This window comes from Choloepus didactylus, chromosome 7, assembly GCF_015220235.1.
Source record: "Choloepus didactylus isolate mChoDid1 chromosome 7, mChoDid1.pri, whole genome shotgun sequence".
Classification (NCBI taxonomy): domain Eukaryota; kingdom Metazoa; phylum Chordata; class Mammalia; order Pilosa; family Megalonychidae; genus Choloepus; species Choloepus didactylus.
In genome coordinates, this window is record NC_051313.1 from 133,128,171 (window position 1) to 133,686,573 (window position 558,403).

Genomic DNA, 558,403 nt, shown 5'->3' on the forward strand with positions numbered 1-558,403 from the left:
ATCATTTTCATCAGTAATGGATCCTTAAACTTCAGAGCCCTCTTCATGAGCATCTTCTGCCCATTTCCTAATAGAGAAAAACAGAAAATTTCCCCAATGAAATTGCTTAATGATTTTTCATCTACAGTTTCAAAAAAAAAAAAAAAATACCCAAACAATTTACCTACAGTAAAAAAAAAACCATGAATCAAAAATGGGCCTCACATATACAGAGTTGAGGATCTTCATATAGACAATCAGGTGCAACAAGGCCAAGTGATACCAGAGATGCATGGAAGGTAAGTTTATTAGTACTCAGAGGTCCTGGAACAGAGAGGGTGGCAGGATTTGTAGGGCCACACAGGAAAACACATTAGGAGTGTAGGCTCAATCAAGCAGGCAGGGAGCAAAGGTTACAATGAGCCTGGGGACACTGCCTTTATAAGTTACATGGGTGGAGCTGCAGCGGTTGGTCAGGCGAGAGTCAGGACTGGGGAGTGTGTATTTGACCTTTGTAGGGGCATGAGCTCAGGCAGGTTGGCGGAGGAGAGGGAGAAGCTGTTTAGCTTGTACAAGCGGGTGTCAGGTGTGGTCATGGAGGGAACTGACAACAGGGTCTAAGATGCTGAGGCATCACGACAGTGCAAAAGGTCTTATTTTAATTCACTGTAAGACCATATAATTAATCATCCAAATTAGGGGACTTCTGAGAGTGAAAGGGATGCTAAGATTAGTTAATTTAACTGATCTACAACCAGTGTAAACTCAGACTATCATGGGAAACCAGGAGGTAGAGTCACATTTCCTATAATCAGTCTAGTTGGGCCTCCAAGGCCCACCCCACTGAGGGGGCTTGTGCAAGGAGGGGGCTAGTGGCAGTGTCGGGTCCGGAATCTCCATATCCCAATTCTCAGCCCTTGCGGTTCTGTTGTCTTTCATTTGAATCCTTGCCCTTTAGAAATCTGTAATCCAGTTAGCAAAATCAGGGGGAAGCATAAGCCAGTGTATGATTAAGTGCCAAATAAATGATATTGGCAAGCAGTTTTCAAACTGTGTTCTCTAGTCTTCCCGGGTTCCCTATGGGTAGGTGCTCAGGCTGCCACACACCACTTTTACCAGAACCCCTCTGCTTATCTCAGCTTTATATATTGGCTTCTGCATATTGTTTTTCCTCCATAAAGAGTTTCATAGTTTTAAAAAGTTTGCGTACATGGGACATGACTCCCAGGGGAGTGAATCTCCCTGGCTATGTGGGACACGACTCCCAGGAATGAGCCTGGACTCTGGTGTCGAGGGATTGAAAATACTTTCTTGGCCAAAAGAGGGAAAAGAAAGAAAACAAAATAAGGCTACATAGCTAAGACATTTCAAATACAGTTGAGACGCTTTCCTGGAGGTCATTTTTATGCAAGCTCCAGCGAGACATCTCAAATAGCCACAGCATGCATGTCCATACCAAAAGTAGTCCCCAAATACCTAGGTCCCTATCTGAGATTCTATAAAAGTTTCTCTCACTAAGTTTATCTCTCAGAAACTTAAATCCACCAGAGTGCTCCTATGCTAGACAAGACCTAAAACCCAGAGGCAAAAGCCTCTTTAAGGACAACCACCATATGCAGCCCCCTTCCCATAATGTTGACACCCCCCTTTCAATATGAACAAGTTGGGGGGTCTCTGCCTAGTCTCCTCTGAAGATTGAGAAAGTGATTAAAAGAGAGGAAGAGGTATGTTCTAGTTTGCTAATGCTGCCAGAATGCAAAACACCAGAGATGGATTGGCTTTTATAAAAGGGGGTTTATTTGGCTACACAGTTACAGTCTTAAGGCCATAAAGTGTCCAAGGTAACACATCAGTAATCGGGTACCTTCACTGGAGGATGGCCAATGGAGTCCGGAAAACCTCTGTTAGCTGGGAAGGCACGTGGCTGGCATCTGCTCCAAAGTTCTGGTTTCAAAATGGCTTTCTCCCAGGCCGCTCCTCTCTAGGCTGCAGTTCCTCAAAAATGTCACTCTTAGTTGCACTTGGGATATTTGTCCTCTCTTAGCTTCTCCAGAGCAAGAGTCTGCTTTCAACGGCCATCTTCAAACTGTCTCTCATCTGCAGCTCCTCTCTCAGCTTCTGTGCATTCTTCCAAGTGTCCCTCTTGGCTGCAGCTTCTCTTCAAAATGTCACTCACAGCTGCACTGAATTCCCTCTGCCCATCAGCTCATTTATATGGCTCCACTGATCAAGGTCCACCCTGAATGGGTGGGGCCACGCCTCCATGGAAATATCTCACCACTTATCACCTACAGTTGGGTTGGGCGCATTTCCATGCAAACAACCTAATCCAAACGTCCCAACTTAATCCCCACTAATATGTCTGCCCCACAAGATTGCATCAAAGAATATGGCTTTTTCTGGGAGACATAATACATTCAAACCAGCACAAGGTAGCAACAAACAAGACAGGATTTAACAAAGGGTTACAAATACTGAATCTTTATATAATTTTTTTTTTGATGCTAGGGTATTAGAATAGCTAGAAGGAAGTAACTGAACAGGTGGAGCTGTAACCTATAACATTCTTTGAAATTTGCTCTATAGCTACTTGTTAAATTGCACTTTGAAAGTTATCACCTTTCTGTAAATGTTATATTTTACAATAAGTAAATAACTGAAACAGTGGAACTGTAACCCATAACATTCTTTGAAATTTGCTCTCTCACTATTTGTTAAATCGTACTTTGAAAGTTATCACTATTATGTACATATTTTAAATATCACAATCAAAATGTATTAAAAGGAAAGTTTGCAACCTTTCTGGCAGACGATGAGTGGAACGGAGGGTCAGGGGTGGGGGTGAGAGTCTTTTCCTCTTGGTAGGCTTTTAGAAGCCGTGGTACTTAAGTTGGGTCTTAAAAGATGAGTCAAATTTGGATACTTCTAATGTAACTCCAACCACATCCAACTCAACATTGTGATAAAAGTTGCTGTTTAACCAATGCTAGGTGACTTTTGTGGCCCTCATGTCCACAGAAGTAGACCTTGTGGTTTGGAAAATAACCAGTCTGATTAATAATAGTTAACCAACGTTACCTCGTGTTTACTTCTCTGATTCCTGCTTCCTGAATTACTCCATATCCTCACTCCTCCTACGTATTCCTAACACACACTTAGCATTGCTGTTCCTAATAAAGACAGCATGAGGTTATTCCCCTGATAGGACTGCCCACTTCCCTCAACATTAAGAATCCTGTTGACTTGCGTCATGGGGATGGGGTGGTGCCATTGGTCCTCAGGCAGGCCAGTTGATGGGGTGAGTGGCTTATGGGTGGTTATCACTGAGTCCAGCTGACTTCCACCTGGTGGAAAACAGTGACCTTGGCCCCATCACACAGGAAATGCAAGTGCTAAGGAGCTCATTACAGCCTCATAGTAGTCTCCGGCTGTAATCAGCTGGGCTCTATACAGCTATGGCAGAGTGAATAAGGCACTGTTGATGGAAGCTGCTGGCAATTCCAGCTGCCCTATTGGTAAAGAAATGATGACGGGTCACAGGCTTTTCTGCACATTTTTAGTATTTTTAGAAGGCACAAGACGGAAAAGGTAGAAGAGAAAACTGAGTTTAGGTTACGTGTGAGCCCTTGTGCCTTGATTGTTTTAATTGGCTAAGGCCACTGTGGTGCCAAAGGATGGGTGATAAGTTCTGCTGTGGTTAAAGTTTTTTGAGAGCGTATTAGTTTTAACCTCAGAGTCTCACATTGGATAATTCACAAAAATAGTTAAGATAAATAGAGTCTAAAGAGATAACAAGAACAGTTCTCTAATCTTTTGATACATCACTACTTTTCTGTAACCCTAGAGGAAGTAGAAGGAACTCAGTTTGCCTCCTTTTTGCACAGATGGCTAAACCATTCTCTCATTCCTTAGGAAGCATAAAGCCCCACCATGCACAGATCAGAGACATGATGGCCTGTACTCATTCAAATTACAAACAGACAACCTACTTACTTGCTACCTTATGCTCAATATATATCAATGTACAAAAAATCAGAACAGGATGCAGAATTCAAGTTATCAGTCAGTGACAAATCCACTTGAATAGTCTCATACCCACAAGGCAATTAATAGCCTTATTTATTTTTAAATATTATCCTCAAACAGCTGCCATTCTTTGGGTATAATAAGCACTTGACACACATCTCATTTCAGCTGCACTACCACCCTAGAAGGTGAGCTTCATTAGGGTTGTTTTATTTGTGAGGAAACAGGTCCAGGAAAAGAAGTGATTTTCCCAAGGCTGCAGAGCTAGACTCTGGATCCAGATCTCTCTGAAGATCAACATGCCCAACCCTCCAATCAAAGGCCTAGTCAAATATTGATTTTTCTTATTCTGTGTATTGAATTTTCAACAATAAATTTCAGTTAGGAAAACAATGGCTAGAAGCCCCTGAATCCTGAAGGCAATTAATGCTAAATAAATGCTTCCCCTCTTGGAAGCTAAGCAATGGTTAAAAACAAATGGTATGTTCAAGAAAGAGTTTAATATTTAGTGCAAGCCATGGGAAGCATTCTGTACACTTTACTTATTGCTTGTCAAAAGCATATGTAAAAATCCAAGATTCAATAGAAAAATGTCCCCTCACCACTTATAGTTTTCACCATAAGACCTAAGTGAAATTAGTCTCCTGGGGAATTAAAAGTTACTCTGGCTGGAAAAAAACAAAAACAAAACTTGTCAACCTTAGATCAGAGAAGGGCAGAAACATGCCTTTTGGAAATCAGAGTTAGGTGGCATAAAGTCTGTACACTGTTCATTAGTAAACCTTTGCATTCTGATTTTGCAACATCTTGAGCTCCACCTAACAACGTAACTGCATTACAATGTTTTACAAGGATTCTAGCTCATGTCTTTTAGCTGTTAAAATAAATGTATTTGTGTGCTTCAAGGACACAAACAGGAAATTGATTTAAACTGAGAGGCAACTAGGGATTAGAAAAAAAAATCTGGTGTCAGGAAGAGAATTGACTTCTGGGAAGAAAACAAGGGTAGGATTTCAAGGAAGACAGAAAGAATAACAGCAAGTAAAATAAGAGTTAATAATGCTGGGTGGGGATTAGCTTCTAAAAATATGAGTAGGTGAACTGACTGATAATTAAGAGGTTGGATATGATTCCCAGCATTATCTCTGATGTATGTAACTGAGAAACACAAATTTTCTGGGCCTCAATTTCTTTATCTGTAAAATGGAGTCACTGAAACGCCTACTCAACTCTCCTTGTGGTTATAAAGATAACCAAGATAAAGATTACAAAATTCATTGCACAGATATGGAATATACCTCTTACTGTTAGTCATACTACCTTTTACTTTCAGTTTCTTCTAAGTAAAGTTTAGTAAAGTAATATTCTAAGACAAACCCTCAGATTTCCCTGTCCTGGATGATTATGCCTCGTTTTAAGTTCTTACTTGGAATGCATAAGAAATTAAATGTTTTATTAGTTACCTAAGGCTTATATGTGAAGTATGAACTGGAATGCATATCTAAATTTAGACTTTCAGGTTTATTTCAAGTCATAAAGGTGGTAAAAATAGGAAATTGAATATTTTATCTCATGGAGCACAATTTTTATGAGAAAATTCAACCACTGTTATATGTACTGTGAATTTTTAACAGTGAGAGCATTGATTAAGAAGGATAGGACTAATAGTACAAATACAAGAATGTTCTTCCATGAATTAGAACAAATGTATGGCACAACTACAAGATGTTGGTGATAGGGTGGTATATGGGAAAAAATGCACTAACGCAAACTATAGACTATAGCTTAATGTTCGTCCATCAATTGTAACAAAGGTACCACACAGAAGCTAAGTGTCGGTAACAGGGGGTATAAAGGACATAGGGTTTTTCTTTTTGGAGTGGTAAAAATGTCCAAAAACTGACTGTGGTGATGTAAGCACAGCTCTGTGGTTACACTGAGTGCCACTGATTGTACACTTTGGATGGAATATAAGGTATGTGAATAAAACTGTGTTAAAAAATAAAATAAAACCAAAGCAATCATGTTTGCTAAAAAAAAAAATGAAGAAGGATAGGAAAAATTAATGCATTATTATAGGAAAATAAAAAGAATTGCTAGTATCCTGTTTCGCTACCTTAGCATATGGGTTTTATAATACGGGAAAATTCAGTGAACTCCAAATTCTTTTGGGAGTAATAGAAGACTGCCTCCTAAATCACCAGCAGCCTAGAAATGAGTGTGTCTTCTCAGAGAAGCTATGCAGAGTTCAGCTAGTAACTCACCGTTTCAAGGGCACAATATTCTCTGGGTAGGTGGCAAAAATACTCGGAGATGATCTTGAGCAACAGCAGCTGAAACAGTTGAGAACCTACTGGCTGCCATCTTGAAAGGCCACTGGACTTATTCTCAGGACATTATCCAGATAAGGCCACAAGCGGCTGGAAAGAGGACGGAATGGGAAATCTAAAGAGTGGACTTTCAGTTCTAGCACTGCATAACACAGAAGGCTCCAAGCCCAGAGGAATTTAAATGCCTGCTTTGCTCCTGGCAGCTCTTCTTTCTTTAACAATAAATTGAATAAAAATTTCTGAGCTCCTACTATGTGCCAAGCAAGCTGTTAGGCAGTGGGGATACTGCCTGAATATGTGTTAAGTTAGTTGTCTAGCATCCATTAACCCCTTCCTCTGGTAATAGCTCCCTGAATTTCTTAAGGAAACTGCATACACCTACCGTTACTTAGCCCGCTTGGTTTAGAGGAGATCCATCCCAGCTCCGGGAATGAAGCATGTGACTCCGGGATGGCCAATCGCCGCACGGAATCTCCCTAGCTGGTGATTCGTTCAGAGGTGATGAGTCACTCAAGTTTGCCCAATCAGAATGAACCCAGGAGTTCAATGGGAAGTACCAGGAAGAGGTTCCCTTTCTCCTGTGACTACTGACCTTAAGGTGATGTGAGCCTGTTAATTGCCGGGAGCGACCGCATAGCGCCTAAAATGAAATCCATACTGTGAGAGGCAGGGCCGAAATGGAAAAGGGTGGAATTCTGAAGTTATTTTTTGAACCCCTGCATCCAGGGCCAGATCAGTCTGGCACTAGCCCTGTCTTCGTTTATGTGAGCCAATAGATTTCCCTTTTTCCCCCTTTTGGCTTAAGCCAGTTTGATTTAGTTTTTATGTCCTTTTCCCCAACACCAAAGGAGTTTTGATATGGAGTGGTAGATGGAAAGACATCATTCCTGATACTCAGGTGGCAGACATAAACCAATGACTACCGAACAGTGTGGTTAAGTACGAGTTTAGAGATGTTTTCCAAGTGTAATGGGGGCAGAGCTGAGGGAACAGCTGATTCCATCTGGGGGAGGAAGTTTCCTCAGCCTAGGGAGGGTAACAGTTGGCGACTGGTCTCCACTCCTACTGACCATAAGACATACAATCTCTGTTCCCCAGATGCCTCAAGCTAATTAGTTTTAGGAGGATCCATTGGTCTGGAAAAAAATTTCTGGCAACTCCTTTAGGTCTCCAATTTCCCTTGCTCTGTGCATTTCCATTAACTGGTGGATATTGCTGAAGACTGCAGTCTTCATCAAAGCAGGTGAAAATGGCAAGAGAAGAGAAAGATATTTTTCTCTTTGGGGAATCAGCAATTGGCATTAAGCCCCCTCCACAGTGAGAATAGATCATGTAAATTACAACAAAACAAAACAAAACAAAACAAAAAAACAGCAAAGGCAAATATACTTATTGCACTGTTAAGTATTTCTTATGGCTGGAAATACTCTTCAGAAAGATCCTACTGAAAATCACTGCACTGTTAGATTCGTATGACTCTTGTGCTTTCCTCCAGGCTGGACAGCCTGTTTTACCTTCCACAACAGTTCTTGGGGGATGACTGCTGTGGCTATGTTTTGAATTTGCGGGGTTTGCTTGATAAAGACTGGCAATATTCTTTAGGACATGATGTCTTTAGTTTCAGACTGGCATGAAGGAGGCAGAATAGTGAAGTGGAAAGAATGCAGCCTTGGAATCAGATGGATCTGTTTTGATTTCTTATTGCAACCAGTCAAGATAATTAAATTCTCTGAACACTGATCTACTCATTTGTAAAATGAAGATAATAAATAGCACCTCATTCCCAGGGTTTCTGTGAAGGGTGAAGAAGATCAAGTGCCCAGCACATTGCTGATCAGATTCTATATTCATGATAAAATGAGTGAGGGAGCAAATGAATGGTTAGAATCAGTGTGTACATTCTATTTGACTTCTGCCCCTAATAATTAAGATTTGGTATATATTTAATCAGACCACTGCTTCCCCTTCTCCAAGTTCTGTATACCCTGGCTTACTCTCCTCCATCCCCAGAGTATGGGGGCTAGCGATCCTCCCTGGGATTCGCAAAGTAATAGGGAAACTGGTGATCTGTGTCCAGCTGGGACCACAGTGGGGAAGGCATACTATAGACAGTTGGTCTGGGAAAGGAACCCTCCATAAAACGGTGAGGGGCTCTATTCGAGACAGGAGCACTATCACCAGTTGATGCCGGGTGGCCAGTCTCTTCTGTATTTTCACATGCACAGTCATCTCCACTTAGCCAATCCTGTAATACAGCTCAACTTCCTTGCAGAGGCCTAAGTGGAATGCAAGCTCCATGAGGGCAAAGACCTGATCTTGCATTCACTGCTGAATCTGAGTGCCTCGACAATGCCTGGCATACACTAGAGATAGTAAATATGCAGGAACACTGTACAAACAAATGAATCCAGAGCCCCAACCCAATATCTCCCTAGGGCTCTCTCTAGATTTCTGAAAACATGAAGGGGCTAATTATAAATCCCCTTAACAGATAATAAGGCTGTCCCTCGCCTCCTACCATGGACTGACTACCCTCATAAGCATCCAGAGACCTTATACTGATGCTGAAGGTGGAGGGAGATAGTCAAAAGAAATTAGACTGGGCAGGTGAAAAGGCCAAGTTGACTTTCTGCTGCCCTCTTTTGCTAGAAAAGAAAAACACTCAAAAAATTAATTTGCAGCAGGATATTCTGCTACATTTATATTTAAATTAGTAAGGAACTGCTTTAAACTCTTGGGAGCTGAGACCATAAAATAATGGTAGCTTAAACAAGATAGTTTTGTTGTTCTTTCAAATACCAGTTAGTCTGGAGGTAGGCAATCAAGGGTGGGTAAGATTGCTCCACAGTGGCATCAATATCCAGCCTTCTTCTGGCTTTTTTCTCTGCCACCCTTAGTGTGTGGCTTCCATCCTCACGAGATGGCTGCTGGAGCTAAAAATATCACATCCAAGTTGGAAGAGGAGGACAAATGAGTGATTGCCGGCTGAGTAGGCACATTTTAAAGAGCTTTCCCAGAAACCCTGTCCAGTCTTTTGTTTTCATCTCATTGGCTGTCCATTCTGCAAGGGAATGTGGAAACAGTATATTTTTTAAAGCACAGTATATTTATATCTCCCAAATATAGAAGTTAATGAAGAAGAGAATGGAGAGTGCATAGACAACTAGCAAGAATGGGAAGTGCAGAGACAACTATCAGTTTCTGTGCAATTATTGCCTCACCCAAGATGGACATAGGTTGAATTACGTGCCTTGGCAAACACATGCTCTGAATTTTAATCCACCTCCCTGTGGATGTGAACCTGTTGTAAAAAGAACCTTTTGAAGATGTTATTTTTTAGTTAAGGAGTGATGAAGCAGGGTAGGCCTTAGTCCAGATTACTGGAGGCCTTAGGAAGAGGAAATTCAGATAGTCCGTCAGTAGAAACCAGAAACTGGAAGAAAACAGAAGACAGAGAAGCCAAAAATGAAAGAACATCACCATGTGACTGGAGGCAGGGGTAAATGTCAAGAAACCCTAAGGATTACCAGCAGCCAGCTATAGAATGCAATTGTTGTTGGAGAGAAAATGAGCATTTCTTATATCTTGATTTTGGACTTCTAGCTTCTGAAACCATGAGACAGTAAATTCCTGTTGTTTAAGCCAATCCATTGTCTGTATTTGTCATAGCAATCTGACAAACTAAGGCAATGAGTTAATGGAAATAACAGAATGCATTCTTTAAATGTAAGGAGAACTTGCTGGAAGGATTAAAAGAACAGATTTGACGAGGCTGTGGTTCAAGGGACAATCCCCAGAACCATACTCAGGACTTGCACACTCATTTGGTGCTGCTTCTGGGGCCTCAGAACCAGGCTGCCTCTGCACCAATCAGAAAGCTGCTGGTCTCAGAATAACCAAATAGCTCCACCATTTTTCTGTGCTTGCCAGAAAAAACGATCTTCCTATGCATGGCTTCCTTCTCATGTTGCTTCATTCCTCCTTCCGAGTTTAGCAAGGTGAATCTTTCAAAATCAGCATTTCTGAAGGAAACCTAGCTGCTTAGAAGTCTGGGAAATACAGTTTTCAGCTTTCAAGCCTCTATAATGCAGAAAGTAAGTTAGAGTACATGTTGAGTAAATCAATCTGCAATATTTGCCCAATTGTGAACAATTTTGCCATTTTTAGTAAATACATATTCATTCCTTTATAAATTCTTTTTACTCATTTACTTAACTAAACACTTGTTAAGTGCATGCTTTGTGTCAGGCATCGTGCTAGGTGCTATGCATAAAAAATTAAGAAATTCAGATCTAGAAAAACGTGGGTGAAATTTCAGAGGCCAGGAAGATGAGGGACATTAGTGAAGTGGATTGTGGAGAGCTGGAGAGGCTGGCAAACACTTCTCATTGCCAAGTGGTTATTTCCATGAAGGACTGCAGTCTCAATATGTTATATCTTCCCACGTGTCAAGAGAAGCAAGAATTTGGATTTTCGTGTGAACCCTTCACATTCTTAAAAATCAATGTTTTTTTTAACACTGGTTGGACATTTGTATAATGTAGGGGGATCTTTTAAAAATACTAATGCTTACCCTAGACTAGTCATGAGAACAACATCAGACAAAGCACAAGTGAGGAACATTCTACAACATACCTGACCAGTATTCCTCAAAACTGTCAAGGGCATCAAAAACAAGCAAGGTCTGAGAGACCATCAAAGCCAAGAGAAACCTAAGGAGACATGATGACCAAATGTAATGCGGGATCCTGGATGGGATCCTGGAATAGAAAAAAGATGCTAGAGAAAAACTGAGGAAATCGGAATAATTTATGAACTTCAGTTAGTAATAATGTCTCTATATTGGCTCATTTATTTTAACAAATGAACCATACTAATGTAAGATCTCAATAGGGAAAACTGGGTGTAGCGTGTACAGAAATTCTGTACTATCTTCACGATAATTCCATAAATATAAAATTTATAGTTTACTTAAAAAAATACTAATGTCTGAGACCTATCCTAGAAAAATTGAAATAGAAACTCTAAGGGGGAGGGACTCAGGCATGGGTATTTGGGGAAGCTTTCCAGGTGGTTCTAATGTAGACTTGGGGCTGAGAATAAGTGCTTTGCATTTGCCAAGCAGTTCATATATTTTAAATAAACTGTCATGGTAAGACAAAACATCTGTGAGGCCATATGCAGCCTGTCGCCACCAGTTGGAGAATTCTGCTCTATACTTTCAAAAAATTATAGTATAGTTAGGAAGAAATACATATTATCAAGTACAGGGGCAATGACTGAAATTTGTACAGCTTACAAGGAGGCCCAGAGGAAGCTGTGGTGGTTCCAGTGGGAGTGAGAAGGGGCTGGTGGTCATTGTAACTGAGATAGCATTTGTGAAGCTTATGTTCCTCCTCATATATTTTTCCATCTTGCTCACCCATTTTCTTTCCCTGCATGTCTTTTGCTATCATTGTCCCAGGGAAATTTGTCTAGGAGAGCAAACACAATCTAACGAAGGAGGAGGATTGACCAGCTTTGCTTCTCAAAAAGAAATAGGAGGACCAGAGCTGTCAGAGTCAGCTGGGCGCTTGTTAGAAATGCAGGTTCCCAGGTCCCACTCCACACCTACTGAGCTGGAATCTGCATTTTAACAGGATCCCTAGGTGATTTACATTCACATTAAAGTTTGAAAAGCACTGTAAAACCTCCTGTAAATCACTGTCTTAGTTTGCCAGGCTGCTATGAGAAATACCACACAATGGCTTGACTTAAACAAGAATTTATTGGCGCATGGTTTCAGAAGCCGGAAGTCTAAAACCAAGATATTGGCAAGGCTTGCTCTCCCCTGAAAATCTGTAATGTTCTGTAATGTGCTGGCCGCCGGCAATCCTTAGCATATATTTCTGTATCCTGCCACATGGTGGTGTCCTCTCCTTTCTTGCTTCTGTGACTTCCAGGTCCTTTTTGTAAGGCCTCCAGTAATCCTGATTAAGACCCTGCCTCATTCAGTTGGGCCACACCTTAACTAAAAATAACATCTTCAAGAGAGCCTATTTATAATGCGTTCACACCCACAAGAATGCATATTAAGGACATGTCTATGTTGGGTTACATAATTCAATCTACCACAGTCAGGAAGGGAAATTAGAAACTCATTCCAGCACTAAGCGGAGGAGGAAGGCAAGAGTTTGGTCATGTGTGTTCCTCTCCCTTCTTAGAGTCAAATTGCCTGGAATAGGGAAGGGTGTAGGAACATGCAGATAGTTTGGGGGTAAAGAAGAATATTGAAGCAGATTCCATGCTTCTTTGGGTGCTGTTGGGGGACATTTCATCACAACGTCACATCCAATCTGACACAAGAACTGTAGAATAACAGTGGCGGAGGATGAGTTCAAATGGGACCCAGACATTGCTCCAGATTCCCCCAGGTCCGAATGGGAAAGGCCCCTGAGTTCAGGATGAGGAAGCTCCAGAATATGGGGCTTTGCAACCAGGGATGATGCCAGGGGCCACGGGTTTCTGCAGCTGGTGTCATCACAGTGTCCTAAAGACTAAGTTGGACAAATTGTATCTCAGCAGCTACTGGTTCAGGATATTCAGGAACCCGATGAGGCCTGTGACATCTCAACAAATCAAGGGAGGAGACTGAGGGACGTCATTGCACCACAATGCAGATATATATGTGATTCCTTGCAACCAGATCCCATCTTGGGAAGTGATGCAGGGGACGTGAATTTCTTTGAGAGGAAAGAAACAGTCTCATAAGGAGCTGGAACCTTCCTGAAAGTAACTGTTTTAAACCCAAAGAGACAGAATTATTTAATTGGCAAGTTGGGGTGCTCCCACCCTGCTTTGTCCTTATCATTAGTAGGAATGATAAAATGTAGAGAAAATAAATGCAATGATATGTTTTTGCATATCTATGCTGAAGAGTATCCATTTCAACCCTGCTGCGTGAGGAAGGATTTATAAGGAAGTGAAGCTTGAGTTATAGTTAAAAGATGAGTAGTGTTTGTCAGGAGTACAAGAGGCCAGGGTAGGGTATTCTAGACAAAAACAGAGAATTGTAAACAGTATGATGGGCTCGTTGGACTGAAAGTAGTCCAGACAGTTAGAGAATAGGGTATGTAAGGGTGGGTCAGGTCGTGGAGGACTTTGTATACCAGGATGTTTGAATTTGATTTTTAAGGGCAATTGTGGTGAGTGGGACGATCATTAAAGGATTTTAAGTTGATTCAAGTTTCAGAATTAACACCCTGGCACACCATGGAATATGAGCTGGAGGGGGGTGAGACTGGAGGCAGAGAAAAGTTAGGAAATTAATAGATAGGAAAAGGTAAAGAAAGAAGTCTTAGGTTTTTCTATTAGATAATCATGTGGATGGGTGGCCCTTTTATTCACTGAGAATGAACATGTAAGAGAAGGGAGGTATTTGCCATTAACTATTTAAGTACTCACCTATTGCTGAGCATTTGGGCTGTTTCTAATTTCTTCCTATGAACATTCTGGTGTAAATTATGATTTTTGAAATTTGGAGAGTTTTTTTTCTTATGAATTTTTTTGTCTGGTGCTTGATTGATATTTTAGATGATCCCTTATATTGGAAAAATGTATTAACTTCTATGATTCTCCATGTCTGTTAATTCTACTTAATTTATTATACTAATCAACTCCACAATTTTTTTCATTAAATCTGATGCACTTGATTTGTCATGTAGAACACTTACATTTCAAGTTATAATTCTATTTCTGCCTGTTTTTTCTTGCATGGTGTTCTCGTGTTCTCAGGTTTTTTTTGTCTATTGTACCTTTTATCATTATATAATGACTTTATTTTACTTTGAAATCAAATAGTGAGATGGCAATTCTTACTTTTCTTTAAAATCAAACAGGTAGGCATGTCCTATCCCTCCCCACTTCCCCTTACATGCCATTGCCCCAAGTATGTTTCTTGACATATTAATAGTTAACTTGAAACAGGAGACCTGAGATCATATATGTTGGAGAAAGATCCATTTAAAAATACTTAAAAGTATGTATTTTTCTTAAGATTTCTTGGTCCTTAACGTGCTCTGTGTACAGCAATTCTCATGGAACCCTTTGGGAAAAGGATTTTATTGGATGGGGGGCTGGCAGAAGACACATGGAAACTGCTCCCCTAACCTTTAGTTTGCTTGTCTTTTTAGGTTTTTGTTTATTCGTTTTTTGGTTTGGGTTACATCTCCGAGACCAAGAAATTCTTATTATTATTGTGTTATTTTTCTGATCTCTATCTTTCTTAGAGGCTCTATTCAGATATTTTTTAATGCAATTTTATTGAGATATATTCACATACCAGATTATCATCCAAAGTGTACAATCAGTGGTTCACAGTATTATCATACAGTTGTGCATTCATCAGCACAATCAATTTTTGGACATTTTCATTACTCCAAAAAATAAAAATAAGAATAAAAATAAAAGTAAAAAAGAACACCCAAAACATCCCATACTCCCTATCCCCCCATTATTCATTTATTTTTTTCTTCATTTTCTTACTCATCTGTTCATACACTGGATAAAGGGAGTGTCAGTTGCAAGGTTTTGACAGTTGCATAGTCACACTGTAAAAGCTATATAGTTATACAATCGTCTTCAAGAATCAAGGATACTGGGTTGCAGTTCAACAGTTTCAGGTAGCTATTCTAACACACTGAAAAATACAAAGGGATATCTATACACTGCATAAAAATAGCCTTCAGAATGACCTCTTGACTCCATTTGAAATCTCCCAGCCACTGAAACTCTGTTTTGTTTCATTTCTCTTCCCCCTTTTGGTCAAGAAGGCTTTTTCAATCCCATGATGCCAGAGCCAGGCTCATCCCCGGGAGTCATGTCTCACATGGCCAGGGAGATTTACTCCCCTGGGGGGGGTCATGTCCCATGTATCGGGGAGGACAGTGAGTTTACCTGCAGAGTGGGCTTAGAGAGAGAGGCCACATCTGAGCAACCAAAGAGGTTTCTGGAAGTGACTCAGGCATAATTATAAGTAGGCTTAGCTTCTCCTTTGCAGGAATACGTTTCAGAAGATCAATGGCTTGGCCTTTAAAATTGGGAGTCCCCAATGCTTGCAAGAATATCAGGAATTCCCCAGGTGGGGAAGTTTAATATTTCCACATTTTCCCCTAGTCCCTCAAAGGGGCTTTGCAAATCGTTTTTTATTCTCTGTCCAAATACCTCTGGGATGTATTGGGGCTTCAGAGAGGTTACATAATTTACCAAAAGTCACATAACAAGTAAGACATTAAATGAGGATTTGATCCCAAATCAGAGACTCCACTCCACCGTTCATACCATGCCTCTTTTATATATGTGATACCATTTAATCCTCACAAAAATCCTCTCAGGCCTCTTTTACAGATGAGGAAATGGAAGCTTAGTAACTTGACCAAGGTCATACACTGGTGAGTAGCAGAGCCAGGATTTGAACCCACCATAAGCTCTTGCTACCATGCAACACTACCTCTAAGTATTATATTGTTAAATGTATTCTTAAAGATTGTTTGAGGAGTAATGATTTGATACTATTTTTTAAAAATTTGTCACCAAATTAATGCTGAGCACAATTCCCTTCAAAAGCAAAAGTAAGGAAAACTGCTGGCAGCGTTGGCATTGTCTGACAGCTCCATTTTTGTCCCTGCAGCACTGGGTTTTTCTAATCCTTAAAGCATCTAAGGGTATCATTTACCTAACAAAGCAGTCATTGCTGGAATGTGTTAAGCCTGAGCTAATTCACTGCGTAATAGCACTGTCATCCCCCCATTTTTTTTCCCAGATTAGCAGACAAAAGATGCAAAATTAGGCAATAGATGCAAATTCTTTTACGAGTTCACTGTATAATCCCATTGCATTGATTGGAAGCATACACTTTATAAAAAAGAAACTGGATAAGACTCTCCCTCCTGTATTTCTTCCTGACCTTTGAACATGTAACATTAAGAAGTAATCATCATTTTATGTTGTTCAAAGAGTCTCCTTTATCAAAATACAGAGGATGTATAGGACAAGTAGGTAGTGCTGGGTTGTGATTCCATCTGGCTTTGGGGGAAGGAATTGGCAGCCAGATGGGAGTTGGTAGAACTAGAGAGACAGCATCAGCAGCAGGGATAGGAAAAGAGGCAGTGATAAAGACAGAGGAAGAAACAGAAATTCCCATTGCAGATTTCTGGGTGGGTCTTGCAGGCACAGGCTAGCAAAGTGACTTAGACACAGTTACATGGCTGTGAAGCCAATCCTTTTTGACATACCTAATGTGCGAGATTATCTTTCTGCTCATTTCACACTTGGAAGGACTGAGGCTTCCTTTGAGGGCTCACTCTGAAAAATACGGGGAGAGACGGGCATGGTTAACAGGACTGGTGCATTTCAACACCTGGCTGCCATGTGACCAAAGCAGCCTCTAAGGTGAAATCTTCCACCTGTGGTTTCATGCACCTGGTAATGCATTTTGTTTATGTCAGTTTGTCTTTAGCCTGGTAAAAATGAACAACCTGAGCTTGCTTTGGGTCACAGACAAGAATACATTTGCCTTTTGCTTATTAGGCTTCTCCTAAGAGGGAACATTTTTAGGCTGGGTGCCCATTCCAGAGAGAGAGGAGAAGATTAAAAAAAAAAATGCTCGTGGAACAAGGGGTCCCCTTCTAGTTATATCTCCACAAGCCTCCTGTTTATTTCCCAGGCTGCCCTAAACCAAGCCCTTGAGTACTAACAAGTGGCAGGTGAAATTCACACCAGGCAGTCTGTCAGGGTTTGGAATTGACACCAATAATTCTTAGCGGGCTATTTTTGCAAAGGTGTAAAGTTTGTTTTCTTAAATTACTTCGAACACACTTCCCGTGATTTTAAAGGCTCTTTTAACTCGATCCAAAAGATCTGGCGTAAGGGATGAGAGAAGATTGTCATTATAAGGACTTTGCTACAGTAATTGTCCAGCCCTTTTTCTGCATAAGCCACTGAACTGAAGCAGGACAGATAGTCAACAGGTCACTTACTCTGCCAGCTTCTACATACCACTGACAAAAATAATAATAATTTGCAGAAGTAGTGGGGAGTCTGATGGTGTGTTTAATGAGAGAATAATCAGGTGATGTCTCATTTGTATTAAACAGTATAAACAAGGAAATTTCTTCATGAAACAAAAATATAGACTAGGTCACAGTGGAGAATATTCCTGTTAGGACAGTCTGGCAGATGACTCTTGAGGGTTTCCAGAGAAAGCCACTGACCTGCAGGGAAGTGATCCACTGGGCTGCTTTCTTTTATTTGTGTCAACAGAAAGTTTTGCCTATGTGAAGTTATGGTGGGTGCTGCTACAGGTCAACAGGTTTGGAAAACCTCTAGTTTTTCCACCACAGTGAACACTGACACCATTTTCGAACTCATGAGATTAACAAAAAAGACGATTTCATTAAAAACAAATAGCTGATAGTAAGAAGAGGACAAATAAAATATGTACAGATTGCATTTTATTTTTATTTGGTTATTTTTAAGTGCAAGAGTAATCAAAATGTCAAATAAGAGTGAGCGTGCAGAGGCTCCCTAACGAGGGCATGCTTGGAATTGGTATTCCCACAAAATATCTCCCAGCAGCCTGTCACTGGTGCCTAAAATATAACTACCAGGTTTATTTCTTTAGATAAGGGGTGGTTATTAAAGAGCCAGTCCCCCAGATGGTCTGAAACCTTAAATCTAGAATGGGTTGTAAATTTGTTAGTGTAAGCTAGCTGATTCATGAGTCTGGGAAAACTGTGCAGACGTTCCAGTGGAGAGGGGTTGGTGTTCTGAGCCGTCAGTGATCAGAAAGCAGCATCTAGGAGAAGAGAAATGCCTGAACGTCTGAGGGTGGTAAAGGGTGTTCTAGCACAGCCAGGAAACTCACCCAAATTCACCCAATTCATGGCGCTTCCTTCTGGTCAAGAAGCATGATGAAATATTACTGACATCTGCCCAGCTATTTTCTACACAGTTGGAGAACCAAAGAAATGCCTCTGGATTTGAAGGGCTTGCTGTCAGTGTTATTTGTACAACTGGAGGTGGGGTTGGGAGGCAGAGCCACAAAGTATCTAAGAAACAACCCATTGTTGGCAAGATCTTGGCTTTTTAATTGACTGGCCTTGTCAATCTGGGAGCTCTGGCCTCAGTGTGGGAGAACAGATTGAACTGTGATCTTCGCAGAGTCATGGATGCAGGGAAAACCAGCAGATGGTTTGCAGTGATCTGGCCAAGTCTCTAATAGCAGCAGAACCCAGTGCTCACAATCACTTAGTTGAAGCCCCACATATTGCACAGACATGGGAGTGGGCTGTAACAAGGTTGTGTAAGGACAAAAGCAGAGCCAAGTCCTGTCTGGGCAAAGCAGATTTTCCCTAATCTCCTCAATGTGTGGTCACATGGGTGCCTTCCAGTGCTTCACAAATGCTCTAGGAGTGTCTCTGGTAGTTGTATCATTTTATGCTCCCAGAACATTATTTCAAATCTTTTGGTGATATTCAGAGCTTACCAAATTAGGAAATTTTCTTTGTGTATGGAAGTGTCTTCTGATACCAATGTATGTTCTAGGTCCTTTTTCTTTTCACCCTTGATTGTGGTTGTGTAAAGTAGATAAACCTGGATTGGGAGGGGGAGTGTATCATAATCAGTTGGGTAACTTTTGAAAAATATTATTTAAAATATATATATATATATATATATTTAAAATATATGCTTTCAAAAAAAATAAATTTCTGTTGTTTAAAGTCACCCAGTTTAGGGTAATTTGTTGTGGCAACCCTAAGAAGGTGTATATAACTGGGTCCCATCCACAAATATTCTGAGAGGTCCCTTCCCATCCCCAACTCCTTCAATTTGAGTTACTTAGTTAATGTTTTAGTTACTCTTGTTTGGTTTAGCTGTAGGAAACAGAAAATATATCGATAGTGGCTTAAAGAAGATCGAGAATCTTTTTCACATAGCAAGAAATCTGGAGTTGGTAGGTTTTGTGTAGCAATTAGGTTATGCCAGGACATACATTGCGTGATCCCTTGGCCTTTTCCTTCATGCAGCTAAAGCCGTCACGTCAAGAAGGAGGAGAGGGAAATAAGGGAAAGGGAAGACTTCTGCTTACATCCCATGGTCCTGAATTGGGTCACTTGGCCACATCCAGTTTCAAAGAAGAATCTACAGAAGGAAGCGGCAAGAGAAAAGGGGTTAGAAAGACTTTTGGGTAGCCATTCAAAGAATCTGCCACAATCAGTTTCTGGAATGGCCAGAATTACTAGCTCTGGCTGGTTGGCCATCGCAATTGAGACCATGCTTTATTCTCTCTCTACTGAAAGATTTTTGTTGCTGAAGTTTGTTCCTTAGAGACACCACCTAATGACGCTTTTCCATGAAGTAAGAAACTCATTCAAGAAAGACCATCCTTTGAATGGCATTAAAATCTAGACTTTAAATCTTTATAGAAATGGCTGTACTTTTTAGTAGTGTGAAATCAGAACATGACTTGGAGGGCGTACCTTTCTCTCCAAGCAGGGCCACTACATATTCAGCAGCAAATTAAATTTTGCTGAAAGGTAATAAAGAGTGAAAAGTCAGTATCTGAACCAGCTTCACTGGGTGAAATAGATGGGTGACCACAGGAAATCCAGGTAGCTTCTGTCTTGAACCTAGTGTGATCATAGTGGGCAATTTTGAAGGAGTCCTTCCAAGGATATACTGAAACAGAAATCCACACAGTGTTTCCAGAATCATGAACTACCTTGAAACAGAGTGAGAGATCTTGATTCTCATTTTGGCCTTTCCACAGTCCAACTCTGTCCCATTAGGCAGTTCAGTGATGTCTCTGGGAGTCACTCTATTTCCATAAGTATGAAATGATGAAGTTGGATTAGCATATCTCTTAAACATAGAGACATTTTGGAGAAAGCAACCCAGGAGCAAGCAGATGCCTAGAGAGGAATGTCATGGGAGAAAGCCATTTCGAAACCAGAACTCTGGAGCAGATGCCAGCCATGTGCCTTCCTAGCTAACAGAGGTTTTCCGGATGCCATTGGCCATCCTCCAGTGAATGTACCCGATTGTTGATGTGTTACCTTGGACACTTTATAACCTTAAGACTGTAACTGTGTAACCAAGCAAACCCCCTTTTTATAAAAGCCAATCCATTTCTGGTGTTTTGCATTCCGGCAGCATTAGCAAATAAGCTAGAACAGTGGGTCAAAGATATATGGCCTGAGGATTAGTTATCATCCATTGTAATTGGTCCAGTTGCAGTAAAGAAAAAAAAAAAAGAGTTGTATTACTTTACTTTTTTTTAATAGAAGTTTCATTTCTTGCATTTCATACACAGTTTTAAAAATATCTCCGGCTTGCCTGACTATGAAAGCACCTGAATTCAAAACTAATTGGCAGTGTCGAATATGTGCTCTTAAAGTACTTATTCAAAAGTATAACCCCCAACTAACTGCTGATCAACCATTATCAACTTTTCCATGAAGATTATATTTATGAACTGCTAAACCTACATTTCTATCCCACATCTCTCTGCTGAGCATATCCATTTGCCCTCTGAACCTCTCTATTGGGAGAGTCCACTCAGCAAGTCTAAAACCTAGCTCATCTTCTTCCTCAAACCTACTCGTCCTTCTGTGTTTTCTAGCTCAGTGAATGAATCTTCCAACAAGCCTCTTGATCCTCCCTTCTAAATATCCCTGTCTCCCTAAATCTCTCTGTGCCCCCACTGCCACCATCCTGGCCATCTTAACCATTTGTGACTTGTGATTGCTCCAGCAGCCATCCAGCCACTTCTCCTCCCCTAGTCTCCCACTTCAATCCATGCTGCTACCAGAACAGTCTTTCTAAGGGGCAAGTCTAATGATTCATTCATTCAACAAATATTTATTGAATGTCTCCCACATGCCAGGCTCTGTTCCGGTCACTAAGTATTCAGTAGTATACAAAACAAAGTCCCTGCCTGCATGGAACTTACATTCAAGGAGAGACAGACAACAAGCAACTCAACAAATGGATTTAAATACAAGGATGAGTAGGGATGAGTGCTATAAAGAAAAGCAAGGAAGGGTAGGTGTCCTAGTTTGCTAATGCTGCAGAATGCAAAACACCAGAGATGGATAGGCTTTTATAAAACGGGGGTTTATTTCGCTACACAGTTACAGTCTTAAGGCCACAAAGCATCCAGAGTAACACATCAGCAATCAGGTACCTTCACCGGAGGGTGGCCAATGGCGTCCGGAAAACCTCTGCTAGCTAGGAAGGCAGCTGGCGTCTGCTCCAAAGCTCCGGCCTCAAAATGGCTTTCTCCCAGGACGTTCCTCTCTAGCAAGCTTGCTCCTCTTCAAAACATCACTCACAGCTGCACTCAGTTCCCTCTCTTTGAGTCAGCTCATTTATATAGCGCCACTGATCAAGGCCCACCCTGAATGGGCGGGGCCACGCCTCCATGGGAACATCTCATCAAAATCATCACCCACAGCTGGGTGGGACACATTCCAAGCAAATCTAACCAGCACAAAAACGTCTGCCCCACAAGACCACAAAGATAATGGCATTTGGGGGACACAATACATTCAAACCGGCACAGTAGGAGTAGAGAGTGACAGAAGGAACATTTTTGGATAGGGTGGTCAAGGAAGGCTGATATTTGATCAGAATGAAGCAAGGAAGCAAACTACTTGAAGGTCAGAGGAAAGAAGGTTCCAGGCAGAGGGGATAGCAAATGCAAAAGCTCTAAAGTGGGAGTTTGCTTAGGGTGTTCAAAGAATAGCAGAGGCTGTTGGGGCTGGAATGGAGTGATCCAGAGAGAGTAGTGGAGGAGGTGAGGCTGGAGATGATGAGGGGCCAGATCAAGAACAGCCCATCCAAAGCTGTTCAGCAGAGGAGTGACATCTGACTTGTGTTTCAAATCAGTCACTCTGCTATGTAGCAAATGAACACTAGGGGATCAGAATAGTAGCAGGGATATCAGTTTAGAAGGCTCTTGCATAGTTTAGATTTTTTTGGATTATGGCAGATTTATTTTGAAAGTAGAGGTGACAAAAGTCTACTCTGCTTAAATATTTCGAATGACTTCCTATTGCCCCCAGGATAAAGTCCAGACTCATTAACACAGTTTAAACTTCCCACATGATCACACCCTTGCCAACCTTCCACAGTTTCCCTTCTCACCCTCTAAATTCTAGAAGATTCCTTTGAATTCCAAGAAGAGGCCATACTGTTTCATCTTCTGAGGAGTGCCACTCACCCCAGCTGACTTGTACTTGTCTTTAGTCTTTTGTTAGAGATTGGTTTTCTGTCCTACCAAGTTCAGGGTAGATTTTCTAAGGCTGCAATCCCCTGCTCTGGAAGCCATGCTTATTTCACCATGCAGTAGTCAATTGGCCTGCGCTCCCCATTAGATGGTAAGTGCCATGTCTGCCACAGACGGGAAACCTCTCGGTGGAAAGGGTATTTATTGGATACTGAACAAATGAGAATATATATAGTCTGTCCATTCCTCAAGACACAGTGCTTCAAAACATGGGTTGCAATGGTGCAGCTGCTGTGGAAGTCAGTTTGATGGTTCCCCAGAAAGTTAACATAGAATTACCATATGACCCTGCAATTCCACTCCTGGGTTTATACCCAGAAGAACTGAAAGCAAGAACTTGAACCGATACTTGTACACCAATGTTCATAGCGACATTATTCACAATTGCCAAAAGGGGGAAGCAACCCGAATGTCCATCAACAGATGAATGGATAAACAAAATGTGGTAAATCTACACACTGTGGTTATACAGGCCATAAAGAAATGCAATTCTGATATATGTGACATGGATGAACCCTGAAAACATCATATTGAGTGAAATAAGCCAGACACAAAAGGATGAATACTGTATGATTTTTCTTATATAAAATACCCAGAATAAGCAAATTCATAGAAACAGAAAACAGATTAGCAGTTACCAGGGGCCAGGTTAGGGGAGAAGGCAGGATAGAGAGCTATTGCTTAATGGGGTGATGAAGTTTTGGTAATGGATGATGGTGATGGTAGCACAATATTGTGAATGCAATTAATATCACTGAATTGTACACATGAAAGTGGTTGAAATGGGAAATTTTGTGTTGTATATATGTTAAATCATAAAAATACAAAAAAAAATTTAAAAACTTGACTCAACAAACAAAAACACCTGTTAGGGGCCAGACAGCGAGCCCAATTGTTTGATGCACGTGGGTGGGAGTTTAATAAAGAAGAGAATGGTGGGAACTATGGTCTTCTAGAGCTAAACTGTTCAATAGGATCGCCACTAGCTGCTTGTAGCTTTTAAAATTGAAATTAATTAAAATCAAATAAAAGTTGAATTCAATTCTTCACTTGCACTAGCCACATTTCAAGTGCTCAGTAGCCACATGTGACTAGTACTATGGGACAGCCTGAGTATAGAACATTTCCATCATTGTAGAAAATTCTACTTGACAGCACTATTCTAGAGAGTGTATGTCCTACCCTGGCCAAACAAAATACTTTGGCACCCCAGTTTCTAATTTCTACTCTAAAATGAATCTTCAGAAAAAGCCAGATAATTGGAGAATGCAGTATTTGGATGCATCTTTGCAGAAATTGGATTTAGTCCTATGGATTGGAGAATAGTGTTTACGATGTTGCTTATTACCCACCTTACATGGTGCCCTCTTTATGAAAGCCCTGGAGGAAATTTTGCTCTGATCTTAGGGCCAGGAATAGTTGTCTGTTTTTATATCACCATCCAATTATGTAATTGATCACATTTCTCTTTTTCATTGTCTGCTAATAGCCTAGAGCCAAATTGTGACCCAGCTCTAGCAGATGAGCAAATCCTCACCCTTAGCCTTATTTATTTTTCCTATTCTGTGTCTCTTAAAAAAAAAAATCTTATGGAATATGTTTTTTAAATCCACTTCTTAAAGTAACTGCTTTATTGAGATATAATGCACATACCACAAAATTTACCCTTTTAAAGTGTGCATTTCAGTGGTCTTTAGTATCTTCACAGAGTTGTACAACCATCATCACTATCTAATTTTAGAACATTTTCATCACCCCAAAAAGAAACCTCATAGCCATCTGAAGTCACTCCCCATTATCTCTCAATTCCCCTGATCCCAGGCAACCACCAGTCTCTGTATGGATTGCCTATTTTGGACATTTCATATACATAGACTCATACAATAAAATCCATTTTGAAATAATATGGAGATATAAACAATAATTATTTTAATGAGTTATAAGGTAATTTTGCATTTTTGATTCATATAAGAGACCCTCCATGTTTAGATGCTTTTTATTTGGACCTAATTCTCATTTTTTTTCCCCCAGCATAAGTTATGATCAACAAATACATATATTTTTAAAATCCTGGCTCTCTGATCCCCTGTCATCTTTCACCTTTAAGGATTCCCCAGTGATCAAAGTTTTCCCTTTGAAAAACATTGTCCTGGAGCAAATCATGGTATAAACACAGCTTTTGTAAGAGCAGAGCTAAAATTCAGTTTTGTTTACATCTGGGATCATTTCAAGAAAGAGTCAAGGACTAGAAAAGGAAATGGCCTGGAATGAGTCTAAAATATTTAGAGTTTAAAATTTGAGGAACTATAAAGAAACTTCCAGCTATTGTCAACTGTATGATTGAAAAGAAGTCAAGTGTTAGGGTAGCTAGCCAAACCAGTGTTCTTTAGGGGCAAAATTTGTAAAATGTATATTTACACTTACATATAATACAGTGCACTGTGCAGAAATGATTATTTGTAGAGACCATAGACCATAAAATCTATACATTCCTTGAGAGTTGAAGATGGGGTTGGGGAAAAGAAAGGGTGGTCCGTGTTGGATCAGAAACTTCTAAGTAGAATTTTTCAGTCCAGGAGACAAAAAATGTTGAGTTAAATAGAAATGCCAGTTAATTCTAATCAGCAAGTCAAATATAATGTTCCCACATATTGTGTTTCTGATCCTTCCAGAGCAAACAGTGGAATTGGTTATTGATTTTCTTTGCACAGTCTGATAGGCAAAATGGTGTTTGTTTTAATTTTATGGATTTCAAGTTTGGTGTTATGCCATTTTATGTGGAAGTATTTTTCCATTGGGTTTTAGAAATCCAAGCTATTCCAACAGTCTTTCAATGTTAATGTGGTATTATTTTTTCCCCAAGATGTACACCCTTATGCCTCGTAATATTTCCAGCATTTCACACATCCCCTAGGGGCTTAACGAATGCCATTTGGGGCCAGACACAGATAATGACTGTGGATGTTGCTATACAGTCTGACCTCTTCTCCCAGGAAGTGCTTATAGATCCAGATCTTTGGGCATGCACTAGACCTAAGCATAAATGGGTTTATAAAATAAGTGCAATATATTTTCTTGACTTGAAACTCACTTATTTCTTGCTGGTTAGCCTCTTCTATTTATCCTGCTTTTAAAGAGAAAGTTGCCAAATCCTCTTGGTTTCCTGAAGCAAGAATAAGGAGATTCATGAAACACAGACTCTAACACCTCAGTAATCTCGACCAACTGTGGGGAGAAAAATCTAAACCAGAGAATATTTTTAAAGAACTGGGGCTTTCTTACTTTTAGGCATGTACATAAACTGAAGCTGCAGGCAAATGGTTTCCAAGTTAAGGGCCTCCCACTCTGTGTTTACATCTCATTTGTGATGGGCAGTGCTGACACTAAAACGAGGTGTGCTAATATGTGTAAAGCAGATTGTTCAATTAGACATGAAAATATTATCAACCCTCTTATTTGCCGTATTAATTAGCTTATCAAGATTTTTTAAAGAGATGAGCAACAATACAGCTTTTTTTTTTTTTTTTTTTTTTTAAAGACGTAGCGATTTCAGAGTGTTTAAATTATCAAGGTTCAGTCAATAAGTAATAAAGAAGGTTTGCACCCCAGGCACTTGCCAAAAAACTCAGCACTTAATTGGCTGCCAAAAGCACAGCTGAAGCAATTAATATCAAGAGATGGATTAAAGGACATATTAATTATTAATTTTCCTGAATCTTTTTGTTCCTGTTTCTGTATTATTACATGACACAAAAGTAGCCCTACTTTTCTATAGGGTTGGATCTCAGGCATGAATGTAGCAGGTTCCTGGGCAGAAAATTTTGATCTGCTCTTCCTGGGATAAGAATTTGCATTGTTACCAAGTAGAACCAGGTGATTTTTGATCCAGATAATATGGACCACATTTTGAGAAACATTAGAAGTGAATGCACCAAATTCTTCTATTCTGTATTCCTCTAGATGATGTTGCAAGTGGATAACAACAACTTTTCATATGAAGAGATGTTTGCATCTCCTGCAAAATTCTTGTTTTTCTGATGTCAGTCAATATCCCTTATGGATCATTTCTATTGGAATTTATATAATAAAGTTATCTGAGAATTTAGTGACAGGAAAGTATTGCTCTCCTGAAAAATTGCTGTCATTCTAATTAATAACCAATAGAATAAAAATGATCTCTTTTTGCCCTGGAAAGCTCTAGAACAAATAAGCACTTAATTTCAGGTTCTCAATTGAATTTTTTTCCTTGCTTCTTCCTCTATTTGGCTTCTGAACTTTCTTTCTAATTTGGTTTTTAGCTGTTCTGGTACAAAAGGCTTTTTACTATGATGCCTTTTTTTTGAGAAGTAAGGAAAATAAATGATAAAAATGTAGATAAACTATTTAATGAGGTTGTAGCTCAATAGATGTTACCAACATTTCTCTATTTCCTGCATACAACTATAAGGGCGCAGTGTTGACCTGGGCTTCCTTTCTGGCTCACCATGTTCCTGGTACTGATTTTTGGTTTCATTCCCCGTGGGTATATTTTTGTGATTGAGCTGGTCCCATTGTGGCCTTTCTCTCTGCTCTCCCCATAGCCCTTCTTCCTTGGCTTTCTGAAACTTTTAACAGTGTGGCTTGAATCTGATGTCATTAACAATGTCAAATATTTCATGTTTATTCATGATAAAAATTGCATTTATTTCCCCCAATCGTCATTGTTGCTTAATTGAACAAGATAAGATTGCCAAAAATTGGAAACAACTTAAAGGCCCTTCGCCAGGTGACTAGCTAAATAAACTGGTATGTCCATAAGATGGAATCCTGCTCAGCATTTTGTCAGGTGAAAGGAGCCAGTCTCAAAAGGTTACAAACACTACGTTCCATTTATTTGAGATTCTGGAAAAGGCAATACTATAGGGATGGAAAACGAGTTGGCAGAGGGTAGGGGTGGTCTGACCAAGGGGGCACATGAGAGAATACTTTGGGATGTCCGGATGTTCTATATCCTATTTGTGTTGGTGTTTAAAGAATATGTGTAAATGTAATTTCTACATGTAAATTTTTAAAAAGATAAGCCACATTTCTCTCTCTCTAAGCCCCTGCGGCAGGTGAAGTCACTGCCCTCCCCGCTATGTGGGACATGACTCCCAGGAGTGTAAATCTCCCTCGCAACGTGGGACATGACTCCCAGGGATGAGCCTGGCCCCAGCACTATGGGATTGAGAAAATCTTGTTGACCAAAAGGGGAAAGCAAAATGAGAGAAAATAACGTTTCAGTGGCTGAGAGACTTCAGATGGAGTCTAGAGGTCACTCTGGACGGTATTCTTATGTGCTATATAGGTATCCCTTTTTAGTCTTTAGTGTATTGGAATAGCTAGAAGGAAATATCTGAAACTGTCAAACTGCAACCCAGTAACCTTGGTTCTTGAAGAAGATTTATAACTGTGTAGCTTACATGGTGTGACTGTGATTGTGAAAGCCTTGTGACTCATACTCCCTTTATCCAGTGTATGGACAGATGAGTAGAAAAACAGGGACAAAAACTAATTAAAAAAATAGGGTGGGATGGGGAGATGGAATGTTTGGGGTGTTCTTTTATTTTTATTCTTATTTTAATCTTTTTTTTTGGAGCAATGAAAATGTTCAAAAAATAGATTGGGGTGATGAATGCACAACTATATGATGGTACTGTGAACAGTTGACTGTATACTGTGGATGATTGTATGGTATATGAATATATCTCAATAAAACTGAATTAAAAAAAAAAAAGACAAGCCACAGACCAGGAGAAAATATTGTAAAGCACATTATCTGATAAAGGACTTGTATCCAAATATATAATGAATTCTCAAAAACTCAATAAGAAAACAAACAACCCAATAGAAAAAGGGCAAAAGATTTTAGTAATACTTCACCAAGGAATATATTCAGCTGGCAAGTAAGCACATGAAAAGATGTGCAACATTGCCACTAAGGAAATGCAAATTAAAACCACAATGAGATAGTTTTATTAGAATTGGTAATATAATAAAGAAAGAAAAAAATCTGACAATACCAAGTGCTGGTAGGAATGTAAAATGGTTACAGCCACTTTGGAAACAGTTTGGCATTTTCTTAAAAAGTTAAGCATTCCCACTTCTGTATATTTACCCAAGAAAAACAAAAACATATGTTCACACAAAAACCTGTACACAAATTATTATAGTGGCTTTATTCATAATTACCTCAAATTGGAAACAACCCAACTGTTCTTCAGCCAGTAAATGGATAAACAAACTGGAGCATCCATACCTTAGAAAACACACCGCAAAAGGAACAAACTATTGATACGTGCAGCAAAATGAATGAATCTCAAATGCATTAAGCTAAGGGAAAGACGCCAGACCCAAAAGGCTGTATGATTCCATTTTTATGATATCTGGAAAAGGCAAAACTATAGGAACAGAAAAAAGATCAACTATAGGAACGAAAAAGGGGGCTACAGGAGGAGGTGTTGACTGCCAAGGGGCCGTTTTTTAGACTGATAGAACCTTTCTACGTCTTGGCTGCGATGGTAGTTACATGACTATGTGTTTGTCAAACCTCAGAGAATTGGGCATGAAAAGGGGTAAATATCACTATATGTGAATGATACCTCAATAAACTTGACTTTAAAAAAAAAAAAGCACTCTTCCGGTCACTGCAGCGCTAGGTATCAAGAGGAGCAGAGTCTCTAGCAACACCCTCTGTGTGGCTCCTGTCCCGGAACCAGTGCCAGCGTGCAAATGTTTTGGAAAAGGCGGAGCTAACCAAACAGCTTGAAGAACTGTGATCCTCAGGACAAACGTTTCTCAGGCACCATCTGACTTAAGTGCACTTCCTGCCCCAAGTTCTCCTCTATGTCCTGGGGAACCAGCAGCACCAGGTCGAAGTTAAAGCTGTGGATATCCCCCCACACGGACATTGAGGCATTGAAGGAACACAAGGAGAATGAGAAACTGGTCGAGAAACTGGTCAAGAAACTGGCCAAGAAGTATGACGCCTTTTTGGCCTCTGTATCCCTGATCAGGCAGATCCCACAGATCCCCAACCCGGGTCTGAGTGAGGCTAGCAAGTTCCCTTCTCTGCCTTCCCACAATGACAACTGGTGGCCACAGTCCATGAGGAGACATTGGCGATTCACTTCCAGATCAGGAAGATGCTGCTTCTGGCGGTGGCTGTTGGTCATGTGAAGATGACAGCCGATGAGCTTCTGTACAACTTCCACCTGGCTGTCAACTTCCTGGTGTCACTGCTCAAGAACTTGACACTATGTGAGTATCACTTTTTCTTTTCTATTGGATTCTTTTCTTTTTTATTCTATTCTCTTCTATTCTTTTTCTTGGTAAATCAATTCAACAAGCGTTGAGTGTTTACCAGTATAGTCCTTGATGCTAAGCATTTTTGGAAGTATAAAAGGAGTTTTAAAACTTGGTTTTCTGTTCTCAAGTTATTCATAATTATGAGTGGCAGCATTGGAATTTGGACTTTATCTGGAAAGTAATAAGTGGTCATTACAAGTACTTAAGTATGGAGATGACTAATAAAGGCAAGGTCTTTGAAAGCTCAATCGGAAAGTTTGTGTCATATGGTATAGCTGAGAGGTACTGAAGGGGGAGACTAGGTAAAAAACAACTGTACTAATCCGAAGGTTAGGTGGGTGATAAGAATGCAGACGGGGATGGCTGTATTGGATACTTGACAGATTAAGCACACACTCAGGAACGAAGCAGGGGCACCTCAGTATTAGCAATCATTGGCTTCCAAAAAGTTTTGCAAACTTTTGTAAACTTATAAAGAAGGGCACGATACCATTTTTAGTCTTAGGGCCAAGTGTTAATTCATTTCCATGTGGTGACAGTGGAGATGGAAAGAAAAGGATAAATCCGAAGATACACACACACACACACACACACACACACAAAGTCATAAACTATTAGGAGTGAAATAGAGTAGGGGAAAAATGACTTCAAAGTTTTGAACTTGGAAGGATGTAATACTAATGACGAGGGAAATTTTGATGGGTTTTACAGGGAGAGAAGACTCCGTGTTTCATTTTGAACCTCCTGTGGTTTGATGTGAGAATGGTTATCCAGTTTGGAGATGTCTTCTCCACTCCTGCTGCACTGAGCTCCTTTGCTGTTACTGGAACAAGCCAGGTATGCTCCTGTCCCAGGGCCTTTGAACTGGCTGTTCCCTCTTCCTGAAATGCCCTCCCCCTGCCATAGTTACATGGTATCCCCTTCACCTTCTCCAATTCTTTACTCAAGCCCCATCTTATAAAGGTGTCCTATCTGACTGCCCTATTTAAAACTGTAGCCCAGCCCTGTCAAGTCTTTCTATCCTCCTCTACCTTTTTCCTTTCATAGCACTTATTACCCTCTTGTCTTCTAGCCTACATTATTTATTTAGAAGGCCTGTTGTTTACTCTCTGCCTCACCTTTCTCGAGTGTAAGCCCACAAGGGCAGGTGTCAATAGCTATCTTGTCATGGATGCATCCCAAGCTTCTAGAATAGTACCAGGCACATTGTAGGTGCTCAATAGATATTTGCAAATGAAAGAATTATAATAGCATTTATTGAGCACAGTCTTGGACTAAGCACCCTGCTATGTGCCTATCATTATTTATTCCACCGAATCCTTACAATCACTCTATCTTGAGTACTATTGTGTCCATTTTACAGATAAGGAATCAGAAGCTCAGACAGATTAAGAGACTGACCAAAGTTAAATAAAGCTAGTAAGAAGTGGGGTCAGCATTCAAACCCAGAGCTGCCTGACCTCGGAACTTGCTCAGACCTGCAAACACACACACACCATTTCTTGGCTGGGAAGTAGCTGGAAGCCCAGTGAATTCTTGAGTGATGAATCAGATCTATAGAATGGATCTGTCCATGGAAGCCACGTGAAGGAATGAGTTATCTGTTGTCTGAGAGAAACCCTGTACCAATTATATGGAGAGACAGGCTAAGACAGCTGCTATGTAACTTTTGAAACATAAAACTGGAATTTGAACTCAAGTTCTTGAACTCTCAGTAGTATAGAAGGGTTACAAGATTTAAATTCACTTCTTCCTTTCCTTTTTAATTGGTAAGGCAGGTTGAAACCCTTTCATTGCCCTTCTTTTTTTCCCTTAAGTCTACCTAAAATAAAATCCACTTACTGTTGACACTTAACAGGAATTGCTTCATGTGAATAATTCATTTGGTTTCTGTTTTACCAGACAAAGGGGAAAATCTGTTATTCTTCATATAGTATTTCTAAGAATTCATTATGGAGTGGTGTTAACACAAAAATAGTATTGGAGAAAAACAAATCTTAATTTGGATCATTGTTTTACCAATTCTGGCAGCAGCCCTTGATTATAAAAATATCTCCAATCTCCTTAGACTTGGATTTATTCTTCCGGTGTTTGCTGGAGGAGAGTGACCTTTCACTCCCTTTTGTTGATCGCCCTCTTGTGGTGGATTGTTGAATATGCTCGTCTCCATCTTGCTGCAAGGTGCTTTGTCAGACGATGCAAACGTGTTTTGTCTTGAGCATTCTCTGATGTCACTGGTGAAGAGAAGTATACACCCTGTACAATTGCGGTACTTTAAACATAAGGGCCAATATGTTGCTTTTATTTCTAGACTTTATTTATGACTATATTTTTATGCCAACTGCTGTTATTGTGACCAATTTTAGTTTTATTTTCCTTTTCTGTTTTATGGAGGATAATTGGTGCATGAGAGTAGAAAAAAATTAAATAGGTGTAAAAAGGCTTTACATTTGAAATTCTAAATTCACTCCCTACCCAGACAACTCTGCATTTTTGTGTCAAAACCATAATGTGTGTTTAGGCTGGGAGATATCAGGATGCCTTGGGATTCTGAATTCATCCAATTTAGAAGCTGCCTAAAGGCAGGGAGAAAATGGTAAGGTTTGGGGAGATGTAGGAGGATAACAACTGTGTAGCTCTTAGACTGTGTCTCCTCTGCCTGGATGCTTGATAATATGCCTCCTAGAAAACGATGACTGATAGTATGTAGAAGTCCTTAGTACCGATTTCAATTCATTCTGAATAATGGCTGCCATTTTAATTTCACTAAATCAAGGGACAATATCTTATGTTTATTTCATGATCCGTTGAAAAGGTCTTGCATCTTTGTAGTCAAACCGAACTGCGTTTGAATACAAGTTCTGATACTTAGCAGTGTGACTTTGGGCAAATTATTTTCTCTCTCGTTGCAACAAGGGGACAGCCATCCCAACTTCCTAAGGTCGAGTAGCTCTAAGGAAGTAATGAATATATAAAGCTTTGCTGGGAGACTTTCATTTAGGAGGCATTCCATGAAAACACCCTTCCGTTCTGTCGCACCACCCACTCATCACCGGTTTATTGTAATCTCATTGGGAAGAAAAGACACACACTGAAATACTGAACAGTGTATAATAAATGGGAAATTATTTGGTGTGTACAATAAATTTTCCTTATTGTACTATCAATTTTTCAAGGCTATCTTACCAGGAGTACCTAAGTTTAGATTTGTTATATCCTCTTGGTGAACTGAAGCTTTTAAAAACATCCTTGTTTAGTAATCCCTAATAATACTGTTTGCCCTAGAATCTGTTTTGTTTGATATTGGTGCAAGTTTTCCAGCTTTCTTTTGGATAATATTTGTCTGGTTTTGGTCTGAATTTCATATCTGTACTTCTGAAAACCAAAAAGCTCTGAAAACAACAGTTTTTTTCATAATTCTTTTGGCAGCAAACCTAACCATGCTGATTGAGTCTATTTATAGTCTTTATTTATTCCACTTAATATGCATATTTATATGTTTCTTTCAAAAATATTACTGTGCTTGATTGTGGGATGCTGCCCCAACCCCAATGGGGGTATTACGTAATATATAACATATACTTTGTATTAAGTTCTGAAATTAAAAAAAAAATCTGAATTTGGCTCTAGGGTTTGAGTTAAAGACTTGTGGGACTGTATTTCTTTTTCTGTCCTTTGATTTTCAATCCTTCTGTTTTCTTGTGTTTTAGATAGGTATCTTTCAGTAGCTTTTAGAGGGATTTGTTTTTAATCTAATGTAACAATCTGCCTTTTAAATGGAAAGTTTAGTCTATTTACAACTATTTCTGAAATATTTGGATTTCTTTCTGCCCTCTTATTTTTTTACTTTCTAATTTTTCTACCTTATCTATACTTTCCTCCTTTCCAGCATTCTATTGGGTTAATTGAAAATTTCCCTCTCCTTTTTCCTAGTTTTTGCTCAGTTAGCTAGGACGTTTTACCTTCTTTATTCTCTTAATGATTACCTTTGAAATACTTTCTTCCATGTTTAATTTACAAAGTCTAAAATTAATCGATCTTTACCTCATACCTCAGAAATTACAAGTTATTCCATTGCTCTAAGTCTGATCACCCTCTCCCAGCTCAAATCTTATTGTCCACTATTTTTGTTCTATCTTGTTTATTTTTTAACAATACATATAAGACATTATTTAATGAAAATGTTTGTTTAGATTTATGCCCCTATGTAATAATTTATTTGTTCATCACCTATTTATCTAACCTATCTTTTTTGTTTTTACATTGACTTAACTTTTATTCTTTCCAAAGTAATACCTAAATTTCCTTGACATTTTAGAATGTACAGATAGGTGAAAGGAGAAAACAAAACCATTTATAGTTCTACAGGTGACCATTCTTAATATTTTCATGTATTTCCTTCTCTATTCAGCAAATAATATTGTAATCTAGATATCACTTGGGGCTTCCTGCCTGAGGGATATAGATAAAGTTGCTTTGTTCCGGTTTGCTAAAGCTGCACAACGCAAAATACCAGAAATAGATGGGCTTTTACAATGGGGGTTTATTAGTTCATAACTTTACAGTACTAAGGTCATAAAAGTGTCCAAACTAAGGCATCAACAAGAGGATACCTTCTCTGAAGAAAGGCCGCTGGCATCTGGGGTTCCTCTGTTACACGGTAAGACACATGGTGACCTCTGCTGGTCCTTCTCTCCTGGGCTCTGGTTTCAAAATGGCTTTCTCTAGAATGTCTCTGGGCTTCTGTCTAAGTGTCTTTCTTAGCTTCCCTCTTAGCTTTTCCCGGGGGCAAATGCTGGATTATATATCTTAGCTTCTCCCCAAACTCTCAGCTTTGCCAGGGCAAACTCTGAGCTTTATCTCTTAGCTTACCAACTCCAGATGTCTTTCTGCCTCCCAAGCATCTCTCTGTTCTCTTCAAAATGTCCCTGCCTTTTATCCTCTTATACAGGATGCCAGTAAACTAATTAAGGCCCACCTTGAATGGTCAGGGTCGCATCTCCATGGAAATAAACAAATCGAAAATTCCCACCCACAATAGGTCTGCCCCCACAAGATTGGATTAAAAGAACATGGGTTTTCTAGGGGACATAATAGATCCAAACCAGCACATGCCTCAAAGCCTAATTTTTACAGTTAATGGGAATTTAAGGCCTGCCCACAATTTCTATAATTTCCTATGTTTCTTTCCATCTGTCTTGATGCCTGTGCCAACACACACACACACACTTACATATATGTATGAGTGTGTGTGTGTGTGTGTGTATATATATATATATATAATTGTCAGAGTAAATAAATATTATTTTCTATTTTTTGAGTTGTATTATTTTTCTTTGCATGTATTATGTTATTTTTATGCCATCTTTAATTTAGAGAAAAGTTGCAAATACTGTACACAGAACTTTTTCCTAACATCTATGCCCCATCATTTGGAATACTTTATGGATTCATAACCACAACCAAACCATCAAAATCAGAAAATTTACACTTATAATGTCCTTTATAAAATACGGATTCAGTCCAGAATCATCTGCTGCAGTTATTTATGATTTCTCGATAGACTCCTTCAGTATGGAACTGTTCCTCAGTCTTTCCTTGGCTTTCATGGCCTTGACTTTTTGAGAATTTCTGGTCATGTGTTTTGTAGAATGTTCTTTAATTTGGGTTTGTTGTTTCCTCATGAGAACCTCATGAGTTCAAGTTATGTATCTTTGGAAGGAACATCACAGAAGTGATGCTGTGTTCTCATTTCATCCCATTAGAGGATTTGTTTGTTTTATTTGTTCCTTTTAACCCTGATAACTTGATTGACATGCTGTCTTCCAGGCTTTTATACTGTACAGTTTTTTTTTTACTTTGTCATTAATAATATATTTTTAATGAAATTTTATTGAGCTATGTTCATACACCATACAATCCATCCGATGTATACAATCACTGACTCACCATAACATCACATATATCCTCATGATTGATTTTAGGTCACTTTCACTACTCCAGAAAAGAAATAAAAATAAAAAAGAAAACCCAGATCCCTCCGTGCCCCTTATCCCCCCTTTATTAACCCCTAGTATTGATGTACTATGTTTGTTACTGTTGATGAAAGAATATTAACATATTACTATTAATTATAGTCCATAGTTTGCATAGATACATTTTTCCCATATACCCCTCTATTATTAACTCCTACTAATAGTGTCATACATTTGCTGTAGTTCATGAAAGAACTTCTTGATATTTGTACAGTTACTCATGGACGTTGTCCACCACACAATTCATTGTGCTACACTGTGTTAACATTATCTTTTTTGAACACCTGTAATAGGGCTGGGGATTCAGCTGTAAACACAGTGAAGTCCCTGCTCTTTGGGGGCTTACCTTCCCACTCATATTAACTGGCCCTTTCTATACCTCAGATCTTCTGGGATAATTTTCTTTATTCCTTTACATCTTTTAGAAATTCCTTTACTGGAGTTGGTTGAAGGTGAATTCCTTCAGGTTTTAAAAAATTGTTTTACCCTCATTCTTGAAAGATAGTCTTTTTTGGTGGGAGGAGGAGGGTACATAATTCTAGGTTGACATTATTATCTCTTAGCATTTATTATTCCATTGTCTTCTGACTATTCCTGTTGCTTTTGAGAAGTCTGTTTGCCAGTCTGTTTCCTTAATTCCTGTAATTCTTTTATAGTAATCTTTTTTTTTCTTTGGGTGCTTTTTTCTTCTTTAAAATGTTAAAAATAGTAAAGTCAGTTTTATCAAGATATAATTTACATACAGTAAAATTCACCCTTTTTAGGTGTACAGTTCTATGAATTTTGACAAACATATACAATTTGGCAGCCACCCAAATATAGAATATTTTTATCACCTGAAAAAATTCCATAGTGCCCATTTGTAGTTAATTTCCTTCCCCCAGTCTCAGCTTATGGCAACTGCTGATCTGTCCCTATAGTCTTACTTTTTCCTGAATATCATATAAATGGTATCACATTGTATGTAGCTGTTCAGTCTGACTTCTTTCATTTAGCATAGTGCTTTGAGATTCGTCCATGCTATAGTTTGTTACTTTTTAACTGCTGAATAGTATCTCATTGTATAGATGTACCACAGTTTGTTTATCTATTCACTAGCTAAAGGACTTTTGGGCTGTTTCCAGTTTTGGGTAGTTATGAATAAGGTGCTATTAAAAAAACACACAGGTTTTTTGTGGACATATATCTTCATTTCTCTTAAGTAAATATCTAGATGGTTGGGTCTTAGGGTAAGTGTGTGTTTCACTTTACAGGAAACTGCCAACTGTTTATGAAAGTGATTGTACCATTTCGTATTCCCTCCAGCAATATATAAGGACTTCTTAGATCTTCTCTATCTTTGGTAATCTGAGGTTTTACTACACTTTTCAAGCATGGATTTATTTTTACTTTTCCCTAATTTGAGAATTTATGCATTTTATCAATTCTAGAAAATTAGCTACCATATCTTCAAAAGGAGCCTCTTCCCTATCGTTTTTACTCTCTTCTTCAAAACTCTCATTACATGTGTCCTTTTACTCTAAACTACATGTCTCTTAACCTTTTTTTTTTTCCCCCACATTTCCCATTTGCTTTAAACTCTGGGACAAATTATGAGCAATTTCTTTAGACTTATCTGCCAGTTCACTAATTCTCTTTTCAGCTATTTCTTATCTATTTTATTTTATTTTTTTTTTAATTTCAATAATGCATTTTTCATTTCCAGGATTTACAATTGTTATTTTTTCTATGACAGACTATTTTTGTTTCATGGTTACAATAGCCTGTTCTGCTAATTCTTTCTTTAGGATGGCTCTTCTCTTTGTTAAGTTTGGTGCCTCTCTTTCATGGTGATCACTGGTTGGGTAATCATCTTCGTGTTTGAGATTCCTTGATTGTGAGTGCCATATCTGTTTCCTGAAGCGTATCCCCAGTGATTGGGGTGGGGGACAGACAAGTGTGCTACAGAGTAGACTGTCCCAGTAGCATGGCTTCTGAGTATAGAGGCTCTCATCCCTCCCACCCTTGAAGGCAGACATCTGCCTTACCAGCTGCTTGGCTGGGATTGGTAGGGAAATCAGGAGGGGAGACCAAGAGGGCTCCTCCTAATTCTAGTTCTGAAGCCAATCCCCTGATGGGAATTTGAGTATTTGCACTTCTGAGCCTGAAACATAGTCACAGCATCTGAACTATTGCTGTAGTCCTCTTTGGGTGTTTTTGGGTTTGAGTTTTCTCCTTCAGTCAAACCCTGTCTGCCTTCTTTCTTTACAATTTCTAATGACTTGAGCCATCCTAATTTTCATCCAGTGCTGTAGCAGATTTATTATTTTTTCTAAACACTTTTTTTGTTGTTAACTGTGGGGCTTCAGGATGGGAAGAGCGAAGTAGAATTTATGCCTAGTCCCCCATCCTGGTCTAATCTGTGGTTCATTTCTAGTCTTACCGCACTGAGGTGAGAGAATATGGTCTGTGCAATTAGTGATTTTCTAAATGTATTGAAACTTTCTTTGTGGCAGTTTTGCTAAATATTCTATGGGCATTTGAAAATAAGACAGAATCTCTGTTAAATGCAAAACTTGACAGATATCTATTAGCTGATGCTTGTTAATTATGTCATTCAGATTATCTGATCTTTACTCAATTTTTACCCAGTTGATCTTTTATATTCTGAGATAGATTTCCCTACTTACATTCTGTTCATAAGTATGTTTTTTATTATTTTAGTTTTAACTTCTTTTCAAAAGACCTCCTTTTGAAGTTTTGTGCTTATGGAGAAAATGGATATTTGGACAAGTTTCTGTTGTCAATATAGCCATGTCGACACTGGATTAGTGGACAAGCCTCCCAGATGATTGTCCTTATTTTATATCCAGTTGCAATTTGAGTTTTTTTGTGTGTCTTCATATATATTTTAAAGAGAGGTTGGGACAAGGCATTTTGGGGCTGGTAAGTTTGAGACCTCTTAACCTGGAATTCAAGAGTTATTTTAAAGGATGATATTAAAGCAATCGGTCAAGATTAACAAGAGAGGAAATTATGCTTTTCTCCTTGTGGAGGGGAGCCATGTCTTACACTTATTTTTACCTAATATCACCTAGAGTTGTGCTCTGACCTTAGTTGTTCAGGCCTCATGGCATTAGAACTGGGGTTGTAGACTGTCAATTCTGTTTTGAGCCATTGGGATCTTGGCAGAGAATAAATGAGTCCAGGGATGCAGAGAGTAGGCAGAGCCTGGGTAGGTCCCCCAGGAGAGGTAAATCAGCTAAAAATCTCTGCAGGTTGGTGTTAATATTCAGCAGCTGCTATTTTTATTCATAGGATTGGGGCTTGTGCCTGCTGTCTGAGGAGTGGCCCAGCCATTTGTACCAGCTTCCACTCCTTGCCTGTTTGCTAGCCCTCCTCCAATTTTCCCACCAACTACATATTCAAATTGGGTTGGGAAGTCCTATTTTAAAGTGTAAATGCCTCCAGGAAGAGTTGTCAATCACTCACACTGTAATGAGTTGCTTTAATGCAGAATTTCTCAACTTCCCCACTATTGACATTTGGGCCAGATAATTCTTTGTTGTGGGAACTGTCTGTGAACTCTAGGATGTTTCGCAGCATCACTGGCCTCTACCCACTAGAAGCCAGGGGCATCCCCACCCCACCTCCAGGTTAGGACAATAAAAAATGACTTCAGGTATTGCCCTTTGTCCTGGGAGGCGGGGGTGGGACTGCGAAATGGACCCAGTTCAAAACTGTTGCTTTAATGGATAACAGGAATTCTTTTCTTTTAACCCCTATCTTGAATACTGACTGATGTAAAGCGTCTTAGAAATTTAGAGATCTATGATTTAAACCCTCCTCCTCCTCTCTAAGCTTACACTTAAGGAAAGATAATTTTACCTTCGCGGTGGGGATAGGAGTCAGGATCGTGGATAAGTTTGGCCCATGGACCATTTGTCACCAGGAAAGATCCTTTCACCCTTTAAGTCTCAACTCAAACACTCCTCTGGCAAGCCGTTACTAAGTTCCTCAACTTTAATTAATTCAACATACATTTACTGAACCCTTCTATGTGCCAGGCCCTTTCCTAGAAGCTTGGGACACAGTATTGAACTGAATTTACATTTCAGTGGAGGAACTTGCTTTGTAGCCAAATCTAGTAACACATTCTCTTCTGCTTCCACTGTGCACTGCAATATCTCCATCATGGTAATTTTCTTAATAGAATAATTCATTTATGCTTTTCTCCTCCATCAGCCAATCCCATTGGCTTTACCTTCAAAGTATACTCAAAGTCTGACCACTTCTCACTACCTCCAAAACTACCTCCATCTTTTGCTGGAATCATGGTAACAGCTTCCACCTGGTCTCCTGCCTTCTGCTGTTGCCCCCGCCCCACACAAGCCAATCTCTTCTCAACACAACACTCAAAGTGATTCCTCTAAAAGGTAAGGCAGCTCATGTCATTCCTTTGCTCACAACCCTCCAGGGGCTCCCATCTCACACAGAGAAGAGGCAAAATCCTGAGGAGATGAAATCCTCACAGTAGCCTATTATATGTGAGATCTGGAGCCTGCTCACCTGCCAAGCTTTCTCTCCTCCCGTTCCCCCTTCTCATGTGACTCCAGCCACACAGCATTCTCTGTTCTTTCTACAACCTTCCAAGCATTCTCCTGCCTCAGGGTCATGGATTTGTGGTTTCCCATGGGTGAACCCTCTTATCCTGTGATCCCCTATCCACACATCTCGGGCCCCTCACTTCCTTTCCATTTTCACCCAAATATCACTTTTCCAATCAGACCTTCTTGGATGACCCTATAAAAAATAGCACATGCACCCCTACTCTCCATCCCCCTCAACCTACTTAATTTTTCTCCACAGCACTTATCAACATCTGAGCTGTTATATATTTCTTTCTCCGTCCATCTGTTCCCACTAGGATACAGGTTCCTTGATGGCGGGTGACTTTGCTTATTCACTGCTATATCAACATTGCCTGGTACATAGTGGGCACCCAATTTATATTTGTTGAATGAATAAATGTCTGCAGGTAGGAATGAATGAATGGCAGGTCTGGGGTGAGATGGGACAGCATGAGCACACCGGTTATTTTGGAAAGAGAATAGCTGAAAAGTGAGGAAGAGACCTTAAAGCAGGGAAGAAGCAGATATACTTCTCCCATTTTGCGCTTTTCCTTAGAGCCTCCATGGCAGCTGGCTCCCTGGCTTCTGGCCTCCTCTGCTGTCTTCAGCATTAGTTTCCCTCCTTTATTGGGTATTCAATAAATATTTATTGGATGACAGCTTAGTTCAGTCATTATAGAGGATTTCTCCTATACCACCCAGAAAACAGAATCACCTTCCAGGTGACTTTACTGGGCAGCCTCATCTGGGCGACCCAGGGAGGGAAGAGTCAGGAACTTTTGGTGCTTGTGTTTAGAACACAAGAATTGATCTAAAGGAGGTTTGTCTCTGTTAGGAGAAGGTCTCCAAAGGCTTATCAGATACAAAGCCATTCAAGAAAAAGTCAGAACTGAATTAGATGGTGCCTGATGAAATCCAAGATTTGGCTCTGAATTCAATGCTGCTAGAAGAAATAATACAACTAAGTTGTCTCAACTTTTATTGGTAATCATCTTTACATTTGACTCTTCTACTCACTAATTTATACTTCAACTACTTTGATTTTTATGTAGATATTTAGAGACAGTGTGGTCTGCTAGAATATAATCCTAGAGAGAGAGAACCTGCTTATCCATTATTCACCTGTACTTGAGGCAAACTTTTTAGCCCTATTGTAGCTCATGTATGATGGTTTTAAATCATAGAGAAAAAAACTCTAAAGAGGAAGGAAATAGCCAATTTTTAACCTCGGTTGTCACAACCAGAGGTACAGTTGATAGAGACAGGAATCATTCAGTGAGGGACAGATTTCCAGGAAAAAGTAAGTTTTCCTGTCTGTGCTTTACCTGCAAGTTACTCATTTTCTGCTCAAAGCGAAGGCTTAAAGCTTTTTGTCAAAGGAAAGAAAAGGCACCCAAATTTTGAGCACTTCCCGAAGTTCCACATTTCCTTAGATTTGTGCGATAGCAATTAGAATGATATCTAGAGAGATGGCAATCTAAACGCAAAACAAATGTGGTGGAAGAGAGACCAAGTCCCTTTCTTTTGTGTGTGTGTGTGTGTGTGTGTTTGTGTGTGTGTGTCAGCCTCTACTGAAATGTGCTGTTGTCAAATCAAAAAGAGGACAGATCCAGAACTTTACAATTCTGATGAAAGAGAAATAAAAGGAAATCAGTATCATCTTAATTAAAAAAAAAGTCATTAAACAAACAGGAAACAATAAATGCTGGAGAGGATGTGGAGAAATTGAAACTCTTATTCATTGCTGGTGAGACTGTATGATGGTTCAGCTGCTGTAGAAAACACTTTGGTGGTTCCTCAGAAAACTAGACATTGAGTTACTCTGTGATCCGGCAATTTCACTTCTCGATATATACCCAGAAGATCTGAAAGCAGTGACACCAACAGACATTTGTACACCGATATTCATAGCAGCATTGTTCACAGTTGCCAAGAGATGGAAACAATCTAAGTGTTCTTCAGCAGATGAGTGGATAAACAAAATCTGGTATATACATAGGATGGAATATTATGCAGCGGTAAAAAGGAACGAAGTACTGAAACATATGCCAACATGGATGAAACTTGAAGACCTAATGCTGAGTGTAGTAAGTCAGACACATAAAAAGAAATATTGTATGTCACCACTTCTCTGAACTCCCTGAACAATGTAAAATCAATGTCTTATAACGTAGAATATTGGGGACCTAGTGATAGACAGTAGCTAGTGAAGGGGGAATGATGACCTGGTATGTTCATATATGTTAATGATGGTGAATTCAAAGGTATGGTAATGGATGGGGTGATGATTGTTTGTTAATGGGATTATAAGTATCAGAGCTATATTGAAGGCAAATAGGATTGAAAGGGGTTGTTTAAAAGTGTATTTCCATGTTAAAAAGTAGATTGGAGTGATGAATGCACAACTGTGGGATGGTACTGTGAACAGTTGATTCTACACCATGGATGATTGTATGGCATGTGAATATATCTCAATAAAACTGAATTTTTAAAAAAGCGTATTTTAAAAACATATTTCCCACAGATCAGCACTACAAATATAGACAGGTGCTTGCATGATATATGTCTAAGGTATGACACTAGCACAGAGAGTTGACAACAGAAAGGTATATGGGAAAAACTACCCATTGCCTACCAAGGACTATAATTAAAAGGAATACCTTACTAGGACCACACAAAAACTAGGGCCAAATAATTAATAGCTGAAAAGAGCTCAGGGTGTTTTGGGTCATGAGAATTGTTAAAAAAAAACACAACTGCCTTAAAAGCTAAACTTTGAGAATTGTAGGTGTGAATTATCGAGACCTCCTCTGTGATACATGCATCTGGGTGCAGCCCAGGGCTGGACGAGGCGTGTGGCCCAGATCAATGCAGAAGTATCCCAGCAAACAATCAAGAACCGGGACAGGGACTGAAGGAGCTGCATACTGAGAGAAGACAGGAGGACACTTTGGGTAGCAAGTGACAGAAAAACTAACCTGAACCAGCCCAAGCAACACAGCGATTTGTCTGAGGAACACAGAGGCGACTTACAGGACCAAAGGGCCACCGGCAGGTCCCAGGGTCCCACTCTGGGATCTCAGGAACTGGGACCCAGAAGCCAAGCATCATCAGCTCACGCTCTGGCTCACTCGCTCTCACACACACGTGTTTCTTTTCTCTCTCCCTCTGCTCCTCTTCAGCTTCCTGCTCTGCTAACAGACAAAAGTGGCCCTCAGCAATGTCACTGTCATATCCTGAAATCTCTGCAACTAGGGAAGAAAAGACACTTTCCTCAGTCTCAGTTTGAAGGGCTGTGTCTTAGCCAGGGTTGTCTATTACAGGTTCTATAATGTAAATATTATGAGGTTTATTATAGGAATTGGCTCATGCAACTGTGGGATGGATAAGTCCGAATTCTGTAGGGCAGGCTAAAAACTGGGAACTCATGAAGGTTTCAATGAATTCCGCAGGAGCAGCTGGCTAGCTGGGTTAGAGATGGCAGTTCTTCTTTTTGACTGCTGAAATCATCAGTTCTCCCTTTTAAGGCCTTCAGCTGATTGGCTGAGATGTCTCTCATTGCTGAAGGCAATCTCCTTTGTTGATTGTAGATGTAATCAGCTGTAGATGCAATCGATTGACTAATGATTTAAATCCACAAAATGTCTTCACAATAACAATCAGACCAGTGCTTGCTTGACCAAACAGCTGGACACCATAACCAGGCCAAGCCTACCCATGAATTTAACCCTCACAGGCTCCCACTATCCAGTTTGGATCTTATGCCCACTTCTTTATCACTGTGGCCAGTATCACTGTTGACCCAGCCTGGGTCATGCTCTGCTTCTTTGGGCCAGAGTGTGTGGGTTCTGGATCAGGAGTGGCTCAGCGTAGACATGACTACTGGTAAATTTGTTCTGAGTTGGACAGTCCTCACGACGAGTCCCTGACAGTCATGACTTTGGTCATTGCTAATGCCCCACTGAGGAAAGATGGGCAGCTACTATAAAAGCTGCGTGTGTGTGTGTGTGTGTGTGCACGTGTGATCAGACCACCTGGTTTCAAATTGCTACTTAACCCCTTACTAGCTAAGTGATTTTTCTACATATCAGTTTCCTTATCTGTAAAATGAAAGCAATAATAGTACTAACTTTATGGGTTGTTTATAGGATTAAATGAGTTGTTATATGTAAAGCCCTTAGAACAAGCATGGAATATGAAAAATTAGCTGTCACTATTACATACATACATACATACATACATACATATATGTATGTAATAGTAACACTAAAATAAAACTGTAAAGACAACACGCTAAATAAGGACAGTTTTCATGCTATTTTACATGCCCTAAACAAGAAATCATGAAGTCTGTAAAGTCAATTTCCATTCATCATCTTCTGCTGACTGGAAGCTGTTAAGGCTTTCTCTGAAATGTGCTCAGTGAGGCTTTTAGGCTCTCCTGTGTCTTTCTGAACCTCCACCCCAGGGCAAATGTCTTTCTAATTTTATGATGCAAAATAGTTTATTCCCCAAATTCAGAGGGATAAAGCATCACCTAAATGCTCACAGTAGACAAAGCTGTAGAGCCTTTGCTTATCCTGCTTGACCTAGTCAAGCCCATATTTCCGAGCAGCTCTCCCTCCGCTATGCAGTGGTGATTTTCTTGCTGCTCTTGGTTGGCTTCATGTCAGTCCATTTGCCATCAGCCGTTCTATTACTCATCGCAGCCGTCTCACTCCTAACATATCCATTAGTGCATTTCTAAAGCTTGGCATTACTTCCCTTCACACTTTTTTTTTTTTTTAAATCTTTCTCTTTGCTTCATTGCAGAAGCACTTCTATGTCTCCATCTTCCTTCAATTCAATTCAAGAAATTCCATTTCAGCTTCTGCTCTATGCCAACACTGTGCTTAGTGGCATTCATTTTACTTCTTTTTTTCTTTCTCAACTTCTAATTATCTCTCTCTTTTTTTTTAATCTTCATTTTATTGAAATATATTCACATACCACGCAGTCATACAAAACAAATCGTACTTTCAATTGTTCACAGTACCATTACATAGTTGTACATTCATCACCTAAATCAATCCCTGACACTTTCATTAGCACACACACAAAAATAACAAGAATAATAATTAGAGTGAAAAAGAGCAATTGAAGTAAAAAAGAACACTGGGTACCTTTGTCTGTTTGTTTCCTTCCCCTATTTTTCTACTCATCCATCCATAAACTAGACAAAGTGGAGTGTGGTCCTTATGGCTTTCCCAATCCCATTGTCACCCCTCATAAGCTACATTTTTATACAACTGTCTTTGAGATTCATGGGTTCTGGGTTGTAGTTTGATAGTTTCAGGTATCCACCACCAGCTACCCCAATTCTTTAGAACCTAAAAAGGGTTGTCTAAAGTGTGCGTAAGAGTGCCCACCAGAGTGACCTCTCGGCTCCTTTTCGAATCTCTCTGCCACTGAAGCTTATTTCATTTCCTTTCACATCCCCCTTTTGGTCAAGAAAATGTTCTCCATCCCACAATGCCAGGTCTACATTCCTCCCCTGGAGTCATATTCCACGTTGCCAGGGAGATTCACTCCCCTGGGTGTCTGATCCCACATAGGGGGGAGGGCAGTGATTTCACCTTTCAAGCTGGCTTAGCCAGAGAGTGAGGGCCACATCTGAGCAACAAAGAGGCATTCGGGAGGAGGCTCTTAGGCACAACCATAAGGAGGCCTAGCCTCTCCTTTGCAGCAACCATCTTCCCAAGGGTAAAACCTATGGTAGAGGGCTCAACCCATCAAACCACCAGTCCCCTATGTCTGTGGTCATGTTAGCAACCTTCGAGGTGGGGTAGGCCAATACCCCTGCATTCTCCACAGGCTCCTCAAGGGGGCACTACATCTTTTTTTCCTTGTTTTTCTTTTTTTTTTTTTTAACTTTCCCTTCTTTTTTAAATCAACTGTATGAAAAAAAAGTTAAAAAGAAAACAAACATACAATAAAAGAACATTTCAAAGAGACCATAACAAGGGAGTAAGAAAAAGACAGCTAACCTAAGATAACTGCTTAACTTCCAGCATGTTCCTACTTTACCCCAAGAAAGTTACCTAATATAGCAACATTTCTGTGAACTTGTTCCTACTATATCCATCAGAAATTAACAGACCATAGTCATTCCTGGGCATCCCCAGAATGTTAAATAGCTTATCTGTTCTTCTTGGATTAATGTTCCCCCTTCCTTAATTGCTCTCTACTGCTAGTTCCCCTACATTCTACATTATAAACCATTTGTTTTACATTTTTCAAAGTTCACATTAGTGGTAGCATATAATATTTCTCTTTTTGTGCCTGGCTTATTTCGCTCAGCATTATGTCTTCAAGGTTCATGCATGTTGTCATATGTTTCATGAGATCATTCCTTCTTACTGCCGTGTAGTATTCCATCATGTGTATATACCACATTTTATTTATCCACTCATCTGTTGAAGGACATTTGGGTTGTTTCCATCTCTTGGCAATTGTGAATAATGCTGCTATGAACATTGGCGTGCAGATATCTGTTCGTGTCACTGCTTTCCGATCTTCCGGGTATATACCGAGAAGTGCAATCGCTGGATCGAATGGTAACTCTATATCTAGTTTTCTAAGGAACTGCCAGACTGACTTCCAGAGTGGCTGAACCATTATACAGTCCCACCAATAATGAATAAGAGTTCCAATTTCTCCACATCCCCTCCAGCATTTGTAGTTTCCTGTTTGTTTAATGGCAGCCATTCTAATTGGTGTGAGATGGTATCTCATTGTGGTCTTAATTTGCATCTCTCTAATAGCTAGTGAAGCTGAACATTTTTTCATGTGTTTCTTGGCCATTTGTATTTCCTCTTCAGAGAACTGTCTTTTCATATCTTTTGCCCATTTTATAATTGGGCCGACTGTACTATTGTCATTGAGTTGTAGGATTTCTTTATATATGCAAGATATCAGTCTTTTGTCAGATACATGGTTTCCAAATATTTTTTCCATTGAGTTGGCTGCCTCTTTACCTTTCTGAGAAATTCCTTTGAGGTGCAGAAACTTCTAAGCTTGAGGAGTTCCCATTTATCTATTTTTTCTTTTGTTGCTTGTGCTTTGGGTGTAAAGTCTAGGAAGTGGCCGCCTAATACAAGGTCTTGAAGATGTTTTCCTACATTATCTTCTAGGAGTTTTATGGTACTTTCTTTTATATTGAGATGTTTCATCCATTTTGAGTTAATTTTTGTGTAGGGGGTGAGGTAGGGGTCCTCTTTCATTCTTTTGGATATGGATATCCAACTGTCCCAGCCCCATTTGTTGAAAAGACCATTATGACTCAGTTCAGTGACTTTGGGGGCCTTATCAAAGATCAGTCGGCCATAGATCTGAGGGTCTATCTCTGAATTCTCAATTCGATTCCATTGATCTATATGTCTATCTTTGTGCCAGTACCATGCTGTTTTGGTAACTGTGGCTTTATAATAAGCTTCAAAGTCAGGGAGTGTAAGTTCTCCCACTTCGTTTTTCTTTTTTAGAGTGTCTTTAGCAATTCGAGGCATCTTCCCTTTCCAAATGAATTTGATAACTAGCTTTTCCAAATCTGCAAAGTAGGTTGTTGGAATTTTGATTGGGATTGCATTGAATCTGTAGATGAGTTTGGGTAGAATTGACATCTTAATGACATTTAGCCTTCCTATCCATGAACATGGAATATTTTTCCATCTTTTAAGGTGCCCTTCTATTTCTTTTAGTAGAGTTATGTAGTTTTCTTTGTATAGGTCTTTTACATCTTTGGTTAAGTTTATTCCTAGGTACTTGATTTTTTTAGTTGCTATTGAAAATGGTATCTTTTTCTTGAGTGTCTCTTCAGTTTGTTCATTTCTAGCATATAGAAACATTACTGACTTATGTGCATTAATCTTGTATCCCGCTACTTTGCTAAATTTGTTTATTAGCTCTAGTAGCTGTATCGTCGATTTCTCAGGGTTTTCTAGATATAAGATCATATCATCTGCAAACAATGACAGTTTTACTTCTTCTTTTCCAATTTGGATGCCTTTTATTTCTTTGTCTTGCCGGATTGCCCTGGCTAGCACTTCCAGCACAATGTTGAATAACAGTGGTGACAGCGGGCATCCTTGTCTTGTTCCTGATCTTAGAGGGAAGGCTTTCAGTCTCTCACCATTGAGTACTATGCTAGCTGTGGGTTTTTCATATATGCTCTTTATCATGTTGAGGAAGTTTCCTTCAATTCCTACCTTTTGAAGTGTTTTTATCAAAAAGGGATGTTGGACTTTGTCAAATGCTTTTTCAGCATCTATTGAGATGATCAATTGATTTTTCCCTTTTGACTTGTTAATGTGTTGTAATACATTGATTGATTTTCTTATGTTGAACCATCCTTGCATGCCTGGAATGAACCCCACTTGGTCATGGTGTATGATTTTTTTAATGTGTCTTTGGATTCGATTTGCAAGTATTTTGTTGAGGATTTTTGCATCTGTATTCATTAGGGAGATTGGCCGGTAGTTTTCCTTTTTTGTAGCATCTTTGCCTGGTTTTGGTATTAGATTGATGTTAGCTTCATAAAATGAGTTAGGTAGTGTTCCATTTTCTTCAATGTTTTGAAAGAGTTTGAGTAAGACTGGTGTCAGTTCTTTCTGGAAAGTTTGGTAGAATTCCCCTGTGAAGCCATCTGGCCCTGGGCATTTATTTGTGGGAAGATTTTTGATGACTGATTGGATCTCTTTGCTTGTGATGGGTTGGTTGAGGTCTTCTATTTCTTCTCTGGTCAGTCTAGGTTGTTCATATGTTTCCAGGAAATTGTCCATTTCTTCTGCATTATCCAGTTTGTTGCCATACAGTTGTTCATAATATCCTCTTATAATTTTTTTTAATTTCTTCGGGATCTGCAGTTACGTCACCTTTTTCATTCATTATTTTGTTTATATGGGTCTTCTCTCTTTTTGATTTTGTCAGTCTAGCTAGGGGCTTGTCAATCTTGTTGATCTTCTCAAAGAACCAACTTTTGGTGATATTTATCCTCTCTATTGTTTTTTTGTTCTCTATGTCATTTATTTCTGCTTTAATCCTTGTTATTTCTTTTCTTGTACTTGGTTTAGGATTGGTTTGCTGTTCATCTTCTAGCTTCTTCAGTTGATTCATTAGTTCTTTGATTTTGGCTCTTTCTTCCTTTTTAATATATACGTTTAATGCTATAAATTTCCCCCTCAGCACTGCTTTTGCTGCATCCCATAGGTTTTGGTATGTTGTGTTCTCATGTTCATTCGTCTCTATGTATTTAGCAATTTCTCTTGCTATTTCTTCGTTAACCCACTGATTGTTTAGGAGTGTGTTGTTTAACCTCCAGGTATTTGTGAATTTTCTAAGTCTCTGATGGTTATTGACTTCTAATTGTATTCCATTGTGGTCAGAGAATGTGCTTTGAATAATTTCAATCTTTTTAAATTTATTGAGGCTTGTTTTATGTCCCAGCATATGATCTATTCTGGAGAAAGTTCCATGAGCACTAGAAAAGTATGTGTATCCTGGTGATTTGGGATGTAATGTCCTGTATATGTCTGTTAAATCTAATTCATTTATCAGACTGTTTAGGTTTTCAATTTCCTGATTGGTCTTCTGTCTGGTTGATCTATCTATAGGAGAGAGTGATGTGTTGAAGTCTCCCACAATTATTGTGGAAACATCAGTTGCTTCCTTTAGTTTTGCCAGTGTTTCTCTCATGTATTTTGTGACACCTTGGTTGGGTGCATAGACATTTACGATTGTTATTTCTTCTTGTTGAATTGCCCCTTTTATTAGTATGTAGTGGCCTTCTTTGTCTCTCAAAACATCCCTGCATTTAAAGTCTATTTTATCTGAGATTAATATTGCTACACCTGCTTTCTTTTGGCTGTAGCTTGCATGAAATATTTTTTTCCATCCTTTCATTTTCAGTTTCTTTGTGTCCCTGTGTCTAAGATGAGTCTCTTGTATGCAACATATTGATGGTTCATTTTTTTTGATCCATTCTGCGAATCTATATCTTTTAATTGGGGAGTTTAATCCATTTACATTCAACGTTATAACCGTGAAGGCATTTCTTGAATCAGCCATCTTATCCTTTGGTTTATGTTTGTCATATTTTCCCCCTCTCTCTATTAATATCCTTTATTGTACCCATACTGAATCTCTTTAGTACTGAACCTTTCTCCAAGTCTCTCTGTCCTTTCTTTGTTTCTCTGTCTGTAGGGCTCCCTTTAGTATGTCCAGTAGGGCAGGTCTCTTGTTAGCAAATTCTCTCAGCATTTGTTTGTCTGTGAAAAATTTAAGCTCTTCTAATTATCTCTTGTTCTAAGTTTCTTCCATAGAGAGAATCACAACTTTCATATACTTGAAATGAAATTCTCTTCGTTTTTGAACATTTATTCAAAATTAAACCTTCATATATCAGAATTTTGTGCAAGAGCAAATTTCAGTTGGAAGAGATGATATATACCTATCTATTTATTTGCCTGTAGTTAGTAAATTGTTTATTGTTCATTCTATAGTGTGAATGCATTCTTCTCAATCCTTTTGTTGAATTTATAAAATCTTGAGTTTTGAAGTAATTCCTCTGTGTACCTTCATTGAGAGACAACTGAATCAGATGGGCTGGTCAACGTTTATAGTCTCTAATTGGTTGCTGAAGGTGGTTGTTCCAGTTTGCTAATGCTGCCCTTATGCAAAATACCTGAAATGGGTTAGCTTTTATAAAGGAGATTATTTAAGTTACAAATTTATAGTTCTGAGGCCATAAAAGTGTCCAAACTAAGTTATCAGCGAGATGGTACCTTCACTGAAGAATGGCTGGTGGCGCATGGAACACCTCTGTCAGCTGGGAAGGCACGTGGCTGGTGTCTGCTGTTCGTTTGCTTCCAGGTTGCATTTCAAAATGAGTTTCTCCAATATGTCTCTGGGTCTCTCTCAGTTTCTTGAGCTCCTGTGCATCTAAGCATCAGGGTCCTCCCTTAGCTTCCTGGAGCAAACTCTGCGCTAGCATCTCCAAACGTCTCCAAGCATCTCCATGTGTCAGTGTCAGTGTCAGCTCTTAGCTTCTCTCCAAAATGTCACTGCCAGCTGCGCTGAGCTCCTTCTGTTTGTGAGCTCTTTTATTGGATTCCAGTGATTAAATCAAGGCACTCCCTGAATGGGCGGGGTCCATATCTCCATGGAAATAATTTAATCAAATGTTTCACCCACAGTTGATTGAGTCACATATCCATGGAAACACTCAATCAAAATATTCCAACCTAATCAACACTAGTACGTCTGCCCCCACACGATTGCATTAAAGAATATGGCTTTTGAGGGAACATGATATAACCATACTGACACAGTAGTCAAGCCAGTCAGGAACAAAATGATGCTTAAAGAAGGGTGCATATTCTCCTTTGGTTGTGTCTTCTTGCACCTTCATACCTCTTCAAGTAGGAATAATACCTCATGTATGGAAGAAAACAGGTTATTAGATGTCAACAAACCTCTTTGACTGTGTTACCATGTAACTAAAGATAGCTATGACTACTGAGTAATTTATCACATAATCATAATCACTGGGAAGGCAAAGATCCACAGATAGAGACTATTTTTCAGACCTCTATCTAATTTCATTGCCTATTTTTTCCTAAGAGAGGAAATTTTTACAAAATGGTACCTGTTTATTAAGTAGTTATATTCCTGGATGACACGCTAAGTCTTTTCCAGAATCTATATTGGGGAGATGACTGAGGAAAGGGAAAGAGGTCCCCAACCTGAATCTTTTATTTTTAAATAACTCCTCTCATCCATTCACTCGTTCATTCATTCATCAGTCATTTATGGAGCAGTTGTTATTGTTAAATATCATGATGTAAGCAAAGATGAATAAGATAAGGTTATGCCCTTGAAAAGTTCTCTGTCTAGAGGAAGAAAGCCTGTAAATGAATAATTACAATACCGTGAGGTAAGTCCTAATAGAAAAATGTACAAAGTGCTATGGAAGCAGGAAGGAAGAAGGGATGACTAACTGCTTGGTGGGGAGTAGTACCATCTACTCCTATGAGTCCGAAGGGATTAATGATTAGGTGAGAAGATAGGGGGTTAGGGAAACATGTGCAAAGACTAGAGTGGTTTGAAAGAGTGTGGAATGTTCAGGAAGTGGAAGGGAGTCAGAGAGACCTGTGAATGAGGAAAAGCTGGGAGTGAAGCTGAAAAGGTGATCAACAGATTGGGAAAGTCCTCATGCTGCCTGCTAAGGAGTTTGGTTTTACTCTTATCATGTGAAATAGGGAAAGAATTTGATCAGAATTTTGATTAGAGAGTCTAGCAGGAAATTATAGATATATTTAGTAAGTAAACACAGACCCTCCAGAGATAATTGAGCACTTCTTCAGATTAGGTTTTGGGAGATGCTCCTTGAAAATAGGAATTTTTGTTCAAGTAAGTTTGGGAAAAACTGCAATTTGATTTCTCTCCTAGAGGGACATTATGTACCAGAATATATTAATGGCTCTATGAATATCAGCAGAAAAGATGTATCTTTAACATTATTTAATTCGGTATGTTCCAAACCATTTGATCATAGAATAAGGGTTATCCAGAAAATTATAGGACACCCAGCTGAAGTTGAATTTCAACTTTAACTGGGCATCTTGTATTTTTACTTGCTAAATCTGGGAACCATGGCATAGAATATTTTTTTTTTATGTAGTATATGGTAGTAGCTTGTGGAATTACAATTCTGTGGAAAACTTGTACAGCATTTTGTCTACAGCAAAAATATTTTCTGATGCATTTGTGATAAGGCCAAAAAAGAGACTCTCCACTCCTTGGCACTCCAGCATCCTTAAAAGGTCTGTGAGATGGATTTTAAGCCTCTCTATATTATTTGTTGTAGGTACTGTATGTTTGTATCCTTGAAAGTGTCTTTTGTATTTTACATTATTTTTCCTTCATTCCTCAGTAAATAAAAGTTGCTCTTGTTACCTGAAAAAGTGCTCCCCAGCCAGTGCTTGCATTTCATTAATTAATCTTATTATTCAACAAACATCTGTTGAGAGTCTATATGTTCCAGGCACCAGGATACAGAAATGAACAAGGAAGGTTAAGTTCCCTATCCTCTGTGGAGTTTGCAGTCACTAAGTCGATCCGTGCCCTCTAAATTGAGTTTAGCACACAAGATTCTCCATGAACTGGCTATAGACTATTTGTGGAGTCTTGCCTCCCGTATTTGCATCCTGTCCCCTTTTCTCTAGCCATATTTTCAGTTCATGGGACATACTACACTCTTGTATCTCTGGGCCTTTGCATGCGCCGAGGCCTCTCCCAGCATGCTCCTGCACTCTCCTTCCTCTCTCCTCACCTTCTCATATCATCCTTGGCCTTCAAAATTCAGCTTATTGGTAACGGATAGTAGTAATGCTAGCAAAACATTGTCAGTGTAATTACAGCACTGAATTATATACTTTAATGTGGTTTAAGGGGGAAATTTTACATTGTATATATGTTACTAGAATAAAAATTAAAAAAAAACCAACAACCATAGGACTTATAATACAGAGAACCCCAATATCATTGACAGTCTATATTTACTAGTACAATTATAACAATATTCTTTCATCAGTTGTAACTAATGTACCACACTAATGCAAGGTGTTAATAATGTGGGGTTATATGGGGACTCTGTCTTTTCTGTATGGTTTTTCTGCAAACCTGCTTCTCCAATAAGAAAAAATTTAAAAATAGTCAAAATGGCATATGTTGCCACAACAAATTAAAAAAAAAAAAAAAGGTTTAAAAAAAAAGATTCAGCTTAAGCATGACTCTTAGAAGCATTTCCTGACACCCCACCCTGTGTTCCAGTTTGCTAATGCTGCTGTTTTGCAAAACACCGGAAATGGATTAGCGTTTATAAAGGGGGTTTATTTGGTTACAAAGTTATAGTCTTAAGGCCATAAAGTGTCCAAGGTAAGGCATCAACAATAGGGTACCTTCCCTGGAGAAAGGCCATTGGCATCTGGAAAACCTCTGTTAGCTCGGAAGGCACATGGCTGGCGTCTACTTGCTCCCAGGTTGCATTTCAAAATGGCGTTCTCCAAAATGTATGCATCAGCTTACAATGGCCGTCTTCAAAATGTCTGTCTCAGCTGCAGCTTCTCTCCAAAATGTCACTCACAGCTGCTCTGAGGTCCTTCTGTTTGTGAGTTTTTTTATAGGAGTCCAGTGATCAAATCAAGACCCACCCTGAATGGGTGGTGTAATACCTCCATGGAAATTGTCCAATCAAAGGTCTTGCCCAGTTGATTGAGTCACATCTTCATGGAAACACTCAATCAAAAGGTTCCAAACTAATCAACCCTAATACATCTGCCCCCCACAAGATTGCATCAAAGATAATGGCATTTTGGGGGACATAATACATCCAGACTGGCACACTCTGTCTCATTAGATACCCTTTTTTTGCACTCCAAGTACAAAAGAGTATAACTCTATCATAGCACTTACCAAGTAAACCTGCTGTAATTGCTGGTTTACTTGGGTCTGTCCTCCATGTTAAACTATTAGCTATCTGAGACCGGGCACTATGTCTTTTTATATTCTATGTCATTTTGCATTCTCAGTACCCAGCACCAAGTCAGTGCCTACATACAATATATTCAGTGTTTGTTGAATGAGTAAATTGAGGGTCAATACCTTTCTGACTTATCAATGTAATGGTATCCATTCTCTCCTGCTATCATCATGATTCTGAATAATATTGAATAATAATAATGAAATGTCAGTCAGGATATATCATTTTATATATATGTAAAATTTTATCTGATGAACTATAGTACACCAAATTGAAATGCAAAAGAAAAATGTGAAATACCCTTTGAAGAAAATTTTAAAATAGTGCTAGTTATTGACTGCTAAGAACTGTAGCCAAGAGCATGCCCAAGTTGGTTGGGAGGCAGCAGCCCACCCCACAAAGGCTCTTTGCCAAACAGGCTGATTTAATAAACTATCATGAGGGTTCTGCAAATAGGAGCTATGGTCATAAACCAAAGAACAAATCTCCACATCTGCTCAGAGTGGGAAGATGGCCGGGTTTGCCTAGGGAGGTACGGTCACCTTCCACACTCAGATCAGAATTGTTTTGAGTAGGATCACCTGCAAATGCCAAATGCCATAAGGAAAGTTGGAGTTATCCCCTCTTAGTGGATAATTAAATTATAATTTAATTATGATTTTATTGGCATAAGAGTTAAAAATTAACTTGTGAGCAATTCTCTTTTGTTCCCATTCCTCTATTCCGTTTCTATAGTACCTGCTTCTCCTGATCCCATTTCATCAGCCCAGATAGGTGAGTGGAAGCAAGTGGGGCTTCAGTTTGAAGGCTGACACCCTATAGTGGAGAGAATGGTTTCCAGGGCAGGGAGCTTGTGCTGTGTCCTTTGCTTCCCCCTCCTCTCCCGGTCACACGCTGATTTTGAGTAGTTGTATTAAAACATCAGCTGCCAAGAATAAAATGCAATCCAGCCTTCTAGAACAACCAGCACATGCTCTGCAGGGCCCGAGCAGGAGACCAGGGCTGATTGTAGGTGGTAAAGTGGTTCCTCTTTGACCAAAGGTGGGATTGTTGGGCTGAAAAGGTGGATGAGTGTATCCATCATGGTTCACCAGAGAGAGAGAGAGAATTAGAGATTCATTTTAAGAAATCGGCTCATAAGCGAGGGGACTGGTAAGTTTGAAATTTGTAGGGCAGGCCACCAGGCTAGAAACTCAGATAGGAATTGATGCTATAGGCTTCAAGCAAAATTTCATCCGCCTTGGAAATTTCAGTTTTTGCCCTTGAGGCTTTCAACTGATTGGATAAGGCCCACCCACATTATTGAGGGTTACTTAAAGTCAACTGATTGTAGATGGTAATCACATCTACAAAATACCTTCAGGCAACACCTGGACTAGTGTTTGATTAAATTACTGGGCACTATAGCCTGTCCAAGTTGACACATAAGACTAACCATCACAGTGAGAATTGGGGAAGAGGATGAATAGACACACACTCTAGTGTTGAAAGGATGCCTGGAAAGCTGTTGCTTGTTGAGGTTCAGTACAGTTCAAGGAACATTTTATAGGAAACCTACAGTGTGGCAGGACCAGGTGCTGAGGATATAATAATTATCAAGACGGCTACAATCCCCGCCTTCACAGAGCTTGTGGACAAGTAGATAGCAGGAGATACTGACAAAGTAGAGTGTGTTAAGTGTTACGATAGGGGACTGATAGGCTCCTAAAAGGGCATCCTGGAGGAGATGATGTCACAAAGCCTGCGAATCAGAGAGAATGACCAGAACTGTCCAGCACCTCTGTATGATCAGTTAGCTGCCTTAGCTGTCTTGACTCATTCTGCTCCAGTGCAACAACAATGCTAAGGATTTGCAGTGGAAACAGAAAGCCCGGATGTCCTTCCTTTTCTCAGCTTCTGCAAAGAACTGATGTGGTGAGAGAGCAAACAGAGCCAGCAGTGGTGGAATCAGTGATGACTGTTGGGGGTAACAGGATGTGGAGGGTCATTGGCAGGGGAGTGTCTGTGGTGCCAGCTCTTACAACCATGACTGCAGTCCAGTGGGGGGGGGGGTAAGTGGGAGTAAATGCAAGTGCTGAGTTATACTGGCAAGGCAAGGTAGTGGAGCAGTCCAGGAAGTTGCCTAGAAAGGGAAAGCAAAATGGCACCTCAGGTCAAGGAGAGGGTAGACGGAACCATGGCTGGAGCTTGTGAAAGGAGCCACCCAGGGAACATACACGCCTTAGGGTGAGGAGAAATGGGGAGAGAGTTGATCTCCTTCATCTGAAGACTTTCTGCTGGACCATGGGGTTGGGTCTCACTGGGACAGAGAGTGAACTTATATTCTCTTCTGGACTTTCTTTCACCACTATATTTTTGTGACAAAACCAATACAAACATGCAATTTAATAGATATTTCAGAACCATTAATTGAATGCACAAAGCCAAATGAGTATAGTGGTGAAGTTAAATCTTTTTTACAAAGACTTCAAAATATCTTCATTTGTGGTGATTGACAGCTTATAATGATGGAGTTCCCCAAGGTTGCTATTAGTTCTAGAGCATGAGCAAGCTCCTGTGATGCTGAGTGTTCTGGTTTGCTAATGCTGCCTTTTTGCAAAACACCAGAAATGGATTGGCTTTTATAAAGGGGGGTTATTTGGTTACAAAGTTACAGTCTTAAGGCCATAAAGTGTCCAAGGTAAGGCATCAACAATTAGGTACCTTCACTGAAGGATGGCCAATGGCATCCAGAAACCTCTGTAGCTGGGAAGGCATGTGGCTGGCATCTGCTTGCTCCCAGGTTACGTTTCAAAATGGTGTTCTCCAAAGTGTCAGCTTTCAATGGCCATCTTCAAAATGTCTCTGTAAGCTGTAGCTCCTTCAAAATGTGACTCTTAGTTGCTCTCCAAAATGTCACTCTCAGTTGTTCTGCGTCTGAGCCTGTGTGGCTCTTTTTAAAGTACTCCAGTGATCCAATAAAGACCCACCCTGAATGGGTGGGGCAACACCTCCATAGAAGTAATCCAATGAAAGGTCTCACCCACAATTGATTGAGTCACATCTCTGTGGAAACACTAAACAAATAGGTTCTAACCTAATCAATACTAATAAGTCTGCCCTCACAAGATTGCATCAAAGATAATGGTGTGTTGGGGAACATAAGACGTCCAAACTGTCACAGTGAGGTTCCCTTAAACAGTGTTCGAGACAGACCACAAGACAGAAGTTTGTACTGTGTCAGGATGCATTTAATAAGACTTTGTATTTCTTTGGTAGTTTTAGGATTTGCAGAACAGCAAGACAAGTGATCATGGCAGCCCAAAATAGTTGCTATAGTAATAACTATTGCAATTTTTTTTTAGAATTAAAGATTTTAAAATATTTTGATAATGCTCCCTCTAAAATAAATCTGAATACAGAAAATTCATTAATTTGCTAAGTCCTTAGAACTCACAAAGTCCTTTCATAAAGATGCTTGGAAAGAGTGCCTGGAAATTTAAAAAAAAATGAGCAGCTGTCACTAGAGTTACTTCTTGAAACCATAATCAGACTTGACACCTTTATTTTCATTTATACTAAAAACTATAGCCCCTCTTCTGGTATTGTCCTGAATTGTTGACATTAGGTTAAAAATTGCTCTAGGATATGGAGCATAACAATCTCTCTGACAGACAGAAAAACTGATACGTATCAGAGAAACAATCCTTTACTAATGACGAAATTCAAATCATTCTGTTACCATAAAAGCAATAAATAACCAATCTCAGATTGAAGTACGTGGTATAGCCGCCCACCTTCCAACATTTGCAGGGCCCAGGCAAGAGTACAAATGGAGGCCCACATATCACATGTGTAAAAGTTATACACTAAGCTAACAAATTTTTAAATAAAATGTGTTCTGTCTTCCCATATTGAAAAATGTACCTTTGTGATACTTGGAAGGCAAGGTCAATGTTAGAATTCTTGGGCTACTTAGCATCACATGCTGAAATGTGGTCTTAGTCCCCAGCCCCCAGTTCCCAACCTGCAGACCCCAACCCCCAGGCCACCCTTCTTCTCATCTCACCATTCTATACTGCAGAGGTCTTGTGGCAAGTGACACATGTGGGTTTAGTCTGTACATTCCAGTTCTGTCTTTCACCACCTCCCAACAGCTGCCCATCACCTCCCTCAGTGCTAGCATTGTATACTCTTGCTGTGCTGTCTGCCGTGGGCTGGACCCTAGGGAGAGAGTAGTGTGGGCACTGGAAGAGGGCCCGGGGCATTTAGGAAGGGAGTTCCAGTCTAGATCACACTACCCGGAGTGTGATCTAGACAGGAGGGCATGGGCTCCAGATAGGTATGTCCCTTTGGCCTTGAAGGAAGGGCACAGCCAGAGAAGGGCAAGGGTGAGTCCTCTAAAGCATGGGGTGCAGGGCACAAGCCCCTCTTAACCACATCTCAGAGTGCACACGGGTAACTTCCTTGCACTTTAACAAGTGCCCAAACCACCGCACTCCTATTTAACAGTGTTAAATTCTCCCAGAAGGTCTTGTTTACTTTCCAAGAAGAATTACTGTTGTGGGCTTCTGAACGAAGTTAGGATATACCATTATCCATTGGAAAGTAGCCCAGGGGAAGGCAAAGTGGCTTCATACAAACTGCCAGACATTACAGGAAGTTTGGATTTCAGAGAGGATATTGAAAGCAGTGAACTGAAAGTCCTCTCCTACTTTTTATGATCCTTATTCAAACATGGCACACCGTCCATAAAAAGCACACGCATGGGCTCCTTACATCAGTCAGAACCCGCATCATCTGTGCGCCTTGCTCCTTTGCCATTCCTCTCCTTTTAAAGGAGACCAGCAGGGCGGGTTGCGCTAGATAATCTTCCCCTCTCTCTGATAGTCAGCTCTGTGCTTTTTCCCATCAGTCTCTCCCTGGCTGACATCAGCTAGTTCTTTGTGGCTCAAGGCCTGACCTGAATCCCTTGAAACCTTGTCGGTGACTTTTCTCACCCACAGAGTGTCAATTTGTCTTCCTTTGCTTCCCTCCTGTTGAGTGATTCATCTGGAGGTGGAGTGGGGAGGCCAGCCATGCCTGAAAAATGTGCCTTTTGGATCCTAGAGATTTGACTGCTCTGTACTTGGCATTTGCTTTTACTCTTTCTACTAACGTGATCAGAGAGATGAGAATGAATAAAGCTACTTCTTGACATTTCCTCATTTCATATGGGAACTAGAAAATGAGAAAGAGGACTTTTTTTTTTGGTGAGGGGGCATGCCCCTTTCACTTTGTACTGTGCTCCTTAGCTCATTTCCTGCCAGGAAAATTTCAGGTGCAACCTGTTTTTTTCAAATTTATGAATCATATCAGTGACTCAAAGCCAATTTGGGGAGGAAAAAAGCTAAGTTGACTGTTTATAAAGAATCAAAACTAGTAGGGAATGTGAAATATTATATTTGGAACTCTTGGTAAACACCCACTAAAGCATTATTCATTCATTCATTCAGCAAAAATATGTTGAAGACATGCTCTATAGATGGTATCACATATAGAGGCAATTAAATACTCTACTGAAAGATGCACAGATTTTTAAAGTTAGATTCTTATTTTTTAATGGGGGAAGCAAAATTTAGAAGTTGTAATTATTACAAATTTGTCAACTGTGTTTCTATTGAAAGGAACGAGAACAATTATGGAGTTCCTCAACCCAGATATACTATGATGATGATACGTGTTACTTTACACATTTATTTCCTAAATCATAGAGCTGTTAGAAACCTCAAAGATTCTTCATATAATTTTTCAATTTTACTAATGAGAAAAGGGAGGACCAGAGAGGGTGAGTGTCTCACTTGAGGTTGCACAGCTGATCAGCCTATAATAGAGCCAGGCCTGGAGTCTTTTTTTTTCCCCAATTCAGTTTTATTGAGCTATATTCACATACCCGGCAATCATTCACAGTGTACGATCAGTTGTTCACAGTACCATCAAAAAGTTGTGCATTCATCACCAAAATCAATTTTTGGACATTTTTATTACTCCAAAAAAAAGACTGGTGCTGCAAAGGAGAGCCTAGGCCTCCCTGTAATTGTGCCTAAGAACCTCCTCCCAAATGCCTCTTTGTTGCTCAGATGTGGCCCTCTCTCTCTAGCTAAGCCAACTTGGCAGGTGAAATCACTGCCCTCCCCCCTACATGGGATCAGACACCCAGGGGAGTGAATCTCCCTGGCAACGTGGAATATGACTCCCAGGGAGGAATGTAGACCCGGCATCGTGGGATGGAGAACATCTTCTTGACCAAAAGGGGGAAATGAAAGGAAATGAAATAAGCTTCAGTGGCAGAGAGATTCCAAAAGGAGCCGAGAGGTCACTCTGGTGGGCACTCTTACGCACAATATAGACAAAACTTTTTAGGTTCTAATGAATTGGGGTAGCTGGTGGTAGATACCTGAAACTATCAAACTACAACCCAGAATCCATGAATCTTGAAGATGATTGTATAAAAATGTAGCTTATGAGGGGTGACAATGGGATTGAGAAAGCCATAAAGACCACACTCCCCTTTGCCTAGTTTTTGGATGGATGAGTAGAAAAATGGGGGAAGGAAACAAACAAACAAACAAACAAAGGCACCCAGTGTTCTTTTTTACTTTAATTGCTCTTTTTCACTTTAATTATTATTGTTGTTTTTGCGTGTGTGGTAATGAAGGTGTCAGGGATTGGTTTTGGTGATGAATGCACAACTATGTAATGGTACTTTGAACAATCGAATGTACAATTTGTTTTGTATGACTGCATGGTATGCGAATATATCTCAATAAAATGAATATAAAAAAAAATACAAGTAAAGAAGGACACCCAAAACATCCTATCCTCTCATCGCTCCCATTATTCATTTAATTTTTGATACTATTTTTCTACTCATCTGTCTATACATTGGATAAAGGGAGTGTGGGTTACAAGATTTTCACAGTCACAGTCACACCGTGTAAGTTACATTGTTATACAGTCGTCTTCAAGAATCGAGGCTACTGGGTTGCAGTTCAACAGTTTCAGGAATTTCCTTCTAGCTGTTCTAGTCCACTAAAAACTAGAAAGGGATATCTATATAAATGTATAAGAATAACCTCCAGAGTGACCTCTCAACTCTATTTGAAATCTCTTAGTCACTGAAACGTTACCTTGTTTCATTTCTCGTCCCCTTTTCTTCCAGAAGGCTTTCTCAATCCCACGATGCTGGGTCCAGGCTCATCCCTGGGAGTCATGTCCCACATAGTGGGGAGGGCAGTGAGTTTACCTGCTGAGTGGACTTAGAGAGAGAAAGAGAGAGGCCACATCTGAGCAACAAAAGAGCATGTCTGGAGGTGACTCTTAGGCCCAATTATAAGTAGGCTTAGACTCTCCTATTCAGTAACAAGCTTCATAAGGGAAAGCCCCAAGATCGAGGGCTCACAGGCCTGGAGTCTTGATCTTCCGTCCTTCTAAGGAACAATCATGATTGCTACTATTTATTTATTGTGAAACTATTATAATAGATAATATAATAGAAAGCCAGGTACATTCTCTTATGTTGTATTACTTACTAGTCACAACTTTGCAAGGTAGTTTATTATGTTTACTTTAGAGAGAGGGAAATCAAGGCAAACAGAAAATAGGCTACTTACTACAGATTTCTTGGCCAGCGAGTGGCAGAGCTAGAATTGGAAAAGGCAAGAATCTAATTCCCCAGGGCCCAGTCTTTCTACCATTCAACATCACCTTGCCCTACCCTACACTACTGGAGGGCATCTTCTTATGCATTTTCATCTTTTCCTATACAACCAAGGCCAAATAGAGACGAATGAGAATCTGTTTCCAAATTGATATATTTGTTTTTTCATCCATTCATTCATTCTTTCATTTATTGGGTTAGGTGCTATGGAAGATAAAAAGAATGGGTCAGATTTAGACCTACTCCTGAAGGTGTTCAATATCTAAGTGACATAGAACTTGTTCAGAGATAATTATAATATTATAATTATTATAATATACATATTAAGAACAGTAGAGGGTGTTGTAGGAATTCCTATGTTAGGGGAAATAAGTATAATTTTGTATAATTTTGAAGGTTTAAGAACTCTGGGAAGGAAACACCTCGAAAAAATTATGAGTTGTTTTACTCTTTGACCTCTAGGTGGTGAAAGAGATTACATGCTTATAGTGATTTCTTTCTTTGAGAATGGACATAATGCTTTATTAAAGAATGATTTGAATTAATGAATTTAAGGGGAAGGAGAGGAAGTTTGTTTCTTCAAATGGATTCTTGAAAATAACCATAAACACCTATACCTCCAGGCAATCCAGTCTTCTAGGATGTAAAAAACTGGATACTAACTAAAATTTAGTTAATAACTAAAAAATGTATTTATTAAATTTGCTGGGTTCTCATCCTGAGTAATATAAATTCAGATAAATTGGTAGAGAAGTAAATGTTCATATTTTGATGGAAATTGAATAAACAGCAAGTTGAATAGGAAGAGTTTCAGTTGGGCAATAGCAGCACTCAGGGATTTTTGCAACCCTAAATGGCTACTCTAGGGAGAAATAAAATATAAAATCAAATAGATCAACTTGTGAAATTTCACAAGACTTTCATGATCTTTGGTTATTTCAGATGCTAATAACTTAGCTTGAAAGCAGGTAGGAGTTTTCAAAGCAAATTATTAGATTTTCTTTTTTTCACAAAGCATAGTAAGTTCCAATTCTGAGTTTGAGAGTCTTTGAACAGTGAAAAAATGGCACATAAATGAGAAGGAAAATGTGACTCTGTGACTAGCCAAATTAAAGTTCATTGCAACAAAAGAAGAAACATTTCACTGTGCCTTCGAATTCAGTTTATTACGACTGTTTAAAGTTAAAAAATAATCACTGCAATTTCAAGAAGAGGTATAAAAAGGGCTTCAGTTTCATCTGTGACAGTTAATTTCCTTAGAAAAGTCTCGAGCAAACAGGGAAAATGGGAGCATTTGGTCAATCTGAATGGTAGTGACAAGAGTGCCTATTATTTTGTTATTCCTACTTTACTGTTTGAAATACTTCATAATGAAACAACTGCAGACAGACATTAGAAGACCTGATCATTTTTATTAGTTATCGAATCATCCATGCACCAGCCTTAACATCATTGAGTTGATTTACCACTGGGGACACTGCACCACAAAATTCGTGGTATACATTGACCAGAAACTTCCAACCAATTAGTGGAGGTAAATAAAGTGACTGGTAGAAGGAGTAGGAAATTTTGACTGGCAGTGGCTTCTCTGTTCTTCAGCATTGCCAAAGCCTTTGCTTGTTGTTGGAGGAGATACACTGTGGGGACAAGGCAGAGAGGGTGGTTGGGCTTCGCTCTGAGCTTCTCCTGGCTGCCGCTTTCTGAGGTGAAGTGGCCACCACAGAACCAGAGTGGCTTGTCTGTGGTTCTAGGAAAGGTGCCACGCCCACAAAACTGGGGGGAGCGTCTCAAGTTCTTTGTGAGTCATCAGAGATACAGGAACACAGGCCAAATGTATGATGCCAAACTATGATTCTTGGCCATCTTTCAGTTAGACTTGCCTTCCTCTGTCTCACAGGATGGTTTTGATGTGAAGGCAGGAGATTTAGCAGCAGAAGATCCTACCTAAAAGGATGGTGGTTAAGGAAGGCATATTGGAAGATGTCCAAAATTCCCATGATTCTTTCAGTCCACCATTATTCTTGCAGTACGGTTTATTAGATGGTAGTCTTGGGGTTCCTCATAGTGAGCTGATATGGTATAGGCAAATTTGTGACATAGGTGAGAAGTATTCATGACAACTGACATGAGAGATTGAGTGAGACACTAACTCTAATGGGACAGTATCTGTGCTAAGCATTTTTTTTTTTTTTTTTTTTTTGGTATGCATCATCTTGCTTAATTCTCACTCCATTCTTTAAGATAGGTAGTTTCTTCCTTATTTTAATTATAAGGAAACTGAAACTCAAAAGTTCAAATACCTTGACTAAAGTAACATAGAAATTCTTAAAGCCAGGCTGTAAGCCTAGGTCTGTCTGACTCCACAGGCCATGTTCTTTCAAAATTCCCTGTAGTGCTTCTCCATACTCTGTAACTGTGTTGGAGGCTTTAACCTTCCCTTATGTATTCTCTTTAGGAGATGAGGGGTGGGGGGGACTGTGGAAGTGGCTATATGGAGATGGAATAGAAAGTTGTAGTGACAGCTGTTTAGAAGAGATGTCCCTCTTCTTCTCCAAGTATGGTCTTTCCGGATCTCAGACCCTTATGTCTCCTCGAGAGCACAGTTCATCCTCTCCATCAACAGTATCCCTCAGCAGACAATGCATGCAAGGCACTCTTATCTTTCAAGAAGCTCCCTATGACCTTGCATTTCTCTTTAATGATCACCCAGTAGGGTATAGCACAAGTGATTGGTGCATACTTGAAATATGGCTAGTGTGACTGACAATAGCATTTTTTAAGTGTATTCAATTTTAGGTAATTTTAAATTAAAAAAACCTGAAGCCATGTAAAATATCTTTTCATTAAACACATCTCTGCTATTTTGGTAGAACTATGCTTCACTTTAACCAACTGCATCATATAAGATATTGTATTGTGCATTTCTCAAGGTTTGTGCGTCTTCTAATATTATGCATAAACACACTCTCAAGTGGTCAATGGATTGATTCAGATCAGATTATTTTTTTCTATGCACCAATGTAATATTACAATGCATTTATTTGAATATTTTATGCAGAGAGAACAAGTTACAGTGATACCTGTAAATAGAAATTGGTAATTAAATTGAAATATTATTTTTTATTATAATATATTTAAATTATTTTTATAGTTTTCTTATAATTATTTGTGAATAAGTCTTATATCTTCTATTAAACATTAAAACATTGAAGAGTGACAGAAAATTAAATGTTTTTTATAGAGCAGATCTATATATACGGAAATGGATGAAAGTCACCAAAATATATGAAGCAAATATAGACAGATTTTAAGGGAGAAATAGACAGTTCTATATTATTAGTAGGAGACTTCAAAACACCACTTACAATAATGGATAGAATATGTAGACAGAAGATCAATAAGGAATAGAAGACTTGAATGATACTCTACCAGTTTGACCTAATAGACATATATAGAACACTTCACCCAACAGCAGCAGAATACAAGTTCTTCTCTAGCACACATGGATAATTCTCAAGATATACCATATGTTAAGTCACAAAACAAGCCTCAGTAAATTTTAAAATATTGAAGTCATAGAATGTATCTTCTCCAACCACAATGGAATGAAGCTAGTAATTAATAACAGAAAAAACTAGAAAATCCACAAATATTTGGGAATTAAGCAATGAACACTTAAACAACCAAGAGGACAAAGAAGAAATCACAAAGGGAAATTAGGAAATATCTTGAGGCAAATGAAAATCAAAACACAACATTTCAAAATTTATGGGGTGCAGCACAGGCAATGCTGAGGGGGAAATTTATACCTCTAAGAGCTTAAATAAGAAAAAAGATCTCAAATCAGAGAACTAACCTCACAAATGGAAGATCTAGAAAAAGAGAGCAAAAGTAACCCCAAAGAGATCGGAAGGAAGAAACAAAGATTAGAGCAGAGACAAATGAAATAGAGAAGAAAAAAAAAAAACAATGGAGAGAATCAGCAAAACCAAAAGTTAGTTGTTTGAAATGATCAATAAAATCAGCAAACCCTTAGCTAGACTGACAAAGAAAAAAAGAGAGAGGACACAGATAACTAAAATCAGAAATGAAAGGTGGAACATTACTACCTTCCTCACAGAAATAAAAAGAATTATAAGAGGTTACTGTGAACAACAACTGTATGCCAACAAATTAGATAACCTAGATGAAAAGGACAAATTCTTAGAAACATGCAAACTATCAACACTGACTCAAGAAGAAATAGAAGATCATAACAGAGCAATAACAAGTAAAGGGGTAAAGAGATTGAATAAGTAATCAAAAACCTCCCAACAAAGAAAGCCCAGGACCAGATGGCTTTGCTGGTAAATCTTACCAAACATTCTGAGAAGAATTAAAATCAATAAATACTGCTCAAACTCTTTCACAAAATTGAAGAGGAGAGAACATTTCCCAATTCATTCTATGAAGCTAACATCACCCTAATATGAAATCCAGATAAAGATATCACAAAAAAGAGAAAATTACAGACCAATTTTCATTTTGAATATAGATGCAAAACTCTTCAACAGAATACTAGCAAACTGCATCCAGCAGCACACTAAAAGAATTATATGCCATGATTAAGTGGGATTTATCGCAGGCATACAAGGATGGTTTCCATATATGAAAATCAATAATGTACTATACCATATTAATGGAACCAAAGAAAAAAGCCAATGATTGTCTCAAATGAAGCAGAAAAAGCATTTAAAAAGAATCCAGCACTCTTTCTTGATAAAAAACATTTAGAAAACTAGGACTAGAAGGCAGCTTTCTCAACATAAGAAAGAGCATATATGAAAACCCATAGCTAACATCATTCTCAATGGTTAAAGGCTGACAGCTTCCCCTCATAGATTGAGAACAAGAAAAGGTGCCTACTGTCACATTGTTATTCAATATTGTAATGGAAGTTCTAGCCAGAGCAATTAGGCAAAAAAAAAAAAAAAAAAAAAGAAAAAAGAAAAAAGAAAAAAGAAAAAAAAAAAAAAGAAATAAAATGCATCCAAATTGAAAAGGAAAAAGTAAAACTTTCACTATTTGCAGATGACCTGATCTTTTATATAGAAAGTCCAAAAAAACTACAATAAAGCTACTAGAGCTAATGAATGAATTCAACAAAGTATGTGAGTGTGTGTGTGTGTGTGGGGGGGCATGGGTACAAGATCAACTCATTTCATGAGTAAATTAACTCAAAGGAGTAATGAACTAGTAATGATGAATCAGGATGAAATCAAGAAAAAAAATTCCATTTATAGTTGTAATTAAAAGAATCAAATAGCTAGGAATAAATTTAACCAAGGATGTAAAGACTTATATGCAGAAAACTAGAAAACATTGCTAAAAGAAATCAAAGACGACCTAAATAAATAGAAGGACATTACATGCTCATGGATGATTGTCCAATTGCCCCAGCACCGTGTGTTGAAAAGGCTGTCTCTCCTCCACTGAATTGCTTTTGCATCTTGGTCAAAAATCTGTTGGGCTTATTTGTGTGGGTCTTCTCCTAGATTCTCTGTTCTGTTCCACTGATCTCTACCTCTATCCTCTATCAGTATCACACTGTCTTGAGTATTGTAGCTATAGAGGAAGCCTTAACATTGGGGAAGAGTGATTCTTCTCACTTTTCTTTTTCAAAATTGTCTTAGCTATACTGGGTCTTTTGCTTTTACATATAAATTTTAGAAGAAGCTTGTCAACGTCTACAAAAAACCTTCCTGGAGCTCACCCCAGAAGATTTTGATTTAACTGGTTTGGATTAGAGCCCAGGCATCAGTATTTATACAGAGCTCCCCAAGTGATTCTGATGTATAGCCAAGATCATGAACTTCAGTTTAAAGCCTGACACACCTAACCAAAGTTTGCCTCTGGAAAATAAATGACTCAGGGTTTTATTTGAAAGTTTGAAGAATAGGTGGTATCTTCTAAGAAAATGAACCATGAAATGACATTTAGGGAACTGGAAGGAGCAGAGAGAAATAGCAATTTCTTTATGGCTCTGTAAAGTGGTCTCCATTAAATGCCCATCTAAGTAGGAGGAAGCTTAGGTTTAAAAGGGCAGCACAGCTAATCTTGATGAAGCATCTGAAAAATTGAAAGAATTGATATAAAGCCACAGAATTCTCACTGGGTTTGAACACACAAAAGACTTAGGAGTGGCCTTGGTCATACTTATTAGAGGCAAACACTCTAGAATGGTTGGTGCAATTTAACAATATGAAAGCATTTCACATATGTAGGTGGTGATAGAAAGGAGTGTTAGAAGGTTTAAGGTAGGTCAGCTCAACAAGATATTTTGAATATTGAGCCTTGCTCAGAAGCCCATCTGGAATAAAAGTGGACTCAGATGGCTGAATAGGTTGTTCAAGTCCTGCTGCCAGCAAGTATTAAGAGCAGAAATGGCCTTTACGACCAATTCTGTCTTAATCCAGAGCTCCTGTTCTCCTCTTCTACCCCATGTCTCGTCTTACAAGGCAAGCCTCAAATAATTCTGAATTTTGTCTTCCTGATATTTCTTATAGGTCAATATAATTTTTTTTTTTTTAGTGTAGTTGTTTTTTTCCTTCCTTCTGCCTTTCGTGGACATCTTTCTAAAAATCCAAGTTAAATAGACCCTGCAACTATAACTATTTCTTTAGATACTCATCATTCCCCCCAGTTTTGATCATTTGCAGTTTTGATATCAGAATTTCTGTCTTGCCTACTTCTCAAGAGCCTTTTCCCATTTAGAGTATTACTTGCTGATTAATTGATAGTAGGCATTTGATGAATTTATAGAATTTAATTTAGGGATTCTCAGGGAGCTAGCATACTTGATGAACCTTATAGTCACAGGAATTTTAATTTTATCATTACTTTCATATGAGAGTACTTTTTAATATCCTGTTTTCCTCCATTCACTTAACACATATATCACAAAATGGAGGAATTATTAACAGTGCAAATAGCTATAGTTATTTCTTCACCTTCTTTTCCCCATACCACCTCCTTCATTTCGTGAGTAAATTCACCCAAAGGAGTTAAATGGTTTAACTCAAACCATACAACTAGCTAATAATGACATCAACACTAGAATTGGAAAAATGGATTCAATTTAACAGGGATAAATATGTCCTAAGTTTAGAGCTGTAATAGGCATCTGTTTTATTGAAAGGGTGACATTATTCCCTCTGTTCTGGTAAAAGAGTCTTATGTTTTTCTACCTTGGGAAATGACCCCTCCTGCACTGTCAGTTTCAGAGATTATGTCCAGCTAATTCAATCTCCAAATTCACCATGGGTTTGTGGTGCAAGCCTGGCCAATCAGGGCGTTGCATCCTTCTAGCTGCAATGATTGGTTTACGGATGGGCACATGACCCACCCAGAGCCAATGAGACGCAATCCTGGGATTTCTGTAGGGAGAATACTATCACTCTGGTTACTGAGAGGACAGCAGGGAAGACTGTATCTGCAGGTAGCCTTCTTACCAGGTTAAGGAGAGGGCTGAAGGGAGCCATCACAGAGGAAAGCAAAAACCTAGAGGTGGCGAAAGCCTAATCCCGAAAACAGGGAGTGTCCAGATCTAGACACGCCTGCAGTGAGGATACTTTTGGATTTTTCAGTTTTCTAATTACTTATACTCAATAAATCCCTTTCCTATTTTCTTCAATGCCTAGGGCTGCTTGAGATGGGATTTCTATCATTTGCAGTTTACAAGACATCTCATGAAATCATGATCAAAGAGCTGATTGATAAGAATAGGATTGGGAAGATGGGGCCTAATAGCTAGCTATTCATGTGAAAAAGGCTCACAGTAGAATTTCCTACTCATATCAAGTTGAAATATGATATTCTGAAATATCTAACAATTGTTTTTAGCTCTGCACTGTGGGATGAAATGAAATAATGTAAATTCACTTCTCTATGGCAGGATATTTTTAACATTTCTGAACAGCTGATGATCCTCTCCACAAACTCTGTACTGGTCAGATCTCTCTTGGAAAACTATTTTCAATTTTGTGTAATACTTTTTAAGAGAGCCATGGGAAAATAATAGGCTATGAAGAGGAGGGTGGCTAAGATAGTATAGGATCTTATAAACACACCATTATTGAAGGAATAGAAGTTTAGTCAAGGAAAGTGGAAGCTTAGAAAAGAAAAAATAAGCCTTTTTATATAATACTTTAATTCATGTTAATTGGAATAAAATATCTTTTATGTTATCAATTTACTTTATTTTATTTGGCAGAAGTAGGAATAGTGGTTAAGAGTCTCTGGAAGGCAGATTTCAACTCAATATGAGCAAAAATTTCACCCAATATGCTCTTTCACACTGTCTGACATGGGTTACATATGAGTGCCATCTGTTGGTTATTTTCTTTGAAGAACTAGTTGATACAAAAATATTTCACTCTTTAAACAGAATTGGATTTTTCCCCTGTTAATGACTGAGTACAGGGGCTGTTTGTTCAACATTATATCTGTAATGGCTTAGGACAATGCTGGGTAAGGGCTTTATAAATATATGTTCAATAAATGTGTGAATTAAATGATTGTTGGTTGTGTATCTGTTTTCTCACTTTAAAGCAATTGTCTTCCTCTGTCTTAAGACTTTTGAATGCTTATAAAATTAACTTCAATTAGTAAAGTATTAATTTCTACCTTTAAACTACAATGGTAAGCACATAGCAGGACCTGACCACTATCTTGTAAGGAGAAATTAATTGTTGCCTTATTTAGTTTCCATAGCACTTTATATAAACTTTTACCATATCCTGTTATGTTGCAGCATATTAACATGTTTTCTTCCCCCGGTAAAGCACTCCAAGGAGAAGGACTATGCCTTATTAAACTCTGTATCAAAGGGTCATAGAAGGTACTAGAAGTCCTAGCCAGCTTAATAGGATAAGAAAAAAATGTAAATGTAAGGATTAGAAAGGAGGAAACAGATTGTCATTTTTTAGAAGATGATATGATTGTCTATTTAGAGAACCCAAAAGAATCTGAATCTACAGGTAAATAAACAGAAACACTAATAAAAATTAAGATGCTAATTTTAATAAGATGCTAGATCAGTTTCAAAAGTAAATGGCAAAAAAACAGAACATGAGGTGAAAAAAGGATAACATTTACAGTTGCAACAGAAAATACAAGTTACCTAGGAATAAATTGAATAAAAATGATCAAGACATTTATATAGGAAAGTATAAAACTCTTTTGGAAGGCTTAAAGAAGATCTCAATAAATGGAGAGAAATACTATGCTTATGGAGCAAAAGACTCTGAATAAAAAAGATTTCAGTTCTTCACAAATTGAGAAATAGATTCAGTACAATTCCAACCAAACCCCGGTGGAGTTTTTCATGGATCCAACAAACTGGTTCTAAAATTTAAATGGAAGAGAAAGGACCCAGATTTGACAAGATGCACCTGAAGAAGTACATGGGAGGACATGCCCTACCAGATGCCAAGACTTATTATAAATCTTCAGTAATTATTACATTGTGATATTGGCCCAGGGATAGATAGATAGACCAGTGGAATAAAATACTGAGCCTGGAAACAGACAAACCTCAAAATGAAAATGTGGTATATGACAAAGCTGCTATTGCAGATAAATGGAAAAAGAGGGCTTCTAGAACATCTGATATTTACCCAGGTGGGAAAAAAAAAAAAGGTAAGGTGTTCTCTACCTTACATCATACCTGAGAATTAATTCCAGGTGAGACACAGACTTAAATATAAAACAAAACTTAACAAGAAATTTAGGAAACAATGGAAGAAAAGTTATCTGTGAACTCTGGGTTGGAAAGATGTCTTAGACACAACAATAAAGGAAAAGATGATTAAATATGCCTACATTTGAATTAAGGATATCTATTAAAAATGCTATAAAGAGAATAAAACACAATCCACAGACTGAGAGAAGTTATTTGCAACATATCTGACTGATAAATTTTCAGTATTCATATTCAGATTCTATATAATGTTCCCAAGAAGAGAAGAGAGAAAGAGAAACCACAAGACAAACAATATAAAAATAGGCAAAAGGCATGAATGGAAATTTCAGAGAAGAAGATTCATGAATGGTCACTAGACAAATGAAAAGATGTTCAAAATCATTACTAATAGGAAAAAAAAATAATGAAGCATCTCACTCTTAACAGTTTCACAAAAATGAAAAAGGCTGACAATACCAAGTGTAAGTGAGGAAGTGAAACACTGCAAATTTGATATACTGCTGGAGGAGGGTAAAGTGATACAACCACTTTGGAAAACAATTTGGCCTTATCTTGTAACAATGAATGTACATTTAGCCTATGTCTCAACAATATTCACTCCAAGAATATACTACAGAGAAACTTTTGTACATGTTTATCAGAGTAAAAAATATCCACAACAGCATTGTTTTTTAAAAGCAAAAATGTGGAAACAACTCAAATGTCAACCGACAAGATATTTGTTAAATAAATTATAGTATAGTTTATACAATGGAATACTATATAGCAGTGAAAATTATTAAACTATTTTAAGCCATCTCTGTATGGATTGATCTCAAACACATAGTAGTGAGTGAAAAAAAATAAGTAACAGGAATTTTTATGTATATGTCAAAACCAGATAAACTTAGCAACATATATTTAAAGATACATACAAAGGTAATGAAGCTACAAAAAGAAGAAAGTAAATAATGCAAAATTCAAATTGTTTCCTTTGGAACACAGTGTTGCATTGAGAAGGGGCACATATGGTTTTCTAAGGCACAGGCTTTCATATATTTTTGTTCATTTATTCCCTTCAAGAATTTTGAAAAACCATGTACCTGCTCCTACATTTTAAAGCTAACTTCTAATATTTTTCATTGTAAACTGGAGTAGTTGCGAAGTATATAATTTCTAGCCTGTTGTAATTATTAGCATTTAAAAGTAAATCTTTAAAAAGTATTAAATGGAATCTATATCTATAATAATTTGATACCACCAGCAATCAACAATTTAAACCATTTAAAATATACATGAACAAGCTCTACCATTAAAGAATCATATTTCCATTCCATTTCCTTCACAGACTTTTGCCCTGATATATTTTTATGCATAAAAGTATTTTATTAATTACTCTATTATACTTATCCAAAACAAAGTATGCATATAATATAATTCTTAACATTTATTTCATTTCCTGAAATCATAAAGCTCTAAGGTTACAAAAAATTCTTATAGATTGAGTTATCTTTGTAATTATTAGTAGTACATATTTTCTGAAGACTTCTTAAATATATTATAAAGTTGATAAATAATCATTAAAAATAAAAGTAAATTTTGTCAGAAATCCATTTTTTGCTAAGAATCATATATGTTTTCTATGCTTTTAACAAAGAGAAAATTTTGTACTCATAAAAACTGGTGGGACTAGCAGTTACCTCATTTTAAAATTTTTTATTAATAGGAGATAGAAAATGGTAAACATTTTATAAGATGAAATATGATGAATGACTATAATTATAACAAATATTTCATAATATAATTGATAGACTAGGTTTTAATTGTTACATTGAAAACACATACCAGAATTGAAAGAAATTACATAAAAGTTTTATCTTTGGGTTTTATCCAAAGTCATTTTGAAAATTTTGGCAGTCACAGAATATATTCCAATTACATTGAAAACAATCAGAACCATTTACCTATCCTGCTTCAGCTGGTCAAAATGCTTTTATTTCCAGTAAATGACACATCCTAGGGAAGAGTGTTGAAATCAACCAAAAATAAATGCCTGTATTTAAATACATGAAAACTCCCAACTTTTATTGCTGAGTATTTCTTACCCATGCTCTGTTTTGCTCTTTCAGGACGCTTCCTTATTCTTTGAAAATGGGTTGGGGAAGGAAGAGGTGAAAAGGATTACAATCTCCCTTTGCCCCCCATCTTCACACCACTATGTATCTGTATCCAGGACATGTTAACAGGGACCAAAATACTTGATTGGAAAAAAGATTCTTTTCCTTAACAGAACTATGTATAAAATGGGAAACACAGAAAGCCCAGCAGGTTTATGTTCCCTTACTTAATCATTCAGGATACCTGACTTGTTTAGGGGATAGGAGGTTTCACACTGCCCCACAGTGAGATTTACAATGGGTTCAGGGCCTGCCTTTCCTTTGTAAAGTGGAAGGAGAGTTGTTGTGAATTCAGGAGTTCTCAGGCTAACCGGTTTTAGGAAAAAGTATAGGAAAGCGTATTTGTGGGATTTGAGTGTCTAGAAATAGACTCCCTTAAAATGTAACCGAGAAGTTAGGATTTAAGAAATGATTATAATTACTGAATCATTATATAGATATTTCTTTTTACTTTCTTATATATTAGAATAGCTGGAGGGAAATACCTGAAATTTCTGAACTGTAATCCAGCTGCCTTGATTGCTGATAATGATGGTATAATTATATAGCCTTTATCTTGTGACTGTAAAAACCTTGTGACTGACCTTCACTTGTATCCCTTTATCCTGTTTTTCAAGTTTAAAGTCTTATGATCACTAAAGACAGCCCTAATGTTTATTAATGAAGGGCCTTGAGTCAGCCCATAACTAACCCACACCAATTCCAAAGCTATCTCAATAGACAGAACTGATCTAAAGAAAATTGTCCTATCTGACACGTGCAGTAGCTTACACTTTAACCTGCATAACTGTAATACAATTAGGCATGTTATCAGTCTGCACATGCTCAATAATTACATCATCTCTATCCTTGTCATCTTGAGCCATTGTGCTCATTATCCTAAAACCTGCCCATCTTTTGACACTATAAAACTATCAGAATAACTGCAGTTTGGGGAGACAGGTTTTTAGGCCAATATGCCAGCCAATCTTCTTCTTTGTCCATAGCAATAAACTCTTTCTCTTTTTGAAACCCCGGTGTCTCAGGAGTTGGTCATCTGAGCACATCAGGCAGAGAACCCACCACTTTTCATTGGCATCAATTTGGCAACCCAGATGAAACAAAGATTCTTAAGGAGGAAGTTGTCTGACTGGCCGAAGTTCTGTAGCCCAAGTGGGACAAGTAAATGCAGCAATGGAGCATTTTGTGGCTCCTAAACTTTTTTAGTCTAGAGGCTTGGCAACTGGGTTTTTCTCTATTCTTCCAGCACTCCAGACTCCTGGTGCCCTAAAACACTTCCAAGAGAGAGATTGTTCCCTGTTCCAAGTCTGGACATCAGGCTGGGTGAGTGGGTCATCAAGGTAAAAGTGGGTTGGGAAGTCAGTATGGTGGTTTGAGGCCCCTGGACCTGGGATTGAGGCTCAGGTCCCACTTCCGGAATGATTCCCTTTTGCTCTGACTGTTACACATTTCTGTTTCTAAGTACCATTGTCTGTTGAGTATACTAGAAAATAAGTAATCCAATTAATTTGTATTTAATGAAATTAAGTAAGAGTATGGTGCCTATTTAACTGTTAATTGGTGTGTTCCTTAGGTATAGGAAGTGTTTAATGCCTGTTTAATTTTTAATTGGTGTGTTTGGCCTAGTTATTAATAGGTGTGTTACTTAAATATATAGTAAATGTTAAGTGTTCATTTAAATTTGTCAGTTGATCTGTTACTGCGTTTGTATTGTTCAAGTGTTCCTAATTGGTTACTGATTGTGGTAATTCTTTAAAATAGAAAATTCTAATTCTAATAGCATTCCTGAATATAGCCCTTTACACTATATATTCAAAAGTTAGAAAGATTTTAGTTACAAGCCTATGAAAAAATAAAAAATAGTTTATTTATGTAACACAGTTCTAGCCTTAGTATGCTTTAGAATCAGGAAAGACATAGCTTGAAAGTGGTTCTGTATAAAAAGACGACTGTATTAGAGTTGTTCTGCAAAAGAGAGCAGAAATAGAATGAAATGATGTGTATTCAAACCTTTATTTGTCACTCTCAAAAGTATATTTCTGTATTTCTGTTTTCTTTTGTGACTAATTTTCTATTGGTGTCTGTCTGCATGTTCAATGTACATTTTCATACCTTCAGATGGTAATAGCAAATTAACAAAAAATTCTTAAAGAGCTCCATTTGTATTGCTTAAAGCTAAATAAGTGTGTGTGTGTGCATATATATATTTAGCATTCCTGGAGTCCCAGAGAAAAAGAAAGGAAAAAAACCCTCTAGGCATCAGGGTTCAAAGCCTTAGTTTTTTTTTTTTTTTTAATATTTATAATACTAATATATTGGCTGAATCAATTTTTTTTTTAAATGACATGCTTATTACTTATTAAATTTCAGTCAACTGTCAGGAATCCTAAGCATCAGTCTTTGGTGGGCCAAAATAACTTTTGAGCTCCTTCCCCTTCTTTTTCTGTACCTCTCTCTACTCCCCCACCACCAGTCTGTCATCTCTGCTTCAACCGCAAAGCAGTCCATCAATTTGTCATGGCAAACTGACTAGCACTGGGGGTGAGAGACACACAAGTGGTTTTGTTTTGTTTTGTTTTGTTTTGTTTTGATAGTTTCAGGTATTTACTTCTAGCTATTCCAATACATTAAAACCTAAAAATGTGTTATCTATATAGTATGTAAGAATGTCCACCAGAGTGACTTCTTGACTCCATTTGAATTCTCTCTGCCACTGAAACTTTATTTTGTTTCATTTCACATCCCCCTTTTGGTCAAGAAGATGTTCTCAATCCCGTGATGCCTGGTCCAGATTCATCCCTGGGAGTCATATCCTGCATTTCCAGGGAGATTTACACCCCTGGGTGTCAGATCCCACATGGGGGAAGGGCTGTGAGATCACCTGCCGAGGTGCAAAGCATTAGTGTTTATAATTACTATAAACAAACCTGGACATTGGAAAAAAAATGGCCCTCTGAAATTTCCCAAAGGCAGTAGAGAACTACCTCTGGAAATGACAAAGACTTTTCCAATTGTCCAGATCACAGCTTTAGGAGAAAGAGATGTAATAATTGGAAACAATTAAAAGAAGGGCGTAGGAACTCTCATCAACACTAAGGCCACCTTAGAGGTCTACTGCTTTCATTTAAAACTTTTAAAACCAAGTTCAGCAAACCAGGCCTCATCCTTTCTGTCTCACCTATCCCTTCCCCCAGGGCCTAACCAGCTAAGGCAACTATGGGGGAAGAGTTGGGTGCAGAAAGATGGGGGACGGTGGGCCTGGAAATTAGAAATGGTAGGCCCAGAGGAAATGTTGTGGAATAGGCCATGTTTGTCCTGAGAGAATTCCCCAATTAAAACTTTTTTCCCAATAATACCTTTGTGACAGTAACTGCAATAAATCAATCATTAAAATATATAAACAGACTTTGGGATAGGGGTAGTTGAATAAGATCTAGTTGTCATATTTCAATAAGTAAGAAAAAATGTCCTTGAAAACTATGGAAATGTTTTTCTGGATTTATGCTTGGGACAAATTAGACAATTGCATATTTTCCAGAGTTTGATGTTTTTGAGATTGTTCATAATTTTAGAACATTATGAAAACAAAGAGGTTTTTAACTTCCAATAGAGAAAAGAGCATTATGTCATAAGATCTTTAAGATGGTGAAAAGTGTAAGCTTGTGTTTAAAGAAATTAAATTGTTAGTCTGACAAACTATTCTAAAAATAATTATGCTTTGTAGGATGTTTAAAGACAGTATTGAAGATCTTTTTTGTAACTTGATTTATTTGGGTATGTAAACTATACAGAATGTCATTTGTTGAAGAAAGGGGTGTAGTTTTATCCTTGAGGATGTGTAGGGCAAAGCCTGAGTGAATATGGAAAGTTGTAGAAGGTTTGTGAATGTGCATTTTGTTTATTGTAGTCAATGCTGACTAAAATTTGATAAGCTTGTCTAAGGGAGTATGGTTTGTCCTAGAGTAAAATGACTAGTTTTAATATGTAAAACAAGACCTGAATGGATATAGAAAGTTTTAGAAGGTTCGTGAAAGTTAATTCTGTCTGTTATAGTCAATGCTGACCAAAAATTTGATAGGCCTGTTTATAATAAATTTTTAAAGAGCTTTTGTGTCAAACCAAGTATTCATACCAAAATGGAGTTCAGTTTTCTCTCTGTTAAAATAATGTGGATTGTTGGTCTGCTCTTTTTTTTTTTTTAATTTTTATTGGGATTGTTCAGATACCATACAATTATCCAAAGATCCAAAGTGTACAATCAGTTGCCCCTGGTACCCTCATACAGCTGTGCATCCATCACTGCACTTAATTTTTGTTCAATTTTTAGAACCTTTTCATTACTACAGACAAGAAATAAAGTGAAAGATGAAAAAAGAAAAAAAAGAAAAGGAAACTCGAATCCTCCCATATCCCTAACCAACCCCCCTCAATTGTTGACTTGTAGTGTTGGTATAGTACATTTGTTACTGTTTATGAAAGAATGTGGACATACTACTAACTGGAGTATATAGTTTGCAATAGGTATATATTTCTTCCCTATATGCCCCTCTATTATTAACTTCTAGTTGTATTGTCATACATTTGTTCTGGTTCATGGAAGAGTTTTCTAATATTTGTACAGTTAATCATGGACATTGCCCACCATAGGATTCAGTTTTATACATTCCCATCTTTTGACCTCCAATTTTCCTTCTGGTGACATATATGACTCTGAGCTTCCCCTTTCCACCTCATTCATGCACCATTCGACTCTGTTAGTTATTCTCACATCTTGCTAACTACACCTCTGTTCATTTCCAAACATTTAAGTTCATCCTAGTTGAACATTCTGCTCCTACTAAGCAACCGCTCCCCATTCTTAAGCCTCGTCCTATATTTTGGTACCTTATATTTCATGTCTATGAGTTTACATATTATAATTAGTTCTTATCAGTGAGACCCTGCAATAATTGTCCCTATGTGTCTGGCTTATTTCACTCAGTATATTGACCTTGAGGTTTTGTCATCAACCCATTTTTTTTTTAAGATGGTTTTGTTCACACACCATACATTCCATCCTAAGTAAACAATTGATGATTCTCTGTAGGGTCACATATTTATGTGTTCACCACCTTCACCACTATCTGTATGAGGGCATCTACATTTCTTCCACAAGGCAGGAGGGAGAGTCAAAGAAGGTAGAGAGGCAAAAGAAAGAGGAAAAAAAAATCATAGCTAGGAAGTAGCAAAAGGAAAAGTAACCTTAAATGAAAGTAGAGTAAAGAGTCAGACAACATCATGAATGTCAAGTGTCTAACATGCCTCCCCTATCTCCCCACTTATCTGCGTTTATCTTGGTATATCGCCTTTGTTACATTAAAGGAAGCATGATACAATGATTCTGTTAGTTACAGTCTCTAGTTTACATTGATTGCATCCCTCCCCCAATGCCTCCCCATTTTTAACACTTTGCAAGGTTGACATTGCTTGTTCTCCCTCGTAAAAGAACGTTTGTACATTTTATCACAATTGTTGAATACTCTAGATTTCACCAAGTTATACAGTCCCATTCTTTATCTTTCCTCCTTTTTTGTGGTGTCTCACGTGCTCCCAACCTTCCTCTCTCAGCCATATTCATAGTTATCTTTGTTCAGTGTACTTACATTGCTGTGCTACCATATCCCAAAATTGTGTTCCAAACCACACACTCCTGTCTTCTATCACTCTGCAGTGCTCCCTTTAGTATTTCCTGTAGGGTGGGTGTCTTGTTCACAAAGTCTCTTATTGTCTGTTTGTCAGAAAATATTTTGAGCTCTCCCTCATATTTGAAGGACAGCTTTGCTGGATATAGGATTCTTGGTTGGTGGTTTTTCTCTTTTGGTATCTTAAATATATTACACCACTTCCTTCTTGCCTCCATGGTTTCTGCTGAGAGATCCACACATAGTCTTATTAAGCTTCCTTTGTATGTGATGGATTGCTTTTCTCTTGCTGCTTTCAGGATTCTCTCTTTGTGGTTGACATTTGATAATCTGATTATTATTAAGTGTCTTGGCGTAGGCCTTTTCAGATCTATTCTGTTTGGAGTACGCTGCACTTCTTGGATCTGTAATTTTATGTCTTTCATAAGAGATGGGAAATTTTCATTGATTATTTCCTCTATTATTGCCTCTGCCTCTTTTCCCCTCTCTTTTCCTTCCGGGACACCAATGATATGTACATTCTTGTACGTTGTTTCATCCTTAAGTTCCTGGAGACGTTGCTCATATTTTTTCATTCTTTTCTCCATCTGCTCCTTTGCGTGTAGGCTTTCAGGTGTTTTGTTCTCCAATTCCTGAGTGTTTTCTTCTGCCTCTTGAGATCTGCTGTGGTATGTTTCCATTGTGTCTTTCATCTCTTGTGTTGTGCCTTTCATTTCCATGGATTCTACTAGTTGTTTTTTTGAACTTTTGATTTCTGCCTTATGTATGCCCAGTTTTTTCTTTACAGCTTCTATTTCTTTTGTGAAATATTCTCTAAACTTTTTGAATTGATTTAGCATTAGTTGTTTAAATTCCTTATCTCAGTTGAAGTGTACGTTTGTTCCTTTGACTGGGCCATAATTTTGTTTTTCTTAGTGAAGGTTGTAGTTTTCTGTTGTCTAGGTGTCTGACCTCCTAGGCCACCCCAATCAGGTTTTCCCAGATGAGAGCAGGCTCAGGTCACAGAAGGAGGAAATATTCAGTATCTGGTTTCCCTGATGGTTTTCTTAGAGGATTCATACACCTGTGCTTTTCTGCCCAGCAGGTACACCTGTCAGCCTGTAACTGGCTGGTGTAAGAGGGTGTGGCCCGTGTAAGAGGGTGTGGCCCGTGTCTCTCCTCCCCCAGGCTTTGGGGTCTGGTTCCGGAAAGGCAGGCAGTAGAGCTGGGCCCCTCCCTTTCCTCTTGGGAAGCTATGCCCCCTCCAGAGATGTCATCTGCATGCATATCAATAAGTTCTTTGTTTCTGTGATACTGCTGATCAAAGTGTTTTGATTTTAAAATGGCTGAGGCTGTCTTTACTGCAAAGCACTGCCAGCTGAAAATGGTTGAGGTTTTCTCCACAGAGAGAGAAAGGGACAGAAAAGCTCCCAGGTTCACCCATCAGCCAGAGATAGCACCCGATCCTCTGGGCTCCCCGTCCTGAGACAGATATGTCCCCCGACTCTCCTAAGGTCAGTTGTCACCAAAAGCCTCTGTCTGCTTGTTGAGGATTTGCTGTCTGTATTGAGCAGTTAACATTAAAACCCCAGTTGAGCTGGGCTGAGAGAGTGCTGCTCTCTAGCAATGTGAGGCTTCCGTGAGGGAGGGGCTCTTGGCTCTCAGCGCGGGTCTGCAGTTTTACTTACAGATTTTATGCTGCGATCTTGGGCATTCCTCCCAATTCAGGTTGGTGCGTGATGAGTGGACAGTCACGTTTGTCTCCCTGCAGTTATTCCAGGTTATTTACTAGTTTTTTGGTCATTTATGAATTGTTCCAGGGGGGTACTAACAGTCTTCCACTCCTCTCTATGCCGCCATCTAAGCTCCTCTCTGGTCTGCTCTTAATGAAAGGTTATATACTGTTTTTCTTAACCATTTTGAGTACTCTGTCTGGAAGACAAAGATTTTGTATTATAGCAGAATAATATTCTTGTTGATGTTTATGTTAACCTTATAATCCTTTATTTCAGAAGACAAGTCTTTTCACTTTTAAAGGAAAACTGTTGCAAAGGATTTGTTCTTTCACATTGTAAAAATGAGGTGCAAAAATAGTTTAACTTATTACATAGGAAGTGTTTGGAAAGTATTGCAATAATTAAAAAGGATTTTCTATCCTTCTGTTAACTAAATTTGCATGGGCAAAATGTTATCCATACATTAAGGAATTGAATAAAATTCCTAAAGACTTGACAGTGTTCTCACTGTCCATATTATAGCCTGATACTAGTCTGCATGACATTAGACAACAGTATGATGTTGTTGGTCTCGGTTTTAGTTATTCTTAAAAAAAGGTTCTAGATCATGGAAACAGCCAAATTTAATTGTCAGTTATACTACTTCACTCTAATGCTTCTCTAAAAGTACATGTGGTCAGCTGTAAGTCAGAACTTCATCTTCAACAAAAAGGGACTTTAAAAGAGAAACAAGTATATAAATTATGTTCTTACTTGTTAATTAACATAACTCTGGGTAAATGTGTAAAAGTGAGACAGGAAAAAACTTCTGCTAAGGTTTGTGGTTGATAACCCCAATATAAGTCAAATTAAATGCTTTTAGTTCTGAAAATAGTGTCATTAAAAAATGCTAATAAGAAAATTAGGGCCTAGATTGTAAGTTCCTACAGCAGTCACATTTACTTCTAAGCTTTCTAAATTCTGAGATGCTGTGCTCTTTGTGTATAACCTGCCAGTTCCTTGGAAGATGGGGTATCTGTGTAACACCTGAGACCCAGTGTTATAGTGTTCTCCAGCTCTGAAAGTCAGCGTTACTCCACACAGCAACTGTTAGAGGAGTTGAAAAAAAGGTCAGACTGCAATTAGAGATGCGAATGAAGCTGATCCAGTTAGGACTAAGGTGAATCAGAATACAGGATGAAAAGATGATACTGTCTGTATTTTAAGACTTTAACTTCTATGTGAGACCAAAGGAAGAGAGGTTTATTTTGTCCAAAGTTTAAATTTTCTGTGGCATGCTAATTTAACCTGTCTGGTCAGTTTATTTAAGCAACCTAATTCACCTGGGAATTCCTTCTATTCTCTTAAACAATAGGTACTCCAAATTTAGTAAGTCAAACCCTTAATCTTGAGGCTTACCCTTATCAAACTTATTTCTCTAATAGGAAAGCTAAGCCTACTTGTAATTAATGTCTAAGAATCACCCCCAGAGAACCTCTTGTTGCTTGATGTGGCCTCTCTCTCTAAGCCAAACTCTGCAAGTAAACTCATTACCTTCCCCCACTACGTGGGACATGACTCCCAGGGATAAGCCTGGCCCTGGCATTATGAGATTCGTTGACCAAAAGAGGGAAAATAAATAAAACAAAATAAAGTGTCAGTGACTAAGAGGTTTCAAGTAGAGCTGAGAGGTCATACTGGAGGTTACCCTTATGCAACCTTCAGCCAGGTATTGCAAATTGCCACAGTATGCCAAACCCCAACCAACAATGTTCCTAAAAACCTTAAAGAAAACCCTGGGCTCTATCTAAGACTCAATAAAAGTATTACTCATCAAGTTTATTTTTCAGAGACTTAAAGCCTCTGGATTGTTCCTATGCCAGATGAAACCTGAAACCCAGAAGTACAAGGCTCTGAGAACAACAACCAGTTTCATTCCTCTACATCATAATGTCAGTGCTCCTTTTCAGCTTGAAGAAGTTAGAATGGTTGTCGTCCAGATATCCCTCAAGATTGAGAGAATGATCAAATGAGATGGAGGAGTTATAAACAAGAAGTTAGGATTTAAGAAATGATAATGATTACTGAATCATTATATAGATATTTCTTTTTACTTTCTAGTATATTAGAATAGCTGGAGGGAGAAACCTGAAATTTCTGAACTGTAATCCAGCTGCCTTGATCACTGATTATGATAGTATAATTATATAGCCTTTATCTTGTGATTATAAAAACCTTGTGACTAACCCTAACTTGTATCCCTTTATTCTGTTTTTCAAGTTTACAGTCTTATGATCACTAAAGACAGCCCCTAATATTTATTAATGAAGGGCCTTGAGTCAGCCTATAACTAACCCACCCCAATTCCAAAGCTATCTCAATAGTCAAAGTTGATCTAACAAAAATTGGCCCACCTGACAAGGTCAGTAGTTTACACTTTAACCTACATCTGTTCTGTGACTAAGCATGTAATCAGTCTGCACTTGCTCGATAATTAGATCATCTTTAACCTTGTCATCTTGAGCTGTTGTTCTCATTATCCTAAAACCTGCCCGTCTTTTGATACTATAAAACTATCAAAATAACTGCAGTTCAGGGAGACAGATTTTTAGGTCAATAGGCCATCTGATCTCCTGCTTCATGCTTAACAATAAACCCTTTCTCTCTTTGAAACCCCAGTGTCTCAGGACTTGGTCATTTGAGTGCATCAGGCAGAGAACCCACCACTTTTGATCAGCATCAAGAATAGTCAATGCTTGTGTACCCCAGAAAGTCTTTGTGTGCCTTGGGGGGCAGGGGGAAGAAAGGATGGAGGGGGTTTTTTGAAGACTACTACCCACGATATTACTGATATTCTATTTCTTAAAATGGATGACTTTTACCTTATTATTCTAATTTAAAATATATGTTCTTATATACATTCATACATATGATATCCCTTTCAGTAAATAAAGTAAAAAACCTACAAACTTCTCAGGATGGTTTTATTTTGTGGGAGTACATATGCACACACACGGGGAAACGGCACTCAGGAAATCTGGGTTTATAGGTGTGACTGTTGGGGGAAAAATTTCACAGCTGGCAGGAAATTTCCTCTTAGGGAGACAATTGTCCCTATATGGAAAAATGATAAGCCCTTTTAGGGTGGGAATAATGTCCTGAGTGTTAGATTTTAAAGAGCTTGGTAATCAAAGAGATTGCTCAATAATTTCATATTAAAAATGAAGGAATTTGGGTGTAGAGAAGAGCTGGGAAGAATGGGGAGGATGGGAAGAAAGGACCGAGTAACCTAACTAGGGCAGCAGCCTGGGGCAAAAGGTGCATGGTGCGAAATTTCCTGGTCATGGTATGGGTGCCAAAGACTCTTTAAAAACAAGGATATCCATTATTTAATTTTAAGGCTTTTGAACATCTGCAGCATGAATTCCCTGGTCCTTCCAAATCTTCAGTGAACTGCCACATGCAAATACCAAATGTGGGTGGTGGAAAAGAGAGAAGCAAGCAAAGGTTTTGAGTTCTTGGTATAAATTGAAGGAATATTTCTTTGCTGTATTTAACATCAATGGTATTAATTTTAAAAGTAAAATGATCAGATGGATTTAAGTGATTATTAAGACCTTTTTTTTTCTTTTCTTGTGACAACGAGTTTATAAGAAATAAAGGAAATGCCCAAGTGAGTAGGATCAGTTCTATTTTTCTCAATAATTCTGATGTAATAGGACACAATCATTACCTCCCATGATTTGTATCCTGAATCTATTCACTTCTAACCTTCTCTTCTTCTACCTCGACCCCACCCCACTCCATAAAGTCTGGATTCGTCTAATAGCCTAACTGGTTTCCTTGCTTCTACCCTTGCTACCCATACTGTCTGTTCTTGACATAGTGGCAGAGTGATCCTTTAAAAATGTAAAGCAGATTGTTCCCTGCCTCTGCTCAAATCCCTGTAGTGGCTCCCCACTGCAGTCAGAGGAACAGCACAAAGTCATCACCTGAGTTGGCTCCCAGTACCTGGCTGGCTCATCTCCTAACATGCCCCCTTACTCATTCTGCCCCCGCTCAGTGGCTGGCCTGCTGTTTCTCCATCCTGCAAGGTCTGCTCCTGTCTTAGGGTCTTTGCTCTAGATGGTGCCTCTTTATGGAATCTGCTTGGTTGACTCCTGTGCCGGTTCAGATATATTATGTCCCCCAGAAAAGCCATGTTCTTTACTGCAGTCTTGTTGTGGCCCACTTATTAGTCTTTTGATTAGGGTGGAAACTTTTGATTGAGTGTTTCCATGGAGATGTGACTTGCCCAACTGTGGGTGATACCTTTGTTTAAATTATTTCCATGGAGGTGTGGACCCCACACATTCAGTGTGGATCTTAATTAGATCACTGGAGTCCTTTAAAGAGAGCTCACACAGAAAGCAGAGAAGACAAAATGCCCCAAGAGAAGCTGAGAGCCCACACAAATGCTCATGCTTGGAGACACTTAGAGTTGCAGACAGAAGAACATTTGGAGATGCTAAGCTAACAGATGAAGCCCAGAGTTTTCCCCAGAGAAGCTGGGAGAGGACCCCCAGGTGCTTAGAGAGAAACACCCTGGGAGAATGAAGCAAGGACACACAGGAGCTGAGAGAGAGGAGTGAAAAAAGACGCCGAGAGACATTTTGGAGAAAGCCATTTTGAAACACAACCCAGGAGAAAGGCATTTTGAAACACAATCCAGGAGCAAAGAACCAGCAGATGCCAGCCATGTGCCTTCCCAGCTAACAGAAGTGTTCCAGACACCATCAGTCATTCTTCAGTGAAGGTATCTTCTTGTTGATGCCTTAGTTTGGACACTTCTGTGGCGTTAGAACTCTAAATTTGTACCCAAATAAATCCCCTTTACGAAAGCCAATCCATTTCTGGTATTTTTCATTAATGCAGCTCTAGCAAACCAGAACAACTCCCTTACCTCCTTCAAGTCATTGTTGAAATGTGACCTTCTTGATGAGGCCTACTCTGACCACTTTATTATAGTTGTAACATGCATACTTTGTCCCATCCACCCTCTTACCCTGTTCTGCTTTTTTTCCTTTCTATGTACTTACCATCTTCTAACAAAATAATAGCATGTCTTCCCTGGCCAGAGTGTAAACTCCAGGAGGAAGGGGTTTTATAAAGGCCCTCAATAAATATTAGTTGAATGTTGAATTGATCTTCATAAGCAGAAGCAGTGTTTCCCCAAGTGTATTCTGGGGAAAGATAATTCCTAAGCGTGTACCATGCGCATGCAAACACATACACATGCAGAGTTCTGTGGATAAAAAATCTTGATGCCCCCTTGTTAGAGATTGACATGAATGTTGACAAGCATATTTTTGTGAAAGTCTCTGTGAACATCAAAACTTGTTATACAGTGTGCCAGTTTGAATGTATTATGTCCCCCAAAACGCCATTATCTTTGATGCAATCTTGTGTGGGCAGACATTAGTGTTGATTAGATTGTAATTTCTTTGAGTGTTTCCATGGAGATGTGACCCACACAACTGATAACTCTGATTAGATAATTTCCATGGAGGTGTGGCCCTGCCTGTTCAGTGTGGGCCTTGATTAGTCCACTGGAGCCCTATAAAAGCTCAAACAGAAGGAGTGAGCTTGCTACAGCCAAGAGGGACACTTTGAAGAACGCACAGGAGCTGAGAGAGGAGCTGCAGCTTACAGAGACATTTTGGAGACAGCGTTTGAAAGCAGACTTTTGCTCCTGAGAAGCTAAGAGAAGACAAATACCCCAAGAACAACTAAAAGTGACATTTTGAAGAGGAGCTGAAACCTAAAGAGGAACGTCCTGGGAAAAAAGCTATTTTGAAACCAGAACTCCAGAGCAGATGCCAGCCACATGCTTTCCCAGCTAACAGAGTTTTTCCAGATGCCCTTGGCCATCCTCCAGTGAAGTTACCCGATTGTTGATGTGTTATCTTGGACACTTCATGGCTTTAAGACTGTAACTTTGAAACCAAATAAACCCCCTTTATAAAAGCCAATCCGTTTCTGGTGTTCTGCAAAAAGGCAGCATTAGCAAACTGGAACATACAGGATACTCTGGGAGAATCGAGCCACGAAGATTGAAATATGTTTAGAAATGAAATCAAAGTTGCAAAAATGGTATATTAGGCCTATAGGAAAAGAGCCTGGGGAATATGGGCAAATACCTATTTTAATCCTATAAATGACAGGTTTCACTGTACTTTCTCACTGTACACAGGCCAGCGTGATATGCCGACTGAAGGCCACACAGGCTCAGAATGACAGGCTAGGTCATGAGGAATTCACTGAGAAGAGAAAAGACAGTTGTGAGCCACACTGCATTGATTGCCAGGAAATCCCCCATCCAATCATTGCAAACCATTGCTGTGCTTCTCACTGGCACTGGGAATCAGATTCCAGATCAGAAGTGAAGAGCAAGGTAAAAATACAAGAGTAGAGGGAGATTCCAAGCAGTCTCCAAGAGAACTACAGGGTCTGGGGTTAAAGGACTTACTCTGGGGAGCCTAAGATGACAGGGGCATCAGCAACAAACCCCTATAGTGGGTTGGGCTGGGGGACAGAGAGGATGGGGGCCGAACATCTCAGGGCACCCAAAGGCTCCAGGGCATCAGACAAAGCCCTAGTTTGCTTTTTTTTTAAAATTTTGTATTATTATTATTATATTTTATTTTATTTTATTTTATTTTATTTTATTTTATTTTACTGCAACTAACCAGGAATTCCTGGCAGCATGCACAGACAGGTTTTTGTTTATCTCTATAGTCTCAAGCATTATTTTCAATCACACTTTATTATTCCTAGGACACTTCTTTGGCAACAGTAACTATCTGGAACACTGCCAAAGAAGCAGGAAATAAGTTGGGAGAAGCCACTGAATAGCCAAGACAGAAAGCATGGAGTTTATCTCTTAAAATTGAAGCACGCTACTTGGTCAATAACTCCTTAGACCCTCAGCTGGAGCTTGCTGACAGTAAGGCCATCCATGGAATTCCCCAGATCTAGGAGAACCAAAGTGGCAGGCATGGCAGTATGAGCAAAAAATCTGGAGAACAAGGAACTGCAGGCCATAGGCCCACAAACTTTGATAGGCAGTGACAACTGAGATAGCAGAGCAGAGGAGGAGCTTGAAAAACTGAAAGGTAAACCCAGTAATTGAGAACATTTACCAATCTGGGTGTGGTTTAGTGCAAGGACAAATTCTTCGTAGATCAATGGCCTCCAAGAACTCACTGCCTTGCAGAATGGGTTTGTGTTCACAATAATACCCTGATTCATCAATAAACATGATGACTAACTCCGTTTAAGTCTGCAGGGACATGAGTAACATATTTTACAAAGATCTTCCCAAAAAGCTAGCATTAAAAATAAAATGTTAGCTTGTAAAGGTAAGCATCAGGTAAGCAGAATTAATACTTTTTGAACAATTACTTTGTAATAGGTTATTTCACATAAAATCTTCCCTTCAGTCCTAGCACCAACCCCAAGAGATTGTGATTATTATTATCACTTTATAGAGGAGGAAGTTCAGGCCTAGTGAAGTTAATTGATTTGCTGAAAGTCACAAAACCAGCACAAGGCTGTATTGGTTTTCAGACCCAGTTTTGTTTTGCTCTGAAGGCTATTTTCTTTTCATTACTTGCCACTTTTTGTTATTTGTTCTATGCGTTAGGCTCCAATGCTGACTGCTTAAAGTTGTTAATGGAGTTTTGTTAGCAGGCCTTATTTCTGCATCCAGTTATTAGTAGTTAATTTCTGGTTTGCATTTCTCGTAACTGCTTCCTTTTAGAAGTTGGCCTATTATATATCTTTTGACCTAGCAGCATCTGTCTGTGGCATATATACAGGAGAGGCCATTGAGATGATTTTGTGTTGATTTATCTTGGATGACTAGATTATACAGTATTCTTAAGGAAAAAAAGCTACTACTCAGGCAGTCATAGCTAAATCTGTTAGATGTTGAGTTCAATTAATTTCTTCATTTTCTGAACATGCACGATATAAAAACATTTGTGATCTCTGGCTTGGCACATAGGCAGGTAGGTGGTAATATACGTTCCAAGGAAACTCAGATCAGCTGAGCTGAAAAATGAAAAAATGGAGCACTGATTCCAAAATATAAATTCCAAATGTTTTTCTGGATAATGCTTAAAGAAACTGCTGAGAAAGGCAAAGGTGATCCCCCTTTGTGGGTCAGTTTTGACCATTATCCAGATCAGGCTCTCAAATGTTAAGCTTGTAGTTTAATGTCCTATGCAGGCAACAATTTCTGCTGTCTTCCTGAAGGTGGACTACTAGTATAACAAAAAAGAACAATGGTACCCCAGTTTGAATCCTACTTTTGTTGTCTACTAGCTGGAGAAGCTAGCTGCAAGTTACCACAGACTTATATTCTTATTAATAAAAATAGAGATGATGGAGACATAATAATAAAGATTGTAACAACACTTGCCTTTCCAACTTCATAGAGTTGTTGGGAGAATCAAAGGGAATGATATAAATGAATTTCTTTGTGACTATCCAATATCATTACATAAATATGTAGTATTAAACTATAATTTTATCTTTCTATGGGTTGTATCATTGTAGATGGTTTTAATTCAGTGTTGGTGATTATTAACTTTGGTTGGATCTAGACTGAATGTATCATTAGAATTTTATTTTCTTAAGGGGTTTTACCTTTGTAAACTTTGAGATTGGTTTTAATTCAGTTTTGCTGTTTGATTATCTTTGGCGTGTGACTGGTGTTCCGACTTTTTATCAGTTTGCGGTATTATGCTGCTTTCCTGAAGCCCCAAAGCATGACAGAATCCTTCTGAGGTCTCTTTGTGACAAGGTTTTAGTTTCAGAGACCAGTCATCGGGATGTGCGTTCTAAGCACGGTTCCATAAAGGAGATTAAAAATGTGAACCTGAGAGCCAGCCTTATCCCACTGCAGATAGAAAAGAGGTGAGACAGAGTGCCTATGGCATCACCTCCACCAGCTTATTTATTTTATTGTGATAACACATAAATAACAAAAATTGCCATTTTAACCATTTTAAAGTGGCATTAATTACTTTTACATTGTTGTAAAACCATCACCACTTTCCATTTTTTAAACATTTCCATGACCCAAAACAGAAACTCTGTACCCATTAATCGACTGTTCATTCCCCCACCTCAAGTGCCAAGTACCCTTTAATTTACAAATTTCTATGAGTTTTCTTATGCTAAATATTTCATAGAGGTGGATCAAACAATCTTTGTCCTTTTGTGTCTGACATATTTCACTCAGCAGAATGTCTTCAGTGTTCATCCATGTTGCAGCATGTATATTCCTTTTTACAGCTGAGTAATATTTTATTGTTTTGTTTATCCATTCATCTGTCAATGGACACTTGGGTTGTTTCCACCTTTTGACTATTGTGAATAACGCTGCTGTGAACACTGGTGTACAAGTATCTGTTCAGGTCCCAACTTTCAGGTCTTTTCTACCACCTCATTTTTTTCAAAATGCAATTTTATTGAGATACATTCACACACCATATAATCCATCCAAAGTATACAATCAATGGCTCACAGTGTCACCCATCACCTCAGTTTTGAACAGTAAAGGTACTGCCTTGTCCATAGAAATGGCATAGCTAGGCCTGTATCAGAGGTGTGGGTAGGCCTCTTGATGAAGAGAGAAAGGCTTTGGATTAGGGGAGGCAAAGCAGCATAATGACTAAAAGCATGGACCCTGGAATCAGACTGACATGCTTTACCTGCTCACTCCAAATTCAACCAAGTTACATGAACTCTTTAAACCTCAGTTTTCTCATCTGTGAAATGGAGATTACAATAACCCCTACATAGGGTTTTGTCACTGGCAAAGGAAATAACTTCTGTAAAGTTATGCCTAACCCATAAATAATTAATATTATGAATCCACAATTGACAGAGGATGGAAACCCATTCAGGGAAAGGAAAAGAGAAACATGTGTTATACATTTGAGAATAGGATCTGGTCCTACAAAAGCCTGTTTAATGAATCTATAATGCAACTGATCCATTCTCTTCTGTTTTAATTTGCCGGGGCTGCTATGACAAAATACCACAACCTGGTTGGCTTAAACAACAGGAATTTATTGGCTCTCGGTTTGGAGGCTAGAGGTCCAAACTCAAGGTCTGTCCGAAGTCTGCAGTGTTCTGGTGGTGGCTTGCTGGCAATCAATCTCTGCCTCAGTCACATGGCAATCGGTCTCTTTCTGTCTTTCCCTGTGGTTTATATTTCCATGTCCAAATCTTATAAGGACTCTTACCATACTGGCTTAAGGCCCACCCTGTTTCAACTTTGGCCTCGTCTTAAGAGGATCTTTGAAGATTCCATTTACAAATGAGTTCATACCCACAGGACCAGAGGTATGAACATGTTTTTGTGGGAGACATGGTTCAATCGACTACATAGTCCTACTGCTTTATCTAGTAGTTCATTTAGGATTAATTGTATTACAGGAGCAGTAGAATAGAACTGTTAAGATTTAAATTCTGTGATATTATGTTTACAAGATCTAAGGAGAGCTACTGCATTTTAAAACAGACTTTTAGATTAGACTATAATCTGTGTGTTCGGTTGAGCAGCAAAAAAGCCTGTATAGAGCTAGGCTAACATTCTTTTAAAAATTTAAATATACATATGTGAAAACTATTCTTTAAAGTCTGAAAAGCATAGCTTTGTTTGTGGAAAATTATAAATGGTCTGAGGCATTTGCACCACAAATGCTACCTAAATTGTCCTACTTTTATTTTCTGGCAGCTCATGTCTAAGTGTTCAAGGCCCCTTCTGTCCTCAAACACCTCACTTAAACTGTCGCCTTGCTCAAGATAAGGTGAACAGTACTTCAATTCTGGTTGTTTTTGAGGACTTTAATGAGCCTGTCTAGCTTTGCAATTCCCAAGTGTGTGTGTGTGTGTGTAGGAAAGCAAAGATTTCATCTGGTGGTGGCAGTGGCCTCCTATAAAATCTCCATGGGGTCGGAGAGTTGTGCTAACGATGTGTTTTTTTGCTCCCCAGCAGGGCACATGGGTGGAGAAACTCTGGCCTGGCAATTCAGTGTTTGGTGCAGCTTGTTGGTGATGAAACTCTTCAAGGAGGCAAGGGTGAGGCCTGAGCCTGGGAGAAGAAGTTGTAACCTGTGTTGAACTGTCTTCAGATGAATGTGAAGCTGGAGGCCCCACTGATAAAAACGTTAGTTTGCCCACAAGTCATGGTCTGCCTGTTTGGCAGGCGGCAAAACTGCAGATGCAAATCCCTGTGCCTGGTTTCTCGGGAAGCGTGGATGCCACATGAGCACACTTTTCTTTGGGTTTTATACCCATCAACCCAGATTACCGTCTTCATCAGCTGGCATACAGCAATTTCTGCAAGGAATCTTCAGGACTTTTGATTCTCAAAACCTATTAATACATTGAAAACATCTTCCAAGAAAGACTGATACACTTGGGAATCTGGGGTGGAAAAAAAGGGAAGGGGCAAGCTACCCTTTTTTATGACCCCTGGCATGCAAACAATTTATCAGCACAAACATGATAGAACAGTTAACACGGTTTCTTACAGGGGCAAAATAATCCTCAATCCCAAGGGATGTAACTGGCTAGAAGCTTGCAGTGCCCACTATTTGCGTGTGATACTGAGGGAAAAGATTACTGCGTAGGAAACCATGTCTTGATCAGGGGAAGGTAAAAAAGAGGGAGTCTGGGGACGGCAGGCGGGCGGGCGCTAGCAGGACGGCGCCCTCCTCAGGCTTCCAGCCACTCGTAGATGGCCCCTTTGCGGCAGGGCTGAGAGGGAAATGGCTTGAAAGGAAAGCGCAGGAAATCTTTGTGGGCGCGGGGGGTGAGGGGTGCAGCTCTTGCGGCGAAACGCAAACGGGGGGGGGCAGGGGTGCTATCCCGCGAAGAGTCCCCTCATGCATGACTCGGGTGGAGGTCCCTTCGTCTGGCGAGGAGATAGGACAGTGTGCTCGGGAGGAGGAAGCGACGTCTCCCGCCTCACGGGGCTGAGCGCCACTAGGCGCAGGGCGAGGAGGCAGCGCCCACTGGTGTCTCTTTCCCTCTTCGGCTCGGCCTCGCTTCGGACCGGGCGGGGCGGGCCGTGTGGCGCTCGGGGGCCAGGCCCCGACTCCCCACTTCTCCCTCCCTTCGGGGCCGTCCCAGACGGCCGGACCAATGAGCGCCGAGAGGAGGGGAGCTGGAAGCGGAGCGCGCTGGGCTGCGGCCCTCCTCCTGCGCCCGTGGCCGCAACGCCAGCGCCAAGTCTGCGCCGCGAGACTTTGCGCTGCTTTGCGTCCCCGGGCCGCGCCGCTCGGTCCCGGGCGAGTCAGGCGGCTCCGCCCCTCGAGGCAGCCACCCACGACCTTAGAGCGGGAGGACGCCAAGCAGGGTGGCGCGGGCTGTGACCGGGAGAGCTGCCTCCTGAAGATGCAGGATGGCAGCAGAGCCGCAGTCCAGCCTGTCTTACCGCACCACGGGCTCCACCTGTCTGCACCCGCTCAGCGAACTCCTGGGCATCCCGCTGGACCAGGTAACTGCGGGCGGCCGAGGCGGGCACGGAGGGGCGCGAGCGCAGGAGTCGCTTCTTTCCAGCTGGTTGTGGGCATGAAGCATCGGGGAAAAGAAGAATCTACCACCCCTCACCCCCTCTTGCTCCGTAGCATATTTTGCAGCACAAACCACACAGGTGGGCTTTTTATTTTTCTTTGAGTTGCCTTAGTGTTTTTCTCCTTGTAAACTGAAAAAGGGGGTGGGGGGGAATGCCCCTCCCTGTACTGCAGGTTAGACTGAACTTTTTTTTTTTTAAGAAGAAATTTTGGATTGCCTCGTTTCCTGTAACCAAGTTGTAAACTATTCTGATACATTTCTTAGGTATTTCTTCTATAGATGTAGTCCAGTCGTTATTATTTTTAATTTAGATGACTCTACTTTAAAAAAGCGGTGGCCTGTAGATTTTGAATGAAAGACCTGTGAGTTAGACTTCAGCTGTGAGACGTCAAATCACGGTGACAATTATTTTGTACGGTGAGTGATGTCCATTGAGAAGTGAGGAGGTGCCCACAAGGTTTTCCAAGAGCCTTAGTTTATTCATTCGGCTTATCTTTGAGGTTCAGGCTTCTGAGCAGAACCGGTTAGCGGGAGTAGAGCCCTGGGGAAGTTATCTGGACGGTCCAATTGCCTGTTAACATTAAAATTAAAAATGGGAACATATACCAGTAATTCCTGGTATGAAATCTTCCAGAGGGTTGAGGCTGTCTTATTCATTTTATTGTCTCTTTAGGTGCTGTAAGCTAGACAGTCTGCCGTGTATTTACTTAAATAAACGTTGATTTAAACTGAACTGGTTTAGGAGTGCTGGAGGGCACTGAACACTCTCGAGTATTTTATTTTTGCCTTAACTCTCACTGGTGATCTTTTCTCCCTTAAACATGAGCCTACCTGCTGCCCTTTCTACTCACATTATTTTAGCAATGAGGAAGTAAGACCTGGACTTTTGCCTTATTCAGATACTGTTTAAAGAGCCACCTTTCTTCTTGGCTTACTTTGAGGCTTTACCTCTGAATTCCACCTGGCCTGATTTTTCATCAGTTGCAAAATCCAGAAAGTCAGGAAATTGGGTGATGTATCAGAGGCTAACTCATTGGGACTTTTGTAAATTACTTTTAGGTTTTTAGTAAGGATGGAACCCTGGCAAAGGCAGACGTAATAGCAAATTCTTTAGCCCTGAAACTAAATATAACTCATAGCTGAATTTCCTTAAGGGGAGTTTGTTTTATACTTGTCTCCTCATCCCCCATCAAAATTTATTTTAATTACATTTTCTCTTTTCAGCTATTCTGCACAGCTAGAAAGAAGAATCTAGGGAGGACTTTTGTATGAAAAGAGAGATAGTTAAAGGACCATGGTTAGTTACCATTGGGAGATGCTAGTATGTTCTCAAATGTTTTTTAAACTGCATCCACCCCTTTCCCCAGTCTCCTGGATTTCTGTAAAGGTAACCCTGTTTTTTAATTTATAAAAAGGCACAGAAGAGCCGTAGGAATGTTAAATGGGAGGGAGGAATCTAATTAGGTGGGAGAAGCATTTATGGAGTGATGCCCCATGTAGCTTATTTGAAGACCGAGGGAAATCCCAAGCCATACGTAATGTGGTTTGAGGCTAAATTGTGACTTTAGAGTTTGGAAGTTTGGTGTGTTTTTCTCCTTCACACCTCTACTAACTTTGGAAGCACCAAATGACCTTGTATGTTTTTGCTTCACACCTCCAGTGACAGGTCTGATGTGACTTAAAGGGAGTCTCGGCCTTTTTATATTCTTCTTTCAAGGAAAACTGTCTCAGCAATGCAAAATGCCCTATCATTTTAGGAGCTGGGATGAGGTGGTAAATAATACTTTGGAATGACTATCATTTCTGATTTATCCTTTTGGAGTTGATTCAGTTGCTTTATGTTTACCTGCTGGTGAACAGGGCACAATCCCAAATTGTGCCAGTTCCTCATGAAGTTTTCTCTGGTTGGAGAAAGATGCAGAAATATATGCAGGTAGTGAAATTTGCATAAAGCCCAAATTATTTGACCTAAAAAAACTCCTCTTTTATTTTGAGACTAGGTCTTCTTAGAAAACCTTAGAAAATCTGCAAAGGAGATCTATATAGAAATATATGTAATAGGTGTGTATGTGTGTGTTTGCGTATTTTAAAGAACATTTGTGAACTTATTACCCAACTTGAAATCTAGAGTATAATCAGTGTGTTCCTGCCCCATTGGATACAAATATTTCCCTCCTCTCCTTAATAACCACCACTCTGAATTTTGTTTTAAATATTCCATTGCCTTTCTTTATAATTTTAAACAAGACCACATGTACATATATCCCTAAACAGGTGTATATTTTGTTTCACTGTGCTTGTTTTTGAACTTTATGAAAACAGTATCATACTATGTCTTTTCCACTCAACATCATGTTTCTAACATTTGCCCAGGTTGCTATGTACAGCTGTAATTGATTCATTTTTCACCCCTGTCTAGCATTCCATAGTATGAATATACCATAATTTATTCTTTTTTTTGATGGACATTTGGGTTATTTCCATTTCTTTCTTGCTTGCTTGCTACTTAGAGAATGCTGCCATAGTTGTTGCGTATGTCATAGTGTTTCTCTGAGATCTGCATTTACCCAGGTGTGGAATTGCTGGGTCTCTCAGGACAGTTTTGTTTAAAGTTACAAGATAATGTAATTCCCGTTTCCCACATTACCTGTTCTAGTTTATACCTCCATGAGCAGTTAGAGAGTCATATTAGTCTATACCCTTGTTGTACTTGCTAGAATGTATCTTTTTAATTGAAGTGATGGTTGTTTTAATTAAATGATATAATAAAAAGTCAGAAACTCAGTACTGGTTCTCACCTTAAAAACAAAACAAAAACAGTAAGCCTGAAGTCTGGGAACCATTGATCTGAATTCTGGAGAATATCCAAGGTGGAAAAACACACCTTCTGGTTTTCTCAGGGAAACAGCCCTGGGTGAGATGAATCGGTATGGGAGGCACTTGGGTGGGCAGCGGAGCCTCCTTCAAAGGTCATGCCTGCCACTTGTTAGCGCTGGCTTCTAGAGAGCGAGGAATGAAGTAATGAAGTGATGAAGAGAGGAAAAGCTGAAATATCTGCAGACCCTCCCTTTCCTGTCCTCCTGGCCCATGGTATGTGGGTAAGACTTTCCTTTTCTTTTCCCATACTGCACTTTTCTTACTATCTGCTCATTTATTGAGACAGTGTGATGTAGGGCCTGCTACACAAAGTGTGGTCTGCAGACCAGCCACATCCTGGGAGCTTTTAGAAATGTGGAGTCTCAGGCCCCACCAAGACCCATTGAATCTGAATCTGAATTTTGCAAGATCCTCAGTGATTCATATGTACCTTTGAGGGACACTGACTGGTATGGGGGATAAGAATAAGGGTTTAGATGTCACACCAACCTGGCCCAAATCCTGTTCTGCCCATTAACTTCTTTGTCTTTGTCGGCTGATACCTACCTCTGTGAGCCTTCCCGACCTCATGTGCAAAATGGGAGATGGTAGTATGACCTACATTTTGGAGTTGAGAAATTTTATATAGATAGATATAAAATACTCTATATTGGAAGATCCTTATATCAGTCAGGGTCCTGGCAGGAAACAGAATTAAACCCAATTTGTCAAAATGGAGAGGCTTCTGAATTAGAGGGATTTGGGCAGATTAAGGGAACCAACAAAGGATGTTGTATTAGTTTGCCAGGGCTGCTATGACAAGTACCACACAATGAGTTGGCTTAAACAGTAACCATTTACTGTCGCAGGGTTTTAAAGGCTAGAAGTCCAAAATCAAGATGTCGGCAAGGTCATGCTTCTCCCTGTCCTGGTGACTGCAGTCCTCTGTCACGTGGGAATCTCTTTCCTCTCTGGCTTCTTCTGTCTTCTTCTAAATGACTGCATCCAAATTTTCTCTATCTAAGGCTTCCAGTCAGACGGATTAAGACCCATGCTGATTCAGTTTGGCTGCACCTTAATAATAAAACATCTTCAGATATCCTGTTTACAAATGGGTTCACACCTACAGAACTGTGGATTAAGATTTGAACATGTCTTTTGTGGGGAACATGATTCAATCCCCAACAGATGCTAAGGCACGTAGAACCTGGGGACGAAGGGACAAAGGGAAGAAATTCTTTTGGCATTGTCCAGTGAGAGCTGAACATAGTCCTTGCCAAGAATCGGTGGGGAAGCAGAGAGAGATTCTCAGCCTTTTTCCTTCTCATCTTCCATCTCTTTCCAGTGCCCCTCAGGGGTCGGTTGGAACCAACCCAAGGTGGCTGACCTGGGCATCTGGGTGATGCAGTCTGTAGGCATCTCTTCTTGGGCACAAATGGGGAAGAGAAGAGTGGAGAAAGATCTGGCAGGGCAACCTGGGGGTAAATATTTGCTCCTGTCCCATTAAAGATTGACATTTTGTGGGCCTGGTATATGCTAAAGATTATAAAACATATACTTCAAGTTGCCCAAATAGTTCTTCATATTCCATTTAAGGACTTTGAGTTCTTTTCTTCAATGCCTTTAAATTTCACATGTGTATTCCTAATTTCTGATTGTTTGCACTTGTGTGAATATCTTTGGCCTCTGTGTTTATTATCTGTAGAAACTGAAATATCCATTGAGCATTCTGCTTTTTGAGTGAAGATCACTGTTTTGGTTTGCTAAAGCTGCCAGAATGCAAAATACCAGAAATGGATTGGCTTTTTTACAGTTCTAAGGCCATGAAAATGTCCATCCTAAGGCATCAAGAGGTAGATACCTTCTCTGAGGAAAGGCCGATGGCATCCGGGGTTCCCCTGTTACATGGCTGGCTCTGCTGATCCTTCTCTCTCAGTTTAGCTTTTGGTTTCAGTGGCTTGCTCCAAAATGTCTCTGGGCTTCTGTGTCACCTCCTGTGGGTCCTTGCTTGTTTCTCCAGGGCATTTCTGTCTCTTTTAAAGGACTTCAATAAAGGATTAAGACCCACCTTGAATTGGGTGGGTCACATCTCAAATGAGACAACCTAATCAAAAGGTCCCACCCACAATAGGTCTGCCCCTACAAAACTGGATTAAAAGAACATAGTCTTTTCTAGGGTATATAATAGATTCAGACTAGCACAGAGATTTATTTATTTACAAATGTACAGTTCTAAGGCCATGAAAATTTCCCAATAAAGGCATCAACAGGATGATACCATCTCTGAAGAAAGGCCAATGGCATCCGGGGTTCTTCTGTCACATGAGAATGCAGATGGTCTACGTCTACTGATCCTTCTCTCCTGGGTTTCGTTGCTTTCAGGTTCTGGCTCTTTTAGTTTCTGTGCTTGTTTCTCCTGGGGCTTTTCTTTCCAAGCTCTCTGGGTGTTTGTTTCTCTGAACTCTCTTGTTTTTTTTCTGTCTTTTATCTTCATGAAGAACTCCAGTGAAGGATTAAGACCCACCTTGAATGGGTGAGGTCACATCTCCATGGAAACAACCTAATCAAAAGGTCCCACCCACAATAGGTCTGCACCCACAAGAATGGCTTAAAAGAACATGGCCTTTTCTGGGGTACATAGCAGCTTTAACCAGCACAATCATTTTTGTCACTTTTCACTTGATTCTTTCATTTATATGTTCTTTTCATTCCTGGACGCCCTTAAACAGGGAAGCCTGTGTGCAATTGTGACTATATACTGAGGAAAAGTCCATGGTTTTAGCTTCCAGGGATTTTTATTAGTCTGGACATACTCTGTATTAGAGAAACAGATCCAACAGGATATATATATATATTTACGTATGTATGTTTTTATGTACATACGTAAATATTAGGATATTTATGATAGGAATTGGTTCACACAACCATGGGGATTGGCAAGTCCACATTCCAGTGGCAGGCCACAGTTTGGAAGCTCCAATGAAGGTGAGATTGAATTTCTCTGGAGAAGCTGGCTAGCTGAAGTAGAGGTAGGAATTCTCCTCTCTGAGTTCTGAAATCCTCAATTTTAGCTTTAAGACCTCCAACTGATTGGAGTTGGAGAGGGCAGTCTCTTGTTGATTGTAGATGCAGTCAGCTGACGATACGATCAACTGACTGTAGATGAAAATCCAGCTACGAACTACCTGCACAGTAACAATCAGGCCAGTGCTTGACCAAACAACTGGACACCATCACTTAGCCAAGCTGACACATGAACTTAACCATCACATCCTCCTAAAGATAAGTATGAAGTTTTCTTATTTAAATAGCGACAGAATGTAGCAATTCAGATATAGAGTATAGGCAATGAATGATGACTTAGGGGCCTCAACAGGTGCCTCACAGATGAGTTTGTTGAAAACTACATTTTAAAAAATAATGAGTCCCTGTCTGCTAGCAAACAGGGAGTTTGGAAGCAGTAGGAAAAATCAGATATAAAGCCTCACTTACCCAGGATAAATTAGGCAAGAACTTTTCTTTTCCATTTAGAGGGAGTCAAGGAATGAAGGATATGTTTTTTGTTTAAATCATCTGCTTAATGGCTTCTGTCCTCCACTTTGTTTTGGTTGTGGAATGTGATCTGTCTTTAAGTTAGCTAGCCTTCTAAGTTTGCACAATTGACTCAATTGCCAGGATAGATCCTATATATTGACCTTATTAATCAGTGTGGCATACATCATGTCCTGGGAGCTGAATAAACTGAAAAGAACTTCCTATTAGTGGGGATGCATTCTGGGTGTCAAAGGTATTTTCACCTAATGGTACCCCAAACTTTGTGCGTGAATGTGAAAGTATCAATTCAATGTTAACCTAGCCTTCTTTGTCTGAGTTTCATTTTCCCTGAATTTAGGAACTGGAGTAAAGGGGGAAAGGGAAAAATAGACAAGGAGATAAGAATCCAGGTAATGATTTTGAGATTACAGCAGCAAAGGTTTAGGACTGTTAATGTCAGCTTGTGTTACAGTCTAAAAGGCTAGATTAATGTAGAGCGGCCTTAAAGAACTAATGGGGATAGCAGCAGTGGGTTTTGATTATCCCACCCGGGCCTCTGACCACAGCATTTCCTTACCTGCCTGGTGCTTTCTGCAACTGGTTGGTTCCCTTGCCGATGCTTAGAAAGCCCAACCTTCAGTTCTCTCATCATTGTCTTGCCCTTCCTTAAAGGCTCAGCTCACATTACACAGTCATTATTAAATCAATTAAATATTTATTTAACACAGTTAGTGCCAGGTACCTGGCCAGGTGGTAGAAATACAAGGATGAAAAAAATCAAATCCTCCTTCCTGAAAGAGCTTATACACCAGTAGAGGAGACAGAAGACCCATGCAATTATATAAGTGCTGTGTACTCACAGGTTTGTAGATGGTGAAGGCCTAACTCCTGGAGAATTTACTATTTACCTTTGACACAGTTTATGTTTGACACTTTGGTAAATGTTACCTGATACTGTTACTTATATGGCTGGGCTTATATTTTAAATTTCAGACTAACTAAAAATCTCCTTGAGGTCAAGGTTCTATCCCTCTTTGTATTCCCAGGAAAGTAGTAAGTGCTCATTACATTCTTATTGTTTATAAAAATATATGCTAAAGTTATTGATATATGTTATAGGATCCTAATTTTCTACTACATCTTATTTGAAAGTGGACAGATTGGCCTTCCTGGGGGGCAGGGTCTCCCACCTGTCTCCCCCACCATCACCATTAATGCTATCACCAGGTTGGTGGAGCCTGTGATGGCACCCTTGGGTTTCCGATTTGAGCAGTTTGCTGTTCACCCTGTGGCTGTCAGTTCGTCCCAGCTCGGGGTGGGTGTGGGCATCTGGCAAACCACAACATTAGCCCAGGAGAAAGCAATTTTATTTTTCTTTTTTGGCTTCAGTAGTTTCTCCAAAGTCAGGTCTCATCTCCCCACTTAACTTCCTGATATTGAAAATGTTGGGATATTGAAAGTCATTGGCTTACAGGAAGAAATGAATTTGGCCAAGACACAGACAACAAATATTGAGTTCCTACTTGTTCCTGGGACTGTGGGAGGCTCTGAGAATTCCAACGGGCATAAAATGGTGCTGCCCCTAAAGAAGCTCCTTATCTGGTGAGGGTCGTGTCAGCCAGTGGTTCTCCTCCAGTCGTCCCTGGATCAGGGGCTTCAGCCGTATTAGAAACACACATTCTCTGCTCCCTCATCCCCAACCCCCTCCAGCTATTGGTGACTTAGTGAGCCCTCCAGGTGATTTGGGTGAGGGCTGAAGTTTGAGGGCCACTGATATAAACAAACAATTGGAACAGAAATAAATCAAGCTTAGAGGAGGAGGCCTAAGGAGGGGAGATCCATTCTTTGTGGAGCAAGATGAGGCATGGGTGTCTGAGAGTGGGCCCCGCAGGTGAAGGGAAACACGAGTTGGGTCTTGAAGGATGAGTAAGAATTTGTCAGGCTGGCAAGTGGGGAAGGCTGTGCTGGGTCTGATAGTGAAAGAAAGAACAGCACATAAAAAAGCCAGGAGGTGAGAAATCCTACGGTTCACCCAAGGAATGTGATGGCTAGTGGGCTGCAGAACTTTAGGTTGGATTGATGAGCAGGGGCCACATCACAAGGGAGCTGACAGGGTGTGGTGAGGAGTCTGCACTTCATCCTGTAGACCAGGGTGGGCCCTTCTGTGAAGGGCCAGGCAGTAAGTGTTTAGGCCTTGCTGGTCACACAGTCTCTCACAAAGGCCCAGCTCTGGCATTGTAGATGAAAACAGCTGCATGTAAACACTAAAACTTCACGTATGGACACTGAAATTTGAACGTCATACAACTTTGAGATGTCACAAAGTCTTCTTTTGATTTTTTTCCCAACCCTTTAAAAATATAAAAAAACTTTCTTAGCATGCAGGTCCCATAAAAGCAGGCAGTGGCTGGGTTTGGCCAGAGGGCCCTGCTATAGACCAATTTTCCTCAAAATGTGGTGCAGGGACCACCATCAGAATCCACTGCCATACTGATTTCTGGGATCCATCCCAGATCTACTGAATCAGAACATCAGGATGGAGGGCTCCCCAGGTGATTCTTATGCTAACAGAGTTTGAGGGCCTCTACCACAGTCAGTCAAAGGGAAGGCACTGATGGGTTTAATTGGGGGAGTTGTATGATCAGATTTTTAAGTGTGAAGTGGGACAGGAAGTCACTGCTGAAGGAGGCGAGGATGAAGGTAGACCAGGTGTGTTGAGGTTGAGTGAAGGTTGAGGGTAGTCTTTATGGGGAATGGAGAAGAAGCTGACCAAGGTTGCTTGCTGAGTATGATCAACCCACTGAAAGTCTTAAATTTTTAGAGGCATGAATATGTGCAATATGTGGTTTTTCTCTTTTAACAGCCAGGGAGCAAGAGTAAAACAGTCAGGAATCTGCAGAGAAGTTTGCTGGAAAGTTAAGAAGTGAAAGTGTTGAAAGATGCTGACAGTAGTTGGAAGTGATGAAAGTGAGAACGGAAACATCTAGAGATTAGAGAGACTTTGAGGAGCAGGTGGAGAGGAAGTAAAAGAGCTAAGTGGCTGGGATGTTAGAGTTGAAGATTTCAAGTGGAGCTTTTCTGGGTGATGAAAGTTGGATATTATTAGAGGTGAAAGTCACTTGACTTTAGCAAGGCAAGGAACTGGGGAAGTAACCGGATTGTCTTCATAAACATTGCCACTGCCTGGGTGAATTTTGGGGTTTGAAGTGGAGAGGAAGGCTGTGAGGGATCTAGGATGTCCAGGAATGTGGAGGAGTCTCCTGGGAGATTCTGACAGCAGGAAGGAGGAGCAGAGAGGTTTTTTACCAGTGTGAGGAGTCTGGAAGAGCCTGGAAAGAGGAAAGGTTTTGCAGGAGGTTGTTTGGAAGAAAAATGGTCCAAAGCAGCTATGACAATCTAGAAAAGCACTAACCTTCTTCTCCCTACTTGCTCCTTGTACTGGTAAAATGTGAAAGAAAAGCCAGCAGCAAAGACAAGGCAAGAGCGAAGGGAGAGAGCTGGGAAGACACTGATGGAGTTTTTGAATGGAGCAGAGAAGGAGGGCTTTGGGAAGGAGGCCGGCGGTGGGAGGGATGTTGCAGTTGAAAGTGGAGTCACGGTAAGGGGGACTTCAGGAACACACAGGGGTGCAAGTGGAGATGTGGAGCTTGCATTGCAGGGTCACAGGGTTGGTGGCAGGTCCCGGTGGCCCCCTGGCATCCCAGAGTCCTGATGAGTCACCCTAAGTACTGCAGTATTTCCTGGGGCTGCAGACAAATTTGGTGAAAAGTTCTTTTGTGGCTTTGACGAGATGTTTTGGAGGTAGACAGGGGCTTGCTGAAGCAGGTCAAGATCATCAAATAACAGGATATGCTGGGGGCAGGACTGTGAGGCGTAAACCTCCAACCCCATATAGCTGAGAAGACCGTTCCTTGGTCTAGCCCCTCCATTTCTGTATACTCAGAGCAGGAAGATGAGCAGTCTCCCTTCTTGGGACTCTGGGAGATGGTAGCCATGTCCTCTGATAAGACCAGGATGGGGGTGGGGTACTGGCTGTAAGGGGAAAGTGCTAGCTGGTGTTACAATATGGTGGTGGTTGATTGAAGGTGGGGCAGAAAGAGTGCAGGCTTATAGGTGAGATACTTCTTGGTATTTAAAGCAGAAGTCAAGTCTGCCTTGGAGTTTTAGGGTTCTTAATGTAGAACAAGAGATGGTTCTTTATACCTCAGCTGGAGTCTACCTGTCTGACTCTAACAGCTTCCCTTGGTTGAATGTCTCTGCTATCAGGTACTCAGCCAGCTGCCTTAGCTACATTATCTCATTTAGTTGGTACAACACCACCAAAAATTACACCCAAATTTTCAGGTGAAGAGACAGGTCCATAGGGTTTAAGTGACTTGCCTGCGGTCACTCAGCTGGAAAGAGACGGAGGCAGGAGTAGAACTCAGGTCTGTCCTTGTAGGCTGTGCTCCTGGACACTGCACTCTTTCTAACCACAATTTCCCTGGGTGTTTTACAATCACTCAGGAGACTGTTTATTTCTTGTACCTCAGTACAGTGCATCTTTCACACCTTTTGGCTCCTGCTCGCTCTCTTCCTTCTCCCTGGTCCTCTTGTGCTTCTGTTTCAAGTCCTGGCCCTGCAGTAGCCTCCTCCCGAGGCTCTGGGTGACCCTGGCCCTGCTGTCTCCTCATCACTTCTGCGCCCCTCACCCAGGGCCAGATGGATCCCTTCTTTCTTCTTTGTTTTTCTGTCGCACTCTGGCCACACCTTATTGCTATTTATTGGTCTCCCTGCCCTGCCTCACTGGAGAGTCGGCCCTCAGTAGTTACTATTGAGTATGGTGCATCAGATATAGGGGTGGAATGGGGATGCAAAGATTAATGAGGAGCTGTGCCTTCTAGGAGACAATCCTGTAAATATTTGTTAAATGTTGTATAACATGGAAACTCTCGTAAAAAAGGTGCTCAGTGCTCCCGGAGCTGTCTGCACACACCATTGCTGAGGACACAGCGTGCAGTGCCATGTGTCCTCTCCTAAGGGGAGGGCTGGCTGTCCAGGCTGGAAAGGGGGTGCCGGGGGGGGAACTTCCTGGGGGCTGCTGCTTTCGGTCCACTTGAAGAAGGGGAAGATGCTGGGGAAGGAGACAAGTGAGACAGGAAGAAAATTCCAAGGAAAGGAAGGTATTTGGACAATACCGACTAAAGAAAAAATTAACTTTCTTTGTGGGCAGTGCCTGAGGGTGAATCTCAGTCATCTTTGTATGCTTAGTACAAAGTAGGTATTAAATAAATGTTGGATTGAGTTGGAATTTTATTTACATTCTTGGATTGGAATGAATGATCAAATTATGATCTAATTGGGAGCCAGTTCTTTTTACCAACTGAATGGTTAATCCTGTTCATTATTTGAGACCTGAATTTCAGATCGAATAGGCCTAATTTCCAATTTGAGCATTAATTAATGGTTCAGTTGCTGATAGTGAAGTGTTAATACTGGGTTGTTTAAATATAAAGTACTCCCTTCTCTCAATTATAAAGGCAGATGTTAAGATCATTTTTTGGACCAGTTGTCTCAGACGTGTATGAGCAACAAGTGGAAATTTCCTCTAGCCATTTAAAATTGAGCCACATAAATCAACATTGCCATTTAGCTGAGTGTTCCAAGCATTCCACAGCATGGCCTCATAATTACATTTATAAGGAAACATTTCATGAAAAGATTACATCTAAGGAGATACGATCTGGAAATACCTTTTGTACCAGCAACTTATAAAAAGCATTCAGGATGGGTGATTTAATAAAAGTCTTTGGTTGCATGCTTTTCAGAGGCTTTCTATTTTAAGTAAGTCAACCTTTTCAATAAACAAGATTAAAAAAAAAAAAAAAAAGCTTGCCTCAGTCCTAGTAATGTGGCGATTTTTAGTAGTTTTGCCAGGATAGCACATGGATAGAGAGCAATCAGTGGGAAAAGTAACTTAAAATAGTTTATACTGGGTAAAGTACCACCATCCCTTTGGACTTAAGACACTTGACCATTTGCAACACGATGAATTCAGGTAACCCATTCATAGTGTATTTTTTACTTACCCAAAAAATGTGTGCTTGGTGAATCAACGACCAACTTCCTTATAATAGTGGAGCTCTGCTTATGACTTTTTAGAGTTATCAGTGTTAATAACCTTACAACAGTATAAAGTGTTGAATAAGATTCCTGGGCTGATATTGCTGGGGATTTCCCAACCATCATGTTAATATAAATATTCCATTCTCAGATTTATTTACCAAAACAACAACAGAGAGCTCAGACTGTAGTCTTTTTTTTTTTTTTGTTTTGTTTTGTTTTGTCTTTTTTTTTTTTAATCATCATTTTATTGAGATATATTCACATACCACGCAGTCATACAAAACAAATTGTACTTTCGATTGTTTACAGTACCATTACATAGTTGTACATTCATCACCTAAATCAATCCCTGACACCTTCATTAGCACACACACAAAAATAACAAGAATAATAATTAGAGTGAAAAAGAGCAATTGAAGTAAAAAAGAACACTGGGTACCTTTGTCTGTTTGTTTCCTTCCCCTACTTTTCTACACATCCATCCATAAACTAGACAAAGTGGAGTTTGGTCCTTATGGCATTCCCAATCCCACTGTCACCCCTCATAAGCTACATTTTTATACAACTGTCAGACTGTAGTCTTGATTTTGTAAAAGCAGGGGTCCATTTGAGAAGCTTTTGTTCAGGTTATTCTAAACTCTTATTTCAAAGAAGTAATTAAAATTAAAAATACTTTGGTATCCCCTCCTGCCCCCAATGTTGTCTCATTCATCATTCTGTAGCTCTGACTTGAAACATAAATTCAGCAGAGGTGCACAGCAAAAAGCTGCTTAAGACTTTGAGAAAATTGCTGAATTCGAAAGTCATTTTGTGAAATTTCGTGAAGTGGTTTAAGTTGTGAATGTCACTGGGTTCAGGATTCTGTGTTCTTAAGACTTTTTGTTTTTTTCCTCCTGGCAGTATTTTTTGCCCTTTTTTAAAATTTTGTATAAATATAGCTAAAAGTTTGGTTTTCTGAATATGTAGCATATACACTTAGTATTAAAGTCAAAAGGCATAAAAGGGGATATATTAAAGGTCAGTCTCAGCTGCCCAGGTCCCCTCCCCACCGACAACCACAGTGGCCTCCTTTCAGAGATAGCCTATGCAGATATGCATGCAGAAGTCTTTTTGTCTGTTTTCTGACACAAGTGATAGTGCATCGTTCTTCTCCTTCTTGCCTTTTTTTTTTTTTTTTTAAATTTAACGGTATTTTAGGGATTGCTTCATTTCTTCATATAGAGGTCCAGCAACATTTGACTTCCTTTCTTCCTTTTTTGAAAGTTCTGATTCTTTTTCTTTGAGGAATTACCCTGTCCTTTAGCAAATGCAGAAACTGCTTGGTGGATGTGCCGGGGGTGGGGTGGGGTGGGGTGGGGGGTGACTTTCCTTGTTGGCACCGTCTTCTCTGATCCTATTCCCCTGGAATAAGGACAGCACCCAGTGCCACTTAACACCCCATCCACCATGGGAGATGCGAGGGAAAGAGCACTGAGCTTGGGTGAGGTGCCCACCCCCCCAAAAAAAAGATATGTTGAGATTGTAATACCTGGTACCTTGGAATGTGGCCTTGTTTGGAAATAGGGTTGTTGCAGATGTTATTAGTTAAGGTGAAGCCAGACTGGATTAGGATGGGCCCTAAACCAGTATGACTAGTGTCCTTATAAAAAGAGGAAATTTGGATGCAGGGACTGACACAGAGAAGATGGCTATGTGACTACAGGCAGAGAGTAAAGTGCTGTAGCAGCAAGCCAAGGAACACCAAAATTGCTACCAGAAGCTATGAAGAGACAAGGAAGGATTCTCCCCTACAGGCTTCAGAGGGAGCAGGGCCCAGCTGACACCTTGAGTTTCAGTGTCTGGCCTCTAGATCAGTGAGATGATAAATTTCTGTTTTTTTAAGCCACCAAGTTTGTGGTACTTTGTTATGGCAGCTCTAGGAAACTGAGGCAGGCTGTGTGGCACTTCACTAGAATTCTTGGTGTCCCCATCTGCTGGAAACTCTTTAAGACCTATTCATCTCTAAAATTCTGTGATCCTAAGACCGTCAATTCAACAGGCAAAGTTTGATTTTAGATTGTAAAGAAACACTTTTTGAGGATAAAAACCATAAACCTGAGTACTTTATTTTTCTTTCTACTATTTGGTAGAATTGCCTAAAAGGATTGTACCTGAATACTGAATATTTTACTTTCTTATGTTACCAAATGACGTGTGTGCATTTTAGTGCAGGTTGATGGAAATGAATTGCCCTTTGGGACTCTGGAATCTTCTCTCTTCTTTTGCTTCATTAGAGAGGAAGACCAGAATGCCTAAGAAACTTATGTGCTTTACTCTGGAAAACAGATAATGTAAAGAAGAGCTCTCTATTTTTTTGTCTACTAGGGTTGTAGAAGTGTTTAACTTCTCTTTTCCATTCTAAAAGGTAATTGACCACTGATCTCCCAACAGTGTTAACTTACCTGCAGATTATTTAACAAAAGAGAAGCAAATCAGCATTTATATGGCATTATATTCAGAGAACCATTTTATGCAGATTGTAGAGGGAAGGACAATAAAATTTTTTTTTGAATATGTAGGGTGGAGATGGAGTTTACAAAACGACTATAGGACAAGACTATCTTACATTAATTTTGTAATCTCAGCCTTACCGAGTTTACGTTTACTTCAGTTTTACAGTTAGTGTTCTAAGTTGCAGTATTTCAGCTGACTTATGTGTTTTTATCTTTCCATTGAGATACTTATGGTGCCTTTATATATATATCTTTATCTGATTACCAGTTTTGTTATCTTCCATTAAAAGAAGGGCAAAATGAGGCTGTAAACTGAAAATAATCATTTCCTCAAGATGTAGGGTGGGACTCTTATTTCATCTTAATGAATAATGAATTACGCCTGTGTATCTTGGCTTGTTGAAACTGCAGAGAGAATTTGAAGTCAGGTCATGGGCTGTAATATGAGTTGGAAATTAACCATTTATGACTTTTTTATGAGAACTGTAGAACCATCTCTGTTGTACTTGGCAACCTTTAAACATTTATTGGAGTACCCCATCTAGATTTGGTTCTCTGTCACAGATTTCTAGAAGAATTGAGGAAGTTAGAAAAGAGCAAGAAAAGGGGTGATAAGAACAATAACTAGGCTGAAGATTGCTAAACTAAAGGAAATTAACTCAAATAAGTAAGAGTTGGCTAAGAATGACACAAGATCAGGGTCCTAGAGTTGCTGCCAGTGAAGACCTTAAAATGCTGGTTAGGCAACCAGAGATGGGATGGGCTGCAAGTGCATCTCATTTCCTGAAGGCGGCCTTGAACTTGATGGCCTCTGGAGAGATCCTGTGTTCTGTGATTTTGTAATTAACTCTATAGTTTATGTGAATGTACCAAAGGTCTCTTCATTATTTCAAGAGGCAGCTTGTATGTCTTTAAAGGATTGCCCTTTGCTCCATAATAGATGGAGCACATTCTTTGGTGATCTTTTTTTTTAAAAAAACTTTTAATTTTAGATTTACAGAAAAGTTGTAAAGATAGTTCAGAGAGTTTTCATATACACCTCACCTAGTTTTCTCTATCCTTTCTTACACTACCTTGATACATTTGTCAAAATTAAAAACCCAACATTGCTATATAACTATTAAATAAACGTCAGACTTTACTTGAATTTTGCCAAATTTTCCATTAGTGTCCTCTTTCTGTTCTAGGATTCCATCCAGAAACTTTAGTGATTTTTAAAAAATAGTGTTATTGAGATATAATTCAAATGTCATGCTATTCACCCATTTAAAGTATACATTCAAAAAATTTTTTTAAAATATATTCACAGGATGATACAAGTGGACACACAGATTGTACGCCACAGTCTGGTTTAGGACACTTTTGTTTTCCCTAAAAGAAACCCTGTACCCATTCGCAGTCACTTCCATTTCCTCCTCAGCCCTCCTCCATCTCAGTCCCTGGCAAGCGTTAATATACTTCCTGTCTCTATAAATTTGCCTTTTCTGCACATTTCATATAAATGGAATCATACAATATGTGGTCTTCGTGAATGACTTCTTTCATTTGGAATGTTTTTAAGGGTCTTTGGTGATTTTTTAAAAAAAACTGGTAACATATTTGGTTATATTTATCTATCTATGTCACAAAATAATAGCTCCCCATTTTCCTCTTCTCCCTGGTAACCTCTCATCTACTTTCTGTCTCTCTGAATTTGCTTATTTTAGATATGTCATACAAATGGAATCATATATTTGTCCTTTGTGTCTGCTTTATTTTACTTAGTGTAATGGTTTCAAGATTCTTCCATGTTGTAACATGCATCAGAACATCTTTTTATTTTTTGCTTCTCCACCCAGAGCCAAGGCCAATAGAAGCACATATCCCACCATCCCCCTCTGTGAGGAGGGCTTTTTTCACTAGTGAGGTGCTGCCTTTCAGAGGTTTGGCAGGGCTCCTGGCTTTAAGACAAGTCTTAGCTTTACGTGGGTTGCTAATTCTTCCTCCCTCTTTTCTTTTCTCAGCCTGCTTTGTCTCCAGTCCCCAAGCTCTAGGCCACCTGGATGGGTGTAAGTCCCAGGGCAAATGCCAGCTTTGGGGCTGCTTGCTTTGTGATTTCTGCTTTTTGCAGAGATCTGGCTTCTGAGGAATTCTTGTTATTTTCCCACTAGTTCAATTGTGCATCAAAGTGTTCAGCACATCAGTATGAACTCACATTTAGCTTAATACAGATAGAAATGGCTACAAATAAAAATCTCTATAGATATGTGTGTAATCATGGGTTAGTACATACTCGTGTATTACCTTGCTCTGTCAGCTGAGGGGGCCTGAAAGCAGTGACACTCTGTTAGCAATGAGCACATCTAATACCCAGATCTTAGTTTCTAAATTTGGTTCTCCTATACAAGGAACCAGGGTTCCTTGGAGAAATGGCTGATTCCAGGACTGGGGCAGAAATATACAAATATACAGGTTGAGCCTGGAGCATCTTTTATTGCCAGAAAGTAAGAAAGTGCTCAAAAACAAAACAAAACAAAACCAAAACTCATAATGATGAGGGTACATCAAAGGGACATAGGTCAACTGAAAGAGCTCCCAAAAGCCAAAACAGGAACAATTTGAGCAACAAAATAAAGGAATATTGGCTGATAACCCACAGTATAAAATAAATATCCATGAATCCATACTGATATAAACAACTGAATAAATAAATAAATGAAGGATAACAGACAACTCTCCCTACAGAAGAATTCCAAATAACTTATGTAGATACTCTGTCCTCATGGAGGTGAATCATAACTCTACTCCTTAAATGTGGGCTACACACAGTGACTTCCTTCCAAAGAGTACGGTATGGAAAGGAGGACAAGAATTGACATTACAGTGGAGAAACCTGACAAATATCACCCCAGCCAAGGGATCAAGGTCAACATCTACAGTGATAATTATGTTGATAGGATGTACCGTTGATATCATGAAGAGAGAATGTTACTTTACCTCAATGGTCTTTTACCCCAAACCCATAACCCCAATGTCTAATCATGAGGAAAACATCAGAGAAATCCCAGCTGAAGAACATTCTACAAAATACCTGACCAGTACTTCCCCAAACTGTCAAGTTCACCAAAACAAGGAAAGTCTGAGAAACTGTCACAGCCAAGAGGAGCTCAGGACATGTGACAGCTAAAGGTAATGTGGGGGTAATGTGGGATCCTGGAATAGAAAAAGGACATTAGGTAAAAACTAAGGTAATCTGAATAAAGAATGGACTTTAGTTAATAATAATGTATCCACATTGGCTTGTTAATTATGAAAAATGCCAATGGTTGCAGGGTATGTGGGAACTCTGAAATATCTTTGCAATTTTTCCTTAAATCTAAAACTTTTGTAAGAAATAAAATTAATTTTTAAAATGATGCTTTTTATTTTTAATCTAGGATCATTAGTTGTGGTATTGCTGGAAATGGAAGCCGGGATCAGTGTTTTTTGTTTTGTTTTGTTTGAGAGAATTTCTTAGAAGAGTGGAGAGATAACATTCAATTATACTGTGTATGCTTGTACTATAGATTTACTTTTTGTTTTAAAGTTAGATTTGTTTAAGTGTTTGCATGCATCATAAGCATAAGCCACTTTCAGCACGGATGTAAAGGGCTTTTCATTTATCCTGATTCTCCAGGATTGTCATCAGATAATTTTCACAAATGAATAATTAATAACATCAAACAGCAGAGCCACCTCCAAACAAAACTGCTCATATGTGGAACATTGCTCACTGAGTTATCTCCTCATTAAATTTTGACTCTGAAAATGCTGTTCTGCCTCTTAGTTCTCCATTCATTCTCTCCTTAGAACAGAACCATTCCAGGCATGTATTATTGAAACCATAAGAATCCATACAAAAGTCTGCTGGTAAGGAATTAGGGGGTAGCAGCTGTACAGAAGTAGGCAAAATTTCATACGCAGGCTATACCGACATTTGAGTTTCCTTTTGAGATGTGTCCTGCTAACTCATCTCGATCTATGATAATGGGAAGAACTGGAATAGGAGTATGGAGAGCTGAGTTCTAGGCCTAGAGCCAGTATTTATTAGGCACGTGGACTTGGGCAAGCTCTTTTTAAACATTCTGAGCCTGATTGCTTACCTGTAAAATGGGATACTAATACCTACATTAAGGGTTGTTGTAAATATCAAATAAGGCGGATGATCCCTGGGAAAGGTTGTAGTAAACTGTAGAGTAAACATTGTGATGTTGTTTGCTATTCTTTCTGCTAGTGTTGTTCTGTCACAATTTTGAAGTCAATAGGGAAAAAGTTGTTATAGAACTGAATTTAGGGAATATACATTTCCTGTTTCACAGGAGTTTACTTTCTAATGGTCTAAGTTGGACAACTATTTTACTCCATTGAAAAGTCTTGGACTTAAACATGTTCTTGGGACTACCTCAATTAATGGATGGAATGCCTGGGATGTGAGGTGGGTGTGGTGGTGAGTAGTTGGTGAAAAGAAAGAAAAGGCTTGGTTTGGGGGAAGCCGAGGGGACTTAGGGTACTTTAAGACAGAAAAGATGGGGTGGAACAAGGCGGTAAGCAAAGATGGCACATGGAAAGAAAATCTTTTTACTGTAATGAAACCAGGAAAGTGGAAATCTAAGCTGACATGCAAGTTAAGTTGTTGGTTTGTTCAGGGAGTGTGAAAGAGCCCCACAAAGGAATGACTGTTCTTATCAGGTAAACATGACTGCTTATGACTGAAAGGTTGAGGTTAGTTCAGGTGTGTTGTAGATACCAGAGTGGCTTTGGCAGTGGAACTATTTAAAAAATAATTGTCTGCTAAATCAGACATTGAACTACAATTTTTACTTATTTTCCAGCCATTTGGGATATTTACAAACCTAACTCTTTTTATAGAGTCTTAAAATGAAAAGGAAAATATAGCCTAATTCCTGAGGTGGTATGGACTGTAGGTATCCTTATTTATTCTATCATAGGGGAATATATTATACCTTCAACTTCTGGTCATAATACTAAACTATGAACGTAAACATAGTGCTCAACTAGCCATAAATAAAACTTTTTAAGTTGAATGCTTCCTATATACTGTGCTAAACACTCTGTAAGGATTGTCTCATCTACACCACACAACAGCCTTATGTGGTAAAAATAATATTCCCCTATAAAAACCTAGGCGGGTAGTAACTTGCATAAGATCCCTTGGCTGCTCAGTGGTAGAGCCAGGATTTGGGCCCAGCAGCGAGGGATCTGTCCCAGAACTTGTAGCCACTGTTCTGTTTTATGTCTAAGGGCATTAAGTGCAACCTCAGAGCAGGGATGATTTAGAGAATATCGGGATAACTGGTAATGAACCAGAACACTAAGCATTTTTGCAACTCCCCTATTTGGCTTGTCCAATGTGTGTGATATAACCAAAGGAATTAATTTTGCTCTCCTATCACTTGCAGGTGATACCAAGGGAGTGCAGGTGGACACAGCGGTCCACTCTGTGCGGGTCAGGTCACCACTCGCCTAAGTGTACCATTGCTGGTGCCAGCCCTTAAGAGGGACATTATAAGCTGAAGGAAGGCATCTTAGTTTCCTAGGGCTGCTACAATGAAGTACTACAAACTGGATGGCTTAAAATGACAGAAGTGTGTTGTTTCCCAGTTCTGGAGGCTTGAAGTCCAAAATCTGTAGGGTTTGCTTCAATCTCTGTCCACCTGTCACACAGCCTTCTCCCAAGGGTCTGTGTCCAGTTCTCCCCTTCTTATAAGGACTCCAGTCATAATGGATTAGCACTCACCCTGATCCAGTTTGGCCTCATTGTAACTAATAACATCTTCAAAAGACCCTATTTCCAAAAAAGGTTACATTCATTGGACTGGGGATTAGGACTTGAATATGTCTTTTAGGGAGGCACAATTCAACCTGTAACGGAAGGTGAGTGGGAAAGGATGTGGCCTTGAACCTGTTTCCTATGAGGAGGAATTGTTGAAGGAAGGGGGCAGTTAACTTAAAGAAGATATGATAGGATAGCATTTTCAGATATTTGAAGAATATAATTATTCTATATTCTCAGGAGGATTAAGCCCAGGGGACAGACACTTTAGGGAGGCATGTTTCAACTTTTCTTAATAATGAGAGCCGTGTGGATAAAAGAATTGCTCACTACTGGAGTTCCTGAGTGCCTGTCCCTGGAGGTATTCAAGCAGAGGCTGTATGGTGACAATGTCATGACGGCCATTGACAGAAACTACCCCTTTGCTTCCTGATGTCCCTGCCTGCCCTGAGTCCTGCTTTTTTTTCAGCTTCTCTTTCACAGTGATTTTTATTTTAGTATTATTGACAAATCAGTCATTGGTTTAAGGAGTGACCTTTCTCAGAGAGCACTTAAAGATGGATCCCTAAATGTTAAGCAATAGAAGAATAATTTAATCTAACTATGCTATAATCTAATATTCTATAATTTATTCAAGATATAGAATTATGTAAGTATTTGAAAACCTGAGGTTAGATTGAAAAGATGCCCACAATATTGAGTAAAAGTAGCAAGTTGCAGAATAATGTGTATGATTCCATGTCTCATTTAAATCTAAAAAATGAAAATACTTTATTTTGATCTCTCTGTATATAATTCTAAATATTGTATGATCTTGCTTATATAGAATGTTACTAAATCCAATTGCATCCATCTATGTATGTATCTATGATCTATGTATCTATCATCTGTGTATCTAATCATCTGTCTATAGCTTTATCTGTAGAGTTCTGAATGGTTTCATCAAAGTGTAGACAGCAGTCACAAAACCTTGACCCTTGTAACTATCCCTCAGATTGAAGGAGACTGTTACTTTTATTTATATATTTGTATTGTTTACTTTTTAATTTTTAAAAAACTTTTTATCTTGAAGTAATTTTAAAGTTACAGGACAGTTGGCAAAATACAACTCCAGAATGCCCCCACCTCTCCAGATACCCAGATCCATGAGCTTTAACATTTTGCCATCTTTTCTGTATCATTCTATCACCTATGTATTTATCTAGTGTTTTTTTTTTTTTTAACGTAGTATGTTATTATTTTAAAATGTCAAAAGGAAAGAGCTTCAAGACCCAAAGAAATGAAGTGATTGTGAAAAATATCAGGTGGTTATTTTGGGGCAGGGGGCTTTCTAGTCATAAATCCAATAGTGTTATAGATGGGAAGTTTAAGCAGAGGGAGAAGATAGAGTTGCTAAAAATGTAGAGTCCTGAGAATTTTGGAGAAACATAGTACTTTTGACAGGAATGGGGAAACTGGAAATAATAACTTCTCTTTGAGCCACCTTAAAGTGATAGCAGGAAATAAAAAAAAAGAAGTGCCCTCAGGCAGGATAAGTGGGGAGCAGGAGTCCTTGTGAAAGAGGATAGCTGAGTTGGGGAGATACAGGTCTGGAAATTATCGGCATCCAGGGTGAATGGCAGGTGAAACCAGGAAGGTGAATGAGCTCACCGAGGGACTTGTCCTGGAGAGCACATCCCTTAAGTGTGTGTGGAGGAGCCCGAGGAGAGGGGGGGTTCCAGAAAGGCAATTTAGAATAATAGCATGGAAATGGATGAGGATGGAAGGGGTGTTGCGAGACTTGCGGGAGGAAAGGAATTGAGTTTTTTGAGAAAAAGGTTCTTTGGGGATGGCAGATGGTTATGATGAAGAGAGCAAACTGCAGTGCGTTTGGGAGGGAATGAGGTATGAGGAAAGAGGTGTTTGTGTCACGAGAGAAATCTGATAGGACCAGAGAAGATGACGGCAGGAAAGGTCAAGGGGAGTTTTGTTTTTATTTCTAGAGATAGAGGGGAGTTCTCCATATTTTAAGACAGGAATGACGGAGTCATCAAACCTGTGGAGAAGAAGCTGGAAAAGACTTGCCGGTGCAGAGCGGAGGAAATGCAAGAGGCTGGAATCCTAGCATGGCCCCCAGGCCATCCAAGGGCACCTCGCAGCCGGAAGGGGCGGGGAGGGCCAGGATTGCTTCCGGGTGAAGGCTGTGTGAAGAGGTGCGAGGCTGCGTTTTGGATAGACTTGGCTTTCTTTTCTCATGATACTGAGGAATGCTGGGTGAAAATGTGAACATTAATTTGTCTGTATTTATTCCTCAGGAAGAGCCAGGTGGATGGGAGAGATCAACAGGGCGGGAGACGGGAAGTAAGGAGGCGCTAGGTGTCTGTCGGTGGTTTAAAGCACTGTTTCTCAAACGGGGAGGGCCGTCCGAGTCATCTGGGCAGCTTTTTAAACACGTTGATTTCTGGGCCTGACACCTGATCTCTCTGAGTCAGCATCCAATTCAGCACTTTTAGGGGGTCTAGGAAATGCCTTTTCACTTCTGGAGCCTTCGTGGAATACACTGGGATACACTTGCTTAATAGTGAGAGGAAGCGTGATTTTCTAGGGCATAAATGCTCTGAGTATTGTGTAAAGGTTCATCTGAGCATTTTCGTCTTTGGGGGCCTGTTCTAAATTTTTGGTCACTTGGGAATTTCAAGCCTCCCATGGTGATCAGGCAACTATTTCTAAGGCCGAGCCTGCTCTTGTACACGCAGGTATGTATTTTTGTTATTTACTCTTCTTAGCCAACCATTTCTTGTTCCTGCAAAGACTCCGAGGCATCCTGAATGGCCTCTAATCCTTTTCTCAAGGCTGTCTTCCAGTTCGCAGGGTTGTCTCTTACTTATGCCCCATCTAGTGTTTCATTTTTACTTTTAAACTTACGTAGAAAACAGGTTAAGCTTCTTCCTTTCTTGAACTAAGGGCAGTGTTTTTGTTTGTTTGTTTGCCCCCCCTCCCCCCACCACACACACTTATTTCTCTCATGTGAATTAATTCCAGAGTCTAACTCTCTGGAAAGTGACTCTCTTTTCCCCCTTCTCTTCATGGTTGAATATAAGAGATCGCTGAAGCTCTTCCAGCTTGGTAAATTGTTTTAAATTCATAAAATAAGAATTTGAAACTATTTTCACAGGGAGGCTGGGAAGAAGAAAATGAACTCCGTGGATGTTGAGTACCCTTTAGGTGCTTGTGTTAGATGTGTTTCATGTATTTTGTTACAGAATTTTAAGAATTATCCTAACAATAATCTTGTTCCTTTCCTCATTTTACAGAGAAGAAGATCTAGGCTCATGAAGATTAAATCACTTCCCCAGGGACACCCAGCTAGCTAGTGGCAGAACTGGTTGTCTGAAACAAGCAGTTCGATACCAAAGCCCCTACCTCTTCCAGTATAACATGTTTACTACTTTGCTCATATCCTGAGAATTAACAAAATGTGGCCATGTTAAGAGGGCCAGATAGTTGAACGAAGTTAGTGCAAATGGAGTTGTCATTGGTTGGTGTTTAAACATTCCAGGAAGCTTGGGAATTCTCTTTCATGTTCTTGGAAGGACTTTATACTAATATTTGAGTGAGCAAGTGGTGGTGTTCAAAGATTTTTTAGAGAAATAAACATAGAGGGTTATTTTTATCTTAAAGATGTTTAAATTTTTGCAATGAATATTTCCAACCAACATGGTAAATAGTTTTATAACCATATTTACCGGCTGCAGACTTAGCTTAAAACTGAACGGGTCAAGCTTGACAGCTTGTTTTGTTATCCACATGTCAGAGTGTGGAACTTGTTAAATTAACTAGAATTGGATCATTGGGACAGACCTTGGGTTCTGTGGTTTTTCTTCCAAAGTTCTGATTAGTTTATTTTCTTTCAGAAGTAGAGGTTTTCTTTCTCATGTGGTTCTCTTAAGTCCTGGACCCAGAAACTGTTTTACCCGTTTATACTGTCCAATGGATATCTTTGATAGAATATTCTTACTTGTACCACTTCTTCAAAGGCTCCACCAGGGCTCTGCCACAAAGTGACGGTGTTTCAAGTTGGTCTTGCTGGGGGCTCTCCAAAATCAGAGATGCAGCCGCCAGTCAAGGAAGAGTTTGCCTAATGAATTTGCTTCCAGGAAGCAAGTTCTAATTCTTTCCACACAGGACCACACTACTACCTCTCTTTCTGTTTCTCATTCCCTTACCCTGGGCTGCAGGAAGGGGAGATGAAACTCAGAATGCATGGGTTTGTTTTTTTTACAGTGCTTGGACCTTGAGAGAGGTGACACAGGAATGCATATGCCAGAAGCGTCATTGAAGATGGAATTCCTGCAGATGAAAACATAGCCTATTCTTGTGGAGCCCACACAGGTGGAATCTCATCTGTTTAGGGTCTTGCTGGTCTAGAGTCTTGATTTTTGTCAGCAAAATCCAGCCCTCCTAGCCCATTTCCTTCTTCTTTACCATTTTCTGATGTGGTTCAAGGCAGGCAGGCCAGGAATGATCCACCTGTGAGGCCTTGGGCAGGTGACTAAACTTGCCTGAGATTTAGTCTTTTCATCTTTAAAATGGGAATAGTAATAGCCTGTCTCATAGGTTTGTTAAGAGGATAGAACCAAAAATAGGTGAAGCATTTGGACCACAGAGAATATAGTTAATTTTTATTACCGTGTGTTGGACACTCTCCTAGATGCTAGGCTTACAGAGATGAAGAAAATTTGTCCACTACCTTCTGAAAACTCAAATGTAGCTAGAGTTTAGACACACACACAAATATAATTGCAGTTACATGTGGCAGTTAAAATGTTCGATATGTATTGGTAGTACAGAGCTAGCAGTCAGATGTTTGGCCCAGCGTTTGTGTATGTCTGGGGTTGGGGACAGGAGGGTGGGAGTGAGGGGAAAATTTCCTAAGAGGAAGGTGGTAGGTAGGGAGAGGGGATCCCATGATGGCAGGGCTTGGTTCTGTAGGGGATGGAGGTGCACTTGAAGGGCTTTAAGCCTGGGACAGATATGGGTGGATTTGTGTTTTTCAGAGTTCATTTGGTGGAAGAGGGTTTGGGGAGGTATAGACTAATCACTTGCCACAAAATTTGGAGAGTTCTGTAGAAACACAGGGGCTAGTCTTCCTTCCAAGGCCTTGAGACCTAATTGTAAATCTTGGTTTCATGTTTTCCAAGGGAATTGTCCATCCTTTGTCTGACTGTGTGCCAGTGTGGGCTTCCAGTATGCAGTACCTAGATAACCACCAACTATCTCTGCCCACCTGTTGTGACACAGCAGCATCTTAGTTGGTGTCCCAACCTCCTCCTGTCCTCCCATCCCTCTCTATCTCACAGTGACCAGCAGAGCTGTAATCCTTGGTGCTGGCTTTGCCTTCCAGGCTGGACATACATGTCAGCCCCAGAACCCGGGCTGGTTGCCTGACATGCCTTCCACTCATGGATGGGCCTCCTGCTGTGTCCCTGCTTTTCCTGCCCTTCTTGCTGTTACTTAATGACCGGACACCCTGTGGATTCCTAAGACCTATTACATTTAAGGGGAAGAGATGTCCAAGATATTTAGGAGCTGGGTGACGAACCTTTGTCAGGGTCTTGCTAGCAGCAATACCTTGCTGGAGTGTTATCTGTTTAGGGTCCTGCCTTAGCTTTGCTGGTCTAGGGTCTTGACTTTTGTCAGTGGACTTAGAATTGATAGGGCTCAGGACTGATGTCAACTAAACAGAATGCCGTTTTATTCTTTTATTGTGACTAATACAGCTGATAAGCAGGATGGAAATACTGATGTCCAATAGTCATTGCATTGGTATCCCATATAGGAGACTTCCCTGTGAAGTCAAAGTACAATTAGAAGGTTGCTCAGAGAGTAAAGAGAATTAGCTGGGTGGTCATCGTGATTGAGCTCTGCGGGTCGGATGACCTGGGCACCTAGTATACCTGTATCTGGATCAACTGGCTGCAGCACTTGTTTACCTAAAGGGTAAAGACTCTTGCAGTCTTGCTCAACTTTTTTTTGTGTTTAATAGAATCTTTGCAGACCACTTCTTTTGTAACATATTCTCTTTGCCAGGTAGTATCATAGTACAGTAGATTAGGTTTTGGTTTTCTTTAGTGACGTTCCAGCCTCCAGGAGAGAACAGCCTGCCAGGTGCCTGGGGTAGACTGTAACAAAGTGGGGTAAAGGACAGGGGGTCTTTGGTCATAGCTTAGCCTCTCTGGAGAGGAATGGGAGGTAAGGCTAGGGGACTTTCAACATCTGAAAAGCACAATATACCAACTTGTTCTTTTCATAAATTTAATGCTGAGTCTCTTCCATTATATTTTCCTATGTTTTCTCCATCAGTTAAAAATTTTCCATGGGTTTCCATGGTGATAAAATCATTGGGGTTCAAGGGTTCAGTTTTTCATCCCCTCCTTTGGGTGGTGAATCACTTAACAAATACATACACGTCTCAGCCAAGGTTCCAGATACCAGCTTCGACACTGGGAAAGCTAAAATGGAGACATCACTTTGGACCTGGGGCTACAACAGGCATTCCTACAACCTGAATTGAAGGCAGTTATCCAAGTAGCAGGTGGAGCACCTGCTCAGGGCTGCCTTAGTGGTTTAGCCTCACAGGGGAGGAGAAGAGAGGACTGGGCAGCCTGTGGGCAGGGAGCTCAGGGGAGAGGCCCTGAGCTGGGGCATTAGCACCTCCTCCCTCTAGGGGGTCCCCACAGTGTTAGTCACGCCTTTTCCCCCTGGTCAGAGTGAGTGAGCAGGAGGAGGGAATCAAGGAGGTTTCTTCCCAATATTCTAGAGGTGAGAAGTCCAGGCAGGAAAGGTTGAAGGCCTATTAGATGTCAAGAACTTTTTGTGCATTCTGATATTCTCTTAATAACTCTGGGAAGTAAGGATTGTACTCCAGTTTTATAAATGAGGAACTCAGTTAATTATCCAGGGACGCCCAGATCTATGTAGGAGACTAGGGACTTAATGCCAAGTCCCCCTGACTCCAAAGCCCTTGCCCATCATCTCACACTATGTCGCCTGTGAGAGAATGGGTGTGCTGGTAACCATTCCTCAAATTTATTCCAGATTTAAGATAATCTCAGTTATTTGACATTCTAAACCATAAATATATACATACCCATGTCCTTCAATAATGCTGTATATTGGGAAACAGTGTCCACTTAGAACCATCCTTCCTTCCTCATCAGAGCACTCTGCACATGTGAGCTCTCTCTCCTTGGGTGCCCACAGGGTTTGTGTCTTCACAGTATTGAAGCTTATGTCATTATCATACGTGTAGTCCCCTGGAGCAGAATGCCTGGACTCAGAAACGGTGTTCTGGAATATTTATCTAATTGAATAAATTTAAGGGACTGCTCTTCATCCACATTAGAGTTCAAGATAGAAGAAAACAGGATGGAAATAATAGAATAAGGGGTGGGCAGAGGGAAGATGAGGGCAGGAGGGAGATGCTAATAAGGAGAAGAAAGAAAGGAAATTTTAAAGAGATGAGGAAGGAAGGAAAGGTCATCCCATGGGCAGTTGAAGCCGGCCTGGGTATGGTGCCCCTCCCTCTTTCTAAAATGTCTCACAACCCCATTTTTTAAATGCAATTTTATTGAGACATATTCATATCATAAAAACCATCTGAAGTATACAATCACTGGCTCACAGTATCATCACATAGTTGTGCATACATCCCCATAATCTCCCCGCTTTTGAATGGCTTTGACCACCCATGGATGGTGTCAGCTCCCTTGTCTTGTAGTGGTTCTTGCCAGGGATTGGCATGGGTGGGTGGGAGGAGTGGAGGTGGGTGGATATGGGCGGGGGAGCATGCCACCACAGCAGTGGCCAGCGTGGCCTCTTTTGTGGCTAGAATGTCATTCATAATTCATCCCTCCCCACTGCAGCCCCTGAGAGAGGAAAGTCCCTCAACAGGCAAGTACTTTGGCACCTGAGAAATAGGCAAGATTAAGTCCAGTTTCTATTTTTAAGCCTCTTCTTGGCACTGCCTAAAACTGATTGGTCCAAGGTAATCATTCACTACTATTTCTATTTTAATTATATGTCTCATTAACTCAGTTTGGGCTAAGTCAAATAGATTTCTGGTCATTTTGGTTTCTTTAATTCTTAAATTTTAAGTTCTAACTGAGCCTTTCTCTACTACCAGTTTGAAAACATCTCTCAAGTTTACATAAAAGATGTTTAATTACATTTACTTGTCCTTAGGCAAAATGCATTTTTAAATTAAAAAAAAAAAACAAAGGAAAGTAAATCATTGGTATTTGTTTAGAGGTAGAAGGGAAAGTTGGTATCATACTTAAAGGCCAGAATTTCTATTTAAAGGCCAGAAATTCAAATGATATTTAGCGCAGTTCAAAATGGAATTTTGTTGGCGGATTCACCAAGTGTTGAATCTTGAGATCTGTTAGCATAAAATAAGAGTAGCTGATTCTTTGAGAGCCAGAGTTACAGGGTGTTTATCTTAACAAGAAAGGGCTTATCCTTCAGGGCCTGCCCGAGAGTCCATACTAGGGAGGCCCTCGCAGAGATGGCAAGGGATTGAACATGGAGGGGAATTGGGGAATGAATGAAAATGGCAAATAAGGAGGGAAGGGTAAGTGGAACTTGTTGGAAAAAGGAATGAGGGGGAAATTAAAGCAAATTGGAGGGGATCAAACTACATCAGAGAGTTGTTAAAAAAAGCCCGTGAAGTCTATACCCCCAGGGGATTGTAAAAGGAGCCCATGAAGTCTACACCCTCGGGATTGCAAAGATCAATGGGGCAAGGTTCCTCTCCTCAGTGACCATTCGGTCTAGTAAAGGAGGCATCTGTACTCAGATATTTATGGTACTAGACAGTATGTAGTAGGTGCCTTAGGCTTGGCAAAAGCAGAATTGCAATGGGGATGGAGAAGGGAGAGATGCAGTGCTTGGCTCTCCCCAGTTCCTTGAGGGTGGGTACCGTTTCTTTATTCAACCCTTAGCAAGTCATCGTATTTTGAGGAGGAGTAGCCGTTTAGTGGGGATTAACTTGCCCGCTTCCCACCCCATTATGTTGAGCCAAGACAATATATTTATTTCACCTGCTGTCTGTGTGGTCATCGTGACTCTGTATGTAGTGAATTGGTTAATCATCAGCTGACACTTAGCAATCAGCTTGCTCCCCTGGGCTAAGTCACTTTATCCCAGCTAAAGTATTAAAAAAATTTATAAGAATTTTTGAGGACGAAAGAGTGTTATTGATCATTGATTGATATGATCTCCTGATTTCCCCAAGTTGAAAGCTCAGCCCCTAAGGGATTAGATGAGTTGACTGTAAGCTGCAGTGTATGACATACCTGCCCCTGGGTGGCCTGTCCAGGATTAGTACACTCTAGGTGCACTTGGGAGGGTTGTCCTCTTCAAAACAGCCACAACCTTATTTCTTTTCCAGAATTCTACTGTTTTTACCACTGGTATGTTTCTGTGGCATTCACCATTTGATAAGAACCACAATGGAATCTGTAGTAGGAGGTAGCCAGAGCAGTTTAGCCAAGCTTAGCTTTTGCCCTCAAGGTACGTGGTACCATGTGGGGCAGCCTAGAAGTTCATTATAGAATAATCAAGTCATGACTATGTGCCCATTAAAGTAAGGTTATAGGGACTTTCCATTTCATTGTGTACAGTCACTTCCTTTTCCCTCCTTCCCATAGAGTTTGTATCCCTGGGAACCTGTAGCAGCAGGCAGTCATTTCTGGATTATATTGTGGCATAAGATAGTCCAATTCAAATGTAAAACAAATAGAAAAACCGCAATAAGAGACAGGAAGTTGCATCTTGGCTTGCTGGGGTCCGTGGTAAATAGCTTTTTTTTTTTTCTCCTGAAGTGTGCATCACTGAAAACATGAAATATACTCCATGGGGCTTAGAGGGTTCACAAATAAGGTCCTAAGGACTTTCCCCTCCATATTGGGAGAGTAGATTTAATGTTAGAAAAGGGCATTTGAGAAACTGTTAGGAAACTGCAGGACATCATTCTTGTGAGGGACACTCAGTGCCAGCTAATCTCACCCACTCACCGTTCATTCTGCCATCAGGGACCAAGAGACACTGGTTTCAGAGTAAAGGGAAGGAGGAAAGTGAGGTGGTCAAGGTGGCGGCAGATGGGCTGAGCTTTGAGGGAAAAACACAAGTGGGAAGATAAACCTAAAGTTTGAGAGAAAGACATTTAAAAATAATTTCTCAGACATTTCCCACGTTTCACGAGAAATCAGTATTGTCCACTTCTGAATACTCTTGGTGTTTTTTTTTTAATAGACATATTTGTTATTATAGCACCCCAAGGCAGGCCTGAGCCCCTCTGTTTGTTGCTTAAGATAATGAAGCAGGAGAAAGTATAACTTCCTGAAGATCAAAGGCCAAGTCACTAGCCAAGGTGATTCAGCACCAGCCTCTTTCTAATTGTTGAAATTCTGTCCTGGTAAGGTTGTTATTAGTTTTCTTTGTCATAATGACTGCAGGAAGGTGATTCTTGATGGTAGGTTAGACTGTTAATTTTTTTTTTAGTTTTCCTACTATGTATGAAAGAGATTTGTAAACTGTCCAGTTCTCCGCATTATTATTAATAATAATTATGAGGCTAGACCTCTTTATCGCCCTTGAAATGGAAGAAAAACTGATAGTGAGTGCTGTCATCTCCCCTGCGTCTTACTCTGGGACCTTTTAAAGCTTCAGTGTTAAAAATACAGATAGCTGTTTTCAAAGTAAAAATCATTATTTATCATAATGGTAATAATAATAACAAACACAGTCCTTTGCCAGCACTATTCCATATATTAATATTTTACATATATTAATTCATTAAGTCCTCCCAACTACCCTGTGGGGTAAGGGATGTCTCTCTTTTATAGATAAAGAAGGTAATAAGTTGTGGGGCCAAGATTTGGATCCAGGCAGGCCCGGATTTGGTCCTGTTAGACATGACGCTGCTCTGTAGTAACCTGAAACCAAAGCAAACACACACATATATGCCCTCTCACGTTAAGATCTAATAGCTCTTTGTAGATAATAGTTATGATGCTAATAGGCTATATGATGTTAGAATTGTATCTTTTTTCAGCAGGTGATTTTTTTCTTGAACACAATTTCTCTTAAGAACCTAGGCTTAAAATACCCTGCTTAAGAAGCACTGTGTACTAGCAACAGTTTCACTCATTGGGGCTTTATCGCTATATTATTTTTATTTAAAACAAATTTTTTTTTTTTTTTGGTGGGCTGTTAAAGGGGACCAGCTTTTAGGAAAGGAAATAGTTTTTTGATGCATCCCTCTGTTTTCCCTACTTTGCCCCTAATTCTTCATTCTGCATTCAAGAACTTACCAGATGGTAGTTTTGCTTGAACTCTCTTTCTTGACTTTCTTATCGAATAGTATGTTGAGGATGAATCAGTTTGCTTTTCTTTGATGTTACCTGCCTCACTCCTCACATTTACCCATAATGTCAGGCATGAAAATAGAAGTTAAGGGAATTAAGAAAATAGTAACTACCTTGTTGCTTTGAAAACCCCCTTCCATAATTGGTTTCTTAATATACTTTTCATATTTCATAAGTGCAGATCCCATGAATGGAACTGTTTTCAGGTACTCTTGATTTCCTCAAGCTACTCATGTGAAGTAGCTCTCTGTTCTTGGGTCCTGATCACACACTGGAGCTGTTATACTACTGTAGTTCAGTGTGTGATTTCTGGGAGTAGTCCCTGGAGATGAGCTGCATACCCCTTAACCTGCCCCATAGATTGGTGGCCTGGACACCTGATGTGCTTTTTCTTCCCCTTCTTCTTTCTTTGGTGTCTTAGTTTTTCCCTTAGAGCATACTAAACATCTTTTATCCATCTTATGAGGAACAAGCACAACATAGATATCTGGAGACCTGGGAAAAAGGTCTGATAACATCCACTTAAGTCTTCCTTGGAGCATAATGTATCTGAAGTACACCAAAAGACTTGAGATTAGTGTAATCACAGATTTGTTTGATGTGCTGTCACTTTTAAGGTTCTTTCACATCCGTTAATTTATTTAATTCGTGCACAGCCCTCTGAGGCATACCTGGCCGTTATGATTAGTTCCGTTTTTCATTTGAGTAAAGAGAAGCTCCAGTAAGTGGCCGGTCCATGGTTAATGAGGCCAACCATGCAGCCTTTGTTGATGGGCACACAGGATGGGGTGGGGGGCTGCCTTCCACTCTGTGTGGAGCAGGTGTGTTTGTTATGTAGGGCTGGTACTTTGGGCATCGACAAGAGATGGGTGGAATGGTGAGAGCATTAGCTTGGATTTGATTTTTTAAGCCTCTGCTTTTCAAGGCTAGAGAAAACAAATCAAGCAGGTCTTCCCATCAATAAAGCATAATGCCTGAAGTTTAATTTCCCATTTACTCATTTGCTATGCGACTTACTTGTAAAGTAAAGAAAGGAGAGGGACTAGTTGGGATTCTTCTTTGGAGTCACCAGTTATGGGTGCCGCTGCATAATAAGTATTGTGGCAATCTTAGTACTTGATTTTACTTATACTTTCCTCTGGATATTGTTTTGCTTTTTTATTTATGCTTTTTCCCATTCATTCATTTATTCATTCTATGGAGGTTAAATACCGTGTGCCAGGCACTGTGCTAGGTGCTGGGGATTCAAAGAATAATAAGCCACTAAGTATCTGTCCTTGAGGAACTCACATTCTGTTAGAAAAATATTTAGACTTTATGCAGAGTTTTTATAGTTTACAGTGTGTTGTCAATTGTAAGATCTCATGTGAGCTCTATAAGTAAGTTTTTTCTTTTGTGGGAGCAGAGGTCTTTATGTGTTTCATGAAGAAGTGACTGTTACCATTTTCTTCTTGTCATTTCCTTTCTTATTTTCCTCCCCCAACATTTTTGTCTTTTACTTTCTCCATGTTTTAAACCTGGCATTGCTAAATATTTACCAGCACTACCTAGCTCTGCATGCATGGAGAGAGTTGAGAGATTTTCTGATTTCTGGTCTCTCTCTTTTTTTCCTTAAACTTTTTATTTTTTTATTTTTTTTTAATCATCATTTTATTGAGATATATTCACATACCACGCAGTCATACAAAACAAATTGTACTTTCGATTGTTTACAGTACCATTACATAGTTGTACTTTCATCACCTAAATCAATCCCTGACACCTTCATTAGCACACACACAAAAATAACAAGAATAATAATTAGAGTGAAAAAGAGCAATTGAAGTAAAAAAGAACACTGGGTACCTTTGTCTGTTTGTTTGCTTCCCCTACTTTTCTACACATCCATCCATAAACTAGACAAAGTGGAGTTTGGTCCTTATGGCATTCCCAATCCCACTGTCACCCCTCATAAGCTACATTTTTATACAACTGTCTTCGAGATTCATGGGTTCTGGGTTGTAGTTTAATAGTTTCAGGTATCCACCACCAGCTACCCCAATTCTTTAGAACCTAAAAAAGGTTGTCTAAATTGTGCGTAAGAGTGCCCACCAGAGTGATCTCTCGGCTCATTTTGGAATCTCTCTGCCACTGAAGCTTATTTCATTTCCTTTCACATCCCCCTTTTGGTCAAGAAGATGTTCTCCATCCCACGATGCCGGGTCTACATTCCTCCCCGGGAGTCATATTCCACGTTGCCAGGGAGATTCACTTCCCTGGGTGTCTGATCCCACGTAGGGGGGAGGGCAGTGATTTCACCTTTCAAGTTGGCTTAGCCAGAGAGAGAGGGCCACATCTGAGCAACAAAGAGGCATTCAGGAGGAGACTCTTAGGCACAAATACAGGGAGGCCTAGCCTCTCCTTGGCAGCAACCATCTTCCCAAGGGTAAAATTTATGGTAGAGGGCTCAACCCATCAAACCACCAGTCCCCTATGTCTGTGGTCATGTTAGCAACCATGGAGGTGGGGTAGGCAAATACCCCTGCATTCTCCACAGGCTCCTCAAGGGGGCACTACATCCTTTTTTTTTTTTTGTTTCCTTGTTTGTCTTTTTTCTTTTTTTTTTTTTTTTTTTTACTTTCCCTTCTTTTTTAAATCAACTGTATGAAAAAAAAAGTTAAAAAGAAAACAAACATACAATAAAAGAACATTTCAAAGAGACCATAGCAAGGGAGTAAGAAAAAGACAACTAACCTAAGATAACTGCTTAACTTCCAACATGTTCCTACTTTAAACTTTTTATTTTGAAGTAATTTCCAACCTTCAGGACAATTGCAAAAGTAATGTAACACTCACACAGAGAACTCCAACATACCTTTCCCTCCATACTTGATCAATCAATTTTAACATTTTGCCACATTTGCTGTATCATTCTGTGTCTGTCTATCATCTGTCTCATCATTTCATCTCTCTCTCACCTGTCTATCTGTTTAATGGTCTCTTTTTTTTTTTTTTTAGTGGAACAAAACTTTAAATCTCTTTTATTCTTCTATCTGCAAATAGCCAAATGTATGTTGATTCTATTTCAGGTATTTTCCAAAATGAGTCACTAATTACTTCTGATGAAATGTTTCCTTTATATTGTGGTATCTTTTTTTTTTATTAGAGAAGTTGTGGGTTTAAAGAACAATCATACATAAAATACAGGATTCCCATTTACCGCCCTATTATTAATACCTTGCATTGGTGTGGAACATTTGTTAACAATTCATGGAAGCACATTTTATAGTTGTGCTATTAACTATAAGTCCATAGTTTAACTTAGGATTCACTGTTTGTGTTGTGCAGTTCCATGGATTTTTTTTTTTTCAATTTGTATTCTGGTAACAAATTTCTAGCTAAAATTTCCCCTTTTAAATTGTGATGTCTTTTAAAAATCTGTTTTAATCTCTGAGTATCTGATGCAATTTGGGAATTTAAACCCTAGATTAACTTTTGGAAGTTTTTTCTTTTATGGGAGCAGAGGTCTAGAAATACCAGTTTCTATTAATAACAAATTTCCAATTTGTGTGACATGCGTGGGAGCTTGCCTTTTCTTCATCAAGCCCATCCAGGGAAGCTGAGACATATTCATACATTTCTGCCCTTTTTGTCTCACCCCTCAGCACAGTGTTGAAATGTTCATTAAATATGCTACAGATGAACTATGTATATGAAAGTGATATATACATATACATAATGTATCTTTATGTGTTTGCACAAGTTTTCATTGAAGTTCTTCTTGGAATTTACTTTTCCTGGGACAAAAGCTTAAGCACACAAGACATTTGCCAACTACAAATTTGGGAAGTAGAAAAGGTTGACTTCACATTCTGTTTGGTTTTAAGAGCAAGCGTTGAGAAAGCAAGCCAACAGACCCTCCTTTGTTTTTGTAGGTATTGTATAAGAAGATTTAACCATCCCTAAGTATTAGTTTTTCATAAGTTTATAAACCAGCATACTTATCATCTACTCTTTGTTTTCCTTCTGTTAAAGAATGTCAACAGGATTCTCTACTGGGATTGGATTAATGGGTTTAACTATGATGCTTTACATTTAAGTTGGGAGTGAGGATTAGATTTGAAAGAGGTCATCAGGTTTGGTTTGTATGACTTTCATCTAAATAAATTGAACATGAAATAACTTCGAAAATTATAAAAAGTCACACCTTTACTTTAACGAGGACCAATTTTGAAGAATTCACCATGGCTTCAAACCATTCTGTTCTTACTCTTCAATCTTTCAGTAAACATTTCCTGAGTGACTAATAGAGGCCCGGTATTGCATTCCTTGCAGAATTAAGAGTAAACTGTTAGTGTGGTCTTCAGAGCCGTCCATCACCTATTCTCTGTCTTACTTTTCCTTACTTATGTTTTCTTATTCCGTTTGCATACTGGCCAGACTCCCTTGCTCTTGAGCATACCCTTAGTTCATCCACCCATTCAACAGTACTGAGAACCTAATGTATGCTAGGCTCTTTGGACACATTATTGAAAAGGGTAGACATAGCCTCTGCCTTCTTGAAGCTTTTGACCCAGGTAAAGAGATAATTACAGTAAAGTGTGAGAAGTATATTGACTACAGAAGCTGAGGATGCTGTGGAAGTGTGGCAGCAGGTCACCTATCTTGGACTTGGGCAGTAGGGAAGGCTTCCTGGGGGAGGTGACATTCAAGTTGAGCTCAGAAGGACTAAGTAGAAGGGAAAGGAGAGCTGGGCCAGGTCAGAGCCAGGGAGATTAATTAGATGTGTGTTGAAGTTGACCAGGAGAAATGAATTAAGATAGACATAGAGTGGGTGGAGGGAACTTGATGGATTTAAGATAGACTTAGGAGGTAGAATCAGTAGGGTGAGAAGATTGAATTTGGTAGGGGTATAAGAGAGGGAAATAAAATACTCTGGTTTTTGGCTTGAGTGACTGGGTGGTTGAATGTTCCTACCCTTAGATAAGAGACCTAGGAGGAGGACTAAAGAAGGGGAAGAGACAAATTCTGTTTTAGACATACTGAAATTTAGGTATCTGTGGTTTATCGAAAAAAAGATTTCCGTAGGCATTGGGGTGTATGGGTCTGGGAATTCAGGCGAGACATCTGGGCTAGAGATAAAGATTTGGAAGTCATTGGCTAGTATTTGAAGCCACAGGAGTGAGAGAGATCACTTTGGTATATTACGTGGCATGAGATGAGAAGCGATAATAAAAAAGCCTCCCAACAAAGAAAAGTCCAGGAGCAGATTCCTTCATTGGTGAATTCTACAAACATTTAAAGAATAATTAGCATCAGTTCCTCTCAGTCTCTCAAAAGATAGAAACCGAGGCAACACTTCCTAACTCATTCTGTGAGGCCAGTACTAACCATGATACAAAAGCCAGACAAAGAGTAATTAGAAAGGGAAGAGAAGATAACCAAAGAATGTGGTGTCAGGGAGTCAGGAAGAAAGAGCAGAGAATAATGAGCAGTGTCACATGGTCCCAAAAGGTCATGCAATTGAAGACTGGGTGTTCATTGACTTGAGCTATGAGGAGGTAGTAGTTGACAGCTTGGCCAGAGCAGTTGTGGAGTGTTAGGGATATGCCGTGGTTTACTCATGAAACGGAGGTGAATATATGGAGTATGGATTTAGGGATTTTGGGGGGTTAAATTTTTAAAGTACAAACCCCTCTTTCTCCTATGACTAGGGAGATGGGAAGGTGTGAGAATTAATAGACACCAAAGAAAAATCTGCTTAATATTTTAATTGTTTTTAAACTCTGGTAACTTGTTTCCCACATCTGAAAACTGTTGGCTAGTTGGCTGTTGAGTAGGCTAAGGTTTTTGTTAAGCAGGGATGCTTACTTTGACTCTTGGTGCACATCGGAATTTCTTGTCTAGTATATACACATATTTTAGAGAAGGTGATTACATAATAGGAGCTTAAAATAGCTTAGGTCCTATGGACCAGGCAGAATCTCAGAGGTTTCTTATTTTGACTGTCCCCCATGACACAATGGTCACCAGGCCTCGGATTCCTCCATTCTTTGACGTTTGTGCTGTATCCGTTCTGGCTCCACGAGAGCTCAATTTTATAAAAGCTAACTGGGATGGGTTTTATTTTTAAATTAAGCTAAATTAAAATTAATTTTGTTTTGAGACTTTTAAGAATTGCACAACACACTGAGATAATTGGTCACACCCTGGGGTGTTGCATAAGAAAGTATAGTCCCAGTTCTGCATTTTCCATTGTCCCCAAAGATTTTACTTATAATCTCATCTTAAATAGCAAGTAGTATTATTGGTGACAGAAGAGTATAAACATTGCTACAGTGGGGCACTTTTTTTGGAGTGATAAAGTTTTTACTTCCAGGGAAGTAATTGTTAAGTCAGGTTTTTTGTTTAGGAGGCAGCATAGGTTGTTGGGAAAAGAAGCAACTAGGGAGTCTGTTTCCCTCTCTCTTCCTAAATAACCTTATTTAACCTTAACCCACTGGGAAAACACTGATGATATTTGTATTTACTGCCTCCTTAGTGATATGAAACAACCAAATACTCCCTATAAAACTTACAGGTGTATGTAGATAGTAATTTTTTTATAAAAAGTGCATAGTATAATTGATCCATGCTAGTTGGGCTTATACTTTTTTAATTAATTCTATTTCAAATCTATATGTCTCAGAATTTTAAAATAGTAAGATTACAAATGTTATGTTAATCCGTGTGACTTATTCATTCATCTGCCAGCAACCCTATTCTCATTTGGGAAAGAAGATGGGCTAATGGTATTTTTTTTCCCCATATTTTGTCTTTATTTTATTGAGATGCTTGTTCTCTTTTTTAATTTTTATTTTAGTAACATATATACAATCTAAAATTTCCCCCTTTGATCACATTCAGATATGTAATTCTGTGGTGTTAATTACATTCTCTATGTTGTGCAACTATCACCATCTCTGTTACCACAATTCCGTCACCCCCAATAGATATTCTGACAAACAAGTAAGTTTAATTTCCCTAGCCCTCCCAGCCCCTGGTAATCTGTATTCTAGTTTCTGACACTATGAATTTGCTTATTCTAATTGGTTCATATCAGTGAGGTCATATATTAGTTATCCTTTTGTGCCTTGCTTTTTTCACTCAACCAGATGTCATCAAGCTTCATCCATGTTGTTGCATGTATCAGGACTTATTCCTTTTTATGGCTGAATAATACTCCGTTGTATACATACACCACACTTTGTTTATCCATTCATCCATTGATGGACACTTGGGTTGCTTCCATTTGTTGGCTATTGTGAGTAATACTGCTGTGACAATTCCCTATTCATTTTTAAACCTTCTGTGAAAAATTGGGATTACAATTTGCTAAATCCTGCTCATATCCCTTCTGTCAGTTCACAAAGCAGAACACGATGGAATGGCGTGAGTGTCAGGAGGCCAAGCAGAGTCTGCGTGAGCCAGGCAGCATGTATGGAGCATCTGTCTGCACAGATCATGGCATGGAAGGCCACAAAGAAATGACTTTAAGCTTGGGTGGTTGAATTTAGGAGGAAAATTACACAACGTTATTCTGTAATTGTCAAAAAAGTATCAAGTAAAAATGCCATAGTTCACCTTGAAGGGAACCATTTATAATGGATACCTTTTATGGACCCCAATTTCTTTACCTACAAAATGAGGAGCTTGGACCAGATGACTGCTGAGTCTGAGATTTTCTTGTCTATTTTATGTTTGATTTTAAACTTTTACTAACTCTGAAATATGCTCACTCACAAGACTGCCTCTTCCCTCCCAGTTAGCAGTATGATAAGCTGAAGCTTTAGTTCTGAGCCCTGGTTGCATGATAGCATCACTAGGGGAACTTAAAAAAAAAAAAAAAAAAGAAAAAAAAAAAAACAGCCTCACCATCTTCATTTCTGCTTTACTTGGTATGGAGTGGGGCCCTGGCATCAGTCCTTTTAATATTTTTTTTTCCTATCTCCCCAGTTGATTCTAAATGTTCCGTGTTCAGAGCCATCATCCTGGGGTGGTCCTCTGCAGTAGTAATTAGCTGCAAGTGCAGCACCCAGTGGTTCTATAACAGCTAATTAGCAGACTTTACAGTCTGTAGCTACTCTAATACTTATGGGAGCTTTATAGTTTACAAAGTCCTATCACATTCTGCATAGTGCTCACTCTAGTCTTGTGAAGTAGATGCTATTTATCCCTTACAGTTTTGTGCATGGTGGTAGTCTCTTAGTTGAGGCTGCTTTTCACCACATGACCAGGTTGCAAGATAATGCCTCAAGGCCCAGCTCAGTGGACCTTGGTTGCATGAAAAGTTTGAGATTTAATATATATTTACTTACTTTTGCCTGTGCTGCTGCTGGTAGTGATATCTGTCTCTGTGTACAACTAGAAGTACCCAGGCCCCAGTCAAGATTACAGAGTCATTTCCATATATACGTTCCACGTCTTTGTTCCATGGCATTTTCTCAGCAGTGTGTGCCCCTCGTTCCTTGGGGCCCCCTTCCTTTTGGTGGTGCAGGGTTCTTCATTCAGGCCCTTATTCCCAGGTGTGCCCACCTGACCCCCTCCCCCCAGCACCCCACCTTACTTCCACCCCATCCCTATGTTAATGACCAAATGGAAAGGCTGGTGGGGAGTCACAGGAAGGCAGAAGGTGCTCCAGACATGGTCAGGACATCTGAGCTCCAGTCCCAATGCTGACCCGTCTATTTTAAGCTTGGGCCAAGTGACCCAAGCTAAGTGTCTGGGCCCCATCTGCAAAATGAGATGTTTGCACATCATGAGAAGGTCAAATTAATTGAATCACAGCGTCTTGGCTAAGTGGATGGTCTCTGGAACCAGAATCCCTGAATTTAAATTCTATTGTTGCCACTTATTAGGTGTGTGATTTGGGGCAAGTTTCTTCACCTCTCTGTGACTTTATTTCCTCATCTAAATATGGAGGAAATAATAATACTTGCTCAAAAAGTTGTGAAGATTAAAGGAGTTAGTATAGGCAAAAGGACTTAGAACAATGCCTGGCATGTAGTAAGCATTATAAATGTTAGGTGCTCTAAAAATAATACTTATTGTTATTACTAACATTTTATTATTAACAATGTAAGTAACTCTAATGGGGAAATTCTCTCTCCAGAGAAGGTGGGTGATGGCATGTGTGTGGACAGGGTTGTTAGGACTTTTCAAATGGGTACTGAATTCTACTCAGTCTTTCCTGCCTGTTGGGCTAAGGATCATAAGGATATGCTGAGGAGTGGGAGTTGGTGGGAGGCAAGCCTATATATTTCAAGGTTTTTCTTTGTCATGTCTAAAGAAATAGCATAATCTTTTTTTCCCCTTTGTATCCATTGGTGTCAGTTTCTAAAGTGTTCTCATTCTAAATCACAACTAGTTCATGCGACATATTTGCTGAATAAGGTAAGCAAAACCTCAAGATCTCTGCCTGTACAATTTAAACTCTAAGCAAATGGATAGAATTCTTTTGAATATCAAGAGAGGGCTTATTTCATTCCAAATGGACTGGGTGCCTCATTCCACATGGGTGGAAGGTGGCTTGTTAGGTGAATATGCAGACTCTGTAGAGAGTGTGTGTACAAGCCTTGAAGAGGAGTTATTGGGCAGGGCTTTCCTCCCTAGCAGCTGAGTTCAGCCTCCTGTATACAGTATTGAGATCTTTAGAGAAGCCATCACACTCAGTGACTACCCTTCTTGGTTGGAATCACGTAGCTGCCCTGTTGCTGAGTGTTTTGGGGGCTATTTACTTTGTGCCTTAGTTTCCTTAGAAGTGCATTGTGGGTTGCTGAAAAGATAAGATGAGCTAATAGATGTAAAGCATTTAGAGGAACAGGCAGCCTTTGTGGAACCGCTGGCACATAGTAAGTGCTCAATTGCTGATTATTATTACTTTAAAACTTGTGCATTTGAAAGAGAAGGCCAAAGGATAATAAACTTTCTCAGCAGGTATAAACCCTTTTAGGTTAACTAGTTTTGATGGGCCTGGGAGCAGGGAGGCTAGAGCAGCAGCTGGGAAGCCCCCCTCAGTAGTTGTTTCTGTGTGCTAAGAGCAAACCTCCAGGCTGCATCTTATGCTAAGACTCAGGGGGTCCCTCACAAACTGTTGGTTTGGGTCTTGCTTACTTCCCACGTGTAGGAGGAAGGAAAATGAAGTCAGTTTCATTCTGTGTGTTTGAGCAAAGGACTTTTATTGGGCAGCTACTAAGTTCTCCCTGAGTGATAGTATTTCTGGGAAGAATGTTGGGAGTGGAGGGGAGGCAATGTAATATACTGAATAAGAACTCAAGCCAGATTGTAAATGTGGGCTCTGCCACACACTAGCTTTGTGACTTCAGTTATTGTATGTAACCATTTTGTTCTTCATTTTCCTCATATGTAAAATGGGGGTCAGGTACTGTATAGGATGCTGGTAAGAATTAAATAGAGTGATTTTTGTAAATTTTTTCACTGTTTTGGGCACACGAGTCAATAAATGGCATTTATTGTTAGGACGAGGAGAAATAAGTAGAAGTTTGGTTGTAAATTATGCACAATGATTATCAATATTAAATAATGTTTGCTTACCCACAAAGCTTGGGGAAAAATTGGCTCATTACAGATTTAAAAGCATTTTTTGCTGACATTCCAAGAAGTTTGGAAAGAAAGTATAACAAGGATCTCTTTGAAAGTGCAAAGTAGCTAAAGAGGAGTACAAATACTTTTTGTTCTGTGCTACACTAAGTAATAGCATTTTTAGTACTCTTCCCCAGCATATTTATTTGTAGGGGACGATGCAAAACAGCACTGTTTGTGGTGGAGGAAAGGCTTGCCTTTAAATAAAAAATTGTTCAATTAGATTAGGTAGTGTTTGCTGAGAAGAATGTTCTGGGCCTGGAATGTTGCCTGTGCCTCATTGGTGAGCCACTGGTAATCCACTTTAGTAGGAGAAATAATTTGGGACTGTTAATATTTGCTATTTGTTAAAAATAGCCTGGTTACATCTCTTCGCTAAGAGTAAGGCAATGCTTTTATCTCCTGGCAAAGTTCATTTTCCTGCTGGTACAATTGACGCCATGGAACAGATATCCTCAAATAATGCACTTCCAGCAGCACATTAGAGTAGACAGATTTAGTTGAAGACAAATTTGAAAATTGCAGCACAGTTTGATTATGCTTTGGTGAAATGAGATAGACGTGTTTTATTTCTTTGCAGTGACTTTGAAATCTTGCAAGAGCTGTGGAAATTGAGCGTCTTGCTGAATCTGAGTTATGTCAGTCTGGCTTGTGTTTAAGGAGTCTGATCAAAACAGCTGTGCTCTACTGTTTCCTTATGCATAAGGGCCCACACAATCCTTTAATTGTGAAGAGCCAATTGTTGGATACCAGGAATGAAAGTGCAGCTCTCTTTGCTGCTCTAGTGGGAGTGGATCAGAAGAAAAGTAAAACTTTACACATGTTCCTTTTAAATGTGAAGGGTTTATTAAAGAGCATCGAGGTACACATTTTTATTCTCTTTGGCCACCCATGTTGTTACTCTTGACATTTTGCTGCCTATAAGATTGTTTTCCTTTAAGATGAGGTTTGTTTTTACAGATTGAATTCTTTCATTTATGCCTAATTCCTCTCTAACCTTTATGTGTAGTAGATGCTAATAAGGGCAACCCTGAGAATGGAGTGAGTAGAATTAAATAAGAATTTTTTTTTTTTTGGTGGAAGATAGAGTTGGCTATCAGTCATGGAAATTCTGAGTTTCCTAGAGTGCTCTGATAGTGTGTGTATGTGTGTGTATATGTGTGTGTGTGCATGCATTGTGTGTGTGTGTGTGTGTGTGTGTGAGAGAAATTCTACATGCCCTCCATAGTAACAAAAAATTTATAAAAAGAATCTGTTTGGATTTTTGGAACCCTTCTATAACAACCCTATTCAATTATACATGTTATCTTTGTCAACAGTTTTTGATATGCCACTCTTTTTTTTATATACTTGTAAATGTATGTACAATTTTTTATATTCTGCTTTTTATTGGCTATAGCAAGTGTTTTTCATTTTATTACATGTACTTTATAATGCCCATTTTTAATAATGGCATACTATTTTATTCAGTGGGTTTATGATCGATTATTATCCCTCTGTTGTCCTATATTTAAGTTTCTTTGACTTCATTTTCTCTTGTAAATAAAGCTCAACATTTTGAGGTCATTTAGCATATCATCTAATGAATAAATTTTCAAGATAGGTAAAAGTTATGGTTTATAGCAAATACTATGATATTACTTTTGAAAAGGATTGTAATGCAAGGTGTATCCTTTGGTTTTGTCTTGTATTAGCCAGTGTCTTTACTAATTGTTGAACTTGTAGATTTCTTCTTTTTATTGCTACTAGAAATAATGCCCAGGTGAATATATTTTGTGCAAAATTTTTGGCAGTACTTCTAATAGTGGGTGTAAATTTTATAGCCATAGGCACAGATATGCAAAAATACTAACTTCTTAATTTCTTTCTGAAACTTAATTTAACTTTCAAGCTAAACTGCCAATTTTAGGTAACCTACTTCCAATTTAAAACTGGGTCGTTTTAAGAGGTATATTCAGTCAAACTCAGAGTTCGGTTCATCTTCACCTGGGAGCAGTCTAAGCTCTGAGGGACTTATAGACCTTCCTGGCCTTGGTCAGGGCTTCTGCTCTGTGTTCCCCTTTTGGGCCTTGCTGGCCTCTGCTGAGGGAGAGCTCATCCTTCTGGTCTTTGGCATTGGTTTCTTGGCTGCTGCATTTGCTGCTCCCTGCAGCCCCTTCCATGGCTCCTAACCGCAAGACCTCTTCAGGCCTGCTAGCTCTTGGCCTGCCTCACTGCTGTTCCCAGAGCCTGGAAGAGGAGTATGAGAGGTGCCTCAGATCTGAGTACTTTGAGAACCCACTCAGCTCCTGGAAGCTACCCTTCTCTACAGGACTTGCTCTCTCTCCAGCTATACTCTGAGAAGCCAGGCAACCGTCTCTTTTGCAGTTCCTCCAAAGACCCTCTGGACCTCTCTAGAAGTCTCCATCAGAGTTTCTGTGGTCTCAGAGTTCCTATTGTTTCAGCAGCTTTACTGCCACCCCTCCACCTCCATGCCTAAGTGCTAGTCCTGTCTGTGCTGAATCCCTCCTTCACCCTGCTGGACAAACTCTTCATCTCTTTTTGTGGAGAAAAATTGCCCTTCCATCATTAAGAGGTTTTCTTCCCTCCATGACAGTGGTATCAACTCTATGCATTAAGTTATTCAGCTTTGCTCTTGATCTATGAAGATAAGCTTTTGGAATTTTTTTTTTTTAAATCTTCTTTCCCAAATTACTGGAGACTACTTTGACTTTCAGATTTGTGTCTGCTTTAGATTTACAAAACTCAGCTTAGGAACTGGAAAACCCAGAGCATGACTCTTTGTCCTGGGCTGTGTTGCTTCCCCCTAACCCTGGAGGAAAGGACAGACATATAGATAGAAAACTTTGGCTGCTGTCTGAATGTTGGGTGGGAAGGGGAGTCCATACAAGAGAAGTAGGGAGGAGACTGCAGAAACAAATTCTTAACAGTCCAACAGTAGTTACTGTTTATTGAATTTTTTCTATGCACAATTTGTAGATGTAGAATAACGTTATCAATAGCAAGTGCTTGTAAGTGCCAGGCACTGTTTCAAGGGCTCTTAAATATTAGCTTCTTTTCATCCTCAGAACAACCCTGTATGATAGTACTAATATCACTACCTCCTTTATATAAACCAGGAAACCCACATGCTGAGAGCTTTTGTAACTCTTCCACCCAGTAAATGGTGGAGGTGGTCTCGCTTTGTGTCAACTCTCTGCTTCATCGCTGTGATGCTTGTTGTAGGTCACGATTATTTCATTAGATTATTATTGAGGATAAATCTTTTTCTCATGTATTTGTTACAATCTGATCCTCTTCTTATGGGTGTTTGATCATTTCATGAAAGGTTGTTCTTGTCCTATTTAGGAAGAAATGGTCTCTTTATTGTTTTGGTTTGTTTCTAAACTCATGTGTATTATCTCCCTAACATGTTTCCCAGATATGAAAAAAGAGACCTTCTCAGTTGCAAGTGCTTGGAATCACCAGGGTTTAAAATCTGTATTATCTTGGGCCAATGATTTGCTTTCCAGAGTTATATAATTTCTAAAAGACATTTTATTATGTAAAATTTCAAACATAAATAAAAGGTGGAGTGATTAGTATAATGGGCTTATATGTACACAACACCAGCTTCAGCATCTTTCAACTCATGGCCAATCTTGCTTCATCTTTAACAAAATTTCTTAGCCTTGGCATGTTTAACATTTGGGGCCAGAAGATTCTTTGTTGTGGGGAAGTCCTGTACATTTTAGGATATTTGGCAGCATTCCTGGCCTCCATCCACTAGATGCCACTGGCAACACTCCTCCCCAAATATCCCTAACCTTTGGTTGAGACAACCAAAAATGTCTCCAGATATCGCCAGATGCCTCTGGGGCACAAAATTACCTTCTGTTGAGATCACTCATATACCACCCCACTCACCGCATCTGTACTGGATTATTTTGAGGCAAATTCCGTACAACATATCAAAACTATTTCAATCTGTGTCTCTAACAGATAAGGCATTCAATACTGTTGGCCCCTATTAGAAAGGGAAGGAGCAGAGATCGAACTCTGTCTATATGAACTATAGTGACAGGACGTTAACTGCTCTTTGCTGCAGAATAGGTTACAGTTCCTTCCAGTCATCAGTGTTGATATGAGCTAGTAAACACAAAGAAATTCATACCATACTCCAGATGGTACCTTTTAAGATGTACGTCTAGTAATTGAAAAGCAGCCCTGTTTCTGCTAGAATCCTGTTAGAATTAAGAAGTGCTGTTCCTTGAGTCTACTTCTGCGTTGGAATCGTTTGCCATGGAACATTCATCTTCCGCCCATGACTCACCCCTGGGGAAAGGGCAGTGGAGTGGGCTGGGTCTGTGTGTGATTGATTACTAGGTCTTGAGTTGGGCATTTACCATTAACAGTTAAGGGACAGAGTTCTGGTTGGATGTAGAATCAGAACCGAAAGAAACATTAGAGGCTAGTTCTTCCAAACTATACATTTTGTGTTTAAAGGAATTGAATAAAGCCCACAGCATGTAAGTCTCCTTTTCTTGACCTGGGGGTAGGACAGTGTCTCTCTCTCTCTGCTCCCCAGCTTGTGAAATGAATCAATGAATTGGCTAATGCCACACCTCTTAGTTTGCCAGGACTGCCATAACAAAGTACCACACATCCGATAGCTTACAACAATAGAAATTTATTGTCTTACAGTTCTGGAGGCTGGAGGTCTGAAATGAAGGTGTTGACAAGGCTGTGCTCCTTTTAAAGCCTGTTGGGGAGAATCCTTCCTTGCCTCTTCTAGCTTCTGGAGTTTCCCAGCAATCCGTGGCTTTCCACGGCTTATAGATGCATCTCTGCCTCTGTCTCCTCATCGCCACCTTCTTGTCTCCATCTTCAAGTAGTGTTCTCTCCTGGGTCTGTCAGTATCTCTTCTCCCTTTCTTATAAGGACACCAGTCAAACTGAATTAGGGTCCACCCTCATTCAGTCTGGCCCATTGCAACTTACCTCTTCAGAGGTCCCATTTCCAAATAAGATTCCATTCACGGGATCAGTGTTAGGACTTGAACATGTCTTTTTGGAGGATACCATGCCACCTCTAACAGCCGCCCAGCCAGCTTCTTAGTGCCAGAACTAGAGAAGTATGTCTATTGCATTATATTATGGTGACTGAAAATGGTAGATGGCTTTCAATGCCCATGTGAGTTTTCCCTTCCTCTTTTTCAGTTGCTACGGTAAAAGTACAGGTGTATTTTTCCCAAAGTAAGGCACCCTTTTCCTTGGAGATAGGCTGGAGGGGCTTTGAAGAAAACCAAGCCAGCTTGGGAGACCATTAGCAGACTGAGGAGGCCTGTGTCAGCTGGACATTTGAGTCACTCTTAAATCTAGTCCATCTCATCCCTGCCCCAAAGCTTGTGTAGTCCAATCTCCTTGTCATTTATTTGTGTTTTCCTTTCTTCTTAGAAATCCCAGTTCCTACTCTGTGCCTCTCTAGGTCTTTCTATATATACTTCCAATCAGGAGTTCTCAGTGTTGCCTGCATATTGGAATCATCTGGGAACTTTAAAATGTCTTGATGGGAGAACTAAGATGGCAGCTAGGTGAGACAGAGCAAAAAAACACCTCCTTGAAAAATACTAGATAAAAGCCAGAAAGTGACCCAGGACACCAGTTCCAGCGATTCACCAGCCGGACAAGGTCTGCTAAATCCACAGGGACCGTGCATTTGGTGAAACCGGGAGTCTGCATTCTGAAACAAGTGAGTGAGCCAGCTGAAAGTCCGGCAGCTGTGCTGCGGTGTGGGGAAACCATGGGTTGGCATTTGGAGATGGACTAGTTCTTTTTTTTTTTTTTCAAACTGGCACACTACCTTTCTTGACATCTCACTTTCCCTCCTCCCCACATCCATCCCATCTGCATGTTGTATGCTCCTTTGTCAGAATAAGACCACAACTGTTCCCTTCTCTTTGCCTCCATCTTTCTTCCCTGGTCAGCATTGCCAATGACAGGATGACTGTGGTTTCCTCTTTCTCACCCTTGCCCCTACATTTGCTTTTGTGTATGGAAAATGGTGTAGTTTGTTACTGTCTTTATTGCTGTATATTTTGTGCATTAAATAAAATTTATTATTCATAGTGATCAAATATTCAATATCTTCCCTTATTCTCTGCTATTCAATTGCTGAGTTAGTTGTAAAAAAATGCCCAATTTTTTCTCATATCATAGTTCTTTCACTTTTCAAAAGCCATGCTTTCCTTATTTGATATTTTATTTAATATTGAGAAAGTTAAATAAGGTTTACTATTTCAAAAGTGTTTACATGGAATATTGTTTTCCACCTTTTACTGCCAACTTTGCTGTATGTCATAGATGACTTTCTTAGATGTATATATCTATATAGGTATATTTCTTTCTTAAATCTTCATTTTATTGAGATATATTCACATACCACGCAGTCATACATAACAAATCGTACATTCGATTGTTCGCAGAACCATTACATAGTTGTACATTCATCACCTAAATCAATCCCTGACACCTTCATTAGCACACACACAAAAATAACAAGAATAATAATTAAAGTGAAAAAGAGCAATTGAAGTAAAAAAGAACACTGGGTACCTTTGTCTGTTTGTTTGTTTCCTTCCCCTATTTTTCTTTTTTTTTTTTTTTTTTTTTCATATAGTTATGCGTTCATCACCACAATATATTTCTGAACATTTTCCTTACATCAGAAAGAATCAGAATAAGAATAAAAAATAAAAGTGAAAAGAGAATACCCAAATCATCCCCCCATCCCACCCTATTTGTCATTTAGTTTTTACTCCCATTTTTCTACTGATTTTTTTCAATTTTTTAACTTTGTTTATCAAAAAATTAAAAACAAACAGGCAAACAACAACCAAAAAACCCCCACAACATTTCAAACAAAGCAATGGATTAAGGAAAACAAATAACCTAAAATACCTACTTTGCTTCCAATATATTCCTACCATACCCCAAGAAAATTAATAAACCATGTCCAAACAGAGGAGTAAGAAAAACAAATAATCTAAAATAACTACATTGCTTCCAACATGTTCCTACCATACCCCAAGAAAATTAACAACCCCTAAGAAAACAAAGGAATAAGAGAAACAAAAAACCTAAAATAACTCTATTGCTTCCAACATGATCTTACTATATCCAAGAAAGTTTACAAACCCTAATCATTCCTGAGCATTCCCATAACATTGAGATTACCCTCCATAGTTTATCTGTTCTTATTAGATTATCATTCCCCCTCCACTAATTGGTATCTCTAGGTCCCCTACATTCTACAGTATAAAACATTGTACATTTTTCACAGAATTCACATTAGTGGTAACATACAATATCTCTCTTTTTGTGCCTGGCTTATTTTGCTCAGCATTATGTCTTTTTTTTTTTTAATCTTCATTTTATTGAGATATATTCATATACCACGCAGTCATACAAAACAAATCGTACTTTCGATTGTTGACAGTACCATTACATAGTTGTACATTCATCACCCAAATCAATCCCTGACACCTTCATTAGCACACACACAAGAATAACAAGAATAATAATTAGAGTGAAAAAGAGCAATTGAAGTAAAAAAGAACACTGGGTACCTTTGTCTGTTTGTTTCCTTCCCCTATTTTTCTACTCATCCATCCATAAACTAGACAAAGTGGAGTGTGGTCCTTATGGCTTTCCCAATCCCCTTGTCACCCCTCATAAGCTACATTTTTATACAACTGTCTTCGAGATTCATGGGTTCTGGGTTGTAGTTTGATAGTTTCAGGTATCCACCACCAGCTACCCCAATTCTTTAGAACCTAAAAAGGGTTGTCTAAAGTGCGTAAGAGTGCCCACCAGCGTGACCTCTCGGCTCCTTTTGGACTCTCTCTGCCACTGAAGCTTATTTCATTTCCTTTCACATCCCCCTTTTGGTCCTTCCCCTATTTTTCTATTCATCCATCCATAAACTAGACAAAGTGGAGTGTGGTCATTATGGCTTTCCCAATCCCATTGTCACCCCTCATAAGCTATATTTTTATACAATTGTCTTCGAGATTCATGGGTTCTGGGTTGTAGTTTGATAGTTTCAGGTATCCACCACCAGCTACCCCAATTCTTTAGAACCTAAAAAGGGTTGTCTAAATTGTGCGTAAGAGTGCCCACCAGAGTGACCTCTCGGCTCCTTTTGGACTCTCTCTGCCACTGAAGCTTATTTCATTTCCTTTCACATCCCCCTTTTGGTCAAGAAGATATTCTCCGTCCCACGATGCCAGGTCTACATTCCTCCCCGGGAGTCATATTCCACGTTGCCAGGGAGATTCACTCCCCTGGGTGTCTGGTCCCACGTAGGGGGGAGGGCAGTGATTTCACCTTTCAAGTTGGCTTAGCTAGAGAGAGAGGGCCACATCTGAGCAACAAAGAGGCATTCGGGAGGAGGCTCTTAGGCACAATTATAGGGAGGCCTAGCCTCTCCTTTACAGCAACCGTCTTCCCAAGGGTAAAACCTATGGTAGAGGGCTCAGCCCACCAAACCACCAGTCCCCTATGTCTGCGGTCATGTTAGCAACCATCGAGGTGGGGTAGGCGAATACCCCTGCATTCTCCACAGGCTCCTCAAGGGGGCACTACATATTTTTTTCCTTGTTGTTTTTTTTTTTTTTTTTTTAACTTTTTTTTCCTTTTTAAATCAACTGTATGAAAAAAAAATTTAAAAAAAATAAAAACATACAATAAAAGAACATTTCAAAGAGACCATAACAAGGGAGTAAGAAAAAGACAACTAACCTAAGATAACTGCTTTACTTCCAACCTGTTCCTACTTTACCTCAAGAAAAAAAAACAAAAAACCTGGGAGCGGCTGCGGGTACAACGGTGGGAGTCGCACAGTGAAGCATGGCAGGAGTGGGCTGGGCCAACGTCTCGGTGTCTGGCTTGGAGGATAGCCTGCTGCTGATTGTCTTGGGGCCAGGGGGGCAGAGAGGAGCCAAAAGGAGAAAGAAACCTTGCAGCCATCTCCCCGGTTGGCTGGGGACACTCCTTCCCAGGGCCGGAGCTATAGCCCAGAGCTGCACCAAGGATCCCAGTGTGACGGGGAGTGTTTCCCACAGCACCATGCACTTGCCACAATATCGGCTGTGGACAGTGGCCTTTAGCGCACCCACAGCTAATTGTCCCAGATCTGGAAAGCCGGAGCTGTGTGAAAAGGGGGAAATTAACGTGCCCCATTCAACCATCTTTACAGCAGGCTGGGAACGCCCCTGCATGGTCTGGTGGCCCAGGGCTTCCTTGGAGGGTCGGTGCGCACTTGTGACATGGCACAAACTTCCCTCAGCAGAGGTCCTGGAAGAGTGCAGCTGAGAAGGGGGGCCCGCTCGGAAATCCCAGGAACCCTACGCCAATACCAAGGACTTGTGGGTCAGCGGCAGGCACAATCTGTGGCAAGACTGAAACGAAGGCTTAGACTCTTTCAACAGCCTTAGAGCTCCAGAACACCTGGGAGGTTTGATTATTAAAGCTGCTCTGCCTCCCTAACCACCCAGACTAACGCCCCACATTCAGGGTGGACAGCACCAACCACACACCCAAACTTAGTGTACCAATTGAACCCCACAAGAATCAGATCCCCACACACCACAAAGACAAAGTTGGGGAGAACTGACTTGAGGGGAATTGGTGACTCGCAGATGCCATCTGCTGGTTAGTTAGAGAAAGTGTACACCACCAAGCTGTAGCTCTGACAAATTAGAGATTGGTATTTTTTTATATCCTGAAAGAACCCTATCAAGTAAAGCAAATGCCAAGAGGCCAAAAACAACAGAAAATCTTAAAGCATATGATAAAACCAGACGATATGGAGAACCCAAACCCAAACACCCAAATCAAAAGATCAGAAGACACACAGTAGTTGGTGCAATTAATCAAAGAACTAAAGACAAACAACAAAAGCATGGCACAGGATATAAAGGACATGAAGAAGAGCATGGCACAGTATATAATGGACATAAAGAAAACCCTAGAAGAACATAAAGAAGAACTTGCAAGAGTAAATAAAAAAATAGACGATCTTATGGAAATAAAAAACTGTTGGCCAAATTAAAGAGACTCTGGATACTCATAATACAAGATTAGAGGAAGTTGAACAACGACTCAGCGTCCTTGAGGACCACAGAAGGGAAAATGAAAGAACAAAAGAAAAAATGGGGAAAAAAATCAAAAAAATTGAAATGGATCTCAGGGACATGATAGATAAAATAAAACGTCCAAATTTAAGACTCATTGGTATCCCAGAAGGGGAAGAGAAGGGTAAAGGTCTAGAAAGAGTATTCAAAGAAATTGTTGGGGAAAACTTCCCAAACCTTCTATACAATATAAATACACAAAGCATAAATGCCCAGCAAACTCCAAATAGAATAAATCCAAATAAACTCACTCCAAGACATATTCTGATCAGACTGTCAACTACTGAAGAGAAGGAGCAAGTTCTGAAAGCAGCAAGAGAAAAGCAATTCACCACATACAAAGGAAACAACATAGGACTAAGTAGTGACTACTCAGTGGCCACCATGTAGGCGAGAAGGCAGTGGCATGACATATTTAAAATTCTGAGAGAGAATGATTTCCAAGCAAGAGTATTTTATCCAGCAAAACTCTCCTTCAAATTTGAGGGAGAGCTTAAATTTTCACAAACAAATGCTGAAAGATTTTGCTAATAAAAGACCTGCCCTACTTCAGATACTAAAGGGAGCCCTACTGACAGAGAAACAAAGAAAGGAGAGAGAGATATAGAGAAATTTAACAGACATATATAGAACATTACATCCCAAATCACCAGGACACACATTCTTCTCTAGTGATCATGGATCTTTCTCCAAAATAGACCATATGCTGGGACATAAAACAAGCCTCAATAAATTTAAAAAAAAATGAATTTATTCAAAGCACATTCTCTGACCACAGTGGAATACAAATAGAAGTCAATAACCATCAGAGACTTAGAAAATTCACAAACAACTGGAGGGTAAAAATGAGGGGGAGATGAAAACATTTCCGGAAAATCAAAAGCTGAGGGACATCGTCACCAGTAGATCAGTCCTGTAAGAAATGCTAATGGGAATTGAGCAGGCTGAAAGGAAGGGACACTGAACAATTGACTGAAACCACATGAATAAATAAAGATTTCCAATAAAGATAACATGGTAAATATAAATACAATGCTACTGTATTTTTGACTTGTAATTCCACTATTTACTTTCTACAGGATCTAAAATACATAAACTATAATAATAAATCAGTGGTTTTGGACTCAATATAAAATATGTAATTTTTGACAAGAACTACATAAAGGTGGGGGAATGGAGGAGTATAGGAACATAGTTTATGTGTCCTATTGAAGTTAACTTGGTATCAAAGAAAAACAAGATTATTATAGATTTAAGAGGTTAAATTTAAGCCCCATGGTAAATATAAAGACAGTATCAGAGAATATGACCATAGAGATGAAAAGTAGAGTATGGGTTACAAGAAGTGGGGGAAGGGCAATGCGGAGTTAAGAAATGAGTGTAGGGTTTCTATTTGGGGTGAAGGGAAATTTCTAGTAATGGATGATGGGAAGGTGATAGCATTGCAACATTCTAAATGTGATTAATCCCACTAATGGATTGCTAGGGAGGGATTGGAATGGGAAGATTTAGGCTGTATATATGTTTCCACAATCGAAAAAAAAAAAAAAAAGTCTAAACAGATAATGACAATTAAATGCCAAGGATGATTCTGGATGGGATCTGAGGACGGAGGAGAAGAGGTTCAAAGGGACACAGTTGGGACATAAGAAAAAAAAAAGGAAATATAGAATGTAAGCTTTGTATCAATGCTGAATTTCTTGAACTTCTTAGCTGCGCTTAATGGGATTGCGTAAAGGAATGTTCTTGTTTATGGGAAATGTATATGTGAATTATATTGTTTGTTCAAGGATGTGTGCAGCTTGCTCTCATATGTTCAGAAGACTGAGCAATAGATGATGGATGATAGGGAGGGAGGGAAAGAAAGAAATGGTGGTGTGACAGAGTTGTTAAAGTTGGTGGATCGGGGTATCAGGGGAGGGGCGTCGGGATATGCTGGAGTTCTGTGTATGGGGTTTGTATTGTTTTTGTAACTGTTCCTGTAAGTTTGAATTTATTTCAAAATAAAATAAAAATAAAGAATGTTATAGTTTACAATAAGGAAATAACTGAAACTATGGTATTGAAACTCATAACAACTTTGGAAATTTCCTATGTAACTACTTGTTAAATCATACTTTGAAAGATATTATCCATTTGTATATATGTTCTATTTCACAATTTGGAAATAACTGAAATTATGGAGATGTAACCGATAATATTGTTTGAAATTTGTTCTCTAACTACTTGCTAAATTGCAGTTGGAAAGTTATTCCTGCTGTGTAAATATGTTATATTCTACAATTTAAAAAATGCGATTTTTTAGAAAAAGAATGGCTTCAATTTCTCACTAATAGGAATTTCCTATATTTCATGATTTGTGCATGAGTGTACATGTATGTGGGTGTGTGTGTATGTGTGTGTGAAAGAGAGAGTCACCATTGTGTACGCTGGTTTTCAAACTTGGTGCATTTTGATCTCTGTGGTCCGACATCGCAGGCCTAAGGATTTCATAGAACGCTGACCAACTGGTTGCTGTCTGCAGGCCCTGTAGGGAATGTGCCTCTTTCAAGTCCTCATTTGGTTAATATTCTCCGTCTCATTAGTTGGACCAGTGGCTTATGATGTTTATTCATTAAAAACAAATAAAAAAGTTTTAAAAAGTAAAAAAAAAAAGTCTTGATGCCAGGCCTATTTAATACAAATCTTTGGGGATAGGACCCAGGCATCAGTATCTTTAATGTTCTTAACCCCCCTCAATTTTTACGTATTTCACTAATTTTCCTGATATGCTTTCTCTGAATCTTATTCCTCCATAATTATGAAATTTCTCATTTACTTTGGATCTAAAAGGCACATAATGTCATAAGTTTATACAGTGTTAATGTTACTTCACATTATTTGTGATTTTCCTCAATTAGAATATGAGCTCCTTGAATGCATGGATTGTGCCTTCTTTCTCCTCTATCGCAGTGGTTCTCAAACTTGAATATGTATCCAAGTTACACAGATTGTTGCCCCAGCCCCTCTGAAATGTTGGATTCTGGATGTATGGGGTGAGGCCCATGAAATTTGCATTTCTAGCAAGTCATGTAGATGCTGCTGGTCCAGGGACCCTACTCTTGGGAACCACTGCTCTATTCTGTCCTCCCGCCCCAATCTTTCCACATATGCAAGGATGCTCACTAATTACTGATCAAGCCCAAAAGAATGGAGCACATTTCCTTGTGGCCTCTCTCCTGGTTAAATGTGTTTTTTTGTGGCTATGGGCTGGTCCCTGCTCTGAATGAAAGAATGTGTGTGATCACCTAAAGATGATCATAAATATTTGACTCCCAGGTTGCCAATTCCTTCAGATTTTGAACCTTGCTAAAATGGTTACTTTTCTTTATATATTTTTTGTGTGTGAGGGTCAGTTGTAGGTTCTGTGTTTAGGCTAGGTAAAAAGATACGACCAAATTGTATAGGGTAGGAATCTTTCACTTCCTTTTTGTCTTTCAAGATAGAAAGTGAGAGTGGGCAGTAGCAGGAACTTTTTGTGTGGTTTTTTTTTTTTTTTTTTTTTTTTTTGGTAAGATTAGTGAAGAATTTTCTCCAAATAGAGATAATTTTCCAAAAAGAAACAAGTATTCCCAAAGTAATAATTTCTATGAATTATAAGGAGTCCAAAGCATTGTTGTTTTTAATTGGGAAAACAAATGAGCTCAGATGGGACCGATGGCTGCTACTTCCAGCCCTACCTCCTAGTACAGCCCTAAGGAATTTCACCAACAGCTACAGTTTATTATAGCATGAGAAACCACTGATACTGAAGTTTTGAGTTTATTTAGTATATCTTCAGTCTCTTTTCGATTAAGTGCCTTCTAAAAGTGAATTGATACTGAAGTTTTCAGTCTGAAGACTGAAATGCTTTAAATACTTCTCCAGTTTTAATTAATACACTTAATGTCTTTGGAATTTGATTTCAGCAAATTTGAATTACAAAGATGCATGTTAGAACTATTTGTATGTTATTTATTGTTTTGTTTTGTTTTGTTTTAGATCAGCTGATCTTTCCTGTAGGTTTCAGGCAGTCATTTTATCTTTTTCTTTTAAAAATATTCATGAGAGATGGGTCATTGAGATTTTTCCATGTAAATTTGGTTCTTACCCTGCATAATTGGACAGTTTGGGCATTGGAAATTTAATGCAGGCTATTTCTCTTTTTATGAAACTTCCTCTTAAATATGAGCTTGCTTATTTGGTGTTAATTTAAAGTGCCAAATTGGAGTCAGAAAACAGTTGATCATTTTGGAGAGACATTTGATTTCTTTTCTTAGGTACTAAATGAGAGAACCCTTTTTCAGCACTTGATTTGATATCATTTGCATCTCCAAAAGGAGACACTCTTTATTTTAGGGTAATGCTAGAGCAGGGGCCGGGTGAGACCCAGCAAGCAGACTTCAGTTTCCTTAGTCCCTTTTCATCCAAAAGTCTCCTGCTGGAAGGTGGGAAAGCAACCCTTGACTAGTTTTAAAGAGTTGAAAAAACAAAACTATTGGATTCCTACTTCTTATACCAGACAAGGGTATAGTTAGCTTTTCAGTTTTTTACTCCTCCTCCAGACGTATACTTTCCTGAGAAAGAAGACAAATCCAAGTCTGTGATTCATCTTAATGTAAAAGTATGAAAAATGTAGACAAGGTTCTCACATAGGCCAAAAGGTTGAGGTTTTTAATTCTTTCTTTCCCCCCATAGGTGAATTTTGTGGCATGCCAGCTCTTTGCTTTGTTTGCTGCTTTCTGGTTTCGCATCTTCTTAAGTCCTGGTAAAGCCAGCCCTGAAGTCCGACATGCCTTTGCCACCATTTTTGGCATCTCTTTTGTCATCTTTTGTTTTGGCTGGTGAGTATGAGCCTTATGAATTCTAATGTTTATCACTTGGGTGTTTTGTGACAATATTCTCGGCATCTTCCAGGCACCAAGGTAAATGCCTGGATTTTACTCGTAAGGTAAAGTAACGGTGAAATTGTAGGAATCTCCATTTACTGGAAGAACCCAGAACCAATAAACTGACTACTCATTGGAAGTCGATGTAATGAATTTTTTTCCTAAAATTATTCCCTGGTCATGTAAATGGGATAGTATAAGATTTTTGTTTTTCCCCACGAGGACCCTTTCTAGTAATTGTAGACATTGGTGTATTTCTTGTGTGTGACTGTTGGAGAGAGAGGTATTCATCATGCATTTAGCAGAGCAGTGGTTTTAGTTCAGGTCTTGGGGAATGTGAATCATTCTCTAACAGAGGAAGCCCGTAGGTTGGACTTTTCTCTACCAGGTAAGCTGGGCAAACACCATGGGAGTGGCTCTTCTTGGGGAAGAAGTTTTAAGGGCCAATGTTTCTAGAAGTATGACTTTAGGAAATTGTGAATTTGTTCAGGGTACTAGGCTTCTACTCTTAACTCCTTCAAGCAAAATTTGAGAAAAGATGAGTATTTTGAATCAGCCACCAGGTATCTAGGGAAGTTTTAAAGTAATTCTTTGTTTCTTTAAAACTTCAAAAAAATAAAAGTCCCAAAGAAAGAATTATTCTTTTCTAGACTCTAAGTTGTATATATCATGAAACCAAAATGAAATAAAAGATAAGTATTCCGTATATGGATCGCTGACATTGCTACCACCATAGTTGACAGGCTATTTAATGTCTTCTTAGAGTCATTTCAAGATATAGTACAGTGTCTTCATTATATAGGACAAAAACACTTGATTTATTTTTCTGTAACATAAACATGGGATAATTGATCACATGCTTTTTGGCATGGGTGGGATGGGGGTGTAGGTGGCATAGGTAGTATGGATGGTGAAATATATCACGTTAATAAATATATCACGTACCCCTCCCCCCCCACCATTGTGTCTTAAAGGTACTCCATACATCTTTTTGTGCTGGTATTAATGTGCTATGGGATCATGATCACTGCAAGTATATCCAATATTCACAGGTAAGATCCTGGGAATGAATAATGCAATGTCAGGTTTTTGTGGTCTTTGAAATACATTCCCCAGGGTAAAGTAGTAGTGTCCCCATTTTCCATAAGTAGGGTATATTAAGTTCTCTAGTATATCTCTAGATCCCTGTACGAGGGATGGGAAAGGCTGAGAGTCTTCAGAGAAGAATAAGAATATCAAGTAGCACATTAATTTTCTTTCCTATAAGCATTGAAGTGTCACTTTTCAGTGTATAATCCTGTAGTTACTTATAATAAATTTCTGGTTTTCAAGAGAAAATATTTTTGCATGCTTTTAAATTTTATAGTCATTCAACTTAGTATCCAGATAACCTGTGAATATTTTTGAATTCCATTTTTGAATCTCTGTGCTAAGTGCCCTCTTTGAAATGGGGGGATAGTGTCATTCTTTCCAGAAGGAAAATAGGAAATCTATATTTCTAATTTGGAAAGAGTGCCTTTTGGAAAGGCTCCATATTAGGACAAAATGTTTATAAGAGCTTTACTTGGGGCTTGGTGGTGGTAATGGAAATGCTTTGTTTTTTTACCCCCTAAACTTGATTTTGTATGCAGTTAAATGGTTGATAGTAATGTTGTTGCACATTTCCAACTACCTTAGAATTGTAATTTCTCAGCTTTCCCCACGCCTTGAAAAATGGCTGTGGTCCATTTTTTAGAGGATCAACAACTTCCATGCACACTTGTTCCATGCCAGGTCTAGGTTTGCTTGTGTTAGTGTTTGGCCGGGAATGGAATGCTTGATTCAGGAGTGGAATACTCCAGCCCTGGCAGAGTTGCATGGTTTGCAGACAGGCTATGAATGTTTGCAGTAGTATTGTGGTTGCAGAAGGCTGTGTCATAAGCCCCAGAAGAAAAGATGCCAAAACAAGCTCTTTCCCTCTTTCTTTGCTTGTGTGGTTGCCAATATTACAAAAGGAGGAGTGGCTCCTAGTCCCTCATGGGTGGGACTCAGTGTAAATTAAAAAAAAAAAGTTCCAAAATTGTTTCCTATTGATGGAAAACTGGAGCACTGTGCTGGAGTCAGAGGGTCTGGCCCCTCCTAGCAGTGTGAGTTCAGATAGGTTGCTCAGCTTCTCTGCACAACACGTTTTCCACTTACAAAATGTGGGGTTTAAGTAGTTAAACCTAGATTCTGGTCAAGGCCAGGATTTCATGATTCTTTGTATATATTAAGCCCAAGGAATGAACTGTCCTTCTCTTCACCGAGTCAGATGTAGGAGTTGTGTTATGTGGTGAGAAAAGGAGGAGAGGATTAATATTTGCCACCATCTGGAACTAACTCATTTTGAACTGGTGGTTGTTATTCTGGATTTGTTTCAAGAGTTTTTTTGGGTACCACCTCTGTTTCCTTCCCAAACCACTATTTTGGGGAGAAGCCACAGGTAGTAATTTACCAGATTTACACCAACTGGAACAGAATATAGTTTGTGTCTCCCAGGGCAGAAGGCTTCTTAGGAGTTCTTGGTGATGCAGTTGTCATTTCTGGAGAACCTACTTTGTGCTAAGTACTAGGCCAAGCTCTTTTAAATATATTACTTCATTATTTTTAATGTATAGAAAATATTATTTAAGGATCATTTAATATCATTGTCATATGATTTAATATTTCATTTCATTGTTTCAAATATTTCTAGTACAGCTCTCTGGGATATAGGTATTTTTTTTTCCAAGATGAAGAAATGAAAGCTAGAATGCTCCATGAATTTTCACAAAGTGAATATACCCAAGTAGCCGCTACCCGAGTCAGTAAGGAGACTTGTTACCAGCACTGATGTCCCAATCTTTAACACACCCCTCCTTCCTAAAATAACCACTATCCCAGCATCCCACACCAGAGATTTATTTTGCCAGTGCTCGGATTTGAACTCTTGTTGATCTCTGTTCAGAATAGATACTCTCTCTGCAACTCCTAGATTCCTTAGATTTTTCTGGATTGTCCTGCAGAGGCGCAGTGCCCTATTGTATTGGGAATCAGCACTTGGCAACATCCTTGATGGGTGGGGTCTTATTACAACAATTGAATTGAATCTGCTTTTCCCACTGGACCAGAAGTCCTGCAGGGACCAGGGGAAGGTAGGGTCTAGCTTTTGCTGAGGACAAAGGGGAAGCAGCAGGTGGGGCTGCATTCGAAAGGGCCCTAGAACCATCTGGAAAGAGCCTTGAAAGAATCTGGAAAGGGCCCTGGAGGAATCTGTGTTTTGAACCTGCTCTGTGCCTCTGCCTTGAGCTTCATGAATGAGCAAGAGAAACAGAATAGATGCTGGAGGCCACAACTCCTTCAGCTCTTAGGGAGTTGCTTGTTTTTTCTTAGTCATTTGCGTTGTTTACCAGCTTTGTGGTGTGGAAAGGGTTAGGATAAACCCAAGGTAGAACAACTTGGTGTGGTAACATCCTTGTGTGCAGATAATGATAAAGAGAATTTAATTTATATAGTGCTTTAGAGTTTACAGGACTCCTGACACATTATCTGGCTATCTCTTGCTACCAGATGAACTTTAATTATTCTAGTCTAGTCTGCATGACTTATTTTAGTCTCACAAAGAGAGAATCTGATTCTCTTCGTGAACCCAATTCATGAAGGTTAGTCTAGTCTTTGAGTTATTTTAATGTGAATTTCAATATAATTTAATATCAGAATATACAGCTTCCTTGTTTTAAGATACACATTTAGAAGTTATACCTTCTAAATGAATATCTGTGTCTGATGGTTTCCTGAATCATTTAAAATGTTTAGGGTATTCTTTTCAGTTCATTTCAACTAACAGGAACGAGCCCCTTCTATGTGTAAATGATTGGGGCTACTCAAGTTCACAGTGATTCATGGAGACAGACTTATACATAAATAATTTTAATATTGTAAATACATATGCTAGCTTGTAGTACTAGAGAAATGCAGGCAAGGGAGCAAGGAATTATAACCAAGCCAAGTGACATTGCAGAGGTGATAATGAGCTGATCCTTATCTGATGAGTAGGCAGTTTCTATATTATCACATATATGGGGTGGAGAAAGGAGTTCCAGGTAGAGGGAGGAGCAAGAAAATTTTCTGGCTAGAAAATACAGGAAGTAGAGTGGAAAGTGAGCAGTCCAGTGTGGTTTGACCGTTTGGTGGACATGGAGCACGGCTGGAGTTGAGTCCAGAAAGATATGAGAAAAGTAGAAATTAGCAAATGAGGCACCTTTTCATGCTGCGTTCAGGAGTTTTGATTTGACTTAACAGTGAGATCCACTGGATCTCTTTTAACATGAGTAACATCCATTTAGTTGTTTATTCATTCAACACATAGTAGGTAGATATGGTGAACAAGATACATGGGACCATTCTTGCTTTCATGGAACCTACGGTCTAATAAAGGGAACAGTGTTTAATCATTATCACATATATGTATAATTATAAATTGATAAATGGAGTGACTGTGTGTGTGTGTGTGTGTGTGTGTTTGCTTGTATGTATGTATTGCTGGTTTATATATGTTATGGGGATGTGAAGGCAGGCCACCCTGAAGGAAACCAAGGAGTGAAAGTGAGTGGGTAGATGGTACCTGAAGCCCTAGGCATGGAGAGGGAGGATCCTGAGTTGAGGCTAAGGTATGGTGGCACCTACGAATTAGGTAGAAGGAGCAAAGAAGGGAGTGGTCAGCAGTATGATGATGGTGATTCGTATTTTACAAAGCTCACCATGTAATCGTGATGGTCTGTGAACAGGAGAGGCTTGAGTGCAAGACTGTATAGGTCAGTGGTTCTCAACCCCTGGCTGCATTGTAGAATTTCTGCTGCCAGCTGCACCTTGTATCATTGGAACCAGAATATCTGGGGTGGGTCCCAGACATCTGTAGTTTGTAAAGTACCCCAGGTGATTCCATTATGCTGCCAAGGCTGATAACCACTGCAGTGGGATGGGAAGGTGAGAGAGGGAATGGATTGGGTTGTAGATAGAGCAGATAGGATTTTGTGACCTCTTGCATGAGGGGATGAGGGAAAGGAAGAGGAAATATATTAAAAGCATTATAGTAATGCATTATAATCAGATCATCTGTGTTTTTCATTTCAGATACTCCTTTTTTGTAGCAATGGGATATCTTACGTTATGCCACATCAGTCGAATATACATATTCCACTATGGAATTCTCACTACAGATTTTTCTGGGTAAGTTTCTTAATTTGGGAGGTTTTGACTGCTGACTTTGACTCAGTCTTTCAGAGTCTGTAAACATCAAGCCTCCATATAAGAATCATTCATTGGTGGCTGGTTAAATCAGTTGGTAAGACACTGTGCTAATAAGGTTTGGGTTGAAGACTTGTTTGTTCTGTAGGACTCTTAGCTCTGCTATGTTCTCAGGCAGGGGTTGCAAACTACAGCCCATGGGCCATATCGGTACTGCCACCTGTTTTTGTAAATAGTTTGCACAGCCGTGCACTTATTTGTTTTCATATTGTTTTTGGCTGCTTTTTTATGACCAGGGCAGAGCTTAGTAGTTGCAGTAGAGAATTGTGGTCCACAAAGCCTACAATATTTACTATCTGGCTCTTTGCATAATAAGTTTCCTAACCCCTGTTGTAAGGTCCTTAACACATGGCTGGTGGTCATCTGTTGCTAGTTAATAATACAGAAATACGTCTATATCAGCTGATAAATTGTTGCTACCCTGACCGTCTGGCTACCCAAAGTGCCTTCCCTCCAAATCCCCTAAACTTCCAGCAAGGGTCTCCATTACCAGTTACAAACATTTTTTGTATCACCCCGCCTTAACCTGGTAGGCCACCCATCTCCTGATTAGTCACCTGGTGAAGATCCACTGGGTGGATCAGTGTAAATTCTATGCTCTTTTAATGTTAGTTCAGGAGCAACTTGATGTAAATCATGAGGAATGGACTCTAAAGCAGAGTTCTACCTGGTAACACTTTGTATTTTATCCATGTTATTTACCTGGGAGTTGGGTTCTGTTCCCTGCAGACCTTCTGGGTTTGTCCAGATGGAAGTGCCAGACCTCATCTCCAGTTCTCCTCTCCCTTCTGTCTGAACTGCATTTCATTTCATGAGTTGTTGGAGAAGTGGCAATGAAATAAAGGAATTAGACCTCACAGCTCATCTCTGTGAACTTTGCAAGTTGTATAACTAAACTGCCCTACCATGAAAATGCTCAGGAAGGCAATAAAAGAGTTACTTTGGGACACAGGAACTATTTTTTTATTGTGGTAAAATATGTGTAACATCAAAGTTACCATTTTGTAATATACAACTCAGTGGCATTAAGTACCTGCACAATATTGTGTAACCGTTACCACTGTCTATTTCCAGAACATTTTCATCATCCCAAAAGGGACACAGGGACTCTTGTATTTGCATTTTTGCAGTCATGGCTTGGTCCTGGACTGCCTTTTTGTGCGTTAATTCTTCTTACCCTCAGGTCTCCGGGATTTTACTAGTGTCTCTTCCATTTGTACTTTCTCTGTGTTCCTTTCCCCCCCAGATTGTGGGACACAGTTTCTCGATTTTTCTGGAACAAGTTCACAAACTTCTATTTTATTTTCTCATGATATGTATTGCCAGTTAAATATGGAAAATATGGGAAGGAACACTGATAACAAAATTAAGCAAGAAGTTACATTATTAAAAGTATTCTAGATGGATGGGTGGATGGATTTTGCAAAAGTGGCGAAATGTTTAAAGTTGGTGGATCTGGGTATCTGGATAGGGTTATGTTGGAATTCTCTGTATGGGTGTTATATTATTTGTGCAACTGTAAATTTTGAAATTATTTCAAAATAAAAAGTTAAAAAATAATTTTTAATTGACCATCATAACTGTGGCCTAGTGTTCAATCAACAAAACTTCATTTTTAGATTTCACCGTAAAAATCCCAGACTTTGAGAACTTCCTGACACTGAATAGGTGTTCAGTAAATGAATGAATTAAATACTCTACTATTTGCCAGTCTATTTTTCAATGTTTCCAGGAGCTTCATACTTACTATATGGCCCTTCCAGCCATGTTTACTTGGGGTATTGAACAAAAAACCTTTGTCTTTAGCCCATGTTGGATCATTACCTATTTCTCTTCTGTGTCAACTTCTCTATTTAAGGCAGGAAGTGTACCTTGATTCATTCATCTCTGCAACAGTTTTTGAGTCCCTAGCATGCTTGGCACAGTGCCAGGTGCTGTTTAGGCAGAGGGAGCAGCTCTGCAAGAGCCTGAGGTGTGAGAGAAGAACCTGTGGAGTCCCTGAAAGCCACCTCCCTCTCCCACCACCCAGATCCACATGTTAGCTGGTCTTCTCAGTTCAGCAGCTAAGCTCCCTCCACGACTCTTCATAACCACTGTCACCACACTTGGGCCACCACCTGTCCGCAGTGTCTTCTTACTGGCTGTTCTTCTCCTGACTTGCCCTTTCTCCAGTCAGTGTTCTTTGTACCCTCCAGAATGAGGTTCTGAAATGTAAAGGAGGTGATGATAGAGACCTGCCAAACTCTCCGCCTCATCTTCTGTCCTGCATGTCATATGGCAGCCATGCAGAAGACTTTATGGTCTGCACACAGACTTAGGTCCACTGCACCTGTGCCTTGCTCATTCTGCTGATTAGAAAGCCCTTTCCCATTTTTGTCTACATGAAATACTCTTAACTTCATTTTTCAAAACCATCTTAAAGATTACTTCTTTACAAAGCTTTTGCTGATTGTCCCCCGCCCCCTGGGTTATCACTACATTTTGGACCTTACATGGTAGAAGGTCTCTTACCTTTTTCACCTGATGGTGCTATCCTTTGCTTATGAATCCTACTGGCCAAGCCCCTGGCATGGGCACTCAGTTGAGTTGTACTCTTGTCTAGAGTCAAATGCATTTATTTCCAAACTTATTTATTCCCATCATACTTGTATATAAGCTGATTAAATATGGATGTGAAAGGTGAGGTAGTGGTTTCTCTAAAACTAGGTTTATTATATTAAAAATAGTTTCTATTAATTAGATGTAGGTGAGACCACTGAAAGTATAAGGGGAGGGCAGTGGAAATCAGAAAAAAATTAAGGATTCTTCACTCAGCTTTGCAAGCATCTTTACTTTCTTTTACCTTCTCAGTACATGTTAGACAAAATGACAGTGTAGATAGTAGATGGATTTATGTAATAGAGTTGCCATCATTCAGCAGTTTCATGCTCCAAGCAGAGACCTTGGCCCTGCATCAAAAGGTTCATCCATCCATCCATCCATCCATCCATCCATCCATTGATTCAGCAGACACTGAGAACCCTGTATGCACCAGGCAAGGTTACACGAGACAGGAGTGAGCAAAGACTGTGGAATGAATGGACAATTACCTATTTAAGTTCATACAGGAAATTAAAATGTGAATGGTTCATTGTTTTATGACCCCACACCTTTTGATAACTCTCTCCTGCTCCTGATAGTGCAGGATGAGAGCAACTCTGCTGTACTTATCTATAGCACTGCTCTTATCACACCCTACTGTCATTGATGTGTTTACATGATTCTTCTCTCCTGGAGAATCAGAGGCCCAAGTCCTCAGCACTGGGCAGGAGCTTCAGGTGGTTGACAAATGAGGAAGGAAAGAAGCTGGTGTGAGCCTCAGCAGGAAGTGTTTTCACCTGAAGATGTAAGAGCAGCATCTAAGGGCCAAGTGAGCCAGGTGGGGGAGAATGGGCAGTCTCCACCTGAGAGAGTGGAGGGTTGGGGGTGTCTTTGGAGTAGAGCAGGCCCCAGCTAAGGCAGTGGTTCTCAACCCCCAGGGAACATTTGGCAATGTCTGGAGACATTTCTGGTTGTCACAATTGGAAGTGGAGAGGGGGTGGGTGTTTGCTAGTAGCATCTAGTGGATAGAGACCAGGATGATGCTTAATATCCTGCAGTGCCCAGGAGAGAGGTAAAGAGTGTGGAGCTGAGGAACTCTAAGCTAAGAAAGGGGGTAGAGGAGCATTCTGTGAAGAGGGTGAGGATGGAGCAGAGACTGTCCATCATCACCCAGGGTACACAGGCCTTGGGGCAATGGGGGAAGAGCTAAGCAGTGAAAGGACTCAACAGTGGTGCCAGGTGTGCACAGAGGGGAGAAAGGCCTTTTATCCTGGTCATACCTGACTTCAGAGCCTGCTGTGTTGCAGGTGTAAGATCTTGAGTGATCAACTGAACACATCTCACTGTACCTCCATCTTCTCTTCTGTGAAATAGGTGTAGTAATGCTTAGTTAGGGGACACTTTCCTTTCTTTGCCACTGGGCGCTTCCGTTTGTTTCATTCGTGCAGCCATAAACTCTTGAATCATCTTTACGTCACTTTAAGTATAATTTGAATTGTGGAAAGTTACTAAAAAAAAAGGCATTTGTGGAAAACAGTAATGTGCTTTTGAAATGCAGTAGATTTTGGATTTGATAGCAGGGGAAGACGGAAATCAGTTCCCATCAACCTCGCTTTCAGCAGCATAGTCCTGATAAATTTTCTCAAGTGATGTTTATACTCTGGATTTTTTGGATCTCCTCATAATAAGAATTTTGGAACTAGAAAGGATACTGTTGTTAATGAAAGAATACAAAGAATATGTATCTGCCTCCTGTAAATCTAGAGCATTTTAGTTCTCTAATTGCTGTGTGACCGTATTATCCAGTTCTTATAGACTATGTTTTAATTACAGATCATTAAGTGGTAGTGTTTTTCCCTACCACCCTAAATGAACAGTGCGTCACTGACTTAAAACCATCCTCTTTGGATAATGTCAGTTAACATAAATGGATAGGTACATGCCAACCTGAAGCTGTCAGGATGTTTTCATTAAAAGCCGTCAGTTAGAGAGATTCTTTCCCAGTGCCTATTCTCATTCCAAACATGCAAGCAACCACAAGTTTTCTTTCAGAATGGAATTGATTTAACACTACTATTTATTTCACTTGGAAATTATTATTTAGGATTTTGTTGTGGGATAAAGTAGTGTTTTGAAGTTAAACCCAGTGTTGTGAGTATGTGTGTTTTAATTTTATTGTGATAAGATAGGTAAAATAAATACAACAAAAAATTCCCCATTCTAATAATTTTTAAATGTATAATTCAGTGGCATTATTACATTTACAGTGTTATACAACCCTCACCAACATCCATCACTACAACTCTTTCATCACTTCATTCAGAAACTCTGTAATGATTAAGCACTGACTTTCCATTCCCCTCTCCTCCCAACCCCTGGAAACGTCTAGTTTACTTTGGCTCTCTGCATTTGCCTATTCTGTATAATATATTTGTCCTTTTGTATCTGACATATTTACTTAGCCTAGTGTTTCAGGGTTCATCTAGGTCGTTGCACGTATCAATTTCATTCCTTTTTATTGCCAAACATTATGCCATTTTATGAATATACCACATTTTGTTTACTCATTCAGCTGTTGATGGACAGTTGGTCTGTTTCCACCTTTTGGCTATTGCAGATAATGCTTCTATGAATATTGTCATACAAGTATCTGGTCTCTATTTTCCATTCTTTTGTGTAGGTACCTAGAAATAGAATTGTAGGGTCTTGTGTTAATTCAGTGTTTAACTTTTTGAGGCCCTAATATAGTAGCTGTTCTCTTTTTTGAGCATGTATACAAACCTAAGTGCTTGGGATACTTTGTTCCCCTTACAGAATAAGAGCATAGACAGGAATTGAATGGGATGGAATTTGGTAGTGTTTGTATCAAACATATATATTTTGTTAATTTGGGGGAAAATTAACTTTAGATTATTCTGGGCCTTGAGATTTTATTTATCATTCCAAAAGTAATCAAGTTTTTGTGGGTTGTACTGGTGTTAATGGTAAGGTGATACACCAAATATACTTTCATTAATGCTACTAATACAATTTAAAGCATTATATGTAGTGCTGAATGTCTTCAATGTTTTCTCTGTGAATGTGAGCTATTAAAGGCACTAGGACATTTACTGTTCTGGAGAGAAGTTCAACAATCACTCATAATAAAGCTGGTACTTGACTCCATTTAGGCTTGTTATAGTAAGCTGGTTCTTCTTTTTTGCTCACAGAAGGGTGCAAATCGAGTTTTCTTCTCAGGGCATCAGCAAGAACTTTATTCCCTTTTCCAGGCTAGGCCAGATTCAGGCAGATAATTGCTCTCCTATTATGTTGGCAATTCAAGTTGCCCATGTGTTTTTGAAAACATTATGAAATGACAACTCCATGTACTGCTAGTGGGAGCATTACTTGGTACAGACCTCCTGGAGGGCAATTCAGCCATAAATTTCAAGCAAGAATGTTGAAACTTCTTATCCTATAATAAAATAAATTCTAGGAGTTGTGTTACCTTAAGGAAATAAAATTTTTGCATTAGGATGTTCAGCTGTTGTCTGTAACAATAAAAAACTGGAAGTGTCCTAAATGGTCAAAAAGAAGCAAATGAATAAATTTATGGTATGTCCATCTGAGGAACTATGTCTCCATTAAAAATGATGTTTTCAAAGAATGTTTAATGATACTGGAAAATGCTTACTATAGTAAATAAAAACCATGAGACAAATACGTGTATTAACACTCTATTTTAATGAAACGTGGACATGCATAGAAAAAGAGTGGAAGGGAATAATCAACATGCTAAGACAGTGGTTCTATCTGGGGGGCCCTTACTGGTGAGTTTAATATTCATTTAACTCTTTTATATTACTAAAATTATAAGGAAAATTTAAAATTTTTATATTACTGTAATTATAAGGAAAAATTTAAATATATTTGCATGCATATTAAAAGATTATGGTCAACTGCAGCAGACTTGATTGGGATACTAGTCGCTTGTGTTCATGCTGTCCTTTTATTGGAGCATAATAAAAATATCACTTGCCTGTCCCCCTTGCTAGTCGTGGAGATCATTTGTCCTCTTGTTCCATGGATACTGTTTCCCTCTGTTGCTTTGTGACATCCTGATCACCCCACCAGCCCAGGATATGTAAATACTTGGGTTCTGTAATATGGAAGAAAGAGATTATCTGACCAAGTACCACAAGTGGATTTTTATTATAAACTAAGGAAGTAATAAAAGTAGAAGGTGTACCCTTTTAGATTTAAAATTACCTATTGGGAAAATAAGGTCCTTGAATAATGGAGGTAGTATGATGCTTCCTAGTCAGATGTGTGATTGGCTGGCTCTTTTGACACCTGTAACTGATGACTGCATCATCTCGTTGCTCCATCCCAGCTTTACAAAGGCAGCAGAATATGAGTACTTTAGGTCCAAAGATTAAGGTATAGTAGGTAGATTCTATCTGAATATTGCTCAAAATTGAGTGTTTTCTCTAATGTTTTAAAGACAGGTTCTATCTTGTTGGGAGTTGATCTGGCAAATAGAAATGGATGAATGGATATCACTTCTGTTGAATTGCCCAGAGTCTGTATTACAGGGCATTTATTTGGGGAAGGGGAAGGTAGTGTTCAGGCTTTCCTTTAATTCCAAACACATTTCCATCTCCCTGCTTTCCCTTACTTCATTTCCTCCATCATAGTTCTTTATGAAAATTAGACTAATAAGCTTAGATTCTAGAAGAAAAAATAGTTTTCTTTGGCTTGTTATTTTTATCATGAAAAGATTCATAGGACAAAACAGAAATGGCTAGACTCAAATGTTGATTTCAGATCGTTCAGATGGTTCCCATGGATTCAAATGCAGGGCCTGTGGTTGACGAGTGTATAGAAATCCAAGAACAGAGTACATTTCTGAGGTGGAAGATCTGAATACATCTCAAGTTCTAAGACCTCATTGTCTTAAGGGAATTCTTTGGCTGCATCAAGGAGCCATTTATGAATCTCCTCTTTCTTTCATCCTTCATTTTGTTCTGTGCTTATAGTATGTGCTGAGTTGTGTGTTTTTGTAAAGAGAAAGCATGATTACAATTGCAAACCAGCAAATGTGTCTTGAATTATTTTATGTTTTGATTGAAATACAGAATGGATGGTATTTAAGTTTTATCTTAGGTCAGTAGCTCTGAAGATTTGACTCTTGAATCCCAGGAACTTGTGCAATCTAAATTTTGGTATCTGATCTACCCATAAGTTTAAATAAATTGATCATTTAAAATACGTTCAGAGAGTTCTTCTGAGCAAGACAGTGTGGTGTTGTTCCTCACACCCGTTAGTAAGTGATCATGTAGAGGATTCTCAGTTCTTTTCCTTTTAGTTAACATGGTTCTAGTATGAAAATTTTAGATCTACTTTTTCATGATTTATTAGTATATTGTGTTTCATAAATTATCACACGTGAGTTGTTTCTTATTTAAATTGCTATGAACTTCTTATATATATAAAACAGAAGCAATATATTGTTCAAAGTAGAGTCTAGAGAATATGTCACAATATTTGATCCTTAGCTTCTTTTTTCTCCAAAAAAGGACACCTAAGATATTCTAAACCATGGCAGTGTTTCTTATATAGACTGAATAGTACAGATATCATGTTGAATAATTATTATTTATTGATATTGATACAGATGTTTAGTATTATAAATTGCATTATTCTGGTTCCTTTGAGAAACGGATGCCTAGATGGAAAGATTTGTAAGAGATTTGTTGGGTGAGGTGTCTGTGCCAGAAATTGGGAAGGGAACCGTATCAGGCCAGGGGAGCCATGGGATTGAAATGCAGGTCTGATCCCTGAGGAGAGAGGGAAGGAGGGGAGACCATGAACTGCAGCATAGTGTGCCAAGAAAGTTTTGGCAAGTCCAATGGGGAGTCTTTAAGCCAAAGTCTCCTATCAGAGGAGTTCCCTGTTTTACAGGAAGAAGTCTGCTATGCTCAGTCGTTGGCTGGCAGTGAGAGAGGCGTGGCCTCAGGGTGAGCATGGTGGAACCAGAGCCCTGCAGGTGGGACCAGTCAATTTTGCTCCTCTCAGTAGGAGGCCTGAGAGGCACGTTTTCATGGCCACCACACCTACCAATATTAGACTACTATATGTTTTGCTGAACACTGTGCCTAATCATGAAATACTTTAAATCTAACCCAACATAGAGGGAAACAATTTTGTATTTCTGCAGAGACAGGTAGGCTGGTTTCATGGCACATATTCTCTCTTTTTTTCATATAACCTGTTTTTAGGCTTTCATTTGAAGTTATGAGTTAAATTGAATCTAGAAACTTACTTGGTTTGCAAATACCACGATCACCAGAGAGTATGCCTCAAATTTAAAAAACAATATATGGGACTTTATGTAAGGAAGGCTGGGAGTTTAAATCCTATTAAAGATTCCAAGGCTCTCAATCTTCCTGAAGAAAAAAAAAAAAAAAAGATGAGAGGGTTTGGAAAGAAAATTATTGTGTGACTAAAGTCATATGTGGAAACCACTTTGAATATGATGTTTATAGTATAGTAAGTAAGTTCTTTTCTAGAAAAAAGCTCTCAGCATCTGTTATGCATTCTAGGTCAGAGCCTTTTTGATTACCAAGAGGGTAAGATAAAGTTGGGTGTAGACGTGAAGATTTCAACAGGCATTTATGGGTACTTTGTTTAAACTAGTTTATTCTCTTAGTTTATAGTTATAGTTTAAAAAATCACGTATGTATTATTTTGAAGCACTGGACAATGGGAATTAGGGTGAGATGAAGAAAGTGGCCTCACAAAGTGAATGAGTGTAATTGACACGTGTCAGACTTAGCCTAAAACCCTTTGTGTCTGTTTGAGCCCATCTTCCCATTGCCCTGGGTCTGGCCCGAGTGCAGGGCTCAGGGGCTGTGTGGCCTCCCCAGATCATCCCAGGGACGCTGTCATAGGGCATGGATCAGAACCTCAGCTGTTTATGTAAATGATCCATCAGTTCATAGGGGTCACATAGCGAATTCGGTAAGAAGCCATAAGGATGAAGTAAAAAAACCAGACTAGACTAAGGAGGTTTGAAGGAAGGTTTGTAGCATGGTGGAATTTTATACTGTCATGTTGAGCTACTAAAGGTACTAAACCAGGGGAGATCATTGGAAAATCAAATGCCACTTATTTTTTTTAACAGCTCTATTGAGGTATAATTCACCATTTAAAGTGTACAATTCAGTGATGTTCAGTATATTCACAGGGTGAATTCACAGTGCAACTATCACCACAATCAATTTTAGAACATTTTTTTGTCATCCCCAAAAGAAATCCATAACCCTTAGCCATCATTCCTTATTTCCCATGAATCCCCTCAGCCCTTGGCAACAACATCCAGTCAATTTTCTCTCTTTATGATTTTGCCTATTCAGGACAGTTCATTTAAATGACTTCATATAATGTGTAGTTTTTTGTGTCTGACTCCTTTTACTTAGCATAATGTTTCTAAAGTTTATACATGTTGTAGCATGGATTAGTACTTCATTTATCTTTACTTTTTTTTTTAACTTTTCCTTTTAAACTTATTTTCAAGTAATTTAGAACTTAAAGGAAAGTTACAGAAATAATACAGAGAGCTCCAATATACTCCCTATGAAGATGCCATGAATTTACCAAGTTTTAACATTTTGCCACATTTGTCATATCATTCTTTCTATAGTAGGTCATTCCTTTTCATTGCCAAATAATATTTGATTGTATGGTTTTACCACATTCTGTTTATTAGTTGATGGACATTTGGGTTGTTTCCACTTTTGAGCTATTGTTACTAATGCTGCTATGACATGCATGTACAGGTTTTTGTGTGGATGTATACTTTCATTTCTCATGGGTGTATATCCAGGAGTGGAATTGCTGGGTCATGTGGTATATCCATGTTTAACATTTTGAGAAACTGCCATTTTGTTTCCAAAGTGGCTGCACTGTTTTACATCCCTACCAGCATTGAGTAAAGGGTTCCAGTTTTTTCCCATTTGGCCAACTCTTGTTATTAGGTCTTTTTGATCATAGCCATTCTAACTGAGGAGAAGTGGTATCTCATTGTGGTGTTGATTTACATCTCCCTGATGGCTAATAATGTTGAGCATCTTTTCATGTAGTTGTTGGTTGTTCATATATCTTTTCTGGAGAAATGGCCATTCAGATCCTTTGGCTATTTTTAAATTTTTTGTCCCTTATTATCGAGCTGTGGGTATTCATTGTATATTCTGGCTATAAGTCCCTTATGAGATCTGTGATTTGCAAATATTTTCTCCCATTCTGTGAATTGTCTTTTCACTTTCTTGATGGTGTGTGTCCTTTGAAGCACAAAAGTTTTAAATTTTAATGAAATCCAATTTATCTGTTTTTTTCTTTTGTTCTTTATGCTTTTGGTGTCAGAATTGCCTAATCTGAAGTCGTGGAGATTTATGCCTGTGTTTTCTTCTAGAGTTTTATGGCTTTAGCTTTTACATTTAGGTCTTTGATTGATTCTGAGTTAATTTTTTTATTTTTTAATGTGGATATAAATTTTCCCAGCACCAGTTTTGACTAGGGTATTCTTGTGTGTTGAATTATGTTGGCACCTTGTTGAAACAGGCCCCACTTTTTAAGGCAGGTTTTTATTAAATGGATTTTTCTCAAATTAAGTGGTTATTATTTTTGTCACTAAATGGTTTATTTATAGGCATTTGCATTTTACAAATGTGTTTTTTACTCTGTGTGCCTGAAAGAATTGCTTTTAATAGAACCAAGCACATGAGAATAAACAGAATAGATCCCTATATAGGAGGAACTAGGCCACTGGGTTAAGTAGCCTTCAAACTTGTTCTTCTCACACTTTAATATGAGTCTGAACTCCCTGGAGATCTTGTTAAAATGCAGATTCTGATTTTCTGGGTCTGGGATGGGGTCTGAGATTCTGCCTTTCTAAGAAGTCCCAGGTGATGCTATGGTGCTGGCCGACACTTTGAGTACCAAAGCTCAAGAGGAACTTTTGTGGTCTGTTATTCAGTAATCTTGTTATTTCTACTTGTAAAAAATGTAATTTGGAAGGGAAATAAAAATTGCTTTATGTGAATTCATTGTCTTTATATTTTATTTAATAATCTTCAAGATGAAAACCACTATGCAGAGAAATAGAATAAAAATTTCTTCCAGTTGTGTTTTGCTAATGTTGATTATTTTCTGTCTTCCTTCTAGGCCTCTAATGATTGTCACTCAGAAGATCACAACCTTGGCATTCCAAGTACACGATGGTGAGGAAATGATCCTCCCTTTGGTTTTAAGAGTGAGCCTGACATTCAGAGCTCTTCTTTTTATACCATATATATATCCAAAGTCTAGAAAAGTCCTGGCAGCTCTTGCTTTAACTTGTTCAAAATTTCCAGGCCTCTTTAATAGTTGCCTTTTATTTTCATAGCTATTTCACTGTTTGCCTGTTGAATCTATAGGTCTAAACTTGCTGAAATATTTGCACTGAGAATAATGGGTTTTCATTTTAACTTTACAAACTTTGGTTTAATCTCTGATAAGCTTATGAGGTAAGAAAAATTAATTGATCGGTGTCAATTATTTATCATTTTTTTATTTTATTTTATTTTTTGCTTGGAAAATTTCTAATGAGATTAGCCTGACTATAAATACCTAGGAGAAGGAAGAATCTTCTATTTGTATAAAACTGAGCATTTACTTTCGTCAGGCACTTCCTGAAAATGGCCAGAAAGTGATTTACACTGTTAAAACAGGGTTCCAGGAAAGTTGGCAGCACTTTCAGCTGGGTAGAAGGTTTCAATGTGGGCTTAAGAGATGCCAGGTGTGGAAGAACTTCTGAGGAAGGTGGTGGAGTATGGAGCTACAGGACACACTTCTCCAAAAACAGCTAGTGGACAGACAGAAACTGTCTGAAACAATGGTTCTGGGGCTTTGGAGGCCAGGGCAGCACTATGCAGCATTCAGGAAATAGTGGGATGGGCAGACTGAGAAGCTGCAGCAAATAAACTGAGTGCATCACTTCGTGGCAGTGGCCAGTGCCCATCCCCTACCCTCAAGGCAGGCAGCCTCAGATACCATCTGTGGCTGGCTGCTGCAGATGGAGAGGGGCATGGAGGTCTTCTCCCCAGGCAGAGAAGTGGGGGACACAGCCAAGGACTGAGTGAGGTTTCTGATTGGAGAGTTTGGAATGCTGGATCCTGGCTCTGTACCTACAGGGTTCCCTGTGGACATTGTTTCAACACTGCCCCTGTCAGGTGTGGAGACTGTAGAGGTTGAAAAAACACGCTTCCTCCATAGGGCTACAGGAAATATCTTGATGAAGAGTGCTATCTGCTGAGCAGGCCAGGAAAGCACAGCTTCAGGAGCTGACCAAAAAAAGAGGCTTTTTTGGTGTCTTTCCTGATCCTCGCCCCAGGGTCCTTTGGAACTGGTCTGTGCCCCCTTTGTGGGCCCCTGGCCCTGTTTTTATCAGTTAAACTTGAGCAATTCTAAAGATCTAGAATAAGTTGAACCAAGTGTCAAGTAAGAGGCTTAAAACAAAGCCAATCAGCAATAAAACCCCAGGCAAGAAAGAGATATTGACCTTCAGAGTAAACTCACCAAGAAAATAAGATGCCTAGACATCAGCAAAAAATTGCAAACCACACGAAGAAACAGGAAGATACGGCCCAAAGGAACAAATTAAAAAGTCAGAAGAGACATAGACTTTGGGACAGTTACTCAAAGATGTTCAAACAAATCTCCTAAATCAATTCAAAGAGATGAAAGAAAATATGGCTAAAAAGATAAAGCTATTAAGAAGACACTGGGTGTGCCAGTTTGGATGTAGTATACCCCCCCAAAGGCCATGTTCTTTGAAGCAGTCTTGTTGGGGCAGATGTATTAGAGTTGATCAGCTTGGAATCTTTGCATTAGGTTGTTTTCATGAGAGATGTGATCCACCCACCTGTGGGTGATAACTCTGATTAGATTATTTCCATGGAGGTGTGGCCCTGCCCATTCAGCCTGGGTCTTGATTAGTTTACCTGAGTCCTATAAGAGCTCACACAGAAGAAACTCAGAGGAGCTGCAGCTAATAGAGACATTTTGGAGACGGCAGTTGAAAGCAAACTTTTGCTGATACTTTGGAGATACTTGCCCCAAGAAGCTGACACAGAGACATTTTGGAGAACATCATTTTGAAATGCAACCTGGGAGCAAGCAGATGCCAGCCGCGTGCCTTCCCAGCTAACAGAGGTTTTCCAGACACCAATGGCCTTTCTTCAGTGACGGTATATTCATGTTTATGCCTTGGTTTGAGCACTTTTATGTCTATAGAACTGTAAATTTGTAACCAAATGAAACCCCTTCATAAAAGCCAATCCATTTGTAGTATTTTGCATAATGGTAGCATTAGCAAACCAGAACACTGGGTAAGCATAAAGGAGAATTTTAAACATGCAAAGAAAAATAACAGAACTTATGGGAATGAAAGGCACATAGAAGAGATTGAAAATATACTAGAGACATACAACAGCAGATTTGAACAGGCAGAAGAAAGGATCAGTGAACTAGAAGATAGGACATCTGAAATTGAACAGAGAAAAACAGAGAAGAGAATAGAAAAAATTGAGCAGGGTCTCAGGGAATTGAATTACAGCACTAAATGCACAGAAGGAGAAGAAAAGGGAAAATGGTAAGAAAGAATGTTTGAACAAATAATGGCTGAAAATTTCCCAACTCTTGTGAAAGACTTAAATATGTGTGTCCAAGAAGCGCAGCATACTCCAAACTAGGTAAATCCTAATAGACCTACTCCAGGACACATACTATTCAGACTGTCGGCTGCCAAAAATAAAGAGAGAATTCTGAAAGCAGCAAGAGAAAAGTGATACATCACATACAAGGGAAGCTTGATAAGACTAAGTGCTGATTTCTGATCAGAAACCCTGGAGATGAGCAGACAGTGGTATAATATATTTAAGATACTGAAAGAGGAAAAAAACTGCCAGCCAAGAATTCTTTATCTGGTAAAATTGTACTTCAAAAATGAGGGAAAGTCTGAAATAGTCACATAAACAGAAACTGAGCTTGTTAACAAGAGACCTGCCCTACAAGAAATACCAAAAGGGAGTTCTACAGGCCAAAAGGAAAAGACAGGGAAGAGAGGCTTGGAGGAGAGTATAGAATTGAAGATTATCAGAAAGGGTTACTAAAAGAGGAAAAAGACAAAAATGTGATATCATATATAAAAACCAAAGGATAAAATGGTTGAAGTAAGTAGTGCTTTTACAGTAATAACATTGAATGTTAATGGATTAAATTCCCTAATCGAAAGACACAGATTGGCAGAATGAATTAAAAAAAAAAAAAAGATCCACCTATATGCTATCTAAAAGAGATTCGCCTTAGACCCAAGGACACAAATAAGTTGAAAGTGAAGGGCTGGAAAAAGATATTCCACAGAAACAGTAACCAAAAAAGAGCTAAGGTAGCTATAGTAATATGGGACAAAAAAGACTTTAAATGCAAAACTGTTATCAGAGGTAAAGAAGGAAGTTACATTTTAATAAAAGGGGCTATCCACCAAGAAGAAATAACAGTCATAGCTGTTTATGCACCAAACCAGGGGCCCCCAAGATGCATGAGGCAAACACTGGAGAAATGGAAGGGAGAAATAGACATCATTAAAATAATAGTTGGAGACTTCAGTACACCACTCTCATCATTATATAGAACATCTAGACAGAGGATCAATAAGGAAACAGAGTACTTAAATAATATGTTAAATGAACTAGACCTAACAGACATATACAGAACTTTGTACCCAGAACAGCAAAATATACATTCTTCTCAAGTGCTCATGGATCATTCTCCAGGTTAGATGGCATGTTGGATCATAAAACAGGTCTCAATAAATTAAAAGATTGAAACTATACAAGCACTTTCTCTGATAATAATGGAATGAAGATGGAAATCAATAACATGGAGAACTGGAAAATTCACAAAAATTCACAAATTCACAAAACTGGAAGTTAACACACTCTTAAACAGTTAGTGGATCAAAGATGAAATTGCAAGAGAAATTATTAAATATCTCAAGATGAATGAAAATGAGAACACAACATATCAAAACTTGTGGGATACAGTGAAGGCAGTGCTGAGAAGCAAATTTATAGCCCTAAGTGCCTACATGAAAAAAGAAGAAAGAGGTAAAATCAAAGACCTAATGTCACACCTGGAGGAACTAGAAAAAGAACAGCAAACTAATCTCAAAGCAAGCAGAAGGAAAGAAATAAAAGCTAGAGCAGAAATAAATGGAATTGAGAATTTAAAAAATAGAGTAAAAACCAGAAGTTGGTTCTTTAAGAAGATGAATAAAATTGACAAACCTTTAGCTAGATCAACAAAGAGAAAAAGAGAGAAGATGCAAATAAATAAAATAAATGAGAAAGGGGACCTCACTACTGACCCCACATAAATAAAAAAGATCACAAGAGGATACTATGAACAACTGTATGCCAACAAATTACAAAATGTAGATGAAATGGACAAATTCCTAGAAACACATGGACAGCCTACACTGACTCTGGAAGAAATGGAAGACCTCAGCAGACCAAATCAAGTAAAGAGATTGAATCAGTCATCAAAAAGTTACCACTGCAAACTGTGGAGAGAGAGATGTACCTATTCACTGTTCGTGGAAAAGTAGAATGGTGCATCCCATCTGGAGGTCAGTGTGGTGGTTCCACAAGAAGCTAAGTATGTAGGTGCCATAAGGTCCTGCAACCTCATTATTGGGTATATACTCGGAAGATCTGAGAACAGGGATGCGAATGGACATTTGCATGCTGGTATTTATGGCGGCAGTATTCACGATTTGCAATGGATGGAGGTGGCCTGAGGGTACATTGACTGATGAACAGAATGGTGAACTGTGGTATATGCATACAATACAATACTGAGCAGCTGCAAGAAGGAATGAAGTTGTGAGACATGCAACTAGGTGAATGGATCTTGACGACAGCATTTTGAGTGAAATGCACCAGAAATGAAAAGACAGACTTTATAACACTTCATTATAATGTGTAAACTCTGAATTGAATCTTAGAGCACAGGTTATCAAGGGAACGCTTATTGTAAAGGTTCCTAGATTGTAAGCTCTTAACAGCAGTCACATATATACCTGAGTTGTAATGATTATCTAAATTCTCAGATGTTGAGCTCTTTGTGTATGACCTGGTCTGTCTATGGAACTTTGAGTATCAGTGTGACATCTGAAACTCAGAGCTAGGGTTTGGCAGCTATAATGTCAGTATTACCTCATACAGCAACAGTTTAAAAAAGCTGAAAAAGAGTTCAGACTTCAATTAAGGATATGAATGAAGTGGATCTGATTAGGACTAAGGCAAATCAGGCCAAAGGGTAAAGGACAGTATTGACTGTGTTTTAAAGCTTCAACTTCTATGTGAGACCAATGGAGATGTTTATTTGGTGCAGGACCTATATTTTCTGTAGCACACTAAATAATTTAACTTGCACAGTCAGTTTATTCAAACACCATAATTACATGGAACTTGGAATAGGAAGTGGGATCTCGTAGGTTTGTACAGGTGAGTGTGAAATGCTGATACATCCCAAAGTTATTTGGGCAGAGAATAAAAATATATTTGCAGGGCCCCCCTGAGGAACTGGGGGAAAATGTGAAATATTAAACTTCCCTACCTGAGTTATTACTAATATTCTCACAAACATTGAGGACTATCAGTTTAGCAGTCCAAGCCCTCGATCTTGGGGCTTGCCCCTATGAAGCTTGTTACCTCAAAGGAGAGGCTAAGCCTACTTATAATTGTGCCTAAGAGTCTCCAGAACCTCTTTGTTGCTCAGATGTGACCTCTCTCTTTAAGCCAACTCTGCAGGTAAACTCACTGCCCTCCCCCCTACGTGGGACATGACTCCCAGGGGTGTAAATCTCCCTGGCAATGTGGGACATGACTCCCGGGGATGAGCCTGTACCCAGCATTATGGGATAGAGAAAGCCTCCTTGAACAAAAGGGGGAAGAGAAATGAAACAAAATAAAATTTCAAGGGCTGAGAGATTTTAAATGGAGTCGGGAGATCACTCTAGAGGGTATTCTTATGTGCTATATAGATATCCCTTTTTAGTTTTTAGTGTATTGGAATAGCTAGAAGGAAATACCTGAAACTGTCAAGCTGCAGCCCAGTAGCCTTGATTCTTGAAGACGATTGTATAACTGTGTAGCCTATATGGTGTGACTGTGTGATGGTGAAAACATTGTGGCTCACACTCCCTTTATCCAGTGTATGGACAGATGAGTAGAAAAAAGGGGGACAAAAATTAAATGAAAAATAGGGTGGGATGGTGGGGATGGAATGTTTTAGGTGTTGTTTTTCATTTTTATTTTTATTCTTTTTATTTTGTTTTGGAGTAATGAAAATGTTCAAAAATTGATTGTAGTGATGAATGCACAACTATAGGATGATACTGTGAACAATTGATTGCCCACTGTGGATGATTGTATGGCATGTGACTATAGCTCAATTAAATTGAATTAAAAAAATAAACTATTAAAATAAAAACAAACAAATAAAAACCAAAAAACTTACCACCAACAAAAAGCCCAGGACCAGGCTTCACAGGTGAATTCTACCAATCATTCCAAGAGGAATTAATACCAATCCTGTTCAGACTCTTCCAAAAAATTGACAGGAGGGAACACTACCTAACTCATTCTTTGAAGCCAACATTACCCTAATACCAAAGCCTGATAAAGATACTGCAAGAAAAAGAAATTACAAACCAATTACTCTAATATATTAATAATTAATTATTAATATATTAATTAATCCATATTAGGATGCAGAAATCCTCAGTACATTACTTGCAAATGGAATCCAACAACACATCAATACAATTATACACCATTATCAAGTGGGTTTTATCCCAGGCATGCAAGCATGGTTCAACCCAAGAAAATCAATTAATGTAATGCACTACATCTACAAACCTAAGGGGAGAAACCCATATGATCATCTTGATTGATGCAGAAAAGACATTTGACAAAATCCAACAACTTTGAAAGACAGGAATAGAAGGATGCTTCCTAAATGTGATTAAGGACAAATATGAAAATCCCACAGCTAACATCATACTTAATGGTGAAAGATTGAAAGCTTTCCCTCTAAAATCCTGAACAAGACAAGGTTGTCCACTGTCACCACTGTTACTCAACATTTTGCTAGAAATTCTAGCTAGAGCAGTTAGACAAGAAAAAGAAATAAAAGGCATTCAAGTTGGAAAAAAAGAAGTAAACTTCCACTATTTGAGATAACATGCTCCTACATATATAAAGTCCTGAAAAATCTACAACTAAGTTACTGCAGCTAATAACAAGTTCAGCAAAGTGGTGGGATACAAGATCAACACATAAAATTCAGTAGTGTTTCTATACACTAGTAATAAACAATCTGAGGAGAAAATAAAAAATTCCATCTACAGTAGCAACTAAATCAAATATCTAGGAATAATTTTTTTTGCAACTTTTTATGTATTTAAAGTACATATTCACATTTTCCTAAGAAAGAGAAAGTACACATACATGCCCTGGGAAGATAAAGTTTTTTCTGAAACTGAACATACTTTCATAAGAACTGGTTTAAGCTTCTCTTGATCTCCACATTTGGCACGAATGTTTTTATGACTCAGGAAGCAAGATATGATATTTGTACACATACATTTTGTCTAGACTATGGAATCAAAAAGCCATGAACAATCTATTTGCAGAACCAGATATACAAGGCAACCTTTGGGGAGACTTTATGTCTTTGAGTTCTTATTTCCTTCAGGTGGGTTCAGTGAAATTCACTCAGATTTATTGTTATTAAAATTCTTCAGCATTGCTGTTGGCATCATCATCACCCCCCAGGTGTACATAACACTTTTTCTTTCCAGATGCTTAAGTTGCTTTACTTATATTACTGTAGTCTTTTAAAAATATAATATCAGCCCATGTACTTTTCCCCACAATTTCTCTCTATGGAGAAAAAGTGAAAGTAAAATGATTAAAATTGACATTTTTCCTACAGTGTCTGCCCAGGGAAGCCAGTGGCCATTCTGAGGCCATATCACTTCATTTATTTGGCCTTTACACTATTCAATAAAGAATATAATATATATACAAAGGATACAGATATGAAAGAGACTTATCCAAGGACACATCCTGAATTAGCAACATTGCTTATAAATGAGCCAAAGCCTTCTGACTTTTTGTACCAATCTTCTTCCAGCTCAGATATGTTAATTCAAAGATATAGATTTTATTGAAATCTACTCTATGCAAGTCACGTTCTTTGAACTCCTGAAAAAATATGATGACTCCCTGCCTTGGGGTATAGTAAATAGGGCAGACAGAAGCATGTATAATTGGAGAGTCACTGAGAATTTTATGAAAAGAAAACGTATTTTGGAATGAGGTTGAAGTGAATTTGAAGCTAGCTTCTCAAGGTGCCTCTTAGTAGCTCCATGACCTTGTTTAGTTTTTAAATTTCTTTGATTTTTGAGGCTCTTCGTCAGGAACAAGGAAGTATATGGCATACCTTGCAGAGTAGTTTTTAGAGTTAAATGAGATTGTTTGGCACATGGTGAGAATATCACTCTTTAAAGCTGTTAAGTTTTTTTTTGTTTGTTTGTTTGTTTTTTTAATCTTCATTTTATTGAGATATAGTCACATACCACGCAGTCATACAAAACAAATCGTACATTCGATTGTTCACAGTACCACCACACAGCTGTACATTCATCACCTAAATCAATCCCTGACACCTGCATTAGCACACACACAAAAATAACAAGAATAATAATTAAAGTGAAAAAGAGCAATTGAAGTAAAAAAGAACACTGGGTACCTTTGTCTGTTTGTTTGTTTGTTTCCTTCCCCTATTTTTCTACTCATCCATCCATAAACTAGACAAAGTGGAGTGTGGTCCTTATGGTTTTCCCAATCCCATTGTCACTCCTCATAAGCTACATTTTTATACAATTGTCTTCGAGATTCATGGGTTCTGGGTTATAGTTTGATAGTTTCAGGTATCCACCACCAGCTACCCCAATTCTTTAGAACCTAAAAAGGGTTGTCTAAATTGTGCGTAAGAGTGCCCACCAGAGTGACCTCTCGGCTCCTTTTGGACTCTCTCTGCCACTGAAGCTTATTTCATTTCCTTTCACATCCCCCTTTTGGTCAAGAAGATGTTCTCCGTCCCACGATGCCAGGTCTACATTTCTCCCCGGGAGTCATATTCCACATTGCCAGGGAGATTCACTCCCCTGGGTGTCTGATCCCACGTAGGGGGGAGGGCAGTGATTTCACCTTTCAAGTTGGCTTAGCTACAGAGAGAGGGCCACATCTGAGCAACAAAGAGGCATTCGGGAGGAGGCTCTTAGCCACAATTATAGGGAGGCCTAGCCTCTCCTTTACAGCAACCATCTTCCCAAGGGTAAAACCTACGGTAGAGGGCTCAACCCATCAAACCACCAGTTCCCTATGTCTGTGGTCATGTTAGCAACCATTGAGGTGGGGTAGGCCAATACCCCTGCATTCTCCACAGGCTCCTCAAGGGGGCACTACATATTTTTTTTTTCCTGGTTTTTTTTTTTTTTTTTTTAAACTGTTCTTCCTTTTTAAATCAACTGTATGGAAAAAAAAAATTAAAAACAACAACAAAAAACAAACAAAAAAAACAAACAAAAAAAAAAACAAAAAAGAAAAACATACAATAAAAGAACATTTCAAAGAGACCATAACAAGGGAGTAAGAAAAAGACAACTAACCTAAGATAACTACTTTACTTCCAACCTGTTCCTACTTTACCCCAAGGAAGTTACATAATATAGCAACATTTCTGTGAACTTGCTCCTACTATATCCATCAGAAATTAACAGACCATAGTCATTCCTGGGCATCCCCAGAACATTAAATAGCATATCTGTTCTTCTTGGATTACTGTTCCCCCTTCCTTAATTGCTCTCTATTGCTAGTTCCCCTACATTCTACATTATAAACCATTCTTTTTACATTTTTCAAAGTTCACATTAGTGGTAGCATGTAATATTTCTCTTTCTGTGCCTGGCTTATTTCGCTCAGCATTATGTCTTCAAGGTTCATCCATGTTGTCATATGTTTCACGAGGTCGTTCCTTCTTACTGCCGCGTAGTATTCCATCGTGTGTATATACCACATTTTATTTATCCACTCATCTGTTGAAGGACATTTGGGTTGTTTCCATCTCTTAGCAATTGTGAATAATGCTGCTATGAACATTGGCGTGCAGATATCTGTTCGTGTCACTGCTTTCCGATCTTCCGGGTATATACCGAGAAGTGCAATCGCTGGATCGAATGGTAACTCTATATCTAGTTTTCTAAGGAACTGCCAGACCGACTTCCAGAGTGGCTGAACCATTATACAGTCCCACCAACAATGAATAAGAGTTCCAGTTTCTCCACATCCTCTCCAGCATTTGTAGTTTCCTGTTTGTTTAATGGCAGCCACTCTAATACGTGTTAGATGGTGTCTCATTGTGGTCTTAATTTGCATCTCTCTAATAGCTAGTGAAGCTGAATATTTTTTCATGTGTTTCTTGGCCATTTGTATTTCCTCTTCAGAGAACTGTCTTTTCATATCTTTTGCCCATTTTATAATTGGGCTGTCTGTACTATTGTCATTGAGTTGTAGGATTTCTTTATATATGCAAGATATCAGTCTTTTGTCAGATACATGGTTTCCAAAAATTTTTTCCCGTTGAGTTGGCTGCCTCTTCACCTTTTTGAGAAATTCCTTTGAGGTGCAGAAACTTCTAAGCTTCAGGAGTTCCCATTTATCTATTTTTTCTTTTGTTGCTTGTGCTTTGGGTGTAAAGTCTAGGAAGTGGCCGCCTAATACAAGGTCTTGAAGATGTTTTCCTACATTATCTTCTAGGAGTTTTATGGTACTTTCTTTTATATTCAGATCTTTGGTCCATTTTGAGTTAATTTTTGTGTAGGGTGTGAGGTAGGGGTCCTCTTTCATTCTTTGGATATGGATAGCCAACTCTCCCCGCCCCATTTGTTGAAAAGACCATTATGACTCAGTTCAGTGACTTTGGGGGCCTTATCAAAGATCAGTCAGCCATAGATCTGAGGGTCTATCTCTGAATTCTCAATTCGATTCCTTTGATCTATAGGTCTATCTTTGTGCCAGTACCATGCTGTTTTGACAACTGTGGCTTTATAATAAGCTTCAAAGTCAGGGAGTGTAAGTCCTCCCACTTCGTTTTTCTTTTTTAGAGTGTCTTTAGCAATTCGAGGCATCTTCCCTTTCCAAATAAATTTGATAACTAGCTTTTCCAAGACTGCAAAGTCGGTTGTTGGAATTTTGATTGGGATTGCATTGAATCTGTAGATGAGTTTGGGTAGAATTGACATCTTAATGACATTTAGCCTTCCTAACCATGAACATGGAATATTTTTCCGTCTTTTAAGGTCCCCTTCTATTTCTTTTAGTAGAGTTACGTAGTTTTCTTTGTATAGTCTTTTACATCTTTGGTTAAGTTTATTCCTAGGTACTTGATTTTTTTAGTTGCTATTGAAAATGGTATCTTTTTCTTGAGTGTCTCTTCAGTTTGTTCATTTCTGGCATATAGAAACATTACTGACTTATGTGCATTAATCTTGTATCCCGCTACTTTGCTAAATTTGTTTATTAGCTCTAGTAGCTGTAGCGTCGATTTCTCAGGGTTTTCCAGATATAAGATCATATCATCTGCAAACAATGACAGTTTTACTTCTTCTTTTCCAATTTGGATGCCTTATATTTCTTTGTCTTGCCGGATTGCCCTGGCTAGCACTTCCAGCACAATGTTGAATAACAGTGGTGACAGCGGGCATCCTTGTCTTGTTCCTGATCTTAGAGGGAACGCTTTCAGTCTCTCACCATTGAGTACTATGCTGGCTGTGGGTTTTTCATATATGCTCTTTATCATATTGAGGAAGTTTCCTTCAATTCCTACCTTTTGAAGTGTTTTTATCAAAAACGGATGTTGGATTTTGTCAAATGCTTTTTCAGCATCTATTGAGATGATCATTTGATTTTTCCCTTTTGAATTTTTAATGTGTTGTAATACATTGATTGATTTTCTTATGTTGAACCATCCTTGCATGCCTGGAATGAACCCCACTTGGTCATGGTGTATGATTTTTTTAATGTGTCTTTGGATTCGATTTGCAAGTATTTTGTTGAGGATTTTTGCATCTATATTCATTAGGGAGATTGGCTGGTAGTTTTCCTTTTTTGTAGCATCTTTGCCTGGTTTTGGTATTAGATTGATGTTAGCTTCATAAAATGAGTGAGGTAGTGTTCCATTTTCTTCAATGTTTTGAAAGAGTTTGAGTAAGACTGGTGTCAGTTCTTTCTGGAAAGTTTGGTACAATTCCCCTGTGAAGCCATCTGGCCCTGGGCATTTATTTGTGGGAAGATTTTTGATGACTGATTGGATCTCTTTGCTTGTGATGGGTTGGTTGAGGTCTTCTATTTCTTCTCTGGTCAGTCTAGGTTGTTCATATGTTTCCAGGAAATTGTCCATTTCCTCTACATTATCCAGTTTGTTGCCATACAGTTGTTCATAGTATCCTCTTATAATTTTTTTAATTTCTTCAGGATCTGCAGTTATGTCACCTTTTTCATTCATTATTTTGTTTATATGGGTCTTCTCTCTTTTTGATTTTGTCAGTCTAGCTAGGGGCTTGTCAATCTTGTTGATCTTCTCAAAGAACCAACTTTTGATGATATTTATCCTCTCTATTGTTTTTTTGTTCTCTATGTCATTTATTTCTGCTTTAATCCTTGTTATTTCTTTTCTTCTACTTGGTTTAGGATTGGTTTGCTGTTCATTTTCTAGCTTCTGCAGTTGATCCATTAGTTCTTTGATTTTGGCTCTTTCTTCCTTTTTAATATATGCATTTAGTGCTATAAATTTCCCCCTCAGCACTGCTTTTGCTGCATCCCATAGGTTTTGGTATGTTGTGTTCTCATTTTCATTCGTCTCTATATATTTAGCAATTTCTCTTGCTATTTCTTCTTTAACCCACTGATTGTTTAGGAGTGTGTTGTTTAACCTCCAGGTATTTGTGAATTTTCTAAGTCTCTGATGGTTATTGACTTCTAATTGTATTCCATTGTGGTCAGAGAATGTGCTTTGAATAATTTCAATCTTTTTAAATTTATTGAGGCTTGTTTTATGTCCCAGCATATGATCTATTCTGGAGAAAGTTCTGTGAGCACTAGAAAAGTATGTGTATCCTGCTGATTTGGGATGTAATGTTCTGTATATGTCTGTTAAATCTAATTCATTTATCAGATTGTTTAGGTTTTCAGTTTCCTTATTGGTCCTCTGTCTGGTTGATCTATCTATAGGAGAGAGTGATGTGTTGAAGTCTCCCACAATTATTGTGGAAACATCAATTGCTTCCTTTAGTTTTGCCAGTGTTTCTCTCATGTATTTTGTGGCACCTTGATTGGGTGCATAGACATTTACGATTGTTATTACTTCTTGCTGAATTGCCCCTTTTATTAGTATGTAGTGGCCTTCTTTGTTTCTCAAAGCATCCCTGCATTTAAAGTCTATTTTATCTGAGATTAATATTGCTACACCTGCTTTCTTTTGGCTGTAGCTTGCATGATATATTTTTTTCTATCCTTTCACTTTCAGTTTCTTTGTGTCCCTGTGTAAGATGAGTCTCTTGTATGTAACATATTGATGGTTCATTTTTTTTTGATCCATTCTGCGAATCTATATCTTTTAATTGGGGAGTTTAATCCATTTACATTCAACGTTATAACCGTGAAGGCATTTCTTGAATCAGCCATCTTATCCTTTGGTTTATGTTTGTCATATATATTTTTCCCCTCTGTCTATTCATATCCTTTATTGTACCCATACTGAATCTCTTTAGTATTGAACCTTTCTCCAGGTCTCTCTGTCCTTTCTTTGTTCTTTGTTTCTCTGTCTGTAGGGCTCCCTTTAGTCCAGTAGGGCAGGTCTCTTGTTAGCAAATTCTCTCAGCATTTGTTTGTCTGTGAAAAATTTAATCTCTCCCTCAAATTTGAAGGAGAGCTTTGCTGGATAAAGTATTCTTGGTTGGAAATTTTTCTCACTCAGAATTTTAAATATATCATGCCACTGCCTTCTTGCCTCCATAGTGGCTGCTGAGTAGTCACTACTTAGTCTTATGCTGTTTCCTTTGTATGTGGTGAATTGCTTTTCTCTTGCTGCTTTCAGAACTTGCTCCTTCTCTTCCGTGTTTGACAATGTGATCAGACTATGTCTCGGAGTGGGTTTATTTGGATTTATTCTATTTGGAGTTCGCTGAGCATTTATGATTTGTGTATTTATGTTGTTTAGAAGATTTGGGAAGTTTTCCCCAACAATTTCTTTGAATACTCTTCCTAGACCTTTACCCTTTTCTTCCCCTTCTGGAACACCAATGAGTCTTATATTAGGACGTTTTATATCATCTATCATATCCCTGAGGTCCGTTTCGATGTTTTCAATTTTTTCCCCATTCTTTCTTTTATGCTTTCATTTTCCGTTCTGTCATCTTCCAGGTCACTGATTCGTTGTTCAACTTCCTCTAGTCTTGTACTATGAGTGTCCAGAATCTTTTTAATTTGGTCAACAGTTTCTTTAATTTCCATAAGATCATCTATTTTTTTATTTAGTCTTGCAATGTCTTCTTTATGCTCTTCTAAGGTCTTCTTGATATCGTTTGTATTCTGTACTATGGTCTCATTGTTCATCTTTAGTTCTTTGAGTAGCTGCTCCAGGTACTGTGTCTCTTCTGATATTTTGATTTGGGTGCTTGGGCTTTGGTTATCCATATCTTCTGGTTTTTTCATATGCTTTATAATTTTCTGTTGTTTTTGGCCTCTTGGCATTTGGTGAACTTGATAGGGTCTTTTAGGATGTGTAGACCAATTGAAGTCCTTATCTCTAATTTATGAGATCTACAGCTTCGTGGAGTACACTTTCTCTAACTAACCAGCAGGTGGCGTCCAGGAGCCACCTGTTCTCCACAAGCCAGTTCTCCCCTGCTTTGCCTTTGTAGTGAGTGGAGGAGTGAGTCTTGTGGAGTCCAATTGGTGTACCAAGCTTGCGTGTGTAGTTGGTGTTGCCCGCCCTGTATATGGGGCGTGTTTCTGGGCAGTCAGGGAGTGGGGGTGGCTCTAACAATCAAATCTCCCTGGTGATCCTGGAGTTTTAAAGCTGCTGCAATAGTCTAATCCTTCAGTTCAGTCCTGCCACAGTTTGTCTCTGCCACTGACCCACAAGTCCTTGGTATTGGCGTATGGCTCCTGAGACTTGTAAGTGGGTCCCTCTTCCAGGCTGTGCACCCCCTGGTCCTCTGTTGAGGGATGACTGTGCTATGTCACAGGTGAGTGTCGTCCCCCCAGGGCAGTTCTGGGCTGCTGGGCTGTGTAGGGAGGCTCCGAGTCTGCTGAAATGATGGCTGAATGGGGCTTTGTTAATTCACACTGCTTCACCTTTCTAACTCTGGGACAATCAGCTGAGGTTGCAGGGAAGGCTAATGTCCACGCCCAGTTTTGTGGAGTGTGCCTGTTATTTGAAGCCCTTCCGTCACACTGGGTTGTCTGGGGCAGCTCTGGGCTATGGGGCTGGCGATGGGCAGGAGTGTTTCCTGTCCACCAGGATGATGGCTGGGAGCGGACACCCCCCTTTTCTTGGGAAGTTGTGGTGTTTAGTGAAATTTCTCAGCCACTGGATTATTGCCTTTTGTCTCAGAGCTCTCTTAGTTCTGCTCTTGTCTTGACCTGCCCAAATTGCAAGTCTTTGAAGCTTTCTGTATTGGGCTTCTTAGAGTAATTGTTTTAGAAAAAGAAAAAAGGATTAAAAAAAAAAAAAAAAAAGGGCCCTCCTCACAGATCTAATGGGTTATTGAAATGCTAAGAGACAAAGCAATTAGGGCCATTAAGGAAAGGTCCACAGGGCAGAGAGATCAGCTTTTCTTCGGGATTTGCATATGAGCTTGAGGGCCTTAGCTCTGCCCTTCCCCTTTCTATGTTCACCAGAACTCCAAAAATCCTCCGCTTTTATTTTGGAGTTTTTCGTGCTGTTTTTTTCTATGTCTGTCTCCTCTCTGCTGGGCTGGCTGCTCTCAGATTCTCTGGTGTCTGGTCTCAGTCTATCTATGGTTGGAGTTTGGATCAGTAGAATGAGTTTCTGATAAGGGCTGCCACTGCAGTTCTCCCTTCTCCTTCCGGGAGCTGACAGCCCTTCCTCCCACGGGACTGAGCCTGGCAGGGAGGGGCGCGGGTACCCTGGCCGCAAAAACTTACAGATTTTGCTGATCTCAGCAGTTCCACGTTTTCATGAGTGTTGTATGAAGTATGCCCAAAGTCAGATTGCTCTGTGGTGTCCAGTCCACGCAGTTCCTGGCTTTCTACCTACTTTCCTGGAGGAGTAACTAAAACGTACAGCTCACCAGTCCGCCATCTTGCCCTGCCTCTCAGCTGTTAAGTTGTAATGTTTCACATTATTATTGTTACTGTTATTGATATTAGTTTAATGAAACGATGTCCTTTTCCCTGGGGATGCAAAGACTCTTGACAACCAGTTACAATCGGTAGGCCTTAAGAAGTACCACCATGTGTGATTTGTTTGGTTTCTGGTTCCAGATATCTTCCCTCTACTATTTTGGCTGAATCCCAAAATGTGGATTAGGCCCCAACCAAAACTCAGAGTGCCCACTGTCAGTGGGACATTGATGAATTCCAGTAAATCTAATAAATCAACATTAACTCTTCCCATCTGGGATACTTTTGGTATTAAGCTCTCTTTTTTCTAAATGGTCTCCATCCTTGTGACCAGAACCCTGTCTTAAAGTGTACTTGGCTTTTATGTTTGCCTTTTTTACTTGCTTGGTAACCCAGATCCACAAGCCTAGGATTCTGAGTCTTGCGTTGATCAATTTCTGTGCTTCTGAAGCCCTTCTTGCCCTTGATCCCCATGCCTGGCCCCTGATCCCATCACTGGGGCTGCTGCCTGCCAGATTCACTGCATATGCTCAGTCCAGGATTCTCTTGCATTTACCTTTTTAATAAAGTGACTGTTTAGTACCTGAACCTCATGACCATCACCAGACCCTCTAGAAGATGGAGCAGTTTGTCTAATCTAAATGTGCTTTTCCCCAGTATGTTGAACCATGACTCATTCATGCCCCACATTGGTGGGCATGTTTAGATTTCAGATTCTCATTCTTCCTGCTCATCTCTGACTTAGCTTTTGATGAGACCCTTCCTCCCGTCTAAGGAGAGCTTGGGTTCTGAGAGGGAAAGAGGTTCCTTAGAGGTTTCTAACCCAAACAAGATTTGAGCCAATATTTGCATCCTGGGAAATGCAGGTCATAATGAGCATCAGTGGAAGGTTGATGCTGGGAAGAAGTCACCAGATGGAAGTCTGAGGGGTGATTGTGCAGGAGTTAAGCTTGATGGTGAGAATGCACGTTGCAGTGGCTGAGGGGAGGTGCAGGCTCATGGTAAGCAAGAAAGTTCAGGTTGTCACATATAGCACCTTCTTCTCCCTTCTACTTTGGTCTGAGTAAGACGTTGCTTCCCCAATCACAGTTCTGTGCTTCCAACACTATCATCAGTTGCCCAAAGGATCCAAATTTATCATACATTATGAGTTTTCATAGGTCTGTATGACTTTATCTAAAAGGAACCCAGTAGACTTTTTAATACAAACTGTATCTTTTTCTTTTTCCTGGATCTTGATACCATCAGGCTGATTACCGTTTTGTCCTTTATCTCTTTTTATATCATCCCTCATCTCTTGATACTAATGTCCATGTGGATAGGTTTGCTGGGGATATTCTCTTTGTACTCTATTGTCACTGTTGCCACATGTAGCAGAGGAGAGGGCATCCCTTCCCTTTCTCTGGATTTAAAGATATTCTGAGAAGTCAGCTGTTGATCTTATTAGAATTCCCTTGTATGGTAACTCAGATCCAAATTTGGAGGCTGAGAAAATGTCTAAGTCAAGACATCATTGAGATGGTGCTTTCTCGTCAAAGACTGTGATGTTCTGGGGCCGGCTGCCAGTGATCCTGGGTTCCTCTGTCAAATGGTAGGGCATATGGCAGCATCTTCTGGTCTTTTCCTTCTCTTCTAGATTCTGTTTCAGCTTCTTTCTTCCTGTGGCTTTCTCCTCTAGGAGTAAACTTAATTAAAGATGTGAAACATGTGTACACAGAAAACTACAGAACATTGCTAAAAGAAATCAAAGAAGACCTAAATAAATGGAAGGACACTCCACATTCATGGATTCAAAGACTAAATATCGTCTGAAAATCCTAATTGATTTACAGATTCAACATAATCCTCATAAAAATTCCAACAGCCTACTTTGCAGAATTGGGAAAGCCATTATCAAATTTGTTTGGAAGGATAAGTGTTCCCTGAATAGCCAAAAATATCTTGAAAAAGAAGAATGAGCTTGGAGAATTCACACTTCCTGACTTTAAAGCATATTATAAAGCTACAGTGGTCAAAACAGCATGCTGTTGTCATAAGGATAGATACATAGACCAATGGAATAGAATTGAGATTTCAGAAATAGACCCTCACATCTATGACCAGTTGATTTTTGACAAGAATGTCAAGTCCATTCAATTGGGACAGAATAGTCTCTTCAACAGTGGTGCTGGGAGAACTGGATATCCATATGCAAAAGAATGATGGGGAACCCCTATCTCATAACATATTTACAAATGAACTCAAATTGAATTAAAGACCTAAATATAAGAACCAGTACTGTCAAATTCCTAGAAGAAAATATAGGGAAGCATCTTCAGGATCTTGCATTAGGTAAGGTTTCTTAGACTTTACACCCAAAGAATAAGCAACAAAAGAAAAAATAAATGGGACTTCATCCACATTAAAAACTTCTGTGCAACAAAGGACTTCATCATGAAAGTAAAAAAGACAACCTATAGAATTGGAGAAAATTTTTGGAAACCACATATCCAATAAGGGTTTAAGAGCCAGAATATATGAAGAAATTCTTCAACTCAACAGTGAAAAGACAACCCAATTCAAAAAATGGGCAAAAGACATGAATAGGCCTTTTTCCAAAGAGGAAATACAAATGACCAAAAAGGAGATGAAAGGATGCTCAACATCACTAGGTATTAGAGAAATGCAAATCAAAGGAATAGTGAAATATCATTTCACTCCTACTAGAATGGCCATTCTTAAGCAAACAGAAGACTACTAGTGTTGGAGAGGTTGTGGAGAAAGAGGAGCACTCATTCACTGCTGGTGGGAATGTAAAATGGTGCAGCTGCTGTGGAAGACAGTTTGGTGGTTCCTCAGGAAGCTAAGTGTGGAATTGCCAAATGATTTGGCAATCCCTCTTCTAGGTATATACCCAGATGAACTGAAAGCAAGAGTGTGCAGAGACATTTGCACACTGATGTTCAAAGTGATGTTCGTTATTCACAGTTGCCAAAAGTTGGAAGTGGCCCAGGTGTCTATCAGCCACCAAACGGATAAGTAAAATGTGGTGACTACATATGGTAAAGTATTACTCAGCAGTAAGAAGCAATGAAGTCCTGAAGCACAAGACAACATGGATGAACCTGGAGGACACTATGTTAAGTGAAATAAGCCAGACACAGAAGAACAAATATTGTATGATTTCACTGATATGGACTAATTATAATAAGCAAACTCAGAGAGTTAGAATCTAGAATATAAGTTACCAGGAGACAGAATGGGGGAAGAAAATGGGGAGCTGATGCTTGACTGTAAATGTTTGGAAATGGATAGAAATGATGGTAGCATATTACTGTGAGTATAGTTAACAGTGCTGAGTTAATGTGTGTGAATGAGTTTGAAAAGGGAAGTTTAAGGTTGTATCTGTTACTAGAAGGAAAGCTAGAGGGTAAAACAAGGGACTGTAAAACGTAGTGAACCCTGTGGTGGATGATGTCTGTGGTGAATAGTACAAATAAAGGATATTCTTTCATGAACCATAACAAATGAATATCACCATAACAAGGTGTTATTAATGGGGTGATATATGGGAAAAAAACTCATCTAATGCAAACTATAGGCTGTAGTTAGCAGTAATATTTTAATGTTGTTTAAGTATATATAAATCTATAGAGACAGAATTAGATTGGAGGTTATGTAGGACTGGGGACATATAGAGGGATTAAGTGACTACTAAGAGGTATGGGGTTTTTCTTTTTGGAGTATTGAGAATATTCTAAAATTTATTGTGGTGATGAAAGCACAAATCTGTGATTATCCATTGATTGTATACCTTGGATGGATGGTATAGTCACACTATATATCAATAAAACTGCTTAAATCCAAAAAAAAGGAAAAAAAAAGAAGTGATGCATTTAGCAACAGGAAATTAGTATTTAATGGAAAAAAAGTTGGCATTATAAATTAGAACAGTTTTTGAAAAATCCACAGCTAACTTGATGTTAGTGGTTAAAAATTAAGTGAGTGCCAAGCAAATCATCCAGAAAAATGAACTGTAAGTCAAAAAGACATTAGAAAAAACCTTAAAAATTAATAAATAAATGCATTTTTTTTATTTTTAAAAAAGGCATTAGAATAGCAAGAGCCAGTAGATCAGTTGCCATCAGTGGTGTCACACTTAGGAGAATGCAAATATAGTTATGCAGAGGTGGTAGTCATTGTCAAGAAGGAATGTTGGATATACACAAATGGAGAAGGAGTGTATGAAGGTAAATCACTATTTTTAGAATATTCCCTTTAGTTTTTTTGTTTTTTTTTTGGGGGGGGGTGCATATATACAATAATCACGTGGTTAGTCCTGCAAAAATAATTAACTTACCTTAAACAAATCCATCTAGACTTTATTCCAAAACTAGATGAAGAAAAGCATTTACATTTGAAATAGAATGATCCTAATCATCTACTTTGGGAGTTTTGCAGTGCTCTTCCCCTCCCTCACTATTACTAGGCCTTTTATCAGCTAAAAAAATATTTGCTCAAATATTCTTTAAAATAAAACTATTAAGAAAATTTAAATGTAACCTGAAGGGCTATAATTTAAGAGATGTGAATTCACTTTATAGAATAATTTAACAACTGTCCCTGAAAGCTTCTCCATAGTAAATTTTGTATTTGAAATCTCATGTCATAGAAAAGTGTTCCCACATCTCAGTAATAAATCATGCCTGAGAATGAAGAAACCTCTATAATTACAATTTCTATATAATATATAAAGGTCAATGTATAAACAAAGTAAATATATAACACAGTAAAAATAAAAGAGTTGCCAGGCACAATTAGTGGAAGTGTATTCTACGGAATTGTACTGCTCCAGCAAATGATTTTTGACTGTTGAAATTTCTATGAGTGTTGGCAGGCTGAGAAGATTTACAGTCTCTGCCCACTAGTTTTCTTGTTTTTCCTTAAAGCTTGGGAGCTGATTTAATTTCATTTTGACCCAGTGTATTCATACTAGAACTGAGTAATTTTATCCCAAGGATGGAGTCTTTTAGGGAGATACATTGTCCTAGTTTGCTTGGATCTGAGTTTTCCAGGATGTGGAATTTACAGCGCTAACACTGAGGAAGTTTCGGGCAAAATAGGATGAGTTGGTCACTGTATTTATTCCTGAATCCTCTTGGTAGTTTTATAGGCAAACATTAGTAACATAAACCAACAGCTAAAATCAATTTAGTATCTGGGATTGCCAGAGATGTACTATTTATGGTGAGATCTTTAAATAAAATGGGTGTGATTTTTTTTTTTTTTTTTAATATTGCTTCTAGTTTTTTTGTTTTTGTTTTTAACCACAGGCTTTTTGCCTTGACTTGCTTTTATAAACATTCCTAGTTTACCGTATTTCATGGAAGATCCCTTACATACAGCAAGATGTTTATTTGCCTTTTTCTTTTTTTCTTATGTGTGAGAAGAACAAATAAATTCCAGAAACACTCCACCTTCTCTAAGACACATTTTTTTAATTCAATTTTATTGAAATTGTTCACATACCATACAATCAGCCAAAGTACACAATCAGTTACCCATGGTACCATCATACTGCTGCACATCCATCATCACAATTTTTTTTCAAATTTTAGAACATTTTCATTACTCCAGAAAAGAAATAAAAACAAAAAAGAAAACTCAAATCCTCCCATATCCCTAATTAGCCCCCCTCCATTGTTGACTCAGTATTGATATAGTACATTTGTTATTGTTGATGAGAGAATGTTAGAATACTACTCGCTATAGTACGTAGTTTGCAATAGGTATATTTTTTCCCTATTCCCCTCTATTATTAACTTCTAGTTATAGTGTCATACGTTTGTTCTAGTTCATGGAAGAGATTTCTAATATTTGTACAGTTAATCATGGACATTGTCCACCACAAGATTCACTGTTTTATGCATTCCCATCTTTTAACATCTAACTTTCCTTCTGGTGACATACATAACTCTAAGCTTCCCTTTTCCACCACATTCACACACCATTCAACACTGTTAGTATTCTCACAATAATATGCTACCATCACCTTTGTAAGACACATTTTTGAATTGCCTTCATGATTGGTGATCTTTATGAGTCTTAGCTAAATACACAGATTCAGAGTTGACTTGTTGCTTTATAGGATAACACTTCGGTTTCATTGCCTGTAAATGAACATAAGAATTTATATGAAGCACAGATGTGATTTGGTTGGTAGTTTTCCTGGCATGGGTAAGTGTAAAATGAAAAATGAAAATCCCCTGATAATGCTTTTATGTTCTCCCTGTATTCAGGGTTACCTTTCCTCTTTTCTTTTTGAAAGAGGAAAGTTCCCTATTCTTTCCCCCTTTACACCCCTCACTCATGTTCTCAGCTTCTACTTGATGTTTGTGTCTGGCATAATCAGGAACATATTTGAACTTGTGCAGGCTGTGAAAGGCAAGCTCATTTCTCTAAAGTAGCAACAAAAACAAAGAGCTGAGGAAGTGCCTCACAGAGGAGATGTGGTGTGCCCTCTGGAATCCATCCCACACTGTGTGAATTAAACAGGAGTAACCTCTGAATTCTTTGCTTTTCATACAAATCTATAGCGACTTTCCCCCTCCTGCTTGTACTTATGTGTAGTTTCTTTGATCCAGGGCATTTTTTTAAAAAAATGGAAATCAGGTGCTCTTTATGGCTTATGAAAGCAAAAAATAAATTAGTTTTTCAAATGACTTTGAAAAGACTGTTAGGATTAGTAATCTACTTGACTTCAAACATGTTCTTACTACATTTTTTCTTTCTCATAGGATTGGGTCGAAGAGCTGAAGACCTGTCTCCTGAGCAACATCAACTTGCCATAAGGTAAGCTAATAATATAGTCTCAAGATCTTTTCATGTCAGTATCTAGCCTTCATCCTCATTTTTTATATCTGCATATTAATTCCAATATGTGGATGTAATATCATTTATTTAACTCATCTGTTATTGATGGACACTTGAGTTGTCTACCAGTCTTGGCTTTTACAAGCAGTAAGCAATAAATAACCATGAACCTAGGACATTTTAAGTGTTTAGGTATAGATTCCCAGAGGTGAGATTGCTAGATCAGAGAGTTATTGATCTGTAATTTTGCTAGTTCTGCAAGATTCTCCTTCATTGGGGTTGTTATGCTATTTCCAGAACTTTTTTATTGGGCCCATATTTTAAAATACAAGGCATGTGTCTGGGGCAGGTGGTTCAAGAAACAGTTAATTATTAATGCATGTCAGTGTGTGATGAAATGCCAGAATGCATAAAGATAGGAACTAGGGCTGGAGAGAGAGAGAGCAGTCTGGGGAATAGGAGGGCCAGCTTCACGTGTAAATTAAAGAGGAAGAGAGCAATGTAGAGAAGGACAGTAACATTTGTATGGGAATGAAAATTGGTTGTGGGGTAGCATATTGGGGACGGGGTGTGACCGGAGAGCAGTAGGAAATCCCTGGGATATGTAAGGGAGAACCCTAACTTTTAGAGGAACTTGGATACTTCATCAGGGAATTAACTGGGACTTGGAAGAATCTTTGGGGTATAAATGATACAGGGCATAATTCTAGCGACAGTTTAAAAATGCGTTTTAGGAAGCCTTTCCATATAATTCCATCCCTCTAGAAGAACAAACCTAAAATGCCGTTAACACACTACCCAGAACTGTTGTGTACAGAATTTTTTTCCTGCCACTACCCTAGTCTATTGCTCAGGACCTGTGCCTGAATGCCAAACCAGATGAGAGACTATTATTGTGGTAGTTTCATGTGGCCTCTTCAAGTTGAAACTGGTTCTACTCATCATTTGTTTTCAATTTATTTTGGCAGCCCAGAGGGAGCTTTCCCATTTCAAAGCATCCCACCCTGCCTTGTGTTTATTACCTTCATTTTCTCCCGTAGGCAGATGAGATAGGTGAGGAGAGCACATTTCCAGCCAGAGCCTCCTTTGCAGTGGACCCCACTCAGAGTGTTTATAGATGGGGTCTTCTATGGACCACCCACCTCAATAAATTTTCCTTTCAACATGATTTCTCTATTAAGCATGTTTAAAGAAACAGAGCAAGGAAAGGTCGTATCACATACAATAATCTACAAAGATAACACCTGTGTTTACAGTTTGCCCCTTTGCAAATACTGAAGGAAAATCAGAGTGAAGAATTTCCAACATCGTACTTTGTTTCTTTTCACAGAGTGAAACCCTCCTTGTTGGAATACTTAAGCTACCTTCTCAATTTCATGAGTATAATAGCTGGCCCTTGTAACAATTTTAAGGACTACCTCGCCTTTATTGAAGGAAGACATACACACATGAAGTTGTTGGAAGTGAACTGGAAGCCAGAGGGTTTCCACGGCCTGCCAGATCCTTCTCCCACTGTGAGTTTTTGTGCCAAGTGTTTGCCCACCAAGTCCAGAGAATATGGTTTTGCTGCCAGGGCTGACTCTCACCAATAATTGTTCTAATCAAAAAGCCAAACAGTTTACTGGAAAGCTTGGCCAATAACTTTCTTTACTCGTTTGCTTAAAATACTGGCATTGGTATTTATTTGCCACAGTTCTCTGTGTTGGGGCAATGGGTGTTTATTTTATAGAGGAGCTCATTGAGCAGGATTATTAAAGCAATCAGTTCATCAGTGTATCAGGAGATATTTAGTGCCTATAGATGTGCTGAGCACTGTGCTAGTTAGCAGATTGAAATATTGTAGGCATTTGATCTTTATGAACTGAAATTCAAGTATAGCGAAAGGACCATATGTAATGAAACGTGGTAGAGTAGAGGGGGTGGAAGACAGAATAAAAGTGCTTTTTATTGCCAGAGAAACCAGTTGTATACTGGCATGTCAGAATCTCAGTTTCATTATTTGGAGAGAGTTTAAGATGACTTTTTAAAATAATATTTTAATTTTAACCTGAATTTTATCAACCTCAAATTAGTCCAGGTTTGGATAACTTATTGATTTTTACAAATACGCTAAATTTACTCAGATCAGCTAGCCTACATTTCACGGAAACTTTTAATTTTTGTTCAGGGAAACGTGAAAATTGAAAAAGGGAGAAAAATAGGGGACATTTTGAGTTAAATACTTCATAAATCCTTCTAGGTGAAAATATGAATTAAGTATCTGAAAGTTTAACTGATTTATTTAATTAGATGTGAATTTTTTGGATGGTTGCAACACAGTCAGGGACATCAGCAATTTATGGGCTGGTCAAGTGTCTTGGTTTCATCTGGTTTATTGAAATAATTGAGGAAGCAGTCAGGAGTGAAGTTAACGCATGTGTTTCCAGGCAGTTATGTCATTGTAGCTTTTGCATTTCACATGCTTTTTTAAAGAAGATAATTTTGTCAGAGAGTCTAAACATCTTTCTGAAAGATGACTCTTGTGTTTTGGTGCATGGGGTAAGTGTAGAGGTCTAATTGATTGTGTTTTGGCTAAAAACACGACGATGTGAGTGGGCTGGCATCCAGGAGCTGGTGCCTGTTTAATGTGTAGTCATAATTTTGGCGGATCATAATTTTGGTGAGCCTTCACTTCTGTGCCAGCACTGATGTCAGCATATTATAAATACTCATTCATTTATACCCCAAGCCACCCTCTGAGGCAGGTACTCTTGTTATCCTCATATTACAGATAAAAGTGGTCCATTTTTATAAAAGTGAAATTATAATGCTGTTGAATGTCTGGCAATAAAAGCAGACAGGGAAACTGGGCAAAATCACTTTGTCATAAGGAATTTAACAGGTCAGCACCTCTCTTGCCCCAGAGCAGGCTATATACATCTAGACCATCCTGGAAGGCTTTCTAAAGCTTTCTGTTACTGGCTCAGGTACTGGCTCATGTATTTAATTATTCCTTGCACAGAATTCTTTATAATTAGGCCTCTGTTCTCCTTGCTAGCAATTCAAGCTTAATTTCCTTAGTTCTGCTGGCTACCAAAGTAGAAGGAAAACAGTTATTTTTTTCCGATGGAAAATTGCACACCCCCACCCCCCCCACCCCCGCCCAATGTTATCCATTTCTCTTATGTTTTTGATAATAAAACCACCTAACCTTTGTTGTCGGTAGATTTTGCTGGTGAAAGTTCCCTTCCATTCTGGAGGCATTCAGTACTCAAGCATCAGTGCTATAGTCTCTGTCTAAATCTAGCAGCTATCCCCATCATCACAGTTGAGTCTCAAGGTAGAAAGCCTGTGACCACTCCTTCTAGGGAATAATGCCAAAGCAGTTATTGAAACAACCTGGTTCTTAATGTGCGCTTGTCAAAATCGTTTTCTTCATGGCTGAGTCTTCTGAATGGTGACACTGTTTTTCACCCCATTTTTAGGGAGCTGTGATACACAAGTTATGCCTCACCTTGGTGTCTCTCCTTTTGTTTTTGACGCTCACGAAGACCTTCCCTGTCACCTGTCTTGTTGATGACTGGTTTATCCATAAAGCAAACTTTCTGACACGACTCTGCTACTTATATATTGTCATGCAAGCTTCAAAGCCCAAGTATTACTTTGCATGGACATTAGGTAAGTGATGGAGTGGCCCTAAATGAATTGGGCAAAAAAAAAAAAAAAAAAAAAAATTGCTTGGATGGCTTAGCCAGAATAACATTTTGGACCGCCTAATCCAAACAAGTCCATTGCATCAGAGAAGGCATTTGAGCCGAGGGCCATTTTTTACTTTTCAGTACTCCTTTCTCCCACCCTCCATAAACTCAGTTATCCTTTATGAGGAGAAAACAATTCTGGCTGTTGTTAAACCTAGTGTTAATAACAGATGTCAAAACTTGGAAACTTCTACTTCTACAAGTCAAACTTAGCCATTTAGTGCAATGGAAGGTTAGGGAAAAATTCCAGAATGATCTGGCTTTCTTATTTTTTCTGGGTGGTATGTAATGCAGGATACAGCCTGAATTAACTTTACCAACACACATGCTAATTTAGCTTATACTTCTTTAAGAAACTGTTGATTAAACTTTAAGTCTTAGAGAGAAACTGGCTTCAAGTGATTTTGTTTTTCTAAGGTGGAAAGTTCAACTTATTTGGATTTATCATTCTTTTTTTTTTTCCTATGGAGTAACTTGGTCAATATTAAGCTTTTATCTCTTTCCTTTCAAACATTTTTTTTTAGACTGGAGGAGTTTAAAGATTTACTAAATTGAGTCACAAACCTTTCTATTTATTTACTAAGAATGGCGAAGGATTTTGATCAGGCACCACAGCCAAATCTGTTTTATATTTGGAGCCCTTTTAGGAATGGGAATTTAACATCTTAGCTGAAGGTGACCTGGTGTTGATGTCAGAGGGCAACGTTTGGTTTATTAAGTCAAATAGATTATTAAACTTAGTTCCCGGTGTTTAGCCCATACTTCTTCAATGAGGGCATAGCACTTAATTGCTTGAGTTCCTCTTCTCTCAGTTCATGCTTCAAGTTTTAAGCATCAATATAAAGTTTGCAACTGCCAAATTATTTTTAAGGGCCAAAATGTTTATGGACATGTTCAGGCTAATGCAGTATTTATATAACACTTGGCCAGAGAGATGTGAATTAGAGTTTTTCTAAAATTTGCAGTGTAAAATTTGCAGTGTGGGAAATACTGTTTCTGGGCACATTCAGATCAAACCAAGGAGTTTTTGTTGAGTACCAGGTTCTGTGCTCTGAGCAATTCAGAGATGAATAAGACATCATCTCTGCTTTCGAGGATGTGACACTCTAGAGCACACAGACATGTCCACCAGTCTGTACAGCAGCCAGAGCCTTCCTAGTGGTAGGAATACAGAGGAAATGAGGAATATGGACTGGTCACTGGGGAAGGCTTCAAAAGACTCCTTTGATCTTATTCTTTTTTCTGCAGTTGCTTTAGTATTTAAAAATGTTGATTTCTTTAGTGGATAGGCATTATACTTACTATGGTTATAATCCTGCTTGGAACACTGCATATTTTTTCATGTTAAATAATTAATATTTTCACTTTGCTGTAACCTGAGTGTGTGTGTGTTTACAAGAAAGAGAGAGAGATCTCCCTCCCTTTTCCTACCTCCTTCTTCCTCACTTACTCTCCTTTTCTCTCCCCCTCTCTCTATCCTTCCCACCCCCATATTCTATATCCCAGGGCATAAGGGCTGGCTTCTGGACTAAATCAGCTCCTGGTTTAAGGAGGAAAGAAAGGTCATTCCCTGGCCTCCTAGGGAAAGTCTGACACGAGGTGGGTTGTGCTGGCTGGGATCTGGGTGGGGAGGTGGTATAGGGAACAGGGGGTGCCTGGAGTCATTCTGTCCTTTTGGGAGTACCCCCAGATATTTGGACTGTGGAGGTAATCCTTTCTGCAGATAGCTTTCTTTGTGGAGTTGGCTCTTTTTCCTTTCTTTTTTCTTTCTTTATCTTTTTTTTGGGGGCAGGGGGAGGGGTAGCTTCAGTAGAGACACTTCATTAATTTGCATGGCCTCAATTTGAAGTATGTTACAGTTTAGATTGCATGGGCTGGTCTGAAATTAACCTTTGTATTATTTATGAATAAAGAAGCAATGATTAGTATAATAGGGAGTATTTAAACTGCTTAACCAAATAATTGTTTATCCAGCTCTTTAAAACACCATTTATGTATAATTGATGTAGTAATTATACATGGTTATAAATTTAATCCTTAAAGAAGACCTCTTGATGAATCTCAGCTGAGCTGCACTATGTTAGCCTACTTCTAGTTACTGTTTATATTGAAATGATAAAACTATTTTCTTTGGACTTAGTGTACAATTCTGCTTATTTTCACCCTGCTAATTAGTACTCATCAGTGAGATTGAACTTTAGCCCAGTCTGTGTTCTAAAGATCACAAACTCCAAAATATAGATTACAAATTAATTTATCCATAATCATATGTTAGAGGCATGCATTTTATAAATAAAACTAGTTTTGGACTGGTGAACTTGGAGCTTTTACCTGTTCTGAGGCAAAACTAAGCCTTGTTTCAGGAGCCACATGGAATGTGCTATGATGGGCAATGAATTCTGACATTGCCTGAATGCAGAGGTTCTTAGAGGACATAATCTGTCAGTTGTTCTGATCCTTCATCATTTATCTTTCAGAGTGACTCTGAGGCACTCAAGTTGTAGAATCAGAGTGCTGGTGTCCACGTTCTGGCTCTGTTTACCACCTGTGTGATCTGAATGTTGACTTAACGTCTCTAAGATATGAGAACAAGATGGGGCAGTAATAATAATTACAGCTAACATTTCATTAGTGCTGGCTTGGCCTGGGCACTGTGCTATATGCACTTTATACATATTTATTTAATTTCATTTAATCCTTTTAACAGTCATTTAAAATAGGCACCATTATTATCACCATTTTACCCAGCTTTCCAGAGGTTAAATCTGTCTTCCCAAGGCCATGCATTTAGTATGTTGCCCAGTGGAGGTATAACTCAGTACTTCCGCCTCCAGAGCTAATTCTTAACCATCATCTAACATCACTGTGAAGATTAAATGACAAATGCTTGTAAAGTGCTTTATAGAATCCTGGAAAGACGGTAAGGACCAGAAAGAATATGGTTGTTATTATTCTCTTCCTTTGTGTCCGACCAGGTGGGCCATATGTGAGTGAGATGGGAGAAGGGATTTAGGAATTGTGATGTTGGTCATAGCCGGGGTTAGCCTAGCCCTGTTTTAGTTGTCAACGGAGACCTCAGGGGCCTTTCTCCTAATTTATCTTCTGTCACTCACAAATTTGTTCCCACACATTTAAAACCATTAGTTTCTTACTGGAACACCATTGTTTTCCTTCTCTTTTTCTTTTCCACTGAGTATCTTTCTGGTCTGCTTGGGAAAATGAACCTAGCAGGGCTAGTACTTTTCATCCTTTCTTCTAAAAGAAACCAGATATTTTTACAATGACGCCAAACCTAAGATAAGCAATAGTAAATCATCAACTGTGCCAAAAACAAATTAGGCAAACATAGAACAGGTTGTTTTTCCTTAGAGTAGGCCTTCAGAAGTCCATCTCGAATTGACTTGAAATCTTCCAGAAACAGAATTGATAACAGCTACAGGAAAGAAAGATTTCTGTAAGATCTCTTCTAGATCTTAAGATTTTATAGTGCTGTGATTTAATGAATTTGATTAGTTAATTAATTTTAAAGAAAATATTCTAGCAGAATTAACTGAAAATAAAAGAAAAGAGAAAGTTTACTTCTTGGCTAATCATAAGTGTATGTTGAGTTCATTAGGTCTGTATTTGATTACCAAAATATTTCATTAAGGAATTGATTAGAAATGAAATATTCATAGCAGGGGGACATTTTCTTGCAGTTAAATGGAGTGAAATAAAGATGGAAAGAGGAACTTTTAAGAATGATCATATAGGTAGGATAGCTTGAAGAGGTTTTTTTAGTAGCTTGTGACTTTGATGATTGCATCAGTGTGTGGCTTTTACTGCAGTTGGCTCCAAATTTTAGCTCTAGCTCTGTTCTTTTCCTTTAGTTCTAATCTTACTTTTCCAACTGCATCCTTGGCAGCTCCAGATGATATCCTACTGGAATGTCATGCCTAACATGTCAGAATGAGCTCCAGTTTAATGTGGTCTGTCTGTGCATGCTCTGCCATCCTTGATCCACCGGTCTTATTTCCCTACTCATTCCTGGTTTCTTCTGGTTGCACCTTTGGAACTTAGGTGTATTTTTTACCCCTTTCTCTTTCTCCCTTCGTCTCATGTTGATCACTAAAATTCTATTGTTTATTTCTTCTTTTTTGGTTCTTCATTTCTCCTTTTTTTCTCACTAAACTTTGTTTTACTGGGTCTGAACATTCTAAGACAGATTTTTGATCAAGTTGTTTCCATTTAGAAAGTACTGATTTTAAAAACTGGCTTAAAACTTCCAAAACAAAAAAAAACAAATGGTCCCCAAACATTCCTTTTGCTTTGAAGGTTTTACGATGCATTGCTTCATTTCTCTTTAGTTTTCTTTTTTATTCACTCCTTGAGCACCCAGCACGTTTCCTCTTTCTCAGCAGGTGCTCGGTAAGTCTTAGAGAATCGATGAATAAAAATCAGGGTCACCAAACAGCCAAATATGTTCTGTGTAAAGTACCTTGTGCTTTAAATTTTTTTGGCTTCTTTTCCAAGGAAGTTACTGCCTATCTCTCCATCTTGAAGTTAGACAGATATTTAGTGTTTTGTAAAATGTCAACATGCTTTTGCTCCATAACCTAATGTATTGTGTTAATAACTATAGCTGACGCAGTGAATAATGCAGCTGGCTTTGGGTTCAGCGGAGTGGATAAGAATGGAAATTTCTCTTGGGATCTGCTTTCTAATCTAAACATCTGGAAAATTGAGGTGAGTGCATTCTGCTTTTGAATCAAGCTTTCATGATGAATAAAGCAGTGGTTTGCTTTGAGGGTGGTATCCCTGGAAGTTCTTCATCTTGGTGTCTGAGGAAAAGCTGCTGTCAGGGAAAACAAAAGATCCAACAATCTCCTGGACATTTTGCATCTTGGATTTTTTTTTCCTTTTGTTTTTAAGAAACCCCCTTTCTTGATGGTTTTATTGGTTCAAGGAAGAATAGCACAAAACAAATCTGAAAAAGCCAGGGAAATCTTTTTATTGTTTACATTCCTCTTGTTTCAACTAAAAAGTACAGATGTCATTTTCTCTTGTTCACACTCTACTTTCGTCAGTCAAGAACACAAACTGGAAGCTCCTGTATTTAAAATTCCATATTGCACATGTTCTCTGTGGTTCATTTGGGAACATTTATAATCCATATGCTTTTAGGAAGAGAATTGTTATGGCAAAAAACAGCTTTTAGGTCACTGGAATTGTGTGGTTTTTCCTCTTTCCCTGTCTTCATTCTTTGACCAAAATTCTCAGAATGCCTTCATCATTGGAGGTGATCTCTGGCACTAGACCATTCTTTGTTTTCTTGGCATGTTAACACTTGGAGCTGATAGGAATGCCAAGTCTTAGACCCTTTCCTCCTTGTAGCTGGGTAGGAGTAAGGGCATGATTCTCAACATAGAGAAATGTTGCTTCTCTAGCTGGGTGACTTGTGTTTGCTGTTGGTTTTGGTTTTCCACCCAACCTAGGGCAGGCAGAGTGCCATTGGAGAGTTTGGACAGAGGGGGTTGTGCCTGGAGAACAAGAAGCCAGCCATTTGGAGACTGACTACATGCCACCCACATTTGGTAGAAACTAGGCCAAAAGGAGAATGGGGAAGCCCTCTGTCCTCCTCATGTCTGAGATTTTCTGAATTTGGATGGCCTCCAAAAGGAAAGCCACCACATCTCACCTAATAAAATATTGCAGAATTTACTGGGTGGGCTGTATTTTCACTTTTTTTTTTTTTTTTTTAGCACTGAAACATTGCTACTTCAAAAGAAAAGCAATCAGAAAGAAATAGAAGCACTTATACCTGTTTTCTAATTAAATCGCATCACACATTCAACCTAGACTCATGGTAGTAATGGGTTACTTGGGTCAGTCAAGTTCAACAAATGTTAATTAAATGCCCTCTGAGGACAGAACACTCATTTTACATTGTTCTAGAAGATCTGAGGGCTCCTGTGAGCAGAAAGCCTTGGCAGATGTGGTAAGAACATATTTAAGATCCCAAGTCAGTTCTAAACAAACAAATAATGCTTTATCTATTGGTCACCTCATGCACGACAAGAAGCAGTACCCTTCACAATGAGCCACAAATTTAAATGGATAAGCTCCAGCCTTCAGAACAACCTTCCTCATTTTTGCAAAAGCTATGTAGATAATCTTTAAGCATCTCCTTTTTATGTAGATGATGTCAGAGAGAGCCTGAGTGTGTTACAACTTTGCTGCCTTTTTCCATTAAAGTTCTTCTCTCCCTCCTCGTTGGAGTGCTGTGGGTAAATGCCCATTAAATTGGCTGTCCTTAACCTTTGGTTGCCCGCTAGTCTTCCCAGCTATGTACCAAAAGACGGAAGCCTTTCTCTTTGGGCATTTGTTTAGGGTCAAAGGCTAAGTTGTACTGGTCCTAACAGAAGACCAGAAGGAGAAAGTTGTATTTTCAGTCTGATGCAGGGCGAGGAGCTAAAGCAAACCAAGAAGGCTAGTTTAGTAAAGGTAACTGAAGCTGGTTTAAAACATTTTATTAGCCATAGAGGAAATACACAAATAAAACTCCTTAGGGTTTTGAAATAAAAACTTAAAATAGCGAATCTTTCTCATTCCATTGAACATTCTCTCTCTTCTTCTCTCCCCCATTCCATCCCTTCCAAACATTGCAGTAGGCCATTGCCTGGCCTATACAAGATTTTCTCATGGTTGATGAAACTTCAGCAGAAAAAAAGTGGCACTTGCATTTTCTATCCTCCTTGGGAATTCTGGTTCTCGAATGTTTGCTAAATGCTTTCTACCATCAGCCCTTGATAAGACTTTTTTTGGTATGAAAAAAAATGCAGTGGGTGACTTATTTTGGGGTGCCTCTTCCTCAGTAGTGGATTTACCTCCATCATTGCCAGTTGGGTGATTTTTATTCGTGTTCTTTTCTGCACTGTGACCTCTTCCTGCAGAAAATCTGTAATATTCCAGATACAATTAGAAACATTTGAACCCATGTAGCCATTCATTGAATTAACTTCAAAAGATGGACCTAGTTTGTAGAAGGCCACATAGTTTAAAAACGACAATTAAATTCAAGCTGTAAAGGCACTAAATTAATATGATTAAACTTTTCCTGTGGTAAATCCCCTTTTAGAGTAGTTTTAAAATTCAGATGACTTTAAAGTTTTTTGTAATCAGAACGGAAGGAAAACCCACAAAACGTTCCTTCAGTTTTCCTATAATTTGAAAATAAATTTTGAGAAAATTTGAGACTTTGCAAGCTGGGTTTAGCTGCAAAGTAAATCTTGTAAACAGTGGAAAATTTACTGCTGTACAATGGAACAGCTGATCCAGTTTCTACTAGAAGTTACCATTGAAATATCACATAAAATCTGCTTCCAGGGAAATTCTGGGGAGGATTTTCCATTACTTGAGGTATTTTTAAAGCTAATGATAGGTGTTATTTTCTTCTTTCTAGACTGCCACAAGTTTCAAAATGTACGTGGAAAACTGGAATATTCAGACAGCTGCTTGGCTAAAGCGGTAAGAAAAATAAGAACGACCTCATTACTCATGGCACTGGAATATATTTAGATAGGACTCATTAGATGAATAGCAATAATAGTCTGCCAGTAGTAATGTCACCTGACACTTTTGTTTTGTATTAACGTCTTGGTCCTCCTGTAAATGAAAAAGTAGAAATGAGGGTGATTTGAGAATGTCATGATGTAACATATTTATTTTAATTTATTAAACATTTGATACTGCCCTTACTGTGTTCCAGGCTCTCTTTCAATCCTCATATCAACCCCGTGTGATGTTGGTAGATACTATCCCCATTTTACAAATGAGAAAAGTGAGACACAAAGAGGTTATGTAACTTTCCCAAAGTCACTAAGCTAGCAAGTGACAGATAGGAGCCCAAGCAGACTGTCTCCAGAGTCAGGCTCTTAAGTTTTGAGGTATGATGCCACTTAGCAGGAAATGACTGATGATCACTGTGTTCAGTAGGTAGCATTAAGAGCTTTATGGTACACCAGGTGTGTATGCTTTTTAACCTTGTATTTTAGTTGCTATTTCTCTGTTTGCATATGTGTTCCAAAATAAGAAATAATATTAATATGGAAATAATAATATGCTATCCTTAAAGCTGCAAACTCTAATAATAAATATGCTTATCATAATAAGTGCAGAGAGAATATACAAGAAATGAAGGTTTCAGGCAGATTCTACTGTTTCTGATGAATAGCATCCTTTCATTGGTCAAAACAGTAGAGTAAAAGAAGAGGTGATATAAAACAATTCCTCCAAAGTGAGTGTGCCATTTTTCCCAGAAAATTGATCTAAGCATGTAGTGTTTGCAATATTTCTATATGTTGAGTCATCCCAGTGTGCTGAGAGTCATACAGACTCCACTGGAAGTTTTTGTTCTAAGATGACCGACCATACATGTATGTACAATTAAAAAATGAAAAAAATATATATTTTGAAAGTCACTTTAGAAAATTAAATATTTCATTCATACGAAAGAAACTCAGCATAAGAAACTAATACCTATGCGCCTAGCCCTCATTTTAGAAAGAAACAGTACAAATGGGGTCCCAGGGCCATGTTTTCCTCCACGAATGCTTTTCCTTTTCTTCCTACAAAGTGGGGGCCATAATCAGTTACTTCTGACAACCCATATGGTACTGGATTGGTGCTGTTTGGATTTCCATTTTTTCTTTATTTGGGTCTTCCCATTTAATAAACTGCGTAAGGCAGTCCTCACTGTGCTTTACAGTGTCATTGGCATATTGTAGTCTGAGATTGTGAAGGAAGTACTCTAACACTTTGTAAAAACCAAGAAGCTAAAGATCTCCAGGGTATTTGCTGAAAATTTCTAGGTCCTCACAATGTCACCCTTTAAGGCAAATTCATGGTGTCAGAACCAGATGGACATTCTGGGATCTGAAGGTGTCATATAACTGACACATTGATTTTGGGCTGGAGTCAATGACAAGAGGGAGAAAAAGGGTCGTAGTGTTCACCAGGTAGATGGCATTGGGGCCAGGTCAGAAAGGTAAGTTAATTGTAACTAAATTAGGAGATCCATTTCTAAAGAACTTCTCCTAGTTCCAAAATTCTTACAGCCAGCAGCACTTCCTTGTCCATAAGGTGGGTGGGTACTCAGGCTGAGTAGAAAATGACCACATGAACCTTTGTTAGATACAGTGGGATGGGATCCAGATCTTTTGGTTCTAGCACTTGAAAATTCACATACATTTCCCAAAAAGGCTGAACTGAGAATTGCCTCCCTGAAAGTGTTCAAGAAATCCAGAGAGGCTCATTTGGCTTGGATTCCATTGCAAATCCCTGAAAGCATGAGGGAGGTATCCCATCAGTAATGGATCAAGGGATTTCTGCACGGCCCGATCCAAAGGAAAGCAGGTGTAGCCAGAAGTTTCTGGTATGTTACACGTATGTCTCGTTGTACCGTCCTCTCTTTGCAGTGTATGCTATGAGCGGGTTCCATGGTACCCCACGGTGCTGACCTTCATCCTGTCTGCTTTGTGGCATGGTGTCTACCCTGGATATTATTTTACCTTCTTAACTGGAATCCTTGTCACACTAGCGGCCAGAGCGGTAAGCTTCCTTGAGTTGTAGGGTCTTGTCTTTTCTTTAGTAATCTGATGCTTGTGAGTTTGTTGCCTTTTGGTCCTTGTGAGGGCATGGGAGGGATGGGAGATGTGATGTTTAGAAAAATCAAACAAGACTGTCTTCCCATTAGAGAAATACTTCAATATGTAGGCACTATGGTCATTAAAAAATGGTTAACTGTTTTAATTTTTTATTAACAGATTTTATTTTTAGAGCAATTTTTGATTTGTAGGAACATTGAACAGAAAGTAGAATTCCCGTTTATGCCCCTGCCTCCTCCCATCCCCACCTTTCCCTTCTTTTTAGCATTTTGCATTAGTGTGGTACATTTGATATGATTGATGAACCAGTACTGGTACATTAGAGTACTAAAGTCCATAGTTTATGTTAGGGTTTGCTCTTTAAGACTGCAGTTTATTTATATAACAAATGCTCCACTTAGTTTCTCATTTCATTAATGCTACACCTAGAAGTAATTCGCAAAGTCTCTGAGCAAACAGAAAAATCACAGCCACAGGAATTGGAGATTGATCCAAACTCTTACACTTTCATGCCTGATCCAATTAACTTAGTGTAAAATTCTTTCTGAATTTTGTAACTTTGGTTATCTGGGATATGGGGGTAGCCTTCATTTTGTCTTAGACGGTTACTATAATTTGCTGGTTGTAGAGCAGGATAACAAAGGAATAAAAAAAATATGCCCTCAAGGAAGGAGATTGAACGTGCATATAAGTAATTGCAATCCAAAATGCTTTAATTGTAAATACAAGTCAGAAAAAAGAGAAATCGCGAGTAGCTTATGGTAATCAGGAGAAGTTGGGGAGAACAGTTTCAGCAGAGGGAAATGCATGTACAAGATGTAGAGGCAGAAGATGACCAGAGCTATTTGGAGAACGGCAAGTATTTCTGTTTGGCTGTAATTGGAAAGGGTCTTGTCCACCAGGACTCGAGGCATTTGGGAGCTATTAAGTGTTTTTGAGCAAGGATTGCCGTGAGAGTTGGTGGATATTGGTAAGAAGGGAGAGAGAGGAAGGAATTTGCAGATGCAGGTGAGAAGCTGGCATGTGCCTGAAGCAAACCCACAGCTGACAGCAGGACAGGTAATTTTTAAAATGACCACCCAGAAAAGCAGAGAAATTCAAGGCTGCTGTAGGACAAATATAGCCCTGTGTACCTCAATAGCCCCTGAGGGAATTACTGTGATACAGTATAGCACAGTTATATGGCAATAAAGTATTATTTTTAAAAAGAAGAGCCTGTATAACTCAGAGAAAAACTAAATTATGTTCTGCATTTTCTGTTTGATGAAGCAGGTATATGTGTAATATATCTCAGAATGATTTTCATCATATGAACTGGTCAGAACTTTTTAAAGTATCTGTTTAATCTTCAGTTATCTGGAAACTTCACTTACATAAAACATCTCCCCAGAATGCTTCATGGGATGTCTAAGAAGCCACTCAGATCATACAAATGAATTAATGAGTCAAGTTAAATAAATAAGATCTTATTATGCCATTTACTTTCTATTTCTTTGTGTTATTATTTATCATTGAAGGAAATAAAATGCATTTAACATGCTGAATAGCAAATTTTGGTACTAGTTAAGTTGATATCTTTTACCCTGATGAACTTGTAAGATTTTTGGGTGCTTTTGTTTTGTGATACTCATTACCATGAAATAAAATTGTTTCATGAAGTTGTCACTGGTCACTGATAGGTTGTCTGTTCTAATAATTATCATGGCCTTCCTTATTTAGGTGCCAAGAGCATTTATTGATATTTATTGCACAGTATTTGGGATGCAAATTTGGGAGCCAAAACATAGCCATTCGCTCATTGTTTAATTCATTTATCCTATGAATATTTAAGGAGCCCTACTATGGCCAGTCAGTGTGCTAGGTACTGGGCTACCCCAGTGAACAAGACAAGAGCCCCCCAGTCTCCCCGACCCCCTCCTCAGATTCCTGTTTTAGGTAGACGAAGGTTTGCCAACAGGTGAACAAAGCAGGTAAGCTATTGCTTTTCCTGCTGATTAACACACTTTTAAATAAAGTGTATATTGTCATCTTTATACATAGACTACAGGGAAGGTATTTTTCTTTTCTCCCTTTCGTTACCTACCCAGAATCTAAAAGAAAAATAAAGAACAGAAAGTTAGGGTAAACTAAGAAATAAAAGCCAAAATTTTGTTTATTGATACATTCAGAGTTTTATTCCTTAAAATGTCTTTATTTCTGTGGGCTCATCTGATAAAAAGACTGTGATTAATGTAGACTCATTATTCTGGATGTCCCCAAAACATTTTTCATAAATGAGTTAGAAAGGGGGTAGAGAGGAGACAGTTGGTAGAGCAGTCTTTCCATTGTTTTCTGAGAGGAGAATGAACTCAAGGGGTCATGGAGGTCTTAGGCCTCTTGAGGGGTATCTAGTTAGTCTTATACCTGTTGCCCAACACTACCCTTGCTTCCCCTGATAGATGGACCTCTGGTTTCTGTGCCGAGGGCAGAGGAGAGGACTCCTTGGTTTGCCAGGCAGTGCTGGGCTCTGAAGCCTTCCTGCTCTGGGGCCAATCTGCCTTAAGCCAGCCATTGTTTTCAGCTCTGCATTTGACCCTTGGTCTGTAAATTAGGTGTCTTTCTGGAGGGCAGTCTAGTCACTTGTGTCAAAAGACCTACAAAGGAGGATATCCTTTGACCTAGCATTTTCCATTTCAAAGAATTGTTTGTAAAATGGTGATAATAATTCTTGGACAGTATGATTGTTGGGAAAATTGACAAAGATGGTGTATTAGTTAGAGTTCTCTAGGGAAACAGAACCAAAAGGAGATCTCTGTAAACATGAGATTTTATAAAAGTGTCTCATGCAACTGTGGGATGCATGATTGCAAATTCTGTAGGGCAGGATGCACAAGTCACATGAGTCCAGATTCTGTATGGTAGACAGTGAGCTGGCAACTCCAATAAAGGTCTTCGATGAACTCCCCAGGAGGCTGGCTGGCTGAAGAAAAAATGAAAGTTCTCTTCTCCCTTAAAAGCCTTCAGCTGATTGGGTTAAATCAAGCTGATTGAATTATCTCATTGTGGAAGACACTCCCTTCTTGATATAATCAGCCACAGATGGAATCAGTTGACTGATGATTTAATAAACCAGCCTTTATTAACCAGCCACAAATGTCCTTGCAATGATAGTTAGGCCAGTACTTGCTTGACCAGAGGCATGATAACCTGGCCAAGTTGACACATGAACCTAACCATCATAGATGGTATATGGAATATGTTTAGTACAAGCTTGGCATACGGTAAGCACTGAATCAATTAGCTACTTTTATTATTAGTCATAATAATAATATTTGTATTACTGTTTTCCAAAGGAAATTTTTATGAAACAGTACAAAGATTTAGCTACAAGAGTATTCATCATAGAATTGCTTAAATGGCAAAATGTGGATGGGAAGACAAACTAAAATTTTCATGATTAATTTTAAATTATATTGGAGAGTGATATTTGTTGACATGGAGAAAAGTTCACAATATATTACTACTTGAAAAAAGGCTAGAAAACATATTAATGGCATTAAAAATAAAAATGTGGAAAAACACATATGAATAGAAAAAGGGTGGGAAGGATATGTGCCAAGTTTGTCTTTTTCTTCCTTAAATTTTTAATTTTGAAGTAATTGAACTTACACAACAATTGCTAAAATAATACAAAACCCATTTTGAGAATTCCAGCATCACCCCGGCCCCTGAAATACCTTGTTCCACCATTTCTAACATTTTGATAAACTTGCTATTCATTCTATCCATCTATCCGTCTGTCTACCTATTTAGCTATTTTTCTAAATATTAGAGTATAGGTTTTATACATTATGCTCCTTGAACACTTAATACTTCCATGTACATTTCCTCAGAACAAGGATATTCATTTATGTTACCACCCTTAAGTACAGTTATCAAGTTCAAGAAATTTAACCTTGATTTAAAGGTTATAGTCTAAATTCCTATTTTTTCATATGTCCCAATAATGTCCTTTTGGGCCTGTTCTCCATTATGAGATTAAATCCAGGATCATGTATTTTATTTAATTGTCATTATGTCTTTTTTTTAAATGCAATTTTGTTGAGATATATTCACATAATGTACAATCCTTCGAAGTGTACAATCAGTTGTTCATAGTTGTGCACTGATCACCATAATCAATCTTTGAACATTTTCGTTACTCCAAAACATAAAATAAAAATTAGAATAAAAATGAACATCCAAAACATTCCATTCCCCTCCTCCCCCCGTTGTTCATTTACTTTAACTCATTCATTGTTTTTTTTTAATTTTATCAAAAAATGAAAACAAACAATAAAGAACGTTTCAAACAAAACCAAAACAAAGGAATAAGAAAAAACAAATAACCTAAATTAACTACATTGCTTCCAACATGTTGCTACCCTACTCCAAGAAAATAGACTATATAACCCAACAAAGAAATAAGAAAAACAAATACCCTAAAATAACTACATTTCTGCGAACTTGTCCCTACCATACCCCTTAGAAATCAACAAACCATAGTCATTCCTGCACATTCCCAGAGCATTAAGTTTACCCCCAGTGACTTATCTGTTCTTATTAGATTATCGTTCCCCCTTCACTATTTGCTGTCTACTGCTATGTCTTCTACATTCTACAATATAAACCATTTATTTTACATTTTTCACAATGTTCACATTAGTGGTAACATACAATATTTCTCTTTTTGTGCCTGGCTTATTTCACTTAGCATTAGTCTTCTAGGTTCATCCATGTTGTCATATGTTTCATGACATCATTCCTTCTTACTGCTGCATAGTATTCCATCTTGTGTATATACCACATTTTGTTTATCCACTCATCTGTTGAAGGACATTTGGGTTGTTTCTATCTCTTGGCAATTGTGAATATTGCTGCTATGAACATTGGCCTGCAGATATCTGTTCATGTCACTGCTTTCAGGTCTTCTGGGTATATACCAAGAAGTGAAATTGCTGGATTGAAGGGTAATTCTGTATCTAATTTTCTAAGGAACCACTAGACAGTCTTCCAGAATGACTATACCATTATACAGTCCCACCAACAATGAATAAGAGTTCCAATTTCTCCACATCCTCTCCAGCATTTGTAGTTTCCTGTTTGTAGTTGGTTTGAGATGATATTTCATTGTGTTCTGAATTTGCATCTCCCTAATAGCTAGTGAAGCTGAACATTTTTTCATGTATTTTTTTTGGCCATTCGTATTTCCTCTTCAAAGAACTGTCTTTTCATATCTTTTGCCCATTTTATAATTGGGCTGTCTATACTATTGTTGTTGAGTTGTGGGATTTCTTTATATATGCAAGGTATCAGTCTTTTGTCAGATACATGGTTTCCAAAAAATTTTTCCCATTGAGTTTGTTGCCTCTTCACCTTTTTGACAAATTCCTTTTAGGTACAGAAGCTTTTAAGTTTGGGGCATTCCCATTTATCTAGTTTTTCTTTTGTTGCTTGTGCTTTGGGTGTAAGGTCTAGGACATGACCTCCTAATACAAGGTCTTAAAGATGTTTCCCTACATTATCTTCAGGGAGTTTTATGGTACTGTCTCTTGTATTGAGGTCTTTAATCCATTTTGAGTTAATTGTTGTGTAGGGTGTGAGGTAGGAGTCCTCTTTCATTCTTTTGGATATGGATATCCAACTCTCCCAGCCCCATTTGTTGAATAGACTTTTAAGTTCCAGTTCAGTGAGTTTGGAGGCCTTATCAAAGAGCAGTTGATTGTAGATCTGGGGGTCTATTTCTGATTTCTCAATTTGATTCCATTGATCTGTATGTCTTATCTTTGTGCCAGTACCATGCTGTTTTGACTACAGTGGCTTTATAATAAGCTTCAGAGTCAGGGAATGTAAGTTCTCCCACTTCATTTTTCTTTTTTAGAATGCTTTTAGCAATTCAAGATATCTTCCCCTTCCATATAAATTTGATAACTAGCTTTTCCAAGTCTGCAAAGTAGGTTTTTGGAATTTTGATAGGCATTGCATTGAATCTGTAGATGAGTTCAGGTAGAATTGACATCTTAATGACATTTAGCCTTCCTATCCATGAACAAGGAGTATTTTTCCATCTTTTTAGGTCCCTTTTATTTCTTTCAGTAAAGTTATATAGTTTTTCTATGCATAAGTCTTTTACATCTTTGGTTAAGTTTATTCCTAGGTACTTGATTTTTTTAATTGCTATTGAGAATGGTGTTTTTTTCTTGAGTGTCTCTTCAGTTAGGTCATTTCTAGTGTTTAGGAACATTACTGACTTATGTGCATTAATCTTGTATCCTACTACGTTGCTCAATTTGTTTATTAGCTCAAGTAGCTGTGTCATTGATTTCTCAGGGTTTTCCAATATAAGATCATATCATCTGCAAATAATGACAGTTTTACTTCTTCCTTTCCAATTTGAATGCCTTTTATTTCTTTGTCTTGTAGGATTGCTCTGGCTAGCACTTCTAGCACAATGTTGAATAATGGTGGTGAAAGCAGGCATCCGTGTCTCATTCTTGATCTTAGAGGGAAGGCTTTCAGTCTCGTGTCATTGAGTACTATGCTGGCTGTGGGTTTTTCATATATGCTCTTTATCATATTGAGGAAGTTTCCTTCAATTCCTACCTTTTGAAGTGTTTTCATCAAAAAAGGATGCTGGATTTTGTCAAATGCTTTTTCAGCATCTGTTGAGATGATCATTTTATTTTTCTCTTTTGATTTGTTAATGTGTTGTATTACATTGATTTTCTTATGTTGAACCATCCTTGAATGCCTGGAATGAACCCCACTTGATCATAGTTTATGAATTTTTTAATGTGTCTTTGGATTCGATTTGCAAGTATTTTGTTGAGGATTTTTGCGTCCATATTCATTAGGGAGATTGGCCTGTAGTTTTCCTTTCTTGTAGCATCTTTACCTGGTTTTGGTATTAGAGTGCTGTTAATGTCATAAAATGAGTTAGGTAGTGTTCCATTTTCTTCAATGTTTTGAAAGAGTTTAAGTAAGATTGGTGTCAGTTCTTTTTGGAAAGTTTGGTAGAATTCCCCTGTGAAGCCATCTGGCCCTGGGCATTTATTTGTGGGAAACTTTTTGATGACTGATTGGATCTTGTGATTGGTTGGTTGAAGTCCTCTATTTCTTCTCTGGTCAGTCTAGGTTGTTCATGTGTGTCCAGGAAATTGTCCATTTCCTCTACATTATGTAGTTTGTTGGCATACAGTTGTTCATAGTATCCTCTTAAAATTTTTTAAATTTCTTCAGGATCCACAGTAATGGATCTCTCATTTACTATTTTGTTTATTTGGGTCTTCTTTCTTTTTGATTTTGTCAGTCTAGCTAGGGGCTTGTCAATCTTGTTGATCTTCTCAAAGAACCAAGTTTTGGTGTTATTTATTGTCGCTCTCTTTTTGTTGTTGTTGTTCTCAGTGTCATTTATTGCTGCTTTAATCCTTGTTAATTCTTTTCTTCTACTCGGTTTAGGGTTAGTTTGCTGTTCATTTTCTAGCTTCTTCATTTGTTCCATTAGTTCTTTGATTTTAGCTGATTCTTCCTTTTTAATACATGCATTTAGAGCTATAAATTTCCCCCTCAATACTGCCTTTGCCTGCATCCCATAAGTTTTGGTATGTTGTGCTCTCATTTTCATTCGTCTCTATATATTTAGCAATTTCTCTTGCTATTTCTTCTTTAACCCACTGCTTGTTTAGGAGTGTGTTGTTTAACCTCCAGATATTTGTGAATTTTCTATGTTTCGGATGGTTATTGACATCTAATTGTATTCCATTGTGATCAGAGAATTTGCATTGAATAATTTCAGTCTTTTTAAATTTATTGAGGCTTGTTTCGTGGCCCAGCATATGATCTATTCTGGAGAAAGTTTTGTGAGTACTAGAGAGGAATGTGTATCCTGGTGATTTGGGATGTATATGTCTGTTAAATCCAATTCATTTATCAGATTGTTTAGGTTTTCAATTTCCTTACTGGTCCTCTGTCTGGTTGATCTATAGGAGAGAGTGATGTATTGAAGTCTCCCACAATTATTGTAGAAACATCTGTTGCTTCCTTCAGTTTTGTCAATGTTTGCCTCATATATTTTGGGGCACCTTGATTGGATGTCTTATGACATCCTTGCATTTAAAGTCTATTTTATCTGAGATTAATATTGCTACCCCTGCTTTCTTTTAGCTGTAGCTTGCATGGAATATTTTTTTCCATCCTTTCACTTTCAATTCCTTTGTGTCCCTGTGTCTAAGATGAGGCTCTTGTAAGCAACATATTGATGGTTCATATTTTTTAATCCATTCTGCCAATCTTTATCTTTTAATTGCGGAGTTTAATCCATTCACATTCAGTGTTATTACTGTGAAGGCATTTCTTGAATCAACCATCCTATCCTTTGGTTTATGTTTGTCAGATATATTTTCTACCCCCTCTCCTTATTTCCTTTAACATACCCTTACTAAATCTATTTAGTCCTGAACTCTTCTCCATCCCTCTCTCTCCTTTCTTTGTTTCTCTGCTGGTAGGGCTACCTTTAGTATCTCAAGTAGGGCAGGTCTCTTGTTAGCAAATTCTCTCAGCATTTGTTTGTCTGTGAAGATTTTAAGCTCTCCCTCAAATTTGAAGGAGACCTTTGTTGGATAAAGAATTATTGGTTGGCAATGTTTCTCTTTCAGAATTTTAAATATGTCATACCACTGCCTTCTCACCTCCATGGTGGCTGCTGAACAGTCACTGCTTAGTTTTATGTTGTTTCCCTTGTATGTGGTGAGTTTCTTCTCTCTTGCTGCTTTCAGAACTTGCTCCTTCTCTTCAGCATTTGACAGTGTGATCGGAATATGTCTCGTAGTGGGTTTATTTGGATTTGTTCTGTTTGGAGTTCACTGGGCATCTATGATTTGCATATTTATGTTGTTTAGAAGGGTTGGGAAGTTTTCCCCAACAATTTCTTTGAATAATCTTCCTAAACCTTTACCCTTTTCTTCCCCTTCTGGAATAACAATGATTCTTATATTTGTGCGCTTTATGTTGTCCATTATATCTCTGAGATCCATTTTGATTTTTTCAATTTTTTTCTCCAGTCTTTCTTTTGTACTGCACTTTCCATTCTGCACTCTTCCAATTCACTTGTTCTTTCCTCAGTTTCCTCTAATCTAGTATTGTGTGTATCCAGAATCCTTTTAATTTGATCAACAGTTTCTTTTATTTCCATAAGATCATCTATTTTTTATTTACTCTTGCAAATAATTCTTTATGGTCTTCTAGGGTCTTCTTCATGTCCTTTATATCCTGTGCTATGATCTCATTGTTTGTGATTACTTCTTTGATTAATTGTTCCAAATACTGTATCCCTTTTGATTTTTTGATTTGGGGGTTTGGGTTTGGGTTATCCATATCTTCTGGTTTCTTCATAGGTGTTAAAATTTTCTGTTGTTTTTGGCCTCTTGTTATTTTCTTATCTTGATAGAGTTCTTTTATGATATGCAGGCTTATTTGAACAATCATCTATAATTTGTCAGAGCTACATCTTGGTGGACTGCACTTTCTCTGACCAGCAGATGCCGCCCCCAAGCCACCTATTATCCTCAAGCCAGTTCTTCCCAACTTCATCTATGCAGTGAATGGGGGTCCAATGAGTGCACCAAATTTCTGTGTGTAGTTGGTGCAGCCAGCCCTGAAGGTGGGGGGTGTGCCCTGTGCAGTTAGGGAGGGAAGGCAGCTTTAAAACTCAAATCTCCCAGCCGTTCCTGGAGACTTAAAGCTGTTGCATGAGCCCAATCCTTTGGCTCAGACTCTCCACATTCTCTCTCTGCTGTGGAATTGGTGTAGGGCCCTTGGACTTCCATGTGGGACCCCGCCTCCAAGCCGTGTCCTCCATGGGCCTCCATGAAGGAAGACTATGCAATGTCACAGGCGAGCGAAATCCCCTAGGGAAGCTCACAGCTGCAGCGCTGCGCAGGGGAGTTCCCAGCCCACGGAGAAAATGGGTGTACTGGGCATGATAATTTCCCCTTTCTGCTAACCTCCGCCTTCCTAGCTCCTGGACAGTTGGCTATGGGTGTGTGAAAGGCTATCATCCATGCCACATACTGAGACGGATGCCTGGGGCGTGGAACGCAGTCCCCCACTGCACTCGACTGCGTGGCTCTCACTGCCAGATCCGCAGCCGATTTTGGGGTTTTTAAACTAACCTGTCTCCAAACACCGACCCCTGGTTTCTCTTGACCACACAGCGTGGCCTCTGTTTCCCCAGCAGCCTTACTCAGTCATTTCTGAACACAGACTCTTGGTTTCACCAAGTGCACAGTCCGTGTGGACTTAGCGGACCTTGTCCAGCCAGTGCAACACTGGAACTGGTATTCTGGAGCACTGTCTTTTATCTAGTATTTTTCATGGAGAAGTATTTTGCCCTGTCTCTCCTAATCTGCCGTCTTGGATCCGCTAATCTGTCATGTCTTGAGTTCATCTCTCATGCTCACTCTCTCTATTTGTGGAAACCTACAACAAATAAACTTTCCCATCTCAGCCACTCCCAGGCATAGCATTCAATGGGGTTAATAAGACTCACAGTGTCACACTACCCTTACCACCACCCATAGCCAGAAATTTACAATTGTGCCAAGTTTTAAACAGTGCTTTTCCTTTAGGATATATGAAAAAAGAAAAAAAAATTGGCTTAGTTCTTTTAACCTTTTCGAAACACAGTGAACCAGTTTTTATTTTTCTTTATAATAAGAAAAACTATAATGGTATTTTTGGTTGAAGATACAACACAGATGGCCTGTTATTTTCTGTAGCTATGTTTCTGTGTTATACTATGTGTATGCCCCAAGTAAAACTCATTTTGGCATTGACCCCCTCGTTGCCTTCCTTGGCCTGCAGGTGAGAAACAACTACAGACATTACTTCCTTTCTTCGAAAGCTCTCAAGTTTGTCTATGATGCAGTTACCTGGGCCGTTACTCAGCTGGTCGTCTCCTACACAGCCGCGCCCTTTGTTTTGTTGGCAGTTGAACCAACCATCAGCCTATACAAGTAAGTGTCCATTTTTCTCAACTGCTGTCTAGGAAACATATCTATTTTCTCCATGTTTGACTTAGGAGTTGGTAAATTGAATCCACCAGTACTAAGAATTTCTAAATGTGACTTCGATGTGAAAAATGCCATTTAATAAAAAAGCTTTAAGAGGAATTAGCTGTCCCAGAGATACCAAAGTACAAATGCCGATACCTGTGAGTAGATTTTATAGGACCCTGAGAACCATTCATAACACAACAAAGGGTGCTTGTGGCTGTGAATTTTGAAGGGATGTGTCTGGATTAAAAACTCTTTGAGGGTGAAGTTGCTGCCCGTGGTTCCTTCTCCTGGGGGTTAGGCTACCTTGGGGGCTGTGGGGACTTCTGAGAGAGGAACAGAATCAGCCAGCAGCTGGATTAGGTTGTCTGCAGAAGAGCTCGGTGCTCCTCACCGACCTGGCGGATCTGGTGGGGTGTTGGGTTGGGATAAATTTATGTTGGGAGTTGCACATGCTGGAGGGGAGGTTCACACCAGAGACAAGAGGCTTTTCAGGAAAGAATGTCACAGCTTTTTCTTCAAACACTAAAGCTCCAGGTGAAGTATAGACGGAGCTATTCTTGCTTCCTTTTATTTCTTTGCTCTTGTGTAGTCGTATTTCTTTACTTTTGTGAAGTGCTTGAGAACATGGGCTTGAGCACGGCTCATGTAACCTCTGGCAAGTTATTAACCTCTTTCACCTGTGATTTCTCGACTGTAAAATGAGACTAAGAACAGAAACCATCTCCAAGTGCCATTGTTAGGATTCAGTGAGATAAACGTGTAGAAGGCTCAGCCCAGAGCCTGGCACAATGTCTGTACTCAATTTATTATTTTATTAGCTAACTTGTATTATATAATGGGGTGCACAGGCTTTTGTAGGTTAACTTTGTAGCAGAGCGATGGTCAAAATGCAGACTTAGAAATAAACAATGTAAATGTGCCTCTTTTTTGTAAATTGGGGATTCTCTGTAGTTAATGGACTAGTCAAGAATGAATTAAAGAGAAACTTTTACTGCTCAGTACATATCAGTGTCTAAAACTAATGCATTTTTTTCAGGTTATAGGAAAAGAAAGTAGAGAGAATTAGACGCACTCATAGAAAGTCTATTCTGCTACAATATGCCTTTCTATAATACCAGTTAGGTCATACATGATTAATAAATAAGGAATTGTGTCAGCATAACATGGAAGTTGTGGTTTAGTGTTTCCTAAGCATGGGAAGCCAGAATACTGGGAACAGAATTATAGACTTAAGCAAAAAAACCCTCAGTTCAGCTGCTACAAAGGCAGAAGCCATTTAAGGCTATTTTAAGAAAATGAAAGTTGAGCACCTCTTCACTGGCGCTGCCCTCCTGTAGGTGCACCCCAAGCCTGCATGGCACGGGCAGGTTTCACCTCCTTTGTGCCTACCCACCAGTGCCCCCACTTGCCTGTAACTCCCGTTTCACTTCTCTCCTCAGTGCTAGCAGCATTTGCCCTCTATTTTCTGCATTTTCATCCCCCCTCCCCCCCCGCGGCCCGCAGTCTGCTTGGGGTATCCAAGATGTTGTCCTAGGTGCTGATTGCTGTTGTTAGAACTCTGGCTTCAAAGTTACATAGGCTTTGAGTTGCAGCTTCTAGCGTGATTTTCCCTATACGCTCTGGTATTTTAAGTGCATGACATTGCTGACTGCGGGATTTTTCAGAAACAAATTTACCGTGTTATCACAGAACTGCCTATATTCAACTGAACAAATACGGTTTATCACCTGTGGTGTTCTGGGCATGGTACGGGAAGCTGGGGATAGAGATCCTTCCCACTCCCACAGAGGTGATGAGTGGGTGGGAAAGGCAGGCAGTCATTCACAAATGACCGAGACATACTGAGCGAAAGCTACAAAGTTTTGTGAGCACATATAATAGGAATCTGACTCAGACTGGGAGTCAAGGGCGGCTTTGGGGAGGAAGTGGCATTTGAGTGAAGCCCTGGAGCCTGCGCAGTAGCGTGAACTAGGCACCTTGTGTGAGTGTGGGCGGGGGAGGTGGGTGGTGCTCCCGACACAGAACAGTGCGGCGCGGCCCCCTGGTAGGAGGTGCCCTGAGGACCCCAGAAAAATGAGTGTGGGCATAATAGACTCCAGGGTAGAGAGTGGTGAGCTAGAGAGAGCGCACAGCAGGTAATTCCTTGTTAATTCTCAGAATAAGCTCTGTGAGGTAGGTATCAGCATCCCTGTTTATCAAATGAGGAAGTGGAGGCCCAGAGAAGGTGAGTAATGTAACCAAACTCACACAGCGACTAAATGCTAGACCTGAATTTCAGGCTCAGATTTCCTTTAACAGTAAGATCAGTAGTGTAGTTACTAAAGATGTCTTTAGGGGAGGCTGTTTTTGAAGAAAACTACTGCTTGGGGATCTCATTAAGTGGCGATTTGTTTGTGATAACGTTGATTAACTGAACTAAAGTATGTTAATGCCTACAGTTAGGCAAGGACTCCTACAGTTAAGCAAGGGCAAAATCAAAGATCTCTTTCAAGTAAATTTGAGTTTCTTTTCAAAAATGATCTGGAGTATTTTTTTAACACATTTGTTTGGGGTGAAATTGATATTTTTACCAATTTTATTAGTTTCACATGCATCACCCTAATGTATCTGGTTATCATAGTTGCTTATATATATATATTTCCTATCTAGATCAGCACTATCTAATAGAACTTTCCATGATAATGGAAATGCTGTGTATTTGTGCTGCCCAGTACTTGAGCCACTAGCATGTGTGGGTAGTTTGGCTGAGGGACTGAATTTTCAGTTTTATATAATTTGATTTAATTTTTATGGAAAATTAAACTGCCAGAAACTATTAATAGATTGTACCTGAAAAAGTGTTTTCAGAATTACTCAATCCTGTGAAAGAAATGAAAATTTCATGCCCTTTTAATCAAGGCTAGGCTGGATTTCATCCCAGATTTCTTTGCCTGACTTTCTGTGATTGGAACTGACTGCAGTAACTTGAAATTATCGACAGTTGAATGCAGATCCATTTTTTAGTATAGCCTTCAGTATAGCCTTAAATGTTTCACATTTAAATTTCAGATGTGCTTCATTTTTATGCCTACTCACTTTTCAGTCTAATCTCTGCTTTAAATTTGTCAGTCTATCTTTTTTTTTTTAAGATGTGAATGAGCCCCATGTGGACACGTAAACGTATCATGAAAGAACCCTTCTATGAAATCATTTTGAAAAGCAAATTCTCATGCATTAATTTGTCTTCAATTTGTACATTTGTAAGAATGTTAGAATTTGAGTAGAAATTTTTTAGATAGCAAACTCCTTAAGAGGGAGAACTATGTATTAATCACCTAGATAGAGTACCTCTATTGGTATCTAGCAAGCTCAAATAAATGATATGAATTGAGTTTTTCCATAGTAGAAAGATGAAATATTCCTTAAAATTTTAGAAAATATGAATAGGTTACTAAACCTCACTAGTGGATTGAATTTTTTTCCCCCTCAACTTTCAGAATATTTGGATTTAATTTAACGTTTTTGATCCAATGTGGATATGGTCCCACAGGAAACATTAAGGCAAAGTGTAAGAACAAAGTGTATTTTAAATAAGGAAAAGCATTCAAAGCTGGAGTTACCTATGACTAGGGTGTGCCTTTGTCCCTGGATGCCCTTGAGAATCCCAGTTTACACCTGTTGAACCAGTATATTTATCTGGAGAGCCCGTTTTCACTCTCACAATGCTCTGTTTTAGACAGTAATTTTATATGTTCACTTGCCAGTGGCTGTTTACCCTTTGGCTGGTCAGATCCCCATTGCTCATTTACTTGTCTTGTTTCCCACTCCCTTGAGAGAAGGGACAGAGTCTTATATCCCTTTGTATATCCCACTTTAATGCTTTGTGTATCTTATTGAAAGAATAAATGAATGATGATGTGCTTGCTAAGCTTTTACTTGACTTGGAGCGCCACTATTTGGTAGACATTTTCAGGGAGATAACCCTCCTGCTCGAGAGTGGGGAAGTCAGGGGGATGTGGGAGTTAACCAATTCCAGTGGGCTTGACCTGAATCATAAAAAACTAGAGAATTATACAGACATCAATTCTGGTCTTTTTACTCCCTCTTAACATTATTTTCCTTTGATCTTCAAAAAGCTTTGGAGAAAAGTATTAAGTTCAACCTTCCAAAATAGATATGGAACAGTGATACAAATGCAAGCTGCTTCTGACGATTTACATTTATTGATATGCCCAATATGATTATCTTCATTGTACCCGGTGTGGCTGAATACTGCATTTATGCAATAAATATTCACAAACCTCAAAAATAAAACTTGCTTCTCATTAGTTTGGATGAAAGTTACTTTCAGTGTTACGAACTAGGTTTTAAAGTTCTGGGTCCTCCTGGTTCCTACACACGAGAAGAACCCCTTACACTTGGATAGAGCATTTTGGGTAAAGTGTTAGTTGCATCTGTGTTTAGGGAATTAGAATGTACTGTTGAGAGTGATCCTTTGAGTCTTTAGACTTTGAAGATACAGAGTTTCTGGCTATTGTGAGGTTAATTCCTTGGGTCTGCTTGTTATGTCAATGGGACAGTACCATGTGTCTCTCTGCAGGTGGGCTGGTTGGCTAGCTCTGACCAGTTGGATGGTTTCAGTCCATCTGTGGCCCCGGGCCTGCCCACCCCTCAAAGGGAGTTATCCGAGGGACTGGATCAAGGCAAGCCCGAAAACAGACACATCCAGTACTACTAAAAGCTGTGCTTCCACTCGCCAGACTGAAGATGATGCAGTCGGTTCCCATTTTTGTCCTTGTTTGAAATATAATTTTGTGTGTTTTTATTCCTAGGTCAATGTACTTTTATTTACACATCATAAGTCTCCTGATAATACTATTTTTGCCAATCAAGCCACAAGCTCATACTCAAAGGCAGCCCCAGACCCTGAACTCTGTTAATAAGGAAAAAACAGATTGATACCTCCAAGAAGGCTGGACAAGTAAAACTGCAAAGCTTTTGAATGAGGAGATGAAGGGCTCAGATTCTCCGGAGACTTTGAGGCCATGTTTACATACTTTTTTTTTTTTTTTTTTTTTTTTTGAGTGCAGGGACTATTTTCATAAAGACTTTTGGTATAGTTAAACTGACAATATCCAGCTTATTTGTTTTAAAATTTTGTAAGACATTGGAGTGGTGTGGAGGTGTGAGAAAAATGTACTGTAGCTGGAGAGACAGTTTATACTACACTGCTGGATCTTTGCTTTTCTGGGGGCATGAAGTGCAGCAACAGATGTTCGGATGCTGGAACCCAGGAGTTGGCTCCATAGTTCCGAGGAGTTTGCTGAGATTTGCCATGGGCTTCTTAAACCAGAACCTACCCAGGTACGGCTGTTCCCTGGGAAGCCCCAAATCCTTTGAATTGTGACATTGCCAGTTTGCAGACAGACATAATAACTGCACTCAGAAGATCGTGGAAGAGTGGGATTGGGGAAGGAGGTTTTCAGGGTAATGAAAACTCTGCAAGCTGGGAGAACTCTACGTGAACACTTGAATGGACTAAGAGTCAGGCATACCCGAAAGTTAGCTGCATTTTCTCCAGGGATGGAATCCTATCCTCTTTATCTTCTGAACTGAGCCAAGATGGGAAATCAGAAAGTCTCTTGTACATGGATACCAGGAACCTGGGGGTGGCTCCTGTTTTCCTAATGTTTTCCATTTCAATTGCACCATATGCTTGCCCAGGGATGCCCCTGAGATGACATGCCATCAAATGCAGCAGGATATCCTTTGAAGAAGCAATTTTGTAAAAAAATTAAAGTTATATAGAAGTTTGGTAAGAAGCAGCAGCTGTCTCATGTTCTCTCTTTTTTTCCTTTATTTTTCAGAGGCATTAATGAACATACCCCTGATGTACACATGGGCTGATACTCATTTTCCAATATCGTAGTGGACTAAATCTAGCTTTTTGTTAGTTGAATCATTGTCTTGGAAAACAAAAATTCAAAAACAGATTTCTTTTCTCTCTTCATTGTGAATGTGCTTGACTCCCTTATGGGGACTTCTGTTGGGTAATACTCTATGTGGAAGAAGGAAAAATGGTTTTAAATGTTGTGGAAAATAATAATAACAGCAATAGTAACAATAATAATAATAAACATGTAAGTTGTAATGGTGTGCCCTCACTCAAATGGCGTGGGATAAGGGAATTTGTTCAAATCGATGGTAAAAAATTAGTTTCTTATGGAATAGTGTTTTTCTATATAAAGGAAATATTTCTGAATACAGCAGTTGCTATTTGTGTCAATAGAAACTTGATGTTCTGAAGTGTGTGTGTGTGCACGCATTTTAACAAATATGCACAAATTTAATGTTTTACTATGTCAGGCACTTGGATAGTTTTGTTTTTTGGTATGATTTTTGATCGTTACTCCCTACTTTGCAGGTAGGGTTGTCCCCCTTTTACAGACAAGAAAACTGAGAATCAGAGAGACGTATGCTAACTTGCCAGGAAAGTTGATAGCCATAGGTCTTTCCATGAGGTGTCCTGCTGGTACAGTGTTCAGCCATCTTGTGAACTGTCATCTTCACACTTAGCTTGTGTTTCTTTGAGGGCAATGAAATATGAAAGTGATATGATTATCCTGTAAAGAGTTTATGCGGTCCCGGTGCTGGGGCAGAGGACTAGAACCTGAATTTTAGTCCTTATATGGGATAATTGTACCACATTTGGGCCAGTGTACAAGGCTCCCCCCAGTTTGACCATATGTTTCTAATTAACTCAGTTGGATTTTAAATTTGGGTCTGGGTTGGGGTCGGGTGCAACACAATGGGAAACTGAGGCCATATGCATGAGAGAAGATAGTTTGTTACTTATAGGTCCCAGAGAAGGGGATTGGGGGGCCACGAGTGGTTGGTGGGAAACTCGATAGGCTTGGGGGACCCCTCCAGCAGGCGGGGAGCACACAGGCCAGGCAAGAGAGAACGTGGGCTTGTGCCTGTGTTATGGCCGAGGTCCAGTGGTAGATTTCCCACAGTAGTCAAAGATTGGTTAGTTTTTTAAACAAATGTGCACGAAATAGGAAAGCAACTGGGGGGGTCTGAGGGCGGTGGGGATGGTGAGCTTATCATTTGGGACCAGCTGTGGGTTTGGGGTGATGTGGGTGGTGGTTGGCCACAGATGCGGGTTTAGGCTGTGGGGGAATCTAGGCCCCAGGATTGGAAGCTACTTATTTATTAGGCCAAAGGTTAGTACTCAGGAAAGTGTCTTAGCCGAAGTAAGATGGATGCTGAGGCGGCACACTAAAATATTTGATAGTTACAGCTTCAGGAAATTCTTGGGGCAACCCTATGTTGCTGTCTCAGGAGGAATATTAGGTAGGGGTTAGGGTTGGGGGCTGGAGGGTCTGTCTCCCAGGGATGCTCTGTGCCAGAGCAGGAAAAATGCACGTCTTGGCAGACCAGCAAAAATGATATATATCACTATGGCATGAAGCATTGGAAATAATCCATTTTATAGCGAGATCCTTGAACATGTAACGTGATGTATTACCAGCTTTTATTGTATTTAAGTATCTTGATTTGCAAGAGAGGAGCTTTTGTAGAGGAAAAGAGACTGATGGGTTGACCAACTGCCCCAGTTTGCCAGAGACTGTCCGGATTTTAGCCCTGGAAGTCCCATGTCCTGGAAAACCCCTTGGTCCTGGGCAAACTGGGATGGTTGGCCCCCCCTTGACTGCCCAGAATCAATTTTGCATCATGTAATGGAGTAGAGTTTAGGTCTCCAGGATCAGAGTTTACGGATATTCTATGTGAGAGTTGGGGACAGGTCCTGGGGCACAAAGAAAAAGAGAGTCCTCCTTAGGCTTTAATCAGTGCTAAAAGGGCAACAGCGTAGAAGAGTGATTAGGTACCCTTTTTTCTCCTGAGAACTATTTACCATGAAGAAAAAATCTTAATTTAGGACCAAAGTTTAGTTGGCAGGTTGGGATTGTTTTCATTGCTTTAGATTTCTAAGTTGTCCTGAACATAATATGTATTTAATAAATATGCATCGGATCAATGAGCTCTCAATTTTAAAGAAATACATTTTAGGTTTTGTTAAAAAAAAAAAAAGCCAAATCTAAATTGTTTTATTTATGAATTTAATTTTTACTTTTTAAAGTAGCCATAAAGAACAAAAAAAAACGATTCAGTGGTTGTAAAAAAGTAGTTGTTCATTTCAATCTGAGGTTTTGATGGGTTAAAGGAGAAAAAGGCAAAAGGAGAAAATTAGGAAAAGAAAACAGGAGTTGTGGTAGTCCCCCAGAACTGGTGTGGCATTGCCACCCCCGCTTCTGCTCTTTGGGCAGCTGGGCAGATGGTCCTCCCAGACAGCTTTTCTCATTGGGGGCTGCATATTGGAACCACATAGGAAGTTTTGAAACAATGTATTGATGCCTCACTCCTCCAGGGACCAGATCTTACTTCTTTTCTCCAGCATTTGGCATAGCACCCTGCATGTAATGGAGATTCATTAAGTGTTTGTTGAATGAATGAGGGATTGGGTGAATTCTTTTAAAGCGTTGTGGCACTTGACAGTTTTGATTTGAGTTGCTTTTGCACTAGGAAACTTATTTGCTGCTTTTAGGGATTCGTTTCTGAAATAAACCCTTGTGTTTCCAGGGAATTCTGAAAGCACATCATCTGAAATCATCCCTTAGGCAGTCAGTTTGCATAGTTTGAAACCCCCTTGTCAATTCATCCATTCATTAATTAATTCCCTTACTTATCAGATATTGTCATGTCTGGTATGGGCCTGGCACTCTGTTAGACACTACAGGTAAAAGATGCTGAGATCTGTTTTTCGCCCTTAAAGAGTTCAGAGTGTAGCTGGAAAGAAATGATCAGGAATATGTGCTGTTGGAATGGCTAAGAGAATCCCAGCACTTAGAAATCATAAAGCAATTGGTTGATTGCCTTATCCTTGTTTCTCTGCAAGTTTAGAGCTTCCTCACTTCCTGGTGCCTGAAGGTTATCCAGGATGGTGATATCACAGCTCTTCAGCCTCAAACTAACATTTACCAGCAGTACTTTCACATAAGTTACCTAATACAATTCTGCAAACTTGGCATTATTATCCTTTTTGGGCAAATGTGGAAAACAAAGCTTAGAGACTTTAAGTAACTTGCCCAAGGTCACCCAGTTAGTCAGTGGAGGAGCTGGGTTTTGAATCCTGGTTGAGTTCCTCAGAAGTCCAGGGTGTAGATGCACTTTTGCTTTCTGGGAGACAACGTTTTAAAGCTGAAAGCAACTCTAGAACTCACATGACTGGTGATTTCCAAAAGCAGGTTGACTGGCCTTACCATTTGGGGAGCATGTTAAAAATTCACAGAGTCGGGAAATAGATTAGCTGTGAAAACTAAATGCTGACTGGAGCTGCTTCTGTCTTCTAAAGGGAGTGGCATAATTCATATCAATGGAGGATAATGGTAACTTTCTGCTGGTTAGAGAGATAAGAAACCGGGGGAGCGGGTGGTGAGAGCCAAGCCAAATTGTAAGGTTATGTTAAAGAGAAGGTCTATTTTGAAGCTTCTGCCAGTAGTTTGTGGTTCTAAAACATCTGTTTATGGTTCTTAATACATTTTGAGATATGCAAAGGTTGGTCTAGAACAAGTAGTTGGTGTATGGGTGGGGAGGGGTGCGGCAAACTGCCTTGCTAGAGAAATGAACAGAATTTGGGGAGAATTAGGCATAGACATCTCAGGGGTAGAATAATGAGATGGCAGAAGATATGGGGCCTCAGGAAAAAGGAAAATTCCCAGGGGGTGGACTGGTCAGGGTGACCTTTAAGAATGGGAAGATGTAGAATTGCTGAGCTGCTATACAATGTTATTTTACCATCACAGTTCAGGGACAATTTTAATCTCAAAAAAGGGATGACTCCATTCCAATTTGGGCTGGCTTTGGGAGGAGAGAGGAGAACAGACTGTCAAAAGAATGAATGCAGTAGAAGCTAGAGATTGGTGCAAGATATCCCCAGAAGTAATCTAAGGCTCCCTTGAGAATTCCCAGAAATATTGGTCAAAATATTGGCCCTGTGAGTGGCCTGTTTCTACTTTGATTCAGTTGGTCTGAAGTTACACCTGGGAATCAGTATTCTTATTTAGCTCCCCACATAATTCTGATGTGTAGCCAGATTTGGAAACTACTGGCTTAATCTTATTTTTTATTATTTTTTTACATCTGAGGAAAAGAGGTCCAGAGAGCTTGATGACTTGCTAAAAGCATCACACAAGTCTCACATGGCAGAGTCAAGAACAGAAGAAAATTCTCTTGACTCAGTAGGGTATAGTTGCCACAGATACCGAGCCCAGTAACTTCTGGGGACAAGTGGGTCCCTTTAAATTTTCTATGACATTTTCTTGTCTGACAATACCCTTCTAAGGGCTAAGAGTGAGTATATAGGTGAGATTTTGGGTATGCTTCAGGGGACCTGAAAATCTGCATTCCCTGGTTATCAATTGGACTCTGTGGGTGGCGAAATGTCAACTCCTAAGCAGCCTCACAGGACAGTTTTGTTGGAACTGCTGATGCAGTCAGCGGAGCACATTTTCTGGACAGTGCAGCACTTTTCTTTATGCCTTTCTGGATCCGCATAGCCGTGAGGATCAAATGGCCTCTTTTGTTCCTGGACAAAGAAAATTCATAGAGAGTAAGCACTTTTGACATAAAATTTGCAAGGTCTAAGCAGTTGCCTGCTACAATCGTCCGTTCATCCTGGGCCTTCTTTCTGCCTATTGTCTTGTGTTTCACAGGCACAGTGACCTTTCAGCATTTCTAGCTGCAGGCCCAGGTTTGCAACAGTCTCTGTATGCACTGGTCTGGAAAAGGACCAAATGCTGGGAAAGTTTTTCTGCCTCGTCACCAGTCCTTTTTCCCTCCAGTCCTCCACTGCTGCTGGCTGGATCTTTCTGTGCTTCTTATCAAGTCACTCCTCTCCTTAAAAACTCCTGTTGGCTCCCTGCTGTCTACAGAATAAAACCCACAGCCTGCCCAGTGGGACATTGACCAGCCTTGTTCCCTGCCCTCCCTCCAGGCAATTCAGCTGCCCCTCTTGTAGACCGTCTTCAGCAGCCAGGGGCTACCTGTGACTCTGTGCCTTTTATCTGCCCTTTTGGGGTAGGCACTTTCCAAAGCAGGTCTGCTTCTTACAGTTCTTTAGCTGCTGCCTGACAAGTGACTGTTTCTTTAACGTCTCAATATGTAGGATGCATTTGCACAGGAAATAGGGACCTTAAAAGCCAAACAGTTCTTTTGGTGTGTGAAATTGAATGATCTTCCCCAAACTTATCAAGCAGTTTCTTATGAGTTTGCGGCCTTCTCAGGCTCACCAAACTTAAAATGCCATTAATGAAAAAGATTATTTATCAATAATTGTAATTAAAAAAAGACGAGGAAAAAGAATCTCTGTAGAGAACTGAGATAAAGCAAATAACACACATATATACATAAAGTACATAAAACCCCAAAACTTCCTGGGACCTTTACAAAGCAGCAACTCACATGTATATTTTGCAACAGTAGATCTCATATGAATGAAATATTTCAATAAAAATAAAATGTTTCAGGTTTGTTTCATCAATGCTAAATTTGGTTGAATTGGCAATACTGAGTCAGGTAATCACAATTTTGGGGTTTTAAAACTTCTGAAACTTGAAATAATCATTTGCAAACTGGATTCTAATGTCACTTTTTAAAAATACCAGTAAGCACAAGCTGAATACATACAAATGTACATACCACTAATTCCTGCAGTAGTTTGAACTTAAGTCCTGATAAGGGAAACTATGAGACAAATATTTCAAGAAGAAAACACAATTTAAAACCCCAGTGTACTGCCTGTGGATGTTGCTGGATCACGGTTTCCTGTGACTGTTCAGCAGTGAGGTTGGTAGAATTACAAGCAAGTGCCCAGAGGATGCTTTGCAACCGGGCAGGTTCAGGGAATAGAGAAAGGTCTCCAGTTCTGCTGCTTTTTTGCTGAGCATCTGGGAAATATGAGCAGTTGACCTTTTTGTTGTTTAATGTGTTATAGAGCATTAAAGGTCTCAGGCCTTATCTAAAGTTGACATTTTGCAATGTCTCTTGTAGATTTCAGAGAAAACAAGGAAGTAGTCAAAAAAAGACATGAGAAGTGATGGAGCCTCTCTCCAATATAAGTGATAAATCGTATCTCTCTGTCCAAATTAGCTAATATTCTTGATTTGCAGGTGGATGGTTTCATCTGAAATGGTGTGAAGTAGTGACATCTTGTGGACATATGTGGTAATTGCAGGTGACTTCCATGTTGAATTAAAAAAGCCAACCTACTTCATTCATTCATAAACTGTATCTGTTTATTGTTTTTTAATTCAATTTTATTGAGATATAGTCACAAGCCATACAGTCATCCACAGTGTACAATCAGTTAACAGTACCATTATATAGTTGTGCATTTATCACCACAGTTTTTGAACAATTTCATTACCACACAAAAAAAGAATAAGAATAAAAATTAAAGTAAAAAAGAACACCCAAAACATCCCATACCCCCATCCCTCCCTATTCATTTACTTTTTGTCCTCATTTTTCTACTCATCTGTTCATACACTGGATAAAGGGAGTATGAGCCACAAGGTTTTCACAATCACAGTCACACTGTAAAAGCTATATAGTTATACAGTTGTCTTCAAGAATCAAGGCTACTGAGGTGCAATTAAACAGTTTCAGTATTTCCCTCTATCCCAACACACTAAAAACTAAAAAGGGATATTGTGTAATATATAAGAATAACCTCCAGAATGACGTCTCAACTCCATTTAAAATCTCTCAGCCACTGAAACTTTATTTTGTTTCACGTCTCTTCCCCCATTTGGTCCAAGAAGGCTTTCTCAATCTTATGATGCAGGGCCAAGATCATTCCTGTGACTCATGTCCCACGTTGCCAGGGAGATTTACACCCCTGGGAGTCATGTCCCACATAGGGAGTGGGCAGCGAGTTTAACTGCAGAGTTGGTTTAGGGAGAGAGTGGCCACATCTGAGCAACAAAAGAGGTTCTCTGGGGGTGACTCTTAGGCACAATTTTAAATAGGCTTAGCCTCTTCTTTGCAGTAACAGATTTCATAAGGGCAAGCCCCGAGATCAAGGGCTTGGCCTTCTAATTTGATAGTCCTCAATGCTTGTGAGAATATCAGTAATTCCCCAGGTGGGGAAGTTTAATATTTCCACATTTTCCCCAAGACACTCTAGGAGGTTTTTCAAATACATTTTTATTCTCTGCCCAAATTACTCTGGGATTTATAGGGGCTTCACATTAACCTGTACAAACCAACGAGATTTCACTCCCCTATTCAAAGTTCCATGTAATTATGATGTTTGAATAAACTGACTATACAAGTTAAATTACATAGTGTGTTACAGAAAATATAGATTTGCACCTGATAGACAGCTCTTCCTTTGGTCTCACAGAGAATTTGAAGTTTTAAAACACCACCAATAGCCTCCTTTATACTTTAGTCTAACCAAGTCCCTTTCATTCATATCTCTAATTGAAATCTCATCTCTCTTTTTCAGACTCTTTAACATTTGTCGTATGGGGTAATGTTGACATTCATAGCTGCCGGACTCTGGCTCTGAGTCTCAAGTGTCATACAGATACCCAAAGTTCCAGGTATTGCTGACAGGGCGACGCAGGAATGAGACACGGACACAAAGCTAAGAATTAAGGGAGCAGGGGGCCCACTTGCATCTCGTGCTAAGTGGACAACAATGCAGCCTTGCTCCAGCTATTTATTTCAGAAGATCAGATGTATATGTTATAGGTGCTCAGGTGGGGGAGAGCCCACCAAATACTTATGTTTACATCAGGTGCATACAATCTAGGTTTAAGACAATGGTAGTCACAAGACACACATCTTTACAGGGCGGGCCTGCATGGCATTCTATGCAGGCCTGCGGCTCAGCGTTCTAAGCCACCACCCCAGATATGCCTCAGGCAACATGGAAGACTCGGTTCCCCACATCCAGGGACCAATGATTATACACAAAGAGCCCAGCATCTCAGAATTTAGAAATAGCCATTACAGCTCAGGAATAAATGTAACTGCTGTAAGAGCTTACAGTCTAAGAACCTTTACAATAAGCCATCCCTGATAACCTACACTCTCAGATTCAGTTCTCAGAGTGGGCACATTATAGTTAGTCCGTATTAGTGAGGCATTATAATGTTTGTCTTTTCATTTCTGGTTTATTTCACTCAACATACTGTCCTCAGTGTCCATTCACCGCACATCTTCACTCCTTGTAGCAGCTCAATATTCCATTGTATACACCACAGTCCGCCATTCTGTTCATCAGTTGATGTACCCTTAGGCCACCTCCATTCACTGTGAATTGTGGCTACTGCCACCATAAACCCAATGTCCATTCATGTCCCTCTTTTCAGTTCTTCCAAGTATTTACCCAATAACGGGGTTGCAGGACTGTATGGCAGCCTCATGCTTAGCGTCCTGTGGAACCACCATACTGCCCTCCAGATGGGCTGCACCATTCTACTTCCCCACCAATGATGATTAGGTACATCTCTTTCTCCACATTTTCTCCGGCATGTGCATCCCTCTATTTATTTTTTAGAAAGTTTAATTCACACCCTGTACAGTCCCTCCTAAGTAAACAATCAGTGGTTCCCTGTATAATCAAATAGTTATGCATTCACCACAATTGTCTATATGAGGACATTTCCATTTCTTCCACAAAGTAAAAGGAAGAGGCAAAAAGAGAAAGAAGAAAAAAAGAAAAAAAAGAAAAGAAAAGAAAAAAATGGCAACTAAAAAGCAACAAAAGAAAAAGCAAAATTAAAATAAAATACAATAAAGAGGTCAGACAGTACCACCAATGCCAAGAATCCCATACCCCTCCCTTACATCCCCCTCTTATAGACATTTAGCTTTGGTATATTGCCTTTGTTGCAACTAATGGAAGCATGTTACAATGTTATTGTTAACTGTAGACTCTCATTAGCATCAATTGTATTTTTTCCCCAATATTATCCCATTTTTCACACCTTGCAAAGTTGACATTCATTTGTTTTCCCTCATGTGAAAGCATTCTTATATTTGTACATTTAATCACAATCATTGGCCATTCTAGGTTTCACTAAGTTATATCATCCCAATCTTATTTTCTGTCTTTCCTTCTGGTTTCCCACATGCCCCTAAAGTTTCTCTTTCAACCCTACTCACAGTCATCTTTGTTCAGTGATGTGCTATCATCACCCAGTATTGTGCTATCCATTTATTCATCTATATAATCAATCCTGTTGAACATTCTGTACTCCTTTAGCATCAAATGCCTCATCTTTACTTTCTTTCTATCTTCTGGTAGCTTCTTTTCTACACCCTTCTCCAAACCTCTTTCTCCTGTCTTTTCCTATCTGTCTGTAGCTCCCTTTTGTATTTTTTGTAGAGGAGGTCTCTTGTTCACGAACTCTCTCAGTGTCTGTTTATCTGTAAATATTTTAAACTCTCCCTCATTTTTGAAGGACAGTTTTGCTGGATATAGGATTCTTGGTTGGCAGTTTTTCTTTTTCAGTATCTTGAATATATCATAGCACTGCCTTCTCACCTCCAGGGTTTCTATTGTGAAATCTGCACTTGGTCTTATTGAGCTTCCCTTGAATGTGTTGGATTGCTTTTCTCTTGCTGCTTTCAGAATTCTCTCTTTGTCTTTGACATATGACAATCTGATTAGTAAGTGCTTTGGAGGAGGTCTATTTGGATCAATTCTGTTTGGGATATGCTACACTTCTTGGACATGTAATTTTATGTCTTTCATAAGAATTGGGAAATTCTCATTGATTATTTCCTCTGTTATTCTTTCTGCCTCTTTTCCCTTCTCTTCTTCTGGGATATCTATAACACATATATTCATGCACTTCATGTTGTCATTCAGTTCCCTGAGCCCCTACTCATATTTTTCCATTCTTTTCCCTATCTAATCTTTTGTGTGTAGGATTTCAGATGTCCTGTCCTCTAGTTTGGTAATCCTTTCTCATGCCTCTCCAAATCTGCTGTTGTATGTCTCCATTGTGTTTTCATCTCTTCTATTGTGTCTTTTATTCCAATAAGTTCTGCCATTTGTTTTTTCAAGCTTACGAATTCTTCTTTATGGTCACCCAGTGTCATCTTTATATCCTTCGTCTGTTTTGTCACATTTTCTTTCAACTCATTGATTTGATTTAGAAGATTTATTTGAACATCTTTAATTAGTTGTTTTCAACTCTTGAATCTCAGTTGAGGTGTTTGGCCTTTGACTAGACCATGTTTTCATGTTTCCTGGTGTGGCTCACAATTTTTTGCTGCCTAGGCATCTGATTTTCTTGATTAGTTTATTCTGGGGGTTGTTTTCTCTCTTTTGCTTTGGGTTTTCTTTGGTCTCTATATTTCTTTTTTTCTCTCACTGGCCAGTTGTCCGATTGGCTCTGGCTCCCAGTCTTCCCCTCAAATCAGGCACCCACTCTGGCCTGCCACAGGAATGGGAGACAGGCACTGGGCATCCCAGGAAGTTCACAGTGTGTGTGTTCTGGTTTGCTCATGCTGCCATTATGCAAAATACCAGAAATGGATTAGCTTTTATAAAGGGGATTTATTAGGTTACAAAGTTACAGTTTTGAGGCCATAAAAGTGTCCAAACTAAAGCATCAACAAGAGGATATCTTCACTGAAGAATGGCTGATGGTGTCCAGAACACCTGTCAGCTGGGGAGGCACATGGCTGGTGTCTGCTGGTCCCGGGTTGTGTTTCAAGATGGCTTTCTCAAAAATGTCTATCTCAGCTGCTCTTGGGATGTTTTGTTCTCTCTTAGCTTCTCTGGAGCAAACTCTGGACTAGCATCTCAAAGCTTCAGCAAGCATCTCTCCAAAAGTCTCTCTAAGCTGCTCTGTGTGTGAGCTCCCTTTAAAGGACTCCAGTAAACTAATCAGGACCTACCCTGAATAGGCAGGGTGAAATCTCCATGGAAACATTCAATCAAGAGGTCACACCCTAATCAGAAAGATTAATAAATCTGCTCCCACAAGATTGCATTAAAGAATACGGCTTTTGGGGGGACATAATGAAGCCAAACCAGCTCAGTGTGGTAATATAGATCTGCTGACTTCCAGTGGTGCTATTTTCCACCAGTCAGCAAGACCTGCATTTGTTTTAGAGCCCCGCTTTGACAGTTGTGTCGTCCATATTTCTTAGCCATAACCAGGCTGGGTTTCTGTACAAGGCATGTAGCCCAGCTCCTGTGGTCCTAATAAAGGGTTCAGAGCATCTTTTTAAAAATGTTTCTATTCCCTTGCACTTTACGGACTGTCCAGCAGATGGCATTCTTTGGCAAATTACTCATCCTCAGAGGTTCTTTGCCTCGAGCACAGGCTGCGTCTACACAGGTGAGCTGAAACTGCAGGATTCCTATGCCCTAGCTTTGCTGGCCAAAATCTGACTCAATGTGGGGGTACATCTGTGGCAGGGTACTCCCTCAGCTGACCCAGTACTCCAGCCATCCCCAAAGAAAGGAGACTGCCTCTGGCTGCTGTTCCTCAAGGTGGGGGAAGGGTTTTCAGACCCAGGGCTGGAAAAGCAGTCTCTGTCCACATTATCTCAGTCTCTTTGTCCTTCACTGACCTGGGCTTTGAAATGTCCTGCTGTCTCCTGGGTCTTCAAGCAGTGGGTGTATGTCTCACTGCTGTGAGAGATTTTAAAACATGTGTCCCTGGTGGGAGGGTTCCTGTCTGCTGATTCTGTGCCTTTCCCACACTGAGACCGAGTGAGGAGCAGGGGAGAGGACCAGCTGGTCTGGGACAGAAGATTCCTATCTGATATTTCTCCTCTTTTTTCAGTTTGGCATCTGCAGGTCTTTCTTCAGTCTATGTGCTCCTCCAGAGTTTCAAACAATTCACAATTGTCCTTTTTTTATTGAATCTCTGGAGAGGAGGTTTCAGTAGCTGTTTACATTGCCATGTTAATGATGTCACTCCCTAATTATTGTTTCTTTTAATTCTCTGGTATTCCGGTATTCCTTTTGAATAGTAAATGATAGTCAGTTGAAGTGAAGTTTAGATTGTTATGATTGTTTTTCTGTGGAGTCAAACATTGAATTGATTCCCTGCCCTTCCCTCTCCCCATTTTAGGAAAAACAGAAGCAGGAGGGTGTGTAGACTCAAAAAAGCATGCATGTTGGAGGTAAGAAATGTTTGCATAAGGCATATTTCTTCTAATCCCTTGCTGTGTGATTTTAGAGAAAGCAAGTAGCCTCCTTTTCTCTTAAGTAAGAATAATAGCCATGATTACTATTCAGAATTTGGGGGGTTAAGTAAAAACCATAATGTACTTTATTGAAGCTAATGGATTTCTGAAATCATGATGGTGTGGAAATAGTAAGGTCATTGTGATGGGGCACAGAAGTTCTTTGGATATCAATTTTCTCATCTTAAAAGGTGAGTATTAAATGAGCTGACCAAGAAGTCACTTCTAACACTGTATGACTTGATGTTTTCCTTCACAATCTGATGAGTCTCTTTAAAGTAATATTTCTGGTAGTATACTCTAAATCTGCGGTTGTCCCAATCTGAGCTAACTTATTTTTTGACCTATAACTTTGTAGTAAAGCATTTTGTTTTCTGGGTAATAAGTTCTAGGTGGCTAATTTCAGAAGGAAATACATGTTTTTTTTTTTTTGTTTTTTTTTTTTAATCATCATTTTAGTGAGATATATTCACATACCACGCAGTCATACAAAACAAATCGTACTTTCGATTGTTTACAGTACCATTACATAGTTGTACATTCATCACCTAAATCAATCCCTGACACCTTCATTAGCACACACACAAAAATAACAAGAATAATAATTAGAGTGAAAAAGAGCAATTGAAGTAAAAAAGAACACTGGGTACCTTTGTCTGTTTGTTTCCTTCCCCTATTTTTCTACACATCCATCCCTAAACTAGACAAAGTGGAGTGTGGTCCTTATGGCTTTCCAAATCCCATTGTCACCCCTCATAAGCTACATTTTTATACAACTGTCTTCGAGATTCATGGGTTCTGGGTTGTAGTTTGATAGTTTCAGGTATCCACCACCAGCTACCCCAATTCTTTAGAACCTAAAAAGGGTTGTCTAAAGTGTGCGTAAGAGTGCCCACCAGAGTGACCTCTCGGCTCGTTTTGGAATCTCTCTGCCACTGAAGCTTATTTCATTTCCTTTCACATCCCCCTTTTGGTCAAGAAGATGTTCTCCGTCCCACGATGCCGGGTCTACATTCCTCCCCGGGAGTCATATTCTACGTTGCCAGGGAGATTCACTCCCCTGGGTGTCTGATCCCACATAGGGGGGAGGGCGGTGATTTCACCTTTCAAGTTGGCTTAGCTAGAGAGAGAGGGCCACATCTGAGCAACAAAGAGGCATTCAGGAGGAGACTCTTAGGCACAAATATAGGGAGGCCTAGCCTCTCCTTTGCAGCAACCGTCTTCCCAAGGGTAGAACTTATGGTAGAGGGCTCAACCCATCAAACCACCAGTCCCCTATGTCTGTGGTCATGTTAGCAACCAGGAAATACATGGTTTTATATATTATCTTTTATTGCTGACATTTCAGTTTTATGCTTGGGGTAGTTATGCAAGTTTCTGAATGTAGAAAGAAACAGGTGAACATTTTGGCAAATATTTAAGCCTTTATTGTGTGTGCACCGGAACAAGGCAGAACAGTAAGTGCCTTGTTCACACATGTTAGTATGACTTGAGCATCCGCTTTCTTTGGTCCAAAATTACTGAGCCAAGCGACACAGTGAATCGGGTCTTGCCCTATAGGTCTCCCTTCCCAGGTCTTTGTTTTCTAAAACAGGGTACTTGGTTAAAATTCACAAATTGAGTTTCTGCCTTACCATTATTCTGGGATTAAAAGGATATTTAAAAGCATATGAGGTATTTATTATCGAAATAGAAGAATGTATTTAAAAATAGCACATCTTTTAGACAAGCTCTACCTTCTTTCTCTCTCTGTGTCTCTCTATTTCTCTCTTTTTAAAGGGTTTTATAAATAATACAATCATGAAAAGAGGTGACATTCCATTTCACCTCATCTTTTATTGTAAATCACTTTACAAAGGACTTTCCCAACCATCTGAAGTTATTGGATCCAGCCAGGATTGGGCTGGCGCTCCAGACCATGTAAACTGGGGCTTGTAAGTTCATTTCAAGAATTATCTCAGAAACTCTTCTTGTGCTATGAGTTGGAATAAATTGTGTTTTCAATGTGTGTTTTAAGTTTCTTTAATCTCTGAATGAGGGGTGTTCCCTTTAGAGAGAGACAAAGGCCAGTAGACAATTTGGGTTACACTTCCCCAGAAGTGGACTCTGAGATGAGGATTTAATTTTAAGTAAGAGTAGTTTATTTGGGAAGTGATCCCAGGATTTGGAATGGGGAAGTGAGACAGGGAAGGGAAAGAAAGTAATACAGAGTGAGGTACTTAGCAGGTAACCATGTAGGTAATGGGCTCAGTGCCACTGGAGATCACTGGGCAACGGTGTAGAACCCACCACAGAGTTGTCCTACCTGGAAGGAGAGGAGGCTGTGATATTTAGGGACCAGCCCTCATTTATCATTGAGATGACTCTGCAGCACCACGGCATGTCCGACAAGGAGGCCAGTTGTGCTCAGTAGGTGGAGAAGGCCCCCAGAGTTGCAGGGGATTGTAGTTAAGAAGCTGCTGGCATGCTGAGGAAAAGTGAGTGCTGAGAGGATGTGAGTGGGGCCCTGGACATGTCCCTTACACAGACACACATGCTTTTCCTGTCTCTATCTTATGTCATTGCTGACTGTGAATTGCGTATCAGCACCATGCAACATGCTGAGGGGAATGCAAATAGACTAATTGAAAATGCACACACATTTGCAACAAGTAATACTGTAAGACAGTTTATTATCAAGTGTCAAGATAAGTAAAACAGGTGTCAAGTAGTATAGAGTTCAGAGAAAGGAAAGACCTATAGGGAAAGCCTTGCCAAGGAAGAACTCCAAGGGCTGATGGTATTTAGGTGGGAGAGTAAAGGGAGAAAGGCATTCTAGGCCAGAAAAGCAAGAGGGAAAGGCTTGGAGTCAGAAATGAGCAAGTTGTGTCTGTTTTGGGGGTGTGGGAAAAATTATGAGTTAGATCTGACCAGATGTTTTATGTAGTGGAGGCATCAGGAGGTTGGATAAATCCACATTTTGGGATGTCTTGGGCATCTGTGATAGCAATGACAAATAATTTTTACCTCACTTTGATTGGTAACTTCATTCGATAGGCAATGGCTCTCTGCAGCTCTATTTTTTTAATGTAATTTTATTGAAATATATTCACATACCATACAGTCATCTGAAGTATACAGCAGTTGTTCACAGTATCATCATGTATTTGTGCATTCATCACCACAATCAATTTTTGAGCATTTTCATTACTCCAAAAAATAAAAGTGAAAATAAAAATAAAAGTAAAAAGAACACCCAGAACGTCCCATACCCTCCTCCTCCATATTGTTCATTTACTTTTTTTTTTTTTTGGGGGGGGGGGTTAATTCAATTTTATTGATATATATTCAAATACCATACAATCATCCAAAGTGTACAATCAGTTGTTCACAGTACCATCATATAGTTGTGTATTCATCACCCCAATCTGTTTTTTTTTTTTGAACATTTTCCTTGTACCAAAAAAAGTGAAAATAAGAATAAAAAATAAAAGTAAAGAGGAACACCCCAAACACCCCCCTGCCCTATTTTTCATTTAGTTTTTTGTCCCCATTTTTCTACTTATCCATCCATACGCTGGATAAAGGTGGTGTGCTCCACAAGGCTTTCACAATCACACTGCCACCCTTTGTAAGCTACATTGCTAGACAATCATCTTCAAGAGTAAAGGCTACTGGGTTGCAGTTTGATAGTTTCAGGTATTTACTTCTAGCTATTCCAATGCATTAAAACCCAAAATGGGTTATCTATATAGTGCATAAGAATGCCCACCAGAGTGACCTTTCAACATTTAAAATCTCTCAGCCACTGAAACTTTCGTTTCAATTCTCTTCCCCCTTTTGGTCCAGAAGGCTTTCTCAATCACATGATACAAGGTCCAGGTTCATCCCTGGGAGTCACATTTCACATTTCCAGGGAGATTTATACCTTCCAGGATCATGTCCCATGTAGGGATGAGGGCAGTGAGTTTACCTGCTGAGTTGGCTTAGAGAGGCCACATCTGAGCAACAAAAGAGGCCTGCTGGGGGTGACTCTTAGGCACAATTATGAGTATTCTCTCTTTTGTAGTAACAAGCTTCATAAGGGCAAGCCCCAAGATTGAGGGCTTGACCGTCTAAGCTGGTGGTACCCAATACTTGTGAGAACATCAGGATTTCCCCAGCTGGGGAAGTTTAATATTTCCACATTTTTCCATAGTCCCTCAAGGGGCCTTTGCAAATACTTTTTTTTTTTTTTTTTAAATTCAGTTTTATTGAAATACTTTCGCACACCATACAATCATCCATGGTATACAATCCACTGTCCACAGTATAACATAGTTATGCGTTCATCACCACAATCTATCTCTGAACCTTTTCCTTACATCAGAAAGAACCAGAACAAAAATAAAAAATAAAAGTGAAAAAAGAACACCTAAATCATCCTCCCATCCCACCCCATTTGTCCTTTAGTTTTTATCCCCATTTTTCTACTCATCCATACACTAGATAAATGGGGTGTGATCCACAAGGTCTTCACAATCACACTGTCACCCCTTGTAATCTACATTATTATATAATTGTCTTCAGGAGTCCAGACTGCTGGGTTGGAGTTGGTAGTTTCAGGTATTTACTTCTAGCTATTCCAATACATTAAAACCTAAGAGGTGTTATCTATATAGTGCATAAGAATGTCCACCAGAGTGACCTCTCGACTCCATTTGAAATCTCTTAGCCACTGAAACTATTTCGTCTCATTTTGCATCCCCCTTTTGGTCAAGAAGATACTCTCAGTCCCACGATGCCGGGTCCACATTCATCTCCGGGAGTCATATTCTGCATTGCCAGGGAGACTTACACCCCTGGGAGTCGGGTCCCACGTAGGGGGGCGGGCAGCGAGTTCACCTGTCGAGATGGCTCAGTTAGAGAGAGAGAGGGCCACATCTGAGTAACAAAGAGGTACTCAGGGGGAGACTCTTAGGCACAACTACATGCAAGTTTAGACTCTCCTTTGTGGTAACAAGCTTCATAAGGGCAAGTCCCATGATCGAGGGCTCAGCACATCAAACCACCAGTCCCAATGTTTGTGACAACATCAACACCAGTCCAGGTGAGGATGTCCAACACATCCACACCTTCCCCAAGATCCTCGGGGCTGGGGAGGGGGAGGCTGTAAATATATTTTTTATTATCTGCCCAAATTACTCTGGGATGTGTCACTATTTCACTCCAGCCTATGCTAACCTACCATATCTCACTTCCTAATCAAAGTTCCATGCAATTGTGGTGTTTGAACAGATCGACTGTAGAGTTGTACCGTTTAGAAAATTTAGATCCTGTACCAAATAGATATCTCTTCCCTTGGTCTCACACGGAAGCTGAAGTTTTAAAACACAATCAGTTTCAACCTTTACCCTTTGGCTTGGCTTGCCCTGGTCTTAACCGGACCTGCTTCATTCATATCACTAATTGAAGTCTGGGCTCTTTTTCAGCTTTTTTTTTTTTTTTTTTGATAGTGGCTGTATGCACTAATACTGACATTCATCTTAAAGTTGTACGTTTGTCACCACAAGCAGCACTTGAACATATTGATTACTACAAGAAAAAAAAATTTTTTTTTTAGCAATAAGAAAAAAATGATAGAAAAAAAAATAACATGTCATACAATACAATATACTATTAAGGACAGCACATAACACCACTACCAAGAATCCCATATTCCTCCCCTATATCCCCCTCATATACATTTAGCATTGGCATATTGCCTTTGTTACATTTAATGGAGGTATATTACAGTGTTACTGTTGACCATAGACTCCAGTTGGCTTTGATTATGTTTTTTCCTGAATACTATCCCCTTTTCAACTCTCTACATGGTTGACATTCATTTGCTTTCCCACATGCAAAAACATTTTTATATTTGTGTATTTAGTAACAGTCATTGGCCACTCCAGTTTTTGCCAAGTTATACAGTCCCAGTCTTTATCATCTATCTTTACCTCTGGTGTCATACATTCTCCTATCCCACCTCTTTCAGCTTTACTCACAGACATCTTTGTTCAGTGTACTTACAATGCCGTGCTACCATCACACAGTATTATGCTATCTATTTCTGGATCTATGCAATCAATCCTAAACATTCTGTAGTCCTTCAGCATCAAATGGCTGGTCTCTGCCCTCTTTCTATCTCCTGGTCGCCTGTGTTGTCAGCTTTTAACTCCCAAAGTTTGTTCATTAATGTCTCTTCATATTAGTAAGACCATACAGAATCTGTCCTTTTGTTTCTGGCTAACTTCACTCAACATAATGTCCTCAAGGTTCATCCACATTATTACATGATCCATGTCTTTGTTCTGTCTTACAGATGCATAATATTCCATCATGTGTATATACCACAGTTTGTTTATCCACTCATCCGCTGATGGACATTTGGGCTGTTTCCATCTGTCGGCAATTGTGAATAATGCTGCAGTAAACATCGGTTTACAGATGTCTGTTTGTGTCTTAAGTTTCAGTTCCTCTGAGTATATACCTAGCAAAGGAATCTCTGGTCATATGGCAAATCTATATTTAGCTTCCTGAGGAACCTCCACACTGTCTTCCAGAGTGGTTGCACCATTCTACATTCCCACCAACAGTGAATAAGTGTGCCTCTTTCTCCACATCCTCTCCAGCACTTGTCATTTTCTGTTTTTTGGATAATGGCCACTCTGGTAGGTGTGAGATGATATCTCATTGTGGTTTTGATTTGCATTTCCTTAATAGCCAGTGAAGTTGAGCATTTTTTCATATGTTTTTGAGCCATTGTATTTCCTCTTCAGAAAAATGTCTGTTCATGTCCTTTGCCCATTTTTTAATTGGATTGTTTGTCTTTCTGTTATTGAGATGCAGGATTCCTTTATATATTCGGGATATTAAACCCTTATCTGATATGTGGTTTCCAAATATCATCTCCCATTGTGTAGGTTGCCTTTTTACTTTTCTGACAAAGTCCTTTGATGTACAAAAGTGTTTAATTTTGAGGAGATCCCATGTGTCTATTTGTTCTTTGGTTGCTCTTGCGTTGGGTGTGAGGTCTAAGAAACCATCTCCTATCACAAGATCTTTAAGATATTGCCCTACATTTTCTTCTAAGAGTTTTATGGTCTTGGTGCTAATGTTTAGGTCTTTGATCTACTTTGAGTTAATTTTGGTATAAGGTGTGAGATGGACATCCTCTTTCATTCTTTTGGAAATGGATATCCAGTTCTCCAAACACCATTTATTGAACAGGCTGCTCTTTCCCAGTTGCTTCGGCTTCACTGCCTTATCAAAGATCAGTTGTCCGTAGATGCGAGGGTCTACTTCTGTACACTCAATTCGATTCCATTGATCAGTATATCTGTTCTTATGCCAGTACCATGCTGTTTTGAGCACTGTAGCTTTGTAATATGCTTCAAAGTCAGGTAGTGTGAGACCTCCCACTTCATTCCTCTTTCTCAAGATATTTTTGGCTATTCGGGGCACCTTACCCTTCCAAATAAATTTAGTTATTGGTTTCTCTATTTCTGTAAAGTAAGTTGTTGGGATTTGAATTGGTATTGCATTGAATCTGTGAATCAGTTTAGGTAAAATTGCCATCTTAACTATATTTAGTCTTCCAATCCATGAACATGGTATGTTCTTCCATTTTTTCAGGTCTTGTTCAATTTCTTTTAGCAGTTTCTTATAGTTTTCTATGTAAAGGTCTTTTGTGTCCTTGGTTAAGTTTATTCCTAAATACTTGATTCTTTTGGTTGCTATTGTAAATGGGATTTTTTTCTTGATTTCCTCCTCTTGTTGCACATTACTTGTGTATAGGAACACTACAGATTTTTGCGTGCTGATCTTGTAGCCTGCTACTTTGCTGTATTCATTGACTAGTTCTAGTAGCTTTGCTGTAGATTTTTCTGGATTTCCTACATACAGAATCATGTCATCTGCGAATAGTGAAAGTTTTACTTCTTCCTCTCCAATTTGGATGCCTTTTATTTCTTTTTCTTGCCTAATTGCTCTAGCTAGAACTTCCAGCACAATGTTGAATAACAATGGTGATAGTGGGCATCCCTGTCTTGTTCCTGATCTTAGAGGAAAAGCTTTCAGTCTCTCCCCATTGAGTGTGATGTTAGCTGTGGGTTTTTCATATATTGCCTTTATCATATTGAAAAAGTTCCCTTGTATTCCTATCCTTTGAAGTATTTTCATCAGGAAAGGATGTTGAATTTTGTCAAATGCCTTTTCTGCATCAATCGAGATGATTATGTGGTTCTTCTGCTTTGATTTATTGATGTGGTGTATTACATGAATTGATTTTCTTGTGTTGAACCACCCTGGCATACCTGGAATAAATCCCACCTGGTCGTGGTGTATAATTCTTTGAATGTGCTTCTGGATTCAATTTGCGAGTATTTTGTTGAGGATTTTTGCGTCTATATTCATTAAAGAAATTGGTCTATAATTTTCTTATTTTGTAGTATCTGTGTCTGGTTTTGGTATTAGGGTGATGTTGGCTTCATAGAAAGAGTTAGGTAGCTTTCCCTCTTCTTCAATTTTTTTGGAGAGTTTGAGCAGGATTGGTACTAATTCCTTCTTGAATGCTTGGTAGAATTCACATGTGAAACCATCTGGTCCTGGGCTTTTCCTTTTTGGGAGCTTTTTGATGACTGACTCAATCTCTTTCCCTGTGATTGGTTTGTTGAGGTCATCTATTTCTTCTTGAGTTAATGTTGGTTGTTTATGCTTTTCTAGGAAGTTGTCCATTTCATCTAAGTTGTCTAGTTTATTAGCATATAGTTGCTCATAGTATCTTCTGATTATGTCCTTAATTTCTGCAGGGTCGGTAGTTATATTTCCTTTCCCATTTCTGATTGCGTTTATTTGCATCTGCTCTCTTTTTTTTGTTAGCCTAGCCAGTGGTCCATCGATTTTATTGATTTTCTCAAAGAACCAACTTCTGGTTTTGTTGATTCTCTCTTTTGTTTTCCTGTTCTTAATTGCATTTATTTCTGCTCTAATCTTTGTTATTTCTTCCCTTCTGCTTGCTTTGGGGTTAGTTTGCTGTTCTTTCTCTAATTCCTCCAGGTGAGCAGTTAACTCTTCAATTTTTGCTCTCTCTTCTCTTTTAATATAGGCATTTAGGGCAATAAATTTCCCTCTCAGCACCGCCTTTGCTGCATCCCATAAGTTTTGATAAGTTGTGTTTTCATTGTCATTTGCCTCGAGGTATTTACTAATTTCTCTTGTAATTTCTTCCTTTACCCACTGGTTTTCTAAGAGGGTGTTGTTTAGCCTCCATACATTTGTGAATTTTATGACCTTCTGCCTTTTATTTATTTCCAACTTCATTCCATTGTGGTCTGAGAAAGTGTTTTGTATAATATCAATATTTTTAAATTTGTTGAGACTTGCTTTGTGACCCAACATGTGGTCTATCCTAGAGAATGTTCCATGAGCACTTGAGAAAAAAGTGTATCCTGCTGTTGTTGGATGTAGTGTTCTATAGATGTCTGTCAAGTCTAGTTCATTTATCATACAATTCTGCAAATACTTTTTATTCTCTGCCACATTACTCTGGGATGTTTCAGGGTTTCATGCTAACCTGTACTAACCAGCAAGGTCTCACTCCCTAGTCAAGGTACCATGTAATTACTGCATTTGAGTAAACTGACATACAAGTTAAACCATATAGTGTGCTACAAAAAACTCAGACCTTGCACCATATAACCATCTCTTCCTTTGGTCCAACAAAGAGGCCAAAGCTTTAAAATACAGTTAATACCATCCTCTACCCTTCAGTCTGATCCACCCCAATCTCAACCAAGTCCTTTGTGTTCATTTCTCCAATTGAAGTCTGATCTCCTTTTCCCTCTCTAACAGTTGATTTATGGGATGATGCTGAACTATCAGCTGCCAAGCTCTTGCTTGCAGCTTTATTTTGAGAAGGAATCTGGGATGAGTCAAGGCTCAAGTGGGGAGACCACAGTGAGTAGAGAGATCTGCTTAGGATGGAATAGAAAGTGGAGGCAGGTTAAAATAATTTCTCCTTTTAATCAAATTAATATATGCATATAATTTAAAAGAAAATATAGTTTCAGAGGTTCATGATGAAATATGAATACAATATAAAAGTAGATATAATTTAAAAATAAGTGATAAAAATGAAGTTTACACATACCAAGGGGCAGAGGTACTACTACCAAACAGATGGCATGGGGGAATGCAGCTAGCATTCTTGCATAGAGTAACGTTTATAGCTTTAAATTTATATATTAGAAGAGAACAAATATTGAAAATAAATGAACTAATCATACCTCTCAAGAAGTTAGAATAAAGAAAGATAATTAAAACCCTCCAAAATAGAAAGATGGAAATAATAAGGGTTAAGAGAAGACAAATTAATGAAATAGAAAACAATACAGAGGATCAATAAAGCTAAAAGTTGGCTCTTGGAAGGGACTAATAAAATTCATGAATTTCTGACTAGCTAGTTTGAGGAAAAACAGGTGGAAAACACAAATAACAACTACTATATCAGGAACTGAAAAGGAGATGACACTATAGATTGTGCTGCAAGCATTAAAAGATTGTAGGAGAATATCATGAGCAGCTTTAAACAATAAATTTGCTAAGCTAGGTGAATAGACAAATTCCTCAAATTACCACAACTGACCAAAACTGACATAAGAAGAAACAGAAAAATCAGAATAATCCTGTAGCTACTAAATAAGCTGAACCCATAATTAAAAACCTTTCCACAAAGACAACTTTTGTCCCAGAAATCTTTACTGGTGAATTCTTCCAAAAATTTAAGAAAGAATTAATGCTAATCTTTTACAGCTCCTCCAGAGAATAGGGGGAAAAATAAAAGGAATAATCCCCAATTCAATCCTTAAAGCATGAATAATCTTGGTACCAAACCATGACATACATTTTAAAAAAGAAAAACTACAGTAGAATCCTATTCAGAAATCCTAAACAAACTATTAGTAAACCAAGTCCAGCCATATGTATAAAAGGTAATAAATCTTTCTCAGGTTGGTTTATTTTGGTAATGTTAGATTTATTTCATATTAAAAAATGAATTTGTATGATTACCACAGTAACAGAATAAGGAAGGAAAATGATATATTCATCTTAATAGATGCAGGAAAAGCAATTGGCAACATTGAATAACCTCTCATGGTTTTAAAAATCCTTGGCAAATCCTTGGAGAAAAGAACCTCCTTTATCTGGCAAAGATATACAAAAACTTACAGGAAAAATCATACTTAATAGTGAAATACTGAAGCCTCTCCCCTTGAAGTTGTGGATAAGAAAATAAGTACTGGAACTAGTAGTCAATGCAACCCAGCAAGAAAAATATAATAAGGGTTGGAAAGAAAGTGAAGTACTTTGTTATCTTACACATAGGAGATTCTATAGATCATTCATATAGATAAATTACTAGGATTAATAAATGACCTTAATAAGGTCAGGAAATACAGATTTGCAGAATACAAGGTCTATATCCATGAGTATTTCTGTATAGCATTAACAAACAGAAAAGCAAAAATATAAAAAAATTAAAAGACAAATGAATACATGCTGTAGTTCCCATTTTTATATAAAATTCAAAAAAAGAGGAAAAATGGGAGTATATTATTAGAAGTCATATTAGTTACTTTTGAGGAGGAGGAAGGGTAGCAATTGGGAGGGAGCAGAAGGGGTACTTTGAGGGTGCTGGCAATGCTCTGTTTCTAAGTCTACATAGTGGTGACGTGTTCACTTTGTGAAAACTGCGCATTTATGTTTTGTTCATTTATCTGCATATATATTAAAATTTACCATAATATTATTAAAAAGCCAGAAAGATCAGTTTAATAAGAAATGATGTCTATAAATATATTATTATAATATTCAGTTCAGAGATATTAAATGATTTGAATACAATTAGAAGAAAACCAACCAGCCATTAGTTTATAACCATAGAATTCCAACAAGTTGTGTCAAACATATGATACAATAATGCAAGGACAATTTGAGGAAGCCTAATTTGGACACTGAAGTAGACTGTGCTATGGGACAGCTCAAGGGGTGGTTGTAATACAGGTTAGAAATCTGGGAATAATCAAAGGAGCAAACCAAGAAAAGAATCTTTAGTTTTATATAAATATTGAAACCCAAGCATGTGTCTTTAAGAACTTCTGGAATACTGCACTGCTTCTTCCACCCTCTCTGGTCATGTTTGTGTAGTTAATGATATAGTTACATAGTCAGATGTCACGTTGGTGATCCTGACCGATTGGTATTACTGCCTAGGGTGTGGATAAGGTGCCTGGAGAGTTGGCCTGGGATTGGAGTGATCTTGGCAGACTCTTGCATAGAATGCTTTTCCTTCACAGTCCTCCGCCCTCTCTTGCTCCCATACCTTCCCCAGTCCTGCTCCTCAGAAGCAGCCAATTTCAACCCTTTTTAGTTCTTTCTTCTCTCATTTTATCTCCGTATTTCTACTTATCCTCATGTTGCTATTTTTTTATTTACCTATTTAGACCTTATGTGCCGACTCCCTACCATGGTAGATTTTAACTTTTTTAAACCCACTCTTCAATCCCCCATTCCCTCACCCACCTAATACTCAGTATTTATAGGTTACTATGTGAATATTCACTATTAAGCCAAGCAGTATACTATGATAATATTTTTTTCTTGAACAGCTTTTATTTAATTACGTCTTTTTGCTTCAGTTTCTATATACCTATTCGTAGTCCTTCCTGAACTCTTTCATAGATCTATAAGATGCCTCTCAATATTATTTTTAACCCAATCCCTGAAGATAGCCTGTCAATTCTACTTTTTTCTCCCCTGGAGATATCATCCTGAAGTTTTCTGTTCTTCTCCTTGCTCTGTTGACTTACTGCTCATCTCCATCAACCTAGGACATGCCTTCACTACCCTCCTATGTTGGATCCCCTGTTTCTTAGGATTCTTTGCCCTATTTTTTCTTGTTTTACTCCCTTCTTTTGATGGAGCACGTCCTGAAGTAGCTTCAGGATAAAGATTGCCTGACAGATGATGTCTAACCTGCTTGAAACTGTTAAGCGGTTGAATAGTTATAGAATTTATTGATGAAAGCCATTTGTTTTCCCTCAGAAGTTTAAGGTATTGCTCTACTGCATGTGGTTTTTTGTTTGTTTTTAGGTCTAGAGGTTTTACTTTATATAAATGGTTGGTATTCCCTTGTTTCTTTACATTATGCCTCAGTAGGGATGATTCTTCATTCACACTCCTGGACATTTGGTAGATTTCTGTCCAGATATTCATGTTCTCTAGTACTGGGAAATTTGCTTTTATTGCATCTTTGAAAGTTCCCACCTTTTGTTTTCTCTGCTCTCCATTTCTGAAACTCTTATGGTCAGATGTTAATATATAGTCCATTTTTCCATTGAACTTTTAATTTTCATGTGTTTAATTTCATGTGATTTGTTTTCTCTACTTTTCCTTTTAAAATTTTTATTGTGGTAACATATTCTCTTTATCATCAGCTATTATAAAATTTCCCAAGTTAACCATTTTTAAGTTCCTTTTATTGTTTCTTTTCTATGATAATTCATTCTCTTATCTCTGAGGGAGAAGAAAGGGAGGCAATCAAGAGTGAATGTGGCAACTGTGAGGAGGCAATATAGGACTTAACTCAGTGTGAGAGGACAGGGAGCACTTCTTTGAGAAAGTGACATTTGTGCTGAGCTGGCGTTAACTAAGCAAAAAAGAAACTGGGAGGCACACATTCCAAAAAGAAGGAAAAGCCCATGTAAGGACCCTGAATAGGAAGTGTGTGGTGTGTTAGTATGGAACTGAAGGCAGGTCCAACGAAAGACCACGGAGGTGTTCCAGATTGAAGCTGACTAAAGAGACAGGGCAACGTGATCTAGATTAGATCCTGGGTCAGAACTTTTTTCTTTTGCTATAAATGACATTAGTAGGATAATTGGAAACATTTGGAAAGGTTTGTAGATTAATTAGATTTTGGATTATAGCTAATCAATATTAATTTCCTGTTACTGATAATTATACTGTGGTTATTTAAGAGAATGTCCTTGTCTTTACACATTGAAATATTTATGGGTAAAGGGAGTATCATAAATAGAATTTACTCCCAAATGGTTTATGGAGAAATGCATATATACAGAGAGGGGGGAGAATATGAGAATGATAGAGACTGTAAAAAAAAAAAAAGAATGATGAAGCAAAGCAAACATGGTGAAATGTTAATATTTGGGGAATCTGAGTGGGTACAGGAAATTCTTTGAACTGTTTTTGCAACTTTTCTGTAACTCTGATTTGATTTCAAAACTAAAATAAAAAAAAGAGATGGCTTTAGGTTGAAGTAAGAGAATCCATTAGAGAGAGGGAAAAGGGAATATGGGGAAACCATTTAGGAGGTCAGCACAGTCATCTAAGGGAATGATTCTGGTGACCTGGAATAGGTGGTGGCAGAGGCAATGGAGAGGATTGCATGGAATCACGGGGTATTTTGGGACATGAAATAGACAGGAGTAGCATAGATTGGAGTGATGTGACCATAAGCCAAGGAATGCCAGCAGCCACCAGAAGCTGGAAGGAGCAGATTCTTTCTCCTGCAGTTTCCAGAATGAGTATGGCTCTGCTGACTCCTTGATTTCATGTTTCTAGTCTCCGGGGCTGTAAGAGAACAAATTTCTATTATTTTAGCAACCATTAAAAAATAGGTGGAGGGAGAAGGAAAAGGACATATCAGGTGAGGGGAATAGTGTGAGCAAAAGAGCAGGAGTGTACAATCATAAAAGTGTGTTAGTTTCCTATTGCTTCTGTAACAAATCACCACAAATTTAGTGGCTTAAAACAATAGGTGTGTACACACATAAAATAGACAGCAGTTAGAGAAGAGGTAGAAGTGATGGGTGATGATGATGCTGTTCACTGAAATAAGGAACAGTAGAGGAGAACGAGGTTTAGAGGTAAAGCTGATGGTTTCAGTTTTGTACAACATATATGAGACGCCTTGGTAACGCCTAAGTTGTGGGTTAGGGTAGGCAGTGGATTTTCAGTTCCAGAGCTCAGGGAAGAGGTCAGGGCTCTTTAGCACATAGATGGTCACTTAAGCCATAAACATGGTCTAACTAAGAGAGTGGAACAGTGAATAGGGCTGAGGAAGCACAACATTTAAAGGGTGGGTAGAAAGGAAATAAACATACAACATTAGAAATGAAAATAGAGGTGCAAGCACAGATATTCACATGGAGAAAATAATTATAAAAGGATATTATATGCAATTTTATGATATATTTGAAAAGATAGAGGAAAGAGATAATTTTTTAGCAAAATATAAATTACCAGGTACAAAACTTAGACCACAACCACAGAACCAGGCGTAAAGGTCACTAAAGATGTACCATTAAAAAAAGATTACATGCCCAGATATTTTTAATAGTTGAGTTCTTTTTAACCTTCCAAGAACCTAAAATTTCTGTTTCCAAGGTCTTAACCATGGAAACACACTTAATTTGGGGGCAGAAGAAGTATTAGAGAAGAAATGATCAGAGAAGAGTAGAATAAAAAAGGTCTGTGATACGAAAATCACAAGAGAAAGTGGAAGGCTATTTGCCTAGTTCATCTGCTAGTATTAATAGTAAACATTTCCCTGCTCATTACCCAATGTTAGTGGTTAGTGGCATCTCTGGATCCAGTCAGAACGTGAGGACTGGAATCTTGAAACTTCTGGCTAATTATATTGTGTGGAATATTTGCAGGGTGTGAAAAGAGAAGTTGTAGTACAGAAATGCAGGAGTACATGTGGTCTTATTTTTAGGAATCTGTAATCAAAGATTTGGACACACTTATCTTCAAGAAGTTGAGGTTGTACTTGGAGTTAGGGTTGATTTCTCTTGGTTTCTCTTCCCCTCATTTACAAAGCCTTTCAGAGGGAAAATGCTAACATTGTGCAGTGTAATCTAGTTTGAACTCTCACTGACTGGAGATCTCGGAGTCCTGGAAACAGATCATGATACCAGCTAATCAGGGTGCTAACCAAGGGCTTGGTTGAGAGGGACGTGTCATGGGATGTACAGGTGTGGAGCACATGGGATCAGTGTGACTGGGCAGATGCCTGGTCACTGTGTGAGGCTTATACCTGATTTAGATAGCTGTGTGAATCTCCCCTTGCTGATCTCTGGTCTTGGGTCACTCTGAAAGCAGAGTTCAGCTTTTGATTGGGCCCTTGTCCTAGGGTCGAGGATTGGTCACACATATGACTTCTGGAACTCTCCTTGGATGGCATATAGTTTCTTCAACTGATTTTTCTGGACCAAGATGTGAAATTGGAATGTCTTTTCAGGGCACACTGTTAAGCTGTCAAACCTGTGAAATAATGGTGGTTGAGCATTAAAGCCTCTGGATAGAGTTGGAAGGAGACTTAGAGACCATCCTTTGCTTCCTTGTTTTACAGAGGAGGAAATAGAGGTCAAGAGAGGTGAAGTGACATAATTAGGAAGGAGCAGACTTCATGTAAAAGCCCAAATTCCAGATTTCTTGATTCATAGGCCAGTGTTCTTTACACTTCCCTTGCTAACATCCTGGGAGACTCCGGGCAGTTCCGTACTGGGAGCTGCCTGGAGAAAGAGCCCTGCATTTAGTGGGGATGGTGGGAGCCAGTGAACATTCTCTAAGATGAGTGGGCCAGCAGAGAGGACCAGGAGGTCCAGCTACTTGAGACAGAGAACTCTAGGGAAGGGGAGCATCCTGTTCACCCCTGCCTCTTCTACATGTGGTTCTGCAGGGCCCAAGATGCAGGCTGGGACTCCAAGAGGGACCTGCATCATTGGAAGGTGAGCTCTCCAGGAGCCAGGACCACAGCTTCTTCTTCTCCTTCAGTCTGGCATACAGTAGCCCTGAACCAATGCCTGTTGACTGAATGGAGGAATGTAGGTAACCACTTCCCTTTCTGAAAAATTGAACACACATGTCACTTTTTTTTACTTTGTTGAGATTTGGGCTGATACCGTCACTTGGGAGACCCTTTGCCCTGTCTGCTCTTGGGCTCTATGAACTTAATCCAGAATTCATTCTTTCCCAAGTCCCGCTCCCACTTCTGCCTTATTCATACTAATTTGAAATTGGTATGTTACCTGGAATCAAAAGAAGTTGTGCTTTTCTGGACTGTGAAATTCTTTATAATGAGCATATGTCATTTCCATGAAAATCTTTTTTTTTTTTTAAATAGTTAATATCACCCTTCAGTCTTCTTGGCTGTCATCAATCCTTAATTGATTAAGTAATCTACTTAAGACCAGTAGAGCTGGTGAGAAACACTGCGACAGTTTGGAGTTAAAGTTCTGAGACTGAGATTCAGATAAAATTCACTGGTTGTGTGCCCTTAAACACATGACTTAGTCTCACTTTCCTCCTCCTTATGAAGGATAATAATTGTGGTTATCTCGCAGGGTTGTGGTGCAGAAATGAAGAGTGCATATAAAGCACCTGGCACATGACAAACAATTAATTTTATCAATAAGTGTGCTGAAGGCTGGAGTTAAGGGAACTGAGAGGCAGGAGCTCTCATAATTAAGCTCTTCTCTGAAGATAATGAACAATATCCATAACAACAAACATTTATTGTGCATTTTACTATGTACCTGGAATTGTGCTGAGAACCTAATTTATGTTTCTCATTTAATTCTCACATTCTCTGAGGTCAAATCAGAGCCAGACTGATGAGTGGCTCTCAGTGTTGATTCTAAAATCTCAGGGGAGAGTCTTATTGGCCAGCTCGGGTGTGGTGGGTGTAACACTGCCTCTTCTCCCCAGAGGATGCCCACACCCCAATCCCAAAAACCTGTTACTGTGTTATGTTAGATATCAAAGGGGGATCGATGTGTGGAACCTTGGCTAATAAGCTGACCTTAAAATAGTGCAGGTATCTTGGATTTTCTGGGTTGGCCCAATGTGATCACAAGGGTCCTTAAATGTGGAAGGAGAGAGAAGAATCAGTGTCACAGTGACAAGCGGTGAGAGAAGCCTGACCAGCCATTGTTGGCATTGAAGATGGAAGGAGCCATGAGCCAAGGACTGTGGGCAGCCTCTAGAAGCCGGAAAAGGCAAGAAAGCAGAGTCTCCCCTAGAGTCTCCAGAGAAGAGTGCAGCCCTGCTGATGCCTTGATTTCAGTTCAGTGAAACCCATTTTGGATTCCTGACCTTCAGAACTATAAGATCATAAATTTCTGTTGTTTAAACCACTCAGTCTATGATAAGTTGTTACAGCAACAGTAGGAAACTAATACATGAGGTCAGCAGTCCTTACCACTAGTCTAAACTGTCTCCTGGAACACGTAGCCTCATGATTGGTCTCCCTGCTCTATGCTTGCACCACACCCTGCCACTACTTTATTCTCATCAAAGCAACATAGATTGGGGGCATGTCAGCCCTTCGGCAGCTCCCCTCTTCCACACACTGCTGTATTCCTGGCAACTAGAATGGAACCTGGGGCCTGGTGGTTAGTCAACACATGCTGTTAATGAAGAAAAGGTTGTCTGCATCCCACAAAAGCTAATATCAACCAAATGAAGAAAGTAAAAAATCACCAGAATTCTACCACTCAGAAATAGTTACTGATATCATTTTTTAAAACTTTTTATTTTGGAATACTTTTGTAACAGGACAGTTACAAAAAGAATACAAACTCCAAAAAGAATTCCAACATCCCCCTACCTCACCCAATACCCAGGTCAACCAATTTGAACATTTGCCACATTTGCCATATTATTCTTTCTTTCTATCTATCTATCTATCTATCTGTCCGTCTGTCCATCATCTAATCAACCCATTTTCTGAACACGAGTGTAGACTGTATATTTCATGCTGTTTAAACACTTAACAGTGCCATGTACATTTCCTAACAACAAGGATATTCACTTATGTGACCACTTTAAGTGCAGTTATCATGTTTAACAAATTTAACATTGATAGAAAGCTTAGTATCTATGTTCTAATTTTTATATAAAGCTTATAGTCTATATTCTAATTTTTTCAAATGTCCCAATAATGCCCTTTTGAGCCTTTTCTCCTCCTTTGCTAGATCCAATCCAGAATCATATATTGCATTTAATTGTCAGGTCTATTTCTTTTTAAATTATGTCAACATATAAACAGCATAAACTCTCCCACTCAGCCACTCCCACACATAACATTCAAGGGGATTGATCACATTCACAATATTGTGGTACCATCACCAGTCTCCATTACTAAAACATTACCTTCTCTCCAAGCAGAAACCCTACACCCTTTATGCATTAACTCTCTATTCCCCCTCTCCCTGGCAACCTGAACCCTGTGAGCTTGCGTATTCTTTGATATTTTCTTGTGTATTCTCTGATATTTTCTTTGTGGTTAACATGGGGTTTAAATTTAATATTCTACCTCTCTAACAATCTCATTTGCTTTGATACCTACTTAATGTCAATATATATACAAACTATGTTCCTATACCCCTTTGTTCCCCTACCTTTATGTAGTTTTTGTCATAAATTACGTGTTTGTTCATTTGCCTCTTAGATCCTGTAGGAAGTAAAAAGTGAAATTACAAACCAAAAATAAAATAGTACTGGCACTTATATTTACCCATGTCATTACCCTTACCAGAGATCTTTATTTCTTCATGTGGCTTTGATTTATTGTCTATTTTCCTTTCCTTTCAACCTGCAAAACTCCCTTTTGCATCTCTTGTAGGGCTGGTCTAGTGGTGACAAATTCCCTCAGCTTTTGTTTCTCTGGGAATGACTTAATCTCTCCCTCATTTTTGAAAGAGAGTTTTACTGGATATGGAATTCTTGGTTGGCAATGTTTGGCTTTCAGCACTCTAAATCTGTCATCCCACTGCCTTCTTGTCTCTGTGGTTTCTGATGGCAAATCGGTATTTCATCTTACTGAGGCTCCCTTGTATATAACACATTGCTTCTCTCTTGTGGCTTTCAGAATTCTCTGTTTATCTCTGGCATCTGACGGTTTGATTATATTATGCTGCAGTGTGGGTCTATTTGGGTTTATCCTGTTTGGAATTAATTAATTATCTTGGAAAGGTATATTCGTGTCTTAAGTAATGTTTGGGAAGTTTTCAGCCATTATTTCTTTAACTATTCTCTCTGACCCTGTTACTCCTTCTTCTCCTTCTGAAACTCACACAATGTTTATATTGGAATGTTTGATGGTGTCCCACAGGTTCCTCAAGCTCTGTTCACTTTTCTTCTTTCTTTTTTCCTTCTGCTCCTCATATTGAATTATTTCAATAGTCTTATCTGCAAGTTCTTGAATTCTTTTTCTGCCAGCTCCAATCACCTTAACACCTCTAAGGAGTTTTTAATTTCACTTACTGTAGCCTTCAGCTCTGTGTAGTTTCATAATTTCGATCTCTCTGTTGAGATGTTCATCTCTTATTTTCCTGATTTCCTTTAATTCTTTGTCTATGTTTTCCTCTATCTCTTTGAGCATATTTAGGGCCATTTTTTAAATGCAATTTTATTGAGATATAATCACATAACTTGTGGTCATTCAAAGTGTACAATCAGTTGCTCACAGGATCATCATACAGTTCTGCTTTCATCACCACAAACTTTGAACATTTCATTACTTCAAAAAATAAAATGAAAATTAAAATAAAAAAGAATATTCAAAATATCCCATTCCCCTCCTCCCCCATTGTTCATTTATTTTTAATACAGTTTAATTGAGATATATTCACTACCCTACAGTCATCCACAGTGTACAATCTATTATTCACAGCACCATCATATAGTTGTGCGTTCATCACCAGAATCAATTTTTGAACCTTTTCCTTACTCCAGAAGCAAAAAAGAACACCTAAATCTTTTCATCCCCTCCATCCTACCCTATTGTTCATCTAGTTTTTGTCCCCATTTTCCCACTCTTCTGTCCATATACTGGATAAAGGGAGTGCAAGCCACAAGGTTTTCACAGTCACGCAGTTGCACTATGCAATCTACATAGCTATACAATTGCCTTAAAGAATCAAGGCCACTGGGCCGCAGTTTGACAGCCTCAGGCATTTCCCTCTAGCCACTCCAACACACCAAAGACTAAAAGCTGATATCTATATAGCGCATTGGAATACCCTCCAGAGGAGTGACCTCTTGACTCCATTTGAAATCTCTCAGCCACTGGAACTCTACTTTGCTTCATCTCTCTTCCCCCTTTTGGTCAAGAAGATCCTCTCAATCCCACAGTGCTGGGTCCAGGCTCATCTCCAGGAGTCATTTCCCACATTGCCAAGGAGATTCACAACCTTGGGAGTCATGTCCCACATAGGGGGAAGGGTAATGAGTTCACTTGCCTAGTGGGCTTAGAGAGAGAAGGCCACATCCTAGCAACAACGAGGCTCTCTGGGGATGGGGAGAGGACTCCTTGGCACAATTGTAAGTGGGCTTAGCCTCTTCCTTGTAGCACCTAGCCTCACAGGGGAGAGCCCCCTACTCAAGGGCTCAGCCTACTAAATTGGCAGTACTCAATGTTTGCGGGAAAATCAGCAACAGCCCAGGTGGGGAAGTCCAACACTTCCACATTTCTCCCCAGCTCCTCAGGGGGGGCCCGCAAATATACTTATACTCTGCCCATATCACTCTGGGATGTGTCAGGATTTCACCCAGGCCTATACAAACTGATGGAATCCCACTTCCCATTCACCGTTCCCTGCACCTATGGTGTTCAAACTGTACAAGTTAGATTATCTAGTGAGCTACAGAACATATAGATCCTGCACCAGATAATCTCCTCCCTTGGTCATACACATAAGTTGTAGTTTTAAAACCCAGTCAATATCATCCTTTACCCTTTGGCCTAATTTGCCTTAGTCTGAACCAGATCCTCTTCGTTCAGATCTAATTAAAGTCTGAATTCTTTTTCAGCTCTTTCAACAGTTGCCATATGGGGTAATACTGACAGTCATAGCTGCCAAGCTCTAGCTCCAAGTCTCAGATGTCACACAGATACCCAAAGTTCAGGTTATACACAAGGAGCTCAGCATCTCAGGATTTAGAGATAACCATTACAACTCAGGAATAGATGTGACTGCTATAAGAGCTTGCAATCTGGAAACCATTACAATAAACATTTCCCTGATAAGCTGTGCTCTAAGATTCAGTTCTCAAAGTTTACACATTGTTATTAGTTCATGTTAGTGAGGCATTATAATGTTTGTCCTCTTGTTTCTGGCGTGCTTCACTCAAAATGCTGTACTCAAGATCCATTCACCTAGTTGCATGTCTCAAAGCTTCCTTTCTTCTTGTAGCCTCTCAATTTTCTATTATATGCATATACTATAGTTCACCATTCTGTTCATCAGTCAATGTACTCTTAGGCCACCTCCGTATATTGCAAATAGTGAATACTGCCACCATATATATTGGTGTGTAAATGTCCATTCATGTCCCTGCTCTCTGATCTTCCAAGTATATACCTCAGGACCTTGAAATCTCTATATACCTACCTTCTTGTGGGACCACCATACTATCCTCCAGATAGGCTACAACATTCTACTTCCCCACCAACAGTGAATAAATACATCTCTCTCTCCAAGGTCTCTCTGTTTATTTTTTCCCCCTGCAATTTTATAGGAATATGTTCAAATACCATAGAAACATCCACAGTGTACAGTCAGTTGTTTACAGTATCATCATATGGTTGTGCATTCATCTCCACAATTAACACTTACACGTGTTCATTAACTCAAAAAAAAAAAAGAATTGAAACAAAAGAATAATAATAAGGATAAAAGGAAAAGTAAAAATAAAATAAAATATAGCAATAAGGTCAGTCAACAACACCACTACCAAGAATCTTGTACCCCTCCCCTACACTCCTCCCTCTGAGACATTCAGCTTTGGTATATTGTCCCGTCACATTTAATGGGAGCATCCTACATGTTATTGTTAACCCCAGATTCCAGTTGCATTGGTTATATTCCTTCTCCCAATACCCTCCCCTTTTCAACATCCCGCAAGGTTGCCATTCATCTTTTCTCCTCCGTGTAAAAAATATTCTTACATTTCTATATTTACTTACCATCACTGACCACTCTAGGTTTCAACTAGCTACACAGTCCCAGTCTCTATTGTCAATCCTTCCCTCTGATATTGCACATGCCTCCAGGCCTCCTCCCTCAATCCCATTCACAGACATCCTTGGTCAGTGCACCTACAATACTGTGCTACCATCACACAGCACTGCGCTCTCATCTCTGGATCTACACGGTTAATCCTGTTGAACATTCTATAATCCTTCAACATGAAGAGCCTGATCTCTAACAACTTTCTATCTCCTAATAACCTGTGTTCTCAGTTTTAACTCTCAAAGTTAGATCATTAATGTTAGTTCATATTAGTGAGACCATACAGTACTTGTCCCTTTGTTTCTGGCTAACTTCGCTCAACATAACATCCTCAAGGTTCATTCACATTATTGTATGTTCCGTGTCTTTGTTCTGTCTTACAGCTGTGTAATATTTCATTGTGTGTATGTACCACAGTTTGTTTATCCACTCGTCCATTGATGGATGTCTGGACTGTTTCCATCTTTTGGCAATCGTGAATAATGCTGCTAGAAACATTGGTTTAGAAATGTCTGTTCATGTCTTAGCTTTCAGTTCCTCTGGGTGTATACCTAGTAATAGAATTGCTGGATCACATGGCAGTTCTATACTTAGCTTCCTGAGGAACTGCCATACTGTCTTCCAGAGTGGCTGCACCATTCCACATTCCCACCAACAGTGAATAAGTGTGCCTCTTCTGCACATCCTCTCTAGCACTTGTAATTTTCTGGGTTTTTTTGGATAGTGGCCATTCTGATAGGTGTGAGATGATATCTCATTGTAGTTTTGATTTGTATTTCCCTGATAGCCCTTGAAATTGAACATCTTTTCATATGTTTTTGAGCGATTTGTATTTCCTCTTCAGAAAAGTGTCTATCCATGTCTTTTGCCCATTTTTTAAATTGGGTTGTTTGTCTTTCTCTTGTTGAATTGTAGGATTTCTTATATATTCTGGATATTAAACCCTTATCTGATATGTGGTTTCCAAATATCGTCTCCCATTGCATAGGCTGCCTATTCACTTTTCTGACAAAGTCCTTTGATGTACAAAAGTGTTTCATTTTGAGGAGATCCCATTTATCTATTTCTTCTTTGATTGCTCATACTTTGGGTGTAGGTCTAGGAAGCGACCTGCTATCACTAGATCCTTAAGATATTTTCTTACATTTTCTCCTAAAAGTCTTATGATCTTAGCACTAGTGTTTAGCTCCTTAATCCATTCTGAGTTAATTTTTCTATAAGGTGTCAGAGAGGAGTCCTCTTTCATTCTTTTGGATATGGATATCCAGTTCTTGAGACCATTTATTGAAGAGGCTGCACTGTCCCAGTTGTTTTGGCTTGACTGCCTTATCAAAGATCAAATGTCCATAGATAAGAGGGTCTATTTCTGAACACTCAATTTGATTCCATTGGTCAGTATATCTATCTTTATGCCAGTACCATGCTGTTTTGACCACTGTTGCTTTGTTGTATGCTTCAAAGTCAGGTAGTGAGAGACCTGCCATCTCCTTCCTCTTTCTCAAGATATTTTTGGCTATTCGGGGCATCTTGCCCTTCCAAATAAATTTGGTTATTGGTTTTTCTATTTCTGCAAAGTAAGTTGATGGGATTTTAATTGGTATTGCACTGAACCTATAACTCAGTTTAGATAGAATTGACATCTTGACTATGTTTAGTCTTCCAACCCATAAGCACGGTATTTTCTTCCATTTTTTTAGGTCCTGTTCAATTTCTTTTAGCAGTTTCCTATAGTTGTCTCTGTATAGGTCTTTTGTGACCTTGGTTAAGTTTATTCCTAAATACTTGATTCTTTTGGTTGCAATTGTAAATGGAATTTTTTTCTTGATTTTCTCCTCCTGTTGCTCATTACTTATGTATAGGAAAACTACTGATTTTTGTGTGTTGATCTTGTAGTCTGCCACTTTGCTGTATTCATTGATTAGCTCTAGTTACAACTTCCAGCACAATGTTGAATAACAATGGTGACAGTGGGCATCCCTGTCTTGTTCTTGATATTAGAGGGAAAGCTTTCAGTCTTTCCCCATTGAGTATGATGTTAGCTGTGGGTTTTCCTGTATTGCCTTTATCATATTGAGAAAGTTTCCTTCTATTCCTGTCCTTTGAAGTGTTTTCATCAAGAAGGATGTTGAATTTTGTCAAATGCTTTTTCTGCATTGATCCAGATGATTATATGGTTCTTCCATTTCAATTTATTGATGTGGTGTATTACCTTAATTGATTTTCTTATTTTGAACCTGCCTTGCATACCTGGAATAAATCCCACTTGATCATGGTGTCTAATTCCTTTAATGTGCTGCTGGATTCGATTTGCGAGTATTTTGTTGAGGATTTTTGCATCTATATTCATTAAAGAGATTGGTCTATAATTTTCTTTTTTTTGTGGTATCTTTGTCTGCCTTTGGTATTAGGGTGATGTTGGCTTCATAGAATGAGTTAGGTAGTTTCCCTCCTCTTCAATGTTTTTGAAGAGTTTGAGCAGGATTGGTACTAATTCTTTCTTGAATGTTTGGTAGAATTCATATGTGAAGCCATCTGGTCCTGGGTTTTTCTTCTCTGGGAGCTTTTTAATGATTGATTCAATCTCTTTACTTGTGATTGGTTTGTTGAGATTGTCTATTTCTTCTTGAGTCAATGTTGGTTGTTCATGCTTTTCTAGGAAGTTGTCTATTTCATCTAGGTTGTCTAATTTATTGGCATATAGTTGCTCATAGTATCTTCTTATTATCTCCTTTATTTCTGCAGTTTTAGTAGTTACGTCCCCTTTTCCATTTCTGATTGTGTTTATTTGCATCTGCACTCTCTCTCTCTCTCTCTTTCTCTCTCTCTGTTAGCCTAGCTAAGGGTCCATTGATTTTATTTATTTTCTCAAAGAATCAACCTCTGGTTTTGTTGATTCTCTCTATTGTTTTCCTGTTCTCAATTTCATTAATTCTGCTCTAACCTTTGTTATTCCTTTCCTTCTGTTTGCTTTGGTTAGTTTGCTGTTCTTTCTCTAGTTCTTCCAGGTAAGCAGTTAATTCTTCAATTTTTTCTCTTTCTTCCCTTTTAATGTAGGCATTTAGGGCAGTAAATTTTCCTCTCAGCACCACCTTTGCTGCCTCCCTTAAGTTTTGGTATGTTGTGTTTTCATTTTCATTTGCCTCGAGGTATTTAGTGATTTCTCTTCTAATTTTTTCCTTTACCCTCTTGTTGTCTAAGAGTATGTTATTTAGCTTCCATATATTTGTGAATTTTCCGACCTTCTGCCTGTTATTGATTTCCAACTTCATTCCATTATGGTCCAAGAAGGTGTTTTGTATAATATCTATTATTTTAAATTTGTTGAGACTTGCTTTATGACCCAACATGTGGTCTATCCTAGAGAATGATCCATTAGCACTTGAGAAAAATATATATCCTGTTGTTGTGGGATGTAGTGTTCTATGAATGTCAAGTCTAGACAATTTATCGTACAATTCAACATCTCTGTTTCCTTATTGATCCTCTGTCTAATGTTCTATCCATTAGTAAGAGTGGTGCATTGAAGTCTCTAACTATTATTATAGAAGCATCTACTTCTCTCTTGAGTGTTGACAGTGTTTGCCACATGTATTCGGGGCACTTTGACTCAGTGCATAAATATTTATGATTGTTATATTTTCTTGATGAATTGTCCCTGTTATTAATATGTAGTATCCTTCTTTGTCTCTGTTAATTGTTTTACATTTGAAGTCTAATTTGTCTGATATTAGTATATCTACTCCCACTATTTTCTGGTTGTTGTTTGCGTGACATATCTTTTTCCACCCTTTCACTTTCAGCCTATTTTTGTCCTTGTGTCTGAAGTGAGTTTCTTGTAGACAGCATATAAATGGGTCTTGTTTTTTTAATCCATTCTGCCAGGCTATGTCTTTTTATTGGGGAATTTAATCCCTTGACATTTAATGTTATTACTGTAAGCACAGTACTTTCTTCTACCATTTTGTCTTTTGGATTTCATATGTCATGTCTTATTTTTTTTCTCTCTCTCTCTCCCTCTACCCTTCCTGATAGTCTTAATATCTACACTCTTCTCCAAACCTCTCTCTCCTGCCTTTTTCTATCAGCCCTAGCACTCCCTTTTTGTATTTCTTGAAGCGTAGGTCTCTTAATTCACAAACTCTCTCAGTGTCTGTCTGAAAATACTTTGATCTCTCCCTCATTTTTTGAAAGACAGTTTTGCTGGGTATAGAATTCTTGGTTGGCAGTTTTTCTCTTTCAGAATCTTAAATATATCATACCACTGCCTTCTTGCCTCCATGGTTTCTGCGGAGAAACCTGTACATAGTCTTATCAAGCTTCCCTTGTATGTGATGGATACCTTTTCCCTTGTTGCTTTCAGAATTCTCCTTGTCTTTGACATTGGACAGTCTGATCAGTAAGTGTCTTGGAGTAGGTCTATTGGTATCTGTTTTGTTTGGGGTACACTGCACATCTTGAATCTGTAATTTTATGTCTTTCATAAGAGTTGGGAAATTTTCAGTGATTATTTCTTCTATTATTCTTTCTGCCCCTTTTCCCTTCTCTTCTCCTTTGGGACACCCATAAGACATCTATTTGTGTGCTTCATGTTGTCATTCAGTTCCCTAAGACTCTGCTCATATTTTTCCATTATTTTCCCTATCTGTTCCTTTATGTGTAGGCTTTCAGATGTTTTGTGTTCTAGTTCACTTATCCTTTCTTCTGCCTCTTTAAATCTGGTGTTGTAAGTCTCCATTGTGTTTTTAATCTCTTCTGTTGAGCCTTTCATCCCCATAAGTTCTGCAATTTGCTTTTTCATGCTTTTGAGTTTCTCCTTATGTTTGCCCAATGTCTTCTTTATGTCTTTCATCTCTTTTGCCATATCTTCCCTCAGCTCATTGAATTGGTTTTTAACTTGATTTTTTAATTGATTTAGGAGATCTGTTTGGTTATTAATTATTTGTTTCAATTCCTGTATCTCAGTTGAAGTGTTAGTTTGTTCCTTTGGCTGGTCCCTATTTTCATGTTTCCTAGTGTGGCTTGTTATCTTAAGCTGTCTAGACATCTGGCTTTCTTGATTAACTTATTCTGGAGCTCATTTTCACTCTTTTACCTAGGGTTTTCTTCCTGGTTGGCTTTGTTCTCTATCTGTTCTTTGGCATTGAGTTCAACTTATTCTAGACCTCTACCTTAACTTATGTTTAGTTGATCAGAGTTTTTCACCTCTTGTTTTTCTGGTTCTTGCTCTGCCTCGATGTCACCTTTTTGTGAGAGAGTCTCCTCCGATATGACCAACCCCAATCAGATTTTCCCAGTCCAGACAGGCCCGTCTCAGGAGGAGGGTATGGGGTTTCCCTGAGAATAAAGATCTGCAGGTTGTCACACCCTCCTGTGAAACCTTTAGACTCTGCGCTTTTCCTATCTTGTCCAGCAGGTGGCACTCGTCAACCTGCATAGGACCATTTTTAAAAGTCTTTGTCTGTTAGATCCCAGGTCTGGTCCTTGTTATTGATGGTTTCTCATGTTTTAATCTTCTCCTCTGCCTGAGCCATGGCTCCCTGTTTCTTTCTGTTTTGTAACCTCTTTTTTTGAAACCTGGGCATATTGATATTTTAATGTATCATTGCTGGAATTTAGACTCTGAGATGTCTGTTCTTTAAGTGTTTATCCAGCTAGTTTTATGACAGAGCTTTTCTTGATTGCAAGTAATTAACAAATGAGGAGGAAGAGGAGAGTAAGGGAGAGGAAGAGGGGGAAGGAGAGAAAAAGGAGGAGGAAAAAAAGAAAACACCTTTACCAGTCTTTGCAGATTGACCTGTGCAAGTGCTGTCCTTCAAGGTTTAGCCATACAATGCGTTTAGAGAATAGCTCCAGGACAAAGCTTAGGGACCTCCCTGATCCTTTCTGGGCATGTGTTTTGTCTTGAGCATGTGAGTGTGGTCCTCAGAATTCCCCTGTTTACATGGTTCTAAATGTCCCCTCTTCCCTAGGGAACAGTTTCCTCACTATCCCAGGTACACACTATATGTCCTATAGCCAGCAGTATCTTGCCCCAGGCAGTACAGCTTGACTGCTCTCCTGCAGCATCCTGTAGGAGAGTTCTGTGAGCTGCCTCCTACACATGAGTAAGTTCTGGAATGGTGAGTCCCTCAAGTCGCCACCAGATAGACTGTACCAGACATACATGCTGCCAGTATGTGCAAAGGGTTACTCTGCTCCCTCTGGAACCAGGACCAAGAATCCACACTGGGAACATGGGATGGCTCTGGGCCAAGCTGGAGGGAGTAGGGGAGGGCCAGCCAAGGCACCAGGAGATACTGCTGTTTTTAAATGGTCTTTTTCTTGATTTGGCAACCTCCGTGTGACTGCAGTCTTTTATCTGTTTTCTGGAGCTTTGAGAAAGATAATTCTGCCTGTTTTTTGCTAGTCGTTTAAATCTTCTATGGGGGACAGAGCCCAGAAGTATCTCACTCCACCATCTTGAAAGGGAGGGGCCAGTTACTGATCATTTTGATGAATGTTCTTGCAGACATGTCTCTGGGCATATGTAACCAGCTAGTATTTTAGCATCACTATTGTGCCTTTTCCTTTTCTTTCCCCAAGTTCAAGGTTTTTGCTCAGTTTGGCCTCAGATGATTATCTGCCTCAGGGAAATTTAGGATTTTTTAAAAGAAGGTGTACAAAGAGAAAGAACTGGCAATCTCCAGCTTCTGACATATAAAATAGATTATAGAATGAGACAGGTAACAGGCTATTATGTCAATAGAGAGTTTCCTGAAGAACTTCATTGTTTTTTTTTTTTTTTTAATATATGTAGGACTCAGCCTAGAGGACCCTGCTTTACCGGTAACAAGACTTGCCACTTATGGGCAAAAAGAGGATCTGAAGTGGGGAAAGTTAAAAGGAGAGATTTGTTTTTTTCCAGCCCTGGCAATGATGGGAAGGAAACTTAAGGGAGACAGGGAGGCTATTAGGACTCTAAGGTCTTTCTCCTGATCCTGAAACGGGATATGTGTTTCACCAGGGAAGGTAATGGGAAAGGCAGAAGGAGGCCCTTGCCCTGACTTCTCATTTAGGACTCTGGAAAGAGGTCCCCTCTCAGCATGTCCTGACACCAGCCTGGGGCGTAGCCACTTCATCTCAGAGTGGTGGGGGACTGAGCCAGTTAGGCCAAGGAAACCTGAGTTTCGTTTCTGATTCCCCCAACTTCCTGTGGAGGGTGCCTGCTATGGGAAGGCCCAGTGGGCCTGCTCTGGCATTTTCCCAGTAGGTCTCCATGACTCAGCAGCTGCGTCTGTGAGCCGGCCTCTAGGCCTGCAGCTGGATGAAAACTCAGCAGAGACCTGGGGTCTGAGGCCAGGGAAGTCGAGTGGGCCTGAGATTGCCTGGGAGGAACCTCCAGCTCAGGGGAAGCTCAGAAAGGGACCAGCAGCCACGAAACTTGGGTGAGGATCCTGGGGAATGAGAAACACTGTCCCAGAGCCAGAGACGACTCAAAAGGCCTCCAAAGACCATGGCTCTTCCCTCCACTGTAAGCCACACGCCCTCAGCTCACCTGGTACCACCTGGAGAAGAGATGCTGGTAAATGGAAACTTCTAGAAATGAGAAGTTTTCCGAAAAGAGACTATTAGCTGAAGGGACTGTTTACATAATCAGATAGGACTAACTTTAATCAAGATTGGAGACGTAGGTAATTATTTGTGTACCACTAACTACTGAATGATCGTGAATAGATGAGCGTGAAATAAACAAAAAATACAATTTCTCTACATATGCAACTATAGATAAAGGTGTACTGTGTGGAGTCACACCATGTGTATCTGTAATGTGCTTTTGTCCCCATACAAACATACATTGTAGGTAGTTTTCTGGATTAATGGTTACAGATCTCCCTAAAAATACTCATTTTAAATATTTGCTTGATATTCTATTGTCCCTTTTTATCGCAGTGCAGACACTCAGAGTTCTGTTGATGGTCATTTAGGTTGTTTCTAATTTTTCACTCATAGACAATGTGGTGATGGTGAACAACAATAAAAGGGATTTAAATGCACACAATTCATGCCCAAAAGCTTTCAGCCTCGCTGTTGCAGTTACAGCATGCCTTTCTGCCATGTTATGGGTATAAATTGTTTGTATGTGTTCTTTTACAAGTGGGAGTTTAGGGAATAAAAAGAAGAGGAATTCCCCAAGGGGCTCCTAGGTGGCTGTGGGGGTCTCCAGGGTTGAGTCCTGTGCATGCTGTGGGGACGCCCAGCCAGACCACGCTCACAAAATAACAAAGCACTAGGTGGCGATTGCACATGCCTTCCAGAAAATTCTCTTCACCTGCCACACACAGGGTCCACTCCATCCTTACTATAGCAGGCTCCCACGGGCTCCCCTGGGGATGAGGGCAAAGCTGGGCGGAAAGCCTGCTTCTGCCTCCTACTGAGATAAGGAACCTGAAGGAAGGCCAGCAGCCCTATCTACAGCAGCCAGAGCGGCCACCGTGGGCAAGCTCTGTTTATCGAGAGCACGTGCTCCCAATTGCAGGCTACTGCATGGCTTCAATTAGACTTTTTGACTGATGGCCGGTTTAATGAGCCTATTTACAGAGGGTCATTCGACATGGCAAGTACACCTATAAATCTATTTGCAGCAGGACTCGAATAACCTTCTGCACACAGACCTGTATAAAACTACTGTCTGATTAATTAACATTAATTTCCCTGCCGTATGGAACCAGCTGCAGTTGGTGTAAATGCTTCCAGCTCCTCGCAGCAGGCCCAGTGCAAGTGGCAGGGGTTCTCCTGGTGGGGGTGGCATTTCAGGGGCTGGGAGGGAGGGGAAGCTGATAGTCCATGTAGTTGCTATTCCAAAGAAGCTCTTGGTTTTCTTTCTGTCCCTCTGTTCTTTCTCAGGTCCCATTTGATTGATGTTTCAGGGCAGTGTCATATATGAGGGGCAAAATTCAATTAATTGGATGTGAAATATTTATAACCCTGCTGTATGTGTCTATCAGAGAAGAACCCTTAATAGATTTTCTCATTAGTATGAGCCGGTGACTCATTTCTCTGCTTTCACAGTCACTCGGAATTAAAATCCAATTAATCTAATATCCCTGTGAATGTTATTAAATTATTGGAGAAACTGCTTTCAGGAGATAGGGTGAGGGGAAGGAGCCAGCATCACGGGTGCCCATTTCCTCTGCAAAGCACATAGCGCCAGGGGGACCAGCCCCTCTTCCTTTGGGCTCTTGGCTTCCACCTTCTGGGTTGTGTCCACATTTGGCAACTAAAGCACAGGATTGTGAATCAGGGGCTCTCAGCTGCCAATGCTGACACTGCCAAAGCTAACAACAATAACCAGAAAACTGGATTCTGAAACCTGCAAAGCATTTGCAAAATGCAAGATTGTCATTAAGAGAAAAGGTAAGATTTGTCCTGTTGAATCAAATCTCCTGAAGGTAGAAGCAGATCTGACAGTGAAGACTGGGCCGAGCACTCCCCAGCACCATGCCGTTCTAGAAGGCTGCAGTTTTGTGAATTCTTAATCTGGGTTCCCTGTAAAAAAGAGTCAGTAATAGCAGCCTTTGATTTCATATGAACAATGAGTAGAATAAAATAGCAAGGGCTCCTCCTTGTTTTTGGAAAGAAAGGGACTGTTGCTATCATTAATAATTAAGATTTTCATACCCCAGGGCATTTCGTTTGCCCAGTGGTCTGTGAAGGCACTGAGAAAATGTTTACATTTTGAGGGGGAAGGGTGAGAGGGAAAATATGTTGTAATAATGGCAAACAATGTCCAGAATCTTTGCCAGTTGAATCATCTTATGAGAATGGGGCCATTATTTGGAGGTTGCCAAATCTCAATTTTCATGATGACTGTGGCATAACGATTCTAGAAACTATTGACAAGGCTGTCAAAAGCCTCCTTCCTTGCAGGATCCAGTGCTGTGGTTGGGGCCCTACAAGGTGCCAGACATTGAGCCAGGTACTAGGGGTTACAGTGATGGAATTTAGTTCCATATACATTTATAACCTGAAATATTCCCAAACTGATGTGATGATGAAAAGACTTGGTCCTTGACTTTGAGCAGCTTCTAGATATGCAAACAGATCATTTAAAATATGAAGGTTTGCAGGGCTTTGCTACAGGAGTAATGTGAGGAGAATGGGAGGTCTGCTGAGCTCCTTAGAGGAAGTGAGTGACAACGGTGGTGACTGGGGCAAACAGAAATGTGTTCCTGTGTTGGCTTATACTGTTTCCCTGTGTTTCATCTTTTTCTTTCCTTCTGCCTCACCTTCAGAATCCTCAAGTTCCATCTCTTTTAGGACACCTTTCCTAACTAGTGCAGTACTGCATCCTACATTCCTTGTCTTTATCACTCATTCTACCACTAAATCAGATATCACATTTATTAGTAACTGGTTTATGTATGTGTCTTGTTTCCCCTGGTATCTTTATACATTATTTGAGGGCTAGGGCTGTGTCTTGCATTTTCTATTGCGTGATCTCTGCGGTAAATACTCTGCTAAAAACAGCAGATCCTCAATACAATTTGTTGAATAGGTTACCTAACATTTAATTTCTGTGGCAAATAGTTTTCCAAATGTAATGCAGTTTGATTCATAGATTTCCATTTTCTATTTTCCTTCTTAGCTCTCAAGGATGGATGCTCTGATTGTCATACTTTACTGTGGTAGTATAAATTCATGCAACTCCCATGGAGCGCAATTTAGCCATATCTATTACAATTACAAATGTATTTATCCTTTTACCCAGGAATTCCAATTTGGAGAATTATTCAACAGATATATTACCACACATCTGAAATGGTATATGTTCAAAGTTATCCACTACAGTAATGTTTGTAGTGGTAAAAAATTAGAAACACACCATGTTCGTCACCAGATCTATTAAATAAGTTATGGTATATCCATATACCATAATATTATTCAGTTATAAAAAATGAGAATGTTCTGTATATACTGATGCAAAAAGGTCTTCAAGATACACTGTCAGGTGAAAAATGCAAAGTTCAGAACAGAGGGTATCATAAACTACCTTTTGTGTTAAAAGAGGGAAGAAAAATACATTTGCTGCTTATATATATATATATATAGAGAGAGAAATTCTTTAGAAAGAAAAACTAGTAATAATAATTTCCTTTGGACAAGGATATGGAATTGGGCAGAGGTCAAAGAAGAGAACAAATTTTCATTCTATACCTTTTTTTTTAGTATGTTAAATTTTTGCTTTTAAATTAATAGGCAGTTAACTCTTTTGAGTATACAGTTCTGTGAATTTTAACACATTGTCATCATCACATAGCCACTGGCACAATCAGGATACAGAAGAGGTCCATCACCCACCCCAAACTCCCTTTCCCCCAACATCTGGCAAACACCAATCTGTTCTCTATCACTGTAGCTTTGCCTTCTTGAGAATGTCATAAGAATGGAATCATCTTTTGAGACCGATTACTTTTACTCAGCATAATGCCTTTGAGATTCATCCAAGTTGTGTGCTTCGATAGTTTTTTTTTATTATTATTGAGTTATATTCCAAGATACAGATGTTCCATAGTTTATTTATCCATTCACCTTTTGAAAGCCATTTGTGTGGCTTCCAGTTTGGGGCAATTATGTACGGGCTTTTGTATGAACACTTTGCAGGAAAATCTGTCACTATCACTTAAGTGGAAGAAAATGAACTCACAATCTCCCAGTGGCCCCCTTTTGAACTCTTACTACATTCCCAGCCTGCATCAGCAATACCAAAATAGTCTCTAGTCTGTGACGCCAGTCAGCATAAGAACATTGTAGAGATAACCTAGGAGGTATTGAGGGAGCGTATATCTTCATTTTCAGATGAGAAAACAGAGGTTCAGAGAGATCAAGGAATAATAAATGGGAGACCTGGGATTTTAACTCTGATCTGTCTGACTCCAAAGTCCATGCTGTTTCCAATACACCAGTAATTTATTTGTCATCAGATTTTTTATGCTTATTCATAAATAGACAACTTTGTCATATTCAGGAGAAACCTAAGTATTCAACTTAAAGCTGATAAAATACAGGATGCCTGAAAAAGTATAAAATTATAAATATCCCTTTTAGAATACATAAATTTTAGTGAATTAAGTTTTAATATCCTTAAATTAAAAAAACCACAAGCCCATGTGAAGGTCATGAATCAAACCAAAGCTAGAAGGTTAAGCGACTTCCCACAGATAGTCTGTCCCACTAGCCAAGAAATAGTACCACCTTCCTAGCAGGCTTTACTGGGGAAGGATGGGGCCAGCCTGTTGCTAAATATACTTTATAGAAAGGATTTTTATAAACTGTATAAGCCAAACATTTAATAACCCACACCAGAACTTATTAAAAGGAGGCTCGAGACTTGGCTAAATGGGCCTTTGGCAAAGGATATGGCCATGGGCAAGGAGTCTTGAGAAGCATTTGAAACTGGACAGTGTCAGAGCCTCTCACCTTCTCATCAGCAGCCCCAAAGTCAGTTTGTACATCTCCCCTTGGAAACAGCCAGAGTTCAAGGAGCTAAAATAATAGTGAGAACTGTATAGTTCTACAAAGAAAAGCGTAGTTGAGGAAGACTTTGTGATGTACTGTAAATATCCTGAATTTTCAATGTAATCCAGATTTTAAACTCAAGAAATCTGGTGAAGAGCACTTCTTCTTGCTTCAACCAGGATCACCAGCCATGACAAAGTCATTTGATGTCAGCTTCCACCACTAGCCAATTTATGAAATGAGGCAAAAATTCTATCTTTGCCTGTGGAAAACAGTTTAGCAGGTCCTCAAAGAGTTAAACATAGAATTACTGTATTACCACTCCTAGGTATGCACTCAAAAGCAGGACTCAAACAGATACTTGTACACCAACATTTAAAGCAACATTGTTTGCCATAGCCAAAAAGTAGAAGCAAGTGTCTGTCAACAGATGAATGGATAGACAAAATATGGTATATGGAATATTACTCAACCATAAAAGGAATGAAGTTCTGATACATTCTACAACATGGATGAACCTTGAAAACATTGTGCTAACTGAAAGACACCAGGCACAAAAGGACAAATATTGTGATTCCACTTATATGAAATACCTAGAATAAGCAAATTCATAGAAAGTAGATTAGAAGTTACCAAGAGCTAGGAGGAGGGAGGAGGAGGAATGGTGAGTTATTGCTTAATGGGTGCAGGGTCTATGTTTGGGGTCATGAAAAAGTTTTGGTAATGGATGATGTGATGGTAGCACAACACTGTAAAAGTAATGCTACTGAATTGTACACTTAAAAATGGTTAAAATGGCAAATTTTCTGTATAGTACCACAATTTTAAATAAGAAAAAACTCTTTAAATTATTTAACAGAGTCTTTCCAAAATGTACCAATACTTTAAGGCATTTCTAAAAAGTGAAAACATTTTGAAGTCTATCCACACTTGAAAAAAAAGTGATACAAAGTTCCCTTATTTCTTCATTAATTTTGAGTGGCATGATAAAAGTCAAATGTGAGAGAGGAGTATAGCTTGGAGGAAGATTACAAGCAACTTTATAGTATAGTAAGAAAAAATAAATGAATATTTTCATTTCAGTGGCTGCTAAATATAATAAAAGCCATCATTCCTAAGCAACCCTTTCTCTTAGTGATTCATATTTTGTGTTGACAGTAGTAGAGCTTTTGTAGTTAATGTAGTTTTCCATAGTTTAACTATGCTTCACCATGTTTGTGCTATTTTATTAGCTTGTGGTTTCCATGTGAATGATAAACCCAGATTGTTTTTCTTTTTCTCCATCTTGACCACATATGTTTTTGTATTTATATACATTAAAACTACATATATTTATATTTAAAGAATAGCAAGATATGTATTTCAAATGGTAAAACAAGATTGATCTTTATCCATTTTTTTTTCTTTTGTGCATTTTTTCAACAATATGTCTCTTTCCCAACCACATTCTTATTTTCTTATGATTAGATATTTTGGGGAAAAATCAGGTTTAATAAAGAAGATGGGGTTGGTCAAGTTTTTTAGGGATTAGTGACCCAGGTTGGTATATGATGTGTGGTGGATAAGTTCTTATTCATAAGAGATTTTATGGAGAGTATCAGACCAAAAGGAAGTCTACCATACGAAGAAAGACCTAAAAGGAACTCCTATTTAAGAAGGAAAACAGCAGTTTGGCGGGCATCCACTTTGGATTGTATAGAGAGCCAGTCCCTGGAGATGGCAGTATGGCATAGTATGAAATTAATAACTTCTCCAGCACAAGTAAAAATTGATGTTATCTTAACGTCTTCAAGGTGGGGTTGTAGTTAGTGGAAAAGGAATAGGCAGGTAATCTAGACCTAAACACACAGTGCATTGGGTGCCGATATAGGGAACAAATACTTATTAAAGTAGAAGCTTGGGTCAAAATCAACTTGATAAATGTGGCTTTGTTCCAAACACAGTAACTAGAAAAAAATCAGTGCAATCTTCTTTTGGGATGTGTTTTTGTGATTTCTTTAGTACTGGCATAACTAACACCCTCTAACCCTTTTATCCTATGTGGATGTTGTCCTGTATAAGTATACTCAAAACCCCATTGAAGATCTTGGCATCCACTGGTGAGTGGGCTTTTTCAATGTAGAGACTGAGATGGGGCTTCCTTTCTCTCCATCTTTGCTCTGGCCAGGCATGGGGTGGCAGTGGCCAGCGTCCCACTCCACGTGTCAGTGGCCCTCTCCTTTGAGAATGTTTTTTCCACTCTCAGTAGACGGGATTTAATGATGATCTGGAGACAAGGACTTGGCCATTTGGAGGCACTGTTTGGAAGGGGTTCTCAAATATCTGTGGCTAATACACTTGAAGAACCTCCAAAATTTTTTTAAGAAATAAAATTAAATTTAAAAATAAAAAAGGACTTCCTGACCCCTAAAAAAGTCAAAAAAGAAGAAAGCTGGTGTGCCCCTTAAAAGGGCACTTTAATAATTAAAGTATTCAGGACATGAAAAAGTCTTCAATATATGAAAATAAGTTTTCCATATATGAAAAAAGTATTTGATATGTGAAAAAATGTTTGGGCATATAGGTGTTAAGATTGTAAGAAAACATTGTGATACTGAGTGCAATTTTAATTAGTTAACTGATAGCCAAGAGATTTTGTGCCCAAGCTGGTAGAGAAGGCAAGTGGACTAACATAGCTTCTGACTATAACACTGAGTGGCTGGCAGGGTGGGCCACCTTCAGACCAACTTTGAGGGGGTGTCCCTGTGACCTTCTACCTGGGAACTTTTTTTTTCCTTTGAAATAAATTCAAAGTTATAGGAACAGTTGCAAAAACCAATACTAACCCCATACACAGAATTCCATCATACCCTGACCCCCCTCCCCCAACAGCTCAATCCACCAACTTTAACATGCTGTCACATCGCTATTTCTTTCCCTCCCTCCTTCCCTCCCTATCATCCATCATCTATTGCTCTGTCTTCTGAACATATGAGAGTTAGCTGCACACATCCTTGAGCATACACTATAATTCACGTATACACTTCCCATGAACAAGAACATTCTTTTATGCAATCCCATTAAGTGCAGCTAAGAAGTACAAGAGATTCAACAATGATACAAAGCTTACATTCTGTATTTCCTTTTCCTTATGTCTCAACTGTGTCCCTTTGAGCCACCTGTCCTCCATCCTCCAATCCCATCCAAGTTCATCCTTGGCATTCAATTGTCATCTATTTAGACTGTCTTTTTTTTTTTTCAGTTGTGGAAACATATATATAGCCTAAATCTTCCCATTCCACCCCTTCCCTAGCCTTCCATTAGTGGGATTAATCACATTTAGAATGTTGTAATGCTCTTTCCCACCATCCATTACTAGAAATTTCCCTTCACCTCAAACAGCAACCCTACACTCATTTCTTAATTCCCCATTGCCCCTTCCCCCATTTCTCTTAACCCATACTCTACTTTTCATCTCTATGGTTATATTCTCTGATAATTTCTTTGTGTTTACTGTGGGGTTTAAAATTAACCTCTTAAATCCATAACAATCTTGTTTTTCTTTGATACCACCTTCACTTCAGTAGGACACATAAACTATGTTCCTATACTCCTCCATTCCCACCTTTATATAGTTGTCTAAAATTACATATTTTACATTGAGTTCAAAACCACTGATTTGTTATTAGAGTTTGTGTATTTGATATCATGTAGGAAGTAAATAGTGGAGTTATAGTTCAAAAATTATTGACTTCTATTTGTATTCCATTGTGGTTGGAGAATGTGTTTTGCATATATTCAATTTTTTTTTTTTCTTTTTAATTTCTTGAGGCTTGTTTTATGTCCCAGCTTATGGTCCCTTCTGGAGAAAGATCCGTGATCACCAGAGAAAAATGAGTGTCCTGGTGATTTGGGATGTAAGGTACTATATATGTCTGTTAAAATTCTCTATATCTCTTTCTCCTTTCTTTGTTTTTCTGTTGGTAGGGCTCCCTTTAGAATCTGAAGTAGGGCAGGTTTTTTATTGGCAGACTCTCTCAGCATTTGTTTGTCTGTGAAAAATTTAAGCTTTCCCTCCAATTTGAAGGAGAGTTTTGCTGGGTAAAGTATTCTTGGTTGGAAATTTTTCTCTCCCAGAATTTTAAATATGTCATGCCACTGCCTTCTCGCCTCCATGGTGGCCGCTGAGTAGTCAATACTTAGTCTTATGTTGTTTCCTTTGTATGTGGTGAATTGCTTTTCTCTTGCTGCTTTCAGAACTTGCTTCTTCTCTTCAGTATTTGAGAGTCTGATCAGAATATGTCTTGGAGTGGGTTTATTTGGATTTATTCTATTTGGAGTTCACTGGGCATTTATGCTTTGTGTATTTATATTGTGTAGAAGGTTGGGGAAGTTTTCCCCAACAATGTCTTTGAATACTCTTTCTAGACCTTTACCCTTCTCTTCCTCTTCTGGGACACCAATGAGTCTTAAGTTTGGATGTTTTATTTTATCTGTCGTATCCCTGAGATCCATTTCGATTTTTTTGATTTTTTCCTCCACTCTTTCTTTTGTTCTTTCATTTTCTGTTCTGTGGACTTCTAGGACATTGAGATGTTGTTCAGCTTCCTCTAGTCTTGTATTGTGAATATCCAGAATCTTTTAAATTTGGCCAACAGTTTCTTTTATTTCCATAAGATCTTCCATTTTTTTATTTACTCTTGCAATGTCTTCTTTATGCTCTTCTAGGGTCTTCTTTATGTTGCTTATATCCTGGACCATGGTCTTCTTGATGTCCTTTAAATCCTTTGCCATGTTTTCGTTCCTTGATTGTAGTTCTTTGATTAATTTTGCCAGGTACTGTGTCTCTTCAGATATCTTGATTTGTGTGTTTGGAGTTGGATTCTCCATATTGTCTGGTTTTATCATATGCATTAAGATTTTCTGTTGTTTTTGGCCTCTTGGCATTTGCTTTGCTTGATAGGGTTCTTTCGAGTTGTAAAAAAAAAAATACCAATCTAATTTTTCAGAAACACAGTTTGGTGGCGTACACTTTCTCTAACTAACCAGCAGATGGCGTCTGTGAGTCACCTAGACCCTTCAAGTCAGTTCTCCACCTTGTCCACATGGTGTGTGGGGAAATGATTCTTGTGGGGTTCAGTTGGAGAACTCAGTTTGGGTGTGTTGCTGGAGCCGTCCACCCTGTATGTGGGGCGTGTGTACTGATGGCCAGGGAGGAAGGACAGTTTTAATATTCAAATCCTCCAGGTTCCCGGAGATTCAAGGCTGCCGCAAGAGTCTAAGCCTTCATTTCAGTTCAGCCCCAGACCCTCTCTCTCACTGTCCCACAAACCACCGGACTTGGCGTAGTGTCCCTGGGTTCTCCAAGCGGGTCCCCCCTCCCAGCCACGATCCTCCAGGGCCTCTGCCGAGGGAATGCTGTGCTACGTCACCAGTGTGCGCCGTCCCTCAAGGGAAGCCCCGGGCCACCAGGCCGTGCAGCTGCACTTTCAGCCTGATGCAAAGATGGCCAAATGGGGCGTCTCATCCCCCCCGCCCCTGCACAGTTCCTCCTTCCCAGCTCCGGGACAACTGGCGGGGCTCTGGGCTGTGGGCACAGCCCCAGGCAGGAGTTTATCGAGCCCTCCGGGGAGCCAGCTGTGAGCCGCGGGGTTTCTTTCTGGTTCCGGCTCTCCCCTCCGTTTCCCCGGCCCCGAGGGTATCTGCAGCGGGCTATCTTCCAGACCAGACACCAAGAGGCTGGCCCAGCCCCCTCTTGCTGTGTTTTACTGCGTGGTTCCCACTGTCGCAACTGCAGCCACTCCTGGGTTTTTCCTTTTTTTTTTTTTAAAAAAAAAAGAGCTTGTTGGTCTTCAAATGCCAAACCCTGGCTTCCCCAGACCGCTGCACAGCTGCGGGTCTTCCAGCCAGCTTACTCATTTGTTTCAGAATTCAGACTCCCGGTTTCACCAAGTATACGGCCCCTACGGAACTAGGAGACCTCGTCCAGCTGGCGCATTGCTATAACCGGTATTCTGGGTCACTTTCTGGTTTTTATTTAGTGTTTTTCACGGAGGTGTTTTTTCGCCCTGTTTCACCTAGCCGCCATCTTGGTTTCTCTCGGGAACATGTTTTTATATCCCCTGGGACTTCCCGAGGTCAGGAGAGAAGAGCAGCCTTTCTCCCATCTCTGGAAATACTTGAGCAGGTGCATGTTCCTCCTTTGCCAACACAGCCCCTACCAACCTTCTTTTCTGGAATAACCTTTCTGAGTGTCTCTTCTGACTCACAGGTCACTCAAATTGCCTTGAAAACCATCTAACCTGCTTCTGCTCTTTTTGCCCCACTTTTTCTGGTTAATATCACCCTCTGCTGAGAAGGTGGCTTCTTTTCTGCTCCCACCTAAAACTGAGGCACTGCGCAAGGGAGGGTTAGTTCTTCTCTGTAGTCCAATACTCCAAAGAATTAGCCCATAATTTAAAAAGACCTGGATGATTTGCTTTTTATGCTATTTACAAGCCTTAATTATATTGGCATTATATTGGAGCATTAGATTTTTAAAATTACTTCTATCAACAAAGATTAATAAAGAATAAACTTTATCATTATAAATATATCATACCAACCTATAATGAATAAAATGTTGGATCATATTAAATAATATACATTTTTCCTCGTAATCTATATGTATTTATATATATATATGCTTTTCCCATGTTATTAAGTGTATAAGCAACACTTTGCTGTGTAACACGTTACCTCAAAACTTAACAGCTTGAAACAGCAAACATTAATTATCTCACACAGTTTCTGAGGGTCAGGAACGCACATTAGCTGGGTGACGGCAGTTAAGACGTCAGCCAGGGTTGCAGTTTTCTAAAGATTGACTGAGCTGGAGGATTCTCTGCCACGCTCACTCATGAGGCTGTTGACTGGAGACCTCAGTTCATCACCATCTGAGATTCTTCACAGGGTTTCTTCACAACATGGCAGCTGGCTTTCCTCAAAGTGAGTGATCTGAGAGATGAAATCCACGATGCCTTTTGTGACCTAGTCTCAGAAATAGCATGCCATTACTTCTGGCATATTTGGTGGGTTACACAGACCAACCTGGCATAATATGGGCAGAGTATAGAAGGGTGTGAACCCTGGGAGGTGGGATCATTGGTGTCCATCTTGCTTTCCATGTTGGTGTGTGCACGTGTGTTTCATCTGCAATGACTCCAGTCCAAAGTTCTACCTCCCACCCCTACTCCCATTAGTATACACAGCACATGGAGGGCTGGACCAACTTTTACCATCCTAGCCACCTTTATTCTTCCTCCCCTTCACATCCAAACCTTCAGTTATGGGTTCTGAGGAATGACTTATACTCTCAACCCCAGGCCCCTGCATGTCCCGCATCCTAGCTTCCTCCTTTACCTGTCTAATCTTAGTCCAAGAATCAGTTCCTCTTAAAAACTTCTTCAGAAACCCAGTCTGGATTAGATACCTCTCTCAAGTGTTCTTCCCTCTGCCAAATACTTTAACGTACAATCTTATGATTACCTATTGAGATGCTTGTCTCTGCTTCAAGACTATGACCTTCTCAATATTAAATAATTTCTGTATTCCCACCACTTTGGACAGTGCTAGTTGAGACCACATGGCCAACACATTTTGTTGAATGAATAAATGAACAAATGAACACACTGTGAAGTATCTCAGGAATCATTGGTCCATAAAAGCTTGACCAATACTTCTTATTCAACACCAGCATCATCATCATCACAGCCACCACCACTACTATCATTGTCATCTTTGTTGTCATCATCGTCATTATAGTGTCGTGTTGTTTATTTTCCCAGCAGGCTTCAGCCCATCCAGAGCTCTGCTGTTTGAGCTCTTCCAGATCCGGAGTGCACCAGCCAGCATTTCAATCAAGTTTAGTTTTCATTATGTGGGCTTCCTGTGAAGTTTCAAATTAATTTTAATCTTCTCCTCTCTTTTAAGACCTCTAGAAAGGGATGCATTCCTGCCTTCCTTAGTGAACTGGGGCCCATCCCATTTCCCTAGGTCAGCTCTCAGCCTGGCGCAAGCTGCCTGCTCCCACCCCCTCCTCCCCACTGTGGTTCTCTGTGCCAGGGCAGCAGGCATCCAGATTCCACGCCGGTGGGTGGCTGTCCACCTGGGCTCTGGGAGAGCGTGCCCAGCACACACCAGCCACACCAATGCCCGCCTGGGTCAATGTCCCCTCAGGGTAAAAATTCACCCCCCACTGTGCATCACTTCTTGTTTTATTGTTTGCTTTCACCCTGTTAAAAGTCAACAATATGAAAACAATTATTCTGCTGAGTTTTAAACATTCTTTTTAAGTCTGCCTGGAATATTTGATCTTGAGCTGACTCTATGGTACTGACAGAAATGTATATAATACATTTTCTTTCTTCTTTCTTGAAGCAGATTTCCTTTTTCTTGCCTAAAATTGCTTAGAAGTTATTTATAGACCCATTCAGGAAGATGAATGTGGAGAAATGGAAGCTACTCTAATTTCTACTATTTGCCTACTGTATTTCAGGCTTTGCCTTAAGCATTTTCCCAAATTTGGTATCATTGGAACTTCACTACAAGCGTATGGAACAAATACTATTATCCCTGGTTTACAGAGGCTCAGAGAGCTCAGATAACTTGTTTATGACCATAGAGCTGGCATGTGGTGGTGCCGAGACCTGATCTTCTGTCTTCTGATTCCAAAGCTCACTCTCTTCTCACCACTCCATAATCTCCCCTCCTCAGCTTCTTCCATCATCCATCTCCATGAATGTCCTGGATGCCTGAGGAGTAATTCTTCCACTAGGTTGAAGGGTTAGTGATTTGAGATGTTCTGGCACCTGGTGAGATGCTGTGATGCCATGCCCATTCTGCTGCAGGGCTTTTAAAGGAAGAGGGGCCAGGAGGTGGGCAAAGCTGGCTGGCTTTTTTCAGCCTGGAGCTGAGACTGCTCTGCCCTGCCTGGGAAGGGCATCTCTGTGTTGTGGGGTGGAGGGCAATGATGGCATGGCCCAGAGACCAAACTGCCTCCCTCCTAAGTCACCCTGCCCTGCAGGGGCCATTCCACCTTCCACCCAGTGGGGCCTTTTCTAGTATTCTTTCCAAAAACATTTCCAGTACCTGGAGACTGCTCAGTGCCAGGCAGACATAGCTGAGGCTGCTAACTCTATAAACTATGGGGAGTCTCAGTTTCCCCAATTAATGGTCATCAGCCTTTCTAGTAAGAATAAGAAGAGAGTCCATGGTCTCCCCCAGCAACCATTGCCAGGTTCCAACTGTCAGACGCACACACAGGATCCCAGATTAATCTTGGCTTGGGCCTCCCAAGTGGCAGCTGAGCCATCAGGCTGGCTGTGAAATGCCTTATTTTATTTTCTTCCTAACATCAGGCTGCAAATGAAAATACCTTTTCAACCCCAGTATTATTACCCCTATGGATGGCACCGTTAACGTGTGCTATTCATTGTTATAATGGCAGCACCTGTGTAGTGCGAGCACATTGGAACCACAGCAGCTGTGGACCGTAATTGCAAAACATTATTTTCTGTTTCTCCCTGAAAGCTTGTGTGTGTGTGTGTGTGTGTTTGTGTGTGTGTTTCATCTATAATGACTCTGGTCCAAAGATCTTCTCTACTCCCACCTCCTTTGTAAACATAAGACTAAGTATAAATGCATTTATTTCTAAATGTGTGTTCTAGAGAAAGTCAGACACCACCCCCCCAAATGCATACATACACTCTCTTGGTAATGAGAGGCCAGGCAGCCACTTCTGAGCATGTGGCCCGTGCAAAGGTTCACGCGATCACTGCTGCTGGGAACAGTGGTCTTCCAGTGCATTCGGCACAGAGGCTGTGCCATGATTAATGCATTTATTCCTTGATGTTCATTCAGCCCCCCGGGTGTCTGCAGGACGGTGAATCAATTTAGCACTTGTAGGCCCAGATTATCACCAGCACCAAAGTTATTTCTGTGTCAGGGACTAGCCCAGTCCAAACAAGGAGATTTCTAAGGGATTTTTTTATTTCTCCCCTACATCCCCTCAACCCCTTTCCTCCTCTGTGCTTGCATGACACTGACTCCATGGAGAGGCTGCTAGTCAGTCCACCTTTTAGATTGTGCTTTTAAAGTAGCAGGGCTGCTAGTAATTTGCAATTTGCTTGGGGACGCTGGTGGCTGAGTCCCTCTTCCTCCTCAAGCACCTCCTGCCCAGGCACAATCTGATGCCTTGCCCCACAGCGGGTAGTTGATGTAGTCATCTCAGTGAGTGTCTGGAGGACAATGAAAAGCACTGGCTTCCTGTTGTAGGTCAGAGGGAAATGTGATGTCCCTCATTCTCTTGCACTTCTTTTGTTCGTCTGGGTGCCAGAGCAAGTGCTGCTGTTTGTGGCCAGAGGCTGAGTGTCGAGGAAACTGAGGCAGCATCTAGCACAGAATCAAGTTGCCACCTTGGACTTATGTGTCTGGGTTCCTGGCCAATGGCCACAAGAGTTGAGGGGCAGAGGGATGTGCTACAAGCTTGGGCCTCAACCTTGATATTTTTCCCTCTGTAAATGAGGACAAGGGTGGACAGCTTTGGCCATCTCATCAACCACATCCTACAGAAGTGAACTGAGCTTCTCAGAGAAATGGGGCCATCTCCCCCTTACTGCTCTGCCAGGAGCTAAATGAAGGGGACACTTCTGCCCCAAGAAGGGAAAGTAGTATGGGTCCTTTATGTGTGCTCATCCAGCAGAGAAAGAAACTTTCTAGACTCGAAGACGTCTCCACATTAGAGATATAAACACCATAACATGACCTTGGGCTTTTTGTGGTAGTGGCAGGAATTGGTTCCTTCTTTTGTCTTTATTTTTCTGCAGAGGGACACAATACATAGTTGTTCAAATAAATTAGCCTGTCTATCTTAACTGTCTTATTTATTGAAACCATGTTGCATAATAAGAAGGAGGCCCATTAAAAAGGATAGGAGTACTGGCATCTCATTTTTTTGCTCTCTAAATATTACTGGTAAATTTAAAATACTAAAATATATTGAAAAAAATCAAGTTCAAGACTATTTAGCTAGGCAAACTTGAACCTATTTTTAAAAAGAGAAATGTAAGTATTTATTTAAAAAAAAAACTATAAAAGGGAAAACAGCTGTCAGCTTTCCTCCAAGCCCTATAAGAGTTAAGAAGCCTATGAATGCGATTTTTTAAAAATCTGGTAAACTTCATCGGTGATGATTGATTATTCCACCCTTGAAGATCTGCTTACCTGGGCTTTCTGTTCTATTTTGCATATGATTACTGATTTTATAGTGATATAGATTTTTTTTTAGTATATCGAAGTTGTGCAGGCATAATAATAGAAAATGAAAGAAGCTAAGGCAAAATTTGTTTTAATAACCCATGTAAATGAGTTTATAAGTGGCTGGATATAAAGTTCATGGCCGCTGCTTGTTGCCCCCTTGTCCAGAAGGTGGCAACATTTCCTCAAGAATTTGCTAGAAGCTCTCACTTCAGAAAGCAACAATTTATACTCAGGACATTGTGTTTTGTTCTGTTTTCAAAGGTGCAGCACAAATGCATGGTTCCTCATACCTATGTCCCCTTATTCTCAACAGATTAAAGGAAGAATATTGCTTCCTTTTTTTCCTCTCTTTGTAGAGGAAATTTAAATTGTCAAGATTTCCAATCCCAACTGAGTTTATGTTGAAATGAATTTTAGACTATTAGTCTCCCCACCCCACCCACCACTCAGATAGCTAGTATATTTTGGAGAGGGGCTCTGTGTGAATTATGACTTAGATTTATAGCAGTTAAGTTGATGCCCATTCCCAACCATGACCATTTCTTACTCTTTGAAAACCCTCGTAAGCTTCAAGATAATTCTTTGCAATCATCCTTTGCTCCTTTTGACTGCCCTCTTGCCTCTTCATGTTTGTTCAATCTGAAGATATATAGGATCAAGATGAAAAAGAGTGAAGACACTGGTAGGGGCTGAGGTAGTGAGAATAAAACAATGAAACAGGTTGTCCAGATAAGAGTATTCAGAGTCCTTCCTGCAGTCTGAGGTCTCAATAGCAAGTACTTTTGGGGAAGACATTTTGAGGAAGCAGAAATGGTGATATATTTATTTCCACTACATCCCAACACTCGTTTTCATCCATTTTTTCAATATATTTTAATTTTTGGAAGGCACTGCTGGTTGTAAAACACACAATCATACACACACTCTCACACATACACACACACAAATAGGGCTCTTGTTTAAAGCACCTTTAAAATCTGGTATCACTTAACCCATGACTTTTGTTTCTGGCCAGCAATATCTCTGTGTAATATACTTCTATCCCGGTTAACAAAGAAAGTTTGGGTCAAACCTTAGAACAGAAAGTTTGAGTCAAATATTATTTAGCTATGGGAATGGCTCAATATTTTTTTATCATTTAATATTTCAGTACATTTTTATTGTTAAATTTAACATATACACAGAACAGTGATAACTTTCAAATTATAATTTACAAGTAGTTAGTAAATTTCAAAGAATGTTGTGGGTTACAGATCCACTATTTCAGTTATTTCCTTCCAGCTATTCTAATACCCTAGCATCTAAAATATATGTATATGTTTATGTTTATATTTATATTTATATAAAGATTCAGTATTCGTAATCCTTTGTTAAATCCCATCTTGTCTGTTGCCACCTCTTCCTCTCATTTAATCACTTTCTTGATCTTCAGGGGTGACTAGGCAGTGACCTCCCTAAAGTGTTTATATTGAAAAGGGGTGTTGACATTATGGGGAAGGGGGCTGCATCAGGTTAATGTTCTTAAAGAGGGTGTTGCCTCTGGGTTTTAGGATTTTAGTGGCACAGGAATGCTCTGGTGGATTTGTTTCTGAGAGATAAACTTAGTGAGACTTTTATAGAATCTCAGATGGAGATCTAGGTATTTTGGGACTACTATTGATTAGGGCTTGGCATACTGTGGCCATTTGGGATTTCTAGCTGGAACTTGCATAAGAGTTAACTTCCAGAATAGCCTCTTGACTCTATTTGAAGTCAATAAGGTAAGCCACTGTCACCTTATTTTGTTACCTTTCTTTTCCCCTTTTGGTCAAGAAGGTATTTTCAATATCTTGATGCCAGGGCCAGGCTCATTCCTAGGAGTCATGTCCCACTTTGCCAGGGAGATTCATTCCCCTGGGAGTCATGTCCCATGTAGGGGGAAGGTTAAGGAATTTATTTGCCACGTTGGGCTTAGAGGGAGAAAAGCCACATCTGAACAACAAAAGAGGTCCTCTGGAGGTGCCTCTTAGGCATAATTACAGGAAGACTTCCTTTTACAGGCATAAGTTTCATAAGAGCAAGCTTCAAGATCGAGTATGGGGTTCCTAATTTCACATAGCATATATATTCTGTCCAAGATAAGCAATCAGTATCTCGCATTATCTTCACTTAGTTGTACAATCATCATCACTGGAATTACTCAATATTATAAGAAAGGAACAAGATTAACACTTTAAAATGTATTTGGACTGATTCTTTTTGTAGATGTTAACATTGTCAACATACCTTTTTTGTTGGAGGTTGGAATGCCCATTCCCAGTAAATTTCCTACTAGCCAGTCTTACTGTTAGTGTCTCTCTCTTTCTCTCTCCCTCCCTCCCCCCACTTTCTCTCTCTCTGTCACACACACATGGCATATAGCTCCTTACCTCTGCTTAAGTGTCTCCATTGCAACCCATAATCCCCTTAGGCAGGAATCAGGAAGTGGCCTCAGACTTCTTCTGATGGCCACAATCTGCCCTCTGGGCAGACATGGGAGGCTTCATTCTCTGTTCCTGCAGTCACCCATGTGGTTCCCTCTCTTTGGACTTGGGGGAAGACTTCTCATTTTGAGACTATTCTCCCTCTTCACCCACCTCCCATGGACCCTTCAGTTCCTCTTTCTCTCTCTGGCCTTGCCTCACCCCTAGGCCGGTTATTCCTTTCCTGTTTCTGGATGGAGCTGGAAGGATCTTCTGACCCACACTAGAATGCGCTGGTGGTGGTGGGGATAACCCAGGCATGGCACAAAGGAGGAGAAGACAAAACCTTCTGCTGCACATGCACGTACACTGGAAAAATTTGAAAAGATAAAAACATATAGATTATACATAAACATATGTCATTGTAAAACCAATACCACAGCACAAACTAACATTGCTAAAGAATGAAATTTTACATTCTTAAAGTCAGTAATGTCAGCTTCTTCCAAGTCTCAGAATCTTCCATCTATATGTATAGCTGATTTAGACTTTTGTGGAAGCTACTGGACTCAAGTTGCAAATTTGCTTGTGGTAGGCTCATCCACCCAAAGAAAACATGGTGTCTCAGTTTGCTCTAATATTTTCACAAGCCCTTGTCTGCTGGGGAGTGGGGATGCAGGTGGGATAGAGGTACCATCTAAGGTTAAAATTCCCTTAACCTAGTCTGATGCCTATTTTAGCTTCCACCTCCTTGGATCTCTCAGATTTTCTATCCCTGCTCCTCTCCCACTTGGCATGTGACCTCCTGGTGGTGAGGTCACCTGTATTCTCGTTGTCTTCCCAGACAGAGTGGCTGGCCTTTCCTTCCTCCCTGGTCTGGTGCCCACTGAGACATGACTGGTTCCATCTGGCCTTTGGGAACTGATGAGCTAGCACCTACCGCTGGTTTAGGCCATTGCCTGTTTTCTTCAAGCCCCAACCTGAGAGCTGCATCATCCTAATGCAGCTGTCCACTTCTGTATCCTCACACTGGAGCACACAGTTTGTCTGGAGTCGTTGGTGCCAGCCACTGGGGAGGGGGATGTCGAAAGACCTATCAACCATCGGGCCCTTTCCCACTGACAATGCTGTCCTATCCCCTAGCTGGGTGAGAAGTCTTGCCCTGCTACACCTCAGGAACATGCCACTAGCCCCAAAGTTCTCTGGGTCTCCCATACCTTTCTGGATGTGTCTAAAGCTCTACCCTACCAAGACTGGGCCTCAGGGGTTGGGAAGCAGGCTGCGATGCTAGAAGTTGCCTGCTCAGCCTCTCTCCCATCCTCTTCCCACTTTCCCCCACTAGAGGGGAAAACCTCTAGATTTTTTTCTTCCCTCTTATGGGTTGAATTTTGTCCCCTCCTCACCCCCAAAAATATGTTGATGTCCTAAGCCCTAGCACTTCAGAATGTGACTTTATTAGGAATTAAGATTATTGGAGATAAAAATCAGTTAATATGAGGTCATATTGGGTCAGGGTGGGCCCTCATCCAATATGAATGGTGACCTTATAAGAAGGGGAGAACAGGCACAGCCAGACCAAGGAGAGAGTGCTGTGTGACGACGGTGCAGAAATTAAAGTGCTGCAGCTGAAGCCAAGGAGCGCCAAGGACTGCTGGCAACCACCAGAAGCCAGGGAGAGGCCAGAAAGGGCTCATCCCAGATCCTTCAGAGGGAGCAGGGCCCTGCTACACCCTCATTTCAGACTTGCAGCCTCCAGAACGAGACAATAAATTTCTGTTGTTTTAAGCCACTGAGCTTGTGGTACCATGGCATATCTTCCGTCTACTTTAGGGTAACCAGGGTTGTGGCCTAGTGGCCTAAATGGAAGGGAAATCTCATTTACATTATGAAGAAACTCTAAACTCTCAGGCTTGGTTCCCTGTAGGTTAAAGGCATTTAGAAAAATGTTCTCTCTCTCTCTCTCTTGCTTTTTCCCTCTTTCCCTCTCTTTACAAAGTCTGGCTTTCAAACAATTATCTTTTCAATTTTGAATGCCAGAAGCTAAATACAAACTTTTTATTTCTTTTTGAATTTTTTTAAAATAATCCTAATGCTTTCTACCGTACCTCCTCCTTTCAGTGGAAACATCTGAATGAGAGAGATATAGAGAAATGCAGCAGAGAAAAGCACATCCGTGTTTACTGCCCCTTCCATACTTTTGTACTTTCTAACCTCACTCATGCCTCCACTCCCATCCCCATCCCCAGCTCTAGGCTGCGGAATTGTCACCGGGTGGTCCTTTTGCTGTGAACCCCTCAGTTCATTTGTTTGAGGTGGATGGTACTGGTGGCAAAATGTGGGTTTGGATTTGTATTGATTTTTTAAAAGTTACTGCCTGACTTAACTCTCATTCCCTTACCTACAGTATCTTCTAATTTGTTTTCATCTGATACATTATTAAATAAAGAGTGTGTGTACGTGTGTGTTAAATGTTGGGGGTGGGCCAAGAGAAGTTTCTAAAGGAATCCAGTTTCTATTTCCTTTCAATCTTTAACTCACTGTGAGAATTAGAAAGAAATGTGGTTGTGTCCCTAACAGGAAGAGCCCAGCCCTTTAGTTCATACTGATTTTGACTGATACTTAGAAAAATAAAATTTGGGGTTGGTCTAAGGACAAGATGGTCTCCTCAGGAATGGGCTCCTACTCTTTATTTCTGGGGAAATTCCAGTGTGTGGCATTAGATGTATCACAGGATCATGGAAACTTCCAGAAGCTCTTGGCCCATCCGCTCTCCCAACCTCCCTGAAACACTTTGGGGACTAAATCAGGGAGAGGACCTTTGACACTATAAATTATGAGAGTCCCTGAATGCTGAAGAAATATCAGAAGTCTCATGCAAAATTTGTCAGATATGTCCAGCTTGTCTGTAAAATCTGGGAAAATGACTACAAGATGTGTTGATTTAGGATCAGACCTGCACTTCTACTGTCAGCGCAAGCAGTTGTTTTTTGAACCGAGGTCCCTTTAGTTTGGTTTAGTTCATTACTGTTGGCGAGTAGGAGCTTATAGACTTGAATTTCTATGGTATGTGTGAAGCTCAGCCTTAGTCAACATTTGCCCATAATGATAGTTCTCATCAAGGCATAAGGATTTATATAGTTATGAAATGATTATACCTCACAACCCATCTATAAACAGGATTTTAATTATCAGCATCAGCAGCAACAACAAACATTTATTGAGGCGTTACCCTGTGCTGTAATTGAAGTAATGAATTTGTTAATCATTGCTTCTTGTTCCCATAAGCATTTGCTTAAAAGTTCAACCTCAGTCAAGCACATGGGCACCAGAGAAGAGAACTTGCCATTTAAGAAGAGGAACTGTTTGCTATCAAATTAAAAGGGTTTTACTTGTGTTTGGAAGTGTCACTAAAGTCTTCAAGGCAATACCAGCTTGGCAAGGCATAATCAAGTCTGTGTCTACAATGACAAATGGCAGCAGAAGTGGACTTTACCCAGAACCTCCAGCTGTGGGATCCCAGGATCCCCTGGCATGGCTCCCAGTAGCCTTGGCTGACATGATTTCTGCCATTCTTGCTTGGCCTTCAGGGCCCCTTCAAGCTGGCTCTGGGCACTGACAGGGTCCTTTGGTTATGCCTCTCTCTTCCTCCTCAGCACCCTTGCTGGTAGCGATCTGGTCATCCCTTTGACCACTGATGGGTGACCTCTTCCCAAACATCCAGTTGGATTTTAGGTCCCACAGTGGGATGACCTTGTGTTTGCAGATTCCTGCCATGCTTTTGGTGTTATGACTCTTTCATTTCATCTTTCCTCTTCCATTGAATCCACGCCCACTCTCAACCCAGGTGAAACTCTGCCCAGAATCACTTGAGGGATGGGTGGGAAGGCACACAGGGACACAGCCCTGAAACACCCTTGATTGTTCCTTGGTTCTCACACTTAGCCGTGTCCCTGGAGCTGACGTTTCTTAACTGTGTCTCCTATTGCTTCTCCATCAGGGAGAGTTCGTCCTACCCAGTTCCAGGCCGGGAAGTCAAGGGCAACTCTTGTCTCCTACTTATTTTTGAGGGCAATATGACTGGATTTCAGTTTTGTTTCCTTCTCTGACTCTTGTCCACCCTTCCTATTTCAAGCAGAATTCCAGGTTTTGCCCTCTTTGCCTCAGGAGAGATTTATAGAGGGAGAGAAAGCAGAAGCTCTTCCTGAATTTTGTAAAAGGTTAAGCTCAGGTGAGATTAGGAATCCTCAAAAAAGAAGGGGAGAGATGGGAGTGCATTGAGAAGGAGGGTGAGTTCTTTCACCCTGTAGTGGAAGAGGCTTGAGATTGATGAATTTCATCAGTAGCAGGGAGCAGGTACCAGCCACCCAAGGGAGGAGCAAAACTTGGAAGGGATTATGCATGGTGAACCTTGGGAGTCAGGGCTTCCAGTTTGTCAAAGATTTTCTGAGTCACCTGAATAGAGCAGAAGCAGCTGAACTGCCATATCCTGAAGGGCTGGGAGTGTGGAGCCCTCTGTAGTATTCTGTGTCCTCCAATGTCTCATGAGCAGAGGGGCGTCCCTGATGTTTGGTGCTGCTTAAGATCCAGGGACCTTGGCCCTGGCATCGAGGGATTGAGAATGCCTTTTTGACCAAAAGGGGGAAAGGAAAGATAACAAAATAAGGTTTCAGTGGCTAAGAGATTTCAAATAGAGTCGAGAGGCTATTATGGAGGTTACTCTTATTCAAACTCCAGCTAGATATTCCAAATGCCCACAGTATGCCAAGCCCTAATCAACAGTAGTCCCGAAAATACTAAAGAATACCCATATCTGAGACTCTATGAAATTTTCACTCACTAAGTTTACTTTTCAGAAACTTAAATCCTGCAGTGTTCATTTTCCAGATAAGTCCCCAAACCCAGAGGCAACAGCCTCTTCAAGAACATCAGTCAGATGCATGCCCCTTCCCCATAATGCTGACACCCCTTTTCAATATGAACAGGTTAGGGTGGTCACTGCCTAAATATCCCTGAAGATTGAGAAAGTGGTCAAACAAAAGGGAAGGGTAGCAAATGACAAGATAGGATTTAACAAAGGATTATGAATACTGAATCTTTATGTATTAGTTTCTAGGGTACTAGAATAGCTAGAAGGAAATAACTGACATGGTGGAACTGTAGCATGTAATATGCTTCGAAATGTACTCTGTAGCTACCTGTTAAATTATACTTTGAAAGTTATCACATTTCTGTATATATATTTTACAATAAGGAAAAAACTGAAATTGTGGAATTGTAACCCATAATATTTTTTGAAATTTGCTCTCTAACGACTTGTTGAATCATACTTTGAAAGTTATCACTTTTCTGTATATATGTTATATTTCACAATAAAAAATGTAAAAAAAAAAGTTAAATGAAAAAAGTAAATAAAACAATATCCAGGGACCTGCATAGGACCTAGGGGTGGGGACTCCAGTAATGACTGAGATGGAATTTTCTACTGGTTAGGGGGCTGCAGCTTAGGATTTCATTTAAGTTGATGTGCTCTAAGCTGGAGCTTAGAATTTCATTTAGTTCATGTGTTCAGTCCAGGGGATTGGTCATTGGCTACACTTTGTCCAGCCATTGCCCCTCCCTTTACAATTAAAACCCCTGCCACTCTGCCTCGACAGGGTTGAGTGTGTGGTGTGAGCATGCGCAATGGACAACTTGTGGCCCCGAGTTACTCAACAGTCAGGATTTCCATGCTCTAGACTTTTGATATAGAAGGATTTTTTTTTTCATTGTAATGTTAAGTCTAGTTAGAGTAAAGCAGCAGGTTGAACTTGTTAGGTGGGATAGGTTTGCTTAGTGGCTTAGCAGCCTGTGAACTGAAAGGTAGGAAATACAGATGGCAAAAAGCAGAACAAGTGGGTGAACAATGGTTTGGATTTTGAAATCGAGTTAAACTTTTCATTTGATAGCCTGGTTTGGGAGTGAGCATTTATTCATTATTCATTAGCACCTACTGATTTTATGCTGTGTTCTGATGGCTGCCCAAGTAGGCAGGAACTAAAGAGAAATTGCTTCAATGAGAGCTGACTATTTATTACCTTAAAGTGCCAGGCATTGATCTAGGGATTTAAACACAATGGCAGCAGCTCGCTATTTTCTACCTGGAGGGTTTCTGGATGTAATAGATGAGTATCCCTGAAAGTACGGGAGGACTGGAGATCCCTTTCTTTGGAAGCCTTTAATATTGCAGAAATGAATGTGGAAATCTTAGCAGCACAGAGAGAGCATATTGAGGAGGCTTTCTGTTCATGTCTTTCTTTACTAAGAACATTTAGGAGATCACATCTGATTGAGAATAGTACACATATTCTATCATTCACAAGTTTAGGCAAGGAGCTTTCTTCTGTCTGGAGTGTATGGACTTTCACCCTCCCACCCCCACCACCCACCCCGGCCAGGAATGGTAATAATCAAACTTTCTTACTCTCTGGACATCAACTAAACACATTTGCATGGTTGAACAGTTTTTGTGTTTTTATTTATTTGTTTGTTTTTACTAATTTTTTTTTTCCAGAAACGGAAGACACAAATTACCCTTTTACGCAGTGCTTTGACGTTGCGAAAGGGCAAGCCACAGTCTAGGAAATAAAACAAAAAAGACGAACAACAGCACTGACAAAATGCCATTCTAAATGCTGAGAAAGTAAGTGATCCCATTTGAGGGTGGGGAAAAGACCTCGGCATGTAATAAATAGGCTTCACATGCCAGGCACTTCCTATGTTATTTCATGTAGTCTTTATAACAATTTTATGAGACAGACATTAATGTAACCATTTTACAGATGAAGAAACTGAGTCTTGAGAGGTTAACATTATTTTGGGTCTCATAATAGGGGCAATTCCGTGGGACTGGAATTCAAATACTGGTCCGTTGGAACCTAAAATCCTTACTCTTTCCACTCTACCATATTGTCTCCTAGATTTAGAAATTAAAACAAAGAGCAGAGTTGCTGCAGAAAGAGAGGGAATGAGTGATCTCAACTACAGAATTGGTAAAGAAACGGAGCCTACAAAGTAACAGGCCAATTTTCGTATCAGGTTATAAGACAGAAATATGACAGTGCATCCTTAAGCATGGTCTAAATTGTTGGGTTTAGGACAAAGGGTTTGCGAAATTCACAAGAGGTTTAAAGTAAATCACTTTCTGTTGCTTTATTTAGGTCATAAAAGAGATTAACATGTACTAAGCCTAACTAAAATTACAGGGGCAAAGCTAACAAGAAGTAATTTTCTTTTGACAGATTCCCTTCCTTATATTTCTCCTCTTGCTCCAGATGGAGGGAAATGTAAACTTTATATCATAGGAATAAATGCCTATTGATTGATTAAACATTGATGATGGCGCCCTGTCTCCATCTGTATGTGAAAGTGGCTGTTTTCAAAATTAACCCTTTTATGGGTCTGACACATGTTATCAAGCTGCATCCTGAATTTTGGAAGCCAGACTGCCCACAGCTGTGCAATTATTGAAACTAGGCTATTTCCCAGACATCATTTGCATGCAATGGTAAAAAGCTACTTTTGTGGTTTAGTTTAGATACAACACACATTGATTTACTGTTATTGACTTCATTTCTTTGGGTGCACATGATGCTTCATAATTATTTAGGACTTTCCTTTTTAAGTCACAATGAACAGATTTTCCCTGAGTATCAGTTCACCATAAAGGAGTTCCCCATATAGTCCAGATAACCATCTTCCACTTAAGAGGTTTATTTTTTATCCACGTGATCTTTTTGGCCTGATGAGAAAGGTATCTTGTATCCTCCTCCTTGCAGTCAGAGTGCAAATTAAATGAGGGACTTGTACCTATTTTCTTTTCTTTTTCATCCCAACAGCAGCTGTTGAGAATTGCTGCTGGTTTAGACCTGCAGTTCATCCCACCCAGTGCTCTGTCCTTGACGAGGGTCCTGGGGTTTAGCTAAAAGGTAGACCTGGTTCTGCTGGCCATCAATCTCTAGACACTAGGGATGTAGTCCAAAATATTCATTTATCATTCAGCAACAACTTACTGAGCAGCCACCATTAGCAAGGCTTAGTGAGGCACTGTGGGAGGCCACCAAAGTGTATGAGAGACCATCCCTGCCTTTTATGTGTAGTAGGGGGAAAAATGCACATTCGTAGATCTAAAAACGAGGTGGGCAATAATAATTGCTATGAGGGAGGGTAATTACAGTGGAAGGGGGAAGGGGTCCAGACGACAAGAGAGATTTAATATAAGGCATATATTATGAACACATTATGCATTAATCTATCTAAATCCTTCATGTACATTTTCCTTTCCACCTGTTTTCCAAACCAAGATTTCCTTTTATGGCCCCATGGCACATTGGGTGACATGCCATAAACTATTTTTAAACACTTTGTCATCAGAGATTTAGGAGGATTCTTCTTTGGCTGGCTTCAAGTTCTATCCCCCTTATTATTGTAACGAAATTATTTAACAGAATCTAATATATAGTGAAGTGCTAACTGATTGTAGATTCCAAATGGGCTATACCTACAGGACTTCAGTAGCCATGAATAAAGTAGATTAATGTGGAAAGAGGTACCATTAGGTTAGCAAGAAGTATGACTTGTAGGTAAGATAAAATATTGGATGCTATTTCCAGTTCTGCCACTTGTTCACTGAGTAGTCACTTAACCGCTCAATATTTCAGCTTTCACAGCATAAAAATGCAAATAATTAGATTTCAGCACTCATTATAGGAAATTAATGGGAGAAAAGGTCTTTAGAAGCTTTATATTTAAAAAGCATCATTCGGCCAATGTTCAGGTCTAATATAAGGAAGATAAGTTAAAAGACTCTTAAAGTCACATGAAAATTTTATAAATGAGTAAAAATGTTAAAAGTTGTATAACTCATGTTCAGTCATTGCTGCATTATTTAATTCATAGTTTTTTCCTTTTTGAAGTGTTTAATTTTCTTTGGATGAAAGTTAATATTGTTTTTAAAGTCTTTGTAATGCTCTCTGGACATTCCACTTTCTGCTGGCCCTGCCTTTGTTGGGCCTGGATGTCATTTGAGCTCAGACTTGCTTTCAGGCAGGAGAGAAGACCCTCTCTGCCCCCAAGTCCTGCAGCTTTCATGAAGAACAGATCTCTTCCTACTTTCTGCATTGCTAGGGACTACTGATTCAAAATCAGTTTCAATAGCTCTCTGGCTTTTGAAATTGGTTTTGTGATTCACATTTTTTTTTGCCCAGTGCATGTTTCTGGCACAAAGCAAACTTTATGGGCCCATTCAGGTTGGCAGTAAAGAGGAAAAAAATCTAGCAAGCAAAAGCCTGCAAAATTGTAGTACCTTTGAGATTCCAATCAACATTTGCTTGACTGGTGGGTGCTTCTATGGCAAATTAAGAAACGAATTCTCCTGGCAAACTGCTTTGATACAATGTTTCCCAAGAGTTAAAAGAACAAAACCTGCAAGGGGGCATTGAGTCCTCTGGATGGATCCCACCCAAAACTTTAGTCTCAGCAGATAACTTTCACTTTTTTGTATTTCATCAGGAAAATGGAGGCTCCAGACTGTACCTCCCCAAGGTCTGGGCAAAAGGGGTTCCTGTCCTGCACCCTGTGCTTTAGACATGGGTGTCTTGCTACAGGGCATAGGGCATGTGGTGCTAAACAGACATGCCCACCCAGAGCCCCCATGCCACTTTCTAGACTGTGCTATGAGTACACAGGACCTCGGAATTCCTTATACTAATTGTCAAAAGCCTTCTCTTCCCAGAATCCTTTCTCCCAAGAATGGATGGACCCATTGTGTTTGCATCTCGAGGCCCAAGGGGTAGCCTGAGAACAGCTGTTTGCAGAGGGATGTGTGGACAGAGCTTGGGCGCACAAGCTTGGGTATCTATATAAATATTTGTCAGATTCCTTGTGGGGCAGAAGGGGACCAGTGGTTGCAAAAAAGAGAGTTGAGACATGGGCTGACTCTCCCCTGCCCCATGTTCTGCATGGAAATCGGAGGATCCCAAGATTCTAAATTAGAACTTGGCTTCCCAAGTTGTAAAGAAGGAATATTTGTCACAATAGGAGGATAGAACCTATTTAACTGTGTTTTTGTTTTGCTTCATTTATAATTTTTAAATATTCAAATATAAGATATATGAACATCTATTGGTAATCTTGCTTTGGGCTTGGAAAATACTAAGGGGAGGCATACCACCAGAAATTAACTTCCTCAATGTCCTATCTCCTTACGTACTATGTGAAGTAGAGAGAACCTATTCCTCCAGCCTAAGAGGAAAACTTGCCTCTTCTCTGGTTCAAAGCCTACCCCTTGATTCCAACTCTTCATACCACTTCCAAATCTTGTGTCATAAACTGTTTCCCTCTTTCTATTGGCTAATTTCCCTTAGCTCATTTAATAAGATAGGTCTTGCCTATCCTTAAAAAAAACAAAACAAAACAAACAGAAAATTCAATTCACCCCCTAATATGCTAGTTCTTTCTTTACCTTCACAACCAAACTTCTTTCAAGTCTGCCAGATAAACCATTTATCTGGTTTCTGCTTCCATTAAACCCAGTGGCCACTTTTATGTTAATGAATTAGCTGACTAGACTCCTGTGATGCATTTGATTCTGTTGACCATCCCTCCTTCTTCAATCTCAAATTCCTTGGCTTTCATGATACCACATTTTCCTGATTCTTCTTCTATGACCACTTCTCTTCTTGGCCTCTCTCAAAAATTAATGAGCCTGAGGACTCCAGTCTATGTTCTATTCTTCTTAATCTAAAAAATCTCAATCAAGTGTGTCGTCTGTCTCCTATCTGATGAGAATGCACATAACTGTTTTTCTAGATTTAATATCTATTTTTAAACTTGAACTCCTATATTTTGAACCTGAAACATTAACTCATATATCCCTTGAACACTGGCAGTCTGTAATGTGAAATGCCACCAGATACTTCAAATTCAGTATTTTCATCTGGGATCATGATCTTCCTTGCACCTTCTTCTCATTTTTTGTTCATTTTCCCAAGTTCTGGGAATCTTCTGGGTTCTCCAGTTCTTCTAATACCAAATCAATAGTTAGCTTTTGAAATTCAACCTCATAAATGTTCCTCAGATCTGTATTATATTTTCTGTCCCCTCCATTATACCATAGATCTATCATTATTTTCCTCTTAAGTTGGGTATCTCCTATTGCCTCTCCTTGCTTTCAATTTTGCCCCAATATTGTCTTTCTTTGTATTTCCACTAGAAAAAATTGACCTAAAACATAAATCTGATCAAGTCATTCCCCGCCTTAAAAACCATTGACAGTTACAGAACAAATTCTAAGTTTGTTAATATGTGTACATAGCCCTCCATAAGCTGCCCACTGCCCAGCTCTTCCTCTCTGTCCCTGGCTACTACAACCTGCCATCAAGTTATATTCCATGCTGCCTTATCATGCATCCCCCAGCCTCAACACACACTGGTTTTTGATTCTTGATTCTTCACGCTGGTGAGACTTTTCCCCAATGTTCTGCCTTGCTATCCCCACAGGCTGAGTTAGGTTCCCAACTTCTGTGATCCCATTATTTCCTATGAATGCTTCTCACCATGTTGTATTGAAAAGACCTATTTATGGATAATTCCTCTCACTAAATTTAACAATTCAAGAACTTGAGGTATGCCTAACTTATCTTGGTATCCTCAGTGCAGAGGGTATTTAATACATTTTCAACAGCTGCATCCTAATTTCCATGGTATCCTAACATTTATATCTTTTGGTGTGCAGAGAAGTCCAGGTCCCTATCAGTAGAAGGAAACTATTCTTCCTCATTCTCCCCTGTCCAGTGACTTTAATCTGCACAAATGTTTCCATTTCTTTAATCACAAAGACACTAAAGCACTGGGGAGTAGGTTGCACAGGCACTGCAGGCTCCCTGATCTTGAAGGTGTATCGATAATACAGGGTTGTTAGGATAAAAGATGACAAGAATGTCTGATAGTTGATTGGCAAACTGAAGGGCTGTTGCCTTTTGGTTTTCAGGAGTGTAAGGTGTGTAAAGGTTGTGGGAAGTTGGGAAAACAGGTAGCAATCATTTTGCAGCACCTGCTACAGTACCTGGTGAGACATACTGATGTTTCTGTGTCTTAGAAGCCTGGTGTGTTAATACGTGGTCGCTGAGCAACAGATGGTATTTTTTGAGAGCTCATATTTGAGGATGAGAATGTACAAGATGCAAAAGTGGGAGGGTTTCTTATCGTACTTAGAGTGAAATCCGAACTCCTTCACATAGCCAAAAAAGGCTTGCAAACTCTCTCAACCTCCTTAGTATTCCAGGATACTTCCTTTCCTTCCTCCCTGTTCCTGGTTAACTATGCTCCCATCTTGCTGGCTGTTTTCATGCTTTGTTATTCCTCTCACTGAATCTGCACTGAGATTTTGACTGAGTTGACCAATAGAATATGGAGGAAGTGACACTGTGCCGGTTCTGGGCCTTGCCTTTAAGAGGACTGGCAGCTTCCACCTTCTCCCTCTTGCAACTCAGCTGCCATGCTGTAGGAAGCCCTAGCAGCCGTGAGGAGAACCAAGGGCCCTGGCTGACAGCCCTAACTGAGCTCCAAGTTGACAGCGAAACACCAACTTTCCTGCCATGTGAATGTCACATCTTAGAAGTAGATCCTCCAGCTCCAGTGGAGTTGCCCCAGCTAACAGCACATGAAGCAGAGAAGAGTTGCCCCATGAGCCCTGCCCACATTGTAAAACCATGAATAAATATATATTTGTGTTTTAAGCCAGAATTTTGGAGTAGGTTGTTAGTCAGCAAAAGATACTAGAAACATCCTCAAACCTTCCAAGCTCTTTTCCACCTCTGGGCCCCTGCACAGGTCCTTTATCTGCTTCGAATGATTCTTTCCTTCCTGTCTACCTAATGTAGCCTCTCATTTTCATCACTGTCACCTCCTTACAGAGGCTTACCCTAAAAACAGCCTATTAAAGCTGGTTTTCTGCTGTCATCTCCGACCTGTCAGTTACTGTTTGACTTCGAGCAACTTACTTAACCTCTTTGAACCTCAGTTGCCTTAACTCTAAAATGGGGATAATGCTAACACCTGCCTCCTAAACCAAGAAGGGTACCTGGTGCAAGGCCTAGCACATAGGATGGGCACTTAATCAATCATATTAGTGTGACTGATTCAGCCTGAGATAGAATCATCTCTGGAATCACCTCTAGCATCCAGGCCTTAATAAGGGAAGTTCTTATGCATAGAGGGAGGAAGGAGATGTGGGTGGCACTTAAAACATTAGTTACCTCAGGATGGGAATGACTACGAGTCATCTAGATCAATAGTCTTCAGGCTCTCTAGTGGTTTTTTGACTGGAGATAAAAATGGTTCTTCTTATTAAGGGAACTGTGTCTGGTGTGAGTTTATAATTCTGCTATAGCCTGGTCATCTCCTTCTATTTGCACAGCTTTTGTCCTACACTGAACAGGAGAGCCCAGGGAAGGTAATGATCCTCATTTGTATCAGTTAGGTCTCAGTCTGCTCCGAAATGTTCCTCATTAGGCCTGTAAGCTGTATTTATTTTCATTACTCTTGTACTTATGGAACCGTTTGCTGCTGCCTTTTTCTGGACATTTCTCCCTATGATGCTCTTTTATTGTGTGAGAAATGCATCTTTTCTTTTTTTTTTTTTTTCCTGTGCCGTTAATCCTATTTTTATAAAACATATGGCTCTCCTCATCACTTATACCCACTTACCCCGCCTCCACCCCCACTGGAATCCTGTCTGGCCTTAGGGAGGCTGGGCTAGAACACCTTCAAGCGGAGATTCCCTCGGCCATGGCCTCCCCTCCCCACCCCCCGACCCCCTGCTTTGATGCCTTGGCACAGACCACCGAAGGTTTGAAATTTTACACAGTTCTGTTCTGTGGGAATGGGTCCTCTGCCCATCCCCAGTTGGGTTAAAGAGAAAATATTCGATTGGGAAAATGCTGGTCTTCCCTTAGAATGATCAGACAGCTAATAAGCAAGAAGGACTGTCTCCCAATTTCCATATTTGTGTGTAATCTTGTGAGGAAAGGCACATCTACTCCATATGCATGAAAACCTAGGGCAGAGCTGCCTAGAAGCTGTGGCTTCATTTGTAAAGGACAGGAAGGAGTTTGGGTTGCAGACGGTTCTGTACCCAAGCCAGCCGAGTTGAGACCCTCCCAGGAACTGGGCTGAGAGCAGTTACATTATTTCCCATCTCACGGGAAGCTCTCTGTGTCCCTGACAATTGCCAAAATGGCCTTGCTGAGAACAGCAGCGTCCCGGAGAACTGCTGCTGGGAAACAAAACTCCCCTTGAAGGTGCCATTGTGAAATGGAAACATATTTGGTATTTACTAATGCCCCCTGCCCACGTGGTCTTCTTACAGTAACAAATATAATTCTGCTAGTATCTGTTTTGGTAAATGAATCATATTGTAGCAATCTTCATGAATCAAAGATAATTATATTTTTACTCAGCCAGCCCTGGTTAAGAAAACTCTCTCGTTCTTCAATTAGCTTTCTTTTCACTCTGGTCTTTATCTAGAGGGTCTTCCGCATAATTTTAACCTAGTCCCTTGCTTCCTTTTCCCTATCAGCTAATGCCTTTTGATTTTCATGCCTCTCTGTGTTTCCTTACATATTCTTTGTGATTGTTCTTCTTTTTACATTTGTAAGAAACCACTGGGATATATTAAGTAAGCCAGGCTCACCCAGAGGGGACAGAGATAGCAGCTTTTGCAGCCAGGAGAGTTATTTATAAACCATGACATTAGTTTTTCATTCTGCAAAGAGAAGGTTATTGCTTACATCTCATCTGTCTTCTACTAACTTAAAATCTTTCTCAGAATGACCATGGAGGTGAAACTGCATGACCACTAATTAGAGCTACTATTTTGAGCATATGTACCAGAAACTCTGTTGAGAGCTTTATATACAGTTAGCTCCTGACACACTCCATGAAATAGCTATTATTTTCTCCATTTTGCAGATGAAGAAACTGAGGCTTAGAAGTTAAATCATTTGCCCAAGGACACTCAGCTGCAATAGAATTAGAATTAGAACCCAATTTAGATTCCAACAGCTCTTAAATATGGTCTTCCTCATAACCATCTCTTACTTATCCATACAGTACAGAGACTTAGAAGTCATTTCACTGTTCTTGCCCTGTCCTGGAAATTCAAAGTGAAATGCAGAATCTTCGAAATTTAGATCTACGTGAAGCTGTTGAGACTGGGGCACTGGCTGTGATTTGCTTCAGGTCACAGACTCGCAACCAGCAGGCAACTGAGGCAGGAGCAGCCCCCAGACTGCCTGCCTGCCGCTGCTTCCTCATTTCCATTGTCTTTTCCTAAAGATTCCTGGTTCTTTGCAAAACTGGAACACAGATCAGATTGTGTTTGAGGGCTTCAAGCTTGCATTTTGAGCCTGTTCACCTCTCCAGGATCCTTGCCTCTCTCTAAACAAATGAACCCCTCCGCAGGCCTCACCCTTCAGAGATTTCAATTTATTTGGCCTGGGCCTGGGTATCAGATGGTTCTAACTCATAGTTAGACCCTTCCAAACTTTAACAAGCCTTGTAAAAATGCAGATTCCTGGTCAGTAGGACCGGTGGGGCCTGAGATTCTGCACTTCTAAGCTCCCAGGGAATGCTGAGAGATGGTGATTCAATTAGTCTGGGGTGTGGCCCAGTCATCCACATTTTTTTAAATCCCCTCAAATGATTATAGTGGGCACCCTGCATTGGGAGCCTTTGTGTGGGACTCCCCTGCTGTGTTTCCCCACATCAAAACTTCTTCTCAGATGTGTTACGTTCCAGGTCAGACCTGGGACCTCCAAAGTCAGGTGGATTTTTTCTGAGACTCCCTTTCTCTTTAGACCTTCCAAACACTGCTTGAGACTCCAAGGCTAGCCCTGCTACCACATCTCGATTAGTGCGTGAGCTCAAAAGGGTGACCCTGGGCAAATCGCTCCACAGCTGGGTCTCTGATTCCTCCTCGTTAACATGAGAGAGATGAACCAAATGCTTGCGGAGTTCGATGACTCCCTAAGACGCTCTTTGTTAAAAGTAGAACGAGGGGTGCCAGTCTTCTCCTGTGGATGCCGTGGCCAGGCAGGTGTGCAGGGCTGTTGGTGGTGGTTGAGGGTATGGGAGGGCAAACTGCAGGAGGAGGTGGGGGCTGCCGTGGGCCTCCCTTCCCAATGTGAATCCTTGCTACCATTGCACCCCCGGCTTGGAGGTGGACCAGGGAAGGCCTCAAAACTCCTCTCTGCATAATCACTTGGGCCTGGAGAAAAGTCCACCATGGAATGTTAAAACAGAAAAAAATGTGTGCCAGCCCTTAGTCATTTTGCAAGGTGGCATTAACACAGAGGTGCCTGCAGAGGAGCTTCTTGACTTGTTTCTCTATCTGGGAGCAGCCCCAATGGCCTTAATTCCTCTCCTTGAAACAAATAAGCCCATGGATGGATGTGACTGCATGACTTTCAAGGGAATTCAGTATCTTTCATGTTAGTGATATCTGCGGAAAACAGGAAACTGTTTTCCCATCTCATTCACATAATAGATAAGATGAGAAATTAGGGGCTGGATGAGCAACATGGGGCTGTTCATTTTGTCACAGTAAATAAGGCTCTGTCGACGCTGGTGCTGCATCGAGCCTGTGCCTTGGTGCGGACATACACGCCGTACTTTCTCGTTTGAGAATCTCCCCACCCTCTCCCCCCGCCCCCAGTTTGGTCGACACCGATGTTTCCTTTCTTATTTTTCCTCTCAGACCCTGCTGAAGGTTTTCCCAACCCCGAGAATCTCAGATTTCTGGGGCCACATAAAGTTTTGCTCCTGGGCAACCATAGGGAAACCCCTACCCCAATCTACCCTCCCCACACCTCTGCAGCGAAATGTCTAGAACCCAAAACTTGAAGGTCCGTGGCCATCAGGCTCACCAGGTTGCTTGTTAGAAAGGCAGCCTTCTTGGCCCTACCCCAGTCCTAGTGCATCAGAATCTACAGTTTAACAAGATCCCCAGGTGATTCCTATGCACGTTCAAGTTTGAGGAGCATTGATTTAAAAGCGCTAACACGTGTTTTGTAAACCCAGGACTTGGGGAGGCTGGGACAGAGCATTTGGCCTGACCCGAAGGGCTTCCAGCACAGCATTCCACTGCCAGCTTCCCTCCGTATATGCTGGGATGTGTTCACTGCACTGTGCTTTCACCACGCCAGGTACAGAGAAAGAGAAATGACTTGAGTCCACTGATTGGCAAGGAGACTGTTCCAAGAATTCATGTTTATAAAATGCCCTCATGTCCTTGGAGGCAAGGAGCTCTGAGACCCTCACCTACAGAAGAAAAGGGTATGCCTCGAGTTTTTATTTTTTCGTGACTGCCTTCTTTAGTTTTGTGCTTAATGTTACAAGTGACTGATGGGGGTGGGGGAGGGCTACGAAGAAAATGAGAAGAACTTGGATCAATGTGACGTTCAAGTTGGAGGTGAGGGTTGCTTGCTGCAAATGTGTTTTAGACAGAGCCATGAATTGAAAGATTTAATGTAAACTGCACCCAATGTTCTGAAAAAGGGGAACTTTTCTTTATTCTTACTTTCATTTTGGAAGCTTTTGGGATAGCGAAGTGAGACTTGGTCAAGAGACAAGACTGGCAGTACAACTGGCAGAAAGAAAGTACAGTCAAAGCAGGCTTTTGTGTTTGTTGTTGTTGTTGTTGTTTAATGTCTAGAAAACTAAAGAAAAGGAAATCAATTATGGGGCCTACCTGAATTTTATTTCCTCACCCCAAACCAAATTACTCAGCAAACTTATCGCTTGCTATTGCAGGCTTTGGTATTAAAGAAAACAATCAGGCAGGCAGGATTAATCTCTGACAGCTGCCTTATCTTTAACTTGCACCTTTGTTATTTTCTGATGAGCTTCTCTTTTTTTGCTGCCACATTGTACCATACCTCACTGGTTCCTTTCATTTTATCATCAGGCAAGAGCGGAGGACCTTTCAGTTTATTAAAAAACCTTTATTTGTGAAGAACAAAGAGGGGGGAAGAAGGCAAACAATGAGGTCAGACAATCTCCTTCCTGCCAGGAGTCACTCACCTGTTATTTAGAGTGTTATCAGTTAGGGGAGACTTGCATGTGGAAAATGAGGCACTGACAGGCTCCTCGGTTACACACACACACACACGCACACACACACACATCACACTCAAATCTGACTGACACACATCAGCCTCCATACAAGGTCCTTGGATAGCAAAGCTGAAATATTTTCTTTTGTTTCTAAGCTCCTAAAAGAAAAGAAAAAGCCTGTCCCTCTCTCTGCCTCGTGGCCCGCCCCACTTTCTCCTTCAGTGCAGTTGAGGCTCCCTATAAAGGATAAAGCCCTGGCTATTTGAGTGGCCACGGAACTATGTCCCGGGCAAGCAGGGAGCAGTTTGGTTGGCCATCAGGAGAGCTCTCCTATCTCTTATGCTTCTGACTCACTCTTCTTATTCTTGGGCTTCAATGGGGAGCAGCAGTTTTTGGTGCACGCGGATTTCTGTGTTGAGGGTCAGTGGAAAGCATCTGATGATTTGTGTGACTTGGCTCTGCTAATCAGAAAGAGCATGACAAATTCCCTTCTCTCTCTGTGCTTCAGTTTCTTCGTGTCTAAAGTAGGGAGACTTCCACACGATGATGCTAAAGACTCCTGCGGTTTCTGATGCTCTGGATTCTTGACCCCTTTTCCAGTAGAACTTTGTCCAGATAGGGGCACATGTAAGTTTGACCTCTGTGTTTGCCACCGACTGGCAATGTGGTCTTGAGCAAGTCACTTAAACCTTCCTGAAGAAGGGATGAGATATTCTCTAAAGTCTCTTCAATCTATGACTCTGTGATGTTGAATGGTAGAGCATTTAGCTCTTGTATATCACGTGGAACAAATCAAAAAAATTCAAGGTTCAGTTGAAACCTATTGCTATGTCCTCCATCAGGTAAGCAATGCGTATTTATTTTTTAATGCTGCGTAACAAATTACTGCAACCTTAGTGACTTCAAACAACACAAACTTATTATCTCACAGTTTCCATGGGTTCTAGGCAGGGTTGGCTAGTCCTTGGCTCCAGGTCTCACCAGACGGAAATGAAGGTGTCAGCCAGGCTGTGGTCTCAGCTGATGCTCAGGGTCCTCATCAGGTGCCTTCAGGTGGTTGGCAGAATTTAGTTCCTTGCATTTGTAACACTAAATTCCCTTGGCTGGGTCTTGGCTGGAGACTGCTCTCAGCTTCCAGAGGCTACCCAGAGTGCCTTGCCATGTGGCCCTCATGAGCAGTTCACAACGTGGTTGGTTGCTTTCTTCTAGGCTAATGGGAGAGTAGTTCTCTGCTACTTCGTCGTCTTTTATAGGTGTCCCTGACAAGGTCAGGCTCACCCAGGATAATCTCCCTTGGGATTAACTCATAGTCAACTGATAAGAAACCTAACCACTGAAGTGATATCCCATCATGTTCACAGGCCCCACCACACTAAGAGAGAGAGGGGATTTTATAGGGCATTCGCATCAGGGGTTGGGAATCTTGGGGGACTTACCATTGTCTCAGGTCTACAACCTGTCCTCGATTTTTCTCCTGTTGGTTTGGGGTGGAGGCTGCCCCATTGGAGAGGGAAGCTCTAATTTTTCTGTTCACCTTGTTCTTCCCACTGAAAAAAATAGGGAATCCATGTTATCATTTGCTTGAGGTTGTCATGGTCCTTCAGGAGGACAGTAGCTAGGCCCTTGGGAATGGCCTTCAGTTGGGTGGAAGAAGACACACCACTGGGCATAGTCAGGGATTTTGGGGACCCCAAAGTGATGTTGGAGATCTTAGTCTAACAGGTCTTAGTCTGTGACCTTGAACCTTAATGCCTTCCCATTTTTTTCCCACCTCATTTCCTGTGTAACTGATCTCAATTTAGAAGCCCAAATCAGGCCTTCCACTTTTTTGACCTTGTTTCCTGTTATTTTGCCTCTCGTTCACTCCAGATCCCAGTCTCTGTGGTTCTGACCTGGTAACCTCACCCGGATTCTGAATTTCTCCCTTGTTAGCATTTGATTCCATCTTTAGGTCTGGGATAGACCTCAACTGTCATAGAGTTAGCTGTGGCAACTCAGTGAGAAAATTCCAAAGCCCTCCCCTAAGAAAGATACCGTGGGCCTGTATGTTCCTTTCTCGGCCATATGCTCCAATGTACACCGTCATTCTCCTGTCTCCACTTCCCTGCCTTCTGAAGAGATTTTAGGAAGCCACTTTAAAAAGGCCTGGAACCCTGCCAGCTTCCCAGCCTTACATGGTTCTGTAAACTCTCTTAAACTTGCTCATGGCCTCTGGACCAAGATCAAGAGTTAGAACCACTCTGGGGACTGATGTCCTGGCCTTACTGACGGTCAGGCTCAGCATCTAATAACAGAGGTCTTTTCCATACCCAGGAGAGTCAGCTTCTCCCTTTCAATCTTTATCTTTAACTCTCTCTATATATAGAAGCACATACAAAACCACAAAGGCATGTTTATGCATGTGCTTTGAAAGCTCACAATATGCAGATTATTTAGAGTATGTTGCAGAGATACAGAGCTTTTTTATGGAGAGATCCTCTGTTTTAGTTCATGACACACTGTCCAAAGGAGACAAGTGGATAGGGAAACATCAAAGGGTGTAAGAGTTCCTTCCAGTAAACAGCACCATATGTGGTTGGGTTTACTTCATATTTAATAATCAAATACAAAAGCAGCATTCTAAATGAAAACATGCTCTGTTTTTTATAGTTAACTTTTTGGAAGTGGGAGAAGTTTGGTTTTCGTGCTAAGAATTGGCTGACTTGCACTTCTATTATAGAAAATGTTTAAAGGGACATGAAAATGACACCAAAGGAAGGATAAAATAACTTGGAATTGTTAGCTGGGAGAAGCGGCTAAGGTCAGCCGCGTAGGGTAGATGAAAGAGCCCTGGGCTAGGACACGGACTTGGGTTCTTGGCATATGCTAACTAGTTTTATAACTTTTTTTTTAAACAAATCAAGTAATTTTTTTGTGGGCCTCAGTTTTCTCACATAAAATAAGGGGGATTGTAATAGAGTCATTCATTCATTCCACAAGCATTAATTGAGCAACTACTTTGGGCTAGGACTTGGCACACTTTGAGGAGGAAGAGGAAGACCTGGTCCTTGCCATTTTAGAGCTTACTAATAGATCATCTTGCCCTTTCTCTGAGATCCCTTTCAGGTCCCTGTTTTGTTTTTTTTTTCATCTCTGTTTTTATTTCCAGGCATAGCTTAATTCCCTTCTTACTGGACTCACCACTTAGCCTAGCAGCTACTTTTATACTTGTTTTATCACCACCACCTCTCCCACCCACCCACACCCAGACTGTAAGGCCCCAGCAAGAGGTCATATCTTAGACTATCTTTGTACCCTTTCTAATGTCTGGAAGTATACCTTGCCCTTGACATATGCTCACTGAATGTCTAGGGCATTTTTTCCTCATTATGAAAGTAATGCAATGATTGAGAAGAAAAATTAAATGGAAAACAGAAAATAATCAGACCTGTAAGGAGGCTGTCACCATAGTCCAGGAGAAATGATGGGGCCTAAACTAGGGAAGTGATGGGAGAGGCAGGCAGTGGGGGTGGGAGTGGGGGGCACTTAGCAGATGGATCTGGCAAGACTTGGCACTCCCAAGTCCTTTGAGTGGCGGGTCAGTACTCAGTAGGCCTTGCTGCTCGCCCCACCCACCTGGGCCCGGCAGGAGGGTGGGGCCTGTGTAGAGGAGGGTGGAGGCAGGTGGTTTGTGGACACACAGGCAGGTGGTGGGTGTCAGGAAAGTGCAGGGCTGGTCTGGGGTGGGGTGAAGCATAGGAAGCTAGGAGGCAGGTGCTATGTGTAAATCAGGGCATTCATTAGCTTCCTGGAGGACTGGCAGCAGATGGGAGGGTCTTCTGGGGTGGGACAGGATTGAATTCCCTCAGGGGCCTGGCAAGAGTGAGGCAAGGACCAGGCTTGGAAGAATAGAGGGTGGGGTAGATTTCTAGGGCAGAGACCCAGTTATGGCAGCATCGGGTAAGACACCAGGTCCAGGGTGGGGACTTGACTACAGAGAAAAAGCAGATGACTGACAGCAAGAATAAAACCAGGTTTGATGTGTACTTAGTCATTCACTCGTTCACTAAATATTTACTGCACACCTATTATATGCCAGGCACACTGCTAGAGTTGGGGGTAGGAGTGATTAGACAAGCAAGATTCCTGACCATGGACCCCACACTCTAGAAAGAGAGGTCATATGGTAGATAGACAAATACATGAATAAGGAGATAACAGATAGTGGCAGGTCCTATGAAGGAAATAGAACAGCATAATGGGATGGATGATCAGGCTACGGTAGTCCAGGCAGGCCTAGTGGAAGAACTTCTGTGTGGCAATGGAGAGGCTGGAAAGTGGCCATCCATGTGCTTTAGGTCCAAGCAGAGGAAACACCAAGGGCTGAGGCCATGGGCCAGTAAGGGTTGAGAAAGAGGCAAGTGTGGGAGGAGGGGGCCGCTCAACAAGATGAAACTAGAGAAAGAGGCAAAGACCAGATAGCTTAAAGCTTTGTAGGATGTGACATGGGATTCAAGTTTTATTCTAAGTAAAATAGAAAGCTGTTGCAGATTTTAGGAAGAAGAGTGAGTGTCCATCTTACAGCTGTCCTTCTGGCTGCTGTGTTTCCAGGGTGTGTGTGTGAGTGTGTACGCGTGTGCACGCGCTCGCGTGTAGGCATGTTTGTGTGTGTAAGGGGAGATTAGAGGAGATGGTAAGGGCATGAGATACTAAGTTACTTAAATTTTAAAATAAATTGCTCTTCCTAAGCACAAGAAAATTTCCAGTTTCTTGCTTTTGGCAAATTAGAATTGCTGAACGAGTAGTCTCAGTTGTGGGAACCAGTAGTGGGCAGGTTATTATAGTGAGGGGCTGTGAGAAATGGGGGAAGGGATGGAGAAGCAGGGGAAAGGAGGGATGCAGGGAGAGAGAAACTCATGAATTGACTTCCAGATCCTACTGTTTAAATTGCTGGCATGATAGTAGGGGAATTAGGCGATTTTAAATCTTGACAGTTTTCACACAAGTGTGTGCCTTGCATTGGACATTTTCATGGCCTAAGAACTGTAATTTGCAAGTTAATAAATCTCCATTGTAAAAACGAAATCAATTTCTGATATATTGCATTCCAGCAGCTTTAGCAAACTGAAACAACGAGGTTGCACAAAATGAGTGCACCTGGTAACCACCCAGATCAACAAACAGAAACCTCTGCCCCCCCCACCTCCCAACCCTGCTTCATGCTCACTTCTAGTCCCCTTCCCCCGAGAGTCCCCACTGTCCTCACTTCCAACAGTATAGAGTGGTTTTGCCTGTTGGTGTACTTAAAATAAGTGGAATCGCTGGATGCTATTTTCAAGTAGTTTCCAAAGCTGTTTTTGAAGCTTTTTCCAGAATGACACACAAGTTTGGAAAGAGGGAAACAGGAGGCAAATGAAAATGGACTATTGAATTTTGCAATAGCTCCTGGTGACAACTTGTTCCAAAGTGTCTTTTAGTTAACAGCATCACCTATCATTTGACTTCTAACCCCAGAAGTCTGCTTTGTCTTTAGAAATCTCATTCTGTGGACTGCACTACTGAAACTATGTTTTGCTGCAAATAGAAGTGAAGTATGGTTTGGGGGGCTTACTGGTGGATGCTTTAAATTTCCCCTTGGATATATTGTACCACTGGTTTTCATACCTTTTCTTTTGCAAAGCAAAGCATAAGAAAACAAAAGGAAAGAAATACAATACATGCTTCATGTGTATCTCATTTATTCTTCACTACAGTATTTTGAAGTAGATATTATTACAAATTTTTTTCTTGTATTTTTTTTTGAGATTGGATCTTTGGATAACTGTATGAAATATGAACAAAGTATACAATCAGTTGCCCACAGTACCATCGTTCTGCTGTGCATCCATCACCATAATTAATTTTTTTTTTAATCTTTAGAACATTTTCATTACTCCAGAAGAGAAAGAAAAGCAAAAAAAAAAAAAAAAAAAAGGAAACTTAAATCCTCCCATACCCCTAAACCCGCCCCCCATTATTGACTCATAGTATTGGTATAGTACATTTGTTACTTGATGAAAGAATGTTAAAATACTACTAACTGTAGTATAATTCTCCCTATATGTCCCTCTATTGTTAACTTCTAGTTATAGTGTCATACATTTGTTCTAGTTCATGAAAGAGATTTCTAATATTTGTACAGTTAATCACGGACATTGTCTACCATAAGATTCACTGTTTTATACATTCCCATCTTTTAACATCTAACTTTCCTTCTGGTGACATACATGACTCTGAGCTTCCCCTTTCCACCACTGTTAGTTATTCTCACAGAGTGCCACCATCACCTCTGTCCATTTTCAAATACTTAAGTTCAACCTAGTTGAACATTCTGCTCATAATAAGCAACCGCTCCCTATTCTTTAGCTTCATTCTATATCTTGGTAACTTACGTAAACTCAGGCATGAAATATATTATAATTAGTTCTTATCAGTGAGACCCTACCCTACAATTTTTGTCCTGTTTGTCTGATTTATTTCACTCAACATAGTGTCCTCAGGTTTTCTTCATTAACCCATTTTTTTTAAGATTTTTTTTTAACACCCCATACATTCCATTCTAAGTAAACACTCGGTTCCCTGTATAGTCATGTATTTATGTATTCACCACCGTCACCACTATCTATATAAGGACATCTCCATTTCTTCCACAAAGAAGGAGGAAGAGTCAGAGAAGGTAGAGAGACAAAAGAAAAAAAAGAAAGAGAAAAAAAAAACATGACAGCTAGGAAGCACTAAAAGGAAAGATACTAAAAGGAAAGCACTAAAAGGAAAGATAGCATAGGAAAGATAGTCTGACTCTTTATTCTAAAGTAGAATAAAGAGTCAGATAGCATCACCAATGCTGAGTCCCATACCCCTCCCTTATGTCCCCCTCTTATATGCATTTAGTTTTGCTCTGTTGCCTTGTTACATTAAAGGAAGCATAATACGATCTTTCTGTTAATTATAGTCTCTAGTTTGCGTTAATTGTATTTTTCCCCCAATATCACCCTATTTTTAACACTTTGCAAGGTTGACATTCATTTGTTCTCCCTCATGTAAAAACATATTTGTACATTTTATCACAATTGTTGAGCACTCTAGGTTTCACTGAGTTATACAGTCCCAGTCTTTATCTTTCCTCTTTCCTTCTGGTGTCCCACATGTTTCTAACCATCCTCTTTCGACCATACTCACAGTCATCTTTGTTCAGTGTGCTTACATTGCTGTGCTACCATCACCCAAGATTGTGTTTCAAACGTCTCACTTCTGTCTTGTCCTATCTGTAGTGCTCCCGTTAGTATTTCCTATAGCGCGGGTATCTTGTTCACAAACTCTGTCATTGTCTGTTTGTCAGAAAATATTTTAAACTATCCCTCATATTTGAAGGACAATTTTGCCAGATATAGGATTCTTGGTTGGCCGTTTTTCTCCTTTGGTATCTTAAATATATCACACCACTTCCTTCTTGCCTCCATGGTTTCTACTGAGAAATCCACACATGGTCTTATCAAGCTTCCTTTGTATGTGATGGATTGCTTTTCTCTTGCTGCTTTCAGGATAGTCTCTTTGTTCTTGACATTTCATAATCTGATTATTGAGTGTCTTGGCATAGGTCTATTCAGATCTGTTTTGTTTGGGGTACGCTATGCTTCTTGGATCTGTAATTTTATGTCTTTCAGAAGAGATGGGAAATTTTCATTATTTCCACCCCTTTTCCCTTGTCTTCTCCTTCCGGGACACCCATGACATGTACATTCATGTATTTCATGTTGTCATTCAATTCCCTGAGGCGTTGCTCATATTTTTCCATTCTTTTCCCTATCTGTTCTTTTGTATGTAGGATTTCAGGTGTCAGTTCCTGTGTGTTTTCTTCTGCCTCTTGAGATCTGCTGTTGTACGTTTCCATTGTGTCTTTCATCTCTTGTGTTGTGCCTTTCATTTTCATAGATTCTGCCAGTTGTTTTTCCAAACTTTTGATTTCTACCTTATGTTCGCCCAGTGTTTTCACTATACACTTCATCTCTTTTGCCATATCTTCCCTAAACTTTTTGAATTGATTTAGCATTAGTTGTTTCAATTCCTGTATCTCAGTTGACATGTAAGTTTGTTCCTTTGATTGGGCCATAACTGTTTTTCTTAGTGAAGGTTGTAGTTTTCTGTTGTCTAGGTATCTTGTTTCCTTGGTTACCCCAATCAGGTATTCCCACACCAGAACTGGCTCAGAATTCAGAAAGGGGCAATATTCAGTATCAGGTTTCCCTGAGGGTGTGTCTTAGAAGATTGGCATACCCTGTGAGACCTCAAGGCACTGTGCTTTTCCTTGCCTGCCCAGCAGGTGGCTCCTGTCAGCCTGTAGCGCCTGACTGGTATAAAGAGGTATGGCCCCCTTAGTCTTTAGTTTCTGTTTTGGCTGTTTTCCCCCAGGCTCTGGTGTCTGGTTCTGAATGGGAGGCTGGTAGTAAGGCTGGGCTCCACCTCCTTCCTCTTAGGGAAGATACACCCCCTAGGGAATTTTCATTTGCATTTAAATAGGCTCTTTATCTCTCTGACTGTACTATCTCCACCCTTGTCTGGGTAAGAGAGCTGTGAACTGAAAATAGCTATGGCTTTCTCTGCTGAGCCTCCCAGATTGAGAGAGACAAAAAGGGACAGAAAGCCCCCCTTCAGGGCCAGTCCACAGTACCCCCAGCTTCACCCGCTGGCCAGAGATAGCACCCAGTCCTCTGGGCTTCCCCTCCTGGCACAGAGAAGTCTGCTGGCTCTTTAAGGTCAGCTGTCACTAAAAGCCTCTGTTTGCTTGTTGGGGATTTGTAGCTTGTATTGAGCAGTCCATGTTTGTTAATCAAAACCCCAGTTGGAGCTGGACTGAGGTATATTCACTTGTTCAGAGAGTGCTGCTCTCTGTCACAGCGAAGTTTTACAGTTTGGGCTGCCATGGGGTGGGAGGGGGCTCTTGGCTTGGGTCCGCAGTTTTTACTTACAGATTTTATGCTGTGATCTCGGGCATTCCTCCCAATCCAGGTTAGTGTATAATGTGTGGAGAGGCACATTTGTCCCACAGCAGTTATTCCAGATTATTTACTAGTTGTTCCTGTTTGTTTATTAATTGTTCCAGGGGGACTAACTAACTTCCACTCCTCTCTATGCCACCATCTTCTTTCTCTATTATTACAATTTTGCATATGAGATACTGAGGGTCAGAGAGTTTAAATAATTGGCTCAAGCTCACAGAGCTAGAAATTACCTGAGCCATTTTCCTGGCTCCCAAACCCACAATCTCTCGTCATACCACACTGCCTTTTACTGTACCAGAACATCTCAACAGTGCTTCCTTCATTTCCCTTTGTCCATTATGATTTTAAAATAGAAAAAATAATATATAATTTCTTTTATTCATTTGTTCATTCAACAAATGAGCCAAATGTTACTGAGGATCTTCTCTGTGCCCTGCAGTGTCCCAGCTATTGGAGAAACAAGGGTGAACAAATACAGACGTGGTTCCTGCCCTTGTAGAACTTAGAATTTAGTGAGGGCAAAATATTAATAAAGAAATTACACAAGTGTAAAGTAGAAACTGTGAAATACACGAAGAAGGAGAGAGAGAAAGAGAGGTGCTAGGAGAGGCTTTGACAGGAGGATTTGACAGCACCAGGGATTTCAGAGAAAACTTCCTGGGGAATGAATGTTTTTTAACTGAGTTCTCAAGGGTGTGTGGGAGCCAACAGTGTGAAATGAGGGAAGGAAGAGCATGGCAGACACTGGGAAGAGCACATGCAAAGGCCCCGGGGCAGGAGGGAGCACTATGAGATCACGGGGATGAAAGAAGAACAGTGAGGCAAGACATGCTGGGAAATGTGGGGAGGGACAGACGACGCTGGGTTTGTGAGCCATGGAAGAGAGTCTGAAGAATACCTCACAGTTACCTTTTTACAGAGTAGCAGGAGAAGAGGAGTACAACTCTTGTATTGTAGAGAATGCTTTGCAGCTAAGTGTGAAGTCCCTTGGAATTAACATTATTTGTTTCCTCTTGGGAAATATGTTCATCCCACACTGCTATCCAGAACAAAATTAAAAATAAACATCTAAACCAAATTAGTCTGCCTTAGAAACACTGATAATGCGAGCCAAATTGAAGCCAAGTTGAGATGCTGAGTTCATGTCAGGTTAGCGTCACTGTGAATCTACTGATAATTTACCATATTTCATTTTTTTTTAATGTTTTAAAAGTTCATCTTATCCATTAATCAAGAAGGCTTGCATCCCTTATGTTACTCGATGAGTGAGTCAGTGTTATCATCACCCCGGATCCAGCACACTGTCGTTTCGGGTTTGGTCTGTTGACCAGAACACAGTGATTCAGACCACATAATTTTGGGCAAGTTCATTTTTATTGATTTCATGCTGTATTTTTGCTTGAGATGCACAGAGCAGGCAGCAGCCCCACAATATTAAGTACCATGCATTAACAGTTCTCAGCCTGTGGGTGGCAAACTCCTAGGAAAACTTGAAATTACTGCAGGGGGAGTCTGAGACCCCATATGCATACCATGAATTATGCTCTGACTGAATACAGACCAAATTATAAAGCATACATAGATGCATTTGTGATTATGCAAATTCATTGTATCTTTTTGTCATGTTTCGCCTTAATCAACAGAGTATAACTGCTCTGCTGGAAGTGGTCCTTTCAAGTTGTTGACATTCAGAAGGGGGCCTCAGACACAGAAAGTATGTGAAGCTCTTGCCTGGTTAAGAAATGGGCATATTCAGATCTAACAAAGACTTTGTGAGCATCTAGATGACTGGTCATCCTCACAAGAACTTGGGGGAGCTGAGGAACCAGCAAACTGATTTCAGGTGTAGCTGCAATGGGCCATGGTAGAGACAAAAGAATCATTGATTGCAGTCAGATGTGGGAGATGCTTGTGCAACTCGATCATTGCCGAGGTGTCCTTGTGTGCCCACATCCATGGTTGAGGCTCCCTGCCCTGTGTGTGGGTGCACATGCACCTGTGCAGAGTTTTCTGGAAGGCTAACGTTAGGCAGTCTTACAGTTACACCCAGTGGGAGGTTAAAATAAACTTCTAAAATTGTTTTCTGCAAAACACCTCAGATATCTCAGGTGGTCAATTTAGGGTCTGTGTGAAGTTGGCTTCCTCCTCGTGGGCAATGGGCAGCTCGTGGTGTCAGTGGGTCCCTGACCTCTAATGAAAGATATTTTCTAACCATGCCTACTTTGCCTGAAAGATTACATTTTGTAAGAAAGACTCATTTTTCCCCCTGTACTCATTGCTTTGCAAGGTAGGACGCAGATATTTTCATCCTCATTTTCAAGAGACAAATGAAGATCCTAGGGTGACGAGAACACCATCCTCTGCTCGTGGGCAGATGCCAGACCATAGCGATCCAGTAGTAGCTTAAAAGGGGTAGGGAAGACATGAGAAGGCAGCTAATATTTGAATGTCCTCTACACGCTGGGCTTTTTATGGGCTTGGATTCATGCAATTCTCACATTCCTACAAGGGTGTTATTATTTTTTTCCCCTTTTACAGTTGAGGAGACTGAGGCTGAGAGAAACAATGTAACTTACTGTGCTGGTTTGGATATATTATGTCCTCCAGAAGAGCTATATTCTTTAATGCAATCTTGTGGGGGCAGACTGATTAGTCTGATTAGGGCAGAACCTCTGATTAAATTATTTCCATGGAGGTGTGGCCCTGCCCATTCAGGGTAGGGCTTGATTAGTTCACTTGAGTATTTAAGAGAGAAGCTAGGAGCTGACACACACCTAGATGCTTTAAGAGATGCTTGGAGACATTTGGAGATGCTAGCCCAGAGTTTGCTCTGGAGAAGCTGAGAGTACCCCCAGATGCTTAGAGAGAAACGCCCTGGGAGAACAAGCAAGAATGCACAGGAGCTGAGAGAAGCTGAGAAGACCCCCAGATGCTTAGATGCACAGGAGCTGAAGAAGGTAAGAGGGACAAGCCCAGAGAGATTTTGCAGAAAGCCATTTTGAAACACAACCTGGGACAAGCAGATGCCAGCCATGTGCCTTCCCAGCTGACAGAGGTGTTCCACATGCCACCAGCCATTCTTTGGTGAAGGTATCATCTTGTTAATGCCTTAGACACTTTTATGGCCTTAGAACTGTAAATTTGTAATCTAATAAATCCCCTTTATAAAAGCCAATCCATTTCTGGTATTTTGCATAAAGGCAGCTCTAGCAAACCAGGATGCTTACTGAAGGTCAGACAGCAAGAGCAGAGCAAGGGCCTGAAGCCTGGTCTCCTGGCTTGGCCCTGGGCTCTTTCGTGACCATATTGTAACCTCCCAGACACATGAAAGCAGTGGAAACTACTTCCACAGGAAATCTACTAACATGAGTGAGTGGAACTGGGGTGCAGTGATGACTGGGGTGAGCAAGACAATGTCTATAGAGCCCCAGTGTGCCTGTATTAGGTTAGGGACAAGAATGTGCTGGGACAGCCTTCTCCCACGTGTCCTTCCTTACCAAGCTGGCCTGCCGGTGTGTACCATTAAAATGCTGGCTGGGACACCACCAACACATTTAATTTCAATTCACATTAATTTTAATGTGTATATATCTATTTCACCCAATCTTTTTCCCCCTTGGGTGATTTTCAAAACTCTGTCATAAAAGAAACAAAACAAGGAAGGACAAGCCCAAACAGATTGAGAATCATTGGGGTACTGAGGAAATTAGGTTTTCTTATTGGCAGTCTTAATGCTTCTTGCTTCAGGATAGATTTATTTCTTCTCTGTTTCTCTTTCTGTCTCTCTTTTTTTTTTTTTCCTTTTACTCCATCCTTGAAAATGGAGAAGATGGTATCTCCTTGGGTGCCTAAAGACTTGTTAGGACACTTCCCTGCCTTTTCTTCCCTAAATACAGGAATTTACTTAATCTTTCTCTGAGGTCCAGTTTTTAACCCTTCAATCAATGTCAGGAATGTGCTGGTGATTCATATAAACTTCTGGCAGTTGCTATGCTTGAGCTTGCCCTTTCCCATTTTTACTCATTCTCGCTGCCTTTTTTTCTTCTTCCCCCTAAGGTCCTTCTCCTCACTGCCTCCTTAACTTCCTCCCAGATGGTCATAGATATTTGAAAGAGTTCAGAAAACTTTCTGGCAATACTCTTGCTCATTTCCGAGCTTGCACTTGCTGCTTGCAAGCCCTTGGGGGATGCTGGGGGTAAGGACACTGAACCCTGCTGTTCTCTGGAGATAGCAAGGCCGCCGGGGAGGGCTGTGGGCTTCTCTCCTGAGGATATTCCCAGAACTCAAGAGCCCCCTGTAATAGCAACCATTACCCGAGGCGAATATCTGCCACTGATAGATTTTCTCTCAAGGCAAGTATTAACGTTATAATGAGGACAAGCAATGCAAAGACTCTGGTCTTACTTGGGGTTTGGCATTTTGAGTAGAGTCACAGGTTGCAAGTTACTTGTGGTTAGGTATTTAACTGTTTTGAACTTGTTCCTGTATGTATAAAACAGAGATAAAAATACCTACCTTAAGGGCCTGTGAGTATTAAATGAGATAATATCATTGTTGGAGTGAGTATGTACTTACCCCTAGCACACGTGGTAGGGGTTGGATGTGCAGACTTTAGCATCCAAAGTGGGATGAGTATCAAAGCATTATTTATAACATTTATTTGTGAGATATATACTTTTAGGAATTGTCACTGAAACAGTACTTTTTGAGCAGAGACAAATGGCATGCTTATTCATTATTCATCCATTTGTTTATTAAAGTTTTTAAATGAAAGAAAAACTATCTACCACTTTGTGTTTGTCACAAAACTCTTATAAATCTACATGCCTAGCAAGATGTACAATACATCTTGTATTGTAGGATGCTATCTAGCAAATTCTCACTTGACCTACATGTTTCACATGGGCTTTTGAAAGCAGATGTTACCATTCTGAAGTTTAACCAATAATATACTTTGTAAAATGAAAATGTGGATGCCCAAAGTATCTACATTGCCAAAAATAGTGAATCTCAATGGAGAACATATATTCAATCTTGTTATCCTTTATGGCAGATAGAAATGTTGCATAATGTTTTTACCTTTTGTTTTTAGTATTATAATGAGTATTATTACATCTTGGAGATTTGTGATAAGTATCTAGTTTTGAGTAAAGTTAAACCATTATACACATACACACACACACACACACACAAACACACATCATCCTTCTTACCAACAGGAAAGAAAGTTACTGTGACAACGAGACAATGACATGGTGAGCTTACCTGCATCAAGTGGTAGAACCAGGCAGGGATTGGATTAGCTATTTCAGAGTTTGAACTCCTGAAACAAATTGTGTAGACCTGCAAAACAAACTGCTGTGCATTTCATATTCAAACTGGATGCGGACGGCCAGGCTCAGTGAAGGCTGCTGGGGCCCTAAGACAACAGGGATCTTATTTCACCAAAGATTTATTTCATACTTTCTGAGTGGCTTGGTTGAGGCAGCAACGCTTCCTTTCAGTGCGGTTCTGCCTATAAATCTAGGAGAGTTGCTCAGGGACTATGTTATTCTCATTTCTTCTATGTGCTAAGAAGAGGTTACATCCTCTGAATTCATCAAAGCTTGCTTCTAACAACTTATGTTTTCTGTTTTTCAAATCTTACTTTTTTCGTTCTTTTTTTTTTAAAAAAAAAAATAGACCTCAGTCTTAATTATATTAGCCTCAGTCCATTTCAGATATTTCCATTTTCTTTCTGCTTCAAACCTCAGCTCTACTTTAATAAATCTGACCTTGACTTGGGGAACTATTATAGTGTTGGAAATGGAAGACAGCTTTTAGGCAAAATTATCTCCCTTTGAGTTGTAGAAATGGATGCACATTTTTATGCATACATTATAAAGATAAAACATGACCTACCTAAAAATCTATGAAAGTACATAACCCCATGTATTGTACATCTTGAAAAAACAATTGGTAGAACTTAAGGGAATGAAAGGCACAATACAAGAGATGAAAAACACAATGGAGACATCAAACAGCAGCTTTGAAGAGGCAGAAGAAAGGATTCAGGAGCTAGAGGACAGGACATCTGAAATCCTACACAAAAAAGAACCAATAGGGAACAGAATAGAAAAATTTGAGCAGCATCTCAGGGAATTGAATGACAACATGAAGTGCATGAATATACGTGTCATGGGTGTTCCAGAAGGAGAAGAGAAGGGAACGGGGGCAGAAACAATAGTGGTGGACATAATCACTGAAAATTTCCCATCTGTTATAGAAGACATAAAATTGCAGCTCCAAGAAATGAAGCATACCCCAAACAGAATAGATCTGAATAGACCCATGTCAAGACACTTAATAATCAGATAATCAACTGTCAAAGACAGAGAGAATTCTGAATGCAAGAGAAAAGTGATCCATCACAGACAAAGGAAGTTTGATAAGACAGTGTGAAAATTTTTTGGTAGAAGCCATCGTGGCATGACATATTTAAGATACTGAAAGAGAAAAACTGCCAACCAAGAATTCTATATCTGGCAAAACTGTCCTTAAAAAATGAGGGAGAGTTTAAAATATTTTCAGACAGACAGACACCGAGAGAGTTTGTGAACGAGATACCTGCTCAACAAGAAATAGTAAAGGGAGCACTACAGGCATATAGGAAAAGACAGGAGGGAGGTTTGGAGAAGAGAGTAGAAATGAAGACTATTATGAGAGTAAAAAGAGAGAGAGAGAGGGAAAATAAGATATGGCATATAAATTCCAAAAGTACAATGGTATACTGTAGACATTACATTGAGTGAAATTAGCCAGAAGCAAGTGGACAGGTACTATATGGACTCACTAACATGAGCTAACATTGATGAGCAAAATTTGAGAGTTAAAGCTGAGAACACAAGTTGTCAGGAGATAGAAAGAGGTTAAAAATTGGGCATTTGATGCTGAAGGAGTAAATAAGGGTAAACAGGATTGATTGTGTAAGTTCAGAAATGGATAGCATAATGCTGTGTGATGGTAGCACAACATTGTAAGTACTCTGAACAAAGATGAGTGTAAGTACAGTTGAAAGAGGAAGGCTAGGGGTATGTATGACACCAGAAGGAAAGATAGAAGATAAAGACTGGGATTGTATAATTTAGCGAAACCTAGAGTGGTCAATAATGGTGATTAAATGTGCAAATATAAGAATGTTTTTAAGAGAGGGAGAACAAATAAATGTCAACATTGCAAGGAGTTGAAAATTGGATGGTAAAAGAAAAAAATACTATCAGTGCAAACTGAAGTCTATAGTTAATGGTAACATTGTAAGATGCTTCCTTTAATTGTAACGAAAGCAACATAACAAAGCTAAATGGCTGTAAGAGGGGGTTATAAGGAAGTGATATGGGATTTGGGTGGTGGTATTTTTGTCTGACATTTTCAATATATTTTACTTTATTTTTCTTCTATATTTTATATTTTTGTTATTCATTTTTATCTCCTTTTCCTCTTTCTTTGTGGAAGAAATGGAAATGTCCTCATATAGGTTGTAGAGGTGAATGCATAGCTATGTGACTATACCAGGAATCATTGATTGTTTACTTAGAATGGATTGTATGACATGGTAATAAAACTGTTTAAGAAATAAATGGAGGGATATAAGCCCTGGAGAAAATGTGGAGAGAAGAATGTACCTATTCTCTCTTGGTAGGGAGGTAGAATGGTGCAGCCTAGCTGTAGGGTAGTGGGGTGATTCCAACAGAAGCTAATTCTGGGGTTGCCATATGGTCCTGCAACTCCATTTTTGGGTATATACTTGGAATAACTGAGGGACATAAATGGATATTGCACACTGGTGTTTATAACACCAGTATTCATGATTCACAACAGATGGAGGTGACCTAAGGGTACATCAACCGATAAACAGAATGGTGAACTGTGGTGAATTCATTCAGTGGAATATTGAGCAGTGGCAAGAAGACATGAGATTGTGAGGTTTGCAATGAGGTGGATGAACCCTAAGGATGGTATGTTGGGTGAAATAAGCCAGAAATGAAAACATTATAACGCCTCACTAATATGGACTAGCTATAATGTGCAGAATTTGAAAATTGAATCTGAGAGCATGGGTTATCAGGGGACAGCTTATTGTAAAGGTCCCTCAGTTGCAAGCTTTTGCAGCAGTTACATCTATTCATGAGTTGTACTGGTTATTTCTAAATTCTGAGATGATAAGCTGTTTGTATATAACCTGGCCAGTCCCTGGAACTTTGGGTATCTATGTGACACCTGAGACTCAGAGCCACAGTTCAGCAGCTATGACTGTCAGCATTATCCCATACAGCAAATGTTAAAGAAGCTGAAAAAGAGATCAGACTTTAATTAGATGTGTGAACAAAATGGACTTGGTTAGGACTAAGGTAAACCAGATTAAATAGAAAAGGATGATATTGACTGTGTTTTAAAACTTCAACTTCTATGTGGGACCAAAGGAAAAGATGTTTATTTGGTGGAAAATCTATATTTTCTGTAGCACACTGTATAATTTAACTTGTATGTTCCATTTATTCAAACACCATAATTACATGGAACCTTGAACGGGGGATGAGATCTGGTTGATTTGTACAGGTTAGCATGAAGCCCTGATGCATCCCAGAATAATTTGGGCAGAGAATAAAAATGTATTTGCAAAGCCCCCTTGAGGGACTGGGGAAAATTGGAAATATTAAACTTGCCCACCTGGGGAATTCCTGATTATCTTGCAAGCATTGGGTACTACCATTGTAATAGGCCACACTCTTGATCTTGGGACTTGCCCTTACCGAGTTTGCTACTGCAAAGGAGAGTCTGAGCCTAATTCTAATTGTGTCTATGCATCACCCCCAGAGAACCTCTCTCATTGCTCAGATGTGCCCTCTCTCTCTCAGCAGCACTGCAGGTAAACTCACTGTTCTTCCCACTACATGGGACATGATTCCCAGGGCTGTAAATCTCCCTGGCAACATGGGACATGAGCCCCAGGGATGAGCCTGGACCCAGCATTGTGGGATTGAGAAAGCCTTCTTGACCAAAAGGGGGACGAGAAATGGAACAAAATAAAGTTTCAGTGGCTGAGAAATTTCTAACGGAGTCAGGAGTCATTCTGGAGGTTATTCTTATGCATTTCATTGATATCCCTTTTAGTTATTAGTTTATTAAAATAGCTAAAAGGAAATACCTGAAACTATTGAACTGCAATCCAGTATCCTTTATTCTTGAAGATGATTGTATACCTATATAGCTTATACGATGTGATTGTGTGATTGTGAAAACCTTGTGGCTCATAGTCCCTTTATCCAGTTTATAGACAGATAAGTGGGAAAATGGGGGACAAAAAGTAAATGAATAATGGGGGAATGGCAAAGGAGTAGGAGATGTTTTGGGTGTTCTTTCGTACGTGTATGTTTATTTTTATTCTTTTCATTTTTATTTCTTGGAGTAATGAAAATGTTCAAAAAATTGATTGTGATGAATGCACAACTATTTGATGATACTGTGAACAATTGATTATAGACTTTGGGTGATTGTATGGTATGTGAATATATCTTTAAAAAGTATTCATTATTCTTGGCTCCTATAATCCTTAAAATTGAAATTAATGAAATGCAAACCTCTGTCATTTTCTAAAGGTCTGTAACTATAAATAAACTTGTATGCCCCAGGTAAGTCATTATTTTGCTATTGGTAACATTCACCAGCATCCATCTTTAGTTTCAATAGATATTTTAAAATAGGCTTAGAAAGAAAAGAGGAATATATGTGCCAACTGCACGGAGAGGCCTGGACATCACAGAGCCTGTCCCTGAAATGTGATACTCAGGCTCACAGACAAACCAGGTGTGCCCCCTCTGCCAGCACCAGATGAAAAGTAGGGGACCATCATTCAGTGAAAGTAGAAAGGTTTTTAAAAGGCTAAAGTGAGGTGTCTAATGGAGTCCACATTGAATATTGACAACATAAAGACCAAGGTTTCAGTTTTAATGTTACCCTCATAGCTCAGAATTGTTGGAATTTGTTGGGAACAGTAGAACTTTTGGATGTGAGAAGATGAGTTTCATCCATATGAACTCCAATGTGTAGAAGTTCTCAGCGCAAAACCATTTAAAGTGTTTCCATTGAGAACTTTCAAATACTAGTTTATGCATTTCCATGTAAGACTATTGAAGTAGAAAGAAAAAAGCAAACATTTAGTGATAAAATGGTGTGAAAGCTGTTGTTTGTATTTATCCCATGAAGATTTTTTTTTAAGTGAATGCATTACGAGTACATCTGTAGCATTCTCTCAACACTACTTATTACTGGAGAAGGCTAGCATTTTTGAATGACTTGCTAGGGTTATTTTATAAAAACCATCTTAATTAGATAGGTAGTAAAGAAGTTCGATTATGAATTAATGGTTTGCCTAACATGTCTCATCCATGTAAGAATTTATCCTCCAGATTTGCTGCTTGAGACATAAAATGTTTTCTGGAAGTCATGCATATGCAAAGGTAGTAGAGTACATTTGTCTAAGCAGAAAATAAATAAATGCTAATCATACAGCACAATCATTGTAAAAAAAAACTTCCTTAGGTGACTACATGGAAAGGTAGCTTTTGACCAAACAGGTTACATGTGGCCAGCCCTGTGGGAGGAGAGGAAGGAAGAAGCAACTGTGGGGTTTCATGGTAGATCAGGTTCATGACTTGGAGACAGTGAGGTGGGGGCAGTACAGGAAGAATCCAAGGTTTCCCACTTTAGAGGCAGATAAAGGGATCCGTGTTGTTTCCTTGGGTGAAGAATCTGGGTGAGAAGAGAGGCTCATCTCTGTGCAAAGTTTAAATTAGATGGTAATCAGACTGCATGTTGTATGGGTTTGTACACTGGAGTGTATGGTAGTGGTTCAGAATAGGGTCTTTGGAATCAGAGTGACCTAGATTTGAATCCTTTCTGCCACTGATTAGCTGTGTGACCTTGGGCACTAATTTAGTTCTTTGAGCTGAAATAAAAGTTCTTAGCTGAGAAATGGAGATAGTAATGCATACTTCATAGGGTTGTTATGAGAATAAATGAGGTAATATATGTAGTGTTTAAACAGTGCCTGACACAAGGCACATGGTCAGTTTTCAGTAAATAGAAGGAACTCATGAACATCCGAATGTCACACATGTACAGGGAAAGCTGTATCACTGGCAGTACAGCCCATCGGGGAGGTGGACAGAGCCTCAGGCTTGGATGGAAGAAAAGAAAATGGTGGCTTCCAATTAAAAATTGGGGGAGAGGCAGGGTGATGCAGGGGTGAAGATTCTGGAACCCTACTGCCTTTGTTTACACCCAAATTTTGCCACTTAATAGATGTGGGACTGAGACAAGTTACTTCACCTCTTTGGGCTGCCTCACTGCTTTGTTGTGAAAATTAAAGGTGCCTCTCTCTTGGGTTTGGGGGCATTTAGAACAGTCCCTGGAATTAAGTGCTGTATAAGTATGAGTCTTTATTGTCATTGTTATTTTAATTAGAGTGACATTTCTGCCTCTCTCAAGTTAGAGTGTAAATCTAGGTCTGCAGAGGTGAATTAAATATCCCAAGTCCACTCAGAGTTGCTGTCATTGGGTGAATCATGGTGATAATACGGTGATTCTTTAAAAAAGCTCTGGCTGGCATATTAGGCTTCATGATGGGTGTTCTAGTTTCCTAATGCTGCCAGAATGCAAAATACCAGAAAAGGATTGGCTTTTATAAAAGGGGTTTATTTGGTTACAGAGTTACAGTCTTAAGGCCATAAAGTGTCCAAGGTAAGTCATCAACAATCGGGTACCTTCACTGGAGGATGGCCAATGGCATCCGGAAAACCTGTGTTAGCTGGGAAGGCACATGGCTGGCATCTGCTCCAATATTCTGGTTTCAATATGGCTTTCTCCCAGGACGTTCCTCTCTAGGCTGCAGTTCCTCAAAAATGTCACTCTTAGTTGCTGTTGGGGCATTTTTCTTCTCTTAGCTTCTCCAGAGCAAGAGTCTGCTTTCAACAGCCATCTTCAAACTGTCTCTCATCTGCAGCTACTCTCTCAGCTTCTGTGCATTCTTCAAAGTGTCCCTCTTGGTTATAGCTCCTCTTCAAAATGTCACTCTCAGCTGCACTGAGTTCCTTCTGTTTGTCAACTCATTTATATGGCTCCAGTAATTTAATTTAGACCCACGCTGAATTGGTGGGGTCACACCTCCATGGAAATTATCCAATCAGAGTCATCACCCACAGTTGGGTAGGGCACATCTCCTTGGAAACATTAAAAGAATTACAATCTAATTAACACTGATAGGTCTGCCCACACAAGATTACATCAAAGAATATGGCTTTTTCTGGGGGACATAATACATTCAAACCAGCACAATGGGCAAATGACCAGGGATGGCAGAGATAGATAATGAGCATGTTATAGCGGGAGGGGACATTCATGATCATATGGTCCATGAGCTTTCAGACTTTTTCTGGAATGATTCAAAGAACTGGAATTGTGGACAGATAAAATAGGGCTCTTCTAAGTGAAGTAGGTGCAGGGCTGAATCCAACCTATTCAGCATCCCTTCACTCCCAAATGGAATGGCAGTTCTGGGGGTAGGGGTGGGAGTGTCCCTGACACATGCAAATAATAATAGCAATGATAATAACTAACGTTTATTGCATGCTTCCTACTTGCTGGCACTATGTGGACTATTTTACATGTATTCCTCTAATTCACAAAACCTTCAGAGAGAGTTAACTATTTTTATCTTAAACTTAAATATGAGGAAACAGAGTAAATAAAAATTTCAAAGCAATTCAGTGCCTAAGCTGGGATTTGCACCCAGTTCTGGTTGACTCCAGAGCCTGTGCTTTTAATCACAGTGCTATATTATTCATCCATATGAAAACTACCAGGTACCACCATCTTCTTTAAGTGAAGAAAGGGAGCCCATTTGAGTGGGTTGTCAAAAAGGGCTTGCAAGAGAGGAGAACCTAAGATAGCAGCTGGGTGAGACAGGGCAAAAAAAACACCCCCATGAAAAATACTAGGTAAAAGCCAGGAAGTGACCCAGAACACCAGTTCCAGTGATGCACCAGCTGGACAAGGTCTGCTAAATCCACAGGGACCGTGCATTTGGCGAAACTGGGAGTCTGCTTTCTGAAACGAGTGAGTGAGCTGGCTGAAAGTCCAGCAGCCGCACTGTGGTGTAGGGAAACCATGGGTTGGCATTTGGAGATGGACTAGTTATTTAAAAAAAAAAACAAAAAACCTGGGAGTGGCTGCAGATACGGTGGTGAGAACTGCGCAGTGAAGTGTGGCAGGAATGGGCTATGCCAATGCCTCAATATCTGGTGTGGAAGATAGCCCTTCCCACACCTGCTGCTAATAGTCTTGGAGCCAGGAGGGCAGAGGGGAGCCAAAAGGAGAAAGAAACCGCTCCCCTTGCACCCATCTTCCCGGTGGGCTGGGGATGCTCCTGCCCGGGGCCAGAGCCACAGCCCAGAGCTGTGCCAAGGGTCCCAGTGTGACAGGGAATGTTTCCTGCAGCACTGCGCATATGCCACAATATTGGCCATGGACAGTGGCCTTTAGTGCACCCACAGCTAATTGTCCCGGAGCTGGGAAGGCGGAGCTGTGCAAAAAGGGGGAAATTAACATGCCCCATTCAGCCATCTTTACAGCAGGCTGGGAATGCCCCCCCTGCACAGTCCGGCAGCCCAGGGCTTCCCTGGAGGGCCGGCGTGTACTTGTGACATGGCACAGCCTTCCCTCAGCAGAGGTCCTGGAAGAACCCGGCTGAGAAGGGGGACCTGCTTGGAAATCCCAGGGACCCTACGCCAATACCAAGGACTTGTGTGTCAGCAGCAGAGACAATCTGTGGCAAGACTGAAATGAAGGTTTAGACTCTTGCAACAGCCTTAAATCTCCAGGAACAGCTGGGAGGTTTGATTATTAAAACTGCCCTGCCTCCCCAACTGCTCAGTCACACGCCCCTCATTCAGGGCGGACAGGACCAACAACACACCCAAACTTGGTGCACAAATTGAACCCCACAAGAATCACACCCCCACACACCACAAAGACAAAGTTGGGGAGAACTGACTTGAGGGGAATAGGTGACTTGTGGATGCCATCTGCTGGTTAGTTAGAGAAAGTGTATGCCACCAAGCTGTAGATCTGACAAATTAGAGATTGGTGTTTTTCATATGCTGAAAGAATCCTATCAAGTAAAGCAAATGCCAAGAGGCCAAAAACAACAGAAAATTTTAAAGCATATGATAAAACCAGACAATATGGAGAACCCAAACCCAAACACCCAAATCAAAAGATCAGAGGAGACACAGTACTTGGCACAATTAATCAAAGAACTAAAGACAAACAATGAGAACATGGCATAGGATATAAAGGACATGAAGAAGAGCATGGCACAGGTTATAAAGGACATGAAGAAGACCCTAGAAGAGCATAAAGAAGAACTTGCAAGAGTAGATAAAAAAAATAGAAGATCTTATGGAAATAAAAGAAACTGTTTACCAAGTTAAAAAGATTCTGGATACTCATAATACAAGACTAGAGGAAGCTGAGCAATGACTCAGCGTCCTGGAGGACCACAGAATGGAAAATGAAAGAACAAAAGAAAGAATGGGGAAAAAAATGGAAAAAATCGAAATGGATCTCAGGGATACAATAGATAAAATAAAATGTCCAAATTGAAGACTCATTGGTGTCCCAGAAGGGGAAGAGAAGGGTAAAGGTTCAGAAAGAATATTCAAAGAAATCGTTGGGGAAAACTTCCCAAACCTTCTACACAATATAAATACACAAAGCATAAATGCCCAGCAAACTCCAAATAGAATAATTCCAAATGAACCCACTCCAAGACATATTCTGATCAGACTGTCAAATACTGAAGAGAAGGAGCAAGTTCTGAAAGCAGCAAGAGAAAAGGAATTCCCACATACAAAGGAAACAACATAAGACTAAGTAGTGACTACTCAGTGGCCACCATGGAGGCGAGAAGGCAGTGGCATGACATATTTAAAATTCTGAGAGAGAAAAATTTCCAACCAAGAATACTTTATCCAGCAAAACTCTCCTTCAAATTTGAGGGAGAGCTTAAATTTTTCACAGACAAACAAATGCTGAGAGATTTTGTGAAAAAAAGACCTGCCCTACTTCAGATACTAAAGGGAGCCCTACCAACAGAGAAACAAAGAAAGGAGCGAGAGATGTATAGAAACTTAACAGACATATATAGAACATTACATCCCAAATCACCAGGACACACATTCTTCTCTAGTGCTCACAGATCTTTCTCCAGAATAGACCATATGCTGGGACATAAAACAAGCCTCAATAAATTTAAAAAAATTGAATTTATTCAAAGCACATTCTCTGACCACAATGGAATACAAATAGAAGTCAATAACCATCAGAGACTTAGAAAATTCACAAACACCTGGTGGTTTAAAATGAGGGAGACCTCATTCATTTTCACCAGTGTCTAGTTATGCAGCTCTGGCTCTTGCCATCGCCTTCTCTCTGCTGCTGCTGCTCCTGCAAGGCGTCGCCATCACCGAAGCCTACCCCAGCGACTCCTGCACCTGATTCTCTCTGCTTTGTTCCCCACCAACCGCAACCACTGATACCATGTCAGGTTATTCGAGTGACTGAGACCGCGGCCGGGATCAAGGGTTTGGTGCACCTCGAATTGGAGGAAGTAGGGCAGGGCCCCTGTCTGGAAAGAAGTCTGGAAACCCTGGGGAGAAACTAGTTAAAAAGAAATGGAATCTTGATGAGCTGCCCAAATTTGAGAAGAATTTTTATCAAGAACACCATGATTTGGCTAGGCACACAGCTCAAGAGGTAGAGGCATACAGAAGAAGCAAGGAAGTTACAGTTAGAGGTCACAACTGCCCGAAGCCAGTTCTGAATTTTTACGACGCTAACTTTCTTGCAAATGTCATGGATGTGATCGCAAGACAGAACTTTACTGAGCCCACTGCTATTCAAGCTCAGGGATGGCCGATTGCTCTAGGTGGATTGGATATGGTTGGAGTAGCACAGATTGGATCTGGGAAAACATTGTCTTATTTGCTGCCTGCCATCATTTGCATCAATCACCAGCCATTCCTAGAGAGAGGTGATGGGCCTATTTGCTTGGTGCTAGTACCAACTTGGGAACTGACCCAACAAATGCAGCAAGTAGCTGCTGAATACTGTAGAGCGCGTCGCTTGAAGTCTACTTGCATCTATGTTGGTGCTCCCAAGGGACCACAAATACATGATTTGAAGAGATGTGTGGAAATTTGTATTGCAACACCTGGAAGACTGATTGACTTTCTAGAATGTGGGAAAACCAATCTGAGAAGAACAACTTACCTTGTTCTTGATGAAGCAGATAGAATGCTTGATACGGGCTTCGAACCCCAAATAAGGAAGATTGTGGATCAGATAAGACCTGATAGCTCTTTTCCGGCTGGAACCATGGAGGGTGTCAAAGAGAAGAAGAAAAAGGTGTCGGCTGTGCCAGAAACCCTCAAGAAAAAGCGAAGGAATTTTGCCGAACTGAAGATCAAGCGCTTGAGAAAGAAGTTTGCCCAAAAGATGCTTTGAAAGGCAAGGAGGAAGCTTATCTATGAAAAAGCCAAACACTATCACAAGGAATACAGGCAAATGTACAGAACTGAGATTCAAATGGCTAGAATGGCAAGAAAAGCTGGCAACTTCTGTGTACCTGCGGAACCCAAATTGGCATTTGTCATCAGGATCAGAGGTATCAATGGCGTGAGCCCAAAGGTCCAAAAAGTGTTGCAACTTCTTCGCCTTTGCCAAACCTTCAGTGGCACATTTGTTAAGCTCAACAAGGCCTCAATTAACATGCTGAGAATTGTGGAACCATATATTGCATGGGGGTACCCGAACCTGAAGTCAGTAAACAAACTAATCTATAAGCTTGGTTACGGCAAAATCAATAAGAAGCAGATTGCCTTGACAGATAACTCTTTGATTGCACAATCTCTTGGTAAATATGGCATCATCTGCATGGAAGACCTGATTCATGAGATCTATATTGTTGGGAAATGTTTCAAAGAAGCAAACAACTTCCTGTGGCTCTTCAAATTATCTTCTCCCAGAGGGGGAATGAAGAAAAAGACCACCCATTTTATAGAAGGGGGAGATGCTGGCAACAGGGAAGACCAGATCAATAGGCTTATTAGAAGGATGAACTAAGTTGTCTACTATGATTACTTTTATAATCTGGTCAGTTAATAAACAGTGATTGCTTTCAAATTAACAAAAAAAAAAAAAAAAAAAAAAGATAAGACCTGATAGGCAAACCCTAATGTGGAGTGCAACTTGGCCAAAAGAAGTAAGACAGCTTGCTGAAGACTTCCTGAAAGACTATATTCATATAAATATTGGTGGACTAGAACTGAGTGCAAACCACAATATTCTTCAGATTGTGGATGTGTGTCATGATGTAGAAAAGTATGAAAAACTTATTTGTCTAATGGAAGAAATCATGAGTGAGAAGGAGAATAAAACCATTGTTTCTGTTGAAACCAAAAGAAGATGTGATGAGCTTACCAGGAAAATGAGGCGAGATGGGTGGCTTGCCATGGGTATCCATGGTGATAAGAGTCAACAGGAACGTGACTGGGTTCTAAATGAATTCAAACATGAAAAAGCTCCTATTCTGATTGCTACAGATGTGACCTCCAGAGGGCTATGTGGAAGATATGAAATTTGTCATTAATTATGACTACCCTAATTCCTCAGAGAATTATATTCATCGAATTGGAAGAACTGCTTGCAATTAATCCCAAGTTGCTTCAATTGGTCGAAGACAGAGATTCAGGTCATTCCAAGGGTAGAGGAGGCATGAAAGATGACCACTGGGACAGATACTCTGCAGGCAAAAGGGGTGGATTTAATACCTTTAGAGACAGGGAAAATTACGACAGAGGTTACTCTAGTCTGCTTAAGAGAGATTTTGGGGCAAAAACTCAGAATGGTGTTTACAGTGCTGCAAATTACACCAGTGGGAGCTTTGGAAGTAATTTTGTGTCTGCTGGTATACAGACCAGTTTTAGGACTGGTAATCCAACAGGAACTTACCAGAATGGTTATGATAGCACTCAGCAATATGGAAGTAGTGTTCCAAATATGCACAATGGTATGAACCAACAGGTACCAATGCCAATAGGATATTCTCAATAAGACTTTAGAAGTATATGTAAATGTCTGTTTTTCATAATTGTTCTTTATATTGTATGTTATCAGACAAGATAGCTATTTAAGAAACATGGGAAAAGCAGAAATGACTGCAGTACAGCAGTAATTATGGTACACTTTTTTGCTATTTAAGTTGGATATTTCTCTAAATTCCTGAAACAATTTTTAGGTTTTTTTTTGTGCTAGAAAATGCAGGCAGTGTTTTCACAAAGTATATGTACAGTGATTTGAAATACAATAAATGAAAGCAATGCATGGCCTTCCAATAAAAAAATATTTGAAGACAGAAAAAAAAAAAATGAGGGAGAGATGAAAACATCCCTGGATAATCAAAAGCTGAGGGACTTCATCACCAGTAGATCAGTCCTATAAGATTCTGGACACTCATAGTACAAGACTAGAGGAAGTTGAACAATGAATCAGTGACCTGGAAGATGACAGAATGGAAAATGAAAGCATAAAAGAAAGAATGGGGAAAAAAATTGAAAAAATCGAAACGGACCTCAGGATATGATAGATAATATAAAACGTCCGAATATAAGACTCATTGGTGTCCCAGAAGGGGAAGAAAAGGGTAAAGGTCTAGGAAGAGTATTCAAAGAAATTGTTGGGGAAAACTTCCCAAATCTTCTAAACAACATAAATACACAAATCATAAATGCTCAGCGAACTCAAATTAAATAAATCCAAATAAACCCACCCCGAGACATATTCTGATCACACTGTCAAACACAGAAGAGAAGGAGCAAGTTCTGAAAGCAGCAAGAGAAAAGCAATTCACCACATACAAAGGAAACAGCATAAGACTAAGTAGTGACTACTCAGCAGCCACCATGGAGGCGAGAAGGCAGTGGCACGATATATTTAAAATTCTGAGAGAGAAAAATTTCCAACCAAGAATACTTTATCCAGCAAAGCTCTCCTTCAAATTTGAGGGAGAGCTTAAATTTTTCACAGACAAATGCTGAGAGAATTTGCTAACAAGAGACCTGCCCTACTGGACATGCTAAAGGGAGCCCTACAGACAGAAACAAAGAAAGGACAGAGAGACTTGGAAAAAGGTTCAGTACTAAAGAGGTTCGGTATGGGTACAATAAAGGATATTAATAGAGAGAGGGGAAAAATATATATGACAAACATAAACGAAAGGATAAGATGGCTGATTCAAGAAATGCCTTCACGGTTATAACGTTGAATGTAAATGGATTAAACTCCCCAATTAAAAGATATAGATTTGCAGAATGGATCAAAAAAAATGAACCATCAATATGTTGCATACAAGAGACTCATCTTAGACACAGGGACACAAAGAAATTGAAAGTGAAAGGATGGAAAAAAATATTTCATGCAAGCTACAGCCAAAAGAAAGCAGGTGTAGCAATATTAATCTCAGATAAAATAGACTTTAAATGCAGGGATGTTTTGAGAGACAAGGAAGGCCACTACATACTAATAAAAGGGGCAATTCAACAAGAAGAAATAACAATCTTAAATGTCTATGCATCCAATCAAGGTGCCACAAAATACATGAGAGAAACACTGGCAAAACTAAAGGAAGCAATTGATGTTTCCACAATAATTGTGGGAGACTTCAACACATCACTCTCTCCTATAGATAGATCAACCAGACAGAAGACCAATAAGGAAATTGAAAACCTAAACAATCTGATAAATGAATTAGATTTAACAGACATATACAGGACATTACATCCCAAATCACCAGGATACACATACTTCTCTAGTGCTCATGGAACTTTCTCCAGAATAGATCATATGCTGGGACATAAAACAAGCCTCAATAAATTTAAAAAGATTGAAATTATTCAAAGCACATTGTCTGACCACAGTGGAATACAATTAGAAGTCAATAACCATCAGAGACTTAGAAAATTCACAAATACCTGGAGGTTAAACAACACACTCCTAAACAATCAGTGGGTTAAAGAAGAAATAGCAAGAGAAATTGCTAAATATATAGAGACGAATGAAAATGAGAACACAACATACCAAAACCTATGGGATGCAGCAAAAGCAGTGCTGAGGGGGAAATTTATAGCACTAAATGCATATATTAAAAAGGAAGAAAGAGCCAAAATCAAAGAACTAATGGATCAACTGAAGAAGCTAGAAAATGAACAGCAAACCAATCCTAAACCAAGTAGAAGAAAAGAAATAACAAGGATTAAAGCAGAAATAAATGACATAGAGAACAAAAAAACAATAGAGAGGATAAATATCACCAAAAGTTGCTTCTTTGAGAAGATCAACAAGATTGACAAGCCCCTAGCTAGACTGACAAAATCAAAACAAGAGAGGACCCATATAAACAAAATAATGAATGAAAAAGGTGACATAACTGCAAATCCTGAAGAAATTAAAAAAATTATAAGAGGATACTATGAACAACTGTATGGCAACAAACTGGATAATGTAGAGGAAATGGACAATTTCCTGGAAACATATGAATAACCTAGACTGACCAGAGAAGAAATAGAAGACCTCAATCAACCCATCACAAGCAAAGCAGTCCAATCAGTCATCAAAAATCTTCCCAGAAATAAATGCCTAGGGCCAGATGGCTTCACAGGGGAATTCTACCAAACTTTCCAGAAGGAACTGACACCAATCTTACTCAAACTCTTTCAAAACATTGAAGAAAATGGAACACTACCTAACTCATTTTATGAAGCTAACATCAATCTAATAGCAAAACCAGGCAAAGATGCTACAAAAAAGGAAAACTACCGGCCAATCTCCCTAATGAATACAGATGCAAAAATTCTCAACAAAATACTTGCAAATCGAATCCAAAGACACATTAAAAAAATCATACATCATGACCAAGTGGGGTTAATTCCAGGCATGCAAGGATGTTTCAACATAAGAAAATCAATCAATGTATTACAACACATTAAAAACTTAAAAGGGAAAAATCAAATGATCATCTCAATAGATGCTGAAAAAGCATTTGACAAAATCCAACATCCGTTTTTGATAAAAACACTTCAAAAGGTAGGAATTGAAGGAAACTTCCTCAATATGATAAAGAGCATATATGAAAAACCCACAGCCAGCATAGTACTCAATGGTGAGAGACTGAAAGCCTTCCCTCTAAGATCAGGAAGAAGACAAGGATGCCCGCTGTCACCACTGTTATTCAACATTGTGCTGAAAGTGCTAGCCAGGGCAATCCGGCAAGACAAAGAAATAAAAGGCATCCAAATTGGAAAAGAAGAAGTAAAACTGTCATTGTTTGCAGATGATATGATCTTATATGTGGAAAACCCTGAGAAATCGATGATACAGCTACTAGAGCTAATAAACAAATTTAGCAAAGTAGTGGGATACAAGATTAATGCACATAAGTCAGTAATGTTTCTGTATGCTAGAAATGAACGAACTGAAGAGATACTCAAGAAAAAGATACCATTTTCAATAGCAACTAAAAAAATCAAGTACCTAGGAATAAACTTAACCAAAGATGTAAAAGACCTATACAAAGAAAACTACATAACTCTACTAAAGAATTAGAAGGGGACCTTAAAAGATGGAAAAATATTCCATGTTCATGGATAGGAAGACTGAATGTCATTAAGATGTCAATTCTACCCAAACTCATCTACAGATTCAATGCAATCCCAATCAAAATTCCAACAACCTACTTTGCAGACTTGGAAAAGCTAGTTATCAAATTTATTTGGAAAGGGAAGATGCCTCGAATTGCTAAAGACACTCTAAAAAAGAAAAATGAAGTGGGAGGACTTACACTCCCTGACTTTGAAGCTTATTATAAAGCCACAGTTGCCAAAACATCATGGTACTGGCACAAAGATAGACATATAGATCAATGGAATCGAATTGAGAATTCAGAGATAGACCCTCAGATTTATGGCCGACTGATCTTTAAGGCCCCCAAAGTCACTGAACTGAGTCATAATGGTCTTTTCAACAAATGGGGCTGGGAGAGTTGGATATCCATATCCAAAAGAATGAAAGAGGACCCCTACCTCACCCCCTACACAAAAATTAACTCAAAATGGACCAAAGATCTCAATATAAAAGAAAGTACCATAAAACTCCTAGAAGATAATGTAGGAAAACATCTTCAAGACCTACAACTCAATGACAATAGTACAGACGGCCCAATTATAAAATGGGCAAAAGATATGAAAAGACAGTTCTCTGAAGATGAAATACAAATGGCCAAGAAACACATGAAAAAATGTTCAGCTTCACTAGCTATTAGAGAGATGCAAATTAAGACCACAGTGGGATACCATCTAACACCTATTAGAGTGGCTGCCGTTAAACAAACAGGAAACTACAAATGCTGGAGGGGATGTGGAGAAATTGGAACTCTTATTCATTGTTGGTGGGACTATATAATGGTTCAGCCACTCTGGAAGTCAGTCTGGCAGTTTCTTAGAAAACTAGATATAGAGTTACCATTCGATCCAGCGATTGCACTTCTCGGTATATACCCGGAAGATCGGAAAGCAGTGACACGAACAGTTATCTGCACGCCAATGTTCATAGCAGCATTATTCACAATTGCCAAGAGATGGAAACAACCCAAATGTCCTTCAACAGATGAGTGGATAAATAAAATGTGGTATATACACACGATGGAATACTACACGGCAGTAAGAAGGAACGATCTCGTGAAACATATGACAACATGGATGAACCTTGAAGACATAATGCTGAGTGAAATAAGCCAGGCACAAAAAGAGAAATATTATATGCAACCACTAATGTGAACTTTGAAAAATGTAAAACAAATGGTTTATAATGTAAAATGCAGGGGAACTAGCAATAGAGAGCAATTAAGGAAGGGGGAACAATAATCCAAGAAGAACAGATAAGCTATTTAACGTTCTGGGGATGCCCAGGAATGACTATGGTCTGTTAATTTCTGATGGATATAGTAGGAACAAGTTCACAGAAATGTTGTTATATCAGGTAACTTTCTTGGGGTAAAGTAGGAACAGGTTGGAAGTAAAGCAGTTATCTTAGGTTAGTTGTCTTTTTCTTACTCCCTTGTTATGTTCTCTTTGAAATGTTCTTTTACTGTAGTTTTTTTTTTTTTTTTCATACAGTTGATTTAAAAAAGAAAAAAAAAGTTAAAAAAAAAAGGGGGGGGGGAATATGTAGAGCCCCCTTGAGGAGCCTGTGGAGAATGCAGGGGTATTGGCATACCCCACCTCAATGGTTGCTAACATGACCACAGACATAGGGGACTGGTGGTTTGATGGGTTGAGCCCTCTACCATAGGTTTTACCCTTGGGAAGACGGTTGCTGTAAAGGAGAGGCTAGGCCTCCCTATAATTATGCCTAAGAGCCTCCTCCCGAATGCCTCTTTGTTGCTCAGATGTGGCCCTCTCTCTCTAGCTAAGCCAACTTGAAAGGTGAAATCACAGCCCTCCCCCCTACGTGGGATCAGACACCCAGGGGAGTGAATCTCCCTGGCAACTTGGAATATGATTCCCGGGGAGTAATGTAAACCTGGCATCGTGGGACGGAGAACATCTTCTTGACCAAAAGGGGGATGTGAAAGGAAATGAAATAAGCTTCAGTGGCAGAGAGATTCCAAAAGGAGCCGAGAGGTCACTCTGGTGGGCACTCTTACGCACACTTTAGACAACCTTTTTTAGGTTCTAAAGAACTGGGGTAGCTGGTGGTGGATACCTGAAACTATCATACTACAACCCAGAACCCATGAATCTCGAAGACAGTTGTATAAAAATGTAGCTTATGAGGGGTGACAATGGGATTGGGAAAGCCATAAGGACCACACTCCACTTTGTCTAGTTTATGGATGGATGCATAGAAAAATAGGGGAAGGAAACAAACAGACAAAGGTACCCAGTGTTCTTTTTTACTTTAATTGTTCTTTTTCATTTTAATTATTATTCTTGTTATTTTTGTGTGTGTGCTAATGAAGGTGTCAGGGATTGATTTAGGTGATGAATGTACAACTATGTAATGGTACTGTGAACAATCGAATGTACGATTTGTTTTGTATGACTGCGTGGTATGTGAATATATCTCAATAAAATGAAGATTAAAAAAATGCTAAAGGGAATTGTGCAGGCTGAAAGGAAGGGACACTAAACAATTGACTGAAACCACATGAAGAAATAAAGTTTTCCATTAAAGATCACATGGTAAATATAAATACCAAAAAAAAAGGGGGGGGGGGTGTTGCAGAGCTGGTTAGTGGTGCAACCTAAACCATGATGTCTTCCTGATTAATCACCACCTTAAAAGACCCTCCCAAGCTTACCTCCACCAGGGAACTGGCCTGACTTCACCCCTTCTCTGCCTTCTTCATTTTGCTGAATCCTGTAGCACTCTGTTGCTCTGTGTCTGGTTTGTATCCCCAGACCTTTGTGTTTTGTACAGATACATGTTCTCTAATTTTTCTAGTAAGTGTAAAGACTGAAGATTACATACTGGGCTAAGATACAAAAAGTTTTGCAAAATAGATGCCTTTTAGCCCAGAAATTTTCATGATATCTTCCTTTTCTGGGACCCTAGATTTTATACCCTACTTTATAAACATGATTTTTATACTCTACTTTATAAACATGATTTAGTATCATTTTTCCAAATAGAAAGTAAGACATCATGCCAGTGTTTCACCTTCAGCTTGACAAGAAATGCCTTTAAGAATGCAATTTAAAGATGAAAAATGAATGGTGGGTACCCAAGAGAATTATAGAGAATAGGAGGATGGGGAGATTAGACTTAGTATATATTTTAAAAACTCTACATCATGCCCTGTAATCAAAACACATTGATATTGGCATTTGAAAAGACAAATAGATCAGTGGAACAGGAGAGAGACCATGTCTGATAAATATGCAACAGTGGTGGTATTTCAGGGAGTAAAGAATAGTGCTGGCAAAATCGGTATCCATCAAGAAGAAAAGGAAGTTGTACCCTTCCCTCACACCATATAGCAAAAAACTCACATTTTAAAAACTGGAATAAAAATTTAAGTAAAACAGAATAAAAATTTGTAGAAGAAAATTAAAAAATGTATTAATATAACTTCAGGCAGGTGGGGAAGAGACATTTTAAGCCCAACAGTCCTAAAACCAATAAAAGAGAAGATAGTCATGTATAAGGTTAAAGACAAAAGAAGGCAAGTGATAAGGTATACACCATGAAAAATATGGCAGAGGGCTAATCTCCATAATATACAAAGAACTCATGCAAACTTGTAAAAATTATTCATAATAAATAGAAAAATGGACAAATACATAATGGGCATTTTACAAAGGAGAAAACTCAAAGGGCTGTAGCAAGATTAGCCATCAGGAAAATTCAAATAGGTGTGCTAATGTAATTACTATTTTTTTTTTTCACTCACCTGTGACAAAAACATAAAAATAGCATTGAAATCAAGTGCTGGCTTGGTAGGGAAGAAAGTGTTCTTATTTATTGCTGTTGGGAATGCAAAACATTGTAGTCTTTTTGGGAAACAATCTAGCACCATCGATTTCAATAAAAAGACACTCCTAAGAAGCTATCCTATAGAAACACACAAACTTGGCAGTTAAGGATATGCAAACAAGAAGTTTTAAACAGCGTTGCTCATCATGGCACTATTTATAGCAACCTCAATGACCATCAATGGAGGAAGGGTTGACTCACTTAAAAGATTATGCATCTATCATAAAAAAAATAAGTTAGAAGTATTTCCATTAACCAGGGAGAATGTTCATGATACATTGGGTGAAAAAACAAGTTGCAAAGAAATATATGTAGTATGAACCCATTTTTGTAACAAAAGAAAAACCCACTGTTTGCTTATAAATATTTGCATAGGTTTAGAGAGAAGATGGGGAGAGAGGAGATATATATACATCAATGAAAAAGGGAAATTCAACCAAGCCACAAACAAAAGCAAGAAGTAAATGCTAGGCAATCCTTCACTATACATACTTGAGACCAGGTGGTAAAAACAGTTTACCTGCAGGCTGTAGGTAGAGGACCCTTCAGAAAAGATGCCTGCTTGGTGGTACCTGGTGATTGATACTGGATTCATCTATACAAGGTTTTGGGATATTGCTGTTTGGAAGCTCTGTTATGACTCACAATGACCCTTCTCTTTATTCTGTTTCTCTCAGTGCTCAGCAAAGTGCTGTGCACAGGTGGATGCTCAATAAATTAGCCACTATTGTGACAGAGGACAAGGAAGAGAGCAGAATGCATGAGACTGGGCTCCCCATGTGGCCAGGGCTCCGGTGACTCAAGAGCCTGCTGGGCTTTCTGCCTGATGACATCAGAGAGGGGTACAGGAAAGACCATTCTAGGACACCCTCTCATAGGTGTGTTGATTCTCTGGATGAAAAAAAAAAATGAATTTGGAGCTTGCAAATCTGTGTCCAGTAGTCTGAACAGAATGAGGGAGTTTGATGAGGAAGCTTTTTGGGGGGTGGGGGTCGGGGGTGATGGTGGAGGGGGGACTGTGCTTTTGCCACAGGTGCCACAGCTCTGGCTTTGTTTCCAGGCTGAGGAATCCTCCAGTCCCAGTGTGGCTTTCATTTGCACTGTGGCATTCAGCCCCAGGCACAAGACGGACACCAGACAAAAATGACAACTTGATGAAGCAAGCGTCAGCTTTGTGAAGACAGCAGAGCCCAAACTTCCTCTTTCTGTAGCATCCTTTCTATATATTGCCCCCCTCATGTCATTCTCCGCCCCCCCCCCCCAACCTCTGCTTCCACTTTTGTGTAGTTGAATTCTTCTGCTTGGATTCTTTTCATTACAAATTTCAATTCAGCCATCAAACAGTATTGCCTAAAAGTAGAGGAGGATGTTATAAAAAAAGAAAACTAAACAGTAGGGAAAGCATGATACGGTGTACATGGCAATCCCTTTAAAGAGTTACTGTCCTGGAGAGGCTTTAATGTTCAGTGAGTCATGTCTCTTACTGGGTTTTGGCTTAGTTGCATGACCTTTCTCTTTTGTTTAGTCCATTTTCCTCCTCCTGCCGGCTAACGAGACTTCCCTTTGGGCAGCCCTCTTCAGTGGCAAACATGAATGAAAGTGCTGGTGTAGTCCCTTCAAACTCTATCAGAACACACATACTCATGCATGTGCACACATCCACACACACACCCACACCCACACATACTGTGGTCTTGTCAGTGTTTCAAGAGGAAATTAGTTCTTTTCTTACAAAGGCAAGTGATGGGTTAAATATTTTAATTCTGAGTAAGATTTGAGATATAGTTATGCTTTGGGAAGATCTAAAAATTCCCGGTTCTAACCTCCTGTGGTTGAGTTACAACCTCTAAGCCATCAGCACTCTGAGGTGGTTCATCAGAAGCCACCAGTTTTCATAGATGTCTGTATTTGTTTCTTAGGCTACTTTACAAATTACTACAAACCTGGTGGCCTAAAACAACAGAAATGTACTCTCTCACAGTTCTGGAGACCAGAGATCCAAAATCACAGTCTTGGCAGGGCCACGCTCCCTGCAAAGGCCCTTGGGCAGAATCCTTGAGTGTCTCTGCCAGCTTCTGGTGGCTCCAGGTGTTCCTTGGCTTGTGGCCGCATCACTCCCAGCCCTGCCTCTGTCACTACACTGCCTTTTCTTCTTCTGTCTGTATTTTCTTCCCTTCTTACAAGACTCCGGATTTGGAGCCCACTTGGCTAATTTAGAATGATCTCATTTCTAGATCATTAACTGCATCCACAAAGACTCTTTTACCAAATAAGGTCACATTCACAGTTCTGGGGATTAGGACTTAGACTCATCTTTTGGGGGATACCATTCAACCCACTACTATGTTCAAAAGCAAGAGAAGGCATTTTCTTGCTTAAAATCCAACTTAGAATTACAAATCCCTCACCATGACTTATAAGACCTGCAGAATCTGCCCTTCCCCACGGCTCTCCGGCATCACTGAGGGAATCCCAGTGACGTGTCTGATTTCAGTTTTTCAAGCATCCCAAGTGCTTTTCTTCTTCCAGGTTTTTGCCTACACTGTAACCTCTGTTTGGAATTCCTCACCCTGCTCTTCATCTGGCTGACTCCCTTTCATGTCATCGCTCAGCTTGAACGTCAGTCCCTGTAACTATAGCTAATGTAGGTTTTGACATCATCCTCTATAGCAGCAACTTCCTGATTATTTCTGTCACTCTTATAATGATTTATTTATTGGTTATTGGTTTATTGTCCTCCAGAGAGGACTCTATAGACTAGAAGCTCTCTGAGCTCTATTGTGGACCTTGTCCATCTTAATCACTGTTTTAGCCTCCAAATCTAGTGCATAGTAAGCACTCAAGAGAGGTGTTGAATGAATGAGTAAAAGATCATATTAGAGAGATGCTCAAATGGCACCCTGAAGCTGAACCTCATGCACAAGTGAGCAGCATCAAAGGTTTGGATCCTTAAGAAATAAAGCCTTTTTCTTATCATACATCCCAGTGTGGCTATAGAAACAGATTAGCAAGATATTCAGAGGTTTCTGCCTATGTAATGGGTTCATATTAGGGTTGGAAGACACTTCTCATGCAGCAATGGAAAGACAGTGATGGGGCTTTGTTATGAAAGGTTGAAACTCTCAAACACTTCCCCCTGCTCCTTGCCATCTTGGACAGGAAATCAGAGATTTGAGGGTTCTGTCTCCTGAGAGCTACTAAGAAAGAATTGTATTAACAAAGGAAGGCATTCCTTTTCAGCTGGTCATTGGAAGAAACTTATGTAACAGGATATGGAAAGGGATGTTTCCTGTTGTCTTAGATTTTTGTCTGACACCCCAAAGCTGAGGACCATATGCTGTGAGCACCTTCACATCATAAAGACGTCAGCCAAGGGGCTGCCAGGGATCCCCAATATGGGGACTGTTAGAAGTCACCAGGCACATCCTTGACCCTCACCCAACCACCACTTTTAGCCTATTTAAGCAAAAATCCTAGATTTCATTGAAGAAGGGAGTTTGAGAGAATAATGAGGAGCCCTCCTGGTGGGGAGTGCAGGGGCCAAGTGGGAGGGGGCTCCAGGGAGAAAGCTTCTTAGAGATCAGTTGCCTGCAGGAAGAGCAAGGCGGAAGGGAAGAAGGCACTTCACCACCAGCCTCCGTGCAGGTTCAGGAGCCAAGGGGCAGGCCCAGGCTGGCGGGAGGGAGGAGGCCCAGAATTGTATGAGAATTAGCATTTTGATACCAGAACATGACTCCTAACTATTGAAATGGGGCTTGTTCTGAGGGGGTGAGGGAAAGGGATCTGTGGCCTGAGATGCCGTCAAGGGGTGGAATATTCCAAGGAGTGTTTAGAGGGCTATAGTTGGGAAAGAAAATAAAAACCACCTCTACTTTTTCCCCATGGATTTCAATCTCTTTGGGCATGTGAATAATAAGGTTTTAAAGTTTAAAATTTTGTGTATAGAATAGTGATGAACCTTTGCTGAACATTGATATCAGGCTCTGTGCTAGGTGCTTTCTGTCCTTTATGCTCGTGTGCACACTCACACACACACATGCGTTCTCATAAATTCTCATGACAACCTGATGAAGTGGGTACTGTCATTATCATCTCCTTATAGGTGTATTAATGGAGGTATTAGAGATAAAGTAATTTGTCTAAGGTCACCAAACTAATAAGCGGCAAAGCTAGAATTTGAACTCTGGTCTAACTTAGTCCAGAGCCCTGAGGTTCTATCCCCTCGGCTCTGCCATTAGTGCATAAAAAATATATGCATACATAGATTCTGTTTGCTTGAAAGGAAGGATTAAGTGTGGAAAATATTCTGAAATTTTTAAGAAATATACATAACTCTTCATTGGGGTCTATGCAAAATGTATAAGACTTGGTCCCTGCTTGTCCTTCAATTTCTTACTATCTAACTGGGAAGGTAAGGCCCATGTACAGAAGCTCGGTGCTGTCCAAAGAGTAATTATAAGTCTCAGAGTCCAATGTGAGCTACGGCACTTAGAATGCAAATTGGCGAGATTTCTGGGGACTGTCCAAGATGCCACTTCATCTTTGCTTGTATTTGTGAAACAGCCAGAGTAGATTTCCATCTCAGCACATCAGCACATGCTTTCCAGTGACATCTGGGTCACACAGACCCTAAGGTGTTGAAGAAATGCAGAGCAAAAGAGTGGTCAGGGGCAGCCTGGTGGTCTGTAGTAACCTGGGAGGGAGGCAAGGGCTTTCTTCTTGGGGATATGCTACTCGGGACAAGTGTGGTCTTGGGCTACTCATTTCACCTCTCTGGGCTTCTGTTTCTTATCTGTACAGTGAAGCAATTGGGTCATATGATTTCCAAGGTCCTTTCCAATTCTAAATTCCATGAATCTGGATTCTGTGAAATAGTGAGAAATGATTTGAGCAAGGAAGGAGGGGAGGCAGGAAATGAGGAAGGCATGTAAGGCAGAGAGGAGCTAAAAGAAAGAAAAGTTGATTGTTGACTTTCTTGCCCTGTTACCATTCCTTTCTAAAGAAACAAGCTGTAAAGAAAGAGCAGACTTGTTCCTATTTGGACAACTTATAGCAGTCGGGAGGGAAGCAAAAGAAACTTAAGCTTAAAACAATTTAGCCATTATGCACAAAATTCATGATCACCAGGAGCTCACGTGCTTGTTACATCTTCAAGGAGACCCGGCATGCCTGGAAAATTGCCTGATAAAAAATGCCACGCTGCTCTACGTAGGTTCAAACACATCCCTGATCATGTCAGCATTTTGATGCTTCCTGGGGCCCTTCACTTTCTTATTAGCATCTTCAGAAGGTTACGTGACTCAAACCTGTTAGTCAGTTCTACCCCCTTCCCAAATTGTGTGGGACTAGAGAGAGGGAAGACAGGGCAATGAACTTGGAGGGGGCTCCTACCCTAGCCCCACATCCTTCTGGGAACTGTAAAAGTCTATGTCTTCCGTGGTGGAAGAATGGGTTATGACCCCTTCAGACGCTGTCTTCGGAGAGGAGAAGTTCACAGGCTGTGGAGTTAGGGGGCACTAATTCTGAAGGACCCTTGCTGCCAACTCCATCTCCGTCCTTGCAGAGGTGATTTTGCCTCTTTACACACTTGCAGGCACCCTGGTGAGTTGACCCCAGGGAGTCACATCTTATTTTGAGACCAGCTCCCTGGCTGTTGCAGTCACTTCTGTGAAGTGACTCTAGGTCATTTAATGAGAGTGACCTAGAGAAGACCCTCCGAAAGATTGTTGGCAAAGCATATAGTCCTTTCCCAAGAATAGCTAAGAGAGAAGGTGAAGAAACACAGGCACATGGGTGCCTCTAGCTACTCGGGAGATGCTGAGCTAAAAACGCCAATTTGAGAAAATAGTAACTCAGAGCAGTTCAAGGCTTCCATGCTCTTGAGAGGAAAGTGAGCAGGAAACAAAAGGTTTTAAGTCAGCAGCAACTTTGAGGTGGTGGGAACTGATAGCTTCTTTGGACCAAGGAATAGTGGATTTGAAAATAGCAACAGAATTTTAAAGAAATATGTTTAGTGTGTAATCCTCGGAGGAGGATAGCCTGGGCTGGAGTCCTTAATAGAGATATACATAGGAAATTAAGTAGTTACTGCCTCCTAATCTGGACCAGTCTAGAAAATACATTGATTCTCTGTATAGGCAAATACAGTTCATCAGCATGAACTCATTTATACTGTCTGCAGGCAAGAAATCTCTTTTACATGTAAAATGATTAAAAAACAGGTTTACCTGGTGCTACCAAGGTTAATCCAGGGCTACCAAGCAGAATGGGTTTGGGAGGGAAGAGGTGGCAAGAGATCAGTAGAAGGCTCTTGTGATAATTTAATATGAAGATAGTAAGAGCCTGGACTATTGGTGATAATAGAGAAGAAATTGCTCCAGATCAAAGGAAAATGGAACTATTGGTGTTTAGGTAATTCTCCCCAATGAAGAAGGAAAAAAAATAGGCAAAATGTGGAAAAGATACTTGCCACAAATATCAACAACAATTAGTATTCTAAATAACTAAAAAGTATACACAAATAGGCAAAAAAGACACTGTGACCCCGACAGCAATGTGGGCAAAGGAAATGGATGGAAATTTCACATAGGAAAAATGTACATGGGCTAACAAACCTGTGAAAATGTTTAACAATGGATTTTTCAGCAATCACAGCATCAGTTTTAAAAGATGACAACACTCATACATTGATTGAGTGCATCTAAACTGACATAATCCTTCTGGAAAGGTATTTGCTAAAACATATCAAAAGATTTAAAAATGTTTCCACCCTTTGATTCACATTCTATTTCTTAGTGACTATCCTAAGGAAATAATAACAGAGATGTGGACATGGATTTATTCATCAAGATAGATTTTATAACAGTGAAAGCAAGGCAGAAGAGACAACCAAACATCCAGTGTTGGGGACTTGAATAAATTATGTTATGTTCTATCATATGATGAACTCATTAAAATTGTGTTGTTTTTAAAAAGTGAAAATGCTTTTATACAGTGCCAATACACAGTTGCATTTAATACTTTCATGTAGTGTAGTTAGTTCACAGTATGATCCTAATCGTTTACATATACACACACATATATATGATAGATATGTATATGAAGAAGATATGATCAATACAAAATTGAATTCTACTTTTGCATCATTTATTATATAAAATAATGCACTGATATAATTACTGTGACAAATTAGATAGAATGATAGTTTATTTTATGAATTACAGCATGCCACTGAAACTTTTTATTCTGATACCTTTCATTTCCAAAACCAAGTTCCCAACTAAGAGGCCAGGGTTTTAGACTAGCTAGTATTTTGGGCAAATCAGTTCACCTCCATAAACATGATTTTTTTTCATCTTTAAAATGGAATCTGTGATAACATGCATTCTTCCCATTTTTGGTGGCATATTACCTTACCAATGACAGACCATAAAATGTGATTTCATGTGGTTTCAATTTGCATTTCCTTGATTACTAATAAGGTTTAAGGTCACTTCGTCCATCCTTTTAGTCATTAATTCAGCCAATATTTACTGAGTCTCTGCTATGTAACAGGCAGTCTTCTAGACCCTGGAAATCTAATAATGATTGAGGGAGACAGGCAAATTGTAACTCTTCTTGAATACTGTTTTTTTTTTTTTTTCCTTAATGATTTGTAGGAGCTCTTTATGTATTCTGATAGGATTTTTTTTATGTATGTTGTAAATATTTTCTAATAGATTCTTTTTCTGTCCTTCTACTTTATTTATCATCCAGATATTCATCATACAGAGGTTTATAATTTCTATATGTTTAAATGTTTGTCCTTTTCTTTATGGGTATCTTCTATAGAAAGAAATTCTGACCCCCAAATTATAAAAATATTCTACATTTTTTCTAATACTAATATTGTTCTACATTTTTTCTAATACTAGTATTGTTATATTTTAGATGTTTTATGTATCATGTTTTCTTTTGGGTACAGTCAAATAAGAGTTGTACATGTGTGCAGTTCTGTGGGCACCTCTTCTTCTTACACTGTCTTTTTGATACTGATAAAGGCTAAAAATCATGACAACTCACTAGGTCAATATTAATGTGCAGAGAGAAATAATACTGACACCAAACCAAAAATATCATAAAGGCAACATAGCAAAGACCATACTGGCCCTATTCCTCACCACTCTGTATTTCCAGATGATGAAATATTTGTACTTTACAAGGTTAGATGGTAGGTAAAAATCCCTTGAAATATAGCATCAAGAATTAAACGGACTACAAAACAAAGAATTTTTACTTCTAAGTAATGCAAATATTTTGCTCTCTCAAAAAGGAGCATGGATTGCTTCTAGTTTTGTTTTGTTTTGTTTTAACCTGCAATAGGTTTTATTTGTTGAAACTGCAAATTTAGGGGCAAAAATACATTGTACATATGGAGTAAATTCAGTTTGCAGGTGGATCAAAATCCTCAAAATGCACATTGCAAATCATCCCAGGATTTTGGTTCATGTTTGGATTTTTTTTGCCACCTTGGCATGTGAAATCTGGCTTTGTCCTACCTTTCTGTGAGCACAGGAGAGAGGATGGTGTTCTGGGAAGGTGAGCTGGTTTGAATCTATTATGTTCCCCACAAAAGACATGTTCTTTAATGCAATCTTGTGGGGGCAGACTTATTAGTATTTGATTAGGGTGGAACCTTTTGGTTAGGTTGTTTCCATGGTGATGTGATCCACCTAACTGTAGGTGAGAACTTTTGATTAGATCATTTCCATGGAGGTGTGATTCTGCCCATTCCAGATGGGTCTTAATTAGATCACTGGAATCCTTTTGGAGAGCTCATAGAAACAAGGAACTTGGAGAAGCTGAGAGAGACATTTTGGACAGAAGCTAAAATATGTAATACAGAGTTTGCCCCTGGGAGAAGCAAAGAGCCAACACAGACCCAGATGCTTGGAGGCACAGGGAGATGCAGATGGAAAGATGTTTGGAGATGCTAAGCTAAGAGATGAAGCCCAGAGTTTGTCCTGGAAAAACTAAGAGAGGACCCCCAGATGCTTAGAGAGAAATACCCTGGGAGGACAAGCAAGGATGCACAGGAGCTGACAGAGAGAAGCTAAGACAAAAGTCTAGAGATATTTTGGAGAAAGCCATTTGGAAACCAGAACCTGGGAGCAAAGGACCAGCAGTCACCAGCCACATTCCTTCCCAGCTGACAGAGGTGTTCTGGATGCCATTGACTGTTCTTCAGTGAAGAAATCATCTTGTTGATGCCTTAGTTTGGACACTTTTATGGCCTTAGAACTGTAAATTTGTAACCTAGTGTTCTAGTTTGCTAATGCTACCGTTAAGCAAAATACCAGAAATGGATTGCCTTTTATAAATGGGGTTTATCTGATGGTACAGTCATAGTCTTCAGGCCATAAAATGTCCAAGGTAACACATCAACAATTGGGTACCTTCACTGGAGGATGGCCAATGGCATCCAGAAAACCTCTGTTAGCTGGGAAGGCATGTGGCTGGCATCTGCTTCAAGTTCAGGTTTCAAAGTGGATTTCTCCAAGGATGTTCCTCTCTAGGCTTCAGCTCCTCAAAAATGTCATTCTTAGTTGCTCTTGAGGCGTTTGTCCCCTCTTAGCTTCTCTGGAGCAAGAGTCTGCTTTCAACAGCTGTTTTCAAACTGTCTCTCACCTGCAGCTCCTCTCTCAGCTCCTGTGCATTCTTCAAAGTGTCCCTCTTGGCTGTAGCAAGCTCGCTCTTTCTGTCTGAGCTTATATAGTGCTCCAGTAAACTAATCAAGGCCTACATTGAATGCGCGGGGCCACACCTCCATGGAAATTATCCAATGAAAGATCTCGCCCACAGTTGAGTGATCACATCTCCATGGAAACATCCAATCAAAAGTCTGCAACCCAATCAACATCAATACATTTTCTGCCCACACAAGATTGCCTCAAAGATAATGGTGTTTTGGGAGACATAATACATCCAAACCAGCACACCTAGTAAATCCCCTTTATAAAAGTCAATCCATTTCTGGTATTTTGCATAACAGGCCAGAACAGAAGGGCTGTGAGCTGGGAGGCAGGACACCTGAATTAATTCCAGTGTTGCCACTGGCTGTGCTACTTCATGCTGGTGTCTTAAGATCTCTAGGCTGCTGTTTCTGCTTCTACATGAGTTCTCTCTCTCTCCCTCTCTTTTTATTAGAGCAGTTGTAGGTTTACAGAAAAATCATACAGAAAATACAGAGTTCCCATATACGCACCCCCCCCTCAGTTTTCCTTGTTATTAACACTTTGCATTAATGTGGTAATTTTGTTACAATTGATGAAATATTATACTATTAACAATAGTCCATAGTTTATATTAGGGTTCACTCTTTGTGTTGTATAGTTCTGTGGGTTTTTTAAATTCTGGTAACATATATCCAACCTACAGTTTCCCGTTTTATCCGCTTTCAGATAAACAATTTGATGGAGTTAATTACATTCATAATGTGGTACCACTATTACCACCATCCTCCCATCACCCCACACGGCAACTCTGTACCAATTAAGCTAACTTAATTCCCCACCACCACCCAGTCCCTGGTAACCGGTATTCAAGGACTGATATCTGCCTTATGAGAGAGCTATTTTGTATTTTTCTGGTGCAGCCCAGATATCCCCAATTTCTACAATATTCTGTGGTCACCCTTTACTTTAATATTCAGATAAGATGGTTTGAGCCTTTATCCCATATATTGTCAGAAGTACTCCCTGATAGTCCTCAGAATTTCCAAGGGGTTTCATTCTCTGGCTGGTTGTTGTTCTTGGCTCCTGCAGCTGTGCTGTCCTCAGAGGGGCTCCCTCACACAGGACGCAACCCCAGTTCCTCCCCCCAAAAGGGTCCTAATCAGGTCTATTGGGTGAGGGTGGGGAGAGGATTTTACTGGCTGTTTGGGGTATTGGTGGTGGTGGTGGAGGAGGGGTTTGATAACATAGTACCCTACAAGAAAAATCTTTAAAGCGAGTTGTGTGTTCACCATCTTAAAGGTTCGGTGGCCATCCCTCATCTCAGGGAATTTCTTACTGGGCCATCTTCCTCCACTTCGGCTCCTGCTTACGGTCCCTACTAGGACTCCTTTCTTTTCCTTAACTTTTATTATATTTCTCCTTCTTCCTCCTTCCCCTTCACATACCCTAAGCTAGACTCGCTAGCTGTCAGTGAACAAATCCTAAAACAGTTGTTACTTTCTTATGCAGAAAAGTAGCCCTTTCCCAGTTACCCCTTCCTTTCAGGCTGCCTCCTGGCAGTTGTAGAGTGGTGTTTTAGTTTCCTGGCTGCTAAAACAAGTACCATATATGGGGTTGCTTAACAACAGGAATTTATTGACTCATGGCTTCAGAGGCTAGAAGGCTTGCTTCGTCCCAGGGTTGGTATCTTCTGGTGGTCTGGCAGTCTTTGGGGTTCCTGGCTTTTCTGTCACATGGCAATACACATGGCACTGTCTTTTCTTTATTCTTATGGGTTCAGTTGACATCTGGCTTCTGGCTGCTCCCCATGACTTCTATTCCTGCATCCAATTTCCTTTGCTTGTAAAGATTTCAGCCAGATTGGATTAAGGCCCACCCTCATTCAGTTTAGGCACACCTTAACTAGTAACATCTTCAACAGTCCTATTTGCAAATGGGTTCACACCCACAGGACCAGGGGTTGGGACCTGCACATGCTTTCTCAGGGACATGATTCAATTCCCACGTGGGAATGGGGCTCATCTTCCTCAACCAAAGACCCATCAAGAAATGTTCCCAGCAAAGAAACAGCTCCTCTGCTGCATAGCATCTACCGAGTAGGTTAAAGCTGCTCAATCTCTTTGTTTAAAATCAGGTCCTCGCCTCCTTCTACTACACCTGGTACAATAATTACAAGCATCACTCTTAAATCTGTCATGTAGATAAATCAATGTTACAATGGCTTTGATTACATTTTGGTATCTGTGGTACATGGATATCAGTGGTAAGGAAAAAGAAGATATACTTTGTCATCTTTGTAATATAGTAGTGATGGAAATTTCAAATAGAAAGACATTATAGGGCCATCTATTGATCACGTCCCTCTCATTTGAGAACGAAGTGGGTCAGGGAGAAATAGCCCATTTCATACTTAGTACTGGCAGATGGTGTCAACTTTTCCCTTGTATCTATTAAAGAAAATTACAGCCTTGAAATATGCTGAAAATTCCCAGCACCTGAGGTAATGTTTTAACTTCTGCACTTTGCCAAACTTTTCTGTAGTCAGGGTGTTCTTATCAAATGGACTGAAGGGAAGCATGTGATAAGAGCGCTGGACTCTGGGGAGAAGTTATGGTTTCAGCATTTACTCTGGGACTTGTAGGTTATGTGACCCTGGGAGAGTCACTTAAAGCTCTCCCAGGTCCAGTTCCCTTATCTCTAAAATGGGGAGGCCAACTTGCTCACAGGCTCTGGAGATCAAAGGAGATTTCATTAGCTGGAAGCACTTTTTTTGGCTAGAAAGACTTGATGCAAAAGGCTTTGCTGGGTAGCTACTGTGTCTTCAGACATGTTCAGGCATGTCTGGAGGCTTAATAGGCGAGTTGGCCAGGTTTGTACTTGCCTGAGGAGCCTTGGGGGAGCCATGGTGACTGGTTTTATTGAATCTGACAATTGGGCCCCAAGAGTAATAGTGGCACTGCGTCTGATTGGAAAATAGAATGAAGCTGCTGAGGCTGATCCAAGAATGCTGGTTGGAGAAAGGGGAAGGATGGTTGTGAGTACAGACGAGAAAGTGTCCTATATCTGCTTCTGGCCCAGCCTCAGGGAACCTGTGCCATGCTCCTTGAGAGAAGGGAACTGGTATTCAGAGTGGGTCACAGGAAAGAAATCTATCCTTGGAGGTTCTCTAGAGTACTGAAACTCTGGTAACCCTTGGTAGCATAGAAAGTATATGTGCCGGTTTGAATGTATTATGTCCCCCAGAAAAAGCCATATTCTTTGATGCAGTCTTGTGGGGCAGACATTTTAGTGCAGATTAGATTGGAATCCTTTGAGTGTTTCCGTGGATATGCGCCCCACCCAACTATGGGTGATGACTCTGATTGGATAATTTCCATGGAGGTGTTACCCTACCCATTCAGGGTGGGTCTAAATTAAATCACTGGAGCCATGTAAATGAGCTGACAAACAGAAGAAACTCAGTGCAGCTGAGAGTGACATTTTGAAGAGAAGCTACAGCCAAGAGGGACACTTTGAAGAATGCACAGAAGGTGAGAGAGTGGCTGCAGATGAGAGACAGTTTGAAGACGGCTGTTGAAAGCAGACTCTTTTTTTTTTTTTCATTTTTATTGAGATTGTTCAGATACCATACAATTATCCAAAGATCCAAAGTGTACAATCACTTGCCCCTGGGTACCCTCATACAGCTGTGCATCCATCACACTTAATTTTTGTTCAATTTTTAGAAACTTTTCATTACTCCAGACAAGAAATAAAGTGAAAGATGAAAAAAAGAAAAAAAGAAAAGGAAACTCTAATCCTCCCCTATCCCTAACCAACCCCCCTCAATTGTTGACTCATAGTATTGATATAGTACATTTGTTACTGTTTATGAAAAAATGTTGAAATGCTACTAACTGTAGTATATAGTTTGTAATAGGTATATAGTTCTTCCCTATATGCCCCTCTATTATTAACTTCTAATTGTATTGTCATACATTTGTTCTGGTTCATGGAAGCGATTTCTAGTATTTGTACAGTTGATCATGGACATTGCCCACGATAGGATTCAGTTTTATACATTCCCATCTTTTGACCTCCAACTTTCCTTCTGGTGACATATATGACTCTGAGCTTCCCCTTTCCACCTCATTCACACACCATTTGGCACTGTTAGTTATTCTCACATCTTGCTACCAACACCCCTGTTCATTTCCAAACATTTAAGTTCATCCTAATTGAACATTCTGGTCCTACTAAGCAACCACTCCCCATTCTTAAGCCTCGTCCTGTATCTTGGTACCTTATATTTCATGTCTATGAGTTTACATATTATAATTAGTTCCTATCAGTGAGACCCTGCAATAATTGTCCTTATGTGTCTGGCTTATTTCACTCAGTATATTGCCCTTGAAGTTTTGTCATCAAACCATTTTTTTTTTAATATGGTTTTGTTCACTCACCATACATTCCATCCCAAATAAATAATCAATGGTTCTCTGCATGGTCATACATTTATGTGTTCACCACCTTCACCACTACCTATATAAGGGCATCTACATTTCTTCCACAAGGCAGGAGGGAGAGTCAAAGAAGGTAGAGAGGCAAAAGAAAGAGGAAAAAAAAATGACAGCTAGGAAGCAGCAAAAGGAAAAATAACCTTAAATCAAAGTAGAATAAAGAATCAGACAATACCACCAATGTCAAGTGTCTAACATGCTACCCCTATCCCCCCCTCTTATCTGCATTTACCTTGGTATATCACCTTTGTTACATTAAAGGAAGCATAATACAATGATTCTATTAGTTACAGTTTCTAGTTTATGCTGATTGCATCCCTCCCCCAATGCTTCCCATTTTTAACACCTTGCAAGGTTGACATTTGCTTGCTCTCCCTTGTAAAAGAAGATATTTGTACATTTTATCACAATTGTTGAATACTCTAGATTTCACCAAGTTACACAGTCCCAGTCTTTATCTTTCCTCCTTTCTTGTGGTGCCTCACATGCTCCCCACCTTCCTCTCTCAACCGTATTCATAGTTATCTTTGTTCAGTGTACTTACATTGTTGTGCTACCATCTCCCAGAATTGTGTTCCAAACCACGCACTCCTGTCTTCTATCACCCTGTAGTGCTCCCTTTAGTATTTCCTGTAGGGCAGGTGTCTTGTTCACAAAGTCTCTCATTGTCTGTTTGTCAGAAAATATTTTGAGCTCTCCCTCATATTTGAAGGACAGCTTTGCTGGATATAGGATTCTTGGTTGGCAGTTTTTCTCTTTCAGTATCTTAAATATATCACACCACTTCCTTCTTGCCTCCATGGTTTCTGCTGAGGGATCCGCACATAGTCTTATTAAGCTTCCTTTGTATGTAATGGATCGCTTTTCTCTTGCTGTTTTCAGGATTCTCTCTTTGTCTTTGACATTTGATAATCTGATTATTAAGTGTCTTGGCGTAGGCCTATTCATATCTCTTCTGTTTGGAGTACGCTGCGCTTCTTAGATCTGTAATTTTATGTCTTTCATAAGAGATGGGAAATTTTCATTAATTATTTCCTCTATTATTGCTTCTGCCCCCTTTCCCTTCTCTTCTCCTTCTGGGACACCAATGATATGTACATTATTGTACTTTGTTTCATCCTTGAGTTCCCGGAGATGTTGCTCATATTTTTTCATTCTTTTCTCCATCTGCTCCTTTGCGTGTAGGCTTTCAGGTGTTTTTTTCTCCAGTTCCTGAGTGTTTTCTTCTGCCTCTTGAGATCTGCTGTTGTATGTTTCCATTGTGTCTTTTGTCTCTTGTGTTGTGCCTTTCATTTCCATGGATTCTACTAGTTGTTTTTTTGAACTTTTGATTTCTGCCGTATATACGCCCAGTGATTCCTTTACAGCCTCTATCTCTTTTGCAATATCTTCTCTAAACTTTTTGAACTGATTTAGCATTAGTTGTTTAAATTCCTGTATCTCAGTTGAAGTGTACATTTGTTCCTTTGACTGGGCCATAACTTTGTTTTTCTTAGTGTAGGTTGTAATTTTCTGTTGTCTAGCCATGGTTTCCTTGGTTATCCAAATCAGGTTTTCCCAGACCAGAACAGGCTCAGGTCCCAGAGGGAAGAAATATTCAGTATCTGGTTTCCCTGAGGGTGTGTCTTAGAAAATTGCTCCACCCTGTGATGCCTCAGGTCACTGTGCTTTTCTGCCCAGCAGGTGACGCCTGTTAGCCTATAATTCTTCACTGGTATAAGGAGATATGGCCGTGTTCCCCCAGGCTCTGGGGTCTGGTTCTGAATGGAAAGGGCCCCACCCCTTTCCTCCTAGAGAAGACAGACCCCCCAGGTGGAGGTCATTAGCCTTTCAGTGGTCTTGCTCTCTGCTTGTGCTGTCTCCACCCTTCCCCGAGTCACAGCCCTGGAAACTGAAAATGACTGGGGCTTTCTCCACTGAGCCGAAAAAGAAACAGATAATCCCCTTCAGACCCAGTCCGAGGCGACCCTCCGGCTCTCCAAGGTTAGTCGTCACCCAAAGCCTCTGTCTGTTTTTTGGGGCTGCGTACCTGTAGTGAGCAGTTCACACTCGCTACCTGAAACCCCATTTGGAGCTCAGCTGAGCTGTATTCGCTTGCTGGGAGAGAGCTTCTCTCTGGCACCATGAGGCTTTGCAGCTCGGACTATGGGGGAGGGGGTCTCACGACTTGGATCCGCAGGTTTTACTTACAGATTTTATGCTGTGATCTTGGGCATTCCTCCCAATTCAGGTTGGTGTATGATAAGTGGATGATCTCGTTTGTCCCCCCGCAGTTATTCTGGATTATTTACTAGTAGTTTCTGTTTTTTTGTAGTTGTTCCAGGGGGACTACTTAGCTTCCATTCCTCTCTATGCCGCCATCTTGCCCCAGTCCTGAAAGCAGACTCTTGCTCTGGAGAAGCTAAGAGAGGAAAAATGCCCCAAGAGCAACTAAGAGTGACATGTTTGAGGAACTGCAGCCTAGAGAGGAACATCCTGGGAGAAAGCCATCTTGAAACCAGAACTTTGGAGCAGACGCCAGCCACATGCCTTCCCAGCTAATAGAGGTTTTCCAGATATCATTGGCCATCCTCCAGTGAAGGTACCCGATTGTTGATGACTTACCTTGGACACTTTATGGCCTTAAGACTGTAACTTTGTAACCAAATAAACCCCCTTTGTAAAAGCCAATCCATTTCTGGTGTTTTGCATTCTAGCAGCATTAGCAAACTAGAACAGTGTATTAGAAGGGCAATGCTAGCTGCAGGGCTTGGTGGACGGATGTAGTCTCAATGGGGCCTGAAGATTATAAAATGTTGGGATCTCTCTAAGAAAAGAACAGACAGTTCCAAGTAAGATGTGAAAGGGACTATTTCTTTAGAACAATAAAAATAAATCACAGTAAGTCACAGTTAGAAAAAAACTATCAAATATTGCAAAGCCACCCAAAATAATAATATATTTTTAGGATTATCTGACCCATCTCATTAATACCTTTTTTCTTCTTTTCTTTAGTGGCATGCAATTTGATTATTTCTTCATATGAATGATAATTTTGTACTATCACTTTCTATATAGAGAATCAAAACGTAATTTGGTCTTTCTGCCAGCATGACTAATTGAAATCAGTTTCCAATTATTGATTGTTAGGATGCATCAAACAATGTACCCTTTGTAGAATACTATAGGGAATACTATAGGGCATGCCCAGCGAACACAAAAGCTCTGAGAAATTCTATTTTGAGTGATTCCCATAAAAGGGAAAAAAATTCTATGGCACATTTAAAATTGTATATGCTGACAAGAGACTGTTTTGACTAGGTGCTGATGAGAACCAAATTGTCTGCTTACATGTTTACAAGTTTAATGATTATAAGAAATTTCCACAGAGAAGCTTCTGACACAATGCATTTAAACCTTATTTTCCTCTACTACTACCCGTTTCTTTCTGGTTCCAGGTGCCTGGACATGTAAAAATAGGTTCTTTGGCCTTTCTTCTTCATGTCTGGTTGCCAGGCGAGTTGGCCCAGATGGCAATTTCTATACTTTGTGAAAGCCATTTCTATACTGGCATAGCTAACTATAACTTAACTATACCTGTAAGTGAATTTGGACTCTGTGTGTGTGTGTGTGTGTGTGTGTGTGTGTATGTCCCATTAAATCCAAAATAAACTTTCCTTAACCAGATTTCAAAAATGTCACTGGCCACTACCATGCCACTGGAGGCAAAGTGAATTATAATGGAGGGGAAATCAAAGAAGAAAAAAATGTTGTCTTGGCCACTTGTAGTTAAAATAGTTTACTTCTGCACGTTTTAGGAAAACAGATGTCCACATGAGCCAATTGCCAGTGCTTTTTCTGGGTTCTTTGAACCTGGCTATGAACACAAAGGATCTCAAATCTTAAGTCTCACCCAAATCTCAGTGGCTTAACACAATAGTTTATTTTTTATTCACATAAACACCAGTTGGTGGATGGTGGTGATGGGCTTGAATGGGGCTGGGCAGTGGGTGGGGAGAAAGATGCAGCTCCATGCAGTCGTTCAAGGACCCAGGCTAACAGAGGCTCTGGTATCTTCAACATGCGGCTTCCAAGGTTTCCCTGGTCTTGACTAATAGCTGCCAGTAAAGGAAAGAGAGAGAGCAGAAGATCCTGTGGGAGGTTTTATAAGCCAGACCAGGAAGTGGTATATATTGCTTCTGCCCATAATCTATTGGCTGAAATGCAATCACATGGCCAGGTAACACAAAGGAGGATGGGAAATGCAGTACAGCAATGTGTCCAGGAGGAAAAGGAAACAGGTTTTGTTAAGTCATTATAGTCTCTGACACAGGACGGGACAAGACTTTCCCTCAGTTGAAATTAGAGTGATGCAAGTATGGCAGGACCACACTGCTGGAGCCACAGGAAGGCACACTGAGGGCCCCTGTAAGCTCGTGAAGGACCTTTAGCACCTTCTTGAAAGAGAGAAGCTATTCTGAGCTGTGGTATGGGTGATGTCTCGGGGTGTTGACACAGAGACTTCTGTTTTGTAGCTGGTATTTTTACCCTTTTTGCACCTTATGCTACTGTGGTTTCAGTAAATCTGCCTATATACTAGCCTAAGGAAGGGATGGTGGAAATTGGAAAGCCATATGACTCAGTTCTCTTTCCTGCAGTTCACTGATGGATTTCCAATGGCTGTTTTTATTAGGTTATGAGTTCTTGGAGAGAAAGAATCTCATATCCTTTGGGTCCCCAGCACCTAAAGCAGTGCTTTATTGAGCTGTTAGAAGGAATTTTCCTTTCACTCTCCTAAATCTGAAAGTATTTTGTAAGTATATAAACACTTTTTGATATACAATATTGTTCAGAGTCTTGCAGCATGGATTTTAATGCCCAACTATAATGTTCATTTTAACCCACAATTCCCAGATATGCCATAATTAATTGGACTTGGGGGTCATGTTTTGAGAGTAGTTCTTTCCATTAGCCTTTCCTACAGTAATTAAAAAAAAAAAAAAAAAAAAAAGAAAGAAAAAGAAAAAGCTTGTTCATGAACATATTTTCTTATTTTTGGCTTTCTTGGAATATGGAAAATTTCTAAATTTGTGGAAAAGGGTAAGTTCTTCATGTCTTTCTTCTAGTAAGTGGAAAATTACATTGCCCTTGAAGCTTTTCTCTTCACGTAAGTTAAAAATCCATTAGTAAATTAGGCTTTGCTGGACTCATGCATTGCTATTTGATCCTTGGAACCTCTCAAGGAAAATCAATATATGACTTTTCAGTTAATTGCCATAATGTTAATATAATGTATAATATCAGCATGGCTGGAATTCTCATACTTAGTGTTCTTCTCAGCCTAAGTGAGCAGAAAAGGCCAATCGATATTTTTCAGACAAGAGCATCTCAGGACTATTCAAGAGAAGACAAGAACTGGCCTACTCCTACATTAAAATAATACCTGTCTGCCTGACCTGGGCACATGCCAGATGGGTTTGCTAAGGCAAGAAGGAAAGAGGCTAGAATAAATCTAAAATGAGAAGGTGGGAGAGTCAAATTCTGTCCACGTGAGGGTAGTTAGTGGCAGCGATGGAGCACATCCGATTGATCAGTGAATTCAAAATCAGCCCTCTGAGACATGGAATCTGAGGAGGAGTTTGATGAGGAAGTGGGGGCTGGTGAGTGAGTGTTACTTACACCGTCCTTCCTGGTTAGGGCAAGTGGCGGTGAAAGCCAGCCTCCCAGCACTGTGGCCTGATCCCAGGGTATGCAGATGTTCTCCTCTCTCCCCGCCTGTAGTGGTTGAATTATGTCTCCCAAAAGGATATTTACACATCCTAAAGCCAAGTACCTGTGAATGTTACCTTGTTTGGAAATAGGGTTTTTGCAGATGGAATCAAGTTAAGATGAGGTTATACTGGATTAGAGTGGGTCCTGAATCTGATGATTCATGTCCTTACAAGGAGAGGGAGAGTTGTAGATGCCCAGGCACACGCAGAGGGAAGAGGACCATGTGAAGATGGAGGCAGAAATTAGAGCGACGAAGCTGTAAGCTAAGGAACACCAAAGATGGCCAGCAACCACCAGATGATGGGAGAGAGGCATGGAATTGATTCTCCTTCAGAGACTTCAGAGAGAGCCAACCCTTGATTTTAGACTTCTGGGCGCCAGAACTGTGAGAGAATAAATATCCAATGTTTTTAACTATCCTGTTTGTGGTAATTTGTTACAGCTGTCCTATGAAACTAATACACTCCTTTTTAAAAGATGGGGCCTTCCCCACCCCACCCCCACCCCATCTCTGGTCTCATCAGCTAATTGTGTTCAAGGCATTGGAGCTTGCCATTCGATGTCAGTGTTTTGTGGAGCAGTGATTTTCCAGTTGTGTTTCACTGAGCCCAAAGGAGTTGACAGAAGCCTGGGTGACAGATGGGAGAAGGGAAGAGGTTGGGTGGCAGTGAAGTGGGGACTTGCTAATACCCACAACCTCCTTCAGCCAAAGCAGCTCTATTTTTACCTGTTTATATACTGGGACTTCTACCTAAGATGGCATTTGGAGATGTTTTTCCTTGCTAGAAATGAATTCCCAAAACAATTGACGTAGGGATAAATTTGACCTCAATTCCCTTTCTTGGTTCCACCTGGTTTGAAAATGATACCCAAAACCATGTGCTTTGAATGGTTTTCCCAGAAGTGAGTTGAGGGAAAATTCTCACTCCATTTTCTTCGATAAATAATCGTGAAACACCCACAGTGTACCTGGCACTAGTCTTGATCTCCATGGAACTGCCACAAAGGAGCAGGCTGGTTGGACTTGGGGTATAATCTGTAACCTTGGAAAGGACCAGGCTCATGGGGCTTGGGGATAGAATGTGATCTTAGCCTCACACACCTGACACTCTAGCCACCTGGGCATGGCCAGGCACGGCTCTCTCAGATGGGGCCAGCGGACTCCCTCCTGTCCAACCTGTCCTCCTGCAGGTCACTGGGCAGTCAAGGATGGTGACTCAGCCCAGACACTGCCCACTGACACCGTTTTCTCTCTCCACTAGCTCTCCGCAGACCCCTTCTTTCTCAGGTATCCTGCCACTTTCCTCTTTCCCCCTTCCTCTTCTTCAAATCTCCAGCACCACCTGCTATGACTAGTGTTCTCCTTCATCTTTTCCTGCTTATCTTCTCTTCAGCAGGGAAATGCTTTGGAGGCTGGCAGCCTAATCTCTCTATGGATCCTGTGTTTCTGAATTCATCACCCCACCCCTCAGACTGCTGCCACCTCTGGCCCCTGAGCAGAAGGAGGGAAAGATGGGGATGCCCCAGACAAAATAAGAGGGTGGTGGAGGGGAGGAGAGGCTGTAGACACCCAAGGGCCCCGTGGCTCTAGCAGTGGCTGAAATAAGGGCCTTCTGTCCACACTGCCTCTGGGAAGTAAAGTGCTCATGGCCATCTTGGCTCAAAGCCGTGCCATTTTCTGCTCTCCAGTTAACACTCTGAGCAAAGCCACCTGCAGAGTGAGCTTTCTATATTGCTATTCATACATATTTGCAAAGTATTTTTCATTTTTCTTTTTAAATTTAATTTTATTTATAGTTTGATTGGGAGAACCTGAGGCTTGCTACCTAGGCAGAGAGCAGGAAACTGAATGGCAAAAAAGGTACCTTAAAACATAGGCTATGACTTACAAAGTGAGGCCATTATGGCATTTGGTGCTATGACAGATTTTCCTCACATATTTTCAGTTCTATTCTACTTTAAATAGTGTGCCTCCCCCTGCTCCATTGGAGGATATAGGCTCTGCTTCACATACTACTGCTAATAACACTTCATGCTTATAAGACCCTTTAACATTTCTAGAACATTCCCCCTTTATCTTCTCTTTCACAGGGACTTTTCCTATGTGCCTCCTTCCCTTCCAAAGCCAGCAGATGGGCTGGGCAATTTTTCTTCTCTCATTTTAGTATGCTGTACTATAAAATAAGTATGATTCAAGCAAATTATTGAAGTGCTGAGGAGTGCACTTTGGGGAAATGAAACTCGGGTAATGTGTCCACTCTCCAGAAAGGTGGAATTATGATAAACTGCTAGAGTTTTGTCACTATTACTGAAAGGGAGCATGTCTTGAAAGGAAGTAAATTGTCATTACTGCAGTTGTTTCCTTCTTGCTTCTCTACCCCCCACCCTATCATGTATCATGTAATAAAATATATTTTTGGAACAATTGTTAAGGAATTGTGGTTGAGGGGTGGGAGGTAAAGCTGATAAAATTGTGAAATTAGGCCCATGTCTTTATCATATTTTTTTAAGCCACTTTATAGGGAAGCTGCATATCACTTGTTCCAATGTACCTCTTTGTGCTCCAAAAGGCTCTCTCTGTAAGATCACTGTTGACTGATACGGTGAGTGGCTTTGTCTATCTGGTAAGCCGTCAATTTTAGAACATTGGTGTTTTAGGGATTTTTCATTGAGTTTTTTCTTGGCACCATGTAAATTTCATTCATGAACCACCAGGGAACTTAAGCTTGAAAAATCTTGTCTGTAAATGCTGATCAGCAGACTGCATTCTCATAACTACAACTGAGAAGTCCCAGTTTTTCTCAGCTTCTTTCCTGGGAAGAACCCAATAGTAAAACAGTCTTTGGCCAGAGGAAAATTGTAAGGAGCACAGAACAGGTCAAAAGTGAATGGCAGGAAGTTTGGCAATTTCTTATACAGTTAAACATATAGCTACCCTCTGAGCCAGCAAATCCACTCCTAGGTATTTATTCAGGAAAAATAAAAATATATGTCCACACAAATACTTTTAAAGTAATGTCCATAGTAGCTCTATTCATAATAACTGAAGACTGGAATGTCCAGATGTCCATCAATAGGGGAATGGTTACACAAATTATGGTATATTCAAATAATGTAATACTACTCAGTAATAAAAAGGAATTACATATGCATGTAATAGCGTGAATGACTCTTAGAGACATTATGTTGCACAAAAGAAGCCAGGTACAGAAGGGTATATAGTGTATGATTCTATTTATGTGAAATTCTAAAATAGGCAAAATGAATCATTTGTGATAGAAATCAGAACAGTGGTTGCATCTGGAGGGGTGGGTAGGGGTTGACTGAGGATCAGCATGAGGAAATTTCTGGGGTGCTAGACAGGTTCCCTATCTTGATTGAATGTGGGAAACATGGGATTTACATGTTAAAACTTACTGAGTTGTAATCATAAAACTTGTGCATTTCAGGAAATACAAATTTTATCTCAAAAATTAAAAAGAACTATAAACAAATATTTAAAAAATAATACTAGCAAATATGAGTGCAATATCCCACAGCTGGGGGATTTTTCTGAATTCCTGGAGCTATGTCTGTGCTTCTCAAACCTGGCAGCATGTTAGACTTATCTGTGGAGCTTTCATTGTGCCAGTGCTTGGGACTTAACACCAGAGATTCTGACTCCAGAGGTTGATGAGTGGTCCAGGAATCTGTTTCAGAGTAAATTCTAGGGCTTCCTAAAGAGTACTGTGGAAGAGAGTCAATTTTAGCGATGAGATAGCAGTAGATGTTTTTTAAATGGTTGCTTTAATAGCTGGTCAAAATTGAAGCTGCCAATTTTGAGTTGTGGCACTGGGAAATAAAAAATGGTTAATGTTTTTGTTTAAACCTATGTGTATTGTTCACCAAACAAGTAGGTGTGAGGTGAAGATGGAGAAAAGAAACTATATAGCGAGGGTCTAAGATGTGCCATGCATGGTGATAGGCATTTGACACAGATAATTTCATTTAAATTCTCTAAGTTGCACATTTATCTTTTTTATTTCTTTCCTTTGCAATCACCATAGTCCAGGCCCCCTGCTGTTGACATACTTGCATCTTGTGCTCTGGCAAAATTGGACCTCTTGCAAATCTCTTAGTAGGTGATGCTATTTCAGGCCCCTGGGTCTTTACAATGCCTGGGATGCATTTTCCCCTAGTCTGTCTGATGTATTTCTACTCACCTTTTATGATCCAGTCCTATGCACAGTCCTTCTCACTCCTTCCCTTCCCCTATTGGAGGAATTTTATTTCTCTTCAAGTATGAATTGTACCTGCTGTTAATGTAGGATTCATACCAAAGAGCAATTTGGAGTTCTTCTCTTAAGTGAATTAGAGATGCTCAGTGGTAACTGCTTTAATGCTAAATATACTTGAATGGAAAAACACTAAAAATAAATCTTTGGGTAGTCAAGTGTAGGTTTGCATTTGACTGCATTCTACATTTAGTTTTTACATTTGTCACATTGCATTATAATTTTTTATGTGCATTTCCCTCTCCTACTTGGTATAGACCTCCTTGCGGACAGGACCATGTCTTAGTCGTCTGTGTGATTCCTGGAGTTGGTACAAAGTCTGGACTTAAGTGCCCAATAAGTTGTTGTTGAATAAAATGGATGAGTGAATGAAAGAGATCATCTTGCTTCTCCTTAAATCTAGCATGCACTAGAAAAGTAGTGGATTTTCATAGACTTCAAGATAAAATGTGAATTTTCACTGACTTCAAGATAAAATGTGAACCCTTAAAATGGATTAGTAGGGTTTCCATTATTGTCATCTGCCCTACCTTAGCTCTAGCTAATCTTATGTTAATCTTATGGCTAATGGTTACTAAATTAAATCTCCTGGCCAATCATGTTGGGCCATTCCTTACATACCAGACACCTACTTTTTCCTTCATGCCTTTGGCTCAACTGCCTTCTATTCCATGGTATAATAGAAAGAGCACGACATTGTCTTGTCATGACACATCTTGGTTCCCATCACATTAGCTGTGTGACTTGAGTCAAGTGACTTAACATCTCTGAACCTTGTTTCTTCTCATTTATGAAATGGTGTAGTATCTGAGATAACATATATAGATTGCCCTGGAAGTTGCAAAAAGCTGTATACATTTTACTATTATTATTAGTAGTAGTAGTAGTATCCTCCATATCTTTCAGTGTGAAGCTTAAGGCCCAACTCATCCTTGAAGTTAGTAGAGCCCATATTTTCTCTGAACTTTTTTGTAATTTACTGTCTGAACCACTAACTCTAGAGCTTTATCATATATTATTATTAACTGCTTCATTTGTATATGATCTTTCTTCTCAGATTGTGAGTTTCTCAAGGGCAAGGGCTTGTGTTACCCTTCTTTTAATGCTCCCGAATGCTTAGCAAAGCACACCAGATATTAAATTATAGTAATATTAAATTGTCTTAAAATAAGGAGGGTGGAAATATATCTAGAATCAGAGTTTTAAGGTGATCATTTAATCTTTTTTTATGGAAACTGTGACCTATATGTTATGGGTCCTTCAAGGTCACATCTAGTAGTAATACTAACTAATGTTTCTTGAGAACTTTCAGGCATCATGCCAAGTAATTTAAATGAACTATATAATTTAATGAAGTTGGAGTTGTTTTTATCCCCATTCTGCAGAAGAAAAAAACTGTTGCTTAGATGCTGGGCTTCAAACCCAGGCACTTTTCTCCAGGTCCTCCACCCTTCAACTTGCCTTTGGAAATCAAATTTCCTGATTTTCACACCGGAGCTGTTCCCGGGGCACTGGTGACCATGATCTACTCTATAAGGCAGCGGTTCTTCAAGTGAAGCTCCCCACCAGCAGTGTCAGCATCACCAGGGAACTTGTTTTAGAAATGCAAGTTCTGGGTTCCACTGCAGACCTAATGAGTCAGAAACTCTGGGAGTGGGGCCCAGCAGTGTGTTTTAACAATTCTCATGTACCCTCAAGTTTAAGAACCCCTGCATTAGGGAAATATTGTATTTTGTTGTTGTTGTTGTTTTTATGTTGGTCATCTCACTGCTTAACAGAGTTTGATATTAATGTGCTTATGTAATCTGCATGAGATAGTATACATCTCTATCACTAATAAATGATTTCTGTATTTATGCAACTCCACTTCAAAGAGAACAAACTTGAAATTTGCCACCATGCATCTTATAGTTTTCAGAACCATAATTTTGTTTTGTTACTTTACTTTTTTTACATTTATTTTATATTTTTACTTAACTAATTTATAAGGAACAATTAGAATTTTCCTTGCACAGTAACAGGAATTTTCACAAAACTTACATCTCCTACCCTCTTGCTGAATCTCTAACAAGCTTTAAAATATTGGAAGACTCAATGATGAAGTTTTTAGTAAAATTTGGGCCATATTTAAGCATGAATATGATATATAATATATATATTAGGAAAGAAACCCAGGCTTTTTTAACGTAATATTAACATATAGGCTGGCAAAATGCAATAGTTACCTCAGTCAATATTCATATGCTCAGTTCACATGAAAACAAGAACAAAGCTTAAATGGCATAATATGATTTCAGAAGAGCCTTAACATTTTTTTTCCGTGACTTTTCTAGAATGGAGTGAATGCAAATTTAAACTCATGACTATCATGAGACTTGTATGTGTTATCCAGGAACTTTTAATAGTAAAGAAATTAAAATTTATTTATTTAAAATGAGTAGCTAACTGCAGAAGTCTATTACGTATTTTTTTACAGTAAGCTTAAAAGGCTGAAAGTTTAACTTTCCTACCACTCACAATTTTATTCCAGTCAAAAGACTGTATCAAAGGACTCCAAATCCACTGAGACAAGTTAAACATTCAAAACTTTTGACTTTGGAGCTCTAGAGGATAGGGTGTTAATGACTCTTTTTTTCCACACTAGGAAAAATGTTAAAGAAAAAGAAAAATCTGGTGGTTGTTGGACTGTCACCTTTAAGATTTCAAATCACATTTGGTTCCACATGTAATGAGATTTTCTTGGTTTGAGGAGAGGATAGCTACTGTTTTGAATACTCTAAAATATTAGCTGGTTACTGTTTCCTGTAGAAACTGGAACAAATGAACAAATCTCTAACAGATCATCATTATGCACAGAACAACTTGTTCTGTACTTTTTAGGCATAAAGTTAATACTAATGTCATCCTTATATAAAGGTAATAATTACTGAGATAATGAAGAATTAATTTGGAGTAATCAACATGTGCTTTTTGTATTTTAAGGAGAAAACAGCCATGATTGCTTGCCAGAGATTGTGTCTTCAATTACTTTTTGAAAAGTAATGCATTATAAAGGCACATTGAGAATAAAAGCATGACAAAAAATGGTGACTTAAGGCAAATTTCACAGAATTTTAGAGTTAGACATCTAGTCTAACCTCCTATCTAACTCCATATCTCTTAATTATAATATCTGATAGAATTTTATCTAGCTTCTGTTTGAATGTCTTCCCCAGGGATAAAAAGCAGCTCATTCTATTCTTGGATAATTCAATTCCACTCTCTTTTCACTTCTACTCATTGGCACCAATTCTGCCCTCTGGATCCACAATGAAAGGTCTAGCCCTTAGTCCTCATCACCAATCTCTGTATTATATCTAGGTTGTGAATGTTTTTATTTAGATGAAGTCTTCAGAACAAACACAATTAATTCAGCTGCTATCTTAAAGCAATGCATCAAGAAGGACTACCTGTGATCCACACTGAAGAACTAGTCATCAAACATAAATTTCTCTCTACTATGACACCTTTTTATTTTTTAACCAGGTTTATAAAGGTGTAATTTACAGACAGCGTAATTCACCCTTTATAATATACAGTCCTGTGAGTTTTGATGAATGCATGCAGTTGTATAACCACAACCACAATCAGGATCTAGAAAAGTTCCATCACTCCCCCCTTTGCTCCTTTGTAGTCAGCACTACCCTTCTCAGTCTATAGCTTTGCCTTTTCTTTTTCGATGACCTCTTGATTACTCAAGAGCAATATTATTTTAGTTATGAGGACCCCCGTCAGGACTATACATGTGCAAAACAATGTATGGAGAGAAGAAAGAATAAAAAGGATGAGAAAACATAAGTGAAAGAGAATTTGAAAAGAAAGCCCTAAAGAAGATTCCATAGTTGTGATATAGGGTGCCCTGGATTTGGGAATCAACATCTATTTGGAAATCTTAGCTGTAGCAGTAGTGAACCAACCCATTATACCAATTGGAAACCTGAGAGAGCACGTGGATAGCTGCAAAGAGGCAAGAAAAGTGGAAATGAAGGCAAATGTCCTTTACCCCAAACCCCAATACAGACCACTGTCCGTGGTGCTGAATATCCATCGTCTATTAGCACGTATTTCTTTCTCTTAATTTAGGATTTTATTGACTTCAATCTAATCTCTCCCAGGAATTCAGATCCAAGTGAGGCACAAGGTTTTGGGGAAGATAATTTAGGGTAGGCTAGAATGTCTGACTTCTGGAGAGACACTTTTGGAAAATAAATGAAGCATTTGTTTTAGATTTTTCAAATAATTGCAGTAGCCTTGAAAAAAATTTTTTTCCTGGACAGTTAGGAGACTGTATTCCCTCCTTTACTCTGCCTGTCCCACCCATTTTTGTTCTTAATGACTTGCTCCTCAGATTAGGTTAGCTGGAACTTTGCTACTGGGTTTACTTCTCTGTGGATGATGTTCAGAGTTAAGTGTCCTAAGATTTGAATTCTTGTCTCTGTAGTGCCCCAACTAACCAGCTAATTGCCCTGTTGCCTCTCAGGGATTGGGGTTAGGATTATGAGATTTAGCAAATAAGAATGCAGGGTTGCTATGGAATGAATCATGTACCCCACAAAGACATGTTCAAGCCTTAACCTCTGTCCTGTGAATGAACTCATTTGTAAATAAAATCTTCAGAGATCCTATTAATTAAAATGAGGTCACACTGAATCAGAATGGGTCTTAATCCAATATGATTATAAGTAGATGAAATTTAGACTCAGTAGTAATAGGAGAGGACAAAAGGAGAGAGATGACCATGTGACAGAGGTAGAGACTGAGCTATGGATTGCTGGCAAGCCGCCACCAACCAGGACACTACAGAATTCAGAGAAAGCTTGCTCCCACTGATACTTTAATTTTGTTCTTCTAACCTACAAAACTGTGAGTCAATAAATTCCTGTTGTTTAAGTAAACTGGTCTCTGATGTTTGTTACAGCAGCTATGGCAAACTAAGACAAGACTGTTCAGTTAGATTTGAATTTCAGGTAAACAACAAAGACATTGTTAGTTATAAAATATAAGTATGTCCTAGTGATGTACTGAGATAAATTTTTAAAATATCCTGAAATATGCAAATGCTGTATGTTTCAGTTTGCTAAAGCTTCCAGAATGCAATATACCAGAAATGGGTTGGCTTTTTCGATGGGGATTTATTAGGTTGCAAATTTACAGTTCTAAGGCCATGAAAACGTCCAAGTTAAGGCATCAGGAGGTAGATACCTTCTCTGAGGAACGGCTGATGGCATACAGGGTACCTCTGTCACATGGGAAGGCACATGGCAATGTCTGCTGGCCCTTTGCTTCTGGGTTCTGGTTTCAAAATGGCTTTCTCCAAAATGTCTCTAGGCCTCTGTCTCTCTTAGCTTTTCTCTCTCCGTGAGCTCTCTTAAAGGACTCCAGTAAAGGATTAAGACCCATGTTGGATGGGTCACATCTCCATGGAAACAACCTAATCAAAAGGTCCCACCCACAATTGGTTTGCCCCCACAAGATTGGATTAAAAGAACATAGGCTTTTCTGGGATACTTAACAGATCCAAACCAGCACACTATGAAATGTTTAGTAGTTATGTTGTTTTAAAAGGTGTTCTTGACTTGTGGGTACCTACTTGTGATTTGTGAGAACACACAGTGTATAATCCTTGTCAGATAGGTTACTTTGAAATTCTAAATATTGAAGATAGCCTCACCCTGTGAAATCACCAGGTGGTACTTGTCCTTGCAGTTGAAGGGGGGGGCAGTACAGTCCACAAAAGAAAGTGGCCAGCTGAGTATGTGGAAAGGGTACTACTGGGGTTATAATTTAAGGTGATGTCCCTGTTCCTAGCTTAGGTAAATTATGGTTCTGGTGAGCTTTCAAATACCTTTCCTTTTACATCTCTTTTTCTGTTTGCTTGTCAGCTCATTTTGTTCTCCCATTTGTGTTTTAAATCTTAGCTGTTTATTTTAATTTAGAGTGTTGTCCCATGAAAAACAGATTTTTTATTCTGCATCCTGGACACAGCATTGCAGAGTTTTATTTATTTATCCATCTTTATCCTGCCTGGGGGAAAACAAGTATTTAAAATGCATTAATGTCTGCATCTGTGAGTTGGTAAATTTAGTACTTATTTGCAGTGGTGCCATAATGTACTTTCTTAGTCCTAATTTTGCCACCAGCAATTATGTGGCCACAGTGTTAAGCACACTGCCCATACATTGAGTGCCACTGCAGAGTCTCACTAGGTATTTAATTGTAATACAATGGGTAAGAGTATAATGAACAATGGAAATGGACATTGGATAATTATGGTTAATTCTTATCAAAGAATACATTTAACTGAAAGTTTTTAGCTTTTTAGAAAATGGCTGTATTAAAAATTTTATAAGTTCATCTGTCCATCAAAAATCTAATGAGTAGAGATCAGAATAACAGATTAATGTTAAACATGATTTTTGAGTGGCAGGAAATTTTGTTCTAGATGTAGATGATGATAAATGTGTGACTGACAGGTTCATAAAGGCACAGTACATTTACTCTCCCACTCCTCTCCTGGGTAGATAGAAAAATTCATTAACAATAAAGTTAGTCACATTTCCAATAACTTACTGTTAACTCATCATGTAACAGTGAGTTATCCCAATAAGTATTCAAGCAATATATTCTATGTTGGTATTCTCTTGATGGTACCTCTGGCTCCTCAAATCATTAGCCTCTAACTAAAAGGGTAAGTCACATAAAAGTGACTCTGATTTTCTGAGCATGGGTAACTAAATACTTCAGTGAACAGAACTGGCTAATAGAAACTCACTTCTAAATGTCACCTGGCATTTATGCCCCAGGAACTGGGCATCATTCACTCTGTGAAGGTCATAGCAGGTATTTCTTCAAAAGGAAGCTCAAAGGCAGGATAATGAAGCCCGGTGGCAAGGGAAACGAGAGCACCACATTGTGATTAGCACAGTGGTACATAGGGTTTGGAGTTGAGAGACAGAATTTTTTTTTTATTACACTTCTAACCATCTAAATAGCTTCAGTTACATAGCTTTGTCTCTATTTCATAAAACAGTGATGGCTCACTATTAGCATCAGAGAAATTTTGAGCTAAGAGGGACCTTAGTGATCCTCCAATTCGACTATCTCACTATATCCATGAAGAACCTAAGATCCAGGTGGGTTAATTGAGCTAGTCAGTGGCCCAGATAATTTTTGGTAGAACTAGGTTCAGGTCTCACTCTGCAGATTCTTAATTTAATTCCCTTGCCATTATGGTTTAAAGGAATGTGCTTATTATGTTTGAGTTTTAGCAGTATCATCTCTGAGCCAAATGATCATTTCAAGTAACATGTTTCTTGAGCTCAATTTCTTCATCTGCAAAATGTGGGTAATGAAACCTTCCCTGTCTACCTTTCAAGGATATTATGGGTATCTATCAAAATAATGTGAAAATACATTATAAACTTTAAACTTCTAAAAAAAGAGCATTGTATTAGTTATCTATTGCTGTGTAACAAATTACCCCCAAACTTAGCAGCTTAAAATAACAAACATTTATTATTGCATAGATCCTGTGGTTCAGGAGTGTCCCTAGCTCTTGGTCTCTTACGAGGTTGCAGCTAAGCTGCCATCCGGGACTGTGGTCTCATCAGAAGTTGTGATGGTGAAGTTCATGTGTCAACTAGACCAGGAGATGGTGTCTGGTTGTTTGGTCAAGCAAGCACTGACTTGTTGATACTGTGAGGATATTTCGTGGATTTAAATCATCAGTAAGTTGACAGTATCTTGGCTGATTACATTTATAATCACCTAAGGAGATTGCCTTCAACAATGACAGAAGCCTCCAATCAGTTTAAGGCCTTAAAAGAAGTGATGATTTGAGCAGTCAGGAGGGAGAAATTCTGTCTTTACTTCAGCCAGCCAGCTTTTCCTGGGGAATTCATCAAAAACCTTCACTGGAGTTCCCAGCTTGTTGCCCGCCCTATTGAATTTGGACTTGTCCATCACCACAGTCACATGAGACAATTCCTAGAGAAAAAAAATCTCATAATATTTACATAATATATGCATACTTACATATGCTTTTGCATATACATATACATACTATATACATACATACACATATACATATACATACACATATATATACACATATATCTGTATGTCTCCTGTCAGTTCTGTTTTCCTAGAGAACCCTGACTAATACAACAGGGGTGGCAGGGAGGACCTGTTTCCAAGCTCGCTCACATGATTATTGGCAGGATTTAGGTTTTGCAGGCTGTTGGCTGGAGGCCTCCCTTACTTTCTTGCCATGTGGCCTTTCTGTTGGACTGCTCACAATATGGCAACTGGCTACCTTCAGAGCAAGCAAGTGAGAAGTGTGAGCAAGATGTAAGCCAGTCTTTTTGTAGTCTAATCTCACAAGTAACATCCCATTACTTTTGTCATTTTCTTTCCATTGGAAGAGAGTCAACCAGTTTCAGCTCACACTCATGGGGAGGGGATTACAGAGGGCATGAATATCAGGGGGTGGGAATCATTGAGGGCCCCCTCAGAGGCTCTCACTACAAGGATTATACTCATTTTCATGAGTAGTTGGAAGGAAAGCATTAGATATTAGATGTGTAATTGCTTTAATAAATGAATAGCTTATACAAAAAGGAGATATTAATTATAATTATATTATAATAATTATAATTACTGATCAACTCTCTGCTTCCAAAAAGGATTTGAGGTGATACCCACATTTACCAAGCTTTCATATGCTTTTCTTCCTGTTTAGAATAGCCTCCTTTTGAACCCTCACTCATCTGAGAACCACTAAATCATCCTTTGCAACTCTACCTAAATGTTATCTTCTGGATATGTTACTGTGGTTTAAGTATTAGACTTTCTAAAGTGGATTTGGCCAGAGGTCAGTGTACACCCTGAAATGCAGTCACATTTTCTAGTTGTGTCAGAGTCAGTTTATGTGCCCAACAAGTACAGTGTCTTCCTATAGGAACAGTAAATGAATGACCTTAGGCAGAGGGACCTGTGTTGAAGACTAGACCTTCAGTAGTTTGCAAAGAAACACTGGCACCTATCCAATCACCTTGCTAGGGCTGGAGAAGCATTTGAAGTCCTTTGTTGTATGGAAGGTTTATCAAAGTCAGGGCAGAGGATTATCTGCATTATATACTTTGGGAAGCTTGAAAAATTCAGATTCCCTTACTTCACATTTACTGAATCAGAATTTCTAGGACTGATCCCAGAAATATTTACTTTTACAAGGTAATGCTGATGTAAAGCTTGATGAGTTCCAATCTGGGAAGCTTGTAAGTGACACCATCCATACAAGTGTTCTTATTTGCCTTTATATAGACGATGATTCACGATCATGATTCTTCTAAGACACCAGTCATTCTAAGACACACCATTATATTATGTGTTATTAAGAAAGAAAAAAATCTCTGCTGATTATAATATTAAGGCTCCATAATTGTAATACCCATCTCATTTTAAAGATGTTAAAATATGTCAGAACAATGCAACATGACAAAATATCTGCTCTTTTCTGACATGACCAGATCTGTAAGACGGAAACTCTGTTCTATTTCCTGGAAACAATTTTTTTAAACGTATCCATCCACCCTTCTACCCACTCCAGGTACATATAGCTACTGAGGGCCTATCATGTGCCATACACTGTGCTTGGTGGCAGTGAGGATATGTGTCTCATGGAAGGAAAGAAAGTAAATAAACATGCAAATAAATATATACCTGCTAATTAGGATAGGTGCAATGAAGGACAAAAAGGGACTATCACCAGTAATTACCCTGTGGATAGAGAGGGTGAAAGTAAATTGGTGAGGGTCAGAGGATACATCCTTTGATGGAGCTGATGTGGGGTAAGTGAGCAGTTGTTTCTAAAGAAGAAGGAACTAATGGCAGGTGCAAGGCAGTTTGTATTAGCTGGGCCTACACTAGTGACAACTTTAGGAATATGCACGAGCCTGTGAGCAAATTGTCTTGTCTTCAGCCCAGCACAGATGCCAGCATGCACAACAGTTCCTTCTCCTAAGCATCCTGTTAGATGGCCTGCAAAGACCAGCCATCATTGACGGTGGTGATCGTCACATCACAAAAAGAAATAGTGCGAGTGAGGGAGAGCTTTAATTTCCCACAAACCCAGCCTTTCAGAGTTGGCTGTTAATGCAGTGTCTTGTCTCCCTTCAAACACTCTCTGGACTTGCATTGCCTGTTTACCTCCAGGCTTATGTCATGTGAATGTAATCGTCATAACAAACCCAAAGCAGATCGAATCAAAAGTAAATTCAGCACTTGGAAGCCGATTCGACACGAGGATAGTTTGGATGCTCAGTGCAGTTTGGTTACTTGCTTAATCACAAGCTGCCAACATACCCAAGGTGCAATAACCAGCCCAATGGCACACAACACATTTAAAGGTGGAGGTTACAAGAATCTCTAAGGTCCATGAGGCCAAGGCAGGCGGGTACCTTTAAGGAGAGGTCTCAGGAGCTGCATCCCAAGCAGCGTTGTCTGTGCATTGTAAAGGTGTGAGATACTGGTTGCAATGGTGTGGCAAGGACGTTAGCAAGTCTTACAGCATAACACAGGCCTTGGAGCTAGGAGTCAGTGACCGGGTGTCAGCCTGCCTCTACAGGACGCCCACGGAAGAGGCGTCTACACTAGGTGTTTATGCCTCAGAAGTCTGGTTGTCAATATTTTTATCAAGGGAGTGCCTCTTTTGGCTGACATCAGGCCAGCCCTTATTATATCCTAGCACAAATGTCTGGTTATCACTCGTCACAAAAACATGTTTTTCTCAATTTGTTTACGTTCTCTTTGTAATCAATGCATTTACAATATTTTTGGGATTCAAAGTCATTAATATCATTTCACTACACAACAGCTCACTGCTGCTATTTGCCTTATTCTGAACTGAACTTAATACCTTGAATCATCAATGTCATTCTGAGATGGATTCTTTATAGTCCTTAATGTGACAAACTGGATTGATTCCCTGCCCACTGCCTGCCAGCTCACTGTGACTTCTCCTTAAATCACTTCTCCCCCCCTCCCTTTCCCTTCCTACAGTGCACCCATTAAAGGAGAGGTGTTCTCCCACGAATGCTCCACAATTACACAGTGTGGTTAGGCAAGATGATACAATTCTTAGTCCACCCTCCCTCGCCCTCATTTTCCTTTTCATGCCAGGAAACTGATGTGATGGAATTCTACTGTCTTGTCAGCTCCCTAAACGCACTTCAATCTTTATTTTGTGAGAATTTTGTACAAAATTGAATCAATCTAGTTGTTATCAGGCAGTCTACAACAAATGATATTGTAAAAATGTTTATCACCGAGCAGTAATTTGAATAAACCACCCCCCTCCCTCAACAAAATCCCTTACATAGAATGAGAGAAAATCAGCTGTCTGAGGAAGGTTTAAAATTAAAGGTACTTTTCATCTTAAAAATCGAACTCAGAATGTTGTTTAACTAAGTGTGCTGTGCATTCAGTATTTAGAGAGTAAAACATAAAAGCATTAACATGGATGTTTTTTAAAAAGGTATTTTTCTACTGCATGCTGCTTCTATCAAACCACCTGAGAGGTGATTTGAGAAGGGCATTTTGGAATAAAGACATTGTTCTGACAGCAAATACAAATGAAATAAAATTGGCCGAAGTCTTTGATGCCAGAACCACATGGAGAGCTGAGACATAGCAGTGCACTAGTTTAATGCTCTAGAGGAATAGAACCGGAATAATCTGTAGTAGAGTGTAAAGCAAAGATCAAAGAGGAAAATATTTAAAAAAAATAAAAACACACACTGTGATTAAAATAGACTTTTCAGGTTGCATTAATTCCTTTATTGCCAAGAACTTACCAATAAACATAATTAAGAGTACAGAAGTTCAGCTATAATCTTTTTATCCCCCTTGTCAAGAGAAGGTGAGTGGGGTAGAACCAGCTGTGTCCCTCTAATTTTTAAGAAAAGTGGGCAGAATAGAGTTGAGGACCTTTTTGGGGCTTTAATGAAATTCTGTCTGCTTCTGGCTCAAGCTTATGACATATGTTGAAACAAAGCTTCAACGTGATTTGAGTGACTGATATCAGTTTACCTGCCCATGTGACTTTGCTATAAAAGTGAGGAAGGCACTTAACATGGGCTCTGGTCAGTTAGGCAGAAAACAAATAAGGAAGGAACCAAAACAACAGTGATGACAACAAAGCTATGGCAGACTTCCCATAAGGTGAGAGAAGTTTAAGAAGAAATAGGAACTCAGGCATTTAACACAGTCTTGAAAATTTTCATTTGCCCGATCTTTTCTGGTCAATCACAAAATACTGCAGCAGAATCCTGTCAGAAAGATTTTGCATGCCTTTATTGTACTATTTAGTGAAGAGCATATTGTGCAGCCTGGGTGGTATGACCAGGCTAGGGCTGTAAAAGGAAATCAAGGTTGATAACTGATAACTGTTCTTATACACTGCTAATTGCTTTGCTCTTATTTGAAAAGCTAAAGCATTGCTGGGTGATTTCAGAAAAGAAATGTCTTAAAACCCTTTCCTGCTCTTTAAATCTCTAAACAAACAAACAGGACAAGATACAAATAAAGGCAATGCAGAAGCTCAAGTTAAAACATGCATTTTAATCTCTTTCTTGATTAATTAAATTCATAATTTATTTTTCTTCTTAATGATTTAGCCTTGGAGGGAGATACTAGAAGGATTAAATGAGATAATATATGTCCAATTGCTTAGCACAGTATCTGATACATATTAGATACAAATAATTTCCCTTCGAAGGATTCAATATTTGGATAGATTTCATCTATCACAGAAGACCTAAAAAAGGAAAAGTAAAAAGTCTGTTTCAAATTTTTTTAACCTATAGTTTTTTCAATTAAAAAGTAGCACATATTCTTATTAAAATACAAAATACAGAATGAAAAAAAGATTATTGTTCATAATTTTACCACCCTTTTAGTTGGCTGTTAACATTTTACCATAATCTTTTAAGGGCATTTTATATTTTAATTAGATATACATATAATTAAAGCAGGAAAGGACCTCAAGAACCATATTTTCTAAAATCATCCAGCTTCTCAGATGAGAGCAAAACAAGTATAATGGTGTATCCTGTTTTTCTTTCTCTGAATATTATGCCATTAGCATTTCTTTATATTATTAAAAATGTTTTGCACATATAATTTTTATTGATTGTATATTCCCTTTATATGTATGTTAAAATCTACTTGCCATCCCCCTATTGTTGGACACTTAGGATATTTTCAATGTTTTGCAATCAATAATTCTAACTAAGATAATAATATTCACATATTTTTTAAAATTATTATATTTCCAAGAACTTTCCATAAGAGAATTTCAGAGTAAATGACTATGGCCATTTTTCAGACTTTTGAAACATTGGCAGATTGTTTTCCTATAGAATTGGATCATTTTATATACTACCCAGTAATGGGAGAGTCTCAGTTTCATCTCTGCCTCATTAACATTGAGTATTATAATTCAAAAAGTTTTGTTAAAGTGAAAAATGGCTTTTTGCTGTTTTGATTTGTATTTTTTTATTCCTGTGATTCCCTCTTCCCTGAATTGTTTGTTCATACACCCTTTGCCATTTGGCTATTAGGACCCTCGTATTTTCTGATCCATTTAAACATGCTCTATCAAAAAGATAAACAATTTGTCATATTTGCTGTGAGTATTTTCTAGTTTATCTTTCCTTTATAAAATACACACAGAAGTTACTTTAAAATTTTTAAGTAGTATTTTTTTTTTCATCACTATTCTTTTTCTCTTAAGGTTACCCCTTAAGAAAAGCTCCTGAGATTATTATTTTTTGTTTACTTATTTTTCTTTTGAAAATGTTGCCACCCAAATTGCTGTGCCATAAATAGCATTCATCATTTCCTTTCTTGTGACTCCATTTGGGAGAACTGAGGGGTAAAATGGGAGGGAAAAAGGTTACAAACACAAACCTCAACTTGATGAAAACAACTTGTATTTTTTTTTTTTTAATTCAAACACCAATGAAATTTCATTGCATGATTTCAAGCCTTGGAGAGAATATTAAGAGTTGCCTACAACAAAATGGAATGTTAAAACAAGCAGTTTCTTGACAGTTGGGAGAAATGTGTATACAAGAAGCTGTTAGAGACAAAAGACAGTATAGTAAGTGGCAGAATCTACCCAGGATTTAGCTACTCTAAAGCACTTTTCCTATTTGCATTTATCTGAGCCTTCCTGTGACAGAACTAACTGAATCCGAATCCAGATTCAGAGAGAGATGAATGATTCCCAAACGTTAGAAAATCGGCAATAGTGAGATTCTTCCTCCCATTAACAGCAGAAGGGTACAGAACTTCTTTCTCAGATTATGATCCCAGCCAAGCTCTCTCAATACCCCTTGTAGCAAATTCTGTAACTCCCTACAAACCTAGTTGGCCACAATAACACGTTTCAATAAGCAAGGCATTTTTCTGAGAGTATTCTCTTTTAAGCTTTTCTTTTCAAACATTAATTCCAGGGAAAGGTAGACATGAAACCAGAAATCCTATCCTTTTCAACTCTCTGCTCATAATAAAGTAAGTTATTAAGCCATGAGTTCTACATGTAAATGTGCTATGGATTGAGCAAAGAGAATTACATAGACCCCACACCCGTTTGCAAGAAGCTTACAGTGTGAGACAGCACTGGGTCCTTTTGTGGGGGAAATAGAGACTATAAAATAAAAATATTAAATCACTATAGGAATAGTCTAAGGACATCTTACACGACATGCAAGTCGGAAGAGGTGTCCATTTATTTACCATTTACTTACATTTAAATGGTAAGTTTAGTATAGGTTATTTGTGATTTGAATCAAGTCCTTAAGGTAATGTCTGTGAGGTAAGGAAGACTGGAGGGGGCCAGGATTGAAAACTAGGCCCATCAGTCTGTGAGGGGGTGCTCTGTGTGTGTGTGTGTAGGATCCTCAATAGATGTTTGTTGACTGGATTAGGAGACAAATCACCAACAAGAATGGCAGTGGACATTGGGTATTTGTCTAGGCCAGCTGTCAGCTTGGGAAAACCCATATGACCAACAGATGCTCTCTCAGGTGACAGGAACTGATGACAGCAAATTCAGGAAGGAGAACCAATGACAGCAAATTCAGGAACATGTTCTTGGTGATACCCAAGGAGACAAACATCAGGAAATTTGTCATCAGAGAGAAAAGCAGCATAGTATGGTTGAAAGAGCATGGACTCTGAAGTTCAAAAACCTGAATGCACTCACTAGGTTTGTGATGTTGGCCAAATCAGGGATCCACTTTGAACCTCAGTTTTCTCATCTCAAAGGAGGATGATAATGTCTTTCTCTCAAGGTTGTTTCAGGATGCCTTTAAATCACGTATGTAAAGCACAGATCTTAGCAAATAGCATAGTGCTTTAAAATGTAAATATGTCACCATTCCTGACAGCATGCAATGCCACTATTTAGATACTGTTTAGAACTGTGCTTTAATCCTCATGAAAATCTTGTGAGGGAGGTAATATCAACTCTGTTTAACAGTTGAACAAACTGAGGCTCCGAGGAGTTGAAGAACTTGCTCTAGGTCACATAACTAGTGAAGGTACAAGTGGGGATTGAACTCATCATGGTGGTCTGAATCTAAGGTTCACGTAATTTTTTTTTCTTTTTAAATCAACTTTGTTAAGATATAATTTACACAAATAAAATGCATACATTTTAAGTATACAGTTTTATATTTTGACAAATTTAACCATCCACATAACCTACACCCCAAATCAAGATGTAGAACAGAAAGTTCATTTGTGCCTCTTCCTTTCAGCAACCCCCTGCTATCCCAAGCAACTACTCATCTGCTTTCTGTCACTATAAATTAATTTTTCCTATTCTAGGGTTTATATAAATGGGATCATAGAGTATGTTCTCTTATGCATATGACTTCTTTTAGTAAAATATTTTTGAAATATTTCTATATTATGTGTATCAGTAGATGAGTTTATTCTTTCATAATACTGAGTAGTATTCTGTTGTATAAATATACTATTTGTTTATCCATTCACCTTTGTGTGGCTTTCATTTTCATTTTCTTAATGGTCCCTTTTGAAGAGTGAAAATATTTTCATTTTGATGAAGTCCAGTTTATTAATTTTTATGGTTAATAATTTTGCATCCTAAGAAATCTTGGCTATTCCAGGTTTGTGAAGAACTTTTTACCTATGTTTTATCCTAGAAGTTGTATAGTTTTGGTTTTTAGGTTTGACTCTATGACCTACTTTGAGTTTAGTTTTATAGATTATGTGAGTTAAGGGTGAAGGTTCTTTTTTTTCCCCACATACAGTATTTAGTTGTTTCAACACTACTTGTTTACAAAACTATCTTTTGCCCCGTATATTACCTTGGCATAATTTGTTATAAATCAATTGGCCATATATGTGATATTTGTGGTCTATTTCTAGACTCCTTATTCTGTTCTGTTGCTCTGGAGCCAAGTGCCAAATATTTTTCAGCTTTATTGATTCACAATTAACATACAATAAAATGCACCCATTTTAAGTATATGGTTTGCAATGTCTGTTCTTACACCAATGTTACACTATCTTGATTACTGTAGCTTTATAGTAAGTCTTGAAATCCAAGTACTGTAAATACTCCTATTTTTTCTTTTTTGAAAAATTGTTTTATCTATATTAGGTCTTCTGCATTTCCATGTACATTTTAGAATCAGCTTGTAAATTTCTACAAAAAAAAAAAGACTGTTGGGATTTTGATTGGGGTTACATTGAATCAATAGACAAATTTGGAGAGACTTGATGTCTTAACAATATTGAGTCTCTCAATCCATGAACATGGTATATGTTTCCACTTAGTTAGGTCTTCTTTAATTTCCCTTAACAATGTTTTGTAGTTTTCAATGTATAGTCTTGTACTTATTTTGTTAAATTAATTCTTAATTATTTCATGTTTTTGATGCTATTATGAATGGCATTTATAAAATTTTATTTTCTAATTGTTTATAGAAATACAACTGATTTTATATATTGATCTTGGATTCTGTGACCTTGCTAAACTCATTTATTAGTTCCAGTAGCTTTTCTGTGGATTGCTTAGGATATTCTATGTATATCATTGTAAGTATGATGTTACCTGTAGGGTTTTTGTAGATCCCCTGTATCAGATGGAGGAAGTTCCCTTCTATTTCACCATTTTATCATGAATGGGTGTTTAGTATTGTCAAATGCTTTTTTTTTTTGCTTTTATCTGTATGGTTTTTACAATTTATTTTGTTAATATGGCAAGTACATTGATTTAAAATGTTAATTCAACCTTATATTCCTATCATAAACCCCACTTGGCCATGATAAATTATACTTTTTCATATATTGCTGGATTTGATTTGCTAATGTCTCTAAAGGATTTTCTGTGCTTCTGGTTTGTAGCAGGAATTGGAAAACTGTGACCCATGTACTGACTCTGGCCCTCTGCCTGTTTTTCAAAATGAAGTTTTATTGGGACATGCCACACCCATTCATTTGTATATCATCTAGGGCTGCTTTTCTGCTTCAGTGACAGAGACAGTGTGGCTTACAAAGCCTAAAATATTTACTGCCTGTCCCTTTACAGATAATACTTACCAACCCCTGGTATATAGTTGTGATAGATTGAATTATGTACTCCAGCATAGACATGTTCTTAATCTGAATTCACACCTCTGTGGGTATGAACCCATTGTAAATAAGACCCTCTGAAGATGTTATTTTTAGTTAAGTTGTGGTCAAGTGAATGAGGGTAGGTCTTAATCCAGATTACTGGAGACCTGGAAGTGATAGAAGCAAGAAAGGAGAGAACATTGCCATGTGACGAAATGCAGACATAGAAGTCAAGGAACCCCAAGGGTTGTTAGCAGCCAGCAGTAGAACACACAGACCCCAGCAGAAAGCAAGCCTCACTGATATCTTGATCTTGGACTACTTCTAGCCTCAAAACCATGGGCCAATAAATTCCTACTGTTAAGTCAAAATCCATTATGTGGTATTTGTGATAGCAGTTCAGGTGAACTCAGACAATAGTTTTCTTTCCTTGTGATGTCTTTGTCTGGTTTGGTGTTAAGGTAATGCTGAATTTATAAAAAAGGATTGGGAGGTGTTCCCTTCTCCTCTATTTTCTGAAAGAGTTTGTGTAAGATAATTAAGCTGTTTTCCTTAACTGTTTGCTAGAATGTACCAGTATGTTCTTCCAGTCGATGCCCATGTGTTTTAGCTTTTATTTTGTATTCTTTCCTCCATTTTTGGCTGGGATTAAAAATCAGGACTTTAACCCTAAAATTCATTAACTTAGAGAGATTGTCTTTTTATACAGGTTTACACTTCTAGTACTTAGGTCCCAGAAGCAAAATAGCAAGTTAGTCACCAGAAGTGGGGAACAAGGTGGGAAATAGACTTGGAAAAGGATTAGAGCCAGAGTAGGCTGACTTGATGTTAACTCTCGGTATGTCGTAGCCTCTGGAGCCTCTTAAATTTCCTCTGGGAACTGGGGTGGGCTAAATCTTCAAGAAACAAGTGTCAAATGAGTCCTGGAGATTCGGAAACAGCCCAGCTAGACCAAATCTACCATTAGAAAGCTGAAGACCTTTTCTCAAGGAACAATCTGACCTAGCCCAATAAAGAGCTAACAACTAGAGAGGGGATTTATGCAATCCAGGAGAGATTTTGAAATGGGACATGTGTGTAGTTAGGCCTTCTGCATTTTCCTTTCTAGTCTACACCCTTGCTCCTGTAGGCAGCCAGAATCGGAATTTCTTGAGTAGTTGTGTCAAAATGCACAAGCCCTCTCTCTGATAGGGATGGGAAAGGCATTAGTCATGGTTGTATGGAGGTGTTGCTCCTTTAACTGAATTTGAAGGACTGAGTACAAAACATAAGGTGAATAGAGAGAGCAAAAGGCATCACAGACCGAGGACCTAGCATTTGCAGAGGGATTAGTGTGAGAACCTGGGGTTCATTCAGAGATAGAATAACAGATGGTCATGTGTGGGATTGATGCAAGGTCACCATAAGAGGGAAGGCAGACAAGGTCAGTCGAGTTGTTGTATCCCATGGTAAAGACTTTGGGATTCACTTTGTAAGTGATGGGAGCCATAGAATACTTTAGACTGAGGAGTGAGTCACCCTAGTTTATTTGAGAAAGTTCACTCTGGCAGGTGAATGAAGAAAGGTGTGAAGTGTTTAAGATAGAAGGCACAATAGCCAGAAGGTGGAAACAAACCAAGTGTCCATTGACAGGTGAAAGGATAAACAAAAGGTGATACACACATACATTGGAATATTATTCAGCCATAAAAGGAATGAAGTTCCAATACATGGTACATGATGGTTGAATCTTGAAAACATTGTACTGCATGAAATAAGCCAGACACAAAAGGACAGATATTGTATGATTCCACTTATATGAAATGTCCACAATAAGCAAATTCATAGATTCAGAAAGTAGATTACAGGTTACTGGGGACCAGCTAGAGGAGAGGAATAGTAGTTATTGCTTAGTACAGTGTTTCTGTTTTGTAAAGGTTTTGGTAGTAGGTGGTGGTGGTGATGGTAACACAACATTATAATGTAATTAATGCCTGTGGCAGAATTATGTATCCCAGGAAAAAAAAAAAAAACATATAATCTTATCCCACATTTCTGTGGGTGTGAACCCATTATAAATAGGATCTCTTGAAGATGTTATTTTAGTTAAGGTGTAGCCAGCTGAATTAGGATGGGTCTTAATCCTATCACTGGATGCCTTATGAAGAGAAGGTCACAGGGAGAAGTCGGAAACCAGAAGTCAGCCAGAAGCTGAAGAAAAAGAAGACATTGCCATGTGACAGGAGAGCCAGGGAACCAGCACCAGAATGTTGCAGACTTCAGGGAGAAAGTATTGCCGTGCTGATTCCTCCATTTTGGTCTTCTCCTAGCCTCAAAACTGTGAGCCAAGAAATTCCCATTGTTTAAGCCAACCCATTGTCTAGAATTAATTCCAGCTGCCTAGAAACTTAAGACAACGCCACTGAACACTTGAAAATGGTTAAATGGCAAATTATGTATGTATCTATATATATCTCACCACAATAAAATTTTTAAAAAATTAAGAGGCAGAGACTCTAACTAAAAGAATTTTGCTGTAGTTCAGGTGAGAAATGATAAGGGGCTGAATGATGGTGGGTAGGTGGAGAGCAGAGGGTGGATGTGAGGCTCATTAATGAGGAAGAGGGGGAGAGAGGAGTCAAAGATAACCCACAGGGGTCTAGACAGTGTTTGAAACCAATGGGTATCAGTGCTTCAGAGTTTAAAGAAGAGGAAAATGACATTGCCAATGAGGTGGAAAAGGAAAAACAAAAACCCTAAATGAGCTGAAATACACTGCATTTTATGACCCACACTTGCTGACTTATACCTTGTCAGTTGCTTATAGTAAGTGATTATTTTCATGATTTTATGATACCTCATCTTTTGGTATCAGTTTTGTACATTTTCTGTGCTTTCATCAAAATTGATTTTAGATTTGAAAGATTGCTTTCTCTGAAGATCTACCAACCAATGATAATGAAGTTTTCTTTTATTAGGTCTCTGCAATGGAACTGTTTTATAACAAATGGTAACTTACCACCAGAATAGTATTACTAGTTTCTAAAGATTAAGATCCCTGATGACTTGAAGTCTGACAATACTAGTTTCATATTCTGATGTTTTTCCTTCATTTTTTTTCAATTCCTTGATTTCAAATGTGAAATAGGAATGGTATAGGAAGAAACTTTTTGGTGAAAAATGCCTTTGCTTCTAGGAAAGCTTGCTGTTTTTCCCTTTTCATTCCTGTTCATTGGGGAGTAGATATTAGCCCTTCTTGTTCTGTGGCTATTATTTGAGGGGGAAAACACAAACAGAAGCCAAGAGTATATTTTAAAAATTGAAGAGCATCAAGACATCCCAGCCCGAATTGGCCATAAAGATTTACAATTACATTTCCATCACAAAGACCCTGGCCCATCATATTTGGCCATGACCATTTATGTTTTGATTTCTGTTTCTTTGGCGGGACAACACCCCAATTAGACAGATGAGCTTTCCATTCGGATTTTGGAGCACATTTTGCTGGACTGGGTTACTCTGAAGCTCCCACGGCTATTTTCTGCTTAACTATACCTTGGTTGTTGTAATCATCCTACCCATGAATTCTTAGCACATAAAAAGCTATCCAGGTTAATAAACTCATAGTAATTTAACCTTGATTATGCCTGACTTGACTGGATAATTGAGATGAATTTTCTCTAAATTCTGTAGGTTTTTCTCTATAAGTCCATTTTACTCTGCTATGTAGACTGAGTGGTGGGGCAGGATGTGATTCATTTTTCTTTCCTTCAACCCAGCAACTGGGTTAGTGTCTCTACTTTAGCCTCCTGGTAGCAGACAGTATTCTTCTTTAAGATATCACACTGAAGCTGTAACTGGAGAATTGTTATTATGAAAGCTGAGTTGTTACTGCAGATTGTGACTTGTGGGGAGAAAGAACCATTTTCATCCAGAATTCATATATTGCTAGCACAATATACAGCTCACCCTTTCACAATTGTATATTATTCAGTATGTAGGTTCACTATATATCTTCTGTGAAGGAAATACAAAAGGAGAAATAACCAGACTTCTACTGCTTGATAAAAGAAGAAACACGCAGTTATAGTTACAGGGATTCACCAGTATTTCACACCATTCCGATAATAACAAAAAAATAAAAAGTGACTCTGTGGGCAAGATTTTCCTTTTGTCATGGTAAGAGCTGCATTTCATTACTTTAAAAATCCTCATTCATTTAAACAATGCAAAATGCTTCCTAGTCTGGATATATAAAATTATTGGATGGCCACTGCTGGCCATTTATCTGAGACCCTGATGTGCCACAGTCGATTTTTGAGAACTGTTCTGCCACTTAATGTGACAAACATCCAGCTTTGCAGTTTAAAGGATCTTTGAGAAAGGCCATCCCCACATGCAATGAATTTAAGAGCAGCAATTTGTCACTTTGCCCTTCCTTTGCTGCGGGGAAAAAAAAATGCTAGTGATTTCTTTTGACTTAAACTGGGCATTCAAAAAGCTGTTTTTATTAATGAATCATATTAAGCCACTAGTGAAAGGCTCCCTGACTCTGTTCAAATAACAGGCTATGATTCCTCCTCCCTGAAGCTCCCCCCTCCACCCCCATTTGGCTCCACTGCTATTAATTGAGGAGTTTCTTTGTTTCTTTCCTAATGAAGCTAACAGAACACATCTGTCAGGTGCTCGTATTCTTTGCCTGTCTATAGTATGTAATAGACCAGCTGGAGGCTATAATGCTACACAATACCCCTGGCCGTTACAGCAACTATTTATTCCTGGGCTTTTCCTCCGAAAGGGATTTGAAAAAAAAAGTCTGAAATTTGGGCCTAATTGCTATTTACCCAGAGATAGACACCTGTTCTAGCTGAGACATTGGCTCATGAATCCCACACCTGAGACCTCAGGGAGAGTAGAGGGGGAATTTCAAGCAGCTGTCAGTCCATTTAGATATAGAGAGCCTTAACTTGTGGGGTTTGTATGATTATATGTATATGCGTGTATGCACACCCATAACCAGAGGGTATATATTAAAAGATGTGTACTGTTATTTCACGGTCAATTGCTTATCTGAAGGCTATACACACACTGGCGTACAGCAACAACTGTGACCACTTTAAAAATAATGTACTGAGGCTGAATTCCATATCAATAACAGGCACGTGTCCTTTGAAAAGTCCATTCTAGGCCTTAGGGGGAATAGTTTTATAGGATGACTCAGAGGAAAAATTTAATCAAACATAACTTTTCTTGGAGAGCTTCAACTTTGTTTTAGTTATTTCCTTTCCCAAGTAACTATGCTTTCTCTCTTTTGACATACTGAACTTGCTTTTTTCCTTCTATCTTGATCAAAGCAGTACAATCTTCTGGTTGGTTTTTTGTTGTTGTTTTTTGTTTGCTTATTTTTTGAAGGTCAAAAATGATATTTATCCTTCCTTTCTTGATTTGTCTTCCTAATGCCTCATTTACCCATAAATATTCAAGACAAATGATGACACCAGTTACTTATTGTGAAGAAATAAAATGTCCCAAACAAAAAGTAATTTATATCTGAGACTCTATGGAACATAAGTTAAATATCAACCAATGTTAAATTTAGTAGTAGTTAGAAATTCAAATTTACTAAACTGTTATTAGATCACAAAAACTACTGCCTTGCGCTTATGAAAGAGTGAGAACTGTAGGAATAGCTCTATTTGTTTGCATGTGTATATGGATGTGTGGTATGTATGTATATATACAGACATACAGATATACGTGTGTGTATTCCCTGACTTCACACATACTCCAATCCCATTGTCCCTTTTTTGCTTGAGGTAGGTATTTGTGAAGAGAGGAGATTGGTAATAAAGAAATTTAGCACAAGCTCATTGGCAAAAAAAACAGAAATAACACATTATTGCCCTGCTATTTTACCTGGCATCCATTCTTGCTGCAGAGGCTTGGTGGGGGCTGGGGACAGGGTGAGGGGGAAGAAGGAGAAAGGAGAGGCAGGTTTTTTTCCCCCCTTTCCTTTCTTTCATCTTTTTCTTTCAATTGGTAGGGCTTCTGTGCTTTCTGATGGATACCCCTTTGGTATGGCTGTAATAGCCTTCCATTTACTTGGTGTTCTGAGAAATTCGGCTTTTCTGAGCAAATCAAATAACATTGCCAAATGACATCCAATTTATTACCAAACTAGAAAATTACTTATTCTTTCTCCCAAAGGGGACATGAGATATATTAAATACTATGAGAATTACTATGAGAAATAGTATGAGAATTAACAAAATAAAATGAAAAAGGTGAAAGTTGAATAAAATGCAGAAAAGAATCTTAAATGAAATAAAAATTATCTGAACAATATTGCACATGCTTGCATGTGCACACACACAAACACACACACACACACACACACACATGAAATCCCCCTTGGTCTCATCTGAAGCTAGGGTCGATGGAAGAGCCAGAGCCTTAGGAGGTAGCTGGCAATGCCAGGAGAGACGGACAATACTCACATACAAATGAGTGCTGTGCCTCAGGGCTCACACAGCCGGATAGAGCTGATGCAGAGAAAAAAATTCATTTCCCAAGAGAGAGGAGAGAAGTGCCCAGGGAACTCAGGGTCACACCAGAACAGGTGCTAATGAAATTAGAGTTAATGAAGGCTGGGAGAAACCCAGGCCAGATGGGTTAGTGAAACTGTCATCCAAGATGCACACTAAAACCAGAACTGGTGTCTTAATACAGAAGAACCCAATTGTCAGAGGCATGTGTTAGAAAGTTCTGGGAAATACAAGCATCCTACCCTCATTTCTGAAGCTGGTCATGTCTGGTTTTCCGTGTTATAAGATTAGGAAAGTAGATGATCCTGGGAGGCAGATTACGTGATCAAAGTCCAGAAAGATGATGTCTCTGGGCCTCAGTTTCTTCTCTGGTAAAACAGGGATAATAATACCTCCCTTGTTCTTCTGGGAAGATTAAATAAGACATTGTAGGACACCTAGCACAGGTAAACCTGGTTCATGCCAAATAAATGACATTATTGTATTTCTTTATAAACATTTAGTTTATCATTATTAAACTTTCAGTAAATGCAGTGCCTGTTGGGCTATCCATGTAGCTGTCTAACTCTCTAGGACCATAATGATGAACATGCACCAACAAAAAAGATAACCTTTAACACAGTTTGTTTTTCTTAGTAGGTATTTATATTGCAGTATATTATGAAAGAGAAGCATTTTTTCATAAGCAACCAAGAAACTAAGTGATGCAGAGATTAATACACAGGACAGTTGTTGAAATAAAAGAGTGTTCATGTTGAAGCAGGGATCCTATAATGAAGTCATATGATGAAGTAGAATTTAGCCTGGCAGAGGTATAGATTGAGACAGGCAAACTTTTCCTCCCAAAGCACCCTGTTCATATGCTACCTTGGAGTGAGGCATTTTGTGGGTCCATTTGCTGAACAACTTCTTCTCTCTGGTTTGTGACTCAGCCCTGACCTGGAGTACATTTTCTTGTTCCTCTAGGAGCAGGGGATGGGATTGTATGTTGTAGTATCATTTGTGGCTGCTCAAAATCTGTCATCTACTCTTCATATAGTTTGATCACTTCCCATTCTGAATCATACCTTTCCAAGTAGACTCCGGACACCTCATCCTGTTCTCTCCAGAAGCTAGGGTTCAGGCACATGACCTGGCTCTGCCAATCAGATATACCCACATGAGATGTGGATAAAGATGTAGGTACCACAAGGAGACCAATCTCTGGCCAACCATGGTGGCAAAGCTGTTCAGATTTTTAGCAGATGGTCTAGCATCCAGTTCTGAGAGGTAAACGATGTTGACAGTGGGAATGTCAATAGAGAAGGATTTGGTGTGGTTGAGTAGCTTTAATCTAGTTTTTCATCCTTCTGGAGATTCTGGGAGCTACTAATACCCAGTAATAAAATCCTTTTTTGTGTCTACTAGCCAGAGTAGATTCTGTTGTTTGCAGTTGAGAATTCTGAGCATCGCACACATAATCTGAGTTTTCTAACGTAATTAAAGTAAGAGTAATAGAAGAATTTTAGTTGAATAGTGTTGTGCAAGCAGCACTTATCTTCCAAGCAGCACTTATCTTCCAAGCATCCATTCTTCCTTCTCTTGGTAATTATCCTGACCTTTTTTTGTGGGGAAGGTGTTGTCATCCACAATTTTCTAGTGCCACCATCTGCTTGGGGGGAAGTTAACTCTACCCTGACTCTAGGGACAGGTGATGTGACTCAAGTGTATGCTAATCAGTATAATTCTAATTGCTGGCCAAAGCTATGGAACAGATATTTGGTCCAGTGAGGTGCAGGGGGAAGTCTTCCAAATGATTCTGGGAAAGGTCTCCTAAGAGTGTTCCCAGATACAACTCTTTCTCCTCTCCATTCATATTGAGAGAAGTATTATTAAAGGGATTGTGTGCTGCCTTCTTTCAGCCACAAGAAGGGAGCCAGCTATAGGATGAATGTGATTCACTGGAAGACATAGCAGACTGCCAGAAAGAAACTGTGTACTTGATGACATCTTTGGGCCGCCAAATCAACCCAACCCTGAAGTCCACCCTATCTATGGACTTTGTAATTCTGGGAAGCAATTAATATTCTTTTTGTATTTACAACTTTGCACTGGATTTCTGTTACTTGCAACTGAATGCATCCTAACTTATTTTTTTCATTGACTCCAAGACGCTGATGATTATAAGACTTACCAGTATTTTATAAACCAGTAGGAGAGAAAAGGATACTACTAATTAGACTGGTGTGATATTTTTTGTTACTTAGAATTTTTGTTTTATGCTTACTGCAGAAGCTCTTTTATACATTCTTAGACATTTTTGTTTATCCTTTATTGCTTCTGTGCATGCACACATAACAAAGAAGAAGAAAGGGAAATAAATTTTTTAAATGTTCTAAAATTCCTTGACATTCTCTGTTGGCCCTTCCAGATCTATTTGTCTTCCCTCTCAGTCTGGCTCTGTGCTCTGTGGGACTGACCCTATGAACTGACTCTCCCAGACTTCATGCTGAATAGATGATGGTTGATTCAGCCTATGACAGTCACCATCAGGAGATTGGAGGACAAGAGGAAAGGGGTTGGAGGATATGTTCCAGCTGTGGCACAGTGCCTCTGGTGGTAGCAGTGACCCTCCATGATTACAGCTTCTCCAGTTCTCACTGAGTTCCTGTGAAGATTTCCTTCCCTTATTTCTTAAGTCCTAGGGGTTAGTAATGACTTCTTACTGTGGCCACACATTTGTAAGTAGTCCTTTAGTTAGAAGTCTTTTTATTTGAACCACTGATATTGAATTCTATTTCCAGTCAATTCCCTGACTAGTACAGGGTTCAGCTCTTCCAGATAACTTTTCTATTCAAAATCTTCATCTTCAGTGTTTTTATCCTCCACTCTCAGTTTCATCCCCTGTGCCATGAAGAACATTGATCATGCAGTATTTCTTAAAGGAGTGACCACTCTTTATTCCAGTATGCCTTTCAAGATGTAACTTTGGGAGGCAGCCACATTCCTTTTGGTAACCTAATGTTATTTCTTTTGTAATAATGCATCTCAGATGCTCTCATCCACATCTGTAACATCTTTCGCATTTCTGTAGCTCTTACCCTTTTTCAGACCATTGTCTTCTAAATGGCTCTGCCTCCAGCCTTTCCTTCCTCCTGCTCTGATACAGGACTGTCACCCTCGTGCTCAACCAACATCAGTTGTACTCTACTGTCCACAGAATAAAGTCTAATTCCTTGCCTTACGTCAAGACCTTCTATAATCTCACTGCTTCTGGATATAATTTTTTATTGAATATGCACACACAAACACAAACACACCCAAGCTTTTATTGAACTCCTGGTGTATGCCAGCCCATGTTTTGGTACTGGGGATACAAATCATGAGATCGGGATTTTCTAGGCTCCAAGCTTAGGATGCAGACAGGTAAGCAAATAATTATACTTCAATAAATGAGCAATATATGCAACATACATTGTTAGATCATACTAATATAGTGAACAAAAATTGGGTCACATTAACAATAACTTTTTCATCTTATTTGAGAAAGGCAGCAGAGGGTTTTGAGTCAATCTGCCTGGCTTCAAATCCTTGTTCTCCCATTTACTTGGTTATATAACCTGAGGTATGCTGCCTAAACACCGTGTGCCTTGCTTTCCTCATTCCTCACTGAATTGTTGTGAAGATTGAATAAATCTTTAAATATTTGTAAAATGCTTAGAACAGTGCCTGGCATGTAGGAATCTTTCAGTCAAGTTTAGCTATTTTAGAGGTAATAGCATTTCCTTGATTCTGCCCCATAGCAGGACCTCATGTTCTTTTAAAAGTACCCCCTCCTGGATCAAGAGGGCAGATTGAGATGCTTTGAGGCTCCATACCACCACAGGATCATTGAACAACCAGCAAGAACTGGCAGAAACATCTTTCTCAAAGCTCCAGAAAGCAGTTAAAGGACTGCAGTAATGGGACAAGCACCAACTCAAGAAAAAGGCTACTTAAAAGTGGGGAGATCCCCTGACACCCCGGCTGGCCCCTTTCCCACACCTCCCTGGCTCATGATCCACAATCCCAGTGTGCGTTCCTGGTCCCCATTCTGGAAGGAGCAGGGTAACCCCTGTGCACATACTGGGGGCATGAATGTCTGGTCCAATTTGTCTGGTGGTGGCCTGAGGGACTGAATCAGAGCACTTGTCTCAGACTTGTCAGCCCAGAGCTTGTCTTGTGGATAGAAGGAGGCTCATGGAGCTCCCCTACAGAATGCTGTGAGAGCAGCATTGTCATGCTGCCTGGGGCAAGGGATTGCTGGCTGTAGGACATGCAGTGCAGTGCCTGGACAGTGAGGGAACTGTTTCCTAGGGGAAAGGGAACATTAGAATCTGTTTAAATGGGGGAATTCCTAGGGCCACATGCATATGCCCAAGACATGTGTGCAGAAAGGATCGGGGAGGCCCCTACACTTTAGCCCAGAGTTATTCTCCTACAACTCACAGTGTGGTTATATCCTGAAAGAGAGCAGGTCAATCTGCAAAGACTGGGAAGGGTGTTTTCTTCACCCCCACATTCTTTTGCTGCCTTTATTCTATTATTACATTTGTGGTTTTGTTAGCTCCTAGCCGTCGAAGAAATCTCTGTCACAACACTAGCTGGATACAAGCTTAGGAATAGATAGTTCCAAATTTAAATTCCAACAATATATGAAAATATTAAAATGTGTAGGTTTCAATGAAATATTACAAAATGTACAAAGAAACAGGAAGCAATGGCCCAGGCATGAGAACAATAAAGCATTAGAAACCATCAATTAGGAGGAACAGACCTGGGATATACCAGACAAAGAGAAAAAATGATCCTAAATATGCTCAAAGAGATAAAGGGAAAACATGGACAGAGAACTAAAGGAAATCAGGAAGACAATAGATAAACACAAAGAGAATATGAATAGAAAGATGGAAATTATGAAAAGGAACCAAACAGAGTTGAAGACCACACTAACAAAAATCAAACATTCCCCAGAGGGGTTCATCAACAGATTGGAGCTGGCAGAAGAATAAATCAGAAAATTTGAAGATAAGACAATTGAAATCATTCAGTCTGAGAAGCAGAAAGAAGAAAAAAGGAAGAAAACTGAACAGAGCCTGAGGAACCTGTGAGATACCGTCACAGGTGCCAATACACACATTGCAAGAGTCCCAGGAGGAAGAAAAAGAAAGAATATTCAAAGACATAGTGGCTGAAAACTTCCCACATTTAATAAGAGACATGAATATATACATTCAGGATGCTCAACAAACTCGAAACAGGTTAAACCCAAATAAAACCATGCCACAGCATATTATAATCATAATATTGAATGCAAAAGATAAAGAGAGAATTCTGAAAAGCTAAAGAAAGAAGCAATGTGCCATGTACAAGAGGGGGTTTGAGAAGATTAAGTGCCTATTTCTCATCAGAAACCATGGATGCAAGAAGGCAGTGGGATGACATATTTAAAGTGCTGAAAGTTCTTTATAATAGATATACAGATGGACAGATAGATGAATAGATTGATGGATAGATAGACAGAATGATAAAAACTTTCAAGGCCCCTGCAAAGTCTGCTGCTTGGTCACAGCCTTCAAGAATTCAAGCACCTTCAGAGGGGCTGCTTCCAAAGTGAAATGAGTCAGGGAATCCCATGGCAATCTAAGAGAAAATTGCCTGCCAGTTTATGATGATATTGCAGATGCCAATACTATGGAATATGATATTTGGGTACATCAGTATGTTGTTCTCATCCCTGAGATCAAAGGTTGTGCCCTTTTCATGGTTACTGTGACCTTGGCTAGTAAGAGGTCTGTCTGGGCCTGGTAGTTCTGACATTTACCATTTGTTGCTTCTTTCTGTACATTTTGTCAGTGTGAGAAATGCCATGGACTCAAGTACCCAGGAGTTCCCTCATGGCTTGATGTAACCCAACAGAGGACAAACTGTGATAGGCATTCTCCTCACTTCCAGCAACCTTACAACCAATAAGCAAACAGAAGTTGTAATGGGGAAGAATGAAGTGCTACGGAAGCTCACGATGCGGATATCTAATTCAGCCTCATGGGCACAGGGAATGCTTCAAAGGAATGTCATTTCCAAGCCAGGTTCTGAAGAATGAGTAGATGTTTCCTGGGCTATTGGCAGAAGGGCATGCTAAGTCCTCCTTGTGCAGAGGTCAGTCTACTAGAAGGACTGAAGGAGGTGCAGTGGGTGTCAGCCCAGAGTTTGAAGTCAGGAGGCATAGATAGGCTGGAGTTGCAAGAGGGCCCCGATTACACTGTCTTGCAAGCCTTATGTGAGAAGACAGCACTTCCTTTTGAGAGCAATGGAAAACTTCTGAGGGCTCTAAAGAGGGGAATGGCAAAAGCAGTACATTCATTCCCAGACCTTGCAGGTCAGATCTGTGGTCAGAGACTTCTGGGGGTGGCTAGGGAATCTCCATTAAAAAAAAACAAATAAAGCAAAAGCAAAAAAAAAAAAAAAAAACCAGGTAACTTTATCAGGTTTGGTCACTTTAGAAATCAATATCTAAGAGAGATTCAAGCAACCGACTCTGGTTTGTGGCTATATAAACATGAGAGAAAATAGTGTATATTATTGCAATACACAGTTACAGGGCCAATTTAAGAACAACTATGTTAATCATGCAGTTATGGTGATGAACATAATAAAGTGTATTTTGGTTTTCTTCAGTAAACTCACAAACACAACCAGGCAGAGTTTTTGTTTTCATTTTTTGTAATTTTTTGATTAACCAGATTGTCTTTCAACTCAGAGTAATTTTTTATACCTAGTTGTTCTTAAATTTTTAAGTCAAACTTTCTATACCCTGGGCAAACTGCTTATGGGCCATTTAGGATTTTTAGTATTTGCCATTTCTTTACCAACTCTCATATTTTAGATGCTATGGGATCCCTTTCTACATGAGTCCTGTCTGTTTTCTATTGCTTCTATAACAAATTATCACATGCTTAGTGGCTTTAAACAACACGAACCTATTATCTTACAGCTCTGGAGGTCATAAGTCCAAAATGGATCTACAAGGATAGTGCCTTCTGGAGGCTCTAGAAAATAATAATCTGTTTCCTTACCTTTTCCGGCTTCTAGAGGCCACGTGCACTCCTTGGCTTGTGGTATCTTCCTCCATCTTCACGGCACACTGCTCCAAGCTCTGCTTCTGTCATCACATCTCTCTTTTCTGCCTTTCACCCTCTTGCAACACTGTTATAAGGAAACTTGTGATTATATTGGGCCCATATGGATAATCCATAATAATCTTCCCTTTCAAGATCCTTAATTCACTCACATCTACAAGATCCCTTTTTTCCATATAAGGTAGCATATTCACAGGGTCTAAAGATTAGGAAACGGACATCTTCGGGGGCCTTTATTCTGCCTGTTGCAAGCCCTGAATAAACTAGAAGTTTATTAATCAGGCTTTTTAAAGCTTAAAAATAAAGCAAAAAGTTGGGAGGATTTTTTTTAACAAGTTCACCCAAAGATTATTTAATTATTTAGGGAGCGTGCTTGTATTTGACTTTGCTGTTACTAAAATTAAAGGGTTCAACCCTGGGAAGTACACTCGTAGACCTTTTCAGGGACAGATGCAAATAATATCCCACTGGAACAGACAACCACAAGTGTTGGTTTTGTTGCTGTATGGGATACTAGCCAGGGTTTTCTCAAATTCAACAAACTCACTTTAGAATTCTCTCCTAGTATAATCTGTGTGCCTCTTATTCTCATTTTAATCAGCTTTACCGTTTAATGGTTCCCTCATTAATAAATTGAATACATTTTTTTACACAGATTAATACTATATCTGTATGAGAGTCATTATTTTACCTTTTTGACAATGATATTTTGAGAATGAGTTTGTCTGATAAACTATATTAAGTGGCCCAGTAGTAAACTAGGTTGCTTTAGTAGATATGCAAAATCCCTTCCACTCTAAGAGTCTAAGATGAACTTGACCTCTGATCTGTACACCCAAACCAATGTTATACTGTCAAGGAAACCTAATGTAGATTGTATTTTTGGGCTAAATATGGAAGCAGAAGTTCTTTTTCTGATGTTGTCGACTACTATTAATTTTCTCTATGTCACCATTTTTCTAACTGATCTGTGGAGTTGGTGATAATGATGGATAGCTGATGCAGCATGTTATAAAATTTACATAATGATAAGTTACCTAATGGAGCTCGACAATCAGTGCAACTCAAAGGTGGGTAGAAAGAAGAACGTAGAAGTTTGGGAACAGGTAGTTGGCACCTCGGGCTTGGCTATGAGGCTCAAAGGGAAACTGATGGGTTATAATAAGTAGTGAAACCCGCTTGCAATGTGATGGGTTCAAATAGGCTCACATCATAAACAGCTGAAATTTTAAAGAAAAAATAACTACTCTTGGTTTGAATAAAATAAAAAGAGGGGAAGTCATTACTGATGACTTTCTTTTAAAAGTGATTGGAAATGAATATTTAAATAGTCATCTAAATACATTTTCAAAAGTGTGTGACTATGTTCTGTGTTCTCATGGTTTGACGTGTGGCATTTTTAAAGGAATAGCAATATAGACATAACTGTGCAGAAAGATATAAAAGGGTATCTGTGTTAGCATTCTGTGAGCAAACTTGTACCCCATCAGTAACTGAGCCAAAATTAACACTCTAAGTGCAAAAGAATGGGGCAAATTATTAAGAAGGCATATGGGCTATGTGGCTCCATCTAATTGCAGTCTATTATTTTCCAGAGAGTATTCTTAATTAAGAAAAAGAAATAAACATTAAGGCTTGACAAACAATAGAAGGCTATCAAGATCACACCCTCTCTATATGGTATTTTCCAGTTTGTTTAATTTGGTAAGAAACGTAAAGAAAGGGGATTAATGCATCAGGGATGAAGAAAGGAGGGCGATGAAAACAGATATTAAAAGAATTGGATGTAAATATAAGAATTTCCCTTGTTGGCAAATTGTGCTTTGACTTTTTCTCACTTTGCTTTTAAGTTAAATTCCTTCAGTCATATTCATTTCTAATTCACATTTTTACATTATAAACATTTATTTTCCTATATAGCAATTCAAAATTCAATCTATCCTTTTTATTTCTTACTAAAAGAGGAATAATTGTTTGTTTTCCTGACAGTGCCTATATTAAATATGCAGTCATCCTTTATATTACTGTATACTGAAGACATGTGATTATAAACCCTGTTTCTTGTAGGATTATTGGGGTGCAGGGAGGATCCTAACTAAATAAATCACCTGGTATAGTTGTGGTAGGAAGAATCTTTACCACTTTCTCCATTGTCTTAAGGCAAGTGTCTAAGAGAGATAATGTTAGTTCTAGAAGTGGGCAGAACATTCAGGGGACTACAATGGTGGGTATTTTATGCCAGAGAAAGCAAAGTCCAGTAGAGTTATTGGACAGACCCTCTTGAGGAGATGGTACTAGAAAATGATTTCTGCAGGCCTGGAAGGATTCTAATTGGGCTGCTACTGCTACCCATAGACAGCATCAAACAACTTGCATTTGGTTGACTGGGTAGGGAATGAGGGCCCTTGGATGTGATCAAAGCCCCCCTGTGTTCTCAGGGGTCCCCCCACCAATCGAGCCCACCGTAGCTCATTTAGATGCTGCACAGTGTTTGGCAGGGCGCAGGAGGTGCTTTTCCTCCCAGTGCTTAACCTCTTTTCCCCTAAGATACAAATGTCAATATTGGATTTAGTCTGGTTGAATGAGTGTGTCAGAGGGGAGATTAGTGACTGGCAGGGTTGCCACAAAAGGGTTTTTCAATTGGCAAAAGTAAATTTCTCACAAATGAATCAAAACAGTTTGAGATGGAAAAGAAGCAGGAGGGAAAAAAAACCTGCCAAATGTTGTCATGATGCTTTATTAAATGGATTTGAAGACTTTAGCATGGGCATTTTCCCTCAAAGCTACCGTATTCACCCAGCAGGACAGTCAAGGGAAAAGGGAAAAAAAAAGCCCAACAACTTAATATCCTCAGTAGAGTGTTTGCCATGGAAAGTTTTAGTAGATTGTCCCTTTTTATAGCATAAAACCACCCAAACCCTAACTTCAGATGATCAGAGTACACAGTCGTAACAAACCGTAGATCAGTTGGTTTAATAAATTAAAGTGGTGAAAATCTTTTTAACTGGTGGTTACATTCATGCCTTTTAAAGTTGGTTGTGCTGGGATTTTTTTGTTGTTGCTTATTTGTTTGCTTTGAAATGCTTTTTATAGTCACATACGGCTGCTTGGACTGGTTGAGAAAAATTATAGGTGGTTCCCGCTATAGAATCGCCTTTCACGAACAATTCACAATTCTGGCATAACTGCTAAGGTCATTGCTTCTGTGGTCACATTAATGTTTCTAGTCCTTTTAAATACTATGGGCATGTCTTTTTCAGGGAACTAGTATTCTGGGAGTGGAAGGAAAGGGGGAAAACAGCCTTAGAAGTGTAAGCCTTGGTTTATTAATTCAGAGCATATAGAATTACCATATGACTCCACAATTCCACATCAAGGAATCTGTCCAAAAGAACTGAAGACAGGGCCTTGAACAGATATTTGCATGCCAGTGTATATAGCAGCATTATTCACAGCAGCCAAAAGGTGGAAGCAACCCAAGTGTCCATGGCAGATGAATAGATGAACAAGATGTGGTATATCCATACGGTGGCATATTATTCATCCGTAAAAAAGAAATGATCCACGGAACAAACAACACAGGTGAAACTTGAAAACATCATGTTGAGTTAAATACGCCAGCTGCAGAAGGACAAATAGTGTAAGATTTCTCTTATATGAAATACTTAGAATACGCAAATTCTAAGAATAGTGGTTACCAGGGACTGGGGAAAGGAGGAAATGGGGAGTTATTGCTTAATGAGCACAAGTTTCTGTTTGGGATGATGAAAATGTTCTGAAAATACACAGTGGTGAAAGTTACACAACATTGTCAATATTTTTAAAGTCACAGAGTTGTATACTCAAAGGTGGTAAAAATGTTATGTGTCTAAGACAATGGCTGTTAAACTTTGCACACATCAGACTCACCTGGAGGGACCCATCCCCAGAGTTTCTGATTCTGTACATCTGGGTGGGTCCTGAGAATCTGTGTTTCATCCCAAATGACATCGTGCTGCCTGTTGGGGACCACACTTGGAGACCCACTGCTCTTAGAAGACTGTAGTCTATTTTTAATTTGCTTTATGCCCAGAGCTGGCAGACTCCTTCAGCTCCCCTTACAATATTGCTTTTTTGTTTTACAGAGAAGCCTGAGCAAAATGATTTCTGTCCAAATTCTAGTAAGAAATAATGGATGATTCCAGATAACCTTATCTGGGCCAAGAAAGTAAAGTTTTGATTGAACTATTCTTAATGCTTGAGCGCTTTCTTCAATGATAACAATATTAGCCAAAATTCCACTCTTAGAATTCAGCTTTTCACACTTGGAATCCATCCAGCCACAGTGGAAACTGCCAGTAAAGTGAAATGGTAGTTGTGAAAGAGTCATTAAGTAACATAAATAACATAAATCTTTATAAAGATCACATTGAACTAAAGCAGATACACGACACTATTATAAGGAGTTAATAACAAAGGGGTATATGGGGAAAAATGTACCTATTGCAAACTATGAACTAGATTTAACAGTAATATTTTAATACTCTTTCATCAATAGTAACAAATATACCACACCAATACTATGGGCCAATATAGGGGAATAAGGGGTTTGGGGAAATTGGGATTTTCTTTTTTATGTTTAATTTCTTTTCTGGAGTAATGAAAATGTTCTAAATTTGATCATGGGGCTGTATGCACAACTATGTGATGACACCAAGCCAGAGATTGTATGCTACAGATGGTTTCTATGCTGTGTGAATATATCTCAATAAAATAGCATTAAAAAATAAAATAAGAAAAAAAGAAAAAAAATGTTATGTGTATTTTGCTCCCATAAAAAAATGAAAGAAAACAGCTTGAATTATACTTTCAGATTTGGCAAAACACATCAACAGCAGTAAATTTAGAAGTCCCAAAAAGAGATCTCAAAAGTTGTGGTAAGAGGTTTGTAGAAGTGCCATCTAATCTCCTAGTCAACTCTGCAGATTCATTGAGAGCTATTGAGGGGAAGTTTGGAAGAGAGATCTCCAAATCCTCTGAAAACGTGATTTGCCTACAATACCCATTTTAGTTAACTCTTCTAAACTTGAAGCTTTTGCCAGAATGGCTGAAAAAAAAAAATCAGTCAATTTGTTGAAGTCTAAACTGGTTTCAAAGCTTGTGACTGGCCCTTGTTGGCTCATGGAATTTTCTGTATCAAAAGATAAACAATAGCACAACTATATGATGGTACTGTGAACAATTGATTGTACACTGTGGATAATTGCATAATATATGAATATATCTCAATAGAACTGAATTAAAAAAAGAGAAACAATATTTTGTTGAAGGATGGTGGTGATAGTAGCACAACGTTGTGAATGTAATTAATACCACCGTTATACACTGAACAGTGGTTAAAATGGGAAATTTTATGTAGTATAAATGTTACCGAAATAAAATTTAAAATAAAATAAATTTAAAATTAAAAAGATAAACATCATCCAGTAAGTCTCCACAGGAGGCACTAAAAAGGCTTCTATTTTTCCAATAATGAAGAATAAAAGGGCATATATGTGAGGATTAGATTTGATTGCATATAATAGAAACCCACCAACACTCGTGTCTTAACCATACAAGGTTTATTTTCTCACATGGAATGAGTTCCGGGGTTTTGGTTAGTGGAAGTCTGGTTTGGAGACCCCACAATGCTCAGTACCCTTGCTAATTCTCTCTTGCTATTCTGCCATCCCTGGCCTGTCAGCTTAACAAGATACAGGGTACTTAATTCTGGATGCTTTAAGAAGCTCACAATTTACTAAGAGGTAGGTACAAAGAAATTTAATAATAATGAATAAACGACACAGGAATAGGAGAGATTTTTTCTTCCCTAGAAGTTAGGAAGAATGCTAAGTTGCATAAAGAAAAAGAAAAAAAAAAAGTGTGTGGGGAAGAAAAAGGGTAGCACTTCTTTTTTTAACTCCTCTTTGTCTCTTATTTCTTTCTCACAGTTAACCAGACAGTAAGTGCTGGTGAGTCTTTCTTCAGTTTCATTTCAATCTTTCCTGTTTCATATCCGTACTGTATTACCCCAGCCCTGACCCTGCTGAATACTGCAGAAGATTTTGAAATGGTGATATCTTCCAGTTCTTCCTGAAGTACTGTTCTCATCTTGTCATTTTCCTTTAAAACATTCAAGAGGAATTTGTCCACAGGACAAATTTGGAACTCTTGAGCCTGGCATCCAAAGCCCTTTACAATCTTTCCAGTGTTTTCTACGAAGACTTCTTTCTGCCCCAGCTAAACTATCCCTTTTATATTTCTTGGACTTCTGCTTCTGTGACTTTTCCTTTCTTAGAATGTTTATATGTTCATATTAAAAATCTACCCATTCCTTGAGAAGCAGCTCACATTTTATGCTCTGAGGCTTCCCCAACCTATCCCAGGCTGTTCTTGTTGAAACATGGAAACACATTTTTAACCAGTCATTCCTCTTCTGATTGGTGAGGGTGTGAGAAGGAATTGAGCATGCTCAAATTGCATTTAATGGTCTTCTCTGTCTCTCATCCACCTGTTCATTGAGGGTGGGTGCTGTCTGCTCCAGGTGGGTAAGCTTAGGGGGTGGGCTTTGTTTCCACAGACACTTCCCATAGCTGCTCACTTGTGTCAGTGACTCAGTGGGTGAATTAGTCTGTTCTGCAGGGCACTAGCAATCACATCTAGCTACAGATCTATTACCACATTTTTTATCTTTAAGAAAGCTTAGTTTTCATCAACATTTATCTGTCTCTCAAGTGCATCCAAACTGTAGGGGAAGAGAGGGGTATTTTGTATTAACTGCCTAAAATCTTAACAATATACATCACATTTGTCACAACATAAAAATATATATTGTGTACATGTTTTGGGATATAAATTCTCCTTAAGAAAAGCTACCTAAATATATTATAATCTCTTCAAGGGCAGATGGTACTGTGAACAATTGATTATACACTGTGGGTGATTGTATGGTATGTGAATATATTCAATAAAATAACAGGCTCTACTTCTATCACTGCTGCCAAGAGTGACTCACAATATGGTAGAGTTGTAGAGAGCCTTAATGCCTGACTTGGTGACCCTTGCCCTTTATAGATATAAAATCCTTTAAACTTTAGGTGATACATGTTGAAACCCATCTAAAACATTCCAGAAGAGCTTTATTGCCCCCCTGAATCATCAAGGTCATTCTCAAGGACAAGGTTAGAGTGCTGATGGGGAAACTCTGCAGGTTAAGGTGAGACTGCCCTAGAAGCCTCCAGCTTCTTGAAGCCTCCAACTTGCAGTCACACACAAATCCTCTTTAGGGAGTGTGGTGTTCCTGCAGCCCTTTTCTTCAGCTTATTGGCATTCTGAACATTCACCGATTACAGGGATGGTGGCCTTGCCTGAGGCTGTTGCACCATGAGAGATTACAAAACGGTGGGGGACCCACATTCCAAAACAAAAGTGGCAAATTGGCAGCTCACATGTCACATTTGACCTGCAGATAATGAGTTTTTTGGCCAACGTTTTTAAAAATTTGAATTAGTTGCCAACATTTGGAAACTGAGAGATTCCAGGAAATAATCTGACCTCTGGCATCTCTTAAAGAATTAGGTTAGCTTTGAGCCTCTGCTTGTAGAAGGCAGTGATCCTCTGGAGCTGATCAGTTGCAGTCCCCTTTAGGTATGTTACTCTCTTCCACAAACCCCATCTCACTCTGGTGTTTTAGGCACTTATATTTGCCACTTTTGTTCTAAAAATTTTTGGTGTCCCCAATAAACACATCCTGAGACTGGCACATTCTTTGAGGGCCAAAGTTCTTGTGCCAGGTTCCTGCCTGCTAGGGGATACCTCCCTTCATACTTTTTCATAGTAGTATTTTTTGGGAGCCCTCTACCTTAGGGATGGATGGATCCTCATGGACATAGTAGATAAGATATGCTAGGTTGAGGGAAGAAGGTACAGAGCACAGTATCGATATGTTCCCAGTGTGTACCAACCAGAGGTGCTGTGGAAACATGGGGCATCTGGAAGTTCTCATAATTTATCCTAGACCACACCTGACAACTCAGGGAGAACCTCACAGATACTCTCAAGGTGTTCAATTCCATAAGTCATCTGGTTATGAATCCAGAGTGGCAACCACCATGTGTTGCCTACTGATAACCAAGCAAAGCCAACTGGAGCTTCCTAATTGTCCTCCGCTATTTTCCTGAAGCAGATTCATAGTGGAAAATGGCAGCGTTATGGAGTCAGCTATGTTGAAATGCCAGTGTCTCACAGAAATCTCCTGGAATGAAATAATTGGGAATATCTCAGCTAAGTGTCTTGGAGGACCAGTTAAGCTCACAAAATTCTCATTAGTTATGACTGAGTTGCCCTCTTACTATAAATCTACTGAGATGTCCACTGCTTAGGTTATTACCTGATTATTGTTAAACCCTTGATTATCTAATCATTTTCATAATGACAAATAAAGTTTGTTACTTACTGGCTACTCCCTTTGCTTGTTTACTCTTTTGGAGAGTTTCCAAAGCATTTAGCAAGGGACTCAGCTGTCGCTGAGATGATCCCATTTGTGGGGAGCCCAGAACGAAAGTTGGCTATACCACTCTTTCTGTTAACTTGACTCATTTTCATATGTCAAAATTTTTTACACAATTCAGAAGATTTTGCCCTGTTTGGGTATAGTTGGCTGTGTGTAAGAGAGTACAGAGGTTGAAGTAATAATAGAAAACAATTATTGTTATATAGTGCTTAGTGTGTGCTCGGGACTGCTATAGGAGTTTTAATCCTTTTGACAACTCTGGGAGGTGTGTCCTATTATTTCTCTCATTTCACAGATGAGGATACTAAGGCACAGAAAGATTAGTTGATGTACCAGGATTCACAAAGCCAGGAAGTGGGGCTGGGTTTTGAACTGAGGCAGGCTGGTTTTAGGGTCCCTACTCTTTAATCCCTATATGCTACCTCTTACTCACAGCCAGGATGGTTCTGCATGGTGAAGCCGGGCTATGTCTCACTTCAGCCTCTTCTTCCTTTTGTGAGAATTAACTACATAAAAGTGATAATAAGAGCATAATAAGAGTTAGTTGACAATGTAGTGGAGACTCCTGAGACATATGTGGCTTATTGTAACTTATTATAAGCTTTCCTATTTTCGTATTTATTATAATATATACAAGCTCAGCAGAAGGCCCAAAGAAGAGGCTGAACTTAAGAGTTACTGCCAATTACCAAGCAAGAATTTGGTTAAGCTGTGATTTGGTTAAGTTAGAAACTTGGAAACAAATGGATAACCCTTCTCATTCCATTTTCAAATGGAAACTCTAAAGATCATAACAACATGGCAGAAACTATATCAAAACAGAAATTAGGAAAGGGTGACATCAACTTTGGCTTGATGTACTGAAGATGAGGCCAGTCTGAAGGTGGTCGTCTAGGGCTAGTTCTCAACTCCCATTCCTCAAAAAGCAATAGCATGGCAGGAGAGGTAAGAAGAAGTGATTTCTGTAAAATAGAACTTGTTCCCCCCGATTCTGAGGGGTGATACCTGGAGATAAGAAGGAGCCATAGAACAGAGACTGCAATAGTTTTTCCTGAGTGGATTTTTTTAAAATTCAATTTTATTGAGATATATTCACATATTATACAATCTACAGTGTACAATCAGTTGTTCACAGTATCATTATATAGTTGTGTATTCATCACCATAATCAATTTTTGAACATTTTCATTATTACACACAAAAAAAGATTAAGAATAAAAGTTAAAGTAAAAAGAACACCCAAAACATCCCATACCCCCATCCCTCCCTATTATTCATTTACTGTTTGTCCTCATTTTTCTATTCATCTGACCACACACTGGATAAAGGGAATGGGGGCCACAAAGTTTTCATAATCACACAGTCACACAGTGTAAGCTATATAGTTATAAAATCGTCTTCAAGAATAAAGAATAAAGAATAAAGTTGCTAACTTAACCAAATCACAGCTTAACCAAATTCTTTGCAGTTCAACAGTTTCAGGTATTTCCTTCCAGCTATTGCAATACCTTAAAAACTGAAAGGGGATATCTATATAATGCTTAAGAATAACCTCCAGAATGACCTCTCAACTCTGTTTGAAATCTCTCACCCACTGAAACTTTATTTTGTTTCATTTCTCTTCCCCATTTTGGTCCAAGAAGGCTTTTTCAATCCCATGATGTCAGGGCCAAGCTCATCCCCAAGAGTCATGTCCCATGTTGCCAGGGAGATTTACACCCCTGGGAGTCATGTCCCACAAAGGGAGGAGGGCAGTGAGTTTACCTGCAGAGTTGGCTTAGACCACATCTGAGCAACAAAAGAGGTTCTCTGGGGGTGACTCTTAGGCACAATTTTAAGTAGGCTTAGCCTCTCTCTGCAGTAACAAACTTCAGAAGCCCCAAGATCAAGGGCTCAGACTTCTAAATTGGTAGCCCCCAATGCTTGTGACAATATCATTAATTCCCCAGGTGGGGAAATTTAATATTTCCACGTTTTCCCTTGGTCCCTCAAGGGGGCTTTGCAAATACATTTTTATTCTCTGGGATGTATTGGAGCTTCACACTAACCTGTACAAACCAAACAAATTTCACTCCCTATTCAACTTTCCCGGTAATTATGTTGTTTGAATAAACCGACAAGTTACATTATATATATTGTAAATATATTATAAAAAATATAGATTTTGCACCTGATAAACATCTTTTCCTTTAGTCTCACACAGAAGTTGAAGTTTTAGAAACACCATGAGTATTGTCCTTTACCCTTTAGTCTGATTTACCTTAATCCTAACCAAGTCCATTTCGTTCATATCTCTAATTGAAGTCTGACCCCTGTTTTCAGACGCTTTCACAGTTGTTGTAGGTGTAATGCTGACATTCATAGCTGCCAGACTGGCTCTGAGTCTCAGGTGTCACACAGATACTCAAAGTTCCAGGGACTGAGCAGGTTATACACAAAGAGCTCAGTAATTCAATTTAGAAATAGCCATTACAACTCAGGAATAGATGTAACTGCTGTAAGAGCTTACAATCTGGGAACCTTTACAGTAAGCCTTCCGCTGATAACCTGTGCTCTCAGATTCAATACTCAGAGTTTGCACATTATAGTTAGTCCAAATTACTGAGGCATTATAATGTTTTTCTTTTCATTTCTGGCTTATTTCACTCAACATACTGTCCTCAATTTCCTTTCACCTCACAACTTCACTCTTTCTTGTAGCATCTCAGTATTCCATTGAGATGCTGCTCATATTTTTCCATTCTTTTCCCTATCTGTTCTTTTGTGTGTAGGATTCCAGATATCCTGTTCTCCAGTTCCTGAGTGTTTTCTTTTTCCTCTTCATATCTGCTGTTGTATGTCTACATTGTGTTTTTTATCTCTTGTATTGTGCCTTTCATTCCTGTAAGTTCTGCCAATTGTTTTTTTCAGACTTTTGAGTTCTTCCTTACATTTTCCCAATGTCTTCTTTATATCCTTCATCTCTTTCGTCATATCTTCCTTCAACTCATTGATTTGATTTTTGAATTGATTTAGCATATTTGTTTGAAGATCTTTAATTTGTTGTCTCAACTCCTATATCTCATTTGAAGTGTAATTTTGTTCCTTTGACTGGGTCTTGTCTTTGTTTTTTCTAGTGTGACTCATAATTTTTGTTTGTCTAGGCATCTGGTTTCCTTGATTACCCCAGTCAGACTTTCCCAGACCAGACAGGCCCCAGTCTCAGAAGGAAGGTGTAATCAGAATCAAGTTTCCTTGAGGGTGAAATCAAGCATGTTTTCAGACTTTCCGTCGAGGCCTCTAGACTCTGTGCTTTTCTATCCTGTCCAGCAGGTGGTGCTTGTCAGCCCACAGCTCCCACTGGTTTAAAGAAGTGTGGTCCCTTTAATTCTCAGTAGACCCTGTCCTGGCCAGGGGCTGAGGGTATCAGAAGCCAAGCTTAAGTTGTTTCTATTACATGGCTCGCTGCATGTCAGGTAGGTAGTGGATACATAGATTTTAATCTCTGAGGGAAATCTGAGCTAGGAAAATAATTTGGGAATTGTCAGCAAAACTTCAAAGCTTTGGGATTCAGTTGGTTAGTACTGGCAAAAGAGACTTAAGAGGTACCCAGAGAGTTAATAGGAAAGTTAAGAGTTTGGGAGAATAAAGTACAACAAGAATGAAGGAATGTTTATATGTTGAGTACCTTTCAGAGGTCTTATTAAGGTGAGTCTGAACTCTGTACATAACGTTGGTCAATGTGACGGTGTCCTTTGCAAGAGCAGTTGTAATGAGAAGTAGGAGTAGAAGCAGATTGAGGTGGGTTGAAGAGTTAATGGTGATTTCAATTTCCAGGAATATAAAAGACTAGCTATTCTGGAAAATCTCCCATTACCAACACTTAAATGCTTTGTAAAATGTAACAAATATCTTTTTTAAATGTGAAGTTGAACTGTTAAGAAAGTAAGGGCAATCCCTATGAGCAAAAATAAAAAGGGTATCCAAACCAGAGTGATAAACCAAAACTGAAGCTATGACTACCCCAAGGATATATATAAATCTTGTTAACAAAGACACAAGGATTTGAATGGCCTGGCTTGGGGGGGCTCTAGGCCTGTGCAAGGTGGGGAATGGGAACCGAAATTACCCATAAACTCGAGTGCCTTAAAGGCCTACACCTCTGCCTGTCATCAAAAGGAAAATTGTCTTACCCAACCTAGGCTCTATGTGGAAATAAAAGTCACTTCTGAGAATCCCTAACCGTAGGTCAGTCCCCATGTAGGTTTTGGTTTTGAATTTACATCTATAAGGTCCAGAAATCCTCACACTGAGAAATAAACTGAAAATTGTCATTGGATATTTGGCAGCAGAAAAGTAAATTTGCTTTGGAGAGACATTCTTCATGGGATTTCCATGGTTAAAGCCACTCTGATGAAGAGTTTATAGTAGAAAATTACAAAACTCGAGAGGAAACAAGCCACCATGAGTGAGAGCCAGCATTATAATCAGCAGAAATAGACTTCAATGAATTTAGCTTTGAATTAGAATATTTAAAAAATTTAAAAGTTGAATATAAAATATGAGAAAGGGAGAAGGGAATTAAATACTATGAACAATACTATAAGTTCAGGAAAATTCAGATAAAAAAAGATACCTTCACAATGTGAAAAGTATCTTTAAAATTAAAAAACTAAATGGATAAACTCCTACAGCTCAACAATAAAAAGACAACCCAATTAAAAGGCGAAAAGTACTTAAAGAGACATTTCTCCAAAGAAGATATACACATGGCCAATAAGCACATGAAAAGACACTCAACATCATTAGCCATCAGGAAAATGTAAATCAAAACCACAATGAGATGCCATCTCATGCCCATTGAGAATAACTATTATTTTTTAAAAAGAAAATAACAGGTCCTGGCAAGAATGCAGAGAAATAGGAACCCTCGCATTTTGTTGGTGGGAATGTAAAGTGGTGCACCAGCTGTGGAAAACAGTTTGCCAATCCTCAAAAAGTTAAATATAAAACTACCATATGACCCAGCAATCCTACTTCTAGTTCATACCCCAAAGAACTAAAAGCAGGAACTCAGATATTTGTGCAGCTGTGTTTCATGGTGGCATTATTCACAATAGCCAAATGGTAGAAACAACTCATTTCCATCAGCAAATGAATGGATAAACAAGATGTGGTATGTCCATATTTTGGAATATTATTCAGCCTTAAAAAGGAATGAAGTTCTCATACATGCCACTACATGGCTGAAACTTTAAGACTTCATGTTGAGTGTAATCAGTCTTACACTAAGAGGCAGATATTATATGATTCCACTTATACAAAATAGCTAGAAAATGTAAACTCAAAGGGACAGAAAGTAGAGTACAGGGAGGAAAGGGAGGGTGGAACAGTGAGATAATACACAATGGGTGTAGAGGCTTCTGCTTGGGGTGATGGAAAAATTCTGGTAGTGAATGGTGGTGAGGGTACTAAACACTGTGAATGTGGTTGATCCCACTGAAAGGTAGGCTTGGGAATAATTGAGATAAGAAAATTTATACTTTATGTTTCCACCATTAAAAAATAAAAGAACAGCTAAGAGACAATGACAGTTAAATGCAATACATGATCCTGGACTGGATCTAATAATGGAGGAGAAAAGGCTCAAAAGGACATTTTCAAGACATAAGAAAATATTGGAATGTAGAATGTAGTAGGCTTTGTATCAATATTAAATTTCTTGAACTTAACTGCACTTAAGGTGGTTACATAAGTGAATATCTGTGTTTTTAGGAAATGTACATGGAAATATTAAGTGTTCAATGAGCATGATGTACACAACCTACTAAACAAGTGCTTAGAAAATAGAATGATACAGCAGATGTAGCAAAACGTTAAAATTGGTGGATCTGGGTATCTGGGGAGGAAGGTATGTCAAAGTTCTCTGTATGTGTTTTGTGTTACTTTTGCAACTGTTCCATAAACTTGAAATTATTTCAAAATAAAAAGTTTAAAAAAAAACAAAAAGTTAATGAATAGATTAAGCAGTGGATTGGCTAGACCTGAAGAGGGGCCACTGAACTAGAAAATGTGAATGTTAAAGAAATGTTATAGAGAAAGAAATAGAAAACATGAGGATAGGGTAAGCAATACTGAGATTAAAATAGGAAGATCTACCAATTGTCTAAATAATGTTCCAAAAGAAGGAAACAGAACAGAGGCAAAATGCAAAATTTCAAAAGCCTAAACATTTTCTGAATTGAAGATAGATATAAATCATCAGAGTCAGAAAACACAAGGAATCCTAAGAAGGAAAAATAGAAAGAAAATGATTCTTGAATTCCTTGTTAAATTGTAGATCACCAGAGACAAAGAGATCTTAAAAGGAATTGAAGAGAAAAGAAAAAGCATCCACAATTAGGCTGAAAAAGACTTTTTTTATTTTATAAAGCAGTTTTTTTGAGATACAGTCACATACCACACAATCCATCCAAAGTATACAATCAGTGGCTTTTAGTATAATTACAGAGGTGTGCATTCATCACCACAATCAATTTTAGAACATTTTCATTACTCCAAAAAGAAAAATCCATAGGCCTTAGCAGTTGCCTCTCAATCCCTCTATCCTTCCCCAGCCCTACATAGCCACTAATCTAAGTCTGTCTCTATAAATTTATTTATATTCACATTTTTTATAAATGGAATCATACAATATGTCATACTTTGTGTCTGGTTTCTTTCACTTCACATAGTGTTTTTTTAAAAATTATGTTTTTTAAATACAGAATTTGTAGGTTTACAAAAATAAGTCATGTAAAAAATTCAGCATTCCCATATACCCCCCAATTGTTGACACTTTGCATTAGTGTTACCTTTGTTACAATTGATGAAAGAATATTAAACATTAAACTATAGTCCATAGTTTACATTAGGTGTATTTTTCCCATATACCAGCCTATTAACACCTTGTAATAGTGTCATACACTTGTTATAATTCATGAAAAAACATTCTTGTATTTGTACTGTTAACCACAGTCCATCATCCGCAACAAGGTTCACTGTGTTATACAGTCCCATGTTTTATTTTCTAACTTTCCTTCTAGTCACATACACGACCCAAATCTTCCCCTTTCAACCACATTTGCAAACATAATTCAGTGCTGTTAATTACACTCACAATAATGTGCTATCATCACCATGATCCATTTCCAAACATTTACAATCAACCTAAATAGAAATTCTACACAAATTAAGCATCAGCTCCCCATTCTCTATCTTCATTCTATCCTCTAGTAACTTTTATTCTAGATTCTAACTCTGTGAGTTTGCTTATTATAATTAGTTCATGTCAGTGAGATCATAAAATATTTGTCCTTTTGTGTCTGGCTTATTTCGCACAACGTAATGTCCTCAGGGTTCACCCATGTTGTCACATGCACCAGGATTTCATTCCTTCTTACAGCTGAATAATATTCCATCATATGTAAATACATTTTGTTTATCCATTCATCAGCTGATGGATACATGGGCTGTTTCCATCTTTTGGCAATTGTGAATAATGTCGCTATGAACATCACTATGCAAATGTCTGTTCGAGACCCTACTTTCAGTTCTTCTGGTGTATATCTAGCAGTGGGATTGCTGGATCATATGGCAATTCTATACTTAGCTTCCTGAGGAACTGCTGAACTGTCTTTCACAGTGGCTATACCATTTTACACTCTCACCAGCAGTGAATAAGTGTTCCTATTTCTCCACATCATCCCCAACACTTGTAGTTTTCTATTTAATAGTGATCATTCTAATGGTTGTGAAATTATATCTCATTGTGGTTTTAATTTGCATTTCCCTAATAGCTAGTGATATTGAGCATCTTTTCATGCACATTTTAGCAATTTGTGTATTTCCTCTTTTGAAAAATGTCTGTCTGAATCTTTTGCCCATTTTTAAATTGGGTTATTTTTCTTTTTATTGTTGAATTGTAGGATTTCTTTATATGTTCTGGATAGTAAACCCTTATTGGATATGTGGTTTCCAAATATTTTCTCCCATTGAGTAGGTTGTCTTTTCACTTTCTTGACAAAGTCCTTTGAAGCACTAAAGTTTTTAATTTTGAGGAGGTCCAATTCATCTATTTTTTTCTTTCATTGCTTGTAGTTTGGGTATAAAGTCTAAGAAACCATTGCCTACCAAAAGATCTTGAAAATGACCCCCTATATTTTCTTCTAGAGGTTTGGTAGTCCTGGTTCTTTTATTAGGTCTTTGATCCATTTGAGTTCATTTTTGTATATGGTATGAGATAAGGGTCCTCATTCATTCTTTTGCACATGGATATCCAGTTTTCCAAGCATGATTTGTTGAGGAGACTATTCTTTCCCAATTAACTAAACTTGGGCAGCTATGTCAAAAATCAATTGGCCATAAATGTGAGGGTCTGTTTCTGAACTCCCAATTTGATTCCATTGATCTATGTGTCTATCCTTGTGTCAGACCATGCTATTTTGACCACGGTAGCTTTGTAATAAGCTTTAAAGTCAGGAAGTGTGAGTCTTCCAACTTGGTTCTTTTTCAAGATGGTTTTGGCTATTTGGGGCCCCTTACCCTTCCAAATAAATTTGATGATTGGTTTTTCCATTTCTGCAAAGTAGGCTCTTAGAATTTTGATTAAACTGCATTGACTCTGTACATCAGTTTGTGTAGAATTGACAGCGTAACAATATTTAGCCTTCCAATCCATGAGGATGGAATGTCCTTCCATTTATTTAGATCTTCTTTGATTTCTTTTAGCAAAGTTTTATAGTTTTCCGTGTACAGTATAAGTTGGTTACATCCTTGGTTAAATTTATTCCTAGATATTTGATTCTTTTAGTTGCTATTGTAAATGGTTTTTTTTCCTTGATTTCATCCTCAGATTGTTCATTACCAGTGTATAGAAACTCTACTGATTTTTGTATGTTGTTCTTGTATCCTGACATTTTGCTGAATTCATTTATTAGCTCTGGTAGCTTTGTTGTACGTTTTCCAGGACTTTCTATGTATAGGATCATGTTGTATGCAAATGCTGAAATTTTTACTTCTTCCTTTCCAATTTGGATGTCTTTTATTCCTTTTTCTTGCCTAACTACTCTGGTTAGAACTTCTGGCACAATGTTAAATAACAGTGGTGACAGTGGGCATCCTTGTGTTCCAGATCTTGGAGGGAAAGCTTTCAGTCTTTCACCATTGAGTATAATGTTAGAAGTGGATTTTTCATATATGCCCTTTATGATGTTAAGGAAGTTTCCTTCTATTCCTATTTTCCACGTTTTTATCAAGAAAGGATGCTGGATTTTGTCAAATGCCTTTTCTATGAGTTGCTATTGTAAATGGAGATGATCATGTATTTTCCCTTTGTTTTGTTAATTTGGTATACGATTATTTGATTTTCTTATGTTGAACCCTCCCTGCATCCCTGGTATAAGGCTCACCTGATCATGGCATATAATTCTTTTGATGTGCTGTTGGATTCTATTTCAAAGTATTTTGTTGTGAATTTTTTGCATCTATATTCATAAGAGAAATTGATCTCTAATTTTATTTTCTAGTAGTGTTTTTATCTGGCTTTGGTATTGGGGTGATCAACAGAGAAGGATTTTGTTGTTGTTTGCTTATTTTGTTGTGTTTTAATGGTGGGATGGTAGTAGCACCCCAGCTGTATTCCCAACTCCAAAGAGTACCATTCTTATAGCCTAGAGCATGTTGAATGCTGATGGAATGACTGATGATGCAGATGAGAAATTCAAGAGCTGAAAGAAAGAAGTGACGGAGGGTGTGCACTTTGAGGGACAATTTTTATGTTAAAACTAAGAGGGAAGAAAGTGGTAGGGTAGATGCAAGCAATTGCGTAGCTTTGGTGGTGGGAAGATGAGTGTGTTCTGAACCAATGAATTCAATTCCTCCATGACGTAAACATAGAGAGTTGGGCTACAAACTAATGTGGAGAAAGTGTGCAGTGATCCTTCCTATGAGAGCGAAGGCAAGCTCAGCAAATCAATATAATGACCAGCCATACCGAGAGCCCATTTGAAGGTGGTGGTCATGCATTTGATAGTAACATACATCTGCTACATTGTGGGTGTCTCTCCAGCACCATTCAGTTGCATCGTTCAGGCACAGAGAAGGGCTTACAGTGAACATCCATTTAAGAGGGTCGTAGACATTGAGGATAATTATGTTGCTAAACCACAGTCTCTGAGGTAGAGAAGAAATTAAAGGAAAATAGGAAGGGGTTGGTGGATATAGAGAACATGGGAGGTGGTCGAATGAATTGGAGATCTCAATGAAGGAAAAAAATATTCCTTGTATGGAAAGTGTGAGGGGCAGGCCAGAGAGGTGAGTGCTTGTGTACCAAAAGTAATGTTGGTTTGCCTGGTGGCCAGTCTCATCATGGTATTGCATTCAAAAGAAACATCAGTCCAACATACCAGGAAGCCTGAAAAACATTTTTACATTGTATTTTTTTTTTTTTTTACTGAAATGACATGAAAAGGGGCAAAGGAAGAGTTAGATCTATTTTCACAGAAAAACATTATAAATTCCCTTTACTTATCAGTTTCCCTGATCTCATTCATCTCAGCACCTGTTACCAGGACATCTCTGTTCTCTCTGCTGCTGCAGCATAATCTTTTTCCAGTACTCCAGTCTGCAATCCCTGTGCTTCTCTCACCCTCTCATCTTCATCTTCCAGATCTCCTTTATTCTTCAGGGGGTAACTACAGGCCCTTTATAAGGAAAATCAATCTAGCCTTGCTCTACTCCTTTTATTTTTTTTTTACAGTGTATTTATTTTTTTAATAAGAAATTTTATTTTGAGATAAATTCAAACTTACAGGAGCAGTTGCAAAAACAGTACAAATCCCCTACATAGAACTCCAGCTTACCCTGACCCCCCTCCCCCAATACCCCGATCCACCACCTTTAACATCCTGCCATACCACCGTTTCTTTCTTTCTTTCCCTCCCCTCCTCTTTCCCTCCCTCTCTCCCTCCCTATCATCCATCATCTATTGTTCTGTCTTCTGAACATATGAGAGCTAGCTGCACACATCCTTGAAAAAACAATATAATTCACATATACATTTCTCATGAACAAGAACATTCTTTTATGCAATCCCATTAAACACAGCTAAGAAGTTCAAGAAATTCAACCGTGATACAAAGCTTACGTTCTATATTTCCTTTTTTTTTTTCCTATGTTCCATCTGTGTTCCTTTGAACCACCTCTCCTCCATCCTCAGATCCCATCCAGGATCCTCCTTGGCATTTAATTGTCATGTATTTAGACTGTCTTTTTTTTTTTTTTTTCCAATTGTGGAAACATATATACAGCCTAAATCTTCCCATTCCACCCCCTCCCTAGCCTTCCATTAGTGGGATTGATCACATTTAGAATGTTGCAATGCTATCACCTTCCCATCATCACTTTCTAGAAGTTTCCCTTCACCCCAAACAGAAACCCTACTCTCATTTCTTAACTCCCCGTTGCCCCTTCCCCCACTTCTCGGAACCCCTACTCTACTTTTCATCTCTATGGTCATATTCTCTGATACTTGTTTACCGTGGGACTTAAATTTAACATTGTAAATCTATAACAATCTTGTTTTTCTTTGATACCAACTTAACTTCAATATGACACATAAACTATGTTCCTAAACTCCCTCATTCCCCCACTTTTATGTAGTTCTTGTCAAAAATTACATATTTTACATTGAGTCCAAAACCACTGATTTATCATTACAGTTTATGTATTTTAGATCCTGTAGGAAGTAAATAGTGGAGTTACAAATCAAAGATGCAGTAGTATTGGTATTTATATTTACCATGTGATCTTTAGTGGTACCCTTTATTTCTTCATGTAGTTTCAGTCAATTGTTTAGTGTCCCTTCCTTTCAGCCTGCTCACCTCCCTTTAGCATTTCTTATAGGACTGATCTACTGGTGGTGAAGTCCCTCAGCTTTTTTCTCTACTGGTAGGGCTCCCTTTAGTATCTGAAGTAGGGCAGGTCTTTTATTAGCAAAATCTCTCAGCATTTGTTTGTGAAAAATTTAAGCTCTCCCTCAAATTTGAAGGAGAGTTTTGCTGGATAAAGTATTCTTGGTTGGAAATTTTTCTCTCAGAATTTTAAATATGTCATGCCACTGCCTTCTTGCCTCCATGGTGGCCGCTGAGTAGTCACTACTTAGTCTTATGTTGTTTCCTTTGTATGTGGTGAATTGCTTTTCTCTTGCTGCTTTCAGAACTTGCTCCTTCTCTTCAGTATTTGACAGTCTGATCAGAATATGTCTTGGAGTGGGTTTATTTGGATTTATTCTATTTGGAGTTCGCTGGGCATTTATGCTTTGTGTATTTATATTGTGTAGAAGGTTTGGGAAGTTTTCCCCAACAATTTCTTTGAATACTCTTTCTAGACCTTTACCCTTCTCTTCCTCTTCTGGGACACCAGTGAGTCTTAAATTTGGATGTTTTATTTTATCTATCATATCCCTGAGATCCATTTCGTTTTTTTTTTTTTTATTTTTTTCCCCATTCTTTCTTTTGTTCTTTCATTTTCTGTTCTGTGGTCCTCAAGGAGGCTGAGTTGTTGTTCAGCTTCCTCTAATCTTGTATGATGAGTATCCAGAGACTTTTTAATTTGGCCAACAGTTTCTTTAATTTCCATAAGATCTTCTATTTTTTTATTTACTTTTGCAATTTCTTCTTTATGCTCTTCTAGGGTCTTCTTTATGTCCTTTATATCCTGTGCCATGCTCTTCTTCATGTCCTTTATGTCCTGAGCCATGCTCTTGTTGCCTGTCTGTAATTCTGTGATTAATTGTGCCAAGTACTGTGTGTCTTCTGATCTTTTGATTTGGGTGTTTTGGTTTGGGTTCTTCGTATTGTCTGGTTTTATCTTATGCTTTAAGATTTTCTGTTGTTTTTGGCCTCTTGACATTTGCTTTACTTGATCCCTAATTTGACAAAACTGCAGCTTGGTGGCATACACTTTCTCTAACTAATCAGCAGATGGCATCCGTGAGTCACCTATTCCCCTCAAGTCAGTTCTCCCCCACTTTGTCTTTGTGGTGTGTGGGGGTCTGATTCTTGTGGGGTCCAATTGGTGAACCAAGTTTGGGTGTGTTGCTAGTGCTGTCTGCCGTGAATGTGGGGCATGTGTCTGGGTGGTTAGGCAGGCAGGGCAGCTTTAATAATCAAACCTCCCAGGTGTTCCCGGAGATTTAAGGCTGTTCTCTGCTGCTGACCCACAAGTCCTTCATATTCGCGTAGGGTCCCTGGGATTTCCGAGAGGTTCCCCCTTCCCAGCTGTGCTCTTCCAGGACCTCTGCTGAGGGAGGGCCACACCACGTCACTAGTGTGCACTGGCCCGCCAGGGAAGCCCTGGGTCGCTGGGCCATGCAGGGGCGCTCCCAGCCTGCTTCAAAAATGGTTGAATGGGACGCGTTAACTTCCCCCTTTTTGCACAGCTCTGCCCTCCCAGCTCTGGGACAATCAGCCATGGGTGTATTAAAGGCCACTGTTCACAGCCAATATTGTGGCTTTTGTGTAGTGCTGCAGGAAAGATTCCCCATCACAGTGGGTTTTTGGTGTGGCTCTGAGCTATGGGTCTGGGCCTGGGCAGGAGCGTCCCCCGCCTGCTGGGGAGACGGCTGCAAGGAATGCGGTTTTTTTTCTCCTTTTGGCTCCCCTCTGCTCCTCTGGTCTCGAGACAATCAGCAGTGGGTGTGGAAGGGATATCCTCCATGCCAGACACCGAGGCGTTAGGCCCGCCCACTCCCACCATGCTTCACTGTGCGGCTGTCCCCATCATGTCTGCAGCCACTCCCGGGCTTTTTTTTTCAAAGAACTAGTCTGTCTCCAAATGCCAGCCCACCATTTCCCCACACCGTAGCACAGCCGCGGGACTTTCAGCCAGCTCACTCACTTGTTTCAGAATGCAGTCTCCTGGTTTCACCAAATGCATGGTCCCTGTGGATTTAGCAGACCTTGTGTGGCTGGTGCATCGCTGGAAGTGGTGTTCTGAGTCACTTTCTGGTTTTTAGCTAGTATTTTTCATGGAGGTGTTTTTTTGCCTGTCTCACGTAGCCGCCGTCTTTGGTTCTCCTCCTTTTATTTTTCAGCTGTGCCCGTTATCTGGATCAGCACAACCAAAGTTTGGTGGCTTCCATTTTTGATCCCTATGATTTGAATTCACAGTCTTAAATGTGGTGTAGTTTCTGGTGATGCTAAAATCAGGTTTGTAACCAAGGGTAGCGTGGAGGGAAAGGACATGACTATGAGAAGCTCAAGGATTTGAGAGCCCAGGCTGTTGGGTAGGATATTCATGTAGAACTTGAGGCTACATCAAATGATGTCAACAGTCAGGGTGAAGAAAAAAAGACATACGGTTTTATCTTTATTGAGTGAGGGGAATGACCAAGAAATTGCTAGATGATTCTTGTGAGGAGGGAGGAAGGTATCATGCATAGAAGAAACATTTTTATTCAAGAAGGAGGAGAACTAATGGTCCTAAAGGAGTGGCTTCCACCTAAGAGGGCTTTAGGAGCAGTGTCCCTAAGGGAGAGCCAGGTTTCAGTTAAAGAAAGGAGTGGGATAAGGTGGGGGTGGTGATTTAGAGAGGAGATTGAAATTTATGAAACATTGCTGGAGAGAAACTTCCAGAAGCCACAGTGGATGGGTTTGGGGGGATGGGTGGAATAGATAACAGATCAGGGATTTATAGCATAGTTAAGGGAGACAAAGACTGTCTGGAGAGGCTTACTTCTTGGGACTGAGGTAAAAAGAATATGGGGCAATTTGAATTTAGTTGTGGAAATCTTTTCATGGAAAGTGGGTTTCTTGTACCCCGTCCGGTGTTCCACAGGCTCATGTGGGGAAGGCAGGGAATTTCTAGTTGGCCAAGCATAGCTGCCCCTGTTGCCTTAGAAGAGCAAGATTCTGGCTTCTCAAAGAGACTTGCACTTCTGAGAACTTATCCCAAGGTGTTAATCACTGCAGCACACAAATTATTTACCATATCCTGTTTTTAATAGTAAAAAAAACTGTAAATATCTTAAATACCCAACAATTGGGAACTGGTTAAACAAATCATGGTATGTCCATGATGGAATTTTGTGTAGACATAAAACTATTTGTGTAGAAGTGTATTTAATGATATGAAAAAACAGTATGATATATTTTTAAGTGAAAAAGTATCACCTGTGTGTACATAATTATATGTAGGTGAATGAACATTCAAATTCTTGGGTTGGACGTCAGGTTCATGAGTGTATGCTGTATTTCTAAAAACATAAATAATACAACAGGGCCATGGGTACCACCTGAGGGATGATTGTGTGTTGTGATCCAAAACTTAATAATAATAATAATCTGAGGTCTACTTGAAAAAAAGCCGTTTACAAAAAAACTTAAACAGTATGATCTAACTTTGTTTAAAGCATTTTTTTTTTAAATAATAAGTCACATTTTGTCTTCCTCTTTACCCTCTTGGTCTTTGACTTTGTTGATCATCCTCTGTATTTTAGCTCAGTTTCACTGTATTAGTTATCTGTTGCTGTGTAATAAATTAACTGCAAATGGAGTGGTTTAAAACAATGAACATGTATTATGTCTCCATTTCAGTGGGTCTGGAGTTTGGGAGTGGCTGAGCTGGGTGGTTCTGGCTCAAGAATTGCAACTGGGATGTTGGCAGAGGCCGCAGTCATCTGAAGGCTTGACCGGGGCCACAAGTCCCACGTCTAAGGTGCCTCATTCACAGGCCTGTGGGCAGAAGGCCCCCCTTCCTTCCCACATGGGCCTCTCCAAGTCTGTTGGAGTGACCTCACAGCATGGCAGCTGGCTTCCCACAGAGCACGCGAGCCCAGCAAGATAATGAGCAGAAAGCCACAATTCCTTTTATGACCTAGTTTCAGAAGTTACACACTCTCACTCGGTTGTTTTCTATTCCTTAGAAGCACATCACCAAGTTCATTCAAGGGGCAAAGAGATGCAGCTGCTGGAATTTGAAAGTTGGGTATGCAGGCATTGAAGTAACAAGGCCTAGGGGGATATGGGTGGAACAGTGATGACAGTGCTGTCACACCTCCCATCATTCAAACAGCTCTTGAAATATCATTCTGTCATTCCTTTAAGAACTCTTGTATTTTGAGGGCATGTGTAGTAGATTGCCTCCCAGTTTACATTCATGCCCTCTTCCCTCACCTTCCCACCAAATGCCCAGGTGCTTTTACTTGATTAGTGTTTTACTTTAATAATTTAATTGCCTGTTTTCAATATCTACTGGCATCCATATGGTTTTTCCTACTTAGATAATGAGATATTAGGTGCCTGATTACCTTGGAGTTGGAAGGGACCCTGGGGGTCCATCCAGGCAAGCCATCCCCCTGCTCTGTGCGACCTTTCAGAGCATTTCTCACAGATGGTCATCAGGATCTGATTGTATACTTCTAATGAAAGGGGCTAACTATCTTACTACCATGTAAAGCTGTTTAAAGTTTTGATTGCAAGGATGATTTTTTATTTTAGAAATCTGACATAAAAAAGAGATCAAACTTGTGATGGCAGCCCACTAACATGACTCAGAACTTCTTCTTATACTAGAGATCAGATAAGAAATTTTGCTGTTAGTTTTTTAGGGAGGTCATCTCTAGTGCCTTGATAATTACTTCTGGGAAGGAAATTAGCGTGATTCTATCTCCTACCTTCCCCATTCTCTGGCACTGAGTTTGGGGTGGTGGTATGTGTGTCCCTTGTCCAAAAGTCAGAGATATAAAAAAAGGTTTTCATCATTGGATGCTGGCTCTGATTCTTCAGCATATGAGTAAATGAGTCAGTGCTATTTACCTAGGAGGTTTATAATTATTATTTCATGTTTCAAATTCAATCCTGATTTGTCTGCAAATGCAGCATTCAGAGGAAAAGAAAGAACTCAGCTGTCTGTGCCAACATATGGAAATCAATGATAAATGGACAGAGACTGCACAGTACATTTATTAACCAAGCTCATATAAATCATAATTTTTCAACCATTTATTAAACTAATAGGATTGTTTTGAGAACATCAAAAAATTCTTTATTAAGTAAATAATCATGTTTATCCACTCAGTTATGGGAAAAAGCAAATTATTCACACTGCATTCACTCTGCCTCATCAGATTTCATTTCTCTTAAATGTCAGCCGTTGATAATTTTTACCAAACAACCTGGGAAAAAAGTCCAAATTTCCATCGGACTTCAGCCAACGATTCAGTCCAGGAAGAGTACTTACTGCTGCTTGCTTCTCAGACTTCCATTTCCTTCCTCCCCAACTGAGTAAACTCCCTAGGAGGTTTTAAAATGGCTCTCCTGTTCTGACCTCAACTGTGGGTAGTTGGCTGCCTTGGCTTCATCTCTCTCTTTCTTGATTGATTGATCCTATGCCAATCTGTTTATTATCTGATCATGCAGGCACATCTCAGTGGTCTGCTTTGTTGATCAGGCATGAGCCAGATCCCCTCAACACCTTGGACACTTCCCTCTATTTCCACTCTTGTTTTCCGCCATTTCCAATGTTAGGATGAAGAAAACACAACTAAGTTAAACCTGCTGCTTTACAAGGAGGACATACTCAAATATTTATTTTGATTTTTTTTAATTTTTTTGTTTTGTTTTTACAAGCAAGCACTTGCCCCTTCTCCTCCCATCCCTTTCCCCAGTAACCTCTAATCTGTTTTCTATGTCTGGGAATTTGCTATTTTTAGTCGTCTTTTCTAAGTAACACCATATAGTATTTGTCCTTATGTGCTTTGTTTATTTCACTGAGCATAATATTTTCAAGGTTCTTCCATGATGCAACATGTCTCATGGCTTTGTTATTTTGATTATTAATGTCAATGTGATCCTGAAAAATTATTTTATAAATCATAATTTTATAAATAAAAATATATCAGCAATATTTAGCATGGATTGATAATCATTCTGTCCATATTCCATTCCTTTAGTAAATAGTTATTGATCAGGCTAAGCAAGTCATTGGACTAGGCATGGTGGGAAACATGAAGATTGATTGATTGATTCAATAGACATTTATAGAATACCAACTACATGCCAGGCATTGTTCATGTCACTGTGGATAAAGAAGTGAACAAGAAACAAGTTCCTGATCTCAGGGAGCTGATATTCTAGTAGAAAAGTCAGATAGTACACAGGTAAGTAAGTAATTAAAGGGGTCATCCAATAGCAGCAAGTACTATAAAGACAATTTAACAAAATAATATGAGTGACCAGTAGTGGTGAGGAGAGCACTAATTTAAATGGAGTTGTCAAAGAAGGCATCTGGAGGATGATTGAACATTGATGATCAGTAGAGTAGGGTACATTCCTTTCCCTGGAAGAGTTTGTGGTCAAGAAAGATTCTCAGACTACACTGAATTTAGTTTGCAACCCGAGTATATGCCTGTGAACTTTATGTTAAAAATGGCATAACATTACACAACTCAAAGAATAAAATAAATATCCATGAGTCCACACTGATATAAATAAATGATTCAATAAATAAAAGTGGGGAAAGTGACAAATCTTCCTGACAGAAAACTCCAAATAATAGATGTAGATACTTCTCACTCCACGAGGGGACCTTATTTCTCCTCCTCTTGAGTGTGGGCTGGACCTAGAGACTTGCTTCCAGAGAATAGTGTACAAAGAGGAAAGAATAGAAACTTCACAGTGGAGAAACCTGGCAGATACCACCTCAACAAGTGATCAAGGTCAATATCACCAGTGAAAAGTTGTGTTGATATCATGTATCCTCTGATATGATATATTAAAATGGCCATTTCATTTCAATGGTGTTCTTCCCCCAAACCCATAACTCCAGTCTAATCACGAGAAAACATCAGAAAATAACCCAATTGAGAGATATTCTACAAACTATGTGACCAATACTCTTCACAACCCTAACGGTCATGAAAAACAAGGAAAGACCATCACAGATTGGAGAAGACTGAGGGGACATGATAACTAAATGCAATGTGGAAACGTGAATTGGATGCTGGAACAGAAAAAGGACATTAGTGGAAAAACCAGTGAAATCCAAATAAAGTCTGTAGTTTAGTTTAATAGTATTGTACCGGTGTTAATTTTTTAGTCTTCACAAATGGCTATGGTGAAGCAAGATGTTAACATTAGGGGAAGCTGGGTGAAGGGTAGATTGGGACTGTCTATACTCTTGTTGTTACTGTGTAGTTCTAGAATTCTTCCAAAATAAAAAGTCGTTTTTTTCAATGCTCAGATGAAGTGCTCCAGGCTTTCAGAGGAGTGAAGGTGGTTTTCATTTGAAGATTTTTGGGAGTTCTCATGAAGAAGGTGCCATCTAAGCTTGGTGCTAAACAAATGAGAAGGATTTCAGAAGACAAATGAGAAGAGGTATTCTGGAGTAGGAGCATGACTTTAGCAGAGTAAAGAATGAAGTGTACTTGGGGCATAGCAAGTATTCAATTTTATTATCTGAAATCTTATACCAATTAGTTATAACTTCCTCTATACTTCCTCTACTTAATCACTTTTTAAATTACCTCCTCTATTATCACATTGTACTATCATTCCCTCACTAGGCTGAGCTTCTTGAAGGCAAAAGTCATACTTTATTTGCATCTAGCATGGTGTTTTGTACAGAGTAGGTCCTCAAATATTTGCTTAATGAATGAATGGAAGGCGCAGGATATGAGGCAGGTTTAGGTCTCAAATATTAATACAAGGAATACAATTGAATTTCGAAAGCAGTAGTATTCACTGGAGGTTGTTGAGCAGAGGAGTGACATGATCAGGATTGAGCTTAAGGAAGATTCATCTCTTGGCACTGTAGAGTATGGTCTGGGGAGGGGAGAGAGACTAGTTGGTGGTAGGGAAACTGTACAGGAGATTTACTGCAGTTGTGCTGGCTAGACCCGTTAGAGAGAGGCTGGCTTGGCAGAAAGAGACTATGAAGTAAATAACTCACTCATGCTGTCTCCTGCATTCCAGTAGCACTCCTTCTATTATACTTTGTATCTAAATTATTACTAAAAGTCCATGGGTGCATTGTAGTGAGCTGAGCCACAGAAAGATATCAGAGAAAGCTTAGTAAAAGTGGATTCATCTGGAGGCATCTCACATTCATTCATTTAGCACAGATCATTTGCATGTTAGTTAGGGTTAGTAATACTAGGTCCTATAACAAACTAACAAAATTTCACTTGTGAGTCTCTTTGAAACTCACACTCCACCCCACCATAGGTCAAAGCTGGGTGTGGTCAGCAGTCATTCATGAGCCCAGTGTCTCCAATCTGCTCTGTGTCCCAAAATCACCAAATAAAAAGAACATGGAGATGGTAGAGCTGCTCTTTACAACTTCAGCCTAGAGGTGACACATATCATCTCCTCTCACATTCCATTGCCAAGAACCATTATATATGGTCGTGCCAAAACCGAAAGGGTGTGGGAAATGAAGTGTAGCAGTATACCCAGAACATAAGCATTGGCAGGTCGTAGCAGTCATAGTTTTGTGTGTTTTTCTTTAAATAGTTTGTTTGGTTTTTGCCTATAGGGGTCTGTTTCGCTCCATTATAAGCTCCTTGCGAGCAAGGATTAGATCTCATACTTCTTTGAATCTATCACAGGGTCTTATAGGGTAGCCAGCCTCCAAGATGGTGCTCAGTGTTGTCTGCCTCGTGTATTCATTCTCTCATGTGGTACTCACCCATGTCGAATAGGCCTGACCTTAACTGATAGGATATTGAGGAAAGGATAGAGTGTGATTTATGAGCCTAGGCCCCAAAAATCATGTAGCGTCTGCCTTGTGCTCTCTTGGGGCACATGCTGAGAGGGAAGCCAGCTTCCAAGTCATGAGGACACATAATACCTGCAAAGAGGTCCATCCAGCAAGGAATTGAGCCCTCCTGTCAACAACCAGTATTAACTTGCCAGGTATGTGAATAAGCCACCTTGAAGCAGCTCTTCCCTCCCCAGGCAAGATTTTTTTAATCATATTTTTTATTGTAGAATATAACATATATACATAGAAGTGAATAACTTTCCAAGTGCAATTTAACAAGTAGTTAATGAGCAAATTTCAAAGAATGTTATGGATTACAATTCCACAGTTTCAGTTATTTCCTTATTGTGAAAAATAATGCATGTAAAAATATGATAACTTTCCAATTACAATTTATCAAGTAGCTATAGAACAAATTTCAAAGGATGCTATGGGTTACAGTTCCACCATTTTATTTCTTTCCTTCTAGCTAGTCTAATACCCTAGCAACCAAGAAAAAGAAAATTATATAGAGACTCAGTATTCATAATCTTTGTTAAATTCCATCTTGTCTATTGCTACCCCTTCCGCTAGTTCAATCACTTTCCCGAACTTCAGGGATGTCTAGGCAGTGGCCACCCTAACCTGTTCATGTTGAAAAGGGGTGTCAATTTTATGAGAAAGAGGGACACATCTGATTGAAATTCTTGAAGACACTATTACCTCTGGGTTTTCCTACTTCGCTGACATAGGAGTTCTCTGAAGGTTTTAAGTTTCTGAAGAATAAACTTAGTGAAACTTTTATAGAATCTCAGATAGGGATCCAGGTATTCTTTAGGGTTTTCAGGACTACTGTTGACTTGGGCTTATCATACTGTGGTCATTTGGCATATCTAGGTGAAGCTTGCACAGGAGTAACCTCCAGGACAGCCTTGTGACTCTATTTGAATTCTCTTGGCCACTGAAACCTCGTTTTGTTGCCCTTCTTTTTCCCCTTTTGGTCAAAAAGGCATTCTCAATCCCTCTATGCCAGGGTCAGGCCCATTCCCAGAATCCGTGTCCCACGTCGCCAGGGAGACTCACTCTCCTGGGAAGTCCTGTCCCACGTTGGAGGGAGCAGAACAAATTTATTTGCAGAGTTAGGCTTAGAGGGAAAAAGTCCACATTTGAGCTACAAAAGAGGTTCTCTGGAGGTGTCTCCTAGACATAATTATAGGTGGGATACAACCATAAGTTTCACCAGAGCAAGCTTCAAGATCAAGAGCTTGACTTATAAAGTAGGGGGTTCCTAAGTTCACATAGCATATGTTATGTCCATGCTAATCCATCCATATCTCACATTATCATCACTTAGTTATACAATCCTCATCACTCCATTTTAAACAATTCTCATGACCCAAATTATTTGTCCCTAGTATTTGTGTGGTGCTAGTATGGTATTCCTATTAATTGTGGTCCCTAGTATGCCATAGGTAGATTTTTCCCATATACCACTCTGTTGTCAACTCTTCCCAGGCAAGATTTTGATGCTAGCAGTCCTTGCTGACAATTTGACTGCAACCTCACAAGAGACCCTGAGCCAAAACCACCATATTCCTGACCCACAGAAACCAAGTGAGATGAAAAAATGTTTACTGATTTAAACCTCTATATTTGAGGGTAATTTGTCTCATAGCAATAAATAATAATGCACTAACCTATAGCATATGTTCCAGAAATGTTTGTGGGTGATCATAAAATCTGACTTCCTAATAAGTGGGTTTTCTTAAAGCCTGTATTAAAGTTGATTCCAAAACCACATAAAAATGAGTTTATAAAGAGGTGATGTCACAATCAACCGCTCATTTAGAAATATTTGGGTTTTTTGGGATAACTGCCCTCTTGAACCACCCCCTGATATGCTTCTGCTCCACCAACTCTTTATCTTCCAGCATTATTGAAAATTTCTCCTTCTTGAATTTTTGAACCATCTCCTTCAAACCTCTGTGTTCATATACACACTAATTTTATTCATGTGGTGCTTTCTCTCCAGAGGTTCTATTGATGGCATTTTGTATTCATAGCCCCTTGCTCAGTGCTAGACACATAGGAAGAACTCAATACATGTTTACTGATTATCTGTGATGAATATACATTTAATTATTCCTGGAAAATTCCAGGTAAATATTATTGATTTATAGGAATGAAAACTGAGGCATATCATGATGAAGATGCTTACATTTTTATTGCACTTAAGAGTTGTCATAGCATGTTTCCTACAAGATTCTCATTCATTCATTCACTCATCAAATAACTCACATTTGTTTTGTAGTATAGATCGCTGCATAATTACCATAAGACTTCACCCAGGTAAGCGATGGAGAGTTGGAGTCTCTTCATGTGCCAGCTTCCATTAATTGGTAGTGGCTGCTGAAGTTATTTCCAAGCCTTTAGGTTGTTTCAGGGATAAAGGATCTAGGCCTTTATCCATCAGTAATACTTGCCAGGGAAATGGAAGCAGGTAGGAGGTGGCACGAGAGCTGTGTACTTGCCATCTCTAGCCTAGGTATGCCTGAGCCTTTGGTTTTCAAATGTACATATCCAATTTGGAACCCACTGTCCAATAAGAACCACTTGGCCTAGACAAGGGCCACCAGAGCTGCAGGCCTGATAAATGGCATAAGGAGAAAGCTGAAGTTAAATGTTTTTTTGGCCATAGATCAACCAATTAATCTGTTTTTATTTATTGCCTAACATGTGCCTTATGCTATGTAGGGATTCATATTGCTGATAATCATATGTGCCCTGGCTCTTGCAAAAGGCCCTACTTCTCACCTCTAGCCTCATGTTCTTGTGATTAGATTTTTCTAGCACCAGGGTCAAGGGCAAAAATATTTGTTAAGTAACTACTGGAATTTGAAAGAAGCATGAGATACTTTTTATCCTATCAGGGCTCATTTATATTCTGAGCAGAGTCTGGTGGCCCTTGTTTGCTAAAAGCATAAATTTTCAGGTACTTGCAAAATGCCAGGGTCATAAATCTTTTTTAAAAACAAAGCTTATTCATTTTCCCTGAAAATGAAGTTGTTTTTTTTTTCATGAAAAATATAGAAATACTCAAAGAAGGAAATAAAAACCAACTATCAACCCATGTTCCTATCTGTCAGAAATAACCTCTCTTTTGCTATTTTGCAAGTTAGAAAGCACATATAATTGGGATAATGTTATATATACATTCTTATGATTTCTTAAGTTAACAGCATTTCAAAATGGTTCCCCACATTATTACAGACTCTTTATAAACATCTTTTAAAATTGTTGCTTATTTCACAATTTATGGATCCCTAATGTTAAGTAATTTTTATGGAGGGAGGGAGAGGTACTGAATTGCTATAAATCTTCAAATATGCAAAGACACTACTCTTTCAGAGTGAGATTGTTCGTTGACACATGGAATCTTAAATCATGCCTTAGGGTGGGTGGATTACAGCCCTTTTATTTTGTAGAAGACGAAACTGAGGCATGGCGTTTCCTCACTTGTCTTGGATTATCCAACCAGCCAGGTTTAGCTCCTCGCTTCTAATAATCGTACAAACATCAAAAGGAGAAATTACTTTTCTTCAGCAGGTATTCTGCTAGCTGCCTAGCCTTCCAAGTCATTGCTACCACAAGATGTGGCTTAATAGGAAAGCAAAAATGAGTTGGAGCTTCTTAGCCCGGGAAGGTTGGTAGGAAGAACTATGCCTGGGAGTCCTATCTGGAAACGAAGGATCCAACTTAATCTAACCTTAAGCCTGACTGTGTCGTTTAAACAAGTTTACCTCCCTGGACTTTAGCTTTCTTGCTTTTCAATGAGGGAACTACATTATTTGATATTTTCATGCTCAACGTCTATGCCTTATGCTTTTCACCAATCTCAAACTTAATGGACGTTTTGAGTCCTGTGGGTGTGAGTTAGCCTGAAGACTTCACAGAGTCTACTAATGGGATGAGTATGTTAACCGACTGCTCAAGTGTTGAAGTAAGTGAATTGATAAATATATGTAGAATCCAAAGCAGTTGGCCTGAATAAAATATTTCTATCACCACCACAGTGCACATCTTGCATTTCTGTATTTGGGTGGTACTTTGAGAACTTGAAATTAACTCAGCTTCAAGGTAACAACTAGCAGGTGATTTGTAATGCTACCTGTGGGAAAGACTCAACTCTGACTTTGTTTGGTCTTCTCCATTGTTCAACCCTCCCTAATGATTCTTTCTTCAGTGGGGATTGCCTCTGATATTGGCTGCTCCTCGTATGTTTGATTTGAGCATGTATTACTTGACAGTACTTTGTAAAAACAGAGCAGAGTATTTGTGTGTTCAGGGGGCTTTGAACTCTCTGGTGATATAATAGGAGCACAGAGCAGCCCTCACCTAGCTAACTTTCTTTGCAACCCTGGGTGTCCCCTGGACTTGGACTCTTTTATCACTGATTTTTTTTTTTTTTTAAATATTGGGCTGAATTAGAGAGAAGAAGAAATAGGTACTAACTGATGTTAATATATTAACAACAAAAGCTATCTGGAGATATGATGATGGACAAGAAAGGGTGAGCTATCTTATCATGCCTATAGCTAGTTAGTTGTTTATTTCTGAGTTACATCCCCATTAAAAAAAAGTTGGCATGGCAAGGATGGGATGGAGGGGAGGTAGCAAAGCAGTTAAAAGCCTACAAATTCACCCTTATTTTAAATCTTAGAAAGGTCAAGGAAGTGTATTGGAAGAATGATTGGGCATGTCTGTGAAATGTGTACTCTCCATCATTGGGTTCTTCAATTAATATTTATTGACTGCCTAAACTATAATGTTGATCACTGAATGGTTTGGCAGTGAATACATCAGAAAAGCTTTCCTGCTCTGAGAGGATGAAAGCTCTTGGTTCAGGGTTCTTAACATGGAAAGGTAGAGATGAGTAGAGGTCCTGGAATAGGCTTATCCCCTAAACTTGCTCCATTTTCGAGTTGATCAGGCCAAAAACCCTGGAATCGACTTTGACACCCACCCTGTTCTCTCATGCTCTACCTCTAAACTGTCAGAAAATCTTTTTGGCCCTTCCTTCAAGTGTACTCAGAATCCAACCATCTGACCACTTTGTACCACTCCTGTTGCTGTGATGCTGGTTGAAACCACCCTAATTGCAATACTGACCTCATCTCTTACTTCTCCTCCCTGGCCTCCTTGCTCCAGCACACTGGCCCAATTTAGGGTTTTCACACTGGCCTTTTCTTCCTCCTGGAATGCTTTCCCCCCAGATATACACTTGGCTGACTCGCTCATTTTCTTCAAATTGTTATTCAAAACTCACCTTCTCAATGAGTTCTATTTGGATGACTCCCTTGAACATTGTAAGCCAAACCTCTGCCAAGCACTCCCTTTCCCCCTTATCCTACTCTACTTTTTCTTTATTTCCTAAAACTTATCCCTTTCTGACATAATGTAACCTTAGCTATTGTATTTGTTTTTTTTCATGTGCCCCCCTCCACCCTTGTAAGCTCCACAGTGTAGGATCAACGTATGTTTTACTCACTGATGTTTCTCAAGTGCCTAGAATAGTGTCTTCCCTATTGCAAGTGATAAATAAATCTTTCCTAAATTCAGGAGTCCATGAACGCCTTGAAATTGTATGCAAAACCTATGTATGTATGCAGTTTTCCAGAAAGTATCACAACTTTTATTAGATTATCAAAGGGAACTGTGACCAAAACCAGTTTAAAAACCACTATGCTGTGTTTACTCATGATTTGGGAATTACTCGGAAATAACTTAATTGCATAAAAACATGTGAAATTGTAGCAGTGTGTCTTATGGGTGGTTTCTTGACTCGTGGACTGGCATGCCTAAAAATCCTTTTGAAGACCAGTTCCAAAAGAAAAAAAATGAGAAAAAAAAAAGGTGGGGAGGGGGAGGGAGAGAAAGGAGTAGGTGGGCTATGAAATATTGAGAGCGTCTTTCTTAGCAAAAAGCTAGAGCACAAGTGATAATGAAGCTGGTTACTAATGTTGTTATGTTAATAATGCTAATACTAATAATTATGGTATGTGGAACTTTTCATTTGAAAGTCTCAAAGTGCTTGATAAACATTAATTAGAGACATTTCACAACACCCTAGTGAGACAGGTAAGTATTATTATACTCATTTTATACCTTTAAATAAGAGTTTCTAAAGGTCATATTGCTAGAATAGAGCCTAAAGTAATACTTTGAAATTTGAATACAAAGAACCTCCTACTCCCCACAATTTGAATACCTTTACTAGTGTCTGTAGGGTGGTGAATCTCTTTATTTTAGAATTCATTCATGACCCGTGGGAATCTGGGCCTGATGATATGTTCACTAAATCATGGAAAAATAGCGTATTTATGACAGCCTCCGTTTCAGTTACTGAAACCAAATGATGGATCTATTGTTTTGTTTTATTTTAAAAGAACTTTTCAAAGCAGACTAAGAATCTGTTTGCTCATCTTTCTCTACCCCTGTCTTTCCTCTTCTGGGTTTGACACGCTTTTCGTTATTTGGGTCCTCTCTATTTATCACCTCGGTGGCCTTCCGGAGGTTTGTGTTCTGGTCTAGGATCTCAGCGCCACTAAACAACAGTGTGACACCAGGCAAGCCCCTGAGCCTACAGAACCTCCATTTCTTCACCCATAAAGTGAGCAGACTGGCTTAAGGATCTCCACGTTTCCTTTAAGCAATAAAATCACATGATTCAATATAAGGAAATGCTTTGAGAAGATTTCTTCAGGGCAGTGTCAATCACGTGAGGCATAATAAGGCAAAAAGTTACCAGGGAGATGCTACATCATCCAATGGGGAGCAAGCCCTCCAAATGCTCTCTTCCTAAAAATGGTCTGGAGTAGGTTGTCTGCTGGTTTTCATTCATTTCTTAATAATGATCACAGGTTTTTATTTTCTTTTGGGCTGCTTAGAGAAAACAAGAGGCGATAAGCCTCATTTGGGGGGGCTTTGAGAAAAAGAATACCCTTTCTTGGGAAAGGATCTCCCTCTTTATACTTCACTTGCTTCTGCTTCTTTAGCAACCTCTTTGTCTCTCACAGGGAGTGTCAATTCACATCTTAATCACTTTGTGTGTAATCTCATTAGAGATTATCCCATTTGCCAAAGTGTCAGTATCTTTCCTCTGTACAGAGGAAGGGATTCCTATCATTTGATTTGGGAACCCAATCCAGCTTGAGTTATAAACAGAGCACTCATAACTAAATTCTTCCTTTGACTTTTGATGTTGGCATTGAAATATAGGAGAAATGGATTCTTTTAATCTGTCACCCTAAATTCCTATCAGTCTTGGTTTTAGACACTGTCCTAGTTTGCTAATGCTGCAGAATGCAAGACACCAGAGATGGATAGGCTTTTATAAAATGAGGGTTTATTTGGCTATACAGTTACAGTCTTAGGGCCATAAAGTATCCAAAGTAACACATCAGTAATCGGGTACCTTCACTCGAGGATGGCCGATGGCGTCCGGAAAACCTCTGTTATCTGGGAAGGCACGTGGCTGGCGTCTGCTCCAAAGTTCTGGTTTCAAAATGGCTTTCTCCCAGGACATTCCTCTCTAGCAAGCTTGCTCCGCTTCAAAACGTCACTCACAGCTGCACTCCTCTTTTGTCTCTTTGAGTCAGCTCATTTATATAGCTCCACCAATCAAGGCCCACCCCGAATGGGTGGGGCCACACCTCCATGGGAACATCTCATCAAAATTATCTCCCACAGCTGGGTGGGGCACACTCCAAGCAAATCTAACCAGCACCAAAACTTCTGCCCCACATAAGACTACAAAGATAATGGCATTTGGGGGACACAATACACTCAAACCGGCACAGACACAAAGAGCAAAATCAATTTTTTTTTCCAGTTTAAATGACGCAAACATTTTGTTCACTTACCAAAAACTGAAGATGACTTTAATAAATTAACCAGGTAATTATAGCCCCTTGTGATTACCCTGTTATTCCTTTGGAGGTAGAAGTACTCACAATAACTAAACAAAAGAACAAACAAACAAATATAAAGAAGCACGCAAATAAAAGCTCTCCCCTCCCCCTTTTTACTACGAACACTTGCCTTGCAGTGATTCTTATCGATCAGAACTGAGATGGCAAAATCCAGATCATTCAAGCATCCCAGCTTGGTGGTTGAGGGCTCGTTTCAAGGAGGCCCAGGAATGGCCACACCTGAGGTTGGGTGATGTTATCAGAGCTCCAATTTTGCCGGAAACACCAATCCAATCCGTATGGCTCCCTGTTCGTCATAACGTGTACCGCATTAAACGTGCGAAACAACTCTCGTGGAAACCGCATCTCGCTCTGCCGCTCCCCCTCCCCCATAAGCAGCAAATTCAAATCCTCATATTCTTAAAGTTGGGGGAGAGGGGAGGCGGGAAACAGCAGTCATTCTCATTTGATGATTTGAAAAAAGAAAAGATGTTGGTACCACTCACTGACTGGCTAATGAATAATCAGATTTCACAGCGTGAGTGCTGGGGTGGTAATTTGGTTGCACGCCATGCTCCAAACCCATGGAATACTGCTTCATTAACGTGAAGACCTGTATAATCAAACAATTAGCAGTCTCTGCAATGAAAGCAGCTTTTCATCAGCATCCATACTTCGTCGAAAGATGAGTCCCAAATCAGTGGGTCTGACAGCAACTAGTTTTACATGATCTAACACCAACGGTAATGTGGAAGGCGATGGGAGCATTCTTCACCCTTACTTTTAACTAAAGGGTCTGACAGCAACCTGTGCCTCAACATCACTGAATGGGAGCAGGTGTTTCTAGGAAATATGGGATCAGGGGTGCACCATCAAATTTTATTTATACAATCTATTTGATACTTTCTGTGTTTTTTCTTAGTTTACACTCTTTAGTGTTAGGAAGCTTAGGAAGATACTTGGAATTACCATGGAGAAAGAGGAGCTCTGCTCCTTCTTTTGTTTTGCTTATTTATACCAACGATTTGTGTCATCTTCATTCGAATATAGCTGATTAGCCTCTTTGGAGACTCTCCCGGTAACCATGGAGAAAGGGTGCTGTTTTATGGCAAGATCTCTCATTTGCTTTGTTGACTAATACACATCAAATGAATGCCCGACAGGACAGTGCACAGGATCAGGAGGTAGAGACCTTGGGTTCCTGTGCCCTACAGTTTTCAGTCTCTTTCTACCCCCAAACAAGCCCACAATATATTGGGTTGCTTTCAGCATAATACTCAGCGGCAAGGAGGTGGTAAAAGTCAGTACTTTTAAAGGTAAAATATAAATTGTCAACAAACTTCAGTGGATCTGTGACTGTTTCATGATCAGTTTGGATATTCTAAACCAGGGGTTGCAAATTTTTTTTCTGTAAAGGGCTAGATAGTAAATATTTAGGCTTTGCAGGTCCAGAGGTAAATCAAAGATAGGTAGGTATTTATATGTAACTATCCAGAAACCATTACTAGCTTGTGGACTGCACAAAAAATTGGTTGTAGACCAAATTTGGCCTGAGAACCATAGTTTGCCAACTCTGATATAAATCACAGATTTTTACAGATCTTTTCTCTGTGGTTGAACAGATCAATAGCTGCTGTGAATCCTAATTTCCATTTATTTTGGGGATAATGAAAGCTTTGCAAATACTGTCTGCGCAATAGAAATTTTTAGCAATAATCAACAAAAATGGATGAGATGCCTGGAATTCAGTGTGATGTGAGATAAAATTAATAGGCCTGAAACACTTCCTTAGTGTCTTTTCTTGACTGAAAGTAGTAATGGAGCAAAACTCTTAGGTTCCTTGGGTCATTTATATGGCTAAGTTCCAATTCAACTGATGGAACTTGGCACTGACCATGTCAAGGCTTGAGACTTTAAAGCTGTATAGGCCTGATGGTTTCTCAGAAAGGAAAAATATGTTTGCATGTCCACAAACTGCTTCCTTATTAGAGAGAACGGACTGTCTATGAAAGTATGGGTGAACTCAGGGCAGCCACACACATCCTGGAAAGAACATGCCCTTTGTGACTGAAATTTTAGGTTAGGTTCTAGGTCTGAATATCAAAATGATGATATACAAACTCAGTTACCAGCAGGGTAGAGCAAGGGTTCTCTAAGAACAAGTCACATCAGGCCATTCTCATTACTTCTGTGACAGGTTAAATCAGGGAAATATGGTAGATGTGCTGTCTTTGGACTCAAGCAAGGTGTTTGACAAGGTTCCACATGATTTTTATTGACAAGATGGGGTAATACATACTGGAAGCTAACACATTAAGTGGATTAATGAGTAAAATGACCAGGCTCCAAAGGGTGCTCGTTAATGGTTTGATATGACTATAGGCACAGATTTCTAGTGACGTGCTCATTGCATGTTGTTTTCCACCCTGTTCTGTTCCATATTTTTATTAAAGACTTGTATCAGGCCAAAGAAAGTGTTCTTATCAAGTCTGCAGATAATGAAAAACTGAAAGAGTTTGCAAATTCAATGGGTAACAGAGTAAGGGAATCAACAATAGATCTCTACAGATCACTAACACTGAGCAAAATCCAACAACATATAATTTAACTGGGGTAAATGCACAATTCATTATTTGAACTTAGAACGACAACAACCAATTTTATGCATCCTTGATGGGGAAGTCCTTACTTAGCAAAAACAGAAATGAAAAACTTGATTGCAGTTTTCAGTGATTTCAATGAGTCTGTGGAGTAACACACCACATTTAGATAGTACATTAAAAAGGAAATATATAAAAGTATGTTCGGTAAAAATCTTTAAAGTCAGGGATGTAAAATTGTCATATTACTATGTTGAACGAAGGACTGTTGAAGAAACTGTGGGTCTTTTCTCAGATTCCTGGTCCCCACCACAGACCTACTGAATCAGAATCCCCAAGAGTTGTCCAAGTAATGTACAGTTCTAAGAATCTCTCCAAATTGCCAATGAAAGAAGAATCTACCAAGTTTATTTGGCATCACTAGATGAATTAACTAGTTAATAACATATCTGATTCAATAAGTTTTAGTGAATTTTCCACTTTTCTTCCATTTGTTTTGGCATCTTGACCCTACACTGTGGCTTGTTTGTTCGCGGACAAAGGCTTTGGAATTGTTTCTCCACATGGGCCAATTTCCTTTGCTTACTGATGGGATCAGACTACACCCATAATTCTAATTACTTTGAATATAAATGTATCTAGGAATTATCAAGTCTAAGATTTGAATAAATCAATACAAACCAAATTACTTTCTCTTGGGAAAACAGTTCAAAATTATTTTTCCTAACGATAGCTGATCAGAAGTAATACAAGAGGAATACATATAGACACACTGCCAAAGGATTTTACTTTGTCTTTCTTTATTTCTAGGAATGTGCACAACCATATCCAACATATGACATCTATGCCAACAAACCAATGTATCCTCTGGACAGTTCCTTTTTATCTAAGACTTCGTTTTCTTCCTTGCATCTAATCATTTACAGTTTCTGATGGTTCTACCTCCGAAATGTATTTTGAATCCATCCTTCACCCCTCTGTTCTCACTGTTTTTACCTTGGTATGTCACCTAGTTGATTACTATGCTAGCTTTCTACCCCCTCATTCTCCTATCCATTCTTCCTGAGGCTGCCTGAGTAAAGCCTGCCTCTGGTCCTGTCACTATCAAAACAGGATGAAGTCTGAGCATTTCTCCTGCCACAAACTCCCCACAGGGTCTGGTTCCAAGTTTATGTTCATTAATTGATTCAACAATAATTAATTGAGCAACTAACTTTTGCTGGACACTGGGGCAACAGAGATGAAAAAGCAATTGTATCTCTCACTACACTCATCCTGTGCTCTTGCTCTAATTTCCTTGCCAGTGCTCTCTTTCCCCTCTCTCTTTCCTCTCAGATCTCTGAATGTCCAAATACCATCCAATGATAAAGTCCCCAGTCAGATAGCTCTTCCTTCATGAAGTCTTCCCTGATCTCAACATGGAAAACAATCTTTTTCTTTGAACCCCGCCCCCCATAGGACAATACTTGTGACAATGATCACTTTTTAATAGTTTGGATAATCATACATATCTTTTCTGCTGGGATACTAGAGACCAGGCCTTCATCTTGACTGACCTTAGAATACTGCTGAATAGCTAAGAAAGGCTCAATATTTGTTGAAATAAAGAATGATGCAACTGGGTTTTAGGCAGGAGCTTTGGATCTGTGACACATGACAGCCATGTAAAGAAGAAATCAATTAAAACACATAAAGTCATAATAATTTAAATAAATGCATGCCGGAGTTCTAGCTAAGAAAGATCAGGGTGCGTGCTGAGCTTCATCATAATCAAAGTGTCCCTCTTCGCATTCGTTCCCCCTGAACAAAGTGAGCTCTTATTGCTCTGCTCACTTTCTAGAAGGGCTGGACTTTGTCTCCTTTGACAGGCTTCTGCTTTCTCCACACAAGGGTCAGCAGAGGCTGAACTTGGGACAGTTCACAGTCCATTCGACAGCTGAAGTCCTTCCTTTCCTACTCCACCAGAAGGGCTATTCAAATGTATCAGACTTACCAAGATTCAGGGACAGGGTGGGGTTGTATTGGAGTACGATGAACAAGGAAAAAATGGGCACTGACCATTCCTGTTCTTTAAGGTCCTTTCTGTACCTTTCTCCCCAGGCTCCAGGCTCCTGCCATGTTATCTATCCCCATGTTCTGTTCTTTCCATCCCCAATTCCTGACCATCCCTGATCCAACACAATTAGCTGGGTTTTTGTTTCTGTCTCCTTACATACTATGCTTTTACTTTCCCCAAACAAAGTAGACAAATAAAGACAGTTTCCTCTCTCAAAAGCATCTTTGCCAGTTGGCCAATAATACTTTCTTCTCCAATTACAAGTAAACCTAAGACAGGACTGGGTTTCTTTAAAATACTAAAGTATTATAGGAATTGGGGCTGGGCCTTTGATCCCATGTTTTTCAAACCAAGCATTGTGACCTAGTAGTGAGTTGTCTAATAAATTTAGTTCTTCAAAATTTAGTTCTTCAAATTGGGATAGAATAGACTAGAAAATTTCCGCATTTCCCACCTAAAAGTATTGTTTTGTGAGACTTGTTTGGGTGTGTGAGTCCTGGGTTGCAATATTAAATGTGTTTCCTACAGTGCATTACATTCAAAATGCTTTTAAAGACACTGTTTTAACCTTGCTAAGCCTTGATTTCCTTGTTTTTCAGCTAATGGGGAGAAGGGAAGTCAAACGAGAATATTTACTTTACTGCTATCCTAGACTAAGACCCCAATTTTTTTAAGGGTTTTTTTGAATTAAATTCAATTTTATTGAAATATATTCACATACCATACTATCATCCATGGTGCACAATCAGCCGTTCACAGCACCATCATACAGTCATGCACTCATCACCACAATCTACTTATGAACATTTCCCTACATCAGAAAGAATCAGAACAAGAATAAAAAAACAAAAGTAAAAAAGAACACCCAAATCATCCCCCCCCAATCCCACCCTATTTTTCATCCAGTTTTGTTCCCATTTTTCTACTCATCCATCCATACACTACATAAAGGGAGTGCTATCCACAAGGTTTTCATAATCACAGTCACCCCTTGTAATCTACATTGTTATACAATCGTCTTCAAGAGTCGAGACTACTGGATTGGAGTTTGATAGTTTCAGGTATTTACTTCTAGCTATCCCAATACATTAAAACCTAAGAGGTGTTATCTATATAGTGCATAAGAATGTCCACCAGAGTGACCTCTCCACTATCTCAGCCACTGAAACTTTATTTCGTTTCATTTCACATCCCCCTTTTGGTCAAGAAGATGTTCTCAATCCCAGGATGCCGGGTCCAGATTCATCCCCGGGAGTCAAATCCTGCAGTGCCAGGGAGATCCACATCCCTGGGAATCTTAAGACCCCAATTTTTGAAACAGTTATGTTGCTAGTTATTTCCATCTAGTTTGAAAGTGCAATTGATACAGCTGGGAAAAAAAAAAGGAGCTGTTGAATAATTCTTGAGTTTTTTGCGGGACTTTAAAATATTTTTCTTTGTTTCTATCCGAGGACAAAGGGGGCATAGATGGGCATGACAAGGATTCCTGGAAATGTAAGAATCACCCTGAAATGTAGGCATGTTTATTCTTCTTAAGAATTGCCCTTACTCATGGCAGCAACAAAGGAAAATTTATTGGTTGCCCATGAAATGTAAAAGCCAACTCTTCTCCCTTCCCTTTTGCTCCATCCTGAGCCTCTCTCCTCCTATCTTTTGCCCACACCAACTCTTGTTTTGGAAGGAGGGAAACTGCTAAGCTGGAGGTTCCATTTTGCTTAATGAATTGAACCCAGGCACCTTTAAGCCAGAGATAGGACAGTATTCCTATCTTTATCTCTTTCCCTCCCAGACTCTCACGCTGTCAGAGAGCCTAAGCAATGAATGACAGCCATGGACTTGATTCTTTTCACTGACTGCCTGAGATGCATCGCTGACCCCAGGGGCTGTGCTTTGGATGCACTGAGAGAGAAGCCGTCAGACGCAACCTGCACAGTATCTTCTGGGCTTCCTTCACCCCTGGCGGTTCACTTTCCTGATTTCATCCAGCACCCTTGCAAGAAGCAGGGATATTTTCTTTCTTCCCCCAGACATCTCAGCCACTTCACAGCAAGGCTGCTTCTCAGCAGGCATCAGGAAGAGAAGGATGAGGGCAGCTGGCCACACTCAGTGCCCATGAAGACTTGGCAAGTGTCCCCCTTACCTCCTCACTGTGCCCCCACCCCCACGGAATGAGAAAGGGAAGAGCCAGCCCAAGTTTAAAAATACCCAGCTGCTGTGTGTTAGAGGGAGCCACTGCAAGGGCTGAAAGATAAACTGAGATGCTAATACCCGGAGCCTTCTCCTTACAGAATCTTGTGTTTCTGCAGAAAGGACGTGTTACAGCTCAGAGCCCACGAGTGGCCCCTCGAGAAACAATTTTAAACAGGAAGCAGGAGAAAGATGGTGCAGCAAGGCCCACAATGTGTTTTTGGGAACACCACAAGCAAAGATGAGATCCTTTAAAAGGATTTTGCAATCCTTTTAGGGAGCGTTACTGTTGAGGAGAAATCCCGGATGACTATGGCACTTCAAGATGCCCTTGTGAGAGGTTCCCTTAGACACACTGGCAGCGCCTAACTCACAGATCCTTCCAGCAGCAACACAGAGCAGGGCAGAGCTGGCTTGCAAGCACGTCCACCGTCAAAAAATAGGATAAGGGGACACAAGCTCCTTTTTTGGAGAATCACACAGAAGAAGCAGGTTCCATTTATTTATTGAAGCAGCTGTTAGACAATGATTTTTAAAGTTATTTAAAAATTCTTTTAAAATAAAAGTATAGTTCTAAAAAGCGTTGAGAGAAAATGTAAAGATTGGTGAAATGTTTCCAAAAATTTATTTAAGATCTATCTGCCAAGCTTAAAACATATTACATCTCTCTAAATTGCATGGTTTTGGCTTGATGTATCCATGAATGTAATGCTACAAGATACGAAATTTTTTTTTTTTTTTTTTGGCTTTTACAATGGGGGTTTATTAGGTTACAAATTTACAGTTCTAAGGACATAAAAGTGTCCAGACTAAGGCATCAACAAGAGGATACCTTTACTGAAGAAAGGCCGATGGCATCTGGGGTTCCTCTGTCACATGGAAAGGCACATGGGTATGTCTGCTGGTCCTTCTCTTTGGGCTCTGTTTTCAAAATGTCATTCTCCAAAATGTCTCTGGGCTCTGTCTTAGCTTCTCTCTCTCAGCTCCTGTGCATCCTTGTTTGTTCTCTGAGGTGTTTCTCTCTAAGCATCTGGGGGTCCTATCTTAGCTTCTCTGGAGCAAACTCTGGGCTTCTACGAGATACGAATTTAAGAAAACTATGGGCTTAGAGAATTCAGCATATCTCTGGGAGGAAATGCATTATTCACTTATGGTTGATGAATATTAAAACCTAGAATAAAGTTAAAGGAAGCGTTTTATCAAAAAACCCACCATTTTTCTTCCTTTCCCCAAAAAACTAGTATAAATTCATCCCTCTCTCTTTTTTTCTTTTGTATTTTGTACCTAAAAGAAAATTTCTTTCTTTCTTTTTCTTTCTTTTTCTTTCTTTCTTTCTTTCTTTCTGCAGAAAAAAAAAAAATATTAGGCTTTAACAAATCATTGCCATGAGCTAACCCATATTTGAATCTAGAAAATACACTTGGCATTATCCTTCTCTGTTCACATATATTTGAAGTAAATTACATCAAATTGTATTTGAAATACCAAACTGGCATTAATGGAAGCTTTTTTTGCTTCAGGCACCATTTTAAAATAGATGAGCATAAAAATGCAGTCTGCATCATTAAGTTTATATGAAACTAGTGAGAATAAAAATCACCATGTAAGTTCTAATAAGATGTGTTTTTCATTCCAGTTTAATAACCCAAGACTATATTCATCTTCCAATATAATAAATATACCAAGAGGAATGTATTCTTTTGTGGGCTTAGCATGTTGAGATTCTTTTATTTTTTTTCCGAGAAGATAGAGTTTGCTGGGAAGCTGGGTGAAGAAAATTCTTTAATATGGCAGTGTAGAGTATTATTATCATAAATAATTAATGTGCACAGCAGAAGAAAGCCGAGCTTCATTAATAATTCTTATTTTTAGTTGGCATAAGCTAGAGGTGCTGTATCTTCTTTCATCCTATCTATGTCAAATTCCTTGATTTTAATTTAATAGATGTTAAAAAAATTTTAAAGGTCTGGTGCATTGTGCAATGGGCTTTTGTTTTTGACTAAATAAGATCCTACCACTAATTCTTACCTGCCGAGATATTTTTAGAAACAGGCAAAAGGAAGGAGGAAAAAAATAAGTTGTGACAAGGCAAGGTAGAGCAGACATCAGTGTCAGTGCCTTTCATCTTACATTTCCCTCTGGGACCAGTTAAGATGCTCCTTTGATTAGAACCTCAGGAAATATTAAGAAGCTCTGCCATGCATTTGAGCTCATCAAACTCGCCTGTTTATTTTCCAAATTAAGGGCTGATCCACCTTCTATATCCTGAAAACACAGGTCCTCCCTGATACAACCTTGCATTTGTGATCGACTAAATCGCTTGTCAAAATCACCAAATCTTTGATAGCAGGCATTTATAATTTATTAATTCAGCGTTTGAGCAGGAAAGCCACTAAGCGTTTCTGATTAGCACAATGGAGGAAATAAAGAGCCCGCTACAGAGAGCACCCGGGTTGCACTTTACAAGGAAGAACAAGGAGCCAGCATGACATTCCAGCTTAGGAGGATTGATATGCGTCCTCAACAACTGTGAGGGAAACCATTCGATGTTACTTCACTGGGGAATAAAGGCAGGAAGAAGAAGTAATTGCAACAAACCTTGGGGAAAAATAATTCTGACAAGAAGCAGCCCTAATCTGGGGTCTGTGCATCTTGGAGCCTTCCCGGCTGAACACCAGGGCTGAGATTCTTATGTGCAGCCACTCGGTCTTTACCTAGCTTGCCTTCGCCTCACAGGTGTCAAATAGCTTCTCAGATAGTTCAGCTAAGGTGAGGATAGAAATCCAAGTGGCACCTATGATACGATATGAGATACTCCTGCCCCTCTTCCTGCATCCCTGGCTCCTGTGTCAGGATAATTCAAACGCTCAGTTTAATCCCATTTGCCTGGGTATGTATTGCCCATCCTAGAAGGCACGGCCGTTGCCAGATGGGCATGATATCCTCGGATTCTCCCAGTTGCCCCTGGCACTTGCCCTCTTCCTTTCAGCTCTATCATACAATGCAGAAAGAACCCAGGGCTGAGCAGTGCTTCTGGTGTAGATTTTACATTTCCTAATCAACTGCAAGATGTGAGATCGGAGATTCTGGGTGGGATACATTCCCCAAGTAAATTGTTATTTGCTTGGAGGGCTGAGTAGGAAACTGTGTGGTGTTTATTGAGCACTTACTATATGCCCATCGTCATGCTATCTGCCTAACACATGGCATCTGTCTAACCCTCACAAGAAATCTTTGATGGGAAAGTTAGCATTTCTGAAAAACCAATTATCTTATCTGTAAAATGGGTAAAAATTTAGTGGGTTGTGAGGCTGAATAACTTTCCATAGTTACATGGGCAGGAGGAGCTGTCGATCTGAGAGTAGAAGCCAAGTCTATTTGGAGATACATATCCATATCTATATCTGTATCTCTATGTGTGTTCATAGATACGTATATGTAAATGAATGTGTACTTAGCATCACTGACTCTTTGTTTCCTATTAATTAATAATTAACCAAATGTTAGGTGTTTAAATTTGTTTTGTCTATTTTTCTCATCATGCAGCATTTATCTGGCTGTCTTTCTCGGCCATGACTTGCTGTGCCCTCAGAGAATGCAGACTTATTTTAACATAAGTAGAAGGTTAGCTTTTTAAGAAAAGTAACTCTCATGCCAAAAAATATATACTATGAATCTCAAATGCAGCTGTCAACACCACCTGCCAAGCCTTGGTCCCTGCATCCTTGGAGGCGGTTTACCAGCGAGTGCAGGCCCAGCTTTAAGCTCCAGGCCTGTGGAGCCATGGCTGTTCTGCCGTGGGAAGGTGAGTCTGGGCAGAGGGCACCCAGTCTGTTTTAGGATCAGCCTCTGCTTTTCAGCCTCATTATTCTAAACTGACTTTCACTCACCTCCCAGCCTCTGAACCTTGCCTGAGGTCCTCTTGTCTTTGCAGATATTCCTGTAAACACAGATCCCAGACTGGGCGTACTCCAATCTTTCTCCAGCCCTATAGTCTTGCCTAAATCACTGTCACTATCTTTCTACTCCTCCCAGGTGGACCCGCTGTTCAGAATTTGATTTCTGGTTGGTCTGCTTTTGGAGCTAGGCTACACATTCCCTGAGAGCAGGGGCTAGCCTCTGCCTTGTTCAATAGTGAAGAGTGCTTGGAACATAGCTTTCAATAAAAATAGGTTTCTGTGAATGAATAGATGATTGAATAATGACCGGACTGTGGAAGATGTCTAATCAATTCTACTAGCTGCTCTCCAGCTCCCATCACTACCTCACCAACTGGGTGCTATTACTGGTTGCTTGGGTGATGTCAATTAGAAACAAATTGGGGTGTCCATTATTTGGGCTTGGCCTGACCATTGTGGTCATCCCCCTTTAAAAAAGCTAATGGGGCAATGACTGTGGTCAGAGCACCTGTTTTCCATGCTCCTCTATGCAGGTGTCTTTCGCAAGCCTTTACAGAATGCATTGTTCAGGGCATGCTTTGTCTCTCTTTAGAGTTACCCGTGTCTCTGGTTCAGTGACACAGTGAGGTTACATTGCTTGCCTGGATAATGTCTTAGAATTTCTGTGGCAAGGATTTCAATGAGACAGACACATCTGTGTTTTAATAGTGTGTTTGCTTCAAAAACAGCAAGGAAGACAAGTTTTGTTTAATACTCTCAGGGTCAATAATTGGCAGAGGGGGAAAATGATATAATAGGTGAAAGTATCCACACTGAAAACAAGACTTGCAGCCAGGTTCCTCCCTTCCCCTGCTTCCTCTGACCTGAGCATGATCTTTGCATTGCAGAGGATTTAATTACGCATAGTAAACTTGTGGTTGGAAGTCAAGGGGTTGATATGGCAAAGTGTGCTTGCACAACAAGTGAAAATCCTCACCTCAGACACATTGGAGTCATGAAAAAGATACATTCCTGAATGCATGAGTCAACATCAGGCAAAGAAATTGGAGGGAATGCTGTTATGAATGAGGAGTCTTGCTGAATTCAGTAACATTTTTTTCCAGCTTGGTTGGAGAATGGCATATGCTACTCAATAGAATGTTTATTTAATAGAGAGTTTTAGTGTAGTGATTCAGAGGGTGGGGTGAGCCCTAAATTGATAGGGTTCAAATCTTGACTATGTCATTTACTAGCTGTGTGATCCTGGGCAATTTATTTAACCTCTTTGTGCCTCCATTTCCTCATCTGTAAAATGGGAATACTCTTAGGGTTGTGGTGAGGTTTAAATACATAAATATACTTTTAAAAACTTAGTGCACAACACTTAGCAAGTACTCAGTAACTGTTATTACTATTAGTTTAATCATGCTTTTTAAGGAATTAAAATATAACAATTTTTCTTTAATATTATTTAATCTTTCTTGGGTAACACAGAGGCACATGGTATTTGGTATCATTGCTATAATTCTGTTCATTATGGGGTGGACATTGATTTTAGCTGGACCTCTTTACCTTAGTGTAAAGTGTAAAATCCACACTAGTGGATTTCACTCATTGGTCATGCAACTGGCAAGAAGTGAATCCATACCTGAATATTTATGACTCATAATTTATAATTTATTATAAATTATAATTTATTTGGTGGTCATAATTTACCACCATAATGAATGATGCATTTGCATGACTCAATCAAGCAATTCTTTAGTTTTAGTTTAGTTTGTGTGTGTGTGTGTGGTGTTTTGTTTTGTTTTGTTTTTTACTGGGAAACCAAATTAAGATGCTATGGCTGGTTTGTGAACATGGATTCTAAGGAAAGGAAATGGAGTGATCTCTAGACCATTTCTATCGAGCTCAGTGAATTATCTGCATGCATCTGAAATGTACTGTGATTCAGCTTTTGGGTGAGTTTTATCTTTGCAGTGGCATGGAAGCAATGGAAATTCCTTTCTCTGCTCCTCTGTCTTTTCTATATTCCATTTATTTAGATCCATACCTTTCTGGTCCATTTGCCATGGCAATACCCCTTCATATTTCGACCTGCATAACTGTTCTCTGAAAGAAGTTACCATTTCAAGTGTACATTGACTACATTTTCACTTCCTAATCACATCGATGGAGGCCCCTTAATTTCAGTATTAAAATGCCCCAGAATCACTCTCTGTACTCCTACAATAGGGAGAGGTTTTTTCTTTTCTTTTTTTTTTCTTTTCTTTTTTTTTTTTTTTGCTTCAGAGAGTGGTGCTTTCTCTTGGTTCCTGACTCTGAGTGGCTATTTTGGTTGCCATCTGATTTTTTGGCTTAAGGCCACTGTCCCCAGTCGATCATCATTGTAAGTATCAGCTGTCATTTTGCTGGAACACTCAGAAGTGCCCTTTACTAGATTATTTTGGTCAATAAAAATGCCACATAGACTAGATTTACTATATCTTTAAAACTAGTCAGTAAGATAAAATTCCTCTGAACCAGACCAGAAAATGGTTTACCAAAGAAACAGACCTATGCAAGAAGAAGACGGGTGACAAGTCATTTGTAAGGTAACTTGTGGCCTGCTTATTATTCTACTTGCATTTATTCCAGTAAGCAAAGAAACAGTGTAAGCACCACCCCCTACTTTTTTTTTTTAAGTGACTTGCCCCAGAAAATTTGCTCTTCAGAAAGGATGTTGTTTGTAGCTAAGATGGGGTTTTAACAATATATGTGCCATAAAGTGTTTCATTTTTGATTAAAACATATCACACTTGAGAAATGATTGAACAACTGGTTGGAAGTCACAAAAATATTAACTGTAATGAGCTCATTTAAATAGAAACAGACGCGCTACCCTGCTGGTTGTCAAAAGTTTTCAAAGCCGGTTTCTCTCGAGTAAGCAGGGCCCTGCAGACTGTGTCCATCTGTCTTTAGGAAAGAGCATTTTACGTACTTTGGGAGGAAATGCTCCTGTGAAAACACCATTTGGAATTATTGATCTCTTGATCACTTGTAGATCTCAGTGGGAAATCAGAACAGCAATGGGCTCAGACAGGAATCACCAGTGCCAAGAACATTTTTTAAAAATTTGCATTAATAGGTGGAATTAAAATTAAATCTTATTTATTAAAGAGGGGATATGTTTCACTCCTTTCTTTGGAACACATGAAGGGATTTTTCTAATTTTCCCAAAGACCTCCTTGGTTTTCCATTATTGAAGTGAAAAAACACAAAAAACAAAAAAAACAAAAACAAAAAAGTACCTTGCACTCCTTATTTCTGCCCCTCTGTTCCCAGTGCCTCAGTTTCTGAGGATTCATGCTCTGAAGTTAAACACTTAGTGGGCCTCTAAGATGTACATTCTATGTCTTGCTTAATTGTTTGTCACTGGTGTCCTGGAGAAAGTACTGTAAGCAATGTGTTACATTGGCTGCTCTTTGCTGAAACCAGAAGGGCCAACAAATTCTGGGGAAGGAAGGGAGCTTAGTTATCAAATTACCCCTTCCTCATTTTACATAGAAGAATTTGAGGCTCAGAGAAATGAAAGGAGATCTTGTATTTACACTCACTTTTTCTTTAGGAAAAATATCTTAATTAGAAGATATGAAAGTCTGACTACAAATAAATAAAACATAAAGAGGTTGTTTTTAAGACTTGAAAAGCAACCCGAGTGTGTTATCTTTAGGGATCTCTTTGTGATTATATATGGCTGCCAAGTAGAGGTGCTCATAAATATTTGTTTAATGACTAAATAAATGAAAGGATGAGTTGCATATTGCATTATAAGTTAACAAAGATGATGCATAGAAATAGGTGTGGAAATGGGAGCAATAATGTTAAATTCCAAATGGAAAAGACAAAATAGTTTGTGTCCAACAATTATAACCATGTGTAAAGGTATTTATGAATGTTTCCGAAGCACAGAAGAGAATGTGAGGTGATCTGAAATGTTACTCAAGTTTATATTAAAATGTACTTGCCTTCAGGATTAAGTTGTTAGTTTAACCACAGTGCTTTCCTTCACATTTCCCCTTTTCATTTAGTTTTAGAGGTGCATACTGAGGGACAACAAACTAATAGGGACAAACTTTGCTCCATGTTACTTTTGAGAAGCACAAAAGAAATTCTTGGCAGAACACAGATATACTTGTTTTTCTCCTATCTACCCCCACTGCCAAAGAAAGACATGGGCAGAGCTCCTTAGCTGATTTTCTGCCCTTTGAGGCTTCAGCAATGGCTCCTTCTCTCACACATGCCATGCATACTTTCCCCTGGGTTGGCTCAAAGCTTGAAGGAAGTGGCAGGTGAACGGGAGTGCTATCTGCAGTAACCCTAACCTATACCTCTATCGGCCCAGATCACTTCCTGGGTGCTGCCTGCCCATGGACCATGTGCAAACTTTCTTCTTATCCAGGGTTCTGTTTACCTCACCTGTTCAAAGTCACCTTCATAGCTAGTTCACTTCCCAATGCTGATGCTAATCTAGCACAAAAAATAAAATGAGCCCCAGCTAAAGAGGCTTGTTTAACAAAGCAATGGCACTTAAAAAAATTAATAATTCACAGATTGGAAAGAAACATTCAGTTTCTATACATTTTTACCTTTTAGGTCTCATGAGTGCTCTGGTTTTATCTGTTTTATCTGCTTGGCAGGGGACCTTCTATCTAATAAGGATGAGAGGGTTTTAGAGCAATGAGAATCTGACAATGAGGCTGGCTGGGCAAACTGCTTCTAAGGCAGATCCATTCAACTGCCTTCAGTCATTTCCTATTTTTAATATTAAAGGACTACGAAGAGAAACAGGACAGAACATAGTGTTCTGGGAAACCAGTAATCAAATGGCCTAAAGCTAATGTTTTCTTTCTGGAATGTTTTACGAAGGCATTACTTGGAGATGCAAAAAAGAGAAAGCACCTAATAATAGCCTTTCAGTTGTGGAAATAGAAAAGCAGCACAGACATGATAATTGAATTTGGTTTAGATGGTCAAAATCTGTGTGATCCTACAGCTGTATTTTCCAAACCATCCGCTTGACTTTTAATACATGTTCTACATTTTGTTTCCTCTGCCCGTTGTGGCATTTGAAAATTGCTAATTACTTTATAAGCCTGTTCAATTTTCCTTCCTACTATTTTTTTACCCTTTCACAAATGAAGATATGTTGCCTTCATTACTTTTCCGTCCTCAATTCTCTCAAAGCGGGTCAGCAGGGGTTTGGAGTCAAAGCTAATCCTGAAGTTGTTTTTGTGGAAAAGAAAGAATAAAAGAAAATATATACGCCCATCTCCTTGCTCCAGGAACATGTGTTTTTGCCCACTTGCCCTTCAGGCTACATAATTCAACCTCGGGCAGATGACAGGCAAACCAAAGAAATGGGACAGTTTTTGTACACTTCAAAGTTGAGTGTCACTTGAATTATGGGTCCTGGATTCCAAAGTAGTGGCGTCATTTTACTTAGGAATTCTAAGACCTGATTATGTTTGGTATAAACATTTACAGCCATAAACCTTCTTTGGAGTCATCAAAGAGTATACGCTCCATGTGTCCTGAGAGAGGTTCATTTGACCTTGGATTGTTATAAAGGCAATGTCGTGTCCTTGCTATAATTTACTATCTCTAGTGTTTATATTATTAGTTCTGGACATCTGTGAGCTACTAGGATGACTCTGTAATTTGAAAATTCATCTCTTACATGTGGACTTGCCTAGACTTACAATATAAGAAAACACAAGATTATTATAGTTGTACTCAGAAAAATTATTTAACTACATTTGTCTTCTCTATTCTTTGTTTCTTTGCATTTCAGAATAATAGCCTCCAACTTTTGAATAAAATATTTGAGTTTGTAATTTCCAGATATATTCTCCCATTTGATCCATACAATTGGATATGAATTAGGGCATTATCTCCTTAGAACACCGAGGCTCGGGTAGATGAATTGAGTAGCACAAGGTAAAATGGCTAAGAAGGGATAGAACTGAGACAAAGAGCCCTCATTCATTCACTCATTCACACATGCATTCACCAGTACTTATTGAGCACCTATTAGGTGCCAGGCATTGATATTAGGTGCTAACACCTGACATCTCTGTTCTCAAGGAGTCTATCATCCAGTGGGGATGAAAAACGGATACTAAAAATTAAATAATTATTTAAATACAGCTGTGAAGGCAAAATCTAGTACACTAGTACAGTAAGGGTATAGACCAGGAAGTCTGTATTAGTCAGTCAGTTATGTCACCAATTCTACTCTAGCTAGCTTAGGAAGAAAGGGATTAGCTAGAGGGTAATAGCTTACAGAAACTTCAAGAGGTACAAGAAACCAAGCTAGGGGACAGCCAAGAACTCCAACAGCTAAAGAAACATCCAACCATACCATAGTATGGCTCTAGTGGAAACCCCACTGCTGCCTCCTCTTGTTACTTAGTATGAGGGGGGCTGTGATATTAGAGATACTAGAACCTCGGTCCGACCCTTGGCCCAACCCTTGGCCCTAAAATCTTGACCACAGAAGAACCAAATGTCTCTGCAAATGTGATTGCAAGGAGAGCAAACAAACCCGGCGTCCCCTCTCCCCTACCCAGAAGCTGTTTTACGTGGCTCACTTGCTCTGCCAGATCTTTTGCTATTGTATCTTCTTGGCAGAACATTGTCTTAGTTTGCCAGGCTGCTGTGACAAATACCACACAATGGGTTGGCTTAAGCAACAAGCATTTATTGTCTCATAGTTTTGAAGGCATGGAGTCCCAAATCAGGGCTGCAGCAAGGCCATCCCTGAAGTCCACGGTGTTCTGGCACTGGCTTGCTGCAATCCTTGGGGTTCCTTGGCTTGCATCCCTGCCTCCCATCAAATGGTGATGTCCTTGACTTTTTCCTGTGTTTCTCTGACTTCTGGCTTTTTACAGTGCCTTCAGTAATATGGTTAAGACCCACCCTGATTTAGTTTGGTCGTACTTAAATAAGACCTTAGAAGATTCTATTAACAAATAAGTCCACAACTTAACTGATAATTATCTTCAAAGGGTCCTGTTTACAAATGGGCTCACATTCACAAGATTGTGGATTACAGTTAAGAACTGTCTTTTGAGGGGGTACATAATTCATTTATCAGAGGCCATATCCAGAATCCTAATTGCAAGAAAGTCTAGGAAATGTAATTTTGTTTGTCTATTTAGCTTCCTAACATTTGTATACAGGAAAGACTCCCAGATATGGGTTGGGTGTTGGGCAGCCAATCCAAAGTACTGCCTCACGATCCTAACCTATTCTGCAGGTTTGTAGTTGACTTCCCCGAGACTTGAGTTCAGCTGAGATTAGAAGACTAGGGAGGAGTTTGAGATAGCTAGGTAAAGGGAGGAAAGAATATTCCAGATGCTGGAGACAGGCTGTGGGAAGAGCCCATTGCAGGAAAGAGCTTTAGACATTAGCATTAATGGAGAAAGGCCAATCTAGCTGGAACATATCCAGGGTGGCAAACAGGGGTCATATAGGACTTTAGGAACAAATTAAGCAGTGCAGACTTCTTCCTAAGATCAATGGGAAACCATTAGAGAGTTTTAATTGTGAGAGTGACCCACGTCTTCAGGGTCTTATTCCATTGGTCTTTCTACTCTTCTCCATAGATCTTGGGATCTTACCATGTCAATAATCTCTAAATTCATTGCTGGACTCTTTTCCAGGAAAGCAAATGTATTAGATGTTTAGAGCTACCGTAACAAATCACCATGAATGGAGGCTTAAGACAACTGAAAGTTATTGTCTCACAATTCTGGAGGCTGGAAGTCCAAAATCAAGCTGTTAGCACTCCAGGCTTTCTCTGAAATCCATAGGGGAGAATCTCCCTTGCCTTGTCTAACTTCTGGTGTTTGCTGGCAATCCTTAGTGTTCCCAGGCTTATAGATGCATCAGTCCAATCTCTGCCTCCATCTGCAGATGGCCTTCTTCCATGTATCTATCTGTGTCAAATGTCCCTCTTCTTATAAGGACACCAGCCATATTGGATTATGACCCACCTGATCCAGTCAGGCTTCATCTGAATATTTATATCTTCAAAAACTATTTCCAAAGAAGGTTATATTCACAGACCAGGAGTTAGGCTTTGAACATATCTGTTTGGGGGACTCAATTCAACCCACAACAGTGAGGATTCCAAAAAGTTAGTCAGACTGACCAACTTACTTTGAGAGGGGAGGCCTAAGTAAAAGCCATGGACTGACTCCAACATCTGGCCATTAATTCTCACAGTGGTGATCCTCACAGCAGGGAATGAGGTCATGACTGAGACCAGGCACTTGAGAGGTGGTTTCATGTGATTCATTTCATTCATTTGCGATTCATTTCATGTGAAGCCGGCTGCATGCCTTGGTCTATGGTGGGTGTAGTGTAGTGGTGTTTGTGAGGTGCTCAACTTTTGTGAGAGCTCCCCATTCTCAGTATCACACCTTCTCAGGCCCTTAGAGGGATCGTGGCCAAAGCTGGCATCTCTGCATTCGTGGGCAGTGGGTGGGGGCAGGCCCCCTTCCTTAGGAAGAGGGGAAGGCAGTTAATAGCTACTTGGAAATGTACAGAGCCTCAGGTCCTACATTTGAAAGCTCTCTGTACCCACTAATAACCTAACAGAGTTCTCACTGTCTCCTTCTAATGGGTAGAATTTGGAACATCTTAAAAACAAATGGCATCCAATTTATTATTTAAAATTTTTCAAATATGTCTTTATTTCACTTTTTATTTCTGAACTCTCAAGTATCTCTAAGAGAATGCAGCGGCTATCCTAGGTAAAAATATCCTTCAATTTCAAATGAACAGCATTTTTCTTTACATTCATAAACTCTTCTTTCTTTAATTGCGTCAATCCAAACAGTTTCTTACACTCAAAATGATAACTTTATGTAGAATGTAGATCAGTAAAGTATAGTCCTGGGGAAGTTACCTGCTTGAAGTCTGCTCCATTTTTATTTTAAAATTCTAACAGTTTCTTGTGGTCACATTTGGGAAATTTGCTAGAGTTTAGATAATTTAATGACTTTCTCATAGAGCAGTTGAAATCAGTTTTGAACGGCTTTTAGCTACTTTCAATTGTCCTAAAACGTTTCATTTCTCTTGTATCTATAATCTGCATGGAGACAGGGACTGCTGTCTGTCCAGTTCACTGTCCTAGTTGCTTATTAAATGTTTGTTGAATGAACAATGAGAATTGTTAGGCACTGAATATCAAACCAGTAAAATAATATCATATACTTCCATAAACAGGATGACTTTGGGAAGTTCTGATACTCTTACACCTTCTAAACTGAGTTACTCTTGGGGTCTTAGAGAAGGTGTCGGGAGAGACTGTCACAGATGTTCAGAGAAGTAAGCTTAACCTCCACAAAGTGCAACAAACAAAACCAAACAAAACAGCAGCAGCAGAAACAAACAGTATCTATGTAACTCTGTCTGTGGAGATGTGTTGAGATCCCAAATAGTTCTTCTCTAGGGAAACAGCACCAAGGCCAAAGTTCTCTTTTTAAAACCATCAGGAAATGCACAAGTGTTTATAGTAGTAGAGTTAAACTCCCTTGACCGAGGTGGGTTTCGAGGCAGCAGTAGACTGGGAAGTTTTGGACTGACACATTGTCTTGAATTGAATTGTCCAAGGGTGGCCAGTCTCACCTTGCAGCATGAGACACATCTGCTCTGGAACTTCTATCCTAAAGGGTTTCTGCAAGGATCAGTAGGGACTGGATGAAATTCAAAATGGAATGAAGTAGCAAATGGATTAATGGCTGTGATCCTTTGTTCTGATTCTTCTTAAGTAAATTCTGTTGCTCTTCTTTTTCTCATATAAACACCTCCATCTGCACCCATCACCTCCTGCTTCTAAAAGGGCTGTATTATGTGCCTCCGATGAAGTCATGGTGCATGACCAAGTAACCATGATCCTCACATACCTCTGTGATGTTCCTGTTGATGTCCCTGTTTCTATCTGGCAGTGACTGATTCTGTCAGAAGCCTCCGGAGTTGCAGGGGAATTTATTTTGGATGTTTTTATATTTAATAATGATGTGGACAAACCCAATCTCTTCTCATGGCCTTTTGTTCTCAAGCAAAGAAACATATAATCATACCCCATGCCAAAAAGTAAAAGATATTTCCTTTTACTGAGACATAATTTCATTTGTTGTTATAGTACCCTAGAATATGCTTCATTTGTTAGGTAAGAACAAATGCTTCTCTTTGATTTGTCATTTTTCAACAAGTAAAGAAATGTGTATGATCTCTATCAATGGATGGATGGATAAGCAAACTATGGTCCAACTAGAGAATGGAATACAACTCAGCAATAAAAAGGAACAAACTGTTCATTCACACAACCTTATGGATATATCTCAAATGCATTTTGCTAAGTGAAAGAAGCTAGACCCAAATGGTACTTACCGTTTGATTCCCTTTATATTACATTCTGGAAAGGCCAAACTATAGGGATGGAAAATGTATCAGTGGTTGCTAGGCCAGGGTTGGGGGAAGGGTTGACTACAAAGAGGCAGCATGAGGGAATTTGGGGGGGTGATGGAATGATTCTGTTTCATGAATATGGTGGTAGATACACAATTCTATGCATTTGTCAAAACCCATAGAAATGTACACAAAGAGTGATGTTTACTGTGTGTAAATTTTTTTAAAAAGCTATATGGACTCTACAGTCAAGCTAACCATTATCAAGAAAGCAGGAAACTTTACATGACAAGTGTTCTTTGTATGGAGTGAAACAAAACCACCAAAGTTTTTATAAATAACATAGTCTATAGTACTGTTTCCCAAACTGTGTTCTTTGGAACATAAACATTCCTAAATATGTCACTAGGTGCTCAAAAAAAAAAAAAAAAAAAAAAAAATTCCAAAGGAAACATTGAATTCATAATCTTATTCCTCTTTTGGAGAGTTATGATGTATTCTAAGATTCTGAGAAGTTCTGCAACAAAAACAAACAAAGAAGCAAACAGTCATCAACAACAATAATAAAACATGTTTAACTTTAACTTAGCATTTATCACATTTGTTTGAGAATGATTAACTCCGTTAATCAATGACATCTAAGGGACACAGTCTGAGAAATCCTCATCTACAAAAGGATAGACATTTTATCACCAAATCACAAAATCATAGGAAGGGGAGAAACAGGAGGCCATCCTAGCCTTTAGGCAGGAAGGACAACTTAACCATTTTTTGACAGAAGAGAACACATCCTATTTTCAAGGATGTCCAGTTCCTAAATGCACAGCTTTACTTGGTAATACATTCCATGTTTAACAATTTTCTCTGCTGCAGTATTCTTCCTTAGAGTAAGCCTAAATGCTTCTTCCATTAATGTAATCCTGTTTCATCTCTCTCTTTCCATGGAGTTTGGAAACAACTCATTACCATATGGTTTTGCAACAAAAAAGCTCATCTTAGAATGTAGTAGATATGTCTGGGGATGGCTCTAAAGGATATCCGTCTTCTTTGGAAACTGCTCCTAAAGTATAGGAGTTGATACTTAGCTGTCATACCCATACTGTGTCCCTGTTGTTGCTCTTGGCCTTATGATTGGTGCAGGGCTGCTTATAGACCCAACAGAATCTCTCTTTCTGGAACAGGCATGAGAGACACAAGCCTGGGAGTCTTAGAGTGGAGTCATCTTAATGCCAGGGCGCTAGAAGATTTACGGCTTTCATCTTTCCTGAAACTTTTGTTTGTTTCGACTTTCTTTTGCATTCAGTGGGCTAGCTTGGCCTATCCTTCAAATAAATTCCTTTTTTTAACTAAAGTCGGTTTCCATTACTTGCATCCCAAAGAACCTTAACTAGTATGCCTGGAAAGATCCAATCTATCTTATGTGCCTTCCAGCAGTTTTTGGTGGCAAAATGAACCAATACTGGCCAAATTCTCCAAAGTTCTGGAGAAAAAGTACTAGTTATATGAGGTTCCATCCTGATTTACCAAAAGATTCAGTACAAAATTGGATTCACGCTCGGGTTCATGCCTTCAGCAAGCCCCCACTATCTCACTTCAGTCCTTATTCCCTGCATCTGGCACCCCTCTATCTTCCCTCTGCTTTCAAGGGGTGGCAGGTTAGTTTAACTCCACCCTAAAGAGCTTTCATTTTCACCTTGCTCTCTTCTATAAGTAGAATAGTCTCATCTAGTTATTTTTCTTTCTAATTCTTTTCTAACTTTTTAGCCATTTTCAACTTGTCTGAAATTTTCTCCAAGGAGATTCACACTATACAAAAACTTTAAGAGGAGACTTAGTCATGTAGAGATGTGTGTGGAGCTTTCTGGTACGGAGTCCAAGAAAGGCCTTAATTTCATTTCAACATCTGGATAGGCACATTTAACTAAACTATGCCTTCTGGAACGGTTCCAAAGTGCCTGAGGGTAGTTGCATTACCTTCGAGGTTTGCAGTAATGCAAAGATTTATATGCAGCATTTACCCCATGCTGATTCAGTGTTATTCTTTTTCATTGTTTGATTTATGTACATGCGCAAAGTTTTTCAAATCGAATGTGTGGTCTCTGTGCCTGCCCCTGCACATAAGCCACTCAGAGGGCAGAGGGCAGTGCCCGAGGGTCCAGCGCAAAGCCAGGCTTAGGAGTAGACTTGAGGAACTATCTTCTAAATATTCATTGTGGTTGCAAAGGCTAAAACATAACAGATGAATACTACCCCAGGGGCTTGACACATTGTATCATCAAGCATCTTGGTGCTTACACACACATACACGCATGGCGAAACCTCTTTAGATATGACAATGGCTTTATAAGGAGAAATAATAATCTAAATAATTTCAGTGCAAGTTTTCTTAACTCCCATTGAAAAGCTCAGATTTGCCCTGCTATCTTTGGGGTGTGCTCCCTTCCTGCAGTTGCACCCCACAACCAGGAGATGCCTTCATGTTCAGAGATATTGGAGGTCCTGGCCCTGAATTACCCTCTATGCTCCCCTACCCTGAGCCGCACCTCTAATCCTCCATCAGAATGAACAGAGGAAGTCTCGTAATTCACTAATGATCATATCTTGAAACATTGTGGCAAATTAGCAATAGCATTTGTTTTGTATAAACTTTGCTTTAGTACTTAAGTGGGAGAAATTATACAATTGGTTCAAGACAAATGGTCCAAGAAATGCTGGGAAAATAGTTGTCTGTAATATGAATGGAGCTCAATCAAGGGAGGCCTTTGCAGCTTCTAGATGAACTTGGGTGGGAGTCCTCAACTTTGGTATCACCCATATGCTGTCCATGTCGCAGCCTGATTTGCCCAGGGAGCTGGAGTGGGAGACTTGTATCTCCAATCATTATTCCCCTCTTTGTGCAAGGCTGGTAGTCTTAAGGTCCTTTCAGGATCATTTTTCCATTTCTGGGATAAACGTGGTACCAGGGAGGAGTAATGTCCAGGAGGACCAACTTTCTTGCACTGCCTCTAAATCCCAATCAGTTTCAAATGCCCTTTACTGTGTTCTCACAGTAATGAGTGCTTGTCACGCCAAATTGAGCTTGTGCACTTGGTGGGCTCCCTGAATTGACCCTGAGCCCTCTGTTGGCAGGGTTGTGAATTCTTTGTATGACTTGAGTGTCTAGCTGAGGTAGGCATTTAATAATCCTTTGCGAGTATTGGCCTTTTCAGGCATGCTTGGCTAGCTCCATCATTTGGTTTTATGCATTATTTGGGATTGGATTATTGCCTGTGCACTCAGTAAAGAGAATGCATCCTCACATGCTCTGCATGCCACAGAATGGCTTCTCTCTTTATTCTTAGGGGTTACTGGGCTACACTGCAAAGAAAAAGGATGGGACTGTGGGTAACAAGCATCCCAGCTGGTGGCTCATACCTGAAAGCTGTTCTTTCAGGGTCCATTAGCTTCTGGCCTTGAACCTAAGGCACCCATTTGATATTAAGAGTGGAGATGACAAAATGGAAAAGGAAACTCACCAAGGTTTGACATGATAGTGATATAGTAGAGAGAGGGCCCCAGATTCCCATCTTCACCATTTATTAGGATAGCTACCATGTACTGGGTGCTTGCTACGTGCTATGCAAGGGGCTAATCACATTACAGCAATTGTTTTATTTAAACCTAATAAATCTTTGAAATGATTATGATCTATTTTTTACAGATAAGGAAACTTAAGCTATGGAAGAATAAGAAACTTTTCCAAGGTGGCCCAGCATTATATCTCTATCTCAAAGCTAGGATACATGCACACCAATGTGCGGGTAGCTGAGCTTGTGCCTCGACTTACCAGGCCTGGGCCAGGGGACCTGATCACCCCCTGGGGAGGGTAGTAGGTACGGGCGTGAGTGCCCTCTGCAGCCCCCCCGAGCCTGAGGAGCGAGGTCAAGGCAGCTCCCTTTTCCTCACCCAAAATGCCACTGGCAGGGGAGGCTTGCCGGAGGAAACCGCCTTTCTCCCAACTGCCCTTTCCCCACTTCCTTATCTTACCCACATACTCCCTTGTGCCAAGGCCACTCCTGCCACCGCCAGTGCGCATGCACCGTGGCCAAAACAACCCCCGCCCGTTGCAACGGCTCCTGCGTCCTCTCAGAACCAATCCTAGCCCCTCTTCCTTCAGTATTGCCATTTTAGGCTACTTCACCTCCTTTCCAGCCCTGCCCTTCTTACCAGCCTATATAACCTGTAATCACCCCTGAATAAATCTCTTTGGCGCATACTCCTACTGGATGAAGAGTGTTTTTTGTCCTTATCGCCGCCCTCCACACCTTGCACGCCTCTCGCCGAGGACCTTGGCCACGTCCTCCGCCTCGCCCTCGCCTCCGGGAAAGAGCCCCCGCCGCCGGTACCCTTTAAGCAGCCCCGAGAGCTGAGGGCTCGGCTACCGGCCGCCACTCCCCCTAGAAGCAGTAACCCCGACCGCAACTGGTGCCCCGTGTGAGGGACGTCTCCACACGACAGTTTGGCAGGTCACCCGCTCGCCCGGACGCCTCTCCAGCTTCCCGTTTCCTCGCCTGCAAGGTAAGGGCCGCCTCTCCCTCGCCGCTTCCGGAGCCGTGTGAGGTTCCTTGCTCCGAAGCCGCTCCTCCCTTCCCCCACGCTCTCTTCATCCAGTAGGAACTCCTCCCTTCCCCCACGCTCTCTTCATCCTCTTGTATGCGCACTTCTATGACCCCCGTTCCTCCTAACGCTCTCCCTCTTCCCCTCCATTACTTTGCTGTAGTTCTTTGTATCTTTCTTTCCTCATTTGGCACCGTGTGCCTCTTTGCAACCGCCCCCCCCTGACTGCTCCCGTTGCCAAAGGGCACTGCTTTCTGCTCTCGCCGTCTCCTTCGGCCTTGCGGCCACAGTTTATCTCATTCTCTCTGCTCGGTAAACAACTCCTCCTTCTCCTCCCCGCCAGCCGGGCCGGCCCGGCTCGGGAACAACTCCCCCTCCTCTCCCCTCAGCTATGGGTAATCGTCTATCTACATGTCAGGCACCTCAAGTTCGTGCTCTAGCGGGTCTCCTAGACACGCATCGCTGTAAAGTGTCTGTCCAGCAGCTGCAGATATACTGGGATCTCCTGCTGCCCTTTAACCCATGGCTCACCACTTGCCATCTTTGGGACCCTGTTACTTATGATCGCCTTATTGATCGGGTCACCAACGCCATGGAACATGAGAGCAAGCGTTTCCCTCCCGGCTTGCTCCCCACCTTGATAACCATCCGCTCCTGCCTTCAAGGCTCCCTCCCCCCTGATAGAGGCCCCGTTAAATCCAAAGAGGCCCTATCAACCCAGCCAACAGACTCAGATAGCGATACTAATTCAAATCATGACTCGGACACGGAGTCCTTAGTCGAGCAGATTAACAATGCGCTCGAGGTGACTCCCAAAAAGCAAAATAACACTGCGCCACGCCAAGATGGCGAACTTCCTCCTTCTTCTTCCATCGAGGGGAGGAAATGCTCTGGCGATGACATCAGCCCTAAGCTGGGCCAGAAACCGCATACGCTTTACCCCGCCCTTCCACAGGGCGGAGCTAGTCCGCCATCTTGTGCCTTGGGCCCCACCCTTTCACAGGGCGGGACTGATCCACCATCTTGTGTCTTAGCCACGCCCACCGCGCCGCCATCTTGTGACGCTTGGGGCCTCCCACTTCCGCCTCCCCCTTCGGCGAGCTCCCCCTCGGAGCCGCTACCGGCAGCTGCCGCCGCTCCTCCCACCCTGCCGACTAACAACCCCTGGCTGCCTTCTACACCTCAAGGCAACCCTTGGGGCAACGCTCCCCCTACCCCCACTCCCGCGCCAAGTCCTCTGCAAGCGCGTCCTCCTTTCTCTCGTGCTTTTCGCTGTTTTCCTCTTAACCTTGCCCCCACCCCACAGAGGCCGCATGACTGGTATCCCATTGACTTAGATGCTATCAAGCAGCTTCGCAAGGCCGTCAAGGAGGACGGGTTAGGTAGCCCATATGCTTCCCAAATACTGCAGGATCTCGGCATGAACTATTGCCTCCCCCAAGACTGGGCCTCGCTTGCCCGTTCAATTTTTAACCCCGGTCAGTTTGTTGACTGGCGTGCTCACTTCCAGGCAGAAGCAGCTAAGCAAAGTGAGCAAGATGCAGCCATTGGAGTCTATCATCCCCCCGAAGCCTATTTGGGCACTGGAGCGTTTCTAAGTGCGTCTGCTTATATTAATGTCCCTGCTGCCTTCTGGACTGTCCTCAGAGGCATCGCCTTACGCACGTTTGCCAATTGCTCTGCCTGTCGGCCTAATAAATTCACCAAGCTCTTCCAGGAGCCGAGTAAGCCTTTCGCCACCTTTGTCTCCAGAGTCGAAGAAACCTGCGCTCGAAAGGTAAGTGATCCCCAAGCCCAATATTACATGTGCCCATCCTCAAATCCTGGAAAATCGTACTGTAATTCCCCCAACGAGTACTACTGTGCATACTGGGGGTATGAAACATTAGCCACTAATTGGAAGCCTCCTGTTCCTAATCATTACCTTACCCTAAAGTGGGCCCCTACAGGGTGCAAACTCCCTATTGTTAACTGGCTCGGCCAAGAAAGTGAGAGATCCTGCACACATCTTAATCTTACAGTGCAGCTCCCCACTGATCCCTCCTGGTTACTCGGTCAAACTTGAGGCTTCAGAATCTATGAGAAAGGAGTCGACCGAAGATCACTTATTCTTATAAAAAAGGAGGCTGTAAACCAACCAGGCCAAAATACTGCTTTAAAAACACCCTCTGGCATAGGTCCCAATAAAGTCATTAACCCCCTTTTTCCACAGCCTTCCAGCCGCACCTCAAGTACAAGCAGCGCATCCGAAAACTGCACCTCAGCTGCCAACAGCGCATCGCCAACCCCACCACCCCAACCTTTTCTGCCCCCCTCTCGTTATTCCTCTCCCCTCCTCAGCCTCATCCAAGCCGCCTTTGCCTCAGTAAACTCCTCCAACCCCAATTTTACCTCCTCTTGTTGGCTCTGCCTCTCCACCTCTTCCTCACTGTACGAGCCCGTTGCCTCCAACCTCTCCTTTTCAGAAAGCACAGAAGACAGCCCCTCGGAATGCAGTTGGAATACCTCTGCCGTCCCCCTGACCTTTCATTCAGTCTCCTATACGGGAAAGTGCGTCCGCCCTCGCTCCAGTAACTCTCCCGACCTCACTGCCTGTGCCAGCTACTCATCTCCCAGTAGCTCGGCAAAATTTCTCATTCCTCATAATTCCTCCCAATGGCTCTGCTCCTCTACAGGACTTACCCCCTGTCTCAGCACAAATATCATCAGCGAATATAAAGAAACTTGCCTCCTAATTGTCCTTATCCCTAGGGTCTTATACCACAGCGAAGAAGACTTCTTCCTCCGTCTAGAAAAAACTGCAGCTCCTGCCCTTCTGCAAAAGCGAGAGCCCATCACCGTCCTCACAATTGCCTCCCTCCTAGGTCTTGCCGGCGCTGGCACCGGAATCGCTGCACTAGCCAGTCAAGGCTCCGCCCTAACTCACCTCAGGGCAGCTGTTGACGAGGACATTCGTCACTTACAAAACGCTATTTACCATCTAAAAAATTCTGTCAATTCCCTCTCTGAGGTCGTGCTCCAAAACCGCCGAGGTCTTGACCTTCTCCTCCTCAAAGAAGGAGGCCTCTGCGCCGCCCTAGGAGAAGAGTGCTGTGTATATGCCAATTCCACAGGTCTCGTCGAGGACAGCCTAAAAAGGGTCCGAGAGGGACTGGAAAAGCGCAAAAGAGATCGTGAAGCCACCAATTATTGGTCCAGTTTTTTCACTCCCATCCTCCCATACATCCTTCCTTTTCTTGGCCCCCTATTAATAATTATTCTAGCTCTCATCTTAGGACCCTGCCTCATCCGCAAAATTGTCCAGCTTGTAAGAAAACAAACAGATGCCATTTTTTCCTCGTTCGTGCAAATCCAGTATCAGCGGCTCGCCACCTCTGACGCCCCCCACTCCAAGATGACAGCCAACCCTCCGCGACCTCAACGCCACCGGTCAACCCGCCGACCGCGAGGCCCCTCCCAATCACCTGAACATCGCTCTCACCTCGAGTTCCAGCTTCTCTGAACCCCTGAACTTTAAACCCCTGAACTTTAAACCCCTGAACTTTAAACCCCTCACCTTCGCCCAACCCGCTGCAGCGAAGCCCTTGTCAAGCGCCCGGGCACCACACCAACACTGAGCTCCAGCCTCGCTGAGCCACCGTCAACCCCTTTTTCCCTTCCCTGACCTCCCCCTTCCCTCACCCTTAGCGGGCCTCTCCGGTAAAGCCTCTTCCTCTAATTAGAAAAGAAAGGGGAATTGCGGGTAGCTGAGCTTGTGCCTCGACTTACCAGGCCTGGGCCAGGGGACCTGATCACCCCCTGGGGAGGGTAGTAGGTACGGGCGTGAGTGCCCTCTGCAGCCCCCCCGAGCCTGAGGAGCGAGGTCAAGGCAGCTCCCTTTTCCTCACCCAAAATGCCACTGGCAGGGGAGGCTTGCCGGAGGAAACCGCCTTTCTCCCAACTGCCCTTTCCCCACTTCCTTATCTTACCCACATACTCCCTTGTGCCAAGGCCACTCCTGCCACCGCCAGTGCGCATGCACCGTGGCCAAAACAACCCCCGCCCGTTGCAACGGCTCCTGCGTCCTCTCAGAACCAATCCTAGCCCCTCTTCCTTCAGTATTGCCATTTTAGGCTACTTCACCTCCTTTCCAGCCCTGCCCTTCTTACCAGCCTATATAACCTGTAATCACCCCTGAATAAATCTCTTTGGCGCATACTCCTACTGGATGAAGAGTGTTTTTTGTCCTTATCGCCGCCCTCCACACCTTGCACGCCTCTCGCCGAGGACCTTGGCCACGTCCTCCGCCTCGCCCTCGCCTCCGGGAAAGAGCCCCCGCCGCCGGTACCCTTTAAGCAGCCCCGAGAGCTGAGGGCTCGGCTACCGGCCGCCACTCCCCCTAGAAGCAGTAACCCCGACCGCACCAATGCACATGCTTAAACACTTAAACCATCCATATATCTTTCATGGCAAAGGATGATTATTTAAAAGCTATGCAATGTTATAAAGTTGACCAGGCAATTTAACCTTTCTGAGCCTCAGTTTACTCAAAAGGAAATTAGGAATGGCTATACTTACATGATTATTATGAGTCTCAAATGAGATGACATATATGAAAGCATTAAATAAAATTATTCTCATTTTTAGAGCTGAACATGCATCAGGCACTCAGAAAACCGACTAAGCTAGAATATGCTTTCAGAGAGATAGAGGTGGCACAACTAGCCCTGGGTTACCATGAAGATGGCATGAGATTGGAGACAGCTTCTCCTGACACTTGGGTGTACGTGTAGGTCAGGAGGGGAGATAGCCTGCTTGGGAGTGATTTGATGATGTGCCATGTCTATACAATCATCACTCCTTACCTGCCTCACCCACTCAGAAATCTGCTGTTAGTGTACAATGGATAGAGTGGGGTGTGTGTGTGTAAATAAAAACACGCGTGTGTACATAAAACACATTTCTTTCATTATTGCCAATGCCAGGATCCCTCATCAGGGCCTCTTGGTAGCTTTGATGACAGTGAATGCATTATTACCTTCTGCTAGACTTGAACTCTGCAGGGGCAAAGTGGAGGCTGAATCTTAGGACAGAGTTCTAGTCTAGCTCTGACTTTGCTACTGACCTGTTGTACATAATCTTGACTAATTCACTTGGCCTGTCTGGTATTTGTGTATGCATATATTTGTATTTTAAAAATTAATTCAAGTTTCAAATAGAAGAAAATCCTGATTTTGCTTTCTACCTAGGGACTGTGAATGAGTAGATGGGACAAGTTAACCCACAGTTTTCCTCAGTGCTATATTGCTATCACCTAGAACACTGTCTAGGTGATACACACAGCATCACCCAGTGAATATTTGTGTAATGATGTGAGGGTCAGAGAGGCAGCCTAGTATATTGTACACAGAGTCATTGCAATTATCTTTCTAAAACACACCTCTCACACAGAGGCCCCCTGTTCACCTTCCAGCCTCACATCTCCCTCAATCACTAGCAGTTTCCAAAGAAGCCCACATGCCCTCTTGAGTATGGACTTTTGCATGTGTGATTCTTTCTTCCTTGGTTGCCCTCACCACTATCCACTTAACGAACTTCTACTTATTTAAAGGCCCAGTACAAATACACCCTCCTTTGTGAAAGGTTTCTAGCTCTTGCCTGGTAGAATGTTAACATTTCTTCTACTCCTGAAGCACTTTGTACCTGCCTCTCTCCTGGTGCTTGGTTCTGTTCTTGATGATTTGGTAATGATCTTGTATTGATCTCCTCTACTTCACCACCAACTCCTAGAGGCTTCTTGTTTTTCCAGTTTCTTGTTTTTCCAGTCTCTTGTTTTTCTAGTCTCTATGGCAATACCTATAGAAACTTTCAGAAACTGTTGGTTGAATGGCTAAATGAAAAGGAGATAGCTGAAAAGAGGCATTGAATTGGATTGAAAATGTAAAAGATAGGGAATATTATCTAAGAGAAAATATGAAGTAAATTGCATAAGTCAAGTGGCTGCCTCTACTGGCATTCTTCTTTCACAGACTGATGAAAAGAATGCATATTCTAAAGATGAATTCCCCTTTGCTCTGTGCATAACAATTGCCAAACAAATGACTTCATGGCCTTAGAAAGGCTAATTACAGGTCAGTCACAAAAGCACTTATGGCTTTATAATTCACACACCCTTCGAAGAGGAGAGCAGAGGAGACTCTGGGCCTCTGGTTCTGCCATCAGAGAAGGAAAAAGCAGAACTGTTGGTAAATGGAGCATATCTGAAAACAGTGGCCAATAGAGTCTTCTAGGCAGGTTTTTCTGAGCAATTATTTGGCAAATAATTGTAATGTTTGAAGTTGTATGAGTTGTATAGGACCTGGTGCTCTGTCCTTTTTACCCCTTCCTCTTCCCAGTTTCTCAAAGTGGTGGTCATTTCTGGAAAGGTCAGTACTGGTAGTGAATGGGAGCTGACCCAAGTCCCAGGAGCCTTGGAAGCTGCTCTGGCTCCTTCACACTAACTGAGGAAACCAGGTTGATAGGTGATTCTGAAAGCCCCAATTGGCCTCCAGCCTAAAGAGATGCAAGTGGTGGACCAGATGCCCAGATCTGACACACACTGACTGGGTGTGGGATTGACTAAGCCCTTGTATGGTCTCAAATCAAAGGCAAATTCTAAAAGACAATTCAAAGTGAGTGGATCCTAATTTGTCCATATATCTTTGAGATGTGACCATCTTCCTCAACTTTCTGGCAGTTTGCCCAGTTCTCTGCAGGAAACTCTGTTGGCCAGAGTTCACCTGGATTTACCAGTCCCCCGGGGGAATCTGTTTTCTCTGTATGCTTTCTTTTGTTATTCTGCGGGAACTAGGTCAGCTTTTCAAGAGTGGAAATGTCAGGGGAATAAAGAGGCTCCCTTGAAAAGATCTTTTCCATCACAGAAAGGAAACATCTCAGCATATCCCTTAAATAATAACATGCAATGTGACAGCCTCACTTCCGACCCAAAGAAAGAAAAGAGTCCGAGAACACTGGGCAACATTTACACACACCCCTTTGGTGGGGTACAGCTGGGCTGGGGTCATGTAATCCAAAGACTGAATTAAAGGAACGGAAACATCAACTCTGTGGGATCTTTTCAGATGGCATAACTGGGTTGGAAAGCAGACAAAGGAAAGCTTTCAGCAAAAGCCCAAGTTTTTATATTGCAGCACACTTTGAACATAAGGCTGCTGCCCCAAGGAGAAGGAATCTCCATCTCCTGGGGAGAAGTTCTATCCAGACTGCCTCTTGCAGGCTCTAGGAACAAACAGAAGGTCACTGTGGAGGGCAGCAAGCTAAGCTGTGGTGGCACCAGTCCATTAAGTGGTTCTAGAAAGATGCCACCATCAGTGAAATAGATCACACCATATAAATTGGACAACCATGAAAATACATCTTGCAAAAGTCTTCCTGGGGAAATCCTAGGGAACCCTGTTGACCACGTGGTGTCTACCTACACTGTGGAATTGGGCAATTGAAAGGCTTAAGCCCAGTTTGCAAACTTATATATGCTGAATCCTTTCCAAAAATCATTCACAGTGCCCCCAAGTTTAGCAGCATCCCAGCCAAATATGCCATCACCCAAGCAATCGATTCCCCATAGCAAGTAGAACTAATTATTATTAAGAAACGAGGAAAGGGCACGTCTATGGCGTTCACTTTTCCAGGTCTCAGCCATTGTTTTTTTCTTCCTCATATGAATCCTGCTATACTATGAAATGTATTATTTGTCAATCAGCCTTGAAAAGCCCCTTCACGTATCAGGCTTCTTCCAAGGCCTTGGCACCAGGGTCTCTGTCAGAAACATCTACATCCACTTCATTTCCAGTATCAATACATCAGAGACAAAACAAACACCATGATTGCATAGACAGAACAAAAAGGGGAAGACAAAGGAACTGTAACTCTAACTAATACTCTGGGAAAGAAGAAAATTACACGAGGTCACACAAAATCCTGGCAAACCTGGGAGGCAAATCTGCGACATCAGTTATAGACTTTTCCCTGTCAGCTATAGCATCAGCCCCCCCCCCCCCCCGCCCCAAACATCTCCTCTCAAGACACCTTCATCATTGCCAATTGTTGGGGATTGAATCATGACTCCACAGAAGGCATGTTCAGGTCCCAACTCCTGTGCCTGTGGGTGTGGACCCATTGTAAAGAGGATCTCTTTAAGATGTTATTTCAGGTAAGATGTAGCCTAACTGAATCAGGTTGGGCTTTAATATGGATTACTGGAGTTCTTTGTAAGCAGGGAGCAATTTAGACAGAGGGAGAGAAGCACAGGAAGCAACCAGAAGCTGGAAGTCAATGAAACCCAGAAAAGAAAGGAGAAGACACCACCATGTGCGTTGCCATGTGACAGAAAAGCCAGGGAACCCCCAAGATTGTCAGCCAACCAGAAGATACCAACCTGGGAGGCAGTAAGCTTTGTAGCCTCTGAAACCAATAAATTCCTGTTGTTAAGCCAACCCATTGCATGATATTTGTTTTAGTAACCAAGAAACTAACACACCCCTTCTTAACCCAAGTTTATTAATTATGGATGATGTGCTAATACTTCAATAGCTGATCCATCTGGGCATCAAAACAGCATCTCTAAAAGCTAGGTTCATGTACAAATTATCTGGGGAGCTTTTTGTAGGTAAAGATTCTGGGCTACAGATTCAGCGTGGGGCTAGGGCCCACAGATCCCAGACAGTTCAAATGTTTGGGAAATATTTCTGGGTGTGTATTAGATCTGTATCAGATCCTGAGACAATATGAAAGTTGGGGGCTGGAACAGGGCAGGGATGGTGGTGGTGGTGATGTGATTCTTTGAAAAAGAATTCTATGTGATTCTGATATGGCTTCTTCCCCTGCAATGCCCCTCCGTATTTGAGAACCACTGGCACTTGGATTTAAAATGTCTTGGAGTTATCCTGATTCTGCCACTCAGAAGCCCTGTGGCTTTGAGGGAAGCTCTTTATCAACTTCGGTGTCTCTATTTGTAAAATAAGAGTGTTGGTGAAGCTCAGTGTTTGTCAACCCTCAGCGTGCATTGGAATCACCTGGGCAGTCTTTTTTTTAAAAAAAAAATCAATTCCTGGGCCCCACCCATGGAGATTCTGACCTAATTGGCATGGGTGGGGCCCTGGCATCTGGTAATAGTAGAGCTCTCCTGGTGTTGCTGCAGTGGCGAGGCCAGCCCTGAAGTTCTGTGCCTAGTGTGCTCACTGCTTATCTGGAGCTCTCCACAAATGATTACCAGCGAGGCTGTTTTAAAGGCTATAGGAAGAGTGAATTGCCATTTGAGCAGTTAGCACTCACAGAGATTCTAAGAGTTGCTTTGCTTGATGAGAGATGAAGCAACAAGTTCCTGCACAGGTTATTCTAATCCACTGTAATATTATTAAGGACTTAGGAGCTTTTCCGGAAGATTTTCTTATAGGATAATTAAGTCATATTCTGACTCTAAATCCATTCTCAGATAGGATATAACGCCACTAGGGCTGTTATAGTGTGTGTGTGTGCGTGTGTGTGTGTGTGTGTGTGTGTGTGTGCGATATTTCTTGCTATAGAATAAACTGGTTCCTAGGAGTTAGGACTGTCAGGGAACAGCAGTTTCCCTGTTGCTGCACACATTAGAGTAATAGTGAAGACCTACTGAGTGCTTAGACTGAACCACACATGTCTCTGCGCACTTGAATTCATCATCTCAATTATCCTCATACCACCCTATTTGGCACATATACTATTTCCGTTTCATAGATGAGGAAACTGAGAAACGGTACTTAAATAATGTCACCTTAGTTAACCTAAGCAAATGATGGAGGTAGGATTTGAACCCGGCCATTGAGGCTCCAGAAGCATGTTCTTAATTACTAAACAATAGTTCAACGTTTGCAATAAAAACTGGTAACAAATCCATAGTTTACAATGGCTCTCCAAAAGTGTGGTTATTCTGATCTATTCTCTGTGCGCTGAAATCACAAGGCTTTTGAAAGACCAGTTTTGCCCTTGATTTTGTGAATAGAACGAGACGAACCAGCTGTGGGTGAGAACCTTTTGTGCCTGTGTACTTGCAAATTTATCATCAACTTGCCTGTTTCTGTGTGAAACCTGAACCAGACTGTGGAACAGCTGATCCGCTCTCCTCAGCCCACTTCACAATTCACACCTGTTTCTGAGGCTGCCCGGCTCCCGCTGTGGGGCCTGCATGCATCACAAGACGGCTGCTGTGGTGACTCAGCCTTACTGAAATCTGGTTTTTCTGGTTGCATTTAACTGGACTTCTGCCTGCTGGAAAGCCAAGACACGCAGGTCCACACACCCATGCTCACTGATGCAAGCTGCGCTGTTACTGTATTTTTTAACTCAAGAAAACTTTGGTGTTCCAAAGAGCAAAATGACAATACGTGCAAGTTCCCTGTTTGTTTTTGTTGTTGTTGTTTTTTAATTTTTGCTTCATTCTTTGCAAAGGCAGCCAGTGCATGATAATGTTTCTTCTTTCTTTTCTTTCTCTCTCCCTTTGTTTCTTCCTTCCTTCCTTCCTTTGTTCCTTCCTTCCGCTAATGACACCATTCCCTGTATGTCCCATTAACTTAAAATCTCCATATTATTGCATATTATATTATGAATTGCGTATTTTTTTCTTTCTTTATTGCACAAGTTATAAAATGTAAAAGTGGTTTCTCACTAATATTGAAAATAATTTTATGATGTATTCAGTTGAGCTAGGGAAAGGTGGTTAATGGAGGATGGGGTCATTTTGTGAAAGGGGGCAGCTAAAAGAACTTTGCACCATAAAAGTTAATGAGATCCCGGGGAGGAATGTAGAGCTGGCATCGTGGGACGGAGAACATCTTCTTGACCAAAAGGGGGATGTGAAAGGAAATGAAATAAGCTTCAGTAGCAGAGAGATTCCAAAAGGAGCCGAGAGGTCACTCTGCTGGGCACTCTTACGCACACTTTAGACAACCTTTTTTAGGTTCTAAAGAACTGGGGTAGCTGGTGGTGGATACCTGAAACTATCAAACTACAACCCAGAACCCATGAATCTCGAAGACAGTTGTATAAAAATGTAGCTTATGAGGGGTGACAATGGGATTGGGAAAGCCATAAGGACCACACTCCACTTTGTCTAGTTTATGGATGGATGCGTAGAAAAATAGGGGAAGGAAACAAACAGACAAAGGTACCCAGTGTTCTTTTTTACTTCAATTGCTCTTTTTCACTCTAATTATTATTCTTGTTATTTTTGTGTGTGTGCTAATGAAGGTGTCAGGGATTGATTTAGGTGATGAATGTACAACTATGTAATGGTACTGTGAGCAATCGAAAGTACGATTTGTTTTGTATGACTGCGTGGTATGTGAATATATCTCAATAAAATGAAGATAAGAAAAAAAAAAAAGAGGATACTATGAACAACTGTATGCCGGTAAACTGTATAAAGTAGAGGATATGGGCAATTTCCTGGAAACATATGAACAACCTGGACTGACCAGAGGGGAGACGGAGGACCTCGGCCAGCCAGTCGCGGGCGGGGGGATCCAATCAGTCATCAAAAAGCTTCCTGCAAATAGATGCCCAGGGCCAGATGGCTTCACAGGGGAATTCTACCAAACTTCCCAAAAAGAACTTAAACTCTTTCAAAACATTGAAGAAAATGGAACACTACCTAACTCATTTTATGAAGCTAACATCAATCTAATACCAAAACCAGGCAAAGATGCTACAAAAAAGGAAAACTACTGGCCAATCTCCCTAATGAATATAGATGCAAAAATTCTCAACAAAATACTTTTTTACTTTAATTGTTCTTTTTCACTTTAATTTTTATTCTTATTATTTTTGTGTGTGTGGTAATGAAAATGTCAAAAATTAATTTTGGTGATGAATGCACAACTATATAATGGTACTATAAACAATTGAATGTATGCTTTGTTTTGTATGACTGCATGGTATGTGAATATATCTCAATAAAAATGAATTAAAAAAAAATTTAATGAGAAAAAATCAAGAGTTAGATGTGAGCTTAGGTGCAAATCTTGATGAACTGCAGTAATTTCTCTGTTGGGTTTAAGGACCATTCAGTTCAGAGACCAGCTGTGGAATAAATTCATTTACTAGTCCCCTAAATTTTGCCACTTTTTTTCCTAGATGTGAGAATTTAGATCTGTTTCTTAGTCAACATCCTAAAATATAGATCAAGACTTTAACTTAGTTGGGTAATAGTTTATTAGATCCCTGGAGAGAATCCACTATGGAAGAAAATGTTTGTAAACATGTCTTTAATGTCTATATTCCTTAGAGAATTAAATAATGTTTATTACGTGTGCATTATAATATATTACATCACACATAGCATGTATAGTATTGGTATAGACTCAGTAAGGGAAAAAATCAGGCCTCCCCAGTTTGGCATGACCTTATGGTGTATGCATTGGCCATTTCCCTTCATTGGGACGTTCTTCTCTCTGACCATACAGCATAGAATCCTCCTTCTGTCATTTAGATCATATCTTAAATGTCACTTCCTCAGGGACACCTTCCCTACCATACAATTTGAAGTAACCACCAAGCCCTCCTCATCACATTACCTTATTTCAACACTGTAACACTTACCGTCTGATAGGTTTCTTGTTTATTTAAAAATTTATTGTCTGACTCAACCCTCTAGAATGTAAACTCCATAAGAACCGAGCCTTGCCTGTCCTGTTTGCTCCTATAATCCAGTTCCTTAAACAGTGAGCTCATGGTATACAGTAGGCACTCACTAAATATTAGCTGGAAGGAAGGAAGAGGAAGGGAGAAAGAAAGAACATTGCTTGAAAGCTGAGCTTAGGGTTAGATGCTGACTTGCATAATCAGGGAAAGCCAATAGGAGCGGTGACTTGCGTTATATGTTAAAAGATGGCTGGGGTGTTGTTTTATGGCCGGTCGGAGGGGAAGAAACAGAATTTCTAGTAAGACCCTCTAAACAACAAGTTACACTGGAGACAGTGTGAGGGCTTACTGTATTACCCCAAGTTCAGGAGAGAGATTATAGACAATGGATCCGGGTAAGTGGTAGAGGGCTTTGGGGAAAGGAGCTCAAGGCTGGTGTGAAATTGTATGGACCAGTTTAGGATGAGGAAGGGGATGGAGTAGGAGGCAATCCGAAACTGAAGCAGGGGCCCAGTGGATGATTGCCGAATATCGAGAGGGTTGGAGGTATCTCTCAATCATTTGCCTGCCACCATTTTGCAAGCTGATTGTCAGATGGACAGAAACTCAGGGGGCCACGTAATACAGATGTGGTAGAATGTGGGCTCTTACCTCCTAGATTGATGAGAGACTGCTTTTGTATTGTTGAGGCAGTGGATAGCTATTTCTCCCCTTGCTATTTTGAAGGACTTTAAGTACCAGAGAAGGTGTGGCATGGATGGGGCTGAAAGGTAAAAATGACAGGAAATTGAGAACTGGACATTGGGACTGTGTTTGGGTGAAAGGATAGTCACAGGAAAATAAAATTTCCGTTATATATTTATTCTCTCCCCTCCAGTTCCTTGGCATTTACTTTATGTTTCTAGAGATAGGAAGACAATCTCTCTTGATCACTGAAAAACTGAGGAGGAGAATGTGAAAGGCCTTGCCAGCTTAGAAAAGCCATGTGTTGTCATGAACTGTTCTTGGATATTGATCTGCAGTGTACACAGAGTTGGAAGTAACTTTCAAAATCTTGTTGGCTCCTTTAGGAACCAGGAGGAGTGATGGGGCTTAACATTACAGTTAAAAGATGCATGCCATCACTGGGTGGATTTTCAGTCATCCTCCACCTCAAGTGTCCAATTGTGTCTCAGACCTCCATCTTCCACCTTGTCTTTCATTAAGGATCCCACTGGTTCTCATCTTCTAATCCAGACTCAGCTACTAAGCTCTTGTTCAAGAAAATTCAACTCTTAGTCTCCTTGATTCTCAGTGCTCTGCTGGCTACTGGTCTTCTCCATAGGACTCTGAATTGCCCTCTGCATTGATTTCGCTGTCCCAACCATTTTTGAGCTTATCTCAAACATGACTCCACCTTGGTACAACCTTCAGCTACCAGCAGCTCAAGGCTCCCCGTGAGAATCTCTCCCATCTTTACTCTAACTTGGTTCTTCTTCTGAACTTGGCAGTGGAGATAGTCATTCGGGCCATATAGTCAACTGACTGTCAATTCCTTCAGGCAGGTCTTTCCCAATCCAGTTTATTCAGGTTACCACCATTCACATAGCTATTCACATAGCTTGTTCTCTACTGTCTTTGTCACTCCCCTGGCTGGATACACAGAGACTTCTTCTGTCAACAGTAGCAAATATTGGCATTGTGTCCTAAACTGGCATGGTCCTTTCTTCATTCCTGCTGTGTAAACACAGGAAGAGAAAAAGAAAACAACCTCTCAAAAAGCCCACGACAATGGCATAGTTTCTTTTCCTTTTTGCCCCAAGTTGGAAGGTTGCTGCTATCTCACTTCAATTAAAAGGAAATTATTTACATTTGTTATGTTGCATACAAAAAATTAGGCAATGGTAAATGTCATTTGTCACCCCCAAAATTAATTCTGTGTTATTCTGAAGTTTCCTGGCTTGCTAACCATGGTACGGGGTGCCACTGGCATTGGCTCGGGGTGGGGGAAGGGGAACCCATACTACATCCCACAGACGGGCCTTGGCAGTTTGCATGGTGGTGTGCACAAGGAAACTGAGCCGCATCTGCGTGGCTTACTGCTTATCAGGAGCACACACTGGCTGCCATGCTGTAGGGCAGTAAAGGAAAACAAAACAACAATAAAGGAAGGCCTTTGTTATGGATTAAAAGGGTTTAAAAGCATCTGAGCCATGCAGTTTTCAAACACTGCCACTGCCAATGACTTCATAACAGAATGCTAGGAAATCTGCTAGCTGGATGAGATAGAATTAATGGGGCGGCCAATACTGGTGCTTTTGTTAATAGCCTCTTATCTGTGTAAGTGTGTGGATGCACAGTTCACGAATAAAATGACCTTTTGCAGAGTGAGAAGATGTGAGATAATGATATTATAGTATTGTTGCATGTGATTGCAGCTAAGGGTATCTCCAAAGATTGTTATTACTGAGCAAATTCTTGTTCAAGTGGATTAGTCTCATATGCGTTCTAAGCTTGTTTTATTATAAAATCAATCACTGGCATAAGTGGAAGGGCCCTATCTTTATGCATAAATAGAATAGTTGTTCACCTAACTGAGTGTACTGTGGGGCTCAGCAATGATTTGCTTCCATGCCTTTAATAATACCAAGCAATTCATTCCTTTGTATTAACTGATGCCCCACCCCACATTCTTTCTTTAAAAATATAATTATATGACACTCTTCTTCAATTTGGTTACTCAGTGTGCCTTTAAGTAACTTTAGATGTGTTTATTCCAGAACAGTCAGAGATTTCAGTATTTGTCTCTTAATAATTGGTAAAATAATAAGGCAGAATTTCAGTAAGGTTACAACACTATCAACCAACTTGATCTAATTGACATTTATAGAACATTCCACTCAACCATAGCAGAATGAACATTCTTTTCAAGTGCACATAGAACATTTATCAAAATAGACCATATTCCATGTTATAAGACAATTGTCAAATAAATTTAAAAGAATGAAAGTCATACAAAGTATGCTTTCTGACCACAATAGCATTAAATGGGAAATAATTAACAGAAAGATCTCTGAAAAACCCTAAATATTTGGAAATTAAATAACACTCTTTTGTATAATCTAGTGAGTCAAAGGAGAAATGAAAAGGGACAGTGGAAATTATTTTGAATTGAATGAAACAAACATATATCAAAATTTGTGGAATGCCACTAAAGTGCTATTTAAGGGGAAATTTATAGCACCTAAATGCTTAAAGTAGAAAAAAAGTCTCAAATAGGTGACCTCAGCTTCTATATTAACAACAACAACAACAAAAATGAAGAGCCCATGAAACTCAAAGTGAGTAAAAGAAACAAAACAATAAATATCAAAGCAGAAATAAAGAAATAGAAAACAGAAAACCATAGAGAAAAAGGGATGAAATAAAAATATAGTTTTTTGAATAGATTTTAAAAATTGATAAAGTTTTAGCTAGATTGATCAGGAAATAAAGAGGGATGACAAAAATTACCAATATCAGAAATGAGAGAGACAATATCACCACAGATTCTACAGATATTAAAAAGATAATAAGGGAATATTATGAACTCTTTTTTGCTGATAAATTTGACAACTTAGATGAATGGATGAGTTCCTTGAAAGGCATAAACTACCAAAGCTTATTCAAGGAAAAGAATAATTTGAATAGACATGTATTAAATAAACTGAATTTATAGTTAAAAGTCTTCTCCCAAAGAACATTCCAAGTCCAGATGGCTTCACTGGTGAATTTTACCAAACATTTAAGGAAGAAATAACACCAATTCTATAAAAACTTTCCAGAAAATGGAGGAGGAGAGACCACTTCCTAACTCATTCTATGAGACCACAATTACCCTGATACCAAAATTAGATAGACATAAAAGAGAAGAAAACTTCAGACCAATATCCTTTACAAACACAGATGCAAAAAATGCTAAACATAGTTTTAGTAAATCGAATGTAACAATATATGAAAATGATCATTATCAGTTAGGTTTATCCCAGGAATGCAAGTTGGGTTTAGCACTGTAAAATCTATGTAATTCACCATATTAAACTAAGAAAGAAAAAGCATAGTGTTGTCTCAGTTGACACAGAAAATGCATTTGACAAAATCCAACATCCATCCCTAATAGACTTTCAGCAAACTAGTAATAGAAAGTAACATTTTTAACCTAATAAAGGATATCTTATACTTGATGAAAGATTGAATATTTTCCCTTTACAATTAGGATCAGGGCAAGAATGTCTGCTCTTACCACCTCTATTCAATATTGCATAATAGAATATTTTTTATTCTAGCCAAGACAATAAGCAAGAAAAGAAATAAAGTCATCCAAAAGGGGGGGGGGGCAGTATAAAATGGTATATGTTTACAGATAGCATGATTGTCCAAGTAGAAAATACAATGGAACCTACAAAAATGTTATTAGAACTAATGTAAGTTTAGCAAAGTTGCAGGTTACAAGATCAATACACAAAAATCCATTATATATCTATATACCTGCAACAAATAATCTGAAATCAAAAGTCAAAACAGCACCATTTAAAGTGGTATCCAAAAGAAAACTGAAATGCCTAGGGATAAATCTGAGAACAGATGGAAAATACCTGCACATTGAAAACTACAAAACATTGTTGAGAGAAATTAAGGAAGACCTAAATAACTGTGTAGATAGAATACTGCGTTCAAGGATCCAAAGATTCAGTATTATTAAGATGTCAGTTCTCCCCAAATTAATCTATAAACTCACTTCAAAATCTAAGTAGACTTTTTGGTAGAAATTGGAAAAATGCTTCTAAAATTCATATGGAAATTCAAAGGTCCTAGAATAGCCAAAACAACTTTAAAGAAGAGGAACACATTTAAAAGACCAACACTACCTGATTTCGAGATTATTATAAATCTATAGTAATCAAGGTAGTATGATATTGGCATGAAGATAGGAACAGAGATTAATGGAACAAAAATAGAACCATACAAATATGGTCAATTGATTTATTCACAAAGGTGCAAAGGCAATTCAATGGAAAAAAGGTTAGTCTTTCAACACATGGTTTTGGGAAAATTGGTTATTCATATGCAAAAAAGAAAAAGAACTTCAATCAATACTTGCACCATATACACAGATTACCTTGAAATGGATTATAGATCTAAATGTAAAACCTAAAACTATAAAAGATCTAGAAGATAGGGAAAAAAACTTTGTAATAGGGAAAAAAACTTTGTAACCTTGGATTAGGCGAAGATTTCTTAGATATAATACCAAAAGATGATTGATAACAGAACAAATTGATAAATTGGATTCGATCAAAATTTAAAACTTCTGGTCTTTGAAATAGACTGCTAAGAGAACAAAAAGACAAGCCACAGACTGTGAAAAAGTATTTGCAAAGCACATATCGGATAAAGGACTTGTATCAAGAATAAACTTATAAGAAAGAAAACAATTTAATTTTAAAAGGGTTAATATGTTTGAACAGACAGGTCACCAAAGAAAGTGTATGGATTGCAAATGAGCACATAACAAGACACTCAACAGCATTAGTCATTAGGAAAATGCACATTAAAGGCACAATGATATACTTCTTAAAATCCAACTTAAAAACAAAACAAAACAAAAAACATCAACTAAAGAAATTGAAGAGTTCTTCCTGATAGTGCTTTGTGCTATTTAAGAATTAAGTAACAATAAGAATTCAACCAAAACAGAAGCTCAAGGTAGATGAAGTAACAACCAAAAAGATTAAAGGGGGACCTGAAGACAAAAGGTAAAAATGAAAACCAAAATGCCCTGATTATAAATCTAATAAAGTCATTAGAAACAGTAAGGAACAGAATAGGTGCATCTAGAAATCAAATTGATGTCATAAAGAAAAGACTTAAATATTAGGCTGAATGCAGAGGAAAAAGAAAAAGAGATTAAAAGCAAGAAATAGAGGATAATTGAAATGGGGGACCAACAAAGATGATCCAACATGAGGATAATCAGGATCCCGAAAGTAGAAAATGCAACAAATGAATAACAAATATAGTATGCCACAATTGTTGTAAATTATTTTTGTTTTTCAGGTAACCATCTGTGTTCCTACATTCAAGAGAGATGTCTGAGATGAAGGGCATGAAATATTAATCAGCTATTTCTGTGTGGTTGGATTTGAGGTCTTTTGTTGATTATCATACCTCCAGTATGGCTTACTTAAAAAAATCCATAATCTTTTAAAACACTGATAACTTTTTTGGAAATTTTAAAATTTGAAGAGGAATTAGGATTAATGGAAAAAATTTAAATTAATTATTTAAAATGACTGCATATTTAATTCATATGTAGTATATTTGAATTTAAATTAAGCAAAATAGTTTATCTTTTCCATTTCTAAGAGATCCATAAATGAGATATTATGGGGTTATTTTCATTATGGCTGAAACATATGTCAATTTTATCTAAAGCTTATAATTTTCTTTCCGGTAGACTTTTGTTTGATTTTGAGTCCATTTGATTTTGAATACATTTCTGTGTGTGCAGATAAAATTTAATTGGTGCAATCATTCCAATGTAGAAGGGCAGCATTTGCACAGGTAATCAAATAGGACAATTTAATCCAATTGCAAGATGAACAATTGGTGAGGGGAGTTGGGTCACAGGTCTGACAAGTGGTTGCTGTGCATAAGTTGTGCATAATACAGAGGACCCATCACTCCACTGAAAATTGTGAAATTTAGAAAAACAGATGTTAGATGAGAAGATCAGGGATCCCCAGCTAAGATAGGACCCATGTCCATAATACATATCTGAATAGTGGAGATTTATTAAATACGTGACAGAAGACATACAGTTATCTAAATTTATCTTGTGGCAGTTCTGTGTTGATCAAGCTTCTTTCTTAGTTGGGCTACTGTCTTTGGTACTTTGTAAACATTTGAGATCTTAGTTCAATAGTTCAGGCCCACTGAAACTAAACACCTGGGGAACACCTGGCTTAGAAGGTTTCAATGTTGATTGGTACAGATATTTAATATGACTATTTCAAATTTAATGGGAAAGAATCAATGATCAAATAACAAATGACTCAGTCACTTGGGTTTCCTTCAAGAGCTTATATTCAACAAAGGCGGAATGGAAAGCTTGGGTTGAAGTTACTAGATATCACATCTTTGGGGTGGATATATATGTCTATGTACATGTACATGTAGATCTACTTCTATCTATATCTACTCCTGTCTGTGTCTATCTCTATATCTGTATATAGACATTAATTCCAATTTAGTAGAAAAGATGATTTGTCTCAGTGGTTGTTTGGCACCATGATGACAAAACATCTGATTAACAGCCAGCAGTTGCAGTCACAGGAAAGAATCAGAGAAACAGAAAGACAGATGGACAGACTGATGTCTTCATTAATCTAGCCACTTCTTTCAGCTTTGGATAAAAACAGCTGGAGCAAGAAATGCGTTTTGCTGAACAAATTTGCTGAACAAAAATTATCCAGAGTGGCCACAGAGAACAAAGCCAGATCACAGGAACCCTGGCCACAGAGCTCCAGGAAAAAGTGTCACAGACACAGAATAGCTGAATGAGTGCTCCCAGGGAATCTCAAGCTCTTCCTCTGCTAAGATCCCTTGCAATCCAGCTTCTTTGGTCCATATTCAGGTCCTTGCTCACTCAATAGTGAAAGTGCTGTAATCCCCATCTTTCCTAATACAGAATCCTAAAAATTCCCAGAAAAGCTTGAGATAGTCAACAGTTTGCTTCTCAACCTTGAAGGACTACGTAACTTAAAAAAAAAATCACTTCCAAGTTCATGTTTAGAACCAAGATATTGATACAAGTATTGAGTCAGAGATTGATAGAAAAAAAAAATGGGCTTCACTTTTTATTTTGAGAATTCTCTTTGTGAGATGGATTGCCCTCAGATCATACCAAGGAAATTGTTGGCAATGAAAAAGAGTCCTAAGTCATTCACACTCTCTGCTGTAGATGGAACACTTATTTTAGTAGGTAGATAGCATTCTTCAATATTGGCAACTTGGCCATTGTTCTCCTGATAATTTGTATGTACTCATTATTTCAAGCCACCTCAGGACCACACCAGGCTAACATTTAGTTTTCATTTCGAACAGGGCCAGTCTTACAGGTATGCAGAACAGTCTGCTGCCTACAAGGCACAATGTTAGGGCACAGGGAGAAACAGTAGCCTCATTTCTGATCAATGCCTGAAATTCCACCATCATCTCTTTTATATAGGTCTTCGGCCTGTATTCAAATTCAAATGTTCCTGGAAAGGATATTTCTTTAAATATTATATTTATAATATGTGTCAGCACTTAAAATTCTTCAGTTGCTCTCTATCCTGCATAAAATCCAAAACCTTAGATGAGGTCTATGAGGCCCTTTATGAACAGGGCTGGTTATGGGTTGGATTGTGTCCCCCAACAAAATATATTGACGTTCTATCCCCACCCCACCACCGCCGTACTGAGAACATGACCGTATTTGGACATAGAGTTATTGCAGATAGAATTAGTTAAGATGGGGTTCTGCTGGAGTGGGAGGGATACCAATATGACTAGTGTCCTTAAAAGAAGGGGAGAGGAGGCATGGACTCCCAAGAGAAGAGTGCCATGTGATGATGGAGGCAGAGATGGAAGTGCTACAGCTAGAAGCCAGGAAGAGGCAAGGTAGGATTCTCACTTGCAAGTTTCAGACTAAGCGTGGTCCTGCCGACACCTTGATTTCAGACTGCTGGTCTCCAGAACTACGAGACAATAAATTTCGGTTGTTTTCATCCACCAAGATTTGGCACACGCCTGACTCTTCACCCTTATTTCTCAGGCCTTCCTGTCTATCTAGTACCTCATACTCGAGCCATTTTGCACCACAGCAATTCTCCTGAATGCATCATGCTGTTCCAGTCCTCTTGCTTTCTCACTCACTGTTCCCTCTGCCTAGAGTTCCCCCATCTGCCTTGGCCTATCCTCAAAACTCCTGCCTCAATGATCTCCTTGTATTCTCTTCTTTGCAATTCTTTCCGAGTCCCTCAGGAAGATCTAGGAACTACTTCCTCTACTTAGTCTTTTGTGTACCACCTTCATGATATTTTCCAAATCACAATACCACCGAGGCTATCAGACTTAGCACTTTTCTTAAGATGATCCACTTTTAACTAAAATAGATACTACAGAAACAAAATAATGTAGCTACACTTAACACTCAAAATAAATTAAAATGACAAACCATAATCAAATTGATCTTTAAAAATGTGATCCTGAAAATCAGTTAATCAACAAGAAGACTAAATTTGTTTCTATTATCAGCAATAAAGGATATTTGACCCCATATGACGTAGTTTAAGATGAAGATAAAGTTCTCAGTAAGATAAGTTTAGGTTTTAGTTCTATGTTAAGCGCATCCCAACTCCCATGAGTAAATAAACAGAAAGGACAAAAAAATTTAATTACTACTGATTGTGTAGGTTCTTAGTTGCAAACAAGAGAATTCACTGTGGCTACTTTTAGCAGGTAAGGAATTTTTAAAGGGTTTTGAAGAATTCACAGAATGTACATTAGGCCTAGAAAGCCAGATTTAGAGGCTACACAGCTGTGAATAATGGCCAACCACACTGGGAATCTTTTGTGAAAACATGATCACTGCTGCTGAGCAAGCATGGCACTCAGGCCTGGGCACAGCTGCTCCAGAAGAAAGAGCATTCTCTGCCCCTGAGCCTGGCAGGCCAGTGTCCCTGCCCGTCCACTTCTTTGTGATAGTTACTTCTGAATCTAAGTCTCTTGTGGTGTTCTAAATGGCAGAGCCTGTTCAATCACCATAGACCAGCTGCAAGGCAGTCTGGGAATATTATTTTTCTAGCTTCTATCTATGTAGAAAATCAACAATATATGAGAAGGGTGTTTTAAAGTTTGGTAGCCACAAATGACAAATGTTTACTACACTAGTCAACATTTTCCCTGTGACTTTTATTTCAAGAAACTACTCACAGTGCTGTCCACCTATTTTTCTATGGAAGGTATCAGATTATTTTTGTGATGTCTATAAAGTGGTAGAAAAAGTGTTGCTTATCTAACCTTCTCTAGCATTGGATTGGGAAATACCTATGAAGATATTTCATCAGCTCTTTTCAAGAGTTTCTTAAAAAAGTTGAATACATTTTCAGCAAATATGACGAGTACATAACCAGGTCGTTTGGACCATGATCGAGTCCAACTCACCTCCCTAGGGGTTTATACCCTGCAAATAGGTTAGAATTACTGTGTTTGTTTTGACTGATAGGTTGAATACCTAAGTGAGCTTGCCTCCTAGAGATAGGCAAGAGATGCTAATTTGCAAAGTCATTTTTAGTCATGCATACAATCTCCAGATTGAAGGATTCATCCAGAAACACCTGAAGTTTTCACTGTGACTCAGTTAGTTGAGTGAGAAATTTCCCTTACCAATGAGCCTCAGTATGAGACAATATGTTTTGACAAGCACTGCCCATCACTTCACCTAGCTGAGAAAAAAATTTAAGAGGTCAGTAGTTTGCCTCGAACTGATTAACAGTTTTAAAAGCTTTGTTAAGTACTCCCTTAAATCTTCATACATGTCATAGGTGACAAGGGCTTCCCTGTGCATTCAACAAAGAGCAGATTTTCCTTCTGGAACATATCTTTAATACCTGGAACAAGTCCTCATTTTGAACCAACCTGACAAGAGGCATATTATTTTTCCTATCTATGTTATTGTTTTGTCCATATGATTTTTCAATAAGTTGTCAGTGTTTTTTAAATGCACATTTTGTTGTGGAATATTTTTAGATTTACAGAAAAGTTGCAAAAATTATACAGAGAGTTCCTGTATACACTTCGCCCAGTTTCTGTTTCTCCTTGAGTTATCATCTTACATGACCATAGTGCATTTTCAAAACAAAATTGGTACAGTGCTACTGTGCTGGTTTGAAACTGTTGTGTACCCCAGGAAATACTTTAATGCAATCTGTGGGGGCAGACTTATTATGGGTTGGACCTTTTGATTAGGTTGTTTCCATGGAGATATGACCCACCCAAAATTGTAGGTGATACCTTTTGATTAGATTATTTCCATGGAGGTATGACCCTGCCCATTCAAGGTTGGGTCTTGATTAGTTTACTGGCATCCTTAAGAGAGCTCAGGGCTAACACAGACCCAGATGCTTGGAGATGAAGACAGAAGTATGTTTGGAGATGCTAAGCTAAGAGATGAAGCCCAGAGTTTGCCCCAGAGAAGCTAAGAGAGGACGCCCAGATGCTTAGAGAGAAATACCCTGGGGGAACAAACAAGGATGCACCGGAGCTGAGAGAGAGAAGCCAAGAGAGATGGAAGCCCAGAGGCATTTTGAAAAAGCCATTTTGAGCACAACCCGAGAGCAAAGGACCAGCAGACGCCAGCCACATGCCTTCCCAGCTAACAGGGGGACACTATCAGCTTTTCTTCAGTGAAGGTATCTGTTTTAGTTTGCTAATGCTGCAGAATGCAAAACACCAGAGATGGATTGGCTTAAGGGGGTTTATTTGGCTATACAGTTACAGTCTTAAGGCCATAAAGTGTCCAAGGTAACACATCAGTAATCAGGTACCTTCACTGGAGGATGGCCAATGGCGTCTGGAAAACCTCTGTTAGCTGGGAAGGCACGTGGCTGGCGTCTGCTCCAAAGTTCTGGTTTCAAAATGGCTTTCTCCCAGGACGTTCCTCTCTAGCAAGCTTGCTCCTCTTCAAAACGTCACTCACAGCTGCACTCCGTTCAGTCTCTTTGAGTCAGCATGTTTTATATGGCTCCACTGATCAAGGCCCACCCTGAATGGGTGGGGTCACACCTCCATGGGAGTATCCCACCAAAGTCACCACCCACAGCTGGGTGGGGCACATTCCAAGCAAATCTAACCAGCACCAAAACGTCTGTCCCACAAGACCACAAAGATAATGGCATTTGGGGGACACAATACATTCAAACCGGCACATTCCACCCCCTGGACCCCAAAATGACATTATCTTTCCAAATACAAAATACATTCATTCCATCACAATACCACAAAAACTCAAATCATTTCAGTAACAAAAGTTAAGTACAAAATCCCATCAAAATCAATTTAGGCATGGTGGGTCCTAAGGCACAATTCTCCTTTAGCTTTGGATCTGTGGACTTAGAACAAGTTATATGCTTCCAATATACAAAGGAGGGACATTCATAGGATAAACATTTCCATTGCCATAAGGGGAAAGAGTAAGGAAAACAGGGTTAACAGGACCAAAACAGTTCCTAAAACCTGCAGGACAAACTCCATTAGATTTCAAAGTCTGAGAGTCATTTACAGAACAACGTTGCATCCTTGGGGCTTGAGAGAGTGGAAGCCTAACCCTTCCTAAGGGCCTTTTCGGCAGCCCTTTCCTCTCCAAACGCTTAGGTGAGTGCTCCAACATACCCACACACTGGGGAGACCACCTTCTCGGCCTCACCCTCCTCAAACATCGGGGCTGCTCCCGGATTTCCTTCCATCTCCAGGGCACACATTCAACCCCTTCAGAACAGTGTGGTGGCAGCCAGGCTCTCCCCAATCTGGGAATGTGTTCCACCCTCTTTGGGACCTCGGGTGGCAAAACTCTTCCAGAGCATCGAGGTGGAATGCCCACCCTCAACCTCCAGGGCAAACTCACCCTTTCCATGCGTGTGGGCTGCTCCACTCTCCCAGCCCAAGGCCTCTTGACTCCAGACCTCAACCTCCATGGCTCTGTCTTTGAAGAAATTTTTCCTGCAATTTGTTCCTTGTCTGTCTCCTCCAGTCCAGACCAGCAATAGCTCTGTCTATAAAGATCTCGCAAAAATTCTGTTGGCTTTGCATGAAGCACGCAGGGGTCAAAGCCATCAGACAATAGGACTTTCCACAAATCCTTTCTGCTTAACTCCTTTTCCAATCTTGGCTTGTACTGAAATGGCGGCTGGTTTCCATGTTTGGTTACATCCTCACGTTGGGTTGTAGCTTCTGGGATTCTACCCCTTGGAAGCCTGGAATTTTCCAAGCCATCAGCTTCTGGTTTCTTCGAACCCAAGAGTTCAGTTCTGAGTTTATCTCTCTCCACTCACATTTTACTATAAGCTGCAAGAAGAAGCCAGGGTACCTCCTCCACATGTAGTCTGGAGATCTCCTCAGCTAAGTATTCCAGGTTGTTGCTTCCAAATTCTTTCTTCCTTCTGACACCAGGACTCAATTTTGCCAAATTCTCTGCCACTTTAAAATAAGGATTGCCTTTCTTCCAGTTTGCAACAACACATTCATCATTTCTGCTCAAGTCCTCATCAGAAGTATCTTTAGACTCCATATTTCCATAAACAGTCTCTTTAAAGCAGTTTTGGCCTTTTCTATCAAGCTCCTCACAATTCTTCCAGAATCTTCCCCTTATCCATTTAAAAAGCCATTCCAACATGTTTGGTATTTGCAAACTCAGCAGCAAAAGCACCCCACTTCTCTGGTACCAAAATCTGTTTTAGTTTTGTGATATTGTGATGAAATGAATGTATTTTGTATTTGGAAAGATAATGTCATTTTGGGGTCCAGGGGGTGGAATGTGCCGGTTTGAATGTATTGTGTCCCCCAAATGCCATTATCTTTGTGGTCTTTCTTTTTGGTGCTGGTTAGATTTGCTTGGAATGTGCCCCACCCAGCTGTGGGTGGTGACTTTGGTGGGTTACTCCCATGGAGGTGTGACCCCACCCATTCAGGGTGGGCCTTGATCAGTGGAGCCATATAAAACATGCTGACTCAAAGAGACTGAACGGAGTGCAGCTGTGAGTGACGTTTTGTAGAAGAGCAAGCTTGCTAGAGAGGAACGTCCTGGGAGAAAGCCATTTTGAAACCAGAACTTTGGAGCAGACGCCAGCCACGTGCCTTCCCAGCTAACAGAGGTTTTCCGGACGCCATTGGCCATCCTCCAGTGAAGGTACCTGATTACTGATGTGTTACCTTGGACACTCTATGGCCTTAAGACTGTAACTGTGTAGCTAAATAAACCCCCTTTTTATAAAAGCCAATCCATCTCTGGTGTTTTGCATTCTGCAGCATTAGCAAACTAGAACAGTATCCTCTTGTTGATACCTTGGTTTGGACACTTCTATGGCCTTAGAATTGTAAATTTGTAACCTAATAAATCCCCTTTATAAAAGCCAGTTTCTGGTATTTTGCACTCCAGCAGCTTTAGCAAACCGGAACAGCTACTGACTATACCACTGACTTTATTTGGAGTTCACCAGTTTTTCCACTCATGTCTTTTTTCTGTTCCAAGGCCCCATCTGGGATGAGACCCTACTGCCTTTAGTTGTCATATCTCCTCAGTCCCCTCTGGTCTGTAACACTTCTCAGTCTTTTCTTGTTTCCATGATTTTGATTGGTCATTTAAAGTCCTATGTCCCTTGATTTGGGTTTGTTCAATGCTTTTCTCATGATTAGACTTGGGTTGTGAGTTTTTGGAAAGAATACCAGATGGTGAGGTTCCCTTCTCATCACCTCATATCTGGGGGTATATTATATCAGCTTGACATCACTGGTGATGTTAATCTTGACCAATTGGTTAAGATAGTTAATGTTTGCCAGGTTTCTCCATTGTAAAGTTGCAGAATTCCCCTTTCCAAACTATTCTTTGGGTAAATTCACTAGATCTAGCCTACCACCTCCTAGAGGGGAGTATATCTGCATTTATTATTTGGAATTTTTCTGAAAGGATGATTTGGCACTTTTCCACACTTATTAACTCATTAGGTAAGCTATATCAATATGGAGTCATGTGTATATATTTTATACCCTTATAGTCCCATGAAACGTTAATTTGCTCAAATTTTTCCAGCTTTGGCCATTGGGAGCTCTTTCAGGTTGGTGTCTGTGTCCCTTGGATATGCTGCCATCATTTTGTTTGTTAGTTTGTTTTGTTTTCTGGCATTTCCTTCCTTTCTGGCACTACAAGATGGTCTAGGCTCATTTTTTATTTTCCTAGACTCAGCCCTAAAAGCAGCCATTTTTCCAAAGAGCACTGGTTCTTATTGAAGACCAGTATTTAGAAATCAAGATATGGGTGCTGGGTGTGTCAGTATGTTTTTTAATAAATGCATTCTTGTTATAGAAAGTATATAGGACAAAATTATGCAGAACAAAATATCTTTGTGGACCTCATCTGTTATCAAACATCAAAAGATGAGCCAAGTTCAAAATATTTTTGAATCCACCAGTTTGCACCCTTTTGGTTGTACCCGGGATAATAATTGCTGCTCTATATTTTCTGAGATGTATTGTTTTATTTCATAGAGAGCAGAGGTTAATGGGAGGAAAGGGGAAGAGAATAGGTGAGAACTCTGAGCCTCAGGGAGAGGGAAAGTGGAGAAACCAAAGCTGATGGAGAAAGGTTCAGCATGGGGAGTGAGGGTGGTGAGGGTGCACCTGCAGCCTGCATGCACATTTCATTTCTTAGATGGGGCTGCCCCCCCCTCCCCGTGAGATTATTATCAGGCAATTCTAGGCTTGTCCATGTCAACTGATAAATTCAGGTTTTAGTTTTCAGCCTATATCCAATTATGTCATTTATTATTTTTAGGATCAAATGGTTAAGACAAAGAGTCACTTTAATATTAAAAGGCAAATTATCCTTATTTTAGCTCTACCATGGATGTCTTCTTTGTCTTGAACACATCTCTTAATCACTCAGCATTTCCTGGGTCATAGTAACCTAATGTCTTTGTTTACATGTGACTTGAGAGACCGTGTTGCATAGTGTCTAAGGACAGATAGTGAAAACTCTGCAACTTCCAAGGTGCAGGACTTTGGCTAGGTTATTTCTCTTATTAAATCCTCAGATTCCCTGCCTGTAAAAACGATAATTAAAAAAACTGAAATAAAATAATGATACCTAGCTGATCAAATTGTTTTGGGAAATAATTTAGAGAATGTTTATAAGCACTTAGTCCATTATCTGATACATAGTAAACGCTGGATAAATGCCAGCTTTCAAAGCTGTTATTATGAAGGTTAAATTTTTTTCCCATTTTGGGGGCTGCCTTCTATAATCGAATGTGCTGACTGTGCTATCTTCTCCCACCAGGCTCCTGTCTTTTGCTGCTTCTTAAGCAGTGGTAGGGACAGTACTCTCTTCATCTCGGCAAAAGAGGTGGAGGCTGTGGGACTCCGAGTGGACTCGCCAATGTCCTTTGCCTCTTCTTACTGAGAGCAGCTAAGAGGCAAGTGTCGGCTTCTCCAAACTGAATTTGAATTTTGTGCAGAAAAGGTCAATTGACTAGGCATGATGTGTTACCTCACATCCATCAAATTATCGTGATTCAGCCTAAACTTCCATTACAGTATTTGTCCAGGGATCAGTGATGGGGGAGAGTTTTCTAGGAAATCATTTTGAGCTATCGCAATTCTAGTGTTCATGAAAGGTGAGGATCCTGGTTTTTTTCTGTTATTGAATAGTACTCGTTTTGATAATAAATAAAAAGAATTATCTGTAGCTTTTTCCCCATTGCATCTGGAACACTGATGGCTTGTTCTGTCTATATATGTGTCCTGTGTGTATGTGTGTCTGTATGTGTGTGTTTCAACATTTTAGGGTCGACTGTTATAAATAGACTTTTCACTTTTTTAAACTTTTAATTGAACTACAGTCCAACTTAGATGACAGTTACAAAAATAATGCAAAGCCCGTACATAGAACTCCAACATACTCCCATGCCCCAATCCCCATTGCCCCCCCCCAGCATACTCAAATCCATCAATTTTAACATTTTGCTACATCTGCTTGGCCCATAATTATATAAAATAGTGTTATAATATCAGGTTCTAACCCTGGATTTAGTGAATGTGACCCTAGTTGGAAATAGGGTCTTGGAAGATGTGATTAGTTCAAATGAGGCCAAAATGGATTAAGGTGGGCCCTCAATTCACTGTGACTGGTTTCCTTATAAGAAGAGACAGACAGACAGACACAGATGGAAGAAGGCTTTGTTACTATGGAGACAGCGATGCAAGTGCTGCAGCTGCAAATCAAGGAACACCAAGGATGGCCAGCAAACCACCAGAAGCCAGGAGGAGGCCAGGAAGGATTCTCTCCTACAGATTTCAGAGGGAGCATGGCCCTGCCAACACTTTGATTTCAGATTTCCAGCCTCCAAAACTGTGAGACAATAAATTTCTGCTGTTTTAAGCCACCTGGCTTGTGGTAATTTATTGCACCAGCCCTAGGAAACTAAGACATCTGGTTTTAAATTACCTGCAAGAGAAAGCAGGCAATAAAATCACCAGATATGTACATGATACTAGACTCTTATGAGTATTGAAATGTCAAGAAACTTTCAGACCTGTTCTCAACAGCTGAGCAAATGTGGAAAATGTAGCAAATGAATTTCACTGTGGGCAAATTTTGATGGCATGCAACCATTAACTCTTCATTCTTCCATTACATATTTCAAAGGATGTAGTAAATGCTCATCAACATATCATATAAGGTGCTGGGATTCCTGCCATAAGAATTTACAGTCATGCTGGAGAGGTGGATACGCAAACAGGTAATAGCAATAGAGTTTGCCATGTGCCATGACAGAATAGAGTGTCATGGGAGCTCATGGAGATACTTAACTTAGCCTGGAGAAAAGTCTTGAGAGGCCTCTTAGGGGCAGTGGCATCTGAGATGGGCCTTGGCACAAGAGAAGGATCGGGAAGCAATTGTAGACTGTTTCCTCAAAACACCAACTTAGAGGTGTTGGTAGCTTCATACGCATAAAATTCTAGGCATGTAAAGAAGATGACTGATAAGAGAGCAGGAAAGTCCTCAAAACCATCAATGCTTCTATGTCCCTGGGTGCAAGTCTAGTCGGTTCAAGAGAAATAGAAAAACTGGAGAAGATTCAGAGAAGAGTAATAAAGATACTTTGTTTGGTGGGTATAGAGTGTTTGTAAATAAAAACTAATTAAAAAATATTAATAAAAGAAATCAAGTAACCTCTAATTGGGGATAGCTCATGTTGCAATGTATAAGTCACTTTCTGGGACCTCATCGGCTGATATTTGAACCCTCCTTGCAACTCTTTCCTCCATTCCTTCCCCCTAGTCACCAATTATTGCTGCTGTTAATCAAATTACCAGTGGATAAAGATCTGCTAGTTGAAGCTTTATTCAGGTAGCATTCTGGAAGATGCCATCCAGGGATCAATTAGGTTCTTAGTGGAAAGACTAGAGTTGACCTATGTGGCAGGTGGAGGCTAAAACCTGAACTTCAGGATTGAGGACTTAAATTTGTATGAAGAGTGAAAAGAAATTGATACTCTTGTTAATGTGAAGCAATGAAGGTTGAAAGGAGGGACTGGCTAAACATTATGACAATCATGAAAAGTAGAGTTGGCTTTTCCTTCCATACTTCATGACTCCAGAGGGTGCCCTGAACCATTTACATTATGGTAAATGTTCATTATGGTAAACCCTGAGGTTCTGCAGGGTGGTGGCCCTGGAGACATTTATAAACTTGTATAGCAAAACTCAAAATCCTTGAACCATGTGTGAGGTAGCCATTGGAGCTTGGAAAATATAGAATTACAATAAAAGAATTTCTACCTAACATAGCTGGTGAGAAAATTTAGATTTCATTTTCTCAAAAAATTGTTCAGGCTGAAAATATAAATAGAAACAAAATAAATAATGGCAGAATTGGATTATAACCCAAAGAATCAAATATTCATGAGGCCATACTGATATCAATAAAAGATTGAATAAATATATAAATGGGGGAGAAGAAACACATCTTCCTTAAAGAAGAATTCCAAATACTGTATGTAGATACTCTCCCCCACCCCACCCCACCCCCACCAGGAGCGGGAGCTTAATTCCCTCCTTGGAAGTATGGACTGGACTTTGTAATTGGCTTCCAAAGAATAAAACATGGAAAGGAAAAAACAGTCCCTTCAAAGTGGGGAAACCTTAATTAAGTGGTCAACTTTAATATCACCGGTGATAAGTCGTGTTGGTGTCATGTGTCCCCTAATATGATGTGATGAGAAGGGCACCCCACTTTGTGATATTCTTTCTAAAAACTCACAACTCTGGTGTTTTTGTTTCCCTGGCTGCTCAAGCAAATACCATGCAATTGGTTGGCTTAAGCAATGAGAATTTATTAGCTCATGGTTTTGAGGTTGGGAAAAAGTTGAAATCAAGCTGTCATCAAGGCAATGCTTTCTTCCTCAAGACTGGCATTTTTGGGCTAGCTGCTAGCAGTCCTTAATCCTGGGCTCCTGTGTCACATGGCAATGCATCTCTCCCAGCCTGTCCTTTCTTTTCGAGTTTCCATTGACCTTCAGCTTCTTGTTTTCTGTGGCTTTCTCTCCCTATCAGTATGGATTTCATTCTGCTTATAAAGGACTCCAGTAATAGGATTAAGACCCATCCTGATTGAGGCGGGCCACTCCAACTGAAGTAGCCTTATCAAAAAGTCCTATTTACATTGGGTTCATACCCACAGGAATGGATTAAGTTTAAGAACATGTTTTTCTGGGGTACATACAGCTACAAACCACTACACCCAGTCTAAATATGCAGAAAGCATCAGACAAACCCAAATTGAGTGTCATTCTACAAAATACCTGACCAGTTCTCTTCAAAACTGTCATGGTCATGAAAATAAAAAACAAGGAGACTGAGAAATTCACAGACCAGGGGACACTGAGAGGCAGGACAACCAAATGCAGTGTGAGATGGGATTCCAGATAGGATGGGATCCCAGAACAGAAAAAGATGTTAGTGGAAAAACTGGTAAGATCCAAAGAAAGTCTGTAGTTTAGTTAATAGCATTGTACCAATGTTGCTGTCTTAGTTTTGACAAATGTACTCATGTTATATAAGATGTTAAAATTAAGGGAAGCTGAGTGAAGGTTTATGGGAACACTATGTACTATCTTGACAACTTTTCCGTAAGTCTATAATTATTCCAAAATTAAAAGTTTATTTTAAAAATATAAAAATAGACTCAAGAAGTATTCAGTTTGGTTAATAAATGATAGACCCATGATGTGACATTACAAGAAGCCAGAAATATTTGATGCAAGTCCTTGATCTTTGGGATGCTCATTAAAGATTGAAATCCACCAAGTCTGTCACTTCCCAACTGTATGATCTTACATGTTATGCTCTTCCTCTCTGATCTCAATTTCCACATAAAAAACTGGAATACCAATATCTACTTTACAGGATTATTAATTGAATTAAAAGATATGTAAAATGCTTAGCTCAGTGCCAGCACATAGTAGGCACTTAATAAGCTTTGCTTTCCTTCTCTTTCTGTAGTACCTACCTTGAGCACTCACTATCAGACAGGTTGTTAAATTGTTTGTATCACAATTTTTATAGAAGAATATTTTTAACAGATAGAAGTGAGAGCTGTACAGAGGCTTAGTCCATTAACAAACTGTTTTAGTTGGACGATTGAATACACACAAACATTTCATTTAAAAGTTAAGTGGAAATGAACAGAAGACCAACTGAGTAATTAATTAAATGTTGAGGGCATGCAGTGAAAAGTAAAATCAAGAAAACTTCCTGGAGGAGGTGAGATTGGGACAGGAAGAAGTTTGTGCAGGGTAGCAGGGAGGATTACATTGGAGGATGGAAAAGCAAGTTGTTTCTGAAGGAATAAAGCCCAGGTGCCTGGACCAACCCATGGACAAAATTGTGAAAAGTGCCACTGTGACCTCAATTTTCTTCTTTTCTCCTTTTAAAAGGGTTCTCCTTGCTTCCTCCTAGCTTGGCCGTTCTCTCTCTCTCCTTTGCTCCAAGATCCCTCATACAACCTCCCAAAGGTTAAGGCCCACACTTTGTAGGATATTATCTAGGATTGCTCTCAAAAACCACTTCACACTCAAAGCCTTCCCAGAACTCTGTCCCATTTATGAACAATTATCCACTAGGTGTCCCATTCTCAGAGGGCTTTTCTAGACTTTGGAAGCTAACCTATATTGTTAAGTTGATGAGAGTGATTTACTATGCTTTCCTTCCCAGGTGGCATTTATTTATTTACCTCGAAAAGTGACTGAAGGGGAGGTTTTAGTCACTGAGGTATGAAAGAGAGGGGGGGGGGGGAGAAGGAGAGAGAGAAAGGCAGAGAGAAAGAAGAGAGAGAGAGAGAGAGAGAGAGAGAAGGAAGGGAAGGAAGGGAAGGAAGGAGGAATTTTGGCAGGAGCATATGTAGCCAGGCTGAAGTCTGGCTTGGAGAGTGAAAAAGCAATTTGGTTAATGAGTTACAGGAAGCCAGGGAGTGAGAAGCGAGGAGGGGCCGAGAAGTTCTGGAAATATTAAATGCTGGTGAATGGGTAAATGTAGCTCATGTCAAGCCAAAAGGAAGAAACAACCCAAATGTCCATCAACAGATAAGTGAATGATCAAAACATGGTATATACATACAATACAATATTATTCTACTATAAAAATGGATAAAATACTGATACGTGCCACAACCAGGGTGAACCTTGAAAACATTATGGTAAATGAAAGAAGTCTGTCACAGAAGACCACATATTGTATGATTCCATTCACATGAAAGCCAAGAATAGGGAAATGTCTATATAGAGAAAAAACAGGTTGGTGTTTGCCAGAGGGTAATGGTAACAGAATGGAGAATAACTGCTTAATGGGTATGGGTTTTTCTTTTGTGATGAAAATATTTCAGAACTAGATAGAGGTGGTGGTTGAACAATAATGTGAATGTATGAAATGCCATGCCACTGAATTTTACATTTTTAAATGGTTAATTTTATATTTATGTGAATTTTACCTCAATTAAAATATCAGTATAATTTTTAAAAAGCAGTTTTCTATAGAGCTATTTGTCTTTAGTTATTCCATTTCCTTAGTCCCAACAATGGTATATAAATATTTATTAGAAATGGAAAGATGGCTTGAAATAAGAATCTAAACTGAATGTATGTTTTAAAGCAACATCAGCAAATAGTTACGTAGTTTAGTAAAATGTTTCACTATTCCTCAGCGCTGTTGACGTTTGGGGCCAGACAAGCCTTTGTTGTGCGGGGCTGTTCTCTAAATTGCAGGATGTGTAGCAGCATCTCTGACCCCTACCCACTGGAAGCTGGTAGCACCTCCTGCTCCTCAGTTATGACAACCAAAAATGTCTCCAGACAAATGTCCCACAGGGGCAAAACTAACCCAAGTTGAGAACCACTGATCCTGAAGTCCAAGCTATTGCCCTGTTGGTAATTGTCTAATTGTTTTGTAACATGGTTTCAGTTTCTGACAGATTATCCTGACAGAATAGTAGTTTGAATCATATACTTGGCTGACTGATCCACTCTTGTTTTTGTAGGTAAGATTGGTAGGTAAATAACAGTGCAATCTTTTGTCTGGGGTTTGCTTTTCCTTGCTAATGGGAAAAGTTGCACAGCACCTTTTTTTTTTGTCAGCAGCGACAGCTTCTAGGTGCTTTGAGGGTTTAGGAGAACTCTACAGGATCAGGACTGGGAACAAGTTCTAGGGAAGCAGAGTTTTACCTGCAGGGCAGGGAGTTTCCTTAGAGGCATTCTCTGTCTTCAAGGAAGAAAGTGAAGGCACAAAATGTAATCTTTCAAATGCAGGAGAAAAACACTCATATTTGCAATTTATAAGCAGATCTAGGATGAGGTGCCTGATTCTTTTTAGGGAAATATTTTCCCTTTTGTGTGTGATCAGGAAGCCCACCCACAGGGAGGACAGAACAGACCGTCTAAAGGAGGTGGCGCAACCACCCCCTCTGTGGGTTTTCTCTTAGCGGGTGTTGTCTTGGGTCTTCCTTCATGCCCATCAGTATTCAAGAGGCTTGTCTTTGAAGTGGAGTATGAAAAAGTAGCGTGACATTTTGAAATTTGGGGACAAATTTTCATTTTCTTTTAATTCTCGGCAGGTAATAACTGCTGTGATGATCCACCCACCACCACCACCCCCAGCTCCTACCGATCGCTGTGTACCTTTTATTCTTTTCCTATTCCTCCTCCCCTTTCCCTTTCCTTTATATATTATCCCATTGTTTTTCAGGAAATCATTTTCAAGAATCTGTGATGTGCAGAGCCTGTCAGACCATGCAGGTCTGGGACCTAGTGACTGACTCCTTGCTGCCCTCAGGTACCAGGTGGGGCAGGACACCCAGGCAGGTGCCACCCAGGCAGGCACCGGCAGTAGGTATGGGAAGGGAGCAGGAGAATCAGGTGAACTGTCAGAGGAGGCTGGCAACCAGGCATGTGCAGAGGTCCAGCCTGAACTGGGGTCAGGACTCTATTTCTCTTTAGGAAAAAGGACTAGGCAGGGAAACTGCCCCTTGCCAAAGCTCTGGGATCCTGGGCAACTTACCCATGTAGGGGCTGAGAACAATAAACCAGAACCCAGTGGCCAGGACTGGATGAGGCCAGCTTCCAGCTGACCAAGACCCCAGCTCTTGATGAGGGCTGACCACGCTGAGCAGACTTCAAAGCCCCTGCTGTTTTCTGTTACTGTTCATTATCCATCCTTCAGCAAGTTAAGGCTGATTGGTCCTGAGCTATCTCAGCTACTGGCCTCTGCTCCTGAAATCCAGTGGTCCAGGAAGGGACTAGCTTCAAGCCTCAAGGAGCCCAGCATCCAAATGTATCCTTGTACTAAGGTTCTAAACGGTAGGAGAGGGAGGCTGTCTTGAACAAAATAGGAAAGAGAAAGAATGCTATGTTCTGTGATTCTTAGAATTCTGCTTTCTAGCTTACCTGTTTTGCCACATAAGCATGCTTGGCTTACCCTGTGCATGAGTTAGTGAGTGTGTGTGTCTGTGTAAGGAAGCACCAGATTGACTTCTTTTTAGATACCGCATAAAATCTCACAATAAACCCATTCTTTGGAATAAGTATTCTTCACCCACGTGTCTGTGAATCCCTGGGGTTGTAAGCATTAGTGCAATTTTTCCCCTCATAGCTTGAAAACAGGTGCTGTGGAGGAAACAGGATCCTGGGAATCTGCTGTGTGACAGAGACCCCTTTCTTCATTACACCCCTTCTTTTTCTTCAGTTTCCTCCCTTTTTAAAAGTTCTAACCCCACATTGGTTTCCTTATAGTGGGTATTCTTTCACAAAACCATTTTAGAACAAAGAAGAGAATAAATGAGAAACAAAGGGTCTGATTTGATTCAAACAAATTTGAGCACTAGCACAGCACACCAGGAATTTTCAACTTTATTATTTTATTTAATTCTCGCAACTATACTAAGAAGTGGGTGTTAGTCCTCTCTTTTTTACTGATGAAGAAACAGAGGCTCAGAGAGGTGAAGCAACTTGCCCAAGGACACACAGCAAGTAAATAATGTGGCTAGGACACAAAATCTTTTCCCCTGATGCTAGGACAGTAAGTGGTGCTCTTCCTACTATCCCATAATCCAGCCAGACCAGAGCCTGAAGGTAAAGATCACACAGATTAAAGTTTTACCCAAGATCTTTTAAATACTGCTGATAATTCTTCATAATCATCCCCCCAAAATTACCACATCTTTCATCACTGTCATTTTTAACCAATACAGAAACTGGAGCCACATTACAGCCAAAGTCAGCAATATCAGAAAGTGCAGGAGACTGGATTTCTTTATCTTTGTTTCCCCTGAGGAGTTTGAACAAATGACAACGATGGAGAACAGTTATTAAAAATAAAAAGCCAGTGCACAAAAATTTGTGTTGATAATCCTGGAGCGTTTGACAGGTCTTGAGTCTCTTGGGGTGGTCAGGGACCCAAATCGCTACATCAGGTAGGTCTCCCCAGCCTGGAATTGAGACCATTAATCAGATAATTCAAGGTGAAAACACACTATTGCTTCTACTATCTGGAGACTCCAGGCATTTTGTTTTTCTTAAGAGAAGGTTTCTTTGGTTGGATTTATCTGAATAAATCAGATATTGGTTTTGTTTTGCTGGTGCCACTCTTTATGAAGGAGCTGCTATTTCTGCAGCAAAGTAATTTACAAATTTTATGGAACGAGTGCCATAAAAAACAATTTTCAGCAGGGCAAATGCTTCTGTTGAACAGGCTTCTCAAACACACACACACACACACACACGCATTCAGGGATTCTTTATTTTCTGTGTGTAAAGAGCACCTTTATTTTATTTCTAACCTTACACGGCTTCCTTCGCCTCATGGAGGAATGCTGCATAATATAAACATAGATCATGTTTATGATCAGCTCATTTTGCCCCTGTTCTGCGGAGGCTCCCTCCCTCTTTCTCTCCTCGCCCTTCATTTCTTTTCGCTGCTCAGTGCTTCCAAACGCCCCGAACAAATATCTGAAGAGCTGTGATACCTCCACTCGGTCCTTGTTCTGTTAGGAGCTCGCAAAGCCACACAATGCCAGAGCCGCTCAATAATCTTCCTGTCAAGGCTGCCTCTCTACCTTCCCATCCTCATTCCAGGAGCCTATTAAATTGATGAGATAGAAGTCAGCGCTACAACAGTCGGCGTGTTATTGGTGTAGAGTGCCGGTGCTGTTCTACTGTGCCTGTTTTCTCTCCCGGGACATTTAATTTCCGCTTCTCAAATGAGCTGCGAAGCTGCGAGGCCTGGCAGTGTTCGTTCTCGACACTGTGATGCAGATAATGAGGGTACTGATAGGTGCCTAGGAGACCGGGAGGGCTCCAAGCACAGCCGCGGTCTGATAATGCTTTCTGCCAGCAGTGTCACGGCGGAACCACTATCATCCCTCAAGGAATGGTTCATCTTTATGTGTAATACAGCAGCTGTCACCTAAAGGGCTAATGGGGAAGCAAAGTAGAACCTTAGTGCTAGTAATCTTTGTCACTTAATAATTTTAAAGGTATCGGACTTCGGTGGCTCCCGCACATTCTCAACAAAGAGCGCGCGCCGATTTTATGTTGTTTGGGGTGGATTAAATGTAAATTGAGAAATCCATGCTGCTGTTCTGTGCAAATCTAATTTGGTGTAATTTGAATAGCCAAGTAATTAAAATGTATTATAGGTATAAGATGCTGGGATGGTGGAGTGCCTGCATTTAAGAGGAAGATTTATTGGGCTCTCAGCATCCACAGTGAACCTTCTACAACCACATTAGCTAACATCTGTTGGAAAATGTCGAGATGCAGGGCAGAAGACATGCACGCAGGATAGAACTGGAACAACAAACGGGAAGCATGGGGTAGCACTGGCAAGTTAAGCTAATTAGTAATGGGGCTTGGGTCTGTCTGGGCACACATGTGCATACATGATGGGTATGTATGTGCTCACTTAGGTACATACAAACACACATCCTTTCTAATTAACACCCAACCCCCGCAGAGTGGGAATTAAAGTTTGATTGGATTTAAGGAGAGGGTAATAATAATAGGACAGTTAATACAAATGATGCCTGTGTTGACACGGCCCCATTAGTGTTTCCTGGCAGATCATTTTGTTTGCTTTGCCTAAGTGCACAAGATTATAGGAGGTGATTTACTAGGCTAGGGCAATGGATCCTGAAGGGAAGCCAAGCTAATTTCAATCACACCTACAACCAGACTGTTAATCTTTGGGGAGTTAATGCACCTGTGCTGGCAAAGGTTAAGAGGCGCATGATTCTAGAAGGCACAAATACAGCAATTGTCCAGGGAGAAGGGGTAGAGATAGAAGAGACCCATAATTCTCTTTGGGGATAAATCAAAGGACATTTTGAAATCTGAAAAATATGCTGTTAGATAAATGAAAGATATACCACCCAAACAAACACAAAATATGTTCCAAAGAAATATGGATCAGGAGACAATCAAGAGTGCTCGCTACCAGATGAGAGTGAGCCACACGCATGTGAAATACATTCAAACAGAGATGAATGTTACATTCTTCTTCTTCATCACTGAGTGGTTTGGGAATATTGTCAAAAGTAAGTCCCAGTAAGAGAAAAATAACCAGGTGAGATATATGAACTGAGATCCCGGATGATATTTGACATTTTCACCTCATCTCTGCCTTGCAAATCATTCTGCTATCCTCTTCCTGAATCTTTTGATCAAATATGAACAAAGCTAATGGGAAATTTCAACAATGTAATCAATGTCTCTCAAAAGACGAATCTTGCCTGGCTGAGCCCCCTTGCAGGGAGACCTTAAGCTATGATTCTTCGGAGGTCACAGGTATAAATGTTTAGTTGTTACCTTAAGCCTACACCTTCTTCCCGGCCCATCTCTGAGGATGCAGCGATAGCTGACTGTTTTGAATAAATATGTAGATTTTAAATAAGGCTTTTAAAAGCACCCTCTGGTTTGTGATGTGCGAGCCAAAAACAGGTATTGACATAAGCATTGGAAACATTTACTAACACCTGCAGTCTGTCTCCTCAGCCATGTGTCTCTCGGCAAGTAGGAAAAGGAACAAATACAACAGAGTCATCAGAAAAACTAGACTAGTAATGCAAAAATTAAAAGTTTGCTTTTGCCTAAAACAAGAACATAATATTCAAAGTATAATTTCTTTGGTATCATTAGAAAATCATTGCTCACCAAGAGCTCTTTGAGAATGCATTCTCCTTACAGAATGCATCTCCTTACAGATGCATTTCATATGCTTTATGCAAAATCCATTGGAATTGAGCATTAATTAAAGTCCACCTAGTATAAAATGTCATAGTTTAGGTCAGATCTTCATTTCATTGCTTTGAAAATCATTGAAGAGATGACTGTTCTGAGGCAGGAGTTTGAAAGTCAATCTATCAGCATGAAAAAAAATGAAGCTAACATATCAAAATGTCTGACTCCTTTTCTTCTCTCATTTATTCAAACCAACGGTTTTGCAACACGTAGAGAGTAGAGGTAATGACTTTGCATCTGTTGCTGTAATACAGTGAATTGGGAAGAACTAACTACGTGCAATTCAATAAAGTATATTTAGCATATTTTCATTGCACCAAATATCAGCTGATCCACCTTTTATTAATATAAATGGCATAGATTAGTGTCAGGCATTTTCAACAGTGAAGAAATTACAGGAGTCTGCAAGGCTCATTAGGCTCTGGCTGCATGTTAACGAGGGGCCAGGCCTTATTAATAAGAAGAGGAAAAGATAAAACTAAGCTGTAAGGAAAATAAGGAACAAAACACCCCTTTAGAAATTCTCCAGCATTTAAAAGTAAAAAAGGCAGCACTGGGAGGTTGTTTTCCTTTCTAATTTCCTAGGTATTTGTGAAGATGTGTACTTTCCTGCTATTTTTTTCTTTTTGCAATATGTAAAAACAATTATTATTTCAGTTCATGTCAGATACATTCAGAAACCATGCTATTTTTAATAGGTGATGTGTTTGTCAACTCTTGCTTTTGAATAGCTGTTCTGAAGATGAGTTGAGGTGTCGCGTAATCTGAATTTATATCTTCTCTTCCTTCTCCCACACAGTCAATGAAGGCAGGAGATAACCTGTTTCAGCCTAGACAAATAAAAGGATTTGGGCCAGATTCTAGGTGTCTCTTCCAAGTTCCCACACCTCACTGTGTTTAAAAAAAATCTGGGTGGCAATCCTTCCTTGGAGAGAAGAGTAAAGAAAGAGGCTTTCCATCATGTTTTATCCAAACAATGCTAATGAGGGCTTTCTCTGTTAACCCAAAGGTCAGAGTAATGAATTTTGATGGGGAAGAAACTTCTATGATTAGCATTTTGCTTAAATTTTGAGAAATCAATCAATAAAGCCTTATACCAGAGTACAGGGGGAAAGAAAAGCTACACATAGCATAGTAAAAACAAGAGTCTTGGCTAGAGGCTGTGTGGACACTGAGCCATGTCAAAAGGCAGAGCTGAAAGCAAAGGAAACCCGATCAGGCTCGATATGTGCAATGGATGCTTTTGCAATAAAGGAGAAAGAAAAGGTGCGTGTCACCAGTTCTTTAAAAAGTGCACACACCACATGCACACACACATACACACACAAACAATGGAGCGATTCTATTGCAAAGCTTTTTAAATGCAATATCAGAATAAAGATAAATGATCTGTTTTAATGCAATAATTAAAACCACTCATAATTTAGATATCTTCAGACCCTTTCAGCCAAGAATATTTCAATGTTTCTTTAGACTATGTAGTTATAAAAAGATGAGTTTTACATTAAAGGAAAGATAACCATGCTAACCTGATAGACTGTGGCTGGACAGTTAACAGCAATTAAAGTTTCAGGTTGCTTTGAATCATCCTCCATTACATTTATAACATCCCCAAAGCTTAAAAATTGCGTTTTTTAAACCTAATTCACCTCCATTTTGATTCACCTATTGATTTTGTCCAGTGTGTTCAGGAAAAAATTGAAATGAACATGACAGTTGAGGCATATTGTCTAACCAACATCATCGTTAGCATCACTACATGTCCCAAAACACTGCCATTTTTGTGAGATGGCAATTGCCACGTGAGATGGCAAGTTCTCAGCACCAGGTCTATTTTGCGATTGCAACATATCTGCATCATGAATATCAACAAGGAAATGATGGGACTCTGAGATGTAGATTGATGGCTATTTAGGGTGCTCTAAATTCCACTTTGTCTCAAACTGTTGGTATGATTAGGGCAATGGTAATTGTCATTTTAGCCTGCATTAGTAAAAAAAAAAAAAAAAAGCTTCTTTTCTCTACTTCACCTAGGCTGTTATCACAGAACAATAATTGGTTGCAGATTAATGCAGATATGCAACAAAACCTTTAGAAATACAACAGCACTGTATATACACACTTATACCCACACATATTTGAATAAAGGCTTACATAAGTATTGTGGATACTTACATAAGACATTTTCCAACATAGTTAAATCAAATTTCTGGGAGCGATTTTTTTTTTTTTAATAAGAATTACATGAATATATCTATTTTAACCAAATCAGTTTCACCAAGGCAACTTTTGTGAAATAATGCTACAAAATTTTCTCACAGAGTCAAAGTGAAGGAAGTGATTGTTTCTGTTTTCTTTTTAATCTTTAATTTGGAGATATAGAAATATTTTCTGCATCATCCTTTAAAGCAGGTTTCATGGAATTGGAACCTGGCTCATGGAAACTTTGAAAAGCTCAAACCTCCAAAATTCCCATCGTGAAAGATGGTGTGTATTACTTATATTTCTAAAGTGACAAGTCATACATTAAAAAATATTTCTCTTATTGTTACATTTCAGGCACGTTTACTGTTAGCTGCTTGGCTTCATTATGTATCATAGTCTGAATCTACAAATCAAGTATAATTAGACTTAGCGAACTGATTGGATTTCTAATTAAGCTACATTGGAAACAATGCACAATCAGTAAATATTCTGACTAGGTACATTTTAAAGAGCAACTCTTGGGCTTTTTGCTGATGACTAGACACCAGTGTCATTAAATTTGTTGGTGGCAAGCAAATTTTAAAGCTAAAATAGAGGCAATTAGTAAAGATCTTGAAATATTTAATCACGTTTGTCCAATTAGTGTGCAATTAGGCAGTGGTGTGGCGTGGGACAGGCGTTCTGCTTCAGTGCTTGGTGGAGAAGGATCCCTTTGAAATTTTGCTGTTTAGTTTATTGATATATAAAAAGGAAGTTATGGTTGTAATTTCCAATTTAAAAAAAATACTGTGCAGATGGTCTGACTATATATTTAACAATGTTAAACAAATCCAAACAAGGGAAGCATGTTACCTGAAATTACACAGCTGTGATCTGTGAATAAGCTCTGGATCATGTTAGATTACAGCTGTGCTTATCTGGATCATTGAAACCGCCAGGCATTTTATACTGGAGAAATCAGGAGCCTGATAAGCTTGCCCAACACATCTTAAAATGATTGACAGCTCCTTACTTGACCAAACGCATGCTTCCTGATGGTTAGCTTAGCTCTTCTGCAAACCAGTGGTTTCAGTTTTATGCAGAGGGAGAGATGGGAAGAGATCCTGTAAAAAGTTGATTTGGGAAGTATTGATACACTGAACAGCAAACTTACCTGCCTTTCTCATTGCAAACTGACTCCTCAAATCTAATTATTTATATCCTTGGCCTGAGACACTGTCAGTAGGGAGTTTGGCACACCCGGTGTGGAAAGGAGGAAGACTGTCTCATTTTAAATACTTTCGCTGGAAAGGAAAGGTCATTTTCCTGATAGACATGTTTGGATGAACTTCAGAAAGGCAATGCCAATTCCGTTTTAACAGAGGGACTCCACACCCTATATGTCACAGGGAGCACTCAGGCCCTGGGTTGAATGACCTCCAAGGAGCCCCGGAAATGTCACTCAGTGGAGCCACAGGATGAGTCAGTGAGGTGATGATAAAAGAAATCTGAGGATTCCTTAATAGCATTATTCACAATAGTCAAAATGTGGAAATAACCCAAGTGCCCATCAACAAGTGAATGGTTAAACAAAATGTGATACATATACATAATGGAGTATTTAGTCATAAAAAGGGATGAAGTTCTGACATATACTACAACATGAATGAACTCTGAAAACATTATAAGTGAAATAAACCAGACACAAAAGAACAAATATTGTATGATTCACCTTATATGAAATAACTAGAAAGGCAAAATCAGAGAGACAAAGTAGATAGAGGTTACCAGGAGCTGGGGACATGGGGGAATGGAGAGTTATTGCTTAGTGTGTACAGAGTTTCTGTTTGGGGTGGTGAAAAAATTTTGGTAATGGATGGTGGTGATGATAGCACAACATTGTGAATGTAATTAATGCCACTGAACTGTACAGTTAAAAATGGTTAAAGTGAGAAATTTTGTAGTACATATATGTGAACACATAGAATTAAAAAACAAACAAACAAACAAAAAAACTGAGGAAAACAAGCCCAAGAGAGCCTAGTTCCTACCCAAGTAATCTGTGGAAATTGTTTGGGTCAAAGGAATTTCTTCCACTTTCTTCTGGGGGTATTTACTTCATGCTCTGTCAGATTTAACCATCTAAATATCATTTTAACTGGGAAATGAAAATACGTTCATTAATGAACATGTTTTTCTAGACCCTGGTAGGTTGAAATGTACTGTGTATCAGGGATCCAAGGAGGAATTACTCAGCATAAACACTGTTCTCCTAGGTGCACTATTTCCCATTAGCAGATTTAAGTGCCTGCTATTAGGATAACTTTTGGAAAGCAGTGAGAGGAAAATCCCCTGGGTTTTATCTGCAGATAAAATGGGAAGAGGGCAAAAACAAAAGTGAAATTAAAAACAAAAAGCCATGAAACAATGGCAGATGAATTTATTTGGAAGATGGGGATATAGCATTTGGGAAGGCTTTATTGTATTTATTCACGTCTCTCCTCTTTCCTTAATTTTGAAGGCATTTTTTTTTCTGCCCAACTTTCTGGAAGTAGGTTACTGTTATCATAAGTCAAAGGCAGACATCTGGAACATTTTGACTAATTAATTAAATTCTGTATTTGGATTTTTCATTAATTTATAGCTCTACATATTAGTGAATACGTTAGTGATGGATGACACCGCTTCCTAGCCCTTACCCGAGCAAGAGTGAGATTCCAAACTGAAGCTGTCTGTTGCTGAGGATACTTACAGTGGAGTCTTGAGGGGTGCTCTCAGGCCCTCCTGCCATGGAAGCTGGTAAGGGAGAGGCCTTCTGTTGATTCTTACAAGGATGTGACAAAATAGGTACTTGGAAGAACTTAAGTCAAAGTACTTTGTGTTGGCATGAACGGTCTTTTGTTTTGTGGTCTTTAGGCATTATTTCTCATGACATCCCCTCAAAGTCTGTGTGCTTTGTCAAGTCCCACTCCCAAAATCTGCTCTCAGGAAATCTTCTCGATAGGGTGGGCCAGATTTAGTAAATAAAAATATAGAACGTCCCATTAAATTAGAATTTCAGATAAACAAAAAATAATTTTAGTGTAAGTACATTCCCTGCAATATTTGGGATATACTTCTACTAAAAATTATTAGCTGATTATTTGAAATTCAAATTTACCTTGGCATCCATATTTAACCAGGCAACATTACTTCTAGAACACATTCACACTAAGGTATGAGCACTTGAGAAGAAGAGCATATCCGCATCTTTCTCCCAGGACATACGCAATTTTATGTCAATCAGTAGCTTAGGGAAGAAGTTTACAGCCTAAAGTCGATATTTCAGGCATCAGTGAAGGTTCTTGTTCTCAACCTTGGCTGTATATTAGAATTGCCTGGGGAGCTTTTACAATTTCAATGTCCAGGCCAAACTCCAGACTAATCAAAATATCTGGGGATGGACCCAGGCATCAGTATTTTTTAAAGCTCCAAGTGATTCCAATGTGCAGCCAAGTTTGTAAATCATGAACTAAGAAATGGTTCTCAACCATCCCTGCATTTTAGAATCACCCAGAGAATTAAAAAACAATATTCATGCCTGAACCCCATCACCAGAGATTCTAATTTAGTTAATCTGGGGTGGGGCTTTGGTGTCCACAATTTTTAAACCTCCCTAGGAGATAGAGAATCAATGAGTTAGATGATCCTAGGGAAGGGTATTTTGAGGGAAAATGGGTCACCCCAGCACCCAATAAATCACACTGGGATCCTAATCTCTCACATATAAGCCATCTGTGATGCTTGGTTTCTGTGAGAAAAGATCCCATCTTCTCCCACAGGACCAAATTTATTTGCTGCCCACTGTAAATCAGGGCCTTCCATTTGAATGACACTTAAAATGCCCAAGAGAGTTGCCTTGGGAAAAAAAAATCAGATGTGACTGCGCAGCAGTTGAGACAATTTTTTTTTTTTTTTTTTTTTTTTTTTTTTTTGAAGAATAAAATAAATTGCATGCTGTCAGGCCAGGTGGGTAGATCTGGGAGTTGCCATGGAATAAATAATTATCAGGAGATCTAGAAGACCAAAGGGAGAAAGAGGTTGGGCATGAGAAAAATGGTCAAGGGGACAAAAATTCCACAAAGAGAGAAAGTTGGATGGGAATAAAATGTTAAGAAGGATCCAATGAACACGTTTTGAACTTAACTTGGTAGTTTTTGTTTTGTGCCTGTGTGGGTGGGTTTTTCTCCCCATAAGCCAAACAAACATGAAAGATTTGGTGTGTGTGTGTGACAGGAGCAACTGGGAGGTACTAATAACTCTGAATGAAATTGGCTGAACATCATACTGACAAATGCTGTTGAATAAACTGACATTAGACAGTTGATAGACATCAGGTCCATATCGCCAGTGACCCACTGTGCCCTTAGAGCAAAATATATTTGTCCATTTGTCATAGATTGTAGGGTTCAGAAAATGGGAATCCCTTCAAGGCACTAGTCATGACAAGAAAGTACCTAAGCTAAAAACAGTTTTGGCACAGGTCAGATGCTGGGGAGGGAATGGAGGAGGCACTGAAGCCCAGAGGTGGAAAACAGTGAGCATACTGGGAGCTGAGCAGAGGTCAGGGGACAATTGAGAGTAGGAGACGCCAAGGACTGATGTGCATGCTTGTGCGCATGTGCGTGTCCCTGAGGGCGCCTGCGTGGGTGCGTGCGTGCGTGCGCGCGCCTGTCACGCATGCTTGTGTACGTAGTGGGAGGTGGGAGTAGAATTAGAATCCAGTCAGGGATCACCCCAGATGAGGGTCAGCAGGAGTTGAGGAGCAGGTACTTTTGGAAATATACACTGAAGTTCCAGAGGAAGTCGAGGGATCGCTTTCTGCTGAATCGGAGCCTCCTCCCAGGCCCCCGGGGCTCTCCCCTGAGCTTATGGCCTTGCCGCTTGGAAGCCAGACGTTGGTCTGGGGGTGCACTGGAGCAGTTTGCAGTGGCCGCTCACCCGAATTCTCGTCGGAGAGAGGCTGCCTGCCTCAGGGCCACTGCAGAGGCCCAGCCTCAGCAACTTGTGACGTACCATGTGACCCCCACTGCCCGTCTCACAGCTGATTGGGATAGGAGTGATATACTACCCAAGGGCAGAAACCCGCAGGTTGGCCAGCACCTATGACCCTGTTCAGGAAAAAAATGAACTGAGGCAATCATATTTTATCTGTAGGAAGTAGGTACTAAGACATGTATTTGGATGGTTGGTAGAGGGACTGCTTAAGGCAGAGCTGGGGCAGGAGAGGCCTTCGTGGGTCATGTTCACGTCAGAGTTATCGGGGATTGGGAACCTTGAGGAAGCAAAGACAGCGAATGGTAGAGAAAGAGAAGAAAATGGCACGGATGATTCTGAGAAATGAGGAGACTGGGAAAAAAAGATAATACAGCCCTTGAGAGGAAGAGGAGCTGATCCCTAGAGCTACCCTTGGTTTCTAAAGGACTTTGACATTGGATGTCCGATCCCATCTGTGAGTATCTTTTCCGGCCTTTTTTTTTTTTTTTTTTTGTATTCTGCTTGGGGCCCTGATACCCGAAACATAAGCTCCTAACTAAAACATAAGGGCGCAGAGTGGTGGGAGGATCTACTAGTAAAGGAGGAAAATGAGAAAAGTCTACCCCCTTTTCAACATCCTGAGTGGGTCACCATAGTGGGGCTTGGTGCTCCTCTTCGGGGTATGCTTATTCTCCAGTCCTTCAGAGACCCCCTTCCCACCATCCTTCTGGCTTTGGAATAGTCCATCACCTGTCCCCAGACTTCCAGCTATAGGTTGCTGTAATTTATAATCTTGCAATCATATTTTAAGCCATTGTTAATGACCCCAGCCCCAAGTAGAAAACCTATCTAGATGGTCTTGGACTGTATTCAAGTAGCTGCAGAATTGACTCTTGGGTTTATAGGGGAAGAGAACTTCATGTCACCTTGGACAGATTACTTAACCTCTTCTATGCCTCACTTCCTTATTTCTAAAATGGGGATAGTCATCACCATTATGAGAAATTAAGTGAATTAATACCTACAAAGCATTTAGAAGAGTGCCTGAGGCACAGCTAACCCTCAATATATGTAAATGGCTGTGTTACATGACCCCCTCTGCTTTCAGGCCCCCCCTTCTGGATACCCATTAAAGTTGAAGGTGTTCCATTACAGTTTGCCTAATGTCTATGAACTAACATCCTTCTTATGCTGAGAATCTTCTCCTTCCAATACCTTAACTTAATTTGTATTGAAGCTTATAGCTAGAAGACTCCTGATGATAACACTTGATGTGCTAAAGGAAAGCCTTCTGGAGTCTATGCACCACCTTTGTAGACTAATTTTGAATTCCAATGATGGGAAGCTCTCGCAAGCTCAGAGTAGGATTACCTTGGGCAGTTCTGCTCTTGAAATGGACATTGACCTTCACCTCTTCCATGTAGATTAATGGGAGGCTTGGTTGGTGTGGTTGTTGCATCAACCTCTTAGCTCAGAAACAAGCAATGTTGAGCAGTGTACCCCAATGGGCTGATAAAAAGAGCAAGATCTAAACATAACAAAACAGCCAGTCATGACTGGATGCATCAACAAAATAATAACAACCACTTATTACGTATATACACACTTAACCTGGCACTGTGCTAATGGCTTTACATAAATTATCTCCTTCCATCCTTCAAGAAGTCTGTGAGGTAAATGTTTTCAATTTTATTTTATTGATGGGGAAACTGAGGCATCAAGAGGTTAAATGACTTTTCCAAGCTAAATAGCTAGCAAGTGACAAAATCAAGACTTGAACCCAGGTATGTCTGCCTATAAAACCCAACCTCTTCTTACCACATTGGACATGCTAACCCATGTCTTTACAACTAGGTGGTTGTGTAGAAGCTCCAGCCTGCATGGCTGTGAGTCCCAATCTGAAGGCCTTAGACGGAAACCATAACAAAGGAAAAAAATAGACTTCAAGAATCAACAAAAATATGTTGAGCCCATTTGCACCTTCTTTTCTGTTCTGTTTTTAAGTTCAACAATAAACAATTGAGCAGATTCTCTTGTTTGGACAAACTGATTCCAAGCTAAACTCTCATGTATAATTTTAGGGAATTCAAAAGATTCAGAACAGAGAATTAAAAACAGAGAAGGTCTTTGGTCAGAAATATACTTAGACAAATTTCATGTATATTTTATTTGGCTTTGAGAATTCTCTGTGAATTTCTAGAGGCCCCTTCAAGTAATTGATAGTCCTCTGGAGGGTGGTGAAAGCAGGCAGGGAATCTTTGTCTCCTCCCAAACCCCCGTTTTGTATTTCTGCATTTGCTACACACTTTTGGGATGGACAGCATGTTCATATGCAGCTTAAATCTGACTTGTGGAACACTAGTTAAGAGGGAGGAGGGAATAACTTCCTTTCTAAAGGGGTGATGCTTGTAATTCTGTACTTTAGCCACCAGCTTTGCTTAGTGTGATCTTCCCAGGAGACTGAATTTAGTACCCATGGAGTTGCAGTGTTTGCAGTCCAGAACTTTTTTTGGGGTGGGGTGGGGGTGGGGAGTGGGGTGGGATATTTGTATATCAAATACAATCTCTCCTGGATAGAGTGATAGTTGCCGCCGATGTGCCCAGCTGGTGCAGAACTCAGCTACTTCGATAGGAAAGAGGAGAGGAGAGAGCTTTCTCTCTTCGTCCTTTCCTCCCAGTTAGACCCCGCACCCCTCCCCGTAATGTACAAAACCATGTGGATTTGATGAACAGTTCTGTAAAATTAATTATACCAGAAGTGCTTGGTAACCAGTGAATTGTAAATTGTACGTTATTAAAACAGCATCAGGGCCCTGACTGATCTATTATTCTTTGGGGAATGAATGAAGATAAGAGCTTTATGTTCTTTAGAGGTCTGTCTTACCACCATACAGCAGGAATGGAGAGGACGTATCAAGCAGTTTTTCTGTTGTTTGGTTTTCCTGCAAGTTGAATTAAATAGAAAGAGTATCTTTTTTTTTTTTTCTGTTACTAGATTGTTACATGGGTGCTCTGTTTGCCTGTCTGCTTATAGCATCTAATATGGCAGTGGGCACTCCATAAATGCTGTTCCATAGTGATTGTAATAATAACGTATACATATATGCTCACATACAGACCACCCCACATCAGTCTAATGTGAACAGAGATATATGAGATGACATGGCATTGTAATAAAATAAATTGTGTCGATGTAGTGCTTCTCTGCAACAGCGCAGGAAGAATTCAGAGTAATCAGTAGGAAACATAAAAAATATTGGCTAAGTATGTGGCAGGGGCCTTTTGGCTTCAGTTGAAAAGGTAGAATCTGAAAGAAATGGTCTTTCTTGTCTCTTCCTCCTAGATACAGCAGGTTCACCCCTGATAGTTTCTGGTGAATCTCCCTTTTTATTTTCCTGTCACCACTGTGCATTATTTCTCAGCATCTTTCCACCTGCTGTGATGTTTCCTTCCAAGTGCATTGCACAGTTCTCCATGGAAACTTTCTTTCTCCATAACTGACCAACATCAGTCCCTGGGACTATAACTGCCAATCAGCCACGCAGTGTTAACCTTACAATCAGGCATTCTAGCCAAGAGAACCGAAATAGGCATAAGGCAAACCACTTATCCCTCTGCCCCACAAAATAAATAAACAAACATTTAAAAACCCACCTTTTTGGTAAGAAACGGAGGCCTCCGGACTGATATCCTGAGTACAGTGCAGGACTGGCTACATAATTTGCCAGTCCTACAAATGAAAATTGTCAAGAATTTCAAAACAGTAGCAGCTTAACATTAAACCAAATGCAGGGCACGTCTGAGTCTGAGGCCCTGTATGACTGCATGGGATTGCATGCTCATGAAGCTCGCCCCGGTGCAGGGGGACATTTGCCCAGTGGTTTGTGAGGCTTCCTACATTTTCAGTGCATTTTAATCTTCTAATAGCCTGAATGGTCCATCAGACAATTAAAGCATTTCTTCTGCCTGGAGGAAGCCGGTGCCATTCTTTTTCCCACTAGGGCACTGCACAGGAACCACTTCTCCCGTTACCTTGATCAGCTGTTCTCAATATTAAACTACAATGGCACAGAGACAGGCTGAATGAGAATAATGTTTTAATGCCCAAGTCTGAAAAGGCTTGCAGATGTGGGATGGAGCTCAAAGAAGCATGAGAGAGCCAGAGCCAGAGAGAGAATGAGAGAAAGACACACACACACACACACACACACACACACACACTCACACAGAGAGAGAGAGAGAGGCAGAGAAAGTAGGAGAGACAGACACACACAAAGAGAGACAGAGAGAAAGACAGAAAGAGACAAAGAGACAGAGGAAAGAGAGATTCGGAAGGAGACAGAGAGAGAAAGAGATTGCCATAGAAGAATAGGAAAAAAACCCTTGGATAAATTTTCTGGGAGAGCTTTTTCTTAGACACACCCATTTCATGAGTTCTCTGAGCATTACATTGTTGCCATCTTCTTGTCCTCCAAACAATTCCAATGATTTTGAGGAAAAGATGGCACTCGTTTCTTTTGTCTTATTATTATTTTTTAATGAGCATGTTCTCACTTGTTCTTCCTGTGCTAGTTTGGTTCAAGGAAGCAGGAGAGGAGATGACCAGGGACAGTAGGATAGAGTGGCGTGATGCTATCAGGGAGGAGTCAGGGAAGGAGCTATCACACAAATGGGTTATTGGAGAATGATGCAATTGCAGTGGAGAGCAGCTATAAGGTAGGCAGGCAGACAGGAAGAAAGCTGTGCTAATGAACTGTGCCAAGCCCAGCAGGTCTAACTTCCTGCAAGGCCTTCAGATTTCCCTGTGCCCTGTCACCTCTATGATGACCTCACCTCAGCTGTTGTCCTGGAAGGACAGCTGTGTTCAGCTGGAAAGGTTTATGGGATATATTGAGGGATGCTTCTTTCTTTCAGTATCTTTATCACCAGAATTGTACATGTGCACTCTAGGGGAATGAGTAGATCAGCATGGAGGGTACAGTGGTCCAGGTGATAAATTTGGTTAAGATAAAAAAAGAAAAAATAATAAGCTTCTCTTATAATTTGTCTCCTGCCATGCTGTTGTAGGAAATTGGTTTTGCTTTCGCCATGCAAGAACACCAGCTGAGAAAGTGGTATTCAAAGGCAGTGGTTAAGGCCCTATTCTAGCAGGCTTTGGCAGAGCCCTTGTGAAGCCAGAAAGTTGGACCTACCTCCAGACTGGGAGAAGATGCTCCTTCAGGCAATAGACCCTATTTTTGAGTGTAGTGTGCCCTAAAATTCAAAAGAGGGCAGCAGATAACTTAGACTGCCTGTAGGACCAGGAAAGCATGAAACCTGAGGAATGCCAGAAGGGAAGTTTGCTGCTTTATCAAAGCTCACACCAGGTGAGGGTTAGTTGTATTGGAAATGTGTGTTTCTAGAACTGTGTGCTTAAATGTACGAGCAGATATTTGATTCATGAGATGTAATGAGCTTTGGTGATTTTGAAGGGCAGGTAGAGGCCCATTACCCACCCTGGCAGCCTCATACCACTATATTTTAGTGATGTAACCACCTGTGTGGAAATGACAGAAAGTTAGGTCTGTAGTACCAAAGAACGGGCTGTGAGATGTGAGGCAGGGAGACGGCCTGGATTATTTTGTTCTTGTAAGTGCTTTTGCTTATTCTCTGAAATGAGCCAGTCCCTCCCCACAAAGTGCGGTTTCTTCCTACCTGGTAAATTCCACAGGTCATGAGCCTCACAGGATGTAAGAGAGGGAGATTCTCTTTGAGATTTTCCAGTGCTACCAGAAGAAAGTTTGTGAAAGGAAGAGATGGGGATTTCAGAGGGAAGAAGAGAAAAAAGTTGCTGAAGGGGGAATCCTTACCCCAATCCTGCCGAGTTAAAGTATTAGGATTTCATCCCTAGGATCCTCCAGTGAATCTCTTTATGGTCCGGTTTCTGGGAAAGGATGGTTTTGAGATGTGGAGCCCAAACACAGCTCCACAGACAAGTTCTTCTGTGTCTTTTGGCAGGGGAGGAACAATGAACGAAATAGAAATCTAGTTTTTAAAAGAAATCATCAAATGATAGCACAAGGCTCATGAAATCTATGATAGTTCTTTTATTTGACCTGGTTTAAAGTAATTGTTTTCACTCTTGATTTTTTTTAAATTAAAGGCATTTAAAATTTGTTTCAGTCTGCCAAGAAAGCATCATATTAAATACAGCATATAGAAGATGATGCCTTCTAAAAGTTTAACCCTCTATTTTGAGCAAATTTTCAATTTCTAGAAAGAGTTGAAATGTTTTTTAGTCCCTCAACAAGTTAGACTATTTAAATTGTAAAAAAGCTTCCATTAAGACTTGGGAAAATGCATTTTTTTTTTTTTTTTTTTTTTTTTTGTAACCTAGAAATTAACAGATGGTGTGCTGTCTAAATACACACCTGATGCTAAGACAAAAGGCTTCTGAGAAACATGCACTAAAAATCTGGACTGATTTACTATTAAACAATTACTAAGGAGCTGAGGAAGTCAGCCCCTTTATAGATGTTGGTGAACAGAGGAGTCTCTTCATATGTATAATAATAAAAACCAGAGTTGGCAAGAACTAACAGGTCTACAGTGACTGTGTATTGCTTTGTATTCTCTAAAATACTGAGGTAGGAAACCATTCTTTATTGGTGTTTTACAGGTCATGAAATTAGAGCTGCAAATTGATAACTAAATTGATAGGGTCTCTAGTGCCCTGTAGGATCATTAAGGACTTAAGGGGCTTTTGTAGATATCCTTTGGGGTCTACTTGTAAAATAATATAAACCAGAGTGATCATGGGATCTTTCGTCTTAAGATAACTCTACATGAAAAGATGCATTTTTCTATTTCAGGACAGTCGTCTCTTGAGTTTCAAAAAATAGTTTGGTTCTCTTAAACTAGAGCCCTCTCAGGACTGACTCCAGTCAATCCTCAAATTACAAATTCAAGAAGAATGACTGTGTTTACAGAATTTTTATAAGGAAATAATCTGTAAGAAAAAAAATATATCAAAACAGGAATTTTAAAAAGAATTGATACCTAAAATTAATGCTATAAAAAGTACATTCTAATAATATAAATAACTATACTATATATTGAACTTAATAAAGTATTCTTGACTGCAAGAAAAAGCCTGGCTTTTTCTGGCAGTTTCATCCCTACAGTGGATCATCTTACAAAAGGCATATTTCAGAGCCTTAGTTTCCTTATAAGTACTGTGAGGGAATTTGATTTTACCTCAAAATGCTATTATTTTTCGACTCACTGAACAATTTCCTAGTTGGCACAATGAACTCCCAGATATTGATTTTTCTTCTTGTTGAATTAATCTCTTCTTTAGTTTATAAGGGAGAATACCTACCAGAAATTATGTTAAACATAAGTTATAGAAGGTATACTTTTCTAAGCCGTGAACAAATACAGAAATTTTATTTCAACCTTGGTGATTTCTTTAAATACCGCTTTATATATTATATACTATTCCAATATTATGTTTTTTGTTTTCAAAATTGTTTCCTTACCAGAAAATATTAGGGAAACCCAGAGTACTTAGCCCTGAATATAGGGGTTTAGGTGTAGAGTTCACTCTATGTACCCTTCCTTTCCACCTATCACATCATGCAGTGCTTAGCTATATATAAGAAAATAGAACAAAAAACAAACATTCTGCTTGACCATGCTAATGGCAAAATCAACAGATGTAAGGCCACCTTTTTAATTTCCTGTAAGCCCTCATCTATTTCCTCCTTTGCCTTCTCACCACTGCAGCTCTTTCTTTCTCTTCAGACACCCATCTTTCCCTAATTGCTTCTTCTCCCATCAGCATTTATGCCATTCATGTCTTCTGTATGCAAAGTACTGTCAGGTTATTCTGGATAAAAAGAAATGAAACAGAAAACAGTTTCTGCACTTAGAATTTTTAAAATCTTGGTTTCCCAGAAAGGTTTATGTATTTTTCAAATCTTTGTATGTTCTCAATATTGAGTGAGTACACACGCGCGTGCGCACACACACACGTGCCCTTCCCCTCAATTCCTGTTAATCCCATTTTCATACTGGAAGAGAACAGGCACATTTTTATATCACTGGTACTTGCTAAAAAAATAGCTGTTTGAAGCAAACTGGTAAGCATGAGATAAGTGGGCAGGAATGATTAGAGGAAAACATCTAACATACTGAATAGATCATGTACATAGCACTGTGTTAGAGGCTTTGCAAATGTGCTCTCCAGAAAGACTATCTGTACTAAGTATTGTGTCCCCATTATAAGATAGGGTTTAAATAAGGCTCAGAGAGGTTAAGTAATTTACCTGAGGCCACACAGTAAATGACAGAGCTCAGAACTGTATTCCACAGACTGTACCTTACTGATTCTTCCTTTTATAAAGTACTTATTCAGTTTTGGAAGAATTGAAGCTATTGTTCTTTCCCATGCCTTTTCAATTCCTAAAATTATATACATCTTCACCAGGAAGAATCTATTACATAAAATTAAGATATAATTGTACCATACCCAATTTTATGTGAACACAGTATTTCAGCCATGAATTGCGACAGTTCTAAGACAAACACAACAGTTGGCCAAGATCATTTAGGCTTCTTTTTACATTATGTTATAGATCATCTCTTATGATGATTTAATACACCAGGGGAAAAAAGTATTTTTTCTGTTTGCTTTTCCAGAAGAATCTCTTTACCATTAATGCAAAACTTGTTCATGGCCACCTGCACAGACATACCTTTTCCAGACATTGTTTAGGTCATCATATAGTTACAAGGAAAGAATTTAATGATTTGTAATGATATATAAAGTGGTAAAAAATTTCCTCTTTCTTTTAGGTCTTTCCTTAGAAAATAATAAGATGTAATGTGAGAAATAAAGAAAAGTAGGTTATTATTAATGGTTTGGCTCATAGCAAGACTGGAACAAAAACCATGTATACACAGTCACAGATGATTCTGTCACAGGAATCCCAGCTACAGTCTCACTTTGAAACAGTCTATCCTAGGCATCTCCAACTATCACCATCTTCCCTTCTCCCACTAGATATTATCATGGCCCTCTATTGGTGTTAACCTCTCCTCTTTACTTGATTAGAGCTCCCCGGAAAACTGGAAATGGTGTCACTAGGTAGAAGTGCACTGTCTGTGACATACCGACAGTACCTTACCTATATAACATTTTATGGTTTATAACATTGTTTCTCAAAGAGGAGTTCTGGGAAACTTGCCTCCGATTCACCAGGGGACAGCTAAAATGCCCTGGGCCCTCCCTCAGACCTGATGCATCAGAGTGGGGGTTAGGGGGTGGTGGATGGAACTTAGGAATCTGTAATTTTAAAATATCTCCAGATGATATTTATATACACCAAAGTTATAGCATTGTCTTATAAAATATTTTTGTGGATATTACTTTCTTTTATCTCTCAATAACCCTCTTTGCTAGAATATTATTATTATTTGCCCATTTTATACATAAGGCAGTTGGAACTTTGAAAAGTTATTTGCCTGAGGGGACACAGCTCATAAGTTGCCGAGTTTCAACTAGAACCTAAGTCTTTTGGCTTGGTCTGACGGTCTGTGTGTTTTCCCATACCACACTGCTTCCACAGACTGGGGTGGGTCTATATACATGTATGTAGTGGGCATAATTGCAACTTATGTCTGAAATTCTTTCATGGGTTGTGGTTTTGGTGTTGCATCTAAGAACTAGATACCAAAGCTGAGGTCACCTAGATTTTCTCCTAATGTTGCTTCTAGAAGTTTTAAATGTTTGCATTTTACATTTAGGTCTGTGATCCAGTTTTGAGTTAATTTTTGTGAAAGGAGTTTTAAGATTTGTGTCTAGGTTTATTTTTTGCATCTGGATGTCCAGTTGTTCTAGCTCCATTTATTGAAAAGATGATCCTTTCTCTGTTGAATTGCCTTTGTTCCTTTGTCAAGGAGGTTTGAAATTCTTGATCCTTGTTATACTGTTATTCTCTTTCTTAAAAGGTAGCCAGTTCAGTCCTGCATTTGATTATTATTTGCTTTAGATTTGGACTCTACCTTCTTAGGAGGGAACATGAGGCAAGTTGTAGATTAGAATACAGAACAAGATAAACCACTTAGGGGTAAACTGGAATAGAGTTTGTCCACACTGAGTTTCGTGGCCCTGGATTAGAGATCGAGAAACCAGGCTGTAGATCTGGTTCCACTGCTTAGCCTTTTCGGTTTCTGACCTCCTGAGAGGTATGACCTGGGAATGTTGGAAGATGTATTCCAGATTTCTAATCATACCATTCTACTTCTACAGTCCCAGATCATAGTAGGATAAAGAAAACTTCTATCTGTAAATGGCTTTACCATTCATGCAGCAATATCATTTCAGAACAGACTCATGAGGATTCACTGCATTTATAGATTTATCCCATCTAACTCAAGTCACATCACCAATCTATGAGAACAGAGCCTAGGATATATACACAGAGACCTGATTGTACAACTTTTCCCTCGAAAGGCCCCTGCCTGCTGTTCCCACCCCTAGTCCATCACATCCTACATGAGTTTAGTCATCCTTTCTCTGCCCCAGTTTTTCATCTCAGGTCCTGAGGCGTCTTTATCTATTTATCCAAAAGTGGGTCTGTAATGTTTCTATCTTTCCTTGGGATACAGGATCTGTTCTCTCTCCTCCCCTTCTCAGTCTCTCCTTCCAACTCACTTTGTCCAAGACTGACCACATTTCCTCAATCTCAGGAACACACAGCTTATCTATTTTCCATGTTTTAGACAGCTGAAAGTTTTTAAAGATAATGACAAGTCTCTCATCTGCATTTTTGAGCTGCAAAGAATTTGCTAGATTTCCTGGCACAGACAGTTACAGGAAAGCTCTTCTAGAACTTGTAGTCTGGAGTCTCTGGAGGGCCAGGGATCTACAAGGAACACAGGGAAAAATAACTATAATATAGCACAGGAGGGGTGGGTATTTTGGAGGTGGGGAGACATCAAATAATCTTTGCAGAAGAAGTAAGACTTAATTCTTGAAAGATGGTTAGGAGTTTAACACTAGCAGTGAAGGTTAAATTTTTGTGTCAGCTTGGCCAGGTTATGGTGTTCAGTTATTTGGTGAAAAGCTGGCCTCCTAGTAGTTGCTGTGGAGGTATTTTGAAGATGGGATTAAAATCTACAATCATCTAACTTTAAGTAAAGAAAATATCCTTGATTATGTGGGTAGGCTTCATCTAAACAGTTGGGTGGGGGGTGGGGAGGTCCAGGCAGAGGCAACAACATGCACAAAGGAAGGGAAGCATGAAAGAGCATGCCATTTTGGATCTGGATAAGTTTGCTCTTACCCATGGATCAGCATATGTCCTTCCTGAAGCTGCTCTCTTTCAGCTTTCAGGAAATGAACCGTGCTCATTCCACATATGTCCTTCCTGAAGCTGCTCTCTTTCAGCTTTCAGGAAATGAACCGTGCTCTGGTAAGACTAGAGAGATAAGTATGCTTTGCTGTTTAGCACATAGAGGACAAAATTTTAGGTATGGATGAAGCATAGAATGTGTGCTTAAAGGCAGCCAGAAGTGGAAGAGAGAAAAGGCTGGCAGGAAATGATGCTCAAAGGATCCATGGGTGTCCAGATCATGGGGGTGGGGGAGTGGTGGTATGCCGACCCAGGGCTCCCGACTTTAACCCATAGGCAGAAGGGAGTTGTTGAAATGTAACATGGTCAGATTCACATGGAAGATAGAAAAGAGGAGAAAAGAAGAGACAAGGAGGCTAGTCTAGATTATTTCAAGAGAAATGAGAGATGGAAAGGGCATAAACTGAAGTAGTACCAGTGATGCTGGGAGGCTGAGAAGGATTTGCGATAGCTTCAGCAGGAATTTTTGTGTATGACTGAATATGATGGCAGAAGAGACAGTCAAGCACAATTCCCACGTTTCTGACCTGGGCAAGGGCAGGAGCCCTTAGTCAAATCAGAAATCCAGAAGGAAATCCAGAAAGAATGGCAGGTTTGGGAAAGACCATAAAATCCTGTTTGAAATCTACTGCTTTCTGGAGGCAGAGAGGACCAGAAGGCAGTTAGATATATTGATGTGAGGATTCAACATAGATGAAAGGGGAAGGAAAGAGTAACCAAAAACACTGAGGAGTGACTGAGTTAAGGAGACATTCTTAATTCAATTCAACAAATATTTGTACAAGGTCCTGGTTAGGTACTGCAGGACACACAAATAATAATGCATAGTCTTCTACCTTAAGGGAACTATGTTGTTCTTACATCCACCATGGACTCAATTTCAGCATATATGAAAAGTGTTTCCAAGAATTATTCCTGAAGTAAGATGTAAAATGTAAGTCTATACGTTTATGCCTGTTTTCCTGGTTTTCTGAGGCTTTGATATATAAATACTTCTGACTTTTTCTCCTGATTTTTTCTTGAGATTGCTTGGGAGCTTAAAACAAATTCTACGATACGATAAACAAGACAAATGATTTACCTCTTCTTTATTTTCTATCCTGCCTTGTGCTTAAATAAAACGTAGTTGGCTATAGTTGTTCATAAAGATTGGGAGGGGTGCATCTTTATGCAAATCTCAAATCTTAGGAATTACGAGAAAAAGGGGTGGTAAAATGGAGGAAGGATAATGTATGGCTAAATATATAGTTTAGAGTGAAATTCCTTTTGAAAGCTGTTTTCCAGTACATTGGCTAATATTTTTTAGGTACATTATTACACACACACACACACAGATAATTGCAATTTCTTAATTGACTACTAAAGCTTATGAAGGAAGTAGTAAATATTTTGAAGACATTTAATAAAATATTTAAAAAAATATTGAAGTAACTATTTTTTAAAATTCTGAAATAAATGTATTTCCATGAAGGACTGTAGGATTCTAATTCTTTTCTTTGGCAATTAAACTTTGGAATTAAAAGTAAAATTTAAAAATTTTTAATGAATATGCATGCTGAAACTGCTGATAAGTATTTCATAGAATTGAAAAACTAATTTAAATCAAATAATTGTCTTATTTCATCAGAAATTTGTGTATTTTGCCAATACTTACATAAACTCTTAGAAAATTCCTTTCTAAAATGTAAGCTTTCTTATTTGAAAAAGTATCAGTTACAAATGGAATCACAAATTTTCTAGTTTGTCTTGGGTCTATTTATTTAAATATTTTAAGTTAAATTTTTCTATGGTCACATTTTAGCTAGTGGAATTCAGCTAACACATTCTGTTTCTTCCCCAGAAACTGATGTGTTTACTCTTTTATGGACTCTGAGGGACTTTTCAAATTAACTTCCAATTTTTACAGACCTCTTTTCAGATCCTCATGAGTGAATTTACTGTGGAGACCTATGAATGATGGATCTACTTAAGCAGCCTCAATACTACATTGCTTTGCTTAGTATAGAAAATATTTGGTGATGTGGTTCAGACCTAAGTTTTAGCACTTAGGTGAAAGTTTTTGTAACAAGCCAGGATAGGAGTATGGAAGCATGTGACTTTAAAATATACTTTTCAGAATTCATTGAAAATTTGAGAGCATTGTCAGTTAAGTATATATGACATACAATATTTGAACCAAACAAATTATTTCCTCTTTTGTAAGGGTTTTTAAGTATTGATTATGCCAGTGATCAAGGTGGAACTGTAAGTAAAATTACAATCATAAAACTTTTTCGGCAATGATTCTAAGTACTGTAACATTTTAGCAAAATATCATGGGTTGTAATTGAAAGAAATCATGTGGGTCTGAAGAATGCCTACTGAGGGCAGCCATATTAAGATTCATTCTGCGGTGGGTAAATTAATTTCCTGGATTTCAAGAGCAGCAAAGGAAAGGTTTTCCTTCTTCATAGGCCTGGAGGGCTTGGTGTTTGGTCCTATTAAGCCAAGGGCTATCTGGGCTTATTAACATATATATAATTAAAGTACACCAGCTAGAAAGGGAGATCCAGTTTTATTTGACTCTGTACTAGTGAAATAATTTCTTTCTGTCTGCATTATTTACCTTGTGTTTTTTGTTTTTGTTTTTGTTTTTTTTTGGATCCAGTTTTCCCTGGACATCATCCTGCTGCTTCTATAGGATTACTGCTTCCTATCTTAGCAGACACCAAAGAATAGAAAAGCTTTCCCTAGCATTCAAACTAGACTTTGTATGTGTTCATATCACCATCTTTAAGCCACATTTTTCATCACATGGTAAGAAACACTATAAATAATTGAGGTGATCAATCAAGAGACTCATTCTTGATGATAAAAAATTGCATAACTCAGTAGAAGTCAATTAAAAACCACAAACTTAAGAACCTTTTGCTCATGAAGATTTATTGTTAGAGAAGGTATCTAATACAATAGATTTTGGGGGTCAAAGTTTTTAAAAATCCTAAAAATGCATTTAAAGCTTGACAGTAAACTTGAGTAAAATTTACAAAATGTCAAAGTATATTTATAGTATTTGGAAATGAATAGGCATTTTTTCTTCTTTTCACATGAGATGTCAGAAACATCTGCATTTCATAACATTAGAAACAGCCACTGTGTAGTATACTTTTTTTCTTTCAAAGGTTTTAAATGATTCTTATTCTTTGGTTGTGCCTATATAATGAAAAGTACACATTAAATGGAAGCAGTCAGGAAATCTTCCTCTGTTGAACCAAGTATGTAAATAAATTACAACTACCTACATAGATGACTTGAAATGTTTTTGTTATCTGGTTGCTTGGTTAGAACACAGCCAACATTTTAATGATATGTCATATCACACAATTGGATGTAATTTTTTTTTTTAATAAACAATGACTTGTTTTTTTAGAGACACCAAATGCTGTTTGAGTGGCCGATGGGAAAATGCAACTCTCTGAAATGTAATATCTAAAACACTTCTTCCTTTCTAGTGCTTTTTCATACCTGAAATATAAATTTAACAGAGGAACAACATCTGTCTTCAAAAACCAAAAATATTTCTCCATTTATTTTGAGGTTCAAACTCTACCAGCATAAGTTTTAAACTATGCTCAGAGGCTTAGTTAAGTAAGGTTCAGTAGTCAGGTTTGACAGATGCCTAACTCAAACCAACAGCATACATGTAACATGCTTCCTAGTGAAATCAAACTGCGAAATAAAAAGGAGGAATTGTCCCTCTTTTAATAACAAAGAATGCATTCGTTAGAATTCTTCAGATTTGGAATTCCAGCAGTGTTTTAGTGTTTTCCTCTTGATGTAGGACAAGAATGGATAATATAAAAAATAAAAAGAAACTTCATTTAAACAAACAGTCCTTTGACTTTTGTAAAGATCACCATCTAGTACTTCAAATTCTAAAAATACCTACTACCAGTAAAATGTCAGAGCTGAAGGGGTAACATACAGGGGATGGGACAGATTTTTAAACCTTTTGATTTATTTGAACTTAACTAGCATTAACTTTTGTTCATTTCTGTTGTGACAGTGCTACTTCAACTGACTACTAGAGACCATGATGTTTCATATTCACGTAAATATTTGACTTTGACCTCATAAAAAGTCTCTTGGGTCTATAATACTTTTATTCTTTTATAATCTGAAACAAATCCTATCCTTTTCAAAATCAAACAGACCACGTTACACACACAGTTGACTATTTACAAAGCACCCAATTAAATCCTACTTAATTCTCTTACTCTAAAAATTACATCTAACTGGTGTATGAAGTACTGATCACATTAAATGCATAATGTTCACAAGCCCTGACAGTCCGATCTAATCTAGAAAATGTTACCATCCTTAAAGAGAAAAGAAAGTGTTAAAAATAAGTGTAAGGTTTTTAAGAAATGAGACCAGAAATCACAGTACAAGACAGATAAATCTACTTTAATATTCACATGTAAAAAGTTACACATCACAAGAGATTGAACAGTAGCTTAGGGCTAACTAACATAGCTATAGCGAAAATCATTTTATAAAAAAATAATCTAGATGCAGTCATCAGAATTTTTGGTCTACTTAAGTTAATGTTTGAAGATCAACTTTTATCCCTGCTTGAAGGAAATGCCATTATGCCTTTTTATTTTTTCTCCCACTGTTGCCTATTAATATTCTTTGGAGGAAGGAAAGCAGTAAGTGTTCATTTCCAAGAGTTTGTCCTTTGGTAGCAAGCAGAGAACATTTTTCATTTCTATGATTTAAGTGATCTGTACAGACATGAAACTTAGTGACATTAAGCTTTAGTGTAAAATGAAGAGTGATAAGTAAAATCTTTTGATAAAACAGATTTCATAAACTTCTTAAGAATCCAAGCATTTCCCCATTCCATATGCAAAATCATTCAGAATCCATTTTGACCTCAGTTAAAAAACAAAAAATTACACTTTATATATTACACTATAAACCCTGTACTTAAAACTGATAAAGTATATTTTCAACACATATGCTTCAAATACAAAGATTTCAATCTAGGTTAAAGAAAACACATTTGAATGGACTGAGACAAGTTTATTTTGTGATTAAACATCTCATGCAGTCATGCAGGACTAACTGTAACTGTTAATTCTGAGCCTACAACATTGGGCAAAAGAAAAACTATTTAAAAACCAGGCCAAACTGAAAAGACATTCAAGATATCAAGAGCTCTGCAACTGAGCTGAAAAATAATTTTCCAAAAGAAATATTCCCATAGATTAAAAAAACACACACATAATATTTACAAAAAAATATTTAATTAAAAATATCTTATAATTACAGTAGTCTATTAAAGCATATACTTTTCTCACACTTATAGAACATCTCTATATATACATGGTATGAAATGTCACTCAATTATCTATACACTATGTAACATTCTTGCAGGGAAAAGAAAGTTCCCTGCCCCATTATAATCATCTATTTTAAACAATAGATGTAAAAAAAAAAATATCTACAATGCTCTGGTATATTAGTAAAGCTTCAAAACAAAAATTGAGCTCCTTGGTCACAGAGTAGGCTTCTAAAGTTGGATTTACTCTTTTGATCTGTTTATCAGTTCTGTCACACTTAAGTTTAAAAGTTTAACTGCACCTCCAAAACACGCAGAAATGTACAATTCACAGCGGCTATAAATTTAGAAACAAAAACAGAATATGTATGTAGAATGTTTATGAACGTGCAAAAAAAAAAAAGGGTGAAAGTTTTATTTTTTTTTTTTCCTTTCCTCTCCCTCTTGGAATGATGAATGAAAACGTTTCTAGAATTTGCTGAAGTTTTTCCTTTCCTCCGGTGGCTTTTTCTCTAACTTCTGCTCTTCCCCCTCCCTCTCTAGTGCTCCTGGCTCGGGCTCAGACGGCCGCACACCTGTGGAAGAGGAATGAATACAGGGGGTGTGTGAACCTTCCCGCTGCAGACTAACTGGCGCCACCGACCAAACTCAAGACATGCTTGATCAACAACCCAAAACAAACCAGGTCAGACAACACCCGCAGCCAGCGGCCGGGCTAGGCGCTGAGCAGGCAGCTGCGAGCCCCTGGGGAGACTGGAGAAGAGGACCCAATAGCGGGCCATGCCCGCGTCCTCCTTGCGAGTGTCAGGCTGTGCAGGGGGAGAGGGTGGTAGGGGGCGGACATCGAGGCAGTTTCCAGACTCATTAGCGTGTCCTCCATCAGGGAGGGGTCAGGAACAGCACGCCGGGCACCCAAGCTGATCTATTTCCATTAAGTATGGGGTCACTTGCTAACTGGGTGGCAGCAGAGAAGAGGAGGTGTCTGCCTCCTTGGGAGTTTGCTCTCAGATATGCTGGGGGCAGAAGAAGAGCGCGGTGTCTAGCACCGGAAGCCACCGGGGACGGGCGTCTCTAGTGACCGGCCACCCGAGAAGGGAAACGCGCTCTCACCTGGACAGCGCGGCTCAGCGGCAGAGAATGCTGTCGCCCTGCTTGTTCACCGCGCCGGCCTGGAACAGCAACCGAACACCAAGGGAAAGGTTAGCTGGCGTAAATAACGCGCTCGCCACGGTCCCGGATTCGTTCTCGGAAACCAGGCGGACACGCCGGCGCCCCCAGCCCCGCCAGCAGTCCAAGGGCTCACGGACCCTCTGGGCACAGGCTAGACTTGAAAGCCCGGGATGCTCACAGCCCAGAGTCCTGCCTTGCCTGGGCACCAGAACCGGTGCTCGCCAAGCAGAGCCGAGCCGGCGGCGGCGCCCGGCGCCCGGAGGAGCGGGAACGGCTGTCGTTCTCGGCCGGCCCCTGCCCAAAATAAGATATGTGCCCGCGTCCCTCCCCCCGTCACCGACCCCCTAGACTCCCGCGGCGTACGCCTCCTGGACGGCGTCCGACCTCTCACCGGGTCCGTGTTGAGCGCTGTGAGCGGGGTCCGCGGCGGCACGGCCGGACAGGTCCCGGGAGGGTGGTGCGGTGGGGCCGGCGGGGGCGGCTGCCTCAGGAGAGCCGGATGCGTCTCCAGCGCCAGCTGCAGGTCCAGGATGTAGTCGATAACGTGCTGCAGGATCTCCACTTTGCTGACTTTCTTGTTGGGCGGGATGGTGGGCACCAGCCTCCGCAGGCGGGTGTAGCAGTCGTTCATATCGCACTGCAGGCACAGTGCCGGCTCGTCGGCCGCCGCCTCCGCGGCTTTGCAGCGCGCAGCCGCGGCTGCAGCCGCCGCGGCCGCCGAGCCGCCGAGGCTGTGGCCGTGCTCGGCCAGGCAGCGCAGCGCCAACTCCCCGCCGCCGCAGCCCGACGGCGCCTTGCGGCCCGAGGGGCGCACGGGGCTCACCGCCTTCATCGTGCGCGCGCCCTGTTCCCTGTGCGAGCGGACCCGATGGGGTGAGCGAAGGAGGAAGGCAAACTCTGGGTCCCGCCCGCTGTCGGCTCTGTTTCCCTGGCCTTCGCGCTCGGCGCGCTTGGTCAGCGCTTGGGCACTGCGACGCTCCTGGCGATCCCGCGCCCAACAATTGACGGGAGACTCGCTCTGGGTTTTGCGAGGGGAATCTCTGTTCAGTGGGCGACACTCGGCCCGGGCCAAAAGGCAAGAAAAATCAAACGCACCGGAAACAAAGCAGCCCACCCGGGGTCCCTAGTCACTCCCTTCGAAGCTCCGACTGCAGCTCGGCCACTGCAGCCGCGCTTCGCTAGGCTGCGACTACCCCACTCGCGAAACCGCCACAAGGCCTCGCCTCCTCTACTACGCTCTGGGCCAGCCCGCCGCGCAGCAGTCTTTATAGCGCCGCACGCCCCGGGGGCGGGGCTAGCGAGCCAGCCCGGGCGCAGAGCTTGCCTAGCTGAGCGGAACCAGGCGCGAGGGAGGTGGCGAGGGCGGGGGCTCCGGGCTGTTGGGGGGCGGGGAGCCGGGCAACCGGAGTGAAGGGGTGGGCGGGGGGGGCTTCGGAGTGGCCAGCCAATCAGACAGGGGGTGCCATCTCAGGGAATGATTCTCGGACCAATAGGAAGGACACTCCATTCCGTCAACGCTGTGGGTCCGGGCTCTGAGAAAAGAGAGATGGGTGGGAGTCGGACCATCCTAGTGTGTGCCCAAGGGAGGGGAAAAGAGACTGAGAAGTTCTTGCGAAGAACTGCGGAATGTAAGGTCGGAATTCACTCTATCTCGGCCTAAGCGGCCGGGGGAGCGCTGGGCCCTTCTTGCACATATCTTGCTACCACTAATAGCGCAGCGCTCAGGGACCCTTCGTCAGCCATCACTCCCGTCCTGGGATTCCAGTGCCTTAAGAAGGACGCTCATCATGAAGAGACGTTTGTTCTGTTCTGTATTCTTTCCCCTTGCGTTTCATTATTCGCCTTTTCACAATTGCCGAAACAGTAATGATGGAATGGAATGTGCAGCCTTTCCGTTTTCTTTTTAAAAAACGCTAAAGCTTAGCAAAAAAGGAAAAGAATGCCGAATAAAATTTTTGGTGAAGGGACATTTAAATAAAACAAAACGTGGTGAGATTTTTCGTTTACCCATCTAGATGCAAAAGTGGGCTCAAAACACCTGTATTTTAAAGATGCGTGGACACAGAACATTTAAAATCCCATCATGACATATAATATTAATCCGTTTTATGTAAAATTCATACTTGTAACTTAATTTAGGTCATTAATGCACCGCTTCATGTATTAGTCACCGCACCCTGCTTTACATGCTACGCTGAGTGAGAATGTCCGGTCTCCTCCTTTCAAAAGCATTAAAATTCACACTTTTAGTCCCTGGAGTTCCTCCTTGGTCCCCCAAGACGTTTTGTGTTAGATTTCTAATGGAAAAGCTGTCCTTCAAGTGTTTAAAAACAAAATTGGACAATGAACTTTGGTACGGTTTTGTATGTGCCCTTCAAGAAAAAATTGAGCCTTTCAGATAAGAAATGAGCATGAAAACGCTCAGTCAATGGCGAATAAGCTTTCAGCACCTTCACCCTGCAAACCTCCCTCCTTTAGACACGCTAAGAGATGAATTAAACTAAGAATTTTCTTCATTCCTATAGCTGACATGGACTGGCGCCTTCATTTTCATAGATAATAGAGAGAAACACATATGGACCTCATCTCTTCCTGACAGCCCCCCACCACCACCAAGCAAGCCCTCCCTCCCCCAACTGAAATACCTGCAGCAGGCAGATATTTTGTTTAGCCATGTGGGTACTTTATGCCGATTGCATTCCTGTTTCCCCAGAGCACATTCCTTTTTCCTGATGAAATAAGAAGGAACTATTTAATGCTGGTTTCATAAGGAGATGCAATAACCCTCCTCTCCCCTAATCCTTATTCTCTATTGCCTATAATAAGTGGAAACAAATAGCATTCTTATTTACTTATGTGCATAATAGATGGTCTACATAAGAAGTGCTTTCTTCTAAATACAGGTATAGTTTATATGTGATTAATATGAATACACAGAGAAGATTGTGATTTTAGATAGTGGGGGAAACTAGTGGATGTAAGCTATGATCTTGGAGCAAATAACATCCATACAGGTGGAAATATGTACAGACATTTTGTTCTCTTGGCTTTTCTCTTTCACATAGTTTTAAAAACTGTTTGAAAATTTAAAACCTAAGATTTTTCTCTACTTGGCAAAATTTAACTGTTAATATGTACAGGACAAACCTGCATTTCAAAGTTTTACATATCCTAACTTGATTAAAATTAAAATTTAAGTTTACATGTGTAAACACGAAGGGACAATCATACCCATCTTTTGGACTTTGCTAAATCTCACATAGCCATACCCTGGATGTAGCAAGTGCCAAAGGTCAGTCTCAGGTTTCGCTGGAGGTGCTCTGTGTGAGAAAGGCTGAGTTATATGGGGGCTAGTTCAAAGGAATCTGCTGTGCTAATTGATCAAGAACACCTAGGAAAAATGTGATCCCCAAATCCTGCCACCAAGTAAGCAGAGGCATTTATTATATTCATAATTTTGAAGGTTGGTAGGCATGAAGACATTAAAAAATTAAAGGGCTACATGCAAAGTTATCCAATGGAAATAAGGAATATGATCCTGTACATTTTGGCCCACGAAACGAGAGTACCATAAGCTATGCAATGTATGTTTTTGTATTCTTTTTACTTATGTGACGTCAAAGCTGAAGTTACTAAAGATTCCTGGCACTGATAGCTCCAAATAGAGTTTACTCAGCAATTACCAGCTTTTGGATAAACCTATAAGCTACGCAATGTCTAGTGTACAAAGAACTTTTAGTTTACCCACGACTCTTCCTTGTAAAGCAAAATGCTTCACTCACCCTTGTAAAATAAGATGAGCTAGCCAAAGCCCTTTGCCATAAAAGTACCACAGACTCTCAAAATGTACCTCAATGGGAACCTGGGAAGAAATATTCATAAGCAAATTGGGAAGAATCCCTAGTGACTAGAGTCATGTATACACCCCTTCTCCAGACAAAGGGGTCTGCAGCCCTCTGTGGATGCTTTCTAGTTGCTAATCAGACTCTTGTGGAACTGCAATACCCAGACTCTTAGAATTCACAATCACCCTGTGTTTACATGAAGCAAGGGTATCCAAGCATATTGTGCTATTCAGCCAAAATGCCTTTTTAGGACTTGATACTTCTTTCTCCAGGGACTGCCGTGAAATAGTGGGTGGGCTTAGACACACAGATAAACATAAGTGTTCCCATGCCTTGGCCACTCTCTAGATGTAAGTGGTCACTGAGGAGGAACATACATTCTTTCAGGGCATGAGAAACCACTATGTACTCTGCAGCAGGAATGTCCCTTTTCCAAAAGAGTAAATTGGGCAATGTGGCAGTTCAAGCTCAAGGCTGCTTCATCAGGCACCAGGCGTTACAAACTTACTTATGCTACCCTTGGATTGCTGATACCAGTCCCGGAAACACTGATAACCCCTTGGTTTGCCCAGTCTTGGAAAAAGCTTATAGGAAGAGGATGTGATGTATTGAACAGAGCTGGCAGATATGACCATCAAAAATACCTATTTTGAGGAGTTTAAAAAAGTAGTCTGTTTAAATAAGGAGTAGTAACTTTCTTAAACCCCTCCTCAGATTAAAGGCAGAAAAGGGTAAGAGAGAGTTGTCCCTTGCTTTTACCTAAGGAGATGCAAAGAACATGAGCTCTGGAATCAGATAGCCCAGGCTCCAATTTTGGCACTTTGGCTTACTAGTTTTGTATCATTAAACTGGGTTATTAATTTCCTGTGCCTTTCTTTCATATATTAAATAAGGATAAAAATGTTATCTACTTTAAAAGGTTATGTGACTCTCTCTATATGAAGTTCTTAAGAACATTTCCTGGCACATAGTAAGTGAATAATGTTAAATGTATCAGTCTTTTTTGCAAATATTAACTCCCAGTCTGGGGCTTGTCTTTTTGTTTACTCAAAGTTTTCAATTTTGGTAACATCCAATGCATCAAATTTGTTCTTTTATGGATTGTGCTTTTAGTATTGTATCTAAGAAATCTTTGCATAACCCAAGGTAACAAAGGTTTTCTCCTAGGTTTCTGTCTAGAAGTTTTATACTTTTAAGCAGGGTTGGTTTCATGGGTGTGTGACTTAGGAAGCTGCACAGGGCCCTACCACCTAGAATAATGGTCTGCTATTGCCATCTTGAAATTCTTAGTAATTTTTAAATAAGAGGCTTGCATTTTCATTTTGTGCTGGGCCCCACAAAGTATGTAGCCAATTCTGGTTTTAGGTTTTTCGGTTAGGTCTGTGATCCATTTTGAATTTATTTTTGTATGTAGTACAAGATATGGATTAAAGTTAATAGTTTTGCATATGTACATCCCATTGTTCCAGCACTATTGGTTGAAAAAAAACTCTCTTTTGCATTGAATTGCCTTTGTACCTTTGACAAAAGTTGCTTTTGTATATGTGTGGATCTATTTCTAGCCTCTGAACTTTGTTCCATTGGTCTATCTTTTCACTACTATTACACTGTCTCAATTACTGTAGCTTTATCATAAGTTTTAGATCAGATACTGTTGATTCATTCATACCCCAACTTTGTTCTTATTCAAAGTTGTTTTGGCTATTCCATTTCTGAATTTTAGAATCAGCTTGCAAATTTCTTCAAAAAAGGATGTATATCCAAAATATACAAAGAACTTATATCTAGAATATATAAATTTCAAAACTCAATAATAAGGAAATGAATAACCCAATTAAAAAATTGGCAAAAGACTTGACGAGACAATCTGCCAAAGAAGGTATATACAGATGGCAAATAAGCACATCAAAAGATAGTCAACATCATTCATCATTACAGACATGCAAATCAAACCTACAATGAGATACCTCTACACAGCTGTCTGAGTGGCTTGAATTAAAAAGACTGACCATACCAAGTGTTGGCCAGAATGTAGAGGAAATGGATGACTCTCATATGCTGCTAGTAGAAATGTCAAATGGGGAAAACCATTATGAAAAACAGTTTGGTAGTTTCTTACAAAGGTAAACATACATATACAACATGAGCCGGTGAATCTACTCCTAGGTATTTACCCAAGAAAAATGAAACCACATGTCCATTCACCAGGGCACAAAGAAACATAGGGGCATGAGTATGATGAGTGTGTTTATTATACTGATTGTGGTGGTGGTTTCATGGGTGAATGATATGTCAAAACTTATCAAGTTATATACTTTATATGCATGTGGTTTATTGTATGTCAATTATACTCCAAAAAAGCTGTTAAAAAAGTGTTACTTTTTAAATTAATATTTGGATCTCAAGAGAGTTCCTTTCCCAAACCCACAAGGGTTTGTTCTTTAACTCCCATAAATAGACATTTGTAATATAAGCTGGCTCTTTTTCGCCTCCTTTTTTTTTTTTTTTTTTTTTTAAAATACTTTATATCCTAGGCTCCCAGAAAGCTGATGACTCTCAGTCAGGCATCACAGCTCTAACCAAACGGTGGAGGGCTCCTCTCCAAAGTAGTCATGAGACATACACTGATTCAATATTTCAGCTGTCATGGTTATCCATTAATGTATTCAATCACTTGCCAGAAATGAACAATGCCAAATCCCTGTTCACTCCTCCCTGTTTTGTACTGTTCTGATGTGACATGGATTCAAAGGCTTTGAGGAAGAAGCAACCTGATTATTTGAAATGCTTTTTCCCTTGTGCAATAACTGAAACCGTGATCTGTACTCTCCCTTCTGTGATTCACTCTAGTTGTAGCCTCTGTTTGTTTCCTAAATTACCCCCAAATTGGCAGCTCCCTTGGGGCAAACACCCACTGGGTGGAGAATATAAGAAGTCTCATCATTCCATGTTCAAGATGACCCACCATTTTTTCCCTCTCCACTCTTTCCTTCTCAAGAAAATAAACAGTCTAATAGTATTATATGCTTTCTACTGCCACGACCAGAGCAGGGAACAAAAAATTCCCAATAGACACCTTGTTTTCTTTTCTTTAAACTCCTGTGGCTCAATCTGTGTAGCCTCAGCTTCTCCATCTGGCAGGAGGAGGGATTCAAAGGGATAGAGTGAGTATTAATGCTTATAAGGCTCCAGGACAAAGGGCAGTAAGTGACAACAGGAGACAGCATACTTGCATATAATAGATACTCAATATCTACTGATGTCTATACCATTACTGAAAGGGCTTGTGATAGGTAAAATGGTTATGACGATGCCAAAGAGACATTTTGCTTTTAGCTCATTATAATCCTTTAATAGCAAAATTCAAAACAAGACTTACTGTTATTTTATTGTTATTGTTATTAAATAATCATCCCAAGAGATATTAATATGTATCCATCTGCTTTATTCATCCTTTGCACAGGTGAGATCATCACTTAGAACTGTTGTACTCATAAAATAAACTATTGTTAGATTTACAATTTTTAAGTTTTAATTATATTTCCATTTATTTTAAAGTGTATGTAAAACAATTCCAAAATACAGAAAAAATATAATTAAATGTTTTTTAACTACGCAGAGGAAAGCTGCTAAATAAACAGTAAATTGCTTTAAATCTTGGAACTAAATACTAAATATGAGTCCATATTGAAGAGAAAGAACTTTCCCATTTTGTTTATATCTAGGTCATGGTTCCTAAGAACTGATACAATGTTAAGAAACAGTTGCATTATTCCCCGCCCCCTAAGAGGAATTTTTGAGACACTTGTAGATCCCACACAAGTGTCATTGGTTGTTGCAGAGTTGGTTGTCGGTTATTGAATGCAATGTTGGAATGCAGTGCATGTGCAAAATAGATGACCACTATCAAAACTCACTTGTATGTGAAATAATCAAACTAGTCTGTTTTCCTACTAGCAAAACAAATGCAGCAAAACACTAAAGGAACATTTGAAGATGCTAACTTTTCTGGAATGTAGAGTTAAAGGAAAAGGGGCTAAGTTAACTTTGAACTTTATCAACTTTTGTAATTCTACATTAAAATAGTTCATTTTAAACAAAATCATCTCTTTGGAAGGGACTGCAGGTAGAACTAATTTCTCTTGAATAGAATTAAACCAAATGTATAATCTTTAGAAATGGAAAGCCTGAATGAAATATCTTTTCTTAATATAACTGTTTGTCTGTATAATCCAAAAGTTTGGTGAGGCATTAGATAATACTTGGTCTTATGGAACTGTATTGTTACAGTGTTAGGCTTCTCTGATTAAATTGTATTCTTAAATGAGTAAAACACAGGGTATCAGGAAAAATTAGGCAATTACTCTAACAACATTGCAAAAATGCCACATATATTAAGGCTTGTCGGCATAAGTCACTTGAAAAGTAACGTCAACCCAAACTGATGCACTTGTTTAAGCTCAGTATTACAACAGCAGTTTGCCCTTGTTGACGTGCTCCTGTGCAATTCTTTTCAATCTGTGCCAGGATTGGGTGCTTTAGATCTCTGAGTCAAAAGTATCATAGAGGCAAGGCCAGTTTTTCCTTACTTTGATTACTTTTTATAGGTCAGTAAACATAATTTTGCATGTAGAAAGTGCAGCTGTGAGTGACATTTTGAAGAGGAGCTACAGCCAAGAGGGACACTTTGGACAAAGTACAGGAGCTGCAGATGAGAGACATTTTGAAGACAGCCATTGAAAGCAGCTCTTGCTTCAGAGAAGCTGAGAGAGGACAAATATCCCAAGTGCAACTAAGAGTGACATTTTTGAGGAACTGCAGCCTAGAGAGGAACATCCTGGGAGAAAGCCATTTTGAAACCAGAACTTTGGAGCAGATGCCAGCCACTTGCCTTCCCAGCTAACAGAGGTTTTCCGGACACCATTGGCCATCCTCCAGTGAAGGTACTCGATTGCTGCTGTGTTACCTTGGACGCTTTATGGCCTTAAGACTGTAACTGTGTAACCAAATAAACCCCCTTTATAAAAGCCAGTCCATTTCTGGTGTTTTGCATTCCAGCAGCATTAGCAAACTAGAACAACTGTTTATTAGTTTTCTCAATCAACTCCTACAACCAGAAAATCAATGCATTACAAAGAATTTTGACAATGAAATTTATGTCCCTTCTACATACCAAGTAATCATTATAACCCCCAGCACCAATATTACACAGCATGCTTTACCAAACCTTTTATTCCCCTAGGTCAAACCAGTTTTCTTTTGAAGTCTGTAGTGACCACCATACTGTAGTTCAATGGCAAAAGATAAACTCCCTATCCCATTAGTAAAAATGTAAATAAGGACTAAGTAAATTGAAAAAGCAATTTTTATCAAGTCTCACTATGAGGATTCAGATACTCATTCTTTTTATTGAACAGCCATATACAGAATCTATAACTTTGGTAGGTCTAAGTGTTTCATGCAATAATATGAGTTTAGAAATGGCTAATATTACTGATATAACTTGTTTATTTTGACAAAATTTGTCTTGGAATAAAAATGCCCTTAGGATAAAAATGATTCTTCATTTTTCTCAATTGGAAGATGATTAATGTTTTAACTTCTTGTTGTTGAGACAACAGTTCTATAACCCAGTAATAGTAGAACACACTTCATTCATCTTGTCATTGCATGTTTGCTAAATCGTCAGGCTGCAGAGGCAACTTTAGATCTGGTTCTGGTGAAGTGAAGAAGAGTGGGTATCATTAAATAAAATGGTAGTTCTATGGTACTTATGGCAGGTTTATAAGGGGCTGCCTCCTTCCTTCTGACTTTAATAGCCTATGTCCTGATCAAATTTAGAATGGTTTCCAAAAGTGGAAAAATGTAGTAACAATAGTTCTCTCTGATGTTCTTGTCAGTTAATCTGCAGGCAATTCCAAATTTTAGGGATGAGTAAACAGGTGCAGCGAGTATGGCAGATAGCTTTAAAGACCATTTCTCAACAATCCATTAACTGTCTGGTAGGGTGGTACATAGCAGAGGGGGTAAATTGACTGAAGATCTCCCTGTTATTCTCATTTCTGTATCATGAATAAAAATAACATGTCTAGAACAATATGGCTTCTCCTGTAGTCCATTTAATTTTTATAATTCAACCAAGCATTGAAATACTTGCTGAATAAAGGCTATTTTATAGCCAGAGGGAAATTTTGGATTAGTGATTGGGAAGTATATGGGCACTAACTGAACAGATACCCAAACTTTTCAGAGATAACATAGGATAGAAAATATGAGGGGTGGGTGGGGCAGGATACAGGTCTGACATTTAGGAAAGTGAATACAAGGAGGCAAAAAATATTAAAGATTCAGAACCAGTGAACTATTTTAATGATAGTTGTTAGAAGAACATGGTTCAAATATTTACTAGAGAAGTATGTATAATTTCCTCTGTATTTATATATTTAAAATGAACTTTAATGAGCTGAGTGGGAGGTTGAACTGGAAAATATTTAGTTCCCCTCCAAATGTAAGATTCTATGATTTCAATGCCCTCTCAAATCACTTGTGCACTCCATTTCCTCTTAATTCATAATCTCCAGTTAGCTTTGCAAACTGTAGATTTAATAAAATGCTTCACTGGTCTTCAGTTTTAATGTATAATATCACTTCAGGACAGGCAGCAAAGAGATAAACAGATAACCTTGTTGTTAGAGGTACTTGGTCTATGTCAATATTACTAGTAATTCATCTTGCAGAAAAATCAGCACTTGTTTTAAAGTATCCAGTTTGCTGTGTGATCTCTTATATATCATCCAGCATAACATTCTCATCTATAACTTGGAAGATATTTATATTCATGCAGTCATTGTATTCCTGAAATACAGAGTATAATTCTAAGTTATCAATTTTGATTTCCATAAATCATACAACAAAACTAGTCATATTACTCCACAGTCCCGTTGCACAGATGACTTCTGGTTATCTTCCATATTTTTATTGATTTTTTTTTGTTCTTAGAAATAGAGTCTGTATAGTCCAAAAAGGATTTGCAACATCTCACCTCATATACAGCAGAGCATTGTCAAACTCAATCTTCTAATTAAAGCAAGGAAATAAATAGCCAGTTCCCCTATGTTACTTTAAGTTCACAATTTAGAGAAGTACATTCGTTCATGCTTGCATCCCTTCAAATACCTAAGATACTAAACCCTAAAGAGGCATGAATCCGTTGTATTATCATTCATTCATTACCTACTGTTCCGGTTTGCTAATGCTGCCATTATGCAAAATACCAGAAATGGATTGGCTTTAATAAAAGGGGATTTATTTGGTTACAAGTTTAAAGTTCTAAGGTCATAAAAGCGTCCAAAGTAAGGCATCAAAAAGAGGATACCTGCACTGAGGAAAGGTGGATGGCGTCTGGAACACCTCTGTCAACTGGAAAGGCACGTAGCCAGTGTCTGCTTGTCCTTTGCTCCTGGGTTGCCTTTCAAAATGGCTTTCTCTAAAGTGTGTTTCTCAGCTTCTTTCTCTCGGCCTCTATACTTCCTTGTTTGGGCCTCTGTTTCTCATAGATTCTGTCTCTCACTTTTGTACATCTTTGCTTGTTCTTCCATGGTGTTGCTTTCTAAGCATCTGGGGGTCCTCTCTTAGCTTCTCCGGAGCAAACTCTGGGCTTCGTCTCCTAAGTTAGCATCTCCAAATGTCTTTCTCTCTGCCTTTCCAAGCATCTCCAAGTATCAGTGTCCGTGTCTGCCCTTGAGCTCTCTTAAGTACTCCAGTGAACAGGTCCACACCTCCATGGAAATAATTTAATCAAAGGTCTCACCCACAGTTGGGTGAGTCATATCTCCATGGAAACTACTCAATCAAAAGGTTCCGCCCAACAAGATTGGATTAAAAGATCATGGCTTTTCTGGGGTCCTTAACAGTTTCATACTGGCACACCTATCAGACTGTGTTAGGTTCTTCTATTTCTTCTGTAGATTGAAGCCTTTATAATAACAGTACATATTTTATTTTGATCAATGGGCTCTAAGGAATTATACTCTGTAAATATGGGTTACTTTAAGGATGTGGCAAGAAAAATCCCTCTTTCATCATCTTAAAAGTTACTGGCAAAGTGATGGCATTGATGGCAAGGTACGGATTCAAAATAGACTAACATTGATTCCCAAATGTTAGTGTACAAAAGAAAAACAAAAATCTCCTGGGTACTTGTTTAAAATACAGATTTCTGGATTCCATCCCTTAAAAAACATTGTAAATACAGGATAAATAGAGTCTATAAGTAAAAGTAGATAATTTAAAGCAGAATATTTTAAGAGTGATTTGTGCAGAAATTTCAGGAGTCAACATACTACAGGTGGGTATGAACTGGTGAACTGGAGAGGAAAGAAAGTGGAGATAGATGATGATGATGGCGATGATACAGTTGCTACGATGATGACAGTGTGTAGTAGCTATCGTTTGTTAAACTGACTAAGTACTAGGCACCATAAGATGGCTTCACATATGTTTATCATTAAATTTTCACAACAATGCTGACAGGTGAAGTGCTGAGTGATCAGTAACTATTTATGATCAACAGAGTAAATGTAGATTAAGGACTTTAAAAGAGCTAAATAAGTCAATCAGATGCAGAGAGATTACTAATCTATATCAATATCAATATGTATAGGTATGTGTGCATACTCAGTCTCAGTCTCAGAAGTCTAATCACTAATCATTAAAATACTAGTATTCATGTGCATGTTATGTTTTTAAGCTTAATATCAAGCCAGGCATGGTTAGGGGGAGAAATTGTTAAGAAATGAATACATAACACCAAGATGAGCAGGTAAACTGGTTCTCCAAATTCACACTCTTAGGAGAGAAAGGAGTAAAGTTTACTGAGCCAAGTTTCACTTTGGAGGAGAACTCCCAACACAGCCTCTCCACCACATGGCTTCAGCCTCACTGGTTACAGTCCAGCAAAAGTCAGAGTGGTGCCTTTTCTGACAATGAAAACTCTTCACAGAGTTTGGTGAGAACAACATGAGCTCACTCTACCAGAAGATCTCAAAATTCAACAGGATATAGGCCACAAAAACCCACAATATTGACTCTAGTACTTTAAAAACTGAAAGTTGCACGTAGCATATCCTTTTATGAAGTTAAACTATTCAATGTGTATAATTAATAAGTTATCTAAAGATAACCTCAGCTGATCTGGAGAACACTTGATTTATCATCTGCAGAATATTCTGAAAAGCTCAAAGATCCCAGCTCTAAAGAAGTAATGAGACCTCAAGACCTAATCTGGCTGCAGTCCTAGCTCTCCCACTGAATGGGTGAGAATCACATAATCTTTCTCAGCTTTAGTTTCCTCATCAGCACAATGAGAGCCTATAACTGCTTGAGCTATTAGGTTCTATTCAACTCCCGATATTCTATACTTCTAATGAATTAATTAATATGTTGATATGTAGTATTTATGATTGACTTGTGACCCCCAAAAAGACATGTTGAGGTTCTAATCTCCATTACCTCAGAATGTGACCTTGTTTGGAAGTAGGGTCATTACAGATGGAATTAAGCAAGTTACAAAGAGGTCAGACTGGAGTAGGGTGGGACCTTAATCAAACATTACTGGTGTCCACAGAAAAAGAGAACATTTGGATACAGATATAGATTCAGGCTAATGAGAGAAGACACCCATGTGACAAGAGTCAGAGATTGAGTTATGCTACAACCCAAGGAACACCAACAGTTACCAGCCACTGCCAGAAGACAGGAGAGGGGCATGGAACAGAATTTTCCCTACTGATTTCAGAGGAAGCATGGCCCAGCCTACACCTTGATTTTGGACTTCCAGCTTCTAGAACTGTAAGCCAATACATTTCTGTTGTTTTTAGCCACCCAGTTTGTGGTACTTTGTTATGGCAGCCCTAGGAAACTAACACACTAATGTGGTTTTCAAAAGGATTTATTTAGCAGGCCCATTATGATTTACTTTTCTATTCTTCCCCAAGAAAAATAATTCCCACAAGGCTGTTTTTGAGCAATGATCAACAGGATATTGAGAAATATCTGGGGAAAAACCTGGAATGGGGGTGGGTGAGCTCTCCAGGTTGGGGGTAACTGTTGCTTATTGGCTGCAACTATTTAGAAGAAGTTTGAACCAAAATATGTTTAGTTTTTTTTAAAAATAAGGACAAATCCAATTTAACTGTGTTCTTCACCCTGTAATATTAATTCATTCAGTCACATTTACTGAGTAGATATCATGTGCCAGGGCTGTGAACAAACAGATGAACTTACCTGCTTCTATGGAAGCTCCATTCCAGTAAACAGAGGAGGAAAAAAAAATTAAGAACCAAATAAGTAAAATAGCCTGTCAGATGGTGATAAGTACTATGGAGAAAATTAAAGCAAGAAAGGGCACTAGAAAGTCCCAGGGGTAGGAATGAGAGGGATGGCATAGGCTATTAAAGAGTATTATTAGGAAGGGCCTCACTGAAACTGTAACAGATGAGCAGAGTAGAAGGAAAGTGAAGCAGTGATTCATGTGTGGATGTAAGGGCATTCTAGGAAGAGAAAATATACAAAGGCCCTTAGGGGCTGGAGCATGACTGGCACTTTTGAGAAACATTAAGGTGGTTGGTTATATGGCAAGAGCAGACAGAGGGAGAGGGAGAGGTGTGGGGCTGGGGTGCAGGGAGCAGACCACATGGGATCTTGATGGGCAATCCTAAGTGAGGAGCAGCGTTGAGGGGAAGGGAGAGAACGGTTTAGTTCTGCACATAGTAAATTGAGATGCCTACTAGACATCCAAGTGTTGATGTTGAATAGGTAATTGAACATATAAATCTAGAGTTCAGGGGAGATGTTTGGGCTGGAGATATAAATGCGGGAGTGATCATCTATCTGTCTAATGGTATGCAAAACCACAAGACTGGATGAGTTCTCCTAGGGAGGAATTGTAGGTAGAAGGGGTCCAAGGACTGAGTTCTGCCTCACTCCATTGTTCAGAGGTTGGAGAGATGAGGAAAAAGCAGCAAAAGAGTGTGAGAGGAGAGGCTAATGAGAAAGGGATGTCATGGAAAGAAACTGTTTCAAGGAGCTGGGAGTGCTTCAGCCAGGGCAAATGCTGTTAGAATGGTGCAGGCAGGATGAGACCCCACATACAAGGGGAAAGCCCATTAGAAACGGGAGGTACCTTAGCTACCTCATCTCCTTCTGGTTTATCCATTGTACCCTTGACCTGTAGCTACAAAAAGCACACGGAAGAAAGAAGGCACCATTAGTTAGATGTGTCCAGAATATAGGAAAGAACATGGCACTCCAGGTAAAAAAAGTAAAAACCTGCTTCTAAATTCAGTCAGCCAGGGCACCGTTTCCTATTTTCTTCAAGGAAACTATTTTTAGTGACCTATTAGAGTTGCTGCAGCTACCCAAAGTTTACAACTGGAAGAGTACACATAGAAGGACCTTTCCACAAGTCTCTAAGTGAAAAGAAACAACACTTTTCCTCTTTTTTCTCCTTATTGTTTGAATGTATTTATGGATGTCCTTGTAAATAGGACACATGAAATGAATGAACGATCTCTAACAGGATGTTTGTAGATTAAGGGACCCAGTTTAAGCTCAATGTCTCACAGCATTTGGTGGTTGCCCACAGCTCTTCTAAGCACTCTCTACAGCCCCTATATATTGGCATTTTGATCTGTAATTTAGAACTCTGCCTATCCGCTACCCTCCTGTCAGTTCTGACTACCCCACAGAACAATCAAGTGCTTGTAGTCACCTGTATTTTTGTATTTCCCCAACTGTGGGCAGGTAACAGCTCTGACAGCCACCCAGAAACTCTGTTTATGGGTCTGGGTCTTCTCATTTGCCCAGTCTCTTTCTAGGAGTCAAACAGAATTACTCCCACATAGCTTATTCTTACTAAGCCTTCCTCTACCTGATCTTTTTTGCTTGTGGATTTCAGGATTACACTTATAAGAATGGTACTTTTGCATATGCTCAGAGATTCTCTTCTTGGGGGCTTTGAGAAGAAGATGCTCCTTTATTGGCCTGTGGTCTTGGAGAAGAATGGGTCATTTAATAACTTTATTACTAAATTCGAGTTTTCTACAATGCAGGTTATACAGCTAATTTGTCTAATTATCTGATATTTCAAGTCACTGGATTTTTTTCGGTTCTCAGTTATACAGATTTTGTTTATATAGGCACAGCCTATGGTAGTAACCCAATAAAACATGCTTCCTGCTATGTTAAGCTGTGTACTATTTACCTGAGCCTACCTAGAAACATCTGCTTATCATAATATAATTTAGCATTTCATTCTGTTTCCACATTTACCTTAAATGCCATATAATGGCAGTACATTGAATGTTTTCCTTCCCCTTGTTTATCATAATTAAATATTCACTTATAACAATATAAAAAAAGTGATATATTTGTGTTTAATACTTAAATTTCCCACAACAAACATGGATTACTGGAATTAAAAACAATACATCGCCAAAAATTTACACTGTATATATTAAAAAAAATTTTTTTTTTTTTGCTGTGCTTTGTTTAGTATTATTAGTCAAAGAGTATGAATTGCTTCCCAGTGATATTGTAGCTTAATGAGGGATCCTGGGAATATCAGTTTGGGGTGAAGACAATCAGCATAAAAAACAAAAAACTTATGAGTTTTCCCTAGAATACACATACAGATGTAAAATCCAGTAAGTCTGGAAGGCAAAGGGCAGCATGAGAAGGGTATTTATAAAGGAAGCCATCATGCCCCTGCATTATGGGGTACCAAAGATAGATCAAATTGTTGCAGTACATCATGGGTCAGTTTTTGAGTGAATTTGATTTCTTTGTATGTGATACTGTTCTGAACGTAATTCTTATCACACTCCAGTTTTTTAAAAAATAACTTTGTATTTGGAATAATTTTAAGTGTACAGAAAATTTGCAAAGATAGAAAAGAGAATTCTTGTATACCCTTACCCAGTTTCTTCAAATGTTAACATCTTATGCAACCATGGTACATTTGTGACAATTAAGAACTTAACATTGGTATATTGCTGTATTAACTGAACTGCAGACTTTGCGTTTCACCAGTGTTTTTTCCACTAATGTTCTTTTTCTATTCCAGGATCCAATCCAGGATACCAAATTGCATTTAGAACTCCAGTTTTTTTGAGGAAAATAATGGACACATTTAGAGCTAAAAAGACCTCATACCTAATGAATAGCTATTGTGATTTGGAATCAGCAAGCATCTGTAGAGAGAGCGTAGATTTATACCTTGGAAAACCCTTGCCTTCAAAGACAGCCATAAATATATTTCACTTCAAGCAATTACATATAAGTTTCTGTTCTACTGTTAAGGTGTCTTAGTTCCCTAGGGCTACTGTAACAAATTACCACAAACTGGGTGACTTAAAACAACAGAAATTAATTCCCTCACAGTTCCAGAAGCTGGAAGTCTGAAATCAGGGTGTTATCAGGGCCCTGCTCCCTCTGAAGGTGTGAGGGGAAAATCTTTCCTTGCCTTTTCTAGCTCTGGTGGTTGCCAGCAATCCTTGGCATTCCTTGGCTTGTGGCAGCATAACTCCAGTCTCTTCATAAGGCCTTCTTTCCTGTGTGTATGTGTCTCCAAATCTCCCTCTCTTTATAAGGACATCAGTCATTGGATTTAGGGCCCACCCTAATCCAGTATGACGACATCTTAACTTGATTACATCTGCAAAGATACTATTTCCAAATAATGCCACATTTATAAGTACCAGGGTTATGACTTCAACATATCTTTTGTGGGTATACAATTTAACTACCAGGGTATCTGGTATTTTCCTTTATTATCAGAATCTAACAAGGCGGCTTTTGGATAGATATGATCTATCTATTAAATATGATCTACTCCTGCACTGAAGACAAGGACACAATCTCTGAGAGGTTTAGCTGCTTCATCTAATTAAAAGTGTGTATATAGTGTATACAGTTCTCTTCATATATATGTATACCTTACCTGCCTCATCTCCTTCTAGTTTATCCTTTTTATCCATAAACTGTAGCTACAGCAAGCATTGGAGTATTTCTTTAATTCATTCATTTACTCAAAGGCACCTATTGATAACTATTTATGTGCTAAGCACTAGGGTGAGTTATAAGGACCTAACAGTCTTTGGGATGAACCCAGACACGAAACAAGCCTTTATTGTACAGTGTAATAGGTGCTATGGGAAGAAGCATAGAACACATGTATGGGGCAGAGAAAACTCATGCAAAAGACATGGAGGAATGCAGTAGCATGGCCTGTTGAGTGTTCCAGTTCAGCTGCAACACATTCCCTGTCTGGAAGGCATGGCAATTACTGGAGCTGGATGTGTGGGTGAGGGCTCAGAATAAAAATGGCTTTTGATGCTGGGGTCTGAATTTATCATGAAAATGATGGAGAAGCCACAGTGAGGTTTGTGCTTTGGAAAGATCAGTGTGGAGGATGGATTACTGGAGGAAAGAATGTGAGGCAGGGAAAACAGAGGAAGTTTTGGGAATGGTATGGCTTAGGCAAGAAATCACAATCCTCTATTTCACCAACACTGAAACCGTCCTTTTAAGAGCAGGTTGAAATGCCACTTCCTCTGAGAGCCTTCCTCAGACATCCCTAGTCACTCCCATAGCTCTTTGTTCGTAAATCAATTAAAATGGTGAGCACAGAATGTTGTAAGCACTTTTTCATGTCTTTTTCTCCCTACCACAGTGAGCTTCTCTAGGGCAGGACCTGTGTCTTATTCATCTTGGCAGCTTCAGCATTTAGGACAGTGCCTGGCCCAGGGCGTTTGCTCAAAAAGTCAGTGAGTCAAAAAGCTAAGTATGTGGGGGCCATAAGGTCCTGCAACCTCATTATGGGGTATGTCACTGGAAGATCTGAGAGCAGAGACATGAATGCACATTTGCACAATGGTGTTTATGGAGGCAGTATTCATGATTTGCAATGGGTGGAGGTGGCCTGTGGGTACACTGACTGAGGAACAGAATGGTGAACTGTGGTGTACGCATACAATGGAATATTGAGCAACTACGAGAAGGAGTGAAGCTGTGAGACACACAACGAGGTGAATGGATCCTGTACATAGCATTTTGAGTGAAGTACACCAGAAATAAAGGCAAACACTATAATGCCTCACCAATATGGACTAATTACAATGTGTAAACTCAGAATTGAATCTTAGAACACAGTCTCAGAGGGGAACGATTATTGTAATGGTCTCTAGGTTGTAAGCTCTTAACAGCAGTCAAATCTATTCCTGAATTGTAACGGCTGTCTCCAAACTTTGAAATGCTGATCCCTTAGTGTGTAACCTGATTGGTCTGTGGAACATTGGGTATCTCTGTGACACCTAAAACTCAGAGCTAGAGCTCGGCAGATATGAATGTCAGTATTAGCATATACAGCAATGTTAAAAAAAAAAAAAAAAAAAAGCTGAAAAAAAGCCCAGACTTCAATTAGTAATATGAATGAAGCAGATCTGGTTAAGACTAGGGCAAACCGGGCCAAAGGGTAAAGGTCAAAACTGACTGTGTTTTAAAACTTCAATTTCCATGTGAGACCAAGGGAAGAGATGTCTATTTGGTGCAGGATCTATATTTTCTAAACAGTGTAACTCTACAGTCAATTTGTTCAAACACCACACTTACATGGAACTTTGAATAGGAAGTGAGATATAGCAGGTTAGTATAGGTTAGAGTGAAATAGTGACACGTCCCAACGTAATTTGGGCAGAGAATAAAAATATATTTACAGGGCCCCCCTGAAGAGCTGGGGGAAAATGCAGAAGTGTTGGACTTCCTCACCTGGACTGATGCTGATGTTGTCACAAACATTAGGACTGGTGGTCTGATGTGCTGAGCCCTCTATCATGGGACTTGCCCTTATGAAGCTCATTATTGCAAAGGAGAAGCTAAACTTGTATATAATTGTGCCTAAGAGTCTCCCCCTGAGTACCTCTTTGTTGCTCAGATGTGGCCCTCTCTCTCTCTAAGCCACCTCGGCAGGTGAACTCACTGCCCTCCCCACTACATGGGAACCGTCTCCCAGGAATGTAAATCTCCCTGGCAATGCAGGATATGACTCCCAGGGATGAATCTGGACCCGGCATCGTGGGATTGAGAACATCTTCTTGACCAAAAGGGGGATGCAAAATGAAATGAAATAAAGTTTCAGTGGCTGAGAGATTTCAAATGGAGTTGACAGGTCACTCTGGTGGACATTCTTATGCACTACATAGATAACACCTCTTAGGTTTTAATGTATTGGAATAGCTAGAAGTAAATACCTGAAACTATCAAACTCCAACCCAGCAGTCTGGGCTCCTGAAGATGATTGTATAACAATGTAGATTACAAGGGGTGACAGTGTGATTGTGAAGACCTTGTGGATCACACTCCCTTTGTCTAGTGTATGAATGGATGAGTGGAAAAATGGGGACACAAACTAAATGAAAAATAGGGTGGGATTGGGGGGATGATTTGGGTGTTCCTTTTCACTTTTATCTTTTATTCTTATTCTGATTCTTTCTGATGTAAGGAAAATATTAAGGGATGGATTGGGGTGCTGAATGCATAGATATATAGTGGTGCTGTGAACAGTTGATTGTACACCATGAATGGTTGTATGGTATGTGAATATATTTCAATAAAACTTAATTTAATTAAAAAAAAAGTCAGTGAGTGACAATGAATATTTGCTTTTTATGGATAGAATGCATGAGAAAATTGCCCCTTTTCCCCAAACTGAACATTCACTCCTACCAGATTAATTTTTACAAAATTCCACATACAACTATTTAATTAGTGCAATTGAGGAAATAAGGAAATGAAATTGAATTAAAGAAAAAATTAATAGTCTTCAAGAAATTAATACAGATTAGAATCTCTTGGTTCTGTTGTGGATAATCAAAGTTTGTCAGTTAGCAAGTTAAAAAAGAGAAATTTATGGAAGCAGACTTGTTGCAGAAGATATTATAAAACTGATGCTATGTATTTTATCTTGACTGTATTATATGGACAGAAATTTTTTTATTTCTGAGGGTAACCATTGTGGGCAAGCAAAACCCACATTGCTGCTGGGTGCTAATTCATGTTTGGCGGTGGGCGGGGGCAGGTATGGGGGACAAAATACCTCACTTGATTTAGCTTCTTTGGATCCCTGTTGTCACTTGAACCATAGGTCACAGATGCAAATGACTATAGGGGCTAGGCCAATAACAGAAATGAACAAAGGCTACTGATGTAAGAAACTAAGATGTTGTATAGACTTGTGAACTGGATAGTGCCTGATGTATCTAAAAATGGCAGCCCCTACTTTGATTCAACAGATTGCTGACATATGGGTCACTTTGCCGTAACTCCTACTTTTTAAAAGAGAAGCCAGACATCTCAATTTTTATTGAAATGGAATTTATGTATTGACAATGAATAAGAGAAGTAATCAATACAGTATAAGCAAATCCTCTTCTAGCAATGACAGACTAGGTTGTTTTGGACCAATTCTCCCACTGAGAGCAACTAGAGAAGCAGGACTAAATATTAAAAAATAATATGGATGCATGGGAGAGCCATCAAGAGAGTAAAGAAGTGTTGGGCCTCAAGATTCAGGAGTGGATGAAAGTCTATAGAGGTGAACCTGGTATTTGGGGACACTTTTCTTATAAAGGTGATTGCTATTCTGAAAGCTGTGGCTGAGAGGATGAAAACCCAGAGAGTTTTGGAACAACTCATGGGACTGCGGGGTTCAAAAACTGGAGGTCAATGTTTTCCAAGGAGTTGGGACTTTGATAATTATCTCGGGTTGACTAGGATCCCCACAAAATTCGTGAATTTCAGAATGTGACCTTATTTGGAAACAGGGTCTCTTCAGATTAATTAGTTAAAATGAGGTCATGTTGGATTAGGGTGGGCTCTAAACACAATGGCTGGTATCCTTATAGGAAGGCCAATGTGAAAACATAGAGACACACACTAGGAGACTGCCATGTGACCATGGAGGTAGAGTTTGGAGTGATGTGTTCACAAGCCAAACAAAGCCAAAGACTGCCAGCAACTAGCAGAAGCTAGGAGAGTGGTATAGAACAGATTCTCCCCCAGAACCTCCAGAAGGAATCAATCCTGTCAACACCTTGATTTTAGACTCCAGGACTCCAGACCTGAGAGAAGAAATTTCTATTATTTCTGTTATTTAACCAACCCAGTTTGAGGTAATCTGTTACAGCAGCACTAGGAAACTAATAAACCAAAGAATAACAGTGAACTTGAAATAGACCAGTTCTCACAGGAACCAAAATCCAGCTCCAGATGATCTCCATTTTCTGATTAGATTAAGGTATTTTGGGGATTTTCAGTTTTCCTAACCAAGATGCTAGCTAAAAGCACAGTAAATTATCTCTGGAGGCATATAGCATCATACAGAGTCTCTCAACAATTTTCATATACAATGTCTACTGATTAAGAAGACTAGACAAACAAAGAGACAGGATGTGACCAAAAATCAAAAGAAAAACAATAGACGCAGACCCACAAGGAATCAAAATAATGAAGTTATCAGACACAGATTTTTAAATAACCATCACTAATATTTTCAAGAAATGAACAGATAAGATTAAATTTTTCAACAGAGAACTAGAAACAGTAATGAACCCAAAGAAATATCCAGAATTAAAACAAAATATGAGCAATTAAGAAACATACATAAAATGTCATATTTTGAGCACTGCTGTAAACATTCTAACTGTAGCATGATGGTACCAGAGCAATAAATTCTGGATTACCCTGGTTTATGGTATAACATAAAGCATTTGGCAGAAGTAATCAAATAGAAATGACAAGAGATCTTTCTTTATGGGTCACAAAAGATAGTAAAGATCATAGATATCAAAAGTTGAGAGCATTTATGAGATTCAATTAGCTTCAATAATTAATTGGACCTTCAGTAGATCTTATAAATAAGAATTAACCAATCAACAAATCCAATCCAAAATTATATCTGAGAAGTTTTGACAGGGAAATGCTAAGAGACAGTATGGTAGATTCTACAGTCTTTGGAATTAAATAGAAATAGGTTTGAATCTTGGGTTCTGCTTCTTACTGGCTGGGTGAACTTGGACCACTTATTAAACTCTCTGAACTCAGAGTCCTCATTTTCTAAAATATGCGTAATGACCAATAGTTGAAGTTAGTAAGAAAATTAGAAGATGCACATAAAGTGTCCAAGCAGAGTAAGCCCACAGAGTAGGTGGGATAATATTGGAGATTGAGTCATGTCCTCTACAAAAGACATGTTCAAGTCTTAATCTGCATTCTTGTGGGTATGAACCCATTTGTAAATAGGACCTTTGTAGATGTTATTATTAAAGCATATACTCATTTGTGAATAGGACATTCAAAAATCCTACTTAGATGAAGCCAAATTGAATCAGTATGGGCCTTAGTCCATATGACTGGAGGCCTTAGAAGCAGAGGAAATTTAGACAGGGTCAGAGAAAGCCACAGAAGGAGACCAAGGACACATATTGCCATGTAATGGAGGCAGAGATATAAGTCAAGGAACCTTAAGGATTGTGACAAGCCAGCACCGGAATGCTACAGACTCCAAGAGAAAGTATGGCCCTGTGAAGACCTTGATGTTAGATTCCAGTCTCCAAAATAATGGGACAGTAAATTCCAGTTGTTTAAGCCAACCAGTTTGTGGTATTTGCCAAAGCAATCCTGGGAAACTAAGACAGTTTACTCATAGTTATTGGCAAGGAGAGTGTTTCCCACTCGGTCTTCTTTCCTCTCTACCACCTAAAACTCTTTCCACTGTTGCCTCCAATAACATGCATTTCTTTACTCTCTTGCTCTCTGTTTTTTCATTCCTCTTATTCACTTCATTTTGAGAAACTCCATACAGAGAATCTATCCCATGTAATTAATTACCATAGTCTAGAAATGAATACTTTTTAAAACATCACTGATTTCAATCTATTCTGAGAGCACCAAAAAAAAAAAAAAATGACCTTTATATATTTGTCACAGTACATCAAGAAGAAAATATCAGTATAAGTTATCCATTCAAGTTAAAAATCTAACAGGTACTTCTTCTTTGCCAAAGAGAGAGGGTTAGACCTTTATATGTAGTGTGTTAATTGATATCTTCCCTTGTGATGGAAACTAGTAAGAGTCCTGAGTCATCAGCAAGACCCCGAACTTATTCAGTCTGTGCCGGGAATTCTGGCAAAGGAAAAGCTTTTGAATTCATTATGTGAAACCTTTATAATTTTGGTCATCTTTCCTTTCTTTAACACCTTCTTTTTTAAAATCTAAATTTCTATTATACCTTATCATATTGAAAGAGAAAAATATGATATGCAGAATTTTAAAAAGCAGTGTCTATATTCAAAATATTTTGAAATACACCTCATGGATGACATGCTCCTTGATAAGTATCATTTGCCAAATGACTTCCACTATACTATAAAAACATATTAGCAAATAATTTTTTATATTAAAAAATTCATTATATCAGCACTTTGAATTTTTCAGGCTATGCACTTGAATTATTAGTACTTAGAATTTTCATATATTTGCTTCTTTTTATATGAAAAGGAAATTGAACCTTTGTTCTTTACTTAAAACCATTTAGATATTGTGTACCTGATCCCTCTTTGTTTGTGTCTTGATTTTTAAATATTTCTTTTTCTGTAAGGATGGTTTTCCTACAAGTTTACGTCAGAAAAACGGTAATACTCTTAAAGAACAGAGTCTTGTCTTGTATTATTTTCTGCATTAATAGTTTGTCCTATAACATTCTTTCTAAATGTAAGGGCAAACTCTTTGTTGAAGTGGATAGCCCCACAAAATTTTTTGTTAACTTAAGTAAACAAAGTATCTTTTGTAGTTTTATTCATCAGAAGAAAAATATTCTCTTTGCTGCCTCTTGATGCCGCCTTACTTAGAAAGGAATTTTAATTCAATAATCACGCATTGACCACTAGGCCCTAAGCTCTGTCCACTGAGGGATATCAGCATGAATCAGTGCCAGTACTCAAGGCACTCACAGTTCCAGGTGCTCTTTGGAGTTCTCGTGTCCCAAGGGTTTTGGAGAAGTTATTCTCACAAGTTAATTTGTTTATGTTTATCTTCTTCTTTTAAAATAAACTTTATTTTTTAGGAAAGTTTTAGATTTACATAAAAATTGTAAAGATTGTACAGAGAATTCCCATGTACCCCACTCAATTTCCCCCATTAACATCTTACATTAGTATGGTACATTTATTATAATTAATGAACTAATATTGATACATCAATATTAAGTAAAGTCATACCATTTTCAGATTCCTGAGTTTTTACCTGATGTACATTTTCTGGTCCAGGATCCCACATTACCTTTAGCTGTGTCGTCTTAGACTCCTCTTGGCTGTGACAATTTCTCAGACTTTTCCTTGTTTCTGATGATCTTGACAGTTTTAAGGAGTAGTTTGTTTTTGATTGGGGGAAAATAAAAAAGACTTGCTCATAGGCTGAGAATCACCTCCCGTGATTATTTGTCTGGTTAAGGCAGGGTTCCCACCCAATAAGACAGTTATCTGAAGGGCATCTCCTGAGCACCTCGACAGTGCCCCATCGTGGCTCCTCTACAAGCCCCTCACTGGCACCTTCGGGCAACAGCCATAAATAGACCACCTCTGTCTCTCCAGCTTCCAAATATTTCTTTATACCGAAAGTCCTAATTACTTCTTTAAACTAGCAATGAAGTCCAAATTTTCATCAGCAGAAATCTTGTACTTCCTTCCTCACTCAAGGGCAGAAAGAGCCCAGTCTCTAAAAACCACAATAGCCTCGTCTCTGCTCCCTGTTGAGTTGTTTGCATTCTATCTTCTCCCGGAACTCCTAATAATTTCTAATGCAGTAAAGAAAAGACGAAATACTTGAGTTTACATTTCAGAATAGGTTGACTGTTCATATTCTTCTAGACATAATTACAGTTGTAGAGTTAGCATTGTTAACAGAGGTGTGTCCAAGATGCTAGAGGAGCCCAAGGGAGTCTATTGCTTAGGAACAGCAAGGGTTGGAGGAAAAGGGGACAGACCAGCAGAGGCTGTAACGCTTCTCATAGGTAATGTCTGAGCTGACACTGTTGTGTGGTGGGCAGCACCATCATCTCACCTGGGAGTAATAGCCTGAGCAAAGGCACAGGGGCATGAAATATCATAGTAGTTTAAGGAACCAACAGTAATTCTACATTGGTGAAGGGTAGAGGGAATATGTGGCAGTGGTAGGAGATGAGCTTGGAAAGGGAAGCAGAAATAATCAGATTAGAAAATGCTTGAATGTCTGTGAATGCTGTTGAATGCTGTGGGAGGTTAGTCTGCCTTGCTGGCAGAACAATGGGGTTTAAGATCTAGACGAAGAAAGGTAAGGATGAAAAGGTCCAGAGTTAGTGCACTCAGGAATGATACCTATCATCCCAAATGGGATTGTGGAATTTGGCTGGCAAAAGAGTAAATTAAAATCTTGACTTAGAACAAATTAAAAAGTTCTTAGATTGCTGAGCCTATGGGTTGACTAGGAGTTTGCAAGTCAAGATTTAGGACTAGGTTATATGAATTAGAAGTTTGGCTGCCTGAGATGCTCTTTGGTCAAAGGGAAGTCCAGGAGGCCATTTGCCCTCTAGTGGCAATCACAAAGTATTTTCTACTTTGTTAGAGAAAGGGCAAGGATGTACAGTACAGAACAGAGCATCTCAGGAAACTAGTGGGTACTACATTTTATGAAGCTATTTGAATTAGTACCTAGACTTGAATATTTAGCTTAACACATATGCTTAATATGAATTAGTCAAAACAGAAAAAAAGATTATTTAATAATAAAAATTTATCATATATACCACTAGGTTATATCACTCTCATTGAAATTAGTTCATGTGTTCAACACATCTATTCAATATCATGTTCAATGACATTTTTAGCTAAGGTTTTTAAGTGACGTCATTTATTTATTTTTAATGTACTTCATAGGAAGGTATTTGTAGGTGGAGAGAGAATTTTTCCTACATATCCAAGAATCTATTTTAGTTTCTCTGATCTCTTCACTTATATTTTATACTTGTCATCTAGAGAATTCTGGCTACTCAATTTAGCATTATAGACTATTGGTTCATTTCTTTCTTTTTTTTTTTTTTGCATGTAAGTTGTTTTTTTCCTATTGAGAAAACTTTGGAAGCAGTTTTTTTTGTTGTTGCTGTTTTTTTTCCTTTAAAATGTCCAGTCTTTTGAGACATAATGTTTTCTCCTGACTTTGCTAAAGGCATTTCACAGAAACATTTCATTATTTAGTTATAAGGGTAAGTCTCCAGAATAATGTAACATTACCGCTGGCCTACCACTGCCTCTGCACACACAAATGCATTCATAATTGATGAAATGGTCTACACTAGTGTTGCAGCTAGAACATGCCTGAGGTCAGATCTCTGGGAAAGCAAATCATGTCATTATTTTTGATAAGAACTAAATATGGGCAGAAGTTTGAAATTACCTGAAAGGAGAAGTGTGTGGGGACTAGGTAGAGGGAGAACAGGAAGGTGCCAGAAAAAGGAGAGAAAGCAAATTGTGAAAAAAGCAAGTCTAGTAGAATAATTTGAACTATGCTTTTGTTTCCTATCTGAGTTGTCTCTCTAGTTGGGGCAAGTTAATGATTGACCACTGTCTTTTTTTTTTTTCTTGTAGGCAGTTAGGCCCTCAAAGAAACTGAAAGTCTTTGAGAAACAATAGGACTCAACTGCTGTAGGAAATCCTGAGCAGATGAACGTCAAACAGGCAGGTAAGGTTTTTCCTGGAATGTTTCTACCCAGGTTTCCTTCTTTCAGAGGTGAAACAGATCTCATTAGAGAGTTCTCTTTCACATAATAGATGACTAATGATGAGGATATAAAATTTTTAACATAGAAACATATTCATCCTATGTAGCTAAGAGGGGAAAAAAAAAAGCAGGTTACAAAATATATGCATCCTATAATGCCATTCTGGTAAAAAAAAAAAAGAAAACAAATGTATATGTATATATTTATATTTAGAAAACCATCTGGAAGGATTTGCCCTAAATGTTAACAGGGATTGTCTCAGTGGTAGGATTATAAGTAATTTTAATTCCACCCCTCCCCACCTTTTTTTGTTATATATATTTTCTAAAATTAAAAGAAATATATTTTCTTAAAAAAGAAAAGATAGTTCCACTGTAGGTAGATAATTAAATACTCAGTGATTACTTTGAGTTTTAAAAATTATTTAAAATCCTATAGGAAGTAGAAGCAAAATCAAGGTGATTTTAAACTGGCATAGACCTTTATATGCTTTAAAGCAAACAAACAAAAAAACATAAAGGACAAGATAAATTTTTTTATCATGTAATTTTAAAGCCTCTATAAGTTTTTAAGACAAAATAAGGTTTAAATAAGGATTAAAGAGATATGAAACTGAGATAAAATATTCACAATATATAGGACCAATTGAAAATGGTTAGCACAATGCCTGGAACAAGGTAAGGGTTTAATAAATATAAGCCATTATTATTGTTAATGTACTAATTTATTACAAAGCAGTAAGAAAAATAAAAAAATCTTCAGAATTCGGCAAAGGAAATGACCAAACAAGCTCCTTATATGCAATGGCTAATAAACATGGAATAAAGTTCAGACTATCTAAGAGTTATAGAAATACCTACTAAAATAATATATATAGCATTCTTCACCTATCAAATTAATAAAGATTTATGGAAAAAAGATATTTTCCAGTGCTAGCAAGATCTCAGAGAAGTAGTACCCTTATATCATGTAAGTAAGAATGTGAATGGGTCAAACATTCTAGATGGCAATTTGTCAGTAAACATCAAAAACCTTAAAAATATATGTATTCTTCAACTCAGCAATTCCATACCTAGGAATGTATCTTAAGGAAATAATCAGGACATAAACTCTACCCAGTAATTAATTTGTAGGGATTTATCCTTTAGATAAATTCACACATATGTACAAAGAAACGGACACAACGTTATTTGTGCAACTTTGTAACAGCAAAAGATTGGAAACTACCTAAATCACCATCAATAGGAGTAAGATAAATAAATTACGGCACTTTTAGACAATAGAATATTATGCAGCAATAACAAAATTAAAAAAATATGCTGATATAGAAAGATCTCCAGAATATATTTTAAAATAAATTTTTAAAAAGGCACAGAATAGTGCTTATGCTAACATAGGTATAAAAGATGGGAGGAAATGAGAATATATTTGTATTTGCTTGTGTTTTCTTTAAAAAAAAGTCTGAAAGTAGATAACCAAAAATTAGTAAGAGTGGTTTCTGTGGAAATGGTGGGAATATGAGAGGGAAAATAGGCAGATGTAAGACAAGAATGGAAAGAAGACTACTCTTATATTTGTTTTTTTTTTTTTTTTTTTTAAATCTTCATTTTATTGAGATATATTCACATACCACACAGTCATACAAAACAAATCGTACATTCGATTGTTCACAGTACCATTACATAGTTGTACATTCATCACCTAAATCAATCCCTGACACCTTCATTAGCACACACACAAAAATAACAAGAATAATAATTAAAGTGAAAAAGAGCAACTGAAGTAAAAAAGAACACTGGGTACCTTTGTCTGTCTGTTTGTTTGTTTGTTTCCCCTATTTTTCTACTCATCCATCCATAAACTAGACAAAGTGGAGTGTGGTCCTTATGGCTTTCCCAATCCCATTGTCACCCCTCATAAGCTACATTTTTATACAGTTGTCTTCGAGATTCATGGGTTCTGGGTTGTAGTTTGATAGTTTCAGGTATCCACCACCAGCTACCCCAATTCTTTTTTTTTTTTTTTGGTGGAAAGGGAAATTTATTTCTGTTATCAAGGTTGAAAAAATGGTAAAAACTAGACATAAAATAAAGCAGAATGCCTGGTAGTGTTATCCTTTAGGCATTTTAGCCAGGTAGTACTTGTGCTAAATGGTAAAACTCATTAACCTGGCGATAGCACCACTTGCTAATAGGTTTATTATCTCTCTGTACCAGTGTATTATTACTATGTTGTTTATTGTATTGTGAATTATGGATGTAAAGTCTGTCCTATGGTCAATGCAAACTGTTGGGCAGGGGTGAATTGTGGCAACCCGTGGCCTGAGCAAAACAGGCCTGCAGATCTCTAGTGCACAGCAGTCTGCATGACCTAGGCAGCTACATGTTTAACCTATTGTCTTCCTAAGCCAGTGAAGAGAAAAAGGGTAAATTGACCTTAAAATGTAACTTTATGCAAGCAGGCAGGAAGTGAGAAGCTCTTAGTTTCACAAAAAGAGCAAAATGTAATTGTTCAAGTGTTATTCTAGTCCTTCCTGCACCATCCCCCAAGTCAAAGTAACCTGTTCCTGCATCTATGCTCACCCCACCCTTAGGAGGGCCTTTGTCTTAAACCCTTATAAAAGGCTTTCTGTCCTTTTTTTTTTTTTTTTTTTTTTCATTTTTATTGAGATTGTTCAGATACCATACAATTATCCAAAGATCCAAAGTGTACAATCACTTGCCCCTGGGTACCCTCATACAGCTGTGCATCCATCACACTTAATTTTTGTTCAATTTTTAGAAACTTTTCATTACTCCAGACAAGAAATAAAGTGAAAGATGAAAAAAGAAAAAAAGAAAAGGAAACTCTAATCCTCCCCTATCCCTAACCAACCCCCCTCAATTGTTGACTCCTAGTATTGATATAGTACGTTTGTTACTGTTTATGAAAAAATGTTGAAATACTACTAACTGTAGTATATAGTTTGTAATAGGTATATAGTTCTTTCCTATATGCCCCTCTATTATTAACTTCTAATTGTATTGTCATACATTTGTTCTGGTTCATGAAGTGATTTCTAGTATTTGTACAGTTGATCATGGACATTACCCACCATTAAGAATCAGACAATACCACCAATGTCAAGTGTCTAACATGCCTCTCCTATCCCCCCCTCTTATCTGCATTTACCTTGGTATATCACCTTTGTTACATTAAAGGAAGCATAATACAATGATTCTATTAGTTACAGTCTCTAGTTTATGCTGATTGCATCCCTCCCCCAATGCCTCCCCATTTTTAACACCTTGCAAGGTTGACATTTGCTTGTTCTCCCTCGTAAAAGAACATATTTGTACATTTTATCACAATTGTTGAATACTCTAGATTTCACCAAGTTACACAGTCCCAGTCATTATCTTTCCTCCTTTCTTGTGGTGTCTCACGTGCTCCCCATCTTCCTCTCTCAACCGTATTCATAGTTACCTTTGTTCAGTGTACTTACATTGTTGTGCTACCATCTCCCAAAATTGTGTTCCAAACCACACACTCCTGTCTTCTATCACCCTGTAGTGCTCCCTTTAGTATTTCCTGTAGGGCAGGTATCTTGTTCACAAAGTCTCTCATTGTCTGTTTGTCAGAAAATATTTTGAGCTCTCCCTCATATTTGAAGGACAGCTTTGCTGGATACAGGATTCTTGGTTGGTGGTTTTTCTCTTTCAGTATCTTAAACATATCACACCACTTCCTTCTTGCCTCCATGGTTTCTACTGAGAGATCCGCACATAGTCTTATTAAGCTTCCTTTGTATGTAATGGATTGCTTTTCTCTTGCTGCTTTCAGGATTCTCTCTTTGTCTTTGACATTTGATAATCTGATTATTAAGTGTCTTGGCGTAGGCCTATTCAGATCTCTTCTGTTTGGAGTACGCTGCGCTTCTTGGATCTGTAATTTTATGTCTTTCATAAGAGATGGGAAATTTTCATGAATTATTTCCTCTATTATTGCTTCTGCCCCCTTTCCCCTCTCTTCTCCTTCTGGGACACCAATGATACGTACATTATTGTACTTTGTTTCATCTTTGAGTTCCCGGAGACGTTGCTCATATTTTTTCATTCTTTTCTCCATCTGCTCCTTTGTGTGTAGGCTTTCAGGTGTTTTGTTCTCCAGTTCCTGAGTGTTTTCTTCTGCCTCTTGAGATCTGTTGTTGTATGTTTCCATTGTGTCTTTCATCTCTTGTGTTGTGCCTTTCATTTCCATAGATTCTACCAGTAGGTTTTTTGAACTTTTGATTTCTGCCGTATACAGGTCCAGTGCTTCCTTTACAGCCTCTATCTCTTTTGCAATGTCTTCTCTAAACTTTTTGAATTGATTTAGCATTAGTTGTTTAAATTCCTGTATCTCAGTTGAAGTGTACGTTTGTTCCTTTGACTGGGCCATAACTTTGTTTTTCTTAGTGTAGGTTGTAATTTTCTGTTGTCTAGTCATGGTTTCCTTGTTTATCCAAATCCTATATTTGTTTTTTGAGTCATGTGAATGCATTCATTATTTGTTTTAAAAAAAACCTAAGTTAATGAATGAATTGAATCTTAAAAGATAGAAAATGCAAGCTCTAAGTGTGGAGGGAAAACAAATAACCTTTTAAATGTCCAAACTGAATAAATAGAATACCTTATCTCGAAATTAACTATGTTTATCATATCCTCTCTGAGGACAGAGAAAATGCTTTTCTTTTCTTGGCATCCTCACAGCTGAAAAAGTATCTGCCACACAGTAGGTACTCAATTAATTTTAGAGGAATAAATGAATCAATGAGGGTTTAAAAGTTAACTTAGCCACCAAGCAAAAAGACATAAGCACTTTTTTAAACATTCAAGGTTTTTTCCCCCCAGTAAAAACTAAAATTATTTTTGAGAGAAGGATCAAAATACAAGTTCCAAGGGTCCATGTATCTATTTTTAGTACTTGCCTCTTTCTTCATCTAATCCTAAGGAGGCTGTTAATGTCAATTATTAAAATGAAGATAAAATCAAGTAAGCAACACACAGCCACACTATGGTACCATATAAGTTCATAAACCTGGTTTATTATTTCCATCCATAATCTGCCAAATCACTTTTCCTTTTCTTGCCAATGAGAGATACCAGATATGCTTACAACCAAACTGTGACAGTTAATGAGGGATAGAAGATATTCAGCTTAGACAATGTGCTATAAAGCATCAAAATCCACCACAAAATACACCAAGTATTAAAAATGATCTAGTTCTAGTATAATAGTTACTACTGGGGGAAATGTTCAGGAGCAGAAATGAAGTCTACAAAATGAGCTGGTATCTATATATTAGATTAGTGAGTCTCAACACTGGCTGCACATTATAATCACCTGGGGAGCTTTTAAAAATACTGATTCCAGGCCTTCACTCCCAGTGATTCTGATTACATTGGTGTCAGGTGGAGCCCTGGCATTCCTGTTTTTAAGAAGCTCTTAGGATAATGCTGATACAGAGTCAGGATTGAAATACACCGTATGGGACTATAGAAAGGATGGAGGGAAGTCTTTTCATTCTCTTAAATGAAAATACAACTTAATCAGCTGCTTCTAGCTATTAGAGTTTATGCAAATACAAAATTTGTCCAGATTAAACCCTTCCCTTTATTTCCTTACTTCTCTAGCCCACACCTTTCCCCAAAACTCCATGTTTAGATTGCTAATATTATTTCCTAAAGGTTTGTATCTCTTGCTTTCATTGTTCCCTCACATTTCTACCCTGTACAACACTGCTAAATGGATTTCCTCATAACAAGGGTCCTGCTCTCTACAGGACATATATAATTGAAATTCCTCAGTTTGGCTTCCAATCTGAGCTCTACCATCACCTAATGAAATTGCTCTGCTGCTCAGTTTCCTCATCTATACCACATTAGTTGGGTCTGATTTTCAGCTCTAAAATGGTAAGTCCTGTGGTTCACTGTTTTCCTATCCATCCCACCAGTAAATATCCAATCCTATCTTTTGTAGCTCCCCAAAATATTCTTCCACTGAAGCCAAACAAAAACCTCTCCATTGCCCTGCTTATTTCTCCTTCTTTTCCAGTGAAAGCTTTTATGCTGTTTCCTCTCCCAGAAGCTTTTGCTTTCTATTTAGCCCATCATTCTCATTCACCTGGCTCAAGCTTACCTCCCCCGTTTGCCCCCCAAGGCTTTCAAGAGTGACCCAACTTTACATCCATCACATTCTTACATTAAGTTCTCCTCGGAACTTTGTAGTCTTGACTCCCTACTCAAAACAATGGTCCAAGGAGGGCCAGCAGTATCGGCATTACCTGGGTGCTTCTTAGAAATACAGAATTCCAGACATCTTGATGGCTGCATTTTAGCCAGATCCCCAAGTGATTTGAATGCACATTAATTTTGAGAGGCACTGGCCTCTAACGTGTTTTAGCATCTTTAATTTCTTGTTTATTTCCTATTTGCATATCTTTAAAAGCTTTAAGGTCAGGGTTCCTATCTTTAATTAAGAAAGTAAATTCAAAACTTCTAGTAATACTATTTCATATAGCAGATACCCTGAAATGTTTGTTGAATGGATGAGTGATTGTGGTGTTTACCAAACAATAATAGGAATAGTAAACTCAAATTTTAGTTTTAAAGGTTGATAAATAAAATGATAGCCTCATAGAAAGAACTTCAGGGGACTTAAGGCAACGTTTTACAGATGAAGAAATGAGGCCCAGCAAAGGAAACGACTCTCCAGCAAGAAGGCAAGACGTAACTGAGATCTATAATATTCACGCCATACTCTAGTTTTCCAGTTTCTGAGCAATGCATCACCAATCTTGGACACAGCCAAAAACCATCTAGTGTACCCTAAAAAAGATAGATGTTTACGAATTCCAGGGCATTCATTTTATGCAAGCCTTTATGGGAAGACTATTTGTTCTTGCATTGTAGATTATCCATGAACAATTTAGAGTCTTTACCATATGCCAGAGAGAGCGCTGAATGCTGGGCACACAGAAATGACCATGACCCAGTGCCTGGCCTCCTGGAGGCCACTGTTTGATGGACAACAAGGCAGGACAGAGGAAAACAAAATGTTAGACACTAGCATTGAGAAAGTGGAGCCCTTTGGGGTCGTTTATCTTCCAGAGCTCTTAGGGTAAATTGATTGCTGCACTGTAGCATAATTAAAGAAAATGCAGTTGGTTCCAAGACGGAATCACGAATTGGTTACATTTTGAGCTCCTCGGAGCACAGTGATTCCTTTTTTGTGATACCCGGCATCCAGCAGAGCGCAGAGCTCACAGTAAGGCCTCGGGGAATTTATCAACACTTTCCCAAGTACGCTTTATCTACAAAGACAAGTTTTATTTTTCCTTTTTATTAAGTGTCACAGTCGCAGTACACGTAAATCGAATCTCCTCTAACTGACCCCCCACCTCGTGGAGGTAACTGGCAGAAAACAAGGGTCGCTGTGGTGAGCCGCAGCCTGAGAGCGAGAAGTAGGGAGAGCGAGCTGGGAACGTTCTCGCCCTTCGGCCGCCGAAGAAGGCGGCGGGGCGGAGCCAGGTGGAAACACCTCCCGCCCGCCCAGGCCGCGCCGCTCCCCGCGCATTCCTGCACCCTCTTCCCTTCTCCTCGTCCCGCGCACCGCGCTCCCTCCCCCCGACAGCTGATTCATTGGCTCGGCCGCCCAGACTGCCTGGCGCCGGCCGCGTGACGTCACCCATTCACTTAGCCCGCCTCCCCCCTCCGCTGGCGCCGGCCGGGCGGTCACCTTAGCAACGCAGACGCCAATCCACACAATGACTTCCAGCTGTAGCAGCCCAGCCAGCTCGCGTGCTCGCTCTCAGAACGCTGAACTGTTTTTTTTTTCTTTCTCTTCTGTTTTTTCAGCTCTGGCGGGATCCCCCTGCCGGGAAATGCACGCGCTCTTTTTCTGAGGCCTTGGTACCTGTACCTTGTGAAGCGCGCTCTCAGGCTCCCTTTCTCGGTCGCCGTTCCCTAGGTTCTGTGTTTTGCTGGGCAACATCCCACGCTAGGCTCGGCAGACATACTGGCGGTTGGGTCAGCCCTTGCCGGATAACACCTGCAGAATCGAGGCTCCTGCCAAAAGACGTAAAGGAAAAAAGGAAGAAGCTGTTGTATTAATAGCGAAAATGATAAAATTCAGCTTACAGAAGAATGTCTGAGTAGGTGTTGATTACCTCCCACAATCACGAAACAACTTTCTTTAAAAAAAAATTGGCACTATGCCCCCGTTAATAAACGTGGTGATTCTTGTTTTGCTTTTAAATCAAACTTCACGGCGGTTGAGAATTTACTGTAGAGATCGCTTCCAAATTGATAAATCTTTACAGAACAGAAAACAAATCTAGGACGTTGTAGTGCTATAAATTAGAGTGCAGGAGTATGAGGGTCGTGTTTGGAAAGAGAGAGATTGGTGGGCTTGGAGCAAGGTAAATACAGCACCTAATCCACTCCCTCCTCCCACTCGCCACTATATTCTAAAAATCCCTAAACCCTGAAAGTGAGAAAAAAGGAGACAAAGCTGTTAAGCAGAGTTGGGTGGGAGGTCATTCCTCGTAGTTCCTTTTCTTTTTTTTTTTTTTTGCCAGACTTCTTGCTTCAAAACAGCTGCATTGTTGAAAGTAAATCCTCAATTGAGAACTAAGTAAAACTTTCCCGTTGATAGGATAAATCTGCATCGTTGAAGCTGCTTTTCTGTACAGTCCATGAGCCCAGAAGATGTAAACTCCTTCCCTGCTCTTGCAAAAATACCTCTAGTAAAAACAAG

The 558,403-nt window shown here is 39.6% G+C and overlaps 3 protein-coding genes and 1 pseudogene across 10 annotated transcripts; 3 read left to right on the forward strand and 1 right to left on the reverse strand.

Moving 5' to 3' along the window:
* The first annotated feature begins 267 nt into the window (after positions 1-267).
* LOC119540823 lies at positions 268-93,485 on the forward strand (annotated as a pseudogene).
* A 998-nt stretch (positions 93,486-94,483) lies between these two features.
* MBOAT1 (membrane bound O-acyltransferase domain containing 1) lies at positions 94,484-294,912 on the forward strand. 7 transcript variants are annotated; one of them, XM_037843797.1, is made up of 16 exons: positions 94,484-94,718; positions 152,513-152,658; positions 153,678-153,755; positions 157,834-157,929; positions 169,792-169,847; positions 192,944-192,998; positions 194,350-194,533; positions 196,484-196,676; positions 201,378-201,481; positions 204,198-204,262; positions 206,212-206,344; positions 217,279-217,430; positions 235,625-235,676; positions 252,505-252,553; positions 291,605-291,733; positions 294,824-294,912. In XM_037843797.1, exons 1-15 carry the CDS (start codon positions 94,623-94,625, stop codon positions 291,670-291,672), a joined length of 1,527 nt encoding a protein of 508 aa, XP_037699725.1. In that variant the 5' UTR covers positions 94,484-94,622; the 3' UTR covers positions 291,673-291,733; positions 294,824-294,912. The 7 variants fall into 7 exon arrangements, with proteins under 7 accessions (XP_037699725.1, XP_037699724.1, XP_037699729.1 ...); XM_037843796.1 differs by lacking the exon at positions 294,824-294,912 and having other exon boundaries at positions 252,505-252,649; positions 291,605-291,668; XM_037843801.1 differs by lacking the exon at positions 252,505-252,553 and having other exon boundaries at positions 94,485-94,718; positions 294,824-294,911.
* Positions 294,913-327,730: 32,818 nt separating this feature from the next.
* On the forward strand, positions 327,731-329,505 carry LOC119539915 (probable ATP-dependent RNA helicase DDX5). Its single transcript, XM_037843795.1, is given in 1 exon segment — positions 327,731-329,505. A coding segment is annotated over 1 exon segment (1,584 nt). The 5' UTR covers positions 327,731-327,857; the 3' UTR covers positions 329,442-329,505.
* Positions 329,506-519,837: 190,332 nt separating this feature from the next.
* ID4 (inhibitor of DNA binding 4, HLH protein) lies at positions 519,838-523,170 on the reverse strand. 2 transcript variants are annotated; one of them, XM_037844496.1, is made up of 3 exons: positions 522,306-523,170; positions 521,855-521,913; positions 519,838-521,319 (listed from the first exon to the last, which is right to left on the reverse strand). In XM_037844496.1, the coding sequence occupies exons 1-2, from the start codon at positions 522,744-522,746 to the stop codon at positions 521,869-521,871; spliced, it is 486 nt and encodes a 161-aa protein (XP_037700424.1). In that variant the 5' UTR covers positions 522,747-523,170; the 3' UTR covers positions 519,838-521,319; positions 521,855-521,868. The 2 variants fall into 2 exon arrangements, with proteins under 2 accessions (XP_037700424.1, XP_037700423.1); XM_037844495.1 differs by having other exon boundaries at positions 522,299-523,170.
* Between the last annotated feature and the right edge of the window lie 35,233 nt (positions 523,171-558,403).

Bases quoted from the DNA above. Each gene is read 5' to 3' on its own strand.
- MBOAT1 (XM_037843796.1), top strand. From the start codon at position 94,623: ATGGCAGCAGAGCCGCAGTCCAGCCTGTCTTACCGCACCACGGGCTCC. The intron at 153,756-157,833 runs GTAAGATCCTGG...TTTTCATTTCAG, and splicing joins AGTATATCCAATATTCACAG to ATACTCCTTTTTTGTAGCAA. The intron at 206,345-217,278 runs GTAAGCTTCCTT...CTTGGCCTGCAG, and splicing joins TCACACTAGCGGCCAGAGCG to GTGAGAAACAACTACAGACA.
- ID4 (XM_037844495.1), bottom strand. From the start codon at position 522,746: ATGAAGGCGGTGAGCCCCGTGCGCCCCTCGGGCCGCAAGGCGCCGTCG. The intron at 521,914-522,298 runs GTCGGACGCCGT...TTGCTGTTCCAG, and splicing joins CAACACGGACCCGGTGAGAG to GCCGGCGCGGTGAACAAGCA. The intron at 521,320-521,854 runs GTGAGAGCGCGT...CCTCTTCCACAG, and splicing joins CGCTGAGCCGCGCTGTCCAG to GTGTGCGGCCGTCTGAGCCC.